The sequence below is a fragment of the Myotis daubentonii genome, chromosome 2 (genome assembly GCF_963259705.1).
Source record: "Myotis daubentonii chromosome 2, mMyoDau2.1, whole genome shotgun sequence".
NCBI classification, from domain to species: domain Eukaryota; kingdom Metazoa; phylum Chordata; class Mammalia; order Chiroptera; family Vespertilionidae; genus Myotis; species Myotis daubentonii.
In genome coordinates this window covers 20,997,752-21,574,467 of record NC_081841.1, presented here as the reverse complement: position 1 = coordinate 21,574,467, position 576,716 = coordinate 20,997,752, and the positions used below count along the sequence as shown (strand labels likewise).

The window sequence follows — 576,716 nt, the reverse complement described above, 5'->3', positions numbered from 1 at the left end:
CAGGAAATTCCAGACTGACTGGTTTAAAATTCCACTCCTGGGAGAGGCTAGAGCAGCAGTTAGGTCAGATGTTAAGTCGTGCTGGGGCTTAGCAAAAGTGACTCCATTTTGGGTCTGCTGTTTCTTGTTAGCACCAGGAATAAACTGTAAGTGGTTTGCATCCTCAGGGCGTCTGAAGAGCAGTGTTATTCCCAGCTCTGGGGGAGGAGGCCTTGCTGGCTCTGCTACTGCAGTGGCCTAAGCTCTGTAGTTTTTCCTCGGGTCCTTGTTGAAAATCCCTTAACTTGGGCCACAGTGCCAGAAGAGAATCGCTGAGAGCGATTTTTGTTACCTTGTTAGTTATCTCTATGGCCCCAGGACCTAGTCCCCACTATTCCCCCTTGCTGGTTTGGTAGACTACCCTTGCCGCTTTAGAGAAAGTTACCGTTAGAAAAGTTTCCCAAATACCTTTCAACAGAGTGAGGTGGACTTGGGTTCATTAGAATCACTTGGGGAGCATTTGTTAAACACAAAGATTCCAGCCCATTGGAGAGTAATGATTCTCAACCTTGATTGTACATTGAAACTGTGGGGCTACAAAAAACACAAAAACCAACACAACAATTTTCCTCCCACCTTCTAAGTTGGGCTAATAATCAAATTAACACGAGATAGATTAACAGGAGAAAATGTCCAAAACTTGTTATGGCTATTCATCTAGGGCAGTGGTCGGCAAACTGTGGCTCTCAAGCCACATGAGGCTCTTTGGCCCCTTGAGTGTGGCTCTTCCACAAAATACCACGTGCGGGTGTGCACGTACAGTGGGATTGAAACTTCGTGGCCCATGCGCAGAAGTTGGTATTTTGTGGAAGAGCCACACTCAAGGGGCCAAAAAGCCGCATGTGGCTCGTGAGCCACAGTTTTCCGACCATTGATCTAGGGTGTCATAAGATATGAGATTCAAGCACACACTGGGTGGAGGTTTATATGCCATTTTGGACAGAGGACAAGGCGGGCAGGGGTCTGGGATTTCAAAGGGCAAGCAGGCAGTTCACAGGCAGATGAGAAAGAGCAAACATGTGGCAAATAAATTCTTGTTGGGCCACCCAGAAATAATGGGACACAGAGGGGAATCTAGCACACAGATGTTTGCTTGCATCCTCCTTGTCCAGCCACACATAATTCAAATGTGCTAAGTGAGTATGCTGATTCCCTTTCTGAAGCAGGTTCTTCTATCTGAATTTCCTTAAAAAATATTTTTATTGATTTTTGAGAGAGAGAGGAAGGGAGAGGAAGAGAAACATCGATGTGAGAGGGAAACATCTATCAACTGCCTCCTGTGCACTCCCTACCAGGAATCAAGCACCCAACCTGGGCATGTGCCCTGCCCAGGAATCAAACTGGCAACCTTTTGCTGCATGGGATGACACCCAACAAACTGAGCCACAAGGCCAGGGCTGAATTCCTTTTTGTAAGGGGGAGGGGCAAAGGTTTTTCCTGAGTCTTTTGTTTCTTAGTGACCAGCTTAAAATCAATACCCCAAAAGGCATATTTTGGGGTGGCAAAACTTTGGTCCCCTTCAATACCCAGTGGACTTGAAGAAATGCTGATGCCTAGGCCCTACCCCCCAAAAATTCTGATTGAATAGGCCTGGGGCTCAGCCTGGGCATCAGGATGATTCCAGTGTGCAGCCACCACTGCCCCGAGGGGTGAGTCGGTGGCTTTTAAGGAGCAGCTCATGCATTGTGCAGCTGTGTGGGTTTTTTGTTTTACTTTTAAAAAATATTTTTATTGATTTCAGAGAGGGAGAGAGAGATAGAAACATCAATGATGAAAGAGAATCATTGATCAGCTGCCTCCTGCAGGCCCTGCATTGGGGATTGAGCCTGCAACCTGGGCATGTGCCCTGACCGGGAATTGAACCATGACCTCCTGGTTCATAGGTCGCCGCTCAAACAGAAGTTTTTAAACTTCTGGTGTAGAATTTACTTTCTTCTAATTGGCTTTGAAGGGTGTCCTAGATTCTTCCAACAGAAGTACCCGTGTCACATGTGGGAACTGCTTCTGAAGGAGTCATGTCCCTTCTCAGCTTCTCCTGGCCTCTACCGCAATTTAAGGGATTTCTCTTCTTACCACTCATCAGTATTCTCACCCACCCACTGGGGTTCTTTTCTTGCAGGTTCTGGGCAAGGCGGTCACTCCTTTGAGTTCATGACCGGGACCTGAGACCCTTGAACTCTGAGGCTCAGACCAGCCAAATTGGCAGCCCAAGGACCTTAGTGAGCCCTCATGTCTGTTTTCTTTCCACAGGTCTCCACTAGACTGGGTTATTATGACCTGTGAGCTGGGTGGAGTAATTGTTTCCTCCCCTCATCTTTCAGTCTTGCATTCTACCCTGGAGTAAAGCTGTATCTGTCATTCGTTAGGCAGACGTGAGCAAAGCAAGGACAATGGGCCAGGTACAGGTCACTAGGGCGGAAAGCCCTCCTGCCCAGCAAAAGGCAAAACTGGGAAAACAATGACCTCAACCCCAGGGTAACCTTTGCTCTCCTAGCACTGGTCATGTGGTTTGAACCCGTGACTTTTCATATCGCTAGTCATGTGGCTCAGGTCCCCTGACTTTTCCTCACCAAAGATAACATCTAGGCCTCAGTCGTGTTTCAGCTCCAGGCCCAGAAAAGCAGCAAAACGAGACAAGTGATACCATGGCTGCCTCAGGATCAGCTGTATTGACTAATGACTCTGTCCTGGCCCCAATCAGTGGAGACCGAAACCCTGAAAGAGCACACCTGGAAAGCTGATAAATAGTCTATTGAGATCCTCCCCGGAGAACTCCCTTAAGATTCCGACCTGCAAGAGAGAGAGAAATACCTTCAGCATGAAGGACCCAGCACCTCTCCCTGTGGGGAGCAAGCCCACACCTTTCCCTCCTCCCTCTTCTTCCCTCTCTTCTTCTCTCACAGGGGTGAAGGAACCCCACAGAAACCTGCAACGAGGGGAGCAATAGGCTATGGCAGCTCGTGATAGTCTAACCCCCTGAACCTGTCTCCAAGACCCCCCTTCCTCTGACTTCTCAATGAGTCAAAGCAGCCCAGCCTAGGTTCTTTTTTTTACTTCTTCTATGCTAAGCCCTTCCTTGCTTCACTGCCCCAGCATTAATAAACATCCCATCTGAGTGTGCTTTTGCTGTGGCCAATAAATTGTTGATTGCTTTGCTGCACTTTGTCTCTTGACTGAAATCTTTCCTTCAAGAAGGCCAAAACCGAGGTCTTGTCGGTAACATCATCTTCCACCTTGATAGCCTTTCCTGTTTGTCTTTGAATACTAGGTGTTATCTTGGATTCTAGGTGCACACACTAGGTATTAGGCTAGGAGGCTAGGGACCTGAGTTCTGGACTAACTGTGTCCCCTGGGTCATATCACACAACCTCTCTGACTTTCAATTTCCTCATGTATTTAATGGGCTGATGTATCCTGCCAGCGCACAAGACTGCTGTGTGGTTCAAACAGGATAGTCTGCAAACATGTGCTTTGGTGGCTGCAAATTGTGACACCAATGTTACCTATAGTCATCAAGTTGAAATCTCTTTTCTAGTTGGCAGAGTGAAGGGTAATTTGCCCTTTCTTAGGAAACACCCAAGCTGGTATTGAAGTCCCTGACAATGGTATATCATAGGATCCTGTCTGCCTCCCTCATTGAATCAGAATGTATTCATTGCTTGTTTTTAATACAGTGTGTTACACTGCATTGAATTTCACCAGTGTGGGTGGATTTTCAAATATCCACTGATAAAACTCCTAGGAGCCACACTTACCTCATTTGTAAGGAGGCTTTGCTTTCTTATTAAACTGTCTCTGAGTTCAGAGACACCAAGGAAACAGGGAGAGATTTCACTGCTCAGAGCATGGGACAGAAGTCTGGATGGGATTATGTGGTTCAGTGGTATTCTCCAGTGGGGGTGGCAGGCCTTGGAGGCCTAAGGGCCATGGTGAGAGGCCCTGAAAGATAGGTCAGGCCCCCAAAAAGAAACAAGAAGATGTCATGGCAAACTACCTCCCCATGCCACTCCAAACACACTTTCCTTTTTTTTTTTATTTAATATCTTTTTATTGATTTTGAAAGGAAGGGAGAGGGAGAGAGAGATAGAAACATCAGTGATGAGAATCATTGATCAGCTGCCTTCTGCACATCCCCTACTGGGGATCAAGCCCACAACCCAGGCAGATGCCCTGATCCGAATCGATCTGTGACCTCCTGGTTCATAGGTCCGTATTCAACCACTGAGCAACACCAGTCAGCCATACTTTGCTTTTTATTATTCCTCATTGGTGCCAGGCAGACTCCAGCCATGGGGTCTTTGCCCTGACTATTCCCTCTTGTGTCTCTCACTCTGCCCTCTCCATAGCTGTAGAACTGTCTCACCACTCCTTCAAGTCTGCTCAAATGTCACCTTCCTAATAAGGCCTTCCCTGACCAACCTCCATAAAATTTCAATAACAACTCTCTAGCACCCCTGATTTTTCAAACCTGCTCTTTTTATTTTTCTATGGCACTCATAATTTTGCAACATTATATGTATATACATATACATGTGTGTGTATGTGTATATATTTTTTGCTTGAGGGGTATTTATTGTCTGTTTCTCTCCTTGAGGGGGATCTTTCTTTTGTTCACTAATATATCCCAAGCACCTAGAACAATGCCCGGAACATAGTAAGCACTCAAAACACATTTGTTGAATGGTGAATAAATTTATTCAACAGATGTTTAAGGCTACTCTTCACCAGGCCCCATGCTACCCATGTCTGCACAATGAAACACACACAGTCCTTGCATTTATAGAGCTTTCAGTCAAACCTCTCACCTGATGAAACTGAGACATGTTGAGGGATGAATGATGAGATAAAAATACTCTCCTTCCTAGGGAATGTGGGCTCTTTACAGAGACACATTTTAATCCAAAGAAATGGCCCCCTAGCTTCAGGATTGCAGCCTTGCTATTTCTGGGCAGGACAGGCTTCTGGGTACATCTCAAATTATACCTGAAAGGATACCCCACCCACATAGCCAGCCTGCCAGAGCCCTGACCGCCAAGAAAGGAGTCCTGAGTAAACCACCTTCCTTCCTTGTGGTTAAGACATTCTCTGTATCAGTCAGGTCTCAGCAGCACACAGAGGGAACTTAGCCATAGGGGTGACCGGGGAAGTTTATTGGAAGGGCTAATCATAGAGGGACAGGCAGGGTTGAGGGAAACCAAGCAGTGATAGTGAAGCACCCTGGGGCTGATGCATGAGAAAGCAAGGGGAAGGGGGCAGGAGCCAGCAAGGCCTAAAGCTGTGCCCTTAGGCAAAGAAGGAAGTCACTGTCCATCAGCAATGCAGTGGTAAGTGAGCCAGGGAGGCGAGTGCCAGCTCCACTCTCCTCTCATGCTCCAGGACCTGCTGGTGCCTCCCAATGGTTGATTGGAAGCCAGAGGGCAAGGGAGCCCAGTAGAAGCAAGTCTCAAAGATCAGCCAACTATGTCGCAAAGCAGATGGAGAGGGGACTGAGGTATTGGAGTAGGGAGGAAAGGCACAGCCAACATTCTTCAGTTCTGAAAGGGGAACCAGTGGTTGCCATCACCACGGCAACTACTGTGAGCTGCCTTCCAGGCCCAAGTCCAGGGAATGGTGGGAAAGTCACTTTTTCCATCACCCACCCTTTCCATCCCGTCCCTCTTTCCTTCCTCCTTGGCCGCAAACAGAGTGATTTCCCTAGTTGCATCCCATTCCCAAGAACTGTTTATTAGAACAATGGATGGTGGCTCTAGGTGAAGGCTAGAGGGCACTTGGGCAGGGCGGGACCATGTTATGTTGGTGGGGCGGGAATGGGGAGGAAGAGTAACAGCATGAGGCGGCATAGGGGATGCCAGAGAACCCAGAGTGAAGGAGAGAGGATTGAAGGGGAGACATGATGAGGAGTGACCTGGCAACCTAACACATTTAGAATGTTGTCAATAAGGAACTTTTATTGTGTTGACAACATAAGGACATATCAAAGTGTGGCTGGCCCTGCCTTGGTCCCATGCCAGTGGGATGGGAAGAAAGGGCTTTTATTCATCCTTCCTTGTCAATGCATCAAAAATGGTTACTAGTGAGTGGCAGATTCCAGAGGGGTAGGGCACTGGGTCTCCCTTCAGAGGAGACTACTGGAATAAGGATGGTCTTTTTGCTTAGAAAAGCAAAGGAGGCCTAGCTGGTTTGGTTCAGTGAATAGAGCTGAAGGGTTCCAGGTTTGATTCTGGGGAAGGGCACATACTTCTATTGCAGGCTCTGGTCAGGGTGCATGTGGGAGGCAACTAATTGATGTGTCTCTCTCACATCAATGTTTCTCTCTCTGTCTCTTCCCCTCCCTTCTACTCCCTCTGAAAATCAATGGAAAAATATCCTAGGGTGAGGATGAACAACAAAAAAGGGGCGGGGGCATAACTTTGTTCAGTGACTGATTTATGACACCATTTTTTTTAATGCTGGTGCCTAAGAGGCCTCCATGCCCAGTCAGTCCGGCTGAGCTGGGTTACTATAGAAACTGGGGTGAAGGGTGGCCTGCCAATCCAATTTTCTCTCTCTCAGCTCAGCTCTATATCCTCTCACAGGGCACCTTCCTTTGCCCAGATCCTTCTCTCCCTCCATCTAATTCCAACCTGTCCTTCTGGGCTTGTCTGGTTCAGGTTCCTCCTCTGCATAAAGCATTTATTCTCTGACCATTTATGCTAAACTGTCCCTCAGAAATCCTAAAGCATTCACTGCTTATAGCACTCTCTCACCTCTTTTTTTATGTGGATTGCCTTACTTCCCAACAAATGACTGAGGATCCCCTAATATAGCAGTGGGCAAACTATGGCCCGAGGGCCGGATCTGGCCCGTTTGAAATGAATAAAACTAAAAAAAATAAAAAACTGTACCCTTTTATGTAATGATGTTTACTTTGAATTTATATTAGTTCACACAAACACTCCATCCATGCTTTTGTTCCGGCCCTTTGGTCCAGTTTAAGAACCCATTGTGGCCCTCGAGTCAAAAAGTTTGCCCACCCCTGCGCCTAATACCTAACACTGTGCTGGGTACATACAGTAGGCTCTCAATGAATACATTTTGATTCAATGAGGAAGGGAGACAAGATTCTATGATATACCATTGTCAGGGACTTTCATACCAGCTTGGGTGTTCTCTAAGAAAGGGCAAATTACCCTTCACTCTGCCAACTAGGAATGAGATTTCAACTTGATGACTATAGGTAACATTGGTGTCACAATTTGCAGCCACCAAAGCACATGTTTGCAGACCATACTGTTTGAACCACATAGCAGTCTTGTGAGGTGGCAGGATACATCAGCCCATTTAATACATGAGGAAATTGAAAGTCAGAGAGGTTATGTGATATGACCCAGGGAACACAGTTAGTCCAGAACCCAGGTCCCTAGCCTCCTAGCCTAATACCTAGTGTGTGCACCTAGAATCCAAGATAACACCTAGTATTCAAAGACAAACAGGAAAGGCTATCAAGGTGGGAGATGTCAGGTATAGCTTTACTCCAGGGTATAATGCAAGACTAAAACTGAGGGAAGGAAACAATCATCCCACGCGGCTCACATGTCATAATAACCCAGTCTAGTGGAGACCTGTGGAAAGAAGACAGACATGAGGGCTCACTAAGGTCCTTGGGCTGCCAACTTGGCTGGTCTGAGCTTCCAGAATTCAAGGGTCTCAGGTCCAGGTTACGAGCTCAGAGGAGTAACCACTTTGCCCAGAACCTGCAAGAAATGAGCCCCACTGGTGGATGAGAATACTGATGGGTAGTAAGGAGAGAAATCCCTTAAACTAAGGTAGAGGCCAGGAGAGGCCGAGAAGGGACATGACTCCTTCAGAAGCAGTTCCCACATGTGACACGGGAACTTCTTTTGGAAGAATCTAGGACACTCTTCAAAGCCAATTAGAAGAAAATGAGTTCTACACCAGAAGTTTAAAACTACAGCTGCACAAGAAAAATGCATGAACAGCTTCTTAAAAGCCACCTACTCACCCCTCGGAGCAGTGGTGGCTCAACCTCAGCTGCACACTGGAATCATCCCAATGCCCAGGCTGAGCCCCAGGCCTATTCAATCAGAATTCTTGTGGGGTTGGGCCTAGGTTTCAGCATTTTCTTCAAGTCCACTGGGCATTGAAGGGGACCAAAGCTTTGCCACCCCAAAATATGCCTTTTGGGATATTGATTTTAAGCTGGTTATTAAGAACAAAAAAAAAAAAAAAAACCCCAAACAGAGAATCTTTGTCCCTCTCCCTTACAAAAAGGAATTAAAATAGAAGAACCACTTCAGAAAGGGAATCTTAACGTATTCACTTAGCACACTTGAATTATGTGTTCCTGGATAAAGAGGATGCAAGCAAAAATCTGTGTGCTAGATTCCCCTCTGTGTCCCATTGTTTCTGGGTGGCCCAGCAAGAATTTATTTAACACGTTTGTTCTTTCTCATCTGCCTGTGAACTGCCTGCTTTCCCTTTGAAATCTCAAGCCCCTGTCCCCTTGTCCTCTGTTCAAAATGGCCTATAAACCTCAACCCCAAAGTGTCTTTGAGTCTCATATCTTATGAGTCCCCAAATGTATATCCATAATAAGTTTTGGACATTTCTTCCTGTTAGTCTATCTCATGTTAATTTGATTCTTAGCTCAGCTAGAACTTAGATAATACAGTTTGCAGATAATATGTTGTAGAATTATGTACCTGAAACCTGTATAATTTTGTTGACTGGTGTCACCCCAATAAATTCAATGAATAGGAACAAAATAAAAACATAAATACTGTCAGGTACTGTCTGGTTCAAGATGGTGACATAGAAGTCTCCTGAACTCACTGCTTCTGCAGACATAATGAATCTACAGCAACAAATGGGATAATTCCCTCTGAATGAAATTCAGCAATGAGCCAAGTGACTTCTACACATTGTAGGAATGAGAAAATACTCACATAAAAATGGGTAAAAAAGACTGAGACACACTTTCACCAAAAATCCAGTCCCAGCACAGCAACATGTATTGGGAAGGAATGCACAATTCCCACCTTCTCCCCAAGGAGCCAAGGGTTTGGATCCAATATATTGTAACCCAACTTTTAAGACTTCCATCTGAGAGATGGGTCCCTAAAACAACTAGATTAGAAAAACAATGGGGCTTCATCCATAGGACCAACAGGGCTCAGTGCAGAGATAGCAGATAGAAACATCCATCTTTGAATCTTTCCATGAAAGAGGCTTATTTGCATTTTAAGAGCTGCTGCCTGAGAGTTTGGCTTCCAATTAGCCTACTTCTAGGTCCTTGTTAGGGAAACTGACAGGTCTTGGCACATCTCCAACTACTGGGAGCCACTAAGAATAAAGGAGACAGCTTGGATAATGAGAAAGCTTTGAGAGACAATCAAGCACTCAGGCTGGGCTAAATGATAATGTTTATCTTCTACATGAGACCACTCCCTCATGATTGGAAGAGGTAGCTATTTTTTCTAATGCACAGAAACCAACACGGAAAGTCAAGGAAAATGAAGACATATAAGTATAAAATACAAATATAAAGAATATGTTCCAAACAAAAGAATGAGATAAAACTTCAGAAACAGACCTTAATGAGATGCAGGTAAGTGATTTTTCTGATAAGGAGTTCAAAATAATGGTCATTAAGATGTTCATCGAGGTCAGGAGAACAATGCATGAAACAAGGTGAGATTTTCAACAAAGTGATAGAAAATAAAAGGAAGTACCAAACAGAAATCACAGAGCTGAAGAATATAACTATTGAACTGAAAAATTCAACAGAAGGGTTTAAAAACAGACTAACATGGAAGAAATATCAGTGAACTCAAAGACATGAGAGTGGAATTCATCCAATCAGAGGAACAAAAAGAAAAAGAAATAAAAAAGAGTAAAAAAACTAAAGGACTTATGGGACACAATCAAGAGTAGAAGTATTTGCATTAGAGAAGTCCCAGGAGAAGAGGGAGAGAAAGCTTATGCAAAGAAAGAATGGCTGAGAGATTCCTTGACCTGAGGAAAGAAACAGACATCCACATGCAGGAAGCCCAGAAAGTTCCAAGCAAGATTAACCTAAAGAAACCCAAACTAAGACACACTATAATTAAATTGCAAAAGTTAAAGAGAAGAAGTTTTTTTTTTTTTTTTTTTTTTTTTACCATTTTTCTGTTTTATTAGATAGGATTATGATTTCAATGGAGTTTTATTACCTTGGGGTGAGAGAGGTGACATACAGAAGTTTCTATTTTTTTTTTTTATTGCTTAAAGTATTACAAAGGGTATTACATATGTATCCATTTTATCCCCCCGCCCTAGACAGTCCCCTAGCCTCCCCTATCCCCCAGTGTCTTATGTCCATTGGTTATGCTTATATGCATGCATACAAGTCCTTTAGTTGATCTCTTACCCCCCTACCTCCTGCCCCCCAACCCTCCCCGGCCTTCCCGCTGCAGTTTGACAATCTGTTTGAGGCAGCTCTGCCTCTGTATCTATTATTGTTCAAAAGTTTATAATGGTCTCTATTGTCCATGAATGAGTGAGATCATGTGGTATTTTTCCTTTATTGACTGGCTTATTTCACTTAGCATAATGCTCTCCAGTTCCATCCATGACGTTGCAAATGGTAAGAGTTCCTTCCTTTTTACAGCAGCATAGTATTCCATCGTGTAGATGTACCACAGTTTTCTAATCCATTCATCTACTGATGGGCACTTAGGCTGTTTCCAGATCTTAGCTATGGTGAATTGTGCTGCTATGAACATAGGGGTGCATATATCCTTTCTGATTGGTGTTTCTGGTTTCTTGGGATATATTCCTAGAAGTGGGATCACAGGGTCAAATGGGAGTTCCATTTTCAGTTTTTTAAGGAAACTCCATACTGTCTTCCATAGTGGCTGCACCAGTCTGCATTCCCACCAGCAGTGCACAAGTGTTCCTTTTTCTCCACATCCTCTCCAGCACTTGTCGTTTGTTGATTTGTTGATGATAGCCAGTCTGACAGGTGTGAGATGGTACCTCATTGCTGTTTTGATTTGCATCTCTCGGATGATTAGTGACTTTGAGCATGTTTTCAGATGTCTCTTGGCTTTCTGAATGTCCTCTTTTGAAAGGTGTCTATTTAGGTCCTTTGCCCATTTTTTGATTGGATTGTTTATCTTCCTTTTGTTCAGTTGTATGAGTTCCCTATAAATTTTGGAGATTAGGCCCTTATCAGATATGTCATTGGCAAATATGTTTTCCCACACAGTGCGTCTTCTCGTTGTTTTGTTGATGGTTTCTTTTGCTGTGCAGAAGCTTTTTATTTTGATGTAGTCCCATTTGTTCATTTTTTCTTTAGTTTCAAGTGCCCTAGGAGCTGTATCAGTGAAGAAATTGCTTCGGCATATGTCTGAGATTTTCTTGCCTTTGGATTCTTCTAGAAAAAGAGAAGAAGTTTTAAAAGCAGCAGAAGAAAACTCAACTTGTTATGTACAAGGTAAACTCCATAAGACTATGAGCAGATTTTTCAGCAGACACTTTGCAGGCCAGAAGGGAGTGGCATGATATATTCAAAGTGCTGAAAGAAAAAATATTATCAACCAAGAATACCCTACCCAGCAAAGTTGTCCTTCAGAATTGAAGGAGAGAAAGAATTTTACAACAAGCAAAAGGTGAAGTTGCTCATCACCACTAGATTGTCTTTATAAGAAACATTAAAGGGACATTTTCAAGCTGAAATGAAAGGATGCTAATTACTAACAGAAACACATGAAAGTATAAATCTCATTGGTTTAGGTAAATATATAGTTAAATTCAGAATACTCTAATGTAATGGTGGTAGGCAAATCACTTCTAAATGTAGAATGAAGGTTAAAAGACAAAAGTATTAAAAATAACTATACACTAATTTGGTAATGGGTACACAAGGTAAAAAGATGTTAATTATGACATCAAAAACATAAAATATATATGTGGGGAGAGTAAAGATGTAGAGTTTTAGTATGCATCCAAAGTTAAGTTGTTATCAGCATAAACTATAGTTTTGTAAATATAAAATGTTTTATGTAAATCTCAAAGCAAATGTTTTATGATAATCACAAAGCAAAAACCTATCGAAATACACAAAAGAAAGGACTCTAAACATACTACTATAGAAAAACATTATATAACAAGGGAAAAAAGCAAGAGAAGAAAGGAACAAAGGAATCACAAAACAGCCAGAAAACAATAAATTTACAATAGAAAGTCTCAACGAATCAATAATTACTTTAAATGTAAATGGTCTAAATCCTCCAATCAAAAGACATAGACTGGCTGAATGGAATAAAAAATAAGACCCAACTATATGCTGCTTTCAAGAGACTCACCTCAGCTTTAAAGACACATATAGACTGAAAGTAAAGGTATGGAAATAGCTATTTCATGGAAATAGAATAAAAAGAAAGCTAGGGTCTGCCCTAGCCAGTTTGGCTCAGTGGATAGAGCGTTGGCCTGAGGACTGAAGGGTCACGGGTTCCAGTCTGGTCAGCGCATGTACCTCGGTTGCAGGCTTGATCCCTGGCTCTGGTCAGGGTGTGTGTGGGAGTCGTCCAATGGATGTGTGTCTCTTACATCAATGTTTCTGTCTCTCCCCTCCCTTCCACTCTCTCTAAAACTCAATGGAAAAATATCCTCGGTTGAGGATTAACCAAAAAAAAAAAAAAAAAAGAAGAAGAAGAAGAAGAAGAAGAAGAAGAAGAAGAAGAAGAAGAAGAAGAAGAAAGCAAGGGGAACTATAGTTATATAAGACAAAGTAGATTTTAAGCCAAAGACTGTAATAAGAAACAAAGAAGTTTATTGTATAATGGATAAAGGAGTCAATCCAACAAGAGGATATAGCACTTGTAAATATTTATGTACCCATCCTGGATGTATCTAAATATAGAAAGCAAATATTGACAGACATGAAGGGGGAAGTAGACAGCAATATAATAATAGTTGGTGCCGAAACCGGTTTGGCTCAGTGGATAGAGCGTCGGCCTGCGGACTGAAGGGTCCCAGGTTCGATTCTGGTCAAGGGCATGTACCTTGGTTGCGGGCACATCCCCAGTGGGAGATGTGCAGGAGGCAGCTGATCGATGTTTCTCTCTCATCGATATTTCTAACTCTCTATCCCTCTACCTTCCTCTCTGTAAAAAATCAATAAAATATATTTTTTAAAAAAATAGTTGGGACTTTACTACTTTCAGCTCAAAGATGAATAAGATCTGAGGATCTAATGTACAACATGGTGACTATAGATGATGACAATGTATGGCATAATTTAAATTGTTAAAAGAGTAGATCTTATAAAAATAAAGATAAATATGTGAGATGATGAATGTGTGAATTAATTAGATGAGGGAATCTTTTCACAATGTACATGCATATCAAATCACCACAATGTAGCCGAAACCGGTTTGGCTCAGTGGATAGAGCGTCGGCCTGTGGACTGAAAGGTCCCAGGTTCGATTCCGGTCAAGGGCATGTGCCAGGGTTGCAGGCACATCCCCAGTGGGAGATGTGCAGGAGGCAGCTGATCGATGTTTCTCTCTCATCGATGTTTCTAACTCTCTATCTCTCTCCTTTCCTCTCTGTGAAAAATCAATAAAAATATATTAAAAAAAAAAATCACCACAATGTACACTTTTAATATCTTATAATTTTATATGGCAACTAGAAGCCCGGTGCATGAAATTCGTGCACTGGGGGAGAGGTGTCCCTAAGCCCAGCTTGCACCCTCTTCATTCTGGGACTCCTCGGGAGATGTCCCACTGTCAGACATCCCTCTACAATCTGGGACTGTTGTCTCCTAACCACTCACCTGCCTGCTTGCCTGATTGCCCCTAACCGCTTCTGCCTGCCAGCCTGATCACCCCCTAACCACTCCCCTGCCAGCCCGATCAACGCCTAACTGTTCCCATGCTGGCCTGGTAACCCCCAACTGCCCTCCCATGCTGGCCTGGTCACCCCCAACTGCCCTCCCCTGCTGGCCATGATGGCCATCTTTGACCACATGGGGGTGGCCATCTTGTGCAAGGGCGTGATGGTCAATTTGCATATTACCTCTTTATTATATAGGACTAGAGGCCTGGTGCATGAAAATTCATGCACTGGAGGTGGGGGGTTCCTCAGCCTGCCTTCCCCCTCTCACAGTCCCAGAGCCCTCAGGCGTGGGAGGTGACCCGGCAACGTCCTCATCACATTACAGAAGTGGACATTCTTCTACTCAGAGGGGAAGGCGACGTCCTCATCACACCTCTGCTGCTGCCACTGCTGGCAGCACAAGCCTCAGCTGGCCCTGGTTACCTGAGTCTTGGGCGGCCCTGGGTGCTTGGGCAGCCGCCATCCGAGGCTTGCCTGCACCTTGGGTCAGCCCTGGGCAGCTGGGGGATTCCAGAGGCAGGAGCCTTGCCATGTGCCTGCCGCCCTGGCAGGGCTGAGGGCACTGGGCACTGCTATCTTGTGGCTATGGGCACCACCATCTTTGAGGGTGTGGCAATCAATTAGCATATTCCCTCCTTATTGGCTGTGGGTACCGCCAACTTTGCAGCCTGTTGCTCAATCATTTGGTCGTCCCTCACTAAACCCCTGCTGGCCTGGTTGCCTCACGCAGCCTGTTTGGTTGTGATGGTCACTTAGGCTTTCATATATCTAGATTACTCCTCAATAAGGCTGAAATAAAAACAGCCACGTACTGTACATATGTGTGTGTCAGTGTTCTTAGTTGCAAAATATAGAACTCATTATTGCTTTGGTCAGAAAAGAAATTTGTTTTAGCACATTTGATTCCCAAGGAACCTCCAGGAGGACCAGAGAACCTAGCTTGCAGGCTACACACAACATATCTCTGACTGCGTCACCTTGAGAAGGCCACCACCCTTGCTCAAGGGCAGTGCATCTCATGCTGCCAACACTGGTCCCCCAGACACTGGACCCTCCTCTCCAGTGGCCCAAAATCCGCTGCCCCTGTTTCCCCGTCACCAGTTGCGTCCCACGTGGTTCCTGCCTCCTCACACCCTTTCTTCACTCACTGTTTGAAACCTCACTTAGTTGCCTCTGGGCGATGGAGCCTAGGACACATACCTGCTACCTAGTTTTCATGCTTCTACCTGGGAAAATTGGAACGCAAGGCAGGAATCCCCCAAACATAGAAAGGGTATTCAAAAGTGTTGGGCAGCAAGAAAACATGAGACATGTCCACTATGAGGGGGCTGTGAGGTGGAGGTGAAGAGAAGGTCACAGATTCTCTCAGTCTGTGTTCTGGGTTGCAGCTGACAGAAATGGACTCTGGTTAACTTAAACCGAGGGGATTTATTGCAGGAAGGCGGGAGAGGAAAGGGCGGGGAGCGAGAAGGGGGAAGGGAGGAAAGGGCCATTTGTGGAGCATCAGTGCTTCGTCATATGCATGATTTCTTTTAATTCTCATGCCAACCTTGTGAATTAGGTTTCATTACTCCCACCTCACAGATAAAGAAACTGAGGTTCAATGAGGTTAAGTGGCTTGCCTAAGATCATATAGCTAGTCAGTGGCAGATGGAGAAATAAAATCTAGATCTTTCTGGTTTAAAATCCCATGATGTTTCTGTGGCTTACTTTTCTCTATTTTTGTGTGCAGGGGTTGTCCGAAATCTCCAAATGTTTTCACCACCGCTGGAGTCCTGGCAAAGGCAGCAAGTAGGGTGGCTGCCAGAGGCTGTGGCGGGGGAGGAGAGGAGAGGAGGGGTGTGCCTGTGTGGGCCCTTTGTAGTCAAGTATTTATAAATCTGGAGTTTCTCCCTTGTAACAAATATCAGAGATATTTTTTCTGGCCCTTAGAGTTGGGGAAGGTATCCTCGCCTCTGTTCACAGGAACACAGTTTCCAGGGGTTAGGTGAGGCCGGGCCAGCCTGGAGGGGTAAACCAAGGCTCCAGGACTGAGGGTCCAAAGGATTTTTGTGATTCTATATGACCATCCTGCTCACCGTCCCTTCTGAAGAGGAACTGTCCTGAACCTGGTGGCCCTGCCTCCTTTGGGCCCAGATGATTGGTCCCGCAATTGCACCCACCCGAAGGCCTGTGATGGGATTGTGCCTATATTGGAGCCACGGTGATGGGCTGGGCCTTCTGGTAGAGGGGGCAGAAGCAGAAAGAGCAGAGAAAGCAGCAGCCCCCTCCCCATCAGGTGATCCGGGCTCTGGAGTGTCCTGGGTCCCGAGCACTGTCCCCTTCCTGAGTAACAAGGCCCACGTGTGTGGCTGTTTCTGGGTTCCCTGGAATACTTCAGATCCTTCTTGCTGTCAGTTCCTTACACGAATCCCCCCAGTGTTTGACCTAATTAAGAGTGATTGTAGCAACCAAGGGGATGAGGCCAGTCCCAGACTGCGGAGCCTGCCGTGGTCTGCTCTATCGTATTCAAAGGGTCGTGGCCGCCACTCTGTGTCACTGGTTCCTGTGGTTCACAGGGAGGCCTCAGGCTCCTTAGGGGGAAGAGTTAGACCAGAAGCCAAGGGGGAGAGGAAGGAAAGGCGAAGGGACCAGGGTGGAACAGAGCTTTCAGTCATGACATCACAACGTAGATCAGCTGTGGGATGTTACTTACTCGTAATAGTCAGACCACTGGTTTGTATTTAAAGCATACATTTACTTATTTATTTCAAAATTCAAAAGGCAGAGAAGGGGATACACTGAACATTCTCCTTCCTTTCCGGCTGGCAGCTCCCCTCCCCAGAGGTCACCACACTTGAGTTTTCGGCATCCTTCCAGAAATGTTTTATGCACATATAAGCAAACACATTCTTCCCACCCCATTTATTACAAAAATGTTAGCATGTTATTCCCACTGTCCCGAGCCTCGTTTTGTTTTTGTTTTTTTCACTTGTGAATCATTTACTACCTTTTCTCCTTGTGGAGGGCAGATCTGAGAACCTCCCGTGGAAGGGCGGCCCTCACTCACTTGCATCCTGAAAGGCCTTCCAGCCAGGGCGAGAGGGGGTGGTGGGCAGCAGCCCTGGACTCCCCAGGGCCCTAGCGAGGGTGTGTGTGCACGTGTGTGTGTCTCTTCGTGAGCGCCCGTGCACGGGCGTGCAAATGTTTATGTGCATGTTTGTGCAGGGGTGTGGCCTGAACTCAGGCTCAGTTTCCTTCCACTGAGAGGTAAGGCAAGAACATTCCTTGGGGGTGTTGGGAGGATGGAATGAGGACGCGTTGAGAAGCTGTCCTGTGAATGGTTCAGGCCTGCGAGTGAGAGGTTATTCTCCGCCCCACAGACTTGGGCGTCTTGTGTATTTCCCCGAACCTCTCCTCCGCCTCCACATTCTCAGCTGATGGGTCACCTCCACCACAGGGAGTAAACAGAAGGTGGTTCCCCAGCCTCCCAGCCACACCCGCCCACCCGTTTACTGGCATCTGCCCCACCTCACCTCCCTCCCGCCCTCTCTCGGGCCGAGAAAGAAGAGCAGAGAAGCCTCCTCAGGGACCGGCTCTACTGTTTACTTAGCCTTCCTCCCCAACTCCCCGTCTCCAACCTCTCTCTCCCGGCTCCTTCCAAATCCCGCAGCTCCCTCTGTAGCATGCGGGGGCTCCTTCCCCTTTGCGTGGTGCCTGGGCCCCCTAGAGAATGCGGGTTTCCTAAGTAGCACGGGTGCATCTTACCCAGCACAGGGGTTCCCAGGGCAGCGTGGTGGGGTTTCCTCCCCAGCATGGTGGGCAGTCCCCCCTCAGGTGGGCGGGGTTTACTGTGTGGCTCCAGGGGCTCCCTCCACAGCGCCAGGGGTGGGGGTGGGTGGGGGAGGGGGTCGTCTGAAATCACTACTTTGGTGAACAGGGTTTCCAAAGTAACTGGGAGGGTCACTCTTTTAAATGCAGAAGGGAGGAATTCCCAAAGTAGCATGGGGTGGAAAAAGAAAACAAAAGCAAACCCTCTCATGACCGCCTCCCATTACCTCCAGCTACTGTTTTCTTTTCCACTTCAGAGTCAGACTTCTTGAAAGACTAGTTTACACCCAGCACCTTCCATCTCTTCCAGTTCCATTCGCTCCTCAGCCCGTCGGATTCTTTTATCGGACATTTATTGAGCTCTATGTGTCAGGTGCTGTTCTAAGCACTTGCATGTATTGACCCATCTACTCAGACAACCCAAGGAAGTAGGTACTATTACTAGCCCATTTTACAGACAAGGAAACTGAGGCCAGAGAGATTTAAGTGCGATCACACAAATACAATCCACTCACAAGAAGTCAGTCCTAATGCTGGTTTCAAAACCAGGCTGGGAACATGTTGATTCCTTAAATCTTGGTGTTCCCATTTCTCTTCCCATTCTGCCTCCTTTCCTTAGGCGAGCTCATTCATGTCAACGGTCATTATGTGCTAACTGACTTTCTTTTTATCCCCTGTCCAGATCTTCCTTCTGACCCAAGACTCTTGGCTCTCATTGCTACTCACCATCTTCCATTGGATGTCCCCTAGATATTCAAAGTTGCCCCCAACGGAATGTAGGACATGTTTAGGATGTTTTCATTTGGGAATGGGAGGCCACGCAGGACTGCTAATGGGGGTGGAGGGATGGGGGTGGGGTGGGGAGAGGGTGTTTGATCAGATCAGTGCTTTAGAAAGCCTTTAGCCCTGCACACTGGGTCGGGTGCCCTTCCTCGGTTAACTCCTTTGTCATACCTTGGTCTCTGCTTAAATGTCCCTTCTTGGGGAAGTATTTCCTAAGATCCCTCCTACAGCTTCAGCACCCTCACGGTGGCTCTTGGTGTTCTCGTCTGCCTCTCTGAGATCACTTCTTTTCCCCACTCTGGAATCTTTTTTTGAAATTTATCTTTATTATTGAAAGTCATACAGATGTTTCTTATCAGATTACTTCTTATTCTGGATGGTCATTGTCCATTTTCTTGCCTGTGTCCTGTCCCCCTCCTATAACAGTTTGGCAGGTGTGTTGCCCTTCAGATCTGATGGGCACCATGCCTCGCACAGAGACAGCACTCCATAAAAGTGTGCTGTTCCACTCACTGTGACGTTTTCATGAGGCAGATCTGTCTGGAACTGTGGGGGTGTGTGTTGGGGGTGGGGAGAATTGAAAGGTGGTAGTTTGGTTAAAGAGAAGTTAAAAAGAGAAGCATGGAAACGGAAACATGGGAATGCAAATATCTGTGTGGGTTTGTGTCTGTGTCCTGTCTGGGGTGTCTGTTAACCTTAACATCAAGGGGCGGTGACAAGAGCAAGGGTTTCAAAGTGTGAAACTGGAATTCAAATCCCAACTCCACCACTTACAGCAATGTGATCTAGAGACAGTTCCTGAACCTGTTTGTTTCTCTTTGACATAGTTACCTGACACGGCTTTTCATGACACTACCAGGCAAGGGCTCTCCTCTTGGTTCTGTCCCTAATTGTGCAAATGGCCTCCCCTCTCCTTGCCTCTGTTCCCCATCTGCAAAATGAAGGTCGTGGCCAGCAGGTGACACCTACGAGAGGAATTGCTGGATTGTATAATGTCATCCTGTAACATCATAACAAAAAGAAAGCCAAATTGTTTTCCAAATGGTTGATCCTGCTTACACTTCTACCAGTCATATATAAGACAGCCTGTTGCTGTATCTAAATAAAGTCTCTTTCCACATATGATCTTCACAAGCTTCAAATTATTACCAGTTAACTGGTATAAATGTGATCTTTTTCTTTAAATACTCACCCGAGGATATTTTTCCATTGATTTTTAGAGAGGGTGGAAGAGAAAGGGAAAGACAGAGAGAAATAGTAATGTGAGAGACCCAACCAATCGGTAGGGTCGATTGGTTGCCTACTGCATGAGTCCCAACCAGGGCCTGGTTCAGGGAGGATCCTACAACTGAGGTATGTGCCCTTGATCAAAATCGAACCCAGGACCCTTCAGTCCACAGGATGACGCTCTATCCACTAAGCCAAACCGCCTAGGGCTCACCTGTGCTCTTGATGTGCATTTCCCTGATTGCGGATAAAGCTGGGCATCTTCATCCTCCTTTGGCATGGAGCATCGCCTCCGCCTTTGGGAAGCACTTTCTCTCCCAGCATTCCTGGAGCCTACACTCTGATTTCTCTCTTCCTGTCACTGGCTGCTTTTTTCTGGTCTCCTTTGCCATTTTCTCCTCATCAACTTGACCTCTTGGCTCCATCCTTGGAACTCTTCCCTCTCCTGTTCTCACTCATTCCATAGGTCCTTTCATCCAGTCTCCTGATTTCAATATCAAGTAGATGCTAATACCTCCCTGTTTATAGCTCCTTTCCAGACCACCCTCCTGAACTGCATATATTGAAATGCTGACTACATATTTCTCTACTTGGGTTTTTAACTGATGTATCTAAAATGCAACTCTTGACTCCCTCAACCCCAAAACTCCTCCTAAAGTCTCCCCATTTCAGTAAAAGGCAACTCCATACTTCTGCTGCTCAAGCCCAAAACCTTGGCATCACCCTTGACACGATCCTATCAGCAAATTCTAGTAGCTATACCTTCAAAATTATATCCACTTCTCACTACCTCCTTCCCACTACCTTGGTCCAAGCCACCATTATCTCTCACCTGGATGCATCCAATAGTATCTTAATCTGAATCCTCTTCCCTGGTTTCCCGACCATCTATTCTCCAAACAGAGGAGGCTTTTAAAGACATAAACCAGATCAGGATGCTCCCTTCCCTCAAATCCTGCAATGATAGCCCATCGCATTCAGAGTAAAACCCAAAGTCCCTGGAATAGACTAGGAGACCATCTGGCTTCTTGCTTTCTTTCTGACCCCCTCTCCCTCTTCTCACTCTGCTCCAGGCTTGCTAGCCTCTGTGCTGTCCCTGGGACCTGTAGGTGCTCTTCTGCTTTAGGTTTTGCACTGGCTATTATACTGAGACTAGAGGCTCAGTGCACAAATTCATGCACAGGTAGGGTCCCTAGGCCTGGCCAGCAATCAGGGTTGATCCGGCCTTCCGTTGTTCCTCACCGCACTGCCCCTGGTGGTCAGCAGACGTCGTAGTGAGCAAGTGAACTCTCGGTCTCCTGGTTGAATTCCCCAGGAGACACTTTGCATATTAGGCTTTTATATATATAGATAGCTTAGTTGTTCTTGTTGATTTGCTTATTGTCTGTTTTCCCTCCAATAAAAAGGTCTTCACAGGGAGGGACTTTGTTTTGTTCACTGCTGTATCCCCAGCACCTAGAACAGTATTTGGCACAGAGTGGGAAAACTCGGCAACTATTTATTAAATGAATCACTTGATGGATGATTACTATGAGCTAGGTAATCTAAATCAGATAAAGAGGAAGTGACATCATGAGAGGAAGGTGGTAAGATTGGAGGCACTGGGTGGGGTTGGAAAATAGTTGAACTTGGAGTACTAGAGCCAATGAGTTTGAGTGACAGGAAGAGATTAGAGAGTGTGATTCTGTCTTGCATTGTGAGAGCATCATAGAGGTCATTATACAAACCTAGATGGTACAGTCTACTACACTTCTAGGCCATGTGGTATAGCCCATTACTCTTAGGCTACAAACCTGCACAGCATGTTATTGTACTGAATACTGTAGGCAATTGTAACACAACAGTAAGTATTTGTATAGCTAAACATATCTAAATATAGAAAAGGTACAATAAAGATATAGTATAAAGGTTTAAAAAGCAATATATCCATATGTATAGGGCACTTGCCATGGATGGAGCTTGCAGGACTGGAAGATGCTCTGGGTGAGTCAGTGAATGGTGAGTGAATGAATGAAGGCTTAGGATATTACTGTACACTACTGTGGATTTATAAATACTGCACACTTAGGCCACACTAAAGTTATTTAAAATTTTTCCTTTTTTCAATGATAAATTAGTTTACTTTAGTATTGTATAACCTTTTAAATTACATCAGGTAAAAAAGTTATAGTAAGTAATGTGTTGCACTACAACGTTACGGTGGCTATGATGTCACTAGGTGATGGGAATTTTTCAGTTCCATTATAATCTTATATGTGGTCCTATATGTGGTCCTCTGTTGACAGGAACATCATTATGGGGCACATGACTGTATTTGGATTGTGCTAGTGAAGGGTCTGTTTGTTCTTCTACCTCATTGGCTACTTCATCTCAGTCTCCTTGTTGTTCCTCCCCAGCTTTCTGGTCTCTAAAACTGCAGTGATGTAATTAAAAAATCTAGGGCAGTGTTTTTCAAATTGAGAGACAGAACCATTAGTGAATCACAAAATTAAGTTAGTGCATCTATAAAAATGAAATAGAACAAAATAGGAAATAGCAGAGCACAATGCATGTAGTAAGGGTAAGTATCATATTATAAAACTTGATTTCATTTATGTATGTGTAGACGTGGGTATTTATATATGATGTGTGTGTGTGCACTGAGTCACACATATGGTTGGGCCATGCATGGACAAACAAGTTTGAAAGCCACTGGCCATGAAAACGGGTGAGGAGGTCGAAGAAGGGAGATACCAGGCCATTGGAAAGATTTTATTGTGAACCCTGAAATCACCAAGACTTTACAGGGGTAGTGCTGGAGGGAAAGATGTTAATACAGGGTTAAAACTCTTCAAAAAATGTCCCAGGAGTCTGTAGAGGATACAGCAAAGTCATTCTTACTCCTTGCTCAGACTTCTAGTTCTAACCCTTTCCTGCCCTTCCCCAGCCCAGAGCCTGCACCTGGCTCTTGGGGAGCCCCCCTCTCCCCCACTAGTACATCCCAACCGCCTCAGTAGCCCTAGCAACCTGCCTCTGATATTAGGTCACAGGGGTCAGGTTTTCTCACAGGTTTTCTCATACTCTCCAAGTGTGCTCATTAGTGAGAATAGCAACACACTATTAAGGTTAGCCATTGTTTACTGAGCCCCTTTCCCTGCTCTGTAGCGCTCTGGCAGGTACAGATTGTCCCTCACTTTATGGAGGAGAGCCAGCGGTTCAGAAGTTGAATGATTTGCCTCAGGTAGTTCAGTGGCAGAGCCAGGATTTAAACTCAGGTCTGTTTCACTCCCCAGCCAAGCCTTTGCAATTGGACCTCACAGCCTCCCTCTCCTGCTGATTGGTTCACTCTTACAGACCATCCTCACAGCGTGACATTCAGATTTCATGCTTCAATACAACTACAAATCACTACATTTCATGGATGGCGGGTTTTACAATTCCGGCTTTCAGTGAGTGGTGATGGGCACAGTATTCAGGTAAGGAGCTGATTCAAAGGAGACCCAATTGGGGTAGGGCCTGCATTTGGGGTGGAGAGATAGATAAATCTGGGTAGAAAGAATGAGACCAGAATATAGAAGGCTGTGAATATCTGTGGCAATCTACTTTGTTTTGTGTTGATTGGGGACTGTTATGCAGATGGTCTCCATCTGGGTCCCCACCTGTTAATCACTGGGATTCAGGATGAATTACAGCATCCCATGGCATGGAAAAGGTGAGGAAAGGGAAAATTTACAAGCACTAGGCCAGCAAGACCCTGCTCTTCTTTACAGGACAAATATGGAAGCAATTTTGTTAATGACAGAACCCAGAGGCTGCTTGGGGCCAGCCATTGTGGATGTGGGACTGGAGTGGAGCCCAGGGGATGTTGCAGTCTGTTAAGTTGTGGAAAGCTGAGCTTGTGGTATTCTTTTAGACAGTGCTGCTCCCAGCACAACTGAGAGCTGAGGATTTTGTCATCTTTTGTTGAGGTGGAGTTCTAACACTCTTATGTAATGGTCAGTGCTGCATTGTGGGAGGGGTCAGAGCCCTAGGTTTCAATAATAAGGCCAGTTATTGTGTTTCTACTATGTGCCAGACACTTTATATTGGCACCTAGTAGGCTGAACAAGTAGGGCTCATGGGTTGCAATCTTACAGCCATTCTCTTTTGTCTTGCCCTATTCTTCAGTTGTGTTCTGTGGGGGCAGTTTTTCTTTGCCCAGGTTAGGTGTGTGGCAGTCCCATGACTTTCCTGATGACTTTTAGGATAAAGTTTGTCAGATTTAAAAATAAAATAGCCAGTTATTTTACCAGCAAAAAATCAGTATATTTGGGAATAGGAGAGGAATTGCATTCTGAGACATGCAAACGATGGCAAACCACAGGCAAGTCTGGAGAACAAAAAAGGGGAAAGTTTATTTATTTATTTATTTATTTATTTATTTATTTATTTATTTATTTATTTATTTATTTATTTATTCATTCCTCTCCTGAGGATATTTTTCCATTGATTTTTAGAGAGAGTGGAAAGGAGGAGGAGGGAGAGAGAAACATCAATGTGAGAGAGGCACATGGGTTGGTTGCCTCCCATAAGTGTCCCGACCAGGTCCAGGGATCAAGCCTGTAACCAAGGTACATGCCCTTGACTGGAATTGAACCTGGAACCTTTCAGTCCGAGGGCTAACACTCTATCCACTGAGCCCAACCGGCTATGGTGGAAAGTTATTTTATGGAGAAAAAGGGGAAAGTTGGGAGGGGTGAGTATGAGCAAAAGTCCACTGGAGGAGAATGAGAGTTCAAGGTGGCAGTGGCTTCTCATTGGCTGAGTGTGGTGGCTTCTCCTTTGCTGGGTTGTTGCTGAGGTAGTAAAATAAGCTTCTTCCTGCCCAAATTTGTAAAGTAAGCTCAGCAGGTCATATGTTCATGAGAGCTACACTTTCAGGGCTTCCTTGACTCTATTTGAATAAGGTTTTCTTTATTTATTTTCACAAGTACTACAGTGATTTTGAGTTGCCAAACACAGTCTTCATTCCAGAATTGCAAGTTGCAGTGACAGGTAATAGTCAAAGCTTCCAATTATAGTCAAAATTATCACCACTTTCCTTATGCCAGTGGAGGCCTGCTGTTGCCAACTAGGTATGGCCAGCTTTTCCTCTCCTGTCTGTTTACTTCTGCTCACCTAGCTGCATTTTTTGAGCTCCCATTTGGAGAAGGTTTTAGGAATTTCAGGCAATGATCAGAGGCAGAGAGTGTACTATTCTCAGAAGCAGACTCTCACAGCCCTCAGAGGTCCCCACAGCAGCGGGCACATGGCTCCTCCTTGAGGTCTGGGTCCCAACCCCTTCCTTCTATGCCCCCAGCCCTACGCTGGTAGCTGTTTCCTGTGGTTATTATTTCTGCATTCCCTCATTGTTCTCGTTTTGATTTTGCAGTCTTCCAAAACTTGTTTAACCAATTCCCTATGTCAAATTCACTCTGAGGAATTACCTATTTCGGACCCTGTCTTCTTTTTTTTTTTTTAAATTAAATCTTTATTGTTCAGATTATTACATTTGTTCCTCTTTTTTTTTTCCCCCCCATAACTCCCCTCCTCCCAGTTCCCGCCCCACCCTCCGCCCCCACTCCCCACCCACTGTCCTCATCCATAGGTGCACGATTTTTGTCCAGTCTCTTCCCACATCTCCCACACCCCCTTCCCCCCCAAGAATAGTCAGTCCATTCCCTTTCTATGTCCCTGATTCTATTATAATCAACAGTTCATTCTGTTCATCAGATTATTTATTCACTTGATTCTTAGATTCACTTGTTGATAGATGCATATTTGTTGTTCATAATTTGTATCTTTACCTTTTTCTTCCTCTTCCTCTTCTTAAAGGATACCTTTCAGCATTTCATATAATCCTGGTTTGGTGGTGATGAACTCCCTCAGCTTTTCCTTATCTGTGAAGCTCTTCATCTGACCTTCAATTCCGAATGATAGCCCTGCTGAATAAAGTAATCTTGGTTGTAGGTTCTTGGTATTCATCACTTTGAATATTTCTTGCCACTCCCTTCTGGTCTGCAAAGTTTCTGTTGAGAAATCAGCTGACAGTCGTATGGGTATTCCCTTGTAGGTAACTGAGTTTCCTTCTCCTGCTGTTTTTAAGATTCTCTCTTTATCTTTTGCTCTTGGCATTTTAACCACGATGTGTCTTGGTGTGGTCCTCTTTGGACTCCCTTCGCTTGGGGTTCTCCGCGCTTCCTGGACCTGCAAGTCCATCTCTTTCACCAGGTGGGGGAAGTTTTCTGTCATTATTTCTTCAAATAGGTCTTCAATATCTTGCTCTCTCTCATCTTCTGGCACCCCTATAATTCTGATGTTGGTACGCTTGAAGCTGTCCCAGAGGCTCCTTACACTATCCTCGCATTTTTGGATTCTTTTTTCATTTTGCTTTTCCGGTTGGATGTTTTTTGCTTCCTCGCATTTCAAATCATTGACTTGATTCTTGCGCTCCTCTGGTCTGCTGCCGGGCGTCTGTATAATATTCGTTATTTCAGTCTGTGTGTGCTTAATTTCTAGTTGGTTCCCCAATATAAGATCGAGGGTCTTATTAGTTTTCGTGTAGATCTCATTAAGTTTATCGGCAGCTTCTAAACAGTTCTTGAGAGACCTTAAAAGTGTGGTTCTGAACTCTATTTCTTCCACTGACAATTTTGTCCTGTTTCTTTGTCTCCGAATTTTGTTATGCTTCCTTGGTGCACCCCCTAGTGGTCTTTGTTTGCAGTCTTATAGATAAATCTTGATTGTTGTAGCTAATTCCAGGGAGGGTTTGACCTCCAGGCCAAGTGGCTATGAGAATCAGCTGTGTCAGCAGTGAGAGAACTTCTGTCCTCTAGGGAGGTGCTAATCTAGTCTTTGCCTGAGGCTATCCGGCAAATGCCTTTGCCTGAGGCTATCCGGCAAATGCCTGTGTGCAGGGCTTGGGCGGGGCGGGTCGCACAGGATCAACAGGGTGGGCCGGAGAGAGCAGTTATGGCGGCTCTCAGTCCTGTCCCAAGGGGCTCTGCCTCTCTGAGTCCCAGCACCCGCTGCAAAGCTCGGAGAGAAAGCTGCACTCGCTCTGACCGAAGCCAGACAGTCCCGCTTCTCCCGTTTGAGTCTGGGTCCCTAAAGACTCGCCCGGATCTGGTGCTCAGAGTCTGCGACTCCCTCCCAATTGAAAACAACAAGCGCGCCCTCCGCCGCCAGCCCGCTCCGCGCACTCCGCACCTCAGAATTTGACTTCAGCACTGCGCCTCCTCTGAGTGTCCGTATGCGTTTCTCTTTCCTCCTAATTGTAGGACTTCCACTCAGCCAGCGTTCCTGTGGTTCTGGGTGATGTCCCTTCCGTTTTTTGGTTTCACTTTTGAAGTAGTTGTTCAAAGCAGCAAACTCCGGCGTTAACCTATGCCGCCATCTTGGTTCTCCCGGACCCTGTCTTCTTGACCAGACTCTAATCATACATTGGTAATGTAACAATTTCCAATCCACCGCAATTGAAAGGAGATGTAAATTGTACTAACCTTAACAGCCACTTATTTATGAAGAAAATGATTAAACATTTGCTGATGTCAGCCAGGGTTTGATAAACTACTTTCCCTTGGAGAGAGATATCTGTACTTAACTGAAGTGCTGTGATCTTCCTCCGCTGCCTTTGCTTTAAGCCCAGAGGGTGCCCAATATGTCACTCATGAGTCAAACTACAAACACACCTTCCACCACATCCACATCACCAGGACCTGGGAGCAAGGAGGTGATGGGGGACTCCGTGCTGGTCCAGAAGGATATGATGGTGTAGCCTGATAAAAAAGGGTGATGGCCACTGAATTTGAGTCTAAGTTTTCCTAAGTCTAGAGGGACCAGGGGGCATGGTAGAAGATATAGGAAAAGTTCCCCTGAGTTTCTTTTGACATCATGGGGTTGGGTTTGTTTTGAAGAGATTCAGAGGATTCTTAACTTTGATTTGCTGAAATATCATCTTTGCATCTTTCTTTTCCTGTTCATTTTCTTCATTGCTGATAACTTCTTCAAAGATTAAAAAAAAGTGGACCAGGCAATGTTGGCACCTCTTTATTTCTAAACCAAAGCAATGGTGTTCAGGTCAGTGCTAGTGCCTTTTGTCCAAACACCAGAACTACTGACCATTGTAGCTGCCACTCACCACTGTTTCAGTGAGGTTGTGTGCTCCTCCTCCTCCTCCTTCACTTCCTCCTCTGCTCTCTATTCTCCCCGCTCCTCTCCTTCCTCACCCTTCCCCAGCAAGCCTTAAACGATAGCCAGAGAAGCCTGTCTGTACTGAAAACTGAAGTGTCTCTAATGAGACAAACTCCTCCAAAATAGGATGGCTTTGGACATTATTACTGCATCACAAGAAGGCACTGATTACATTATTCAAACAGAATGTTGTGCCTTCATATTCGATGAATTTGCTAATGTATCATCTTTATTAAATCACATGAGGACTCTAATAAATGCCCTTAGTGATTCAACTCTCTAGCCTAGGGGACTTAGTAAATCAATGTTTGGGATCACGACTCTTGGTAGAGAAAATCGTTACTTATTTCGGGAAACATCTAATCTGTTTTTCCTCTTGCATGTGCCTATATTGTTGCTGCAGCATCTGCCTCCTATGCAGCCAGGTAGCTGCCAAATGAACCACCTCCATGCTAGTGAAACCCCTTGCTGACTAGTCAGACCTCATTGTGGAAGAGGGGGGAGTGCATGTGACATGGTAAGAGCTGGTCATGAGGGGTGGGGTGTTGGAAGAGGTTATCAAAAGGATGTGACTGCTAGTTGACACTTGAGCTGGATTTCTTCTGGGAACCTCTGAGAGTTTCGAACCAGTACCGCCCTTGCACGGTGTGTTAGAACAGCCCTACTGGTCCCTCATTGCCCTGCTTGGCCAGAAGGTCGGCTCTGGCTCCTGGGAGCCTTTCAGAATAGGGAAGATTCTACACTGGGATAAGATCTGATCCTGTTTGCATAGCCAAAGGGGAAGCAGATGATTTGGGGAAATCCAATTTAAAAAGAAAGAAATCAAATTAGTTTTCCAGGGGTTTGCAGGCCAAAGCTTGAGTGAAAACTATTCCATTAGCTGCTCAGGCCTCTCCAAGACAGCATTATAACTGAGGGTGGGTGGAGATGGGCTGAGGGAGGAGGTGGAGAAAACTTAGTTTAGTGGAATAAGTCCTTAGACCAGTGATGGCAAACCTTTTGAGCTCGGCTTGTCAGCATTTTGAAAAACCCTAACTTAACTCTGGTGCCGTGTCACATATAGAAATTTTTTGATATTTGCAATCATAGTAAAACAAAGATTTATATTTTTGATATTTATTTTACATATTTAAATGCCATTTAACACAGAAAAATCAACCAAAAAAATGAGTTCGCGTGTCATCTGACACGCGTGTCATAGGTTCGCCATCACTGCCTTAGACTCTGATGATCCTTGGCTTGGGATCCATGGACTCTCCACTGATTTTTCCATTGTACACAGACCCTCTGTAACTTCACTTTCTCAAAGACCCACATGCATAATCCTACTTCTTTTGGAGTGTGGTCATACTTATTTTAGGAGACTACCCCTCAACAGGCATATCTACTCCAAGAATTCCACTGCAGACTTCCTTAGGGTGTAAAGACTATGGGGTTGGTCCCAGGTGGTCCTGGAGCCAGTCAGTTCTAATGAGGGAAGGTGTTCCAGGAAGTTCTTTCTGCTTAATTTCCTGTGCTTGGAAGGACGTGGGGGATTCTCAACGTTGATATTGCTCCCTTAACCACAAGCACTGGGGCCAGGGATCCATGACCTGACAAAAGATAATAATAGAGATGCTTTTTTTTTCATCAATACCTCTACTTTACAAGTAGAAAAGCTAAGACAGTTCATGAAAAATGAAATCTATTGCATACTATAGTCAAAGATCTGAAATACAATTGGTGTCTTAATAATTTCCCATCTTTTTATTAAACATTTTAAAAATGTTGTTATTATTGCAGGAATTCCTTGCCCCCCGCCCCCCTTTACCCACCTCCAACCTCCCCCGACAATCCCTTCCTTGGCTTTTACCAAATTATTGTCCATGTCCATGAGGTATGCATATGTTCTTTAGCTATTTCCTTCATCATCTTTATCCAGTTACCTGATCCTTCCCTGCTGGGGTCCAACCCCAGCAGGTCCAGGGGTGACCTAAGGTGTGGATGGAGTCGGCGAAGAAGGTATGACACGGAGACAGTGTTCAGTTGATCAGCAGCCTAGCCAGGATCTCCAGCCAGGATCTCCAGCCAAGTTCTGGTCTGGATCTCCAGAGAGGTTCTGCTGTTTATTGTCTTGTTACATCCGTATTTATCCCAGTTGATTTTAATCCTGTCAATTTCTATTACAAAGGTTAGGGCGTTTCTTATCTCCATTCCAGGGAGTAAAGATTATGTAGCTTAAGCATGATTGTTTGTAGTGATTAACTACCCGCCTGGCACTTAGTTAAGGAGTTTCATCCCCTCCCTGACTTCAGGGAAAAATTCCTACCTGGGGAAACAACCTTTCTCGGAGAGGTGACCTTGGTTAAAACACACAGCGCTAAGGGGAGCAAACATATTAAGAACAGTATGCTATATACGCCAGGTCTCTTGAAACATATGCTGTGCAGATGTTTCTTTCCTGCAGCGACTGTGTCAAGCAGCAAGGATGGACCGGCTTCCAGCACTTCCCTTTGGGTACTGGCCAGTCTCTTCCATGTATTCATGCTTCTGGTTCCATTTTGTTTATCGGTTTACTTTGTTCATTAGATTCCATATATTAGTGAGATCATATGTATTTGTCTCTCTCTGACTGGCTTATTTCACTTAGTATAATATTCTCCAGATCCATCCGTGCTGTCTCAAAGGGTAAGACTTGCAACCAAGGTACATGCCCTTGACTGGAATCAAACCCAGGACCATTGAGTCCGCAGGCTGATGCTCTATCCACTGAGCCAAACCAGTCAGGGCAAGACTTCTCTCTTTTTTATAGCTGTGTAGTATACCTGTATAAATGTACCACAGCTTTTTTATCCACTCATCTACTGATGGGCACTTGGGTTATTTCCAGATCTTAGCTATTGTAAAAAACACTGCTATGAACATAGGGGTGCATATATTCTTTCTGATTGGTGTTTCACAATTCTTAGGATCACTGGGTCAAAAGGCAGTTCCATTTTTTTTTTTTTTTTTTTGAGGACACTCCATACTGTTTTCCACAGTGGCTGCACCAGTCTGCATTCCCACCAGCAGTGCACAAAGGTTCCCTTTTCTCCATGTCATCGCCAGTACTTGTTGTTTGCCATTTCCCACTTTAATCAATAAACATTATTCCTCTTAAGAGGAAGTGAAAAATTTTACCCATATTAAAATACTGAAAATAAACATCCTATATAATAAAAGGGTAATATGTAAATTGTCCCCTTGACTGTGAGTTTGACTGGAAGTTTGACCAGGGGATGGGGCCGGCCGGCCAAACTCCCACATTCCCTCCTCTCGGCCAGGATCGGGGCAGGCTGGCTGACCCCCCCACCTGTGCATGAATTTGTGCACCGGGCCTCTAGTTGTTAATAAACACCATTAAATGATGAATAATTCAACATCTCTCTAATCTATTTGTTTCATTAGCATTCCAGAGTAAAAATAGTTAAGGCTTCATATTTCTTTGAAACATTAACTAAAATAGGTTTCCCAAATTGGAAACCTACAACCAATGCCATTTGTTTTTGTTTTAATGCTATTTGGTTTTAAACAGAATTGTATCTTAATCAGAAAGCTGAAACATAACAAGAAAATCATGACATTGTCACTTGAAGGTCGTCTCAGTCTACTGTTCATCATGTAATCGGACACCCTTACATGAACTCCAGCAGAAAATCCAAGGAATTCATAGCTCGATCTCCCAAGCACATCCAGGAAAGTGCTAATACCCTGGACATTTAAAAGGCAACGGCAGTAGAACAGCTTATCTAATCGTTTGGTAATAAAACAATATAGAAGTGGAAACTCTGGTGAAAAGTTTGTTTTTCCTCTCATTTTGATAACAAGATCATTAATATGTTATAGTTGTGTGACACCATGAAGTTTAAAAAGTAGAAGAAGCGCCGAAACCGGTTTGGCTCAGTGGATAGAGCGTCGGCCTGCGGACTGAAGGGTCCAGGGTTCGATTCCGGTCAAGGGCATGTACCTGGGTTGCGGGCATATCCCCAGTGGGAGATGTGCAGGAGGCAGCTGATCGATGTTTCTCTCTCATCGATGTTTCTAACTCTCTATCTCTCTCCCTTCCTCTCTGTAAAAAATCAATAAAATATATTTTTAAAAAAATAAATAAAAAAAATAAAAAGTAGAAGAAGCAAGAGAGCTCCATGATACACCTGGAATATGAAAACTGTACTATATGTAACATTTACAGGCACAGGGTTCCTTAAATTCTAAGCAAGTCTGGTCAACCCGCATTATTCATTCGCACAATTTCAAGTAACTGAAATTGGCCAGTTTACAAATAAGCAATCCACTACAAATAGCTCTTACTACTACCTAGTTCTTAGGATAAACACGGTTATACTTTAGACCAGCCGTGGGCAAACTACGGCCCGCGGGCCGGATCCGGCCCGTTTGAAATGAATAAAACTATTGAAAAAAAAAGACCGTACCCTTTTATGTAATGATGTTTACTTTGAATTTATATTAGTTCACACAAACACTCCATCCATGCTTTTGTTCCGGCCCTCCGGTCCAGTTTAAGAACCCATTGTGGCCCTCGAGTCAAAAAGTTTGCCCACCCCTGCTTTAGACAGTCACCTGGATACTATAAACGTGGCTACTGCGTAGCACTACTGGGTGAAATTTCTTGCCTTCCTTCATGATTTCTTCAGTCGTTATTCCTCCCAGTGGGCAAAAGACTTTTTAAAAAGTCTGAATCTGGTAAGTACAGCCTATCGGCTGAGCAGTTAATGTGATTGACATCCACCCATCTTTCCACCCCTTCTAATGCATGAGCCAAACTAAATTTGTGCAAGTCAGAGAGAGGCAAAGTTTTCGAGTGTTTTTATTTCATAGAGCTCTGGGGATTCCAACCAAATTTTCTTTGATAAGAAACTTTGGTCGCTTCTGACGGAGAGCAGGCAGCCCCACCACCAGACAGGCAGCCAGCCCAGGGAGCAGGCCAGGTGGAAGCCCCGGCCGCCCGCCGGTGCTGGAGCCGGGCTCCCGGTGCTGCAGCGCCCACATGTGGGGCGAGGGCTGTGGGGGGGTGGGGGGGGGGCGCTCACAGGCGCAGGAAGTGGCGCGGGGGCGCAGTGAATGCAGACTTGCCAGGCCGTCAAGCCCCGCGGGGCAGGTCAGGGTGGGAGTGGGTGAGGGGCGGGGCCCAGCGCAGTCATGGCATGCCAGCAGCAGCAGCAGCAGCAGCAGCTCCGGTGCCAAACAACCTGTTTAGAGCCTTTTGCTAAGCGAACTTGGATGAGGTTGCAGAAAGACCTAGGGATGCGAGGGCGAGGGAGGGGAGCAGAGGCCATATGAAGAGCTGGGACGAGCCAGTGTCTCCTCTCTGCTTGGCCTGTTGCAGGCCAGGCTAGATCGCACAGGAACTCAGAAGTCGTGCTGTGGTTGCTGAGATGCTGAATATCCTCCCAACAAACCCCATGATTTAAGGCTTCCGGTGCTCTCTCCCTTTCATCTCCAAGAGCCCTCGAATAGCACTGAGTATGAAAACATGCAATAATTTCAGAGATAAAGCATTATTTTTAAGTATTTTAGGGTTGCCCATAGAAACAGAAACTGTACTCTTACACTAACCTTTATTAGAGGTCCTCACCCCACCCTTGCCCCCTCCATAATGAACTTTTTTTTTTTTTTTGCTTAGAGACCTACATCTTCATAAGTGCTTAGGGGTGGAAGGGAGATAAGAATTCCTCAAGTCCCCATCAGTGCAAGAATTGGCATAACCCCATCTCCAGCCTCTCCTGGGGGAACACTACTCCTGGAGAGCATCTTCTCCATTGGAGATCCCTGCTTTTAAGGAGTTTTCTTTGTGTTCAGTCAAAATTTGTTTTTCTGTGGGTTCCACCCATCAGTTCTTACTGTGACCTCTGAGATAATATATGCCCCTGGTATAGCCCTTAAGCCCTTTAGATATTTGAAAACAAAGATCACTGTGTTGTTGCTCCCTCTCCCCCAACCCTAGGTTAGAATTCTCAGGTCCTTCACTCTCCTCTTGGGGTGACATGATTGTAGGCCCCTCCCCAATAAGGTCTGTCCCCTTCAGGTCTCTGATTGGCACTTTCCTTTTTAAGGAGTGGCCCCAGATTGGAGCATCATACCGCCCTCCGGCTCAACCACTGCATCTGTGACTCTGGATGGAGCCCAGGCAGCCTCACTTAACTTTGTGGTAAGCTACATTTCCATGTCTTTTTTCAAGGGAAATTGTTTCTTCATCTCCTGCATTTTATCAGTTCTTCCAAGCAAAAGATGTTCCAGTTTGTTCCTGTTAAATTTCCTCTTATGATATTAATCCTGGGAGGCAGCCTGGTTGAAACTGGAGAAAGACAAACCTGGATTCAAGTTTGTATCCAGTATATGAACTGTATAATGTTGGGACAAATATTTTTCTCTGAACCTCAAGTTCTCGAACAGTAAAATGAAAGAAAACATTCACAACTGACCTGTCCCTTTCCTACCTTCACTGTAGATTAGAAAAACTAGATGTGTTCTCAGCCTCCCCTATAGTTATGAGTACCCATGTGACAGACTGGGGCCAATGTTTCACAAATGGAAGTTGGCTTTTGTTGGAGGAAGCTTTTGCATTTTAGCTAAAAGGGGTAGGAGCCTTAGCGAGCATTTGTCCCTCTCCACTTCCTGCTGTGTAGTAGAGATGGTTGGAGCTGCAGCAGCTGCTTTGTAACCATGGGGGACAAGCTAAGAGAATCAGAGATGCCATCTTTGACAGTACCTAGCTGCCAAGTCAATACAGTGGTTGTCTTTAGACTTAATATGGGGGAAAAATCCCATTATCTAACCAGCCAAATCTATCCTAGCTATAAGGATCAGAGACTGTAGATTGCTTGATTTCATTTACTTATTAATTCCAGACCCTGAAATCTCTCTTTGAACCATAATTCTGTTACTCAAATTACTGGATATTCCTCAGAGCTTTGTGAAATCTACAATATTTAATAATATATTTCAAGTTACCATTTAAAACATTGACCAGGATAAGGCAAAGCAGGACCCCCTTAGCCCATCAATAGAGACCTTTCCCCTTGTATGGGGGGTCTGCCTCATTATGCTATAAGTCCTCCCATACTTTTCCATCTTTGCCCATGAAGCTCATGAGATGCCCTCACCTAACGTTTAGTGAAACAAAAATTGCCTGAACTCCTGGAGTGTCTTAATGCACTAGTCCAGTGGTTGGCAAACTGCGGCTCACGAGCCACATGCGGCTCTTTGGCCCCTTGAGTGTGTCTCTTCCACAAAATACCGACTTCTGTGCATGGGCCACGAAGTTTCAATCGCACTGTACATGCACACCTGCACGTAGTATTTTGTGGAAGAGCCACACTCAAGGGGCCAAAGAGCCGCATGTGGCTCGCGAGCCGCAGTTTGCCGACCACGGCACTAGTCAAAGCCCCTTCCCAAGGAAGCGCCAGCAAGCAGCACCAGTGCTGGGATGCGTGGGGTCTTGGATCCACCCTTGCGCCATTCCGCTGTATTAGGACGTGGGATGTGGAGATGGGCCCTTGTGAGGAGACTGCCAGGAGTTTAGGGATTTTAAAGCACTTTCAGTTCTGAAGGGCACAGGGTGAAGTCATAACCTTTTACTATCCAGCTGTGTTTATTCAAATGTGTTGCCCTGGGCTGCTTTTAACAGTTGAACCAGAGGTCAACATACTCAGCGGTGCATTCCTCTTTTGCTTAAAGTGATTCTTTCTGGGCCCAAAGCTCTTGTTGCTATTGGCAGAGTCTATTGCCTTTTTGTGACCTAAAGCTTCTTAAAGGCCTTTGCTCCGTAAGACCTTCGGGTCCTGAGGGCTATGTAGCAGCTTCGTTTTGCCTTAACTCTAGACCAGCGGTTCTCAACCTGTGGGTCACGACCCCTTTGGCGGTCGAACGACCCCTTCACAGGGGTTGCCTAAGACCACCCTGCATATCAGATATTTTTTACAATACGATTCATAACAGTAGCAACATTACAGTTACAAATAGCAATGAAGTAATTTTATGGTTGGGTCACAACATGAGGAACTGTATTTAAAGGGCCAGAAGGTTGAAAACCACTGCTTTAGAGCATCACCTGGACCTGTGGGCCCGGAGTCAGGCAAACGTGTTTCACTGGATCGATGGCAGGGTGGAGGGTCCTGGGTCCCGTCTACAGGTCAGAGCATGGCCCTGTCTTTACTACATGCTCCCCTCCCCCCTCACTGCCAGCTGACCAGACAGGGATAGATATTTGACTAAAACTGGCTCAGATGTTTTCTCCTAAAGCTTCAAATGGGGCTGGCTAATGGAGGTTTTCTCTGTAAGCTTGGGAGTTGAGGGCCAGCCCTTTCCCACCCGATGTGGACAGAGCAGCAGAAACAATTCGTCTCTTTGGAGAGCACACAGCACACAAGCGGAGAGCTGCAGTTCCTCGTCCACGGCGGGTCCAGGATCTTCCTATGGCTCAACTGTTTCTATTCTTAGGCTCCATAAGACACCACCTGTGCTCTTAATACATTGTTTGCTTTTGCTTAAGCTAGCCCATTGGTCTGCTATTTCCAACAAACTGAAAATACAGGGGGTATAAGACCGAGGTAGCCCTCAATTTAAATAGTGGCAATCTGTTATACTGACTCCAGCCACCTGCAGCAAAGAGGCAGGATGGAAGTGTGTATATGGGACTTGCTTTTCCTAGAGGGAGCTGGCAAACAGTGGGTATTGGAATTAAGCAGGGTACGTGATGCCATATGTCAACGTAGTCTCATTCACTCGTACATAAAACCAATGGTTAACTTACTATTTCCACAAATAGTAGTAAGACTTCAAATGCTTAAATAAGGGACCTGGGGCCATAGAACAGCAATGAAACCCAGGATGCCAACCCAGACGATTTTTTTTTTTTAAATGTGGCAAATATAACATAAAATTTACCGTTTTAACCATTTTTAAGTGTACACTTCAGTGGCACTGAGTACATTCACAATGTAACCATACCACTATTTCCAGAAAAATTTCATCATCCTAAACAGAAACTCTGTACTCATTAAAGTAATAGCTCCCTATTCTCCCCACCCCTAGGCCCTGATTATCCTTAATCTACTTTCTATCTCTATGAATTTATTTATTCTAGGCACCTCATATAATTGGAGTCATATAGCATTTTTTTCTTTGTTTCTTTCACTTAACATAATATCTTCAGGCTTCATCTGTGCTGTATGTAGGATGTGTATTAATGCATCATTTCTTTTTTGTATGAAATAATATTCCATTGTATGGATATACCACGTTTTGTTTATCCATTTATTTGTTGATGGGTAGTTGGGTTGTTGCCACCTTTTGGTTATTGTGAATAATGCTGCTAGGAACATTGGTGTGCTGGTTTTTTGGTGTTTTTTTTTTAAACACTAAGAAAGAGCCCAAACTGAATCAAGGGGTGGAGAATAAAAACAGGTTTCGTATGCCTCTACTTATCCTCTCATAGTGTTTATCTCCCTCTGTAGTAATTGCCTGCCTAACTTTGAATTGCCCGCTAGATTGCAGACATTTTGAGTAGAGCCACGTCTCCCACACCGATGGCTCAGTGAATGTTCAACCTAGTTAAGCTGAACTATACTTCCCAGCATGCCCCTCCTGAACGGTTCTGGTTAGAGTGGAGCAGGAGGAGACCCAGAAGATCCTTGTAGGAGGTCTGGAGGAGGGAAATAAAGCAGCAGCCATTTTGTAGCTCAAATCGTTGCTTTTTTGCTAGCTCACTTCAGCTTGTCCAACTCCTGGCCAATGTCTCTGTAGGACCCATACCACCAACATCAGAGGAACAAGAGCCCATACAGATTTGTCTGTCTCTGTGGGCTTATGCTTGCGAGTTCTAGCTTGTTCTTGCCTTCCCATCCCCAATTCACGTCCTTCCTGTCTGCCCTGTGGGCTTCAGGCTCCAGCATCAGATGCAAAGATGTCTTACAGAGACTGCTTAGCCAGCTCCAATGATTGTAGCAAAGTCTCTTTCTCTCTCCATAATATTTAATATTCTGCTTCTTGGATCAAACCCTAATGGGTACGTACTCATTTATCAACCAACAAATGTTAATGGATAATAAATACTGAGCAGCTACTATGTACCAGACACTAGGTTCTAAGTGCTGGGGGCACAGCAGTGAATAAAACAAAGTCCCTGCCACCAGGGATCTCACATTTACTGCTGTAACCCTAAGACACAACACACTGTAAGAGAGGGGTTCTAGTGTTGACCTATTAGCAGTTGTGTGACCTTGGGTCAGAATCCCTTCATCTCTTCACACTTTGATTTTTTTTCATTAGTAAAGTAGGAAGACCAACCTTCCAACCTACTTTTCATGTAAATGCAGTTAAAGCAGATAGAAGTTGAAAGACATCTGAGAAACACATAGCTCTAAAAAAAGATAAAGGAAGCCATGAAACCCCAAAACCAATCCAGGATATTGTCATAATCTTTTATTATGTATCAAATTGTCTTCAACATAAGTTACAATCTGATTAAATTTGATAGACATTTTTTAAAATCTATTTAAAGAAAAAAAAATCTCTTTATGTACAATATCTTTTGTCTCGAGTCTAGCAAATATAGTACCTTTCATTGCAGGATTTCTGCCTAACATAATAAGCAAAAACAAACCAAAAATTATAAACCAAAGCAAAACAAGTCCCTCAATCTCTCAACTATCCATATGAATAAAGCATTAAAAAAGATAAACATAGAATAACTTTTTTCCTTGTTTATAAATGCAGAATGAATACTAAAAGTTAGTGGCAAAAAAAAGAAAAAACAAAAAAGAAACAACAACAAAACTATAACAACAAAAATAAAACCCCAGGAAAATAGCCAACGATCTTCAGGGGTAAACTTTCCTGCTCAGGAGCGCACGCTGACTCTAGACCATCTCTCGGCTTCTGCGGATAGCACAGCACAGGATCATACTGAAGATCATGCCAAAGATCTGGAAGACAGGGAGGAATAGGAGGAACAAAGTGGCTTTGCTGAGGGAAAGCCATGAGTCATTCAGGCCAAGACAAAGGACTATGAGAATCAGAGGCCAAATGAATTAAATATCAAAGCAGGGGCGTGTAGGCTAGATAATGGGAGGGATCACTGACAGGTGGGGTTCTGAGAGTCTGCAGCCACTTGCTAATGCAAGTAACTTCCCCGGAGAACTTTCAGGGTGAGACAAATACACTCAGAGCTAAATTAAATGCTCAAATTCAGATGTTTCCATAGTCCACACAGGCCGGAACTTTCACTTCCACTTTTGTGTTTTTGTGAGTTTTATATTCTACTTTAAAAAGTATGGTTATCTCTTTTACTGAAAGCTGTGCCAAGGTCTTCTAGATGCAGATGAGTGGTACAAATAACCACTTAGAAAGGAAGCAATTCTCTCTTTTGGGGTAGTCTTATGAGGGGCAGACGAGGGCTGTGCCCCTTGAAGAGTTCCCCAGGGAACCTCGTCAACCCTTGATGGTTCCTGGGAGCTGATTACTAGAGAGTAGATTATATGACGCGTTGGGCTGTCCACTCTGGATGCCTTTCAGACTATAGAGGGAGATGAAACAATTCACATCCATGTAGCTTTCATTGAACTATTTTTTTGGGGGGAAAAGAAGAGCAGGTGCATGATGAAAACATGTTTCGAAGATCATTCCAGGATAACTAACAGGTCTGGGGTGATCCAGACCCTTGCATGGTCTGTGGACTAGCAGCAGTGGCTTCACCTTACACTTACCCCTGAACCTTAATGGTTAAGAGAATGGATTTGAACACTGAGTTCAAATCCCAGAAGCTTCACTCATGAGCTCAGAGACTTTGATCAACTTACTCAACCTCTCTGTCTCTCCGTTCCCTAGTCTCTAAAATGGGAATGCTAAGAGTTCCACCTCATAGGTATGGTGAGGATTCAATCAGCTGATAAATGTGTAGCACTTAAGATAGTGCCTGGCCAGAGCATACCCTTAATCAATGTTAACTCCTAAGAGGACCCCCTCCTACCCCCCACGCCGATGTCCAGGACACTCACCATCACCACGGCGATCCCGATGCCCACGGCGCCAATGATGTGGAACTTGTTGTGGAAGACCTCTTTGATGGCCTCAGGGCAGGGCTTAGAGGGGCAAACCAAGACCCTGGTCACACACGATCCCTGCTCACACCTCCTTCCTCCCACAATACCCGTTTCACACCCAGAGCATTGGTGGTTCCAGGGAAAGGGAAGGGGACAGGAGGATTCAGGTGTCTTGGTTGGTGCATAGAAAGGAGAACCAAGAGAGGAATAGGAGGCGGGTCCCACATATTTGGATAAGAAATCATAGAAGAAAGAGGGGTAAGCCCCTGCTTTGGGTCTATTTCTTATCTGGGTTACATCTTATCATTCTGCAGTTTGGACATTAGCTCTAGTTTACAATCTTGAGCCATTTCCAAGTCTACAAAGCCAATGTCCTTGACTCAGAGCACACCTGTCCCGGATGCCTTGAGTGCTGGGGGAGGCAGAACATGGGGCAGCACTGGGCAGTTCCAGCTGCCAAATCATTGCAGGCAGCTAGAAGCACTTTGCTATTTCCCTGGTCTGGCCTTTGTTTTGCTGCCCTTGGGGACACAGAAGGCGCCAAGGCAGTGGAGAAATGAGGTGACCACCCTGGGATGTTGCAGGTGGAAGACATATTTGTGAAGCACTTAGATGCCTGTCCTCCCAGAACGAGAGGGCAAACTTCCACTTCTACCCTTATGGGATTTGCCCAGAGCAAGTGGGCTGGGGCACTTGCTCTTCACATTTACCTTCACTGTGATGCTTGTGAGTACATCCTTTTTGGGGCAGATGTCCGAGATGAATTGTTCCACTCCCCCTACTATACCACAGCAATCCAACTGCAGAGAGAAGAGCAGGGACGGGGTGAGAGAAACAAACACAAAAGTGACTGAAATAGAGACGCACTGGTCTGGGGCAGCAAGTGCCCGTGTGCACATGCTCTGAAGATGCAAAGGCGACATACCGCATAGTGGATGGCTTTCAGCGTTTCCCGTTGGGGCTCGTCCTTGTTTTTCAGCTTGGAGTAGGTGTCCGTGTAAAATTCCTGGAGTTCCTTAATCACCTGTGATGGACCAACAGATGAGAGAGCAGCAGAACAAATGAACAAATGTCACCTGTTCCGTCTTCTCCACACTCAGCCAACAAATTCCCGTGCTCGGGAAATGTTACCGAGCAGACTGCCCTCGTCCCCACGCCCCCACTTCCCCTCAGCCATCTCTGGGACCCCTCGCTTTCCTCCCACATCCTCTAGGAACTCTGCTCCCGTCATTCCCCCTTCTCCTGCACCTATGGTTGGTCCCTTTGGTCCCACGTGGCTCCTTCCCTTCTATCTATGAACAAAATGTTATCTCCTCAACTTAAATTAAAAAACAAAACAGAACTCCTGATCTGGCTAGCTCCTCAGGCTTCTGTCTTCCTGTTTTCTTCACTCAGAGGCTGTGTGACTTTTGGCAAATTAACCAAGCCCCTCAGAACCTCACTTTCTGCATCTTTAGGATGGAAAGTATATTAATCCCTACCCGAGAGATTACTGTGAAAATTTCAATGTGACATTACATGTTAAGCTCTTAACACAGTGTCTGGGACAAAGTAAATTTGGGGAATAAGTATTACCTATTATGAAAGAAAGGAGATGTTACCATCCTCCCGTAACTGAGGTTGTTCCAATTTAATGGATGCCTGTCTCTTGGTCCCCCCACACCCACAATATCAATAAGCTGACCAACGTCCAGCGTTCCTCCTTCAGTATTTTTCATCGTTATCCCTTCCTATTTCCATGACTGTGGCTTCTATCATCTGAATAATGAAATCATTTTTTTTCTTAAACAGGGTTCCCGCATCTAGTGTCTCTCTGCTTTCCTCCCTCCTGCTCAACATGACAACACAGTCCTTCCTAAAACAGTGTTCTGACGTGGCCATCCTGGCCCATAATGCATTGGTCTCCCCATGGAGCCCAAGCTCAGCTGTGCTCAGGCCCTTTCTTTGCGGGAAAGTACCCTGTCTCCCACCAACGTTCCTCCTGAAATCTCTCTCACTCAAGGTTTAGGCCAATGCTCTCTTCTCCAGGAAGCCGGAGTCCCCTTTCCTACCCCACGGGGCTTTTGGATATTAGTGACTTCTGTGACACTTACCAAATGCATGTCTGTCTGCCACACTAGGTGGCAAAGGTCCTTAAGATGAGAGCAACAGTTTGTGCATCGCTTGGCTCATATTTATAGACTGGGTAAAGGAGCAAGGGCGTCCATCCCAGGCCAGTGGTTCTCAACCTTCTGGCCCTTTAAATACAGTTCCTCATGTTGTGACCCAACCATAAAATTATTTTCGTTGCTACTTCATAACTGTAATGTTGCTACTGTTATGAATCGTAATGTAAATATCTGATATGCAGGATGGTCTTAGGCGACCCCTGTGAAAGGGTCGTTTGACCGCCGAAGGGGTCGCGACCCACAGGCTGAGAACCGCTGCCCTAAGCTGTCTTTTCCAGAAGAACTGGGGAAAGGCTGCCGAGGTGTGAGACACATGCACAGATACGCTGGCCCAGTGACTATTTCCTGAACATCTACTCTGTGCCAACACCGTTTGGGGAACTGGAAGCAGTGGTTGGCACAGTACCACCCAGGGTAGTATAACGCTCACATACCCTGCCCTGGGAAGCTCACGTTCTGAGGGCATGTGGGAACGTGGTGGAATAAGAGGCGCGATGAAAGCTGACCAAGGTGGGCAGCCAGGACACCCTTCCGCCCGCATCACCCCTCATCTGCTAACTCCCAAACCCAAATCACGGGAGGCCCCGAGATCTTACAGAAAGCACCTACCTCATCTTTGTGCGAATATCCCCAGACGGCCGCAGCTATTTCAAGGGCAAATATCACCAAGAGGAACATAAAGAACTAGAAGGTAAAAAGGGGGGTGGGCGAGGAACAATCTTAGCCAACCAGAACAGTAAAGGGTATCCTGGCAAACAAGGAGGAATAGCAATTCCCTGGGACCGGGCACCTGGGGACACAAACGGAGCCGTTCCCAGAAGTGGGGGAGCTGAGAGAGCTAAGCCCGGGCGAGGAGCGAAAGCTGCAGCAGGGAAGGCCTGGAGGGAAGGCCTGGGTACAGGGGGCCCCAGCATTGGTATTTCTAAGGAGTTAATTAGGAGCCAGTCAATAATAAAATACCACTGCTCACTTACAAAACCACAGAGATTTGAGGAAATAAAGTGAGAACACTCTGGAGTTTGAGGAAAATTGAAACAAGTTTTTGAAAAAGAGAAGGCACAGGTACCTGTGGATTCAGGGAAAGAAAGCAAACGTGGCCCTCGAAAAAAGGAAAAACAAAGTCCTGGCATTTAGTCACCTGAAGGAAAGTGATAAGATAGAGACTCCAGAGAGGAAGAGAGGGAGGCATCACCACAGGGGAGAGGACAAGACAGCTGCCTGGCCAGGAGGCTGGGGTAGGGCCCTGAGTGGAGGGACCCTGGGGGTGCTGAGGACAGCTCATGCCCTTGGGGTATCCTATTCACCCTCCCCTCTCTCCCCCCCTCTACCCCCCTTCCCGAGCACCACCCTGCCCCGCCCCACCCCACCCCACCCCACCCCATCCCACCCCATCCCATCTGTTCTATGAGATCTCGGGGCAGGGGGTGGGGTGGGTGTGGGGAACACAGAAAGGATACTCACCAATCCCAGCATGCACTGGGACTCTTGCACAGCCCCACAGCAGCCCAGGAAACCCACCAGCATCATGAGGGCACCGGCTCCAATCAGAATATAAACTCCTGAGGAGAGAGGACAGAGGACAGGACATGGAGGTATTAGCATGGAGGCCCAGCTGTTTCCTGCAATTCCGTTTTCCCTTGATATGACTGTGCTCCCTCCATCTCTCTGTCCCCCTCCACCTTTGCTCTCAAGCCTCCTTCCCACCAGTCTCTCTTCTAGGACCCCATGGCATCAAGTCCTCACTCCTATCTTACCCTCAGCCTTCCTGGAGGGTGCCTATACCCCTTAACTGGGACAAAGAATATCCCTGGGAGCCCCAGATTCTACGAAGGACACAAACTGGCCTAGTCTGTCACCTGTTTCCAGGTAGATGAATCCACATAGGCTAATGAAAACAGACCCCCCAAACTCAGGGTAAATTCCTGGGACTCTGATGAGCCCCCTGCCAGCCTCTACCTGGCAGAAGAAGCTGTCAGGGCAAGCTTCCAGCAGCAAGGGGCTGTGCACACTGGGGCAGCCGGCCCTGCCATGAGTGGCAGCGAGGCACGCACAGTTAGTGACACCCAAGGGCACATGTTGGCAAAGGTAGAGCAGCTTGCTCTAGTGCAGAGAAGATAGGCCTGGTGTCAGGAGACCCTTGACTGGGTCCTAACTCTGCTACTAAGTTCTGTGTAATCATGGGTAAGACATGTTCCCTTTCTTGGTCTCAACTTCCTTATCAGTAACATGAGAGGTTGGCTGCTAGAAAATTTAAAAAAGATCCTGCCCTTAGAGCACACTACAGAGATCTTGCGGTTGCAATTCGGTTACTCTATGTCAAGGGTGAAAAGGCTCTATCCTCTTGTTAAAGGGGAGGTGTGAGTGACACGTTCTAAGCCTTCAATTTTAGTGACCAATGGGGAGGGGGTGATGAGAAGGGCAGTGCCTTTTACAATTTCTATGCCCAACAAAAGGCATAGTCCTGGGATGGGGATCCGGTGGAGCATACTAGCCCTAGTCACCCCCCGGGAATGCCCAGAGGGGCCCAGGTTGCAGCTATATTCTGGAGAAGTCACAGTGGTTCTTCAGGGACTACCCTACCCCCCTCACGCAGGCCCCATGGGGCATTTCTACCCCGGAAGACTGGGTTTGAAATCCAGCTCTGTGACCCTAGGAATGCCACCTGATCTCTCTGAGCATCACTTCTCTATCTGCAAAGCGGGGATGGTAATGTCCACCACGAGATGGTTATGAAGATTAAGTGACATGTCATCAAGATGTGCACAACAAATTCAAGCTACTGCTAATCTTAAGAATACAAAGGATGGGTGACAATTATGAATCATAATGATGAATTTTTATATACTTGCTGATCCCTCCCTGCTAACTGGGACCAGGTCAACTTTCTTGAAATAGGGGCTGAAAGGGAGAGAATCTATGATACTTCCACACAATACACAACAGGATACTGAAGTGATAACCCTGGGCAGGTGTCTGTGACTTCACTGGTCCACATCTGGACCCCTAGTATGGGGCCGAGGCTTTGCAGGCCACAAACTGTGCAGTCTGCCTGCAGCTGAAGCTCACGGGCAGCACCGAGCAGAATGCACACAAGGGAGCGTTTGTGTCTTTGCCCCCTTTGCCCCACATCTGTCGTGATGTCAAGTCACGTGGGTTTACTGGCAAACCCCTATGCTGTATGAATATGGGTATTGTTCCTGTGCATGCCTGGCTCAGACTGGGCAAGGGGACAAATGCAGCTTGTCCTTGAGTCAAGTCCCATCCTCCCGGGCAGTTCCATACTGCGGGGCCCAAGCCCCAGGAGCTGCGGAGGAGGGCTCTGACATGAGGACACCCGTGCGTAGAGGCAGTGACACGGCCTCGGCTTCTCCCCCTCTTATCGGGAAGACAATGAGGATGAGTCACTCTGAGCTCCATAGCAGGGACTGAGTAAATAGGGGTTATTAAGAGATCTAAAGGATTTACAAACAAATGAAATCCGTTGAGTGGGAATGAACAAACAGGCATGTTTTCTCTAAGTCCAGATCCCAGTTAGTAGGCCTGGAGACCCTGGCAGAAGTTGGGGAGTTGGGTGAGTAGCATTAGGGATCTGTGATAGGGATCCAGTGCAGATAGCTAGCTAGCTAGCTAGAGAGAAAGAAAGAATAGTCTCCTAATGGGCTTCCCTTAATAAGAAATATTCATTCTTGGGCTTAGCGGACGAAGACTTTAGGACAAAGGCTGCTGTTGGCTTTAAATCTTGCTCAAGCAGCTGCAGATCTGCGGTGTCTTGGCTTCACCCTCTCCAGTTCCCTGGCAGCTGTTTATGGGGATTTTAGCAGCAGCTGTAAGATGGCTCATCTGCAAGCGCCCCCCCCGGAAGTCAGGGGAGTGGGCTGCTGTTAAAAGGGCCATCCCTGCAGGGATCCTTCTTGCGAAGCTCCTCTTAGCTTCCACCCCAACTCGTTAGCAAGGGCTGGCCATCCAGATAACAAAGCGTTCTCCTTTATAAAACAAGTGAATGTGGGCTTTCCATCTGACTCATGGAAAAAGTTATTTGTCACAGAGCCTTCTCTAGGATTACTGTGTAGTTTGCTCAAGGGTTGTTTATTCTGCTTTTTTTTTTCAGGCTGACATTATAGCTGCTAGTGTTTAAAAAAGCCCTTGGTGTAGCAGTGGCAGATGCTAGGGTGTCCTTTCACCTGTTTATCAGGGCTCGGCGCTGGCTGGACAGAGGACTCATCAGCCTCCTGTCACCACCTCAACGCCATCTTGCAAAAAGCACTCACCATACCTGTTTGTGTGGAGAACAAAACCCAGCAGACTACTGGCCTCCACTTGCTTAGAACAGTTGATTATCTCCAATGAACATAATCAGGGTTCCCAGGAACCCCAACAGCTCTCTCCGTCCCTCTCCATCCCACTGTTTTCATTAATGAGCACCACTTCGAACCCCCTTTGCCAAGCACAGAGTGCTCTGCCTCCCAGAGGTGTGGGTGTGTACACTCTGCCAGTTTTAGGACAGGAAGACGAAGAGACACAGAGCAACAAAACAAGCTGCCCCAAGTCATAAGCTGGGAACAGGGAAGTCAGCTGACGCAGGCGATGCGTCAGTTACCCTGTCACAAAAGGGGAACGTTCCTTGAGAGTGTGGATACCCATGGTCTCTGGTTCACCAACACCCCCCCCCCCCCCCCCATGCCCTCATTCAGTGGCTATGCTCTGGGAGGACACCAAGGAGTTAAGAAGGGCTGCTGGCCCGAGACCAAGAAAATGAAGTTCCCCAGCATGTTTGCAGCCTGGGATCACGAATACTGACGGGCTGACTCTCCCAGGGCCTGAACAGCAGACAAGGCCCTTATAAGGCCGCCTGTCAGCTGTTCTGCTTCACTACGGCCTGTTTTGAATGTTGGAACGTTTCTTTTTCACTTGCTTCTCTGCCTGGCTACCCATTCTTTCTCTTCTTTCAAAGCTGTGGTCCTTCAGGTTTCCTGATGGGCCAGCTATATGGTCAGGCTGGCCTGTGGATTGCCCTGCAGATGGTCAGTGCCCCTGGGCAAGGGATGGTCACCTCCTGATGCTGGGAATAGCAGTGGGGGTAGAGCTGGCACGCTGCTGGAAGAGGGCAATGGGTCAATACCAAGGCTGGTGTCACAGTCCGAGTGGAAGGGGACACAGTGTATGAAGCCTCCTTAGCTCTTTGCCCATGGACCATAATGATTGAATTTCAGAAAGCATTCAGGGAAAGGCAGGGCCAGGCTAGACCCAAGTGGCCATCCCAGCTGACTGATGCTCTGGTGTCACTTGCATCACCCTTTGCTCCCTGAGCTTCCGCAAGCTGAGCTCTTTCCCAGGGAGGGGGTCCAGCTGCAAAGGGTCCATTTCCTCTGTTAGAGCTTAAGGCTGTGTTAATGCAAAAATAACCCCCACATGCATTGTGTCTCTTTGGGATTGTGCCTTCCAATCCCTATCCTAGTCACTGAAGGTAGGACCAGTGGCCATGGGGGGCGGAGGGTGGGGGTGGGAGGTGGGGAGGGCCTTCAATGACCTGTGAGGTTCCCAGAAGCAGGTCCTGGCTCACCCAGACAGTGTGCTCATCACTCTCCTGACACTCTACACGACTTTCCCACCTGTCATCTGCTGGCTGGAGCCACCGATACTTGCGGTTTCCCCCCTCCAACTACAATTTGGGCAAAATCAAAGGCCCAAAGAGCCCCCACCCTGTCCCCACCCCTGGGTAACATCCGGTCAGTATAGATATTTTCCATTCCTACATAGGGGAGTCCTCCCCACAATCCAGTACAGGTCATACAAGAAGCAACTTTCACAGGACGGGGTTCAAATCCTAGCCCTGCCTTTTGAGGGTATGGCGCTCGGACAGGTTATTAACTCCCGAGGCCTCTGTTTCTTCATCAGTGAGATGGGGATCACTCCGTGTACGGTGAAGCGTTCCCGTGATTCATTACATAACCACACGTGAGACAGTGAAGGACACACAGAGAAGGGTTAGTGGGAGAGTGTGGGAGCTGGGTCCCTGCAGAGAGCTATGGGGTGCCTGGGGCTCTCCTCAGGAGGATCTGCCTGCAATGGCTGCCCCCGCCTCCACATTCCTCCAGCAAATCTGCTCTCCCCCCTCCCTGCAGAGGGTTCCCAGCAGCCTGGTGTGACATGACATGACATGACATGACAGGAAATGGAGTGCTCCTGGTCCCCACCCCCAGCACCCCGCCCCCGCCCCTGCCCCTCTAGTTCTGTAGGCGGCATTCCAGGGCTGCCACAAACTCACAGAAAGCAAGCTGTTGCTAAAACAAGTCGGGGCACTATGGAGACCTGCTCCCTGAAAACTGTGCGCAGTTTAAAAATGCACACACGCATTGTGCTTTTCTTCCCCTCACTTTTTTCTCACAATAGGGAGGCACACCCTAAAAAACCCAACTAACGACAACAGCAAAAAATAATAAGAGCCTGGAAACCATCCACAGAGCCCAGGGCCCTGGAACCATGTGGCTGGCCTCTGGGAGGCGGGAAGGAGGTCTGCAGGCTGGCAGCCAACCGCGCTCTTCCTGAAGGCCTGGCGATAATTTTCTTCAGACTGTTTTCTTCATCCTTTTTTTTTTCTTACATAACTTCTTTTGTGGGTGGGAAGGAAGTGACCAAACTTATACTTTGAGCCTGATGATGTGACAACACCATCCTAAAAATAGGGGAAATGGGGGCTGCTTTTGCTTCTCGCAAATGAAATGTCTCCTATTCTGAAACTGGGCAGAAAGTAGAGTAGCAGAGCCTGGGTCGTCCCAGAAACTGGGCAGTTGTGTCTGACAGGCTCCCTCCACGCTCCCACTCATTTTAGAGAGGCGTTTACGGGCGATACGGCGGTGAAAAGCGACAGAATGATGCTAGGAAAAATGCCACGGAGCCTGTGGGTACCAAGAAACCCGTTAAGTCAATTCTTTTTTTTTTTTTTTTTAATATATTTTTATTGATTTCAGAGAGGAAGGGAGAGGGAGAGAGAAACAGAAACATCAACGATGAGAGAGGATCATTGATTGCTGCCTCCCATACGTCCCCCACTGGGGATCGAGCCCGCAACCGGGGCATGTGCCCCTGACTGGAATCGAACCTGGGACCCTTCAGTCCACAGGCTGACGCACCGTCCACTGAGCCAAACCAGCCAGGGCATGTTAAATCAATTCTTGCTTAAGTTGGAAACCTTTTCCCTAAAGCAGGAGTGCTTGGCCTTTACTCCAGCACCAGGGGTCCAGAGGGCTAGAGTCTCTGCTAGTCTCTCTTACTAATTTTGACTGTTATTATCCAGGAGGCAGGTCTTTGGGGTCTCAGAGCCCCTATCTGAACAATTGGGGAGGAGTCACCTCTCCTTTGCCTGGCACTGTGGATTCCGCAGGACAAAGCTTTTTGAATTGAGGAGACGATTAAGCCAGAGAAGACATGAAACGAAGAGGGGATCAGGATCCAGGACAGAGGTTCTTTCTTTTTTTGTGTGTGTTAATCCTCACTTGAGGATATTTTTTCCATTGATTTTCAGAGAGAGTGGAAGGGAGTCGGGGAGAGAAACATCAATGTGAGAGAGACACATTGATTGTTTGCCTCCCACACATGCCCTGACCTGAAAATCAAAGCCACAATCTTACAGTGCTCAGGTCGATGCTCTAACCAGTTAGCCACACTGGCAAGGGCAGGACAGAGGTTTTTAAATAAATCCCCAAGAGTGGCAGCAACTTTGGTGGAGCCAACTTCACATCAGAGAATAGTCGAAACTCCAGACTTAGTCAGCATGAAAAAAGAAACCACATCAGTCAAATGCAAATTCATGGGCATAACTACACAAAAGCAAAGCTTGAAAGGAACATGACTGACCAATGTGGCCAGAGCAAACGTCTTTCCCAAGGCCAAGTCCCTGGATCAACAAGGCATTTCCGCAGCTGGAGGAAGCACCAAGTCTCCCCATGCTCACCTGTGTAGAAGCTGGAATGACTATTTTCTTGCTCGAAGATGCTCTTCGTCTGAGAGTCGAATCGGAGCCATAGTCCAATGGCAAGGACTGCAATCCCAGCAAGCTGCAAGAAATACACGGTGTTGGCATTAATTCTGGCTGCCAGGGAGAGCACGATCTCTGAGTGCTGAAGGTGAGACCACACTTGGTTTCTGCCCCTCACCCATGTACCTGTAGTAGCAGCAGGCCGTGTAGGATTGGGAGTAGGGGATCAATCCATTTGCTAAAAATATCAGTAAGCTGGGAATACTTGTAAATAATTACCTACTAGCAGTACAGCAATATGGTTACTTTATGAATAATGGAATACTATACAGCCGAGAAAATGAACAACTATAGCAATATGCAATCCTATAGTGCATCTCACCATGTTAAACAAATGAAGAACCCCAAGAATACATTCAATATATTCCATATAGTTAAATATTACTCTACTGTTTAGGGGTATATAGATGACAAAGGGAAGAAAGTGAAGTGATTATTATAAAGTCGAGTGGTGGTGACCTGTAGTAGGAGGGAGGAGTTCTCATCAGGGAAGAGCACTTGGGGACAGGGTCTGGGGCACTGGCAATATTCCAGCTTTTGACTTGGGTGGTGGTGACATGGGTATTCACTTCATAGTTATTCTTTAAGCCATTCATGTTTTATGCTCTGCTCTGTGTATATACCATACAATAAAACAAGAAATAAGATGGCCAAAGGGCACACCCATGTGCCAATGAGGGCAGTTGTGATTCCTATCAGACCTCAGAGTCCCCTCCAGGGCGTCCACATTTGCTCCTTTCTCTTTCCACACAGGGAAAACTTACAAGCTGACCTGCCCAGTTCTAGGTTAGGTACTTGCTTTCTTACCAGTGATCCTTACAAACATCAGATGAGAAACCTCCAAGTGATCTTCCAATCTGATGGAAATCCCATTTCATAGGTGGGCAAGTTGAGATACTGGACTGTAATGGGCAGACTTTCCCAATAAAGAACCAAACTAAGGTGCCAAATCCTGGCCTGGCATTATTGAACTAGATGCCTGTGGAGGTGGCCTCCTGCCAAGCCCTCTCACCACCCTCAGGGCCAGCTGAGCTCCGTCTCTCATGCTCGTACCAGGACTTGCTGGGCAGTGACTCAGGCTGCAGTGTAGTGGCCAGCTGGATGCCTGAGGGGGTGGGCTCCGGGCCAACGCCCAGGCACCAGGTTTCACTGGCCCACCCTTCTCAACAGAGACGCCCTACGCCAGAGCCCTGCTCTTCAGGAACCTTGGTTCTCTGCCCCCGGAGAGCTGAGACAGCCCAGGGTTTGGACAGGCCTCTCTTTCCTTCCTTTTTTGCTCCCCTCCTTTTCCCCATGACTTGGCAGTTCGGTGGAAGAGGAGAGACAGCAGCAGTGGAAAGGGTGACCCAAGACCTCCGCGTGCAGTAGTGAAAACCTTGCCGAGACCCGCAGTGGTGTACACTGCCCTGGGTGTGTTCCCCAGGGACGGGCTGGAATTCCCGCTCAGAATTCTACTCTTCAGTCTCTCACCTGTAAAACAGGAAGGTGGCCCTTTCTTGCCTTTTAAGTATGTCTACAAATAAAGGAGACTATATATTACAAGTGATTGTGAGAACAACTTTGTCAGCTTCTAGGTCACCACAACGACACTCCTACCCCCTTGAACAGTCACTCAGCACCTTCCCAAACCTCCCAGTCCCCACCTTAGGGAAGGCAACACCAAACAGTAGTAAAAATGGCACATCACCGATGGTCCATGGTCGGACAGTACAGAGAAGAAAAACTCATGGGTGCCAGACTTGAAAGAGCAGGACTTTTAGAGTTAAAACAAACCAGAAAGCTTTAGGTTCAAGCAAATGTGGCAGGTCTTCCATCTTATTAAGACAAGACATGCAGGTGAGCGAGGATCTCCTGGCTTAGGCCAAAGACAATGGACATGGCTCTGTGAGTCTCTCTCCCATTCCCAGTCTGGACACTCTGGTTCAGACTGAGTTGTCCTGATTCATTAGAGCAGGGACATGCCGTTAGGTGGGGCCCAGTTAGGACTCCCCGTATACTGGGTACTGGATACGCATGCACTTGACTTCATGGGGGGCAGGCCCTGGCCTAGCTCCCCTGGGTCCCAGAGAGTTAAAAAGAAAGAAGGCGATGCTTTTCCCACTCCCCCACCCGAACACGAGGAGGCCCAATCAGACCCTTGGAAAATGGGAGACAGGCTGCTGGCCTTGCAGACACACAAGCATCAACCTGAGAACCCTGCAGGCTGGAGCTTCACACACAGCCGGAGGTTGTTCCAGGTTTTGGTTAGCCCTTAGCCACAGACCTTCTCCTCAGTCCTCCCTCTCGCCCTCATCTTGGTGCTGCTGTTGCTGAGAGGCAGTGTCCTTTCTGTTCTAGGCTTGTGCTTATCAAAGAATTATCTTCAAGTCATCTCATTCTTCCAGTGGGTAAAGTTACTCAGACGCCCCACTCCTTCCTCTGCCAGCAAAGTTCTTAAGTCAGTCACCATGAAAAGAGTAAAAACAATCCCACCCAAAGGAACGAAGCTACAAAAGGTGATGGAAGGCTGCACTGTGCACAGAAGCTTCTCATGGGCAGGAGCTGGGTCTCTTTGGGAGCGATGCATGCTTGATAATGATGGGGCTCGCTCCAAAACCTCCATCGGTTAAGCCTCTCCCATTTCATAATTTCAAGGATCCCAAGTCAATCTGTAGAAGGCCAGTCAGTTCTCTGGTCTACACGCACAGGTGGCAATAAGGACATTTCCCAGAGAACTGAAACGAGCAGGAGAAAGACTTCAGTTCTCACCCAGTGAAAGACAAGGCCAGATACAGGAACACAGGTCCTGCATGTCTGGACCCCATCCCGAACACTTTGCGGAATGGGGGAAGAAGCAGCTGGTTCTGGAGAAATGGAAGAAGCGGCAATAGGTGGCAGTCTCATACCTAAAGCCTCACCGTAAGAGAGGGGGAAGGGAGGTCAGGGGCAGGACCGGGAGCACTTGGTTCACCAGAGGAATGGGCCCTGCTGATGTTTTTTGGTTGGATCACTGAGCTCATTGGCCTGAGGAGATGCTGTGTAAGCCATTAGCGGCCCCATTTTCTGTAATGCTATTGGAGAAACTGCTTCATTTGGCTGGGTCACAAGGCCATGAAATGAGTATAATTGTCGCCACCTAGTAATGGCGTAAATGGTTGTGGGGGCAGCACTATCTAAGGGGTGCAGAGTATTCTGGGGAGAACTCACTTCAATGATTCTCTCTTATCATTGATGTTTCTATCTCTCCTTCTCTCTTCCTCTCTGGAATCAATAAAGAAATATATTAAAAAAAAAAATTCTTCTTCTTCACAGAAGATGGGCCATGAGAAAAACAAGACACACACCCAACTGAGGGCATTCTACAAAAGACTTGACCAGAACTTCTCAACACAGTCAAGGTCATGAAAAACAAGGAAAGACAGAAACTGGCTTAGACCAGAGGAGATGAGAGGCGATGGAGACTGACAACTGTCCCGTGCACTGTGGAGGGGATCCTGGGACTACACGTGTGTGTATCTAATATAAAGAAGATGGGGCCTCTCTCAAGGCTTCCCATCTCCTTCAAGAACCTGCTCCATTAATCCACCTCTTTCCTGCCTCTGCACTCTGTCTCATCCTTTGCCAACACACATGGGCAGGTGTATCTATCCTGAAACACCAAACAGAAAACAAAACCTCTCTTCCTTCAACCTCACTCCGAAAGGCTGCAGACAGTTTAGGTTGGTCACCAACTTTTAAGGCTTTTTGTTCTGTCTTCACATTGTTTGATCTCCCAGAAGCATGACAGCACTCACCTCCGCCTCCTCCTCACCTGCTCCGTGCATGGGAGCACTCAACGTTTCCCAAATACGTCTCGTATGCTCCTGCCTCTGCTCCTGCCAGTCCCTCCTCCTGGAATGTAGTCCTGGCCACCTAGGCCTGCTGTTTCCCCACCAAGATGCCCTCAATCCCTTGAGCTCCACATTGGCTCTGCAGCACCCTCACACCCTCCCTTCCTCTCATGAGTGTGCTTGTCTTTGTCTCTAACCAGAGCTTAGCTCCTTGAGGGCAGGGCCATTTCTTACTCATCTCCATGGCTCCCCTGCCCCATTCACACTTCGGACAAAACGGTCATTAGTAAATAATTATTCCGCAAATGAAGGATTACTTCAATGAAAGAGAATCTCTGAAACTCACCAGAATTTCCTCCCTGGCCCTCTCCCCTTGGCAAGCCTCCTTTCCCATCTGAGTTTTCATCCAGACCCACCTTCGAATATCTCACAAGTAAAGTCAGAAATTACAAAGAACAATTACTTGCCCTGAGAAAAACCCACGAGGGCACGTGGTGAATGTCACAGTGAGATTTAGGAGCAAGTCCACATAAAGTCTTTTGAAAATGAGAGTTTATAAAAAGTCCCTGCACTGCTGTTTCACAGCCCCCCCCCCCCCCCCCCCAAGAATCCAGTTACACACACTGACATTTTACGAGCACACAACACAGGTAATCCCGTCTCTGGGACTTATGACCATGTCAGGAGCCATGAAACTCAGCACGTCCCCAAGGCCGGGCCCACAGGCAGCAGCTTCCTCGTCTCCTCTCTTGCCACCGTAAACACTGTGCTGAAACACCCACGCGAAAACCAGGATCTCTGTGAGTCACACTAGTCTCGCTACAGGGACAGGCCCAGAAATCTTACACTGAAACGCACACCTGGAGTCCAAGGAACCAGCTCCAGTTCTAAAGGAGGCTGAAAACAAATCAGAGTAATGCCGCTTAGGGGCACCTGGCTGTTCTGGGCCCCACGCCCGAGTCTGCAAAATGAGTTCCAGTTAGAACCTGAGGAGCTGTTTCTGAAGAGGCCGCCCTATTGACGGAAACACTTAAAGTGAATGTGGAGAAAAATGAGGAGGTGACAGGAAGGAAAAGAGCAATTGGCTAATGATGAGGATGTTTCTGTGTGTGTGTGTGTGTGTGTGTGTGTGTGTGTGTGTGTGTGTGTGTGTAGTTTGTGGAGGGTGATCCTGTATCCCATCTCTCAGGTGGAAAGAAACATATCTGCCTGTGGGACAAATCCTACTTCAGTGAGAATTCCTCTGGTGGCAAATGAACTGGGTGGTCTTGGTGACAACCCCACCCTTTCCTCTAGGTCCCTTCTTTTTTCTGTAATATGACCTGACTGGTCAGTTTTTTTAAAAAGGACAAAATACTCCTTTCGTTTTCTCTGTCCAGCTGTCTTCAGAAAAGCCAGAACGCGGAGAGCAGCTCATTCTCCACAGTGGTTTCTCGGTGAGGCCGACCTCAGACTTGTGGTCACAGCTGTTACTTTGGGAGGGGTTGGAGGGGGCAGTGACAACAGGAAGGGGTCTGGGAAGATGGGAGCACCTTCTTTTTTATGACCCATTGTCTTCCTGCAACAGCCAGGACTATTTGGTGACTTGGGTTAGGCTGTGGTCAAAGAGATGCTGCAAAAGTTTTCGACCTTGACTCTGTTACCTGTCACTTGAATGCCTGTGTCACCCAGGGCCTGGCTTACATAGGCTTTCTGTCAGAATCACCTGGGGAATTCTAAACATGCACCTGCCTCACCTTCATCCCAGGGGAGTCTGTGTTCCTAGGTAATTCAGGTGACTTCTCTGCACAACCCTGTCGAGAGGGCCTGGATGAGTCAAAGGGTGTGGACTTGAGTCTGATTCTGGCACTGCCACTAGGAGCCGTATGACACTAAACACTTTCCTTAGCTTCTTTGAACCCTAGCGTCCTCATTTGTTAAAAAAAAATTTGTATGAGAACAGGAATAGATCCAGAGACAAATGGTAGCCGGGGAGGGCGGTTAGAGAGCAACCAAAGGACTTGTATGCATGCATATTAGCATAACCAATGGACACAGACACTGGGGGTGGTGGGGGCTTGGCCAGGATGGGAATGGCGGGGGGGGGGGGGGGCGGGGGGGGGTGTCAGTGGGGGGGGAAAACTTTAGACAATAATAATAATAAACTGTATATTTGTCCTGCCTTTGACCTAGGCTGACAGTGAGGATTAAATGAGGCGATGCATATAAAACAGTCTGAAAACTGAAGTGCTGTAGCCAGGCAGATTCTGTAGGGGGGGTGGGGAATGATAATGACAACAATCACAATGACCCTTGAGAAAGACATGAGACGACAGTGGGGCAATTCATGGCACTTGGCGGACGTCAGTTGCGTGTCCTCCTGTGATCTGAGGAGGTGGCTGGGCGGGAGCAAGGTAATTAGGACACTGGGGTTCTATTTTCTGGTTTCTGTGAGAGCTTGTGAGTGTGGTGTGGTGGGGAGGTGGATAAATTTACCTTCTTCACACCCATACTTGGTCTCTGGAGCTCTGCTGGGATCAGATGGGAACGGCCAAAGAAAAGCGGGGAAGGAAGGTTAAAGGGAGATTGTTGGCTCAGACTGGAGGCCTCTGTCCTTCCTTGGATCACAGACTGCTTCTGTGGGTGAATTAACGCTGCAGCAAGGAGTTATTAAAGGAGCAGATCACAGAGAGGGAGGGATTTTACCTCTTTACTTCCTCCCTTCAGAGAGATAGGTATCAGCCCTGGGTTTGTTTGTTTGTTTTTTAATGTCCTGGACTTAGGAGACCCCTGGCATGGTTGCCCACGGTGCCCAGAAGTTAGCAAGAGACTGAATATCGAGGATACAAGTTTCCCCATCCAGCCTATTCCGGGCCCAAAATACCAGTCATGCTTTAAGGCCTCTATGTTCACACAGGCTTCAACAGTTAAAAACAAGTCAGGCCACCCAGACCTGCGGGCTCCGGGCCTCACCCATCTCCATGGCAACCCTGGCTCACCACGGAATGCCAAGCCTGGATGGGCTGATTCACTGTCGGGAGGCCGGGCCCAGCACTGCCAGCAAGAACAAACAGGCGCCTGAGCCCCGGCCCCACCACCTCTTCTAATCCTCGCCTGTATCCTCCCCCCCAACTCCAAGTGAAGGCGGGAGCTGTTGTCTTTGCAAGGGCAAAGCCACTCGGGCAGGAACAGAGGTCTCAGCGTCCTCCCTTATGCGGTCCCACCACACAGTGAAGCAACCACAGAAACCAAGCTCCACTCTATTCAGCAGCAAAACTTGCCACGATTTGCTTTCATTAAGGATCACAAGTAAACTGTTAATTCATGGCAAAGTTTGAAGATATCAACCAGGAACATCACTAACGGTCGTTTTACTGAGTTGGAAAGCCCCAGAAATCACCATTCTGGAGAACAAGCCCCCCTCCCCCCCCCCTCCCCACCAACTCTCCTCCCCCGCCCCCCGAGTATGATCCTCCTGGGCCATTTCGTCCCTCTAGGCAACTTCTGCTCTTGGGGCTTCTACTGAGCTCCCCATCTTAGAGCAGCGCGCAAATCTGCAGAAGCTGGTATCCTCGAAGGCCACTGGAAACTTTTTCTTAGGCCAATGGTCCTCCACGCGTGGTCTCCAGCTGCAGCAGCAGTAGCATCTGGGGAGCTTGCTAGACATGCAAATTCGCCGTCCCCATCCCAGACTTACTCAGTGAGAAAGTTGAGTGGGGTGGAGCCCAGCAATCTGTGTTTTAACAAGTGCCCCCAGATGATTCTGACGCTTGCTCAAGTTTGACAACCACCACTCCAGGCCTTCATATAAAATGCTGAACAATCGGGAAGACATGGAAAAGCTCTCTCTGGGGGTTCTGAACGCAGAGGCCAGCAAGGAAGGGCAGGCAGCCCTGGAGCAGGCTGTGAGCTTTCTCTGGGCTCCCGGTTCCTGTGTCAGTGAGAGCTCACAGGCTCAGCTCAGCAGGGAGCAGAATCCCCCATTCCACATTACACTGTGGAATCTGGAGTGTGGCTCAGATGCCCGCCTAGCACTGTAAAGCCATGGGACTCAGCCTCAGGACCCCCTGAACTGCTGCCCGGTGACAGTTAAGGGGGAGGATACAGGACAGTTAAGCAGGGAGGAGGCATACAGATATTGGCTGGACAACTCCACCTTAAACCCACTGAGCCTGGGAATTCATCGTAAATGATTCAAGTCAGAACCTGCATTTGGCTTCCAAAAGTGCATGCAGCACACAGGTTCAGTCCTGTGAACGCTCCTCCGCAAGATGCCAAGATGACTCCTGCGTGTCTGAAGCAGGATACCCTTGGTAGAAACTTCGCCCTGACTTCTGCAGCCTGCATTCTCCCTAGGCCAGGCTAGGCCTGGGAGGGGCCTCTTCCTCAAACCACCCAACATTCTACAAAAAAGAGAAAAATTTAAGAAATGCAATGACGTTGTGGGTTATTTCGCTTTAGTGTTAATCGGACTTCTGGCAAGCTTTTCTGTCCATGAGCAACCCCTCCAGAGGCTAGGGAAAGGGAAATAAACAACATAATAATAGTAGCAATTATCTGTGTGTCCCACGTAATAGGAGGTGATTTACATATATTATCTCATGTAATCCTCTCGTCACTCTTATTTTCTAGATGAAACAGGCTCTGAGAGGTTAAGCAACAATTCGCTGAAAAAGACCCAGCCAGCAGGAGGCAGAGGTCACAGTGGGCCACGCAGGACAACTCGGAGCAGCATTCCTCTATACCCCTCCCCCCCCCTCCCGGCACTGTGCCACCTGGTTGAGGGGAAGAATGGGAATTCCTAAGAACTTTTCTTGAGAAAAAAGAGGGTGGTCTGGACATGCTGAATTTGGCATGTGACCTAAATCTTAATCTGCCGCTGCAGCGAGGTGATTCAGGTTCAGGGCATCCATCCAGCTGAGGGGAAGCCAAGAGGCAGGGAGGGCACCGGCCATGAATTTTTCCATTGGGTTTCTCTCTCTCCTGCTGTTGAGACTGGGAGGTGGTGGTCTCAAGCCCACAATCATTGGGTGCCAGGGACAACGCACCCGTTAGGGCGAGCTCTCCCTTCCTCTCTTTTTCCCCATTGGTGTCCACACAGAAGCAATGGTGACTGGCTCTGTCCCTTCTCTAGGACCTGCTTCAGGTTGTCAAGAAAGTTCCAGATAAGTGAACAGAAGGAAAGGTGCCGAGACCACGTTTCTTGGTTTGCAAGCAGATTAGATTTCTTCTTTTGACTCCTATTGTTCAGTTCCAAAGGGGAGCCTCTACCCACTGGGCAGTCTTATGGGGACATTTCCAGCAAAGTGCAAACTTGATACCTCTCCTCACCCATCGTTCCCAGACTGGGGCAATCTCTGAAATGGGCATTTTGTAGACAGACAGAAAGACAAGTCCTCTAGTTCATCTTCTTTTTGTTTGTTAATTCTCACTGGAGGATATTTTTCCATTGATTTATTTTAGAGAGAGTGGAAGAGAGGGGCGGAGAGAGGCGGAGGGAGAGGGGGGGGGAGAGAGAGAGAGAGAGAGAGTGAGAGAGAGAGAGAGAGAGAAATCATTGTGAGAGAGACACATGGATGGGTTGCCTCCTGCACATGCCCTGACAAGGGAGTAAGGGGGATTGAACTTGCAAGCCCTTGACCAGGAATTGGACCAGTGACCCTTTGGTGCATGGCTTGATGCTCTAACCAGCTGGGGCTCTAATTCATCTTCTGAAAGGGATGAAGCCCAGTTGTAAAGTTTCAGCAATCCTGTGCGATGCAGCTTTACAGAACTGAAGCAATAAGCTATGGGTGAGAATGAACGTTTAGGACAACCTCAATCTCTGAAAAATGTGAGAGGTTTTAGTAACTCCACAACAGCTGCAGAAGCTGACATATGGGCTCTTGCTCATATGTCGGCTTCTGCATTAAATACCCCATTATTCCTCCTGATGGACCTAAGACTTTGGTTGTATTATTATTTTCATTGTACAATGAGGACAGTGAGGCTTAAAGGGTCACCACTTCGCTGCCAGGAATCTTCATTTCTAACAAGTCAACTTCCCCTTCCCCAACAATCACCATGTGAGTATGTGAGTGAGTGAGTGTGTGAGTGTGTGTGTGTGTGTGTGTGTGTGTGTGTGTTTGTCTGTGGTACCACATGTTGCTCTTTTACACACCATGGCAGGCTGGGAAGTGGACAATAAAAAAAATCCAACCATCCCCGAGAAGCCAGAAGCCAGGTCCCTTGGGGAAGCCAACTTCTGCCTTTTGTGGCCAGATTAATGCCCTGGACTCTGAGAAGATTATGGCACCTACCCTACCACCTAGATAAATCAACATTAAAAAAAAAAAATTAGTATATAGAAGTTCAATAGTGCTTACATGCCCCACAATTCCTTGGGCTTGCTTGCCTGCATTGCTGGCATCCTAAGCATAGTCAGCCTGTCCCTGGCCCTATAACCTCCCTTTCTGGGGATTCTAGTGCACTTGGGGGCTCCCTGGGGAGGAGGGGTGACGGTTGCTCAATAGCCACACTGTGAGTGCCATCCTCTCGCTATGCCTTGCTCTTTTGGGCAATTGTGTTTGAATGTTTAAGCCTGGGCTCAGGCTAGTACAGGGATAATAGGCACATTCCCTGTAGGAGCAAGTGAGAGATTTCCCAGGGAGAAGAGGAATATCGGAAGACGAGTTCTACGGTAAGTCTGTGACCACCCCTTTGGAACCTAAAAGTGCTGGTGGGACAGCCTGACACCCTTCAAGGCAGTTCTGATCATCCCAGTGTAAGATGAGGAAAATGGGCTCAGAGAGGTAAAGTAACTTGCCCAGGGACACAGAGCAGGTCTGGGGCGACTTAGCTGTCAGCGCTCGCCTTCTGTCATGCATGAGTCTCATCCCTGGTGAAAGGGAGGTAGCTTGGGGTGTGGCAGAGGATAAAGAGCCTTGTAAACTTTTTCTCAGCACACTTTATGGAAATTAGGAAGCGACCTGGTCTGAACAAGTTCAAGTGTTGAGAAATCCTCCATTCTAAGAACAAAGTGAGCCTCATTTAAAAACCAGAGCTCCTATTCTTCCTAAGAGAGGAGAAAAACTTCAGCTAATATGATGTGCTGGTGTTAAGCAGCTTGGGGCTGAGGGGTTGGGAGGGAAGGCCTGTGCCCAAGGTAACCTCTTTCTAAACAAGAAATCTCATTTCAAGTTTCCACTGCCTGCTTGCCAGACGTGTAGTATATACTAGCCAGCCCCTAAATCCATTTTCTGCTGAAAGCAGGCATTCTGATCTTAACCAAAATTATCTGATGTAGGGGAGTGTTTGGGAGAAGTTTTGCTTTAAATTCCAGAACACCACTCATTTGTTCTCCATTGCACTCGCTTCACTAAGATGTCTAGCGATCACACACACACACACTCCTGCTTATGTACTTTAGCCATATGGACCAGCCAGCTTTCAGTCCATCCCTGGAACCGGTTACGCTGCTTGCATGGCCCTGGGTAGTGGAAGACGCCCCTTCTTTTACACACTTCAAGCAATGCCACATGGTGCATGGATCGGCAGTGTTGGCAAATGGCCCTCCTTCCCCATCATAGGACATTCTGAATAGCAAGCCAGCAAGGGGACAAGAGTCAAGGTTCCCAAACTGCTGTGTCTAATCTATTATCTGCCTATTCCTCTGCCATGATCCCTGCCTTCATTTTAGGTCTCTTAATTATTAGATAGCAAGCATCCCACTATTTGCTATGTCCCATATACTGCTCAAATCACTTCTTGTATTATTTAATTTCCACAACAGACCCACCAGGTAGGTAATATTAACTTCCACTTTTTAAATGAGAAAACTTGAACACATAAGTTAAGAAGCTTGTCTGAAATCACATGGCAAATAAGTGGCTGAGTTAGAACTTGAACCCCAAATAGTCTGAGTGCAAAGCCAAAGTTTTCAATCATTTTGGTAAATTGTTTGTTTTTTTAAAAGTGTATTCTTTATTGTAGATAGTATTACAGATATCTCTCATTTCCCTGTTTGTCTTTTTGAATTATTTGGTGAATTTTAAGAGCAAGATTTTTTTCACTTTTGTCCTTTCTCCCTCACAGCCACATCTGATCTCTTATCAAAAGCGTCATCTTCTATCCTGAAAGGTCCCAAGACAGCCTACCTACAAGAGCAGAGGGCTCTACTTTCTCACCGACAGAAGGCACCTGCAAAGGCCATGTGGCCTGCAGGTGCCATCTGAGCCTGGGGGAGCCACAGGTGACAGGATCTCGAGAGCGAGCCTGCACTTTCTGTTGCTGGCCTCTGGCCCAAGAGCTTCGCCACACCCTTGCTGCGCTGGCCAGAATGTCAGCGTGGACACAAGCACTGGTCTGGGCAACAGCTTCTCTGGAATAACTTGGCACATTTTCTTCTTATCCCTGCTTCACTACCACTGCAGGCCCAGCAAGTGCAGACGCTGTCGCAGTGCCCACTGGCCACCATGTTCACAGATGAGGCTGTGGTCCATCAAGTGGCCACTGCCCAGTATCCTCTGTAGGAATGACCCCCAAAGTGGGACCCAGAGCCTCTGCCCTTTCCACAAAGCACCATTCTGCTGGCAAAGGGAATGAGATGGCATCACTGCAGGTCAGTGCCCGGCGCCTTGGCAGCATCTACAACACACGGACAATGCCAGCTTCCTATAAGACTCAGGGTCCCTCCCCAAATCACCTCTAATAATTTATCTCTAAAACATTACAGATAATTTAATTTCTATTTGGAATGAGTTTTCTGGGCTGTGGGAGACCAGAGGTTCTCTGGTCTAGAGTCGGGGCCATAATTTGATTAGAGGGGGAAGCTAAGTACCGAGTAGATGTCCCCAGCTTGTAGAAAAGAAGCTTTAAAAGGTGTGAGTGGAACATTAAAATCCACGAGGAAATCGCGTCACGAGGAAATTGTTTCCATTGCATTGGGGTGAGCAGGAGGAAGACACTCGGTGGGAAGGGTTTCCTGCCTGTGGAGTACACATTCTTCTCTAGGAGGTCAGCGCTTCTCAGGAGCAGGGCTGCCAGGGGGTTGGGGGGGGGGGGAGGGTTGCCACCAACCAGAGGGGGGACTGACATGAGGTGCCCGTGAAAACTGGCACATTGTGAATGCTCACCTAGAAGGGAAGATGTGATTTTGATTTGAACCTGTAGATAACTCTGTGTTGGTCCATTAGGGCTGCTATAACAAAGTACCATACACTGGGTGGCTTACAAACGATAATTTATTTTCCATAGTTCTAGAGGCTGGGATGCCCAAGATCAAGGTGCTAGCAGGTTTGGTGTCTGGTTAGGAATTGCTACCTGGTTCATAGAGGGCTGTCATCTTGCTATAATCACACATGGCGGAAGGAAAGAGGGCACTCGTTGGGGCCTCTTCTTTTAAGTGCCTATCCTATTCGTGAGGGTTCCATCCTCAAGGCCTAATCACCTCCCCAAGCTCCGCTTCCAAACACCATCGCACTGGGCTTTAGCATTTAACGTGCATTTTGGGGCTATACATTCAGTCTATAGAAAACTATCTTTTACTGGTAAAAACATCGAATTTCTATTGACTTGAAAAGCAATGAGTTCACAACTAAGTATGGTTTTGCTGATCTTTTCATTTAAAGTGTTAATAAATCAATCTCATCACCTTTCATGCTGCTGATTCAATCAATGTAGGTTTAAAGATGAATTAACACTAAAATGCTACAGGAATGTGTTTTGAATTCAAGATAACGGTCTGATTTACTTTATCATACTTTTAACCCGCCATCAAGGATTTTCTGCTGTGGCCCACGTGTTGTGTTTCTGCACCTGGACTCTGACATGCAGCTGAGACTGGAAGATAAGCAAGGGGCTGCCTCCTAAGCAGTTTGGAGGCAGGGACTTGGTAGAAGTCACAGGCCAGCGGCCTGGGCCTGAGGGGTTCACTGGAACCATGATGTACACTAGGTAAGCTTTGCAGGGTTACTTTCCTAACAGAGCCATCATGAGACACTGTTTCTACTCCCCTGTACAATGCTTGTCAAGAAGATTGAACAAGAGGGACCCTAAAAGCCCAGATTTCGGATTTTTCTCAAAGGCAACAGTCCTCCAACCTCCCTGGAATCAAATAAATCTGGCCCCTGTCATCTCCTCAGGAGTCCAAGTCCCCAAATGACCCCCTGGAGACACTTCTTCCTTCCCAAAGTCCTCAGGGGCAAGGCCAGGGAAGACTTCTGTCTCTATTTGGTGGGAAGGAGGAGGAGGGAAAGAGAGCTCCACTCCTCCCGAACAAAACAAATCACCCACACTATGGGAAACCATAACTCAAGAAGCAAAACTTGGCTGGAAGCTCATAAAGTCGGGTTCTTCTTGTGGACTAGAAATGCAAAACACTCGTTAAATTAATTGAGAGTCGAAGCCACTCCTTGGGCAATGATTAAGCTGAGAGTCAGAGCAAGGATGGGTGGGGAGGCCTTGATCACCAGGGGCACTTAGGACTCTGAATGCCTTTCTCAGAGTCCTCCCATTAGGCCCCCATGCAATCCCCAGGAAGCAGGGAGGCAACCCGCTTCTCATGGCAGAAACAGGATTCAAGACAGAGCTGGGGTTGTCTGGAAACCAAGGGAGCAAAACCAATACAGGGGGTTCATAATCTGAGGTGAATGAGCCTCCAGAGAAAAAGCAAATAAAATAAAGTAAAATACAATAACAATGGACATAACATGTTTCTGGAGGCAGGTCCCATCGATTGCATGGAACTCCCTAAAAAGGTTAAGATTCGCTAGTGTAGATGACGGCATATAGTACCTAGCAACTATCCAGAACAAAGTAATTTTTGGGGTGAGGAGAGGAATTACCGGATGGATGTAATTATTATAAAATTACCTCATCTGGAGACAGGATGCTGCTTTCCACAGCTGCATGCCATCACTCGGTGGAAAATGAAAATGTCCCTGGACCGGCATTACTTTTTCCACAGAATGAAACAGGCAAGTGATCTGCAGTCAGACTTCAAAACCATAAACTTAAAACGCGTCTTAAGATTAGCCCTTTTGGTCTCCTGGGTTCCCTCGGTTGCAAAGGACAGCTCTGGGTAGTTGAGGACATGGGCCCAATAGGCTCTTACCCAGATTTCCAAACCCCAAAACAGTAGTCATTGCTCTTCTGTGAGAGGTAAAGACCGTTTCTGCAGGACTTTAGTTGAAAAGACCTGTGGCAGGTCCACATAAAGCCCCATTGACCCCAACCTGGGGGGGAGGAGGAACACAGAACATAAATATAGGGTGTCCCCCCCCAAATGTATACACACACTTTGAATAATTATAAAGGCAGTGTTTATTAAAACACATTTCATTTTCAAAATTGAGCTGTCAGCTGTTAAAGTGTGTATGGGGGGGTGGGGGGGATGGTTGGAGACACCCTATATGTATCTTCCTGAAACTGTTCTGCTCTCCAAGTCAACACAAGCAGATCTAGAACACGCAGCCACCAAGCAGGCAGCAGGACCGCAGAAGCCATGGGAGCCATGATCCCAGGTCCCTTACCCTCACAGTCGACACACCTGAGAAAGGCTGTCAAGGTTTGTGTTCTTTAGAAAAAAAGGTGCTTTTGTAAGTCTAAGGTATTATTAAGTTCCAGACTGTGCAACCAATTCCAAAAGCCACGCCTCCTTATGAAACGGAATCGAACGGGAAAACAAAGAGACAAATCTAACCTGGACACACAGCTTTGTGTATAAGAGGGAAGACTCACAATCCACACACAGGAGGACGTGAGAAGCCTGAACTGTGGTCTGTGACCGCAGAGGAGTGCACTGCAGATAGGCGCTCTGGCAAGGGTGGCCCTGAACAGGGCTGCTCTCAAAGCAGCTCCAAATTCGGGTCTTAAATAGCGGCCGCCTCCTTTGAGTACAAAAGAGTAAGGTCTGGAACGGTGCCCGTGGGCCACTTGGGAAAGAAAGGGGTAGAGTGTGTATGTGTAGAGGAATCCTCCCCACCGACCCCCTAAAAATCAGGAGTCAGATTCTTTTGTTGTTCACAAGCATTGTGAAAAAGTGGGGGAAGCCATCAAGATCCTGGGCTGGACAGAAGTCTGATTTTCTTAAGCAGATGCAGACACCTGGCCTCACCTCACCTCTCCCCAAAGCTGCCAGCCTCAGTACAAACACAGCCGGCTTTCCCAGAGCTGGGCTGTCTGGGTGCCAAACTCAGGAAGCCATTTCACTTCACCGCCCCAGCAGCTGGTTCAGCCCAACAACGAAGGCAACAGTTTCTGGGAAAAGCGGCAGGTTGGTCGGGAGGGGCTTTGCCACTCCCGAGCCCACTAGTCCACACCCTGCCCAGACCCAGAGTCTCTGCCTCTGGTTTTATTTTCAGAAGTGGGGCACCCCCACCCTCCACCTCCCCACCCTCTCAAACGCATAGCCACACATGAAATGGAGTCAGCACCCAATCCAGAGCAGGCAGAAGTGTGCTCCGGGCTAACCTGTGGTCTGCTCTTCCACACTTTTTAGGAAATTGCTCCCACCTTCTGCATCGCCTCGATCTACTTTCCACTGTGAGCAACAATAGCTACAGGAAGTTTACTCTGCCTCGAGTGCTACGAGCATCACACACATTCTCTTATTTCACCCTTCCCCCATGGGGCAGGCTCCAGCTCCATCTGGTGATGGGTAAATCCAATCCAGAGCTGGTGCTCCGACTGCTAGCCTGTACTACCACAATGGCTGAGGGCGACGGAAACAGAGAACCCCAAACAGAGAGACCCCAGGCAGGGGGAACAGAGAGAACTGCGGGGTTAACAGGAAAGACACGTAAGAAGCAGGCCACAGAGGTAAAGGTCCCCGGCTCTGAGGACAAGCCACAGTACTCATAGTACCTCCCACTGCCTGACTCCACTTGGGGTTGTGTGGGAAAGTACTCTTGCTTTAGGCAGTGGGGAAGGGGTTGGTTTCACAGACTGAGCTTGAGACCATTTGCTCCAACCCACTGGTTTTACAGATGAGGAAACTGAGGCCTGGAGCACAAAAGTGACCTGCCCAAGACTTCAAAGTGTGTGGGGGACACAGCTGGACTAACGCCCAATCTCTGAATTTCCATCCGGGTCTCTGCTCATGCTTCTAAGAAGCCTCTGTTAGGTCCAAGGCAGCACCATTTCTTGGGAAAGACAAGTCCCTGGCTAGTCCCATCAGTGAGGGTGGGTAAGAGGTGAAAGGCAGTGAATAAAGGGGCAGAGGGAGGTGTGGGGTGGGTACTGAGCCCTCTAAATGCAGGCTTAGGATTTGGGGGGAGGAGCGGGGAATAGACCAGGAAGACAGGTTCCTGGCCTGACCCTAGCCTTGGTTCCCCACTTACAGCTTGAGAGTTCACTACTCTCACAGTAACATGCTTTCCCTTGCAACCTTTTTTGGGGGATGGGTAGACAGGGAGGTCTGAAGGAAATGGAGAAACAACTGGAATAGAGCTGGGAAGTTAGGGTTCCGGGGGCATTGGAAGAACAGACCGATTGCTGCTTGGGCTGTAGGCCCCGCTTGGGGGAGGGCTGGCAGCGCAGGCAGTCACTGAGGGTCCCACAGGGATGAAAGTGGGGGCCAGGGAAGAGGCACCCCCACATGCCTACCCCGCCCCGATCATCCCACTGCCACTGAGGTGGGCTTCTTCTCTCTGGACCCCTGCTAGACCACCTTCCTCAGCATCCTCTGTTCAGGAGGTGCTGGTGGCACCCTGGCCTCAACTCCCGCTTTCCAAGGCCCACATCAGGTTCCCAATTCCACGTTTTTAAATTCCTTCGCTCAAGAGAGAAAGGAAAGTGCTGACATCAGAACAATCCAAGCAGCTCCCTTACACCACAGGTTCCCTTAAAAGATGTCTAAGAGCTTGTTGCCACCCTTCTTCCATTCCCACTTGGTTGTGTATGGAAGGTTGGGATGGCAAATGCATTGGATCTGAAGCCAATCAGATCTGCTTTCAAACTGCGTTCTGACACTATCCTGCCCATGACCCTGGATAAGTCACTTAACCTCTCTGGGGGCCAGTTTCCTGCCCATCTGCCCATCAGTAAAATGGGGATAATGCTTCCTGCTCCAGCTGTACAAGGACGGCTTGAACTTGCAGACTACAAAGTGCTTCACAAGTGCATCGCAGTGTTCCTTTGTTCCATCAGCTCCTAGGGGATGAGGACTTCATCTCTACAGGGACCTTGATACTACTAAACAATAAATTCAGAAAAACACAGCTAATCCTGAACCCGCCCCCTCCCTCCCCACCAGCCTATTACCAGGTCCCCCTCGTTGGCTTTGTGATGGAGACGGAAGGACTAGCAGAGGTTCTCAACCTGTGGGTCGCGACCCATTTGGCTGTTGAACGACCCTTTCACAGGGGCCGCCTAAGACCATCCTGCATATCAGATATTTACATTACAATTCATAACAGTAGCAACATTACAGTTATGAAGTAGCAACAAAAATTCACAACATGAGGAACTGTATTTAAAGGGCCAGAAGATTGAGAACCACTGGACTAGAGGGAGGGGCCCAGGGATTGTAGTATTGGTTATCTCTGTGGTCCTGGGCAGATCACCCCCTCTCGGGTTCCCTGCTTTCTCACTGTGAATAAGAGGGCTGGTCTGGATAATCTCTAAAGTTATTCCTAATTCTAAACCCACACATTACCAGAGCGAGTCATTTCTGTTTCAGAGGACATAGCTGCCCAGGCAGGGGCAGCTCTGAATATGGGTGGGGTGGCAGGCTGGAGACAGAAAGAGGCTGAGCAGATACAAGTGGCCCTTGGGAGCCCCCCATCCGGCTCCTGTATGTGCACAGGGGGTGCGGAGGCACACGTAGTCAGTGGTTCCCCACAACCCCACACCCTGATGCAGCCTAGGCAGGTGGCTGAGGACGAACCAGCAGACTGGAAGGGGAGTGACTGTGCTAGGGAGCGGAGAGGAAAACTCCCTAAAGGACAAGGGTGGGGCAGGGCCGGCCCGCCTTCTGACATTCTTTTTTGGTGCCAGGAGTTGGTGAGAGGAGGGAGCCAAGCCTGGCAGCTAGCAGGCTGGCTGCTGGGAACACCAAGAAGGGGAGGTGCCCACCGCAGGAGGGTCTCCTTGACCGCCAAGGTTGGCAGGGGCACACCTATGTGCCATCCACACTAGGGCATGTGTTGGATGTGGTGACTTGAAAATACATCTTTATTGATTTCAGAGAGGAAGGGCGAGGGAGAGAGAGACAGAAACAACAATGATGAGAGAGAATCATTCATCGGCTGCCTCCTGCACGCCCCCTACTGGGGATCTGAACTCCCAACCCCCGGGCATGTGCCCTGGCGGGGAATGGAACTGAGACCTCCTGGTTCAAAGGTTGGGCAGATGTGGTGACTCTTGAAAGGACAGTTCAGTCTCTTATCTGGTCAGCTCCACAGAGAGGATTAAATCTCAGGAGATTTGCCCCGGTTCATGGGGACCCCGGTGGCCAGCTCCAGGGGAGTAAGTACATGTTGTTTTGCGACAAGCCTCGAGTGGCACGCCCCTGTATTCACAGACATCTCTCTTGAGAGTGGCACTGGAAACTCCTGGCGGCAGAGGAGCAAATACTGTCCATCTGTGTGCAGGGGATGTGGCCCTCAGAACCTATTCCCCCCTCCGCCTTAGGTCTCTGGGTGGTCCCTTGATCCCCCAAGGGGAGGTGTGGAGGGGACACTCCCCTTTTCTGTGGCCTCCCTCAGGCTTCCCCGAGGGCAGCCAGCGCAGGAGTCATGGAGCGGACAGTCCGGGTGGAGGTGCGCTCCCGGAGGCTCCACCTGGCCGCCCAGGGGCCTGGGGAGGGGAGAACGGGGTGGGGGTGGGGGGAGACACAAGGCGGAGACCCTGGGGCCAGCACCTGATCTCTCCCGGAAATGGAGATACTCAAGACTCAACCAAGGCTCATGCCACTAAAAGCGCCCGAGGGCCTCTGCCCCTCCCCTCCCCAACTCTCCCAGAATTCTCCCCAGTCAGATACTTATCAAACCTTTGAAAAAAAAAAATCAAGACAAGCTAGTCTTTCAGGTAGTTTCGAGGGAGCCTGGCCTTTCTCACGGCGGCTTAGAACCAAAGTTTGAGAATGGTTGTGTGTGTGTGGGGGGGGGGGGGGGGCGCGGCCGAAGGTTCCTCTTCCGAGGGTGGAGGGGGTGGTCCGGACTCCAACTTTGGGACGGGGTCCCGTCCACCGACGGCCGCGCGCCCCTCCTCCCGCGGGTAGAAGTGCCCACAGCCCTCGGCGGAGCGTCCGGCGCCACCTGAGACTCTTGAGCGCCCGCGTCCTCCCCGCTCGCGGCTCTGCGACTTGTGAGACCCCCACCCCGAGCGCGAACTGCGCTGCCTGCCCAGGTCTTCTTTGGCCCCGGTCTTGAGTTCCCAGGAAAGGGGTGCTCTGTGTCTCCCCACCCCCTGCACTCGGAGGGGCAGACACACACCCCAGCCCACGCCCTTGGCGAAGGAGAGGCCGGGCGGGGGCCGGTCTCCACGCCCCAGCTCACCGGGGCCCCCGCGTCCCCTCGCCTGCCAGGCTTCGGAGAGCCCGCAACGAACGCGCCCGCCCCGCCCCGCCAGTCTCCGGACTCCGCCGAGCAGCCAGCTGGTGGCCGCAGGACCCTTTCTCCTCTGCCCCGAGCCTACCCGACGGGCAGTGCCAGTTACCGACACCCTCGACCACGGAGGGGATCCGGGGGGCAGACAGATACCCCCGGAAAGGCGCGCGCGGCTGTCCCGCTCACTCACCCAGAAGACGAAATTAAAGCCGAAGAGCAGGTATTTGATGCACTTGGTGCCTCCTTTGACCGGCATGGCGAGGGCTGCACGGGCCTGGGCTGCACTGGTCTGGGACTGGGACGCGCGGCCGGAACGAGCAGGACCAGGGCAGGAGCGAAGAGCTGGCGGCTGCGGGCTGGCCTCCGGGCTGCACTTTTAAAAAGTACCACTCCTTACAGCGCGCGGCGGCCGCGGTGCGCATGTGCCGTGGACCCCGCCCCGCCCGGCCCCGCCCGGCCCCACCTGCCCCGCCCCCGCCCCCGGCCCGCCCCCGCCCAGGTTCCGGGGATGCGGGCTCCAACAGCCCCCCAGACCCGCCCTTCCTCTTTCCCGCATGGGCTCCGGCTCGGCCCGCTCCCCCCTCCTCCCTCCCACCTCCCTGGACCCCCAGGCCCTGCTGCTTCTACCTGAGTTATATGGGAGCCTCACCTCGCCTGGTAGAGCCCGGCCTGCCCGCGGGAGCCTCTACTTTGGGAGATCTTCCCCCGGTCAGGTCGTCGGGGTAGAGTCCCGTCACCCGAGGCCGGCTGTCCGCACGGTGAGGGCACTGCTGGTTTCGGCCTCGGTGTGAAGGGGAGCTGCCAGGCGTTATGTCTCCTTGAAAACCTTCCCTCGTTGAGCACACTCGTATTTGGCACCTCTTGTGGAGCAGGAGGAGTTAGAAGCGCTGTCGTCCAGGTGGGAAGATAGGTCGGCGGTTTATGGGAGTAATTCTCAAATGCCCGTCACCGAAGGGTAGTAAGGCAGCGAGAGGACCGGGCAGCCCGGGGGCGCTTCCTGGACTTGCGGTTTGGTTCCCCCAGAGGGGCAGAGAGAGTTGTAGCTGGGCTTCTGCTCTGGCCTCCACTCCACAGCACCCTCGCCCTTGCCCTTAGGACTTTGCCCAGTGCTAGCTCTTTACTGCTCCGGGTGCCGAGTGCGGAGCATGTTTCTCCTCTGCTCAGAAGCTGTCTGCCTCCCTCCATTCAATGACGGAAGTTGAAATTTCTCATCTTGCATCCGTAAAGGAACACTCTGCGCCACCTGGCACCCACACCTGCACCCAGCTCTGCGTGCGCCTTCGGGCAGGCGGTTCCTCCCCTCTTCACTTGTAGAAATTCCATGGCTCCTTAAACATTTCTTTCTAGTTTCTCACCCCAAAGAGGAGATTCCTCCTTCTTTTGAAGTCTTCAATCCTCAAACCCCTTGTTATTTTTTTTTTTATTATCAAAATGAAGTTCCCTTTACTGTTCTTCTTTTTTTTTTAGTATTGCAAAAGCAAGACCCACTCATTACAGAAACATCAGACAATATCAACAAGCAAACAATTCACCCGCCAGAAAATGCCAGTGTTAGCATTTCGTAACTCTTATTTAGTTGTTTATTTTCACTGCAAGTTAGTCTCATTAACTTATTCATTCAAAAACACTTTTCACTCTCTACTTATGAGGGCCTATTATTAGGAACAGGAAGGAGTTGGTCCTGTTTTTGACCTCCAGGAGCTCTGAGTCCACTTGGGGAGGGATTCAGGCAGCGGGACAAGGGGATCAGAGTGCAGAGAGAGAGAGAGAGAGAAAGAGAGAGAGAGAGAGAGAGAGAGAGAGAGAGAGAGAGAGAGAGAGAGAGAGAGAGAGATGGTGGTGGTGGTGGTGGGGGGATGTTAAAAGGAGGGGCCTCTCGCCCAGACTTGAAAGCAGTGCTCCAGAACCACAGGTAAAGTTATTGCAGACCCAGAGAATCTTGGGTAAAGCCTGGGGCTGGAGCTCACAGTGTGGGACGTGTAAGGGAAGGTGAAGGTGGGGACCTAGCAAGGAGTAGGGTGCAGAGGAGCCACCTGGCTCTGGACTTTGCATTTTGAGGTGAGGGGGCCACTAAAGGGTTTAAGGGGCTGTGTGATTTAGTTCAATCCCTACCTGTACCTTAGGTAGTGGGTGGAGGAGGGCAGGAGAGGCAGGCAGTTGTCCCATTGAGGGTAAGAACCATTGTTTGTATGTTCAGGACTTGGCTCAGAGCTTTGGTGAATTAGACTGAAAGTTGAGATGTGGCTGGCACTTGGGGACCAACAATGTAGTGATGGGAGAGAAGCAGCAGGAGATGAAAGGGGAGCTGAGGACTGTGTGGAGATCCGTTAGGAGGCCATTGACTGGTGAGAAACATAGAGAAATGAGCTAAAGTGGGGCAATGGGGTGAGACCAGAGAGAATGCAGCAAAACCAGAGGAGGGGACAAGGGATATCGCAGTTGGGGCAGCAGGAAGCAGATTGTGAACGTTGTTTATTTTTGCTTACTCTAGAGCAGTGGTTCTCAACCTTGGCTGCACAGTAGAATCACCTGGGAATCTTTTTAAAATCCTGATTTCTGGGCCTCATCCTCCGGAAATTCTGTTTCTTTGTTACTAATGCTGTGGCCCCACCTCATAACAAAGAAACAGAATTTCCGGAGGATGAGGCCCAGAAATCAGGATTTTAAAAAGATTCCCAGGTGATTCTAATGTGCAGCCAAGGTTGAGAACCACTGCTCTAACGTGTCTTGAACACCTGCTATGTTTCACATGCTGTGCGGTATGCTGAGATGAAACGACCTCTAACCTTCATGTGTAGCCCATGGAATCTTTGCTCCAGGTGATGTTGCCCAGGTACAGGTGGAGGCACAGGTTGTGTCCCCAACTCTGCCTGAGTCTGGAGAGAGGCTTCCCAGTGCAGGGGACATGCAGCAACTGACTCTGGAGAGCAAGTCAGCAGATAAGCCCAGGAGGGAATTTAAGGCCGAAGGAACCTGTGTAAAGGCACAGAGCATGAAAGCACAGGCCGCTGGCTGTGCCTGGAAACTACCAATAGTGGGTGAGCCCGAAAACAAAGGAGAAGGAGGAAGGAGCAGAGAAAACGGGGTTGCCCAATGCCAAGAGCAGCGAAGCAGAGGAATTTTGGTAATGCATTACCCAAGCCAGTGTTCATGAGGATGGTTGGGACATAGAAATGTGTGAGGCACGTGGGTGGCAGAAAAGCAGACAATGATCCATTGTGCTGGACATCAGAGTTCACCCATCTTGGGAGAACAGGTCTAAGGAAAGAAAATATTTTGTCATTTTATATTCTACTAGAGGCCCGGTGCACAAAAATTTGTGCACTGGGGGGGGGGGAGAGGGGGGTCCCTCAGCCCGGCCTGTGCCCTCTCGCAGTCTGGGACCCCTCGGGAGATAACGACCTGCTGGCTTAGGCCTGCTCCCGGGTGGCAGAGGGCAGGCCCAATCCCTAGGTGCAGCCCCTGGTCGGGCTCAGAGCAGGGCCGATTGGGGAGTTGGGGCGCCGCCCCCTGTCATGCACAGAGCAGGGCGGATTGGGAGGTTGTGATGCCACCCTCAGTCACGCTCAGGGTAGGGCCGATTGGGGGGTTGGGGCACTGCCCCCTGTCACACTCAAGGCAGGGTCGATGGGGTGGTTGCGGTGCCACCCCCTGTCACGCACAGAGCAGGGCCCATCAGGGGTTGGGGAGCTCCCCCCTATCAGGCACAGAGCAGGGCTGATCAGGGGGTTGGGGCGCCTTCCCCTGTCACATACAGAGCAGGGCGGATAGGGAGGTTGTGGCCCTGCCCCCTGTCACACACAGAGCCGCAGGGCGATCAGGGGGTTTGGGCGCTGCCCCCTGTCATGCTGATCCTGGTGCTGGGAGGCATATTACCCTTTTACTATAAAGGATAGAGGCCTGGTATACGGGTGGGGGCCGGCTGGTTTGCCCTGAAGGGTGTCCTGGATCAGGGTGGGGGTCCCCACTGGGGTGCCTGGCCAGCCTGGGTGAGGGGATGATGGCTGTTTGCAGCTGGTCACACACCCTTCAGGGTGGGGGTCCCCACTGGGGTGCCTTGCCAGCCTGGGTGAGGGGATGATGGCTGTTTTCAGGCTGGCGGGTGACTGAAGCTCCCAACTGCTCCTTTTTTTCTTTTTTTTTTTTATTCTGGGCCAGCTTTAGCTCTGGCTCCAGCTCTGAGGCCTCTGCTGCTGAAAGCAGGTATCTGGTTTGTTTGGGTTCTATAATCGAAACACTATATCAACTCCAGCTCTGAGATCCCGGCAGGCTGAAAGCAGGTTTCTGGGGTTTTGTTTAGCTTCTATATTTGTAACAATGTTTCAAACTACAAGCTCAGAGGCCAGCAAGGCAGGCGGGGAGCGTTGGTTTCCTCCATCACTGAAGCAAGCAAGCCTCATTTTAGCTTCAAGCTGCCTGGCTGCCGGCTGCCATCTTAGCTGGCAGTTAATTTGCATATCTCGCTGATTAGCCAATGGGAAGGGTAGCGGATGCATGCTAATTACCATGTTTCTCTTTTATTAGATAGGATTTGCCTCTCTCCTCCATTAACAGGCACAGTTGGGAGGAATTTAGTAAATGTTTAAGCATATAATAGAAATGACGTCTTAGGGCAGTGGTCGGCGAACTGCAGCTCGGCAAACCACGGCTCGCGAGCCACATGCAGCTCTTTGGCCCCTTAGTGTGGCTCTTCCACAAAATACCGACTTCTGCACATGGGCCACGAAGTTTCCATTGCACTGTATGTGCGCACCCGCACGTGGTATTTTGTGGAAGAGCCACACTGAAGGGGCCAAAGAGCCGCGGTTTGCCGACCATGGTCTTAGGGTAATTGTGAGTATTGAATGAGGTAATCCACAGCTGGGCTTAATAAAGCGCCTGCTCCAGAAATGCTCAATATTGGCTGTTGTTACTGTTACTATTATTATTTACACTCAAGGAACAATGGGGGGGGGCGAGGTGAAAGACCAAATTTCGTACTCTCAAAGGGGTCCTTATAGTGTGAGTGAGGAATCTGAGCTCTGTTCTTGATCAGACCCTTTTATTTATTTGGACAAGTCACTTGCTCTCTCTGGGCCTCAGTCTCCTCACCTGTACCAGGAGCACTTTGGGTTAGATATTCTCTCCATTCTGATATTCTACAGTGCAATAGCCTTGGGGCCAAACTGTGTTTGTGACCGGCTGTTTAGTTCTACAGGCAACCAGGAAAAGGAGAGAATGGAAAAAATATGGTTTGCTTTAGCTGGAAGGGGAAAATCTGGGTAATCCCTTGAGTCAGAGATCACATGGAGACGTGAGGCCTTCCAGGCTTTGTGGTGCTGGGATGGGGTAAACCCTCCCCCTTTCCTCAGGGCATCCTGTTTCTGGAAAAAACCGTGGTTCAGGATGAGGGTCTACTTTGGCTCTTGTACCCCCCCTGGTGGTAAGATTTGAACATTCAGGGGCCTGGTGAGCTAATGATCCCTCAACCCCCATATCCCTGCTCATCCCTGCGGCTGTGGGAGGCCAACAGGCAGGACTCACACCCTCACAGGCCATTAAGGTGCACCAGTGGCCATATGGAGGCTTCTTTCCTCCTTGATGCTGCTGTAGCTTTGAATCCTGCTGACCATCCCTTCTTTCCAGACACTTCTCCCTCAGTGTCTCTGGTGCACTCCCTTGGTTCACTCCTTTTACTTCTAGAAACTTCTTTACTGCTCCTCTTACTGAGGTCAAAATGCCACCACTTCATGAAAGCTATTCTTCATACAAGTCTTTTCATCCATATCTTGTTGACTCTATCATTCATGACTCATTGACCTCCATCATGTTCTTTGTGTGTGCACAGTTTGGTGGTGAGCTCCTCTAGAGTTCATTTGCATTTGAGTCATTTCTTTTTTTTTAAACTTTATTTATTTGAGAGAGAAGAAGGAAGGAAGGGAGAGAAACATCAATTCGTTCCACTTTTTTATGCATTCATTGGTTGATTTTTGTATGTGCCCTGACCAGGCAGGGATTCAACCTGCAACCTTGGCATATTGGGACAATACTCTAACCAAATGAGCTACCCAGCCAGGGCTGAATTTGATTCATTTCTGAGTTCACCATAGCACCCAGTTCCTTGCTGGCCCGGAGTAGGTCCTTTATAAACATGTGTGGAAAAACTGCAGGAGAGTGGGCCTTCCTCAGGCTCTAGTCCTCTGCCCTGTGTGCCCCCGCTCAGCTCTCTCACTGAGCGCCCATCCCCTCTTCTTCCTCTCACCATTTCTTTTTTGAGCTGACCTCTCCCTAGACTTGTCATGATATCCGAGGGCCTGTTGGCGTTTCCGTTTTAATGCCTTCCCCTAAATATGCCCACATCCTAGTCCCCCAAACCTGTAAAGGTGTTACCTTACACAGCAAATGGGATTTTGTACATGTGATCAAGTGAAGGATCTTGAGATGGGTTGTTATCCTGGATCATTCTTGTGGACCCAATGTCATCACAAGAGTCCTTATAAGAAGAGGCAGGAGGATCAGAGCCTGAGAAGGAGATGTGAGGGTGGAATCAGAGACGGAGTGACGTGAGGCAACATACCAAGGAACACAGGCAACTTTCAGAAACTGGGAACAGCAAGGAAATGGATTCTCCCTATAGCTGCCAGAAGGAACAAAGGTATCCTGATGACTCATTGTAGACTCCTGACCCTCAGAACTGTAAAATAATGTTATTTTAAGCCACTAAATTTGTGGTAATTTGTTACAGAAGCACTAGAAAACTAATATATTTATCTCAAAATAAACATCAAGATCAGAATTCGTCATCTCCGAGGACCTCCCTATGCCAGAAGCCGACTTCCTTTCTTTTTAGCCTACCCTTGTCTCCTATTAGCACCAAAACCTCACGTCAGACTCCTCTCCCAGATCCCACACCTGCTTAGAGAATGTGGCTCTTGCTTCCTCATAGCTCTCCTATCTACTGGGAGGGTCCACAGAGGCTGTCCAATTTGAAGATAAGGAGGCAGGAGAGAGTGATTTAGTGGCAAAGATCAGATCTCAGGTCTTCTGATTCCAGACCCCTGCTGGGTTCTCAGCTTTCATTCCTCCTGCCTCCACCCAGGATGGGGACCATGTCTTTGAAACTCTTCCTCAGCTCAAACAACTGTCCTGCCCTCCCTCCGATTTCCCTGTGGTTCACCTGTCCAGTCTGCACACACCACACGATTGACTGTCTCCTCATGGCATTGGACTTGGGCTGCTCTACTCTCGCCCACCCTTCTTTTCATTGCATTTGTAGGGGAGCTCTACAAGTATTGCAATATGTCTCCAGCGTAAAGGTGTCTGGGGAATGTTGGACTCTCTCTTTAACCTCCTGTGACTGTTGAACTCTCTGGAGGCTCAAGTTTGGCTGACTACCCAAAAAGCCAGAATACCACCCAAAGATAAATGTCAGGCCCTGGAGAGGAGGTTAATGAATGTATAGAGTGTGGATTACTGCCTGATATTATTGGTTAACTTAGAAATGCGTTTTTCTTTCTGCTGGTCTGTGTGACTACCCACCATATGCTTTTACTATTAACTCCCTATAAAATAGAGACCTTGTTTTGGGAGGGTTCTTCCCCGGCCAGCCACCGCTGAGAACAAACAAGCAGCTGCTTCACCCGTGTATGTAGATTTCTACTATTTAAGTTCTTATGAATTTGAATAAGGCCATGTGTCAGTTCTTTGGAATTGACCCTGAGTTTAGACTTTTGGGGCTTCAGCACTCAACATACATAGATAGTCAACGTGGAGACCACCGACATTTAGTGTGGAGTTTATGAAGATTTCATGGAGAGGTGGATGAGGCCTGACAGGTCCCATGCCAGAGAACACCATCCCTTTTTGGATATCTCTCTTTTGTAGCTTCTATTAGGTGGCCGTCACTCTTGCCTTGTCCCCTGCCCCCAGCCCAGCCTCTGCCAGCCTCCTGGTCCCTGCCCTCCTGTCCATGTGGAGCAATGTAGCCCTCACTAGGCATTTCCAGTTTATAGCCTTCACCCCCTACTGCCTCAGCTTAGCAAACAAATCAGAGTTCTCTCAGGATCTGTTTTCTTTAGAAGACTGGGGCCAGGGAGGTGTTGTAAGTAACTAATATTTAATATTGTTGATGAGAGAAACGTCCAGATCTGTAGAGAATTTTTATAAAAATTTATTTAAGCCAAAAAGAGGATACACCTGGAAGCAAGATCACAACAGACTGAGATACAAGCTTCCTTGAATAATAGTTTGCAGTTTCTTTTATGCATTTGAAATTAAAGAGGGACTGTAAGGAAGGTTACAGGGAGATGGGAAAAAGCAAGGATAGAAATGGATTACAGGAGAGTTAAAAAGATTTTGTGTTTTTTTTGAGGATGGTTATTTCAAAGGTGTGTTAACCCAGATGCATAGAAACAATGGACAGGACTTGTTTAAGACAAAGATAAACCTCTTGCTAAAGAAGTTATATGCCCAGAGTGTGACTACCAACCATGCCCTGCCCAGTTAGAAATCTATGATCAGATCACCCTGCGATGTTATTTTCCAGACGAAACCCCTCCCCCTTTTTCCATCCACGATATCACTCCTTTGTCATAACTCCTAAAGCTTTTCTACTCATTTTTACCTGCTCATAATCCTCCCAGCTCTCTTTACTTTCAATTGTTTTCCATAGCACTTACCATTTTCTAACAGAGTGGAGAATTTTCTTAGTAGTTTATCATCAGCCCGAAGTGCCTTGAGCAGTGCCCTATGCACAGCAGGCACTAGTATGCAAGTGCTCATTTAATGTATGAAAAGCCAACATCCTAAATCTGAGATCATCATATAGGTCCTCTGCTCTCTTGTCTTAACCTATCCAGTTGGCCCTTGAACAACGTGGGTTTGAACTGCTCAGTGACATTTATATGTGGACTTTTTTTTATCCAGTAAATATACAGTTGGCCTTCTGTTTCCTTGGGTTTTGCATCATTGGATTCAACCAACTGTGGATCAAAAACAGTATTTTCAGTTCGTGGTTGGGAGTCCACAGACGTGGAGAGCCGACTGTATGCATTATACAAAATGACTTTTTTTATAAGCGATGTTAGCCTAAAATTAAAAAGGTCCAAGGCGTGGGTTTGGAGAGAGGGGGACTATTCCCTGCAGGTAGATGAAGTCTGCACCCTGTCATGGCACCAGAGGTCCCTAGTAATCTGGCCTCTGCTGACATCTGTCACCCATTTCCCCCTTCTGGCACCTTAAATGCTGTAGCCATTTTGCACTATTTTTCTTTTTTTTTTCTTCTCTCTCTTTCTTAATAACTTCTTTATTTTGGAATAATTTTAGTTTTACAGAAAAGTTGCAAGGACAGTATGTCTTACCCCTCATGTTAACATCTTACATAACCATGGCTTCTTTGTCAAATCCTAGACCTTAATACTCTTACAGTACTATTATCTAAGCTGCAGATTGTATTCAGATTTCACCAGTTTCCCCACTAATGTCCTTTTCCTGTTCCAGAATCCAATCTAAGATCCCACTTTGTGTTCCTTTTAATTCTCTAAGCTCATTCACTGGGCTTGTTCCTGTTTCTCCGCCTTTGACCCTGCCACTCTCTGTGTCTACAGTAACTTTCCTGTTCCCAGCAAACTCCTATTCAGCCTGCAGCAAACTGTCTTTTAGGTCAGGGATGATGTGGGGAACTTGGCAGGAGCGGGGTTTTGGGGGTCTGGCTGTCAGCCATATTAAGTGGGGAGGATTGTCACTTCCCCTTCCATACTCAGGAGCTCATTGCACTGTCATTAAAAAAAAAAATTTATATATATATATATATATATATATATATACATATATATATATATATATATATATATATATATATATATATATTTGTATTGATTTCAGAGAGGAAGGGAGAGGGAGAGAGGGATAGAAACATCAATGATGAGAGAGAAGCATTGATTGGCTGCCTCCTGCATGCCCTACACTGGGGATCGAGTCCACAACCCGGGCATATGCCCTGACCAAGAATTGAACCATGACCTCCTGGCTCATAGGTCGATGCTCAACCACTGAGCCACACCGGCTGGTCAACATTTGTTTTTTATGTACCCTTCTTTATGCAAATAAATCCACGCAAATTCTAACATCTATTATCACCCCCTACCTCCAAGCCATAGTTACTTAAGTGAATGAGTCTACAGGTGACTTTCATGGGGGCAGTACAGGCGGCTGGTGGCAGAGTCAGAACCAGAACTCCACTCTCCTGACTTCCGGTGTCATCGGCTCCTTCTGTCCTTGGTGGGTTACCTGTCCCTCCTGTCTTCTCTTGCTCAGTGTGGGTGTGCTTTGGTGTAACATGTGGCTCTGTTTGGTGGGTGGTGGGTTTCCTGTGGTTTCTTATCGCCTTGCACATTTAGGAAGATAACATCATCCTTGGCTTTGGGTACTTTCCTCAGACTGCCCCAGGCTAGATGGTCACTGGTGTCACCACCACCTTTCACCCACCTCTGCCATCTGGGCCAGGAAACCCCCGAGAGTGCCAGCCCTGGGCTCCCCAACTCTGTCCACCTCCTGGAACTTGGTGGGGCCTTCCACCACCACCACTGTCCTCTCTGCCCCGAGTCCCCACTGTGTGGGGCGCTGTCCCTCACCCCCATCCTTTGGGGCCCTTGGAAAGGCTAACTCTCCATGTATTTTCCTCTAAGTTAAATTTTTATGTAGACCACTCATTTACATGATTGAAAATAAAGATATAAAAGAATAGAGAGGGAAACTTTCCCTCCTAGAAATTGTTATAGATTAAGAGAGATTTAAGAGACCTATCGACCAAGTGCAACGTGTGGGCCTTGTTTGGGTCCTGATTCAAATAGACCAATCATTAAAAAAAGGTTTTGTAGGCAATTAGGGAAATTTAAATATGGACTAAGTATTAGATGATGTTAAGGAAATATTGCTAATTTTATTAGGTGTGATGATGGCATTGTGGTATATTTTTTTGAAAACAAACAAACAAACAACAACAACAACAACAACAAACACTATCTCTTAGAGATACATAGTGATTTTTTTTTAAATGCTAGAATGGTATGATGTCTGGGATTTGTTTTACATTTTTTCAGCCACTTCCCAAAAAGTGAGGAGATAAAACTAGCACGGCAAAATGATGGTAATTGTTGATGCTGGATAATAGGTATAGGGATCATTATACTACTATTTTCTCTACTTTTGTGTGTGTGAACACTTCTATAACAACAAAAATCTCCATTTAACCTGTCTCTGTCAGTCTAGTTCTCCAATAATCAACACTATTTCCTCCTTTATGAAAATACTAACGTATGTTGTTACTCACTTCTCCCTCTCCTCCCTTTTTTAGCGCCTTTTCACTGGTGCACTTGCTTTTGCCGCTTTATTTTATGTGGTTGGCAGAATAACTCCTCCCTGCCCCAAATGTCCACCCCCTAATCCCTGGCACCTGTGAATTTGTTACTTTCTGTGGCAAAAGGGACTTTTCGGATGTGATTAAAGCTAAGGATGTAAGATGGGGAGATTACCCTGAATTATCCAGGTGGATCCAGTCTCATCACGTGGACCCTTAAAATCGGAGAATCTTACCTGGCTGTGGTCAGAGGGCCTGTGACCAAAGGTTGGAGAGACAAGACAATATACTGGCTTTGAAGCTGAAGGAAGAGGTCACCACCCAAGGCACAAGGACAGCTTCTAAAAGCTGAAAAAGGCAAGGACACCCACTTCCCCTGGAGCCTCCAGAAAGGAGGGCAGTCTTGTTGACACATTGATTGTAGCCCAGTGAGACTCACATGTCAGATCTCTGACCTATAGAAATGTAATATAATAAGGGTGTGTCCAAGCTCATGGTCCTTTGTTACAGCAGCAATGGAAACCAACTACGTTCTATGTTGGAGATATTTCTGTATCAGGCCAGAGAGTCCTGGCTCTGCCACATATTAGCTGTGCAATTTTGGGCCAGTTATGTTACCTCTCTGAGCCTGTCTCCTTGTCTGTAAAAAGTCATTAAGAGCACCTGACTCATAGGGTTGCTCTGAGGATTAAACCATATAATGAACGCAATATACTTGAGCACAGTTCCTGGCATATAGTGAATGCAAAAAAAAAAAAAAAAAAAAAAAAAAAAAAAGACAGCTGTTAATACTACCACTATCATTATTATTGTAACAAGGAGCGCTCCCTGGGTTCTCCAGGTGTCAACAGCTCCCCTCAGCCCTTATTTCTGCAGCAAACAACCCTTCTCATCTTTTGAGTTTGTTTCCTTTTGTGTTCAAGCCCCACTTCCCTGGACAGTGGTCAGCAGAGTGAGGGCAGGGCTCTGCTCAGATGTCTCTGGTCTCTGTGCTGGGTGTTTAGGATGGCATACCGCCCACCTGAGTGATTGGTCCATCAATAGGCAGCTCCCAAGGGACTGCTCTCTCACTCTTTCCAAAGTTGAGGTTCCCTTCTTGCTGTGCTGAGGGCTTGTCAAGGGTACAGTTGGACCCTGGCAGGCTCCTTGCTGCTCCCACACAGCATAGCCTCTCAGAGTAATGGGGCCTCCAGGATCCCCTTAATGTTCCCAACAGCCAGCTTTGCATGAGCTCACCCCCTCCTAAGGCCAGACACTCTATTATTGGATAGTTTTGGTTATTAGGAAGGTTTTGCCCCAGCCAACCCCTGTCTTTGTTCTGTCCTCTGGGGCCACATGGTATGAGTCTGTGTTCCCTTCCTAGTGGCAGCCCTTCTGCCTTTTAGATTAGTGTGTGTGTGTGTGTGTGTGTGTGGGGAGGGGGTGGGGGAGTGGGGAGGGTGGGGTGTGTGTGTGGCAGGAGTGCAGACTTGAAGGACAGAGGTGTGAGGCCCAGTCCCAGCTCTGAGACTCACTTGGCTGGGTGGCCCAGACATCAAGTAAATCTTTTTGAATCCTATTTTCAAAATATGTAAAGAAGGAATGAAGACATCTGCCTTTCAGGATTGTTGTGGGACCCTGGGGAAAGCATCCCACATGTGGTGAACACTCAATACATCCATCTCCCATCCCTTCCCTCTGCTCCCAGCCTCACCTTCTGACATCTGTCCTTAACTGCTTCGTGGGAGGAGTTTTGAAGGCTGTCCCTGCCCCCTCCCTTACTCTGGGAGTACTGGTCACTCTTCAGTCCTTCCCTGCCCAACTTCAGGCCTTCTTTCCACTTTGACTTCCCAGGTGGGACACCCTCTCTCCTCTGTGGGGGAAGAACTATCCTCTCTCATTGCTGAAGACCAAGGCACAGCCGTCGCCCCCCTGCCTCTCTGGCCTCACTGTGCCTGGTGGTGGGCTGGGACTCTGCTCACACAAACCCACAGATGCTAATGCTTTTGCTGCTCATAGAAACACTGCCTTATTTTTAGCTCTGGCTCCATCTATCACACTGCACCCCTCTCCGCATGAACTTGTCAGATCTGCTAGTTGTTTCCTCAGATCTCAGAGCCACAGAAATGGCTCAGCTCACAACATTTACATGGGCTCTGCCCACATCTCCACCCCTCCCTACCTAGTTTGCTTGTACACACATGTTTCTGCCACAAACACTCTCCAAAGGGCCCATTATGATTCTAAAAGGTAGGCATTCTCATTACTTTTTTTACAAGCTGGTACTTGCTGTTCCCATCTCCTGTACCCACCCCCTGTCCTTCTCTCCAGCAGAGAGGAAGGGTCCCAGGAAAACCAACAGCTGGAGGGGGTAAGGGAAGATGGTGGGAGGGAGACATTATTGGCTTCTTCGGCTGCAAGGCCAAGAGGGTGTCTTTATGCACCTCTGTGAACATGCACAACACACACACACACACACACACACACACACACACACACACACACACTCACACTGTATCCTCCCTCTCTGGCATGGGGTTGGCTGTAGCTGGATCAGCCTGTTATCTGAGACTAAAGTGGTTAATCAAGAGATTACCACACTTTCCCTTTTAATTTAGATTTAAGATAAACAACTCCTTTTGGGACAAAAAATCTTACCAGTAAACCAACACTGACACAGAAGCCCAGGCTTCTAAACTGAGATCTGCACAGTTTCCCCGGGCCTGGCAGTGTAAGTACATTTATTTCTCATGAGGTCAGCTGGGTTGCAAGCACCTTTAGCATGAATTCCATTGACAGCTCCTTCTGGGAACTGCTCTACTTCTAAGCCTAGATTAGAAGTTCCTTGAGGGCAAGGGACATTTTGTTCTCTTTCCTTTTTTATCCCCAGTTCCTCAGGATAAAACTCAGATCCTTTAGTGCAGCGATTGCCAACCTTTTGGACCTCACGGACCACCAGTGGTCTGCAGACCACCGGTTGGCGACCGCTGCTTTAGGGCCTACCATATAAGGCACTCTGTGCCTCCTCCCCAACACACATACCTGGGCTCTTGGATGTTTCTTGAAATCAACAGGCAGATTTTCCCTTTGGCCTGGGCACCTGCTGTTCTCAGCCTGAGTCCCTCTCCCCCAGGATTCTTCCTACTTTGGGACCTCTGCTCCAGTGAAAACACCTACCCTCATTGATGGCTTCTTGACTTTACATATAACACAGCCCAGCCCACCGGACGCGTCCCCTAACCCCACCCCCTGCTTTGCTCCCTCCATCACCCTTATCACCACCTAACATGGTGTACGTTGATTTTTTTTGTCTTTGTCTCCTTCGACTTGAATGTACACTTCATGGGGGCAATGGCTGTTCTTTTTGTTTGCTGTTGTATCTCCAGGGCCTATAGCCTGGGCCCACAGTGAGTGTTAATTTTTATTTGTTGAAAGGGAAGTGAGTGCTCATTTGTGTGGACGGATGAATGACTTGCAGTAGAAGCTGTCAGCCAGGACAGCTGGGCGCTGGATAAGGGCATTGTCAAGAGAGAGGGGGGCCCACTCTACCTCCCTCTGAGTGCTGAACCTGCTAGTCAGGCAGGATACACAGAGTGGGGAGGGCTGGTGTGCAGGGGCTCCCCAAGAGGCCATGATAGGCTTAGCTAGAGGTGTGGGGTCCCTGGTTCAGCAGCCAGTCATTCCTGCCCTTCCCTTCCTGTCCAGTGAGTCATGCTGGCTGGGGAAATGTACCAGAGAAGTGTTCCTGCCAGGAGTACAGCAGGTTTAGGGGTCAACAAAACAAAAACTTGCTCATCCACCCCTCCCACTCTGCCCACCAGAGCTGCCTTTTCTGTATCTCCCATCTCTGTCTTGGTTAATGCATATCTGTTACAGATTGAATTGTATTCCCCAAACTCATAGGTTGAGGTCCTAACATCCCAATACCTCAGAATGTGACTGCAATGAAAAATTGGGTCATTGCAGCCCTGGCCGGTGTGGCTCAGTTGGTTGGGCATCATCCCATGCACCGAAAGTTTGCTGGTTCAATTTGTGGGTAGGGCACATGCCCAGGTTGCAGGCTCAATCCCTGGTAGGGGACATGCAGGAGGCAGCTAATCACATTGATGTTTCTCTCTCTCTCTCTCTCTCTCTCTCTCTCTCTCTCTCTCTCTCTCTCCCTTCCTCTCTCTCTCAAGTCAATAAAAATATTTAAAAAAATTGAGTCATTGCAGACCTAATTAGTCAAATTAAAATAAGGTCATACTGGAGTAGAGTGGGCCCCTAAACCAATATGATGGTGTCCTTATAAAAAGAGAGCCATGGGAACATGGCTACATTTTGAAGACATTTGCTTAGTGCAATAAGCCAGTCACAATAGAAAGACTATTGTGTGATCCCACTTGTGAGATACTTAGAATAGTCAAATTCATAGAGACAAAAAGCAGAACAGTGGTTACCAGGGACTAGGAGAGGAGGGGAATTGGGAGTTATTGTTTAATGGGTACAGAGGTTCAGTTTGGGATGATTAAAAAGTTTTGGAGTTGGATAGTGGTGATGATTGCACAGCATTGTAAGTGTGCTTAATGCCATTGAACTCTATACCTAAACATGATTGAAATGGTACTTTTTTGTTATGCATCTTTTAGCACACACGAATGCCATGTGAAGAGAAATAGACAGGTACAAAGGGAAGACTGTGAATACACAGAGAGAATGCAATCTACAAGCCAAGTTACACCGATGATTGCCAGCAAGCCAGTATAGGCTGGGGCAGTGGTCGGCAAACTCATTAGTTAACAGAGCCAAATATCAACAGTACAACGATTGAAATTTCCTTTTTTTTTTTTTAATATATTTTATTGATTTTTTACAGAGAGGAAGGGAGAGAGATAGAGAGTTAGAAACATCGATGAGAGAGAAACATTGATCAGCCGCCTCCTGCACATCTCCCAATGGGGGTGTGCCCGCAACCCAGGCACATGCCCCTGACCGGAATCGAACCCGGGACCCTTCAGTCCACAGGCCAACGCTCTATCCACTGAGCCAAACCGGTTTCGGTAGAAATTTCCTTTGAGAGCCAAATTTTTTAAACTTAAACTATGTAGGTAGGTACATTGTTATTAACTTAATTAGGGTACTCCTAAGCTGGCCTTTGCTAAAAAACGTCCTCAATCTGATTGAGGTACGTTCGCTGAGGTCGACCCCTTCCAACTCTCGCATCCACACTCTCTTGTATACTTGTTTCGTCTATCTTTTGTCACCCGCGAGCGATTTGCAGACGTGACTAGCACTAACCACTGCACAATGAGACTGCTGACTGGCTCACTCAACTCGTGCATGAATCATGCGTCCCTCCCCCGCACTGCATATCCCGCGGCCCGACACCTCCCACTTCTCCTAACGCCACTTCTGCAAAATAGACTCGTCCAGGCCGAAAACCGACTTCTGCACATGGGCCACGGAGTTTCAATCGCACTGTACGTGCGCGCCCGCACGTGGTATTTTGTGGAAGAGCCACACTCAAGGGGCCAAAGAGCCGCATGTGGCTCGTGAGCTGCAGTTTGCCGACCACTGGACTAGGGGAAGGCATGAGACCATTCTCCCTACAGTCTTCAGGAGGAACCAACCCTGCTGACACCTTGACCTCAGAATTCTGATCTCCAAGAACTGTGAGACAATAAATTCCTGTTATTTAAGCCCCCAAGTCTGTGGTACTTTGTTATGGCAGCCCCATGAAATGAATACACTAGTCCCCCCTTATCTGTAGGTATACATTTCCAAGACCCCCTGTGGATACCTGGAACCACAGATTGTACCGAACCTTATATATACTATGTTTTTTCCTATGCATGCCTGCGATTAAGTTTAATTTATAAATTAGGCACAGTAAGAGATTAATAATAATCAACACTAATAAAAGAGGAAAATGGTAATTGGCGTACGACGATACCCTTTTCATTGGCTAATCAGGGCTATATGCAAATTAACTGCCAACTAAGATTGGCAGTTAACTGTCAACAAGATGGCGGTTAATTTGCATACGTAGGCACAATGCAGAGAGGTGAAAGGGAAAGCAGGAAGAAGCCCCCTGCCACTGACAGTGGTTGGAAACCCAGGGGGGAGCTAAGAGCTGGGGGGCAGGGCAAAGGCGGCCCTCCAGCCATGATCGGAGAATCAGGTGCCTTTTCCGCCCTGGCCAGTGATAGCAGGAAGTAGGGGTGGAACCAGCGATGGGAGCTGGGCACGGTCGAAGCTGGCAGTCCCAGGAGCTAGGGGCCCCTTGCCTGGGCCTAAAGCGAAGCCCACGATCACGGGGCCGCTGCAGCTGTGGGTCCCCGCTGCCTGGGCTGGACACCTCAGCCAGAGGCATCCTGCAGGGGCAGGGGCGGAGCCCGCGCAATCGCGGCGCCCCCCCGCTGCCACTGCAGGTCCCCGCTGCCCGGGCCGGACGCCTAGGCCAGAGGCGTCAGGCCTGGGCAAGGGGCCGATCCTGCGATTGGAGGGTGATGGGGTCAACGCCTGAGGGCTCCCAGTATGTGAGAAGGGGCAGGCTGGGCTGAGGGACACTCCCCCCCACACACACCCAGTGCACGAATTTCGTGCACCGGGCCCCTAGTAACTAATAATAAAATAGAACAATTATAACAATATACTGTAACAAAAGTTATGTAAATGTTCTCTCTTGTTGAGTGTTTCCTTCCCACGTCCCGCGTGGGTCAGGGTTCAGGAACTGGAAGCAGAGCCGCACACAAATGAATATGAAAAGACAAGAGATAATTTGGAAATATTGGGGGGCCAGGCGGGCAAGTCCAACTCAAGGGGAAGGACTTCCTTCCGTGCTCAGGCCTCACCATGCTTTTATTGATCTGGGATGCACCCATAGCATAGCCCTTAGGCAGGTGACCCCCTGCAACAGGCAGACTAGCCCATTAGCAAGGATTTACATAGTAATAAATGGGGGAGTAGTTTCAGCCACCACTGTCTGGACAAACAGAGGTGGCGCCTAGCTCCAATCTTTGCTAGGGCTTCAAAGGCACCCAGCCTTGGGGGGCGGGGGGGGCGGGGTTCTCTATTTATGCTTATCAGATAGTGAAGGCAATAAACAGTTTCTCTCTTTCTCTCTCTCTCTCTCTCTCTCTCTCTCTCTCTCTCTCTCGCTCGCTCGCTATCTTTTTGTACTATGCTCACTCTCCTTGTGATAATGTGAGTTGATATAATGTCTACATGCTGAAATGAAGTGAGTTGAATGACATTGGCACTGAGATGTAGCGTTAGGCTACTATTGACCTTCTAATGATACATCAGAAGGAGGATCATCTGCTTGGGGTGATCCTGGGTCATTGAGGCATCACAATGTCTGTGATTGGATGTCAGGAGCAGGTGATGTCCATGGTTGGGGAAATTTAATATGTTTGGACTGTGAGTAACCAAAATGACAGCAAAACTGTGGATAATAAAGGTAGTGGTGGTAGTGACTATTGTAGAATACCTCTCCTGGCTCATTAATGTGTCCTCTCCAGGTCCTTCGATTTCTGGAATTGAGGCTAGAAGAGGGGAGCTGATTTGTGATGACTCTTCTGCTTTGGGTCATTTTTTATTCCATTTGTTCTCTTGCTTGCTCCTTCCCTCCCTTGCCTCCTTCCCCTTCCCTCCTTCTCTATGGTCTCATCACACTATTATTACTTGTTCAGTAGCAAATGCCTTCTGAATGCTCTTGTTGCATCACACGCAGAGATTTAGAGCTGCAAGGCTGCCCTTCTTGCAAGTCCTGCTTGGAAGGTGCAGGGTGTGTAATAAAACTGTGGTGCTTTAGGGCTTACCACCACCTTCATCCACATGATTTCCCCCAGGCTGTGAGATATTTCAGACAGGCACCATTTAGTTGGTTGGGTATCATCCCATGCACCAAAAGGTTGCTGGTTCAATTCCTGATGGAGGAGGAAGCTGAGCCATTGAGAAGTTGACTTGCTCAAGGCCATCCAGCTAATGGGAGACCTTCACAGAACTCACACCCAGGTTTTATGATTTCCAGTTCAGGCCCAGCACAGGCCTCTGCTCCATCTGTCAGGAAAGCAAGTGTGCCTCAGGGACTTGCTCACATGAATGCTGAGGGGAAGCCAGATTGTCAAGGCTGTTGGTATCCTGGCTGCTCTGAGATGGTCTTGCTGTGGCCTGGCTGGTGGGGGCGCTGGAGGCCCAGGCTAGCCAGTAGTTTGTTTTAGAGGTGGTGCGTCCAGTATTCCTGGTGGAGGTAGGGATACTTCAGCAGGAATTGGTGACTAGCTCTTCTGAGTGGCGAGAGGAGGTGGCAGACGTCTGTTTTGCTGGGCTGTGAATAGCACTTCCAGCCATTGTGCTCGCCAGTGCCCCGGTCATGAACGCAGAGGTCAGGATGCCTTTGTAGTAGTCACAGCAACACCCTGTACTTCCTCCCAGCATTCCAAGGAGGCTCTTGAGTAAGGTCTCCAGACACCCCCTTTCTTTCTCCTCTCGTGGACTCCATCCTTCTCAGGAGGAGGTGGCCATCTCTATGGTATGATTTGAGGGGTGTGGAAAGGCCTCTGACCATTCAGGTCTCCTCATGATGGGCAGCCCCCCTTCCAGATGTTATCTCTTGACCACACAAAATGTGAATATCACAGCGAATACTTTCTGACTTAGGCACTGTTTACTAGTAAGAGCTTTTACACACTGATCTTGTCAATAGTTTCATGAAATAGATGTTATTGTTATCACCCCCATCCCATTAATATGAAGGAAACGGAAGCTTAGAGGAGTCCAGTAATGACCCCAAGTCATTAGCAGTAAGTGGTAGACCCAGGTTTCAGACCTCATGTATCTGAGGCAGAAGCTTATGTTCTTTTTTTTTTTAAAATATATTTTTATGGATTTCTGAGAGAGAGGGAGAGAGATAGAAACATCAATAATGAAAGTCATTGACTGGCTACCTCTTGCATGACCCCCTACCCCCCACTGGAGATTGAGCCCAAGTAATCTGAGCATGTGCCCTGACCTGAATTTGAACTGTGACCTCTTGATTCATAGGTCGAAGTTCAAACACCAAGCCGCACCCGGCTGGGCCAGAAGCTTACGGTCTTAACCACTCTACCACACTTCCCTCCATGTATTCCTGATACTGTGTGCTTTGGAGGTGGATAAGGCATTCATTTATGAGTTGGTTTTTAAATAAGTCTTTTATTTTAGAACAATTTTAGATTGGCAGAATTGTTTTGCAGATATAGTACTGAGAATTTTCAAATACACTATGCTACGTTTCCTCTATTATTGACATCTTACATTGGTATGGTACATATGACAGTATTAATGAACCAAAAACAATATAACATTATTACGTAAAACCCAAAGTTTATTCAGATTTCTTTCTTTTTCTTCTTCTTCTTTTTAAAAACTGAATGTCCCTTTCTGTTCCAGAATCCCATCCTGGATCCCAGATTACATTTAATTATCATTTCTCCTTAGGCTCCTCTTGGCTGCAACAGTTTCTCTGATTTTCCTTGTGTTTGATGGCCTTGACAATATTGAGGAGCACTGGTCAGTAATTTTGTAAAATGTTCCTTAATTGTGATTTTTTCTGGGGATGTTTTTCTCATGATCAGGCTGTGGTTATGGGTTTTAGGGAGGAAAACCACAGAGGTAAAGTGCCATTATCATTACATATCAAGGGTCCATAGTATCAGCATGACCTATGACTGTTGAAGCTGACCTTGGTCACCTGGTTGAGGCAGTAAGTTTGTCAAGTTACTCTGCTTTTCTAATACTGTGCTTAAAAGTTAAGTTTTGAGCACCAGAAGGAGAAGAAACTGGTGACTCTCCTGGAAACAGAGAGAGAGGAGAGAGGGCAGAACAGGGTGATGGCAGGTCTCCTGGAACAAAAGAGAACTTTACACCTGGTTAGGAGAAGCTGGTGGCTTTTGAGGCAAGCTTGATGGATGAGAAGAGAATCCAGGTCCTGGATTTGGGTAAGAGCAGTGGTCAGCATGGCCCAGCAGTAGGAAAACCATCTAGGCCAAGCATGTCAAACTCATAACCCGTGGGCCGCATACCTTGTTTATTTGGCCTGTGTTAGCCTTTGAGTTTGACATACTTGATCTAGACATTCCCTGGAGAACCAGGCAAAGGAAGCTTCGCCACTCATCTTGGGTCTTGTTTTCATGGATTTAATTTCCCAATAGACTAATGCTGTAATCAGACACAGAGACACACCAACCGAACTGAAAGAAAGCACGTGCTGTTCACCTTTAAACTCCCATCTAGCTCACTGTTGGGCCTCTTTGATTAAAAGTTCAGGAAAAATGAATATACTATATAATAAAGAGATAATATGTAAATTAACCCTCACACCCTCACAAGATGGCTGCCTACAACCAGGCCAACTGGGGGGTTAGTGAGGGATGACCAAATGACTGAACAGTAGGCTGTGTGGGGCAACCAGGCTGGTGGGGGTGCCATGAGGGGCGACCAGGCCAGCAGGGGGGCAGTTAGGGGTGACCAGGCCAGCAGGGGGTGGGCAGTTAGGGGCAACCAGACAGGCAGGCAGGTGAGTGATTAGGAGTCAGCGGTCCAGGATCATAAGAGGGATGTCCCACTGCTAGTTTAGGCCCGATCCCTGGCAGTCAACATCCCCTGAGGGGTCCCGGATTGGAGAGGGTGCAGGCTGGGCTGAGGGACCCCCACCCCCTGCACAAATTTTATGTACCGGGCTTCTAGTTTGTTATAAATCCTGAAATTATTTTGTAGGTTAGCATCATTAGATTGTATTATACTTTGGAGTTGAAAGTATTGATTTTGCAATGTAAATATTTAACATAGATCACAAATTTTGTAACCATATTGGGGCACTTCTTCATTTTACAACATATGTACTGGTGTTTTCAAAAGATGGAGGGGACCCTTTCATGGCCCTCCTGAGAGATCCTGCCTCCTTCAAGCGCCAGGAGGCTGGTGAGGGGTGAACTGGGGGCCTGAGAGGACTTGGAAGGCCAGCTGGCTGAGAGCTGAGCTGGCCAAGTCATGTGCTTAGATTTGCCTGTCTGTTCCAGCATGTGAGCAAAACAGGGGGGACTGAGTTTGGATAGTTGATCTGAGAGGCTTTGGTCCCAGTGTTGGGAGTAACCTGGAAAAATGAAGGAATGCTTTGGTTTGAAGTGGCATCTGCGATTTTCAGCAGCTCCTTGTGCCTGTCACTGTGGCTGACATGAAACAATTAGAGAGAAATACCTTTGGGCATCCAGAGGTCTAGGAGTTACTTGTTAAATGAAAATATCCCTAGGATATGAAATAACTGATACAACAGAGGGGGTGGGGGTTAATCAGCTTTTTGAAAAGAGTGAAGTCCTGTGAAAGAGGGACCTGAGACAGAAGTGTGCAGAAGCTGGAGGGCAGGACTGGAGAGCAGGGAGGGGAGACATGGAAGGGAGGCGCCAAGGTCCTTCATGAGTCTGTGGGAAGCTGTCCTGGTGACATCCTATTTATAGGTGGGTGACCTCAGATGAGTCACCCCTTGATTTAGTTTCCCTACTTCTCTGTAACATGGGGACTGTCAGCCAGTCAGGATGGGACCTTTTCCATGTCCTTCCACCACACATTTTATGCTTCTGCTGTCACCACCACAACTACCATCAGTGATCACACTGTCACATGCAGAAACCCCGGGGCTCTATGTTGAGGGCTTGGCATGGATTATACCTGATTTTAATTCTCATGGCCCTGGGACACAGGTACTGTTAGTGCCTCCACTTTACAGATGGGAAATTGAACCTTATAGAGGTTAAATAGCACATGAATGTCACTGGCCAGGGATGGGTGGATGCAGGGCTTCCATATCTAGGTCAGCCTGAGTCAGGGGCTGGCAGACTTTTTCTACAAAAGGTAAATATTTTAGGCTTTGTGGGTGACATGTGGGCTCCTGCTCTCTTCCTCCTCCCTCTCTTTCTTCAACCCTTTAAAAATGTAAAATCCACCTGGCTGGCGTGGCTCAGTGGTTGAGAGTCAATCTATGAGCCAGAAGGTCATGGTTTGATTCTCGGTCAGGGCACATGCCCAGGTTGTGGGCTCAATCTCCAGTGTGTGGTGTGCAGGAGACAGCCAATCAATGATTCTCTCTCATCACTGATGTTTCTATCTCTCCCTCTCCCTTCTTCTCTGAAATCAATACACAATAAAAATGTGAAAACCATTCTTAGCTTGTGAGCTATATGCAAACAGGCTTGATTTGGCCTGCAGGCGGTGGTTTACTGATCCTTGTAACTTTTAAACAGAAATGCCTACTGCTGTACAATGGCACATCTTCCTAGATTTCAGAGGGGACATAAAACCCCCTCAGAATCCTGGGACTGGAGGTGGGGTGGGGTGACAGAGTTATCGGTCTGGTCCAGGCAGATGCTGGCTCTACTGAAGACCTAGTAAAATGTGGGCACCAGGGCCTCTCTCAGCATCTGTTCTGACGGGCCCTCAGTCATGCCCTCACCCCTGCCCTTCTGTTTGTTCAGCCCAATCTCTGAGGAGCCCTGTGGGTGCTCACTGGGCTGGGCCTCTCTGTCTCCTCACTGGGCTGGGCATCTCTACTTCCTCCCATCCTTTCTCCTGGGACTTCTGTCCTCAGGTGGGTAAGGCCAGTAGAGATGATCCACAATCAGCTACTTGTCCCCACTCCTTTTTGTCAGGCCCCTTGGTGGCTGGTGTGCGGAAGGAGGTGCTGAAGCAGAAGGGGCACAAAAGGATGGGAAGGCTGCCTGCAGAAGGGAGGGAGGCCTGACCTCGGCAGGAAGCTGGGAAACCTTTTGTTGCTAAGGCGTCTCAGATTGAGGAGGTTTGGGAAAGGAAGCTCTTGTGTAAACACAGGGAATGCTGTTTGTGTGTGAGGGGCCTGCCTTGCTTGTGTATCTGACATGCCTGTGTGCCTGTGCGCCTGTGCGCCTGTGCAGAGGCCCCATGGGGAGAGCAGCGGTCCTGGGTTCTAGGCAGCAGAGAAAACATTAAGCCAGCCTGTACCTGGGCTCAAGTCCTGACACCACCACTGACCAGCTCTGTGAACTGGGTCCATTTCTTCAACCTCTCAGACACCCACCTTCCTCATCTAGAAAATGGGAACAGCAAGGCCTGTCTTAGTAGATGTTGTAAAGCTAACAAAGTAACACTGTCGATTGAATGCTTTCCTACATACCAGGCACCGTTGTAAGGCTCTTCTGCATACAGTTGATCCTCATTACTTGTGGATTTGTATTTGAGAATTTGCTTGCTTGCTAAAATTTATTTGTAACCCCAACATCAATACTTATGGTCCTTGGTGAGCATGTGCAGAGGGCAGAACAATATGGCTGCCTGATGTGCACGACCCCAGCTGAGGTCAGAGGCGATCACTGCCTTCTTGATTCAGCGCTCAGACTATTCTTTTTATGGTTTATTTGGTGCCATATTTTTCTCATGTTTGGGCTTTTTGTTGGTGATTTCAGTGTTCAAAATGGACCTTAAGTGCTGATGTACTGTCTAGTGTTCCTAAGTGCAAGAAAGCTGTGCTGTGCCTTAGGGAGAAAACACAAGTGTTAGATAAGTTTCATTCAAGTGTGAATTATAGTGCTATTGGCTATGAGTTGAATATTAATGAATCAAGAATATATATTAAATAAAGTGTCTTTAAACAGAAACTCACATCAAACAAGGTTATGTATTGATTGGTTGATGAAAATGTGATCGTTTGCAAGAACTCATCCTCTTATATTCCCCTAGGAGCAATGGTTCAGTGTTCGCTAAGTCAGTGTTCATAGCAACTTTGTAGAGCGTAACTACCATGAATAACTGTATTAGTTCATTTCATCATCACAATGACCCTACAAGGTAGAGCTCTCATTATCATCTATATTTTACTCATGAGGACTCATAGACATAGAGAGGTTGTCTAATTTGTTTGAGGCCAAGCTGGGATCAAAGCCAGGTGGTTGCTTCTGAATTAGGTAGAGCAACATGCAGAGAGCCTTAGGCAGTGCAGGGCCACTGTGACCTCAGGATCGAATGGTCTCCAAAGTCCCTTCTGCTTGGATATTCTAAGTGTCTGTGATTTTTGCCAGGTCCTCCAAGACTGCCACCTGCAGTGGCTGGGTCTGCAGGCTGGGAGGGTGGGGAGCTGTAGCTCCAGGTGTGGATTTGGCATGGACAGACTGTATGACAGGGAGCATGCTGGCGTGAAAGATGCTGGAGGGACCTGGGGAGAAGTTTGGCTGTCAGCTCTCTTGGTTGTACCACCATCTTTAGAGCTGTCTCCTCACCAGCTGAAGGTGGTTTGGAGGGGCATGAGTGGCTCATTTCTTTTGTAGAAGTAGAACTTGAAGCTCTGAGAGCTTCTCTAAGATGACAGGACACCTTGGGACTGATCAAGAACAGAGCTCATGAGGGGTGATATGAAAAATATTTAAGAACCTTGTGGCACAGACTCCAATCCCAGATTCTGTTGTGGACATGGAGGCTGGTTGCACCGGGGATATTGGCTGAATCAATCTGGTCCTAGGATCTGTCCTGGCTCCTTGATTCCACCTCCTCTGCCTCTGAGTCACATACACAAGAAGGGATAGGATTTGTCTGTGTTCTACCAAGTGGTACCTATCTGTAGCTACTGTCTTTCCTGGAAAATTCTAGTCATGGTGGTATTAGCGGTAGGGGTCACCACTCCCTCGCATCACAATAATTATCCATTAAGTGCCCTGATAGTGAGGAACCAGGGCAAGGAATCTGGTGAGAAGGTCTGAGTTTAAATCCTAGATGTTCATCGACCTGTGCAAATCCTCCCACCTTTTAAGCCTTTGTTCTCTCATGGGTAAACTCTGATAAAACTACTACACTTCATGGAGTACTGTGAAGATGAAGGTGAACATGCTTCCTATGTTGAAAAAACCTGTGTATGAAATGAAAGGGATTGGGCTGGGCCCTATCCTGAGAGGCTCACCCAGGGAGCAGGAACTTGACATTTGGGTCAGACCAAACTGCTTTGGATACTCACATGGCAGAACTGTTACTTGTCCCCTGCATTCTCCTCCCCTCTTCCACAGTCATTGGACAGCAGCTGGGGACATGACCTCCCAGAACAAAGTCTCTATTTCCCTGGCTCCTTTATAGCCAAGGTGGCCACAGGGCCATGTTCTGGGCAATGGAAGGGTGGGTGCAACTTCTGGGCATGTGCTTAAAGGGCAGGGCTCTTCCCTTAACCGCCACCTCCCCCTTCCTTCCTCCTCCTGGCTGTCCAGAGCAGGAATGTGGTGATAAGCTGTATGAGACCTTGTGATACAGCCAGCCCCCAGGGATGACAGAGCAAAAATAAATGGTGTCTGATCTCTACCATGTGGAGCTGCTGTAGCAGCCTGAACGACTTATGGACAGGGTAGTACTTAGGGAGAAATGCTCTCTATCTCATTTAAGTCATAGTTATTTGGGTTACCTGTTACAGCAGTCAAATCTGTAGCCTAACCATGTGACCGTGAAGGAAAAGTGGTAAACCAGTTCTCAACAGGCTAGTTGCTAATGCATTGTTTTTGTTTAAGAATGGGAGTTGGGGCTGAGAAGACAGGAGGGCAGGTGGCTATGGGAATTTTCTTGAGAACGGCCCAACGAACCACCAGTTATCTCTTGGTCAGCCTGAGAAGACTTGATGGGGGAAGCAGGAGTTTGGGGATATCAGTGGCTTGAGTACTCTCTCCTCCACTTATCCATCCCCTGACTTCCTCTCTCCCATATTGTCGGCTAGGCACTGTACCCACTCTCTATCCCTGGGAGAACAGTGAGGAAGAAGAAGACACAGGCCCTGCCTTCACAGCATGATGTAATACAGACGTAAGTCACAACATCAGGTCATCCTTGACCCTTTTCTACCTCTCACACCTAATGAGGACTCCATCAGCATGTCTTGTCAGATCTACTTTCAAACTATAACCAGAATCCCCCTTCTACTCCTATCCCGGTCTACCACAACCATCTCTTGCCTAAACCTTGCTGCTGGAGGCTGCTGGGGTGCTCGCTGTCCACTTTCAGGCCGGAATGTTTGTTTACTTGGCCAGTAGTTTGGCAGCCTTGGGTTTTTCTTGCGGAATAGTTCTTGCTAAACTTCAGAGAAGGAGTAAAGTAAATACTGACTCCCAGATACGGGAACCAGAATCATACAGGAAAGGAGGAAGGGAGCCAGAGGACCAGTCCGGAGCTTCCCCTGCCAGAGAGCCCCGGGAGTGCACACCCAACTCATTCATTCCCAGGCCCTGTGGGAAGTGAAGTGAGTCATCCTGTGTTTTCCAGTGGAAACTCTTCTTTTTGTTGTTGTTTTGTTAATCCTTACCTGAGGACATCTTTTCATTTAATTTTTTTTTAAAGAGAGTGGTAGGGAGAGGGAGAGACAGAAACATCATCGTGAGAGAGACACATTGATTGGTTGCCTCCTGCATGCACCCGACCAGGATTGGGGAACCTGCAACCAGGTTACATGCTCTTGACTGGAATAGAACCTGGACCCTTCAGTCCACGGGCTGATGCTCTATCCACTGAGCCAAACTGGCTAGGGCTCTTGGTTCTTCTTCCCTGCATTCATTTGTTTACATAGCTGGCAAACATTTATTAAGGGCTGCATGCCACTAACAAGCTAGGGATACAGAAAAACTCAGTGTGGCAAAATTTTGCATTCATTTTTCATAGCCTCCCTGTTCTGCACTCTTTCCTCCTTTTGCTCTTAAAATTTTCTCCATATCAATCCCATGCCCTAGACTGGTGCTACGTGCTTGGGAGCAGGGGTGTGCTGGTAATGTGTAACAACTAGCTCGCTGGGAAGAAATCCCTGACCTGTAGCTGATGTTCACGGTGTAAATACTCCCACCATGGCTACACATGGCAACATTTTCATGCTACCAATGTGATGTTCCTGAATGCAAAATTGGGGAGAGTAAGACAGTCGCACACTATTATATTGTATTTCCACCACACAGACACAGCAGTCTGTATGCAGAGCCTCAAGAGTATAGATAATAGTAAAATGCAAAAAACAATTAGGAAATGATGAGTGTTGAGTATTTATTATCTGTTTTAAATATAATTGATTTAATTACAAGCAGATATAACTTAATTTTAAATAATGACTATTGTATAACTGATTCACAAGATTCCTGAAAATGTAACAATCAGCTCTTGCAAGCCAGTGCAAGCTGATTCCAGTTTATCATGCCCAGGAGCTTGCCAGAGATACAAAAACCCCACTCCAGAGCTACTACATCATGATACGTTTAAAACTATACTCAGGTAATTTGTATACACATTAGAGTTTGAGAAATGTGGCCCTCGAGGTAACTAGTGCTTATGATTTTGTTTAGGTTTTTAGACCTTTTCATAACACAGATGCATATAAATTTTATGGTGTTTTTCTGGCTTTTTCTTTAAGGAGTTAAAAAAAGGTGTTATTTTTTAAAGAAGTTTTAGGTTCACAGCAAATTTGAGCAGAAGGTACAGAAGTTTCCCATATACCTCTGTCCTCACACATGCACAGCCTCCCCAATATTAATATCCCTAGCAGAGTGGTACATTTGTTACAATTGATGGACTTGCACTGACACATCATAATCACCCAGAGTCCTTAATTTACATTAGGACTCATTCTTGGTAGTGTGTATTCTATGGGTTTGGGCAAATTTATAATGACATGCATCTACCATAATAGTATCATACAGAATAGTTTCACTGCTCTAAATAGATGCACATAATTTTTTGTTTTGCTTTTTTTAAAAAAATAAAAATTAGAACCACACTGTAACTGTTTTACATGTTTATTTTTGCACTTAATAATATGTCTGAGAACTTTTTATGTCATCTATAGAGATCTGTTATTTTTAATGTCGCCACAGTATTTTAGGGCATGGATAAATCATGATTTAAAAAAATCATCTCTCTGAACGGACACATATTATTTTATTTTATTTATTTTTTTGGACACATATTATTGCCCTGTTTTGCTTTAAGACACCTCATAATTATAAAAATTTCCCCTTAAATTTCAATTCCTTTATCAAAATCTATCTTTTAAAAAAATCCTGAAAATTAAATTACACTAAGGGGTTAGAGGCCGACAATAGTAGTTCGAAGTGTCTTCCTTCTTCCCCCGATTTAAAAGTTTAAATTTTATCCATGTTTGCTAAGATATTTATGCTTAAGGTTCTAAGGAAGCTGATAGGTGATCAAAAAGAATTATAGGTGTTCTAAATTAAATTACAGCTACTGGAGAGAGAGAGGAGACAGAATTGTTAGTCTGTTATAGGCTGTGGGCCAGCTAAAAAAAACTTTCCACATTTCTGTTGTACCTGTTGGAGTTTCGGATTAATTTCCAGGTGGCTGTTTCCACAGATTATTTTAGCCGGGCACCATCTAACTTCAGGAGCCTCCGGAATATGGGCTTTCTGGACCAATGCCCACAGTCATTCCACAGGAGCGGATGCTTCTTTATATGGATGTTGCTATCCCAGAGCTACTGCACTTCATCTTCTCACACCCCTTTGCCTAAAGCTCATGTAAATTCTTTCAGACTCCCTCCACTTGATGTATAAAAACACTTACAAAATTCTGGGATGATGGACATGCTGTCTTTTTTTTTTTTATATTTTATTGATTTTTTTACAGAGAGGAAGAGAGAGGGAGAGAGAGAGAGTTAGAAACATCGATGAGAGAGAAACATTGATCAGCTGCCTCCTGCACACTTCCTACTGGGGATGTGCCCGCAACCAAGGTACATGCCCTTGACTGGAATCGAACCTGAGACCCTTCAGTCCGCAGGCTGATGCTCTATCCACTGAGCCAAACCGGCCAGGGCCATGCTGTCTTTTCTACCTAGTCATGCTGCTGGTGGTTAGGCTCCATGCCCAAGACCGGTCTTTTGCCTAACATTTTTGGCTCAATAAAATCTTACTTAAAAAAGACTTTAGTCGTGGAAGTGAAAGACTTTTGGTTTAACATAGGAAATACTGACCTTAACATACTGACAGCCTAGTAAAGGTAATGGATCTGTGGACATACACAGGAATCATAAAATGAGGGAGAACATACACTGCGATCTGTTTCTATCCACAGAACACTTTGGTCATCAAAAATGTGGGTCTCCCCCCCCCCCCCGCCCCCTCGCCCCCACAACCAAGTCTCTGTCACCAACTGAGTGTCCTACAATTTAATTAAATTCTGTTAGCATCAGATCCCACAGGTTAAAGGGTTCAGCCTCACAAGATTGCCCCTAATTCAGATGCCAACTGCAAGCCCTAGGCCTCCTGTACTTCTGACCCAGGGGCTATAAATTGGAGGTTCCCACAATCTCCCTTCTCTGGTTTGATAACTTGCTAGAATGGCTCACAGAACTCAGGAGAAGACTTTACTTTTACCAGTTTATTATAAAAGATACAATTCAGAAATAGCCTATGGAAGAAGTACACAGGGAAAGGTATGGCGGAGCTTCCATGCCCTCTCTGGCCACACCACCCTCCTACGACTTGATGTGTTCACCAAACTGCACATTCTCTGAGCTCCATTGTTTAGAGTTTTTATGGAGGTTCTATTACATAGGCATGGTTGATGAAATCATTGGTCATTGGTGATCAACTCAATCTCCAGCCCCTCTCTCCTTCATGGAGGCTGGGGTAGGGATGAGGCTGAAAACTGCAACTTCTAATCATGCCTTGGTCTTTCGAGAACCCTGAAGCTATGTAAGGATCCCCAAACACCAGCCATCTCATTAGCGTGCAGAAAGATACTCCCACCACTCTGGAAATTGCAAGGGTCTTAGAAGTTCTTGTGTCAGGAACCAAGGACTAAGACCAAATATTGTAACAAAAGATGTTCCGATCACCCCATCACTCAGGAAATTACAATAGTTTTAGGAACTTCCTGTCAGGAATTGGGGACAAGATCGATCTATCTGTCTATCTATCTATCTATCTATCTATCTATCTATCTATCTATCTATCTATCTATCATCTATCTATATATCTTTCTAATCACTATAGAGACAGAACAGTTACAAGCAGCTTTGATGCTATAAGAACATAGAAGGTAGGAAGAACAACATTAACTGAGAAACTGGTAGCATTAGAGGAATTAACCAGAAGTGGGGAGATGTTCACTTGTCCAGGGCCCATAAACTGCACCACTACACAAATAAGATGATACTGTCTGCCTTAAGCTCATGGTTGGTGAAGGTGGGATGAGATGAGAGCCCCAGAGGCCACGGGATATTTTACTATGTGTAGTGCGTACCCCTTTCTTCACAACTATCCTAAAGTGAGATTCCATTTTGCTCCCAGGTCTAGTCTCTGAGTTCTTTATTTCCAGGAACTCTGATCGGCAAAGATGATAAACATTCTAGACATTCTAGTTGGCTCCTGCACAAGGCTCAGCTGGACCTGAAAGGCTTTGGCTTGTTCCTGTCCCTCTGCAAGAATTTGGTTTTGATTATTCTTGGGATGCATTCCAGAGCTGGCGGCAGCCCCAGCTGGTCATTGGTGCCTGCCTGGCTGGCCTTGGTGCTACACACCACCCCTCATGGCTGCCCTCTTGGCTCCTTGTACATTGCCAGTTGGTCTCTGACCCCTGGATCTCCATTGGTGAACTATGTGGTGCTCAGCAGGCTACTGCCTACTCTACAGAGTGTCTCTCCACTCTCTGGCTTGATTCACCTTCACATCTTGCCAACCCAGGCTTCCAGCCCAATCTAGTAGCCCATGTCAAAATTGGCTGGAATTTTTCACTTCACAGACTTGTCTTTCACCTTCTGTAACAAAGGCCTTATCTGTTCCTTTAGGAAAGGGGAAAATTTCCCTTGGAGGAAAATTTATTTTCTTTCAAAAATTTCTGTATAAAATAATAAATGCAAAATAAATGTTATGAAACATAGTAACAAAATAAACATCTGTGAACACATTACCTCAACAAGAATTAGAACATTATTGATATGACTGCATCTGCCTATGTGCCCCTCCCCTGGTCCATATGCCTGCCTCCCCCCAAGAGGGAGCCACTATCCTGAATTTTGTATTTATTATTTCCTCTTTGTTTTTAAAAGAGTAGCTTTATTACTCTTGTGTGTATACATGTATATGTCCACAAACTTTACTTATTATTTACTTTTGCTTGATTTTGAGCCTTATGACAACGGTGTCATATTGTTATGTAGATTTTTTCTACTACAAACAATATACTATGATTATTCTCACACACATTTCTTGGTGCCCATGGATTATAGGGCATGTGAATGTTTAAGTTCAGAAGATAATTAGCACAAAGTTATTAGCACAAAGTGATTGTGCTAATTTACATGGTTATGATATTGAATGTAAATATCAATGCTATAACTCTCAAACTATTTAGGTCTTAATTAATGTCTTCTAATAATATTTTATTATTTTCCCTTACAGGTATTGAGCATTTTTTGTTCATCTGCTGTTATGTACTTATAGTTCTGAGTTATATCAATTGAGTTTCTTTTTTTACAATTATATTTTCTGTTGCTGGTATATGTAAATGCAGCTGATTATTAAATATTGACCTGATATTTGGTTACCTTGCTGAAATTTCTGTTGCATTCTGCAGATACTTTTGGGACAATTATATGTTATAAATTACTAGGGGCCCGGTGCACGAAATTTGTGCACTGGGTGTGTGTGTGGGGGAGTGTCCCTCAGCCCAGCCTGCCCCCTCTCACATACTGGGAGCCCTCAGGCGTTGACCCCCATCACCCTCCAATCGCAGGGGACCCCCATTTCCCCCATCACTGGTTCTGCCCCCAGCCCAGGCCTGATGCCTCAGCCAGAGGCGTAGACCCCCATCACCCTCTGATCACCTGATCGGCCCCTTGCCCAGGCCTGACGCCTCCGCCAGAGGTGTCAGGCTTGGACAGGGGACCCCCATCTCCCCCCAATCACTGGTTCTGGCCCCCGCCCAGGCCTGAGGCCTCTGGCCCAGGAATCATGCCTGGGCAGGGGACCCCCATCTCCCTCTGATCGCTTGCTCCACACCCCGCCCAAGCCTGACGCCTCTGACCCAGGCTTCAGGCCTGGGCAAGGGGACCATGATATCCCCCCAATCCCCGGCTCAGCCCCCCACCCAGGCCTGATGCCTCGGCCAGAGGAGTTGACCCTCATCACGCTCCGATCACCAATCACCGGATCGGCCCCTTGACCAGGCCTGAGGCCTCCGGCAGAGGTGTCAGGCCTGGGCAGGGGACCCCCAGCTCCCCGCGGTTGTAGGCTCTGCCCCTGCCCAGGCCTAACGCCTCTGGCTGAGGCGTCTGGCTCGGGCAGCGGGGACCCGCAGCTGCAGCGGCCCCGTGATCGTGGGCTCCGCTTTAGGCCCAGGCAAGGGACCCCTAGCTCCCGGGACTGCCAGCTTCGACCGTGCCCAGCTCCCATCGCTGGCTCCACCCCTACTTCCTGCTATCACTGGCCAGGGTGGAAAAGGCGCCTGATTCTCCGATCATGGCTCGGGGGCAGGGCAAAGGCGGCCCCAGGGCCACCTTTGCCCTGCCCCCCAGCTCTTAGCTCCCCCCTGGGTTTCCGACCACTGTCAGTGGCAGGGGGCTTCTTCCTGCTTTCCCTTTCGCCTCCCTGCATTGTGCCTACATATGCAAATTAACCGCCATCTTGTTGGCAGTTAACTGCCAATCATAGTTGGCAGTTAATTTGCATATAGCCCTGATTAGCCAATGAAAAGGGTATCGTTGTACGCCAATTACCATTTTTCTCTTTTATTAGTGTAGATAGTTTTGTTTCTTTATTTTTTATTTTTATGACTTTAATATTTTTCTTATCTTGTTGCAGTGGCAGGATTTCCAATGTAGTTTAAGCAGAAGTGGTAAGAGGAGGCATCCTATCATTTTTATTTTTCTTCCTTTCTTTTTTTATTAATCTTTACCTGAGGATGTTTTTTCCATTGATTTTTTTTTAATTTTAATTTTAATTTTTTTTTTTTTTTTTTTAGAAAGAGTGGAATGGGGCGGGTGTGAGAGAGAAACATCAATGTGAGAGACACATATCAATTGGTTGCCTCCTGCATGTACCCTGATTGGGGGTGGGGAATGAACCTGCAACCCAGGTATCTTCTCTTGACTGGGAATTAAACCGGAGACCCTTTGGTATGCAGACTGACACTCTACCACTGAGCTACATTGGCCATGGCTCATTTTTTATTTTAAAGGAAATGATCTTACATTTCCTCATTAGAATAATGTATCTTGTAGGTTTTTACCAGTTAATCTTAGACTGACTAAAGAATTTTCCTCTATTCCTAGTTTGTTAAAAGTCTTTATGATGAGCGAGTAAATTTGTCAAATTCTTTTTCTGCATCTATTGAGAGGCTCTTAATTAATTAACTAATTAATTATTAAATTGAGGCATAATTGACATGCAACATTATATTAGTTTCAGGTGTACAACATTTGCATATTCTGTAAAAAGGTCACCACAATAAGTCTTGTTAACATCCATCACCATATGTAGTTACAGAAATATTTTTTTTTGTGATGGGAACTTTTAAGATTTACTGTCTTAGAAAATTTTGAATATACAAAACAGTGTTATTAACTATATATAGTAGCCATGCTGTATGTTACATTTTCATGACATATTTATTTTATAACTAGAAGTTTTATCTTTTGACCTCCTTCACCCATTTTATACATCCCCCCCCCCCCCCCGCCCCACGCCCCACCTCTGGCAACCACCAATCTGTTCTCTGCATCTATGAGCTTGTTTTTGTTTGTTTATGTGTGTGTGTTTTTTGGTTAATTCGCATTCGAGGATATTTTTTCCATTGATTTTTAGAGAGAGTGGAAGCAAGGGAGGGAATATGGGTGTATGACACCGCTCCCCCCCCCGCCCCCCGACTGGGGCCAAGGATTGAACCTGCAGCCCAGGTATGTGTCCTTGATCTGGAATCAAACCTGTGACCCTTTGATGCACAGGCTGACATTCTGACTACTGAGCAACAGCAGCCAGGGCTATTTGTTGTTTTGATTCTACATATAAGTGAGATCATACAGTATCTGTCTTTTTCTGTTTGACCTGTTTCACTTAGCATAATGCCTTCAGGGTGCATCCATGTTGTCACAAATGACAGGATTTTATTCTTTTTCATGGCTGAGTAATATTCTATCATATACGCAGAATATTTTTTATATATATATATATATATATATATATATATATATATATATATATATATATCACATTAGCTTCATTCGTCCATTGATACACACTTAGGTTGTTTTCATATTTTTGCTCCTATAAATAATGCTGCAATGAACATGGTATGTCTTTTTGAGTGAGTGTTTCTTTCTTTCTTTTTTTTTTTTTCAGATGAATACCTAGAAGTGAAATTGCTGGATCGCATGGTATTTTTATTTTTTTGAGAAACATTCATACTGTGTTCCATAGTAACTGCACCAATTTACATTACAAGATGTCTGAATAGACATTTTTCTAAAGAAGACACACAGATGACCAACAGGTACATGAAAAGATGCTCAACATCACTAATCATCAGGGAAATGCGAATCAAAACCATGAAGAGACGTCACCTCACATCTGTTAGAATGGCTATCATAAAAAAGACAAGAAATAACAAATGTTGGTGAAGATGTGGAGAAAAGGGAACCCTTGTGCACAGTTGGTGGGGAATGTCAGTTGGTGCAGCCACTATGCATATGCTTTTATTTTTATCCTTGAATGTTAGTGTGTAGTACATAATAATGAAAGATTTTCTTATGGTAAAACCCTCCTAAATTTCTGGAATAAACAAAACTTGATCATAATGTATTATCTTTTTATGTACTTTTGGATTCAGTTGCTAATACTTTGTTTAGAACTTTTTACTTTTTACTCTATCTTCATGAGCAAGTCTGGCCAGTGATTTTCTTTTCTTATATTGTACATGTCTGGTTTTGACATCAAGGTTATATTGGATTCGTAAGCTGAGTGAGGGATGTTTTTCTTGTGACAGTCAGCTGATGCTTCTCTAATAGTTATTTTGGCCTTCTTTCTTTAACAACAGAACTGTAATTTTTAGCTGGACATTTAGCTAAAGATTATATTTCCAGTCTCCCTTACCCTCTCCTGTGTGATTAAGTTTTGGCCAGTATCCCTTCAGTGTCAGTTCTTTATAGCTCTGAATCCTGAGAGTTATGATTCCTGCTCTGAGAAATAGGTCCTTGAAAGCATTTGTTTCTAATGGTGACTCGTTTCATTAAACTAAAAAATAAACTTGAGTATATAGACTTCTTAATATACATATATTGCATTGAGGCAGAATTAGAGAAATATCTTCATTGCTTCTTGATATACATTTGCAGCTTTTCTAGATACCTTAGCAGAATGGAAAAATGTCATTCTTGAAGTCACTAAACCAGCCACTTTTTACATAAGAGGATGTCAATATGAAACATTTTCAGCTTTTAAAAAGAACTTTAAACACTTTTTCTTCAATTGTGAGAAAGCTTGCTCTTAAACATATGAACCAACATGACTTTTATGCTAAACTAATGGTATTCCAAATTTAACATGCTTTGTAACATAATAGACTGAACTTTACATTTTTCATGATGATTTCTTTTTTGACCCATGAGTTAGTAGTGTGCTTAAATTTTTCCAAGCATATGTATTTAAAAAATAATTATATTGTGTTATTATCTTCTAACTAATTGCATTATTCTAGGAAATGGATATTGATTCTTTGAAATTTGTTGAGGCTTGTTTTGTGGTTTAATATTTGGTCAATTTTTATAAATGTTCCAAATGTGTCATCCCTAATTGTTTGGATTCTCTACATGAATTCTATATATGTCCAATAAATCAAACTTATTAATTGTATTGTTCAAAATTTCTGTCCTTTCTACTTTTTTTGTCTCCTTGATGTAATAATAATAGTGTGTTGACATCTCCTGGCACAATGATGAATTTGTCAGTTTCTCTCTGAGTTCTATTAATTTTTTGTTTGATATACAATATTTTGAACCTATTTTATTAAGTTTATAATATTCATATCTTCTTAGTAAAGGAAACATTTAAAAATCATCCTATAGAGTTCTTACCATTTGCAACAGCATGGATGGAACTGGAAAGCATTATGCTAAGTGAAATAAGCCAGTCAGAGAAAGATAAATATCACATGATCTCACTCATTTATGGAATATAATGAGCAACATAAACTGATGAACAAAAACAGATCCAGAGACAGAGAATCATCGATCAGACTGTCAAACCTCAGAGGGAAGGTAGGGGAGGGTGGGGGTAAGGGGGAGAGATCAACCAAAGGACTTATATGCAAGCATATAGGCCTAACCAATGGACACAGACAACAGGGGGGTGAGGACATGAGTGGGGGAGGGGGTGTAATGTGGGGATAAGGACACATATATAATAACTTAATCAATAAAAAATAAAAAACATAAAAATTATCCTATATAATAAAAGGCTAATATGCAAATTGTCCCCTCAGGAGTTCCACTGACCAGAAGTTCAACTGCTCACTATGATGTGTGCTGACCACCAGGGGGCAGCATGGAACGAAGGAAGGCTCTGGCAGGCAGCTGACAGCTGGGGGAAGGAAGGCCCAGGCCAGCAGCTGGAAGCCCCCAATTGACCCTGATCGCCGGCCAGGCCTAGGGACCCTACCCATGCATAAATTTCGTGCACTGGCCTCTAGTTATTTAATATTATTTTATATCCATAATAATGCTTTTTCCAAAGTCTATTTTGTCTGATATTAATAAAGCCATTCCAACTTTACTTCAAACATTTTCAAGTCCTTGTACTTCAGGTAGGTCTCTTGTAAACATCATAGAATTAAGCAGTACTCAGCTTCCAAGATAGACCCCAATGAGTTGTGTCTCCCAGATTCACATCCTTGTATAGTCCACTCCAACATGAAGTAGGGCTAACCTGTGAAACCAATAGGATATTGTGGAAATAGCAGTTTGACTTCAGAGGCTACATCATAAAAGAAATTGTGTCTTTCATTTTGCTTTCTCTTGAATCACTTGCACAGGAGGAAGCCAGTCACCATGTCATGAGGACATTCAAGCATCCCTATGGAGAAGTTTACACATCAAGGCACCGTGACCTCTTGACAAAAAACCAGGACCAACTTACCAGCCTGTAAATGGGCCTCCTTGGAAGCAGACCCTGCAGCCCCAGTCAAGTCTTCGCATGACTGGTGTCCCAGCCACCATCTGAGAGACGCTGAGTTATAACCACTGAGAAAAGCTAACCAAGTACAAAATAATTATTTCTGAGCTCCTGTTGTTCTTGAAACTTAACTCCCTTAGTGTGTCTTATTTTTTCCACTTTAGATGAAGAAATGGTTATAAAGAGATGTTTTCTGTGCCCTAAAAAATGACAAGGTACATGGAATGATAAATGGACCTCATTGTTGGAGACATAATAACATGTGGAAAGGACTGGCAAATTGGAGAGAACATACCCATCCAAATACAGAAAACCCTTCTCTCTAGCTGATATTTCCTTGTGAGAATGTGACCCAGTTATGTAAAACCAGCCAGTTTTCCAGGTGAAGTCAGAAATCCACATTTAATGTAAAATACCCTAAGTTTTTAATATTGGCTCAAAATTTACACACACACACACACACACACACACACACACACACACACACACAGTCATGTGCATACACCTGACTACTTTGTGGGAAAGCGAGGGCCAGAAAAGTTTAGTCACTTTCTCAAGGTGGAGAATGAAGTAGGTGGAGACTCTGACCTCCAGGAACGTTCTCTCCTGTGAATAAGACGTGTTTGCACCTTTACTGTCCTTCCCTTTAACCCAAGCTGTGCTCCACTGTGAGATGTCATGCTGATGTCCATATATACTGTATACATCAAATTACGGCAACTAATTATTAGTGGTAGGCAGGGATGCCTGTGTGTCTGTCCATCAGGAGAGGCAAATAGCTCTGGGTCCAGAGAAAAGCCATGTCAGAACAGTAAGTGAGTTTTACAACAAGGATTATAAGATGTATCAGTAGACGCTGCTCTGTCTGGGACACTGCTTGGGAGACTTGAATTATTAAAAAAAATTCTAGGAAGCCAAAGTGGCTTTTTAAGGTTCTTTATACAATTAAAGGAAGACAATTCCAAGTGTATTTCCAAGCACCATTATTTTTTTATTTTGAAAAAGTTATACTGATGTACAATTTCCATAGAGAAAGTACACAGGTCATAAACAACCGTTCAACAGTTTTTCACAACCTAAACACCCCCCCCTCATTACCAGCACCTGGTTGAGACATAGAACATTACCAGCATCCTGGAAGCTCCACTCATGCTTCCATCTAGTCACGAAATCCCTTCTCCAAGGGAAACCACCCTCCTGACTTCTAACAGCATACATGAGTTCTGCCAATTTTTGCATTTTATGCAAGTGGAATAGCCAGTAAGTATTTTCTTAAATCTTGTTTCTTTCACACAATATTATATTTGTAAGATTCATCCACACTAGTGTATGGGTATAGATCATTCTCATTACTTTATAATAATTCTTTGTGTGAACAGCCTACAGTGGATGTATCCATTCCTCTGTTGGTGGACCTTGGATAGTTTCCAGTGTGGGGCTATTACAATAGAGATGTTGCTAAATTTGGTTCATTGTAAAGAGGTATTAAAAAGTAAATTAAGATTTTTTTTTTTTTACTGTGCTCTTTCAGCATTAAAAAAAATTCAACTTCTTTTTTCAGGGAAGCAAGAATCCAATCAGGTAAAGAAAGAATACTAGTATTTTTGCCCTGCTGGTGTGGTTCAGTGGTTGAGCACTGACCTATGAACCAGGAAGTCACGGTTTGATTCCCAGTCGGGCATATGACTGGGTTGTGGGCTCGATCCCCTGTGTGAGGTGTGCAGGAGGCAGCCGATCAATGATTCTCTCTCATCACTGATGTTTCTCTATATGTATCTCTCTCTCCCTTCCTCTCTGAAATTCACATGTGGCCTCTTCTTCCTCCTTTTCTCATCTGCAACTTACTTTGTAAGCTGAATTCTCAATAACTTTGTGTTTAATCCCCCTCCCCCTTTGTAACATTAAAAAAGCAAACATCATTTTAAAGACATTAAATACTATTCAAGCACATTGTGAAAAAAAAAACACTGGAAAACACAGAGACGTTTAAATAAGAAAATGACCACCTCCTGCCATCTACATATAATGGTGCAAATATGTGAGCATATTATTTCCAGTATTTTCTTCTGTCTCTCTTTCACATAGTTGAGATTGAACTATATATGCATATTTATAACTCCTTTCGCTTAAGCTTACACCAAAACTATTTTCCCATGTCATTTATAACTGCTCTTGAACATTGTTTTTCCTCGCTACGTGATAATCCATCCCACATGTATGCCAAAAGTTATTTGACTAATATCCTAGACGGGGATATTTAGGATGCTTACACTTTCATTTTGACAATTAGAAACAATGCTTCGGTGACTATCTTGGATGTAAATCTTTGTCCTCATTGTAGAGAATTTCCTTAGTTAGTTCCTAGAAGTGGAGTTTACTCGGTCCAGAATAATGACATTTTAAAGGAGTCTCATACATCCCATGTTGTCAAGTTGCCTTACAGAAAGGTGCCACCAGCTTTAAGAACTGAGAGCGCAGGAGCACACATTTCATTGCATCACACATTGAATACTGTTTATTATGAAGCATCTTCATACTGTTCTGTTTTAAGTATTTTAAAATGTCTCTTCTGATTTATTGACCTGTGAGTTATTTAGAAATTTCCAAAGGTATGAGGCTTAAAAAAAATCATTTGAATTGATTAAAAACTCAATTTAATTGTAGTGTGGCCAGAGAAGATGGTGCGTATGCTAACTATCCTTTGAAATGTGTGGAAAATTGTGTATAATCAATTTTGTAAATGTTCGGGTGACTAACCAGCCCAATTTGTTTGGGGCTGAAGGATTTCCTGGGATGAAAGACTTTCAGTGCTAAAATCAGGAAAGCCCTGGACAAACTGGGTGGAGTCAGTTACTGGGCTGAGAATAGTGTGCGTTCTATAATTATTGGGTGCAGAGTTCTAAATAGGTACATTAGACCAAGCTTACTTACTGTTTTTTTTTTTTAATTTTAATTTGGGAAAATTATAGATTTGCATGCAATTGTAAGAAACAATACAGAGAGGTTCAGTGTATCCTTTAGAGCTTCAGATTATTAATACAGATTATCTGTTTTATTCGAATTTAAGCAGTTTTACTTGTACACACACACACACTAAATGCACGTGCCTGTGTATTTAGTTCCGTACAATTTTGTCAGATGTGTAGGTTTATGTATCCACCACCATGTCAAGATGTGGCCATCACAACAAAGATCACTCTTGTTGCCCTTTTATAACCACAAGCACCTCCCTCATGTTCCCCTTCCTCACTAATCTGTTCATTTCTACTTCTGTCATTTGAAGAGTGTTATATAAATGGAATTATACAGTGTATAGCCTTCTGGGGTTGGCTTTTTTCACTGAGCATAATTCCCTGGAGATCCATACATGTTGTTTATCAGTAGTTTGTTCTTTTTTATTGCTGATTAGTATTTCATGGATGGATGGACCCCAGTTTAACTATTAACCCAATTAAAGACATCTGGGCTGTTTTCAGTTTTTGACTATTACAAATAAAACATCTATGAACATTCATGTACAGAATTTAGTGTGAACTGAAGTTTCCATTTTTCCAGCAGAATGCCCAGGAGTGTAATTACTGGCTTTCACAAAATTTTTTTTTAAAAAAAATCTCTATTTTGCCAATTTTATATACTTGCACTATGGATAATTGAGACAGATTTTGAAGTTGATTTATCAATGTATGCATTTTGAAGCCATTTTATAAGATGCATACAAATTTAGAATTGTTATAACTTTCTGTCTATACATTTGGAACCCCAGGTCCTTGAATAGTGACTCTGGGTTCAGGGATCCTATTGTTCTCCTGGGACCAGAAAGTCCACAAGACAGAGCGGTTTGGACCCTCTAACTCCATGGCAATAATAATGTAGTAGCATAGTTACTGAGAACGTGAGAAGATTAGTCTGAAGTTGTGTCATTCTTTTGACGACATTGTATCGCAAGCATGCCATCACCAGGATGATTGATGACCATGAAGGAAGGAAGTGAGCATACTGTTCTGTCCACAGATGTCTGTGCCCCTAGAAGAGAGGAAGTGAAGGAGGATGGCTTCCCTTCAGCTGAGGTGCTGGCAGTACATGGTGGGAGCTGGTAGCCTGGCTTGGGAAATCTGGGGTGTTTACTTGGAGCGAACTGCCAAGAAAATTCTCTTTCCTGTGGAGTTCACGTTGGAGGAGAGATGCTACAAAGGTATAAGAGAAAGGCAGAGATGAAGCCTGCTAGGAATCTTTCCTCCCCTGAGCTTCTTGTGCATTTGTACTAGTAAATACACCCTGGAGAACTTACTCTGTAGGCAGGCCGAGGTCAACTCATCCATCCCCCTGTCTCTGGGCAGCAATGTCCCAAGTGCTTCCAACAGTCACATCTTCCCATGTGTGCTTAGTCTCTTAGTTTATCTTTCAAGCCCAGCTCTGGTGGCCCTTACACGTTCACCCTCAGGGATCCCTTTTCCTGGAGCCTCATAGCACTTATTGTCCTCATAACCCTAATTTAGCAAAACTGTTTTAGGATGACACCTTTCATGAGAGCAGGGCTGTGTGGCATGTTGTTTCTGCCTGTATTACTTTCCTGTTGCTGCTGTAACACATTGCCACAAACTCAGTGCTTAAAACAACAGAAATTTATCTTACAGTTCTGGAGGTCAGAAGTCTGAAATGGGTCAAAATCAAGGTGTTGGGAAAGCTGGGTTCCTTCTGTAGGTTCTAGGGCAGAATCTTTCTGTTCCTTGCCTCTTCTGGCTTCTAGAGGCTGCCTGCATGCATTTGCTGGTTTGTGACTCTTACCTCCCCAACCTCTGCTTCTGACCCTCTGGCCTTCTCATAGAAGGACACTTGTGATTAGACTGGGTTCACCTGGATAATCAGGGATAATCCCCTCGTCTTCATAGCTTTAACTTAATCACATCTACAAAGTCCCATTGACATTCACAGGTTTTGGGGGTTAGGATGTGAACATCTTTGGGTCATTCTGTGATTGGCTGTATCTGCTTTTGTCTTCTCGAGCTCCATGGCCTCATTCAGGTCCTCATTGTGCCTCTTCTGGAATAGTCAATCAGCCAGCTGACCCGTGGGTCTCCCTTCATCCATCTTGCTCCTCTAAAATCCAGGTCAACTGCAGCCAAGTTGTTTTACCCAGAGTCTGCTGAGTAAACACAAACCCCTCACCCTGGTTCAAGGTCCTTGGCAAATTCTCTTACCACCCTTTCTTGTCTTATCTCCCATCGTTTCCTTTACATGCTTTAACTACCAGCCCATTTAGTGATTTATTTACTTTCACATGCCCAGAGCTTTCCTGTTTCTATGCCTTTACTTCTTGCTTTACATCTGGAAAGCCCTTCGCCTCTCATTTCACCTGTCAAAATCCTACTGGGCTTTAAAATGCGGATAATTGTGGGCCCAGAAATTCCACATGTAGGAATTTCATACTATGGAAATAATCCTGAGGATTGGGCATGGATAAAGTTTCAAGGTAAAGTTCACTGTAGCCTTGTTAATAAAAGGAAAAATTAGAACCAACCTAAATAAACAGCCAACAATATGGAACTGATTACATAAATTGTGACTATCACAAAGTGAAACATTACACAGTGAACAAAAGCAAAAAGAACACAACAGAATTAATGAATCAAAAGATATTTATAATATATTCAAAAGCAAAATAGCACTTTACAGAACCCTCTGTGTAGGACGATTTTATTTAAAAATTATATTACACATACATTTCTTAAAAAGTGAAAGTAACATACTAAACTGTTGATGGTGGTTATTTCTGGGTAGTAACATTATGGGTGATTTTGATTTTCTTATTTTTATTTGTCCATATTTTAAATTTTTTTCCTACAATGGCCACATATTACTTTAGAATAACAAAAAAGTAGTTGAAATTATTAAAAATTTTTAAATATATTTTATTGGTTTTTTTTTTATAGAGAACTAGGAACATCAATGAGAGAGAAACATCAATCAGCTGCCTCCTGCACACCCCCACTGGGGATGTGTCCACAACCAAGGTACATGCCCTCAACCGGAATCAAACCCAGGACCCTTGAGTCCGCAGGCCGATGCTCTATCCACTGAGCCAAACCAGTTAGGGTGAAATTATTAAAAATTTATTCTACCCATCCTAGCCAGGCAAGTACAAATTCCTCCCCTTCCTAAAGCTTTCCTGAGCCATCATCCTGGGTGAAGGCGAGTACTGTCTCCATTGACCCTCCAGCACTGTTTGCAAGCTCTTAGCACACCTTCCTTATTTTCATTTGAGAAATCGCTACAGAGCAACCCACAGGTGTAGAGCTCCATCTCCGTGATGTGAGGCTGCAGGGTGCTCTCTGCCTTGGGAGTGGGCATGCGTGCCATACATCACAACCCGAGGTAGGACGCCAGGCTGTGAGGTGACTTGGAGGGCCATTTTGTTAAGGGACCTGGCCCTGTGTCTGGAGGTGGGCATAGCCTGGGAAGGCAGGTTGTTTTCAAAATTCCATTTCTGTTCTTATGAAACTGGTGGTCTGATTAGGGTGATAAGGCATCAGCACATGGCATGTTTTTAAAAATATACAAAAATTGCTAAGAAACATCTTGTGAATCCTTGCCAAATAAACACTATGAGGTCATAAGAGGGAGAGGTCACCCACCACCAGTCACGGCAGCGGAGATGTGCTCTGGACTGTTGAATTGCATCAGACCAATGCAATTAGTCCCCAGGCTGTATACATACACATGGCTCAGACACTCATGTAGATCAGGGCCACTGGCTAACGTGTACAGCTCTCAGTTCAAATAGCATGCTTTTCTCTATAAAGAACTTCATCTAACCCCTGGAAGACCAACAACCTCAGTGGAAATATTCACTCAGACAAGTCTCCCTGGGCAATTCTCAAACGTACTAATCAATCAATTGTAATCTACATATAAAATATCTATTAATGTCATTGGGATTAAACTGCCAAATGGAAAACTTGAAGGCTTGGCCTCTGACTTGGGTTCTCCCTAAGACAATGGTCCTTGTGGCGACAGCATGATTCTAGCTGTGCTCAGTGGATTTCGGGTTGGAGAGAGATCACTCGGTAGCCTTAGCGGGTGCTCCCAGCCCTGGGCTCCTCCCACTGCAGCAGCCACACCCTCCACTGCAGCAATCTTAGGAAATCAGGACCTCAGTTCTTATTCATCTGAGTTCTCCTGTATGTAGAGAAAACAATCTCAGTATTCCAGTTAGGGTGTTACACTGTGCTAAAAAGAAATCTGAGTGTTCTTTAGAAATGAGCAGTGCTGAGTGTCATACCAGATATGCCAAAATGGGTCCTGACCCTGGTCTGACGTCGCTGCCCCATAAGGGAGCAATCCTGTGACTTCCTGTGCAATTTCCCCCTGTCCACAGTGATGAGGGCTGTTTCCCCTTTAACCTCTGTGCTGACACACTGGAGAACAGCTGACAGCTTCCTCAGGTGTTGAGCCATTCTTTCTCAACTCTTTCAGCCCTGGAGTGACATTTTAACATTGTATGTTCATTAAACACCACAGGGAGTTCAACAAAAATTACTGGAGTACCTATGTGTGCCATACTCCATGCCAGACACTTTGGAAGATACAAAGATGAGTAAGGCATCCTTCTTGATCCAAGAGATCAAAGACTAGAGGAGATAAGACTTACAAGGGAAAATGCATGATGAGATGGGTGCTACTAGAGATATCCAGGTGTGGCTTAGAGACAGGAAAGTGTTTTCTAGTCAGAAAGGGGGGCGGGGGAGGATGGGAGGGAGGGAGGAAAGGAGAAAAGGGCCCTGGAAGAATTACAGGTTTAGTGGAAAAAACAGGGACTTCTCATTAGATGGAAGTGGCTTCAGATGCTGGCTGCCTTTTTGTAACCACGTGATCTTATGCAAGTTACTAAGTCTATCGGAGTCTCGGCATCCAGATTCAGATGAATGGTTGTTAGGAGGTGTAGCAGGTTAAATGGTGTCCCCAAAAGGTATGTCCACATTCTAACCCCCAGAACCTGTGAATGTGACCTTATTTGGAAAAAGGGTCTTTGCAGATTAATTAAGGATCTCAGGATGAGATCATCCTAGATCACTTAGGTGGGCCCTAAATTCAATGACAAGAGTCCATATAAGAGAGACACAGAAGGGGGAGCCACTGGGAGAAGAGAAGAAGACCATGTAAAGATGGACACAGAGATGGGAGTGACGCAGCCATAAGCCAGAGAACGTCTAGACACCAGAAGCTGGAAGACACAAGGAAGTTCTTTCTCCAAGAAACTTAGGAGGGAGCATGGCCCTGCTGACACCTTGATTTCAGATTTCTACAGAACTATGAGAGAACACATTTCTGTTAGTTTAACCCACCCGGTTTGTAATTTATTACAGCAGCCCCAGAAAACTAATACAGGAGGATTAAGGGAGATAATTTATAGGAAGCAGGTGACCAATTCTTTCTCTACAGACGAGGAGGGTCATAAAAAGGTGAATAGCAGAGAGGAGGGAGAGGAGAGGAAGGCATTTCAGAGCTGAGCACAGGAGGTATCTGAGGAGCGATGCCAGTGGCTGATGGCAGATATTCTGGGGTGCACGACAGTGTCAAGGTGGGTGTGTGCACAATGGGGCCCCAGGAGGCAGTTAAGTGCGCTGACTATGGGGTGTGAGTGCTGACAGGGAGAGACCCTGGGAAATGAAAGAGGTAGGGCTCCTGGCTCACCCTGCTGCCTTCCTCCCAGCACTGTGCCCGCCTGGCCTACCCTTTCTTGGTGCTCATGATGGAGCTGAAACAGTGGCCTGGGGAGCCAGAGGTTGCTGGACCCAGAGGTCATGCCAACAGGGCCTGGAAGTTTCTGGACTTCAAAGGAGTCGTGTGGGCTCGGGAAGCAGGGAGCAGCAAGAGGGGTGGACCAAAGTTGTGAGCGCTTTGATTTTGTTTCCTGAGCACTTTGTAACCTCCTGGATCACCCTACCTATGAAGAAGGTTAGGTTTAATTTGATTTCAAGGAAATAAGATGATGTGATAAAATTTGCAAATGCACGTTTATAGGCTGTGATTCATATTCAAGTTTGAAGATAAATGTTGAAAACGTTTGTAATATTTTTGGAAGGCCACTCAAGGAACTGGTAAGAGAAGGAAACTAGGGGGCTGATAGGGTGGCCAAGTGTCCCTGTTTGCTGAGAACTGTCCCGGTTTTAGTAATGAAAACCCCATGCTCCCAAAGGTCCTTCAGTTCAGGGCAAACTGGGACAGTGGTTATTCACCCGGGCAGGAGGGAGATTTGACTTTTTCCTGTGTATCCTTTCCTCCACTTGGTGTTTTGTACTTTTCCTTTGCACCTGTGTCTCTTAGCCCGCTTTCCCCTGCCCCAAAAGAACATGATACAGTTCCCCAAACTCCTGTACATAAAAAACAAAAACAAAAACCAACCCAGCATAAGTAAAAATTAAAGTGAAGAACGGAGAAAACATTCACATATTAATGTGAGAGAAAAGAATACTATTCTTAATCTATAAAGAGCTTTTACAAATTAATAGGAAAAGCTAAACATTTCTGTTGAAAATGAGCTGACAATACCAGCAAGAAATTCACAAAAGAAGAAATACAAATGGGCAATATTAGAAAACCTTCCCCAATAAGGAAAAGGATGCATATTAAAACAGCAAGCTTATACCCGTGTTTGCCAATTAAATTACCAAATAATAATAAAAAATAACCGTCTTAGTCAGCTCAGGCCGCTATAACACAATCCCATAGACTGGATGGCTTAAACAAAAGACATTTCTCACAGTTCTGGACAATGGAAAGCCAATACCAAGGTGCTTGCAGATTCAGTTCTTGGGGAGGGCCTGCTTTCTGGCTTGTAGACCACTGCCTTCTTCTTCATCTTTTAAAAAAATAAATATTTTTATTGATTTCAGAGAGGAAGGGAGAGGGATAGAGAGATAGAAACATCAGTGATGAGAGAGAATCATTGATTGGCTGCCTCCTGCACACCCTACACTGGGGATTGAGCCTACAACCTGAGCATGTGCCCTGATCAGGAATCAAACTGTGATCTCCTGATTCGTAGGTTGATGCTCAACCACTGAGCAACACTGGCTGGGCAGACCACTGCCTTCTTGATGTGTCCTCATGTGGCCAAGAGAAAACTCAAGTGTCTCTTCCTCGTCTTATAAGGAGACTATTCCCATCATGGGGCCCCACCGTCATGACCTCATTTAATGTTAATTACCTCTGAAAGGCCCCAACTCTAATGCTATCATGTTGACTGTTAGAGCTTCAACATATGAATTTTGGGAGGGGAGACAAACATTTAGCCCACAAAAATAGTAATATGCTATAGAAGGGAAATTGATATAATTCTTGGCAGGATGTATAAAAGTCTTAATAATTTTTATGCCCTTTGACCCAACCTTTTTTTTTTTTTTTTCGTCTAGGAATTTGTTTTAAGGAAATTGGCCATGTGTGGGAAGATGGGTGTGCAAGTATGTTGGTCATTCTGTTATTTGTAAGGACAAAATCAACATGCCAGGTCACTGGCTTCAGGGCTGTATCTTTAAAAAAAATGTTTTTATTGATTTTTTTTTGAGAGAGAGAGAGGAAGGGAGAGGGATAGAGAGATAAAAACACTGATGGGAGAGAAGCATCATCGATCGGCTGCCTCCTGCACGGTCTTTACTGGGGATCGAGCCTGAAACCTGGGCATGTGCCCTGACCAGGAATCGAACTGGTGACTTCTGGTTCATGGGTCGATGCGCAACCACTGAGCCATACCAACTGGGCAGGGCTATATCTTTTAAATGAAAATTTCAACCATATAGAAAACTAGAGAGGATGATATAAAGATATCCATGTCCCACCCAGCCACTTTGGTCCCATCTTAACATGTTTCCATATTTGCCTCATATTTTTGAAATTATTAAATCAATAAAACATACACAGAGAGGTATAACCCCTTATGTAACATTCTCTGGATCCCTCCTTCTTTCTTCCTACCTAGAGATATCTCCATTCTGCACTTAGTGGTTATCACAGCATGCATATTTACTTTTCCCACAACTAAACATATTTACAATCAATAATACAGTTTTATTTTACATGGTCTTTTTAAGAAATATATATTTTTAGATTTCAGAGAGGGAAAGAGAGATGGAAACATCAGTGGTGAAAGAGAATTATTGATCGGCTACCTCCTGCAAGCCCCACACTAGGGGTTGAGCCCACAACCTGGGCATGTGCCCTGATCTGAAATCGAACCCTGACCTTCTGATTCATAAGTTGATGCTCAACCACTGAGCCACACCAGTCAGGCTTACATGGTCTTTAATTTGACATAAACGCTATCATGCTGTAGAAATCCTCAGATACTTGTTTTTATTTTTGTTCACCATTATTTTTGGGATTTGTCTGTTGGTATGTGTAGCCTAGATGATTCTTTAACTGTTGTTTGGTATTTCTTTTTTTTTCTCTTTTTTTAATTTATTTATTTATTTTATTTTATTTTTTTTTTTATTGCTTAAAGTATTACAAAGGGTATTACATATGTATCCATTTTATCCCCCCGCCCTAGACAGTCCCCTAGCCTCCCCTATCACCCAGTGTCTTATGTCCATTGGTTATGCTTATATGCATGCATACAAGTCCTTTATGTTGTTTGGTATTTCTTAGGATGAATGTGCCACGATTTATTCATGCGGTTGAAGTACATTTATGTTGTTTACATATGTTTGTGAACTGCCTTCGCTGCTGCAGTGAACATTCTGTGCAGGTTGCTTTGTGCACGTGGATGAGTGTTTCTTTGGGAAGATGCCTAGGATTGTGATTGCTGGGCTGTGGGCAAGATCATCCTTAAGTTTAACAGCTATTTCCACGTTTTTCTCCAAAGTGGTATACCATCTGTCCTAACAACAGCTAATAGTTCCAGCAGTCCCACAGCCTTGCCAATCTGATGGGAAGATAACTAACTGAGGTTTTATTTTGGAATTCCCTGGTGATTGGTGGGGTTGAACGGTTTTTCATATGTTTACCAGCCCACTGGGTTTCGTACTTTTCTGTGAATTGTCTTTCCACGTCATTTATCTATGTCCACTTGCTTGTATGTCCACTTAAATTCTTTAAAAAATTAGATATAATTGACATACAATATTATATTTGTTTCAGGTGTACAACATAATGATTATATTGTGTTCATATTGTATTGTGATCATACAATTATATTGTGATTATATTGTGATCATAATGTATATATTGTGAAATGATCACCATAATAAGTTTAGTTAACATTCATCACCACACAGAGTTACAAAATTTTTTCCCTTGTTATGAGGACTTTAAACATTTACTCTCAGCAACTTTTAAATATACAATGCAGTATTATTAACTATAGTTATCATGCTGTAGGTTACATACATGACTGATTTATTTAGTTTGTACCTTTTAAGCCTCTTCACCCTCTTACCCCCCACCTCTGGCAACCACCAATCTGTTCTCTGTACCTATGAGTTCAGTTTTTATTTTATTTTTATTTTTAGAGCCCACATACAAGGGAGATCCTATAGTATTTGTCTTTCTCTCTTATTTCACTTAGCATAATGCCCTCAAAGTCCATTCACGTTGTTGCAAATGGCAAGATTTCACTCTACTGAATAATATTATATTGTATATATGTATCACATTTTCTTTATTCCTTCATCCATTGATGGACACTTGGTGGCTTATATTTTACCATAATTCTGATTATTTCCATATCTTGGCTACTGTAAATAATGCTGGAGTGAACATGGGGTGCATATATATTTTTTGAATTAGTGTCTACAGTTAAGTATCCAGAAGTGAAGTTGCTGGATCACATGTTAGTTCTATTTTTAATTTTTTGAGGAAACTATTTTATTTTCCACAGTGGCCACACTGATTTATGTTCTCGTCAATATTTTAAAAATAGCCATTGTTTGTTTCTTAGTGACAATCTTAAATTTGAAATTGTCTGACTGATTTTTAATCCTTTGTTTCCATATTGATTTTCAATCAGAGTACCTAATTTCATGAAAAACCTTGTTCCATTTTGTTATTGCATTTGATTTATAGACTAATTTGAGAATAATTGGTAAATTTACAATATTGTGACTTAATATGAACATAGCGTACCTTCCCACTGGTTTTTATTTAATGTCTTGCAACAAAATTTATGATTTTCTGCATATGGTATTGTGCAGATTTTATTGTATTTGTTGTTTTACTAATAAGGTCCCTTTAAGTTTACACTTTATAATTATACAGGAACATAATAGATTTTAAAGATAACCTTGTTTTAACAAGCTGCTTCACTCATAAAATTCTCTTACATAGAATTCTCTTATGTAGATTCTTTTATGTAGAATTCTCTGGAATTTTCCTATGTAGACAGTCATATATCTTCAAATAATAACTAATGCTTTTTCCTGTAGAAGCTATATACCTTGTATTTTCTTTTTTCAGTACTGGCCTGGCCATCTGATCCAATGTTGACTAACAGTGATGATGTTGACTGTCTTTGTCTTGTTCTGGTTTTAACAGGGAAAGTGGCTTATATTTTACCAGAATTCTGAAGATTGCTATTTCTTAGGTCAAGGACGTTCTTTTCTTCTTGTAGGTCACCTAGATGTTTTTGTTTGCTTGTTTTCCACAGTGGATGTTGTTGACTTTTACTCAAAGCCTTTTCTGCTTTGCCTTATAATTCAATAATTTTGTCCTTTCTACATTTTGAGCTTATGTTATGAAGTACATATGAATCTTTAATTCTATCTTCCTGCTGCATTCATCTTTTCACCATCTTTTATCCTCTTTGTCTCTAATAATACTTTCATTCTAAGAAGTGCTTTGTCTGAATGTAGTAGAATCAGCTTTCTCTTGGTTGTCATTTGCCTTTTTCTTTTTTCCCCTTGCAGTCTCTGTATTTTTATGTTTTCAGCTCATCTCTTGAACATTGCTGAATGGTGTGTCTTTCAAAAGACACCTACTCTGATAATCTCTTACTCTTCATTGTTGTTTACCAATGGTTAGATATTTATTGTTGTATTTTGCTATTTGCCCTACTTTTTCCATGTTTTCTCCCAGGTCAATCTAGTTTCCCTAATTTCTGTTTTCCCCCATTGGTTTGGAATATGTACATTCAATTCTATTCTTTTAATAGCTTCTCTTAAAATTTTACTATGCATTCTAGCCTTAACAAAGTCCAGTTATCACCTCTTTCTTTCTTCTGAGCAATACAGGGACCTTAATACCCTTTCACTCTCATCACATCTCCAATTAGGTGCTATTGCTCATCTGGTATTTTGGTTCCAAAGCAATTTATCATCATTATTGTTATTTTTATGCAATCACTGCCTGTTCATATGTACCCCAGTGTTAACAGGCATGTGCTCTGACGGAGAATTGAACCAATGACCTCTCAGTGCATGGGACAATGTTCAATCAACTGAGCCACACTAGCCAGGGTAAGAAGGTATATCTTTTTAGGTAGATTTCTGTTTGTTTCTGCCAGGAAACCCAGGTATAGACCTCAGACTAACATCCGTGTCACTTCTCAATGTGGGAGTTTCTGCACCACATGGGAATGTCAGTTTTAACCTGAAACCTTTATGAGTGCAAGCTCATGGCTACAAATTATATAGAAAGACTTAATGTCCCACCGCCAAAACAGATGGAGATAAATGAGTTCTTGTCTTCTATGTTGGTGCTGAATTTTTCTCCTAGTCCACCATTGGGAAACTGGGTCCCTTCTAGGGTGTCAGCCTGGTGCAAGGGTCTTGTTCCAGGGCTCCTCCTGACTCAGGCCCAAAGCCTCATTTCCTGTTGTTGCAAGGCTCCAGCCTGGAGGAAACCAAGAATGGATAACTACAGAGGCCTGCCCGCTTCCTGCTCATTTGGGTGCTTTTTCTCTTTGATCCTTGGAGATATTATTTTCCTCCCAGTTTAGCTGTGTATTTAAAGGACATTTGTCATATTTCACACAGCATATCAAGATATTTTGTAGTAAATGGATTTTACCTAATTATTAAAAAAAAAGCTGGAAATTGGAAATCCTTAAGTACCTTTTCTATTATGTTATGGCGATTCTGCCTCTTTTACCATTTTTTTCTTGGGAATATTCATCTTCTCCTAGATTGATAAAAGGAGTGATTGAGTGTGAGGTATGTGTGCGGGAAAGGGAGGAGGTTGGGGACATAATGGTTTCCCAGTCTTAGGGCAGGTTAGGTGTCACATGAGAAGCAATGAGGTGGGCTTCCTTACTTAAATGTCTTAGGTTGCCTGTCGTCATGCCTGGAATCCCACCATGAGAGTCACGTTCCTCCTCTACTTATTTTTATTTTTAGAGAGAGTGGAAGGGAGGAGGAGAGACAGGGAGGGAGAAAACATCGATGCCAGAGAGACACATCGATTGGTTGCCTCCCGTAGGTGCCCTGCCTGGGACCAGGGATACAGCCTGCAACAGAAATACATGCCCTTGACCGAAATCGAACCCAGGACCCTTCAGTCCACAGGACTATGCTCTACCCACTAATCCAAACCCGCTAGGGCTATTCCTCCCCTATTTTATCAGCTACCTCTTTTAGCAGGAATGAATTTAGCAGATGATGTTCTCAATTAGGCTCTTGGGAATTGGAGGTTGAGAAGAAGGATTGGTGTGTGTGTGTGTGTGTGTGTGTGTGTGTGTGTGTGTGTGTGTATAAGGTCAGGGGACGAGTGGTAGAAGAATCTTTGGGAAGACTATTAGAAGCAAACCATCTCAGTCATCATTTTACAAAAGCCTGGACTTCTGACCAGCCCCTCATCTTTAACTTGTCCATTAACCCTGGCCAGGACCCAAACTGACTGTTTTTGTCAGGGGCCAGAACAGGACCATTCAAAATACCTAATGTGGACAGGAAGCATTAGTCCTGTCCTTCCTCTAAATGTGGTGACTAAATTGGCTCAAGTTGAGGTGTTTTCTAAACTTCCCTAAAATCTGGCCTTAGAAGCCGGATCTCGAAGCTGGGTCTGGCTGGATTCCTCCCTGGCCTGGACCCGCCTATATGGGGAGGACCAGGGATGAGTGTTAGGGGGCATGGGGAGGGCAAGGCAGCTCATTATGGCAGCTGCCAAGAGGTCTCCCACCAAACTGTTCAAAGCCTTATCGGCTTGGAGGAATTTCTAATACCATTTCCGTTCATTGTTTCCTCTTGGTCATTAAGAGGAGGCCAGTCCCCTGTTGTGGCAGTTCGCAGCTATTGTGGTTGGAAGGGGGTGACTGGTGGACGTCACCACTTGGGTTTTATCTGCCTGGCTGCAGGGAGTCCGCAGCCCCTGGGCCAGTCAGCAGCACGCCAGGGCAGAGCGGCGGCAACCCCATCAGTGCAGCAGCCACTGGAGAGCATGGCCTAGGGCTGGCGGCCGCTGTGTGCCTGTTTCCCAAGGGACCTTGGAGATACCTGCAGCCCCATTTGCAGGGGAAGGTATGGTCTTCTGGGAGGAGGGCTGGCTCAGTTGTGGGAGAAAGATCAGGGCTGACCCCTCCCCCTGGGGAGCTGGGCTTCTCACTCCCTGGACTAGAAGGGCCTTGTTTAGAGGGTGATTCAAAGCCAGGGACCACCCTAATGCCCCCTCGTCCACTTGCCTCTGGGGGTCCCGTGGCTGCTTCTGTTCCTGCCTGGGCTTTACTGCTTATACTACTCGACTACAAGAGACTGGAGCAAGCCTTGCCCTCACCTCTGGTACTTTCTGGGAGCAGCCTGCTGTGCCTGTGTGTGGGGAGGCTGTGGGAGAGGGCCTCTGCTTTGGGACCAAGACTTGGCCATGACTGACATCAAAGTATTCCTTCCACATACAGTGGGGCCTTGACTTACGAGTTTAATTCGTTCCGTGACGGAGCTCGTAACTCAAGTTACTCGTATGTCAAATCATTAAAGTGAACGAGTGAGCCGAAGCCGGTTTGGCTCAGTGGATGGAGCGTCGGTCTGTGGACTGAAGGGTCCCAGGTTCGATTCCGGTCAGGGGCATGTACCTGGGTTGCGGGCACATCCCCAGTGGGGGATGTGCAGGAGGCAGCTGATCGATGTTTCTCTCTCATCGATGTTTCTAACTCTCTATCTCTCTCCCTTCCTCTCTGTAAAAAATCAATAATATATATATATTTTTTTAAAAAAAGTGAACGAGTGAGACACGTGATGCTGGGCTGATGTTGTGGCGTCCACTGTGACGTTCGCTGTGCCAACTAGCGGTGGGGTATCTGAAGCTGGCTCGTAACCCGAATTTTAGCTCGCAACTCAAAGCAAAAAATCGGCCGAGAGAGGGCTCCTATCTCGAAAAACTCATTAGTGGGGACTCTCGTAAGTCAAGGCCCCACTGTATATGTAATAGATGGGGTTTATCTCTTTGTTTGGCTGGCTGGGGTATTGGGTGGGAAAGGAGTCACCTCCAGTGAATCTCAAGGGACAGATTCCACACTTAATTTAGCAAATGTGACAGGGGCTCTAAGGGATGTGTGCTGGGCCAGCCAGTGTCAATTGTCTCTCCCTGGTGGGCCACACAGTGGGTACTCTTGTCTAGGCTCAGGGCTGCTGGACTTCTGAACATTGATCAGATCAACTGCCCGACATCTCCTGGGTACTGGGGGATGGAGATGAGTGAGGAGCTCATGGTACAGCAGGGGTGACGGCCCAGCAAACGTGGTTCCTGAGTGTTCTCCAAGTCGGGGTGTCTGGGTAGGAACAAAAGCAAAAGATAGTTTCTACCCTCCTGTTTGCTGCCAAGTGTGGAAGGGGCAGGAAGGAATTAGGTGTGAACTAGCTGTTAACTTCTGCAGGCATGCAGGGAAATGAGAAGGGCCAGGCTGGCCTGGAGGCGTGCAGAGGAGAAGGCGGAGCCCTCCTCACTGTCCTGGCTCTGAGACTGCTATTTGGGAAAGGAGCCGGGGTCCTGGCTCACAGTGACTGTTACTCTTGGGCCCGGCCAGGGACTTTGTTTTGGGACCAGCACTCCATGTTCAAAGGCAAACTCAGGCCAATGAGGATCAATCTTTTCTCTTGCTTAAAAGTAATGTTCTTTCCATTTCATGCATGGACAGTAGCATATACCAGCAGCCATCTATGTGGGCAGTGACCACCAGCTCATTTCTCCTGCTTCTCTGCAGATGATTCCTGCCAGGCTGGCGAGGGTGCTGCTTGCTCTGGTCCTCACCTTGCCAGGTAGGTACCAAAGTGCTCCCACTCTCCACTCTGCCCCCAGGACTATTGGGAACAACCCCCTTCCAGAAATAAGCAGGTGTGTCTACAGCTCACTTGTGTCCAACCTGGGTTAGGCCAGAGTCCCTGGTTGCCTGGTCAATTCCTCTTGGAGAAGTTCTGCAGAGCCCCCTGCCCCTGACTTGTGCTCCTCAAGGAGCAGGTGCCTGCAAATGCCTTCTTCAGTTGGGGAATTAATAAGTACAAGGGCCACCCAGAACAGTCTATATGATGGGGCAGGAGCGTGGGGAGAAAGGAATCCAAGACGCCGATAGGTTACTAGTTTTAGAAGGGGTTGTGGAGGTCATCTAGTTGAACCTCTCATATTACTGATGAAGAGACTGAGAGTCAGAGAGGAAAAATGCTCCAAAGTCACACTGAGCCAAGACCAGAGGTCAGGTTTCCTGGGTCCCTGGCCAGCACCTTTTCACTGCATTACACCGTCTTCCTTCTGTCACTGAGATTCTGAGTCTGTGAGTGGCAGGAGGGACCTTTTTCTGACCCCGGCCTGTCCCCATTTAGACCACTCAGGCCAGCAGCACCCAGTCTGCGGCACACAGGTTAGTCTGGGATAAAACATACATGGATCACACCCTCTGAATCTTCCAGTCGGGGGCCCAGAAAATGGATTTAATAGATTTTCTGATGTTCCTCACCTGCCAAAACACACACACACACACACACACACACAGAGTATGAGGGTGGAGTAAGCATATGACCCTGTAGGAGTTAACACTCTATAGATTCTGTGTATCAGACATGTAGGCTGATCTGTTTAGAATTAATATGTTCAAGGTATACAAGTAGATTAATGTAGAAAGATGCCCATTACAATCAGAAAATGTGGAAAGTGCTAAAATCCTAACAATAGGGGGTTATACTATATTCATCTAATGTGAAGTATAATGCAATCACTCAAATAATATTTTGGAAGTATATACAATGGTGTGCCAAATTCTTGAAAATATTGAGAAATTGGTTATAATTTGCATGTGATGATCACAATTTTATAAAAAACCCACAATTTTGTATATGCTGTAAAACAGAAGAAAAAACATACTAAAATGTTAACTCTAGTTATTGCTGAATGTTACTTATGGATAATTTTAACATTTTTGTATTTTTCTTCTGTATTCTCCAACTTTTCTATAATGAGCATGTGTCACATTTTAAATGCATATGGAAATGGCATTAAACCAAATAGATTTCCTGAAAAACTGTTCCTCCATTGTTGCTGTGAGTCCTGGATCATATTTGGGGGCTGAAAGCAACAGGCTTAGCCTTGTTTAGGAGGGAAAGTACTTCCCCACAGCCCAATTTCTGTGAGATGCAGCCTCATTTCTACAAGGCTTTTTGGGCTGGTGGTCTCAGCTGTGCTCACCTGTGACCTCTCCCTCCAGGGACCCTTTGTGCAGAAGGGTCACTTGGCAGGTCACCAATGGCCCGATGTAGCCTCTTTGGAGACGACTTCATCAGCACCTTTGATGAGAGCATGTACAGCTTTGCTGGAGACTGCAGTTACCTCCTGGCCGGGGACTGCCAGAAACACTCCTTCTCGCTCATAGGTGAGTCCTGGGCACCGAACGGAGGAAGAGGGAGCGGGAGCCAGCTGAGCTCAGCCCTGGCATGTGGGGGTCTGAAGGGTAGGGGAGATTTCCTTACAACAGTGCCTGCTCTTGAAGATCCCGCAGAGAGCACCATGGGGAATGGCCTTTCCATCACACAGGGCTCCTCTTGGCTTCTCCGTGGGTCTCTCTCCATGGAGCCTGGTGGGATGGAGAGTCTTCATGCTTCTCCAGTGATTGTGGCCACTGCTCTGGGTCCAGGCAACACTCTAGGAGCTCAAAGCATCAAGAGAAATGATGAAGTATAAGGTGCTTTGTAACAGGCAAAGCCCCTAGCACCAGGCAAGGATCTCTGTGTGTTGTTGGTGGAATTCAGAGCATCACACTAGTGTTGAGCACTTTCTGTGTTCTTGGAAAACTGCCGGTATCATGCCCGTGTCATCTCTGCACCCCCACAGTAGTTCCGAGATGTAGGGACAGATATAATCACTCCTGTCCCGAAAATGGAGAACTCACAGAGGTTGTCTGATTCTATGACAGATAATGAAAGGAGGACCTGGGTTTTGATCTTGGGTTTGTCAGGGTGAAGGAACTTTCCAAGGCTGGAAGTGAGCCTGGAGGCAGTGACAGAAACTGGGGCTTGGTGACCTTCTCACTCTAAGAATTAATCAGATGTGTGTGCTGTGTGAGTGAGGGATGCTACACAACGTAGCAGAGGCGGGGTCCTCAGCCTTGGGGAGGTTGCGATGGCAATGGACAGACCCACATTGGGAAGAAAAAAAGCAAGCCCTACTTTCCCTGGGAAATTGAAGGCGTAGGTCCTTCAATCTCAGGTGGTGCCAATGTTTATTTTAAGTGGATTTTTCTACCTTAAAAATTATGGTGCATTTGTGGGAACATGAATGGAACCTGAGGGCATTGTGCCATGTGAAATAAATCAGAGAAAGGCAGATACTGTATGATCTCACTTATATGTGGACTCAAAAAGCAAAACAAAACAATGTAACACCAAACTCATAGGAGAAAGAGACTAGATTTGTGGTTACCAGGGTTGGAAGGTGGAGAATGGAGAACTGGATGAAGGTGTTCAAAAGGTACCACATTCCAGTATAAGATAAATAATTACTAGAGATGAAAGGTATAACATGCTGACTCTAGTCAACTCTGCTGTACGGTGTATTTGAAAGTTGCTAAGAGAGTAGATCTTAAAAGTTCTCATTATAAGGAAAAAACATTTTTATTTTTTCCTCTCTTTTAGTTGTACTATCTATCTATCTATTATCTATCTATAAAAATCATGATGGAGGTGGTAGAGACCTTCCACCTGTGATGGGTCTGGGGGTGTCAGTGGAAATGGAGGGTAACGGGGAAGATTTTGAAAGAAGGAAATAATGATACTCTATGGCTTTGAGCTTCAGCGGTGTTTCAAGGAAGAGGGGTTTCCATGGAGACACTAGGGTGCCTTGGAGGGGTTGCTGTCTTGACCCCACAGTGTCTTAGCTCTGCTCTGCTCCAGACTGCTTACCCTGGAGAAGGGTTTGTGAGCAATACATAATCAAATCTTAGTACCAGGCACAGAGTTCACATTCTGGGGCCAGGGGGTTGAGCAGCATGTTGGAAAAGCCCCCTCCACTACTTAAACCCAACTCTGGAACCCTCCCCCTATGGTAGCCCCAGTAGTCAGGGTTATCAAGCTATGTTGATGCCTTTGAGCTGTCGCTGTCACCTCCTCTAGGAAGCCCCCACCCCACCCCTTTCTAGAACCGGGCTCATCAACTTGTGCTGATGGGCAGTTTTTCCCCATAGGACCTGGTGGCTGAGTCCCCAGCAGGAAATCGAAGCATAGAAAGAACCAGAGTTGGAGTCATAAAACCTGTGCTCTCTAATCTGGCTCTTCATGGAGTGTCCTTAGGGGAGTCACACAGTGTCTCGCAGCCTCCATGTCCTCATCTTTAAAATAGAGACATTGTCAGGACCAAGGGAGATATAATATTTGCACATGTAAAGTGTTACCCAAACCTTAGTGACTGAAAGCAGCCACCTTATAGGACATGCACTTGTCTGATGGGAACAAGGTAGAGACCAGGGGCTGCTGGGTCCTGGGGCCATTTCTGTCAAGGTTAGGGTAACATCAACACCCTCCCCAACATGTTAGCCTGCCTCTCTGGCTATCCTCTGAGTTTCGTGGCCAAGGAGGAATTGAAGAGCTGTGTTAGGCCTCTCTTTCAAAACGTCTCAGTGCTCCCTCCTCTCCCTGCCCTGGGTCCTTATTCTTATAACAATTTGCTCTTTTCAAGTGTCAGTTTTCTGGCAGGTCATTGGCCTAGACCAGGCTATGGATCACACTCTAATGGAGATTGGTTTAATTGATGGTGGTGATGAGTAAGGCATAGGGAGGAGAGAAATAATCTGAGGAGGCTGGGCCTGAGAGGGTGGCGGGCGGGGGGGGGGGGGAGGAGGGGGGAGGCTGGCCCTGCTGCTTCAGGGGCATGGGGCCAGGGGCCGGGGTCCAGCAGGCTTGGACACTGCGGGTTTAGTTCCGTGAGCATGACTGTGTCCTCGTACACAGCTCTGCTCCATTGTTCTCCAACGACATCCTGTTTTCTCAGTTCTAACTTGCAAATTCCCATTCCTCTCTGACTGTCTGTGGACGTTGTACACATCCTGAGTAAAGTGTTTATGTCTCAGCCTGAAGGGCTGCCCGGTGAAAAGGGGAGGCCCTTTCCTTGACCAGGCTCCTCAAGGGCAGGCAGGCAGGCTCCAGGGTCCCAGGCCAAGGCCACCAGCAGAGGGGAAAAGGAAGAGACGACAGGAGTCCTGCTTGGAGAGACTGCTCTTTTAAAGCCACCCTGCAGGATCTGGCTCCCAAGCCAGCCCAGAGAGAACCAGAAACCCCCACCAACGTGCTGAGTCACTTCCTCAGCTCAAGCCATAGTGTCCGCATCAGCGAATGGCATCAGACCTGATTTCTGTTCCTCAGAGTTTGGATAATGATCACCTGCGTTAGAATCACAGGGGAGGGTGAAGTGTTCGTTTGGAATGCAGACTAGCCAGCTCTGCACTCGAATATTCCAGAAAGCACTCAGAGCTGCTCTGGCTCCGATTGCCAGCCTGCTTTCCAGGCTGCTGCTTCTCCAACATGAGGGGGAGACCTTGTTCCCCACCTAGATCCTCAGGCACTGAGCTCAGGGGCCATGGGGAGTGTCCCTGGTTTGCTCTGGCCTCTTGAGAGGTGGAGACCCAGCCCATCTTCTCCTAGCAGCTATGGGAAGTGTTAACCTGCAGGTAAGGAGTGTGGGTGTGTCCCCTCCATGCTCTCCCCCCCCTCCAGGCTCACTGGCAATTTCTAAAGGGTTGTCTTCCGAATGGCTGCACATCATGATTCCCGAGTTCTGCAGGGAGGGAACCAAGCAAATAAAAGAGAAGGCTGACCTAGAGTTCTCCCCTGCATTAGTGCTTAACTGAATCCAGGTGTCCTGTTAGGCAGCTGTAGGGCTAAGGGAATCTGGACTGTGAGTCAGAACACCCAGGTGTGGGGCTCCACCCCAAGTTAACTCTTCTCACTGGGGTGATTTTCCCCCAGAGGACATTTGGCAGTGTCCGGAACATTTTGGGTTGTCACAACCGGGGGTGGATGCTGCAGGTGGGTAGAAGCGGCCCCACCACAAGGAAGTACCTGGCCCAGGTGTCATTGGTGCGAGATGGAGCAACCCTGCTGTAAACTCAGGCTTCCGTTTCTCCACCTGGAAAAGGGAGCCAGTCTAGATCAGTGTTTTTCACACCGAGTCATGCCCTGGGGGTCTCAGAATTAACTTACTGGATGTAACCAGCTTTTACAAAATTAATGGAATAAAACAGAAGACATCAGAGAATATCTGAGTGCATGGCACACGGTGAGGATAAGTATCATTGTGTGAAATGCGTGCGTGTGTACGTACTGGTTCATAAAGGAAATTGTGTTTTTACTCTGCTTTTCTGGGGGAAATGGTTTAAAGCCACTTGTTTTGATGATCGCCAAGACTCACAGTGCTGCCAGAGTAGGCTTTTTGGAATTGAAGACTTCTCCAGGATACATTTCCAAAACTCCTCTTGCTGCCCCCTGCCTTGGAGGAGGATGGGCGGCATCTGGGGCCTCCCTCAGCTGCCCCGGGGCAGCAATTCCACAGGCTCCTGGCAGTTCAGTCCTCACGAAGGATTCCAATCCCAGTCCCCTGTCCACTCCCGCCCCTAGATGGGTGATGATCCTGGGCAGCCAGCCCCATGTCCCCAACAGGATGCTGCCTCATACAGCACTCGGTGGGCAGTGGGAGCTGCTCATCAGGCTGCCTCCTCTGCTTCCTAATGCTAATCTCTCCTGGGGTCACAGAGCTGACCGTTCAAATACTTAAACCAGTACCCGGTCTGAGTCCCAGCTCTGTCATCAGTCACTAGCTCTATGACGACGGGCAAATTACCTCAAGTATCAGCACCCCCAACCCCGATGGACCTAAGTCCCATGGTCTGTGGGGCCAGGCTGCCTTCATCATTTGCTTGAACAGGGCGGGGCTCCATGCACCCACACACAGAGGGAGCCTCAGGGTTCTGTCTCACATTCTCCTGCTTCCTTCTCCTTTGACTTTCTGCTTCTGCGGCATTCTTGGCTTATCCAGCCTTGTAGGCTCTATCTTTCAACCTTGCCATGAGTGGCCTCTGGGCGTGCCTGTGCACCTGCTCAGCTCTGTCTCCTGGGGAACAGCTGCTTTGCTGACTTTGCATCTGTGAAAGCTTGGAGGACTGACAGATCTGTGGCTGCAGGGTGGTGGCTCACCCCAAGCCTCCTGATGGTATCCAAAGCCTTCCTTACCCACCCCCAGTCACACACTCCTGGCTGACTTATTCTCATGGCCCTTTCTGAATTTCCACGAAGGTGAGGGAGAGCCCGCTAAAGGGAGAGGCTCACAGGGAGTCCTCTGCTGTTTCCAGGAGGGACATGCCTTTGGCTCAGAGACGACAGACATACTGATTGAGTTACCCAGTGAAGCAGGGACAGAACTGCCTGCCCATCTGCTCTATGAGGCTGGGGGTAGATGGCAGGGAGAACTGTCCTGATGGGGCGATGGGCTCTGTGGTTATTAGGGACCTGAATACCCTGACCTCTTGGGCTCATTGTACCCTCTCTGGCAGGCAGGTCATGGATGGAGCCCGCTCATTCCAAGCTGGGGGTAGCATTCAGTGTCAGCCCCAGCAGAGGCCGGGGAAGGGATTTAGTCTTTGGTCCACCGCAAACCGGAGGTTGTTGCCAAGCTGTCTCATTTGTTTGTGTTTTCAACATTTTATTACGAACATTTCCAAACATACAGAACAGGTGATAGAATAGGACAGCGGAGACCCATATACTCACCGCTTGGATTCTTCCATCAACAATTTACTCTTACCTGTCTAGTTTCGTGTGTTTCTCTTTGGCTAATTTCTGGCTATCAGAAAGTCTGCTCCACCTTTTAAAGACGTGCTAGCTGTGAAACTGTTTTAAGTGAGAATGCAGGGCAGGCAAGACTCTAGTCAAACAGGATGAAAGCCCTTCATCTCAGCTGGCGTCTCCTTTGACTCCTGACTGTGGGTCTGGAGCTCTGCACAGTGTGGTGTGTGGACTCAGGCCTTTCCTGGTGATCTCTGAGCTGCTAACACCATATCATTCAAGACTCTAGTCTTAGAATGGGCGAGTTCAGCGATTTCCAACAGGTATGCTGCAGGAATATTTAAAACATGTCATACCTGACTATTTAGTCAGGGGCACTGACCTCTTTTCCTTTAGATTGTCAAATAAAAAATGACAACAGCCAACACAATAATAGCTGTCTGGTGTGAATGAATCAAAATTATACCTATATTTTTTTGTCAGATTGGCAAAACATGTATTATTTGGAGTGCTGCAGAATTTTATTAATTAGTTTATGTGCCATGAGATGAAAAAGATTGAAAATTGCTGGGCTAGTTCTTGTGTTTTTTTTTTTTTTAACTTATTCTTATTATTAAAAGTTATACAGATGTACCCTTTTTTCCCCATTGACCCCTTCTAGCCCATTCCCTTTCCCCACTTCAGGCCTTCACCACACTATTGTCTGTGTCCATGGGTTATGCATACATGCTTATAAGTTTTTGTTGGGCTAGTTCTTCACATGTGACAGCTCTCACTGAAATTTCACCATAAACCAGTCTATTTTTTTTTTTTTTTACTCATTCTGGTTGGTTATGAGTGTGTGTGTGTGTGTGTGTGTGTGTCCCAGGTGGCCGCTGTCCTCCAGCAGCCTCAGTCCAGCTCAGGCCCCCATTGGGGAACTCCTCCTCGCAGACCTCTGCTGGGCTGTGACTGAGGCGGCTTTGTCCTTCACTCTCTTTATCAGTGGCCCCAGCTGTGGCAATAGGACCTCATGTCAACGAACCTCCCAAGTTTCCTGGACTTCCTTCCACAGACATCCTTGCCTCCTCTTGTGTTGAGGAGCTGGAGCCCACACTCCCCTGATCCTGCTAGGAGAAGGCATGTTTCCTCATTCCCAAAGTTAACTTTCCACCTGGGCCCCGGGCCCCATTTCTACAGGAGCCCCATGGCACTGTACTCTCTCTCTTCCTCCAGCCTCCTCTTCCTCCAGCATCTTCCGTCTCGGTCCTCACTGGCTGTCATCACCTATCCTATTTCCATCAGCTTCTCAGACTCTAAGCCTTGAGGTCAGACTCTACGCTGTTCCTCTGTTTCCTTCATCTCCACGGCCTCTCAGTCATCTTTGAACCCCAAGGGCCCTGCTCGAGCACCGGTTCTCAGGGACTAGCTGTGGGTTGCCAGGTCTTCATAATGTTGCAAAAATGTGTCTCCACCTGTTTTTCTCCTTTTGTGTAACTGCCACCACCCGTGTCTCTGTTTGTCCCTCACAACTGGACCATTGTCATGTAGTCAGAGACTATTTTATCATGTGTTTGGCTATCCAAAAATCTCTAAGGGCAAAACAGATTCTTTATTGTGTCCTAAGTAAGTTCCCCACACAGAATGATGAACTTTACTTACAGAATCTCTAAACTTCTTCCAGAGAGTAAAATCAGTAAATTGAGGTGGGACTTGTGAATCTCCATTTTAAACAAAGCACCTGTTTAGAGCTGTTCAATAACATTTTAAATAACTCATCCTAGAGTGCCTGTTACGAACAACTCACTTTTATTTGCTGCCTTACAATGTAGTCAATATTTTCATGCTCATCTTAGCTTTCTATTTAGATTGTAAACCCCCAGAAGAAAGAGGTCATGCTTTTACATTTTTCTTTTGAGAAATATAAGGGACTACTAGAAAGCTATGTATCCAGAAGACACTCAATAAATGTTTCTAGATGAATAAAATGAGTGAGCAATGAGATTTTGTGGGAGATTTTTGTTGCTCATTTGTTACACCTTTTGGGGGAAGTTTTCTACAGAGATAAGGTTATAGAGGTGATGATTAGAAATAAATGTATTAACTCTTTTGGATAATAATCACCACTCCTGACTCTTGTCTTTCAGGGGACTTCCAAAATGGCAAGAGAGTGAGCCTCTCTGTGTATCTCGGGGAATTTTTTGACATCCATTTGTTTGTCAATGGTACTGTGCTGGAAGGGGACCAGAGGTAAGTCAGAAGCCCCAAATGTCTGGGAATACCCCTTGCATACCCCCTCTAATTTTTAACGTGAAGAAGCTGGGGCCCAGAGACAGGAAGTAAATGGGTCCAGAGGAAGTCAGGGCTCCTGACTGCTGGTCCGGACCCTCAGCCACTTTACACCACAGTGTGAACCCTTAGTCTGGGGTTGGGGTTGAAGGGTGGGAGGGACAGCCAGAAAATGTCTGAGAAGCCTACTTCCTGAGCTCATCCTTGTCCTTCCAGTGTCTCCATGCCCTATGCCTCCAAAGGGCTGTATCTAGAAACGGAGGCTGGGTACTACAAGCTGTCCAGTGAGGCCTATGGCTTTGTGGCCAGGATCGATGGCAGTGGCAGCTTCCAAATCCTGCTGTCAGACAGATACTTCAACAAGACCTGTGGGCTGTGTGGCAACTTTAACATCTTTGCCGAAGATGACTTTAGGACCCAAGAAGGTAAGCTTCTCTGGGGTGCCATTTCCTGGAGGTGTGGTTATGCTCATAAACCTTCACTATGGCTCCTCCCCTAGCACGCCAGCCTCTCCAGGACCTCACCTCAATGTATCCCGCCAACCTTATCTCTCAGCATTCCATCTCACTGCTGGGACTTCCCGTCACACCAGATCTTGGAGCTCCTCAAACCCGACTTGCTTCAAATTTGAATTACCCATAGCAACTTACACATGGGAGATGGTTGGTAAATGCTGCGTGGTTTGAACAACACCCCCTGAACCACTATGAAAAAACTTCATAGGTGAAATCTATAAAGGAAGGGCTCAACACTGCCCCCAAAGGCCAGTTTATGTGTGTGCGCACATGTGTGTATGTTCACAAGCAATGAGGGTAATGTGGACAATGTGGAAATCACTACTAATTTTTGGTAATTTCAATTACACAAATATTTAATTAGTGACGCTCCCTTGCAAAAACTGAGCATTTGTATATGTTCTCCTTCTTCCTTATCACCTGACTACCCTTCTGATTAAGGGGTTAGTGTGTAAAGAAACAGTTGGCTATTTTTTTCATTAGACTGGAAAATAGTAAGATCAGTTGTTTTTGTCTTTTCCAGCACTGATTTCTCAAACTTTTAATTGTTCAATATGTACATGTAAGGCTATTAATTTTCCTTAAGTACTATGTTAGCTGCATCACACCAATTTTGATATGTAACATATTTTCATTTAGTTCTATGAATTTTCCAATTCCCATTTTGAGTTCTTTCTTAACCTATAAAATGTTTTTAAAATTTCCAAACATTTAAAATTTTTTATTTCTCAATTAAATTAGAAATTTGGGTAGATTTGTTTGTGGCCTAGTACATAATCTTTTTTTGCAATTGTTCTATGTATGTATTCTTTGATGCTGCAGGATTCTATATACACTCATTGAATTAAGTTTGTTAATTGTTTTAATCAAACCTGTGTCATTCTAGTAGACATCCTTATGCTTCATTTCGGATTGAGCTCCTAGAGTTTCACTTCATGGGAGGTCAAGAATGGAAGGATCTTGGAGGTCATTTAGTCTTACTGCTTATTTTACATATGAAAAATTGAGCTCAGAAGCATGGTGGAATCAACCCCAGATCACATAGGGTGATAGAAGGAAAGCTGAGACTGGGTCCTAGAGGTCTCAATTCTCTCTAGAGCTTTCCCCACCCAACACAAAGCCGCTTCTCTGCCTCTTTCTTAATATGGTATATTAGAAAGTGAGCTACTTTGTGCGCTATGGAATAACCACGAACCCAGAGAGCAGCCCTGTCATGATGCCCAGCACACATCAGAAACTCCACAAATTTAAGTTCCCTCCCCTTTGGATTCTCCCATGTATTAGTTTCCTGTAGTTACCTTCTACCACAAACTTGATTGCTTAAAACATCAGAAATTTGTTCTTCAACAATTCTAGGAGGCCAGAAGTCCAAAATCAAGGTGTTGGCAGGACTGTACTCTCTCTGGAGGCCCTAAGGGAGAATCTATTCCTTGCCTCTTCTAACCACTATTGGCAATCTTTGACCCGTGGCTGTATCATTCCAATCTCTGCCTCTGTCCTCATATCACCTTCTCTATGTGTATCTCTGTTTGTTCTCCCTCTGCCTCTCTTTCAAAGATATATGTGATTGCATTTAAGGCATACTCAGGTAATGCAAGATAAACTCTTTCTTTCAAGATCTTTAACTTAATCACATCTGTTGCCATATAAAGAAATATTCTAGGCTCAGGGAATGAGGAAGTAAATATACCTTTGGTGGGGCATTTTTTTCTGACATCACAGAAGCCAATTGACTACATTTCTAAGGTTCTGCTTTTCTTTTCTTTCCCCAGGGATAGCATGTTTCCTATTTCCCAGTTCATTATTTGATCTTGAAACATGCTTTACTCTTCTAGACCTGGCTGTGCAAAAAGGCTGCTTGCCTCAATGCTCCATGAAGCTCTTTGAAATGAAGGTTCAGCAGTGTTATTTATGCTGCTGCTGGCTGCACCTACTGTGCACCATGCCATGTCGGCCCATGAGGTCCTCTCAGCCGGTTGTGAGTAGCTGACAGGAACATGACGGTTATAAGCCCTAAGGCACAGATACTGGACAGAACACAGGGGTGCAGTGATTGGAGGGTATAGTTTCCATGTCACATCTTACCTTCATTCTGCAAAATATTTTTTGAGTATCCATAATATGCCAGATAAGAATTTAGAGATAAGGTACACAGCCTGTGCTCTGAATTAAGGAGCTCAGAGTTAAGTGGGGGTTGAATAGAAGCAAAAAGGATGATGAGAATTTTGAGAGAGGGAGCACAGAAAAGGAGCCCACCCAACCCAGGCTAGGGGGGTGGACAGGGAGCAGAGTCTGTTCTGAAGGCCTTCCTGGAGGAAGTGGGTCAGGAGTTACATCCTGAAGAATGAGTTGAGGTAGTCAAGGCAGTAAGGGGGCGGAGAACATTTCACACAGGGACAATGGCATGCAAAGCCATGGAGAAGTGGGAATGGGTGGGCACACTCCTTATCTTTCATGCTGTCTTCCCCAAACGCTGGCTGAGCTCTGGAGGCCCATGCCCTGTCATGTTATGTTGTGTGCTGCGCAAAAACTACTCCCACCCCAGATGCCTATGTGTGAATCTAATGGGAGTTGGTTCAGGAGATGACAGACCTAGAGTTTTTACTCAGAAGTCCTGGGTCGGTATAAATGTGGCTTAATTTTCCTGAAACTTTTCTCCACAGGGAGTTTGACCTCGGATCCCTACGACTTTGCCAACTCCTGGGCCATGAGCAGCGGAGAACAGCGGTGCAAACGGGCATCCCCTTCCAGTAGCTCTTGCAACGCCTCTGAGGAAATGCAGGTGGGCACAGCCCAGGCTGGACGTGGTCTGGATGGTATAGGCCTTCTGGAGTTAAGAAGCAGAGGGACATCTGGCTTCAGATCCTCTACTTAGGGGAGCTGTGGGCCTACCTCTGTGGGTCCCTCTGGCTATTCAATGTGGGGTTCCCATGGGTTCCTTTCCTCCTGAAAACCAACGGTGGCTAGAGTCTGGTTAACTCAAATTCTAAAGCTATTCCGGGCCTGGAACTCTAAAAATGAATCTGGTCTAACGACTTGATATAGTGAGTGACTCTGTTTTTCTGCTTTATCCTCCAAGCTCTCTTGTCCCCAAATACTGCCATCATCACTGGCCCCTGTCTGAAATTCTGCCACTAGAAAACAGTTTCTTTTTAGGTGCTCAGTAAGTGATTGTTTAAAGTACAAATAGGAGGACCAGCACATCATTGGAAAGGGGGTTATGTGCAGTGGTGGAAACTGGGGAGGGAGGGGATGAGGTGGGCCTAAAGCGACCAGCTTGGGCATTGTAATAGTTTTCTGAGGCTGTAGTAAGTAGCAAATTATCTTGAACTTAGTGGCTTACAACAACAGAAATGCATTCTCGCAGAGTTTTGGAGGTCGGAAGACTGAATTTAGTTTCCCTGGCCAAGATCAAGGTGCCAGCAGGGCCTGACTTCCTCTGAGACGCTAGGTCAAGCATGTCAAACTCAAAGGCTAACAAAGGCCAAATAGACAAGGTTTAGGTGGGCTGCAAAAAAACAAAAGCTTCAATTTTCATAGAAACGTAAGTTTATTTTGATAGAGACATATTGAATACAAAGGCTGGAATAAATGAATAATTGTTAACATAAAATAATAGAACATTTTAATAAAAATTAATATTTTTTTGATCATTAACTTACCAGACACTGAATAACTGTACAAATTAATAAGTGTAACACAAATAAACCTATTTTTCTTGTTCTCCGAAAGCGAAATATTTCCTGTTGTGCACACCAAACAAGTCCAAGACTAATGATGTGGCAATCGGCTGCTAAAATATTCACTGCTACTATTAGTGGAGAGAAATGGTGCACCTGTGCATAAGGTGCATAAGGGACATGAAGAGAACACAATTATAATAATCAGTCATTAGCAAACATTGTAGTTCGTTATTAATAATTATGTGTAACAGGATATTGTAAAAATTAAGTTACAAAATTTTTATTAAAACACTTCTTACATACCGTTATATTGGCTGGGCTGCAAAATATCCATTGTGGGCCACATGTGGCCCTCGTGCTGCGAGTTTGACATGCTTGCTTTAGGGAGATCCCCCTCTTCCAGCCCTGGTGGCTGCGGTATGCCTTGGCTTGTGGACACATCACTGGTCTCCTCCTAATCAGATGGTGGCACCTTCCATCCTTCCCACAGTCTCGTTTTTACCTGTATGGTAGCTAATTAGCAGCTCTTTCCCTTTTATGATCCCACGAGCCCCGAACCTTCCACTTGGAGAGAAGGGAATGGGAGTGGGAGAGTGTGGGCAACACCCTGCCCCCACCTTCTGCAAGCAGAGATGGCCTTTGTGCATCCTGTGCAGGGTGCTGGGAGGTTGACACTTTAGATGGGAAAGACCTCCCAGTGCCCTTCCTCTGTCTGTGTTCCTACTGGAGTGCTCCCATGGCGAGAGGGGAGTGGGGAGGAGGACAAGCACACAGCACTTTCAGCATAAGCTCCCCAATCCATTCTTTTTCTCCTCCTTCCTCCCAATTATCACCCCATTCCTTTTGGGGAGCTGAGCACAGCTTGAGCCTAGAAGGAGAACCAGGTTCCTGAACCATCCACACTGAGGGGTGGGGGAGTGACCCACTTCCTTCTAGAGCTGCTTGTTAAGCAGGTAAAGTTCAGATTGAGTGCCCTTCAGGGTACAGTGAGGAAGGGGGAAGAGGGATTTTATCATTTCCTTCTTTCATTTCCAAGCTTACAGTTCTGTGGTTGGCTGACGGTTTGCCCCTCCTGCCCTTTAATGTTTTGAGGCAGGGGTGAGATCAAGGTTGGGGGTGCCTGAGCCAGTAAGGTGGGGTTGGAGCCGTGCATGTACCGTCTACCAAATCAACTCTTGAGGACATATGAGCTTTGTTACATTTTATTTTGCAAACACAGGCCAGCTTGGTGCTGAGCAAATGCTCCCCCACCCTCAGAATACAAAGGAATAGTCTCATTTACCCATAGAAGTGGGAGGTGAAGACAGGATTTTCAAATGGAGAACCTGACACTGAGGCCCAGTTGTGGAGGGAGACGGAGCCCTTGGTCTCCCAGAGACCAAGGGGAGGGAGGGAGAATCCACCAGAAACCTTGTTTCTTTCCCTTTTGGGGGCTCCAGCTGCAAGTTTGCTACTCACTTTGTCTACTGGGTGCGTCCAAGTCCCTGCTAACCAGTGTCTTGGGAACAGCTTAAGACACTGGTTACCAAGGTCTTAGTGCTGGGCGGAGGCCCCCAAACACGCCAGACCTCCCAAGGTACCAGCTCCTCTGAGCCAGGTTTCAGGTTGTTTACCTGAGAAGAGAGGCCTGGCTTTGCCTTAGCCAATCAGGCTGTGATGGTCTGTGACTGGGGCGCCCTCATTGGCTGGGAAATGCCATGACTTCTCTCCTGGGAGGTGATTAACATGATCTTTGGAAGTGTGCGCTGCTGGCTTGGTCCCACTGGGCCTCCGGTTCAGAAGTCAGGTCTGTAAGTGGGATCATTTACACGTGTGTGCCAGTGTGGCTCCCAGTGGCAGAGTGCTGTGTGGGGCAGACTACACTTACCTAAGAACTTTCCTTGAGAGCCTGCAGAGTCTCTCTCCCACTTCTCTGGTGCTTCCTCGTCGTCCCAGGATGGTAGCAAGGAGTCAGCTCCTTCTGAGAGCCAGGTCATATTACTAATACCTCAGGGATGAATGTTCCCTTGTTATGCCAACAAAACCCAGAGCCTGTCTGCTGGGACTGATAATGGCTTGTTTGAGTGCATGCAAATTTGCAGCTTTCTCAGCTTTTCAAACACAGGGCAGGACTGCTGGAGTCGGAGCACAGGGCGCAGGCCTGGTAATAAAAAACCCCAAGCTCTAAGTGCTCGTATAATTGATGTTGATTTGCAGTCAAATCTACTGCACAGTAAACATTTTAGAAAGATCCTTAGGTCGCCTTAAAAATTTTTTTTTTTTTAAATTTTATCTGACTGGAGAATGTCAACAAGGGCTGAATGTTGTGAAGGGATCTTGTCTTCTGCAATGGGAAAACTATGGCTCCAGGAGGCTGGGCTAGTCCATACAGTGCTCTTGTTAACTAGAAAAAGGCAGCCCTTCCTCAGGACACTTTACCACCACCTGCTGGGAAGTTGCCATCATAAACATAACAGGACATAGAGTGTACATGCACACATACAATGTCTGTGACGTGAATGGTGGTCCCTTGGGTGTGTTGCCACTGTGCACTGTATGGCCTGCAGACTATACTTGATGCCATGGCCTTGGCCTCACATCCATTGGGAGGCATAGTCCCTGCAACCATCCTCCTCCTCAGGGTCACCTCCCTAGCATGGGAAAGCCATCTCCTGCTTTTGCTGCTGCCGTCTGAATGTGAGGACACTTCATGCCTCTGGCCCTCACAGTTCTGTCCTTATATCTCCTCAGAGTTGGTCCTCAAGATGCCCAGTCTTTCTGGAGAAGACTGAGGGCACCAGTTATTACTCAACCCCAGTGGCGAATCATCCGTCAGCAGCATCAACCTCAGGCAGGAGTCTGGAGCAGAAGAAATTTCTTTTCATCAATGTTAGAAACAGACTCACAATAACGCAGAATGGGATGAGATTCTAGATGCGACCGAGTCCAGCCCCTTGCCCACTGCATGCATGCTCCCCCAGCTCTATCCTGATAGACAGGTGATGCTCTAGCTTTGATTTGAGAGTCTAATCTTTGAGGCTTCCTTGCTGAGATCTTTCCAGCTGTCTTGCAGAGCTCAGCCCTGGGCAGCCCATCTTGGCTCCCGGATAAATCTCTCCTTTCTTTTTATCCTCACTTGAAGCTAAAACCCTCCCCAAGTGACCGTGAATGCTGGGGTGAGCAAGATCCTTTCAGTCTAGTTTCTCCAGGTCTTATTCAGGAGTTCCCATCCAATGGTACTTCCATCAGTTGTGAATAGTCCCAGGTTGCCTGTTTTCCACTGGCTCCGAATTTGGCCTTTATACAGTGAACACAACCCTTGTTCCTTTAGTCCTTTGGCTGTTCATGTCTTCACATTTTGTCCCCCTCTCCCTCCTCTGAAGCAGCACGCTGTGCACCTGTAATCCTCTTCTCCAGGAAGTCACCTGTCCTGCACAAGCCAACCTTTGTAAATACTCATGTATGCTTTGAACCACCATAGCATGCCTCCTCAAGAGCACAAAGAGGCACACCAAATACCCACTTTGTTGAGGACAACATAATTCACTCCTCACATCCTCATGAAATATTGTCCTCATCTACTTACGTCCCTGCTCTGCATCTCAGCAGAGCACCCTTCCCTTTTAGAGAAAATTCACTCCTCTGAATGCAAAGAAGGGACAATGAGTCCATGGGCTTTATTTCATGAGACAATATTTCATGGGGATGTGAAGAGTGAATTATGTTGTCCGCAACAAAATAGGTATTTGGTGTGCCTCTTTGTGCTCTTGAGGAAACATGTTATGGTGGTTCAAAGTAGAGACCCAGTTCTTTGTACTCTCTCTGCTCACAGTTGTGTTGGGAGGGAGCTCACTAAGCAGGGGAGAGGTAATTTAAGCTCTGGCTTGACTGAGGTGCTAAGTGCTCTGGCAGAGCTGTGGGGCTCAGGGGCCAGGCCTACTCCTGGCACCCTGCTTCTACTCCCTGACTCTTCCATTCACTAAATTGGGTGTTTGGCCTGGAGTGGATTTTCCTTGGAGATTGGGAAGACTTTTGTTCCATTCATTTGCTTGGTAGAATCATTGTGATTCATAGAGAGACTGTGTTCAGAGAGTCTGGTCCAGGGAAAGTCAATAAATCTCAAGGGAAGACCCTTATGACCCAGGACCTCCAGAGGAGTTAGTTGTCAGAGGACGGCACCGTGACCTGGCCTGGTTTTACATTCAGGGTGCCTACCTATTGTGTCCCACTGATGTTTAGCTCAGAGTTGGACTTTGAACATAAGCCTCCCCTTTATCCCTACTGCTGATTGAGAACTGTTCTCTCAGCCTCTCCAGTCACATTTAGGCTAAGGAGTGAGGATTTACTTTGTATGCTTTGCTGAGGTCCAAGGATCTAGGGTGCTGTGCTTGGTTCCACTTGATTCTCTGTGTCCTCATCTACTTACGTCCCTGCTCTGCATCTCAGCCTTCCCTTTGCAAGGTAAACAGCTCTACTCAACACTGAGGAGCACCCTTCCCCATTAGTGAAAATTTACTCCCTAGAATGCAAAGCAGGAGATGGGACAGTGAGCCCATGGGCTTGCAGTGGGGCAGGGGTGACCGTGGTCACTGTGTCTTGAGGGGATTGACCTTATAGTAGGGATCAGAGGCTGCCACAAAGTTTCAAAGGTTTCTCTCAAGTTAAGCAGTACTTGGCCTTTTAGGGTACATTATTTGACAAACCATCGAGGTGGGACAGATAAGGTTCTCATATTCAAGCTTTCAGTTCAAATGCCTCCCTAATGCAACAATCTCAAAAACCTTTAACAGAATATTCCCAGAGTGGCTTTCTTTCCCTTCTCCTTCCCCATGGTGAGCATAAGAATGAGCAAGAATCCGATGGTGCCCACTAGTACGTATTTATTAAAACGTGTTGTGTGGTTTGGGTGATACTAAAACTGTGCAAGGTGGATTGGCAATCTTGTTCAAGGGGCAAGACACATAGGAGAAATTGAACAATCATGAAAGAGAACCACACACACGCTATCTTGGGTAGTAAATGATGAATTGTGAAAAGAATGGTAAGCGTAATGGAAGCTCAGGGGAATCAACTCTGTGATAAGAGCTGATTATCTTTTCTCCCTGTGAGCAGAATGGGTGGAGGGTTCCATCCCCAGAGCTCAGGCAGACCCCAGACTGGAACCCTGGGCTGGTACTTGGCCCTTGTCCTCCCAGCCAGCTGAGCCCTGTCTCGATCCCTGAGAATTGCTCAGAGGCCCCCCAGGAGACCAGGACAGAGGGTGAGGAGGGTCCTTTGGAGGGCTGGGGGCTTCTGGGACATATCCAGCTGCTCCTTCTCATGAGGGCTGTACCCCAACTATCTCAGAGAGAGGAATGTCTGACTCTGCAGAAAACATCCATTTGGTGGAAATCCATCAACCAGTTTCATGGGGTCTTTGTGAGCCAGATCTTGGAATGTGGGTGGGAATCCCAGGCCAGCCTAGAAGTTATAAATAGACTCAAGAACCCTTCCCCATCCATCCTTGCAGTCTGACCAATGAGAAACGATGCCCTGCCCCAGGGACAAATTCTTGAACCCACTGCTTTGGACCAGTTCAGGCTCTAGGCGCCTCCACACCTCCTCCAGGGGCAGCTGCAGGGCACCCACACCAGGGCTGGAAAGATCAGGGCCTGGCTGAACAATCTTGCACTTTATATATTACCCTCTCCTTTCTTTGTTCACTTTGGTCCTAGGAATGCCCCCCTCCCTTCTCCTTTGTCAGCTCTTGGGGAACAAACACAATAGCTAAGCTTCAGATCTCTTGCCACTGTGTTTTCTCCTCACTCTCCCCCTCCCCCATCTGCCACTGGGGAGATGCACTTCTTTTCTCTCCCTCTCCCTTGAACTGGCGTGGCATCTCCAGGGAAGAGGTCTGGCTTTCTTTAATGAACTGAAAATGTGATTAGATGGGCCACAAGTGGGTCTGCACACCCACCCAGGCAGGGTGAGGTCATGGATCGATGGAGCTGGGGCTGCAGCTCTTTTGCCAGCTTCTAGAACCACGGACAAGAGATGAAGGAAGACAGAGAGCTGATGCCCGGCATTGGAGCCAGGGAGATGCTGGAAGTGTGCTAATTAGCTGACCGTCCTTTTGTCTCCCTGCCAGGTTGGCTTAGCAGAGAGCTGAGGAGAGGCCATTTTCGAACCGTTGGGCTGATGTTGACAGTGGGCCAATGATAATACTTATAAGCACTTGATTACCTTCCTGTGTGATCTTATTTCATTTTATTTTGTAGCAACCATCTAAGGCAGGGATTGCTGTTTGTGTTAGGAGCAGGTTCCGCCGTGAGTGACAGGACACCCGAGGTAACTATGGTTTATGCATCACAGAGGTTTATTTCCCTCTCATTGTAAAGAAGCTTGGGGTGGGATGTCCAGAGCCAGTACAGGACCCCATCCATGGTGCTGGGATCCAAGGTCCTTCTGTCTTATTTCTCCACTGTCATCAGCATGAGCTTCTATTCCATGGCCCTGATGGTGGCTCCAGCCTCAGGCCTCAGAGCCACGATCCAACAGTAGGAAGAGAACGGATGGAGAAGGAAGCACCTCTCCTTTGAGGACACTTCCTGGAAGTTTCACAGGATCTTCTGCTTCCATTCTATTGGGCAAAGCTTACTCACATGGCTACTCTGGTTGCAAGGGAGTCTGGGAATGGAATCTTTATTCCAGTGCCTGTGTGTACAGGGGAAAACTAGAAACCGAGGGTCCTATGACTAAGAAAGAAATAATAGGTCCTGGGCCACTTTCCACTTCCTCTACACTCTCCCTCTTTGAAAGTGAGGGAACCGAGGTGCAGCAAGGCAAGATGATTTTACGAGTCACACATTTTGGAAGTTGGTAGGGGATTGGAACTCCAGTGCAACCAGGCTTCTAAACCTGTGCTACATCCACTGAACTGTCTTCTACTCTGACTGTTAGGAAACAAAGTGGGGTAGGTGCATTGAGGGTGTGGAAGACCATATAAACTGTGGTTTGGTGGCAGGTGACAGGCCTGTGGGTGGAATGAAGGTTTGAGTCACCCCTTTGCTAGTTCAGCAGTTTGCAAATGGTTTAATCTCAAGACCCCTTTACACTCTTAAAAATGAATGGGGATGCCAAAGATTTTATTTATGTCGATTATATCTACTGATATTTACTGCATTAGATATTAAAACGGAGACATTTAAATCATATTAATTAATTTAAAAACAATAGACATAATATTTTACATGAATAACATCTTTTAATGAAAATAACTACATATTATAAACAAAAACATGGTTGGGGAGAAGAATGGCATTGTTTCAGTTTTGCAAATCTCTTCACTCTCTGGCTTCTGAGAAATCAGCTGGATTCTCGGATCGGCTCCTGCACTTAGTCTGCTGTGATATAACACGTCATGTAGCCTCGGAAAATTCCACTGAACACTTGCGAAAGGATGAGAGCAAAAAGGGCAAATAACATCTTGATATTGTTATGAAAATGATTTTGACCTCATGGACCCCTGAAAGGATCTTGGGAGTCTGCAGGGAGTCCCTGAACCACACTCTTCGAACCGCTGAGCTGTAAATGCTTCATCCTCTCCATGCCTCAGTTTCCAAATCTGAAAGGCTGTATTTATCTCACCTTTCTCTGAGGAGGTTTGGGTTCTTCGAAGGTGTCTTCAGGCCTCTGAAGGGTCAGTTTGTGGGAGTGGGTGATGCGCTGGTCTCCGAAACAACTTGATATGTTCAGGAAACCATTGGTAACCTAGGAGAGGGGGAGTGGGGAGGGATGAACTAGAGAGGTAGGCCAGGGTCAGATCCTGGGAGGCCTGGTCTCGCTGCTTCCTGAGCAGCCAGAACTGGGCCCTCTAAGCTGGCCTGGGACACTGTCAGGTTTGCCCTTCATGCTGACCTGGACACGCTGCTGGAGACCTCGAGGCCACACAGCCAATATTGTGAGTGAAGGTTTGGTCACCTCCTACCTGCCGATATCTCTGCCCTGGGTCTGAGAGGACAGGGTGTGGCTCAGACTCAGATTTATGTCTGTGGAGGCATCTTGTCTTAGGACCTGGCTGGAGCTGGCAGGGCTACCTATGGTGGAACAGAGAAGCCTGGGGAGCAGGGCTAGCAGCCAGAGGGGGGCCGTGCTGCAGCTCTGGTGGCTGGCAGTCCTGCCCGGCCTTAGACTGTGGTCACTCTAATAGGCCAAGTGCAGCCAGGGCTGAAGAGGAAGACCGGAGGGCAAGATGTGGGGAGGGGGGCAGAACCCTCCTTTAGTCTCTGCCAAGGAAGAAATCCTAGCCAGATTTCAGGTGTAAACGGTAGAGGCCAAAGGAATTATACTAAGAAGGGAGGTGGCTGTTTCTGTAGAAATCCACTCCCATCCTGCAGACAAATAGCCAGAAAACACCCTTCTTCTAAGACTTTCTGTAAACCATTTAATATCTCAAGGGACCTACCCGGAAATGTGCTGGTTTACTGTTCCCACTGTTCCTCTGAACAGGAAAAACCAGACTGGGGCCAGCTGGAGGCGGCTGTGCTGGACTCTGTCCACTGTCACTCTGACAGGGTACGGGATGCTGGACGCCTGGGTCTCTTCTCTCCTCTGGCTTTATTGTGTCCTGCTGGTGAGAACCCTAGGTGCCCGGTCCCTGCACCTGCAGGAAGTAGTCCTGTGGTGCAGGGATGACTCTGAGCCACTGTCCTACAGAGCAGGCGACCTCAGCAAGCACTAGGAAAAACCCATGGAGTTGCTTTCTTCTTTTTCTTTTCTGGTTTTAACTTGCGGGTGGGGAAAGAGGTAGGCAAGAGCTGAGCATCGGGCTCTCTCAGGGCGGCCTCAACTGCTCTTTAAGAGTCCAGCAACCCCATGTTTTGAGTGTCATTGCTGATGGGGCAGAGGGTGTGTCTGAGGCCTCCTCCCCTGAGCCCCAGGAGATTCTCAGACCAACTATTACAACAGGGCGGCTCCTCCCTCATCCTTCCACTAGAAAGAAACCTACTTTGTTATTCTTTGATTCGGGAGAGATGTGACCCTCTGGAATCAAAGAATAACAAAAGTTGCTCCTCTGTTCCCTGGGGAACCCCCAAAATAGTAGTGAAGTGATAATGCTGCCACTGCAACCATTCATCCTTATACAGCCCAGAGAGATAGAGACAGAGCAAAAGGGCAAAGATGTCCTTCTGTCCTGCTGGAGGATAAACCTAATGGCAGGAGGGGCAGTGGAAAGGGTCTCTCTGGTGGCCAAGATATTGGTGATGATGAAGATATGGGGTCACCAGTTATTAGTTTAAACCTTCACATACATTATTCCATTCAACCTTCACCTCAGCCTCTTCAGGTAGGCTCTGCTGTTATCCTCATCCCCATCTTCCCGAAGAGATGGTTAAGGGAATAACCCAAGGTCACACCACTAGCATGAGAAGAGGTGGAACTTGGATCAGGGGAAGTGAAGTCATAACAGGTCCAGGGCAGGACTCTTCCTGACAATGTCTTCAGAAACCTCAGTTTCCCCTGCATGAAATGTGTGCGGTGGCCAATGGGAGGATGCATATATCATCCGAGTTCTTGGTGGTCATGGGGCCACCAGAGTAGTCCTCCTTTGTTGATGGCTTTGCTCGGTGCCAGGCCCTGTGTGTTCACATCACCCACGAGGAGGTCCTGTAATGTTCCCATTGTACTCAGGACACCCTTCTCTAATGAGGTGTCTCAGTCCCCACCAGTTGGTGGCAGAGCTGGGCTGAAGTCCATGCTTTATCCCAGCCACACAGTGGGTGCCTGGGGTGGGGGTTAGGGGTTTGGGGGGTCCAAACCCAAGGGCGTAAGTCAGGAGGGTGGGCCATGGAGGGAGTGCTGCTGTCAGCAGTTGGCCCCCAACATGCAGAACTGCTAATGGTTCTGACCCACAAGTTCACAGCTGTAGCTTTCTAAGGTGCAGAGGGAACCAGCCCCGCCCAACTGCTTGGGCCATCTGGGCCCTGTGCCCCCTTTCTCTTTCTGGGCCGGCTGCAATCAGGGTGCATCTGTGACATGCTGCCCTGCCTGCCTGGTTCTGGTGGCAGGCTCTGTGCGGCCTGGGTGGGAGGCAGGGCCCCGCTCAGTGGCACCCGGAGCAGGACACAGATTTCCCTAGGACCACAACACATTCCTGGTGCTGCCAGGGTGGTTCCTGAGGATGCTGAGCAGCACTGGGTCAGATTTTCATTCCTCTGGAATCTTCATGGCGCCACAAAAGATGAGGCCTGGCCCCAGGCTCTTGGCTTATGCAGGCTTGCTCTGGCTGCCCTTTGTACAGTGTGAGTAGACTGGATTTGCTCTGGTTTACCCTTCAGGACTCAGCCCTTCTGTTTAGATACGTTATACTTCCCTCTCTGTAGCTGAAGTCCTTTCACTAACTGCTGGCTTCCCTTTGGAAAGCATGTCTGTGCATGGAAGAAATGACACACCCATTTCTAGTAGCAATACTGTGTAATGTCAAATCGACGGCGCTGTTGATTCTAAGACACAGCATTATTTCGAGTATATCACTAAGAAAAAAAAAACTGCCCAGCTGTAGCTCAGTGGTTGAGCGTCAACCTCTGAACCAGGAGGTCAGGGTTCAATTCCCGGTCAGGGCACTTGCCTGGGTTGCAGGCTCCATCCCCAGTAGGGGGCATGGAGGAGGCAGCCTAGCAATGATTCTCTCTCATGATGTTTCTATCTCTTTCTTTTCCTCTCTGAAATCAATAAAAAATATATAAAAAGAAAAAACGGCTACTTCCAGTGTGACAGCAATTGTAAGCTGCACTCCAATTTCAGAGAGGTGAAAAAAGATGTTCATTTAGAATCATTAAAACACACAGTGCAGAGATGTTTGCCAGTACAACACTTAGGAGTGTTTGCTTATACTAGCATGTTACAGGAGTAATCTATGACAACAGTTCTAAGCCTGCCTCGTGTTATTTGGTTGAGGGTATCAGCAAAGTGCTAAAACCCAGGAAGAGCCCTTGCCTGGTAGAGTGTCTCTGGGACAGTTTGTAGAACCTAGGGTGTTTCTCATGGTGGGAACTGGTCCCCTCTGGTCCCAGGAGTCTCCTGGGGGATGTTGGAAAAAGGTACTGCTAAGCTCCATCCCCCTCATACTGAAATTTTTAATCTCTGAGGGTAAGGCCCAGGAATGTCTACTGTACACAACTTGTCTCACTCCTCATTTATAGTCAATGTCAGGGAGCAGAAGTGACCAGGTCAGTGCAAAACAGAAGCTGATCAGCACGCCTGGCTCCCAAGTCACATGTCCTCCTGCGGAGTTCCACGTGAATTCCAAGTTCAGCGTTCTTCCCACTGTTTTCTCCTTTTCTGCTCTTTCCCTTCAGGGAACACTGACTGCTGCTGCAGTCCAAGGGCCTGGACTCTGCATTTCCAGGGTTTAAGGCAATCTCAGTCTCAGTACAGTTCACATAGCACAAGTCCAATAGCTTTCCTTTGATTGATGGACTGTTTAATTTGGTAACTGTTGATAAGCACCTACTAGGCGCAGGCACTGTCCCTGTATGGAGATCCTGGCAGGCTTTCCTCAGGGAACACTGAGTGCATGCAGTGAAGAGCTGGGGCCACATGCTGCTTGCTCACCGAGGTGGCACTTCTTCCTGCAGGGCCTGTGGGAGCAGTGCCAGCTGCTGAAGAGGGACTCGGTGTTCACCCGCTGCCACCCCCTGGTGGACCCCGAGCCCTTCGTGGCCCTGTGTGAGAGGACTCTGTGCACCTGCACCCAGGGGCTGAGGTGCCCCTGCGCGGCCCTCCTGGAGTATGCCCGGGCCTGTGCCCATCAGGGGATGGTGTTGTACGGCTGGACCAAGCACAGCGAATGCCGTAAGTCACTGCCCACCCACTGGCTGGGGAGGCGCTCAGGGCCTGGGGAAAAGTGGTGTCTGTCCTGGGGTGTCCCACAGGAATCTCTAGGTGCCACAGTCGTATGCCTTTACCACACCCCAGCCAGCCAGGGCCTATAGAGCCACTGGTTTCTGCATCTAATTTCTATACAGCCTCTGCCCTTTGTCACCTGGCCAGAGTGCTGGCTCACAGAGAGAGTCCCCTCCCTTACAGTCTGTGATGAGGCTCAAAAGGCCTTCCCAAGGTCTCTAGGCCATTTCTCCTGCCTCTGTTCTAGCACCATGCCTCATTTGGTTCCCCAGGACTCCCCCAGAAACTCCATCCCCTGGACACAAAAAAGTTCTGTCTATGGCCAGATCTCAGCAGTGCGGCGGCTTCAGCTAATACCTGTGCTGACCGCCTGTCACAGAGCAGGGAGTTAGCCGATCTGTCCCAGCTGGGGCTGGCGATCCCGGCAGACTTTCATTAAGTCCTTCCCTGTCATTAAATCAGCCTCTGTCCTGCAGGCCCAGCGCTCACATTCCCCCCACCTCACCTCGTGGCGCCTGTGGTTTTGACCTTCTAATTTCATCAGGTCCCTAGTCATTGACATTGTCACCATCCCCAAATTATCATGATTAAGTAGGAGCCTGTCGGTCACCTCGGGAGAAGCCTCCTGTCTCCCCAGACACTCGGCTGACCAGAGCCGAGCAGACGAACAGCCAGTCTGCCATAATTAGACAGGTCACACCAGCCCATGGAGATGGGGGAGCCAGCCAACTACACCACACACACAGTATTCAGTTTGTGTTTTCTCAGCTTATAAGTTAGAGCCTTTTGTGTTTGCTGGGGAATGTGAGGAAGGTGGCTGGTAGCCGCTGGGCTCTCCTCTGAAGGGGGTGGGGCTGTTCTTTTTAGGCTTTTGGAGTAGGATGGGGATGATACCTGATGGATCTTGGAGGAGAAGGGTTTTGGGGGCAATGGTTTGGTCTTGTGAAACCCAGAAAAGAGTTCCGGTCCTTCAGTTAGCCTGGGCTAGACAGCCACGGTGTTGGAGAGAGAGGAGGAGAGCCAGCCCTTGCCCACGTGTGGCTGGGTCCAGTGGGGAGGGCAGATGCTTAGATGACAGGCTCTGGAGGCAGCCCTGCAGCACAGTGGGAATAAACACAGGGAAGGTGGGTGTGACTGGCATAGGCCTTGTGCTGGGTGGGGCATTTGGGGACAATTTTAGGAGGAAGAGGGGTCCTCAGAGGAGGATGGTTGAGGACATCTTGTACTCCTTGCTTGGCCCCAGGAGGCCATTCATGTTCAGCCTAGAGAAGCATGGTTTCACCCTGAGAGGGTTTTAGCTGAAAGGGAGAGAGATTAAAGGTGCAAAAAGAAAAAAAGCCAAGTTGTTCATGGAGAACAGATGACCAAGAAGAAGGGGTCATGGTCCCAGGTGACCCTGCTGGGTCTTAGCCAGGCTCTACAAGATGAAAGATGTTCCTTCAGGGGAGGGGTGGTTGGGTGGGACAATCTTGGGTGTCAGTGGGATGGAGGTGGCCCCTGAGGCCCTGGAGACAGGGGAGCAGACCAAGGGGGCCTAAGTACAGCGTGGCCTGTGAGATGCTGCGCGGGGGGAGCTGCCCTGGCGAGACTCCTGAGCTTTCTGTTCCAGGACCGGCGTGCCCTGCTGGCATGGAGTACAAGGAGTGTGTGTCCCCTTGCACCAGGACCTGCCAGAGCCTGAAAATCAGCGAAGTGTGTCAGGAGCAATGTGTGGACGGCTGCAGCTGCCCTGGTAATAACTTCCCACTTTATTTACAAACCCGCGGCCTTGCCAGGGCTCTTGGCCTGGGGAGACCAGATGAAAGCCACTTGTGTGAGGTCTCCGTCGCGAAATCAGAGGCCTTTTATTTATTTTTAAAAAGTCTTCATACTGAGTGGTCAGGATCGAGCTGGCATTTGTTTTCATGTTTTCCTGTTGTACTGTATTCATGAACGCATGTGTGTCTAGGAAACAGAAGCATGGCCTGGGTGCCAACAGCGACTTTGTTTGGGGGGCACGTGGTCCAATCTGATGGCAGTTTTGTTTTCTCAGTTAAGTGTCAGGGAATTGGTCTGGGAGAAAGATATTTAAATATTTTCTGGGTTTGCCATGTGAGCTCAGCTGAAAAAGAGCTTCGCACTAGGAAGCCTTTCTCAGGAGAGCCTTCGTGAGCTTTGGTGAAAAACCCTGTTCAGTTCTTAAGAGTGAGTCCTGTGAGCTTTGACTCATGACTTTCCTACTGGAAGACCCTAAACAAAACTCTTGTTTTGATTTCATCTATAAAATGAAGATGAATTAACTTCCCCTCCCTCCTTGCGTGAATGTGAAAGGTAAACGTCACACAAGTTCTTTGGGCTTCCTAGAAGAAGTGTTCAGCCTAGACTCATGACTTCCCTACTGAGGACCTTGGACAAAACTCTTTCCCTGTTTCTCCATCAGTAGAGTGGAGATTAACAATCCCCTCCCTCATATTGCTGTAATGTGAAAGATGAACATCACAGAACAATCCTTTGAGCTTCCTGGAAGAAGCCCTAAGCTGATGGTCACCCATGGGGATTCTATAGTTGTGAGACGAGTAATGATGATGACAAGGTTGAGACTGTGTCTTGATGTCTTTGAACCCAGAGGGACAGCTCCTTGATGAAGGCCGCTGTGTGGAAAGCACGGAGTGTTCCTGTGTGCATTCTGGGAAGCGGTACCCTCCAGGTGCCTCCCTCTCGAGAGACTGCAACACCTGGTAATGGGCTCGGCAGTGTGGTCTGGGGGAGCCGCCAGGGGCTGAGGGGGGAAGCTGGGGCAGTGGGGGCAGAGGCAGGTGGAATAAGACCTGGCCTGGGCTGAGGGAGAAGAGGTTGAGATTGGTGGGGGTGGGGAGGGGTGGGGAGGTGATGTTGGGGAAAGGGCATGGAAGTCAGTGATCCAAAACAGGATTATATTACAGATATGCCTAGAGGAGGCGAGGTCAGGGAAGGAAGTATTTTACATGCAAACCACATCTGTAGCTTTCTCCCAAACTATGCTGTAATGAGACAGTTCTTTTCTCCTTGAGATCATTTATCTACTAGGTGGAAGGCAACAGCAGTGTCCATGGAAACTCATGCAGGCCTGCTCTCCATGGTTCTCTGCAATAGGCCAGGCCCAGGCTGGGCTGTCCTCTCTGCTTAGCTCAAATCATTTCATTAAGAAGCTCATCTGGCCCTGGCTGGGTGGCTCAGTTGGTTAGAGTGTAGTCCCAAAATGCCAAGGTTGCAGGTTTGATCCCAGGTCAGGGCACATACAAGAATTAACCAAGAAATGCATAAATAAGTGGAACAGCAAATCAATGTTTTTTTCCTCTCTTCCCCTTCCTCTTTCTCTAAAATCAATCAATAAAACATTATATATATATATATATATATATATATATATATATATATATATATATATATATATACACACACACACACACAACTTCTCTGGATGTTTCCTCTGTTTAACTCCACCTGCCCCTGCACATGGGGAGAATAACTCCACCTTTTGCCTCCAGGCCTCTTTTTTTTTGCTGTCTTTCCCTGCTTGGCAGTCTCTCGGGAGTCTCAGAGGGCTGCCCAACATGATTTTGGTGTTACTCCTTTCAACAGCTCACCCTTCCTCTCTTGTGTGTGTGTGTGCTTGTAAGGTTTGGGGGAGAAATTTTAAAAAATCCTCACCTGAGGATATGTTTTTATTGATCTTAGAGAGAGGAAGAGAGAAAGATCAATGTGAGAGAGAAACATTGATCGATTGCCTCCCATACATGCCCTGACCAGGGATTGAACCCGCAACCTAGGTATGGGCCCTGACTGGAAATCAAAACACAACCTTTTTGGTGTACAAGATGATGCTCCAACCAACTGTGCCACCAGGCCAGGGCAAAAGAAGGAATTTGATTGCTTAGTGTCTGGATAGGGACATTAAACCCCATAGCTTTTTTATTTTGTCTAATTCTCTGTCAGGGTTTATTCCCTTTGGCACTATCTCCAAGATTCCTCTGTGGCCAAAGCCCTGTCCTGTACACCTTTAACCGCACAAAGGCCCTCCAGTATCAGCTCCTTTTCTCTCCCATATCCCTTCCTTTGAGAGCTGTGGTATATGTAGGGAGCTCTGTATCTGGCGTTTGCATGACCTGTGCCTCTCTCCCCAACAGCATTTGCAGAAATAGCCTGTGGATCTGCAGCAATGAAGAATGTCCAGGTAGGCGACCTTTTGCTCATTCTCTGCCTTCTATGAATGAAGAGGTATGTCCTCCCTCACTAGCCACACGTGAAGGCAGGAAGAAGGTGGCTTCTCTGCACGGGCTGGATACAATCCCTTGACCACAGCTCTGGTTTCAGGTACCAGCTGTGCTAACCCACTCATGGGTCAGCTGAGGGAGAATGCACTTGGGCTAAGGTTTTATTTGTTCCATTTCATCACCTGATAAGAAAAAGGATTAAGGTTGAATGAGCTATAAAAATTGCAAGGTCACAGTTGACTGAACAAAGATGACTCAAATTCTTTGGAAAATTAAGAGGAAGAAGGGCCTGGTGATTCTTTAAGCTTGAAGTGAGAATTTCTGGAATTTTCTGGAATGCCTGATAGGTTCAAGAGCTAGGAAAATCAGACCACCAAATGATTTCTCCTACCTTGTCCCCACCATGGAAAATCTATTTAGGAAAAGTCTTACAATCTCTGCCCTTTGCTTTCTCCTCTGTTTGTTTGGCCCCAAACTCTATATTCTATTTACTGCAAACTTTGCCCATTCGAAGCTCCTTTCTGTCTCACCCTCCAAGGACCATGGCTCTTCTCCTGATGATTTCCCCCTTTGTGGTCACTCATGTGATGTTTGCTATGTGTTAGGCAGTATGCTAAGCACTTTGCATGTATTTCCTCAAGACAACAACCTATAAGGCAGGTACAAGGTATTCTCATTTTACAAAAGAGGAAACAGACCCAGAGAGGTTAACTAACTTGCCCAAGATCACACAGCTGCTAAAAACAGAGACAGGACTCAAAGTCACAACTGCCTGACTTTTACTTTTTCCTGTCCCTTTACTTTCCCTCCTAGTTTTCTGTTGATGTTGTTAATCCTCACCGGAGGATATTCCCCACCCCCATTGCTTTTTAGAGTGAGCGGAAGGGAGGGAGAGAGGGAAAGGGGAGAAGGGGAGAGAGAGAGAGAGAGAGAGAGAGAGAGAGAGAGAGAGAGAGAGAGAGAGAGAGAGAAACATCGATATGAGACACATCTATGGGTTGCCTCCTGCATGAACCCCGACTAGGACCAGAGATGGAACCTGCAAAGCAGGTATGTGCCCTTGACCAGAAATACAACCTGAGGCCTTCTGGTGCACAGACTGACTCTAACCACTGAGAAACACCAGCTAGGGCTCTCTCCTAGTTTTTGATTCATCCCTTTGCAGGAGGATCTTTCCCATCCTTCACGACCTCTGGAGAGACCCCACACTCAGTTAAAGACCTCAACTTGCATGGTGGATACTACTTTTGGGTCCCCCTGTGTGTACAGTGCAATAAAGAATTGCAAGGCAAACAGCCAGATAACAGGCTTCCTTCTCTGTGGACCCAAGAGGCCCTATTGGCTTTGGTGGGCTAACAGGGGGTTGAACTGGATACCTGGGATCATATGTGGGGTCTGTAACTTTAGGGTCACTTAGGACCTTACCCAGTGCCCTCTACACTGGTAAGGTCTGGAACCAGATGGAAAGTTGGTACTAGAGGTAGGTCAACAAATCTGGCCCAGGGATCACCAACTGGCTGGTTTGTCTTCTGTGCAATTCTTAAAGGAAGCATAGAGGACAAAAGATGGCTCTTGCAAGTGATATTAATGTTCCAATTTAACATAATTAAACCCCGTGAAAGACCTGGGGAGTCCTTTGAAAGACATATGAGGTTGTTGCAATTGACCTGTGAAAAAACTTGTAATCCTATATAATGAAGAGGCAATATGCAAATTGACCATCACATCCTCACACAAGATGGCCACCCCCATGTGGTCACAAGATGGCTGCCACAAGATGGCCGGGAGGGGAGGGCAGTTGTGGGTGATCAGGCCTGCAGGGGAGGGCAGTTGGGGGCAATCGGGCTGGCAGGGGAGCAGTTAGGCATTGATCAGGCTGGCAGGGGAGTGGTTAGGGGGTGGTCAGGCTGGCAGGCAGAAATGGTTAGGGGCAATCAGGCAGGCAGGCAGGTGAGCAGTTGGGAGCCAGCAGTCCTGGATTGTGAGAGGGATGTCAGAGTGCCCTGGGATCGGGCCTAAACTGGCAGTTGGATATCCCCCGAGGGGTCCCAGATTGGAGAAGGTGCAGGCTGGGCTGAGGGGCACCCCCCCCCCCCCAGTGCATGAATTTCATGTACTGGGCCTCTAGTTTCTAAATAATAAGCAGTTCCAGTATAAGATCTGTGAGCCACAGTGGATGGAATTAGGAATTCATTTAATTAAGTTTTGTCAGATTGACTACCAGATTAGGAATTCTTAAATAATCACTTTCTGTAGGGAGGGTCGTCCACCCATCCACCCATCCAATAATTATTTGCACACCCACTGTGTAAATGATAGAATGCTTGGTCTGGGGTGGACAATACAATCCCTTGGTCTTTAATTCAAAAATTAGAAAATACCTTTGCTGAGGATGCAAGACATTTTCTTGAAGCTTTGATGGGAGGATAACCAGCTCCAACTCTGGTCTCCTGAGTGGTTTGATATTTTGCCAACACCACTACTAAGCTATTGCTTGCCTATTTAAAGCCCTGGCTCTGATCCTCTATTTTTAGTTCTGGAGTTTAGTTGGTTGTTGCCTAGCCAAGCAAAGAACAGACTGGGCTTCTTTGCAGTCCCTGGAGGAGCTGAGGTTGTCTTAGAAATGAAAAGATGGGTTTTGGTTCTCTGGACTAAGATGAGAATGTACTAGTTGTCTACTGCTGTATAACAAATTACCCCCAAACTTAGCAAACACCGCACATCTTTTATCTCAGGGCTTCTGCATGTTAGGAGTCTGGGTGAGGCCTAAGTCACTCATGAAATTGCAGTCAAGTTATTGACTGGGCTGTGGTCTTATCTGAAGTCTCCATCAGGGTGAGGGGGTCACTCCGAAGCTCACTCATGCATAGTTGGCAGGCTTTGGTCCCCCATCATGTGGACCCCTCCATGGGGCTGCCTCATGATGTGACAGCTGGCTTCCTCTAGGATGAGTGATGTCGCGAGAGTGAGGGGGAGCAGCCAAGACAGAAGCCATGGTCTTGTAAAACCCTGATCTCCAAGGTGACCTTCTTTACCTCTGTATTATATTTACTAGAAACAAGTCAGCATGTCTACACACAGGTGAGGGGACCACAGAAAGATGTAAATACAGTGCATGGAGACTGTAGGAGGCATCTTAGAAGCTGTCTAGCACAATGTTGTGTATGGGGAATGGGAGGGAGAAAAAAATTGCCCAGCCGAGCAGCAGTCCATATGGGGAGGGGCAGGAGCTTCTGCGATGTGCTTTTTTATTTTTTTAAAATATTTTTATCGGTTTCAGGAAGGAAGGAAGAGGGAGAGAGAGATAGAAACTTCAATGATGAGAGAGAATCATTGATCAGCTGCCTCCTGCACGCCCCACTCTGGGGATCCAGCTCTCAACCTGGGCATGCGCCCTGAGCAGGAATCTAACATGACCTCCTAGTTCATAGGTTGATGCTCAACCACTGAGCCACGCCATCCGGGGTGCAGTGTACTCTTGTTCTTCATTGCTCACTCACACCTCTAATCTGGTTAGGAATTAGGGCAGCCCCAGTTGAAACTGATCTCCCCATTGCCTGCAGACTCCCTTTATGTAGCCCTAAGCCTCTCTTTCCTTTCTCTGCAAAACATGCTGCCCAGAGCAGTTCTGCTAATTTAGTTCCCATTGAACCATAAATGTTTTGCTTAGGGTAAGTGAGGAAAGAGTATGCCTGTGAAGAGGGACTGACTGTTCCTTAAACAAATAAAGCTCTGGTTATGGGGTTTCAGACTCCAAACAGAAGAGTGTGGAAGGTACTCCTCTGGAACTGGGCAGGTGTAAGAGGAGGGCTTTCCATTTGTGGCCCAAATCCTTCGGGCGCGAGAGGTAGCATAATATTGGGGCTGGGGACATGGGCTAGGGACATGCGCTGGGGATGCAGGCAGCCTGGCTGGAATTCCAGTTCACCACTCATTAGCTGGCTGACTTTTGGCAAACTGCTTAATCCTTTGCAGCCTCAGTTTCCTCACCTGTAAAACAGGGATGATAACAGCAGCTTCATCCCATGGAAACTGTTATGACGTGACACACAGCCAGCACTCAGTAAATGTTAGCTATTTTCATCTTCACAGCCACAGCCATAGCTGCTTCATCAAGCAGGTTCAGGTTGGTGCCCACAGGGGCCCAAAATGGGGAGGGATGGTGTGAAGTGGGGTGTGGCTGGGGCAGGTGGGGCAGGAGGGTGAGACAGAGCCAGAACCTACCTTGGGCTGGTCGTGTGGACAGCCTGTGGACCTGCCTGGTCTTGAGGGGAGGTGTGGGGCCTTGGTACACTTGTTATGTATTTGGTTTGGGATCATTTCTCATGCATTCTGACATAGCCCCATCATTCAACCTTGGGTTGCCTGTTCAAGCCGCCTGTTTTGAAAGCCTCCGGGAAGAAAGGTAAACTTCCCTTCCGACTAACAGAGAAAATGATGAGTAAGCCAGGGCCCACGCCTGTTCAGTGGGAGCATGCATTTCTAGGTACCCTGGGAACCTCCTGTGGCCTGGCCCCAGGCCCTGTTAGGGTTTCTGGACTCACACCTCTGTCAGGTCAGGCCAGCACATCACCGTTCATAGTCAAGGCTTCCCTCCACTCCGTCTCTACATCCTGACCCAGCTGCCCATGTGGGCCCAGGATCGGGATGACATCGACTCTGACCTCATGAAGTCAGGCTCATGAAAGGCTGCAGGAGCCAGCCTGGGGGAGGGGGAGCAGTACTGGGTGGTGTCAAGTGCACTGTGCTCTGGAGCCAGACAGACGCCCATGTGCGAATCCCCGTTTGACTCCTTCAGGGCCGTGGGCGAGTTTTTCCTCTGTGTTAGTTTCTGCATCTGTTTAGTGACCAACCAGCTCAGGGGAGCAGTAAATGAGGCGATACCCACAGAATTCTTAGAAATGCACCTTGTACATTTGGTTGAGTTTATGTGATGGTGACTTAGAGGCAGGCTTTGGTGAATTTTTCCATTGGGGGGAAGTCTGAATTGCTTTGCTAGAGGTCTGTGGGCTGGTCCTTCTGTAGCTGCCTGGGTAAGGACGGACAAAAATGAGCTGAGCAGAGCAGCCCCGTGGAGGCTCCCGCACAACAAACAAAGGGTTTGCTCAGAAGAGGTACCGAGTCTCATCTGATGGGAGATGGTTTTTTCTTTTTTAGTGAGGGAGCATCTTCATTCATGTGGCGGATCTGCTTTAACTTCTGGCTGTTCTGCTTTCTGTGTTATGTTAAGAATCATCTGCTTTTCATTCATTCACCAAACTTCTATTGCCCACCTTCTCTGGCTGGCGATGGGCCAGCTGTTTCCTGGGGGCTGCCTTTTGCTGATTGACTGACTGAATGGGAACATCTGGGGTGTCCCGCTCACCCCGGGCCGAGGATGGACCCCATTGTTCTGGCTGCTGTTCCAGCTCCCAGGGCCGACTGCTCCCCAGCAGCTCACCCGTCCAGGTCCATGGTTTTCCTGTGCTTGCAGCTCCATCCCTCAAGTGTACTAAGGAGATAAGTTAAATAAAATATTTAGATTTCTGATTCTTGAGAAACTTTGGAACACAAAGCAGTGGGGGTCAGAGCAGGAAATCAGATCGGAGGATTAGATGCTAGCCCTGAACTTTGTGCTTTTGAATGTTTGCGCATTTTCTTGATGAACCCTCTTTTCCTGGGCATGGTCGGTCGAAGAGAATGGAAGTCCAATTTCTTCTCAGATAAGAGTGCTCTTGTGAAAACAGAGGAAGGTTAGAGGGAAAATTCCCACCCATTTTACTGCAACAAGGTCGAGGCATTTGACACAAAGGCCCAGGTCATGGTGTTTGCAGAAGACGGTGGCTTTCCCGTGACATCAGTGGACATGGAGTTCCAGCACGTTTACAATCCTTGGGGATGACCTGGCCCTTCCTACGTCCTGTTCTGCTCTGACTTCCATGAACAGGGACCCTTCCTTTACCCTTCTTGGGGGACAATGCAGTGGGGAAGCGTGATCTGTTTATTTCTACTCCCAGCACGTCTGGCACCATTTGTGTGTGATTCCCCTCCGCCCCCACCAACCAGTTCTCTGACTTTCTGGACACCAACGGGGTGTCCCACAATTCAATTCAATTCTGACAGTAACAGACCATGCGGGTTAAGGGCCACAAGACTGCCCCCCACTTCAGATGCCAAGCACCAGCATTGGGCCCTCAGGGTAGCTACTTCTGTCTGACTTGGCTCCAAGTTGGGAGTTCCCACAATATCCTCCTGAGTTCCATATTTGCTAGAATGGCTCCCAGAACTAAGGCCGACACCGGACGTGCTATTACAGGTTTGCTATGAAGGGCATTTTAAAGGACACAGTGTGAGGTCTGGAAGGGTCCAGCACAGGATTTTCTGTCCCCGTGGAGTGGGGTGTGACACCTTCCTGCCTGGATATGTTCACCAGCCTGGCAGCTCTCCAAACTCCGTTGTTTTGGGGTTTTGTGGAGATTTTATTAGGTAGGATGGCCAACTAAATCACTATTAAGTAAACCTCCCGTCCCTGAGGTTGGGGGTGAGGCTGAAAGTCCCAGCCCTCTAATCATGCCTGATCTTTCTGTGACCAGCCCCACCCTGAGGCCCCCCAAAGTGGCTCATTAGAACAAAAGATGCTCTTATACCCAGAATATTCCAGGATTTTAGAAGGTATGTGTCAGGAACCAGGGACAAAGACAAAATACATCTTTCTGATCATCACAGAAGCTGATGCTGATGAGAATGGTCTGGAGCCTCCCTACTTTCTCCCCATTTCTTCTGGGCTGAGTGTGCCCTCCTGAACCATGCCATGCTGGAAGGGGTCAGCTGCCCTGAGGACCAGGCAGAGGGGCAGTCACCATAACCAGGGCTTTGCACCCAGACCCCTGCCTCCAACACATGCCAAAGGAAGGCCACACCTGGGTACAAAGTGTGCTGTCTAGCCTCTGCCTGCACCTACTGTGCCTTTCAGTGCAAACATGGGTGCAGGTGGCAGGCAGAGGGCTGTGGAGCTTGCCTTTGACAGATGGGCAGCCAGAATCTCCCTGTGGCCTTTGGGGACCCCTGAATGGGACAGAGCCCAGCCCCTGCTCCTGGAGATGGGCTGGGTGGGACTGGCTGTAGGACCCTACCAGGGGAAAGTACATCAGTGTAATGGGGAGCAAGCCCCCGCTGTCTGGAGATCAGGGGTGTTCAGGTGGGGCATGGGGGCTCCCTACTTATGGAACCGCTGTGGTGTATGTCTATATGTTTCTATAGAGTAGAAAGCAAAGGTGAGAGGAAATACCTCAAGGGAGATGGGAAAGGATCCATATGCCTGCTTCAGCTTCAGTGGGTCATTGGGAATGGGATTGCCCTAGGCTGGATGGACCAGCGGGGACCACGGGAGACCCTGGTGGAGTGTCTGCATGGACACTTCCCAGGATGTGTGATCTCTGGTTCCAGGTGCACTAGGTGAGCAGCACAGGGCCAGGAGAGGATGGGTCAGCAGTTGGGTGGGGGTGAGTTGAGGGCTCTGAGTTGTGGGGTGATGAAGAGGAATCCTTGTTCCCACCACAAACCTGTCAGCCTGGGCCAAGAAGGTGACCTCCTGGGCCCCCATTGGCCTGACTGAAGTCCAGCATGAACTTGCCCATAAGGAGGCCTTAGAGCCGCCCTTCAGCTGAGGAGCAGGATGGGGTCCTGGCTTCGGCACTGCTGAGCTCCAATAGGGCCCCCTCACCCTCTCATCAGCCCTCCAGGCTGGCCTTTCTGCCCACTTGCATGTGGGGACTCTCCTGGTGGGCCAGGTCCGGAACCCCCACAATGCCAGGGCGGCAAAGGCCTCTCCTCTTCCTGACCTCCCCCTTGCCCTCCTGACCCCCTCCCCCTCCTGATTCCCCTCCTCCTCCTGACCCCCCCCTCCTCCTGACCTCCTCCTCCCACTCCCCCTCCTAATCCCCCCTCCTCTGTGCCCCTGCAGGAGAGTGTATCATCACAGGACAGTCCCACTTCAAGAGCTTTGACGACAGGTACTTCACCTTCAGTGGGGTCTGCCAGTACCTGCTGGCCCGGGACTGCCAGGACCACTCCTTCTCCATTGTCATAGAGACCGTGCAGGTGAGCTCAACAGGTGCCTGTCAGGAGGCAGCAGAGGAGAGACGGGGTGGGATGAGTGGTCCCTCGTTACTGAGCTGCTGTGTACACGACATGCTTCTTTTCTCTAGAGAACGGAGCCAAGGGGAGGACATATAGAGTGTGTAGGGCTTCCCCTGAGGGTCTGAGTCCCGATTCGCTTTGAGACAATAGGCCAAAGGAACAAGAGGCCTGGGGTGCCTCATGTAAGACCAGACCCAGACAGGAAAGGGCACAGGAGCCGTGGGAAGCTGGGCAGGGGGATAGGTTGGGCTCAGGACCTTCTTGCTGCACAACTCCAGGGGCACCATTCACAGCGGTGGAGCTGTGACAGTGGGGTGTCCTGTGAGAGAAGGCCAGAGGCTGTGTGGAGTTGGAGTCTTTCCCTGAGTCCAGGGGTCCTGGGCTGGGATGCTGGGCTGGCGGGGTGTGGTGACGTCACTCTGCATGCCCCTCATGGCAGTGTGCCGATGACCCTGATGCTGTCTGCACCCGCTCAGTCACCGCCCGCCTGCCCAGCCTGCACAACAGCCTGGTCAAGCTGAAGCATGGGGGAGGAATCGCCATAGATGGCCAGGATGTCCAGCTACCCCTCCTGCAAGGTGGGTCCCTCCTCCTCTTACAGGCTGGGCTGGCCCAGCTCCCACAGCACCTGCCCCTCAGCTGTGCTCACTGCTTCCCCTTCTGTAGAAACATAGGAGAGTGCTATCTCTGGAGGGCAGGCTGGGTATCCTTGGCATGCATCCCTGTAAGAATGGAAGGCTTCCTGGAGGAGGAGGACAAGCACAGGAAGATGGCTGGATGCTGGAGATGAGGAGGCTGCTCCAGGCCTGGGAGAGAGTGTAGAGGGAAAGCGGGACCCAGACGGTTCTCCACTCAGCTTGAGCCAAGGGGACAATTGAGGGTTGGGTTTCATGTTTCTGGTTCTACTTTGAGGTGGAAAAGGATCAAAGACTGTCACCGAGAGGTTGGAGGAATGGCTGGTGATGAGTAAGACCCTTGGATGTCATGGGACAGAGCCAGGTGACCCTGTGACCCACGACAGGGGGCAACCTACCTGTCCAGTGCTTTGCCAGGCTGCACTGTGCCATTTTGCCCAGCATGGTCTCAAACGTCACCCTCAAAGTGGTTCTCACACCCCTCCCCTCGTCTTCTTCTTCATGGCCATCGGCCCATTGTCCTGGCATTGCTCACAGCTGGTGAACTGGGGCCAGTGGGCACACAGCATGCCTGTGTGTCAGTTTAACGCTGTGTGTCTGCCCATGAGATGACATGTTCCTCCAGAGCGCACAGTATCGCTCAGCTGTGAGGACAGAGTCATTCAGTCTGGAAGGGTCGTGCAGCAGCAGAGGGGCCTAAGAAATGCTCAGGCCTCAGGGGTCCCATGGGAGACAGATCCTTGGCTCAGGGCACCTGTGCAAGCTATGGATGCATAAGCCGCGGCCGCCGCCTTGTGGCAATAGGGGGAATGGCCGGCTACAGCAAGAATACAGAGGCACCTTCTTTGGGAATCCTATTTGCACTACACCCATCCTCCTGAGACCCCTTTAAGGTTCCGGGACACCTCCATCGTCCCCATGATGGATTGCTTCCATTGCTACAGTTCTTCGTGAGGCACCCCATCTCTCCCCAGGATACATCTGCCTGCCACCACGCTACCCTCTCCCCATCTCAGCCCAAATTCTGCCCCTCTCGGTTTTAGGTGACCTCCGCATCCAGCACACCGTGATGGCCTCTGTGCGCCTCAGCTACGGGGAAGACCTGCAGCTGGACTGGGATGGCCGCGGGAGACTGCTGGTGAAGGTAGGCCCGCTGATCACTGCCTCCCCGCAGTCCAGCCTTACAAAGTGCCCGTTGTGCTGTGGGCAGAGTGGCTTTGTGTGTGGGAAAAGAATTCATTTCTCCGCAGGCCCTATGCCCCCAGAGGGAGGAACAGGCCTCTCTTGTTTACCAGAGGCTGGTGCTTGCTGTCTGGATGCTCCTTGTTTGTCCTAGGGGTTCTCACGCCTGGGGCTCTGGTACCCCTAGGGCCTTCTGAAGAGGTGGGCTCCCAAGGGGCTGGGAAGGGCAGATTTGCTGCCCGGCCTCTTGGCTGCAACAAAACCTGGGAGAAGGGGTGTCTCTGGGGCAGCAAGGGAAGAGCCAGATTGGCACTTGCAGCCAAGTCTGTGTCGTGCACCCATAGGGGACAAAGCCGTCCCATTGCCAGGGAGGGCTGCACTGGGCATCACCAGATCCCGCACCTGGGCCCTGGGCCTGTGCAGTCCAGGGCCACTTCCCCTTGCTCTCCGTAGTGATGGGGTCACAGTTAGATAGCAATCTCTATATTTTTTTCGGAATTGTCACTGCCATTTTATAAACAAAGCAATCTGGGCTCCTGGGGGTTGGGAGGCGTGTCCAGTGCTACACACTGGCTGGCGGCAGAGCCCAGCAGCTCTGTGGGTGGCAACCTGCCCACTAGACCAGTCCTGCTCCCTTTTTGGTCTTCAGGTGCCTTTGTCCTTTAAAAAATGATTGAGGACCTCAAGAACTCTTATGAAGGTTATGTCTACTGATATTTACCAGATTAGAAGTTAAACCAGAGACATTTAAAATATGTACTTAGGAATTTATTTAGAAATAACAATAATAAACCCACTACCGATTAATATAAATAACATTTTTAGGGGGTGAGGAAACTTTTTCCCAAAACAAAAAGCATTGAGAAGAATATCCTTGTTCTACAATTCTGCAAATTTCTTTAATGGCTGGCTTAATAGAAGACAGCTGGTCTCACAGCCACTTCTGTACGTATTCAATCTTTGCGATGTTACTTGTCATGTTGCCTCTGGGAAATACCACTTCACACTTATAAGAGAATGAGAGGGACAAAGCCAAACACTGTCTTTGTGTTATTATGAAAATATTTTGGCCTGCAGGGTCCCTGGAAAGGGCATCAGAGACCCTCCCGAGACCACACTCTGAGAACCATTGCCCTATGTCATTCCTAGGATCCCTGAAGAGTCCCCTTCTGTGTCCCCAAGTACCAGGTTCCACAGGGCTTAAGGGTATAATACTGTGATGGGCGTCTAGGGTATCCCTGATGAGTTCCTGGCGTCCTCCATCCTGATGATGTCATGTTCTTTCTCTTGTTTTCAAGTCCCCAAGAGAGTTCCAAATTAACTTCCTCCCCCCCCCCCGTTTTGTAAAAAATAAACCCTATGACCACAGCCCATAGAGCACGAGGAGATCTTGTCAGCCCCTCATTTACAGTTGGAAATAAAGACTCATCATTTTTGGAGCAAGAAAGTGACTTGCCCAGTCCCATGGCTATTCGGTTACAGAGTGAGGACTGGAACTTGGGTTTCTAACGTCCCCTCCTGCTCACTTGTCTTGAAGGGAGGTGTCTCAATAGCATGTCACTTTCTCAGGAACCTGCCCTCCCCACAGAGGGCGGTCTCCATCTGTGTGATTTCTCCCTGAGTCAGCAGGCCCATACGTCTTGTCCGGGTGGCTGTTCTCTTCGGGTTTCTCTGTTCTCTCTCTCTCCCGAGAAGACTCTTTCTGTGGGAATGGAATGCAGGGTTGTCTTTGGGGCTGGGTTTCAGTCCGTTTAGCTAACAGAAGGAGGACTCCACTGGTCAAGATTCAGGACAGGAGCAGATGACATTGTGGCTGTGGGAACACCCTCCGTGTTTTGGTCTGGAGGACAAAAGGGGGCATTTGTGGATGGACCAGGAGGCGGGCGCATCACCGTGCTGACCCCGGGGTTTGTGGGGGCTGCCCAGTGGAGGACTCTAGCTGAAGACAGGTCACAGGGAGGAGCAGGGTGAGCACACCTAACAGAGAGGAGGCCGGCCAGGTGCTGTGGGGACTCCCTGCTCTCCTTTCAGCCTGTGAGGTATAGATGCCCCATCCCTGAAGGCCAGGTAGTCCAGGCAGCCGGGCTCTGCTGGTTGAGACCCAGGGCCCAACTCAGCCATAGGCAGAGCAGTGTAGAAAGCACCTCTGACAGTTATCAGAAGTGTCACTGATCCGAGGTTAATTTCAAATAGCAAGCGTGTTCTGGAAGTCTCTGGTGTTGGGCTTATGTAGGGCTGGTGGCCAGCCCCTGCCTGATTTCCATGGATAGACCCACTCTTCATCCCTGGGCAAGCTGACCCCTGCAACAGGCCAAGGGGATGGAAGAAGATATCATTTAAAGAGTGGGGCATGGGAGTGATGGCAGGCCTGGAGGGATGAACAGGAGGGCACTTCCGGGGTAGGAGGTCACTGAGGCCTGACAATGAGGAGGAAAGAGAGGGTGCTGAGATGCAGATGAGGAGGAAGAGTTGTCACCGATTTTGCTGCTTTGCTCAGGGCTGGCCCTGTTGGCATTGCATTTCAGCCTCACTCATTCATTCATGAACTCATTCAGTCATTTGGTCAAGCATTCATTTCCTCAACACATACTTATTGCGTGTCCACGGGCACCACTGGCCAGGCTGAGGTTACAACAGTGAAACAAAACAGATAAGAATCCTTGCCTCATTTAGTGTAAATTCCAGTGGGGGAGATAGACAATAAACAAAACCAACAAGTAAATTAGATCATGTATTAGAAGATGCTAAATCCTGGGGAGATCAATAAAGCAGAGGAGGGGGCAAGAAGTGCCAGGGCCAGGAGGAGTTACATTTTAAATAGGACGGTCAGGGGAGGACTGGGTGCCTCGGGGGCCAACACTTGATCATTGTAAAGCAAACAAGAAACCATACTCCACCCTCTTTCGCATTAATGATATTTACTTGGATACACTTTTTATGGGTCCAGAACCTTCCGCTAGATTGTTCCTCCTGCATTTTGTTAAATCAGAGCTGGAAACTGGAAGGTGTCATCCAAGAGATGACCACACGGGGCCCAGGCCACGCATGAGGGTTTCAGAACACAGGGACCCGGTTCAGCTGCATGGATTACATGCAGGTCGGCAGACAGGACTTGGGGCCCCACCCCGTGCCATCTTTAAACCAGGCCCTCTCAATACACACCAGCCATGCCCCAGAGAGACGGGCTCGACTCCCCAGCTTGTCCCTGAGTGTGCACTTTGGGTGCAGAAGCATGGAGAAGGAGCCACATGCCAATGGCCTGGAGCTGGACCCCAGGATCCCCCCAGGTCACCCTCCAGAGGGTGCTCCAGAGACCCCACCTCCTCCAATCACAACCCCTAGAGACCTTACCTCCTCTAATCGCAACCCCTACAGTCCTCGTGGCTCAGGGCTTTTTTTCTTCAGTGACACTCAGTGGCCGAGTTAAGTACAGATGGGAAGGTGTTATTCTTTTTTTAAAAAAATATATTTTTATTGATTTCAGAGAGGAAGGGAGAGGGAGAAATAGAAACACCAATGACGAGAATCATTGCCTCCTGCACGCCCCTCTACTGGGGATCGAGGGCATGTGCCCTGACCGGGAAGTGAACCCTGACTTCCTGATTCATAGGTTGAAGCTCAACCACTTAACCACACCAGCAGGGCCAGAAGGTGTTATTCTTTGTCACCAAATGTGAGCTCTGAGAGGACTTGACCCATAGCCGACTCAGCCTCTTTGGCCCACATGTGTGACCGATATGAATGCCCAATAAAGACATTGACTTTACACTTGATTCCCGTGGGTGACAGGGCCCATTGGCACAGGCATCTGCTCTGACAGGCGAGGGTGGCAGCAACCTGGCTACTGGTCCCAACTCCCTGACCTCAGGCAAGACCCTCTCCCTCCCTTGGACTCAGTGTCGCCATCAGTAAATGACTGCATGTTCTCTAAAATGCCCCCGCAGCAGCCGGGTCTCTGACTGCTGGTTTAAGAACGGGGTTGGAGCTGGTGGGAAACCATCCTGCGCTCAGCTCTTTTCTTCCTCCTGCAGCCCAGGGCTTAGCTGCGGTTGACTAACTTCGTAAGCATCTCTCACCCGGGGAGCGGGAGCGTTTGTTATTAAAGCCACCACTCTAGCGAAAGGAGGCCGCGGCTGCGTCTGCGGCAGCTGCTCCAAGGCGGCCTCTCTCCCCGCAGCTGTCCCCGGTCTACGCGGGGAGGACCTGCGGCCTGTGCGGGAACTTCAACGGCAACAAGGGCGACGACTTCCGCACGCCCGCGGGCCTGGTGGAGCCCCTGGTGGAGGACTTCGGGAACGCGTGGAAGCTGCACGCGGACTGCGCGGACCTGCGGCAGCAGCACAGCGACCCCTGCAAGCTCAACCCGCGCCTGGGTACGTGCGTGCGGGAGCCCGCGGAAAGCGAGGTGCCCGCGGAGCCCCGAGATCCCCACGTTCCCGCGCGCTCCACGGGGCGGGGCGCCCGGCGCTGGGGGAGGGAAGCGCTCGGGTTTTTTCCCACCAGCATTTGCTGACCCTCATCTGGATTATTCTTTATTCTTCAAGGCCCCTTTATTGGGCACCCTTCGTGGGCCAGATTCTGGGAAAGGAAAGAACAGGACGTAGTTCCCACCCCTGGACCTTCTCAGTCTGTTGGGGCAGCAGCCACCAAACTGAATTGAATTATCGTCAGATAAATGCACTGGAGGGGCCTTTTGCAGAGTCATCTCTGCCAGGAGGTGTGCCCTGGGCATACAGCTTCTTATGAATTTAAGCGGAATGTAATTAGGAAGGATATTGACCAGGGAAGAAAAATCACAGAGCCAAGGGGTGTTTCGGCGGCATGTGCTGCAGAGGGAGAAGCTGGGATGAGGATCGCAGAATAGGAGACCATGTTATCCCTGGGGGTGCGGGGCACCCAGGCTGTGGCCGTGCCCTCGCTAAGCCCGGCTCCCCGTCTCTCCCCTCCCCCACAGCCAAGTTCGCGGAGGAGGCGTGCTCTCTCCTGACGTCCCCCAAGTTCGAGGCCTGCCACCACGCCGTGGGCCCGCTGCCCTACCTGCAGAACTGTCACTACGACGTCTGCTCCTGCTCCGATGGCCGGGACTGCCTGTGCAGCGCCGTGGCCAACTACGCCGCTGCCTGTGCCCGGAAAGGGGTGCACGTCGCGTGGCGGGAGCCCAGCTTCTGTGGTGGGTGCCCTCCCTGCCTGCCACCCCCTCCCCGAAACCCAACAGAATCTGCCGCGGATGCCCTCCCTCTCCATGCACATGGCCTTTACTCTGCTCTGCCTACATTCCTGCATTCCGAACCCGGCCCAGGGGCTTCTGACAGGCATAGCGTGTGGGAACAGTTCATTTGCAGCCACATTGCATTCCCATCTCCCAGCAGGACACGGGGGAGAGGGGGCTGGCTCACCCATAGGACAGCCTGGCTACTCCTCCTGTTTCAGAAGGGCAAGTTGGACCCCTTACCTGGAGGCCTAGAACATTGGTGTCCCTGCCAAGCTGAGATTGCCTGTGGCTGCTGCCACCTAGTGTTGGCTGCATGTATGGCCAGACTGTGGAGTGAGTGGGTCCCTGCATCCCGATGAAGGCAAGGGGACAGGCACGCGCCAATCCTTTGCTCTTAAGTTCAGACGAACCATCGGTGGACTCCTGGCCCAAATCTCGGGCATTGTATAAAGTCGTGTGAAGTGGAATGACACCATTAGAGTCTCACTCTGCCCTGTTAGTTCTGGCAGGAGAGTTGAATCTGCCCCATGCTCCGGTCCCCCGAGTAGATGGATTGTGCTCACTTTTTGTTGTTAATGTAGTTGCTCAGGGGATAATTGCTGAGTGCCCAGTGTGGTGAGGAAATGGCAGTGGCATAGAACCTGAATCTTCCTTTTTGAGACAAAGATGGGTCTGGTTCCCTACTAGTTTCCTAACACACTGAGTGAAATGATACTTAGGTTACTGCAGTGGCAACCAAGGAAGGCTTTCTGGAGGTGACATACTAGGTTAGGTTTTTAAAATACTTTTTTTTTTTTTTTTTGCATAAAAGAGTTGTTTCCATGCTAGAATAGTAGTATGATGCATTGAAGTGAGGAAGGTATTCAGGAAGGATACGGTGTGCTGGATATTGTCATTTTTAGGGCTAGGTCAGCCGTGGGCAAACTACGGCCCGTTTGAAATGAATAAAACTAAAAAAAAAAAAAAAAAAGACCGTACCCTTTTATGTAATGATGTTTACTTTGAATTTATATTAGTTCACACAAACACTCCATCCATGCTTTTGTTCCGGCCCTCCGGTCCAGTTTAAGAACCCATTGTGGCCCTCGAGTCAAAAAGTTTGCCCACCCCTGGGCTAGGTAGATGTGTTTGGAGACAAAAATTTGGTGATCTTGACAGAAGCAGGAAAATAGGAGCTATGAGGAATGGTGAAAGGACTTAATATCATGTATTTGAAGAGGAGTTTAGGTATGGGGTTTATTGAACCAACTCATGTTTTGAGTCAAAGCAATCCCACAAAAAAGCTGAGGCCTTCTGGCTACTTGCCTGTCACTTGCCAGCATGAGATCTTGAGCCCTTCACGTCCCTGTCCAGACTTTAGGTCCTCATGAGTGTTTGCTGTTTAGATATTGGGGACAGTAATGAGGGGTAAATGATGTGATGTTTGTGAATCTGCTTTGCTTGTCCAGCAATATTAGAAATGATGCCTGATCAGTGTGCGATAGCATCCGAAGGACTTCCTACTTTAGGACATTCTCCCAGAATGCTGAGGGCTTACCTAAATATTCTTTAATCACCCAAGAGCAGCTGTCCTTAGCCTCCATGGATAACAGCTTTCACAGGGACTGAGATTGGATTAGAGAGTTCCCTGACTCCTGAGGCTTTAAGATACGGAAGAGAAATCTGTCTCTATGGGTTTATGTGGAGGTGAACTGGATGGCCTTGGGTTGGTCTTCTGAGCCCAAGGAGGGTGGGCAGGACTCTTGGATTCATCCTGTTTCTCACTTTGTCTTCCCGAGAAAAAACAGCTCCCTAAATCACTGACTCCATCCAGAAGGAGCGGTCACACCAACTGGGGACACTCACGGAGCAAGGACTGACGACATACTAGTAGCTGCTTTGTGGGCTCCTTGAAGGCAGGGACCAAGCTTTACCATCTCTGCATCCCTGAGCCTAGCACAACCCTTGGCACACAGTGGGAGCACACTGGGATGGAACTGTGCATTCTTCTGGGGAAGGAACCATTTAACACGGCTCCAAGCCAGCTCTAGCGAGAGCCCGTCAGAGCGTAAAAGCAGCTCTTGGGTCCAGCTGCTCCTTTAATGGGCGAAATATGCCCTTATCATGGTGGGTTCAATGGACTGAAAGGGACTTCCATCTTTATTGCCCAACACACCCCATCTTCACCCACCTTTGCCCTAATTATTTACCCAATGACCCGACCTCTCTGCTGGTCCAGAGGAAAATCTATATGTAATATGGTTACAGAGCCCCCTTCCTCCCCAGCTACCCTCAAATACCAGGCCCAGAGCAGGTGCAGGAGGGGAGGCTGCGGGGCACCTCTGGAGAGGCCCCCCTCATTTCTGAGGTTCAGGGCAGGGCTGTCTTTTACAGCTTCTGTGAAATGCTCCGCCAGTGGGCTTCACGGTAGAAATGGATTCTAACGGAGGGGAAGGATCCTAATGGCCCCAGGAGCAGTGTCCCCAGAGCGAGGGTCTCATTTCTTGGACAACAGCGATTGGCAACAGGGAAGCGGTTTGCTCCCATACCTCCCAGTAAAGAATTGCATCATCGGGGTGCCCATGAGACTGCTGGGAGCACAGAGGGTAGGTTATGTGTCCGCCAGAATCCAGGAGGGCCGGTCTCTCAGGCCCAGACCTTCCTCTGGAACACCCCTCCCACCTGAGCTGGGGCTGCGTCTCCAGGGTAATCATAACGCAATAACAGCACGGAGCATTTGCCCTGGGCCAGGCATTCCTCTGAACACGTTAGCTCACGTAACTGCCCCAACAATCCAGGTGGGTACTGTCATCATATTCCAGGAAGGAAACTACTCAAAGTCACCTCGCTAACTGATGGCAGAACTGGGGCTTGAACGCAGGAATCTGGGTTACAGAGCCCCCTCTCTTAGCTACTTTGCCGTGCTTCCTTCTGCCTTTTGTCTGTTGTGCTATTTCTATGTGGGAGGCCAGGGAGAGGGAGGCTATGGGCACGTGGGTGCCGCCTACTTCGCTGGAATCAGTCTGAGTGTCCCTGCTCTATGTGACTGGTGTGTCCCCAAAAGCATGGCTCCTAAGGGAGTGTTACCTTTTTAGAGCCTAATGATTAGGAGCACGAGCTTTTGGTTCACAGAGAGCTGGGTTCCAATCTTGCCTCTGCTCTGCCTTCGAGGCATGACCCTGACAAGTCACTTAGCTTAAGTGACAGTTTTCTTATCTGTAGAAAGGGCGATATGAGATCTAACTCACTGCAAGAGGTGTGAAAGGCATAAAACGTGTGTAAAGAGCAGGCTATGCAATAGGTGCTCAAAAAATTATGGCCATTATGTTATTATCATTGTGGGAGAAATGCCCTTGCCCATTAATCCTTGTTCCTTTTAATATTCACAGCTTCACAACCCAGCAGGATCTCTACTATGTCCCAGGTTTTGAGGATTCAGCGATGACTAGCATGGCCCTTCTGGTTACGCAGAGAAAATATGTGTATCCCTAATTATAATAGACATTTGTGAGCATAAAGATACAGTTTTGCTCATAGTGGGAAAGAAAAGCAGTGACCATACAGATATAATTGGGGAGGGGGGTCACAGCTGCAAGGGGCCACCCCAAGTCCTTGTCATCTTAATGTTTCCACTGAGCCCTCCTTCCTCTCCCTCTCTCCTAGCGCTGAGCTGCCCACAGGGTCAGGTGTACCTGCAGTGTGGGACCCCCTGCAACATGACCTGCCGCTCCCTCTCTTACCCGGATGAGGAATGCACCGAGCTCTGCCTGGAGGGCTGCTTCTGTCCCCCCGGACTCTACCTGGATGAGAGGGGAGACTGCGTGCCTAAGGCCCAGTGCCCCTGTTACTATGATGGTGAGATCTTCCAGCCCGAAGACATCTTCTCAGACCACCACACCATGTGGTAAGTGCAAGCACCAGGGAAAGGAAAGTCCTTCATTTCACAGATGGGTAAGCTGAGGCCTCAGAACGGGAGTGACTTGTCTGCAGTTGCACAGGAAGTCAGAGCAGAGCTGGGACTGCGCCCAGGTCTTCTGACTTTCTTGCTACGTGGGAAACTAGAACTGTGGGCTGGCAATAGAATTCCTTGATTTTTATTGCCAACGATCATGTGTTGGGCCCTTTTCTAGAACATGAAACGTGGGCTCTCCTTGTCCCTCTCCCCTTCAGCCTCTTGTCAGTGGCTCAGGTTGAAACATTTGAACCAGAAGAAAAGACATCACAGAAGTGTTGCCTCAGTGGTGCATTGCTGTCCCGACTGGCTTGTGCACATTCTTGAAAAATAGCTCTAAATAGTGCCTGCTTCTTGCTGCCCTTCGTCCAGGTCCTCTGTCACGGCCAGTTTCCGCAGGGTTGTCATGGTCACAGAAAAAATTTGTAGCAGAAGCTTTGTTGGGCAAACACTTCCTTGGCACCTGCTCAGTCCCTGATGCTGGGCTAGAGACGGGACATCTAAAGATGAACAGACAGTGTGGGCCCCAAAGGAGCTGACAGTCTACTAGGGAGAACAGTTAAAATGTCCTGATTCTGGAAAATTTCACACAGACATAAAAGAGAGAGAATAGCGTAAGGATCCCTAATGCATTCATCCCAGCTTCAGTGATTATCAGCACTTTGTCATTCTTAGTTTATCTACTCCCTCCTTCCCTTTGAGGCTGGAATAGTTTACAGAAAACCCAAGCTATTACCTCATTTCATGTGAAAATACTTCAGTATGTATTTCCAATAGATAGTACTTATAAAAACCTAACATTAACAATAGTTCCTTGATAACATTTAACATTCAATCCATGTTCACTTTTTTCCTGATTGTCTCAAAATGTCTATTTTAAATTGGTTCATTTGAATCAAGGTTCAAACAAGGTCTGCATGTTGCATTTGGTATAAAACTTTTCTCATCATTCCAGTGAGATTAACTTGCAGCCCCTCTCAATTAATGTACCCCCAACAGGCTGTTTACACTTGTATTAAAGCAATTGAGGCCATTAGACTTGGGTTTCAGTGAAATGTGTTGATTATCCTTCTAGACTGTGACCTCCCCAAGGGTAGAGAACATATGTCAGACCCAGATCCCCAACACCTAATACAGTTCTGGCAAAAAGTAGGTAGAACCAATGTTTTGAGATGAAATAACTAATATTTGGTAGACTCACCATAACAGAGACAAAAATCTCTACTCCTTCAGAACAGGAAAAGGTTGCTCATGGTGTGGTTCCCCCAGAGTGAGTAATTCAAGAGAGATAGAAGCCACAGTCTTTTATAACCTCATCTTAAGTGACATATGGTATGTCGCTACTGCCATGCACTGTTGGTCACACAGACCAAACTTTGTACAGTGGAGGAGGAGGTTACACAGGGGTGTGGCTACCAGGATGTGGGATCATTGGGGACCATTTAGGAGACTAGATGCTAGGGAAATAGATACCCATGTTAGGGGACAGGGCTGGGATTGGAAGATAGAAAAAAAATAAAAAAATAAAAATCGAGTCCTTTATGCAAAGCCTATGCTGGATGCTGGGGATAAAATGGCGAGCAAGAGCAGTCATGGCTTCTGCATTCTTGGATCTTATAGTCCAAGACAGAGAGAGATGTTAACCAATAAAAACCCAAATATATGTCAAGCTACAGTGTGCTAAGTTCTAGGAAAAGGAGCCCAGAGTGAGTGGGAGGCGAGGAGACAGAGGTGGTGGTTGTAGCCGCTCTTGCAAAGCTGAGCTGTGTTTTTCCTCTGCAGCTACTGTGAGGACGGCTTCATGCACTGCAGCACGAGCGGAGCCCCGGGAAGCCTGTTGCCACAGCACATTGTCCTCAGCGGTCCTCTCGGTCCCCTGTCTCACCGCAGTGAGTACTGGCCCCTGGAAGGGTGCTTCCTCCCGCCACCCAGACTTATTATGCATGGAGAGGGGAGAGGGCTGGGCTGCTGTCCGAGGTGCGTGTCCATTCAGACACAGGTCAGGATCGCCACTATTTCTGTTCGTGTGAGTGACTCTCAGGACTAGACACACCTTTCTTGGTATGTGTGAACCCAAGTTGTTGAGGCAGGAAGAATTTTCTTTTGTGACCTGGGAAAGACTGAATTATCTGCAGGTGGGTTCAGTGAGGCCTCTAATTTCCCCATGGTGACCTCAGTCCATGGTGAGCAGCTCTGGGTGAGTCGGGCGCCTTGATTGTGGTGAAAACACCTGCCTGCAATGGCCTCCTTTTTCCTAAGGACTTGCTGGCAAGGACACTTCTTTAGAAAGTGTATTTGAAAAAGGAGAGTTTGGACCTGTCCTCTTAGTTCGAAGGTCCTAATAGTTGCTGCTGTTTAAGGACAAGGCCTGGAAGAGAGAAGGGGCCGGGCCAGCACGGTGGGACCATATTCACATTTATGGGTCACCCTTGCTTAGATAGGCCCTCCCAGCAGCCGGGAGAGAATGCCTTTAGCGGTTCTCAACCTGTGGGTCGCGACCCCTTTGGTGGTCGAATGACCCTTTCACAGGGGTCGCCTAAGACCATCCTGTATATCAAAAATTTACATTACGATTCATAACAGTAGCAACATTACAGTTATGAAGTAGCAACGAAAATAATTTTATGATTTTATGGTTGGGTCACAACATGAGGAACTGTATTTAAAAAGCCAGAAGGTTGAGAACCACTGCTTTAGGCAGCTAAGTGGGCTATTTTCAACCTCTAGCTTGACCGCTCCTCTCTCTGCCTCTCACTTTCTTCAAGATGCCCTCTTTCCTTGTGGCCCCGCTCTGTGCCATGTGTTTGTCTGCCAGCTTGCCCTGGGTGAGAAGACTGGTCCCCCCACATGATGGACTGGGAAGCATCTCTCAGTCTGGAGCTGGGTCAAAGTCCCAAGCACTGGGTGGCTCACAAGTTGAAAGAAAAACTTATGACCTTGTCCTATTCTGTTCAGCCTGCTATAACAAAACACCACAGCCTGGTGGCTTATAAACAGGAATTTATAGCTGACAGTTCTGGAGGCTGAAAATCTGAGACCAGGGTGTCAGCATGGTTGGCTGGGGGTCCTCTTCCTGGCTCATAGCTGATGCCTTCTCGCTGTGTCCTCACATGGTAGATGGGGCTAAGGAGTTCTGTGGAGTCTCATAAGGGCACTAATCCCATTTGTGAGGGTTCCATCTTATAACCTAATCACCTCTCAAAGGCCTCCCCTTCTAATATCATCACATTTGGGGGTTAGGATTTCAACATATGGATTTTTGGGGACCCAAACATTCAGCCCATAGTAAACCTGTAGGTCACTGCAGCCTGCCTCTTTCTCCTTCATGCTGTCTTTTATTGAAGCATCTTGGTCACATTCCACCTTTCCCTTTCATTGTGTCTCTTGGGTCTGTCTTTAACTCTCAGAATCTTCTAATCTAGTCACTGGAAGGTATCATCCTTTTCAAAGTCAGGAAATTCCTAAAATGTTGTGTGACTTGGAAAAGCCATTTAATCTTTTAGGGTTTCAATTTCTCAACAAAAAGTTTCCATATAAAAATAAGGCTAGAGCCCTAGCTGATTTGGCTCTGTGGATAGAGCAGTGGTCGGCACACTGCGGCTCACGAGCCACATGCAGCTCTTTGGCCCCTTGAGTGTGGCCACGAAGTTTCAATCGCACTGTACGAGTGCGCCCGCATGTAGTATTTTGTGGAAGAGCCACACTCAAGGGGCCGCAGTTTGCCGACCACTGGGATAGAGCATTGGCCTGCATACTAAAGGGTCCCAGGTTTGATTCCAGTCAAGGCCACTTGCCTGGGTTGCTGGCTTGATTCCAAGTAGGGGAGCATGCAGGAACCAGCCAATCAATGATTCTCTCTCATCATTGATGTTCCTCTCTCTCTCTTTCCCTCTCCTTTCCTCTCTGAAATCAATAAAAAATGTTTAAATAATAAAATCAATAAAACATATTTAAAAAATAAGGCTAGAGATTCTGGCTTCTGTGCCCACAGGAGATTGTAAGTGGTATGTCTAGTAAGATATACATGCTATGAAGTGCATCAGGATTTTTGAAAGAAAGGGGCTGTATCAGACATCTGCTGTCATTATTTATTCAATCAGCCATTATACCTGCTAATTGTCAGGAAATATGATATATCAATGAACAAAATAAATAAGAAACCCTGTGCTCATGGAGCACATATTCTAGTGGGTGGGGTGGGAAATAAGTAAAATATATGGTATATCAGATGGTGGTCAAGTAGAGAATGGGAAAGCAGGGAGGTCAGCGGGGGGTCTTAAGGGATGGAGTGTTGCAAATGTAAATAGAGTTGCTGGGATGGCCAGTGGCTGGACAAAGGGTGACATGTGAAAAAAGGCCCTTTCAAGTTTTTGTGATGAAGTTAGTGGTAACAATTTTAGGAATGTCCTGTTGGGGCCCATAGAGGTTCCTTTTTAGCACCCAAACCCAGGTCCTTTAAAGCTTGGGTCTGGACATTTCTACCACGCATCCTGGTTCAATGCAACCCTCTATAGCAGGGTGAAGGGAGATGTGGAGTGTGGCCATCAGAGGGATGCTGGGATCCAGAGAGACACCTTCAGTGTAGGCAAAGGCCAGAAGCTCGGTTGAGTAGACGAAGCTGCCATCTGGTCCCACACAAGGAACAGAGCTCAGACTAGACCCACAGGAGGTAGGGCAGCACCCCATCCCAGGAAAGGGCAGCTCTGTGTCTCTGGAATGGAGTGACCGCACCTAGGGGACAACAGGACAGTATAGAAGGTAGGTCTATTCACCCAGTCACTGATGGCCTCTTTGATTTTCCCATCTCCAAGGTAAAAGGAGCTTGTCCTGCCAGCCTCCCATGGTCAAGTTGGTGTGTCCTGCTGACAACCCGCGGGCTGAAGGGCTGGAGTGTGCCAAAACCTGCCAGAACTACGACCTGGAGTGCATGAGCGCGGGCTGCGTCTCTGGCTGCCTCTGTCCCCCGGGCATGGTGAGCCACCCACTGCTGCCAGGGGTCGGCAGTTGTCCATTTTCCTGTAGGCAGAGAGAGGAAGAAACAAGAGTTAAACCAGGGTGGGAACCAGGTGGCAGTGGCAATGGGGGCAGGGGTCGGGGAGGTCCCTTGGCTGAGTCAGCCGCCAAAGTCAGGAAGGGAGATGGTAGGAAACTGTCTGGGCTTGATCCTGATGAGATCTGACAAAAATGCTTAGTGCACAGAGGTGCCATGGGAAGCAAAGCAAGAATTTCCAGAAAACTCAAGTGAAAAATAGGCACTTCTACTAGAATTTTCTTAGCCACCAGGAGCCCTTCTTAGTAGGTGTCTTCTTTCTCAGGGTTCACAGTGGTTTGCAGCCACCTGGCTCCTATGTGCCTCCTGATGGTGGCCATGGTCTGAGCATGCCCAAGTCTTCTTAACCTTCTCCCAAGTTTAATCTTAGGCCATTTTGAGTTAAAAATATTATATATATGTTATTCTTTTCACACTGAAAACCAGGAGAGATTCTGGATTTTCTCTTTCAAGTGCATCTTGTCTTCTTGCTTTCTTTGACTACAGTTCCTCAGACCCAAAGTGAGTGGTGAGGGGCAGGGGTTGTAGAGGCAAAAATAAGAGGGGGGCAGGGTGACTCTCATATGGCTACAAAGGGCATAATGATGCCCAAGGCCTTGGCTTAGGGGCAGTGCCCAGGGCCAGGGGAGTTGCCAATATTCGGTGGGAGGCACTAGGACCCATCACCCGTGGCCCTCAGGAAGGCTGCCATTGTGTGTGTGCAGGGCAGATGGTCTGTCTCTTCCCTCCAACCAAACCTTTCTCCTCCAAGACAGAGACTAGCTGCCACTCATTCTCCCCTGGGCATCCCCCTCTGTCTTAGCCTCTCAAGATTCTGGAACTCTCTCTCCTAATGAGGGAGCTAGAGATTGGCCCGAAACTAGAAGGTCTTGTCTGGTGCCTTGGCAGAACAAGCAGGCTGTTCAAAGAGGTATGTAAGGAGGAGGAGGAATAGGAGAGAGGGGTGCAAGCTTCCATGTGCTCCTTTTACCCCGAAGGCCCCTTATTTTGACTGTCCCTTCTCCATACCTAGAGGTGACGTTCTCCCACGTCCGAGGCGGCTCGGGCAAGAAAAGGGACATCCTTCAGGAGTTTGCATCAGCATCAGGGACTCTTTTCAATGAGTTTTGTTGTTGTATTTTTTCATGAAGGAAAGCATACAGATAGTCTTAAATATTAATAACCACAATGATTGCATGATTGTCCCCAAGCCCCAGTGGAGAGTGAGACCTCGAGTACAGGATGTGGGCGGGCTGTTAGGAGCTCACTGGCATTCCTGAAGCCTCTGGCAGGCATCCCGACGACCGTCTTTGGGAGTCTGTCTCTCACCTCAGCCTCAGGGGCTTGTCAACTAGAAAGCTTGTGGTCTAAGAGATTGGGTTATTTTCACAACTGCTTCATGATGATGCCGACTAACGTGCAAATTATAGAGGCCAGATTCGGCAGAGCAGAAAGGCCTGGGTGATTTATTAAGTGCACAGCGTGTTGGCTGCTGCGTAGGACACGTGTTCCTGGACGCAACGCAAAGAAAAAGGATCTGGAAACACCCCATTTGGGCCCATCTGACGGTGCAGACATCTTTCCCAAGGGTGCTTCTCTGTTTGGCCGTCCCCTGTGGAAGGTGGCGAGGCTGTGGCATGTTACTGAGGGTTTGGGGGGAGAGGTCAGGAATTCTGTGTTCTGAGGACCTGAAAGGGGGGAGGGAGTAGTTCTTTCCTGTGGGGCAGGTCTACTGAGAGCAGAAAGAGTCCTTGAGCAGGAACAGAGGTCAGAGGGCCACGTTCTCAGTCCAGGCTGCACGGCTTTCTGGCTCCTTGCTCTTGGACAATCATCCACTCTTTCTCTGAGTCTCAGTTGCCTGGTCTGTAACATGGACACACTTCCTGTTCTGCCTTCATCGCATTTGCTGTGGACCTGAAGGAGTTGTATGTGAAAGAACTTTTAAAACCAGAAAGTGCTGTCAAATCGTAGGAACAGCTTTCATTATTGTTTTCATAAATAACCAAGGGTCAGTCTCAGAGGCTGACCCATCTGCTCTTCCATGGGAGAAACACAAAGGGCCCATTTTCTTAAATTTCCAATCTGTTGTGGACCAAAGCTTTTCTAAATAGAATAATCAGAAACAGGAAACAAAAAAAGCAATTACGTACAACATATGACCCCTTTGATTTTTATGAGCTACACCAGGTGTATATTACTCAGTCAGATTGGCGTGTGATTTTCTAAACACCTCCTCTCCAGTCTGTGCTCATATCATCACAGACTGACATTGGCCCGTGGACCACACTCTGGGCAGTGCTGCTCTTGGTTGAAGATTGCCTTTCAAAGCGTTGCTCAATGCTCATTGCAAGGCCAGTAGCACCTGCTGGAGAATGCTGGGGGCAGGGAGAGAGCAGGGCCGGGCACCTGTCTAGAGCAGAGGTTTTCTGGTTCACTCCTCAAGTAGCAGCCTTCATTGGATCCTGCCACTGGTGCGTAGGGCTCCTTGCATGGAACAAGAGGGTGGGCACACTTGTGGTAAGTGGTTGGTGGAGAAGCAGCATAAAAAAGGCATTGAATTGGAGCCCAAAAATTCTAGGTTTGAATCCTGGCTCCTGACATTTCGTTAATGGAGCGGCAAGTCACTTAAAATCTTTGTGTCTGATTTCTATCACCTCTAAGATTGGGTTATAAGGGTTGTTGTGAGGACAGAATTATGACAGTGGCAGGCACATGGACGTTGCTTAGTAAGTGGTGGTTTAAGATGGCTATTATAAGAAGTTCATGGAGTAAAGCCATAAGTCATATGAGGAATGGAGATGCCCTAGTACACTTTCAGACACGGGGAGCAATTTTTTTGAAACCCCAATGTCCACATTATGAGGCCACTGGACCAATAAAATGGGGCTGCACTAGAAAATTTTAAAGTCTTTTTCTTTAGTTTCAGAGGTACTTGAGTGAACCACTTGCCTTTAAGTTAGAATTTTACCTGATTCTACCAGGAGGTGGCAGCAAAACACAACCTACTGCCCACTGTTCAGTCCTCATTCCAAACACAGCTGGAACCCTCTCTAGGAGCATCATCCAGGGGCAGAGTGAGAAGGAACCCCCAACCCAGGATTTCAACCCCTTCCAACACACAGGAGGAGACCAGAGGAAGAGAGGAAGCAGAGCCATTTGAGGATACATAGTTGCATAATGGAAATCCTGGTCTCCTGAGTCCCAGATTGGACCCTTCGGAGGCTGGGCCCGGAGGTGCTGTGGAGGAAGTGTAGTACCACTGCCTGGGAGATGCTCACTTCCCTTTTGAAACCTAGTGTTTGCATTTCCAAACTGGTACCCGTTCTGCTGGTACAAGGATGCCTTTGGCAACTGGGAAGTGTGTTAAATTCCCTGTTTGTTAATTTCTTTGATGCCCAGTTTTCTCACAGGCCCAATATGAAGACTGGAAAGACTTTGGTACTGTTTTTGGAGATATAGAGCTTGGGATCAGGGGCCCCATCCAGAGTGGGCCTCACACGTGGGTATTGTGAATCCTATGAGATATCATTTAAAAAGGTCCAAGAAAGCCCCCCCCTGCCATCGTAAAAATATCTCCTACACTTCATACAATTTGTCAGCTAATCAGACTTACTAAAATACAATAAGCTCAAGTTCATTTTGGTTAACAAGCAAGAGCTTTAAAGAAGCTTACAACCTTATAAATCCTCACGGGAAGTCATTCACACCTTAGTGTGAATTATTTCATCAGCCCCCCCTCCATGAACTTCTTATAATAGCCATCTTAAACCACCACTTACTAAGCAACGTCCATGTGCCTGCCACTGTCATAATTCTGTCCTCACAACAACCCTTATAACCCAATCTTAGAGGTGATAGAAATCAGACACAAATATATAATTGAAATCAGCTGCATTGAGCTGGAAGGATTGATGGGGTAGGAGAATGAGTAAAGGACAGTAGGAAGGCAAGAAGGATTTTGAAGAATCATTCTGAGTGTGGTGTTGATGTTTTGGAATGGGGGTAGGGAAGATGGGACTTTTTTTAGAGAAGAGTAACAGCCCCCAAACCCATTTCTTCCTACTTCATAATTTTTGGGGGGCGCTGATCAAGACCTGGTGCCATGCTCTCAGTGTGAGTCATCCCTACTGAAGATGTCACGAGTGGAGGAACAATAGTGACGACTATTTCTGCCTGTTTTCTTCTGAAGTCTTTGAAGGGTTATTTGTCAACTTTATCTTATTAACCCTTTGGTGACCCACAGCGGCAAATACTAGGCTGAAGGGGTTCTCTTCATTTTAGTCATGAAGTTGCCACGAAATCCGCCTAGGGCCTGCTCTACTAGCCTACCCCGCGTGTCTGGCCAGTTCTCATCCAGACCCCGTTCACCTGTATTGTGCCTTTATTTTTCTATCTCCATGAATTTCTTTAATGCTTCAGGTTGGTGTTACCTGATCTTCTCTCCCACGTCAGGAGCCTCCTGCTGAGGCGGGGCCTGGAAACCTCTCTTCCCCTTTTGAGTTTTGCTTTGTCTCCCCTGCAGCTCGGACACGTAGGGATCCATTCCCATGTCTCTGTCATCTTTCTACAGTCCACATTCTAAAGGTCCTTACTTTTATTAAAATATAGTTAACATGCAATATTATATTCATTTCAGGCATACAACCTAGTTATTCAACTTTCATATGCCTAACGAAGTGATCACCATGATCAATCTAGTAACCTCCGGACACTGCACAAAGTTATTGCGATATTATTGACTATATTCTCTATGCTGTACATTACAACCCCAATGATTTATTTATTTTATAACTGGAAATTTTTGCCTCTGATTTATCTCCCCCGCCCCCTTTTTTTTTTCTTTTCCTTAACCCCTTCCCCTCTGGCAACAATTTGTTCTCTGCATCTATGAGTCTGTTTCTGTTCTGTTCTATTTGTTTTGATTTTAGATTCCACATATAAGTGAAATCATACAGTCCTATTTTAATATTGTAATCCACCAGTTAGTAATCTCCTTTTACTAAAATAAGTCAGGGCAGAGAGGAGCACAGAAGGAGCTGGCAGCGTAATCTCACGGCCAAGCTGGGATTTGAGCTTTATGTTCACTGGAGAAGGGCTGGGCTGCCCGGGACTCAGCCCTGGGTCAGGGTAGGGCTACCTGGGCCATGGTGTGCAGAACGTTTTTGTCAATGGGCTGACTATCTTGAAGAGAGGTAAAAACATACAACACGCAGATGAAGAGGCTTGGGAGCCCTCTACCCAGCCTGCTGTAGGCGATGGGACAGCATGTGCTCTGCGAGGTGAGGTGAGGGCTGTGTTTCTCGGAATCCACCCCTATGCATCCTGCATCACTTTTGTCTCAGGTAATGCTTCTGATATGAGGCTTGTTTTCTGGTCTCCATTAGCTGTAAGAGTGTTCCATGTTCCCCAGTAGATGCATTATTTATGTTATTTTTAGAGTAGCCACTAGGTGGCAGGCCCCAGCCTAACAGAGCTGGCAAAGCTTGGGAGGATGTGGGAATGACCCCTAATTGTGACAGCCTTTGAAGCATGAAGACAGATTTTTAAATCCCCTCCCGATCCTACCAAGCTGCCATCTTTCCTATTAGGTGACTAAGCTCATTATCTTCCAAGAACAGTAGTCCTAGGAGGTAAACGCTACCAAGAATGTGGTCGATCAACACCTTCCTCACTCTCTGCAACTCCATTCTACCCTTTACTTGGGCTCTAAGGACTCAGGAAAACAACTGAGGCTGAGGAAGGTGATGGGGAAGGTGATGGAGGTCATTTTTCCCATCCTTTCCAGCTCCCCCCCAACCCCCCCCCCCCCACACACACACACAATTTTAACCTCTGCTCCTTGACCTGAAAGCCCTTTGTCCAGCCCAAGAACACCTGTTCTCAGGGCTTCGTCTTGTTTCATGGCCTGGGAACTCAAGCTTGTCTGGGGAGTGACCGGGTCACACAGGTCCTGAGCCATGCTAGGATCTTCTCAACCCTCTGGTTCCTCTAGAACCAAACATGGGCCCTTCACTGGGGGGCGACCAGGCTCTTTTAGATCACTTGGCGGTAGCCATGCCAGAGCAACACCCAGGGCTGCCTCCTGCAGGGGGGACAGCAGCAGATCTACATGTTGGGGTCAGAGTGGGTTTGGCCAGCTCTTCCTGAGCCCACTGGGGCCAGTAGGTCTTAGTCTTTCTTCCCTACCCCAACCGATGAGAGGAGCATAGCATGCTCATGTTGTAACCTCTGTGTTGGGGGGAGGGCAGGAAAGTGGAGCATCTCTATGTGTGTGTGTGTGTGTGTGGGGGGGGTGGTGTGTGTCAGGATCTCAGGGACTAGGTAAGGAGGGCACATGTGCGGCCTGAGCTAGTTCCCAGACTCTGGTTTTGGTGCATTAATAATTCATTCATTAATTTTATTAAATATATTGTCCATTGTCTTCAATTATAAACATAGTATTTGCTCATTAAAGAACATTTAGAAAAAAATATTTAAAACCAACAAAAATAAAATAAAATTCCCCTACCCTAGCCCACCATCTGGAGGCAACTTCTATATTTCCTTTAAGTCTTATTTTTGAAATATATATATATTCATAATTGGGACCATATGTATATACAGGTTTTTTCTCCCCTGTTTTAAATATTAACAGCATAAGTATTCCTCACATCTTTTAAGATTCTCCCAAAGGCCCATTCTAATAGCTCCATGGACACCATCACCCGGTGAGTCCTTAATGGATTTAATCACTTTTCTATTGTTGAATACTTGGTTGCTACAATTTTTTTTCCCAATAGTAAATAATTCTGTGTTAACCTCTGACCATGACTCTTTTACATTCGGAGAAGTCATCTGCATGGAAGTTTGGGGGCTAAGAATATGTGCATCTCAAAGTTTTCTGACACGTGTTATCGAAGAGTCTTCGTTCAGGTTCCCGGTGACCGTGCCCCCATCAGGGTCTGAAGCAGAGGGCAGTCAGAGAGTCTTCAGCTGAGCTAGGGAGGATCCGGGTAGCCGGGTGCCTGTGTCCCCCAAGCCCAGCCCTGGGTGTGGGCTCCAGGGCCTGACCTCTGGCTGAGGCTGCCTCCCCAGCAGAGCTCTGGGCCACTCGCTGTGGCCCCCAAGACTCTTGGGTCGCTTTCCCTTAGGTCCGGCATGAAAACAGATGCGTGGCCCTGGAAAGGTGTCCCTGCTTCCACCAGGGCAAGGAGTATGCTCCCGGAGAGACGGTGAAGATCAACTGCAACACTTGGTGAGGCCCTGGGAGAGGCTTTTGCGGGGACTGAGCCATTGCGGGGGGAGTCAGCAGAGGTGGGGATGAAGGTCAAGGTGCTGGGGGTGGGGGGCAGACCTCGCCAAGGTTGACCCTTGCCTCCAGCATCTGAGGGAATGTGGTTACTTTTTCCTTTTTTGAGCCTCTGTGTCTCTATCTGTAAAATGGGGAGAGTCTTTATCACCACCTGTGCTCACCTGCATGGACACTCTTCTAGAGGTTAGTGTTTCCGTTCAGAGAGATGGGGCCTGGAGAAGATGAGGACCTCACCCCATATCAGTCATTGTACATGTGGCCAAGTCACCAAAGGGCATGGGGTTGGAGGTCCCTTCTCTGGCCTTCTATTGCCCCCTAAGCATATTGCCCGTGAGTGTGCTTATAGTGACACCATCTGAAAAGGCACCTGGTGAGAATGGCTGGCTTCTCTTTTCCCTTCTGCTTGGCCATCCTTCACATAACCCTCTGCCCTGCTCATTTACCGTGTCTCTCACTTTGGGGCTGCGCACGGCTTTACGGAGAGGCCCATGTGGGCAGAGGCAGGAAGGCGTTTAGCTGTCTGGGGCCTGAGGTCTGAGCTCACCGCCTCTGACGCACAGTGGCTCCTCATGTCAGCTCCGGTTACCGGGCGGTGGGATGCGGCGTTGTGGCAGTCGGGAAGTCGCTGTAGATTTAACCATATAACTGTGCACACAAAACCTCTCCTGGCAGAAGAGCACGGTTCATCACTATTTGCCCGACTCAGAACGCTCCTGCTGGCCCGTCTTGTTTTCCGCATCAGCCTCGGATGGCATGCAGCCTCAGTGTCTGTTTTTAAAAAATATTTATTTTTATTGATTTCAGAAAGGAAGGGAGAGGGAGAGATAGAAACATCAATGATGAGAATCATTGATCGGCTGCCTTCTGCAGGCCCCACACTGGGGATCGAGCCTGCAACCTGGGCATGTGCCCTGACTGGGAATTCAACCGTGACCTCCTGGTTCATAGGTCGATGCTCAACCACTGAGGCACACTGGCTGGGCAGTGTCTGTTTTGTAGAGACCCTGAGGCTACTCTCAGGCAACTTCCAGGGAGGCCGAGCTTTAGCAAACTTGTAACAGGCGGTCTACAGAGGGTCTGGGTCTCTTCCCTGGGCTGCCTGGATCACCTGTTCCCTTCTTTGCCTCGGTTTCCCCCTTGTAACGAAGTGCAGCACGACTTCCCTCTCTCCTGCTGGATCCCTCACTTCTTGAGGCTTCCTGAAAGGTTGGGTGGCACCTGAAATATTATGTTCCTTCCTGGCCTCCTCATCCCCCAGGGCCCCCATGGGCCCCTCACACCCTTCACACCCACCATCCTGGCCATTTCTGTTCCTAGTGTCTGTCGGGACCGGAAGTGGAACTGCACGGACCATGTGTGTGATGCCACGTGCTCCGCCATCGGCGTGGCCCACTACCTCACCTTCGATGGGCTCAAATACATGTTCCCCGGGGAGTGCCAGTACGTTCTGGTGCAGGTGAGAGAGAGGGATGGGGGGAAGGTGCTGTCCTTAGGTGGGGGGTGCAGTCTGGGGTCTCCAGGTCAGAGTCTGCTGCTCTGTCCATAGAATTGACTCTGGGCTGGTTTCTCCAGTGACTGTCCAGCCCCTGAAAGAAGGGCCTACAGAGGTCAGGGCTCGAGCCTCACATGATCGCCATCTTCCTTTACTTTACCTGATGGAGACATAAACATGGGACAGAAGCTCATTTGTTGACTGGGATTGTTGTAGGGCAAGGCTACTGTCAGCCCAAATCAGCACCAAAACAGAATTAGAACAAGGCATCTAACCCACACAGCCTTATGCAGCGGCCCTGGACAGGGGGATGGTTGAAATGACCCCTGGAGTTTGCTTCCCACTCTCTGATTCTATGCATTCTCCACATTTTCTTTTCTAACCCGGTGCAATTCTGAATGGGCAGGAAGGAGGGTGGGCACAGGAAAGCCACACTGCCCAGCAGGATGAGAAACTGCCTAGCTGTGAGTGAGGGCCCTCTGCCTTCCTCTCCCTGCTGGGTGGATTCCTGTAAATTTCTCTTGCTGGTTGACACCAAAGTGTTAAGCCAGGAGGGATGGTGGCTTTTCTCATGAAGGACGAGATGGCTTAACTCTGTGAAGCTTTAAACAAATGTGGTGTCTCTGTCTCCATTCTTGGGAGGAGGAGGGGTGGGGGCTTGGTATGGTCTGAGGAAGGCCACAGACCCAGCAGTCTTAGTCTCAGAGACTGAGCTGCAGTGTCCTGTGAGTCAGGCAGTGAAGGTAACTGAGCGTGCACACCTGCTCAGCACGCTGGGAGTGGGGCAGAACCAGCACCCTGACCTGCCATGTGCAGAGCATGCTGGGAGCGAGCAGTTTCACCAGTTAGCCATGTGCAGAGCATACTGGGAGTGAGCAGGGTCACTGACCAGCTGCATGTAGAGCATGCTGGGAGTGAGCAGGGGCACTGACCAGTTGCATGTAGAGCATGCTGGGAGTGAACAGCAGCAGCAACTAGCCAAGCCTCTATCACCCATACCAGAGATGACTTGATGCCAATCTTCTGACCTGGGGAGAGGTGGCAGGAATAATATTTCACCTCTTTCCCCCAGGATTACTGTGGCAGTAACCCTGGGACCTTTCGGATCCTGGTTGGGAACGAGGGATGTGGCTACCCCTCAGTGAAATGCAAGAAGCGGGTCACCATCCTGGTGGAAGGAGGAGAGATTGAACTGTTTGATGGAGAGGTGAGTGGCAGCCCATCCTTTCCCCCTCAGGCCCCCTTGTTCTTCTGTGGGCTTGTGAAGAGCATGTGCCAAGCATTCGTTTAGAACTTACGTGAATGGAATATCATGCAGCCATAAAAGAGTGTGAGGTGGAGCTGTATCATATGACTGTGACATCCCATATAATAAAAGGCTAACATGCAAATCAACTGAATGGCGGAATGATGGGTTGCTATGATGTGCACTGACCACCAGGGGGCAGACGCTCAATGCAGGAAGCTGTCTCCTGGTGGTCAATGTGCTCCCACAGGGGGAGCACCGCTCAGCCAGAATCTGGATTCATGGTGGTGAGCACAGCGGTGGGAGCCTCCCCCGCCTCTGCAGCAGTTGGACATCCCCCAAGGGCTCCTGGACTGCGAGAGGGTGCAAGCCGGGTTGAGGGACTCCCCCCACCCCCGTGCATGAATTTCATGCACTGGGCCTCTAGTATTCTATAACAAGTTAGAGATGCGTATGCATAGCATGAGCCCATTTTAGTGAAGGTGAAGAGAAAAGTGTGGAGAAGGGTGGTAATGTTATCTGCATAAGGATCAGTACTTACCTCTGAGGGTGGAGTGGACACTGAAGGGCAGGAGGACTTTTCCTTCTAATTATATGTGTACATAATATATATAGAATACAATTACATATATATATATATATATATATATATATGATTATTTGTATTTTGGGAAGTGATGGTGTTTTGGGAATTTTTACTTTTTTTTTTTTTTTTTTTACATTTTCAGATAAATCTTTTTTAAAAAGAGCAGTAACCAGATCGAGGCCCAATGTAAATCTTTGACATGGTCCTCAGAGGGTATATGAGAACCACCAAGGAGCTCTTGTTTAAGATGTTGAGCCTGGCTGGTGTGGCTCAGTGGTTGAGCATCGACCTATGAACCAGGGGGTCATGGTTCGAATCTTGGTCAGGGCAAATACCTGGGTTGCGGCTCGATCCCCAGTAGGGGCGTGTAGGAGGCAGCCAATCGATGACATTTCTCTCTTATTGATGTTTCTATCTCTATCCCTCTCGTTTCCTCTCTCTCTAAAAGTCAACAAAAACATCCATGTATATAAAAGCCTAAGCGACCAAATGACTGAACAGCTGGTTGACTGGTCACTATGATGTGCGCTACCACCAGGGGGCAGATGCTCAACGCAGGAGCTGCCCCCTGGTGGTCAGTGTGCTCCCGACAGGTGCCAGATCCAGGGCTCACGACTGGCGAGCACCGCTGTGGTGGTGCAAGCCTCTCCCACTTGGGACTCCTCTCCTGCTTGGGACTGACTGGGTGTGAGCCCACAACAGGCACAGAGGGCTGGGATGAGCGGTGAGTGGGAGTGGCAGGCAGGAGTGGCAGACGGCATTGGACTGCCGGTTTTGGCCCCATCCCCGTAGGCTATACCGAGGGACCCCACTGAAGCATGAATCCGTGCACTGAGCCTGTAGTATTTTAACAAATAAATAAAATCAATTGCCTAGAGATGCTTAAAATCATTGCCACATTAAAAACCTACTTAGGAGTTCACATGTATTTAATGATCAAGTGTCAAAAATTCTTTTAGGGAAGTGATGGATGATCTTCCGCTAGCTGGTTTTGTTGTATTTTTAATCTCATAATTATGATTTTGCTGCCACCTCTATTATTGCCCCTTAGTCAGAAGGTTCTTGTGGTGAGTGATAGGTGAGACAGACACAGAAACATCCAGGCAGGTGCTGGCCACGAGGGATGAGCTCTCACTGAATGGGGCAAATGGAGCTCCATGGAGGCAGATATGGGTACTCCCTCTCCCTGTCTCACGCTTCACCCTCCCTCAGGTGAATGTGAAGAGGCCCATGAAGGATGAAACTCACTTTGAGGTGGTGGAGTCTGGCCGGTACATCATTCTGCTGCTGGGCAAGGCACTCTCTGTGGTCTGGGACCACCACCTGAGTATCTCCGTGGTGCTGAAGCAGACATACCAGGTCAGTGGCCTTCCTCCACTCTTCCTCATCTTGTCTGTGACTTGCTATTGGTTTTCTTCAGTTTCCTGAGTAGTAGGAAGTAGACACTGTGCCTCCTGATGTCTCAGGGGAAGGTAGGCGGTCTGAAAAGGGGATGCATGAGCAGAATCTTCAGAAAAGGGAGTGAGTGAGCCATGCAGACATCTGGATGAGAGAATTTAGGCACGTGCAAAGGCTGCAGGGTGGATGATGTTTGGAGTGTTTGAGCAAGGATGCCTGTGGCTGGAGTGGAGGGACTTGGGGAGAATGGTCGTTAACAAGGGTAGGGAGGAGGCAGGGATCATACTGTGGGGGCTGTTAATCCATGTAAAGATCTTGGGCCTTTTGCCCCAACTCTGGGAACATTCTTATATGTTTCCCAGTAATTCTCCATGTTGAATCAAAATAGGAATAAGTCACGGCTCTTTGTCCTAAGACAGGGCTCCAACTATGTTGTAAGAGTAGTATCTTTTCTTTTCCAGGCCAAATATTTCCAGTTCCTCCCCTAGTTCTTATGTGATGGTTTCCATTCATTCAGTAATCACTTATTGGGACTTGTATACCAACACTGTGATAGGTGAATATGAAGATGAATAAAATCTTATGTCAGCCCTGGTGGCACTTGGTATACATCAGAACCCTGGCCAGCCTGCTATGAACAGGCTGCTGTTTACCCAGATAAAGGACTCCCGTGTCCATAGTGTAAAGTAGTCAGACCTCTGCACTCTCATTGATGCAACGATGAGCTAGCTCCTCTCTGCCCAGGCCCTTACTGGGGAGGATGATGGCTTATATTGGAGATTCCAGAGCCAAGACTGCCTAATTCCCACTTGTACACTTGGCCAACTACAGGACATGGGCAGGTTGTCTCTCTTTGTGAATGATCTTTTTTTCTTTTAACTTTAAAATGAGGTCAGTGAGGCAGGCCAGGAAAAAGCCTTGGCAAGGGCCAGGCTTTGCCGATCACTCTGGTCTCTTCTGGGTCTCCGTCCCTGCCTCCCCCCACCCTCCTCTTCTCAGATGAGCGGCCTCCTTTGCTGTCTGGAGCCCTTCTTGCCCTGAGTCAGAATTGGCCCTGAGGTTTGCAATGCTCATGCTCTCAACTTGTCATCAGGAGCAGGTGTGTGGCCTCTGTGGGAATTTCGACGGCATCCAGAACAATGACTTTACTGGCAGCAATCTCCAAGTTGAGGAAGACCCCGTGGACTTTGGGAATTCCTGGAAAGTGAGCCCGCAGTGTGCTGACACCAGGAAAGTACGTTTGGGGTCTCCTTATGGGCTGCGGGTGGTGGGTGGGCGGTGGTATGCCCTGCAGTGGTTGCAGGGCTTGGAAGAGGGTCTCTTGGATCCTTCCGGGTTGACTGCTTTGGTCTATTTCTGTTCTCTTGCCCTGTTCCCCAGGTGCCGCTGGACTCGCCCCCTGCCACCTGCCACAACAACATCATGAAGCAGAGCATGGTAGACTCCTCCTGTAGGATCCTCACCAGTGACCTTTTCCAGGACTGCAACAAGCTGGTGAGGGCTGCCAGGGAGCCAGAGGCAGAGGAGCGCTGAGGGCTGGCCAGTGGCTCGGGCACTCAGAGCACAAGTGTCTAATTCTGGAACCAGCCTGGGAGCCTTTGAAATGATCTGCATGGGGTCACCTTTATTTCGCCCTTCATTGTCGCAAACTGGGAAACAGAAAGGATAATGAACAGTTTATGAATCATGGTTTCTTTTATGCCAGGCCCCGCTCTTCTGAGCATCAGCTTCTCTTCTGGGCATCAGTTTTAGAACTTGTGCCCCCGGAGTTATCTTGTCTCCAACACTAAAGCCAGGAATTTTGTTTTGCTGTTACCTCACTATATCTTCAGACCCGAGTACTCTATCTTCTCCCCTCATAAAACCCTACAGCTCCTAGGTCTTGTCTCAAAAACCCTTTTCTGGCCTTAGCTCCAGAAAAGGGTGTTGAGGCCTCATTTTGTGGCTTGCTTTTGTGTCTTCCTCTCCAATGGTGGTAAGCAATTCCCCAAACACACATGCTGCTGTGCTGCACCACCACTGGGGGCATGACTGGTTGGATACCTGTATCTCAGTTCTCTTTCTATCCATCCAGTGATTTTTAGTCCTGGAGGACGCCAAAGATACTCGGGATTCCCTGCTTTGGTGGAATTCTGTTCTCTTTGGAATTGCCATCTGAATGGGAACAGTGGAGACAGTGAGAGAAGTCAGGGGAACCGGGATTGTCGGAGGGTGTTGGAAATAATGACCCACTCAGTGTCTGAATTCATTCTTTTCACAGTGACCCTGAAAGAGGCCAATGTGTGTAGTGGCATGTTTGGGGGAAGGGAAGGTCAGCCCGATTCCTGTGATTGAATGTGGATGGTGGATAGGCTACCTCTTCATGTAGACCTATGGTCAGCCAGGCGTACACAGGCTGGTCCTACTGTCCAGCATACTAGTCCCATAGCACCTCATAGGGCAATGTGAGTGGGTCCTGATGTATTTCCTCTCTCTTCTTGCTGAATGGAGGCAAAGGAAATAGAGTGAGCAGTGTGTGTGTGTGTGTGTGTGTGTGTGTGTGTGTGTGTGTGTGTGATGTGTCTATGTAAAAAACACTCAAACATCCATGAGGTTGGGAGTCGGTTTTGGGGATGGATGGATTATTGAGCAGATAAGTGGACAGATAGAAACAAATGTTCTTTTGAAAAATTCTTAGACACACCATTCTACGAAAGACTGGCTTTACGTAATGTTTCTTGCTGGAATACAGATTAGAAGCTGGAAATTCTGCCTTCTTACCCATCCCCTCTTTGGAAGCATTGACCTACGTTTCCCCTCCTACTCTGGACCCCCCTTTCCCATACTCTGACCACCAGAACGTTCCCATCCAGACCAAGAGCCAGAGTGCCTTTGTCTGGTTGCAGGCCTGGGCTATCCTGGTGCTCCCTTACAGGTGGACCCCGAGCCATTCCTGGATGTTTGTATCTATGACACCTGCTCCTGCGAGTCTATTGGGGACTGTGCCTGCTTCTGTGACACCATTGCTGCCTATGCTCATGTGTGTGCCCAGCACGGCAAGGTGGTGACCTGGAGGACAGCCACGTTGTGTCGTGAGTCCTGGTGTCCCTCAGGGTCTCAATCCCCTTCTCCTCAACTCTTGTGCATCTAGACATTAAGACCTTAAAGTGGGTGCAGGATGACACCTTCATGGGAAAGAAGGCAGAGCTCTAGTGTGGGGATGGATGGTAGAGGGCGTAAGGGAGTTAAGACACTGATGTGAGTGAGGAGGGACAGGGGACAGGGATCAAAGACATTAATATGTAGAGACCCTTACTCTGGAGAAATTCTGGAAGAGGGAGAAGAGGGAACAGTGATGAAAAGAAGAGGGAAGTGAATATATATCTTTAACTAGACACTATATTTGCCAGTATGAGCGATCAACTCATACATTTATGTAGGGTCTTCCTCAGGTGTAAGCAGCTGATGGTTTCTATATGGAAAACCGATTCAGAACCACTGAGTTCCTGGTTTAGGTGCTTTACAAGTCCAGCAGCCTCTAATATTGGTGACTCCTGTAGTTCCTTTGTCCCCAGTGTTCTCGTCACCTCCCCCAGCGCCATCACCACCACCACTGGTCTCACCACATCTGTCTGGGGCCTGGCTGCAGTCCTGGCATCTTAGTGGGCACAGGACTGCCTATGCTTGAATGGTTACGCTCATTTCTTGTCTACACAGCCCAGAACTGTGAGGAGAGGAATATCCGGGAGAATGGGTACGAGTGCGAGTGGCGCTACAACAGCTGTGCCCCTGCCTGTCCCATCACATGCCAGCACCCCGAGCCACTGGCCTGCCCCGTGCAGTGTGTGGAGGGCTGCCATGCACACTGCCCTCCAGGTCAGCCACCTGCCCTGTGTGGGGGCGGATGGAGGGATGGGACAGTTTGTCAGGAAAGGTGATTCCTTGTCCTACGTCATCTCAGCCTTGCCAGATCCCCAACCCTATAACCCTGGGTCCTGTTTGCACGTGTCCTTCCATCGGAGCCAGGCCAGCTATGATTTTTGTCAAGTTGAGCTTCTGTTTGCTTATTTATGGGTCTATTGCATGGAGCAGCATTTTCTTTAAAAAAATGTTTTTATTGATTTTTAGAGAGAGAGGAAGGGAGAGGGATATATAGAGAGAAACAGCATTGATTGGCTGCCTCCTGCATGCCCCCTTCTAGGGATTTAGCCCAAAACCTAGGCCACCTTTAGTTAAAGGTAAGTTTTCCTTGTTGTAAAGGTGAGTTTGGGCTCCTGATGAGAGGTTTGTCATGCAGGGAAAATCCTGGACGAGCTTTTGCAGACCTGTGTTGACCCTGGAGACTGCCCCGTGTGTGAGGTGTCTGGCCGGCGCCTGGCCCCCGGAAAGAAAGTCACCTTGAACCCCAGCGATCCCGAGCACTGCCAGATTTGGTAAAACCTGGTTGTTTGAAGCATGAGTCTTACTGTCTACTCTGGGGACCTGCTCAGAGGTGTAGGTTTTGGGAAAATGCCCTCGCTATGCGAGTTGAAAGGTAGTTTTTGTTTAGCTTGTTTCTCTTGCTTTAAGGACAGACTAGATTGCTTCTCCAGAAAACATCTCTTAAGAGAACCATTAGGCTTCTTCTTCTTTTTTATTTTATTAATCCTCACCCAAGGATATTTTCTCCATTGATTTTTAGAAAGAGTAGAAGGGTGGGGGAGAGACAGAGAGAGAAACATTGATGTGAGAGAGACACACATCGATTGGTTGCCTCCTGCACTTGCCCTGACTGGTGCCAGGGATCAAACCTGCAACCCAGGTATGTGCCATTGATCAGAATTGAACCCGGGACCCTTCAGTCCTCAGGCTGATGCTCCAACCACTGAGAAAAAGTGGCTAAAGTCCATTAGACTTCTTAACCTCTTCTTGCTGGAGGATGGGTGAAGTCTCACATTGTTCCTGGAGGTCACATCTAGTCTATGAAAGTCAGGCTTCCTTTTTTATCGGAGATGGGGATGCAGAGAAAGAAACTGAGGCAGAGCCCTGACCCCTCAGTGTGACTTAGACACCTCTGAGCCACAACCCAGTCCCAGGACAGGGCTTTTGTAACTGGGAGGGAAGACCCTGGGTTTTCTCACTCGACTGCCTCTGGGAGTGAGGGAGCTTGGGGAGGTGAGAACGAGTCCCCAGGGTGAGCACTGAGCTTTATGAAGTCCTGCTCCTAAGTAACGAACATGCATTTGGATGTTGATATATTCATATATTCAATACCACTTCTTATGGGAACTTAAACTTGAGAACTTAAATTCACTGGGGAAGGGGCCATGGCTACAGCTGCCAGAGTCAGATCCAGCCACAGCCATCTGTATAAACATGAGTGAACACTGCCCGGGGTGAGTTCTCTAGCAAACACAGGAAACTAGAAAGTATGTCACTCATGCACTGTTAGCAAAGATGGAAGCAATAAATCGTGTGGGCCACAAGGAAGTGGGAATTAACTTCCCGGTAAGACCCTGCCTATCCACTTGCTCTCTGTTGAAACGGAGACTAAGGAATAAAGGAAGGGCCAGACACTGGCATGGGGCTCTGAGCCACAGGACATGAGTGTAGAGCCATTTCCCCACCGCTCTCTGTGGGCCACAGGGAGGGGCAGCTACCAGGGGCAAACAGGTGTGGACAGTAGTTCCAAAGCAGGCTGGAGCATCGCCTGGGAAGTGAGCCGCAGGGCACACATCCCAGGGCTCTTGGCCTTACTGGGAGTGCTGAGGGCAAGTTACCTCAAAGGCCAAGAGTTTACAGAAGAGAAGGTACTAGCCTGGGTTGCATCTAAAGTCTGGCATAGCCTGCCACTCTCCAGAACACTGGTGGAAGGGAGAAGGGGCCAGAAGGGCCGGGAAATTTGGACTGGTAGTGTAGGAATGTGTGTCAGGGGCAACTGCTCTGCTAAAGACGCATGGTATGTGCTTGGGGCTGGGTGCAGGGTCTAGCCAGTTCCTGGCATGTGATAGGTGCTTCCATATGTCTGCTGGAGGATTGAATGAATGAGCCACTGACTTTCCCCCGCCAAACATCTTGGGGACATATTAAACATGGTCCAAAATTCATCCAGTTTAAATCCTGTTATAATGAACTAGAGGTCCAGTGCCCAGATTTGTGCAATGGTGGGGTCCCTTGGCCTGGCCTGTGCCCTCTCCCAATCCGGAACCCCTCAGGGGATGTCGGACTGCTAGTTTTGGCCCGATCCTCGCAGGCCAGGCCAAGGGGCCCCATCGGTGCATGGATCCATGCACTGGGCCTCTAGTATGCATATAAGATCTTTGGTTAATCTCTTCCTGCCCTCCCCTCTCCCCTCTTCCCTCTGAGATTCATCAGTCTGTTCTATGTTTCTATGCCTGAACATCTGCCCTGAGCATCTGCATTGAGCATCTGCCCTCTGGTGGTCAGTGCACATCATAGCTACCAGTTGAACAGTCTAATGGTCGCTTATGCTTATATATATGTTAGATACTGTAAAGCATTTATATTCAGTAGAACATTTATGAGTCCTGGTCAGTGTCAACATTTTAGAGTAATATTTGTCTTTGGAGTTATTTGGCAGAAGGTTTGGATTGTAATTAAATATTTGTATTGCTAGAGATGTAGTTTGATAAAAAAAAATAAATCTTTCAATGGCTGTGTGGATGGCCTGAAAACAAGAAAGATTCTTTTTCAGGTCCTAGTAAAGTTTGGCTTGTAGAATCCAGGGACGCCTTTGCTGTGTGTGTGTGTGTGTGTGTGTGTGTGTGTGTGTGTGTGTGTGTGTGTTAGGGGATGTATGTTAAAAATGATGTCTCTCTTGGGTGGAGAGTGACCCATGGGAGCTCAGTGCAGGTGGGCCAGGCAGGCAGGTGTATGGAAACAGGAGCAGCCGTTCTGAGTAGGGCTGAGAAGCGCCCAGAGCCTCTTCCGGAACCATTTCTCTTTCTCTCCCTCTGCAGTCACTGTGATGGTGTCAACCTCACCTGTGAAGCTTGCAGGGAACCTGAAGGCCTAGAGGTGCCCCCCACGGAAGGCCCGGTCATCCCCACCACCCCGTATGTGGAGGACACCCCCGAGCCACCGCTGCACGACTTCTTCTGCAGCAAGCTGCTGGACCTGGTCTTCCTGCTGGACGGCTCCTCCAAGCTGTCCCCGGCCGAGTTCGAGGTGCTGAAGGTCTTTGTGGTGGACATGATGGAGCGCCTGCACATCTCCCAGAAGCGGATCCGCGTGGCGCTGGTGGAGTACCACGAGGGCTCCCACGCCTACATCCAGCTCAGGGACCGGAAGCGGCCCTCGGAGATGCGGCGCCTCGCCAGCCAGGTGAAGTACGCGGGCAGTGCAGTGGCCTCCACCAGCGAGGTCCTCAAGTACACGCTGTTCCAAATCTTCGGCAAGATCGACCGCCCCGAGGCCTCCCGCATCGCCCTGCTCCTGACGGCCAGCCAGGAGCCCCAGAAGTTGAGCCGGAACTTGGTCCGCTACGTCCAGGGCCTGAAGAAGAAGAAGGTCATCGTGGTCCCGGTGGGCATCGGGCCGCACGCCAACCTCAAGCAGATCCGCCTCATCGAGAAGCAGGCCCCCGAGAACAAGGCGTTTGTGCTCAGCAGCGTGGACGAGCTGGAGCAGCAAAGGGACGAGATTATCAACTACCTCTGTGACCTCGCGCCCGAGGCGCCGGCCCCGACTCAGCCCCCTCCTATGGCCCAAGTCACCGTGGGTCCGGAGCACTTGGGGGTTTCGACGCTGGGGCCCAAGAGGAACTCCATGGTTCTGGATGTGGTGTTTGTTCTGGAAGGGTCGGACCAAATCGGCGAGGCCAACTTCAACAGGAGCAAGGAGTTCATGGAGAAGGTGATCCGGCGGATGGACGTGGGCCAGGAGAGCATCCACGTCTCGGTGCTGCAATACTCGTACACCGTGACCGAGGAGACCACCTTCCGTGAGACACAGTCCAAGCAGGACGTCCTGCAGCGGGTGCGGGAGATCCGCTACCAGGGCGGCAACAGCACCAACACGGGGCTGGCCCTGCAGTACGTGTCCGAGCACACCTTCTCGGCCAGCCTGGGGGACCGGGAGCAGGCACCTAACCTGGTCTACATGGTCACCGCGAACCCTGCCTCTGATGTGATCAAGCGGATGCCTGGAGACATCCAGGTGGTGCCCATCGGCGTGGGCCCTCATGCCAACGTGCCGGAGCTGGAGAGGATTGGCTGGCCCAATGACCCCATCCTCATCCAGGACTTCGAGATGCTCCCCCGAGAGGCTCCCGACTTGGTGCTGCAGAGGTGCTGCTCCGGAGAGGTGCTGCAGATCCCCACCCTCTCCCCCGCCCCAGGTACGTGGGCACCTTGCATAGGTGCCATGCCTTGGTGGAGAGATGCCTCTTAGGTCCCAATCCCGGCTCCCCTGCTCTGTGCCTTCGATCACATCCACCTCCAGAGTGCCTGTGTCCTCACCTCCTAGGCAGGGAGAGTCATCTGTGATCCTTTATTGAGGAGGATCTGTTCTTGTGCATTCAAAGGTAATGCAAGTCTATTCTTAAAGTTTAAATAATACCAAATATAGGGAGTAAAAAATATGTATTCGTCACACAGCCTCATCCTACCCAGTCCCACGCCCTGCCGTGGAGGTAACCTGTGACATTTGGTGATGATCAGCTTTTTGACCACACTGGATGGATGCAATTATTCTAAGTAGCTGACACTCTTTGGGGGCAAGGCCAAGGAATGGTGACAGGTAGCAGTTAAGTGCTCAGATTCTGTAGCCGGACTGCCTTGGTTTGAATCTCCCTCTACCACTTACTAGCTGGGCAATTATGGCAATTTTGGGGGTAATAATTTTGGGCAGGTACCTCTGTGTGTATCTGTCTCCTCATCTGTAAAATGGGGATGATAATAGTACTTTTTTTGAAATACGTTTAGAACAGTTCCCAGCACACAGCAAGTGCTTGCCACTCCGCTACGATTACTGCCTTCAGAATGGATACTAATGTCTAATCAATTCCTAGTTCTTGAACACCCTCATTTGGCTTGTCTGGGACCATCCCAGAATAACTAGCCTTCTTTTAATGTCTCTTTATCCTCCCACTTTGACTCAGTGCCTTTGTTTCTTTGTTCTTGTTTTAATCAGAGCCACAGATTTATTGAAATCCTTGTGATATTTCTGTGAAGAACAGGAATAGCGTCACCGTACCCAGTCTCAGAATGGTGTTGAGGCCAGAGTTTGCTTCCTCACTATGATCTGTGCCAGAGCAGTCACAGGAGCAGTAGGCATTTATAATCAGGATACCTTTCAGCACTTACCTACCCGTGAGACCCGAGGCCATACTGCTGCTCCATTTTCCTTTTGCCATCTCCCTGTTTTGCTGCTCCAGTATCTCACTCAATTCTGGAAGAGTTGCAGCCTCCTGTTACTGTGAGAACAGATGCCTCTCGCTTTCATGGGGAGGCATTTAAACTGCCTTTGAGTGGCACTGGAGTCTTCCCAATGCCTCCAAGCTTGGGGCACTCCTGGCCTCCTTACCTCCGCCCAGGCTCATCTTGCCATCCTGCAGGACCAATGGTGACACGTCCCTTGATGGTGCCACGTGGTTGGTGGTGCCCCAAACCTGCCCATTGAATGCAGCTGTGTGCTGCAGTGGCTGGTGCACTGCCGGCACTGTGTGCTCACCTTCCTGTCTCTCTGCAGACTGCAGCCAGCCCCTGGATGTGGTTCTCCTCCTGGATGGCTCCTCTGGCTTTCCAGCTTCTTACTTCGATGAAATGAAGAGTTTTGCCAAGGCTTTCATTTCAAAAGCAAATGTCGGTGAGTGAGGCGCCTGAAGGAGCAGGTTTGAAAGGGGTTCTTCCTGGCGCTCTGCCTGTTCGAAAGCGACATTCCATGTCCTCTTTCTGCCAGGGCCTCAGCTCACGCATGTGTCCGTGCTGCAGTACGGAAGCATCACCACCGTCGATGTGCCATGGAACGTGGCCCAGGAGAAGACCCAGTTGCTGGGCGCTGTGGACCAAATGCAGCAGGAGGGAGGCCCCAGCCAAATTGGTAACGTAATGCCTTGGGCTGGGATGCAGGGGCTGCGTCTGGTCCTCATTCTTGGCATAAGTGAGGAGTGACCTTGGCCAGTCACTTTGGTTTTGGTATCAGTTTTCTTTGCTGTAAAGGGAGGGCCTAGATGCTCTTTCTGGTCTCATCTGGATCTCACTTGTGTGCGGGACTCCCTGAGTCTCTGAATCATTCTGCTTTGGTGGCCTAAGGATCCACCTGGAGACAGGATGCCCAATTGGCTTCAGAAACGCCTTCCCTGCAGCCAGGACTCACTTGTGTGGTCTCTTCTCCACTCTCAGGGGATGCTCTGGGCTTTGCTGTGCGATACATCACGTCGGAAGGCCATGGTGCCAGGCTGGGCGCCTCTAAGGCAGTGGTCATCCTGGTCATGGGCACCTCCACAGACTCCGTGGCTGCAGCTGCCGAGGCCGCCAGATCCAACCGTAAGTGTCCAGTGTCCAGTGTCCACTCTGAGACTGTGCTAAATTGCCCGAGGACCGAAAGTGGGAAAGTGTTAGTCCCAGATGTCCCGGCTGATTTAAATGCTCCATACCTGCATGTGGCCTGGTTTCAAGCAACAGGAAATCATCCAATCCCTGTGCTATTTGGAAACCAAGTAGTAATAAGTGTGTGTTAACCCTCCATTTGTCTGCATTCTTTAGATTTTTGACCTTTAATTTTCACTTTGTGTCCAGGAATGGGTCATAGCTCACACTTTTTTTTTTGAAGTGGTATCCTTGGTCTCTCACCACCGTCTCCATGTCTGAGGCCAGAGGGATTCATATGGGGCCTTGAGAACCATTGGGGAACTTCCTGTATTCAGAGCCCTTTTCTAGTACCAGCTTATTGGGTTTGGGGGATGAGTAATGGAAAGAGACAAAGGCTGCTGCTTTAGGGAGGGGATGAAACAAGCGTGACCCAGCCTGGGTATCCCATAGCAACTTGTGCTGTGAATATCAACAGAATGTGAGCCCGGACAGATGGTGTGGTGCTGAGGGAGGGCCAGGTGAGTGGTATGGCACTAAGTCCTCTCATGGCCACCTGTGAATGTCCAGTCTGGGAAACATGAGGCTCTATACAGATACAGGGTGTAGCTTCAGGCCAGTCCACTTTGTGCCCACCTGACCAAAGCAGGTTGGCAGAGACCCTTTCTTGTTCCTCTGCTCACTCAGGAGTGACAGTGTTCCCTATCGGAATCGGGGATCGGTATGACCCAGCCCAGCTGAAGATCTTAGCAGGCCCAGGCGCCAGCTCCAACGTGGTGAAGCTCCAGCACATCGAAGACCTCCCTACCATAGTCACCCTGGGCAATTCCTTCCTCCACAAGCTGTGCTCTGGTGAGTCTGGTAATGTCTTTCTTCTTCCCCACTCTCAAAAAATTAAAAACAAAAGCAACAAAACCCATTTCAGACAAGATCGGGCGCGTTCAGGGTGGTATGGCCGTAGACACAAAACCCATTTCAGAGACCTGAGGGTGCTCAGGCACAAGATGTTGGTCTTGAAGGAAGATTGTTGTATAGACCAGGACCTTTAAGTTTCTGCTCATGAAAAGTGTGTACTATGAATCTCCAAGGGGCTACCAGTCAGCTTGCTGGGTAGAGCCCTCTTTCCTGTTCTAACTGCCCATCCAAACTTTAGCAGAAAAAGCCCATGCGCACTTGTGCACAGGGATCTTGGATAAAGGAGTAGAAAATAGAACAGGGAACCTCAGTATCCTGTAGATCATGGTCTTCTTCCTCATGCCCTAGACTCACTCTCAGCAAGAATATATGGGCCTTTAGAAACACAGTAACATAGAATCTAATATCAAAGTACCATAGTTTAAGTTGATTTAAGATTAGAAACCTTCTTTTAACCACATATGATTTATTTGACCTGGTTTAATATGCATTCCTAATGTAATTAGTGGTGAGTCAAAACCTACTACAGAATTATTGCCCTTTCCTCCTGGTAGGAATTTTCAAGATTCCTTTCAAGTGTTGAGGATCTTGCCTCATTTCCTCCCTGCTCCCCTGACTGGCACTGACATGGAAGAGGGAAAGGAGATACTGACTTTGAAAAAGCTTTATGAACCATCGTTATTGCTGTGTTATCACTATTGCTATCATCACTATTAGATAAACCACAAAGCCTGCCTGAAGAAGCATGGGATGCCACCTCTTATCAGGTGTACCCACATCCTCACTGTTAAACCCACTCAGATTATTTTCAGAGTTAAGTCAAGAACTAGCCCAGGTAGCCCATACAGACATTGTGAATGACTTAGACTTTCTGGGTGATGGGTGGGAACTCAGATCTGGTTTGTGTCTGTTTCAGGGCACATTGGAGTTTGCATGGATGAGGATGGAAATGAGAAGAGGGTAAGTTCCTTTTTGTTGACCTTGAAAGAAAAATCAGAAATGTATATTTTGGGCCCTTGTTCCTCCTTGTACACTTTTCTTTCCTTATGGTCTTGGTCCAGTTCTTTTTCTTACCAATATATTATATTCTGTTTGTTTTCTTTTTTGGGGGGCAGAGGGGATGGGTTCACCTGTGAATCTTGTGTTCTGTCTCCGATCTCCTTGCCATTTAGGCCTATTGTCAGGGGGAGGGAGGGAACTCCCTTCTCCGAGTCCTGCATGGAGAGAGAGAGAGACATGAACCGGTTCTTTTAAGTAGAGGCGCTTTGGGATTTGAGAAATGAAAAGACAGGATACAAATAGAATAAGCTGGGACTGGGTGTGGCGTCTGCCCTCTGATAGAGGGACAGACAGACACGCAGCACCAGAAGTAAATTTAATATATATTCGAGGTAACAGGAAGTTACATCACATCTGGGTGGGCCTTGAATTCCTGGCAACATAATAGGACCCACCCACCTTAGCACCTGGCGGGAAAAGTCAGACTGAGTGGCGTCCTAGCCTCTTGACTAGGACTGCCCCAGGGCATGGCTCTGCCTGTGCTCTGAGTTCAGCTGACATATTTAAAAAACGCTGAGAAAGTGCTTGCCAGCAGCCCTCCACAGCCTATGTCCAGGTTTTAGTTTCTATATGCTCAGAGGGGTCTTGGCCTGGTAGATGGGCTTAGAGTTGGAGCACCTCATCCTATGTTCTGCCTAAATCTGGTTCTTTCTTTTGCAGCCTGGGGATGTCTGGACCTTGCCAGACCAGTGCCACACAGTGACGTGCCTACCAGATGGCCAGACCTTGCTGAATAGTCATCGGGTCAACTGTGATCGGGGGCCAAGGCCTTCGTGCCCCAACAGCCAGTCCCCTGTCAGAGTAGAAGAGACCTGTGGCTGCCGCTGGACCTGCCCCTGTGAGTCCTTTGCTTCTCCAGCCTAGACAGTGCTAAAGGGGCAGTGCTTTTAGCTGGGATGTGCAGAAAGGTAGACTAGAAGCTAAGCACTCTCACTCCTCACCACACGCATGCACAGTGCTATCTTTACCCATGTTCACACCCTATCATATCCTCTGGACAGGTTTTCATTCAGTCCCAGGGATCCCTGTTCTCTTGCTGTGTCTTTGTTTTTATTTGTTTCTTTGTTTGTTTTTGTTAATCCTCACCTGAGTATATTTTCTTATTGATTTTAGATTGAGTAGAAGAGAATAAGGGAGGGAGAAGGAAGCGAAAGAGAGAAGAGAGAGAGAGAGAGAGAGAGAGAGAGAGAGAGAGAGAGAGAGAGAGAGCAGCGATGTGAGAGAGACAGACATTAATTGGTTGCCTCCTACATACACCCTGAATGGGGCTGGGATTGAATTTGCAACCCAGATATGCAAATTGATCGTGATCTTTTGCCGCAAGGCCAGCACTCTAACCACTGAGCAACACCAGCCAGGGCTCTTCCTATGTTTTTGTAGGGCACGTATGGTGGGCAGAGCCATTTTCATTCACTTGCCATGTGTGAGCTCACACAATTTCTTTACCTTGTGACTTATTACATTCTCCTTGAAGTTGGGGCTGGATTCCTCGACAATATTCATAGCTGGAGTATTTGGGATCCCTTGCAGCATGGATGTCAACAGGCCAGGAGCATTCAGTACGGTCATTTGGAAATGCCTGGTTGCTCAGGGACTTAGGGGAGTTTGAGTGGAAGAAGCTCTTGGAGAGGCCGCTCAGCTCTGACCGATAGTACATCCAGACCCACCATCTGTTAGTGGCTGTGCTGCCTTGGTGTTCAGGTGGAGATTGCCTGTCTGGGAGTGAGGGACGTTAGAGTAGCCTCACTGACTCACTAAACTGCTTCTAAGTTCTTTCTTGGGCTTTTATTTACCCACCACCATAGATGTGATCATGGTTTGTCTGGAAAGCTCACCTCCAACTTCATCTAGGTCCACAGTGAGCTTTCAAATCACATATGGCAGTGGTGCCTTCATGGGGGGATTTTCACGGAGTCCTCTTACATAGACGCAAGATGATTAGTATTCCCAAGTGGTGTTGTAATTGGAACCTTGAGAATTTGTTGATTACATGAGTGAATGAGTGGCAAATGAGGGAGTGCTGAGACCCAACCATTTGTTTTGGCTTTGGAAGTATTTCTTGTGTGCGATCTCTTAAGGGATCAAGTCAACATGGCCACTTGTACTGTTAGTCACTTGGCAGCTGAAAGGACACACGTGTTTTTAGGTGAACTTTCTTTACAGTGAGATTGTGAGCTCATGTCTTGCTTAGCTCCTCATGATTTCAATGAGTCATAGCACCCCTAGAACTTAACTTTGTTTCTTGGGCCAAGGCAGAGTAGAGCATTCACTTCACACGTTACAATTTTATTTTATTTTTTTGGAAATATGGTTCTATAATTTGCCACATTTTTTTTAATGTAATGCTTGTTCTTGTAAGCTTTCTCTAGGAAAAGATTTAATGACCATGTGTTACTTACCTGAGGCACTCTTCCTCTCAGAATCTCAGATTCCTAATCTATAAAAAGGAGGAAATGAAAATATAGGACTTCAAAGGGCCCATTCAGCTCTCAACTCTGTTTATCAGTGTGCACGTTGGTAACACTGCCTCTTTTTTTTTTCCCTTTTATGTAATGATGTTTACTTTGAATTTATATTAGTTCACACAAACACTCCATCCATGCTTTTGTTCCGGCCCTCCTGTCCAGTTTAAGAACCCATTGTGGCCCTCGAGTCAAAAAGTTTGCCCACCCCTGATCTAGATTCTGGACTTGTTGTTACAGCAGCTAGTGTTAATTGCCCTGATTATTGCACCAACATTGTCTCACTTAATCCTTATGACCACCCTGCAAGCTTGGCATCATCATCAGGGTTTTACAGATGGAAAGTCAGAGATTATGTCACCGGTCTGCGTCACTCAGCCAGTCCAGGTCTGACTCCAGAGCTCACACTTTTACCACCATATTATCAATGCCCTTCCCAGTCTTGGAAGAATTCTTGGAAAAGGCAAGTGTCTAGTGATTTGACAGAGAGAAAGAAAGAGTGAGGGCCAGGGAGGAGAAACAGCTCTGGTCTGTTAAAGGGAACGTGGTGAGCCCAGGAAACCTGTGGGGAGACCTGAGGAGACAGACATCTTGCCCCCATGGCCACACAGGGAAATTCTTAGGGCAAATTTTGAGGTTGAGATGGTTCCATTGTCTCATTTTCACTTATTTCATCTTGGTCTTCAGGATGCTGCCCCTAGACGGGCCTTCCTGGAGGTGGGGGCATCGGGGGAGGGAGGCCTGCTAGGGTGAGAGCCGAGGCCCAGCTTGCAGTTTCTATCCCTGTCCTGTGACTAGAGAGTTCCAGACCATGTGATCGCTGTGTCAGAGCTGCACACACAGGGAGCGCTCCGGAAGGGAACAGAGAGGAGGAAGCTGCCCGGGACACTTGGAAGTCACTGGGGCCAGGAGAGTCACAGGTGTGAGAGGAAGGAGTCACCAGGCCAGCCCCAGCCCCAGGGGCTGCTGCTGCAGAACCTAGTTCGTATCTACTCCCTCCACAGTCTGCCTGACCCCCCTCTCCTCCCAACTTCATACAACGTGCTCAGAAGGGACAGAACCCCCCCTGGATGCCCCTCTCCACTCTGTGTCGATGGTGACTTGGGCTTGAGTAGGGAGGTGTTTGAATGCTAGCTTGGTGGGTGCAGCATCCCCGAGGGTTGGAGTAGGAGAAGGCCATGGCAGACTTGCATTTTTTAATTTTTAAAGATATTTTCATTGATTTCAGAGAGGAAGGGAGAGGGAGAGAGAGAGATAGAAACATCAATGATGTGAGAGAATCATTGGTTGGCCGCCTCCCGCACACCCCCTCCTGGGAATTGAGCCCACAACCCGGGCATGTGCCCTGACTGGGAATTGAACCATGACCTCCTGGCTCATAGGTTGATGCTCAACCACTGAGCCACAGTGGCCGGGCTCCAAAGTGATTTGTAAGAAAATCACCATGTCAGGAAAGGTGAAGACTAGTCCATAGCTCTGTGAGCGTGGGATGCAGGAGGTTCGAACAGAACATTGGTAAAAACATCCACATCATTTCAGCTACTAGCAGTGTCTTCCCGCTCTGGTCCAGATGACCTCACGTCTCCAGTTTTTAGGGGTGTTGTTTTCCTTTCATGTTGGGGTCCTGCCCCAGCAGGTCCAGGGGTTCCCAAAGGTGTGGACAGAGTCGGCAAAGACTATCCACCCTCTTCCTACTGTGGAGTCCTATCCGTCCCGAGAATGGGGGGGTTTACCTAAGGGTCCCTGTTCGGGTGCCATATGTTGGGGTCCAGCCCCAGCAGGTCCAGGGGTTCTCAAAAGTGTGGATGGAGTCAGACAAAAAGGAATGACACGGAGGCAGCGTTCAGGTGATCATCATAGCCAGGTTCCTCCAACACTGCCTCTTTGTGTGGATGGGAGTTTGGATAATGTCACATTCCTCATTTGCTGTTCCCTGTCCAGGTGTGTGCATGGGCAGCTCTACCCGGCACATCGTGACCTTTGATGGGCAGAATTTCAAGCTGACGGGCAGCTGTTCATATGTTCTATTTCAAAATAAGGAGCAGGACCTGGAGCTGATTCTCCATAATGGTGCATGCAGCCCTGGGGCGAGGCAAGCATGCATGAAGTCCATTGAGGTGAAACATAATGGCCTCTCGGTTGAGCTCCACAGCGACATGGAGGTGAGGTGCCTTTTGTGGGTCCCATGGCAAGGCAGCTACATGGACATGGTGGCAGTTGGTTTTAGCTGGCACTCCTATTAGAGACGCAGCCTTCTGCCTAACTAGCAGAGTACCACCTTCTTTGGAGGGGCTTCTTGCCATCTCCCTTGTTTTGGTGTGATTTCATGTTGTTCTGGGCCCAGATTTGGTACCAATTTTAGGTAGCATTAAAATGTGAAGCTAGTGCCAGATTCTGGCACTGGTAGAAAATTGGGGTTGAAACCAGTACTGTTTACCCAGCAGGTATTATGAGCCCAGTGCCTCGGGCTTGTCAGCTTTCCAAAAGAAACTATTTAGTGCCTAAATTAGGGCATTTGGAAATATGTAGGGCCTCAAGAAAATGTATGGCTCCAAAATTCAAAAAGAAAACTGCAAAACCGGTTTAAATAAATGTTTGGTTAAATGCTTACTAAAGGTTATATTATGCCAATTTCTTTACTTGTTCATTTAGAAATCATAAATATTTCATTATGTGAAAACAACTTATAGGTTAGATCTCATTTTGCAAGAATTCTTGAATATGCACAGCAATCGCTGAAAAATCAGAGCTAGTCATATATTAAATGAGTAACTCACAGCCAAAATTTTAAAATTAGAAAGGAGAAAAAGCCTTCCAAAACGTTTATAACAAAAATAATATCGTGAAATGTGAATATATTGAATATGTTTGATATGCTGTGTGATGGGGCCTCCAAAGAGCTCCTAATGACTCTCCCCCACAAAACCAAACCAAACCAAACCAAACCAAACCAAACCAAACCAAACCAAACAAAAAACTTAAAATAGTCCTGTTAGTTGTTCCTGGAGACACTGATGAGCTGGCAAAATGGCAACTTTCCCACCCTATCCTGAAGGGGTTGTCCTCCCGCGTAGAGCACACAGAGACTCAAAGTTCAAGGTGCTTCAACCACTGGGCTTTCAGGTTCCAGGTTCATGGGTCTCTGTACAGTATTATAATAGTCTGTTTTCATGCCAAGCTCTTCAAAACTCCTTTATCTTAGAAGAGCTGCTGATAAACATCAGGGTTTGTGGATAACCCTAGAATTGAGTGTGGTGAATGTTGGAAACTGCTAGTAACTTCAGGAAGAAGCTAAGAGTGAAATTTTAGGATTCCTTATTGCTGTGACAACTGATCAATATTTTCTTCTTTGGGCAGGTGGGGGTGAATGGGATTCTGGTCTCTGTTCCTTACATGGGTGGGGACATGGAAGTCAACATCTATGGTGCCATCATGTATGAGATCAGATTCAATCGTCTTGGCCACATCTTCACATTCACTCCACAAAACAACGAGTTCCAGCTGCAACTCAGTCCCAAGACCTTTGCTTCAAAGATGTATGGTCTCTGTGGTAAGAATATCTTGAACTCTCCTTCCTTTTATATTTGTAAACCTTCCTTGCTCTACTCTCAGGACTCTTGGGACTATTTCTGGGTCCAGTAGCAAGTTTCAGATGCTGGTGGGGATGGAGAATGGCCAGGTCTCTGGCATCAATATGCTGGCACCCACAGCTACCAACCTTGTCTTTCCTTGTTTCTCTAGGGATCTGTGATGAGAATGGGGCCAATGACTTTATGCTGAGGGATGGCACAGTCACCACAGACTGGAAAAGGCTCGTCCAGGATTGGACTGTGCAGCAGCTGGGGAGGACATGCCAACCTGTTCCTGAGGAGGAGTGCCCCATCTCCAGCACCTCCCACTGCCAGGTCCTCCTCTCTGCACTGTTTGCTGAGTGCCACAAGGTCTTTGCTCCAGCCACATTTTATGCTATGTGCCAGCAGGACAGTTGCCACCTGGAGCAAGTGTGTGAGGCAATCGCCTCTTATGCCCACCTCTGTCGGACTAATGGGGTCTGTGTTGACTGGAGGACAACTGATTTCTGTGGTGAGTATCTAAATGTACCCCCTAAAATTTGTGAATACCAACTAATTGTGGGCTTTCTCAACTTCTCTGGTACTAGGATTCTTTATCTGGGTAATGAGGATCAAAATCCCGAATTTCTTCTGATCTAGGATTTCAGTTAGTATCAAAGAAGGTGGGAGATGTATAAGTAATTTGAGTGTTGAATTTCTATGTAAATGAAAACACGATCATTTCTATTAGTATTCTAGTGTTCAGAGAAATGTGATTGTAATGTGTTAGGCACAGACGGGCACCAGCAAAGTACAGAATAATCAGTCATTTTGAATTTAAAGTTCCACCAAGCTTTAGCAAAGCCTCGCAGAGTAGGCCATGCCTGAGCAGAATTTTGGAGTGTGAGTGGAATTTTGCCATTTGAATACCAAGAGTTTTCTTAGTTACAGATGCCACAGGGTAGATAGTTCCCCTTCAAGGTTAGCTTCCCTATTTGGACTCGAACTAATATAATCCCTTACTCTTATTTGGTGGGGAGGAAGGGGTAGAGAAATGAATATGTACAAGCATCTTGGAATCTCAGGGTTTATGAGTTTATAATTATACAGCTGTCAGCAACTCTTACATGGGGCTGGAGGACTTGGGCATCCTAGTCGCAGCTCAGCTGGTGATGGGCGCCAGTTTCTGCATCTTAGAATGAGAAAGTCGGACTAGACAACCCTTAGGTTCCTTTGAGCTCTGGTTTTCTGAGTGCATGTGGATGGTACTGCCCCCTTTCCATCTGCCTGCAGATCAAAGGGAAAATGTTAGTTTCTGAGTTACCTCTATCACCTTCTCTGCTTAGCTAATTTTTTGGTCTACCTCCTATTTATTGTGCATAGGAAAACCCTGGATGCTCAAAATCCTTGGAGACTTTCTCTGCCTTGGCACCATGAGAACCTGAGAAAGGGGCTGAGGAGGACCAGGGTGGGAGGAATGAATTACCTTGTAGCTTCTCTCCCAAGGCAATTCATCATACCTGTAGATTCCTTACTTCATTTTAAGAGGAGTTTGTAAGCATTAAATATAAATGTATTCAAAAGAAAGAACCATGATACTTCCTAAGGACACACAGGTTTTATAACCAGTTATGATTAAATTTGACTGCAAGTAACAGAGAAATAAAATTCTCTGTCACACAGTGATCAGAGGGAGGTGGCTCCAGCTGTTTCTTAGCCTCAAACTGGATTCTAGCTTTTTGCTCACCCTCACTTGGGTGTGGGTTTTCCTCATAGTTTAAAATGAAGCTCTAGTTATCATATCTAAGTTCTGAGAAGCAGAATGGGTGAAGGATGGAAAAGGGAAAAAGGGTATGCATAGTTGTTTTTTTGAAAAAAGATTCCTGGAGGCTGCTATAGGAGTCTACCCTTCTTCCATTCATAGGTCAAAACTTTGTCACATGACTACACTTAGTTGCAAGGAAAGTTGGGAAATGTAGTCTTCTCGGTGCCTCTATTTCCCTCTGGTGGGTGTGAGCCATCCAGAGTGACCTCCTTCTCCATCTGCAGCTATGTCCTGCCCACCATCCCTGGTGTACAACCATTGTGAGCATGGCTGCCCCCGGCACTGTGAGGGCAATTCAAGTTCCTGTGGGAACCATCCCTCGGAAGGTTGCTTCTGCCCCTCACACCAAGTCATGCTGGAAGGTAGCTGTGTCCCCGAGGAGGCCTGCACCCAGTGTGTCGGTGAGGATGGAGTCCGGCACCAGGTAGGAGCCCTGGTCTTTCACCTCCCATGGGCCTGCTTCTCTCTGGGTTCAGTAGGATGAAGTGTTCACCAGTGATTGGCCCCTTCTAACTTTAGCAGCAGGAGTTGACTCTTAAGGGGGTCATTAAGGGGTAGGGGAGCAGTATGACATAGTGGCTTTTGAGTTAGATCTTGGTTCATATCTTGAGTCTGTCATATATTAGCTATGTTACTACTATTGCTACTACTACTTTTATCATTATATTCATGGAAATAGATGCTATAGGAACCCAAGAGAGAATAGGAAAAGAATATTTTATATGGTGATGCCTACCATTATGATGATATATTATATACCTGGCATTGTACTAACCACTATCTATTCATTATCTCAAGATTTTTCAAAGGTGTGTTTTGCAGGATTTGTTACCTGTGGTCAAAAGCATTTAAAGAACACTAGTTAGACAAGTTAAATAGGTTTCCTTATTGTAGGGCTATTTAGAGTTTTTAATGTACTAATGTGTGGCAAGTATTTAAGAGGGTTTTCACTTCTCAAACTTATCTGACCATGGAACTTGTATGTGTGGTGGATGAGTGAATGTGTATGTGCATGTGGACTAGGACTAGTCTCTTGGACTAGGATTGCAAGAACACACTGGATATCTTGCATCATCTCATAAATACAAAACATCTATGAGAAAACTAATGCTTAGCTTAGGGCACTGCCCATGGACACAGTTTGTAAGTTATGGAGCTGGGTGTTGGACTCAGAATTTGAAGCTATGTCTGACTCCAGAGAACTTGCTTGCTCCAATATACGAAATTGCCCTTTTACTAGGTCTTTGTGTGTGTGTGTGTGTGTGTGTGGGGGGGGGGGGTTTGATTTGTGTGGAAGTCATCAATTCTTTTAGCCTTTAGGAATTATTGATACATTTTGAAAGGGTCCTCCCCCATCCTAAGATGACAGTCGTATCTCTCCACAGCATGTGTGTTTGTCGGATCTGGGGCATTGTGTGTCTGTGCACATGTGAGTCTGTGCTGTGGTTCTGTCCTTCATCCTTGAAAGTGATATTACAGAGCATGGTAGAGGGAGGAATACATTTGGCTTCTAGCAAAGGAGAATGTGTTCTATGATCATGTACTGATCCCCAGACCTAACATCTCTGTCATCACCAAGGAGGGCTTTATCACTAAGTGATAGGGTTTGGTGACTTGCCACTATGTTTAATCACCGCTAGGAGAGCTCCTGGGAAGGCCAGCTAACCAAACTGGGGAATGATGAAAGCAACAATTCCAGTAACTACACTGTTCCTCCCTGACACTATAAGCCAGGAAATGGACTATTTTATTTGATTCTCCCCAAAGCTCTGTCGAAATGTTATTATATGTCCCACTGAATGGAAGAGGAAACTGAGGCTCAGATGGCACAAGGTGATAAAACTGGAATTCTTATTCACTGCACCTGGTCATCCCGTAGTGTCCTAGCCTGACATTGATCTCATCAGAACCCTGAGCTAACCTCTGAGCTAACTGGGAGTGCAGGTCAGCACGGGCATCCATTAGGCTGTTACTTGGGTGGCTCCACCTGCTCTGTTTTGTTGTTGGGCTCTATCCCATTTATTTTCACTGTGGGACAGATAAACTCAGAGGGAAGCCCAGTCATACTCTACTGCTGTATTTCAGCTTGCCAATTTAAGTGACTTCCTGTACCACAGTATTCTCCAAACAAGCTGATAGAACCTTACACTGCTCTCCCTGCTTTGCACAGCTCCTGCACTCCTGCTGGGCTCCAGGGATGTGTACCATTCCCAGGTGGGGCTAGCACCCAGTGGCAATTGCAGACTGGCTTTGCTGCTGGTGGTAATATACTCTCAGAGGGAGGCAGATGTGGTCTCTCCTCCCTTCCTTCACATCCTGACGAGAAGTCAGCTCAAGTTTGCAAAGTGTCTCTGGCTCTGTGGCCACCAGCTGTCTGCAGGGCGCTGAAAGCAGGAAGCTTGTGAATTTTATTTTAGTGTCTCTACCCCTCTTTTCTCCACTCCTCTCTGGCCCTGTTTCCCCTTTCCCTGCTCCCTCATCTTCAGTGCAACACATCGGGAATATGCATTGACATGGTATAAAGAATGCTTCCAAATAGTGCGCTATTTTTGATATAGAAACTGTCTTATAAAAATATTTTAAAATCAAGTAACATAAAATGAATTAATTAAAACTATGAAGGGAACACAGCCAGTTGTAGTTATTTCAGAAAATACTACAGCTTACACAAATGAAAACAAGTATCTTATCCAGCCACCTGCAATTGCAGCTTTTACTTTCAAAGTAGAGTTAAGAACAAAAAAATCTAATATGAAAAATATTTCCATTAAATGAAATTTTTTAAAATGAAAAACAAAGGCCAGAATTTTTTTTCCTTCAGGGAAATAAACCAGGGTATAAATCTCTTGTGGTAACATCGGAAGGGCAAAATATTTACCAGTTTCCATAGCTCTTGTTTAGTTTACAAAGTGCACTGTAAAGACGGGAGCCTTTGTTGCCGGCTCAGAAGGGATCCAGAGCCGTGCTGGCTGTTCCTCTCTCCGTGTTGGGGAGCAGGGGGTGCTGTGCAGAGCAAGTACTGCTTCAGCTCAGCTCAGCAAGAACTGCCTCCTTCACCCAGAAGCCTGACGCCTCTGCCTGGAGCCTCCCTTTCTCTCTGATCTCTGGTGTTCTGTAACCTATACATTTCACTTGCATCTTCTCTTAAATTCTCAGCTGTGGGCTTGTATTCCTTCTGTGACCTTGGGCTTTGAAGACTTCTAGGTTCCCTTGCCGTATTCTCTGTGGGCCATTCCTTTGTCATCTAAATCTTTAACTCCAGCTAGCTCTCATACCTGTTCTCCTGCCTCAGTAATTGTCACATCCTGGCCCTGGAACCTGGCGGGTGAGACAGGGCTGCCTGGAGTTGGCCTGTGCTGGTGCAGGAGCGCCATCTGCTGGCCCACTTGCTGCATAACCCGGCATGTTAGGCCCCTGTACAGCTGGCTGCTGGCGGTTTTTAGAAGCTTAGCGTTAGCCAGAAAGGGCTTTTCCAGGGTCCCAAGAGTCTGTCTCCTGTCTCAGACAGGCCTCCTTAAAGCTGCCTGGGAAAATAAAAATCCCCGGAGGAGGAGGTTTAGCACCTGTGTTTGGTCATCTATTGTGGTGTTGCCCATTCTCAGGATAGTTGTAGCATTATTTACTCTTAAATTTAGATATCTGAAGTCCACAAAAACAGGCTCTTTAAAAAGCCTTCTTTAAAAGAGAGAAAAACCCCTCAAAACACATAACCTTTGCCATTTAAAAGTCGGGATACCACCCTCCCACTTCCCTTACCCTCCCCCCCCCCCCCATTTACTGTTTCTTGGCATCACCCAGAGGCCTGAGGGAATGAGCGATGCTTCCCCACCCCTGCCCCTCTGCCTGGCCTCTCTGCTCCCACCTCTGAGGCCAGCACCCAGGGCCCCTCTCTGTGTCTTCCTGGCCCCCAGAAACACTGGAATAGCAGCCCCTGCAGCCATTGTTTTTTGTTTTTTTGTTTCCTATTCCTAGTCCCTCCCTCTCAGTCCTGCTACCCTCACCATGTTGGCCCTTATTTAACACTCTTCCTGGGAAGCAGGGTCCTGCTTATAAAACTCCAGGGCTGCCCCTTGCCCACCAACTCAAGCTCCTCAAGTGGGCAGGGAAGGCCTCTACAATTGTCCACTGACACACAGGACATTCTCCCCTCTGTTCCACACCCAGAATTCTTTCTCCTCCCCAAGCTCCCCCCCCCCCACCCCCATACTCCACCTCCCACCCTTCACAGGCACGCCTTCAGGAGGCCTCTCTGAGGGCCCAAACCCTAGTGAACTGCTCTTCTTTGCCCTCCTGTCGCCCTTTTATTTTTCATTCTAAAAATCGCTTTATAGAGATAGAGTTTACATATAATAAACAGCAGCTAATAAAGTGTACAGTTTGGTGAGTTTTGACACGTGCACACTCCTGTAAAACCACCATCGCAACCAGGACAAGGGACATTTTCATCATTCCCCAAGGTTTCCTTGTGCCCGCTTTAATACGTCCCCTGACCCCCAGCTCCCATCCCCAGGCAACCACTGGTCTGCTTTCTGTCACTATAGATTTGTTTATATTTTCTGGAATTTCATATAAATGGAATCCTGTAGTATATACTACTTTTTTGGCCTGGCTTCTTTCACTCAGCATAACACTGTTGAGATCCACCTGTGTGTGTATTGTACTTCGATAGTCTGCGTAGTAGACTATTAATGGCTAAGTAGTATTCCACAGTGTGGATGTATCACACTTCATTTATCTCAGGCAGCTTTTCATGCGTGATCTTATTTCCTCAAGTTGACTGTATTTATCCAATGTCTGTCACTCCCACAGTCCCAGCAGCGTCAGGCACTGTGACTGCCTGTGAGTGGCAGGTGTAGAACATGTGGTGTCTGGGGCCAGAATGCCAGGTTCAAATCCTGGGTGTGCCACCTGGTCATGTTCCTTCTCTGTGACTCAATTTCATCATTTATACATGAAGATAATAATAGTGCTTGCCTGATAGGGTTATGATAAGGAACATAAAGTGAATAAACATACAGTCTCTAGGAAAAATATCTCGAACATATCTAATGCTAATTATTATCAGGAGGCAGCAGAACATGTTGTTAAAAGGATGGATTCGCGGTTCAAACCCTACCTCTGCTGGTTCAACCCCAGGACTGCAAGTGCCTCAACTTTCTTGTTTGATAAGTGGAGATAATAAAAATATCCTCGCGACAAGGTTGTAGTGAAGGTGGGGGAACTGACTTCCATTTACTCCAGGGCTTTCTGCCCTAATGTCCTGCACCCCTTCTGAACCTCATTTTCTCTCAGTTCCTGGAAACCTGGGTCCCAGACCACCAGCCCTGCCAGATCTGCACGTGCCTCAGCGGGCGGAAGGTCAACTGCACCTCGCACCCCTGCCCCACGGCCAGAGGTGAGCTCACCCTCCCTGGGCCACCCTCCAGGCCCTGCAGCCACCAGATCCACATGTGGATTTCCTGGGCCTGGCCTGTTTCCCAGGCCAGCCCACCCTTCCTTACCTCTCTGGGATGGGGTTCCCCTTGTCCCACACCTGGAATAGCTGCTCTCGGAGCTTAACCCTGCTCTCCTGTCCCACCTTGGCCCTCAGACTAGAGTCTCCTGTTGCGCACATTCAGGGGTCAACAGCCTCATTCTCAGAAATCCCACAGCCTGATACTTCACGGCCTCCCATGTAGGGCCTGTGCTGGTTTCTGTGGATGATAGTCTGCTATATATATATATTACTAGATGACTGGTGCACAGAATTCATGCACGGGTAGGATTCCTAGGCCTGGCTGGCAATCAGGGCCGATTGGGGCCCTCTGGTTGCCAGCTGGGGCCTTCCTTTGTTTCTTGCTGCCCCCTGATGGTCAGCACACATCATAGCGAGCAACCGAACTCCTGGTCTCCTCGTCGAACTCCTGAGAACACTTTGCATATTATATATATACTAGGGGCCCGGTGCATGAAATTCGTGCACTGGGTGTGTCGGTGGGGGGAGTGTCCCTCAGCCCAGCCTGCCCCCTCTCACATACTGGGAGCCCTCAGGCGTTGACCCCCATCACCCTCCAATCGCAGGATCGGCCCCTTGCCCAGGCCGGACGCCTCTGGCCTAGGCGTCCGGCCCGGGCAGCGGGGACCTGCAGTGGCAGCGGAGGGCGCTGCAATTGCGCGGGCTCCGCCCCTGCCCCTGCAGGATGCCTCTGGCTGAGGCGTCCGGCCCGGGCAGCGGGGACCCACAGCTGCAGCGGCCCTGCAATCGTGGGCTTCGCTTTAGGCCCAGGCAAGGGGCCCCTAGCTCCTGGGACTGCCAGCTTCGACCTTGCCCAGCTCCCATCACTGGCTCCACCCCTACTTCCTGCTATCACTGGCCAGGGCGGAAAAGGCACCTGATTCTCCAATCATGGCTGGGGGGCAGGGCAAAGGTGGCCTCAGGGCCACCTTTGCCCTGCCCCCCAGCTCTTAGCTCCCCCCTGGGTTTCTGATCACTGTCAGTGGCAGGGGGCTTCTTCCTGCTTTCCCTTTCGCCTCCCTGCATTGTGCCTACATATGCAAATTAACCGCCATCTTGTTGACAGTTAACTGCCAATCTTAGTTGGCAGTTAATTTGCATATAGCCCTGATTAGCCAATGAAAAGGGTATCGCCGTACGCCAATTACCATTTTTCTCTTTTATTAGTTTTGATATATAGATTGTTGACACTATTACAGATGCCCCCATCCTCCCCACCTTTGCCCACCTCCACCCAGCCCCTGCCACCCCTCCCCTGGCCTTCACTGCTCTGTTGTCTGTGCCCATGGGCTAAGTATATTTATATTCTTTGGCTGCTCTCTTCACCTTCTCTGAGAGTCTGCCATATTTTAGATCCTGCTCCAGGCTGTACCACTGTTTATTTCTCTGACTTGTGTGGCATTCTTTTCCAGCTCCCACATGTGGCCCATGTGAAGTGGCTCGCCTCCACCAGAACGCAGACCAGTGCTGCCCGGAGTATGAATGTGGTATGTGTCCCACCTTGGGCATTCTCCAGGGCCCAGGCCCCAGCCCCAGGTGAATGATGTGGGCGCTGCAAGAGACATATGGTCTCAGGCACAGGGTGTGAGAAAGGAGGTGGGCAAGAGCTGACTGGATTTTCCAAATAATGGAAAGAGTAACCTCTAGAAAATAGGATTTGCTGCCTAGAGAAGTTTTGCAGTAAATCATTAAATGTCAGATTTGAAAGCATTAAATAAAGAATGGGGTAATCACTGGTGGAGGAAGTGCTCAGAAATGGACTGAAGAGAAAGTTAGGCCAAAGTAGCCCATTTCCCTTTTCCTTTCTGAGGACCTTAGATGTGGAGAAGGCCACCTTGATTTCAGCAGGTTATTTGTCAAAGGGTTTCATTATTGGCTTGCGAACTGCATAGTGAATAATAGGCTGAATAATGCTATAAGTAAATGAATCCAGAGCTGATAGAATTAGGTTTAACATGACAGGAAACCTCTGATGACCCGTCCCTGTCCTGTCTAGTGTGTTTGTTAATTGTAAAATTTGCAGTGAGGCAGATCTTACAGGGTGAGCAAATAGATTAAGGGACAGTGCAAGGATCTACAAAAGAATGAACTAATCTAAGAATTTTATTTATGCTGATGAAATTGATCAGGGACACATAGAAGTCCTGTGGGCAGGGAGATCTGACTTGAGAACAGCTTGTGTAAAATAGATCTGAGAATGGTAACAGTAGACAGAACTGAGGGGATCATTTAGTTCAAGTCCCTCATTTTGTAGGCCTTTTAGGCTTCTACAATGTGCCAGGCATGTTGCCTTAATTATTTCATGACATCCTTAGACTGACTCTATGAGTTAGAGTTCCCACTTTGCAGAAGATGAAATGGAAGTCTAGAGGGTTCAAGTGACTTGGCTGTGATCTGAAAGTCCTAGCTGATGACAAAAAAAATCAATATGAGCTTATCGGATATCTGGATCTATCTATCTATCTATCATCTATCTATCTATCTATCTATCTATCTATCTATCTATCTATCTATCTATCATCTATCCATCTATCTATCTATCATCAATCAATCTACACACCTACCTATCAACCTATCATCTATCTCCCCCCTCCACCTCTACCTCTATCTGTATCTCTACCTTTGTCTCATAATCACCACCTACCTAACAGAAATCTGCATGAATAGGACTATAGGGTGACACTCACAGGTAATACAAGAATAACCTTGCTAAACTCTGAGTGGATGTCTTTTTTTTTTCTGTCCCTTAGTGTGTGACCTGGTGAGCTGTGACCTGCCCCCAGTGCCTCACTGTGAAGGTGGCCTCCAGCCAACATTGACCAATCCTGGCGAGTGCAGACCCAACTTCACCTGCGGTAAAGCCTCCATGGAGAGGAGGTGGTGGTGCAGCCACTCTCTCCTGGCTTGTATTCTAGTTAGCTGGCTCTAGTGGGGTTGGGGATGTCTAGGACAGAGGGATCAAGGTCACCCCTGGATTGAATCCTCTAATATTCTTCCCAGCTGCATGATGCTGAAGGTGTCCTGGAAGTGGGTACAGCCACAGGCATGTTCCTGTTGGGCTGTATTATGAGGCAATTGGGTATAAGATGAAGAAGTCTCCAGACCTAATCTTTATTTACTCCCATCCTCCCACACACCACTGAGGGGAGGAAAAGTTTCCTTGGTTTGTCCTCATTACTGGATCTTATTCCCAAACAGATATACAGTTTTCTCCCCTTTGTATGTTTATATATCTAATCGCTAAATACTATAATTTAAGCATAGGGTTGTACTAAAGTAAGATGTGTCAAGAAAATGAGTTCTGTATTTAGATACTGAGAATACCCACTTTAAGTCAAGTAGAGTTCTTGTCCTGTTGATTTAGAATCTCTCTTGAGTTCCTAGATGTAAGACCTCGAGGGTGAGAGGACACCTTGTATTTGAAGGAGGCTGTGAATAGGCAAAGGACACAGGATGGGATTTGACATTTATAAAACACTCTGGGTTTGACTGATTGCTGTCATTCTTTCATTCAACCTTCTTAGAGGACATGAAACTATAGGGTATTGTTCTAGGTACTGAGGTGGGGATAGGATCACATAAGCTGCCAGCATATAAAAATGCTTACCAGTTCATGGCGTCCTAGGCCTATCTGGGTCTTAGGGATTCTACCTCCACCGTCTCTGAGAATCAATAGCTGGAAGGACCCTACCCCATCCAGATGTGCATGGGAAGGTGGTAGAGTGGGTACTAAGCAGTCTTTGCTTCTTCTCCATTAAAATTCCTAGTTTCACATTTCTCCTTTTGATTGATGTTCATATTTTCTGAAGACTAACTTCCTTTGGGGATGATTGAATACCCCACAATCCCTGAATTGGACTTATGTGCATTTATGATTTAATCCCCTGGACCTAAGAATTCCCTGGGTTCTTATTTAATAGCTTAATACTTACAAACCCTGATTGATTTCAATGCCCAGTGTGGTAGGACTAGGGTGTCACCTTCCTGTTTCTCAGCCTGCAGGAAGGAGGAGTGCAGAAGGGAGTACCCACCCTCATGTCCCCCACACCGGACACCGACCCTTCGGAAGACCCAGTGCTGTGATGAGTATGAGTGTGCTTGTAACTGTGTCAACTCTACAGTGACCTGCCCTCTGGGGTACTTGTCCTCGGCCATCACCAATGACTGTGGCTGCACCACAATCACCTGCCTTCCTGATAAGGTAGGGGCTGCTCAGCTGTGGCTGGGATGATGGCAAAAATCTGCTTCTTATGGAAGATTTGCCTTCCTGCCCAAACCAAGTGCTATATGGTTGGTGGGTGAGCAGTCAACATTCTATCTCAGCCTAATGGAAATTTAGTTAGCCCAGGAGGTATTTATAGAGAACCTACTGTGGCTAGTGCTGAGGTTACAAATAAGGTATAAGACATGGTCTGGCCTTTAAAGAGATTTCCTTAGGTTAGCTAAGGAAATAATATGAAGGCATGGATTATTTACAGACAAGTTAATAGTTGACTATTTGTTAATTGCTATCAATTCATCCATCTATCTATCTATCTATCCTTTTTTCCTTCCTTCCTTCCTCCCTCCCTCCTTCCCTCCCTCCCACCCTCCCTCCCTTCCTTCCTCCCTCTCTTCCTTCCTTCCTTCCTTCCTTCCTTCCTTCCTTCCTTCCTTCCTTCCTTCCTTCCTTCCTTCCTTCCTTCCTCCCTTCCTTCCTATAATTACTGAGCAACTACTATGTTCTACCAGAACTGGTACTGTATTAGGTGTTATGGGAGAAATGTAAGATGTAGTCAACTTATGGTCTTGCTAGTATAGATAAGACAATAGTCTATTAACTGAATACAACAAAGTATCAACAGATGGTACAGATACTAAATGCACATAGCAGTCATAGGGAGGAAGTCCACCAAGAAGAGTTATGAAAGATAATTGGCAGAACTTGAGATGAACCATTAATTACAGTAGGAAGATCTGAGAAGATTTTCAGCTGCTGAACTATTGAGGGTAAGTCCTGCAATGAATGCCAAAGAGAAGTCACAGTTACCTTTCCCTGGAGCCTATTAGGGCTAGAGCACACACTCATTTGCCCAGAATGCTCTAGACCTCTGGTCCCTTCTGGATTCTCTTCTAGCTCAAGATTTCTAAGTGCCTAGGTTCTGGAGGAGCAGGAGCAGGTCCAGTTTTCATGCTTATTAAAATCTACTTTATAAGCATCCCTGCATGTAGGCAGACACCATGTTGGTTTTATTTATTGCTATATTCTCAGAGCAACCTAGAGCAACTTCCAACACATAGTAGATACTTTCTAAACTCTTGTTTAAATGAACTGAATGAGTTCACTCACAGAAACCTTGTGTCTACAGGTGTGTGTCCACCGAGGCACTGTCTACCCTATTGGACAGCTATGGGAGGAGGGCTGTGATATATGTACCTGCACCGACATGGAGGATGCTGTGATGGGCCTGCGTGTGGCTCAGTGCTCTCAGAAGCCCTGTGAAGAAAGCTGCCAGTTGGTAAGACGCACAGAGAGACTAGGCACTGTGTGGAACACTCAGGGTATGGAAGTAGGGGAGAGCATCCCAGGAAGAGACAAAAAGCCCCTTTAGTAAACTCTCATTCAAGACCAGAATGATGGGGGAGGGGAGGTGAACTGGGGAAAAGAAGGAAGCATCAAGAAAGGATTGCAATGTCATCCTTCTGTGATTCAGGTAATCCTTGCCTAATGGATGTTGTATGTTGTATGGTCTTGAGTCCAGAGAGCAATGGAGTTGGTTTGAGCAGAGGTGTGGATTAAATGCCTAGAAAAGAGGACTTGATTATTTTCCTATCTCGTCCCTCTTCAGACATTACTTGGGCTATCCCTAGAACGGATAAATGTTCTGAATTTTCTGAGATTATTCCAGTTTTAATGTCCTATAGTGTTTCCACAAAGATTAGTGATTTTTCAGACTGTGTTATAATTTGAGGTACAGAAAACATGATTGGTCTTCCCCAATCAGTTTTAAATTCTCATTGTAGTTCATCCCTAAGGTTTCTCTGTATTTTGGGGGGACTCTTTTTTGAACATTTAAGATTAATAAGACCCTAGAAAAATGAAGCACTCATGTGCAGGGAGAATTGGGGGTCAAATTCTGCTTGCTGGTTTAATGCTATTTTTATTATTACTGCAGTATTATCCATAGATAATGATGATAAAAGAAGAGTACCACATCTTGTGGTTGCTTCTGTAAATGTTAACAGCAGAAAAAACAGTGCTCTTGATGCTGTTTTGGAAATGTGTGGCTTGGTGATGAAAGGGAGGGACTATGAGTAAATCCAGAAATAGGTAGTCCATTCAGCTCATCTGCTGCACTACCTGCAATGATGTACTGAGGAGAAGCAGAGTTGCTAGGCAACTTTGAGAGAGGATGATGCTATGGTATCCAGGTGTGTCTTATGGGAATGCTAAGTTTTGGAAACCTGTTGGTCCCCCTCTCCTCCCATAGGCCATGGAGGCTATCAGAATAACTTGCTATCAAGTAAAGAGAGTACTGTTTAGAGGCCATTTTTATAAAATTGGCACCCAATATATTTTGTGTTTCAGTAGGGAGTTTTGGTTGCAAAGAACAGAATCTACTCAAGTTAGCCAAAATAAAACTCTCAGGAATGAAGTACAGGATATATAAATTGGCATACAACATTTCTCTCCCATATCCCATGAGCCCCACCCCTGTCTCTGCTCCTCTCTGCCCATCTGCTCCAGTTCTTCATTGCAGGTCAACTTTCTCTGGGAAGAAGTTTTGCTTTCTCATAAATTTTATTTGCACATGGCTTTATTGCATCTGGCTTCAACTCAGCATGACTTTTTAGATCCAGGGCCATCCCTGTCCAGTGTGACTTGCTCAGTCTTTGTGTTCAATAGATTGACTTTTCAAGGAGAAAATTTATGGACTTAGCTCATCCCATGGATATGATCCTCTGTCCAGTCCCCAGTCTAGTCCAGTCAGCTGTTGGGGAGGGTGCAGGTTATATGGTAGAAACTTGTCTATCTAGAGCAGTGGTCCTCAACCTTCTGGCCCTTTAAATACAGTTTCTCATATTGTGACCCAACAATAAAATTATTTTCGTTGCTACTTCATAACTGTAATGTTGCTACTGTTATGAATTGTAATGTAAATATCTGATATGCAGGATGGTCTTAGGCGACCCCTGTGTAAGGGTCGTTCGACTGCCAAAGGGGTCGCGACCCACAGGTTGAGAACTGCTGATTTAGAGGCTGTGGTGCTGGAGGCAATTTCAAAAATAAAATGGGTACAGAGGTCAGGTGAATGAGTGGAGGAGGCAACATTTCTAGAACACTTGACCAGATGATTGCTGTAGAGAATTGAGTGACTTGTCTTAAAGACTGAATGTTCACACCTTCTAGGGAGGAGAAGGAGGTTTATGTTAAAGCTGAAGGCATGTGGGAGGCTGGGCTTTGATCTGTACAATGTCTTGAGTTGAGGTGGGAGCTTCAGTGAATTGTGATGGTTTTAGACTTCATTCTTCAAAGAGGGAGGTATCAGCTCTGGTCTGACTCCAGAGACATTTGGGCTCACTTACCCGAATTCATTTGTTGTCTAGGTTGTGACAAAAACAAAACAAAAACAAACAAGAAAACATTACCCTCTGATTCTTTCTTTCTGAAGCCACAGTCTGGAGAAATATACTTTCCTCAACCACCTCCATAGTTCTCTACTGTTCATGTCAGAAAAATTAGGTAAAGCAAGCAAAGGGTAAGGCTGGCTTCCCAAAGAATATTACAGGTATGCCTACATGCCTATGGCCTTGCTTCCATGTTAATGGCAAGAGGGATTTCCCCTCTGTCATATAAACTTTAGAGAAGATTTTCTTTGAAGGCTTATGACCACCTGATTCCACACTTATAGACTCCAGAATCAGACTAAATCATGGCATTAGGAACTGTGTCCGAGGAACTGAATGTAATGCATTATATTTTATTCATCCTCATGATACTCCTCCAGAAGGAAGAAGAGGCAAGGCTGTTCTTCCCACTTATCAGATAGAAAGCAGAGCACTAGCACAGGGAACAAGGTTGGCCATAGATCTACAGCTCCTTTAAAGCCAGTAGAACTGGGTTGTCTTGACTTCTAGCCCAGGGCCCCTTCTGTGAGGCTGATACACTGGCAATACCAGCATTTTAAGGGTCAGCCTGATGCTCCATGCCTCTCACCATCATTTCAGCAATGTTAACCGTGTTTAAAGGATTGTGCTGCTAAATATATTAGGAATCTATTTTTCATTTGCATCTGTCTTTAGATTGGCTAGATATTAGACCTGCTTATTTCCATTCTTAATTGGGAAACCAAGGAAACAGGATTGAGAAGAGAGTAAGGAGAAGGGTCTGAGATGGATATTTTGAACAGATATAAGGTAGAGGATTTAGACGGGTATGGGGAAAGAAAGAGAGATGAGAATATTGGATGAACCCTGGTTGTGCAGCAGGAAAATGGGAATGCTGGAGGGGAGGGGGATCTCAAAAAGATGGCAGCCAGGAAATTTGGAGACATGACTAGGAGAACCTGAGCATGAGAAGTTGGTGGGGCTTTGGGAGCAAGGCATCTGTCCTGGTAGTCATTCATAGTATCGACAGTGTGTCCTCCCATATTGGGAGGCAGCAGAAAACAGGAAGAACACACCAATCCAGGTCACTTGGCACTCTTGGAGAGGCGCATAAGAGTGATGTTGGGTCCCTGAGGGTATTGATGACTCTTGTGCTCTGTGAGTCTTTTATGGCAGCTTGTATATTCTGCCTTATAGTGGAGGGTGTCTAGATTGTATCATTCTAATTTGTTGGCTTCTCCAAAGTACCTAGTACATCATAGGTGCATAATAAATTATTAGAATCTCAGGTGATAAAACACTGGGGACAACTCACTGGGCACCTCTGTGACATGGGTCAGGATGTAAGTGGGCCCCATGGAGATGGTATGATGTTGAGCCAAGTCTCTGGAGTGCTTGTGTTCCCCCAGAGAGGCACCAGCTAACCCAACATCAAGTGCTGTGTGCATCTTTTGGCTTGGTCCTGCGTGTGAGTGTGCGAAGCAGGCCTGGCCTCCTCACCCATCCTGAACAGCTGCGAGCATTCCTTCTCTTTTAAGAACAGAGCTTCAGGATAAAGCCCAGTCCTGGGGTCTGTCCCCTGGGCTCCTGAGATACCACACATGTCAGTGTTTTGCCTATTCTTTGTACATTGCTTCAGAGTTTTCAGTGGACAGTTTCAATCCAAATTCCCAAAGCTTTGGCCAGATTAGAAGACCATTAAGAGGCAAGGTGAGTTAGTAAACTTCCAGGATGCTGGTCTCCCTGGCAGGCATTCTAGGGAAGGTTGGTCTCTGATGCTCTTATCTCACTGTGCCCTATAAACTACAGCAAGTAACTACTTGGGGCAATCTAACTCTGCACATTGGTGAGAGGTCTTGGGATCAAGGTATTCATCTTATGTAGGTACTTTGCCCTATTAGAGCAGAGACTAGTTCTCAAGCATCTTGGATATTCTCCCCCAGCCAATGAAGTGCCCTAGATTTGGTCATGATAAAGATCAGTTCAGGTAGCTGTTGCTGAGTGAACTCTGGGCTGTGTTTAATACTTTTCATGAACTGGATGTTGGTCTCAAAGTGGAAGCTTTAAGAGGGCAGGATTATGTCTTTTCAGCTGGTGAAACTGAGTCACTATCTTAGTGACTCAATGGTTGATGCCTCCTAGCCACTTCTTAGCATAGTTCTGAGGCTGGTGGAATACAGAGATGAAACCGGTCAGGCCAGCAGTGTCTCTGTAAAACCCCAGGGCTCAGTACACCTGTGGAGCAATAAGCACACTCATGTCTCTGCTGCTGACCTGACCTCACTCTCTGCTCCTTGTGTTTTTTCCAGGGCTTCACTTATGTCCTACATGAAGGCGAATGCTGTGGAAGGTGCCTGCCATCTGCCTGTGAGGTGGTGATTGGCTCACCACGGGGGGACTCCCAGACGTACTGGAAGGATGTAGGTTGGGGCCTCAGGATGGGTTGTCTATTCTGTGGTTTAGTGCTGGCCTTGGTTCACCTATAAAATCAGAGCTCATCCCCTGCCCTTTGCTTTCCTTGCAGGAGGTTAATTAGCTGCTGGTGTTACCCAGACGTCAACTGGGTTGCCTTGCCCCTTAGGAACTCGTTAAGATGGCCTCAGGCTTCCCATTTCATTGATTTTGGGAGAAGCTCAATTCCCTCTCTAAGAGTTCTGTGAATGCCTAGGGAATTTATGTCAGTGAATCTGAGGTCCTGCCTTCCCCTGAGTGGTTGGTATAGGGATGGCCTCACCACCCTTCATGTACCATGGGCCTGCCACCCCACCAAACCCACAGGCTAAGGTGCTATTCAGTCCCACACCAACCCTGACAGGCTCCTCCCACTTCTTCATGAGTTCCATTGTACACATTTCTATCACAGAGAAGCAAACACTATTCTGTTCCCTAAGTCCCTGAGCTATTTCTGTAACCCTGGCTGTAGCACAAGTTTGACATGCTTGCTATAGTGTATTGCAATGTTGGGTTTTACCCGGTGGATGGGACTGAGATGTTAACCCAGGGCATGATTCAAGGGCCCAGACCAGTTCCCTGAGGGAACAGTGCACTCCCCTTGGGACTCTGTGTTCTAACTACAGGTTGGCTCTCACTGGGCCTCCCCGGAGAACCCCTGCCTCATCAATGAGTGTGTCCGAGTAAAGGAGGAGGTCTTTGTGCAACAGAGGAATGTCTCCTGCCCCCAGCTGGATGTCCCCACTTGCCCTGTGGGCTTCCAGCTGAGCTGTGCGAGCTCAGAGTGCTGCCCCACCTGCCACTGTGGTAAGGCACCCTGTCTAGGGACCCACCTTCCGGCCTGGGTTTCCAGGAAGGGCTCCTGAATTCTTTGCTTTCTTAGCAACTCGGGGAAATGGGCAGGATCAAAATCTTTCCATCTGTTCCTAATGCTTTTGTGACAAAGCAAATACAATGAGAGAAATAGAACCATTTCCTGAAGGTCATAATGGTGCTCAGTGATGGCTTATACTACTATCTCATGTCACGGGCATGGCAACCCTGGTTGGTGGGGACTGCTACTGCTTCCACCAGCTCACGAGAGTTAGTGAGCTGTAGGGCTGGGGTTGGACCTTCATTTCTCTGACTCTAGAAACCACCTTTGTGATTATTCATGGTATTGCCTCTGCTAGGGAAGGTATTCCAATGCCCACCCCCTCCCTCCCTACAAACAAACAGCAACAGGAACAAACAGCTCACTACCACCTGCTCTGAATTCTTTGTATGATTTTATCTTGTGACTTAAAGTTCCCAGAGTAGAATTGCATTCTTCATAAATCCAAAGATTCTCCCACTCACCCCTTCCATGTGAATCACTGAAACATGTGCCTTCCCTACCACGACGCTCAGGGGTCTTCTCATTGAGGGCTGGGTGCTGGGCAACAGGCAGCCTGCCCCTCCTCGCCAGGCCTGGGGGAAGCGAGGCCACTATGGCTCTGGCAGTAGGATCCACAGTGCCTGGAGGTGGAATGCAGCGAAGGGCAGATGTTGGAGAGAGGCCCAGATGGAGGAGAAAGCCCTGAAGGGATCAGCTGTGTGCAGGGCAGGGGTGGCCAGGGTATTCTGTACTCTCACACCTGCACTTCTCTCTCCCCAGAGCCTGTGCAGGCCTGCATGCTCAATGGCACCGTCATTGGGGTGAGCTGTTGCCTTCTTCTCCAGGGCCAGTTGGTGGGGCAGAAGTGGGGGTGCTGTGGGAAGGGTGGGCCACTCAGTCATTCTAATGTGGAAATGAGAGAAACCGGGAGACCTACCCCCAATGCAGGCTCATTGCCTCCAGGGCTTCCCAGCGTCCTGGAGCCTGGTCTCAGCGGTCTTCCTAACTCTCTAGGGTCCGGGCACCCGGTCCGGCGCTCATCTCCCAGCCCCACTCCAGGCCCATGAGCATTTCTAATGCATACAGAGAAGTGCTCTGCAGTCATTGTGCACATTTCAACCTATCCCCCACTCCCACTGCCTGGCCCCTTCTCTGGCATGGAAGCCCTCACTCTTACCATTGCCACACTTGAGGTGGGAAGGCAGGGAAGAGGGTGGGCCCCTGGAGACAGCAAGAGGGTCAGGATGATGGCTCAGGGCAGCTATGGGAGGCTCCCCCCATAAGGAAACCATTTATGGGGCTGAGGTGAGAGGGGAAGTCAGGGGTTTGGGGTGCTGGGAGGCCTGACCGTGGTGACTCTGGTTCCAGCCTGGGAAGAGTATGATGATTGACGTGTGCACGACTTGCCACTGCACCGCCCAGGTGGGGATCATCTCTGGATTCAAGCTGGAGTGCAGCAAGACCACCTGTACGGCCTGCCCTGAGGTGAGAGGGTCATTGAAGACCTAGGGGGTGGGCTGAATACTCGTGGGCCCAAGCCATGGGACCTCACTGGGGTTTTAAAATAAATTTTCCTTATTTTCTGATTGTGGGCAATATTTGACACCTGTCATGGAGAGCCCAAGTCACCCACCCACCCACATTTCACCTCTCAGAAATTAGTTTAGTTTTGTGCATTTTAAACACTTTCTTTTTGTGTGTTTAAAATAAACACAATATTTGCAAGGCTTGTGATGCCATATTTACAGTTCTGTATTTTCTTTTACACATTTAAAAAACCATCATTACCATTTTTGAGAACACTAAAGATTAATTAGTCAGCAAATATTTATCAGACACCTACTCTGTGCAAGTTTATACACAATCTTCTTTGGAAAAGATGTGCCACAACCTTCACTTTTATTATGGGACATTGAGGCGGTTTAAAATATTTCACCCTGTTTGCGCTAGGTCACAATGACTGCGTGCTCTCAGTCCCTCCTGAGGGTGGATTCGGAGTAAAAGCGTCATTTCTGGTTTGGGAGATGACAACCAGCATTTTAGTGTTTTCATTACGACTCTTAGCCCCACGTCACAGAGCTGGACGCTCAGGAGGATGCTTCGGCTTCTTCCCCAAACCGCCCGCTGTGCCTGGGGTCCTGCTGTTTTAGAGACCACACGTGGTCAGGGGAGTTTCTTGGGAGCCAGATGCAGGGAACACAGAAACAGCTCTTTCAGATGGTGCACAGAGAGGGCTTCTCTCTTCAACTTTGCAAGGCAGCAGGAGGGGCCTGGGGCCGAGTCTGGAGGAGACCTCCCTGAGAGGAGCAGCACAGAGGGGTAGGGGACATCAGGAGTGGTTAGGGATGAGGGACACTCCTACGGTTGCTTTATATGCTCTCGAGGACAAGAGGGTGTTCTGCATCTGTGTTCTTCATGGCACTTGGCATAGTGTCATACTCAGAATAGGGGCTTAATAAATTTATGTGGAGTAGACACAGCTATTTTTGATAGAACGGTTTAAAGAGGACATTCCTGCCTCAATTAGAAGCCCACTAAGGGTGGGAGAGCAGGTTTTTACTATTAAAAAAAGCATAGTTGATGTTTTAGGGGTGTGTGTGTGTGTGTGTGTGTGTGTGTGTGTGTGTGTGCATGCGTGTGTAACAACCCCCTAGAATAGAACTGGGCTTGAATTCGAATAAAAGACTGATGTCTGGAGTTTGTGGCTTCCCTTTTACCTTGGATGTCCATTGAACTACCTACCATCAATGCAGCAAGAGATCCACACCAAGGCTGTCCTCAGGTTTTCTGGAGGGTGAGCTTGTGAACTCTCAAACTGCGCCCTCTGGTGGTCAGAAGATGGCATGGTACCCTCCTCTGCATTCAAATCCAATCTAGATAGAGCTTCTAAATCAGCGGTTCTCAACCTGTGGGTCGAGACCCCTTTGGGGGTTGAACGACCCTTTCACAGGAGTCGCCTAAGACCATCAGAAAACACATATATAATTACATATTGTTTCTGTGATTAATCACTATGCTTTAATTATGTTCAATTTGTAACAATGAAATTGGGGGTCACCACAATATGAGGAACTGTATTAAAGGGTCACAGCATTAGGAAGGTTGAGAACCACTGTTCTAAATACATATTTTTAAAATTCCCGACCCCTTTGGTTTGTGTACTATTCCTCCTTCCTTCCAATATTCTGATATATGTCCAGGGCAGTAGACTGACCTCCTCCCTCTTGAAACCCCTAGGTTAGCCCTCTTTCTATGTATCTCTTAACCTGCACCAAAACTGGCCTCAGTTGCCCCCATTCTAGCTCAGCATCCTTCACTGGTTTTATTGCCCTTCTCTGGACTGCCTCCTGCAGGTGGGGGAGCTATGGTGAATTAGGCTGAGGCAGTTCTTCTTGAACTGCCTACATCAGACTAAAGTGTTAGTGTCAGCAGAGGAGTGAGTCCTTCATTTCCTCCCAGGGGAGACAGTGTTTGCACCGAAAAGACCAGCAGAACGTGGTTTGTGCTGTTGGGTGGTAGGCAGGAAGCTTGACTGATGAACTTTCAGGGAAAGTGTGAGGAAGAGAGGTCACCCTGACATGGAACACCGAGAAGGCATCCGGAGGGGCATGACCGTGAGCTGACCTTGAGCAAGGGATCGAATGTGGACTAGAGGACCCTCCAGGAAGCAGAATGGGGAACAGATGGGCAGAAGCAGGAGTTAGAAATGGACAGCAGGGCTCCCACAAGCCCTGGTGCAGCTGCGTTCGGCTTCCAGGGCAGCAGACAAACCAGTTTACTCCCTCCTGTGAATTCTGCTATACCCCGTCTCCTCCTCCTGGCCCTCTTGCCCAACTCCACATCCCAGCTCTAAAATCACTTCCCCCTCCTATTACCCTGCATTCTTTCTGCCTCTTCCTCCTGTTCTCTCTTCTCCCATAACACCCTTTCTTTCCCCTTATTCCTGGCTGAACTGTGCCCTCTGCCTCTCTGTGTGTGGATTTTGCCCTCATGGCCCCTGTCCCCTTCACTTTGCAGCCACCCTCCTCCTTTGTCCTCACCCCCTCACTTCTCCTGTAAAGATTTTATCCAATTACCTCTCCCTGGGCCTGAATGAGCAAAGGGCATTTCCTATTTCTCCTCCTAACGTCCACTGTAAGACGCTCAGATCCAAGCTCCGGCGATATCCTGCCCGACTTAAGCCCCATTTAGTAGTGACCACGTAGATACTCCTCCAGTGGGCCCTCCTCCTCCTGGCTGGGACCACTCCCATGTGCTCATAATGTTTGTTCCAACTCTTTCTTTCTTTTCCATTTACTTCATCCCTACACCTTCCCGGAAGAGTGCATTTTTGAAAACACAGTTTAAAGCTCACCAGTGAAAGACGACCTGAGGGCCTCCAATCCCCACAGTGACCTTCCCAGGGGAGTGTGTGGCCTGGCCCAATTGCCCTGATTTGTTCTGAGTTCTGTCCTCACCAGCTTTCTCTCTGGCCTTCTCCCTGGGGATACATCGAGTGCAGAAGCTTGACTCAGGAGTAGCAAATTGTTTAAATTCATTTCTGTGTGAGCTTGCCCATTCTTAACTCTTCCTGCTGGTTCAGAGCATCAGCCCTTGTGCAGTGAAAAGGGAGTGGTGTGGAGGGACTAGGTCTTCTGTTTGGGGCTCCAAATTGGTCTGCTGGAGATTCATGTTAGAGAAACCCCAGGGCCCCAGTGGAGGGATATCTAAGGGTGGCAAAATAAGAAAAATAATGACAACAAAGATGGCTTCCCACTTAACTAAATTTATTCTTTAAAAAAATTGAGATTGTTCCTTTTTTTTTTGGAGTGGTGGGGAGAGTTAAAAGAGCTTCAATTTGAAGACAATGATGAGGCAGCTGAGGGTAGCTTTTTATTTTATTAACTTTGTTTAAAATGCTCTTACTTTGCAAAATAAAAAGTTGGTTATCCTATGTTGTCTTCCAAATTTGGGGGCATTTTTTGCCAGATAGTGAAATCAAGTTGATCAGAAGCTGCTGCTTTTTCCAAAGCAGATATACATGAAGGCCTCTCACTTTAAGCCTCTATCAAGGTTCTTGCTCAACTCATCGCAAAATAATAATTTATCTCTTATGTAGAAGTGAACCATGTGACAACCATAGGACATAGTATGGGTAAGAGAGTACCTATATGAGATGGTATATTATTCAATCAAGTTACTTCTATACAAGAGATAAATTGTTATTATTTTGCATTAAACAGTAAATTGTCTTTTACAAAGTTTAAGAAAATAACTAAAAATGGTATTTTGTATTTACCTACATATTTATGATGTAGGAGTGGCTGCTAAGAGTCAGGTGCTGGGAGACCAGGATGAACAGCATAGACATAGTTTGAAATTTGCATGTCTCTCATAGAGAGCAAAATATTAAACAAATGGTAATTTCAAATTGTGTTAAGTGTTATAAAGTGTGTGTATGTGTGTGTGTGTATGTATTTTGTATTTTGGGAAACTTCTCTGAGAAATGATACTTAAAATAATTTCTAAGGGATGAGAAAAGGCTACTTATTTATTTATTTTAATATATATATTTTTATTGATTTCAAAGAGGAAGGGAGAGGGAGCGGGAGATAGAAACATCAATGATGAGAGAGAATCATTGATCAGCTGCCTCCTGCATGCCCCACATTGGGGATCGAGCCTGCAACCCAGGTATGTGCTCTTGACCAGAATGGAACCTGGGACCCTTAAGCCCACAGACCGACACTCTATCCACTGAACCAAACCAGCAGAGAGAGAAAAGGCTCTTTATACAAAGTGTGGGGAAGAGCACTCCAGGCAGAGAAAACATCATCCACAAAGACCCTCAAGTGAGAAGGAGGTGGCCATGTTCATGGACCAAGAAGATGCACAGGGTTGGATTGTCAAGAGCAAGGGGATGGTGGTATAAGATAAGGTCAGAAAATTAGGAAAGGCTGATGTCAGGCCTTACAGGACATGCTAAGGAGATTAGATTTTATTATAAATGCAATGGGAAGCCATAGATGGTCTTAATTTTAATGAGATATAATTTACCTATAATAAACAGTAAGTATATAGTTTGTTGAAGTTTGATAAGTGTATAAACCTGCGTAGCCACTAAAATAGTAATATGAAGAAATACAGCTAAAAAGGCTTTTAGAGGAGATACAATAAACTTGATTAAACCAGGAGACAGAAAAGAATTAACAGTAGACTAAGTAACAGAGAAGACAACAGATGAATAGCAAAATGGTGGATTTAAACCTAACCGTATGGATAATTACGTTAAATGTAAATGGTCAAAACAAAATCAAATCCCAATTCAAACTGGAGATTGTCAGACTTGGATAAAAAAGCAAGACCCAACTAATATGCTGTTTACAAGAGATGCACTTCCAATTTAAAGAGACAGACAGGTTGAAAGTCAAAGGATGGGAAAGATATCCCAGGAAACAGTAGGAACAAGAAAGCTAAGATGGGTATATTAATACCAAACAAAATAGATTTTGAGTTGAGGAGTGCTACCAAAACAAAGAAGGTAATTTCATAATGATAAAAGAGTAGGTTCATTAAGAAGACACATGAATCCTAAATTTGTATGCATACAAATACACGAAGCAAAAATTAACAGATGTAGGGGGAGAAATATGCCTATGCACAATTTTAGTTGGTAATTTTAATGTATTTCTCTCAGTAACTGATAGAATAAGTAGGGGGGGGGAATCAATAAGGATATAGAAGATTTGGAAAACTATGTGAACTAACGTGCCCTAATTGAAAATGATAGACCACTACATTGTAAAACTGTAGAGTACACATTTTCTCAAACACACAGGGAATTTCCACCTATCCTGCCCAAATTCTGGGCCATAAAAAACTTAATAAATGTCAAAAATTTCAAATCATATAGACTGTATGCTATGACCACCATGAAATGAATAGAAATTAGTATAAACAAGGTAATATAAATACCCCCCCATATTTGGAAATAAAATAAAATATTTTTAAATAATCCATGAATCAAAGAAGAAATCACAAATAAAAATAGAGAATATTTTGATATAGAGATAATAATGGCCCTTCTAGAGACTCCAATATGTATTCTTCACTCATCGTAGTCTACCTTGATTTAATAATATACCATTTCATGTATAATATCTTTTACCCATACTTTGTGCTATGGCAGTGATGGCGAACCTATGACACGCGTGTCAGAGGTGACATGCAAACTCATTTTTTTGGTTGATTTTTCTTTGTTAAATGGCATTTAAATATATAAAATAAATATCAAAATATAAGTCTTTGTTTTACTATGGTTGTAAATTTCAAAAAATTTCTATATGTGACACGGCACCAGAGTTAAGTTAGAGATTTTCAAAATGCTGACATGCAGAGCTTAAAAGGTTCGCCATCAATGTGCTATGGTTAGACATGGTTTATTTCTACATAAGAGATAAATTGTTATTATTTTGCTTTAAACAGTAAATTGTCTTTTATAGAATTTAAGAAAAAAACTAAAAATGCTATTTTATATTTATCTACATATTTATAATTTCCAGTGCACTTCCTTCATGTATATCTGAAATTCCATGTTATATTATATCCCTTCAGCTTGAAAAAGAACTTCTTTTGGCATTTCTTTTAGTGTGAGCCAAATGGCATTTCATTTCTCAGATTTCATTGATCTGAAACATCTTTATTTTGCCTTCATTTACTGAGTATAGAATTCTAGGTTGAAAGTTTTTTATTTTATCACTTTAAATATGTTGTTTCATTTCTTCTGGCTTGTATTGTTTCTGATGGCAAGCTAGTTGCCATTTTAATTTTTATTTTCCTGTGTGCATCACCCAACCTTTTCCTACTGGCCGACTTTAACAGTTTTCGCTACACTTTCCCTACTTTAGATTCCTGGAGATTCCTGGATCGGTGACTTGATTTTTTATATCAATTTTGGGAAAAATTTCAGCTATTATTTAATTTTTTTGTTTCATTTTTTCTCTCCTGTCTTTCTGGAACTATGATTACATGTATATTATACCACTTGATACTGTTCTGCTGGTTATTAGGGCCCTGTATATTTTTTTCAAACTTTTTTCCTCCCTGTTCTTTAGTTTGGACAATTTCTATTGATCAGTATTAAAATTCACTGATCCTTTCTTTTCTGCAGTTAATCCAATCTGGTGAGATTTTTTTGTTTGTTTTGTTTTTTAGTTAGGCAACTATATTTCTAGTTCTAGGGTTTCCTTTTTTTTTTTTTTTTTAAGTTTCCAGGTTGTTCCTAAATTCCCCATCTCTTTTCTCTATTATATTCATTTTTCCTTTAGACTCTTTAACATATTTATCATAGTTATTTTAAAGTTTCTGTCTGCTGATTGCAATATGAAGGTCATTTGTGTGTCTGTTTCTATTGAGTAATTTTTCTCTTAAACGTGGGTCATTTCCTGCCCCTCCACCCCAGTTCCTTTGCTTGAAATGTTTTACTATGTATTAGACATTGGTGGGAGATATGTGAAGAGACTCTTAATTCTGCTATTTCCTCTGATGAATGTTAAATTAGCTTCTAACTTAGATTATTGGTGGTTCACCTTGAATTAAAGGAGGCTAGATTTTAAACTATATTAGGGACAATCTATTTCATTATTTCTCTTGATCCAAGGGTGACATAGTTCTTATATGACATATGTCTGAGTTCTGAAACATAGTTCTTGATCCTAAGGTCTGGCTCTTTTGAGATGTCAATGAAAACATGAAGTGTTTGACTAGTCCCCAGCTTGGTGGGATTCAGACTGCAAACCTTGGCTCTTCTGTGCTGTGTGGAGCTGAAATTTCTGCTCAGGTCTTTAAGTTTCCACCTGTTGTTTTGTCCTTGGGCTCCTCTTAGGTTCCTCTGTGTATATATAATTTAGAGCAGAGGTTCTCAACCTGTAGGTCGCGACCCCTTTGGGGGTAGAATGACCCTTTCACAGGGGTCGCCTAAGACCATCGGAAAACACAAATATAATTACACATTGTTTTTGTGATTAATCAGTATGCTTTATTTATGTTCAATTCTTAACAATGAAATTGGGGGTCACCACAACATGAGGAACTGTATTAAAGGGTCGCGGCATTAGGAAGGTTGAGAACCACTGACTTAGAGGTTAACCAAGGATTTGAAGGGAATTTATATGCATATTAGGGGGCTTCTTTTTTTGACTCCCCCTCTTTTGAGTTTTCCCCCTTATTCTAGGAGTTTCAAACGCTGTCCTCTGACTCTTCAGGCAAATACAACTACAGTTTTCCTCTCAGGTTCCAACCATCCAGTGCCGTGTAGATTGCTCTCATGGGAAAAGCCATTTAAACATGATTCTTGCCCATTATGGTTCCCTCTTTCAAGGATCAAATAACCTATGGTTTATTGCTGATTTGGCCATCCAGTGTCTTTGAATAATTGTTTTAAATATGTTGTTAATCATTTAAGTTGTTATCTGCAGGAGAGTCAGTCCAATATAAGTCACTCGGTCATTATTAGAACCAGAACTCCATTGGGGGTTTTTAAGCAAAAGAGTAACATGACTAGACTTTTATTTTAAGAAAGCCATTCTAGCAAATGTGTGGAGACCTGTAGTAGGGACAAGAATAAAGGCAGGAAGATAAATTAAGAATATTATCAGAATCCAGTGGTCAATGATGACTGCTTAGACCAGGTGATGACAAAGGACACTCCATGACAAGCAGCAGATGAGTTTGAGATGCATTTTTGGCAAGATTTGGTGATGAGTGGGGGTGGGGGTGCAAACAAGAGGGAGACTCAAGGGTGAGTCCCAGATTTCTAGTTGGAGAAACTGGGTAATGAAACTATTTGCTGAGATAGGTAAGATTGAACAAGGATGGTGTTTGGGGCAAAAATGAAGTTTTTGAATAAATCTTAAGATGACAATAAGATAAATAATTGTCAAGTAAACAGTTGAACTTAAAAGTCCGGAGCTCGGGAGAGAGGTATAATTTCATAGGTCTGGCTGCTAGAATTTGAGTGAGGTATACATCTGTGGAGGGAAGAAATGCTATCCAGGGGATTGAGAACTGACAAGGGTTAGTTAGCGCTGGATGTTGACTTTCTGAACTCTAGGAGAGATGAGAAGCTGGCAAAATTAGCCTAGCTGTAATTGGGATGTTGTGGGGAGGTTAACTAAGGCTGCTTTTACTCCTGGATACAGGGTTACAAGGAAGAGAATATCCCAGGTGAATGCTGCTGGAGATGTCTGCCTGTGGCTTGCACCATTCAGCTAAGGGGAGGACAAATCATGACTCTGCAGGTGGGAGCCCATTGAACTCAAGTGTCCCCTGCGTATCACCCACTGGTTTCCTATTTTGGGATCTTTTCTTCAAGAAAGAGGGACTATGTTTGAGTCAATATTGGTTTCTTTCTGATTTTATAAAGAAAAGATGAATAACTTATAGAAGACAAAAATTGTCTCTTGTTTTAGTTTTGTTGTCACTCTTCTTGACAAGTTGGTGTATGGCCCATGATTTGAAGTTGGCTGAAGTTTAAGAAATTTCTCCAGCCTGATGTCAATGAGACTGGAAAGACAGGGTGAAATAAACTCTGACTTATGAAAGTCAAAATTAATTAGTGGGTTTGGGAGGTGATGCCCAGTTTAGTTAGCCAGTTTACCTTCCTATGTCTTAATTCTTTAAACTTTTAAGTGATCAGAAGAATTTGGGGATTCTCTACATTTATGCAGCCCTATTTACAATTAATAAGATGTATAAGGGCTCTACCTTTTTTGTGTGTATTCTGGGTGGGGAGACTTTATAGATACTGTCTCATTCTTGTTCGATAGTCTTCCAATTTGTTTAAAAAACTTCGTGGACTCCAGGTCATGGTTTGAAGTGACTTTGTAACCAAACACTACCTTCAAATTTGCCTTCTTTGGTTTCAGCGTGATGAGATGTTCCAGGATGGCTGTGACAGTCACTTCTGCAAGGTCAACGAGAGAGGAGAGTACATCTGGGAAAAGCGGGTCACAGGCTGCCCGCCCTTTGATGAACACAAATGTCTGGCCCAGGGAGTGAGTATTCCGAGCTCAGGCCCTGCTTTTCTCTTGACAGTCTCCATCTCTGACTCTAAGAACAGAGGTCCTTCTGAGCAGCATGTAGTCCAGCTCTGACGTGATTTCCCAGTGTCCATGGGAGATCTCTGACCTAGTATAGGAATCAATGAAATCACAATATGATGCCCAATGCACAGACAAAACTCTCTGCACTATATGGTGCTATAAAAATACCTTTCCCTTGGGGGAGACTGAATGTGTGATCCTGCAGGGGAGGTGAGAGAGCAGACTGATTTCCAACCTTCCCTGAGAATTTGATTCTGATGACTCAATTGGGAGAGGATTCAGAGTAATCAAAATTGTTTCAGCCTGGTCAGGTAGGGTGGTCATTCTTCTCACATTTGTGGTGGGAAAGCACAGTTTACGTCTGGGGACTTAAACTCAGGGTCGTGAGCCCAGGAATTAGCCTGGGAAGTGACCTGTAAGCTGACCACTATGCACTATTTGTGACTAATCTGGGACTTTGCTGTTTCCTTAAGGGGAAAATCATGAAAATTCCAGGCACCTGCTGTGACACATGTAAGTACATTACCAATAGCTTGTCCCTGGAAACCCATCAGACCAAGTCCAGGGACTGTTCTTTGGAGTAAGCTTTATTCCAGAAAGATATTTCTTGATCACCGGCCAGTCATTATGTTCAGTCCTGCAGGGAATTGCCTTTCCTCCCTGAATGTTCTTAAACTGCCCCCTGCTCAAATCCCCTTCCAAAAGCCTGTGAATCACCTCTTTCCCCTTTCCTCCAAACTCCTCACTGTCTCCAGCTCCTTGCCTGCCTTTCCCCTCATAGAGTCTTGGGTTGCTCATAGTCCAACCACGAGAGAAAATCTTCTTTCTCCACACAGAGCTCCTTGAAGACAAACACCCTTGATCCATGATCTTGACAGAGTAGACACTCAATACACATCTATTCATTGAGTGTCACACAGCTATCTCAGGAAATAAGGGAAGCCACCCCTGGCTAACATTAGACCCACTGTGTGCTGTGGGGACTACAGAGAACATAGAGTCCTCTCGTGATTTATAAGGCTGGCCTGAGTTTGTTAACCCCCCGTCTTCACTCTCGGTCCCTCTTGAGCTTGCAGTTATGTTATACTGGTTGATCCTAATAGCTCACAGCAGCAGCGTTGGAGACTGGACTCGACAAGTCTGCAGATCAGTGTTCTTACCACACATTCTTGTGTTTATGAGCACAAATAACATTCAGAATCCCAATGTTAATGCCTTCTTCTCTGAAGATAGAATTACTTGCCTGAACTAATATTTTTTAAGTTTAGTTTTGTTGTTTTGTTCTGTTTTGGGTTCATAGGCCCATGTTCAGTTTTGGGTAGAGAAAGGAAGAGTGAAAACATGAATACCTTTGGCATTTAATCATTCATTCTTTTCTTGATGGCTTACTCTGACAGCCTCTGTAATTGTTGTAATCAAGTTGTAGACCGAGGAAACACAGTCCAAAAGCATCTCTTTCTATGATTCCTGTCTGAATGGTTTAAGAAAGTGAAGTCAAGAAACCATCAGAGGAGGTGAAGTCTCCCTAGGTGCACTACACAAAGCATTTGGTTAAGAGACTGTTATCTACAAAACCAGCAAAATAGGGCCTTTGTTGGTTAGCGTGTTCAGGAGGCTGAGACCCTTTATAAGGAAAGTAAGCCAGGCTCAGGGATTTAAATACACAGAGAAAGAATATAGGATGTTGGCCTAAATATGGTTTCCTTATTCATTCTCTTAATGTAGTTGGCAGGCTTTCCCTTGAAAATGAAATTACTTGGAAGTTGGAGGCAGGCTAATATGCAATTGGGGTTGATTTAGATTAGGAGCCATCCGAGAATGGAGAACTCCGTGTTCAGATAGGGAATGGTGAGCTGCCATTAAGTCTTACAATTCTCCACTGGAAGATAGCATTCTGACCTGAATGCTTCTTTACATAACACCTGTATGTAAAGAAGCCCATGCCAGTCACCTGCAGGTGGCTATACCCAGAGAGGACTCCACAAGGGCTCCTAAGGTCTTTTTGGCCCCCACAGAGGCTGTGAGTGCCCTTATGTGGTCCTGATATTGGCTTTTCCGCTTAACCCAAAGACAGGGATGGGCAGATGTTAATTATATTTACTAGTATTGGTTACTTCATTGCCCATTAGCTTCTGAACATTGTTACAAACATAAGATGACTGCTACAGTCATTATGGTTTTTAGAATCTTCAATTATATAAAAAGCAAATTCCATCCATCCACATCACCAAAGCACAAGGAATTTAGGCTCATCTTGCAATTAAAATTGTACCAATAAGCAAGTTAAACCTAGCAATAACTACATCTCTGAACATGAAGGACCAGGTGAACCATGATGACATAATTCCCCTCTCTGTGGCTGGCTCTGGTGATTTGGACACTGTTTTCCAGCCCTGTGAGGGAACTGGGCTGGAGAGTGTTCTACAGAACCCCAGCCAGGCCCGGGTCCTACCTCTCATCTGTCCCATAGGTGAGGAGCCTGATTGCAAGGATATCATTGCCAGGTTGCAGTATGTCAAAGTGGGAAGCTGTAAGTCCGAAGAGGAAGTGGACATTCATTACTGCCAGGTAAGGGCCCCTGACTTCGGTGAGGCCTACATGGGGAGGGGAGTCTCCTTGTTTGGGAGATATCTCTTTAGTTACATTTCAGAAGGATCTGAAAAATTCACAGGGAGGAGAACTGAAAAGAACTGTAAGCATTCATATATATATATATATATATATATATATATATATATATATATATATGTATGTATGAATTTCAAAGAGGAAGGGAGAAGGAAAGAGAAATAGAAACATCAATGGTGAGAGATAATCATTGATTGGCTACCTCCTGCACACCCCTACTGGGGATCGAGCCCACAACCTGGACATGTGCCCTGACCGGGAATTGAACCGTGACCTCCTGGTTAATAGGTCGATGCTCAACTACTGAGCCATGCTGGCTGGGTAGAATTGGAAGCATTTTATGTGAAATCAAATGTTTTATTGAAGTAACTGGGAACTTTGACCCCAGAGGGAAGATTCAACAAGTCCTTCAAAGAGAATGGAGAGTTATTTATGGAAGTGGGGGTGGGGGTGTTGTATTAAACATGCATAAAAATTGCAGCTAGAGCAGTGGTTCTCAACCTTCCTAATGCCACGACCCTTTAATACAGTTCCTCATGTTGTGGTGACCCCCAATTTCATTATTACAAATTGAACATAATTAAAGCATAGTGATTAATCACAAAAGCAATATGTAATTATATATGTGTTTTCTGATGGTCTTAGGCGACCCCTGTGAAAGGGTCGTTCGAGCCCCAAAGGGGTCGCGACCCACAGGTTGAGAACCACTGAGCTAGAGGGATCTGGGTGTGATGGCACCATAAGGACAGAAGGCATTTCAGACTTCCCTGAGACCTACCTTTACAAATTGCCCCACTGTCCTGGGTTTCCTGGGGGAGGCCAGGCCTGCCTTACTTGGAGGAGGGCAGGTAGGGGAAGCAGGCTGCCTCTAAGTTCTGCGTACTCCCGGCTTCTCCACCATCACCATGCTCTGTTCCTCTCTGTCCCACTTCAGGGTAAATGTGCCAGCAAAGCACTGTACTCCATCGAAACGGAGGATGTGCAGGACCAGTGCTCCTGCTGCTCCCCGACGCGGACAGAGCCCATGCAGGTGCCCCTGCGCTGCACCAATGGCTCCATCGTCTACCATGAGGTCCTCAATGCCATGCAGTGCAGGTGTTCCCCCAGGAAGTGCAGCAAGTGAGACCCTTACCATGGACACCCAATGCCGCCTGCCTTGCCAACCGGACAGAGTGCTGCCCGGTCCTCTGTATCCTCTGCTCTCATGCCCTCCCGGGCCCACAATAAAGACCAATCTCTCATCTTGCAAAAGGCTAATGCAATGGTTCACTGTGTCCTCCCAGGCGATCTGACAACGGTAGGCTGGGCAAGTTCAGAGATGGTTCTGAAGGAGGAAACTCAGGTTCCACCTGAGAACACTGCAGCCCCGGAGTCTGTGGGAGGCACTGCCTTTGCCTCCATGCAGGGCAGAGAGGAGAGGAGAGTGTGGGGCGGGCCTCCTCAGACACTCAGCCCAATGGCTTGAAGTAATAGGGATTTGCTCAGGAACACTGAGTTCTCCAGTCTCTGAATCCAGGGGCTTTGAGCAGGGCAGAGGGGTGGGCTCTGGAGCCACACTCCTGCTAAGATAGACATGGCTATCGCCACTGTGGCTGGCATTCTGGAGAGGAGGTGTGGCCAGGTGTGCAAGGGTTTCTCTGAGCCCTTAGCTAAGTTCCTGTGTCTCTTCTGTGGCACCTGTGGAAGGAAGAGGTGCTGAGACTGAGGGGTTGCAGATGGGGTGCTGGCAGGTACTGGAACATGGTCCCATCCCCACAGGTCACCATGGGTGGTGAGCACCAGACGTGGGGGCAGACCTGGGTTCCACATAAGGCCCCTACTCTCCGGTGTGGCTTCACCTAAGTTAGTGGTTCTCAGATGTAGTTTCCTCATCTGGAAAACAGGAATGTGAGTCTTACTTGTAGGGTTGGAAGAATAAAATAAACTGGAAAGTCTGGGATAACTGTAATCGCTCCATAATAATATGAGAAGGGACAAGAATAAAAATAGTGACATCAAGGCTCAAAAGGGGAAGTGTCTCTACCACCAGTGTCAGAGCACAGGGCATTTTCTTTGTCCTGAGGGGTAAGGAGCTGGGCTTCTTTCAGGCTGCATACTGGATGCCAAGGCCCTGCCTGCTCCAGGCATCCTCTTAGAAGGAAAAGAGGTGCAGATAACACTGAACTTCACCAGTCCCAGATCCCTAAGTGAGATGGTCTTTCCTTAAAATGTATGAGAAAAGTGTACATGTATATGCTGGCAAGATGATGGAATCTGGTGAGTATTTTCTCCCTGAGAACAAAGGGAAGGTCTAGATTTGCGACAGGAATTTGATGGAGAATTGATCTTCCTTCCAGATCCTTTTAACCCAAGAGAGACTCAACTCATTGAAAGAATGATGGAACTGGAAAGGATTTAGACATCATATAACCCGCTGCCTCTCCCCTGCCCCTTTACTGAGGATGAAAGCAGCTCGAAGAGCTCCAGTGACTTGCTGAAGGTCACACAGCTGCTAGGTGGCAGGGCCAGTTCAGAACTCAGGTGCCTTGACCCATAGGCAAGAACTCCAGGGAGGCCCACCAGAGCCACCCCATCCTGCTACTTACAGATTCAGCCCTTGCTATCGTGGGAACCAGGGACTGCCACATTTCTAGGTCTCAACCATTCCCATTACTTCTGGGGACCAACCTCAAGGGACTATACACTACAAGCAAATGGCACGGATTGTGTTAAATAGGTTTAGAGGGGGAGTTTAGTAGGGTAGAGGGAAGGAAGAATGGATAGAAGTTTTATATAACTGTTCAATAATTCAAAGGTTGTCATCTCTCCATCCATCATCCTGCCTCCAATGCTGAGCAGCCTCTAAGGTCTCTTTAGGAAACCAGATCCATTGCAAGGCATCGCCTGTCTCTCTCCTAACTGATCGCCTAACACTGCACCTGGGGATGAGGTGTTATTGGAGGCATCAGGCTCTACAGAGAGACTCAGCAGAAAGGCTGCCTCTTTAGCATAAGGTGTCAATTTCCCAACTTCCCGACTCGTCATAGCCTGAATTTCTCCTCCTACTAACTGATATGACATTTCATCTTCAATAATAAAAAAAAATAAACTGAATCAGAAAGGCTGCATGTTTTGATTTAGGAAAAAAAGGGAGCAAGGTAGAAAGGATGCAGAAAGGGAAACTGGTGGAGATAGTGGGGGTGTCGCACAACCTCTCTTACTCTGCAAGTCTCCCAAGGGGAGGGTCTGCCTCTGGTCTCAGGGACTTTGTCTTTGCTCATCCTCAGACCAGAGGAGACAGTCCCTCCAAGTCAGAGTCTTAGGGGGAGTGTCAAGGAGGGAGTGTACAGAGACTAGGGGGTAAGAAAGTGCCGGAGGGAGAGAAGAAAGAGAATGGATAAAGGAAGGATGGTGGAAAGTTGCCCACTTGTCTTGGTGTTGAAAAGACATGGAGAAGGTCCCTGGAAGCGAGTGGGGAGGGGACATTGCCTGGGAGAGAAAGAAGCTGAATGGCAAAGTGTTTTGAGCACAGAATCTGGAGCAGGCTGCCTCCTTTGGGATCCCACATACCCTTAGAGGTAAGTGGCTTGATCTTTTTTTTTACACCTCAGTCTCTCATCCACAAGATGGGTATACTAGCAGTAATTACCTCATAGAATTGTTGTTGGAAGGAAATATTACTACGGTGGGTTAAAGGGTACCTGAGGAAGAGGAAGTCCTGCATAATAAACATGAGCCACGATTACTCCTAGTGAACAGAATAAAGCTCAGGATTGGGACCTAAATCTTCTGGTTTTCCCTCTGCTCTGCCCCTGGCTCATGCTGCGTGGTCTGCTCCCCTTTACTGCTACGGGCTCCTCATATAGAGTGGGGAGATAACATTCTTCACATTGAAAGGTCATGGTCATAAATAGCACACTTGATTTCAACATCCTCCTTTTTCATTTTCCCGGCCCTATGTATCAAGGAACTTGTTTAGCTCCAGGGCATCTTGGAACTGTAGATTCCATCATCCAGAACAGACTTTCCGAAACCTTTTCTTCAACCCTTTGCCCATGGCCAGGTGCCTAACTGTTCCAGAGAGATGGCAGTCCTCTGGTTCTTTGGGTCCCGGCTTCCACAGGCTCCCTCCTCAACCCTGTCCCAGGGCCTCATGGGGAAGCTCTTCTACAACCTGCAGCCCCTCTTCCTGTCCTACCCGTCCCTTGTGTACCTGGTCCTTGACTCCTGCTCCTTTTAGCCAAGAAAAAGGTGGGGACAGCTGGTGGTGGGTCGAGTGAAGGAAGGTGTGCAGGGAGGCGCCCCACCCCACCCCGGGGCAGGGCTGCAGGAAGGAGGCTTTGCGGGTGGGATTGGAAACTAATCAACCAGACGGTTCACCAGATAATCCGGCTGAATATTCACACCCAGCCCAGGTTATGAGGCACCTCCCCCTGGCCGAGGAGAGCGGGAAGCCCTTACTGTCTCGCCCCTCAGCTCCATTAACCAGGTGTCCCAAACGCCACCCTCCCGCGGACGAGCGCTCTTCCCCACGTGGCACTGCGGGCGCTCCTGCGCTCGGGGCTCAGCGGGAGAGCCCGCTCTGCCTCCGGTGGCGCCCGCCGGGTGGCCTGGGGAGGGATTAGGGAGGAGCAGGCGGCAACAGGCAAGGGGCGGGCACGTCCAGACCCAGCTGAGCCGAGATGGAATTAGCCTCCAGTGGAATAAGCCTGTCCAGCCGCGAGTGCAGCAGCGGGGCAGTCGGTGTTCGGCGTCCTGTGTGCCAGCAGCATGGCCACCCCTGTGCTGCAAGGTGAGTCTTCCCTGCTGGGGACCCGGGTCCTGGGCAAGCTGTAGGAGGGAGAGGGGCTGGGGTGAAGGAGACGCATCCTAACGCCTGCCCTTCTGGGTCGGTGACCTCAAGTGAACCTGGAGAGAGGGCGGTTAGGGGAGCTGATCCCTTTCCCCGTCGAGCAAGTTCTATGGAGGAGAGAAAATGTAGGACAAGAGGCAGAGGAGTGGAACAGGGGCTTTTTGGGTGATGGACTACCGATTCCTACCTCAGCGAGTTTTTCCGTCCTTGTTACAAGTTGTTGGATGTTAGTGTTGAGAGTAGGCAACCAACTCGCAGAGTTTAATTCAGAAACAGTCTGGGGAGGACAGAGGTTAGGATTCACCACTAACAATTTTGACTTGGCATCCCTGGCGCGCCCCTCCAGTTCCAGGAAGTCTCCTCCAGCCCTTAACCAACCTGCCCTCAGGAAGGGCATTTGCAACTCAGGGTGCAGGGAAACCCAGGCACTTCTTTCCTGGTGGTTTTTCTTAGAAGTAAAGCAAATTAAGATTGAGTTTGGGGGAGGAGGGTATTATCTGCCTCGCCTCCCAAATTATCCTGAGCAGATGGGTGTGCCAGGGCAGGAGTGATCTGGCCTGGACAGGGATTTTGTTGGGTGCCTTGTTTCTGGTGGTTTTTAAGAGAGGCGCAAAGTGGGGAGGTGCCCATTCTGTTGGCATGAACAGTAAGCCGAAGGGACTGGAAGGTGGTGCCACCCATAGTCCTTTGTGACAGGTATGGAGAGCTACCTCTAGGAACCACGCGGACCCTGGTCCAGGACAGAGGTCCCATTGAGCAAAGTTAGTTCTAAATCAAAGGCAAGTGGCAAGTGGAGGGAAAAAAAATCTTAGACAAGGTTGAGGCCTCCCAGAGGACTGTGATACCCTATGTTCTTCTACTTGCCGGGACTGTGTTCTTGGAACCAGACATCAGAGCTCTTGCCCAGCTGTCTGTTCCCCTCCCCAGCTGCTGACGGGAGTGCCCATTTGCTTCTCACACTGTGTCTTGCCATGTGCCCATCATTTTGGGAGCCAAGGACCCAATATGGCCCTTTCCAGCAACCTCCTATACTCTCTGAATTGCCTCTATGTGGCAACCTGTGCCGCTTTGCTGGCTGATTGAAGAGGCTGTGTAAGTGGTATGGCGGGTTCCAAACACCAACCTTAGTTTCTGGTCCAGTTTCCATGCGTACCTTCTCTGCCAACTTCCACTGTGGGGTAAGGCTAGAGGGCCAGAGGCATTGGGGCCTAAAGTGGAGCTTGTCTATCCTTTTCTCTAAGGAGTCTGCCTGAATGCCCAATGCTGTGCTCAAGAAAGGCACGCACCTGCCTATCTAGACGTTCTCCATTCTTGGTACTCTAAGATGATAACGCTTCAGCAGCCCCATGCACTATTGATGGATATAGGAAGGAGGAGGTGGAGTCAAGCATGGACTTGTTCGGACCACAGCAATGCAATTAGCCCTGTCCACCCTTCTGGTATTTTAAGATGTACTAGAAGTCTTTCTTTGGCTCCTACTAACAACCTCGCAAATCCTCCAGAAACTTTAAGAAAATAATTTATTTCTCTCTGGCTGGCAACTCTCCATCTAAGCTAACTTCTGCTGAAATTGCTCAAGGATGGCAGTGCCCAGGTAGCTGGTGTCAGATCCTCTTTCTATTTAGCAAACATGAGAATAAGGCACACTACCATAAATCTTCGGGCTTGCTCACTGACAAAGGAATAAATCCCACTTTTTCTGATGCCTGTTATCCATAAGCAAATTAAAATTAGCTTTACAAAAAATAAAAATACACGTTCATGGTGAGGAAAATTAAATACAAATACATAAAATAAAAAAGTTTCCTGTTTTCAATATTTTGGTAATTATTATTTTCCCTAATTGCTTTTTTAAATCCATTATGATTTTTGACTATATCAGATAAATATTTTTATTTATTTTTTATTAATCATCAAACATTTTGTAAGAAGGGAAAATTCAGATATAATAAAACTTAAAACAAGAAAAAATGAACAATTGTCAAATAATGAAGGATTGGGAGCATATTATTATATCACAAGACCTAGACTAAGAATAGGTACTGTAATGGAGTAAAAATTTATCTATGAGCTTCCTGACAGGCAGGTCAGAGAAGAGACAATAAGTTACATGGATCTCTTTGTCTAATAAAAGGAGACTAGTTAATCAACATTAAGTTTTAAGAAGAATGTCACAGTGGTATTTGTGATATTTATGTAAGACATTGCCCAACATAATGAGCTATAGTTTTATTAATAGGTTTTTAGAAAGTATATTATTTATCACATGGGCATTTATTATATTGTATCTGATTTTGTTTTAAAAGGGTTTTTTCTGTTGTATCCTTTTCTGGTTCACTCTACCCTATTATATTTTTTTAAAATGCTGTTTGCAAACCATTAGATAACCAATTAATGAGTTAAACCTCTAATTTGAGAAGTAGTGGCTTGCAGCATACAGGAAACTCAATGGCTAATAGTCCTTTTGAACTGTTGGCTCTCAATCTCTTTTTCCTCCCCTATGTGAGAAAGGGATACAAAACACTCCCATCAGGATCAGTTCTTATTCAAATTTCCCTGTTATCATTTCTCTTTAGCTCGCATTTCTTGCAGTGTTCTGCAGCTACCAGATTCTCTCAGCTTCCGTTTTGGTGAAAAATGTCTTTATTTCACCCTCATTTTTGAATGATAATTTCACTGGATGGATGCAGAATAATGGGTTGATAGTTATTTTTATCCTTTTAGCATTCTAGGTGTCACTTTTTTGGTCTTTATTTTCTGATGAGGTCAGTCTTAATTCATATATTTATTATATTCATTCTTTTGTCCATGTATAATACCATTTTAATCTGGTAGCTTTCAAGATTTTATTTTTGGTTTTGAGCAGTGAAACTATTCTGTATGTATCTAGCTGTGAATTTTCTTTGTATTTTTTCTTGCTCAATTTTGCTGACCTTCTTGAATCTGGAAGTTAATGTATTTTATCAAACTTGGGGATGATTTCAGCCACTGTTTCTCCCATTATTTTCCTGCTCTATTTTCATCCTCTTTTATTTCTGGAACACCAATTACATATATGTTAGACTGTTTGACATTGTCCCATTGGTTCCTGAGGCTCTGTTAATTATTTTTTCAATCTTTAGTTCTCTATTCTCTAGATTAGATAATTTCTATTCATCTATCTTTTACTTTATTGATCCTTTATCTGCCTTCTCCAGTTGCTATTAAGCTCATTCAATGAATTTTTCTTTTTAGTTATTGTAATTTTCAGTTCTAGGAATTTCATTTAAAAAATAACAGATTTATTGAGATATGATCACATCCATAAAATTCACCCTTTAAAAGTGTACAGTTCAGTGATTTTTAGTATATTTACAGAGTTGTTACAACCACTATCTAATTTTAGACCACTTTCATCATCCCCCAAAGAAACCTCGTACTCACTGGCAGTCATTCACCTTCCCCCCTCTAACTCCTGGCAACCGCTAAGCTACTTTCCGTTTCCATGGATTTGCCTATCCTGGACATTTTATATAAATGGTGTTTGTGTCTGGGTTCTTTCACTTAGAATAATGTTTTCAATGTTTAGCCACATTATAGCATGTATATGTTCTTCATTTCTTTTTATAGTTGAATAATACTCCCTTGTGTGGATATACCACATTTGTTTATCATTTGAATTTTCACTTTTTGCTACTATAAATACCATTCAAGTACAAGGTTTTGTGTGTACGTATGTTTTTATTTCTCTTGGGTATATACTTAGGAATGGAATGAAATGGATCATATGGAAACTCTGTGTTTAACTTTTTCAGGAACTGCCAGACTATTTTCTAAATTTCTGTAACATTTTACATTCTTACTAGCAATATATGAGGATTCTAATTTCTCCACATTTTCACTGACACTTGTTATTGCTCTTTAAAAAGAAATCCTTATCCGAGGATATTTTTTCCATTAATTTTTTTAAAAGAGAGAGTGGAAGGGAAAGAAGGGAGAGGAAGGGAGGGAGAGAGAGGAGGGAGGGAGAGAGAGAGAGAGAGAGAGAGAGAGAGAGAGAGAGAGAGAGAGAGAGAAACATAGATGTGAAAGAGACCCATTGGTTGGTTGCCTCTCACATGTGACCCTGACATGGCTGGGGATGGAACCTGCAACCCAGGTTCGTGCCCTTGACTAGAAATTAAACCTTAGAACCTTAGGTGTGAAGGCTGATTCTCTAACCAGGGAGCAACACTGACCAGGGCATTATTGCTCTTTTTAATTATTGCCATCCTAGGGGTATCTCATTGTGGTTTTATTTTGCATTTTCCTAATGACTAATGACTGGACATTTTTTTCACATGCTTATTGGCCATATGCATATTTTCTTTGGAGTAATGTCTACTCAGATCCTTTGCTCATCTTTAAATTAGGTTATTTACCTTTTTACTGTTGAGTTACAAAATTTCTTTTTTTAAAAATATTTTTTATTGATTTAAGAGAGGAAGCGGGGAGAGAGAGAGAGAGAAACATCAATGATGAGAGAGAATCACTGATCAGCTGTCTCCTGCACGTCCCCCACTGGGGATCGAGCCTGCAACCTGGGCATGTGCCCTGACCGGGATTTGAACCATGACCTCCTGGTTCATAGTTCGATGCTCAACCATTGAGCCACAATGGCTGGGCTAAAATTTCTTTATATATTCTGGATACAAGTCCCTTATCTGGTATATGACTTAGAAGTATTTTCTCCTATTCTGTATATTCGCTCTATTAATGGTGTCTTTTGAGTTTTTAATTTTGATAAAGGCCAATTTGTGTTTTTTATTATTATTTATGATTTTGGTATTATAGCTAAGAAATCATTGCCCAACCCAAGGTTATGAAGCTTTACTCCTTGTCTTCTAATAATTTTACAGTTTTAGCTATTGCATTTAGGTTTATAATCCATTTTGGAAAAGTTAATTTTTGTGTATGGTGTGAGGAAAGGGTCTAACTTCATTCTTTTTGCATGTGGATATCCAGTTGTCCCAGTACCATTTCCCATTTCTTTCCTCACTTCTTGCTACCCTTGTTGAGATCCAAGGGCTTATTTCTGGAATCCCAGTTCTATTGATTGGTCTATATGGCTATCCTATGTCTGTAACACAGGGGCTTTGTGGTAAGTTTTGAAATCAGCAGTTACACTTGTTTCTGTTTATGATTGTAGTTTCTATTTCTTTACACTCATTAAGCATGTACTTATCTAGAACATATTTATGGTAGCTGCTTTAACATTTTTGGGCTTCGTTGAGATCTGTGTGTGTGTGTGTGATCAAATCCTATTTATTTTAAACACATAAACAGTGGGACTGGGAAGGAGTGATGAGAATAAGATGCCGGCCCCCTTGACAGGGCCAGCACCAGCTCTGTCTGTGTGCCTGAACAGGTCCAACCCAGCAGCTTCTAGCGGCCTTTTCCTGGGAGGACAACCTAGCTGTGAATCTTCCATGTGGATGGGGGTAGGGTAAATTGGCTCCTGGTCCCTTTGGACTAAGTGAAAAAGGCCAGAGGACTGATATCAATTTTTATTGCTTGCTTTGTCTCTTTCATGGGTCACTTATTCTTGTCTCTTTGCATATGTAGTAAATGGTGATGGTCAAATGGACATTGTGTATGATACAACATTGTCTTCCTCTCAGGAGGGTCAAAAATTAATTTTTTTTCTAGCTGGCAGTTCAGTTACTGGCTGATCTTATTTTGGTTTGGTTGCTACTTTTTAAGGGTATATTTATGGAAATTCCAAGTTATATTCCAAGATTCTGTAACTTGGTAAGATTCACCCTCTCCATTCTGTCTCCCCTATTGATTTTTTCCAAGATATGCCCTTAGGATTTTTTAGAGATAGTCTAAAAGGAACTTTTCTCTAGTGTGTGGCTCTTACTCTTAAAATGAGGTCCTGGTGTCTCAACTGGATGCCTGGAGTGTTGGGACATGTATGTTAACGAGGTCTTGTTACTCTGGCTAGGATGGAACTTCAACATCTCCTAGTCTTATTTGACCTCTAGCATTTTTCTTCTGATCTCAGTGTAGCAGCCTCTCTAGTAAGCCTCACTTATCTTACCCGCTGCATCTGGGAACCTTCCTTCACACCGATTCCTTCCCTCTTGCACTGAACCCCATAATTTCTAGCCATTTTAGCTGCTTCAAACCTTGATCTCTGTTTCTTTGGTTCAGTGGGCCCTCCTTGCTTTATTTGGATTCCAGCTCCATGAACTCCAGTCAATAACTTGTTCTGAGGAGGTTACACTGGTGAGTTTTTCTTCCCTCAGGGATAGCTTTTCTGTGTGATGGATGTTCAATGCCTGAAAGTGGTTGACTCATATATTTGTCCTGTTTTATATTTGTTTTTGGAAGAATGTTTACCCAAGTACCAGTTATTTTATTATTACTGAAAGCAGAAGTTCTTGTCAGCAAGCTTTTCACCAAGAAATATTTTGTTAGCAAATGGTTTCAGATGTAGGTCATTGACAAGGGCCAGAACTATTAGAGTCAAAAGTAATATTCATGATTTAGAAAAGAAAGAAATTGTTTTATTTACTTATTTTCAAAAGGAAGTTATGATCCCAATCTTGGTTCTTGTCTTGAGAGAGAGTTTGACTATGGGACTGCCTGCAGTCAAGGCCAAAACTTTTCTTTAAAAACAACTTTGTTACTGCTCAAAAATACTTAAACTCAACACAATCAAAGCTCCAGAATTTTATACCACAAAATGTAGAAGAGATGACTGTGCCCAGAAATCCCTCTCTGCTCATCTTTCAGCATTTCATTTTATAATTCACTCTTTCACTGCACACCTACTATGTGCCAGGCTGCTGTAAGGGTCAAAGATGATATCCAGTCCCTACTTTTGAGTATCTCTACCCACCTGTGGTGTGCAAAAACTATGAGAGTTTGTTAAATCTGTGAGGTTGGGAGAAGTTTTGGAAAGGCTCTGTTGAGCAAGGCTCTGACATATGAGTATTTGACGTGGGTGGTACCTCAGTTGGCTGACTTATTGCACTTGTAGGTGGAGTTATGTATTATCTATGCTTATTGTGAAAGGTACTATATTAGTTAGGATATTGCTCAGTTAGCTGCTCTAACAAATAGACTGAAAAATACATAATGAGTAAAACACATGACAGTTCACTTCTTCCTAAAGTAAGCATCTTGGATGGGTAAACAAGTTGGCGAGGCAGCTCTTTTCCATGTAGCTTTTCAGGGACCCAGAGCAATGGATCTTCAGTCAACTTCAACTATGACTTCGAAGGTGGCCCTGAGAGTTGCCATTCCAGTGATCTAAAAGGGGAAAAGACCACGTAGGAGCATGCAGGAACATGCACGGGAATTTTACTATGATATGAAGCAGGCCTGGAAGTAGCACGTATCACTCAGTTTACATTCCTCTGGCTGGAATTCAGCCTCGTGGCCATGGAGATTAGGTAATATGGTCCAGCTGTGTGTTCAGGAAGAAAGAGAAGAGAACATGGATTTTGGTAAGCAGGTAGTTGTCTCTGTCATAGAGGCCTACAAAAATAAGTTTGGCATGGCATATCCACGTTTTTTTACTGTATTAAAGTTACAGAGTTACACACTTATCTTCCCAAGTAGGCTTGGAGATCTTCATGTTTTCAGCACCCAGGACAAGGCAGGGAAGGAATGTGATAAATACTAAATAGTTTTTTTAATGAATGAATGAATAGTAAATTGGTGTGACAGTAGTTAGCTAACAGATTCAGTTGCTTCTTTTTCTTAATATTCATTTTTTGAAATGCAAGTGATATCTGACTAGTATGAGTTAGAGAAGCAGGTGAAGACATTGTGGTAGGACCATTTATACTTTAATCTTATCAGCCACACTTTAAAACACAGTGTAGGATGGGCTGCCAACGAGTAGGTTTCTTTTGGGCAACTCATCCAAGTTCCAATCTGTGGATTTTGTCATTGAGAAAAGTGCTTCCTGAAATGAATTTCTTATTCTTTTCTTGTCCTTGGTCTTTTAGGATTTTGGGTCTGAGCATTGACTATAAATGCTATTTATTAAAAGGCCCTTTTAAAGGATGAGGGATGTTAAGAATGCCTAGTCAGGAAGTCCAGATTTATCAAGTTTGTTTTCTTGCTTGTCCCTCTTCTTGAGCACAGGTAAGCCTAGTGGTTAAAAGTGTGGACTGTGAGTATACCACTTACTAGCTGGTGACTTTGGGAAAGTTGCCTAACTACTCTATGCCTCAGTTTCCTCATCAGTAAAATGGGATAACAATATTACTTATCTGATAGGGTTATCCTGAAGATTAAATGAGTTGATTCGAGTAAAGTTCTTAGAACAGTGCCCAGCACATGCAGGATGTTAGTAGTTAGGGTTGTTATAGCTGCTGTTATAATTAGGGAAGGTTTGTGTTCAGTTCAGAGGGGAAGCCACTCTGTTCAAAATTCACTTGTAATAAAGGAGTCTCCAATTCCCTGCATCATTACCTCCAAACTTTTGCTGAGCCTCTGTTGCATCCAGAGTCCTATACTAGGAATACAAAGACATAACAGGCAGATTTTCTGAACATTTTGAGGACTTCCTTAAGTGGTTAGGGAAGGTTCAGTGTATGAGTAAGACTTTATCTGGATGAGACTTAGACAAGTGGAGAGAGCATTCCAAGCAGGGATGACTGCCTGAACAAAGACACAGAGTGAGGATCAGCTTGGACATAGGTTTGACCAAACTTGAATGTTCTTATCTGATGGACAGATAAGGCAGCAGAGATATATAAGAGCCAGATATGGAAGTCTTTGAATGCCACATTGTTTGTAAGCCTCAGGACCATGGAGGTTTTTGGTTACAAGTGAAATAAAAGTTTTATGAAGGGTCACCTATAGCAGCAAAGAGGTTGAGGTCCGTCCATCCACCCATCCATCCACCCATCCATCCATCCATCCATCCATCCATCCATCCATCCATCCTTATCCTGACACCCATTTGTCTTCACTATAGCCAGAGTGATCTTTCTAATGTAATTAATCATGTTGCTTCCCTGCTTATAATTCTTTAATGTTATTATAACTCATGAACTCTGCATGTTAATAGAGTGGGGATTGGTATAGAATTGAGGAGAGCTGGTTAGAAGCAAAAGGGAGGACAATTTTAAAGACCAAATACAAGAAAAACCATGTCACTGCCAGGGCTGACCGGCAGACCCCGAGCAACTTAGGAATGATTACTCCGGCACACATTTCTGTGGAAGAGAGGGCTAACAGACTGCTTGGCTTGAGAAACCAAACAGCCCCCGCTCACCTGCCTCCTTAGGCTTTTATTGTAACAGTAGCTTGAACTAAAATTAACTATTAGATACTAACAATAAGGTAAGCATCCTGGAGAAGACACATGCATCTGAAGACTAAGCATAAAGATTCCAGTAAACCACCTGGGGGCTCAGACTTGTTTGGAAAAGTCAAAGCAGGGGTTGCCACCTTCAGCCAGCTCCCCTTAGAGGCCCCTGACCTTTTGGAGATTACTCCTTACAAACTTTCCAACCAAGCTCTGTGCTTTCCCACATGCCACCTCCTTGAAGCAGGTAGTTCAGTCTTTCTGGAATGTGTGTGTGTGTAAAGTGACTAGCAAATGATTGACACTGGGAAGGTTGACAGTAAATATGGTAAGGGGCCTTATATGTCATGTTAAAAGTATGTACTTAAATCAGAGGCGTCCTTCCTGAAATTCACCCTCAAACCCCACCACACAGTTGGGAACTAATGGGATTATGTGGGTGGAAAATGAGCAGAAGGAGTGAGGCTGATGATCTGAAACAGCTAAGCTCAGTGGCTGATCACAAAGGTCCATGCAAATTATTGTCTTTCTCCCTGGAACCTCCTTTCCTACCTTGCCCATTGGAAGATGCCTATTTTTCTAGATGCATCTCAAAGCTCATGTACTCTGAGAGGCTTTAGGCCAGTGATGGCGAACCTGTGACATGCATGTCAGAGGTGACACGCGAACTCATTTTTGGGGTTGATTTTTCTTTGTTAAATGGCATTTAAATATATAAAATAAATATCAAAAATAGAAGTCTTTGTTTTATTATGGTTGCAAATGTCAAGAAATTTCTGTATGTGACACGGCACTAGAGTTAAGTTAGGGTTTTTCAAAATGCTGACACGCCGAGCTCAAAAGGTTCGCCATCACTGCTCTAGGCAGACCTGAGGGCTTCTGCTTCTATAAGTCCTTGTTCATACCCTGACTTTGTTCTTCTCTTATTCCTGAAATTATCTCCTTACTAATCTATCTTCCTTCCTTATTAATCCTCATTCCTTGTGAGCACCTAGGGGTTGGTGGAAAGACCCAGGTTCTATTTGGCCTTGTATTTCCAAAGTATTATATAGTTCTTGAGAAATAAAATGTTTTGGCATTAATGAATAGAGATGTGAAAAGTTATAAATATTTTACCCTTTCTCCCAAAAATGTCCAGTTGTGATTGGAGCATGGATGATGGTGTGTGCAAGAGGAGAGGGCCAGTGAAGCAGGCTGTGGATGGGTGTAAACAGATGAAGCAGTTCAGACAGGTAGGCAGGGCCCAGATTGTGAAAGGCCCTGTATGCCATATAAGACAGTTTGGTCTTCATCCTAAGAAGGAGGAAAATCCACTGAATGAGAGCAACTTGATCAGATTGTTTCAAAATGGTAGTACTAGCTATAGTGTGCAAAGAGGGTAAAGGATTGGGGAGGATCGAAGAGGATCTGAGAGGAGTAGGATTAGTGGCAGAAAACTCATATTTATCCAGGTTCAAGGTAAGGATGAACTTGTGGTAGGGTCATCATCAGCAAAGAGATATTTGAGAGCACCAAGTTAGAGAAGACCGTTCTTTAAAAAATTTTTTTAAATTAAAAAAAATTATTGGGATGACATTGGTTAATAAAATTATATAGATTTCAAGTGTATAACTATATGATACTCCCTCTACCCTTTACTATCTCCTTTAATATCTCCCCTTTCTCTTCCCCTCTGGTAACTACCATACTGTTGCCTACATTTTTGTTTGTTTGTCTTGTTTGTTCATTTTTTACTTCCAGTTTTATATCCCATATATGGGTGAAATCATATGGTTCTTGACTTTTTCTGTCTGACGTTTTCACTTAGCATGATACTTTCAAGATCTATCCATGTTGTTGCAAATGGGGGTATTTTATCTTTTCTTAAGGCTGAGTGGTATTCCATAGTATATATGTACCACATCTTCTTTTTTTTTAAAATATATTTTATTGATTTTTTACAGAGAGGAAGGGAGAGAGATAGAGAGTTAGAAACATCGATGAGAGAGAAACATCGATCAGCTGCCTCTTGCACATCTCCTACTGGGGATGTGCCTGCAACCCAGGTACATGCCCTTGACCGGAATCGAACCTGGGACCCTTCAGTCCACAGGCCTACGCTTTATCCACTGAGCCAAACCGGTTTCGGCTACCACATCTTCTTTATCCAATTGTTTATAGAAGAAAACTTTGGTTGTTTCCATGGATTGGCCAGCACGAATAATGCTGCAGTTTGAAAACACTTATTCACAAAGAGAGGGCTATTCTTGAGCCAAGGCTATAAGACAAGCAGAGCTGAAGAGGCAGATTTGAAATGATCCCTTTTGTGTAGAGAGAACTGGAGGGTTTTCCTGATTTCTTTGACCATGTACAGAGGCTTTAGCAGGACCTATGGGGCAAGAGGAGGGGTGATCAGCAGGGCCATTGGATCCAAATTTTGAGCTTGGAGTTTCAAATGTAGGCTCTTTCCCTGGGTCAAATGCGTACAGGGAAGCAGGGGGAGACCTCAGTAAGTGTTGATCCTAATTGAAATCTGTCCATGGTAAGATGCTTGGGGAGAGGCCAGGGTGAGTGCCTTCAAAATCTGAAAGTGACTGGTTCTCTCTGAAGCTCCCAAGAAGGCCTGCCTGTTGGTAGAACCATTCCCACTTGGAGTCTTGTTCTTGTCGTAAAAGAGTTTGGATGCTCTGTCTCCCCTCAGGGCAGCCCTGGCCTTGAAAGGCTCATGACAGAGGCTGCCCGATTTTTCAGGGCACTGCACTCTTCACCTGCCAGTGGTTAGTAAAGAGAGTAACAGTGCCAAGAGGGACACTTTAAGGGAAAGCCCTGATGCCTGGAAGTCCAGCTCCCTCTGGAGAACTTCTCCTGATCTTCTATCCGGGAAGCCCTGGGAACCTCTTAGGGCTCTGATGACTCCCCTTCCCTTCTCTAGGCCTGGGGAATCCACTTCCTGCTCTTTCTCTAGCTTCCTTTTGCTTGTGTCACCTGGTCCCTTTGCTCCAGTTCCCTCCCCCCTCCCCCCATCACCTGCTTCCGAGCCTTTCTCTAACAAGTTCTCCACATCCTGTTCTATCTTTCTCCCTACTCCAAGGGCCCTCCAAGCGCCGAGCCTTTGCTGTGCCAAACTGTATAAGAGGTGGCATGACTTGAAGGGCCCAGGAAGAACTGCTGCCTTTCAGCATCTCTCCCTTCCCCTAGCACAGTGTACCAGTGCCCGCCTTCAGAGAGGATTCCTTCAGCTAGGACCTCTGCCCCTGCAAACATGCAGGGCTAGTAACATCTGTAGGGCCCTCTAAAGATTTCAAAAATTTTTTTTTAAAAAGAGATTTCAAAATGCTTTCACTTATATTATGTCAAGATGTCAATATGGGCTGTAAATTTGCTTCTTATCCTCGACAGCCCACAGCCAGAAGAAGGAATGGCTATCGAAGGCCCTGATGGTGGATGGGAAGGTGCAGGCATAGAATACGGGAGAATCAAAGGTGGGGAGGGGCCTTGGAGCAGCTCAGGGAAGAGACAAACTATAGACATGCATTGAAAGGACTCTAAAAATAAGCTCTGCTTGTTTTTTTCTTTTAGATTTGGTCCTCTCCCTGACTTTAGTGTCTACTATTTTTCTCTCAAAATCTCTGCTCCTGTTCCTTCATCTGCCTCTGTAGCACAACCTAAGGTACCTGCAGCCAGTGGGATAGTGGAGGTTGGATCCAGCTGTGATGTCTGTGTCAGAGAATAAGCAGAGAGAGCAGCCAGGATGACCAGTGGGGCCCTGGAGGCCAGCCTCAAACCCAGGTGGCACTTTCAAGGCATGGTAGCTCCTGGATAGTGGTTTGACTAAAGCTTTGGGTTGACTCTGAATCTGAGCTGTCCTGATTCACAATTGTGAATGTGAGTATAGTGGTGAAGGAAGGGTGGACCTTGATGAGCTTGGTACAGGTAACCTTTGTTACCTGCCCAGTTACATATCAGGATGGTCTTTGGCTTGTGAGGCATGCATCTGGAGGTCTTCAGGCTTTCCCTGGGGTGTGGAGTCCTATTCTTAGTTCTGCCCTGGACTAGTTGGAGGGCAAGCATGCAGAAAAGCATGAGGGAGAGGGATGAGGCAAGACCAAAGACCAACGAAGAAGCCCCTCCCTTGATGTCCTGAGCTGGAGGCCACTCTGTTGCACCACCAGCATGCATGCCCACTCTTGCCCTCTGTGTTCTGTCTCTAGGGAGTGCCTTCCAGAAGCCACCTACCCTTCAAAACCAGCTTCAGGCTTAATTCCTCTGGAAGCCTACCTTGACCTCCTAGCTTTCTGGTCTCCCACAACATGGACTGGAGCCCACAATATAGAAATAAATTATGAAAACTTTACTCTGCTGGTCATACTTGTGTTTTCTGCATGAAAGATGCTAAGTTTTTCAGGTGCAGGGACCAATGTCCTAGGCTTACTGAAACTGCCCAACAGAGAGCGTGCACACAGGGGCTGCTCCACAAACTGGTAACTGGCCAGAGCTCTGTTTCAAGAGACCAGGAAGAGTCGCTGTTTGTTAATTAATTAATTAATTAATTAATTCACTCATTCATTCAGCAGGGGCTAAGGGTTGAGCTTGATGTATAAGGTGTAATTTCTGTTCACACAGAGCTTAAATGAAAATAATGAGAATAATTATAATAACTACCTTTTGTTGCACACACATAGGCTAATGACTGTCCTGGGTACTTTGCATCACATCTCTAGTTCTCATACTTATTACAATCCTGCACGTTTGGGGTTCTCTTCCCTTTACAGTTGAAGAAAGAGGCTCAGAGAGGTCTCAGGGTCTGCAAGTGGAAGAATTGAAGGTTCAGCCCAGGTGGCAGAGTTGAGGGTCAAGTATAGGTGGAAGAGTTGAAGTTTAAGACCAGGTAGCAGAGCTGAGGTTCAAGTCTAGGTGGCAGAGCTGAGGAGTCAGCCCAGGTGGCAGAGCTGAGGGATCAGCCCAGGTGGCAGAGCTGAGGGGTCAGCCCAGGTGGCAGAGCTGAGGGTCAAATCCAGGTGCACTGGACTATGCTTCTCTGCTTGAAAGTGTTCCTCAGAGATGGGAAAAGACTGGGTCTGATCAGCTGTGAGCCCCTGTCTGGGACTTTTGGTGCAAAGTGGAGTTGGAGTGTTTCATCTCTCAGTCCCCCAACTTCTAATATGCTGTGTTCCATCACCCACTGGGTTCCTCTCCCTCCAGGGTGCTGCTGGGAGTCTTTGAAAATAGCACTGCAGTGCTGCTGTTAGAAGGGCTGCTCTGGGGAGGATCGAGGAAGGGCCATGAGCTCTGAGACCTTGGTGGAGCCAGAAGGTGTGTGGGGTCCCCTCAAGGACATTGGAGGCTGCTCTTTTGTCAGAGGACACTCCTGCCCTCAGCGGGCCCACCATTGGTTTCTCCTTGCTCTTTCTTTCCTCCGGGAGTGGTGTTGGCTGGTCTGGCTGTCCCCAGAGAGGCCCTCAGGCTAGGTTTTTGGAATTAATTCCAGATGTGTCTCCAGACAGTATCCCACCTACCCTGGCTCCCATGATGTCACCCTCTTGTCTAGGACTTACAAGAGATTATGACAGCGATCATCAGCAGGGGCTCCTGCTGGTGGCTCCAGGCTCCGTGTGTGTGTGTGTGTGTGTGTGTGTGTGTGTGTGTGTGTGTGTGTGTAGTGGAGCGAGACTCCCCTTCTCCACTCCCTTCTCCCCATGGCCAGTGTGACCCTGGTTTACCAAGGCTCTGAGGAGACATGCCCATTTTTTAGGACCACCCACCATATCTCTCCCTCAGGGCCTCAGCTCCTCTGTGTCTTGGCTTCCCCATCACCTGAAGTGGCTTTGCCTGTTTTATCTTTTCCTCTCACAGACATCCCCTTGCTCCCTGGCTCCCCACGCAGGCTGAGCCCTCGTGCAGTGGCCAGGGGTGTCCAGGGCCCCAAACAAGGACAGCAATTCCTCAAGGTGCCGGGTCCCCCAGCCCCAGGTCTGCAGGGCAGCTCCAACCGAGATTCTGGCCAGCTGTCCGGTGAAGAGAGCTCCCACAGCAGCTCCGTGAGTAGTGGGCTTGGGGGGATGGCCAAGGGGAGCCTCGTGACTGGGGAAATTCCACTTAGGGGGCAGGGGCAGGTGTGTGTGTGTGTGTGTGTGTGTGTGTGTGTGTGTGTGTGTGAGAGAGAGAGAGAGAGAGAGAGAGAGAGAGAGAGAGAGAGACTCGGGGTTTTTATTTAGGCCCCCTTTCCTTTCCTTTCCTTTCTCTGTAAGTCATGACAGTGTAATGTCCCAGCCATGCTGGAGTCTTTTGGTCAGAGGACCTGGAAGAAGGAGGTGTGAGAAGTCCAGTGGTCCCACCTATTGGTCTGCAGACGCCACAGCTCCCCTCCCACCTCTGCTGTGGTGGCTCTGGAGGCTTTCCCCTGTGCCTGGTTGCCCAGGTGACCTCTCAGGTGGCTGCTGAGGCAGCTGGGTATCAAGCCAGTAATAAACAGGGAAACACCCAAAGGGGAGGCAGGTCCCTCCTCTGCTCCGCCTCATTCTTTCTCCTCCTCTCTCAATGTCCCATCTCCACAGGTGGACGGGAGCAGGAGTCAGTCCCCTGCTGCCAACAGTGACTGGAGAGGAGGAGGAAGAGGATAATGTGGGGCTGTGAGGGGCATAGTATATAGTGAATCCCCTCAGGGTGGGAGGTGGGGGTGGGCCAGGTGACCAGAAATTGGCTTTTGTTCCAATGGATCCAGAGAACCTGCCAGTGAGTACTGTGTGTGTGTGTGTGTGTGTGTGTGTGTGTGTATGCGTGTTGTAGATTTGCAAGGAGATGGGTGTGCCACTGTGCATGTGGAGAGCTTGTGTGCATGTCAGAGTGCACTTGGTGATATACTATACGTGTGCACGGGTATGTGTGCAGGAGTGCTGGTGCAGAGAGCTGGGTGAGTGACTGTGTGCATGTGCAGGAGTGGACTTGGGGCTCTGTGTGTGGAGGCAGGTCGTGGGCTGTGCATGGGTTTGCTGCTGTGTGTGCAGTCTGTATGTGAACGTGCATGTGTGCATGAAGGCTGGAGCAGGTGTGAAGGTACCCATGCCTGGGCTGTGGACAGGGGGTGGAGGGCTGTGTGGGGTGAGTGTGGCAGGTGAATTTAGGCCACCCTGTCCTTTCACTGGGGCAGTTGGGGCCTCGGGGCCTAAGGGGCTTGCTTCCTAGTGCATTTTTTGGGGCCCAGAGCAAGGTCTGCATCCTCTGTCTCTCACCCCTTCCTCACCAGACCTCACTATTTCTATTGTTTTCTCTGGCCAGGTCATCAACAACTACCTGGATGCCAACGAGTCAGTGTCCTCGGAGGCCCCTCTGAGTCGCATGCACTTCCATGACAACCAAAGGAAGGTCGACTACGTGCTGGCCTACCACCACCAGAAACGAGGGGCGCATACTAGCCACAGCTCCCCTGGCCAGTCGCTGGCCATCATCTCCAATGGGGAGACTGGCAAGGAGCCCCATGCTGGGGGCTCTCGTGACATTGAGTTGGGGCGGCTGGATGCCCTGGAGGAGGAGAGGAAGGAGCAGCGGGAGGAGTTTGAGCACAACCTGATGGAGGCTGGGCTGGAGCTTGAGAAGGACGTGGAGGTGAGGTTGGGCCGGTGTCACAAGGTTGTGGGATGGGATGACCCTGCAGGGCTGGGCTCCAGGTAACCAGTGTCATCTGTAGGGAGCCTTGGCTTTGTTCTGAAAGGTGGCATTTTTTTTTCTGATGGAAAAACACAATTTTCTTGTCCAAGGACTTGAGAAAGAGTCTTGGTATATCTAGTGACTCTACCTAGGGGATCCTAGGTAGTAGGGGTGTATGTGTGTGTGTGTGTGTGTGTGTGTGTGTGTGTGTATGTGTGTGTGGTGTGTGCTCGTGTGCCAGGCTCTTGTGTGGGAGTCAGCCTAGTAGGGACTGAAGGCAGGACATTTCTTCCTGGTGTTCTCAGGCCCCATCCTGTGGCCTTTTCTGTAATGGTTTCCTTGGGATGAAGACCCTGTTTTCTTGTTGAACTATGGATCAAAATTCCAGTATACAGGCTCTACTTCACTAAGGCATGTGCTTGCCTGGGATCCCTGAGGGTGTTGGTTATTTGGGAACTGAATCAACTGAGTTGATTATTTGGGAACTAAACATGTGAGCTATATATATTCTCACCTCTGGGCAGTAGCCATCCTAAGGGAATCCATGGAAATTTATCTGTCTATTGTCCATCCATCCATCTATCCATCCATCTATCCCTTCATTTATTTATGAATTCATTTACCCATCCATTTCTCCACACCACAGTGATCCTTTAAAAATGACCTGCTATCACCATACTCTCCAAACTCATTTTCTACCCCTCCCATCCTCCTGCACCTGCTCCAGCCCACCAGCCTTATCTTGTATGTGTTGGTCACCCTCACATCAGGGCCTTTGCAGTGGTTGTCCCCTCTACCTCTGTACCCTTCTCCAGACCTGTGCATACCCACTCTCTTACTCCACACCTCTGCTCAAATGCTGCCTCCTTCCACACATCTTCCCTGACCATCCTAGCTAGAATACCACAGCCCCTTCACTCTGTTCCTTGATCCTGCTTTCCTTTTCTTCATCACACTTAGCCCCGCTACCTGAAATAACATGAGAGGTTTATTTGTTTTTATATTCTGTGCCCCACCGGCTCCATCAAGACAGGGGTCTTATTTGGTTCACTGCTGTATCCCCAGCACCTAACACAGAGTCTAAACAATAAAGTAGTAGGTGCTTAACACATGTTAGTTGAATAAGTAAGTGACCTCCCTGAGTCTCAGGTTCCTCATCTTCAAAATAATAGACACCCCGATAGATTTTAGTTTTACATGTCCTATCATTAGACCAGGGTAATGAGAACATTCAGCACAATATTCGGCACATAGTAGGTGCTCAATAAATACTCATTATGATTCTTTTTAGAGGTGTCATGTTGAGGGGTGCAGTGCCATTCTCATCAGAAACCTGTTTTGTGAGAATTAAGTTAAGGTTGTTCCCAAACTGGAAGGGACCCCAGAGGTCATTCATAAATTTCTCTGTCCCCAGGCAGGATGGCATGTGGCCTGACTCAGACCTTCTTTGTGCTGACTCATGCTGCTTATCCAAACCTTTAAGTCAGCAGCTCCTTCTCCTATTATTCTTTCCACCAGTGTAGGGAAAGCGCTCTCTTTTAGGGTTGCTTGGCGTCCCTTGTTGTGAGGGTGATGATTTCCACTTTTTGAAACTGAAAGCTCACTTGGTGCCTCTGATTGGGGTCTGGTGGGAAGGTTTCTTGAGGTAGTCGTGTGTTTTGAGTGCCAGAAAATTTTTGGCACTACTACTGTGGCCAGGCTGCAGTACACACACCTGCCTGTAGGTGTCAGGGTGTGGAGGCCCCGCTTTGTTTCCCTGCTCAGTTGGGAAGCATTGTGCTCAAGATGTGTACTCTGTTAGATCCAGAGACATAGACGCATCAAACAGACTGTGAAACCTGAGAGGGAAGGCAGGGGAGGGTGAGTGGGGTATAGAGATCAATCAATGAACTTGTATGCATATATGCATAACCCATGGACACAGACAATAGGGTGGTGAAGGCCTGGGGTAAGGGGTGAGGGTGGGATGGGAGAGGTCAATAGGGGAAAATGGGGACATATGTAAAACTTTCAACAATAAAGATTAAAAAAAAAACACGTGGACTCTGGAGTCAGAGTACAGATGTTCACATCCCAGGCCTGGCATATACCAGCCTCACAATCTTGGGGCAAGTGACTAGATCCTTTTGAGTCAAAGTTTTCATGTCTATAAAGTAGGAATAACAATACATTCTTCATTAGGTTGTTATGAATATGAAACAAGACAATTAAATAAAGTATCTAGAACAGTATTTGCTATTATTACTATGTAGAGTTATCAGATTCAGCAGATAAAAATTCACGATGTCTAGTCAAATTTGGATTTTAGAACAATAAATAATTTTTTAGGATAAGTGTGTCCCATGCAATATTGGGGCTTATACTTATATTAAAATTATTTGTTGTTGATCTCAAATTCAACTATAACTGTCCTGTTGACTTTTACTACTACTACTAATAGTATCACTGTCCATCTCTGCAGCCTTCCAGCATGTTTTATTTTAGTTGCTGTTGGATTTTCCTGGCTTTGGCTGGGAATTAGGACTGACCAATGTTAGATGGGGTTGTGGAGTGGGTCCTGGATTGTAACCAACAAAAGCTCCTCCCTCCCAGCCCCCACCCCTGCCTTCAAAGTCTACCTAACTCCTCCTTCCTAGGGCTATTTCAACTTTCCTGGTTCCCCCTTCTGTCATCAGAGCTCCCAACATCCATGTAGCCATCAGGACCTACTGTATTCTCTCTCACTCTTTCTCTCTCTTCTAAAAATGTATTATTGTTATTAGTTTTGGGACCTCTGATGCAAAGAATTGAGTTCATTGCACTTCTCAATCATGGTGCATTATTATCATTGGTCTGCATACTTATTTAAATACCCCCCCTCACTCTTCACTGCCTGCTCACTCCACAGGTAATAATTCCAATGCTTTGTGTTTCTGGGAAATGTGTAGTGTTGTTCTTGCTTTATGTATTCATTTTTAAAATGGGCTTTATTGTTGGAAACAGTTTTAGATTTACAGAAAAATTGGACAGAGTTCCGTATACCCTGTACCGAGTTCTATTATTAACATCTACATTAATATGTTACATATACACTATTAATGAACCCTCTTGTCTGGAAATTGTAAGAAATTATGACAACGATCATCAATACATTATCATTAACTAAAATATATACTTTATTCAGATTTCCTTAATTTTTGCCCACTGTGATGTTTCTGTCCCAGGATTCCATCCTGGACACACGTTGCATTTCGTGGTCATGGCCCCTTGGGCTCTGCTTGGCTGTGGCAGTTTCTCAGCACTGTGTGCATTATGAACATATAAAAGGTGCTCCATAGCCCATTCTGTTTCCCACTTTTTCTCTCAGCCCTATATTTTTCAGACCATTCACATTCTGCACGTGCATCTAATTCATTTTTCTCCTAATGGATGAACAATATGCCCTCCCCACAATTTACCTAGTCACTCCCATAATGATAATGGACATTATCCAGCTGTGTGCCACTGACAAGACTGAGAATGAATAGTCACTTCCTTCAGGGCCGGTGGTTCATGATCTTCTCGGCCCGCCCCCCATCTCCCCATGCCATGTTGGTAAGTACAGATTAGAGGTGCATTAACTGGGACCTGTGAAGGTCTGAACAACTTTCTGGGGGCCTGTTGGGGTCTGAGCAAGTCTTCTCTGTGTTAGGATGTTCAGCCTCTGACCTAGAGCAGCAGTCTGGAACTGGCACCTCACGGAAGCGGGGACATGGCTTGACTGGCCCTGGTGGCAGTTTGGAGAGCAGGTGCCGAGGCCCCTCCTGCTCAGTGATCCCCACCCTTCTAGGGTGGGTTGTCTTTTGGGTTCTGGGTTCACTTTGATTTTAAGATAATTGGAGAAAAATGGGTTTCTATGAGAGACCTATTAAACATTACTCACTTAGTCCTACAGATCGAAGGAACTTTGCATCCACCAGTCTCTGATTGAATATTGCATAATTCATTTCTGACTTTAGTTGCTACTGGCGCACTATAGAGAGGATGATAATTGGTGCTTATCTTCCATTTGGTGCTTCACTTTTTCATTTTGTGTGCGTATTTCCATATATTGGCGTGGTCCATGTTCATATTTTAAAGACGATTCAGTATTTTTCAGTCGTTTTCCTATGTATTTTGTTACATTCTGCCATTTGATTAGAATTTCATTTAAAGACATTGCTGATGACAGAGACCCCTGCCTCTTCACTGCTGATTTTGGCAGATGAGGGCCACCTGTGTGGAGATGGGCACCCCCCCTCCCCCCCGACCCCGCCACTGCTGTCTTCTCAAACTGCTTTGCTATAGGACTTAGGAAATTTCCTGATCCTTAGGGAATCCTTGCTGTTTGGTTTTCTAGGGTGACAGTGTCCTGGAGGTCTTTCTGTCATCGCTCTGCCTCAGGCATTACGAGCTGGCTGTTGGGAGCTGGAGTGAGGGGAGTGGTGTATTTCTATGGGACAAGGGTCCCCACACCCCTGCTGACTGATAAAATTAGTCTATTTCCTCCTCTGGAATGGGGTAGGGATTTGCATTCTTAGGAAAGGCTGTAGCACATGCAGAGAAAATACAGATGTGGAGTTTAACGATGCTCCAGTCCATACTGTTTCTTGGTGATGGCTGTTATGCCCACGAGAGTGTGGGCAGCAGTCACGCTGCTGTTGACTTGTGCTAATGACTGGGGAAAATACCATGATTTCCCCCTGGCCTTGGATGTGTTCCTGTCCACTGAAGCAGCATGCAGGAGCCTCGGGCTTCTCGCCTGCCCCAAGGGATTTTAGGGAAAAAACAAAGCCCCAGCAGCCCCTGCCCCTGGGGCCACACAGCAGGGCAGAGCAGAGAGCAGAGCCACCAGGCCTGGCTGGATCTGATCTCAGAGGGGAGGCCTCGAGGAAATCTGGGGGTGGGGATACAGAGAGAGGCAAGGAGGGGAGCTCAAGTACCCTGAACCTGGGTTAAATATCTATTTCCCTTTTCAAAGAGTTTACTATTTAAAAATTGACATTCAGTGTTCCCATTTAATGCTCTTGGCAACCCCACTGAGGTGATTAAGCAACTATTGTTTCCTTGTCATAGTAAACCCAAGTGCCTTGTCAAGCTGGTGAGGAGCGGGGCTGTCCCTTGAAACTAGTTCTCCTAACGACTGCTCCCCTTAGTCTCTGAAGATGACTCTCCAGGGATGGTGTTTGGGCTACGCAGTCAACTAGCTTTGGAGATAAGCACTGCCCACGTTATGAAAGAACCTGGCCATAAGGTGGAGTGAAAAGCAGGCCGAGGGTTAGACTAGAGGTGTGTCGGGGGAGGGTGCTGGTGTGGCTCTTTCTCAAGGCCTTCACTTCGTGGTCTCCAGGATCCCTCCGAAGGCGCTGGAAGGAGTTTCTGGGCTTCAGTTATTTGCCAGTGTCCTCCCTATAGCAGCGGAGGGCAAGGGTCATTGGAGGGCCTGGCGAAGGACTTCCGGCCGGGGCACCAGCTTGGCTGGCTGTTTGCTTTGCTGCGTTTCTGTTACCAGATGCAAACTGTGAGGTATGAGAAAACAGGATCATAGGGTATTAAAGCTAGAAGGCCTTGACATTTCTTTGAATTCCATCAGAGAGCAGGAACTGGATGTGACCTGTACAAGCTCATGCTGCTAATTCATACCTTAAGGCAGCGATTCAACCAGTGTGCCGCAAGAATTTTTAAAATGTGCAATTCCTGACTACTGAGCACTGACCTCTTTTTCCTTAGATTGTCAAATTAAAAAATGACAACAACCAACACAACAATAGCCATCTGGTGTGAATGCATAAAAATTATATCTATTTTTTGTCAAATCAGCAAAAATTAATATTATTTTTGGTGTGCTGCAGAATTTTAGTAATTAGCTTACTAGTATGTGTGCCCTGAGATGAAAAATGTTGAAAATCACTGCTTTAAGGAAATAAAATATTGATTATAGAGAGTCTATGCAAACCAATAAGTCAAGATGGGCTGACTTCCTCTGTTAGGTCTGTTTTCCTTGTGGTTAGCTTGTCTTCCCAGGAGACTGATGTCTAACTAGTGCTTCTGGTGTGACTGTCAGGGGATCCAATCGGCCAGTGCCTGTTCTGACTTAATATCCTAGGCTGGTTGTTAAATACTTTGAGTTTAATTCGTGATTACTACTATTATTTACCTCACTCTCTGTATTTGATGAAGAGCCAGCCAGGGAACAGTTAATCTTCATCCTTCTAATCATTCCTCTTCATGGCAGTGCTAGATGTTTTGGGTTCCTAGACAAACACAGAGAAAGCAGTTACCAGGGAGACCTTCCAGGCTCCGTTTCTGGTCCCCTCTCTTCTGCCTCTCATTTAGAAGACATTTATGAGCACCGATAGGTGCCACGTCCTGGGCCAAGCACTGACGACGCACAAGTGCATAAGACATGATCCTGCCTTTAAGGATCTCATAGTCTAATAGGGGAAGTGAAACTGACCACAGAGAATCACAGAATGAGGTCTAAAGTAAATAGGTGGGAAGAGAGTTCTGGGAGAGTGACTGATGGTCTGGGTGACTTGGAGAAGTTTTACCTGTGCCTTGAAGCTCTTGGCTAAATCACCTTCCCTCTCCCTGACCCAGATGCTCAGGGTTCCAGAAGAAGTGAGTGGGCTGGCTGTGTCTTCTACTCTTATTAGGTCCCCAGGAAGGATTCACCCTCCATGAGTGGAGATGCAGGTGAGGATTGTGCATGTTTGCAAGGTTTAGCTGAAGTGTGTGTTGCATATGGCAGGGTCTTTTTTTTTTTTTTTTTGGCAGCAAAGCATGCAAGAGTTTATTTGCAAGAAAAGGAAATATACTCCGATATAATCTGAGTGGGCAGCTTGAGTGGCTGAAGTGGAGCCAAGTGCCTGGCAGGGTCTTTCTTTGAGCCTCGAGGTCTGAAGATGCACAATGGTCATTTCTGTTGCTTGATAGGTGGTAAGGATGGTTCTGGGTCCCCTGTTCTTCACTGTAGACAGGGTCTCCCTGCTACCCATGGCCAGCTCATTAGGGTGCCCCTGTATACCTTATATCTAATGAGTCCTGAGGTCTATGTGGTAACATCAGAGGCTCTTAAACCTTACAGGTTTTGTGAATAGAATTCAGGGATAGAATTCATAAATTTGGACTGTAGAAAATTATACTTTATTTTCACCAACATTAACTGAAACTTAGCATGTACTTTAATTAAGGATAATTAGGCACAAAACTATATTACTGTGAGTTCCTCCAAGTTTGTCACCAATAGAAATCATACGTAGATTTATATCACACTATAGTTGTCGCACAAATATCCAAAAGCATTTATAATTATCACTACTTCGGAATAATAGCAATCTTTATATGTGCTCTAGGTCTTGCTATTCCATGTGTTGATAAAGAAGCACATATTACTACATCATATACTTAAGTATAAATTTTTTGTTTTTTAAATATATTTTTATTGATTTCAGAGAGGAAAGGAGAGGGAGAGAGAGAGTGAAACATCAATGATGAGAGAGAATCATTCATCAGCTGCCTCCTGCACACCCCTTACTGGGGATTGATGCCGCAACCCCAGCATGTACCCTTGACTGGAGTCAACCGACACTTTATCCACTGAGCCAAACCGGTTAGGCTTGTATAAATGTTTTGATAACTGTATTTCTATGTATTTAGTCTCCTCATTACCCTGTCTAATTATTTTACACATTTAAAAACATTCTAAGAAGGGGTCCATCAATTTTACCAGACTGTCCTATGGCTCCATGGCCCAAAACAGATTATGAATCCCTGAACATCACCCCTAAAGCTTAGGAGAAGCCCCAGGCTGTGAGTGGCAGTCCTGCCTGTCCGCTGTGGGAAGGGAGACCAGATGGGGACACTGCCAGCTGCTCTCTGGAGATCACCTGGCTCAGAGAAGGGCCCCGAGGGGTCCTGAGACATGAACATGGTTTGTGGGGCATGTTGACTGCACACAACTGTGACATCAACTGAGTTCTTACATGCTGCTTGTGGTCTGCACGGCTCTTTGCCTTTGGGAGTGTGTGGTTAGTCCATGGTATGCTTGAACCCAAGAAGGAAATGGAGTGGGGAGAGGATTGGGCTGAGGGCCAGAAGACCTGGGTTCTAGGTCCCATTCTGCCACTAACTGGTTTCCTTCTGAACCTCAACTTCTCCATCTGGGAAAGGAGAAGTTTGGGCATAATCAGGACTTCTCAAACTGTGTACCTGAAAGTATTGGGCTTCCATGACTTAGGCTGATGTAGTCTATGCTGATATCAAAATTGAGAGTTTTCTCAATTTATTGAAAAATTGCATTAATAAAGGTACTTTTCTTCTCGATTTAAAGTTATTCTTGCCCTGATTGGTTTGGCTTAGTGGATAGAACGTCAGCCTGGGGACTGAAGGGTCCCAGGTTTGATTCCGGTCAAGGGCATGTACCTTGGTTGCGGGCACATCCCCTTGTGCAGGAGGCAGCTAATTGATGTTTCTCTCTTATCGATGTTTCTAACTCTCTGTTCCTCTCCCTTCCTCTCTGTAAAAAATCAATAAAATATATTAAAAAAAATTATTCTTATATATTTTTTTCCCTTAAGCCTTTGGAAGCTATTATTCCTCGCCTGTCAGTAAGTACTTGTTGAAGGCAAAGGAAGTGGATGAGAAGTAAAAGGAAATTAATGGGGAAAACTTAGAACTGGCCAATCATGTTTCATTTCACAACTTCATTTTTTTTGTGGTTTTCTGCTGCTTATCTTACGGTTTCTTGAACTAAAAGTGTCCTCGTTTGAATGCTGGAGTTGTGTGCTGGTATTTTAAGGACTTTCGTAAAAGGTTCTGCAGAGAGCACGTGACCTGCGGGTGCTCTACCAGCTCCTGCGGGTCTCCTAGGTCCTGCCTGCTCCAACGTTCCTGAGCATTTATGACACATTCTGCTAGTAAGGCTGACCTTTGTTCTGGATGAGTGGATTGGAGAGTCTAAGTGGAGTGATGGCTTTTCTCCAGGAGAGATACTGCTCCTGTTTACATCCAGGCTACAGACAAAAGCAACGTTCCAATGTGCTCCCAGCCTTCCCTGTTCTGTGCACCATGACTGTGAGGAGCAGCACAGTGAAGCAAAGGAAGAAGAGCTGGCAGGGCAGTTGGTTGTATCACTGTCTCCAGAAGTGGACAGTGCACTTTGGAGACCCCACCATCCCTTTGACTTGCCCAGGAGCCCAGGTAGGGCCAGAGCGTTATGCATCTCCCCAGAAAGATCCCTGGAAATGGACATTTATGGGAACCCTGGGTCCATTCTGATGTCTCCCAGAATGTGCTCGCTGTCCCTTGAGCATTGCTGGGTTGGGAATTTCACTTGCTGTACTCCACCCCACGTTGGCCAATGTCTGTCCAGCTCTGCAGTCCAAGGAGCTGGGTGTGGGCCTGGCCAAGGTGACCGTTGTTAATCTTATAACCATCTTGTTGAGTTTCTGCTTGGGGATCCATCACTGCCAGGTGTCGAGGAGTGGGGTAGGTCTGGCTGTGGCTGTTTCAGCCAAAGCTGCGGTGCTCCCCTGTCTAGGAGCTGTCCCAGGTGAAGGAACTTATACTCTGCTTCTCCACAGGCCTGTGGAGAGTGGAGGCTTCCCAGGCCTCAGAGAGGGCCTGTGGGGTTTTAGTACCTGCACAGAAACAGGAAGTCAGAAGGAGTGGAGTTGGATGAATGTGCTGTTCTGCTGCATCTTCTTTTTCAAGTGCAGACACAGGAAGCCCCAAAGGATTGGGGCTGAAGCCATGGGGCCCTCAGAGTCTGCATGGGTTTGCTTCTGGCTCCTGGCGCACACCCTCATCCGTGGTCACAGCCCTGTGTGTGTTGCTGAGTCCTGTCCTCACTGTGCTCCGAGGAGTTGGAAAGGACGTCTTTGGACTAAGTTGGGCCACAGCCTGTGAGTGGGGTCTGGGGTTCCTGGCTCTGCTAGTGGGATATTTAGAACACCAGTGATTATCAGTGGGAGTTAACTTCCTGCCCGTCACCTGGACCTTTCCAGCAGCAAGTCATAGTGGGAAGAACTCTCTGCAGAGGGCAATGAGTGGGATGCACTGGAGTGCGCCTTTAAGCAAGCCTCTTGGCCAGTTGGGTCTATTTTCTTATCTGAGATGTGAAGCCAACACCTCCCGTGAGTAGAATGTCATAAAACAGAGTTCTTTGCAGGAATGGTGTGGAGTTCTTTCTTGTTTTGGGCTTTTCCCTCTTTGTCAGTGGGTCCAAGTGGGCTCTCTTATTTGTCTACATTTTGCATTAATTTTCCAAATTTTTATACACCCCATGAGCTGAGTTGAGTTTCCTTCCCAATTTATGAATGAAAAAAACATGCCCAATTGTGGATTAGGCAGCCTGCCGGGAAGAGGTGCAGGGGTTAACTATCTAGTTGGGAAATGAGAGCTATACTCATGGAGTCAAATGTGCTGATTACTTCTTTTCTGGGCTCCCTTTGCAAAAGGTCTCACGGTGTCAATTATTTAAATACCACGAATACCACTGCTCATCAGTTTCATGATTTTAGGAATAGGCATTAGTGTTTATTGCTGAATATTTTTTGCCAAATTGGCTCACTTTTTAAACTTAAATATATTTTAAAAGGAATTATATTATTATAAAAAAAATGGAGAACCAATATCACTGGCCAACAAATAGACAGTAACTACAAAAATAAAACTCACTAGAAATAAAATAACATCATTAACTTCTGGCTAGATACAATTGGCTACAGACGGTCCCAGGCTGGTGGTGGTGGGGGCGTTGCTCACTCTTAGTTGAGAAGGAAGCTTATTATGTGGTACATCTGAAACTAATATCACACTGTATGTTAATTATACCTCAATGTAAAAAAAATAAATGAATTTTTTAAAAAGAAGGAACCAATGTCAGAAGGGTTAAAGACATCAAACTGAGGCTTCCTCTTCGCAAAATAATTGAAAAGAGACTCTCATTACTTACAAATGGCATGTGATGCTCTGTTGTATCTGTCCATAATCTCTGCTCCTAATTTCATACTTGGGCAACATCATCAGAACAATACATCCTCTGGACTTTACTTGTCCCCTGATAGATTGAAGGCTTTGAGAACAGGAATTGTATTGTATTCTTTATTTGTGTGTGTGTGCAGTGTCGTACATATGGTAGATATTCAACAATGTGTGCTGAATTGATTGAAGTGTAATGTGTAGTAACGGCAATTCATGTAGAAGTTGCTCATGGGAGGGAGAGATCACCAAGAACTGGAGTTGGCAGGGAAGGCTCTCCAAAGAAGATGGAACCCTCTCCCCTCCTCCTGGCCCTGCCATTTCTCACAGCTGCCTGGAACCTCAGCCTCCTCTCCACCTGAATCCTCTCCTGGTCCTACTTCTTTGGCAGCAGCTTTGCTTTTGTTCTCCCATCTCCTTTTCCAACCAGTGAAGGAGATGCCATGGCAACCTGCAGCCACCTCAGGCCACCGAGAGAGGGAGAGAGAGAGAGAGAGAGAGAGAGAGAGAGAGAGAGAGAGAGAGATTGAGCTGTGGGCTGTGTGTGTGTGTAGACCTGTGTGGTGAACCTGAACCTTACAGTCTGCCCTCTGATCAGTGTTGAGGGGATTTTGGTGACCTGCTGGGGGAAGAAGTTGAGTCCTGGGAGTGGTTAGCTTTTTTTTCTTCTATTTTTCATCCTTCCTTTCTATCTGGTTTTCTCTTATTTCTTTTAGCACTCTCTAGCTCTGTAATGTTGGGAAGATTCCACAGCCCAAGGTGATTAGTGTTGTTATGGACTTGGTGATGTTTGTGTTGATGCCAGGCTAGTTCCATAATGCAATTTAAAAATCCTAGGGACAGTATGTCAGGAACTGCTAATGGCTACCTCCCGAAGGCCTCTCTGGGGCTGGCACCCTGCTTTCATTCAATTACCAGAAATGTCCTTCTCAGCATTACCAGGAATACATGTTCTTCCCTCCTGCCATGGGTGCCTTGGGAATCTGGACCCTCCCTCCCTACCTCCCTGAGCTTTTTACTGTTCCTTTGAAGTTATTAGTAATGACAACAGATACTTCCACTGTGCTAGGGGCATAGAGTAACATTTAATCTTTATTGCAATCCTATAAAATCTGTAACCGCCCCTATTTTGCAGATAAGAAAACTGAAGTTACATAACTTGGTAAAGGTCAAAGAGCTGGTGCCAATAAGGGGTTCAGACCCTGAGTGTGAGCTCCCAGTCACAGTAGTGTCCCGCCTCTTCAGGGCTAAGGTTTCTGCCCTCTGAGCTTGGTATGAGGAAGGGGGAGTCCTTACTCTCATCACTGGGGGTGTCAGCAGCCAAAGCAGGTTCAGGAGAGGAGAAGGGAGCCTCTGAACTTGAGAGTATTCTTTACCTCTTTGTCCCCTATTCTGCCCACCCCTACCTTCCCTCTTATCTGCTTAGGTGGGCGCGCATGGGTTGTGGAACATCTGGATTCCTGCAGGTACCTTTTAATTACCCATGGGTTGTGTTTATAGCAGAATCAATCTGCTCAGGACTACCCCTGAGACAGTTGGATGGATCTGGAGCCAGCAGGCAGGGGTGAGAGGTGGCAGGGGTTCCCAGGAGGGTGAGGCTGGGGATGACACAGCAAGAACTGGAGAAAGAGTGCAGGGTGGCGTCCGGAGCCAGCTTAGGGCTCCAGAACAAAGGACAGTGAGCCAGTGTGGAATGTCAGCGCCCCTGGGAGCAGGGCTGGGATGATCCTGTCCGCAGGTATCAGGAGGGATGGTACTGGGACTAGGAGGTGCTTGTGCTCAGCCCTCCCTTCTTTGGCCTCTCCCTTCCTGCTTTCCCGATCACTCTTCCTCCTTAGCATCCTTCACTCAGACCCTTCAGTAGAACTCCGCTTTGCAGCCGCTGCACTTTTAATAGGGATCAAAGCCTGAGGCGATTGGTGGTGTATTGGGTACCAGCAGATGGAAAAGGGCTTTGGAAATCACACCATATTGGCTCTTTCCTTTTCCTCATGGCCCCGATAGGCCTCCCTCCTTCCCTTACCCCAGCTGTCATGAGCCGCTTATATTGCAGCCTAATGCTGTAGCAGCCAGGCAGCATTTGGGATGGAGTGCCCCTTATGTGCAGACGCTTATGCTGGTCTGAGATGAAGGGAGAGGTCGAAAACATGGTCAGCACATTTGGAGAGTTCAGTGTTTAATGAAGGAAACAGAAGGCAGACAGTTTTTCAGGGTCATGCAGGATGACCCCTCTAAATATACAGGTTTATTCCATGGGTGGGCTACTTATGGAGGGTGAATGGTTAATCTGCTAACAGCCTCTTGCATTCTGGGTCATTCCCTCCTGCTGTTAGGATGCTCAGGAAATGGAAGCTAATTCAGTCATTAATCTTAGCTTAAGCCAAGCTGAAGCAGACAGACGTGCTGGGATCTTCTTCCCGCAAACACAGAGTGTCATTCCCTCTAGGAACAGAGGGCTGTGGCTTATCTAGCATCCACCTGCACCAGGACAGGTAATTGCAAATCGCCTACACAGACCTTGTCTGCACATACGTGTCTATATGCATCCGAATCCTCTTGCTAGGATGACTAGAACCACGAGGGGCAGGGCTGGAAGGTTTCCTGAAGTAGAAAGTTCTGATATAAAGCAAAGTCGGAATGCCAGACTGAATCCGGAACCCTGCTCAGCCGCCAAGTGATGTGTAACCTTGGGCAAACCATAGGATGTCTCCAGCCGCTGCAGTCTTATCTGATCTGTTTGAGTTGTTTCCAACAAGACTGGCACAACATGATATTTAACATTTGTCAAGGAAGCAAATGATTAAAGGAGATAGCAGACCTCAAAATGCCAAGAGCAGTACCTAATGTCAGTCAGGCCTATGTCAGAAGCTGTTTTAGTTGGTATTCTAGATCCTTAATCTCAGGCCCAAAGATCCCTATAGCATTTTTGTCCTTTTCTGGTCTAGGGGTGCCTGTCTAAAAATTGGAGGTACTCTCCCATCCTAATTATCTTTATTCCTCTGGCTTCATGGACCCGCGTGAGACTCCAACACCTGCCTGCTGTCCAGATGCCCTGGAGAGCCCCCCCCTCAAAGAAAGCTGCTTTATTCTTTTCTTCTTTGTAGAGCCTCTGGAAAGCTCATGCAAGAGCTAAGATCCCATATCAAATACTGCACCAGAAGGCTGCATGGCCTCCAGGAAGAGTCACCTGGGACCACTGGGCTGGTGAACAGGTCATCCACCTTCGTGCCTGGTTTGAGCTAGAAGTCTAGCCTGCTGTATCGAACACGTGTTTTTAAAATTCCCATCAAATGTTAAGTGTACGAATGTAGCTTGTTACAGTGAGTCCTTTTTGAAAGAGAATAATCAGCTTAATTTATCTGCTTTCTAACCTGGACTTTTAATCTCAAGTTTGTTTGCATCAAGGCACACCTGTGCCCATCTCACAGTGCATTGGTTGCACAGGGTGTCTCCTCCTGCACAACCCAGCTATGAACTTACTAGAGGAAGCAAGAATATAAATGGCCTCTTTTGCTAGTTCTGGCAGTATCTCAAAACCTAGGAGGGAAGTTCTTCTTAAGGTCTAGCCTCAATCCCTCCAGAGCAACCGTATGTTGGGGAAGGAACAAGTCGGATGGCATGCATTTGATTGGCCCCGCTGGGTCTAATGTACATGGGACTTTGTCTCGGGAGCCTCGTTTCGAGGCTCCAATGTCCTAGGCAACGGAGCCTATGGGAGGATTGGAAAATATCTTCCTTGTGGCCTGAGGAGGAGGGAGTCTGGTCGTCTACAGATGGGAGCTGTTTTCCCAGCTTTGTCTCAGATTCAGGATAGATCGGGTAACTCTTCCCAGCTCCTAAATTTTAGTGTTTTTGGCTGGTTTGGGTTCCTCATCTCTTATTTTCTGCGGCATCTATGAGCAGGTCAGCTCACTGTTTTCTGCAGAATCACTTTCGTTGGTGAGTCGTGTGAGATGTCTGGAGGTCATCTTGTCCATGCTCCTGCCTCTGGAATGGCTTCCCATGTCCCATTGCTTCAAACATTTTCCCAGACACTTCTCCATCATCTCGGATAATATCTCCCTATGCTTCATAGTGACAAGATTCCATCCAGAGTCTGACTGGAACCTCTCTTGCTGCCATCTCAACCCCTTGGTCCACATAGTCCTGCACTCTAGGGAGGCAAAGAACAGCTGCTTGGCTCCGCCCCTGTTCCTTACTTGTTCTTGTTGGGGTATCACCTCCGTGCATCCAACTCGTGAATCCCCCAGCAATTTCTTTGTCACTAGATCGCATTGCAAACTCCTATCCAAATGCTGTCTGGCTGCTTCCTGTTCCAGGCATCTCCCTCCCACCTGAGTATTTGTGTTTCTGATTATTTATCCCCAGATGCAAGGCCACATTTTTCCAGGTTGAATCTGCTCGTTGTTACTTCCTGCCTGGGTTTGCTAACATCTCCAGGTCCCTTTTGCAGCCGCTGCTGCAGGCTTGCTCTGCATGGAAACGTGAATTTCTGGCCTTCAGAAAGCAAACCATGAAGGCAGTGGGATGGGGAGAGTCGGTTCCCCTGCTGAGAGGGGCCCCGCCCAGTCTGAAGTCCAGGCCCTCCCCAGGAGAACATCTGAACGATGAACACAGAAAGCCATCAAGTGCTGCCAGCAGGGGGACGACCTAGAGTGAGACCTGTCCCAGCTGTCCGGCTTTCTCTGAGTCTCCTGAGCCGAGAACAGGAGACACCTCCTGCCCTCTTGGCCATGGCTCTTTCCAAACAGCCGTCACCAGTTCTAATTAAATACTCAGCAGATGAAGTGACCGAGCGCCAGATGAGGGAGTTGGGGGTCCATTTCCTGTCCAAGGAGGGGACTGGGCAGGGTGGCAGGGGCCACAAGTTAAACTCAGAGAGAGAGAGAGAGAGAGAGAGAGAGAGAGAGAGAGAGAGAGAGAGAGAGAAAGAGAGAGAGAATACGCCCCCCATTTTCTTTTGAAAAGAGAAAGTTCATTTTGTTTTTCAATTTTATTTTATTGTAAGCCCTGATGACTCTGAAATCCAGAGTTGGAAGGGACCTTCGAGAGTCTTTAATGCTTGTCTCATTAGACAGATGGGGACCCTTGGAAGGTCACTAATTTCAAAAGCATTTTAAATCGTGCTCTGCCCTCTAGATGGGTGCTGAGTATCAGGCCCCATCTGACTGTCTCTCCTGACTATGCAAACAGCCCTGTCTTCTACTTGCCCACACCTTTCCTCACTCTTTACCTTGAACCAGAGCTGGAGGGAAAGGTTGGGTGCAGGGGTATCTCTCCAGCCTCCCAGGGCTCTCGGTGCACCACAATTACATTGACATCCACGAGCATGAATGGGGGTAAGTTGGATGCTGCTCCTGAGAGTTTGCCAGAACTTGAGAGCAGAGGGAACTGGATAAAAGCAGGATTCCTGCTTCCTGCCCCATCTCCAGTCTCTGCCTCTCTACCCCACCACAGTGTCTGCGTTCCGAACTTATTGCTGCTAGTTAGGAAGCTTCCTCAGAAGATGCTGATGAATTTGGAGTAATTTTTAAATTCATCTGGGGAAATAAACATCTGCAGCTTGAAATACAAGCACACACACTGTGCTGCTGTGTTTCCCCATCTCCCCCGCTGACCCCCTCCTTGATCTGGGAAAAGAACACACACCCAAACCATGTGGAAACACAGAAACCCATGTGAATTATGGGAATGATTTTGAATGACCACTGTGCAAAGGAAGAGGGATTAGCTGTCCTGCAGACTGGCAGGTACGGCGCCAGGCGACTGCATGGTCTTGAGAACACGTGTCTGGGATCCTAGGGACCTTTGCACCCCTGGTTTGTGGAGCTCTCTGCCAGACAGAGCTGTTTCTCTCTTCTAAGAACCTTCTACTTCCCTAGGGAAGTGGGGAGGAGAAAGGGAACAAACATTTGTGGTCACCTGAGTACATGCCAGACTTTTACATTCTCTTAGCAAAACTGTTGTGAAGTAGGAGTTGTTGAGAAGTTATTGTTCCCATTTTGCGGAAACTGAGGCTTTCAGAGATGAAGCCGGTCTTGATTTCAGTGTCAGGCACTGCACTGCTGTCTGATTCCCTGGTTTTTATAGACTTACCTGACCGAGGATCTCAGAACCATAGCTCTTAGGGCTGTGTAATTTTGGGGAGTAGCTGCTAACCCATTAAATGCATCTGTTTCCTCCTCTGAATATGAACATAATGCACTCTGGCTCTTTGACTAAGTTGTTAGATTTCTCAATAACATGAAGTCTGTAGTCCTCTGAGATGTGGTCAGAAATGACAATTAAAGAGATATTTGCAGACCCTCTATACTAGAAGCACTGTCTAGAGCAGAGTTTTTCAACCATTTTCATCTCATGGCACACATAAACGGATTACTAAATTCTGCAGCACACCAAAAAATGTATTCTAAAATTTTTGCCAGTTTGACAAAAAAAGGGTATAATTTTGATTCATTTACACCAGATGGTTATTGTGTTGGCTGTTGTCATTTTTTTAAATTGAAAATCTGAGGGAAAAGAGGTCAGTGCCCCTGACTAAATTGTCAGGTGTTGCATATTTTAAAAATTCTTGCAATACATTGGTTGAAAAGAGCTGGTCTAAAGAGACATTTTCGTCAGTGAGTCTACAAAGCACCTACTATGCATGATGCCTGTTGGGCAGGATGCAGAGGCCCACTGAGGCAGACAGCAGGGGCGTCTCCTCCACCTCAGTGAGAGACAGCAAGCTTCTTGGGCTGCAACTTGTTTTCACATGCTCCTCTTTTTTTTTTCTTTTTTTTTTTTTTAGAAACACCTCTTTCAAACTATTACCCTGCTCTGTCCAACTCCTCATAGCCAGGCTTAAAAAAAATAAACTTTTTATTGAAGTGTAACATAGGCAAACACACAAATTATAAGTGTACAACTTGATGAACTATCACTCAGTGGCTATACTTGGGTAACTGCCACCCAGATGAAGAGAGAACATTTCCAGCCTCAGAAGCACCCGTAGGCCTCCACTCAGTGACAGGCCCCCACCCAAAGTCATGACTATCCTGACTTCCAGCATCACACATGAGTTTTCCCAAGTTTTGAACTTTATATAAGTAGAATCATACAGTATATTTTCTGTGCCTGACCATTTTTGCTCAACCTTAATTGTGTGAGATGCATCTGTATTGTTGCGTGTGGTGGTGCTTTATTCATTACTATACTGGTCTTTATTTCATTGTTTGAGTATACCTCAATTTACTTATCCATTCTACTGTTGATGGACATTAGGGTTGTTTCTTGTTTTATGCTATTATGAATAGTGTTGCTATGACTATTCTTTTACATATATTTTGGTGAATGCTTTTCTGATGGGTATCTACTTAGGAAAGGAATTGCTGGGTCATATGGTCTGTGTATGTTTAGCTTTAGTAGACACTACTGAACAGTTTCCAAAGTGTTCGTATCAATTTATACTTCCCATTAGCTGTGTATGAGAGTTCCAGTTTCTCCACATACTTGTCAACACTTGGTATTGTCAGTCATTTAAATTTTGGCCATTCTGGTATATGTGTGGTGGTATCTCAGTGTGGTTTTTATTTGTATTCTCTGATGGCTAATGAGATGAAAACCTGTTCATACGTTTTGTTTTGTTTTTAGCCATTTGGATATCCTTTTTTTTGTGAAGTTCTTGGGTTATCTGTCTTTTCCTCACTGATCTAATAGAGTTCTTCATATATATTTGGTATAAGTCCAGTGTTGCATATATGTTTTGCAAATATCTTCTCTGCACTCCGTCATTTTCCTTTTCACTCTTTAATTGTGTCTTTTGGTGGATAGAGGTTCTTAACTTTATTTTTGTCCAATTTATTGATTTTTTTTCTTTACTAGAGGCCCGACACATGAAATTTGTGTGTGGGTATGGTCCCTAGGCCTGTTCTGTGATCAGGGCTATCTTCCTTAGCTGCCGGCAGCTAGCCGGCCCTGCCCCTCACTACCACCCACTCCCAGTTCCCCATTCGCCATTGGGCAACTGGAGCCTGCCGGCCGGGGACAGAAACTGAGAGGTCAGCCATTCCCGCCCTCTCACTGGCCCTGCCCCCGCTGTGGGTTGCCCTCTATGTGTGGGGTGACCGGCAGGGCAGGGGCCTTGGCCTGGCACCACCCATGTTCCCTGCCACCCTCCCCCAGTTCCCCGTTTGCCACCAGGGGATGGGAGCCTGCCGGGTGGGTGAAGGGACTGAGAGGTGGTCAGTGTGCCTCATAGTGACTGGTCAAGCGGTCGGTCCAGTTGTTCCGCCATTAGGGTCAATTTGCATATTACCCTTTTATTATAGAGGATGATTTGTGCTTTTTGTATTTTGTTTAAGAAATTGTCACCTATCCAAGTCATGAATGTATTCTTCCATGTTATCTTCAGAAACTTTATTGGTTAACCCTTCACATTTAGATCTACAATCCACATAAACTTGATTTGTGTGTGTGGCATGTGAGCCAAGATTAATTTTTCCTCACATGGATATCCAATCAACCCAGCATCATTTATTAAAGAACCATTCTTCCTGACTGATCTGCTGCATCATTTGTATCCTAAATCAAGTGTGTGTGTGTCTGCTCCCTGGACTCTCTAATTTATTCCATTCTCTGTTTGATGATCCTCATTATTATTATTATCATTTGAAGATCTAATAGGCTTTATTAAACAATTCATGAATTGGGCAGCATCTCATCTAGAAGGGTGCTCCCAGGACCTCATTATCTTAATAACTGCACTTTATAATAAGTATCTCATAGACTTTCAAAGAATTTTTACTTACTGTTTTCATTTCTTTCCCTCTTAGTCAGCTACTTCAATCTGCCTCTGTTCCCACCACTCTGCCCCAAAGGCTCTTATGTAGATGACCAAGGGTCCTTTAGTTGGTGCTAAACTTAACAGAACCTTTTTAGTTCTCAGCTTTCTTAACCCTTTCACCATATTCAGCACAGTTTACCATTTATTCCTGTTTGAAACACTACCTTCCCTGATTCCAGACTTTCCTGATTTTCCTCCTACTTCTCTGGCCACTTCCTTTAAGTCCTCTTGGTTGGGTTGTTCTGGTCTATCTGATTTTTAAACGTTGGGCTTCTTCAAATCTCATTCCAAAGCTCTCTTCTTTTCTCATTTAATTTATTTTATTTCCAGTTACTCTCAGGATAATTTATTTTATTTCCAACATTTCTGTTGCTAGTTTTATGGTAAAAGAAATCCCAACTTTATATCTCCAGTCACAGTTTTCTTTAGAGCTTAAAATCATGGATTATTTCAATCAGAATTTTTCCTCACTGGATCTCTTCCTGAATTATTTTCTCAGCCCAGAATTTTCTCCTCTTTTCTATGCACCCCAATCCCAGCCTGTTAGGGTTTCAGATGAAGGATTCAATTTCTTTGAGATTCAGTTGCCAAAAATAATTAATTTGGGGAATTATTTTTTTCATTCACAAGGAAGTTAAGAGGATTACCTGAATTATTTCTGTAAGTTTCTTTGTTCTCTTTAGAGATAGGTAATAGCCCCACAAAATATTAGTTGTCATTCCAGTTCAGGTTCTATTAATCACCTCTCATCTTCAGTGTTACTGTTCCATTGTCATTTGGACCATATGGAATGGTGGGGCTTAAAAGAGGAGAAAATGAAGGCACAGAAATATCAAGTGAATTCCTCCCACTACAGCTGGTGGTCGTAGTAAACCCTCAATTTTTTCCATCAATCTCCCCTCACAAAGAACATTGGTAATCCTCAAAAACCTAGAGGTGCAAACATCCAATCTCTAATCTTGAATATTGGTCCAGGGGAGGGAGAGAGGAAGGAAAGAGCGGCTCCTTAGCCCCACTGTGGGAATGAGGAACAAGTTTGCCCACTTGCTATGACTTAAGCCTTATGCTTCCCCCTGATCCTTATCACAATCCCTTTCCAGGGATGGGCAAACTTTTTGACTCGAGGGCCACAATGGGTTCTTAAACTGGACCGGAGGGCCGGAACAAAAGCATGGATGGAGTGTTTGTGTGAACTAATATAAATTCAAAGTAAACATCATTACATAAAAGGGTACGGTCTTTTTTTTTTTCTTTCAGTTTTATTCATTTCATATGGGCCGGATCCGGCCCATCGGCCGTAGTTTGCCCACGGCTGCTTTAGACCCTTTCTAGGCCCAAATCACCCACTGTATCTCTGAAAGCTGGGGTTTCAGTGTCATAAGTGAGTGCTAATCAGCATTTCAGTTATATTTAAAGTTTCCCTTTTCTGTAGTCCACTGGTGGTCAAATTTGAGCTTTGAGAGGACTTGTTTATGAATATGTCGCCTCACATGTTTCTATTAGTGGTTGTTCTAGGGATTATAGTAGGTAGACTAATTTCCCACAGTCTACTTAGAATCATCTTAAGGGCAGTATCGAAACCTTACCACCTTGTAACTTCCTTTTGTCTCATAGTTTTCTCATGTATTGTGGTTACATACATTGAAAGACCTGCCAGATGTTAAAGATTTTTACTTTTCACTGTCAAACATATTTTAAAGAACTCAAGAAGAGAAGAATGGTGTATTTTATTTACTCAGATATTTACCATATCTGTGGCTCTTTCTTCATTCCTGATGTTCTCGAGCCAGAACTAGAGGGCTTCCCCTGGGGCTCCTTCCGTCCATGCTGATGAAGCCCACTTCTGGTTGGGGACTGCCTTGAGACTAAGTGGGTTGGATATAGGATTGGAAAAACCACCAATTTTCTGTTAGTTCATATTCCATTCTCCACCCCCACCCCCCAAGCTCCCAACCTTCCTTCTTCAGAATTCTCTAATAGCTGCTCCATGTATTCTGTTGTGTTCTCTTCATCTTCCTAGAACTAGCATTCCTGGAGGGCTTGTCTAAGACATAGCTTTCTGGACCCCACCCTGTGAGTTTCGACTCAGTCTCACGTAGGGCCTGAGAATTTGTACTTCTAGAAAGTTCCCAGATGATGCTGTTTGTCCCAGACCACACTTTGAGAACCACTGATATAGTCTGTCCTTACAGATGAGAAAACTCTTTTCCAGGATAGACTATAGGTCCAGTTCTTACATTCTGATAACATTAAGGCCTGCTATTTAGAAAGCCAGAGGGCGAAAGGACAGTGGAAATCCGTTAGTTGAGCCGACGAAGAGATTAAAAGAAGTAAAACATTGTGGAGTATACTACAGATTACTTAGCCAAAGAGGAACTATGGTTAATGCTTTACTAATATAGAACTTAAGACCCATGGAAATGTTGTGATGGGGAATTTCCATTATGAAGATATCTGCTATAAGTGTACTTTTTTTTTTTTTAAAGCAGAACATCATGGAACATCTTAAATTTCTCTGCTTATAGACTATGTTTTTGGATAAAGAAGAGACAATAAGAAGAACTAAATTCTGATCTGAATAACAAGAAAAAGATGGTTGGCAAAAGAGGAGCCTCAGTTGTTCATGCCATCTTGGCAATGATGAAAGCACAGAACAAGGGGCATGATCAGACAGACATACCAGACTTTTCATGTAGATATATATAGACATTTAATTTATTGATTTGGGAGAGGGGAAAAAATCAATTTGTTGTTCCACTTATTTATGCATTCATTGATTGATTCTTATATATGCCCTGACTGGGGATGGAACCTGCAACCTTGGGGCATTGGGACGATGCCCTACTCAATTGAACTACCCAGCCAGGGCCATGTAGATATTTTTTCAATTAAAAAAGAAAGGTAGCTATGATCTGAGTGTGTATCACAGGAATCAGCATTTTAGAATAAAAGAAATTGAGGCAATGGTAAATAATTCTGAGGTGTCAAACTAAGAGGAGGCATTGAAAGGAAATGTGCTCACACAGCAAACGTGGGCAGAGTAGACAGTGATGAGGTCTGAATGCAAATAAAAAGACAAACACTTAAAATGGAGTGAGTTAGGGAGGCCCATGGGTGAGCTGTTGCTTGTGAAACGGTGTTTTCTGTGTCACTGTGAGAGGAAGGAGACAGCAGGAGATCCCACCCGTGAGTGCCTCACTGGACATTCCACTGTGCTGGACAGGGAGACAGTTCACTGGAGGAAAGGGACAGGAGCCCAGATTTGTGTGTGAGGCCATGAAAGATATTTATCCCACACTAACTGTCAATCCGTGGTGTGCCAACTTAGATGTTGCACCTTTGTGAATTCTTCCCCTCCTACTTCCTCCGGGACGCCCCTGTTTTCCTCTATATACCTTTATTTGGGGCCCTGTTAAAATTGTACTAATGAAAATGCATGTTCATCTCCACTTTGGGAATGGTGACTGTCTTTTTCAATTCCACTCCCTAGTCCCCAACACAGGACTTGATAAGGGATTGTTGGGTCGACATCTTTCTATCTCACACTTTGATGTGTGCCTTTAGGAAAACCCTGGAAGATGGACCGTCTCAAGAATAATCAATTTCAGGTTAGGGTATTTATAAAGAAAGAACAGTCTGTTGATCCCTTCTGAATGTGTACCTGTGCCTTGAGCAGAGTGGAAGGCCCTCTTCTTGACAACCCCAAAGCACTTAAGATAGGATCTCATTTCATTGCTTAATGCTGTTCCAATGGGACCAGCTCAAAGCACATTCTGCTTCGGCCTGTGGACTGGCATTGAGGGTGCCAGCATCTCTCAGAAAAGCTCTCATACCAGAAGAATAAGCTCTATAGCCACAAGAGGCCTTATCACCTCCCGGAGACCCCTGGGGGAAATTTTCTGCTACCAAGGACTCAACACTAATGAGAATGATCTCCTCTGGGCAGATCTGATTTCCCCAAGATGCAGGTTTGGATAGAAAAGAAGAAAAAAAAAAGTGGAATTTTAAGTCTCAGGGGCCACAGATAAGAGAAGGCACAGACCTTATGAGCCCTATTTTCCATCTGTGTACACATTCCTCTGCTTGTCTTTCATTTCTGAACTCAGCCCGGAGGGCTGTTATTTGCATAACTGCCATGAGTCCTCCATGCCACCAGGAGGCAGTAAAGAACTTTGGATGGGCGCTTTGCTGTGTGAAATGCTACAATCCATAAAGAGTTAACACCCACTTAAAGAAAAGGTTTACATCTCAGTCAGGCACTAATTGGAAAGGCTTCCCACCTCTTAGGAATCCTTCTTTGTCTTTCCTGGGTTGATTGTCCATCTGGTGGCCAGCACACCCAACTCTAGCCCTCTCAGTGTGGCACGGTGTGTGTGGGAGGTAAAGACACGTATAGTTTTAGAGCCCTCTCCTTGTGGCGCTGCTCATGGGCACTCAAAACTGTTCTTTATTTTAGCAAGTCTCTTTTTGTAGTGCAATTACTTATTTGTTTCATAGTTCCCAGCTTACACACGGCTGGGATCATGTGGACTTAATCTCTGTATCTCTAGGGGTGAGCAGGATAGGATTATTGTTAAGCACTTATGCTTTGGGGCCAGACAAACAAGATTCAAATCCCTGTGTAACTGCCAGAAGTTTAATCTTTTTCAGTAGGACTTTGCATTTTTGCCCAGCTGGTGTAGCTCAGTGGTTGAGCGTCGACCTATGATCCAGGAGGTCACAGTGGTTTGATTCCAAGTCTGGGCACATGCCAGGTTGTGGTCTTAATCCCCATTGGGGGGAGTGCAGGAGGCAGCCAATCAATGATTCTCTCTCATCATTGATGTATCTATTTCTCTCTCCTTCTCCCTTCCTCTCTATTATCAATAAAAATATTTAAAAAAGACTTTGCATTTTTATTTTAAAAAAGTGGACATATCTTCCCCACAGAGCTTATGTGAGGGTTACAGAAGATAATGCTTTTAAGGAGCTTATCACTGTGCTTGGCATATTGCAAGTGCCAAAGGGGGGAAAAAATTAGTTCTTCTGCTCTCTTCTTTCTCCTCCTCCTTACTTCCAGAGCTTCTCATAATGCTTGGCACAGAGAAGGTGTGCATAGTTGTTAGAGGAATGACTAACAAAATGACCCGACAGAGAAAGCCAGTTGTGACTAGTGAGGTGGTTAGTTGGGCCTTTTGGAATAGCCATTCACCATTTCTCCTGACACTGGTGGTGATGCTCTGCAGAGGAATGGGGCCCGCCCTCAGGAATTACAGTCCCCATCGTGGAAGCAGTGGGTTCCCAGGGCTGGTCTCCGGGGCCCACTGTGAGTGATCTGCCTCTAATCATACATTTTTACTGAAGGTGCTGCTATGTAAGGTTGGGTTACTTACTTGAGTAATTTAATATTGGAAGATTTAACTTTTACTTTCCCATATTTCTATGAATCCATTATTACATTTCATTGGGGTTTGAGGCTAGTGAATGTAGCTCCTTTTCATTTGTGGATTTTATGAATTACTTCTTTTTTTTTTTTTTTAAAGATTCAAGCCTAATTCTTAATTATTAGATTCAAGAGATATCACATTTACTAGAATTATTTTTTATTGTGGCTAAATATACATATTTTGAATTATATATATATATAATGTTATACATACAATTTTAAATAACATAAAATTTGTCATTCTAACCATTTTAAGTGTACAGTTCTGTGGCATAAGTACATTCATATTGTTGTTCAACCATCACCACCATCCATCTCCAGAACTTTTTTATTGTCCTCAACTGAAATTCTGTACCCATTAAATACTAACTCCCCATTCTCCCCATCTCTCTACCCTCAGTTCCTGGCAACCACCATTCTAATTTCTGTCTCTATGAATTTGACTTTTCTAGTACCACATATAAGTAGAAGCCTACAATGTTTGTTTTTTTATGACTGTCCTTTGTGTCCTTTTATTTCACTCAGTATAATGTCTCTAACATTCATCTATGTTGTGGCCTGTCAGAATTCCCTGCCTTTTAAAGGCTGAATAATATTTTGTTGTATGTATATGCCACGCTTTGTCTATCCATTTATCTGTCAATGGACACTTGGGTTGCTTCTACTTTTTGGCTAGTGTGAATAATGCTGCTATGAACACAGTTATACAGATATCTATTTAAGTCTCTACTTCCCCTCTCTGCTTTTAAACTTCCTTGGGAGGGTCAGGGCAACTTAGATTTATAGGCTGGAAAGGGCTTGAGAGAGGTTGTCTGTCCAGGGCCTCTCCTCCTAAAATTCTGAGTCCCAGGTCAGGACTTTCCTCAGAGTTCTCTTGGGCACTCCAGGCATCTGGGCACCATTGGTGATAGGATCTGCAGTTACTTCTAGTTGATGCACTGATAGACTAATGTCACATTTCATGAGTATGTGTTGACACATGATCATGGTCTGTGAGCCACCTGGAGCCTAGACTATACTAGCTCAGGGGTCTTAATTAGCCATGGTTAGCCCTCAAAATCATTCCCATTGTCATTCATAAAGGATTGTATGGTTCTAAGGAATATTCCAAAGAACTCAGGCCATGTTGGTAGTATTGCTCAGTGGCGATGGACTTGAACTCTGGATTTGTATTGTCTGGATTCAGCTTGTGGCTCTGTCACTTACTGATGCCCTGGGCATGTCACTAAAGCTTTCTCAGGCTCACCTTCCCCCCCCCCCAACCCCCACACATATACCTGTGAAGTGGGCAAAAGAGTAATGTCTACTTGCTGGGTTGTTGAGAAAAGTGAATGAGATAATGTAGTTAAACCCCATAGTACAGTGCCTAACATATGGTAAGTTGCTCATTAAACATTTGCTATTCTCTGCTCTTATTCTTACAGTCACCTCCTTTTGCAAAGCCTTGCTCCTTAGTTTAGTAAGCACGAACCTTAGACATAGCCTGTGTTGCTAGTGCATTTTCCATCCAGTTGTTCTCTTTCTGCAAATCCCGAGATCAGCTCACCCAACCCAAAAGCTTGGTGAAAGCTCTGACACCTTGTAAAGCCTCACTCCTTCCTAATAACTTTCTATATGAGTCAAGGGCCACCCTGAGTGTTTACACTTCCAGACCCCAGGGGTGGGAAAGGGGTGGTGGCTGCCACTGACTTCCAGGCAGCTGGGGCCAATGGGAGAGGTCAACCCCACCAAAGGCAATTTCGTCCGGCTTCCATGTAATAGGAATATTAATCTGACATGAGGCCAGAGCAGGCTGGACCAGAGGGAGATGAAATAGTAGAGCAAGAATGTAGTGCTTTCTGGTGGATTCAGGCGATGGATGCTGCAGCAAATCGGAACCAGATTTTTGAACATGGTGGTGGTGGATGGGAAAGTGGTGTTCGGGCTTTGGGGTCCCTGTGCTGTTCATTAGCAGCCCTGCCCTGGGACCGTGCTTGTCCTCCTTCACCATGCTGGGAGAAAAGAGTGGGTTGGTGGGTCTGTGTGCTGGCTTCCCTTCATTTTTGTTTGGTCCATTTTCCCTCCAGATGATTTAGAGCTATCTGCAGACCCAGAGTGTTGTCCCAGGTCATGGGTTGGAGAGAAGGACCTACGTGATTGTTTCTTCCCAATGTGCGCTATTAGGCAAGGTGGCAACACCTTCACTCAACAGGCTGCGTTTCCTGATGTAGGAGTTGCCCTTGTCTGCTCACCAGCTCTGAAATGGTGTAGAAGGTGTGAGCTGTCCTGGGCTAGGACACAAAGATGGCCTCTGAGCCTAGTGATCTGATCTTGCCTTAGGGCCACCTGCCATCACATGGTGACTGCTCTTCATCAGGAGATATTTGTGGTTATAGCAGCAGGAAGAGCAGTGGGGAAGGGGTGAAGGACAGGTTTTTAGGTCTGCACTTGGCATTCAGTCTGTAGATGAGCCTGGGTAGGTGGATGGGGTGAGCATGACACATCTGAAACTGAAGCTGCCCCTGTGCTCTGAATGGATACTGGTAATTTCATCCCCTTCTCTCATGAATTTTACAATGTACTTGAGGCAGCAGTCAGAATCACTGCCCACGTTGGCTGCGATCTAGTATCACCTGGCATCTTGACTGGTGAGAGGCCCAGAGTTGAAATGTCCTTCCCTCTGTTTCCTCCTGGAGGGGGCCTTAGAATGTCAGAGTTAAGTGGTCAGGGTCTGGAGATAGATGCCAGGATTTTCCATCTCCATTTTTCACTAGCTGGGCGACCTTGGGCCACAGATTTAACTTTTCTGTGCCTCAGTTTCTTTCTCTGAAAAATAGGGTTTATAATACAGTAGGGGCCTAATGCAAGAATTCATGCACCTTGAAAGGAACTGTGGGCTGCGAGGCTGTGGTGGGCACAGGGCGGGTCTCGGCCCATCCTCTGTGCCCCTGCCTTGCCCCTCCCACCGTAGCCCCTGGTCCCGTCTGCCAGCAGCCTGCTCCTGCCGCTGCCGCTCCCACGTGCTGACGGCGCTGGCCCTGCTCGCACCCACTGACAGCGCAGAGTGATTGGGGCTGGAGCCAGAAGTGGGTGCGAGTAGGGCCAGTGCCATCAGTGGGTGCCAGTGGTGGCTGCTGCCCTGATTGCCCCTCAGGAGCAGGAGGAGGTGGAGAAGCCCTCAGGGGCGATTGGGGCTGGTAGCCACTGCTTGCACTTGCTGATGGTGCTGAGCGATCAGGACCGGTGCTGGGTGCTGGTGTGAGCAGGTGTGAGTGGTGGCTCTGGTACTGGCTGTGGGTGCGAGTGGGGCTGTCGCCATCAGCGGGTACGAGCGGCAGCTGCTGCCCCAATCACCCCTCAGGAGCAGGGGAAGGTGGAGAAGCCCTGAGGGGCGATCAGGGCTGGCACTGGGCACCAGCAGCGGGTGCGAATGACGGCTCCAGTGCTGGCAGTGGGTGCAAGTGGGGCTGGTGCCCACAGCAGGTACAAGTGCTGGGTGGGATCACAGCACAGGGAGCAAAGAATTTTCAGTAACCACCAGAGGCTCACCCTAATGACAGTGACCAGTGCCCTGCCTTGGTCTGGTGCCCCTGTTCATCTGCTCCACCATCCCGCCGCGGCCCATGCCTGCCATGTTCCATGCTCTGCTGCCTGCTGGTCAGTGCACATCATAGAGACAAGTTGTTCTGCCGTTTGGTCTATTTGCATATTAAGGTTTTATATATATAGATGCTTATCAGGGCTAGTGTATTAAGTTAGATAATACATGAAAGGGGTTTAAAGAAGTGTCTGTCACTGAGTGGTTGAAATTTTGGAAGAGCAATCCTGTCATTTCTCCTGGGGTGGTACAGTGGACTCCTCTTTGTGAGGTTTACAGCTCTAACCAGTTCTCTGATGCAGGCACAGTGCACTAGAGCTCCAACCTCTGATTAGGTAAAAGGTCATGGTCCATCAATGTTTGCTATTGTAGTTACTAATTATAGATACCTGGCACTGCTTAAAGTGCATTACATAAATCCAGAAAATGTCAGAGCTAGAGATGACCTATGACATCAGTCATCTCATTAAAACTTCAGATTTCACAGAGACACCGAGGCCTAGACAGGTATGTCTTGCCAAGGCCCCAATTCTAGGCAGTGGAAGAGCAGGGTCTTGAACTGAAGACCTGAGTGCTGAGTGGGCTCACACTGCTTCCCCAAGGGGGCTCTTCTCCAAGCTTGGAGAGCATCCTTCATAATAGCCAGAGACCTGGCAGCTGAGCAGACATCCAACACACATGCATGTATCTAAACCCACCCACATGTTTGTGCTATTTCCAATCAATGGCATAAATGAGCAAGCAAGAGAAATTACCCAGGATTAAACAAACAGCCAAGTGACATTTCCATGAGTGCTTGTGTAGAATGGTTGTAAATGTATGAGTAAACTCTGGGGCAGAAGGCATCTCCAGGTTTGGTTTGGAAATAAAGTAGGTGAATCTGTTCCTGGGGGCGGAGTCTTCTTCCTGGGTGAACCTCAGCTTCACCGGAGTAAGCACAGGCTCTACTTGTGAGCCTCAAATATTTGAGCTCAGTTTTCATCACCCTAGCTAGGGACTGAAGGAGGCTGGGGAAGGGAAAATGGAGCCACTCTATTTTTGGCTTCCCCTATAAGCGGTGTGAGCTGGTGGCCTCCAGCAAGGCATGTGGTGGCATTTAATGCTCCCTAGCAATAAAGGGAGTTCATGCATAACCCACAGGGAAGCGTGTCTGGCCACATGCACCCTCTCTGCTCTGGTCTCCCCATCTGGATTTTAACCTCATCCTCTTTTTGAGACTTTCCCCCTTGTCTCTCTTCTGCCCTCCTTCCTGTCTATCATCTGTCCAGTGGATAGCACTCTTGAGACAAGACCAAGCAATGACTCCGACCCTAGTTGGAACAAGGTCTTGCCTTTTCTCTTGTGGCCTCTGTCTGTTGCTGGGTTTTGAGTCGAGACAACAAAGACAGCTCTGTTTGTGGCTCTGTTTAGGCGCTCTCCTTTTCTTTAGTCCTTTGCTCCTCCCTAACTGCTCTCTCAGACCACCCAGTTAATGCCTTTCCTATCTTTGATGTGGGTTTCCTCTGAACCTTGGTCAAGAAGACCTGTCTCATGGCTTTGGTCCTTTGGCCACTAGTCCCTCTGATGTCTGACCAAATTGTGAGTGTCCTCTGTCTAGCCGGCGGGCCAGGACCTGAAGCTGGCAAAATCCCTGCGCCATGCCTGTGGGGAGGAGTGCAGATCCTGGCCTTTCTATTTGAAGCCATCAGGAAGGGCCACAGCTCTCCAAATTCCCTTCCCCGTGAAGTGGAGGAGTTAGAGCAGAATAGAAGGTTCTGAAGTCCAGGAGTCTCAGGAGATCACGTCAAACTGTAGTTTCCCATTTGTAAAATGCAGCCCACAAGCCTAACATTGCATGTTTCCTCTCCTGGTGTACCAGGATGGATGCTTGAGTTGCAGAGGTGTCATTTTTTTCAGACCATAGGGGAGTGATGATTGCAGTGACTGAGTTGACACAGGTCATGATTAGTATTGCTGTCATAAAATCTCAGTATGAGATGTTTTGCATATTCCTCTCCTTCCCTTTTTTTAAAGACCCTTGAAGAACAAGACTCCCCATTTGTTCTCAGTGCCACTCAGCTTTCTTTCAATAGCTGTTTACACTTTGAAATATCTTTTTCTGCCTCCCTAGCCACCCATTCCCCCCCCCCGCCCTACCCCACCTAACTCCTTGCCTCCTACCATGTCTGAAAGAGTTAATTCAATTCTTAGCCCCAGCCAGGAGGTCTCTATGTGCCAGTAGAGTTAGCCCAGGATGAGCATTATTGGAATTGTTCATTTCTTTCTATAGCTTCAGACTCCAGCCTGGAATGGAACAATGAGACCAGAAGTGTTCCAGACATAGTTTGTTTAATAAAGGAACATTCTTCCAGTTGAACTGTATGGCTGCTGGGTTTCCCGGTTTGATTGGTTAATCCTTGTAAGTGGTTTGCATCTCCTTTGTTAGAGCTGGTAGGCCTGGGTGGGGGGAGTCTAGGGGTCCACGAGCCCTTCTAATTGTTAGATCATTACTCTCCTGACCCTGACCTCTTACCTAGTCAAAAGGTTTCTCTGGTATCTGGAGAATTGGTTAAAGCTACAAATCTCATGAAAATGAGTGTGCTGTGTGGCCCCAGGAGAAGTTACAGGATTGCCCCTTCTGAATTTCAACCCCTTTGGCTTTGAGAAGGCTGTTGATTTTATTATTGATCATTGAGTTTGATCTGGTGTATTTCACAGAGACTTGGCTCTCTGGTTTTGCTGTTGGCTCCAGGGGCAGCAGTGATGCCGATGACGAGTTTTTCCATTCGCCGCGCCAGATGTAAGAGGTGGTAGGGTAGATGCAAACTTACTCCTTCCTTCCTTCTGGAAAGTCTGATTTAGATGCATGCATATGTGGGCTTCTTTATGTTATTGATAACATGCATTAAAAATTGCTCTTGACATACTGCCAGAGGCAGGGGATAGACGGAATGACCTTTGAAAAACCCCTCTTGGTAGGATAGCTATGAGTTTTTTTTTTGTTATTCTGTGGACTGTATGTTCCCTTTTTTTTCCTGAGGTCACCTTTGTCCAACACTCTGGCTCTGGATAGAACCATCATAAATATAATCCATTATGCAGACAGTGGGTTCAGTTGGGGGTAGTCAATATCTATTTATCCATCCATCCATGCATCCGTCATTTATCAAATATTTACTAAAATCTAGGGACTATGCAAATCTGCTTCCTATTGTCTAATTTCAGCTGTTATTTCTATTCAGTGAAACTAGAAGACCATTTCAATCATTTTTTAACTTGATTTTATTTGCATTTGACACCTTTGATCACTTCTTCCTACTTGATATTTTCTCTTCCTAAAGTTTTCAGTTTCTGTAACATGATTTTTGCCAGCATTTCCTTTGCTTTTATGGGCATCCTTTTTATTCTCTTTCATATTTTCTTTTCCCTTATCTGCCATGTATGTACCAGTGTTTTGAGTTCTGTCTTCAGCTTTCTTTTTCTCTTTTTACTTTCCTTTATTCTTATCTTTAAACACTCTTTCTGGGCAATTTCACCCATGTCACTATGTTTCAGTTATTACCTACATACATATGATGACTGTCAAATATTCTTATTTAACCTGTACTTATACTATGTGCTCTAGACTCTTATATCTGTCTCTTGACTACAAATGCTGGGATGTATAATAAATCTCAAACTCAGCATTGAGTTCATAAATAAACTCAGCATCTTCTCTTCAATCCTGAACCTTCTTGATTCCCTGTCTTAGGGGTTGTCCTAACCATTCTCCTTCTCAATCATGCCAGGATCTGGAAGCCTGTCTTAGGGTTATCCCTCCCCTCACATCCATTTGGTATCAAGTCTTGTTAGTCCCATTTCCCATATCTCTTTCTTCCTCACCTTCCCCATTGCCACCACCCTAATTCCAGCACTCATGGCCTCCCCTTGAATTATTGCAGTATTTCTTAACTGGTTCCTAGATTTGCCTCTGCCCTAAACCATCTTCATGCTTTATCAGATTGGCCTTTCTAAATGCAAATCTGATCAAGTCAATATTTAAATTTTTTCAATGGCTTCTAAACACCTAAAAAGAAGTTCTTTGCTTTAACTCCAGTAAGTCTCTCCACTCTCTGACTTGACCCCGGCACACACCCTAGGCTCTAGTCCTACTAAATAATTTTCCCTGCTGCTTCTTACCTCCAGGCCTTTGTCCTTGCTCTTTCCTCCACCTGGAATTATCTTACCTCCCTCAATGTGTTGGTCTAGCTCAAGCACACTCTTTTCTGTGAAGTCTTCCTTGACCCCTAGGTTTCTTCCTCTCCACTTCTATTGCAAATGTTGTAATACTTTGTTTTCATGTCTGTTTTCCAAGAAACAATTAGCTCCTGGAGGGTGAGGATGGCATCTTTTATCCCTGTAACTGAGTGCTTCACATGGGTTTTGGATCTGGAACAGGCTCAATTGTGGCTATACAGCTCCTAAGATAATTTTTTCTCTTTTAATCTGTATCTGAGACACAGATTCTTAGTCACTTGCTTGTTCAGACTTTTTTCCTACCTTTTTATTTAGACTTTTTCTTCTACCAGAAAACATGAGGACTTCTGAAATTAGCTTTGATTCTCATGTTTGGCTATGGTCAACTGTTCTTTACCTGCCTGCAGCTTTATCTGCTGCTTTGATTATTTGAAGGGAAAATTACTAATAGGCACTCAGCTTCACTTAGATCTTGACTCTGCTCCCTTCTCTTTGTCCTATCTTCTAACCTGGGAGCAGGGAATGCAAACAGCATTGATATCAAGCCATGTTTTCAGTGGAGAAGGATGAAGATATACTGTTATGTTCTTATAGGCCCTCCATGCTTGTGGATGCAACAACCATCCCACTTTTAATGTTCCCAATGGCCAATTCCACTTTCTTTCAACCAAATGTTAAGCTTGTGCAGAACATGATTAGCAATTGACTGCAAGATCAAATTTTAGAAGGTGTAAAACACTGTACCAACCAGATTGTGTTTGATGTATTTTCTCTCTAATCAGTCAAACACCCATCATCCATTTTTCATCAAATGAGGCTTTGAGTTCTTTTACTTTTCTCATTTATCTCCTCTAAATGGGCTCTGATTTGCCTGACCCTTTGAAATGCACCAGTGAGAACAGAGGGGAGCCCTCAGAGAGCGTGGGAAGGAGGGGGAGAGACAAAGAGGGAGAAACATTGGTGTGAGAGAGACACATCAAATGGTTGCCTCCCACACACTCCCTGACTAGGGTTGGAGATTGAGCCTGCAACAGAGGTACATGCCCTTGACTGGAATCGAACCCAGGACCTGTCAGTCCTTGGGCTGAGGCTCTATCCACTAAGCCAAACTGGCTAGGGATCACTGCAGTGATTTTGAGCAAGTCCTGTCTGAGCTTAGTCTGCTCTTCGATAGAGTGAGGATCATCACACTCAATCACAAGGGTATTGTGACTCAGGTGGCCCAAATGTGTCTGGATGCTCTCTCTTACCTGTGTGGCATAATGAATGTGTTAGTAGTAGATATTAGGCTACAGGTTCAGATGAAAGGGACTGGAAGCTCAACAATGTCTGCCTTCCATGGTTGATCCCAGTCCCCAGAGGGCTATTAGTCGGGGAGAGTTAGTGTGGGAAGTAGAGAAATGGATTCAGGAGATGGAGTGTCTGGTCCAAACTTTTGATCAGGAGATTCACCCTTTGATGTAGCAGAATAGAGTTTCTTCCAAGAGCAGTGCCGAGGCCAGCAACCAGTTTGCCGTCCCCTGCATTCTCTGGCAGGTACAGTACAAACATATGTGGCTGGGGCCCGTTTGCCTCATGATAGCTCATAGTCAGTCCTAGTGCTGATCTCCTTAAGTCATGAGAACACATACATGCACCATCAGATCAGAGCATTAATAGGACAAACATTTGTTAGATACTTACAATATATAAGGCATAGTATTAGACTGGGGTTCAAGAGTTAAAAGACACAGATCCAGCTTCTAAGAAGCTCAAGTCTAGTACAGTAGAAAGACATGTAGACAGTCATAGCAATGAGAGGAGGGGCAGGTGGAGGTGTGACTATCAGTAAGGCCTGCTCTAGATCAGGGGTTGGCATACTCTGTCCTGCAGGCCAAACCTAGCTCACCATCTATTTTGTAACTAAAGTACTGGAATCCAGCTGTACTCATTTATGTATATATTTTCCACCACTGCTTATGCAACTCAATAGCAGAGGTAAGTAGTTATGACAGTGGCTATGTGGCCTGCAAAGCCTAAAATGTATACTGTCTGCTTTTTGATAGAAAAAGTTTGCCGGCCCCTGTTCTAGATAATGGGTCATCAGGTGAGAGTTCTGAATAGAAAATAGACAAGAACCTTATTCTCAGGAACTTTCTGGGTTTGTGTATGTGTGTAACTAATACACAGAATTTTGAGAAAGAAAGACTGGGAACTGCCTGGAGGAGAGCTGTGGAGCCATGTTTGAGGCTTTGCCTGGGAAGCAAGATGTCGGAAAGCCTGGTAGGAGGGCATGTGGGATGAGGTGCTGGGAGGAAGCTGTGCACCCATAGATGCTTTCACAGGTGAACAGCAGAGCTGAGAGAGAGAGAGGCCAAGGTCAAGCAAGGATAGTAGGCTATTATAACATGGTATTTCATGGATTCAATGTAAAGCATCAAAGAAGCAGAGAACCCCTAACCCCACCCTTGACTGCATAGTGAAGAGAAGTGAGACGACTTATGTAAGCTCAACCAGTTAGTGAAGGGCAGGTCAAGTGCAAGTCCTGCCTCTCTTACCCAGTTGTGACCTGAGCCCTGGGACACTGACCCTGTGACCTAGCTCTGGGGAAAGAGCTGTGAAGTTAAAGCTCCTCCCCTCTTTGAAAATTTTTGCAGCTCCCAACTCCCAGTCTTATTTCATAACCACTCAGGCTGAAAGCTGCTTCAAGGCTGGGTTCTGCCTGGTTCCTCTCAGCGAGGCCCTCCTTGCTCATCCTGGGAGGGATGTATGAAAGCACTGATCATTGAGGCCTCTCTCCCCATCTTCCTGAGCACAATAGGTGAGAGGTGTGAGCTTCTATGGGTGACCCTTGGTTGGGGTGGGGGTAGGGCAATGTGCTGCTCCACAGAGACAGCTGGTGTCAGTGGCACTGAGAGGTCCTTCGAGAAGGCTGTGAGGATGTCACAGAGTCATGACCAGCTCCCCATGCAGTTTGTCACACATGTTCTGGCCACTTGCAGAATCACTCCTCCAAAACGCTTCACCACCCTTGAGCAAGGAGCTTCTTTAAAATGCTGAATGTCACCCAAGCAGCCCAAGGAGCTTGGGGAGGATTCAGTTGGGGTGCCCTGCATCTTCAGTGATTGACAGTAACACCTCATTTGTCCTGATGTGTTGAAGGAAAGGCTAGAAGAACAGCCAGAGATGATGATTCAGCTAAGCCCATCCCTAATCTACAAGACAAGCTCCTCCCGGCCTCGCTTGAGCTCCAAGAAGACTCTCCTTGGCTTTCCCTAGCATACTGGGTGGGCCCCAACCTCAATCCCTTCAGCGAGGCAGGGGCAGGTCAGGTATGTGGACAGGGAGGTGAATGCAGCAGGCACATGGTGCAAAGCTAGTTGGACAGTATTTGCCCACAGAGTCCCAGATATTTTTGTCATCTGTGCAGCAATCCACACATCATCTAGAGCCTTGCTGGCCCCATGATAGAGCCAGAGAACAACACAGTTCAACATTCAAGAGCCTGGGACACCATGTGTCATGAGGGAGAAGTTGATTTAGGCACTTTCAGGCAAAAATGATAGTTCTGACCCTAGCAGAACTCCTCAGTCCTCATTTTATCCACTTTACCTCGTCTCACTTATTTACAGCAATATAGAAATCAGTCACTTGGAATAGCCAGCCCAGGTTACCAAATATCTATAATAATAAAAGCATAATATGCAAATTGACCAAATAGCCAAACAGCGGAATGACCGTCTGGACGATCTTCCAGACAAAGCTGGGGCCGTGAGGGCTGAGCCCCTTGCATGAATTTCATGCATTGGGCCTCTAGTCTATAATAATCAAAGCGTAATATACAAATCAACTGAACAGCCAAACAGCTAGATGACCATTGGAATGACCTTCCAAATGAAGCCGGGGCTGCAAGGGCCGAGCCCTTTGTAAGAATTTCATACATCGGGCCTCTAGTCCTATCCTATCTAATAAAAGAGAAACATGCAAATTGACCATAACCCCGACACCCTTCCCATTGGCTAATCAGGGCAATATGCAAATTAACTGCCAACCAAGATGGCGGCCGGCAGCCACGCAGCTGAAGCGAACAGGAGGCTTGCTTGCTTCAGTGATGGAGGAAGCCAGCGTTCCCCGTCTGCTGCTGCTGGGCTCTGAGCTTGCACTCTAAGCAACTATGTTGCAATTATAGAAGCCAAACAGACCCAGAAACCTGCTTTCAGCCAGCTTCGGCCTCAGAGCTTAGAGCTGCTGTGATGGCAACAGAGTTTCAATTATAGAAGCCAAATAGACCCAGAAACCTGCTTTCAGCCCTCAGAGCTGGAGCCGGCTCTCAACTCCAGTGACAGCTATAGAAGGTAAATAAATCCCAGAATAAAAAAAAAAAGAAAAAAAGGAGAGGCTGGGAGCTTAAGTTGCCCTCCAGCCTGAAAACAGCTCTTAGGCCCTCACCCAGACTGGCCAGGCACCCCAGTGGGGACCCCCACCTTGAAGGGGGTGTGACCAGCTGCAAACAGCCATCAGCCTGTCATCCAGGCTGGCCAGGCACCCAAGCAGGACCCCCACCCTGATCTGGGACACCCTTCAGGGCAAACCAGCCGGCCCCCACCCGTGCACCAGGCCTCTATCCTATACTACAGGCATGGCGGGACAGTGCGAGCTGCCATCCAGGCCCCATGTGCAGCCCTGGGCAGCGGGGCATAAGCCCCACCCCCAGCCGGGACCCCTGTGTGCCACCTGAGCCCTCAGCCGGGACCCCCGTGCAACCTAAGCCTCGCACTGCTAAGCCCCACCCCCAGCTGGGACCCTATGACTATTGGAGAGCAGGAAAGTACCACTGGGCCCTGGGTTGCTGTGGTGATCTGGCCATCGGTAAGTAGAAAAGTGTGGCCTGTAGGCAGCCCCCAGCTGCGCCTGATCCAGGAGCAGGAAAGCAAGCCCAGCCTGCAGGCAGCCCCAAACTTTGCCTGCTCCCCAGTTGCCATGGTGATCTGGGAGCAGGAAAGCAAGCCTGGCCTGAGGGAAGCTCCCAGCTGGGCCTGATCTGGGTGCAGGAAAGCAAGCCTGGCCTGCAGCCAGCCCCCAGCTGCGCCTTCTCCCCGGTTTCCATGAGGATCTGGGAGCAGGAAAGCAAGCCTGGCCTGAGGGCAGCCCCAAGCTGGGCCTGATATGGGAGCAGGAAAGCCCGGCCTGCGGTCAGCCTCCAGCTGGGCCTGCTCCCTGGTCACCATGGGGATCCGGGAGCAGGAGAGCAAGCCTGGCCTGCAGGCAGCTCTAAGCTGGGCCTGCTCCCAGTTGCCATGGAGACCTGAGAGCGGGAAAGCCCAGCCTGTGGGCAGCCCCCAGCTGGACCTGCTCCCCGGTCGCCATGGCAATCTGGGAGCAGGAAAGCCCGGCTTGCAAGCAGCACCCCCATCCTGGCCATAGCTCAAGGGAGAATACAACATGCAGTGGAGGCCAGGAGCCTGAGAGATCAACACAGAGCGGCTCCTGCTCCAACCCTCCATGGTGTGGCTGGGGGCAGGCCCCCAGCAGACACACACACACACACACACACACACACACACACACACACAGTGCCTGCTCTGAGTCTCCAATGTTGCTGGGGGAAGACCCCCAGTGGGGACACACACACACACACACACACACACACACACACACACACACGGCAACTGCTTCGAGCCTATGTGGCGCGGCTGGGGGCAGGCCCCAGCAGACAGACAGACACACACACACACACACACACACACACACACACACGGGACGCCTGCTCCGAGCCTTTGCTGCCAGACTGTGGCCATCAGTAGGACATTCACTGAGGGCTCCCAGACTGTGAGAGGGGCAGGCTGGTCTGAGGGATCCCCATCCCCCAGTGCACGAATTTCGTGCACCGGGCCTCTAGTACTATAATAAAAGGCTAATATGCAAATCGACCGAATGGTGGAATGACTGGTCTCTATGACATACACTGACCACCAGGGGGCAGACATTAAACACAGGAGCTGCCCCTTGGTGGTCAGTGTGCCTGAAGCTGGACTCACGGCTGGCAAGTGCAGCAGTGGTGGAGGGAGCCTCTCCCACCTTCATGGTAGTGCTAAGGATGTCCTGGCAGTCAGACATCCCCTGAGGGCCCCCAGACTGCGAGAGGATGCAGGCAGGGCTGAAGGACCGCCCCCCCAAGTGCACGAATTTCATGCACTGGGCCTCTAGTTGATAAAATAAAAGTCCCTCCACCCCCCCATGCAAAGAGTACCTTGTCACTGAAGGAAATAACAAAGATGTCCATTCACCTGCCATATGAACACCCTGCTGGACAGGGTTTCCCACACCTTTTCACATCGACCTTCGCAATAGCCCCATGAGGGAGGTCATTCCCTCCATTCTATGGACCAGGGCTCAGAGTGTTTAAGTCACCACCAAGGTCACACAGACAGATTGGTAAGGCTGTCAGGTTGTGGAACCTGTTTCTTTTCATTATAGTATGCCTCCTTCCAGGTCCATGGACACATACCTTTCCTGGGAAAAGGATGGCTAGGAAGCTTATCCAGAGCCCTGACATGGCTGGCCTTCATTTCGGGTAGAAATGAAGGTCTAGGTAGCATGATTTTTTTTAAAATAGTTAAAATTCTGTACCATAACATCCACCCTTCCAAACTGTACAACCCGGTGGTTTTCAGTTTTGTCACAAAGTTGTGCAACCATCACCTAGCCCAGTGGTTCTCAACCTTGGCTGCACATTAGAATCACCTGGGAATCTTTTTAAAATCCTGATTTCTGGGCCTCATCCTCCAGAAATTCGTTTATTTTTTATGGGGTGGGGCCACAACATTAGTAACAAAGAAACAGAATTTCTGGAGGATGAGGCCCAGAAATCAGGATTTAAAAAAGATTCCCAGGTGATTTTAATGTGCAGCCAAGGTTGAGAACCACTGGGCTAGGTGGTGTGATTGAGCCTCTTCAGAAAGCTCCTGGACCTTCATCCTCTCTCCCATCAGTCCCCTTGTGGGCTGGATGTCTATGTGAGTCACTGTGGGATAAAGCATTCAAAGCCCCTGCCATAGTTCAGTTGAGTGGGATCAGATCTTCATCAGCCTTTAAGCCCTTTAAAAAATATAAATATCCTTGGGAGGAGTTCTGCTTTGGCCCAGTAGTCATTTATACCCATGTCCATCAGGTTTTGCTTTGGGGCCATGGAAAGGACAGTAAGTGCTGTTATTCTTTTTCTCTAGCTGCTTTCCTGTGGGTTGGCATCCAGGGTTAAGATGGGGCCCCCAGCTGGCCCATATGGTATCTTTGTGCCATATGGCACAAATTAGAAATAGGTCTCTCTTTCTCAAGGTGTCTTACATTTATTTTTGGAAATTCAAGACACTTCACTGCCATCTGCTAGAAATCTGTCATAGTAAACATACAGACTCTAAGATAGCTTCTCTAGGGTTGTTTCCCCTTAATGGAGCATTTCTGCAGGGCATGCATCACCTGTGCAGCTACACGTGGCCACCTTGGTTAATGTGGGTACCGGAGTTCAACAATTACCCTTGCTGGCTGGTCCCTGTTGCACTTCTCATCCAGCAGAATAGTGCCCTCACCCTGAGTGAGACTTATGATCCTTTCAGGTTTTAGAATATGAGAACAAGGAAGGGAGCCTTGGGGAAAGACAAGAAGAAGTGCAGTGCTATGGAGATGGTGAAAGTCGCTGTGATTCTTTGTGCTCTGGCTCACTCCTGGATGTTCCCAGGAGGCTGAGAGCTTTGCAGCCCATCACATTACATTTGTGCTTCAGGCTGAAGGGCTGAGAACCCTGCAGATATGTAAGCAGAAAGCAGGGGCTGAGGGAGAATTTGGTGTGACATTCCTAAGTTCCCATGATGGGAAGTGCAGAGCTGGCACCCAGACCTGGGTCTCTGTCTCATTAACTTGTCCCTTGTCTGTCCCACCACCCTAGGGGGCTGAGCAACACTGGAATAGTGTGGGCACAGATGAGCAGGAAAGATGTGGGCTTTCTTTCTCCAGAGGACTCTCAGAACAGTCGTGTCCTGTTGGCTTGGGATACAAGGAACTTGCCATGCATAGAAGACACTCTAAAGATACCTTCATCCATTGGTCTCGCTGAGAATTTTCAGTGCATTTGGCTTCTCACTTTCCCTTCTATTGTCCCTAATGCCAAAGTAGGCTGAGCTTCAAAGCTAGTTTTTGGCATTTGCTTCTTTCATCCCTTAAAACACACATGTTTAGTGAGAACTGTGGTATTTGTGGGCTTATGAGGGGCTCCCGCCTTCCTTCGTAGGAATGTGACATGACAATGACCCCAGCAGCAGTTAAATTTCTCTCCAGGGCTAGTGAGCCTTGCTCAAGCTCCCTGAGAATGAGTTTTACCTTATTCCTGATTGCTATTGATTATGATGATTGGTTGTGAAGTGTTCAGGTGAAAAGGGGAAGGTGTCTCAGGGAGACCACTGGAATCTTGGAGAAGCCACTCCCTGCATCATGGCTAAATTAGAAGAGCCATTGTCACACAGAGGGGTGCACACCTTCCTGTTCCCCACACTCATCATCCATCCCTTTCTCCCTAAACCCTGAGTGACCTCTGGTGTATGTTCTGGTCTTAATAGGGGTTAAACAGACATCATGCATTTGATTCAGGGACACCTTGTACTAGGCACTGCATTGAGGGCCTTGAGCTAAAAACGGGGAAGCCTTGGATATAACCTTGACCCATCAGAGCTTGGAGAGAGAAGTTCTTCTCTTTGTCCTGTGTTGAGGTGATATTGACCCATCTTTTTGTTGCAAAACTACCAAGGGCTTAGCACTGTGGTGATACTAGAAGGAGCCCAGTTCAATAAGGGAGACAAGGAAGTCAGACTTGGGAAGGTGCCTGCAGTCAAACGCAGGTGCTGCATGTCACAGATGAGTGGCAAGTGAGGAGACTGGTAGGGCTTAGGAGTCCAGAAGGGCTTTTTGGAGAAGGAGTGACTTGAGTTAGAGCTTGAATGGAGGATTGCCTTTGGAGGTGAGCCTTGGAGAATGCTGCTTGGCCCTGCCAGAAGGGACCTGGGGCTCCAGCTCAGCCATGGTCAGCACATTCTCCATTTGGTCTCACCTCTAAGCTTCTCCACTCCTTGTTGCCCACCTCTTGCTAACCATTGTCTCACTTGCCACCTGTCATCCACCCCACCCCAAGCCCTCATCTCCTCAGCCTTTTTCTAGCTCCCTCTCCCCACAGTGTCTATGTTTCTGATTATTCCCCCCAGTTAGAGTTACTTGCATTCTTCTGTATTGAATCTCATTTTGTTATTTCCTGTCCCATATTTTCTAAACTCCCCAGGTCCCTTCTCATTTATTTCTCCATCCTCTCTGGTGCTGTTTTCAGCACCGCCCAGTTTGTTATCATCTGTAGATTTAATTAGTATGGTTGATGATCCCTTTTTTTCCAGACTAGAGGCTATGAGGAGGGGCGGGTGGTCTCAGGCGGGGTCAGGTCCACAGCGGTGTGTGTGATAGGGTTACGGCTGTGGAAAAGCCTGTTTTGGCTGCATAGAGAGGACATGTTCCAAACCAGGCTCTCGCCTCATATAGGGAAAAAATGCCCCAGGAGCCAGGTTTTTCTGGGAAAAAAGGGAGGATGCTGAAAATGGATTGCACAAACCCCCTCAATTCAAATTCCTCTGGCCCAGAGACGCCATCTGTAAAATCCAATTATTATTAGCATTGAGCACCTATTATGTGCCAGGCATTGTGCTAGATGTCTTTCTTATATTATTGCTGATCTTCACAGGCAGTCTGTGAAGTCACTGTTGCTTCTGGATTATTATATTTTATTTTACCAAAATGGAAACTGAGTCTCAGAGAGACTACATAATATATCCATGGTTATACAGGGAGCAAATAGCAGAGCTGGAATTTTAAGCTGAGTCTCTCAGCTCTTCCTTCCTTGCTTCTCAGAGACTCCATTTACTTCATTCCCTAACCCCCAAACCACTCACTCTGAGCTAATGGATTATTTTCATAGCACTCTTGGCAGAGGGGCTGATTTTGGTTTTTTTGGAAGCCCACAAAAGAATCAACTCCTCTATTCTTTTTTTTATCATCATAGTGATGGGTCTTTCCTGCGTGTCTTTGATCAGTTCATCAATATCAGATTCAAGATCTAGATTTTAGCTAATTTAGTAGCTTTTACTCATAAACTGGTTTCTTTAAGCTCTACCTTAATATCTCTTAAGACTGAATCTGGAGGGGTGAGGGCAGGGGACTGGTGTGCTAATTGCTAACACTGGCTTTTATGTCAGGTTGATAGGTCTGTGGGCAGCACAGTGGTTTTGACTTCAGCTCCCTGAGCCCTGGGGCAATGATACCTGATGGAGCACTACATATTTCAGGAAGGGTAACTTTTCCCTGTGTGTGACTTTCCAACACGTTCATTGAAGCATGTTTGGCGTCCCTCCCTCCATCCACTAAATGGTCCTGCTGCTCCCTAGTCATGGTGACAATCAAAAGCTCTCACCCATTTCCAAAGGGAATGGTACAACTCTAGTGGTTTGTATAAAGGTGACACAGAGACCATCTCAGGGTCATAGGGGGACTGAGCAGGTGGCATGCTGGCCCTCCAAAGTTCAATTAGGATAGTGCCTTGAATTATTTGGCTAGAAGAAAGGGTTCTTTAGCTGAAGTTCTTTATAACTAGTGTTGTAGAGGATTTTATAGCTTCCTTGTTCATGTTCAAAGTGGACCCTGCCTCCTGATATAAGATTTCTGTTATGAAGGATTGATGACCCTGAGAAGGAAGAGCCAGAGACCTGCCTTTAAGAAATCTGCTTTCTGTGACCTGGAGAAGGTCCCAGTGGCATATGGGAAACTTGCTTCTTTATTCTGTTGACCACAGCCCAGATCAATCCCAGAGCAGATGGACAGTCACTGCTCATCTATTGCATTTCTTGGTCTCCCTGGAGGATGGGAGGAAGTTCCGAACTTGAGCACCACTGAGAAAGGGAGAAAGTGTTCTCTCAGGGTCATTCTTTATCTCGTTAAAGATATAACAAATCTGGGTGAATGAGCAGTGTTGACCCATCAAGATCACTATTGTGAAGTTTATGACAACAGCACTATGGTGGGCAGTTTGGCCAACACAGGCCACATCTCAGCCCTTTGGCTTCCCCGATTTCTGCTTCAGGTAGGCTAGTATCCATATGCTGCACTTTCTTTTTTGCACGTTTTTTCATCTTATTCCTTCTTTTCTGTGCCACCTACAATCTTTTTGGCATATGTAAATCCCATCATACAATGTTCAAAATTTAACTCAAGTTGCCTCTCCTCCATGGCATCATTTCTGGCTCCTCTAGGCCAGTGTCAGCTCTTCCATTGATTTCTTATATCAGTGACAACTCTTGGTTGCATTACAGAAAACCCAACTCAAACTGGCTTGAACAACAAAGGGAATTTATAAGTTTAGGTAATCAGGAAGCCCAATAAGTAGTTCTGGTGAGGCCTGATCCAGCAGCTCAAATGATGTCCCCAAGGATTCCCCACTTCTCCATCTTTCTACTCAACCTTTTTCAGGATCCACTTCATTTTATTTACTCAAGGTCCCTTGGCTGACCCAGGCCTTCCCTTTTAAGAGCAAATTGACTGCCACTATTCTCCCTAAAGTTCTGGCAGAAAGAGAAAGCTGCTTTCTCAAGAAACCCTGGACAACATTTCCTTGCATCTTATTGGTTCTGATTGCATTACAAACATGTTGCAGAACCAATTACTTGGGCCAGAAGGATAGATATGCTGATTGTCTCAAGCTAATTGGGCCTATCCTGGTAGTGGGGTCAATTGTACTGAAAACAGATGACTGAGATTCAGGAGGAGTATTTCTCTAAGAGCAAAGTCTGGCAATTATTGATGAGTGAAAGGGAAGACAACAAACAAGTGAGCATTCATTAGTTGTCCTGTCCATTTGGACATTAATCACCTCAGTCATGATGTTATCCATCTGTCTTGTAAGTTAGATATCATTTATCTGGTTTCTAAAGAAGCTAAAAGCTGTGTGATAGTATGATGGCTTATATTTCTTCTCTATGCCCTTAACTCTTAGCGCATTGCTGACACACAGTTGTTCCCCAATAAATACTTGTTGAATTGAAATACTTTGGGAGGAGTGAATCATAGGAAATAGTGGAAATATTCCTTGGGAAAGAGGTGAGTCACCAATAGGAGAAAGAAAGTGTTCATCAGTGTGGAGGGGAGGGGAGTTAATTACTGATAACATGAAGTTTTATAGGAATGTCTTAGGGAGGGAAGAAAAGTATCAACATAAAATATCACATAAGTTTTGAATTAAGAGGAACATTAGAAATATGGGTACTTTTAGAGGTAATATGATGAGCTTTTAAATGCCTGGAAATGCTTCTCTGAGTGGGACATTTATCATATCGGCCAAAGGAATAAAGGTCAGGAAGGTTTCCTGCCCAAAGGTTTGATGGCTGCTGAGTTCAATGGCGCTCATTGCTGATCCACAGGTGACTCTATGATTTATTTTCCAATCTGGGACATTTTTTATAATGTGAAAATGCTAAACGGGATAGAATGATGACACCAAAGAAATAAACTGGGACTGTCCCAGTCCAACCAGGACCTATTGATCATCCTTGGTGTAAGTACTTATTAACCACCCAATGAGGGGACCTTCTGTCTCCACTCTGTGTCTGCCTTCCATTCCTCTGGGCATTGAAATGCTTGCACTGTCCTGGTGGGAATGAGTGGGAAGCACGTACATTGATGAAAGTTAACATTCTGCAGCATCTGATTCCACTTGCGGATGTCAACTGTCCAAAATAGTTTTACCGTGACGACTAGGAAAGGGCAGCATTATCCTCTGGTCTTTCCTCATGGTTTATCTTTGACCTTTTCCCCTCTGTTTGGGGCTGGGCCTGTGTGCCTGAAGCCTGGTTGTCAACTCCCTAGCCTTCCTTTGTTTTGGGAGAGGCCTTGTCCTTTCTGCCAACATCTTCAGGGTTCATTAATTTTGATCTTTGTGTGTGTGTGTGTGTGTGTGTGTGTGTGTATGTGTGTGTGTGAAACTTTGATCTTTGGTCCTTGAATTCTGTTCGCCTGTAACTTTTTGCATTATAAATGCCAATGATAAACATTTTCTATATCTTTAATCTCACTTGGTGTTGTTCAGGTACATGCCAAGAAATATGACTCTGCTATGATTTCTCTCAGGTGGGATCTAAGAAGCATGGTAGGATCCCCATAAAGATCAAGGGCATGTGTTTTGTGGTCCAAGGAGCAGGGGCATGGTCTTTGCTTTGATTGCCAAGGTAGAGATTTGGAATTGGCTGCCCGGAGCTTGCTCTTAAAAAAATCCATATATAGATATATATACTGATAGAATGAAGGTTTTATACAAGTGTCTTGAGTAGGGAAGAAAAGTATCAAGATAAAAAAATCACATAAGTTTTGAGTTAGGAGGGACATTAGAAATATGGGTACTTTCAGAGGCAATATATATATATATATATGTATGTATATGTGTATATATCTATATCTATATCTATATAGATATATTTTATTGTTCGCAAAATATTTTTATGTAAATAATTTTATTTGATTTTGAGATATCCTGGAATCATTAATAACTTTTAAATATTTATTAATTAAAAACTAAAATATGAAAAATTTTTAAATAATGTTTATTTCATATAAATAATATTATTTTAATAAAGATAATATTTTTTCAAAACAAAAAAATGTAAAAAGTGTGGCATTGATTTACATTTTTGCAAATCTTTTCTCCTTAGCCTTATTGAGGTATAATTGATGTATAAGAAACTGCACATATTTAAATATGTTTAGTTTTGACATATGTATAAACTTGTGAAGCCATCATCATAATCAAGAAAATAAACATATCTTCTATGCCCCAAAGATTCCACATGTCCCTGGGTAGAGCCCATCCTTTTCTCCTACAGGTGTTATTATTGTTAATTATAATTATTTTTTAAATGGTCCTTAGTTTCAAGAGCTTTGATGACATAAAAAATGGTGCATCTGGTAAGAGGCAGAGCTTGGGCTGAAGACCAAGGACTCAGACCCTAGTACCGTTGGCTTTCCCATGACCTATCCTACATGGTGAAAATTCCACCCCCCCCCCCCATTTCTTCTGAGAGATTTTTGAAGTAGAATGAAATCAGGAGAACTCTTAACCCCACTCTATTGCTGACTCCCCATATGGTACTCCTTCCAGGGTGCTGTGCTACCCTTGGGGGCCACTGCAGCACAGGGGTTAGATGGGGAGCAGGTTCTCTTAGCTCTTGGTGTGTAGGAGGGTCTGACCCCTAGGTGTTCCTGTGTTCCTCCTCACTACTTCATCTTTACCTGGGCTTTGAGCAGTAATTTTCTGGGTGGCTCCTGTCTGGAGTGCAGTGATATGCAATGCATGGAGTAGAGACTATGGTAGCAGGTCCAGAGATAATCTCTTCTGGACACTTGCTTATTTTGGTAGCTGCCCCAAGGGATCATACCAGCCAAGAAAGCCTTCTTCTTCCAGGGACTTTGGTGATGGCTCTTTGCTTTGAAAAATAATATGACAAGAGTGACTGAGTTTTCAGTTATATAGGACCCTGGTTGGGAACTACATGAAGCCTTTTCTATAAAAGGGGCCATACTGTTGGTAGTTTGGGGTCTCTAGGACAGGGTTCAGTGGGCATTTGGTCCTGCCCTTCACTTTTGCTGCTTTGGAGAGAAGAGGCCCTTACTTTCATCCAGGGCCTCCCAGGAAAGCAAGTTTTCATCTTTCCTTCTCCTGTCAGGACATTCTTTCCTGTGCTTAATTCCAAGTTAGTGTGTCACTGGGAGGTCTAGGCAGAGCCTGCTCCCTGGTCATAGGTTGGAAGTTCCTGATAGCTGAAGAGAAGCAGAGACTTTGGTCTTAATGATGGCACAGGGGAGCATGGGGCCGTTGTGAGGACCATTTCATTCCCTGTCTCATTTCAAAAGTCTGAAAGCAACACCCCACACCTCTCTTTAGTCTATGATGATGGCTGCCCTGACCACAATCTCAGCACCTCTTAGTGTCACTCCTCCAGCTGTGTGAACCTCAACCGTGATGGTTTGAGAACATGTGAGTCCAAGGGGTTTCTCTCATGATCCCTGTGGGACCATATGCCATGGTTCTTGCTGATTCAAGAGGGCCTGGGTGGCTAATATCTTAGAGGATTCTGTCCCTGCTCTGCCCCTCTCTATTGTCTACATGCTCACCTTCCCACCCTTCCTCTGGCAGCTCCATTCCTGGGCCATGATGTGCTGCAGCTGATGTTCTGGGCTCACAGCAGGGCCTGGGACCAGAGTACACTCAGGCGTCTGGGGTCAGTGTTGAGGTGGCTTGGCAGGACTGTGTGGGAAGGAGGCTGTGGAGTATCAGTTTCCAGTGTTTGGCTAGGGCTGCATCCCATTCATTCTTTTTTCTCTAGAGGGAGGACGTGGTCTTGTGAAGCCACATGCAATCTTTGGATAACAACAGCAAGCCATAAACATTATGGAGGAGGAATGTGTGTCCTCTAGTCCCTGCAAAGGGCATTGAGCAGTGGCTGGAGCACTGGAGAGAGGTGGCTGGGGGCACAATTTGCCCCCTCTCACTGCCATTCCTCCATCCCTCATATACCTAATCTCTTTTGAAGGGAGGGGCTTCAGGTTGCCCTTGGATGGGTTGAGAGTCCTCAGGGACATGTGATGCCATTCCCTTACAGGCACTGTGGGATGGACCCTGGCATCAGGAGATCTAAATTCCATTCCTGGCTCTGCTATTAATTAGCTGTAGGTACAAGCCAAAGAAACTCAGCTTCTGGAGCTCCAGGTTTTCGTCTTTTACTTGAGAAAGATATGTTGGGTGTCATCGAAGATTTCTTCATCTCCAGAATCCTTTGGCCAAATCAGTTCACTCTTTTAAGGTTCACTGTGCCCATCAGCTAGCTGTGCTTTGCACTGTCAGCATGGAGATGCTGAATATCATTATGGAAGTTTGATGCTTGGCAAATAAAGATACCAAAGACTTTTACAGTTGATGTCTCTTATTTTCCAGAATATTCCTAATTCTTCTCCTAAATAGGCCTGTAAAGCAGAGAGGTTTTAGGTATACCCAGTTAGTGTGTGTGTGTGTGTGTGTGTGTGTGTGTGTGTGTGTGTGTGTGGTATTAGCACCAGAATGAGCTTGTGCTGATGCATGAGACCCCATAGGAAAGAAGCAGTGATCTGCAAATGCTGTGAGGACCAGAGGCTAACAGATAGGAATGGAGAGGCCCTCTTGAAAGGTCTTTATAAGGTTCCTGATCAGGTGGAAACTTGAATAACTTTAGTTGTCAGCATGAGAAAGGATTGAACAATGACACTGAAGAACTGAATTCATTTCTTAAAATGGAACTAGACTTTAATTTGGTTGGTCAAAAATCACCAAGTACTTTCTGGACAATGGTAGCCAATTTTTAGACATTGGTCCCAGGATCCAAACAGAATATACATATATATATATATATATATATATATATATATATATATATATATATATATACACACACACACACACACACACACACACACACACTGAAGTTGCAATACTTACTGAGCATGTTTGTTAAACACCTACTTATAGTAATTACAATAGTGGTTGGTGCTATGAAGAAGGAGGACAGGAGCTATGCAGTCAAGAGGGGAGCCAAAGAGTTCAGGAAAGGCCTCCTAGAGAAGTCATGTTTCAGTTGAGACCCAATTAGGATTTGGCTGAGTCTGGGGTTGGGGAGGACTTTGTAGTGAAGGAAATAGATTTCAAAGAGGCTCTAAAGTAGGAGTCTGGTTGGATGAAGAGGCGCCAATGTGGGAAGCTGGTTGGAACAGTTGGAAACTAATGAGAAGGGCTGTGTGGCTGGAGTCCATGGAGGAGGGCTAGAGATACTAGTGCCTTAGAGAATGCACATATAATTAGGCTCACTGTTGAGGCAATCTTAGAGAGGAAGGGAGAGAGTGAGAGACTGGCTGATTAGGCAGGATACAAGTTCAAGATGGTGACCAGATTTTGCCTCTTTGTGAACTCAGTTTTCTCTTGGTTTACTTAGTGGAAAACAGGCCTGGAAAATGAACTGACAACATAACTTAAAGGAAACCGAGAAAGATGAGAGTCAGGTTATGATTGAGGATTATTTATTTCCTTTGACTAGAGTACTTATATTTTCTTCTTGGGTACCTTCCTCCTGATACCTAGGAATTGGAGAAACAGAATTTGTAAGGTTTTATGAGAATGAAATGACACTGAAAGAAGTTGCATAGTGTTTGTGGGGCATTTCAATTGAGCTGGATAAATTTTCCTGCCCCTTCATATAACTCACATTTCTTGCCATTGAAATAGATGCACCCTCAGATGGATGTATTCAGGCTTTCCTAGAGAAATCTCTGTGCACTGGTCCTCCTCTCCCTGATGACCAGAGCCAAATTATATGTTACAACTCTTTTTACATTGACTTAAATTTTAGTTGCCTGATGGGATTTCAGAGCTCCTCAAAATGATGCAGGCATTCTGGGATTTGAGGACCTGAAGGTCCATGATCCATGATGGGTTCTTGGCTTTGCATAAGACACAAGTCAGCATAGAGTTTAAAGTGAAAGACTGTTTATTAGTGAAGCAGTGATGTAGAGAGTGGCTATTCCCTGGTGGGATTTGCTTCTTTTATTGAGGCTCATCTAATCAAGGGGTAGAGCATTCAATAAGGGGGAGGAATATTCAGGATTTTCCCAGGAAAGTGGTGGAGACTTCTTGGAAGAGCCCTGTTGACTATGTTGTGTCCTTATATGACTTTCTTTTTCTAATTGTGGTGGTGTGGGGTGCGTTGTTTAGTATAGTAATGTATTACAGTGAACGTATAATGAGGCTAAGGGTTATTGCCAGGTAAAATTAGTTGCCATGTTGGATAGAGCTGGTCTTCTGACAGTTGTAAATCATAAATCCATTCGGGGCTGGTCATACTAGCTCCATGATAGTCCTTGTAACTCTGTATTGATTACAGCCTGGATATCTTATCACGCAATCACATTTATTACTTATTTATAAAATCTCTTTTAGGGATGGGTTATATACTCTGATGGCTAAACTCTTATATTTTATATTAAATTTGTATTGGGTTCAGAAAATGTTTTCTGATTTAGTCCTCAAATTTTGAAGATATATTTTTAAAAAATATATTTTTATTGCTTTCAGAGAGGAAGGGAGAGGGAGAGAAAGGTAGAAACATCAATGATAGATAATTATTGATTGGCTGCCTCCTGCATGCCCCCTACTGGGGATCAAGCCTGCAACCCTGGCATGTGCCCTGATGGAATCGAACTGTTACCTCCTGATTCATAGGTTGATGCTCAACCACTGAGCAACACTGGCCAGAAAAACCTATGAATTTTTTTTAGGGTCCATGAGACCTTCTGAAAACAGGGCGAGGGGATGGGTGAAAAGGTGAAGGGGAATATAACAATAATATTGTGATAAATTTGCAGGGTGACAGATAATTACTAGAATTGGCATGGTGATCACATTGTAAGGTATATAAATGTCAAATCACTATACTGTACACATGAAACCAATATAATATTGTATATGAACTATACTTAAAAACTGAGAAAACAAAAAACAACAACCCCTAAAACAAACCAAAATAGAAAAAAGATCAAGGGAGTAAACCAGGATTACTTATCCATAATTTTAATCTAACAGGAACTATTTTGATGACCTACTGTGTGCCCAGTGCTGTGTTAGAAGTCTCAGATAATGTCCCTGCAATAAATAGTCATTTTAGTCAGTAATGTCTGACATCTACTAAATGGTCCACATTCCATGCTGTATAACATAAACTTCAATACTTTATTTCCAATTTTCATAACAGTCCTGAAATGTTTCTCATCTACCTTATTCTGATCAAGAAACTGAGGCTTATTTGGTTAAGTGACTTGCCCAGTGTCTCAGAACTATAACATCCAGAATGCAAATTTTACTCTATTTGAATCTGAAGCCCAGACTCTTTCTACACGCCCCCCCCCCACCCCCGACCCCCACCCCCAGCATTATGCTTCAAAGAATCCAAATACAGGGCAGAATGGAAGTCTGGGCCCAGAGAACAAAGAACTAACTTTTCTTTCTTCTTCTTTCTCTCTCCTTTCCTTCCTTCCTTCCTTCCTTCCTTCCTTCCTTCCTTCCTTCCTTCCTTCCTTCCTTCCTTCCTTCCCACCTTTCTTTCTTTCTTTCTTTCTTTCTTTCTTTCTTTCTTTCTTTCTTTCTTTCTTTCTTTCTTTCTTTCTTTCTTTCTTTCTTTCTTTCTTCCTTCCTTCCTTCCTTCCTTCCTTCCTTCCTTCCTTCCTTCCTTTCTTTCTTTCTTTCTTTCTTTTCTTTCTTTCTTTCTTTCTTTCTCTCTTTCTTTCTTCTTTCTTTCCCTCCCTCCCTCCCTCCCTCTGTTCCTCTTCCTCTTCCTCGCCCTCCCCTCCCCTCTCCTCCCCCTCTGCTTCTCGTCCTCATCCTCGTCCTCGTCCTCCTCCTCCTCCTCCTCCTCCTCCTCCTCCTCCTCCGTCTCCTCCTCCTTCTCCTCCTCCTCTCCCCCCCCCCCATTGTTCCACCCCCTCTCCCTCCCCCATTCTCCTCCTTCTCCTTCTTCTTCTTTTGGCTTAATCTACATTAATCTCCAATTTTAGTGAAAGGGCTTCTGCATTAGATGATGGTTCTGCTCAGGGGTTTTTGTTTTGTTTTTCTTCAGGAGACAGCCAGTCACACCAGCTAATATTTCACATCAGGTCTCATGTTTTTCATTTTATGAGAAGGTAATAATATTGCATGACATAAAAGGAACATGATGACTAGATGTTAGCATCACATAATTGCATTCTAGCTTTCATTTTCACTTGAAACAAGTTGCATTTGAGAAGAATGGAGAGGAAGTTCTGCTCAGGGGTTTTGTTTTTCTTCAGGAGACATAGCCAGTCACACCAGCTAATATTTCACATCAGCTCTCATGTTTTTCTTTTTATGAGAAGGTAACAATATGGAATGGCATAAAAGGAACATGATGACTACATGTTAGCACCACAAAATTGCATTCTAGCTTTTATTTTCACTTGAAACAAATTCCATTTGAGGAGACTAGAGAGGAAGAATGGTTTGCTAGAGGCAACTAATGTCCCCATAATGGAGAGCTGGGTTGTAGACCAGCTTCACAGATGGTTTCCTTTCTTATTCTTATTTTCACTAAATTAGAAAAGCTTACATTGCAATTAGAAGTAGCAACAAGTGATTGAAAACTCTGTCTAGTAGTTCTGGATATTGTAATTATATATGGACATAAAAATTGGGGAAATTTCTCGCTAAAGGCCACGCCCGGTGTTCTGTCATAACTGTGTCCACTTGGCTGGAAGGTTGAGTATTTCATCTTAGGACTGTGAACATTCTGTGAGCGGAAGCACATAATTACCCAACTCTGTCTGACATGTGACATACACTCAGTAAATGAGCTTCACAATTAGTGTGATTGTTTTCAGGTATTTTGAACTCTGGACTATACCAGACTTTCATTTCATAGTGTAATACTCTTGCAAACTCTTGGTTCCTTCTTTATTCTTCTCCCTTATAAATCATCAGCTTTTATTCACAAAGTAGGGCTAGGTTCTGGATATTTGAATTACTGAATATATGGCAGAGCCACCATTCAAAATCAAAGAAGTAGTCTTCATTTGCATTATGAGCATCATAACATATCTTTTCATTGTATTCATCATTTCATATGCAAGCACCATCGTAGTCAATGTCCTTCAGTGGGGAGAACAGTCTTCTTGTCACTTATTTCTCTGCCTGGCACACTGGAGGGGCAGGGTCAGAGGCTACTATCTTCACCGCTAAACCAAGAGCAGAGGACACGTTATTGACCACCAACTGGCCCCTGTGAATGAAGTTGGGGGATGGTTTTCAAAAGGGACAACTACTTTTATGTGAGCAATGACATCTTTGCTGCACATGGAGTTGGTGCCTCCTCAGTACTGGTCTCCATGCATCCTGCTTCACAAAACACACAGTAATTTAATAAAGCCTCCTTTCTCCTGGAGCATGGGTTTTCAGGGGGGAACTGGAACAAGATGCTGCAAGCAGGTGTCTCTGTAGAGCATGCTTGCTAGTTCCCCAGTCCCCACTCTGCCCCTCAGAGGCTGTGTCTGTATGGCATGTTGACCAGCACACCAGGATCTCCCCACTGTGGTGCACAGGCTTTAAGTGGTTTCCAACAGTCCTTTGATGAAGAAATTTTGCTATCATTTTGTTCTACTTTCTCCGTGGACATAGCGTTTGTGATTAATTTTGTAGATAGTTTTAGATGCTTCTCATAAATGATGGGGCTTTTGCCTATTTCCTACTTGTTCTGGTCTCTTTCATTCTTTGGTGACAAAATTACTAGTAATTGAATTTATGTCATAAAAAGTTTTTCCCCCCTGTGTGTGCCTGCTCTGAAAACATTTGAGGTTTTATTTGAAGATAAGTGGAAACTGATGCTTCATGCCATAATCTGACCAGGTTTTATAACAGACACTGAGACCAGGGCCAAACGGATTGTTGGGTCATGAAGACCTAATTTGCAAACACTCATCACTGCATTTCCTTTCATTTTCATTTTTGGGTGAAGTCAATATACTCACAGAATCAGTTGACCTGGAACATACATTCACACTTGAGTCCTGGTCATGATTTATATTTATGATACTATTTGGAGTTATACTATTCACATTATTATTTATATAATTACTGTTTGGCATGGTGAACCCCTTTTGTGATCTTGGGCTGTGACACAACACAATAGAACAAAAATACAAACGTAACAACAAACAATGAAAATAGATGCATGTTGACAAATTGCAGACTGTTCACCAAATGCTGGCAGAAGTAAACCACATAACTACTATTGAGAGTTAATAGGATTTTTATGAAAATCATAATTATTTATATTTAAAATCTGTGCACACAATGGTTTTAACTTTTCTTTCCCCTTGAAGCCACCAAACCCCAGGGACCACTCTAACACTGCCCTATGGGCTTTGATGAGAACTTTTCTGAAACAGAATGGTATGGGTAGGAGGAGACTGGCTCCTAGTGAAGTTTAAAGAGAACAAAAATCAGAAACTGAAGAAACACCAGGTTGTGGCTTCTAGTTTGTGGAACCAGAAAGTCAAACTATGTCCTTATAAGTGTTTCTATTTCTTCTTTCTTTGTATCTTACAGAATAAAAGCCAAGGATCCATCTTTGTCCGGATACATGCCCCGTGGCAGGTGCTGGCCAGAGAGGCAGAATTCTTGAAGATCAAAGTTCCCACCAAGAAAGTATGTACATGTTTCTTCTGGGGTTAAGGGCCTCCTGAGGGATGGATGAATGTGAATAATTGGGGAACAGGGTCTTGTGGGACATGGGTTTTGTGGAGGTGAAATCACACTTACCTCCCAAGGACCCTAAGTATGGGGAATGAAGTGGGTGGGACAGGAAAAGAGTTGGGGGTGGGGAGAGGGGCTGGATTTGGAGATCTTTTCACTTCAGAGCTCCACCTGGAATGGGCTCCATGAGAAGCCAGACATTACCCTGATCTAGCTTCTTGATTTCTTCTTTCTTCCTCTTCTTGGGGTCCCAACGCAACCAGGCATTTTTTTCAGAGTGAACGTAACAATGAGAAGAGACAGCAACCCATGATGATTGGGTCAGCAGCATGCAGGGAAAACTGCACCAAACATGCTGTGAATATTCTGGTTGTGACTCTGCCACTAAGTATTGTGTGTGATGGGCTTGGCTCATCTCTTTTGTAAAATAGAAGATTCCTCATCAGAAGAGTTGGTCAAAATTATTTGGGAATACTTTCAAAGTGTTCATACCAATGTCTCATCTTGTGATTTTGATTTTGTTGGTTGGTGTGGAATGAGGAGCTGGTGCCAGTATTGTGAAAAATATCCCCAGGAGGTTGTCATCCATATCTGGGTTGAGAGCCACACAGTTTAGATGATTTTTAAGGTCCTTTTTAGCTGATATAGTCTATGTATAATTTAGAAACCTTCTCAGGAATTCCTAGGTGACAGTCTTGTAAAACAAAATCCAGCGAACACCTCACACCTCCAAAAAGAAAGGAAACATGGCCACAGATTCACCATTCCTTTTTTTTTTTTTAAAAAAAATTAGGCATTTTAGGTGAAATGGGTGGTTATTGGCCTTGACCATTTGAGATGGCTCGAGGAAGGGTCCTGGGCAGATAATAATCTAGTTTAACCATGAGTGATCTATTGATGATCTATCTCTTTATCTGTCTCTGTTTTTCTCTGTCTCTGTCTCTGTATCTTACACCCCCCCCCCCACACACACCCACACCCCTATAGTGTCATTCCACAAGTGGTGGCCAAGCTTTGCAGAGATTATTTTTATCATTCTAACTACCATAATCCCCACCCTCCCAATATTTTTTGCCTTCTATACCACCATTATCACCTGCCTATATCACCATCTCCACTATCATTAGCATCCTTATAGTCAGCAACACCATTCTGATTAGCATTTTTGGCTATGTTTACATCTTCACTACCAACAGATTTACCATTCCCATCAAAAATCACTTATCAACACACACACACACACACACACAAAAGAAAAAAAAGAAAAAAACACTCATCTAGTACCATCATGTGGGATGCCATTATGAACTACTCAACAAAGATAAAGCCCGGGGGTCCTGTTTTTACAGGTTTATTAAGATGGATAATAACCTCCATGGCAGGTGGACACATGACTATTAAACAAGGAACAAACATAGACATGAACATTGGCTACAAACCTCTGCTAATAAAAAGGTCAATGTTTTGGGGTCACATGCCTAAAAGTCTTGGTTTCATAAGGACCACACTGTGATCTTTCTCCCCTTAGTTGTACTATTGCGTTCTTTGTCTCACCGTTTTAATCCCTTCAGTCCTTTTACTGCTGTCCTCAAATGTGATCTGTCATCTTTGTTCTAGATCTCTGCTCCTCCTCCATTGATGTTCTCCCAGTCTGCTGGCAACAGGACCCAAGCCTAAGCCTTAGATAGAGGCTTCTGCTTACCTCCGCTGGTGTCCTAACATGGCCAACCCCTTTTTCTTCTCTTTCTTCTAACTTCAATATATAGTTTTTCTTCTCCTTTCTCTGGTTTATCTGAATAATGTTCTTTTAATCTCATTCTAGTTGTATCTTGCTTCCTATGTTTTTATCTTTTGCTGGCTGATCCACGGAAAGAAGGTGAGCAAAACTCTAATGCCCATGCTACTGCTTCTGTCCCCAGAACAATCCTTTTAGCAAGAAACCTAGAGACATAGAAAAAGTGTATATCCTTCTTCAATTTTTTTCTCTTTACCTCTCTTTCTTCTTTGCTCTCCATCTTTCTTTTACTCCCATGCTTTTCCTTTCCTTCTTTTCTCTTCAACCTCTCTCTTCTGATGCCTTCTCCTAGCTTCCCTCTCTGTTCTTTGAACACCCTATCACACCTCTCGTTTTCCTACCACTTTCTTTTTTCCCTCAGTCCCAGACTCAGTCCCCAAGTAGTGCCAGCCTCTGATCCTCTGGTCTCTGCTTGTCCTTTCACAGGCTCATACCTTTGAGAGCATATCTTCCCTCAGAGTTTGTATGCCCCCAAACATTTATCCTATTGGAACTTCCCATGTATAGTTTAGGTGGTACTTGCACTTGAATTTGTAGAAAGGATAATTAGGACAAGGACATATTATAGCCATCTCTTAGTTTCCCTCCTTTTTTATTTTTGCATTTATTTTTCATAATTCAAAAATATGTTTAACCTATAACCTGGTGTAAATTTGAGTTGTACAAAATGTTAATTTGATGTATCTAGCTATTGTAATATGATTGCCATTGCAGTGATAATCAGCAACTCTATCATGTCACATAACTTTTTCTTTCTTTTTTGTGGTTGGAATAATTAAGTTCTAGTCTCTTAGCAAGTTTGATGATTATAATATAATATTGTTGTCCATATTCTACTGTGCATTGGATCTCTGAGGCTTATGTACTACTTGTTGAAAGTTTCATCCTTGAACAACACCTAACCTATTCCCTTCCCTCTATTTCCTGGTAACCAACAATTCACTCTCTGTTTTCACAAAAGTTTAGATTTTTAGATTCCATGTATAAGTGATTTCATACAGTACTTTTCTTACTCTGACTTATCTCACTTAACATAGTGTCTTCAAGTTTCATCCATGTTGTTGCAAATGGCAGGATGTCCTTCCTTCTCATGGCTGAATACTATTCCATTGTGAACATACAACACATCTTCGTTAGCCATTCATGCGTTGATGAGCACTTTGGTTATTTTCCACCCCTTCTTCCTTTTAATTTTGGGAGACACTACACTAGACAATCCTCAGAAGACCAGACTTTTAGCCTTGGTTCTGTACTTATTTGCTATATGATTTGGGGATGTCACTTCATCTTTCAGAGCCTCAGTTTCTTCACATGTGATATGGGCATAATAATACCTGCCCTATTTTTCTTAGAAGGCCATTGTAAGAATCCAGTTCTTAACCAGTGCTATGGAAATACAGGAATTTGTTATTGTGTCTGTGTTCTCAAGTCTTTTTATGTATATTCTCAATTCCTAGTCCCCCAGTCAATGTCCCTCCTGACCCAATAGGCAGACAACACTGATGGAATTCTCACAGTAGGAGAGTCTTTGGAGAGACCCGAAGGGCACAGAAATAATCCATGCACTCAGAAAGCTATAGTCAAAGGAGCAACAGGAAGAATGCACATGCCCAGAATCAAAACACTAGTTAGATGGTGTGTCAAACAGCGACTCATTAGGACAGGACAGATTCTGCATGGAAACATGGTGAACCAGGGAGTCTGGAGAATAAAGCCAGATGGTGGCTCCTACAAGGCTCCAGGTATAACAGAAAGAACTTCTCCCAAAGTTCCTGGGCCCCAGATGTGACACAGGTAGACTGTTCTGGCATCCTTCTATGGGTTCAGTCACATGACCCTGATCTTTGTATTCATAGCAATGCAGTGGCTTGTTGTTGACCTTACAGGGGGTGTCATAACCAGGAGACTGGAATATAACCTGGTATGCTGGGGAGGATGCATATGTTTTTAAAAGTTATTCCGAGACCTGATCCCAGGGGTGGTGGTGGGGATTAAATCTAGTTTCTGAGATGAGAAATGAACATGGAGGGGAGGATGAGACAGGGAAGTCTGTGGAGGGTCAGTGTTGGGTCCAGTGGCACTCTTCTCCTTTTTAAGTGTGTCTGGGAAGTGACTGCAATGAGAATAAACTACATTTGCAGAGAACCACATCCTGGTGGCAGGGGAAACATGGAAGAAGGCTGAGGCATGGTATGGGATCATCTAAGCATCTTCCAGGCTGGTGGAAGTTTGTGTCATAACTCAGTGGGCTCTGGAGAGACCAGGAAGATGGGGAGGAGATCTCAAACCTGGACAAATCCATAGTAATGTGTCCAGGGACTCAGAGTCCTGAGCACAGATATTAATTGGGAAGGGGAACCTTGGAAGGAAGCATTTGTTTTCCAAAAACAACAACAAGAGAGCCAGCATTTTGTGAGGGACACTCATTCATGTACAGAAAGAGGGTGGGAAGGCCTGGCCTTTGGCCCCGAGGAGCCTGGGAAGGTTTGAAATGGTTGTTTTCTCATTTCTGCTTATTACCAAGGTGGCCTTTCTAGACTGTGGTCAATGTCTATGTTTATTTCTCATTCACTTTCATATGTATGAATGGCCATCCCCCTTTCGCACCTCTCACATTCACTTATGCCCCAAGTGCTGCCTGCAACAGAGACAAGGCCAGGGATGGACAAGGGGGAGTAACCAAGTCTATTCTTATCAATGAAATCATTTTAACCCAGCCACTAAACTAAGAAGAAGTGACATGCCTGGAATGGGGGGAAATCACTTTTATTTAATCTGGCAAAGCTTTTGTCGCTATTATTAATAGAGTGAGTAATATCGAGGGGTCATGCATGCTGTTCCCAGGAGCCTATGAGGACTTTAGTTTTTAAATCCTTCCCATGCAAGCAGATGCCATTAACTTTGAGCAAGTCATACCTTCGTAGGAAAGTAGGCTCAGAGCTCCCCTCATTTCCAAACCGGGAATAATAAATGTCAGTAAGGGCTGTTGTAAGGAGCAGTGACGATATATTTAGGATGCCTAGCATAGAGGCACGTGCAACACAAAGTAACTGCGATTACTACTGTTGTTGGTATTATTGTTCATACGCGATGTGTGTCGGGCAGGACAGTTGGCACCAGAGCTTGGCTGCTTCTTCCTGCTATTTCCCTTCACAGCCAACATCTGTATTGTTGTGGGGAAAAAGGCCCAGTCCCTTAAATCTGCCGAGGAAGCCAGAAGCCCAGACATGGAATCAGTGGAGAGGCGGGAGCAGATGGCCTTTGGGCTCTGTGCTGGGGAATTTCTGTTTCCTATAGCATGGGTCCTTGGGGTGTTCGCAAACATAATGGCTCCATGTGCGCGGCCTGTGATGCAGTCACTGGGAAAGCCAGCAGGCCCCACAGCATGGGAGAGACAGCTTGAAGGCACCCATTTCAAAGGATCAACAGCAGGTGTGACAAGTAGAGACCTCAAGTTCCACTGCTGGCTCTGCCCCCATGAATCTGGGATTATTTGATTCATATCTTTGCCTATTTCCCCAAACAGGACTTGAGATGGAGTACAACCAAAAGCATAAACACAAATGGAGCATTTAAAAGAAGGACACATAAAAAAGAAGTATGTAACTGAGGGGGAAGTAGGGAGTTATAGAGAAATAATGGTAATTGAAATAGAAAATCAGGGTAGTTAATGCAAGTGAGACAATTTTCATTCTGAGTTTCCAGGTAGCCAAGGCAGAAAGGACTGTGGCTTATATATCTACTCTGCTCTGTTTCGTCAGAGGAGGCAAACTTTGTCCTGCTGTTAAAACATAATTGTTAGGTAAAAGTTGTGAATAATATAAGGGGCATATTTTCAGTGATGAGTTCATATAAGGTTCTGGAATGTTCTTTGTATAACTTTTCTTAATTGGTTCTGGATAAAACCTGAGGATGTAATGTTGAACTGTAGTTCAGGGAAGGTTGTATTATAAATAATATAGGTAAATTTCTGATGCGCTAACTTGATTAAAAGATAAAGGTTAGAGCAGAAGTACCAATCATATTTTAATTCTCTCCATAAAATCCATGTTTTGGAATAGTTTAACCTACTAAATTGCATTTATTAAGGAATAATTCATCTTCCTTTTTCATTAACTGAAAACACATATAACTGTCACTAAGAATTTTCTGATCAGTGTGAGAAAATTGGTGGTATCTTGCTGAACCAATATAATTCCAGTTAAAAAGCAAAGAAATGACATGTTAGTTAACCTCAATGGCCCCTTAAGGGGAAAATATTAATTCCATTAAGCTTTGTCAATTATGGGAAGTCATTCTCAGGTGCCTATTACTGCCTCTCTGGAAATTCTGATTTGGTAACTGTGGCTTTTGTAAAAGTTCCACAGGAAGAGCCTCCCCCTAGCTCATGGTGCCCACCCTGCTTCAGGGACTCGGCCTGGCCAGGATTGCAGCACCTCTTGTTTCTATTCAGATTTGAGGCCTGTATTAGTCAGGATTCTGAGAAATAGAACCAATATGATTTGCATCCATGTGATATATATATATATATATATATATATATATATATATATATATATATATATATATATAATAAAAAATTGATCCAGGTGGTTTTGGAGGCTTAAGAAGTCCCAAGGTTTGCAATTGTCAGTCTGGAGATGTAGGAGAGTCAATGGTGTGAGCTCCAATCAAATGCTGGCAGGCTCAAGACCCAAGAAGAGCCAATGTTTCAGTTTGAGCCCAAAGGCAGTATAAGATCAATGTCTCAGTTCAGCAGGCAGGCAGGAGGAGTGCCCTCTTACTCATGGGAAAGTCAGCCTTTTTGTTCTGTTTAGGCCTTCACCTGATTGGATGAGGCCCACCATATTAGAGAGGACAATCTGCTTTACTCAGTCTATCCATTCAAATGTTCATCCTATTAAAAAACACCCTCACTGACACACCCAGAATATCTGGGCACTGCATGTCCCAGTCAAATTGACATAAAATTAACCATTGCAAGGCTTGTACTTTTTTAAAAATATAGATATTTTATTGATTTTTTACAGAGAGGAAGGGAGAGTTAGAAACATCAATGAGAGAGAAACATCGATCAGCTGCCTCCTGCACACCTCCCACTGGGGATGTGCCTGCAACCAAGGTACATGCCCTTGTCCAGAATCGAACCTGAGACCCCTCAGTCCGCAGTCTGACACTCCATCCACTGAGCCAAACCGGCGAGGGCGCAAGGCTTGTACTTTTAAGACCCAGTCAAGTTGACAAAATTAACCATTGCAAGGCTTGTATTTTTTAAAAAATAATTCTTTATTGTTGGAAGAATTACATATGTCCCATTTTTACCCCATTGACCCCTCCAGCCTGCCCCTGCCCCCGGCCCCAGGCTTTTGCCACTCCATTGTCTGTGTTCATAGGTTATGCATATATGCATACAAGTTCCTTGGTTGATTACCTTCCTCCCACCCACACTCCCCCACCTTGTATTTTTATAGTGGGTTGAGTAGTGGCATCCAAAAGGAATGTCTAAGCCCCAACCCTGAGACTTGTGAATGTGATCTTATTTGGAAAGAGGGTCTTTGCAGACATAATTAGCCTTAAGGATCTCAAGATGAGGTCACCCTGGACTTAGGGTGCACCCAAATCCAATGGGTCCACCCTAAGAAAATGTAGAAAGAGATTTGGGACACACAGACACACAAGGGAGAATTCCATGTGAAGATGGGGAAAGAGATTGGAGTGATAGAGCCACAAGCCAATAAATGCCTGTGGCCATCAGAAGCTGAAAGAAGGAAGGAAGCTTTTCTCCTTAGAGCCATAGGGGAAGGGAGCACTGCCCTGACGACACCTCTATTTCAAACTTGTGCTTTCACAACTCTGACAGAGTAAGTTCCTGTTGTTACAAGCCCCACCCAGTTTGTGATAATTTGTCATGGCAGCCCTAGGAAATGAACACACTTTTCCTCTGGGCAGAAAGCAAGAAACAGACAACTCAAGACCTGGGTTTCGGTAGGCTTGATGGCTTGCTCTATATCCCAAGAATCTACTTTTCATCTTCTAAGATTGCTTGAAATAGGCTTGTTCATTTCTTGATGCTTGATTTTGGGGTTGTCTAGAGGAGTCTTTGTGCAAGTTTCCTCCTATATGACCTTAGTGTGTCTATGTCTACTTTGCATTTTGTTCCTGGTTTGATGAGATCAGAGAGTCTTGGGAAAGGCTCATCTTAGCACGGATGGTGGACGGAGATCCGGTGTGGCTAAGAAAAACTGCTTATTTATTTCAACAATTATTGTACCACTTATGCATCTATTTCCAAAGATAATCATTGTTTGATTAAGGTAAAGCTTATGCTAAAGCAGAATGGTATCTGTAAAATAAGGATGTTCCCATGTTTTAAAGCTTGACTACATTTTATACTTTAACAGAAAGGTTGATAAAAGCATTCTCAACAATATAAAACAAAATTAAAATAAGAAAAAAACTAGTAACCAAAGATATAAGTTGATAAATAGCTAACTAAATTAATTATTTTAAATACAGCAGATGCTTCCTATGTGTTGTGCTCTTTGATAAGCATTATTTTATTTTTATCCTCACAACAACAATATGAAGTAGGTACTAGCCTTAGCCCATTTTATAGATGAGAAAACTGAGGCTCATAGAGGTTAATAAACTTACTTAAGGCCACACAGCATGAAGGGGTTAGATTCAGGACTCAAAGACATTTCTGTCTGGCTCCAAAGTCATGCTTCTACCCTCTCACTTTACCTAAGAATCCATAACTGGGGCTTGAGGTAGCATAGTCTGGAGCAACATTCCTCAAAGTATTTACTGTAGAGTAAAAGTGTTTTGTTTTAACAAAACCCCCCAAAATTCCATAATCTTATAAACTCTAGAAAACTCTTAATTATTACAACTTATCTGACCAATTAAAAGTTCTGAAAAGCCTTGTAGTAAAGAAGATGGTTCAATTTCGTTCAACCTGTTTCCTGCTGAACACTGATATGATACTAATAGGTATATTAACAGGTGTCCTGGGAACCAGTGGTCTGCAGAACATACTTTGGAAGATTCCATCCTAGGTTAAGTAATCTTGGACTTGGAGAGGTCACACACTTAATTGTTTTTTTAATGCCACGGACTAGCTCATTACATTATCTAACAGCTCTGGATTATAGCTTTCTCATCTGTAAAGTAAGGAACTTAGATCCTAAATTCTCTGTAATAGCTGTAAAATGTGTGGTCTACATGTTAGCCAAGTGACAATTTGTGAATTTGTTTATTCTTTCCCTGTTATTGATATTGGTGAAGGGAACTGGGGATGGATAACATTTAAGGTCATTCACTCTGATTGTGTTCAACTATCTAAGAGTAAAAATGTCCTACATCCACCACCTTTTCAAAGTTGTGCTTTAAATGAGGTAGTGCACTGAGCCTGTGGGTGCCTGTTTCTCATGTGGGGCTGCCCTTTAACTCTGATCCTGGTCACATCACTGAATTCTCTGCACATGCTGGACTGCTTTTTTCCAAACTACACCTTACTGTGGAGCCTACATTGCACTCTGTTAGACTCTTGTCAAAAGGAGAGTACTTTACTCTTCCTTCCAGGGGCTAGACCTTGGCTAATGCATTAAATATTTGCCTCTGGTCCTAGAATGATCTTCCTACCCACCCCAGATAGACAATAAACAATCAAGAAGCCCAAATATCATTTTCCTCATAGACCTTTCTTTGTTCATGTAGCTGAACTGAACTCACCTTTACCTACAGTCTGTATTTTTCTTACCTGTTAGTTTTTATTTATTGGGTGCTTTACTCTAGTGTCTTCAGATCTACCATAATCTCCCAAGAGTAGAAACTATAGTTTATGTTACCTGTGTATTCCCTGTAAACTCTAGTATGGTGTTCCATAAATAATAGGTGCTCAATAAATTAGCAATCAAAGAGCATGCACCGAAATACAGTGATCAACTGATGCCAAATAATTCTTGTTTCCCCAGCTGTAGGATCTTTTTGCAGCTGTGATCCTCCACATACTAGCAGGGGTTTCAGCTCCATGCAAAATTCATGAACAGAAGCGACACTCCTTTCTCTCCCCACCCTGACCACCTCCTTCTTTTTTTTTTAATGATTCTTTTTTTAAAAAAATATATTTTATTGATTTTATACAGAGAGGAAGGGAGAGGGATAGAGAGCCAGAAACATCGATCAGCTGCCTCCTGCACACCCCCCACTGGGGATGTGCCCGCAACCAATGTACATGCCCTTGACCGGAATCGAACCTGGGATCCCTCAGCCCGCAGGATGATGCTCCATCCACTGAGCCAAACCGGTTAGGGCACCACCTCCTTCTTTTATCAGGTAGTGATTCAGGGCTATTTGGACAGTTTCGTGAATTGTCCTTAGTGACCAGAAAGTAAGAAGCAGGAGAAATCCCATCAGTTCTATTAAAGATGGAGAACTTGCAGATCCTGGGTCCTGGGCAGAGGGTCACTGTGCACTAAGCCTTCCAAGTTCCTTCCACGACAGATTCCTTTTATTGTTATCATCAATAATTTTTGAAACGAACCAGAAGTGTTGCTGTTTCCATAAGATTGTCTGTAGGTGGGGCCTTTCCCCTATTGTCACTGCCTGTTCCCAAGCATGTGTTTTTAATAGAGGCCCAGCTGAGAGGGTAGGGTTTATATTTGATATCTTTATGGGCTGTTCAGTGCATGCTCTTTGATTGCTATTTAAATCAGCTGGAAAGAGTGCAGAATACTTTGAATTTTTATTCTTTTTTTTGTTTGTTTTCTGTAATCCCTCTCATCTTAAAAAATCAGAAAAAATAACTAGTGCCACCTAAGTGTTGCAGTTTGAGTAAGGAACCTCAGATGGCACATGCACATGACCATGATTTAGACATGCCGCCAGGCCTGGAAGGACCACAGTGAAGCTGAGCATATGAAAATGTAATGGCATTTTCATTAACAGTGAAGCTGAAAATGTAATGGAAAGTGAATTTGAATTTTTTATTAAGTTGTTTTTAGATTCATGGCTTAAAAACTATTGAAATAGAAGCAGTAGTTTTCTTTTTCACATCCTCACTCTCATGTCTGTCTGAACTAGGTTAGCACAGGCCAGGCTGGGGGTGTCTGGGAACCAGATACTGGACTGTGGGCTGGTGGGGCTAAGGGCAAAGGGCAGTGGGTAGGCCGGCCACTGAATTTATCATCCGAAGTGGGGTGCTTTGGGAGTGAAAGAGCTATTGATAACTATGCCAAGACACATTGTAAACCCGGACCATAGTGAGTAACTGGGGCATGGGGTTGGTCCCCACAGTTGCCCAGCTTGGCTGTGGATGCCCCTGTGGGTATGTGAGAAAGGGCTAGCAGGAGGGGAGATGCAGAGAGGCAGTCCGCTTCTGGCACTTGGGGCTTATGGGCCGAGTTCTCCTTACCCAGTAAGAACTGATGTCAGTAATGTCCTGGCTCATAATGGCTCTTGAGATAGGATTGTTACATTTTCAGGAATTTTGAGAGCTGATTGTTATACCATTGATAGCTTGAAATTGCATACAGTGAGCATGCTGCAGTCGCCCCTATCCACAGTTCAGCTTTCCATGGTTTCAGTTATCCACAGTCAACAACAGTCTGAAAATATTAAATGGAAAATTCCAGAAATAAACAATTTATACATTTTATTTATTTATTTTTAAATATATTTTATTGATTTTTTGCAGAGAGGAAGGGAGAGGAATAGAGAGTTAGAAACATCAATGAGAGAGAAACATTGATCAGCTGCCTCCTGCACACTCCCCACTGGGGATTTGCCCGCAACCAAGGTACATGCCCTTGACCAGAATTGAACCTGGGACCCTTGAGTCTGAAGGCCAATGCTCTATCCACTGAGCCAAACCAGTTAGGGCAACAATTTATAAATTTTAAATTGCACACTGTTCTGGGTAGCATGATAAAATCTCACACCACCTTGTTCCATCAAACCTGGGACACGAATCATCCCTTTGTCCTGTGTCTCCAGGCTGTATATATTCCCTGCCCATCAATCACTTAGCCTTCTTGGTTATCATTATGATAAAATCGTGTGTGTGTGCATGTGTGTGTGTGTGTGTGTGTGCCTACATGCGTGTGTGCATGCGTGTGTGTGAGAAAGAGAAAGAGAGGGAGAGGGCATATTCACATGACTTTTATTACAGTATCTTGTTAAAATTGTTCTATTTTCTGATTAGTTATTGTTGCTAATTTCTTACAGTGCCTAACATAAACTTTATCATTGGTATATAGAGAAAACATAGCATACATGGGGTTTGGTACTCTCTGTGGTTTCAGACATCCATTGGGGGTCTTGGAACGTATCCCTGTGGATAAGGGAGTGGGGCTACTACATTTATACCATAGAAATCAGCACATATTACAAATTAGCCATCCTGACCCCCCCTCCCCCCACCCAGAGTGGTTGGTGTTTCCCAGCACTTCACAGATGAGAACACCGAGAAGGGGAACTGGGTGCAAAGGCCTGATGGGACCATTGACAAAATCTGTCCCATGGCTGGGGCAAGGTCCAACCTGTGGGTGTTGAAGGACTATTAGAGAGGAGCCAGAAATGACAGTCAGGGACTGTGATACAGAAATTGATTTCTTTTTTTTTAATCTTTAATTTCTTTATTGGTTAAGGTATTACAAATGTTTCCTCATCCCCCCATTAACCCCCAACTTCCCTGCCCCCCCAACTCATGCTCTCATCCCCCTGTTGTCCATGTCCATTGGTCTGGCTTATATACATGCATACAAGTCCTTTAGTTGATCTCTTCCCTTTACCCCCACCTTCCCCTACTTTCCCTCTGGGGAATTATAGTCTGATCGCTGTTTCTCTGTCTTTGGATCTGTCCCTGTTCATCAGTCTATGTTGTTCTCTATATATTTCCCACCCCTCCTCCGCCTGCTTACTCTGCACCAGCCACACTGGCCTCCTTGCTGTTCCTTCAGAAAGCCAAGCATGTTTTCACTGTAGGGCCGTTTTGCTTATCCTTCCTCCTGCTGAGACCTTCTCCAGATACCCACAGAACTCACCCCTTCATCGGGGCCTCAGCTCAGATGTCCCCTCCTCAGACAGGTCTCTCAACCATCCTCTGTGAGGCAGCTTCCCTGCCACTCTCCATCCATGTTCTCTCTCTTTTCATTTTTTCTCAGCTACCCAATACTGAGTCACATGTTTGTGTCTTTGTTTGTTGTCTATATCCTCACTACATTGGCAGCTCCATGAGGGCAGGATTTTGTTTGGCTGCATTGGCAACACCTAGAACAGGGCCTGGTATAGATCAAGCACTAAATCAGTATCTGATAATGAATGAAAGAATGGATCACACACAGCAGACCTAATCCACTGTTGGTGGCTTGCTGGAGGGTGATGCTGAGATGGGTTCTGAGCCTCCATCCAAGGGCATTAGGAAGGAATGCTGTGATCCCTTAGGGCTGCTGCAAGGTGGGGAATGGCAGCATAGTGTGTACATGTCCCATAATAGCCATCCCTAATCTGGGTCCTCAATAGTCCCTTTGGTTACCAAAGAACATGTAGGAAGAGTCTAATTGTACCTGGAGTGGGGCTTGGTTGTGTATAAGGCTTCCTAACCATTTGGAAGTTCACATTTTTCATCTATTCATTCATCCATCCACCCAATGAATATTTATTGACTATCACAATGTATGAGATACTTTGCTGAGGGCTGGTGATTCAGTGGTGACTACAGCTGGCCCTGGTTCCATGTGGCTTTGGTGTGTTGAGGATTCAGAAGTTAGTAGGTTGTGAACTGGGAGGCACCCACAGAATGAAAAGAAGGGAGTGAACAAAGAGCTAACCGGAGGAACTAATTTAGATGGTGGTGGGGAGCAGAGTGAAGGATGGTGTCATTTGAGCTGAGATCTGAGGATTGGGTAGAAGTTTGCCAGGTGTGGAGGACAGGTGAGCCTTCCCAGAAAAGGAAAGGACCTGTCCTACAGCCAAAGGTGAGAAAACCCTGGCCTGTGTGGGGAACTGGGAGGAGGTCCATGTGCCAGTGTGCATGAGGCACAGAGGCTGTGGGCAGAGGGGCTGAGGCTGCGGTGGAGGCAGGAGTCACAGCTTGTAGGGGCATAGTTAGCCGTGTAAATAGTTTGGATTTTATCCCACATTTTAAAAGTCAGCAAACATTCATTCATGTATACAAGACATACTGAGACAGAATTAAAAGCCATAAATGAGTGCATAGTTAGACCTTGGAAAACGTGCATTTTGTAAATATATTACTGCCTACATTCAGCATTGCTGTAGACAAGAAATTGACCTGTAGGCGTAGGTTGGGATGAAGACACTGAGCAGCTCCTGTTCTTAATGTGTGCAGAGTCTGCCTTTGGGCTCTGGAATGCCACTGAACTTAGCAGCTCTTGGTGCTGTTTGCATTTTGATTGGTGAATGGCTTAACACTCCCTCTCAAGGGTCAATGTGCTTATGCAAGGAACTTCTCTGCTCCAGTTCTGTGCGTGCTTGCGTGTGAGTGTGCATCCCTCCCTCTGCCTTCTCAGACAGCAATGGGGACAATAGTGCACAAATTCTGCTGCATCTTCAGCTTCTCTTCTTTATAACTTCTCTAGTTCACCAGCTTCCACCCCTGTCCAGTTAGTGGCTTGTGGTGCCACCTTCCACACTATTGACTTCTCTGTGCATCTGAGCCTTTTGACATTGAAGGTGAGTACTAGGTGGGTGTGATGATAATTTTCAGCCTCTCAAAATAAGTGAGATGCTGTGAATAATAACAGGTTAACCCTCCATTATCCAGTGATTGGAGGGGCAGAGGAAAGCACAAATAAATTCAAAGGGACAGATAATCTGAATTAATGTCTGTTGGGCTGTGGGGTGTAAGCAGTATGCATGCACACAGCTGGGCTCACTCTCCATCTTTCTACCTGGCCTGTGTTCTTCCTGCTGACTTTTCCTACCAGTTGCAAAGAGAGACCCTCTTAGGTCACTATAGATAAGTGATTTGTGGATAATCAAGATTATATTGTTTATATCATATGTTGTTATACCTCTTTCTTAATCTTTGGGGGGTCATTAGATCTCCAAAGGTTTGTGTGATATTGGGCATGTTAGTAAAACTTTCTGTACCTCAGTTTCTTTATCTGGAAAACAGGGACAGCAATGTGCATATGCTCATGATAGACATCACTATAGCCTTGGTTCCTTGCATCCCAGGCAGGGACATGATTCCAATGTAGAAAGAAAACAAATCAGGCCTCAGACCACACTGCTGTGCCCCGCTGAAGGGGAGACAGAGAGAGACAAGGGGGGAAAGAAGTAAGAAGAGAAGAATCTCAGCAAACCTCTTAGACTGTGACAATGAAGCCAAGCAAGCTTTTATGAGAACCACATTTGAGCCCTGGAATAAAAAATAGGAGCGACATACTTTAAAAATTATTTATGATTTTAAGCACATGAAAGGCGTATCGTGTACCCAGGGAGGGCATAATGGGGAACAGCTGGCTAACATGTGTCTTGCCTTTTCTGAGGATGTTCATAATTCTCTGATGTCCAAGAATAACAGTAATAATGACGCTGCTGCTGATTGTATTAATAATAATAAAGAGGGTCGGATGCCTTTCGTGGATCCTGCTGAACACAGAGAAGAGCCTGGGCTGCTGGGTTTGGTGGGGACTGAACGGGCGCTCCAGCCTGCTTCCTTCTCAGGGAATCAGGGGATCATGGAGCCCTTCTAAGGATCAAAGGTTTAAGGAAAGAGCCTGGATGGGGGGATTCAGGAAGCCTGGGTTTGAGGTCTGGTTTCATCATGAACTCTGGCAATTCCCAACCCCTCAAAGTCTCAGTTTTCTCATCTGTAAAATAGCGATGCTAACACTACTTGACAGGCACACCTTGCAGAGTTTTGTGGGCCCCGATGAAATGGTGCCTGTGGGAGGGCAGGATACATTGCAACGCGTTCTTGTACACAGAAGGTGTCATCATCATCTTTGTACTTCTTCAGCACTGGGTCCAATCCACCACCAAGCTCAGCGCCTGGCATCTGGAAAGTGGCTAGAAATGTTTGTGCTGTGAATGAATGTGTCCTTTTCATGAAATGTTTGATGCTGTAGAACGTTAGACTTGGACAATACTTTAACAGCCATTGCATCAGTCCTCTCTGTTATGGTTTGTTGGGTGGGTCTGGAGCGGAGCTCAATCTCAGGTTCGTTACCCCCGCTACTGAGTATGGATCTAAGTACTCTACCCAATGCCCTGGCAATGATGAGATTTTCCATTCTGACTGGTGGGAATAGGTGCCATTCCCAACTCTTTCGGTCTCAGGTAGTTTTCTTATGCCCATACTGCCAAATACTCAGGGGGAACTTCTGAAGATCTCTTGGGTTGTTTGTGAGCTCTCTCTCTCTTGGTCACTCTGTCCTATGAACTCTAGTTGCCTTGCTTTCCCCAGACATATAGTTTGTCTCTGCAGCTCAGGGAGTTTGCTGGCCTCCACCTATTTTCCCTTCCTGCCAGCAATGAGCTGGAACAATCATATCTTGTTGTTTCCTGTCTCTCAGGAACTTCTGATGTCCAAATAGCTGGCAAATTGTTGTCCTATTCTGTTTAAGCTGCTATAACAACATACCATAGACCTGGTGGCTTATACACAAGAGATTCCAGCCCCCCCCCCCCCAGCCCCCGCACTCACAGTGTTGGAGGCTGGAAGTCTGAAACCAGTGTGCTAGCATGGTTCAGTGAGGGCCCTCTGCCTGGTTCATAGCTGATGCCTTCTTGCTGTGTCCTTACATGGTGGAAGGAGCTAGGGAGCTCTATGGGGTCTTTTTTTTATAAGAACATTAATCCCATTCACAAGGGCTCCACTCTGGTGACCTACTCACCTCCCAAAGATTTCACTTCCTAATACCATCACTATGGGGATTAGAATTTATATATATACATTTTTTTTGAGGGGGGGGGAGCATTTAAATTGCAGAAACCATGATTCCATGATTTTTGTCTGAATGTTTTGGTTATTTCAGGTATGATAAATCTAGTCCCTGTTACTCCATCACTTTGAGGAATATGAGAAGTAGAAGTTTCCTAGTTTTCTCTTTGGAGATGAAGAACCTGAGAGGGACTTGTCCCAACTCACACAGCTAGATTGTGTCAGCAAGGGCCAGGATGTTCACTCAATAGACATTTTTTGTGTTTCTACTGTACACCAGGCACACAGATTGTGGTCCTTGCTTTCTCTAGAAGTCCATAGTCTGTTGGGGAGACAGATTGGTGAACCAATACCAAGAGAAGTGCATGACAAATTTTATGACACAGGTGTTCTTTCACAGGGTACTAAGGAAGCATGGCAAGAAGTGATGGGCCAAGAAATGTTTCCTGAAAAAGTTGACACTTGAGCCTAGTGGTGAAAGAGAAGGAGGAGTAATCCAGGTAAAAAAGGAGGGGAGAAGTTCCAGGAATAGATGCAACACGTGCAAAAGCCCAGTGGAGTAGGAAGCAGGTCCTTTGTCTTCCAAGCCTAGTGTACATGGTATTGTACCAGGGGGCCACCCACCTATGTTTTATAGTGGGTTTGTGTCTGGCTTTATCTTCCCAAAGCCCCTGAAGTCTGGGAAATCTCTTTCTGACATAAGTCAGCATGGTGTTTCAGCCTGGTCATGTTTATGTAGGGTTTTGGTCAGGGCTATGGAGCAGATGTTACCTTGAGGTTTCTGGTGGGACACTGGCCTTTTACACCTTCTACATTTTTCCCAAAGGCAGACGACAATATTACTCTCAGTGATTTCCAACACAACCCCATCAAGAAACAGTCAACATTTGTGCTGGTCCCATTCCTGGTCCGTCTAAAGTCATACATCAGGTGCCCACGTCCTTTAGCCTCTTTCTCTAAGTGAACTCTTCCAGATACACTGCCAAGATGAGGGTCAAGGACTGCTTATAAGTTCTTAGCTACCCTTCTGCCAGAAACAGGCCCTGAGACAATTATTGGGTTATTAATCTAAAATGACTGAATACAGGCATTTCTGGCCTTGCCAGGGCTGGGCTCCTGAGTGCCTTTGTGGTCAATGAGGACAGGAAGGGAAGCCTTTCTGCCAGACAGAGGCTTTAGGCTTTAGGCTTTTTTCCCCTCCAGCCTGGCTTGTTTCTATCAAGATCTCTTACCTTTTGGGTGTTACCTAGCCTGGGCTCCTTCCGTGGCAGCAATTGGTGTAATCAATGCTGCTTCCCCAGAGATTTACCATTCATTCATTCATTCATTCATTCATTCATTCATTCATTCATGCAAAGATAGGGAATAGTTTGAACAGTATCCTGCCTTTATAGAGATTATGGTTTGGTGGGGCAGCTGGACATTAATCAAATAATCACTCAAATAAATGTAAAGTTACAACTGTGATAAGTACTACAAAGGAGAGGCATTTGAAATACGATGTGGAGACTTCTAGAGAATCCCATGGGCTATTTTAACAATTTTTGTCTTTATCATAAAAGCAATGGGTAATTGTTGAAGACTTTTTCCCAGGCAGGTGACACAATCAGATATTTGCTTCAGAAACATCACTCTGGCTCCAATATGGGGAATGAATTAGAGGTGGACAACAGAGTTGCCAGAATAAAATACAGATGCCTAGTTACACTCAAATTTTGGATATATAATGAATACTTGTTTAGTATAAATGTGTCCCAATATACTATACAATACTTATACTAAAAATTATTGTTGTCCAGTTGGTGTGGCTCAGTGGTGAGTGTTGAACTATGAACCAGGAGGCCATGGTTGGAGTACATGCCTGGGTTGTGAGCTCGGTCCTTGGTGGGGAGGCATGCAGGAGGCAGTTGATCAATGATTCTCTCTTATCACTGATGTTTCTATCTCTCTCTCCCTTCCCCTTCCTCCCTGAAATCAATAAAAATATATAAAATATATAAAAAATTGTTTTCTTATCCTAATATATAAAAAGCCAGGGGCTGTCATGACCGAAACAACTGGATGGACAATCAAACAGCAGGTTGCATGGGGCAACCAGGCTGGCAGGGGGGCCAGTAAGGGGTGACCAGGCAGGTGGGGGGGGCAGTTAGGGGCAACCAGGCCGGCAGAGGGGCAGTTAAGGGTGATCAGACTGGCAGGCAAGTGAGCAGTTAGGAGCCAGCAGTCCTGGATTGTGAGAGGGATGTCTGACTGCCGGTTTAGGCCCGATCCCTGAGATCGGGCCTAAACCGGCAGTCAGATAGCCCCCAAGGAGTCCCAGATTGGAGAGGGTGCAGGCTGGGCTGAGGGGCCCTCTAGTATAAGTATAATTTTAAAGTGTAAGTATATCTCAAATATAGCTTGGGATATACTTATACTAAAAAATTATTTTTTTGTTTATTTGAAATTCAAATTTAAGTGGACATCTTGTATTTAAAAAAATATTTTTATTGATTTCATAGAGGAAGGGAGAGGGAGAGAGTGATAGAAACATCAATGATGAGAGAGAATCATCGATTGGCTGCCTCCTCTATGCCCCCCACTGGGAACTGAGCCTGCAACTTGGGCATATGCCCCAACCAGGAATCAAACCATGACCTCCTGGTTCATAAGTCAATGCTCAACCACTGAGTCACACCCAACCTGGCTGGACATCTTGTATTTTCATTTGTTAGATCTAACAACTCTAAGCAAGAGAAGCTATGGGGATACCAGTTTTTGCTGTAGTTGAAGGCTCTTTAGACTAGGAAACTAGAGGTAGAAGTAGAGAGAAGTGGACAAAGAAGAAATACCCTTAGTGAGTCCAAGTCTGTTATTCCAAGGCCATCTGGAAGACAGAGTCTATCAGCTTCCCTCCTGCTCTGAAACCTTAATTTCCATGCACACACCATTTAAAGGCATGTGGTTATGGGTATGATTAACACATCATAGCAGTTTCAGTGCAGGCCTGTGCTGGGTCAGAACCTGTTCTAAATGTCCTATGTGATGTGTGCTGAAGCAGTGTGAGGAGGTCATCTTTCTGATTTTTTTTTCCCCCCACAATAACTCATGTTTTAGCAAATGAAGCAGGAGAGTAAAGCAGTTAAAAAACAGGTTTTGCTGGGGGTTCAAATGCTCCAGCAATTATTATCTGGATCGTACTATCTTTGACTGAGATACTTAACTCCTCTTGTCTTTGCAGCATAACTTTCAAATTAATGTTAAAGTATATCAAGAGCCAGGCACACAAGAGATGCTTACTAAATGGTATGTGCTTCTAGAAATAAAACAATCCCTTCTTTCAGAAATCTGGCTCATCCTTCTTGTTCCTATACAACTTCACTCTGGTTTTGTCATTGTTCAGACCCTTCACTGACTTCCCATTGCCTTGTGCAGCAGAGTCTCAACCTGCTGTTCTCTGATGAGCACTGTCACTATGTCCCCATCAGAACCTCATCCTCCAAAGAAACTAGGGCATTTAACCCTTCTTAAACCCAACTTGAACTTTCCTACCTTTTTTTTTTTTTTTTGGCCTGGAATATCTGCCAATATCTGTTCAAGCCTTATTAATGAAAAGTGTTTATAAGGCCATGTTAATAGAAATATGGACAAGTAAGCTAAAGTATGTGAAGAAAATAAAATATATGCCAATCACTAGGGAAACGACTAAACAAATTAGGATTCATGTCTACTGTGTAACCCTATCTAATAAAGAGGGAATATGCTAATTGACCCTAACACTGTCACAAAGGTGGCGGCACCCACAGCCAGTAAGGAGGGAATATGCTAATTGACTGCCCCACCCTCACATATGGCAGCACCCACAGCCAATAAGGAGGAAATGTGCTAATTGATTGCCCCTCCCTCAGAGATGGCAACGCCCACAGCCACAAGATGGCCAGCAGGGGAGAACAGTTGGGGGTGACCAGGCCTGCAGGGGAGGGCAGTTAGGGGTAACCAGGCTGGCAGGGGAGGGCAGTTGGGGGTGACCAGGCCTGCAGGGGAGGGCAGTTAGGGGTAACCAGGCTGGCAGGGGAGGGCAGTTGGGGGTGACCAGGCCTGCAGGGGAGGGCAGTTAGGGACAACTGGGCTGGCAGGGGAGGGCAGTTGGAGGCAATTGGGCTGGCAGGGGAGCAGTTAGGTGTTGATCAGGCTGGCAGGGAGTAGTTAGGGGGTGATCAGGCTGGCAGGCAAGCGGTTGGGAACCAGCAGTCCTGGATTGTGAGAGGGATGTCCGACTGCCAGTTTAGGTCTGATCCCAGAGGAAGGCAGGGGAAGGCAGTGCACTGGGCCTCTAGTATTATATATTCATTAAGGTAGCTCTACATGAACTGATCTGGAAAGATATATATCTGTGAACTATTGCTAATTATAGAAAATGTGAAATATAATCACAGTTTAGAACAAAATTTAGTCATAAATGTATTTTTGAAAGAGTCAGAATAAAACATACTCAAATTGCTAATAGAGATTGCTTCTGGAGAGGATTGGGTTGGAAGAGAAAGGAAACATAACATTTAGTTAACATACTTCTATGGTTTGTTTACTATGACTGTTTTAATTTTATAACAGAAATTAAATCAAAATGCATAGAAAATTTATTAGAAGAAATGAACTTTGGTTGTGTTTCAGTTGTTAAATAAGGGTGGTTCTTTATATCGCCCAACTTATCATAATTTTATTAAAGAACAAAATGATAACAAAAGAGGGGGACCTTTCTGTTAAAGTCCAATAGAGATACTGCTCCCTCTATGTAACTTTCTTTTGATTTCTCAACTGGATGTGCTGTCTCCTTCCTTTGAACCCTCAAAGCATTTTGCATGTCTTTTGTGGCTTTTATCTCCGTCTATCTTATATGTATTCTGTACGTGTTTTACTGCCTGTCTAGATTTAAGCAACTTGAGGATATCACTAGAGAGAAGAAGACCAGCTTTCAAGTCAGAAGATCTGGATGTTGGCTCTTGTTCTAATTATCTATTGCAACATGACGAATTAGCCCGAACTTAGTAACTTAAAACATACTCATTTTACTCTATCTTATAAGTTTTTGGTCAGAAACTTGAGCAGAGCTGGGTTGGGGGATTCTTCTGCTCCATGTGGTGTTGACTGAGGTCACTTGGTGATATTTGGCTTGGGGTTGAGCTGGACAGGAGGGTCCTATAAGGCTTCCCTCACATGCCTGATGCTTGGCGGGCAGCCGAGATGCTGAGCTCAGCCTAGTTCTTTCCCTTCCTGAGTTCTCTCAGCACCTTTCTGCAGACTTCCTCCAGGTGGCCAAGGGCTTTGAGAGACCAAGGCAGAGCTGCCCATCTTCCTAAAAGATGATAATGGCATAGTGTCACTTCTGCTGAACTGGTCAAGCAGCTACAGAGCCCATCCAGGCTTAAGAGGGTGGGAACAGAGATGCCACCCTTTGAAAGGAGAATTTGTGTAGAAAACTTGGGGCCATCATTAATTCATCGCACTATGTCTCAGTGACTATAACTGTAAGTTAGAAAGATCAAAAGTTATAATGCATGCAAAAGCATTCTGTGCATTATAAAAAGCTATATGGACTATGAATGTTAATGATTATCTTGGCACTAATCTATGCCTTACTCAAGGCAGATACTTATTAGATGTTTACTACTTTGAGAGCAGACTCATTTATCAAATAGTTCCTAAGAGGAAAAAAGTGTTGCTATGTGATCACGTAGGGGCATAGTGTAGTTGTGGAGTAGACTTTGGATTAGGTTGACATGAGTTAAATCCAAGCTGTCACCCAGCAACTGTCTGTGTGACCTTTGCTGACTCATCTCACCTTTCTGAGCCTTAATTTTCTCATTATAATATGAGACTAGTATTGTCTGTCTAAACTGGGTTGCTATGTGCATTGAAACTAATTTATATAAAATGCTTTAGCATGGTGACTGTCACATAGTAGGTTTTCCATTTCTCTGATGGTGCTATAACAAAGTCATATAGAAAGTTTGGACTCATTGCTCATTCCTTTACATTGGTCACCTCTACTCACACAAATAATTAGAGGGAGTCCAGAGCCTATGTCCTTGTGAAACCAACAGGGAAAGGGAAGGACCCTACTTCTTGTTTTTCCCAGTCTCCTCTGTCCCCAGAGTGGTCCCCTCCAGAGATCTGGACCCTGTGCAGCTTTGATTGGTAAGTCACTCTTCTCTGAATGTTGTTTATGGCCTCCTTTCAGACCTATGACTTTGCCTTTCATAGATGTATGAGATCAAAACAGAAGGCTGCATTGCAAAGAAGTTCAATGAGATTCTGCAGAAGCTGAGCTCACCCCTGAAGCCCAGAGTTCCAGAGCATAGTAACAACAGGATGAAAAACCTATCCTACCCATTCTCCAGGGAGAAAATGTACCTGTGAGTAATAGAACTTCAGGGGTAGGGATGTGAGGGAGGATGGGCAAGAAAATCAAACACCACTCAGTCATAGAGAGAATGTCCCATGCCTGGGAGAGAGGGGAGGAAGCATACTCTCCTGGTGAAATATTTTCTGTATCTCCTTCTGTAAGTGAGATTATCACAAATAACTCCTGAATTTACATTGAATTTATATCCTGAATATTTGTCCAGTGGCTTTGGGGGAAGCCCGACATTTCAGTCACTTTGCATGATGGATGGAGAATCAGGGAGCAGACAATTATGAACTTGGGACTCAGATACCTGTTTACATTCTGTGGGGAAACCATTCTGCTCAGTTCCCAGTCTGATAGGATTTTAACTTCTGTGATAAATCAGTGAGAAGGTGGATGAAGCTCTTGGATTTCTGTATTTTCAGCTGCTTATTCATAAATGTATTGACTCTGCAGACACCTGCTCCCCACACCCAACCCTGGGTGAGGGAATAACAGCTCTTCACAGGGATGGCCATTTGGAAAAACTTTGGATGGGGAAGAAATGGTTGGAAAGTGGCAGATGCAACAGCCCAGCATTTGTTCTGTTTTAGGGGCTAGTGAGAAAACAAGACTATTGTGTGACTTTTGCTGCTGATAAGATAAGAGAATCGAGCAAGAGAGGGAAAGGAAGGGGCATGGAAAGGCAGAAAAGATATGAGGATCTGTCTCTTTTGAGGAGATGTTATTTATGGGAGCTGTGTTTCTGCTGGCTATTGGATAGTATATCCTACCCATCTTTGCCATATTCGATAATGATTCTATACACATATATATGCTGTTCTTTTGCATATGTTACCTCATTGAATTCCCTCCTCAATGGTTCTGGTATTAATTCTGGTCACCAATTCCAATGTGTGTGTGGGTTTTTCCAGATGACCAAGAAATTTTCCAACACTAGCTGGATGTCTTACAATTGAACCCAATTCTGATACTATCTACCTGGAGATAGTATCAGATTTCCCAGGTTGACAGCTCAGTCCTACAAGACCCCACCCCACTTCTGATGCCAATTACAAGTTCAGGTTGTTAACTGTGCTTCTAACTGACTAGCTATAAATCAAAGGTTCCCATGTTCCCCTCTGTGGTTTCGATTAATTTGTGAGAGAAGCTCACAAACCTCAGGAAAACGGTTTACTCACTAGATTGCCAGGATATTACAAAAGATAGAAATCAACAATCAGATGATGAGATCCCAAACAAAGGAATTTTTGCCTTTGTGTTGGAACCTGCCAGGTGGCATGTGGGAGAACTCTGGTCTTCCCACATGGGAGCTCTCTGAAACCCTTCCTTTTGGGTTTTTATGGAGGCTTCATTATATAAGCATGGTTAATTAACTCATTGATCTTTGATGACTGATTCAACCTCTAGCACCTCCCCCCTCCCAGGAAATCAGCGGGTGGCACTGAAAGCTCCCACTCTCTATTCATGTTGGTTCCCTTAGAAACCAGCCTCCTTCCTAAGGTGCTTTCCAAAAGTCACCTCATTGTGGTAGGAAGGGCTTATTATGAATAACAAACACCCATTTCACCTTTATGGCTCTGAGGTGATTTCAAGAACTGAGGACAGAGACAAAATATTATGACAAAAATTGCTCTGATTGCGCAGAAAATTCCAAGGTTTAGGAGCGACGAGCCAGGATCTATGATGAAGACCAAACTATGTATTTATTATAAATCACAATATTACAACCTCTTGTGAGGTGGCCATCCACATGTATCCCTTTATTATAGAGAGGAAATCAAGGTCCAGGTTCTGTCTAAGATTATACAGCCGTAAGGGGCTGACCTGGAACTGGCATGCTGACTCCTGGTCTGCTGTTCTTTTTGTGCTCTGTGTTTCTTCTGTGCTTCCCCTTCCCTGGGCCTTCCTTCATGCCAGCCCTGGCATTGAACTGCCCCTCTCACACAGCCCCATTCATTCATCTTCTGTGATCCTTCAAGTCCAGTTCCTAAACACCATGTTCTTGAAGAATTCTCTGATCTTTCCAACCAGAATATGGGCTCCATCCTCAGACTTCTCACAGCAATGGTCTACATATTATCATGTCTATTTTGCATGTCTAGTTGTTTGGAAACATACCTACCCCAGTTTCTGGGCTCGTGGGGGCTGGGAGCATGTCTCATGCATCTGTGTGTCCCCTGGCACAGTGTCTCAAGCACAGTAAGTCTACACAGCTGGGATTTTTATTTTTTGAGTGAAAGGTCAATATTTGAAGGTTAGAACAGATACAGGCCTTGGTAATTAGGACTCTGGTATCTAACTAATATGATATAGTGAGAACATTAAATGACTCTAAAAAACAAAGAGTTATAATTCCAATACCCTGAAACTATACTCTTTTTGCTTTGTGTGCTTATACTCTCTTTGTCCATACACAGGAATCCTTTTAACATTCCTTTATTTTTAAAACTTTATAGTATAATATTTTTCAATGATAGTCTGAAAATTTTCTATTTATAAAGTTTCAGTAATCATAATTTTCAATGGCTACATGATAATTTATCATATAGATTTTGGAATTGGCATCGTATCTCCATAACCTTATTGAAAGTAACTTTGTGATGAACATTTTTATCTATGAAACTTGTTTCTTCTGTTAAATTTATTTTCTCTGTGATAAATCTCTATGATAAGTTTTCAGAATCACTGAAAAAGAGTATAAACGTGAGTTTGTGTGAGTGTGTGTGTCTCTTACACATCTTGCTATGGTGCTTTTTAAAAGTTTGCTCTGGGCCCGGGTGAAATGGTCTCAGGACAAGGTTACTAAAATGAGTTGACCTTCTGCTTTCTTGGTATCTCCAGGTACAACATCCAGGATAAGGACACCTTCTTTGACAATGCCACCCGTAGTCGAATTGTGAGTAAGCAGGCTAACCAAGTGCTCAACCAGGTGTGGTGGGCCCAGGAAAGGGTGGGGGAAGACCAAGTACCCAGTTTGGCAGGACATCCTCTTGCCCTTCCTGCTACCTCCCATTGTCATTTGCTTAGAGTTGTCTAGCAACTGAGAGAAATGTGCAGATGCTTTCTAATCCCAGTAGCAAAAGAGAGTGGACTAACAGTTGTCTGAGGGGAGGGAAATAGGGGGTTGGGTGAAAAAGGTGAAGAGGTTAAATAAAAACAAACAAACAACCAAACAACAAAAAACCCAACTCGTAGATACACACAACAGTGTGATGATTACCAGAGAGGGAAAGGGAGATGGGGGAGGTATAAGAGGGTAAAGGGAGGATAAATGGTAATAGAAGGATAATTGACTTGGGGTGGTGAACACACAATACAATATACAGATTATGTGTTATAGAATTGTACACCTGAAATCTATATAATTTTATTAACCAATATCACCTGGATAAATTCAATAAAAAAGCAGAAAATTGTCCTCACTCAGGGTTAAGTGGAGTGTTTTCTCATTACAGTTCTCCACTTATACCCTTCTTGGAATCACAAAAACAGGGACTCTCAGAGCTGGTGGAGACTTTCAGGTAGTCAGGGGGCCCCCTTGTTTTACAGTTGAGGAAACGGAGGCCCTGAGAAGCAATGAGTTGAAAAAAATTCAAACAGATCATTAGTGTACAAATGAGAACTCATGGCTGGGCCACTATGCTTCTTTCTTTCACCCCCAAGGAAGCCCTTGCATTCCTGTCACAGGGAATGTAAGAACTCACCAGTTTGTCCAAGAATAAAATTACCAACTCATTCAATAGAAAGCCAAAATTCATGACTATACTGTTCTTCTACAGTCTTTTTGCATGAAAAAAAGTGAAGTCAAGCTTTTGAATTTTGTAGGATGATTGATTCCAGTGAAAATCTGCATATGGCCTGTGCCCCTGTGGCCCCAATCTGAGTTGTAGGGTGATCGGTTTACTCACTGATCAATTTATTCTCTACCCATTTAGAGAACATTCAGCTTACGAACAGAGGAGGGAAAGAGGGGCCCAAGGAATGCTGGACTCGTACTCATGCCACAGAGGAAACGATGGCGGTGTGTTCCCATTGGTCCCTAAGAAAGAACTTAAGTTTCAACAGAAGAAGGAATAAGGGTTAGATACTCAGCAAAACTTTCAAGTCAATAGGGTGATAAGGATAAAAAAAGAGGTGATCAGAGGAAGCTTCAGCACATTTCCAAGGCATGCTGAAAACATGGCCATGACTCTTTGCAGGATGGGCAAGAAAATACTTCAGGTCCCTTACCCTAGTGTCTTAGGAAGGTTTAAAATGGACATATGTGCCCTGGCTGGTGTGGCCCAGTTGGTTGGGCATCCCCTGCACCAAATGGTTGCTGGTTCGATTCCTGATCAGGGCACATGCTTGGGAAATGGGCTTGATCCCTTCTCACATTGATGTTTCTCCCTTTTCTCTTCCTTTCTCTCTAAAAATCAAGAAACCATTCTTTAAAAAAGTAAAAAATAAGCATATGATTTCTTTCATCTTTTTATGGAAAAAACCATAAACTTCCCATTTTTTTGGTTGATGCTCTTAGAAGCCACTTAAATCTCCCTGAGGCTTGGATCTCAAGTCTTTGAGGGAATTACAGGGTGTTGTGGAGATTACCCGATAATTGCAAAGTGCTTGTAAAATAATACAATGCCATATAAATGCTATTCTTAATTATTATTGCTGTTGAATTGCTGTACTGTATTTTAAATGAATTAAACATTCCTGGGCTCCATTCTGCTAGAAGTTATTTATTTACTGCTCCCGCTAGGTCTGTGGCTGGAATGTGGGAGTGTGAATGGTGATGGAATAACACATTTTCCATTCATCTCTTCTAGAAACTTCTTCCTTCCCATCCTGCCCTTTTGCCAGTCCACCCTACACTGTGAGAAAAGAAAGAGCCCTGATTTTTGTCTTGGGGTCTACTCTGCCCTGGGGACCTCACCCACATCTATAAATGTCTTCTCTGTGCTTCTTTTTTGTGGGCATCTGAGCAGCCCAGCTATTTATCCCAGAGCAAACTTCCTTGCTGGGCATCTTTTCATAGCCTGGCACAGGCTTGGAACACACTGAAGGGTAGTGATTGGCCAGCAGGTTTACCCTGGCCATCTGTGTCCCTGTTTTCCCTGCTGGGGGTACACTCAGCACCCCTATCTCCCATGAGAGAGACTCCCCTGCAAGTCCCTAGTCCAGGGTTTGTTGGTCCATTTAGACATGCAGTAATCACTGAGCAGGCAGCCCGCTGGATGTCCAGGATGTGCTCAGAGGCATGGAGTTTTGAGAAAGTGTCTGATATGCTTTGGTTGGGAAGGCAAGCTGAGGACTCAGGAGAAAAACAGGAATAATAGTACTAATGGTCAACACATAGGTGGCCCTTTTCGAGTTTACAAAACGCTGTGACATAGCTCTACTACAGAGGAGGCAATGAACCCTCACGGAGCTGCTCAGGACCCCTCTGCTAGGAACCAGGATTAGAACCGGATTTGTCTGCCTCCCTGTGCTGTGCTGACCCCCAGCATAGCACTAATCAGGGCTGGTGGAGAGGAAGGACATCCTCCTCCTGGTCTTTCTTCCCCAAGGCAGACAGGGCATCCTGTGCACCACCAGGCGCCTCCTCCAGACCCCTCCAGAGGGCGCTATGGGTCCAGTCTCCCTGATGTCTTTTCCTTGCCTCCTGTAACTGAACTTATAGCCTTTCCTTTCTTAAAAAATTTTCAGGGTGGGGCGAAGGGTGTGTGTGTGTGTGTGTGTGTGTGTGTGTGTGTGTATGTGTGTGTGTGTTGATTCTTTGTTTCCTCAAAGCACTCAAGTTTGAGTGGGTTTGACAAGCAGTCCATGAGCTTGGCACATGCTTGGCTTCCCCCTCCCTGGAAACAGGTCTAGCCGCCCGGTCCCCGCCCGCCCCCCACATGTGGTGACGCACGCGGTCAAGGCCCTCACAGCCCTGCTCTCATCCGTTTTAGGTGCATGAGATCCTGAAGCGCACAGCCTGTTCCCGAGCCAACAACACAATGGGTAAGGACCCCTTGCCCCACCCATAGACATAATGCTGATGGGGTGCTGAGGGGGCCATAGCTGTCCTTTCAACAGCTCACTTGGTGGGCAGCAAAGAATAAGACAAACAAATGCCCCACACAGAGGGGAGGAGGCTGCTTTCACTTAGGCTGGGAAACCCCGCCTTGCCCTCCAGGAGCAGGGGAGGGGGCACCCCATTTCTAGGAGGGCTGGGGCTGCTCCCCAGACTGCTATAACCTCTCCCAGATCTTCATTCCAGAATAAAGGCATCTTAGTAGCCCTTCAGCCCAACCCCTCACTTTATGAGTGACAAAACTTACCCCCAGAGAGGGTGAATGACTTGTGTAAGGCCACACATTAGTCTGAGTGTGCCTCTTCTAAGTTTGGCATTCTTGTCACCAATTTGGCTAAATCTGTTTGCCTTGTGGTTTGTTTTTTAAATTTGAGGGTATTGGTCTTTGAAGCAGGAACCTCAGCACTTGGGAACTTGTAGTATAATGCGAGCAGTCCAGATGCTGATGGATTACATAGAAACACACAATAGCCAGGGTAAAAATGTGAGCTTACGCACAAGCACGCGTGCTTCCCCCAGAAATCACTGCAGGTTGAACTCTCTTTCCAAAGGTGCTACCATCATCTGAATGGTGTTTGAAACCTTTGAGAGAATTTCTTTCAGAATATACTCTGTGGTGACATGTCTTTGGTTTTTGAGGCGGCTTCAAATTGAAAAGAGTCCAAAGTTATTTAGAGGCAAGTCTAGTGCATAATGTAGGCAGTGAAGTTGAAGAATTATAATAGTGATGACAGCAGTAATAGCTATTATTGGAGAGGTTATCATGGGCCTCATAGCTGCCTCAGTACCAAGGGAACAGCACTGAAGAGGGAATCAGAGCAGGCTTTGTACAGTGATAGCACATCCAGGATAGTGCAGACCCTCTCAAGGGGCACTTATGTATGACTCTGTTTGCTTTGATGTGCTCATCTTGCTACAAAATTCCAAATCACACTCCAAGTTTTAAAAATCAAATCTTCTGTGTAATGTTATTTGTCTGGAGCATGGTGCTTATAAGGAAAGGATGTGAGTGGGCGTATAATTAATTAGTCCAGTTCAATTCCATGGAATGAACTGAAGCCCTCATTTTGAGCAGCCAATTGGTTATAAAGACAACCAGAGGAGTCAAGAGATCTTAGGAAGTATTTTGTATTTTCTCATAGCCTCCATCAAAGTTTTGAATTTATCCTCGCTGCTTGACCAGTTCACTCCTCAACCCCATTAATTTCCCTTTTATCCTTTTACACCCTCCCTAATTTGACCAAAACTGCTCCCTTGGATATCATAGGTGACTTCTTACTTCCCACATTTCATGGCCTTTTTCTTAGTCTTCATCTTCCTTAACTTCCTACATCTTTCCAAGCCTTCTTTACAGAACCTCCATCTTCTGAGAGTTGATATCCAGGAAGGGGCTGCTGATCTACTACCTGCTGTTCTGCTTCTACTACTGGGCCACCCTTTCTTTGGTTCCTCTCCTCCCACATTTTGGATGTTGTCTCCATGTTTCTTTGGCCTCTCTCTCTCTCTCTCTCTCTCTCTCTCTCTCTCTCTCTCTCCTCTCTCTCTGTAAAAATGATTTGTAACAGTATATTATCTATCGTTTCCTGTTTCAGTTCCAGCCCCGCATTTCCAACTGCTTGATTGATACCTCTACTGAGATGTTCACCAGAACCTTAAAATCAATATATCTAATATTCTATTTCTATCTCATTCCCTCTCTCTCCTTTGCCCTCTCTCACCAGTGCTTTTCTTCCTGTTAATGTGACTATTACCCTCTCTCCTTTTGCTCATGTTGTTCTCTTTGCATGAATGTCCTTCCCCCAGTCTTATTCCTGCCCACCCCCAGACCAAACATCATTGTCTAACGAGTTCTCTTTAATACCCCCCTTTTTTCAGCACTCCTATAAAACTGAATCTCTTTCTTGCAGGTTACCTGTGTCCATGGCTTAGACATGGAAGATATTCCTTAAGATGTGTCTGAATCATCTTTCATGCTCCAATGCACTTAGCTGTCTGCCTTGTACATTCTGCTCCGTTAATGTGGTTTAATGAATTAATTAAACATAACTATCCTGCTAGTTTCATAGCAGTAGCTGTCGAGTTCCTGACTTCCCCTGTCCATATATAAGTGACTTAACTTCTCTGCAACTCAGGTTCCTTTTATGTCCAGTGGGGATAATAATATCTATTTGAAGGGTTTTTGTAAAGATTAAATAAGAAACTGTTAGTTTGTCTCATGAACTGGGAAGTCCCTAAGAACTAAAGTTTATTTTGAGAAACAGTCTCCAGAGTGCTGAAAGGTCATTAGAGACCCTCTGCTTTAACACTGAATTTTTTCCTTTGAGGATCTGAGGTCTTGGTTGTGTTTGTTGTTGTTTGTTTTTTATGTCTCAAAGCCAAACATCTTAAGGATTTTGTTGTTGTTGAGTAATTTTCAAAAATTTCTTTTCTTTTTTTTAACATTCAGAAAACATTTCTTGAGCACCTGCTATGTGTCAAATGATCTTATAGAAACTAAGAGACGCCAATGTGAATTTTACTAATTTCTACCCTCGAGAGGCTCTTAGTTTAGCCATGCAGACAGACATATAAACTGACAGTTATGAGATAATCTGGCAGGTACAATAATAGAGACATGTTCAGAGTGCAAAGGGAACATAGAGGAGGAAGAAATTACTTCCACATCTGTGCCTAAATATCAATGTAAATTTTCTAGTATTAGTTTTATAGCCCGAGAGAAAGCAGGCATCTCAGTAATTCTCATCTCCAATTACAAATAGGTACAAAGAGGATAAATGTTCACTGAGTCATATACTGAGTTACTGTCAGAATTGGGTCTGGAACTTGGGTGTCCTTGCTCCACCCCTATTTTTCCTACCTTTGGGATTCTATGAATTGCAAGTGGAGTTAGTTTGGGTCTTTAAAGTCGGTTACTTATAGAAATAATAGTTATCTAGCCGCCAACTTATAGACTCTTGAATTGGAAGGGATAGCCTACCTCCTTTTGACATATGATGAACCTGAGATCCTAAGGCACCAATGCACTTTTGCTAGAACCTTGGGAGAGAAACATGAAGAAGTGAGTTTAAGTTCTATCACCACTAAATTCTGTTAGATTGTGGCAGACTATATTGTGTCCATTAACCTCAGTTTTCCTTCACTTATAAAATGATGAAAAATGAAGAAAAGCAGAGATTAACAGATATTATAAAGTCTCTTCCTTAGTGTAATTTAATATATTTTGTAGTAAGTCTTAAATAAGCAACTCACTATACTGTAAATTTTAAAAACCTATTATGATTTCTGTGCTTTAAGCATGGGCATTATGAAAATTTAGTTATGAATTATTTTCTATCTAGATTCTCAGAACTAAATATCCAACTATACATTCAATATCTTCATGAAGTTGTCCTGAAAGAATCTGAACTACAGTGTGAACCAAAAGGACCATATAGATTTCCCTTTGGGGGACAACACAGTTCCCACCCATGTAACCCAAAATTTCAATAAACATTAGCTCTCAATTTCTCAAGCCAGAAATTATAACTAAGTGCTGTTGAGTTGACTGACCTCTCAAACATCTCTACAATTGGTACAATTTTTCTCTTCACAACCATTATCCTGGTCTATATGAGCTGTATTATTTTTTACCTGAATTACTTTTCCAACCACTAAAACATCTTCTTATCCCCAGTTTTGTGTATTTTAACCCATTCTATAAAATGTAGCCTGTTTTTAAAAGGCAGATTTCATTATATCACTGGCCTGCTTGAAATAGTAAAATAGATCCACATTTCTCTTAGATAAAATGCAAACTCCTTAATAGTTACATATTGTTATGGACTTGATATTTGTTGCCCTGCCCCAAATTCATACATTAAATCCTAACTCCCTTTCCCTCAAATAAGTAAAGTCTGGTAGTTGCACAGTAGCTACTGGTGATTTATTAGCTTTGTAACAAGGGACATATGACTGAACTTCTCTGCTTCCCAGCAATGGAGAACCCTGGAGGCCAGTTTTCACCTTGTTTGACTTCTGCTTAGGATAATCAAGTCTTTTCTAAGCTTCTTGGTCAACTTAAACAATCTTACTTAGAAGGTTAGGAAGAAAAATATGATAAGAGGGTGAGGCCTCAAGATAATATGGGCCTTTGAGCCATGGGGTGAATTTTGTTTTATTGATCTTCTCTCTGGTTGGGTAGAGAAGCACAAATGGCATAGAATTGACTTAGACCCTCCAAAGGATGATTACTTCATACAAAGAAGAAAAAAAGGAGGACAGGACAGTACTTAGAACTGTTGTCCAAGGTATTTTGTTGATCCTTCACCCTTGGCATTAACTTTTATGAGATCATTATTTCTGTGACTAATGTACAAAGCCTTATTCCCTTTCTACTATACAAGATTACAGTGGAAATGAAAAGATGGGAAAGATAATACAGATTAGAATTAGAAGATGGAAAAAAGTACTAAAGGTAATCATAATTCAAAAATACTCTCTCTTTTTTTAGTATTGTTACTTCTTTTCTTTGTGGAAAATGCATTATTTTGAATGACTGCTTTTGCAAAGCATTAAGCTGTATACAAGTTGTATGTATTGAATTATTTATTTTCCTGTTCTGTTCCATAAAATTTCTGAGGTGGCTTACAAGAAAAACAATAAAACAGCATAATATAAATAATAAATTAAACAATAAGAAACAGGAAAAGCACAAATTAAAATGGAATGTCAAAACTAGGAGAAAAAAATAGACTACAAATATTTAAACCATAAGGCCCTCTAGTTTCTGCAGTTGGGCTGCAAATTTGACCTTGAGCCAAAGTGAAAGGGGAATATGGTTAGTGGTTTAGTTCTTGATGTTCTCAGCAACATCTTTTTGTATAGACAAATTTCTAAATCTTTCATACTAGTCTCTCTTTTCTTATGTATAACTAGAGGCCCAGTGCACAAAATTTGTGCAGGGTAGGTTCCCTAGGTCTGGCCAGCAATCAGGTCTGATCTGTGGGGCAACTGGTGGAGTGATGGGGGGCTCCTGCTGGCACCCACCTTGGCTGGCCTGGGCCTGTGGGCTGGGGGCAGCTCCTGCATTGAGCATCTACCCCCTAGTGGTCAGTAGATGTCATAGCGACTGATTGTTCTGACATTCGGTCAGTTTGCATATTAGGCTTTTATTATATAGGATAGGTCAGCATATATTCCCTGTATAAATGCATAGTAACCCTTTCTGGATGATTCAGGAGCATTACTAAGAACATACTTCTTTTTTATTTTTTAATGTTTCTTCAAGGGTTGCTTGAACCACACTCTTTGATTTCTTGAATTTTTGACTCAGGTTAGCTTCCTTTCTGAGTTTTGTTATTTCAGTTTTGCTTTTCTGTTTGGGAGACAGAAAAACAAGCTGGTTAGAATTTTAGGTAAAGAGAGAGTGAAGGAGGGTCTGAAGGATTCTGCTGTGGTTAAAGTACATTAACATAACATTAGGGAACAGGTTTTATGAGCTCTAGATACTTTTTTTTTTTCTGAGTTCTCTGTTGTGGGAGCTGAGATAACCAGATAAGAGGTGTCTGTACAAATAAGGTATAACTGTAACCAATATATAAGGACCAAATAATAAGGACCCTTTGCACATGTATAGCTGTATGCTTTCAAAACACTTTTACTCTCATTGTTTCCTGTACACTACCATGCAAAATAGGTTCAACAGATGTTAACTCATTTCACCATAGAGGGATTACCTTGGTTAGTGATTCAGAGCCAGATTTAGAACTTAGGTTCCTTAGCTTGTCTTCATAGCTCTTTAATCAATTAATAAATGGATAAAGTTATTGGGAAAGGTTTCCCAGAAAGGTGGAAGCTGAGGTCTGCCCAATGTTAGATTCATTTATTCATTCAAAAAATTTTTTATTGAGTGCCTACTATGTGTCATTCAGATTCTAGAACTAGGGGAATAGAGTAGGGAATCAAACAAACACATCAGACACCAATCCCTGCCTTTATGGGGTGGGCTTACTTTTGAATTAACATTTGAGGACAAGAGGAAATAAACCACGTGGTTGTCTAGCAAGAGAGATACATACAAAGAAAGCAAATAATAAAACGGCATGATGGGAGCCACTCCAGAGAATCAGAAACAAATGACACACTCAAATCAGGAAAATTTAGGTTGGGAATAGTAATAGAGAGGCCATTTACAAAGGTGTGGATAGGGAATCTCTCTCTCTTATTTACCCCTGGAAGGGAAGGATTATGGGCCAATGCACATATGATGTTCAGAGATTAAATATATTTGTGAGTTTTGGTTTTGCATGGTGGCAGTAGCATGTGAGCCATCACAGACGTGGCCCAACCCCATGATGCCTCCTTAATCATTACATAAGGCCAGCTTTCAGAGTCTGGGAGTTTACCCCATCATGGAAAGCCTTTAAAGTACACTTGACCATGGAAAGAAACCCAAACCCCCGTGATCACGTCAGAGGATGGACACCTTTCCTGTTCCTTCATGTGGAAGTCATTGTTGCCTTTTCATGGACAGAGAATTGCAGATTGATAGAGCTACATTTTCATAGACACTTTGGTGTCAGAGCATTTACACGAATATGCTTTGGGCATCTCCCCTCCCCACTCAGGAGACGATGTCTTAATTATTTTGACTGAAGCCAGACCATGTTGTGTGCTGTAAACATCTGGTTTATCATTCATGCAGCTGAACTGGTTTATATTTTGTTAGAAGAAAAGACTTTGGATTAAAGGCATTTAAGTAATTAAACACATGTCAAGACAATTTGGTGATGGGTAAATATAGTCTCTGCTTAGTGCACCGTCTGGGGGCTCTGGTTTAGATTTACATCCGGCTGGAGTGCAGGGATGAAAGCAGCATGCCCGGTGGATTGGGCCCTGTTCTGGGGGGATCAAAACCAAATGGGTTTTCAGGAGTTCAGCACCGTTCCTCTAAGAACCTGTCCTGATGGAGCAGTTTCCTTTGAGTTTGGCCTGGAAGGACTAGAGCTTAGTCCCTGTCACCCAGAGACACTTGCAGATTTAATAAGACTCTCTCTGGGAGGCAGACCATAAACTGTGTTTTGATTGATCCTTTGTGTCCAGGAAACCAGAGATGTTTCGGAAGCTAAATGCTAGGCCTCAGGTTTGTGTTATGAGTGTGTGTTTTCAGGTACCAGTCTTGGGCCCGAGCCCGCTCTGCTCTGTCACTTGGTCCTGACCCCATAGATGCAGAGGACCTATCTGGCTGGATCAGGCTGTGCAGAGCTGTGGTTAGTGCTGAGCAAAGAGGAAGCACAAACCTTGTCCTTTGGGAGTTACAGTTCTAACAGCAATAGATATGAAGTACCTGGTGATTTGATGGAACTTAGAGATTAGGGAGGGTGTCCCTAGTGAGCTGTACTTGGAGCCAAGATACTGCTCTTCTCTGTGGGTAGAGGGAACACCCTCCATGCTTCTCCCTCTCCCAGGCCCCATGTCTGGGAGTAATGGGAAAAGAGGTCGGGCATCTCTCTCCCTGGGTCTAGAACAGAGAGGAAGGACTATAGACGTGATCCTGAAGAAGAAAGCTGTGCCATTATGGCCACACGGATGGAACCAATTAACCCCTTTTTGCTGAGAAGAAAGGAAAAAAAATGAGAATTTCAATTTTCAAAGCAGAGACTCTTTTTTAAAAAAATGTTTGATTATTTTCTTCTTCTTTCAGACCAATTTTCATGCTTGTTTGGGGGTAGAATCTTGGTTTCTGAAGTCTGTGGGTGACCCAAGAGGCCAAAACAATTCCCATTCTTGGGTGAAGTTGTGGATGCACAGTGACTTTGCAATTTGCCTCTGCCCCCCATTCCTCTTTCTTTTATGTCCTATTCCCTCCCTCTGCTCAGCAGCCAGTGATTGGGATTGCCCATAGGACACCATCTGAAAAAGAGGAGGTCTATAGCCATGGGAGACAGAGACACATTCCATGACTGCATGTGGGGGCTCTAGTTATCTGGGTTAGGATCACATGAATCATATTGGCTCCAAGGCAAAGAAACATTTGTTGGGCTTCCTCTCTTAGGAAGTGGACTAATGAATTGGAGTTTAAAGTTTCTTCATCAGCATAGATTGCCAAAGAAAACTGAAACAGTGAGGAAGGTGGGTGCCTGTGATAAATGGAAAGTCACTGAGATAAGTTTAGCCATAGGGTGATTATTTGTAACAACCATTATTCTTTCTGTGTTCCCAGCAGGGAACTCGGTGCTATAAATAAGAGGCAAAGGTGAAAGGGGAGTGCTCTCTGATTTCAGGTACCTTGTAGACCTTTGAGGGATAGAAAAAAATTTTGCACACACAAAATTCCACAAGTGAAGCAAGCTGCCTGCTTTAGGCATGTATTGGAAAGGAAACTTTATTTGAGATGGGGGTGGGGTGCACAGCTTTAGACCTCCAATGATTTGAAATCTTTCTGAGGATCTGGCAGTAGGACCCAGGAGTTCAGGTTGTCAGCCTAATTCTCTCAGACACTCAGCTACTGTGCTCAGCAAAGCTGAGAATTAGCAGAAGAGTTCAACACCTGTTTAACTTTCCCCATGCAGTTTTGAGACTGTCTTCAGGGTGTATACTGCTGCCATGGCAACCATGGGGTGTGGGGCAGGGGGTAGACAGGGAGAGGGGAGGAGAGATTGGGTGGGGTAGTGCGTAGGGTGTGGTCTAGTTGAAGACCTACCCGCCTGTGATGCTTCAGCCTCTATCCATGTTGACAGCCCTTGTGTAGCTTTGAACTACCCCACCCCCTCCTGATGTGGGACTCCTCCCCTTGATTATTGTAGGGTGGCTTCACATTGCTGTGGTTATGGCTCTTGAAGTGATTAATGATGCTCAGAGTGAAATTGTAGTCTTGCAAGTAGGACAAATCTGCAGCTCATTGAGCCTTGGGGCACCCCTCCCCCAACTCCCTTTACCCACCCTCTGATCCCCCTACTCCCCAGAGTTATTTCTGATGTTTTATGTTCATGCCAAGGAGGAAACTCAAAATCAGTAAAGGACTGGTCCTTTGGTAATCCCGCTGCACCAAACACAGCTCTCAACTCATTGGAAAATGGCCACTTCTGCTGAGTGCCCCCTGTGGCCTCTGTTCCCATTGGGCCCATGGCTGGTCTTTCTGGCATCCAGTATCCTAGAACTGAGCGAATAGGCACAAGATTTGAGGAAGGGGAGGCTGACAGAGGAGAGAGGATTGTTTAAGAGCCTTGCGATTTCTGGGCTTGTAGGTGGGGCATTGGGTAGAAATGGGAGGTGAAAAATCATGAATTTTAATGAGTAACTGTTGTTTAGATTTGTTATCCAAATCTGTCCTTTATTCAGAGCCCTGAAAATGCAGATTACTTAAGAGTTGAGATAACATATGTGTTTCCCTCCAAAACCAATTTTCTCCTCATCTCACTCCTATCTATAATCTCTTTGGGAAGAATGATTCAGGGCAGAAAGTGCATTTGAGACGAGGGAAATCACTGTGTAGCAGAGATTCCCACACGCCCCATGATTAAGTGTGCCTCCCAGCATGGCAGGATCCTTGGTGCTGGAATTGGTGAGAATAATCCCTCCCATCTGAGTCAGGCAGAACATGTAGACCACTTCATAGCTGCTGAATAAAATCATGAACGAAACAATAACCATGCCTCAATGCTGAGCACAAGGTTTTCTGTTCTGAGCATATTAGAGCTAAAGGGACAGAGGCCATTGATTCACTGAACATATATTTCACAGGCTTGCTATTGGCTGGTGGCGTTGAGATTAATAAATGAATGCCTTGTGTGGCTTTTCAAACTTTTTGGTCTCAGAGACCCTTTATACTTTAAATCATTGAGAGTGCCCAAAGGGCTTTTGTTTAGGTGGGTTATATTGATTAATATTTATTGCATTAAAAGTTAAAACTGAAAAACTTTTAAAGCACTTGAACATGCAAACATACATTCCATCAGCTGTCATGGGATGATGTCATCACATGTCACAAAACTGCACTGAATACTCATGAGAGAATAGGGATGAAAAAGAAAATAATACCTTAGTACTATTATAAAAAATAGTTTTGACCTTATGAACCCACTGAAAATGTCATGGGGACTCCCAGGGTTCCCCTGATCATACTTTGAGAACTACTGCCCTGCATGCCCCTACCTGAGGCAGCTCATGATCCACAGATCAGCCATGAACAGGAATAACCACCAGTCTGTGCAGGAACAGAGTGAGTTCAGATAAAGTGCTATGGGACATATTTTTATTGATCATAATTACAGTAATTTATATAGTCATCCCTATGCTATCATTGAACATAGATATTCTCAACTGACGTTGGTGGGCATGGAGGGGGCGGTGGAGGAGAGTTACTGAGAGTTATTGGACTGGAGAGATCTGAATACATGAGGACAGGAAGCATGTGAAGTTTGAGAGAGCCTGTCTGATATCAAAACATAACTTTGTATTTGGGAAATGAAAAAATATTGCTCTTACACTAAGAACTAAAGCTTGATAAAAACGCATATAGATTGGGAGGCCACAGAGGAGGGTACAGTGATTCTCAGCTGAGAGGTGGGTTAGGTCTTAATATGTGTCAAAAGAAACTCCTGCCCTAGAGTTATTATTTTCATCTTCCTTTCTTCCATAGGTATTAACTTTCTGATAGCAAACAATATCTATGAGGCAGCCTACCCTCTTCATGATGTAAGTACCATCTCTGTCGGCACACTCCCTGCAGGCCTAAAAAACTTGAAAACCACAGGCAACACAGTGGGCGGATATATGCGAGGCGAGGCAGGAATGAATCATGACATTAAAATACTTTGGCTGATTCTGGGCAGCTCATGACTGACCATAAGCCCCAGTTTGATTTTTGCCAGTTGTCTGTCCAGTTATTTCCCCAAAGGCACAATGAACTGGTTTTATTTGAGCTTTCCCTACACTCCCTGCCTTTGTTTTTGGGGAAAGTGTGAGAAGGCAGAGATGGCCTGCAAGTGGTCAAAGGGAGGAGATGTTGGAAGTGGGTGGATGGCGGTGGAAGGAAAGCCTATGGCTTGGATAATACACAACCTAGACCATCAGGTCCTTAAATAATTGAAAGTGATATTTGTATATGATAGTTTTGTGTGGATGTGAAATTCCTCGTCCTTAATATGCAAATATATATGAAGTGTCATATTTTTATTTTATTTTAACATTTTTGAAGGAAATATCTCAAAATTATTTATACTATTGTTGGGTTAAGTAAAGAAAACAGATTGTAATCAAACCTTTACTTGACTGGAAGTAATGTTATAAACATCCCATAATACAATGCAATGACATTCTTCAAGTTGACTCATGAAGAACTTAACTGGCCCATGAATGAAATGCCCCCACGGCTGCACTATTCATTTGGTTGGTGACTTCTTTAGCACCTGTCACAGAGCCTTGCCGAGGTGGGGATCCCTGAATGCCTGAAGGAATTTCCCAGATGACAGTCTTCTTCTTACTGACATCTTTATGATGGGCATATATGAGGTTAGGTTTATTCAGTTATGGGCAGGGGTGAGCAGAACATGGTACTGGGTGGTTTCATATGATATGCCCATTTGCAGACACAAGCTGTGCCATTGCATCTGCTATGAGGAGGCACAGGCTGACCTCTGGAGCATCTGAGGGGAGTATCTGTCTGAGAAGTTGTCCATAGGAAATATTGCAAAGTTTGATGATTTAAGAAAGTGGAAGGAACATTGGTTCCTTACCATATCATGTTTTTGACCTTCCTCAAATGAGAATGAAAAAAATAGGATGATAGTAAAAAATAAAAAGAAAGTATTTTCTCTATTACTAACAGTTCCATGGGCTTTATCTAGCACTTCTTTCCCTCCTACAGGGTGAATATGATAGTCCAGGGGATGACATGAATGACAGAAAGGTAAGCTGGCTTTATGCTGCACTGAATGCTTGAGCATGGAAGACCATGGATGGGTGTGGAACTAGATAGAAGTGTCCTAAATGTTTGATTTATCTGCTTATATATTTTTCAGTAGTCCTTCCACTGCTCCCTGCCCTCTAGCCACTTGGAAATGTGAGGGCCATTTCTGGTCATTGGCATAATTGTGTGTATGGGGGTTCTGCTGGTATGAAGTGCCTGATGGGCCAGCTAGGGTAACCCTCTCACACAAAAGCATTATCCCATTTCCTGATGACAAGAAGGCCTTAACTGAGAAACACTGGAAGTCCAAATTCCTTAATTTATAGGTGGGGAAACTGATGCAGAGAAAGACTTTGCACCTTACCTGTGACAACACTGCCATAGTAAACAGAAACAGGGCTTGGGACACCTCTGACTCTTGAATCCTGCTAAAAAATTATTATTTTCCATGCCATTATCTTTTTGGGGTTCATCTTTAAGTTCTCCTTCTTATCCTCTAGGCAGATAAGTGGGGTATTAGCCATTCCCAAATTTCAGATAAGAAATCTGAGGGAGAGGGATGCTCATTCACGCTGTGTATTCCAGCAGCTAGGAATTAGAGGTTATTGTTAATATAATTAGTTAGGGGAGGGAAAACTTCCCTTTGGAAGGATCTCTCCTATGCCAGTCACAGCTCCTGACTGGACAATTCTCTCCCCAGCCACTCACTTAGATCCCATTTCTTCTGCTTGTCGATACTCTGGGCATGTGGGTGTGCCTGCTTCCCTGCCATGGCTTGGCAGGCTAAGGATCACCCAGCCTCCTTAACTAGCCCATGAATGAAATGCCCCATCTGGCTGTCAAACTGCTGCCCCCCCCCCCCAATGCCATCCTCCCACACAGTTTTCCCCAGCCTGCAGCAACTCTGGTGAGCAGAGGAGGGTGGGCAGTAGGGGTGAAGAATTGAAGCCCAAGAAGTTACCCCCACCACAATGTTGTCTGGAAAATCATTCATCCCCCAAGTTGCATTTAGAGCAGCCTTCTTTTTATCCTGCCTATTAGTCCCTGTTATGAAGTGTTAAGTATTAAAAACATAAAAGGTCTTTTCCAGAAATACTGCTGTGATTGCTTACACATGTCCCTTCTCTGCCTGCCCAGGGAATCTGCTCTAGTATTTCGATGTCTTAACCTCATCTGTTTTCTATCTGATGCTAATAGTCTCGGTGTTTAATTTCCTGAAAAGTCCCGGATCAGATTTAAAGGAAAAGGAGGAAGCATTTTGCCCCACATCTCACCTCGCTCACCCCAATCATTTTTTGTCCTCCCATTCTCTAATTTCACATTCCTCCCCTTTAAAGAGTGATCACTACTGATGTCCACCTAGGAAACCTCCTGCTGGGTGGGTGGTGTCCCATTTTGTATAGGTAGAGCACTTTATAGGAACACTAGAGGCCTGGTGCATGAAATTCATGCACAGGGGGCCAGGGGTCCTTCAGCCTGGCCTGCACCCTCTCCAATCTGAGACCCCTCGGGGGATGTCCGACTGCCCTCTCACAATCCTGGACCACTGACTCCTAACTGCTCACTTGTCTGCCTGCCTGATTACCCCTAACCACTCTGCCTGTTGCCCTGATGCCCCTAACGGCTCCCCTGCTAGCCTGATTGCCCCCTAACTGCTTCCCTGCTGACCTGATCACCCCCTAACTGCCCTCCCCTGTTGACCTGATTGCCCCTTAACTGCCCTCCCCTGCCAGCCTGATTGCCCCCTAACTGCCCTCTTCTGCCGGCCTGATCACCCCTAATCTCCTCTGCCTTGGCCTCCGTCACTGTGGCTTTGTCCGGAAGGACATCTGGAAGATGTCTGGTCTAATTAACATATTACCCTTTTATTAGTATAGATTCCAGATCATGATCACACAGCAATTCATGGGAGAAATCAGCCAGCCCTCTCTTATCTGTACAGAGGCAGAGAGAAGCAAATTATAGACTATCCAAAATATATGTACATTTGTCTTTGCAATGATATATTATTATTAACAACAAAACCTTTTAACAAAACATTTTCCTCCCAGGAAATGTTTTTCTTAGGCCAATAGAATTATTCCTAGTGCATAACCCAACTGGTCGATTGGGTAGAATCTGGGAGGCAGGGAGAAATCCGCCAGGATGGGAGGCATTCTGGTGCATAATTCCCAAAGTTTACATCAAAAGGATGCTCAGCGAAGGTGGACCAGTGTCTTTAAAAGACAATAGGCTTTGTTCTCGTGGCTTTCCCTTGGTTTGCTGGCAAGTCCTGGTGTCTTTGTTTTCCTCTGGGAAACAAAGGGTCATGTTAGGGAAATACATGTGTTGGGGGAAAAGAGAAACCATGGGTGAGAGTGAAGCTTTTTTCTGTCCATTTGGGTTGGGAAACATACCCAGCAAGGTGAGGAAACTGGTTTCAATGTCCAAAAACATTTGTCAAGTCAGGACTAAAACCTCAGTGTCAAAATTCTAGCCAGAGCCCTGTATCTGGGTGGACACAGTTTCTTTTACATGGTGAGGGGAAATCTGACCATGGTTCTGGGTTCCTGCCTATAGTTTCAGTGGTTTATGGTAGTGCCTAAAGGTAATCTAAAGAGGAAAGAGCCAACCCCTTGAATATGTGCAGTACATTTATTTGTTTTTATTACATTGTAATGGTCTATTGTCTATTGAGAGGGCTGCAGGAAGATTTTGGTTGAGGGCAAGGGAGAACCCTTGAATTTGGTGCTGGAGGATGTGGGTAAGTGTTAGAAGTTGCAATGTGGGATGGCCTCTTTGAGGATAACTTGCAAGGGCATCTCAAAATGCCCATCCTGCCAGTAGCTGGATGTTCTCCTTCACTCTGCCCTGCAATTTGTGCCTATTCCCATGATCTCCCTGAGGCCCAGGATTCCTGTAGGCAGATTCCAGGCAAGCCCAGAGGCCCCTGAGAATACAAACTCTTTCCATTCCAGCTGGCCTCAAGCAGTTGTGCAATCTCCATAGACTCAGCCACAGCCAGCACCTGGAGGGCTCTCTCTCTAATCCTGGAGGATAATTAAAAAGAGACTCCTCCCTCTGGAGCACAGGGGCTTCCCACCTTTCTAGAAAGCAGGGCAGCAGGAAGAGGGAGCAGTGTGGATGTGGATGGGTAGCCCCTGGCCACTAGCAACTACCTAACTCCACATTAGCCAGACCTGCCTGGTTTTCTCAAGCATCCCATTGAGGTGACCATTAGCATCTTCTGAGGGCTGTCTAACCCACTGGCTCCTGGTGGCTCCCACCCACTTACAGAGGGAACCCAAAGCACAGCACTGGAATGATTTTAAACCCTTGGTCCTGGATTTTCCGGCTTTTGGTAATTATTGTTTTCTCTAGTGGACAGTTATAAGTGACTCACTAAAAGGTGTATAAAGAGAGTCAGTCTGTCTTTTTGATAAAAAAGTTACTTTTCTTGTTTTCACTTCATTTCTTAGTTTCACTTGAGGATTAATTTTCCAATCCTGCACAGCTCTCATTGTACTATTAAAGGAAAAGACCTAGATAGTTGAAGTGACTTGCCAAAAAATTCAAACATGTCATTGCTGGGTCCGGGTTTAGAATTCCATTCTCTCCCATTTAGGTCCACTCTGTCCCATGCATGCCTCTCAGTTGGCCACAGCTGGCATCTTTCTGCCTGTTGCAGATGCAGGCTGCTCTCTGAGGAGCTTGTGGCCTGAGAGGAGGCCACAAGTTTCAAACATCTTGTGCTCTGGCATTGTGAATGGTTTTAACAGTTGGGTTCCTTTATAGTCTCAAGAAATACTTAAACCAACTGATCCACTGTCAAACGTAATCCCTAGGGAGCCTGTGGGCCACTTGTATGGTGTGATCAATCAGATGGGGTGGCCTCTAGGGGAGCTGTTACTTCCTGCCTTAAAGGTTTGGGGTCACACCGACATGCCTGGAATTTCACCCAGGGCCCCTGAAATAAGGCGCTGTCCACTGAGAAGGAGCTGCAGATCTTCCTTCAGGCTTGGCCAATGGGTGTAGAGGACATGCTGGAGCTCTAAGAGAGGAAGCGAATTTGCCAAAAGCTTCATTAGGAAATTCAAGACTATGCAAGTTTAAAGGGATTATCTCAATTTACTGTTGTTGTCCTTTTGAACTTTCCTCACGGCACTCTAATCCCCATGGGCAGAGACCCCAAAGCATGCCACCCTTCACCCTGACTGGGACCCTGGAACCTGGGATTTAGCATGGCCCACTTGGTCTCTAATTATGTGTGATTAAATGTTTGTGGAGGTAGGGAAGGGTCTATGCCGTGGTCGTCAAACCGCGGCTCGAGAGCCACATGCGGCTCTTTGGCCCATTGAGTGTGGCTCTTCCACAAAATACCACGTGCGGGCACGCATGTACAGTGCGATTGAAACTTCGTGGCCCATGCGCAGAAGTCGGTATTTTGTGGAAGAGCCGGTATTTTGTGGAAGAGCCACACTCAAGGGGCCAAAGAGCCGCATGTGGCTCACGAGCCGTGGTTTGCCAAGCCGCAGTTTGCCCACAATATTCTCCACCCTTTCCCTACCTCTCCTGTAAGGATGTATGAACTGGCTTGGGTGAGCCACATGGGTGTCCAGGCCCCCGATTTGCTGCTCTGTAGCTCTAACTCTTCTGCAGGGGCTGCCTAATAATCTGCTCCTCTGTGTCCATCTAGCCTATTTGCATGGAACTCAAACAGCTCTCTTGGCTCATCCTCATCTATATCCATAAACTATGGATACAGCTCTGTGCTTAGAGCAGGGGTCCTCAAACTATGGCCCGCGGGCCACTTGTGGCCCACCGAAAACATTTATCCGGCCCGCCGGGTGTTTTTGCCGCCACTGCCTGTCCTGCTTAGCAGCCGACTCGTCCCAGGCCCGCAGTGCACATGTGTGGAATGTCTGAGGGACAGTGAACTGGCCCCCTGTTTAAAAAGTTTGAGGACCTCTGGCTTAGAGGGTACCACACTGATAAAGGGACTTTCTGGAGGTTTCTGATAGCAGGTCTGGGATCCAACAAGGGATAAGGTCTGTGAGCTTGGCTCTCAGTTTGGGCCTGAGCCAACTGGGCCATCTTGACTTTTTGGAGTATTTTTAGTTGTTCCCTCCAGGGCGGTGACAGGTAAGTGTTCTCAGGCTCAGGTTTTGGCTGGACAGGTGACTTGGAGAGGAATTTGCTCTAGAGGGCAGAGCCCTTGAGGCAGGTAGTGATGTGCCTCAGCCCTCAAGGGAGGACTTGCCTGCATTTCCTGACGCAGGCTGGTCTCCCTTTGGGCCACAAATGATGTCACTGTGACAACCAGGTGCTGGTGAGACCAGAGTTTGCACTGGGGAGAGTGAATAAAAGCCCAGGGCAGTAGAAATGCCCACGATGAGGGAGAGAAGAAGATGTAAAAGTAACAGTAAGATTAGTAGGTGGCACCTGCCTAGAATGAGCATAGTCCAAGCTCATGAATTCAGATCTTCCTGTGCTCATTATTCACATTGCCACCCCTTTTTTGTGTCTTGGTTTGCTACTTTGAACAGGGTAGTGACTATGGGTGCAGTTTGTTCTATCCGGATCTGTGTAGTTTCTGGTTCTATTTTTTTGGTTGTTGGGAGAGTTTCTGACAATAAAAGTCTATAGCCACTAAGTAGGAATGCCCATTCTTGTTGAAGTTTTCATATCATGTCTTTAAAGATACTTAGGTGAAAGGATGGCTTCCTGGAGGGTGTATGTTGAACTGGATATACAAAGTACCCAGTAGGAGCAGCTTTTCCTTGACAGAATTCCAGGAGAATTTTGTGTGATGTATAAGGAGATATGATGTATAAGGAGAATAAAGAACATAACAAGGTAGTAACTGTGTTATAAGTCTGTCAATTCTAAACAATTAATTTGATTCTGTGCTAGTATCTGTTCAGCATGGCCAACTAGGTGATGGCTAGTGATGCTTTGTTACCAAATTACTTCATTTACCTGTGGATGACTTGTGAGGCTTGCTGGCCAGTATTTGACACTAAAATGTGGTTTGCCCTTGGGACTGATACACAAGTTTGTCCACATGCCAGTTCTGCTAAAGTTGCTGTGGAAACATCACAAGATGGATGGCCTGATATGTTTGGTGCATTATTTTCTCCCTTATCCTCTAGAATACGTTCCAGTGTCTGCACAGTGCCTTGTATATAGTATACGTTCAATTAATACTTGTTAAATGAGTGAATAAAAGAATGTCAGGGCTCATTTTGTTGGACTAAGTAAGACAAAGGAATAATGAAAGAAAGATGATGATGGCTAGGTGTAGCATTACCTTGGAGTGTGACAAAGGTCACCTTTATTTTCTGGGGAAGAAGTCAGCTTCTATAGCCTTCTGCCTTAGGACATCTCCCTTGTGGATATCTCATGAGAACTGTCCTAGAAGCTGGACTTTGAAATTCAATTTTGACTTGCTAGTCATCCAAATGAAGCCATTGGGGTCGCTTTGGGGGTAAAATCTTGACTTTCTAGGTTAGACAAAGGTGAACAGTTGCTCCCTCCACCTCCTCTAATCTGTTTCCCTATTTTTCTTGTTTAGCTGCTGTATCAAGAATGGGCACGCTATGGAGTGTTTTATAAGTTTCAACCTATTGACCTCATCAGGTAAGACGTGGGAGGAAATTCTTGGGAAGACTCTAGAGATGCAAATCCTGAAATATATCTGTGAATCCCATTAGCTTCTGGAGACCATGGGTCAAGCAGAGAAATCTGCTTTTCTAAGTTGAATTATTTCCCTGCTGTGTTTTATGGATAGGGAAGCAGCTCAGGGACAGGGAGAAAAATGGAGGCTGTGTGAGCAACAGATAATGTAGATGGATGCACCATGACTTCCATCTTGAGGTCCTTCAGCACTATGGTCAGTCCCTGCCTGCTCTTGTGTGTGTGTGTGTGTGTGTGTGTGTGTAGGGGGAGGGGGGAACAAATGGAATTATACTTCTTATTATTGTCCTAAAGAAGGATCTTGTTGAAGCAGATCCTTGGGTTATGCCCAAGTAATCATGGTGTTGACCAAAAAAAGGGAAGACCTGGAATAAGCTGGCTACCCTGAGAGGTAATATGGGCTTTTTATGGCTTCTCCAAATTAGAAGTGGGGAGAGACTGGGTCCTGGAATCACTTCCTTCAGCACTGCCCCTACAATGATGTCCTGTTACCTTGAGGATTTCCCCAGCTTCCATAGAACATTGGTGAAGAGTTCTTTTAAAGAACATATTAGAATGCAGTAAGCCTGACTAGCATAAAATGGGATGAGGGTTCTAGAAACTCAGTTTGTTCTTAGAGTTCAGCCTCTTTCTAAGCTGGATTATTGGGAGACAACACCTTCAAATGGGAAAGCACTGGGATGAGTCTGGAGACTGGGTTCTCTTTCAGGCCCAGCCACTCCGGGCTCTATGTTGCTTTGGGCAAGTAATGCTGCTCTTTGGTCTTCAGGATCCTGGTTGCCCTAAAATGGGAGGCTGAACTGAGGGATCTGTGAAGAAATTTGATAGAGTATGCTTATTTGGAAAAGAGGACGCTCGGCCTATTTGAAATAATGGACTCACTGCCACAGCATCACTGTGGTTCGTCTAATGAACTAATTAATCAGCCTGCAAACACAGAGAATGTTCCTGGCTGATGGCCCTGGGCTGGGACTCTAAAGGGGGCAGCAGCCAGAAGGATTGAGTCCAGAGGGAGAAATTCCAGCTGCTTCTTGGAAGAAGAAAGCAGCCTGGGGCCATAGTTTGGGCAGGTTCACTTCCCACACGGAGCTGTGAGGGCCTTTCCAGGGAACTGGGAGCTTGGCTGGACGTCTCTTGACAACAGGTGTTTGTTTCAGCTGAAGACTGTTAACCAAAGTGCTTGGGTCAGGAAGCAGGGCCACTGGGTGCCTGTGACCAAGGCTCCCTCCCCCAGCACCTCCCAGGCCCCGGCTGCCTTTCATGAGGCACAGGCCACCTAGACTGTTCTCTGGGCCACACCAAGGCTGCTTCCTCCATGCCTGGTGGGCTTTGATCTTCCTCTCTGCATCTCAAGTGGCCACCCACTCTGTCGCCTGTTTTCTCCAACTACTCATTTGTTTTTTTCAAAATATGATTAAAAATAAAAATGCTCCTTACTAGCGAGCCCTATCTGTGCCCCTGAGACTTCAGGTGACTGGCCGCCAGCTAAGTGGGAAATGGTTCCAATATGCACTCAGTTTTGGCCACCAAAGCAGCCTCACCTGCAAGGGAAGAATTGCCTTTGGAGCAGAGCCCTGCTCTGGGGCCTGGCGGTTCCCGAGCATAGAAAGCTCAAATGTGTCTAGACGGGGCACGATGCACTACGGAGCTGGAGGCTGGCCACTGCTCCTCACGGATCAGATGGCTGGGGAGCTCCCACAGTCCTGGGCTAGGCTAGCAGCTTGGCCAGAGGGAGGAAGGCTGCACCTCAGGCATCTCTCAGATACTGGCTGGAGGGAAGGGACACTGGGTAGTGTGTGTGGGGAGTTGTCTACCCTGTAATATAAGGAAATCTCTGACCTCCTGGGGCTGCTGGAAAGAGAGAGTGACAGTAGTAGGGAGAGGGGAGAAGGACAGGAGCATTAAGGGCAAAGGTGGGTAAGCAGAGATAGGAAAGCCAAGAAAAGGCAGCTGAAGGGCTTCTAAAGAGACAACTGGGGTGGAGGAGTGGGGAACAGCTACCCATACTCTGCAGACACCACCCTAAACTCATTTCACACTTTCTTCCAAATGGCCCATTTCACTTTCTCTGATTCTGTCAAAGTCACCTTCTTCTTCCTCTCCTCTGCCCTCTTTCTGACACCACACCCGCGGTGCTTCCTCAGCATCATTTCTCTCTGCCTCCACCACTTCTCCATCTTTCCTGCTACCACCTGTCAGAACTGCCTGTGGCTGCCGTCCTTGAGCCACTGTGGCCTCCCACTGTGATGAGGCTGTTCCATTACTACTTCCTAATGTGAATTGTACCCTCTTGGTGCCTCACGTAGAAATTGCACCCATATGGTCTGTGTTGAAAGATGGACAGAGGCAGGGAGTCTGATACAAGCTGAGTATAATTCAGACGAAAGTCTAGCAGAGCTATTTCCCACCTATTTCCTTGGGTACTCAGCTCTGTGTTTAGCATTGAGCTTCTGCTCTTCCTGAGAAACCCCAGTGTGCCCCTCGCCCCCATGCCAGTCCTTTGGAACATCCTAAAGCACTAAGAGCTCAGTGGGGGTGGAAGATCTGTTTACAATGTTTGAAGGCCTTCTGCAGGTCTTCAAGCCTGAACTTGATATTTGGGGTTAGAGTAGCCGTGGGCAAACTACGGCCCGTGGGCTGGATCCAGCCTGTTCGAAATGAATAAAACTAAAAAAAAAAAGAAAAAGACCATACCCTTTTATGTAATGATGTTTACTCTGAATTTATATTAGTTCACACAAACACTCCATCCATGCTTTTGTTTCGGCCCTCCGGTCCAGTTTAAGAACCCATTGTGGCCCTCCAGTCAAAAAGTTTGCCCACAGCTGGGTTAGAGGCTCCTCTCCCAGGTGGTAAAAGTGGGCAGAGGGGAGGCAAGACACCTGCACCCCTGCCTCCTCCTCTTGCACCTTCAGGCATGCCCAGCAGGCTGCACTGTGAGACTGCTGATGTGTCTCTCCAGCCCAACTGGGATTTCCACCTTTGCTCTAGAAACCTCTGGGCCTGCAGGCCTGAGTGAGTGGAGTATATGTGTGTGTGTGTGTGTGTGTGTAAGAGTTGCCTGGAAAGTTCCCCAGGAAGGTATCCAGCAAGGACCCACTCCCAGTAGATTCTTCTGGGGACATCCAGCCAGCAGCACTTGTGCCCTGGCAGAAATGTGGTTTGTGATTAAGACAATGAGGGACAGGATGTCTTAGCCGGAGGGAAGCAGCTTTTCCAGTTCTTTAGGAGCCGCATGAGGGGCCTTGCTGCCAGGGGAGTAGGTTTCTGCTTGCACTGCTCTGGGTTAACACCCCAATCTCCCAGGAAGGAAACAGCCTGGATTTCCTGGGGAATCTGGGGGTCAGGGGCCCTCTGGGTTTGTACAGATGTGATCCACTGTTCATCAGGAACATGACCTGTCTTTTCACTAGAATTAATGTCTGCTCACAGGCTGATTTTCTTAGCTTGGAAGTTTTGATATGGGTGAGACAAAACAGACTTTAAACATCTGAGTTTGATTTAGCTTCTAACTATACTTGCTGAAGTTTATGTACAAAATGTTTATTTTTAAGCATCTGCCACTGCATGAGGAAGAGAGGGGTTTACAAGCCTACTAGGCTCAAGGGATTGCCGCCCGTTAACTTGGGAAATTCACCAAGGGGCAGCACACTGAATCAGGAGAGGGCTAAGTGGCTGTCACTCACTCATTCCCATCTCTTTTAGGGAAGCCCACTTCAAGAGTGAGGCTTCGTAAAAATCAGGCCGTGGGCGTGAAACCTGTCCCTGGGGCAGCTCTGACATTCCCTTAGAAATGTTCTGGTATAAGCCCATCTGGTATGGCTCAGTGGTTGAGTGTTGACCCATGAACCAGGAGGTCACAGTTCGATTCCCTATCAGGGCACATGCCTGGGTTTCAGACTTGATCTCTAGTAGGGAACGTGCAAGAGGCAGCTGATCTATGATTCTCTCTCATCATTGATGTTTCTATCCCTCTCTCCCTCTCCCTTCCTCTCTCTGAAATCAATAAAAACATATTTTTAAAAAAATGTTCTGGCTTGAATCTTTGAGACATGAACACTTCCACAACAACCTGAGGGGTCATACCATCTCAAGAGCCTTTGGGCATCATCTGTGAAGAGCAAGAGTGATATGTGCATCCTCTTGGCACACATCTCTACCGTTTTAGACTCCCAACCCTCTCCAGCCCTGCCCTTAGGGAGCCTGTCCAGGATCCTGGCATCACAGGAATTAGCTAGCCCTCCTCCTACTGCAAGGCAGATGTCCTTTTCCTTGCCAGAGTTCTCATCCACGAGAAGGCTGTGTGATTTGATCCATCCTTCTTGGTCAGTCTCTAGGCCCTACCCCAATCCAACCGCTCTAGGAGGGAGATAGGGAGCCACATTCTTTCTTAGGAGGCTTCCCAGCAGGCCAGGCTGGTTTAGGGGTGGGAATGGAGAGGAAACAATGTTAATCAACCTGTGATTAATTATTTCCTGAGCCCTGCTGCCTCCTCCTTGATCCTTCCTTGGGATTTATAAAGGCCATTCAGCCCAATGCAATAAATATTTACTGACACTTACGATGAGCAAAGTCTCTGTGCTCAGAAACATGGGTGGTGTAGCAATAAATAAGGTGAAGTTTGTGCCCTAAGGATCTAGCAGTTATGTAGGAAGACAGGCATGTGCAAGAGAGGATGAAGTGAGGGCTTTTAAGGATATGAGTATAAACATGATAGTACATGACAACAGAAGAAGAGTAATTGCTATTAGCAGAATAAGGGAAGACTTTCTGGAAGAGGTGGCACTTGAATTAGAGTGTTGCTTTTTGAAGGACTGAGGTTAAAGGCCCTGAATGTGTCTTCATTGCCAGCCTGGGCTGCCCTGTGTATGGATTTCTTGTTTCTTGTTTAGCTTGATACTCATGGCCAGAAATCACACTGACCTTAAAGCCCAATCCTTCCTGCCTGTTGATTGGGAGTGGTAAGATAAAAAACTTGATTTGCAAATCTCACCTGTATGAATTTCATGCCAGCCTGATCCATGCACCTTGATTTGCCCTATAGGTTAGCAGAGAATCCAGAGTTGGAATCGAGGGTGAGGCTGGATCTAAGAGAAGAGGCTAAGGAAATGTGAAGTGGGGGACTAGCACACGTAGCGGGTATTTACACAGGCCTCAGCAGTTGAAGTATTGGACTTAGCTGGGAAGTATTTTCAGGCTGGAAAGAAATCTCTTATGGCTCTGAAGATTATTTTTATTTTGTCTCTGAGAATGTGGGAGCAGAATAGACAGAGAAAAGCAGACAGTAGCTGCTTCAGACCAGGCAGAAACAAGGATAACAGTGTTCTGGCCATTTGACAGATCAGAAAAATATGCCAGGCTGGTTATTAAATCTAACTGTGAAGTAGCTCTATCGTACTCTTCTTCCTCTCTTGTGCCCCACTGAGTGTCACTCCCTTCCCGTTTGCACCTTCCTGGAAGTTGTGGCCTGTGGCTGGTCAGTTGACTTGGACTAGGAATATGGTGCTCTTAGCTCCAGTCCAAGACTGCACCTAAAGGCCATCTAGGTCTTCTGAGCTGGGCCTCCGGAGCCTCAGAACAACTTTCTATAGATGGCGATTGTTGTTAGATCAAACTTTTAACCTTCCTTCCTGTAGTATCAGCCATATGGTACAGATGTTGGGTCCCAAGACCTCAGGTAGCTGCACATGTTCCCATAGCCTCCCTGAATTGCAAGGGTATAGCAGGGAAAGAAAGAGTTACCTGGCTCACCAGCTCACTGCTTCCTTGACTACTTATGTCATGTCCTGTTTCCCAAGGAGGATCAGAAGCTGATATTAGTTTGAAAATACATGACAAGCTTTATATTTCATATCTCCTTGGCCCTTGTGTGCAATAAATTCTCAGTACCCAGTAACCCAGGGATCAAACCATAGCATCACAGAGGTGGGATGAACTTAGAGGTCAGCCAGCTCAGTGCCTGGCCCTGGAATGAAGGCATGAAGAGTTCCTTTCACTGCATATTTATTTAACCAATGCTCAGCCTCTGCTTGACTTTTCTTATAGTAGGGAGCGCTTTGCCTCACAGACAGCTTGTTTGTCTGTTGGACATTTCTAGCTTTGACAAATAGTCATGGAGCCAGAACAAGAACTCTGCTGACTTCCTCCCTTTTGCACCAGTTTTGCTCCTTGTAGCTCCAGGAACAAAAGTACCCTGTCATGTAGTTCAGTCCTTAAGTTATTTGAAAATAGCAATTATATCAGTAACAGTCCTCAAATACCTAAGTGTTCTTTCCTCTACACAAAACACTCCTGGACCTGTCTGCATGTCCTCATATAACATGGGCTCTTCACACAACCTCATCGTCATGAGCACCCTCTTCTGGACTCACTTGCCTGGGGAACTCAGAGCAGGGCCCTTCCACACACCTCACTTGTGTAGTTAAACCAACACAGATTTTGCAGTAACCATATGTCAGACACTGGGGGTATGAAACTGAATTAAGCATGACTCCATTTTCAAGGAGCTTAAGTTCAAAGTCAAATCTCTAAACTTGTTGATGACCATTGGGCTTTTCTGGGTTATGAAGGGACAAATTGATGGAGAAAATTTTCAAAAAAGTAACTGTGAGGCTGTAGAGAAACAGCATATGGAAAAGTCTATGGGGGGGGATTGAACCCCCCAAACTAGTCATCTAGAAATATCCATGCAGTACCCACAGACCCTGGAAATTCTCAGAATACATTTTAGGATCACATCACTTAGGGATTTACCAAAACATGTCCAACTTAGGTCATCATGCTCAAAGAAGAACTCAGCCAGGATGGAAATATTTCAGGAAAGGAAAAGTATCATCATTAAAGATTTGTAGAGACATCCATATGAAGACAAATGAGCTCCCTACTCCAGGAAGAAAATGGAGAAGGTGTGAGCCAACACTTATTAAATTAAAAGATGGATAGAGTGACTGTGTATGTGTTTATCAGATTCTGAGGTACTTGCCTGGGACATTCCTTCAGACAGGGAGCAGTGAGTTGAAATTAGAACTCAGTTTTAGCTCTAGCTTTGTTTCTAGTTGATGTAATATTTGGACAAGCCATTTTCTCTTGAGCCTCAGTTTCCTCAGCTATGAAATAGGCATCATAATACCTGTCCTACCCACCCCATGATATTATTACAAGGATTATGATAAAGAGTTGCACAAATACTGTGGACACAGGCTTGGTTAAGTATTTATCTGCCCCCTGGGGGAAATTATAATATTCCAAAATATTGTATAATCACGAGACCGTTTTTTAATGTAAATTAATGCACTGTAACTACACACTTTGCAGGCATGAACTCTGCACCTCCCAGTGGCCCTTGTAGTATGGGTATTCTTACCTCCATGTATGAACTCAGTGAGATGAGGTGCTTCCCAAAACCACAGAGCAGCTCATCTGGGATTCAAACCCAGGCCTGTCTGACTTCAGAAACTATGATTTTTCTCTTGTACCATGTGGCTGAAGGTGACACAGAGCTCCATCCAGTTGGATGTCAGGCGAACTGGGTGTCTAGTGTTAATCCCATTAATTAGCAGTCTCTGAGGGGAAACTGGTGTGATCTGCTGGTAGGCGGAGCTGACTGACTATAGTCAACCCCTGCTTCTCTATAGGGTCATCATTGTGAACATTCCTCTGTGCTTAGTAGAGTGACATGTTACTCTCAGGGCCTATTGAACTAGATAAAGTTGTTTGTGCCTCTGTTAAATGACCCAGAATTCTATGTTTTTAATTTCTCTTTTCTATTTTTCATAGCCTTTTATTTTTCTGACTTCTTCCATGTTGTCAGGTTGTCAGCTGTCACGTCTTGCTTTTGTCAACTGAGTAGCTTCCTTCCTAACCCCAATTTACTTCTTGGTCTCAGCTGCTGGATTAGCAATGAGACACCTAATCAGGTTAGCATTGTGTAGCAGGTAAAACTCTTCCACAGCCTGTCCTGGAGTCTGGCTACTGTTAGGTGTGGGGTTTTGTGGAGTGTCTACCTTTGCAGTGGAATTGTCTTATTTTTGCTTCCCAGTGAGAGTGAAGTGGTGTTTTTGAAGCTCAAGAGGCCTCAGAGAGAGGACCAGAGTGAAAATGATACAGCAGGTACCTTTGCTGTGAAGAGCTGCATTTTGTTCTCCTTACTTGCTTTGGGAAGTCATGAGAAACCCAGACTATCAAAGATTTTTCTTACAGCAGAGCTCAGAGTATGTTAACAACACAGAGTGGGTCCCTGCATCAAAGGTCTACTGTATGAAGAGCTTTGTCCTGGATATGGTGCCAAGGCTAAAAGAAGGAGGAAAACAGGACTCTTGAAGAATAATGATGGGGCATACAGAACTTTTCTGATGGAGGTCACAGAGCTGTAAAGGAGCACCCAACAGGGAACTAATGCACAGAGCTATATGTAGAAGGGCAAGGTTACAGGGAAAGGTTTTGAAGGGGTTAACTACTGTATAGAGTATGGTTGGTGAGAGAAAAATGACACTATAGGGTATGTGAGTTCTGAGTAGAAGGTAGGTAGAGATTTGAAGGAGAGAAAAAATATGGTTGGGGGTTTACAAGGTTCAGATTAGGCTGAGAAGAGAGCACCATGGCTCCAGGAAATGGTTGGAGGAGATATTTGAGACAGTGTGGGGTAGAAGTCCTAGACAAAGGAATGACGACAGTGGGAACAGAAGGAGAATCTGTGGCATGGTTTCTCTGGAATTTAGGCAGGTGGCAAAACAAAGCTTGCTAGGGTTTGAGGACTTATGTACTCCAGCTGTGAGGTGAGAGTGGACACATCAGGATTCAGTTTTCCACTCATCCTTTCTCTTGGGAAACATTGGGCAAGTCCCACAGTTCAACCCCTATGGACCTGGTGCAGTTCCTCCCCTGGGCAGAGAGACTTGGACTCTTTGTGTCTCCTCCACTAAACCTCTAAGCTGGTGATACAGGTGTGATCCTGTCTGTGGGAGTCAAGAACCTGAGATAGATCTGAGGGACTGATCTTGCACTAGAAGGAGGGAGGGAACTAGCATGTAGATGAGGAGTTACCATGGACATGACCCAACTGTTTGATCCCATGAGCCACTGTTTTACCACGTGTGTCTGGAACCCCCGAGCTCCCCATTTCTGCTAATGATATTCCCTTGAGTGATGTTCTCCACCCACACCACATGGGTATGTAACCAACATAAACACAAAGCGTCTTAACACATTGAATAACATCGGCAGAGCACACGTTACAACAACAGCCGCAAGATAGCTAAATTTAATTAGCCCGGCACACCCAGGCTTTTTGCACAGGCACATGCCTCTGTTTTAGAAATGGAAAAGCACAGCATTCTGTGGGTCTTGAAGTCATAGACAAAGGCAAGAAAAAAACACAAAACTTCAAGATCCCTGCCTGGGAGACTGCTGTCTTCCAGTACCTTCTTGGGATTATCTCAAGGTATTCAAAGACATGGGTAATTGGGTAACTGCCAAGGATTGCTGTCTGCCCCTGGCAGAATGGTTGACTCAGTCATGGAGGGGTTGTGCTCAGCCTGAGTTACCCAGCCCATTGAAGGGACTCAGGAAATCCTCCTTGAGGGCTCAGGCCTCAGGGTTGTTGGCTTGGCCTCCTCAGTTTCTTTCATATAATCTATTTCACTAAACACAGTCAGGAGAGGCAGAGAGAGGAGTGGAGGACTGATATTTTGAAATTTTTATTTGGGTGTTTTAGTCTGGAGATGGGTAAGGGCAATGGCTTAGTTTCCAGATGTTATCAATTCTAACAAAATGGCAGTATTTCTTTAGGTTGATATTCTGCCCAATCCTCAGCCTTTGGGCAGGAAGGCAAGCTGCTCAGTGGAGAGAAGTAAATCAGCCATAGACTAAGGGTGTCTCTTTGCCCCATTCAGGGGAATTCAACCCCCTAGAAGCCCCACCTGATGCCTGATGTCAGTTCCTTTTGCTGGAGTTCATTTTCTTTCACTTTTATTCATTCTCCATGCTTACCCCATGGTCTAGTGCCCCTTTGTTACATCCTGTAAAATCATATCCTTATTTGGATATATTGGCCCTTCTCTGAAGATTTTACCTTTATAGATAGTGAGGTTTGGCCCTCTAATAATCCAGCAGCCATCCAGAAGCGTTGTTATGGGGACAATGTGAAAGAATTCTATTCTTTCTCTGTCCTAGGTACTGTTTTAGGCACTGGTGTTAAAGTGATGAAAAAGATAGACATGGACTGATCTTGTGTGATAGGTAATTTATCATCTAACTTGGGACACTTTTTAGAGGGAAAGTGAGTACTATTAATAATTATGCTAAGTGTACTGGTCAGCTGTTGTCACAAAGGCTGCATAACAAACCACCCCAAAGTCAGCAACTTATAACAATAGTCATTACAGTTTCTTGCTCTTGTGTCTGTAAGTTGAGTGGAAAAACTCTACTTTAGCCTGAGGGTTGGCTAGGCTTGGCTCAAGGCTTCAGATTGTGTTCAGGTCTCCACAGCTCTTCTCTCTCCCCTGAGATCAGAAGCTATCCGGGCATGTTCTCGTCGTTAATCTCAAGAGCACAAGGAAAAGAATAGCAATACAGTGCCTCTTAAGTCATTACTGACATCACATCTACTAGTGTTTCACTGTCCAAAGTAGTCACATGCCAAGCACAAATACATGCTGCTGAAAAGTATATTCTTTCTTAAGGGGAGAGAAGTTAATATTTGCTGAACACCAATCTAACAACAGGTATAAACCAGGGTTATCCTACAAATAGCTGAACCTCATGAAGCTTATGATTTAGCAGGGAAGACAGATAATGTGTAGTCAATTGTAAGTGTGGCATGGGTTACAGTATGGGATGTGGGGCGTAATGAGAGTGCAGATCTAGTGCCATCCAACCTAGTTGGAGAAAGCTTCCACGAGGAAGTGACATTTGAACTAAGATTTGATACGTGAATGAAAGTCAAGATGAGCCAGGCAAAGATGAGTGAAATAATGATAATAGCTGACATTACTTGGTATGCCCTGTGTGTCAGGCACCATTAAAATCCTTTGCATTTGCTAACTCACAACAACCCTTTGAGGCAGATATTATTATCCTCATTTTACAGATGAGGAATTGAGACATGAAGAAGTTGATAAATCACATAAGGTCACACAGCTAGCAAGAGGTAAGATTTGAGCTTTTAGGTTCAGCTCTGGAGTTAATTCTCTTCACCACTGTGTGTATTGCCCCACTGCTGGAGGAGGGGGGTTGGGTGCTGGAGCATTAGGTCTGGAGGCATGATGGGACTAGGCTGGGGTAAAGCAAGGACCAGGTCCTGGAGGACTTTGGACTTTATCCAAGGAAAAGTACATCTGGAAGGTTTGGCTTATTTGGGTGCATATGTATGGGCAGCATTGACATGATCTGTTGGCTTTTACTCTTAAAGGACTTGAGGCTTCTCTGTGCGAGGCACCAGAAAAGACCTGAGACTGTACATTTTGTGCCAAATAGTGTGGAGGGGCAAGGTGGGGAGTCTGGGGAGAAGAACCACTCTTCCTCTTAGATGTTCTCTGTCCTTCTGAGAGGACTTATGTGCATTCTGGGTACTATGTCTCTGAGCCCAGAGTCTCTTTTCTTATCCTCATTTCTCCACATCCAAATTAACCCACAAGTCTCACTAGATTGTCATCAATGGGTGGGAACCATCTTTCCCTGTTCACCAGTGGCAGATGGCTTAGTGGGCAAGATGATGACAATCGCTAACGTAACACTTTCCCCTTATACCCACCATGAAAAAGAATCACGATGTCCTTTGTGTGCACAATCTGGTTGAATCTTCATGGTGACCCTGTGAGGTCGGCCCAATCATTGCCCCCAGACCTAATGACATCATTTTCAAGATGAGGACACTGCAGCACAGAGTTGATAAGTCCTTGCGCAAAATCTCAGGCAGTATGACTCTAGAGTCCATTATCTTAACTACTTTGCTACACTTTGAGGGAGGAAAACTGTGTTGGTGAGACACACAAGCTGCTTCCTAGAAGGGGATCAAGGCAGATGGTGGAGGTCAGTGGACAGATGTCATTAGACATTCAGATGGGATGGTGAAAGGACTCTACAATCTTTCAGATTAAAACAGATCTGATTCCTTAAGGGGGTGTTGTCATAGATTATGGGAGCTTCAGGATTTTAGATCTGGGGGTCCTTGAAAGCCATCCCCTAATTGTATAAAAAAGGAACCAAAATCTTCTAATAGAACTAACAAGGCAGAGAGACAGAGGTATTATGTCTGAGGCCACTTCTAAATAAGGAATCATTAATATGTGCTGCTCTAACCTGCTGACAGTGGGGTGAACTGGGAGGTAGAAGAATGTGTGGAATAAGAGAGAGAGAGATAGAGAGAGAGAGAGAGATGATTCTTTGGGCAGGTTGACTTACCTGCTACCTTCCTCACCTAACAAGAAGAGGATTAGGCCAGGTGATCTATAATATCCCATCTAGGGTCAACTTTCTAGGCTCTCTAGGACAGAATCTCAAGCCTGAAGCTTGTCTGGAGGCAAGACCCAAGGTCTCACATGGAGGCAAGTTGAACTAGGGATTGGAAATCAGGAGTCTGAACCCCAATTCTGGACTTTGTTTATTGGATTCTCCACTACCTGGGACAATTTTATCCCACCCCACCCTCACATATTGGATTTTTTCCTCTCCCCCTTCCTAAACACCCCCATCTCTGTTTTCTTATGCCTCTCTGGCTTTGATCACATCTGGAGCATTTTGTAGAGTTGATGAGTGTGTGTTTTCCTGTTGGGACACATGGTGTATATCAGAGGCACTTAAGGAGGTCTGGAGGAGTGGAAAAGTCTGCGTGGCATCTCAGGGGCTTCTGGCCTGGAGAGTGGATGGCAGCTGCATGGCAGGGGACCTGGCATGAGGGCCATGAGGGCCGCTGACTCTTGGGGAAGGCCCAGAGGCTCAGCCTGAGGACTCGTGCTCCAAATGACTTGGAGTTGTCCCAGTGGTGTTGGTGCATGTTAAATATGTGAGTATGTTTGTGTGCACATGTGTATGTGTATGTGTGCATATATATGTAAGAGGACTGGAAGGGTTCCTCTGCCTTGTTGCCATGGTGTGCTGTCCTCGGGGCTTTGGTCTCTGTGATAACTGGGACTCTTATTTGTACACCTGCAAAGTAATATAAACCAATGGTGTGTCCCCTATATGTGGACAATGGGTGATGAATGTGACATGAAACAAAAAGGCAGAGCAGTGCTCTGTCTGTAAATATTTTTCAGTGAGCCAACCGGCAGTACTAGTGAACAGTGAGGATCAATGAGATACAAAGTGGGCTTCCCATAGTGAATGAGCTGGGAACAAGCCCAGCCCTGTGTCCCTTGATCAGAATTCTTTTTGCTGTCCATTACCCACCCCCTTTGGTGTTGGCTTTTAATCCTCAGAGACCTGGGCATGGCAGAAAGGAATTGTCAGGATTTTATGGGTGAAGATGCTTTCGGCAGGAAGAACAGTGGTGGTAGAAGCAGGCAGATTCAGTGAGAGGTATTCTGAGGGATTGAGGGCACATTTGCCCTACTTTTCTTTTCTTTCTCCTTTTTTATGGGTGTAGGGGTGGGGAATTGCCAAGCAACTCTGTTCACCATTCATTTGGAGTTTGACTTCTGACAAGGAGTTTCAGAGTTCATCCCCCCCTCCCGCCCCTGCTTTCCCCCCACCCCTTTGAGGCTGTCTCTTCAGTCCTTCCCACACCCTCCCAGGGCCTGAGGTATTTATCTCAGGCTTTGCAGCTATGTGCACCTTTTTTTAAATCTCTTTGGTCCCTGGGACTTTCTCCTTCTCCCTCTTCCAATAACCCTCAGGCTTTGTTCTTTTTTTCCTGCCATTTCCTTTCTTTATCCATCCATCTCAGTTACTCTATATCTGTTTACTCCTAGTGACGTCTTTCAGACTTGGGGGCAAGTTACCCAACCGGGCCTGCTGAAGGTGATCTTGGAAAGTGATAGAAATATTTATAGGCCCAGGGTAGGAGTGGTGCTGGGGAATGCCACACAAAGTTCAGCCTGGAAGTTTGTTTATGCTCTTGGAACTCTAACAGAGAACAGCCCCATCTATCCATGGTTCAAATTAAATTGCAGATGCCCTTGAACTCAGGGTTAGGAACATAAACAACTAGTGGGTCATAGACTTCAAGCAGCGAACAAACTTGGCAGGAGAGCGGCTTGGTGAGGGCTGGCAGGGGATGGATTTTCCAATTGATGTTTTTCCAGGAGGCTTCCTCAAGTTTGTGGATTGCAGGCATCAGAGCACCTCTCTTGGCCAGCACATCTGGAGTGTGGCTCCTTGGTTGTGAGGCAGTTGTGAGAAGAGAGAGGAGAAATTTCCTAGTCTTTCTTCCACTTAACTTGTCTTGCTCTGGGAGGGGATTTAGAAGGAGGTGGGGAGCTGAGTGAATGGCCTGAGAATCACATGAGGATGTCTGACATTTAAATTCCTGCTGTGACACAGAGTCCTAGGATCCTGAGCCTGAGCCTGAGCTCAGGATGCTGTGATGAAGACTCAGCTTGCAGCCCCCCCCAATGCCCTGCCCTCATGCTTTGAGTTGCTCATTGATTCACTCCATAGTCAAGATACTTGATAATTCAACAAGCACCAATACTGTGGCAGGAACCAACCCAGGTAGTGATGATGAAAAAAATCCTGCCCCTTAAGGAGCTTGTAGTCAAGTTGGATAAAAGATAAATACCTACCGATGGGTGATGATTGTATGGACAGAATATGTGCAATGGGTTCTAGGAGGGACCAAAAAGAGGCTCCTGAATCAGTCATAGGAGACTTCCTGGAAGACCAATGACTGAACTAAGTTTTGACTAAAGACTTGGTGTCAGATGGTTGTAGGAGAAGGGAGTGGGCATTCCAGGCATGGATAACAGCATGAATTAAGGCATGAGGTGGTGAAAGCAGCACAGTCATTTAGGTTTGAAAGGAGCTGAGTATGGCTGGAATGAAGACTATATGTGAGGGTAGGGTAAGACAGAAGGCAGTAAAGGTAGGCAGGCATCAGGTCATGAAGCCAGACTTAAATACTTAGTTCAAGTGATGTGGAAGGTTTTAAGTAGGAAGCTGGTAAAATCGGACTTAAAGAATATTATTGGAGGGATGGAGAAATTTCCTCTAATTACTTTTCCCAGAAGTATGTCACAGCCAGGGCAAAGCAAGGCCTCATGAAAATGGGGCATAGCCTGGGTCTCTAGTGGAAAAGTGGGTGCTGTGGTGGGAGAAGAAGCAGAGCTTCTTGGGCTACTGAGTTGTCTCCCATGAGCAAAGTTCCTTCTGGGTCCTTGTAGACTGCCTATTAGACCTTAGAGAGGAAACTGAAGCTCAGGGAAGATTAGCTGGGGAGCTGGGGCTTCTGAATGAAAGCCAAACAGGAGTAATAATCCACAGCTTTGCTTTAGGGTGGCCCTATCTTCTCCCATTTTCAACAGTATCTGTTACCTGTGGGAATGAGTGGCAGCAGTATTCATGGGAACATTTATACAAAATCCGCACAGGTTGCAAATTCACCATCACCCTGGCTTTTTGCCATAATACTTTCTAAGAGCTGGATTTATTTGTTTGGGCTTCATCTCCTTCTATTCTCTGTTCCCCTGGGGGCAGAGATCACAAGGAACAGAGGCAGCATTGATTGGCCAGCATCAGTCAAGGAGGCTCTATCATGGGCTTTAGTCACTAGTTCTGGGTCCTTGAGAATGGGAAGCACACTTATCATATTTTTCATTGGTACACATCTGGATAAAGTATTTACCTTGAAAGATAACAGAAAACTGAGATTCAAAATGTTCTTGACAAGAAGGAACCCTGAGCCAAAACCAACGAAGTGAAATTTAATAATGGTAAATGTAAAATCAGGTTAATAATAATAGCGTAGGAAGAAGATAATTTGATTTGGCAGGCACTTGTGCGAGAGAGATGGGGCAGGGGGAGGGGGAGGTGAGTGGACCACAGCTAAACATGAGCTCTCCGGTTTTGCCAAACATGAACTTGTCTTACACTGAAGTAATGAACTCATGGGGTACAGATTGTGGGTAATTATGGTGTCACCACCCCTGAGCAGTCAGTTCGCCATGGAAGCATGTGCTCAATTCTGGGTGCCCCATTTTAAGAGGTATGTTGACACTCAAGAAGATTCATTGATGTTACAAATTAGAAACCCGGGGAAGATTTCAGCCAATAGACATTTCTTTTAAACTTGGTCCAAAAGATGTATTAAAAACATTAAATGTGAATATTTTCAATTGGAACATATGCTCTCTAGTTCCCCACAGCTTCCAACATTCCTTGTTGTTTTATATCCAGCACTCACAAGTCACTATGGCCTTTTCTCTACCCAACTGAATTTGCGACGGTTGAATTCCAGCAATTCCAGCAGCACCAGACTCACCTGAGAAATCTTTTTAACACCATTTCCTACTTCCACAATGGCCATGATGGCATATCTGGTATAGGACTAGCTTTTCTGCCATAAAAACTCAAAACTACTTAAAATATATGTAATAACTATTTTCAGACATTATACAACAGTCAGGAAATCCGTGATAGAACAAGTGTAGCTGTATAGTTGCTCTAAACAGTACAAAATAAAATAGCTAGTTGGTAGTTTTAAACCTGACCGTATTTGGCAATTACATTAAGTATAAATATATAAGTAGTTTAAACATCAAAATTGAGGTATACCCTGGCCTGCGTGGCTCAATGGTTGAGCATCAATCTATGAACCAGGAGGTCATGGTTCAATTCCCGGTTGGGGCACATGCCTGGTTTCCAGCTCCATCCCTATTATGGGGCATGCAGGAGGCAGCCAATCAAGGATTCTCTCTCATCATTGGTGTTTTTATCTCTCTCTCTCCCTCTCCCTTCCTCTCTGAAATCAATAAAAAAAAATTTAAGAAATTGAGGTATAAATTGTTGGATTGGATAAAAAGCAATACCCAACTAAGTGATGCTGATTCGAAGCATACTTTAAATATAAAGGGACAGATAAGTTAAAAGTAAAAAGGTGCCCTGGCCCGTGTTGCTCAGTGTTTACAGTGTCAGCACACACACTGAAGGGTCTTGAATTCAATTCCCAGTAAGGGAACTTACCTGGGTTGCAGGTTCAATCCCCTGCCCTGGTTGGGGTGTATGTGGAAGGCAACCAATTGATGTGTCTATCTCACCTCAATGTTTCTCCCAGTCTCTCTCTCTCCCTCCCTCTCCCTTTCCACTCTCTCTAAAAGCAATGAAAAAATATATCCTCATGTGAGAATTAACAACAACAACAACAACAAAATAAAAGGGTGAAAAGAACTGCACTATGTAAACACTAATCAGGAGAAAGCAGAAATGGCTCTATTAATATCAGATGGTAGACTTTAGGGCAAGAAATATGATCAGAAATATAGATGACATTTATATTGATAATGAGGCTAACTCATTAAGAAGATGTAACAATCCTATTTGGGATTGTGTGCATCTGATAACAGAGCTTTAGACTCGTGGATACAGAGAACAGACTGACAGCTGTCAGATGGGATGGGGTTGGGGGCTGGCAGAGAAAGGTGAAGGGATTAAGCAAAGAAAAAAACAAACAACTCATGGACACAGACAACAGTATGGTGATTGCCAGAGGGAAGTGGGGGTGGGTGGAGGTAGAATAGAGTAAAGAGGGGATAGATAAATGGTGATGAAAGGAGACTTGACTTGAGGTGATAAACACACAATACAATATACAGATGATGTATAATAGAATTGTACACCTGAAACCTATGTAATTTTATTAACCAAGGTCACCCTAATAAATCCAGTTAAAAAATAAAATATATGGACTAAAAATAGACAAATTCACAATTATATTTGGTGATTTCAACTTTCTCAGTAATTGAGAGAACATATAGTCAATCAGTAGGGATGTGGTAGACTTGAACAACACTGTGAATGAACTTGTCCTAATTTGTATTTATAGAACACATAGCCAAACTGCAGCGGACACATTATTTTTATGTGCACATGGACCATTTACTGAGCTAGACCATATTCTAGCTCATAAAATAAGGTTCAGTGATTCTTAAGGATCAAGGTCATACAGCATATATTCTCAGACCACAGTGGAATTAAGCTAGAGATCATTAACAAAAAGAAAGGCTCATCTTTCCTCCTGCCCCTCCATTATGCAGGCCCACACCTCATTCATTTGTTGCAAGTTGCAAATTCTTTCTTGATAGACACCATTAGCCTCTGAAGAAGTTTTGAAACAAGTGACATCTATTAACAAATGTGGAAACAGTAGTAGTTCATATGACCTGTTCAGGATGTCCCAGCTTTTATATTTTAATTATACTGTTCTTTCATATTTTTTGATCATCTCCTTGCATGAAAGATTCACTCCAGGCAAAAATCTCAATTCTAGAGACAGAATTTTGTCACCCTTAGAGTCAATGTCAGGGAAACAGAATCCAGAGACTAAGCTAGACATGGGACTATTTAGTGGGTTAGCCTAAGGCATTATCCGTAGGACATGGGGTATACACCTCCATGGATATTTATAAGCAAAGGAGTATGTCTGAAATATGTCAAGCCATTCTACATTATTTAAATTCTTCCAATTTCACCAAATGAGAGCCCTTTTCTAACATTTGTTATGCTTCTTAACAGGCCATTATTTTTACCTATGACAATCCATTTCTGACACTCCGTATGCTAATTTACCAAGCTGGGCTTGTTGATGGAGACAAGGAAAGCAGAAATGCCACCTGTGATCACGGGCTTTCTGAATAGATTGCCAGCTGAACACCTGGGCTATCTTGCTTGGCACCTGCCTCATAGCTTCAGTCAAATAGCACACATCCTCTCACACTGTGTATGATGAAGTATTTTAAAGTCACTTTTACACATTGTAACATTTTCCTAGACGGTTTCCTCTTTTAAAGATGTCCAGGAAAGGATGCCGTTGGCCTGCCCCCTTGCAACCTATTCCAATGTCTCACGAAGTCATCAAGGTTTCCTTTTCTCCTTCCAAAACGGCCTCCAGGAACATCTTTATTCTTGTTTTCAGAGCCTCCTTCAAAATGTGCACAACCTTTACTGCCTGCCCCACCTTGTACCTTTGATTTAAGGCTCCCAGTTCCTGAGGGTAGAGAGCGGGGTTGGCCATGGTTCACTGCTGGTGTGTTTACAAGGGAAGGATCATCTTGTAGCTGCATAAATGGCTATTAACTTGTTCTCTGTGGTTGTTGTACTAACTGTTTTGTGCTCAGATAATTATTTCCAACTATCACTTTGTTCACCTTTAGTCTCCACTAAAATAAAATAAAAATAAAAAAGGACTGAGCATTGAGAGGTAGGACCTGCTAACTGATTCTCTGTTTTCTTCTAGAAAGGCTTTTGGAGCCTAAGAAATCAGACATTGCTGTTCTGAGGTCAGGGTCTGGGCTAAATGACTCCTCTAAAATGAGGAGAAACTGGATTTATTTGCTTTTTATTTTTTATTTTAAAATAATTTCAACATTATAGAAACATTTCAAAAATAATACAAAGAACTCCCTATCGTTGGCACTCTGATTTATCAATTGTCCATATTTTGCTACATTTGCTCTCATTCCCTCTTTCTATACATATGTATACATTATTAGTATGAAGTCATTTAAGACGGTAGACATTATGCCTCTTTATCCCTAAAGACTGTGTATTTTCTAAAAACAGGGACTTTTTCTTACAGTGTAATTTTCAACACTAGGAAATTTAACATTGCTATTATGTCACTATGTATTCTACAATCCATATTGAAATTTCAATTGCCCCAATAATGTCCTATGTTATAATTTATAGTTGGTATATCTTTTTAGTCTCCTTTAATTTGTAATCTTCTCCTTGTCTTTTGTGGCATTGACATTTTTGAAAAGGGTCATATGTTGAAGGTCTCGCCCTTTGGGTTTGTCTCAGACTACCTAAGGATGGGATTCAGATTATGTATTTTTAGTAGGAATCTGTGTTTGTTGTTGTTGTTTTTTACTCAAACAGCCCCCTTCCTTGGGTGGGGTCCAAACGTCACCTCATTAACATAATAAGGGTCACCACTGCTGCTCTCCTTAGAAAATTCCCAGGACTTTGGAAGCTGTGAGCCAGGAACTGTGGATGAAGACCAAGTATATCTGAGAAATATATTCTGGTCATCTGAATAACTATATATATTTCTTACAAATCATAGTATCTCACTGTCCTGTATTGTTCATTACGCTTTCATGTGGAACTGGTCTTGGTTCGAGATGATCATATTTCATTGATTCTTAGAGTCTACTGATTGTAAGATGCACATTTATATAATTAATACTTAAAAGAGGTGAATGTTTAAATAGATGAAAAATGGTATACGAGCATTGGTGGTTAAAATCCATCATTTATGCTCATTCATTCACTCAACATTTATTCAACATAAAATGATGTGTAGTTTGGTGGGCAAGGACTAAGAATCCCCTTCAGAACTTAGCTGAAATTCAAGAAAATAAAGGAAAAATTTTGGAATTGAATAAACTTGAGTTTGCTCACATTCCATTTCCTAGCTTTATGATCTTGGGAAATGCATTAACTTTTCTGTGTCTCAGTCTTCATCTATAAAGTGGGGTTAATAATACCCATATTTTAGTGCTGTTGTGGGGATTGGAATAATATTTGAAAATCATTCAGCTTAGTGTCTGGCTCATGATGCAGCCCTTATTAGAGTAGGCACTCAATAAATATTTGTAAATAGATTGATTTATAGGTATACGATTAATATGTATTGTGGCAAGAGTGAATTACAACTGGTCATTCCTTTTGATGTTGAAATTGCATTCCCTCCACTCTATTGGAAGCCGTTTTGTTCCATTTCCAGTAGAGATGGAGAACAGCTGGACACCAACCCTTTGATAAAGTCTGAGGACAGAAGTGGATTCACCCCTACACATTGGTCTTAAAACTTCAGGGAAATGATGTGTCACCTTACCCATGGAGGTGTCAGACCTTTGGGGGTCATTTCTTTCTAGTCTCTACTGGCAGACCACGTGTCTGCTCCCACTAATTGCAGTTATTTTCCTGGCTGTCAGTGTTAATGATGGATGGGTGCCACTGCCATTTGGATTTGTTGACCAGAGATAATTATTTTCCTAACATGTTCTAAGCTTGCTTAAAACCATACTACGCATTTTGGTCCCTGGCTGTTCTTTAGTTTTTTTCCTTTTCATTTTGAAATCTGTATGTGTTTTTCTGGCATGAGGAGAGGAAGATGGGGGTGGGGAAGTACAATCAAATCCATATGTTTGTGATGCATTTACCCTGAAGTAATAAGAAAGCATTGTTGGGAAAGAGCCTTTGGATGACTTAGGAGATATTGTTATAAGTTGCACATTGGTCTCTTCATCTTCTCAGCCATGCTGCCACATGCCAGGTTCTGAGAGGATCAAGTTCACCTGGGGACACTGCTCCTCGCTCTCTTCTCTTACCTCTTTCATCCCTAAGGCCTTGTTTCCTTCTCTGCATACTCAACATGAAGTAAAAGACAAATGATTGAATCTTTATTTCTCTCTGGAGCCTCAATAATCATAGCTGATTATTGCTACCATGACCTCATACCTCATCTAGAGACCATTTCTTTTATCATCTGCAATCCTGATGATTCTTGGTTGGTGCCTTAAGTGAAAGCTAAGTGACTCCTGTGAACTCCTTAACTCTAAGGGCTTTTTTTTTTATGTCCTCCAAGCTTGTGCCAGTTTTCACATCTGATTATTTTTAGGCTCATTTCCTTTCTTTCTCCTCAATTATTTGTGTGTATATTTTAAGAGATATTTATCCTTTGTGCATTTGCTGTCATATGTCTAGGGCTCTGAAAGAACTTTGGTTAATGTTTGGATAGGGAATTCATGACCTTTTCCTAAGATCTGGAAACTGAATTCCTTGGCACCTGCCATATTCAAGAGTATCTGTCCTCAAATTTTGGAGTGGTCCTCCAGATTATAGCATTGTTCTGTACTCAGGTAGCTCAGGATCTATGCTAGTGATCTGAAAGCATGTACCCTTTGAATTAAGCCTCAAGTTCTGCTAGGATTCTACATTGGTATAGCAATGAGAAGAAGGCACCAGGCATCTAAGCTCAAAGAAGTACCTCTTTCTCTAGTCCTTAAGTTAAAAGATGCTGGGAGAAAGCTCATGGGGAGACAAAGGCTACCCATATGTATATTATTCCAGGGAATCAGGAGCCTGGGCACAGAGACTGGTGCTGCCTTTGATGACTTTATTCCTAAGTGGCTTTCATGCAAATCACCTGAAGCTTTCTTGCCATTACCAGACTCACAGAGGTATCACTTCACATGTTCATCATTCATACATTCAACAAGAATTCATCATGTGTTGGGAAAGGACAGAGTTTTGTATAATGCCCGGGGGGGGGAGGGGGGAGAAAAAGATAATATAAACCCTTGAGATGCTTGCAGTAAGGCTGGGGAAATAAGACACAACCACTTAAATAATAAGAGAGTAGAAGTGAATGAGCTCAGGCAATGAAAGCAAAAGACAGCATCAGTCCCAGCATCCTCTGTCATAGCTGCTTGGCTTTGGGGCCAGTTGTTTAAACCTGTGACCTTCAGGGCGTGTGAAGATACCTATACACAATAAATTATGGTGCAGATTTTCAGGGTCATTGGTTATAAAATCAAGCAGCAGTACAATGCAGAGGAACTAAGTTTTAGAATGTAACAGGTGAGTTATGAAGACATGTGTCTGTCAGTAGTATCCATTGCTGGTGAGGGGTCTGAGGGAGGAATCATTTGGTTGGAGAAATGGGATGGGCTTGAGGAAGACTTTTTGAGAGTCTCCCATGTAGCTTTGGCAAGCCTAAGAATCTTTACCTTTAATCAGGTATGTGAGGATATAGTTTAGATGGCATTAGCTTTTCAAACAGCTATTATATCAAAGTGTTGAGCCCATGCTCTTTAGTTCCTTACAATCATTTACTGCTCACCACACCAAAGGCTGCAGCTAAGGTAGTGGACATTCTCAGAGGCAAAGGAGGTCCACCTTGGAGAAAGTAGAGGGAGAAACTATTCTGACTGAGGAAAAGATTTATGGTGCTCAGGCTAATGCGTAATAGTTGGAAAAAACAATTTGGAAGCTTTTCATTTTTATTCTTCTATAATTTTTAACATGACTCATGGGTACATAGTGATCTTCTGGGTCAAGATGAGACAATGGAGATTTTTCCCATTTTGTATTCGTTGTGCGTATGTGTGTGTTATATACAATTATTCCTATTCTCTTGTCCATTAGTCATATTCTAGTGGTAGAGGAGAGAGGTGCAATTAGTAGTGGAAAGAAAGGATTTGGAATTGGCAAAACAGTGGGGCAGTGAAAGGGATCAAAGATTCTCAAGATAGACTTTGGTTGGAAATTCAGATACGTGGCAACTAAATGTGGACTTGGGCATGAGTTAAACTTTGAAGCTTGTTTTCCTTATATGCAAATTGAAGGAATACTTCCTAACTCACAGTGTAAAGATTAAACTATTTCTGTATGTAAAAAGCCATATAGATGCTCAATAAATGTTCCTCTTCTTCCCTTCCTTAGTAGATGAGAAGGGAGCAAATTTGGGCGAAGAGAAGTTATCCAAAAAAGGTCAATGCTCCAGGACAGACAAACAGGGTTATTTTAAGGTGAGAATTAACCTGGGATTTGAAAGAAAAACAACCAGAGTTGAGATTTCACATGTGTGAACTCTGAGGGAGGATCAGAGGCTACGGAGCTCAGGATGGACACGGCCATGTTTCAGTGAAGAACAGATATAACTTGGGAGGCTAGACTCTAACTCAGCTTTTTTAGTGGTTCCGCCATGGCATCAGATGATCTTCAAAAACATTGCCCATGAGCTTTCAGTAAATGCTATGTTTGTATCAAGACATTTCTTCATCAAACTTTCAACATAAAATGTAACTGGTACTTGTCATGATTGATACAGGTCATAGTACTGGCCTTTCTTCCCCTTGAGAATATTGAAGAACACTGAAGAACAATTCTTTTGTCATATGGAGAAGGTTTATTCTTTTCTGTCACCTGCACACATTATGGAACAGCAAAGTCAAAACAATTATTCAACCTCTTTTTATTCAAATCTCTGGTCTCTTTTCTTTTTTTGGAAGAATGTGGAGTAAGGAAGCCATAGTAACTTGTGCTGGAATATTTTGTTTTAGAATTTTAAAAGCACTTTTCTTTTGCTGTCTCAGATGATATTTCTAACTCAGTGAGATGAAGGTCATTTTCACTTAACAGTGGCACCTACTTGCTGGGGGACCTTGAAGCAGGGCCATTCTGTGACAGCTGTGCAGGATGTTTGCTGAACAGGGCACTTGGCCAAGTGGTTATAGGGGGCTGAATTTACCCTGGGCTCTCAGCACGTCATGAACCTCTTTTTCATCATACTAAAGGGGGCTTTGGTTTCTCTGTATACCAAATAGGATTAATTTTGAAATATTTATGCAAGAAGGATTGCATATTTTTAAGTCTTTATCTCCTTTATTTTCTCAACTGGTTTGAGAATTAGCACACGCTGCTGTTGCTGATGGTGATGGTGATGATGATGATGGTGGTGGTGATGATGATAGCTAGCATTTCTGCATATTTACTGTGTGCCAAGTGCTGTTTCAAGCAATTGAGTATATATTAACTCGTGCAACTATGTGCCAAGTTCTGTTTCAAGCAATTGATGATATATTAACTCATAAAACTCTTCTAACAATCTTAACAATGTATAGTTTTTATTTTTTCCATGTTAAGTTTTGGTTTCTACTTGTGGCTCTGCCTAGTTATTGGTGGTGATTTTGGACAAATCTGGTAATGTCCTTCAGTCCCAGTTCCCTAACCTGTAAAATGAGAGAATTGTAACAGATCAGAAACTTGTAAATCCTCCCATCCCCTTTTTTGACTTTTGAACTTTGTATTATTTAAAGAAGAAGTAACACACTCAAGTAGGTAGTTAATGATGAAGGGAAATCCACAAGGGATGGGAACACCCCAGGGATCAGCAACAGTGGGGAGTTGGTAGCACCTTTAGGCCAAAAAGGGCAAGAGTAGGTTGTGGTTATGGAACCAGAGAGAGCGGTGCTGAAGCTACCACACAGGGAAGCCTCTGACAGGAGCTGTGGCCCCCACTGCCAACCCAGGCCAGGCCACTGGAGGAATCAATGCTCCATGGTCATTATTCCACCATCCTTCCATTTCCTGCTGGTGCCTCCCAATTGGCCAGCCCAGCAGGCAGAGAGCCAGGAGGTCTGATTGACACAATCCACTGAAGTTACCCTGTTGGGGCACAGAGCTGGTGGCACTGGGTGGAGAAAGGGTCTGCAGCTCCACCCAAGCCACCTTCACAGCAACACAGGTTTAATTCCCCGAACTCCCTTAGGAATTGTTTTTAAGTCAATATTATGTAGCAAATGATGAAGAAATTATTCTAAATTATTTTAAATGGATATTGTACTATAAAATTCATTACATACAGTCTTTTATAATATTATTCATACATAAAGACAAATTTATACTTTTCCTTTTTAACAGAGGTGGCACACACTGTTTATGTTATTATATTAAATTGTATAAGAAAATATGTTCCAGCAAATACATTTTTAAATAGCGGATGTCATCTTTGGTTTGGGTAATAATATATATAAAAACTTAGATTAAAATTTACAATTATAGTTTCAAAATAGAAAAACACACACTTTTATGTTCTGAAATTTGTCATATTTGTAGTTTGAGTGAAAAATTTAGCTGGTTTATTAGCCAATATTTATCCTTCATTCCTAAATGATGAGCTAAAAGTTTTAGGCTATATTTGCAAGGATTTTTCTGCCGATTATATGTAGTAGTTGGGGACAATCTTTAACTCCCAATAACTTAAGAAGCCAATTGGATATAACACCCCCTCTTTTAACATTGGTTTTTGGTAATGACATATCTTTATACATCATATAATAAATTGATCAGTTGTATGCATTTATAGATCTGTGTGAATATCATTGAGGCAAATTTATCTAATTCTTTCTTGCCATTTTTATGCTCTCATTGACATGCTATATTCACCACTGATGTTCTTTATGTTTCCATCTTTATTTAAAGATTGGTTGTGAGTTAAAAAAAAACCACAAACCCAAACAACACCAAACAATATATAAGAATGAAAATGAAAACAATGTAAAATGGCCAAAACCACTGGGTGATAAATGATTGGGGGACTAGCCATGAGCATGTGTCTCTAATCACCATCTGATGTGTACTTGGAAGCTCTCATGCTGCTCATTAATAAACAGAAACTGTCTAAATAATCATTTTATGTATTGCTTATTTAACAAATGGAAATTGGAACAGATGCCGTGACTGCCTTTTCTGATGTGAATGAGCTTCTGGGGGCTATAGGATTTTGTAAATCACTGAATGGAGAGTTTAGTTTTGGATGATCGATAGGGTTCTTTTCAGTTTTCTACTAAAACTGAAAACAATTCATAATACTTTGCAATCTGAGAGGCTGAAATCTGCATAATCATCTACTCTGTGACCGAAGAGACACATGTCATGGGTAAAGTATAGGCTTGAGATCAGGCAGCTCAGAATTGGAGTCTGGATTCTATCATGTTTGCCGTGTGACTTTACACAAGTTAATCAACTTCTCTGAGCTGTGCTCACCCTCTACATAGAAGAGAGACAGACCTAGTAACCCCATGATGGGTGTTATTGTGAGGATTCAGCCATCCATTAAACAAATGCTTATTAAGTCACTGCTATGTCCCAGGCATATCCTAGGCACAATAGTGAATAGGAGAGAAAAAGTGTCTGCTCTCATGGAGCTTACATTCTAGCAGGAGAAATGGACAAAAACACCAACACATTTAGAAAACAATGTTAGGTAATGGTAAGTGTTATGAAAAAAAAAAAATGAAGCAAGGTGAGAGGTTAGGAGACATTTGGGAGGGGGTGATTAAAGAAGGCCTTTCTGAGGAGGTGATGTTGGAGCAGAGACTGAGGAAGTGAGTGTGAGGCCGAAGGAAGGAGTGTTCCAGGCAGAGGGCACAGCCATAGCAAGGGCCCTGAGGTGAGAGCAGATGTGATGTGTATGAGGAACATAAGAGGCCAAGGAATTGGAGCAAAGCCCAAATAGGGGACAGCAGGAGAAAATGAAATTGGGGTTTTGACCAGTGCCCCAGGAATTTCTCTCTCCTCTGCCATCAGAAGGGTGTACACACTTTTTCCTCAGCTGGATGCCACCTTGTAAAGGGAATGGTGGTGGGGACAGCCTTCAGCTGGGGGAGACCATTCTGACTTGAGCCTTGAATTGACTATTTCACCCACGTTGGTCCCCCCATCTCCTGGTTTCACCCAGGAGAGCCTTTGCTGGCTTGCCTGGCTCTGTCTGTAGCTGGGAAATTCCAGGCTGTCTTTCAGAGAATCAACCATGGTGAACTTTAATTAAAGGCTCAGCACTTTCTCTTTGGGCACTTGCCCATAATGCTGCTAAGGGCACCCAAATCTGTTTGCCTTTAATCCATCCCCTGAGGGGCCAGGAAAGCCTGACAGCTTTTTGTGAGACCAGGAAGGAAGGTGATGTGGGCTTGGCAGGAGTTGAGAACAGAAGTTCCCTTCTCCAGCTGACAGGGCTGGCTCCCGTGGAACATGCCCTGCTGGCACGTCTGCTCCATGCTAATCATCTCTTGCTCAACTTCTGACCTGATCACTTGGGAATGGTGCAGACATCCTTCGGCCTCCATCACTGCCTTGGGCTGCCTGATCAAATGCCAACCTTGCATTTCAGGGCTGGCCTCTGTGCTCTGGAAGCCTTGTCTTTTGTTAGCCTGGTCTTTGTGCTTCATTCAGGTGAAAACTCCTCTTGAGGTCTGGTGACAGACTGGGCCTGAAAGATATGTATGTCTGACATGGATTAAATGCTGTCTGACTTGAAGACAAATGATCTCCAGGGAATCTGTTGGCCTGCAGATTATAGCACATGTGATATCTTTTTAAAACCACTTTAAAATAAAAGTATACTATACATACACAAAGGTGTACATACAATAAATGTACAGCTTGTTGAATTTTTTCAAAGTGAACACACCCATACAACCAGTACCCAGATCAAAGAAAAACATTTTTAGTACCCCAAAGGTCCCCTATTTACCCTACTAACTCCCTTCTAGTCACTGCCTTCCTAAGGCTAACTACTATCTGGACTTCTAGCACAGTTATTTTGTTTTTGAACTTCATATAGATAAATACAGTATATACATTCTGTAGTGTCTGGCTTATTTTTGTTCAGCATTATGTTTGTGATATTTGTCCATATTGTTGGAAATTCCTGTAGTTTGTTCATTTTCATGGGCAAGTATGTCACAATATATATTTATCCATTCTGTTATTTATAGGCATTTGGGTAGTTTCTAGTTTGAGGCTATTATAAATAGTGCTACTATGAATATTCTTATGTATATCTTTTGATGCACATATATTCATTCCTATTTGGCATATAGTTAGGAGTAGAGTTGTTGGATCAGCTGTTAGTAGATACCACTAAGCAGTTTTTCCTAAGTGATTCAGTATGTATACATCCCACCAGCACCATATGAGTGTCCTGGTTTCTCCACATTTGGTCAATACTTGGTATTTTCTTCTTTCTCATTTTGCCATTCTCACAAATATGCAGAGGTATTGCATTGTGATTTTATTTGCATTTATCTGGCGATCTGATGATTAAAGCAGTTGAGTACCTTTTTAATCAGTTTATCAGTCATTTGGGTTTCTTTTTGCAAACATAATTGGAGTCAATATAGTCAGAGGATGAACTAGGTTTGGATTTTGCCATTGCTAACATCACCTTCACTGGACCACAGATTTCAAATTTCTTCTTCCATGGGATGCTATTACCATATACTTTGTGTGGGCTGTGGAGGGCTGAGAATTTGTTCTCGTTCCCAAAACCCTCAGCTTTCAGCAGCCCTTTACCACAGAGGGGTGTGCCTTCTGGCCCTCCCCCAGCAGCAGACTGCTGACCTTATTATTCAGTGCTTTAGGTTTTTTATCTGAATCGGAGATGGTCCTGGGAGATGGGTGGGCTTTTATGGCTGTGTGGAACTAAAGGAGCTCTCTCCATTTTCCTACCTTGCCCATTGTCCTCCTCACGACTACTGGGTGGTGGTCGTTGGATAGGATCTTATGAATGAGTGCAAACTCATCTTGTGTCTGGAGCTCCGAGTTATTCTAACCTGTAGGCTAACATACACTCAGCCTTCCAGAAGTTAACATTTTTCTCTCTATTTCTTCTTATGCATGCTTATGAAGACTACTCCTCCCAGGCTCTGCCAAATGTGAAGCTGTTTATGTCTCACTTTTCCTTGGAGGGGCTTCTCTCTCTCTCTTTAAAATTTAGTTCACCTGGTTTCTTGCAGCTTCCACTTTCTGATGGGTTCAAAAAAAGTTCTGATTTCACGGATTATGCATATTTCTCTTTTTGTTAGGGTGAATGCTACATTTTCTCTCAGTTGCCTGCATCCTAACTGAGAGCAGCCCCACTGGTAGTGGATCAGGAGACTGTTCACTGTTCTTCTCAATCTTCATGCTTCCATCACAGAATGGGCTGAGCTCCCATTTCTCTCCTGGATTTTATGTCAGTCTCTTGAGAAATAAAATACTCTGCTCCTCTGTGGATTATATTTTTCTCATCAAGTGCCCATAACCAATATTTATTTAAGGGAAAAACTCTTTTTAGAGGCTTAGTGTGATAATTTAATAACTTTATGAGCTGAGGATAAAAAAAAAAGATATGGGTTGGCAAATTTTCTTTTTAAAATGAATCATTTTTTAAAATGATAAGAATAATTCATTAGTAAGTAGAGAATTGAAAATACAGAAAGTTATAAAACCAAATAAACAAAAAACCACCCATAATTTTATTAGCCAAAGAAAATATTACTACTATTTTATCAAATCTATTCTAATCATTTTTCTGTGAATATGTTTATGTTAATTTGTATACATAAGTGTACATCCTCAAGTACATAATTTGTGTGTGTTGTTTACATAAGATATTTCCAAAAAGTGTTTTTCTGTGGGTTTCATGGCACTCATGAAATGATGATGTGTTATTCATGTTTGTCTGGTGAAGATGCTAAAATTTATGGAATATTTTTTGTTTGTTGTTAGGGCTGAATTTCTTCTTGTAGCTATTTAATATGATCAGCCAGGACAGGTGTGTATATGTTATTCCAATGAAATGTAATTCATTTCACAAAAGACCAGTTGCTGATTCCTTGTGCTGAGGTCCCCCTTTCCTCATGTAACTTCCATTCCTCTTTATTTATGCTGACCCGTTGTCAGGTTTAGAACTAACAGAAATGAGGCAAGTATATGATGCTCTTTTTTTGTTTATTTGTTTTGTTAATCCTCACTGGAGAATGCTTTTTCCATCTATGATGTTCTTAATATGTGTTATAACTTATTTTCCAGAAAGTATTTTGGAGAAAAAATTGGACTATATTTTGCTTGGCTGGGATTATATACATCATTCCTCATCCCATCTTCTATAATTGGTGTGATTGTGTTTCTTTATGGATGTGCAACAATTGAAGAAGATATTCCCAGGTAAGACAATTTTAAAGAAAAGGCTCAATTTCCATGTTAGTAGTTTGGAGTTTCATCTTAGTTTCAAGTACATTTCACACATCTCCTTCCAAAGTCCTCACCCTCTATCCTTCTTCTTCCCTTACTACACACACAACTTTTCTCCAGAGCCAGATCTGGGAGCTACAGATTCTGGGAATGGCTTCATAGCCATGCTGGGCGTGACCCACATTCTTTCCTAGTAAAGCTCTTCTCCAGAGCCAGGTCTGATTTGGACAGGTGGATAAAGCCTGATGAAAAAATTGTGCCTGAGAAATGCTTTCCCCCATTTAACTTCATGATTCACTCCCCCTTCCCCTATATTTTCCCATAAGATCCAAGGCAGCAAGTATTGAGTGATATTGGGTAGAGATCACATGTCTTTCGGTCAAACACTGTTGGAATAAACTGCTGTGAGACTGTAGAAGCAGGCAGCTCTGGAACTGAGGAAGGCTCAGCCTCTGGTTCAGGAGTAGGAAACTACAAGCAGTGACAGTTCCCATGATGGGGCTCTTGGAGAACCAAGAAATGGCACAAAGTCTAGTTCTTATGAGGAAGAGAAAGCCTACAAAGAAAGTAAGCACTTAAAAATAGTCTTCCCTCTGGCATCAGGGAAGAACCAATACCTACCAAATACCGACTTGTGTCAGGCATGGTGCTAGGTGGTTTTATGCACTAGTTTCTTTGATACTGTAGAAATCAACATTGTAAACTCTATATAAGGTAGTTATTATTTTCACTTAACAGAGTTGGAGAAATTGATGATAAATGAGGTCATATAACTTGTTCAACTTCAACAACTACTAATTGTCAGGGTTGAGATTTGGCCTCCTGCTGCTCCATAGTTTTGCTTTTTCCAATAAGCTGTGAAGTCTCCCAGAGAGCTCATATTCTCCCTGGCAGCCAAGAACTTCAACTGGCCTTGTCTGATGCATTCTCAGAAAACATGGATTCCATGCTTCTCTTGCTCAGTTGTGATCCCTAGAGAGCTGAACCCCAGGTTGATCAAAACTAGAAATCTCTATACTGTGCTTAAAGAACCAATGCCAGTATAATGGACGGGGTGTCAGTATGCTGGTTTACATCAGGACTTAGAACTTGTGCCCATATGGGAATACATATGACAGTGACCATTGCAGCTGGAATTGACTATCATCTGTACATACTGCAAAGACATATATCTATGCACATGCACACACTCATATATGTACAGGTGTGTAGGCATGTAAAATGTGATTATTATCATTGTAGATATATCATATTGGCTATCAGAGTGTATGATGTTTTAAAAACCATGGGTAGTATCCCACTCGTGAGTTATGGAATCAATTTAATAGTTATCTTTTAAGTGAACTAGAATAAGATAAGATATAGTAGAATGATATGTAACATTAGTATTCATCACAAAAGAAGGTATAAGTATTGTTGCATGAGACTTTATTTAGATATATGTTTATAAGAAGATGGTATGTACATTTTTTTCCTACTGGAATATGATGTAAAAGACTTTCAAACTTTAGGTTATAGTCAAAAAGTTTGAAATTGACTTAAAAATTGAAATTTTGATTGTCACTTTTTCAGATTCATGATAGGACATGACAAATCAAGAAGGTATAAATGATAGAAAAATTAATCATATTGTGAAGATTTTTTTAAAGAACTGTTCTTTTTTTAAAAAAATATATTTTATTGATTTTTTACAGAGAGGAAGGGAGAGAGATAGAGAGTTAGAAACATCGATGAGAGAGAAACATCGATCAGCTGCCTCCTGCACATCTCCCACTGGGGATGTGCCCGCAACCCAGGTACATGCCCTTGACCGGAATCAAACCTGGGACCTTTCAGTCTGCAGGCCGATGCTCTATCCACTGAGCCAAACCGGTTTCGGCTAAAGAACTGTTCTTAAACCAGAATTGTATACCCACCAAAAGTCCAAGCTCTGTGGGCTTGATGGAAATTCACAAAATATCACTCCTATCAACAAAGGAATGGCCTCCAAATCCCAATACTAAATCTAAATAAATTCACATTTTTTCAGACTCTGTGTCTACCAGCCACTCCTAAGCATAATTAAAAACTTGCACTATTCCTGGGGTTATTTCAGAGGTTTCTAATTTTGGCATTAAGCTGGGAAGTTACTACCTATGTATCACTTTTTAAAATCTTTTTATTTTGAACACATTGTAGATTCAGGAAGTTGCCAAGATAGTACTGAGAGGTGCAATGTACCCTTTGCCCGATTTCCCCTGATGATTATGTCTTGTATAACTGCAGTACAAAATCAAAACCAGAAAATTTACATTACGTGGAACTTTAAATGGTACCTTTTATTGCCAATAACTTTGATATGTGAGATACAAGTATCATTTGTAAGTAATAATTCCATATGTGCATGATACATCTATAGAACTTTCCTCTGCTCACCAAGGGATTGGTTCCATTTGTTAGGCATTTGCTTACATGGGTAGGAAAGACTGGAGCATTTTTAAAAAGCAGATTAATCTAAACCATATTGGAAAAAAAATTGGTTACTTTAGGTCTGAACCTTAATAACAGATGTTCTGTCTGAATAATTGCCTCATTGCACCTCCTCTCTTTCTGCTAGCACAGTCCTGTACCACCTAACCTGTAAGCTATGAGTCACTCATTGAGAACACCACTCAGGCTGGGTTTTTATCAACCTATGCTTTCTAGAGAAAATGATAGATTGAAGAAATACACTATTAGATTTATAGCCACAGTTACTTATTACTAGGAATCTGTAGATTATGCAGCCAGTGAGTAATGTAGACATGATTTCAATTCTAGGTGAGCTTCTCTCATCTTTCAGCTTTTCTAGAGAATTCAGTCATTCGAATGTCCTCCTGAGGTAGAATTTCTTCAGAATTCTGTTCAAATTGCTTGCATCCAAAACCAAAAACCAAAAACAACCATCAATACCTACAAAACATCTGACTTTCAATTTAAATGATATGGGGAGTATCTGTGCTACACTGGCTACAATTTTGTACAAATGATTGATACTTGACTGTACTCTAATTTTAAAACCAGTACTTTACATAGCACTTAAGTTTCAAAATTCTTTGCACCAAGTTGGTTGCTAATATTTTTTCATTCCTGACCTTTCAGCACTGACTAGATTTGATTAAGATTAGGCTGACTAGGGTTATCCCTCCCCGCAACCTATGTGTAAAAAAACCCCTGGAGAACAAAGTCCCTACTCAGATGTTCCCAGACACAGCTTCAAAGCACAGCACTTTACTAGAATTTATACAGACCAACAATTTTCTGTGTGAATTTGTTTTCCAAGAGGGCCCTCTCCTCTCTGAAAACAGAAACTCTTTCTCAACTATGCAGCGAACACTTATCTGACCCAGAAGACTTGAAATAAACCGGGCTCTCCAGTGAACAATAAGAATGTGCCCAGGTGAAGCTAGCACAGCTGAACTTATTAACAAGATGTTACTCTTTAATGTTGTCGATGTGAATGAGTCACTGCTATTGACACTTGCCAATGGAGAGCTTAGCAGCAAGTCAGTGGAGGAACCAGGGTTTATCCTCGGAGACCTAGAGTTTCCATTCTCTCACACAAGGGCCTTTCCCTGCTGTGGACTTAATAGCTCATTAAAAACGAGCTTGAAAGCTGGCATTTGACAGACAGTGACAGCCCTCAGTTAAACCCTTCAACTTCTTAATAAAGGAAAAGTAGATCCAGGCATCCCTTGACTTCTGGGTTAAATCTAAGCACTTGTTTAGCACACAGGGTACCAGCTTATTCACCCTGGCAGTGGCCTCCCACTTGCCAGCCATGCTCTGCAGCTCCCTCTGCTGCCTCTTTCTGGAGAAAACATAGCTGCGGTTTCCAGTGTAGGATCCCCTACCTCCCCAATGCTTCATTTTCATGAAATCTTGAGTTCACCACCATTTTCCTCCCAACCAAAAGCCCAACCCTCTACCCATTCCCCAGGAGGACTATTACACACCAGAATGATAAGTTCATTACTTTTCCTGCCAATATATGGTGTGGAGAGATATTAGGAGGCCAGTTAGGGCTGGTAGTTCCTTGGTTCTTATTTATAAGCACTCATATGAGCCTAAGTTTACTGGATTCAGCTAATCACCTAATGAAGGAATGGAATTTCAAATATATTCATCAGTCCATTAAATAGAAATGTACTGAGAATCGGTTAGAATATAGGTGATGGTTATTTGACTCATGCTTCTCTCTCGAAGACCATAGAATCTAGACTTTGGAAAAATTTACCTCATTCTTTCATTTCCCCTAATCCCATTTCATGGTCATGGTAATTTTTATTAGGTTGAGGTTATTAATCCCCATTCTACAAATGCGGATGTACTAAGAAAAAGGCTTCCAATCCAGATCTGAAGACAGTCTATGCTTGAATGATGATGAAATCTAACTTCAGAAGGGTGATTTATTCACAGTTGTTGGAGCTTTCCATCAACCTCATACACTCCACACATCTTGAAGGGGGTTTTAGAAGCCATCTTTCAGTGTACATCTTTGACAGATGATCACTAACTTTCAGTTGGGGCATTTCTAATGGTGGGGGCTCCATACCTCAAAAGGCGGCCCATCTATTTTTTTTTGGACAAAACATAAGAATAACACTCTCAAAGTGAAAAATCCAGTCCCACCTTCTTTAACACACCTCATGTATGGCATTGATAAGGTCAGCCATGGATTCAGAAGTGGGAGATGTCTTGGGGGTGATTTGTTTGGGGTGGGTCCTGTGTGAGCTCCACCTGACCCAGTAGCCTCTGTCTACTGCAGCAAAGAGATGTGTGACCAGCAGAATGCCTTCACCATGTGTCCCCTGTGTGACAAGTCCTGTGATTACTGGAACCTCAGCTCAGCCTGTGGTACAGCTCGGGCCAGCCACCTGTTTGACAATCCTGCCACTGTCTTCTTCTCCATCTTCATGGCTCTGTGGGGTAAGTGGTTATCATGAGGCTCGCTTATATGAGTGGTACCTTGAAATGGGTACAGTGACCATGCTCTAATGGCCATATCCTTCAGTTTAATTCCTTTAGCATTTAGTCCTTGTATCTCAAGAAGTATTTTAGGGATAATAGGTTTACTTTTTTTACTCATAAATGTAAACAGAACTAAGGATATTATCATGGATATATATATATATATATATATATATATATATATATATATATATATATATATATACTGTATATATATACAGTAATATTAACCTTGTATTAGTCACATGTATGATTTATTCAGAATTTGAACCAGTGAATATTTTGAAAACCCCTAGCACAGCCATAATGCACCTCTAGGAACATCTAAGACATATAAAGTCATAGCTATCACCCAAAATAGAGTGGTGGGATCATGGCCATGGTCACAGAGTTAGCTGGTTGTAAAGGGCCTAAACCTGGTCTCCTGACTCCAGGTTCAGTGTAATTTCTAGGATACCATGAGTATAGACTGTAGAGATTTTACTTAATACCACAGTGGTGTTTTCAATATTCCACTTTGTGAAGGGATTTGTGAAGGAAAGAACAAAGAGTTCCTTCATTGTCTTTCTCCTCCTTTTTGCCCCTCCCATCCCAGAGTATCAGGGTAATAAACTTTCTCTAAGCCATAGCCATCTGACAACACACACACACACGCACGCACACACACACACACACACACACACGTATTTTTACAAACTGGGATAACTTGGAATAACAACCTCGTGGTAATTGAGCATTTCCAAGAAGGCACACCCACATGTATTAAAAAAAGAGACTAAGTTGACATGTTTCAGCCCATCATGAGTAGCCACCTGCTTTTTACTCATCATGGATGTACAAGCCCTTAGCGTTCCCATTGGATCATAGACCAGCAAGGCCATGCGACTTCTACAGAGGCTGTTTGATTTATCACTGACTCTATGGGGCCTGGAGGACCTACCAGGATGAGACCGTGAGTCACACCTCTGAAAGTGTGAGGATGAGACAGAGAGACGTCTGTTCTCAGCAGTGGTGGGAACAACTGTCTTCCATTCCCTGTAGGGACCTCTACTTGGGTGGAGATAGAATCAGACTAGGCCATCAAGGACAATTTCCAGGGCCATTCTACTTTCAGGGAGAACAGTGGTCAGTTCATGAGAATGAGGCAGGAGGAAATGGCACTTGTGACCATAAAGCTCTGAAAATGTTCACAGGAATGGTCAGTAAAACAGACTGAAGTTGATATTTGTTACCTGGGAAGTCAGGCAGTTCTGTCTCCTCATCCAGCAAGGGCATCTTGTAATTACTCAGAAATCCACTTGAACTGACTTGGAACTCAGAATATGCATTCATATTTTGATATATTGCAATCCTAATGCCATTAAGTTGTCTTGCAGATATTATGATGATCAAATAGATGTAGCTTAGTAACACTGGGTTCATGATCCTTAAGAACTTTGATGAGCTGCTTAATTCCTTGTTGTAGAGGAACTTGGTTTTCATTTTTACTTGCCCACTTTCAAGCCCCAACAACTGCCTCTTCTCTCTCAATAGCTGTAATGAACAAATAGCCCCCACCCCTCCGGAGAGCCTAGTAATTTACTACCTTATCCCTGGCTCCTCTCTCTTCCTCTCAGATAGCAGTGTAGGGAAAGCAAAAAGGGTGAGATTGTGTTAGAGCTTCCTGGCAAAAGGTAGAGTTTGGTTTTATTTTTTTAACAGCCTTGCTATGTTTTATGTGATTGTATATTTGGTAACAGCAGCCAACAGCTCCTGGGCATGATTACCTACATGTTACAATTAAAAATCATAGTAATGCCTCTTGTTACCATGATTATTATGATCAGTGGTGCTTTGCTGGGTGGGCCTGGGCCAGGGCCCAGGCCTGCCAAGAATAAGGCTGGGAAGAAAAAAGTGGTTCTCCACAGGAAGAGACTCAGACAATTGTGGAAAGGGAGAGGGGATTGCTGAGACAGAGGATTCATAGAAGGTACTAGACAGGGAGACCTGGGTCTATTGGACTCTTTGGGCCTAGCCCCTCTGCTGTTCTGGTCTCAAACGCCGGGAACTTTGGAAAGAGAGTGAAGCCCTATTGAAAAGAAAAGGGACAGGGTTTATAAACTCTTTTTGTGACTTAGGGGACTGCCTAATGTGTGGCTCCCATAGCCATCCAATGTGAATCTAGCGTTGTGTCAGTGAAGTCAATACCCAAGGTCCAATGTAACCTGGGGCACAATACTTAACCCTTGAGCATCATTGTCCTCATCTGTAAAATGGGTGAAGTAATACCTGTCCCATAATTTTCTGTGACTAGTGAGTGAGATATGTGTACAAAGCACTTAGCACAGTGCCCGGCACATAATATGTACCAGGAACTGTGAGCAGCTCTTCATCGGTGTTTGGCCGTCCCTTGTCCTCATGGCTCCTCTTTCAATGACTCTTTTGTTTCTCTTGCCCGTTCCCCCTGTCTGACTTCTGTCCTTCATGGACCTTGCAGAACTCTCCTCAGACACTGAGAAGAGTATAGGAAAAGGAGTGACATCCTCTTTGGTCTCATTGCATCCCCCAGGGTGATGCCAGTGTTGGGAGGTCAGGATGCACTTACATGAAATATCCGCTAGTCCTAGGAGAAAACATATTGTACCAAGTAAAGCAAATGAAGCTTTAAGTAATGGTATATTTAACCAGTCCATGGTGTTTGTTATGCTCACTTCTGTGCTGTGTCCAAGGAAAACAGGTATCTTGGAGCCAAGAAAGAGTTTACAGACCTGAATGGCAGCCAACAGTCCAGCACAACATGCAATAAAGGACACCCAGATTCTTATCATGTGTAGAGGTGTATGGGTGGCTTCAAGGAGGGCCATATTCCTTCCCTTTCCAGGGCAGCAGACCTTAAGGGCAGTAGGAGTGTGGAGGAGAGGGTGCCCTTGAGCTTGATCATATGAAAGAAGTGGGACTTGAGCTGGTCAGGAAAGGATGAGGGTAGACATTGGTGGGTAGCACAGGAGATGGGGACAATTTGCACAAGTTAGGAATGAAGAGGACAGGGAGGAGATGGCGTCAGCAGCAATGCAGGTATAAGGTGTACGTTGACAAATGGTGGGAATTGATTTAGGTCAATCTGGCCAGATATACAGGGTTCCAGTATCCAGAGAGAACTTGGGCCATAAATAGCCACTGAAAGTTTCAGCAGGGGTGAGGAATGGGGGAATATTGGCATCCTTCCTCTCTCCACATCTTCCTTACTGCCTCAATGCTATTGTTCTTCAAGACTCAGCTCAGATGGCTTCTCTGGCAGCTAGTACCCCCTCTCCTGAATGTCCACAGCGTTTTATCTGTATCCTTCTTAAGGCCTAGTCACTGTATGCCTTACATTGTAGTTATTTATAACCTCCCCACATAGGCTCTAAACATCTTGAGAGCAAAATCTACACCAGAGTCATCTCATCTCCTTCATGATGCCTGGAACAGTGTTTTGTGCTGCAGATACCTTAGCTGGGCCTACTTCTTTTTTCAGGATTAAAAATTCATTCAAGTTCTCTCAAATAACAAGAGATTTATTTAATAAGGCAAGAAGCAAGTTCATGGATGCAGGAAATATAGCCAGGTCATTGGGGAACTGGAGCTGGAGTTGCTATCAGAAACCACAGCCCTTTCTCCTTCTTTCAGGTGCTGCTTGGTTTATGCCATCTCTGCTTCTCTTTGTGTTTCTTGGTTTCAGTTTTCAAAAGTGGGAATCTGGTCCATTGGCAGGCTCTAGATCAGAAGCTCAATCCTGGTATTATAGACCATGGCTGTGGAGTAGAGGGTGTTGGTCTTTCTGGAGCATATTGGGCTGGCCCTTCAAGGCGGTTGTGGTCGGAGCAGGAAGACTGACTGATGTGTATATGTGGTAGGCATTCAACAAATATTGGCTAAGAAATGGATGATTAAATGAGTGCCACTTAAGGGAGATTAGTCTATCAGCTGCATGCAAGATGGGTTGGAAGGCTGAGACTCTGGAGTTAGGTAGACTATTAGGAGACTCTTACATAATCTCAGAATTGTGAGTATTAAGGCCCGCAGAAGGGAAGTGGTGCATGGGGACAAAAAAAAATGGAGAAAAGAAAGTGAGAGTGTTGAGGAAGATATAGGAAGAAAGAATGTATTCATAGATACAATGAAGTTTGTCAGAAAATGACTACAAACTCTTTCATTCTTATTTTCTTTATTCTGCCATCCTTCCTCACTTCTTGAGATCAATGTTTACCCTCTTCTCATAACCTAGAAGTGGGGGCAAATGTGTGTGTGTGTGTGTGTGTGTGTGTGTGTGTGTGTGTATCTACTCGGCTGTATGTGCAATATTTAGAGCATTTCCAGATAGAAGTAGGAGGAAGGAAATAAAGATTTAAAGAAAGCTCCTAAATTTGAATTTTATAAGTTTATTTTTCACCACCATTGGTGAATCCAACGAGTACTCAAAATCCATTCTTCAAAATTGACAGATTTTTTTTCTTTCCTTTTAAGCTACCATGTTTCTCGAAAACTGGAAGCGATTACAGATGCGATTGGGCTACTTCTGGGACCTGACTGGTATAGAAGAGGAAGAAGTGAGTTCTTTTGCATGCTTCTCTGGGTCCTTGCTTTGCTTTGATGCTATAAATAGACCATTTTGAATGAGATGACCACTTACGTGCACTGTCATATCAGCCAGTCACTGGCCAGGTCTCACTGTGGCAGCTCTTCCAGCTTGACTTTATGGGCTAAGCCATAATTAATATGCACTGAAACTAAAAATTTAAAGTCCCTCTCTACTCTTGAGCTGTAAGACATTGGTCCTGGTAGGTAGTCTGATATCCCAGTGTCCCTCTCTGGAAAAGAGATGGCACAAGAGGCAAGCCTTGTGGTAGCCTTGAGATGTCATTCAACATACTTCTACATCTCATATCATTGGTTCTAGTGAGCATAAATCAAGAAAACAGGAACTGCTTCCAGAGCAGGAAATGTCAGAATGCCTCTGTAAGCTTTCTGAGGGTCAAGGGAGAGGCATGGGTGCCGGATGCTGGTTGTCTTTGATGCCCATGGAGGAAGAAAACCCCTAGACCTTTACAATGTAAGCCAGTACACCATGTGGACTGAAGCATGAGCTAGGGATAAGTTCTTACAGGGTTGGGCAAAAATGGTTTTACAGTTGTAAGTATATGAAACAGAGTTTATTCTTGTACTAGAGGCCTGGTGCACAAAAATTTGTGCACTCGGGAGGAAGGGGGGATCCCTCAGCCTGGCCTGTGCCCTCTCACAGTCTGGGACCCCTCAGGAGATAATGACCTGCTGGCTTAGGCCTGCTCCCGGGTGGCAGAGGGCAGGCCCAATCCCTAGGTGCAGCCCCTGGTCGGGCTCAGAGCAGGGCCTATTGGGGAGTTGGGGCGCCGCCCCCTGTCATGCACAGAGCAGGGCGGATCGGGAGGTTGTGATGCCACCCCCAGTCACGCTCAGGGTAGGGCCGATTGGGGGGTTGGGGCACCGCCCCCTGTCACACTCAAGGCAGGGTCAATGGGGAGGTTGCGGCACCACCCCCTGTCACGTACAGAGCAGGGCCCATCAGGGGGTTGAGGAGCTCCCCCCGTCACTCAGAGAGTAGGGCCAATAGGGGAGTTGGGGCACCTCCCCCTGTCACACACAGAGCAGGGCGGATCAGGGGGTTGGGGCGCCACCACTCTCACACTCAGGGCAGGGCTGATGGGAGCTTATGGCTCTACCCCATCACACACAGAGCAGGGCCCGTGGGAGGGGTGAGGGTTGGGGCACCGCCCTCTATCACCCACAGAGCAGGGCCAATCAGGAGGTTGGGGCGCCGCCACTCTCACACTCAGGGCAGGGCCGATGGGGAGGTTATGGCTCTACCCTGTCACACACAGAGCAGGGCCAATCAGGGGGTTGGGGCGCCGCACCCTGTCACACACAGAGCCGCAGGGCAATCAGAGGTTGGGGAGCTCCCCCGTATCAGGCACAGAGCAGGGCTGATCAGGAGGTTGGGGTGCCTTCCCCTGTCAGGAACAGAGCAGGGCCGATAGGAAGGTTGTGGCCCCGCCCCCTGTCACACACAGAGCCTCAGGGCGATCAGGGGGTTTGGGCGCTGCCCCCTGTCATGCTGATCCCGGTGCTGGGAGGCATATTACCCTTTTACTATATAGGATAGATGCCTGGTGCATGGGTGGGGCTGGCTGGTTTGCCCTGAAGGGTGTCCTGGATCAGGGTGGGGGTCCCCACTGGGGTGCCTGGCCAGTCTGGATGAGGGGCTGAGGGCTGTTTTATGGCTGGCGGGTGACAGAAGTTCCCAACCGCTCCTTTTTTTTTTTTTTAATTCTGGGCCAGCTTTAGCTCTGAGGCTCCAGCTCTTAGGCCTCAGCTGCTGAAAGTAGGTAATCGAAACAATGTATAACTTCAGCTCTGACTCCAGCTCTGAGATCCCAGCTCGCTGAAAGCTGGTTTCTGGGGGGAGGTTAGCTTCTATATGTTACAATGTTTCTTAAACTGCAGGCTCAGAGGCCTGCAAGGCAGGCGGGGAACGTTGGTTTCCTCTGTCACTGAAGCAACTAAGCCTCATGTTAGTTTCAAGCTGCCTGGCTGCCAGCAGCCATCTTGGCTGACAGTTAATTTGCATATCTCCCTGATTAGCCAATGGGAAGGGTAGCAGTCATACGCCAATTACCATGTTTCTCTTTTATTAGATTAGATTATTATTATTTACTAATTATTGCATTATTTTCCATACAAATAACTATAAACCTACCCTTGCTTCATCCTGTAGTTAAAGGATGGAAACAAATGAGCCTTTCCTCCAGGCTCTTTTGAGAACTAGGGGCCCAGTCTTGATGTTGGTGAGTTGATAAGGAACAGCGTGACATGGTTGCTCACAGTTATCTATTCCCACATGACTGAAGAGCAAATGTGAATATCAGATAGGTTCTCCCCATATTGTGGACACTTCTGGATGCAGTGCTGGGGACAGTGGCTAGAAGGACCAGAGGCACTTCCAAGTGCCTAAGTACCCACTTGCTAAAGATATCATAAGCAATATGGAAGCTACATGGAGAGTAGGCCTTTTCCACACTCTCCTACAGTAACTGATGGGCCTTGCCTTGGGCACAGGACCTCTGACTTTGTGGCCCTGATCTTTTATGTCTAAGCAAGTGAAATCTCCAATTTAGTCTTGTTCTGGAGCCTATGTGGCTCTCCATGTCTGTGGTATGGTTTCTTCTTCCTTGCTCTAATTAGTCAGCTTACATTTGAGCATATGGGCATGGTAATGTATTGAGTACATATGCTCATTCTATCTATATAGTCCTTTGCATTAAGCATATGCCCTGGGACTAACAGCATCATAGATTCCATGACAAATGAGAATATATATATATATATATATATATATATATATATATATATATATATATGGGTTCTGCCTTCAGAGAGGATAGAGTGTTCACAAGAGGCCACACACACTAAGATGTCCTAGGAGCACCTAGGGCCTGACTGAAAGAAGTTAATTGGACAAGAGAGGCTCACTGAGCTGAAGATTGCCCCACTTTTGAGCAAAAGTCTCTTGGGTCTGATGGGTCTCCCTTCAACAAGCACAAACAGGACCCAAAGAAGTCTTTCAATAAGTCTTTATGGTGTCCAGCTGGTTCCACAAGGAGGCCTCTTAGGCAGAAGTTGCACTGATCCATGCCCTAACCCAGTGGTCGGCAAACTGTGGCTTGCGAGCCGCATGCAGCTCTTTGGCCCCTTGAGTGTGGCTCTTCCACAAAATACCACGTGTGAGTGTGCACGTACAGTGCGATTGAAACTTCGTGGCCCATGCGCAGAAGTCAGTATTTTGTGGAAGAGCCGGTATTTTTGGAAGAGCCACACTCACGGGGCCAAGAGCCGCATATGGCTTGCTAGCCACTGTTTTCCAAGTGCACAGTTTGCCGACCACTGCCCTAACCGGTTTGGCTCAGTGGATAGAGCAGTGGTCGGCAAACTCTAGTCAACAGAGCCAAATATCAAAAGTACAATGATTGAAATTTCTTTTGAGAGCCAAATTTTTTAAACTTAAACTATATAGTTAGGTACATTGTTATTAACTTAATTAGGGTACTCCTAAGCTGGCCTTTGCTAAAAACGTCCTCAATCTGATTGAGGTGTGTTCACTGAGGTCAACCCCTTCCAACTCTCCCATCCACACTCATCTTGTATACTTGTTTTGTCTATCTCGTTTCCAAAAACTGACTTCTGCGCATGGGCCACGAAGTTTCAATCGCACTGTACGTGTGTGCCCACACGTGGTATTTTGTGGAAGAGCCACACTCAATGGGCCAAAGAGCCGCATGTGGCTCACGAGCCGCGGTTGGCCGACCACTGGGATAGAGCATCGGCCTGCGGACTGAAAGGTCCCAGGTTTGATTTCAGTCAAAGGCATGTACCTTGGTTGCGGGCACATCCCCAGTAGGGAGTGTGCAGGAAGCAGCTGATCGATGTTTCTCTCTCATCAATGTTTCTAACTCTCTATCCCTGTCCGTTCCTCTCTGTAAAAAATCAATAAAACATATTTTTTTAAAAAAAGAAGTTGCACTGATCCAGGGGGTGACTCTTGGGTTTGGTTGTTCCTCAGAGATTGGTTGATGATGGTGAGCCATAAAAACACTTACATAGCATCATCTCCTGTTGTATTGGTTATGTTTATTAGTCACATGCATGCTTTCTCCTCTCCAACATCATGGCACATCTTGGAAAAGCCAAAGACAGGCCAGGAGCCTAGCTTGTTGGCTTCTGGAATCTCTGATGGAGTTATAATCCCTGCCTAGGAGTTATTTTTAAATGATACAGGAACATGAAGTCCTCACACCTGTAGTTATTTGTCCTTGGATGCTTCGGGGAAGACCTGCCAATGAGTCCAGGTGTGCACAGTTAAATTCTTTTTGAAGTCAGTCATGCATCTTCCTGCTCCAGCATCTGACTTGATTTGACCATGGTCTTCTTGATTAGTTAGGTGTGCTTTCCCATGCCTGGTGACTCACCATTCGTATTTGTATTGCTGAATGGCTCAGTGATGTCTCTTGAGCACTGGTGTACTTGCCAATGAGTTAATCACTTAGGCTGTACAGGAAACAGGCCCAGGCAAGTGAGTTTTAAGATTCCCCATGGCCACCTTTAACTTTGATTTTTATTAGTCGCCATTTTAGCTTATAGAATAATGGAGCAGGGAGGAAGTTTTGTCGTTGCCCTAACTCCCAGCTGTGGGGCACATCTGTTTCTCCAGCTGGGATCTGGCTCGTTGAAACAAAGTTTGAGGTATGCAGATAGTTGGTGGGATGAACAGATGCATCCCTCTGGCTTTGGTCAAACTGCTATGCAAAGCATGTGGTTTCTCTTTGTATCAGCTGACAAGTTAACATTTCCTCTCTCCTTTCTCAAAACTGGTGCCATCCTCAGGAACGTGCCCAGGTTTGGTTTTCAGTGTGGTAACAAGTGTTGTGTGTCCCCTTTCTCTCCCACATTGTGTTCCTGGTCTAGACTCCTCATGATTATATGTGGTGTGGCAGCTTATGTCCAATAGAATCTGATCCTAAGTCCTGACTTTACTGTACTTGTGGTGTCTGGTTATAACCCACAGGCCAAGATTGCTATTCTGCCTGTTTACTAACTACTCGTTGACTCTTGGGTTTTAGGAACACTCCCGGCCTGAGTATGAAACCAAAGTTCGAGAAAAATTGCTAAAGAAGAGTGACCAGACTGTTGTCCAGAAATTGGGGACCAACATGAGTGAGAGGGGGGATGAGGTAAGATGCTGGTGCTTTTTGCTCACTGCCCTCTTTATTTCTTAAGATCTTGTTGTCATTTCATTGGGAACTTCTTCATGGACAGAGATGTCTGTGAGAAGGGGTTGACAGAGGCGAGACAGGATGGAATAAGAGCATGACATCTCTGATTGTCCTGCATTCAGAGCTCATGGGTAGTAGACTTTTGCTATGACTTGATTTGCCTCTCTTTCCTGGATAGTATCTGGAAAATATTAGAGAGCAGGTTGGAGAAGAAAGAAAATGTTGTCAGGCCTGGTTCCTCAGGACTCCATCACCTAAATATATAATAATAATCACCACCACCACCACCATACCAACCAGCAATGACAGCTAACCTTTATAGAATGCTTGCTTGCGCTAGGCAAGGCACTGTACTAAGCGCCTTATATTATTTTATTCTCACAATAAATTTATGAGGCTGGCACTATTGTATGTAAATGAAAACTAATGAAAAATTAAGTCCACAGATTAAGTCATTTGCCAAAGGTCACCCGGCAAGTAAATGAGGGGATCTGGGATTTCAACCCAGATCCATTGCCAACAGTTTGTACATCTAACCACTTTACAAACTGCCTTTAAGTGCAATGAGGAAGTCACAGGATAAAGCAAGAAATGGCTCTTAGGGCCAACAGAGGAAAATTCATGCCTGCATTTGCTTGAGCTACTCGTATATAATAATGTTCCTTATATTTCATCTTACCTGGGTAGGCCTCCAAAAGTAGGAATGTAATGGTGACCATCGCTTCTGAGTTGTATTTCTGAGTTTTATAGTGGCATTCAGCTATTGAAACAGAACTTTAGAATTTGTGCTGCAAATCTGTAAATACTCCTGGTGTGTGTGAGGTGGGGGTATAATGTGGAGGCTCCATTTTGGCAGTGCCTGTCTCCTCTGAGTGCTACCCTTCTTTGAAACCGTGTGTGTGTGTGTGTGTGTGTCTCTGTGTGTGTGTGTGTGTGTGTGTGTGTGTGTGTCTGTTTATGTCTTTTCTAATCTGGTTCCTGAAAAAAAAATCGACAAGATTGAAAATCTGTTGTTTTGTGCATATCTTTTCTCCATCTTGGATTTGAATTCAATTTGTATTTAATTTGACATTCTTTAAGTTGAAACCATTCTTGTTAACATGCAAATTTATTCAAGCATCAAAACAGAAGAATGTGTTGTTTTTGAGCCCAGAACACTAGCTTTTTAAATTTTATCTTAAAGAAAATAGGACTTTGAACAGAAAGAGGGTGGCCCTTTGAGTTATTTTTTTTCCTTGATAGCAAGTTAAGTCCAGGACCACCAGTTATTCAGGGAAATAATGAATTCATTCTTAGGAAAGAGTAATTATCACCACCCCCTCATCCGAAAGCAAGCATTCTGTGTCCTGTCAGCTTCGGCAACTCCACGCAAACTACTTTCTCCACCCCAGAGCAATATACAATGGATAATTTTATGGAAATCACATGTAACTTTTATTGACCACTGACTCATTTAATTTTAATTCCATAGACGGGAATGCCAAGGAGCTGGGATAGCGTACATTGAGGCCGTGGTTCTAATACAAACATTGCTTGGATATATATGCCTGATAGGTCAAGTAACTCTCAGGAACCATGAATAATTGAAAAACATCTGAATGCATTATGAATGATACATACGTTTATGTTTTAGCATTCAACATCTATTTTCATTACACTGTTGAGAATGCAAAGCTCAAAACATCTAATGCTTTAGACACCAGGACAGGGTGGAGGTGGGGATGACCTTCCCAAATGAGCAGTGTAAGATTAAAATGGGCTGGAATTTGATTGTTAGCATGCTTCTACATTCCCCCAGTTCTGTTAATAGTGTAGATTTTTCTGTTTTTGTTATAAATCTAGCCAAAGAGGGGAGATGAGGGAGGGAGGAACACATTGTGCGGCCTGATGGGAGGGATGCTACTCTTGCCTACGGGAAGAATTGTGGTCAATATTCACAACACGACATGGCCCTGGGGGCACCATCATGTGTATGATATTTAGGAAAGGTACCTTCCTCTGGGGAATAGAGAGAGACTAAGAATCAAAGTCTAGCAAGCAGACTTCCATGGGCTTCTTTCATCCCGGAGGATTACCTTGGCTCTGCCTTCATTGTAATCCTCAGGCTGCATATTCCCACCTCTTATTACTTTCTTTCCTTTTGAATGATAAAATCTACCATTTATTGAGGTCCAGAGTGGTCTAGGAACTTGCTGAAGATCACATAGCTAGTTGTGGGGGAGCTGGTAATCAAAATCAGCTCTGCTTGATCTCTAAGGCCCATCGCTTTTTTAATTTTATTTTAAAAATATCAAGTTCATTTTTTAAAAACAACTTTGTTGAGATTTAATTCTCAGAGCATAAAATTCACTCATTTAAAGTATACAATTCATGGTTTTTAGTACATTCACAGATTTGTGCAGTCATTGCCACAGTTTAAGTTTAAAATATTTTTATCTTTCCCCAAAGAAACCCTAGATCCAATAGTTACCAAGCCCTGGGAAGCAACTACTCTATTTTCTGCTTCTATAGATTTGCCTATTCTGGACTTCCATATTATAAATGGAACCATGCAAAATGTAGTATTTAGCTTCTTTCACTTAGCAAAATGTGTTCATGATTCATCTATGTTGTAGCTATATCAGTACTTTTTTTTTTTATTGCCAAGTAATGTTCTGAATTTTGGATATATTTCATTGTGTTTAGATATTTATCAGTTGATGGACATTTGGATGGCTTCCACTTTGGGGGCTATTATAAATAATGCTGCTATACATATTTGTGGATGTATGTTTTCATTTCTCTTGGATATATATATATATATATGGAAATACTGGGTCATATGGTAACTCTATGTTTAACATTTTGAAAAACTGCCATATCAATTTCCAAAGTGATTGCTCCATTTTACATTCTAACCAGCAATGCATGAGGGCTCCAGTTTCTCCACATCCTCACCAACACTTGTTGTCTTTTTTATTTTATCTTAGTCGTGTGAAGTGGTATTTCATTGTGGTTTTAATTATCATTTTCCTAATTACTAATGATGTTAACCATCTTTTCATGTGCTTATTGGCCACTTGTATGTTTTCTTTGGGAAAATATCTATTTCAATCTTTAGCCCATTTTATCCTTTCAACTGGATAATTGTCTTTTTTGTTGTTATTTATTTATGGTTGAAAGAGTTACTTACATAATCTGGACACCAGTCCTTTGTCAGAAAATATGATTTACAAATATTTTATCTCTTCCTATGGGCTTAACAAATTTTGTTGATGATGTAATTTGAAGCATAATGTTTTGTAATATAGTTTACCTATTTTTCCTTTTGTCACTTGTGTTTTTTGTGTCATATCTAAAAAACCAGTGCCTAATCTAGTGTCATAGAGCTACATGTCTAGGTTTTCTTCTGCAAGTTTTATCGTGTTAGCTCTTAGATTTAGGTCTACAATCCATTTTGAGTTAGTTTTGTGTTTGAGGTAAGTTAGGGGTCCAAAATATATATATATATATATACTAGGGGCCCGGTGCACGAAATTCGTGCACTGGGTGTGTGTGGGGAGGGGAGTGTCCCTCAGCCCAGCCTGCCCCCTCTCACATACTGGGAGCCCTCAGGCGTTGACCGCCATCACCCTCCAATCGCAGGATCGGCCCCTTGCCCAGGCCTGACGCCTCCGCCAGAGGTGTCAGGCTTGGACAGGGGACCCCCATCTCCCCCCCGATCACTAGCTCTGGCCCCGCCCAGGCCTGAGGCCTCTGGCCCAGGAATCATGCCTGGGCAGGGGACCCCCATCTCCCTCTGATTGCTTGCTCCACCCCCCGCCCAAGCCTGACGCCTCAGCCAGAGGAGTTGACCCTCATCACCCTCCGATCACCAATCACCGGATCGGCCCCTTGACCAGGCGTGAGGCCTCCGGCAGAGGTGTCAGGCCTGGGCAGGGGACCCCCAGCTCCCCGCGGTTGCAGGCTCCGCCCCTGCCCAGGCCTAACGCCTCTGGCCTAGGCGTCCGGCCCGGGCAGTGAGGACCCGCAGCTGCAGCGGCCCCGCGATCGTGGGCTCCGCTTTAGGCCCAGGCAAGGGACCCCTAGCTCCCGGGACTGCCAGCTTCGACCGTGCCCCACTCCCATCGCTGGCTCCACCCCTACTTCCTGCTATCACTGGCCAGGGTGGCAAAGGCGCCTGATTCTCCGATCATGGCTGGGGGGCAGGGCAAAGGCGGCCCCAGGGCCGCCTTTGCCCTGCCCCCCAGCTCTTAGCTCCCCCCTGGGTTTCCGATCACTGTCAGTGGCAGGGGGCTTCTTCCTGCTTTCCCTTTCGCCTCCCTGCATTGTGCCTACATATGCAAATTAACTGCCATCTTGTTGGCAGTTAACCGCCAATCATAGTTGGCAGTTAACCGCCAATCATAGTTGGCAGTTAACTGCCAATCATAGTTGGCAGTTAATTTGCATATAGCCCTGATTAGCCAATGAAAAGGGTATCGTCGTACGCCAATTACCATTTTTCTCTTTTATTAGATAGGATATATTTGGCATGTGGGTATTTAGTTGTTCCAGCACATCTTTTGTTAAATTTGTTTATAATTATTTTATTGCAAATGTTATTATTTTCTTAATTTCAATTTTGGATTATTTATTGCCAACATATAGAAATATAATTGATTTTTGTATATTGATTTTGTACCACCAACTTTGCTGAACTCATTTATTAATTCTAATAGTTTTTAGTGGATTCTTTAGGATTTTTGTATATTGATTTTGTACCCCCAACTTTGCTGAACTCATTTATTAATTCTAATAGTTTTTAGTGGATTCTTTAGGATTTTTGTATATTGATTTTGTACCCCCAACTTTGCTGAACTCATTTATTAATTCTAATAGTTTTTAGTGGATTCTTTAGTATTTTTTCATCTGTGAATAGAGAAAGTTTTACTTCTTCCTTTTCCAATCTGGATGCATTTTATCTTTTTGCCTAATTGCCCTTTCTAGAATCTCTTCTACAATGTTGAATAGAAGTGATGAAAATGGACTTTCTTGTCTTCTTCTTGACTTTAGGAGAAAAAATAAACTAGTCTTTCATCATTAAGTATGATGTTAAGCTATGGCATACTACCTTTTTCTTTTATTTTAATCCTCACCTGAGGATATATATAAAAGGCTAAGCAACTGTCCAACTGGCCGGTAGCTATGATGTGCACTGACCACCAGGGAACAGATGCTCAACGCAGGAGCTGCTGAGCTGTGGTCACTTGGCAGCAGTGGTTCTCTGGTGATGCATCCTGGAACCAGAGAGGAGGGAGCCTGATTCCTCGTGATTCCTCTCTCACTCTGGGACCCCTTGGGGGATGTCAGAGAGCCGATTTCAGCCTGATCCCCACAGGCCAGGCTGAGGGACCCCACCTGCCAGAGGGACCCCGCTCACTCCACAGATGCCCTTCAAGCCACAGCACCAGCCCAGGTGTAGCCAGCTGGGGAGGGATCATGAAAGGTTTGCTCCAAGGCGTGTCCAGCCCATCTTGCCCAATCCTGCTCTGCCGGCCACCACCCGGGACCATCTGCATTTGTCCCTGAACCAGAGGGACTAATTAATTTCCTTTCAATTTGCACAAATTCATGCACCAGGCCATTAGTGTTTATTAATATTTAGAGAGAGAGGAAGGGGGAGAGAGAGAGAGAGAGAGAGAGAGAGAGAGAGAGAGAGAGAGAGAGAGAGAAACATTGATATGAGAGAGAAACATTGCTAAGTTGCCTCCAGTACACATCTTCATTGGGGATCAAACCCGAAACCTAGGTTTGTGCCCTGACCAGGAATCAGATCCACAACCTTTTGGTGTACAGGATGATGCTCCAACCAACTGAGTTGCCCAGCCAGGGTTGCACTACATTTTAACTCTCTTTATGAGGTTTCTCTGAGAACAACTCATATTTCATCAACATAATGCTGATCTGAAATAATCCTATCTAATAATAGACAAACATGGTAATTAACCATACCTCTGACATGCTTCCCATTGGCTAATCAGGGCGATATGCAAATTAATTGCCAACCAAGATGGCGGCCGGCAGCCAGGCAGCTGAAACAAATAGGAGGCTTGCATGCTCCAGTGATGGAGGAAGCCAAGGTTCCCCGCCTGCCGCTGCGGGCCTCTGAGCTTCACTCTAAGCAACAATGTTGCAATTATAGAAGCTAAATAAACCCCAGAAACCTGCTTTCAGCCAGCCGGGCCTCAGAGCTGGAGTTGCAACAGTGTTTCAATTATAGAAGCCAAACAAACCCAGATACTTGCTTTCAGCAGCCAAGGTCTCAGAGCTGGAGCTGAGCCTCAGAGCTAAAGCTGGCTCTCAGTTCCAGTGACAGCCATAGAAGGTAAATAAATCCCAGAATAAAAAAGAAAAAAGAAAAAAAAGGAGAGGTTGGGAGCTTCAGTCGCCCGCCAGCCTGAAAACGGCCCTTAGCCCCTCACCCAGACTGGCCAGGCACCCCCGTGGGGACCCCCACCCTGAAGGGGGTGTGACCAGCTGCAAACAGCCATCATACCCTCATCCAGGCTGGCCAGGCACCCCAGCGGGACCCCCACCCTGATCCGGGACACCCTTCAGGGCAAACCAGCTGGCCCCCACCCATGCACCAGGTCTCTATCCTATATAGTAAAAGGGTAATATGCAAACTGACCCTAACAGCAGAAGGACTGGGAATGACTGATCACTATGACACACACTGACCACCAGGGGGCAGATGTTCAATGCAGGAGCTGCCCTCTGGTAGTCAGGGTGCTCTCACATGGGAGGAGCTCTGCTCAGCCACAAGCCAGGCTGATGGCTGTCACTACAGCAGTGGTGGTGGAAGCCTCTCCTGCCTCCTCAGCAGCGCTAAGGATGTCTGACTGCAGTTTAGGCCTGCTCCCCGCTGGCAAGTGGACATCTCCCGAGGGCTGCCGGGCTGCCAGAGGGATGTCTGATTGCCATCTTATTCCCAATCCCCCAGGGAGGGGGCCTAAGCCAGCAGGTGGTCATCCCCTGAGGGGTCCCAGACTGCGAGAGGGCACAGGCCAGGCTGAGGGACCCCCTCTCCCCCCAAGTGCACAAATTTTTGTGCACCGGGCCTCTAGTCTTATCTAATAAAAGAGTAATTTGCAAATTAACTATCACTCCATGACAAAGATGGCAGCACCCATAGTGGCTGGGGCAGGATGCTGGCGGCATCACCCCGGCAATGCTAACCCAGCAGGCAAGCATGGCCCACAGGCAGCACCCAGCAGGGCCTGCTTGCCCATCACCATGGTGTGGAGCAGGCAGGCCCCGCAGAGAGCAGAGAACCACTGGGAGCGGGCCTAAGCTGTTAGTAGGACATCCCCTGAGGGCTCTCGGATTGGAGAGAGTGCAGGTCGGGCTGAGGAACCACCCCCCCCCCCCGACACGAATTTTGTGCACCGGGCCTCTAGTATGTTATAACTGTAATGGGGTGATAACTACACTTCCACAATGGGGAATGCCAATGGAAATAAGGCCCAAACTTTGGCTGGCTTGTGGTGCTTTCATCAGATACTTGAGTCCTCCTCTGGGTCTGTTCTGCTTCAGTTATCACATGGGGAAATTGGGTTATAGCCTCTATCATTCTGAGAGTTTGTGATTTTTTTTTCTGATGTGAGAGATGATATTGGTTATTAGCATGTTAAGCTATGGCATACTAGTTTTGGAAGATAAAATGTCTCTTTATCCTAGATGGTGGTAATTTGGCTATTCTTATATCTATTTTTATGATTTTTAAGGGTATGGGCATGGTGAAAGCTGTAATGATAAAATTACATGTAACATTTATGGAGTGTTCACTATGGGCAAGTTTATAGGCTTTATTTCACTTAAATTTCAAAACTTTATTACCTACAATTTATACATGAGAAAACTGAAGCTTAGAGAAATAAATAACATAATATTAATATGAAGCAGAACCAGAATATGAGCCCGTGGATCTGACTTAGGAGCAACTAAGCTATTGACCACTATGCTCTTCTGTCTTTAAAATGTTTTGCCATATCCTCAAATGATTCTAAAAAATTGTTGCTTCTTCCTCTTTACCAGTATACTACAGGCAGTAAGGACTGTGGTATTTGTTGGAAAGATGGGTATGAGACAAACTTGCTATCCTACTTTTTCTTTATTGGTTTGTATACATTTTGGTGGGTGATGCTCTGTTTCCACTGAGGACAGTAATGAGTAGAATTAGCTCAGTTTATAGCAAGACAGTAGGGAGAAATCTAAAATATAAACACAGATATATATTGTATTTCCAAAGGTCTGGAACTTTTTTATTATTTTTCAATCCTAACCTGAGGGTGTTTTTATGGATTTTAGAGAGAGAGAAAGGGAGAAAGAGAACAAGAGAAGTATCACACTGAGAGAGAAACATTTGGTTGCCTCCAGTATGAATCCTGACCAGGGATCAAACCTGCAACCTAGGTATGTGTCCTGACCCAAAATTGAACGTATAACCTTTTGGTGTATGGGATGATGCTCCAACCAACTGAGCCACCAGCCAGGGCTAGAGTCTCTCTCTCTATATATAAAAGCCTAAGCAAACATGAAGACTGAATGACCAGAATGATGGGTCGCTATGATACGCACTGACCACAAGGGACAGACACTCAATGCAGGAGCTGCCCCCTGGTGGTCAGTGTGCTCCCACAGCAGGAGCACCGCTCAGCTCACCTACCCATCCTGGCGCCCACCAGCCAGGCAGCAGCTACTCCTTCCCTCAGTAGTCCTGCAGATCCAATCTCTGGAACAAAATCCTCACAGCACTGCTGGCCTCCTGGAAGTCGGCCTCAGTTGCTTCCCCTCCCTAGATGCTCCACAAGGAAGAAGGGATATAAAAGTGGCCGCCAGGTGGCTCCCGACAACTGATGTGATCGTCAGTGGGATGGATCCAGATACCATCCCACTGCCCACCCAGAGGGCTGATCATGTCCTGCCCCTTCCCTCTTGAGACCCCACCTGTGCACTAATTCATGCACTGGGCCTCTAGTCTTTTAATAAAAGAATAGGCTCATTATTTCCCCCTGGCTTGTGGATTAGTTTGAATCTTTTCTGGAATAGTCTGTCCTGGGCATATTTGGAGGTTTTCTCAAGTTTCCTCGAGGGAATGATTTTCTTCTGTTCATACAAGATGATAAAGCTCTACCCCTTCTAATTCCTACTCCTGCCTCTTTTCTTTCAATAAACTTTGTATGAGTTAGGGTAGCTATTTTCTGGTGTGCCACAAGAATTTTTAAAACATGCAATACCTATTTAATTAGGGGCACTGATTTCTTTTCCCTTAGATTGTCAAATTTAAAAATGACAACAGCCAACACAATAGCCATTTGGTGAGAATGAGTCAAAATTATACCTATATTTTTGTCAGATTGACAAAAAATATAAGTATAATGTATTTTTGGTGTGCCGCAGAATTTTAGTAATTAGTAAGGTGTGCCATGAGATGAACAAGGTTGAAAATCTCTGAGTTAGAGAATAGTCAGAAAACAAAGCTCAAGCCTTGTAGTTCAATAGAGGGAAAATAATATGAGGAACTAATTCTAAAGCTTTAGACCTGGGGAAGTTGAGGCAATCAGGGGATGGTGAGGCATCCCAGAGTTTAGCAACAGCAGGGAGTTGCTACATTCAGTGAGTAGGTCTGAGAACAAGTGAACTGCACAAAGTTAATAAGTCAGCCTAATTTTAGAACCTACCAGGCAGAGGTCACTTAAGCCAGGTCCTTGCTTTGAGAAGTAGTGAAAAGTTGGCAAAAATCATAGGAGTGCTAACCACTGACAGAATGAATGAGTGCATGAATGATCAGTTGTTCAGACCATTTCTGAGTTGTTGAGAATGTTTGTGTGCATGGGGTGGGTGTGCTAGTGGGGTGAGCATGTGCGAGAGTGTGTGTTTGTGAGAGACAGAGCGTGTGTATGATAGTGTCATTAGAGTGACATAGATCTGATCAGATAACTGGGACTTCAAGGAAGAGGGAAAAACATATTTTTGTGTACAGGAACAGAGCACATAGCAAGCTGGGGAAATAGCAAATGTGGCCTGAAATGAATCTTCTCCTATAAAACATCACTAAAAAGACAACAAAATCCCATTTAAGTAGTCCCCGGAGTTTACCTAATGGTGCTTGTTGTCACCCAAATGTCTATCCAGTGTGGATGCAGGCACCTGTCCTCCCATCCCTGTCTGGCGCTGCTGTGAGGTTGCATTTAATGAATGTTTTATGGGGAGCATTGAAGCTAGAACATGTGCCAAGAGGAGGCCTGTGGATGGGTGGGTGTTAATTTACTGTTCAGTGCACCACCCTGGGGACAATTTTTTCAAAAGAAAACTCATCTAAAGCATTGAAACTTTTATGATCAATGCCTCTGGCAAGAGCACAAACATGTGGAATAAATTATTCATAATTGCAGGGCCTTGACCAGGAGGCTGGGACAATAGCAATAGGAAGCTTAGGACTGTCTTGTCAGACAGCATGAGGAAGAAGGGAGGCCCAGGCTGCAGGGATGGAGGGGTTCTGTCTGGGGTCTCACTCTGGGCCAAGGGGATATGGTCCAGGCTTTCCACTGAAGTCCTCAGTAATTTATCAGAATGTTCTGTGGAACAGAGTAAAGTTCCCTCAGCCTCTCTTCTGAAGGTACTATATATATATTTTATTTATTGTTTCAAGCTTTGGTCTCTCTCATCTTTCTCTCTCTCTCTCTTACAAGAATTGGGGAGTCAGTCTTGTTTGACTATAGGATGGGATGTCTTCTTTTATTTTTTAATTTGATTATTTATTTTAAAATTTTTATTGAATTATTGGAGTGACATTGGTTAATAAAAGGGATGTCTTCTTAGGAGTAGTTAAGGACTTATATTTGGAATTTCAAGGTTCTACCTCTTCTGTCATTGGTGGGATATAGTTATATGGTTCCACCTGGATGCAAGGCAAGCTGGGAAATATAATCCTTGCCAGGAGCCTCCAGACTACCAAAGGAACAGTGGCCTCCTCTGCCACAGCATCAAATGTTGATTTGAGTACAGTGTGAGCAGTTAGACTCTGAGAAGGTAGGAGGGATTTAGGTATAGAAAAGCCTGCTGGTGATTCTGACTACTACCCTTGAGATCATTATTGTAGGAGGTGAGAAAGGAAGGAAATTTCCATAAGAAGGACCTGTGAGTGACAAGCGTTCACCTATTGGTGCACCCACAAAGCCAGGCTGAGTACTTTAGTAAATGAGTTCTCTTCACTGGAGTTTGGGACTGACTCTCTTTGCACAGAATTTAGCACTACCTGAAGTGGCATTGTAAAATTTTTGTGTGTATAAGTGCATTAAAATTGTTTTTATTTTTAATGATATAAATTATGCATGAAAACATTCTCCTCACCAGAAAAAAATCTATATTTTAGATAAAATAAATGTCTCCCTAGACCTCATATCCTCCCAATGTTATTTGTCTCCCAAGAGGTAGGCATAGTTAAGTTTGGTTTGTATCCTTCCAGAACTTTTCTTATGCATTTTATTCAGATATAAACTTATATGTGTTTTGTTTATAAATTTATTTATACATACACATGAGAGAAAGTCATGGACAAATGGTTTTAGTATGTTGAAAAAGTTTCTTAAGGTATGAAGAAGATGTTTCCTAAACTATGCCCCAGTGCACCCCAGAGTGCCACAGTGAACTCACAGAAGTGTTGTGGAGTTTGTAACCATTTATAAGGAAATCCCAGCAATACTTGACACCTATCACACACCATCTGAATACTACCTCAGCAGTGTTGATGTGAAATTTCACAATACACCTTTCAATGTCATCATCTCTTAGTGATGGCTGAGTTTCTAGTAGAAGCAGTGCAAGTTTTACACAAAATCAGTGTGGAACAGGAAATGAGAGTGGTCATGTCTAATCTGACTCAATAGTTGGAGAAGTTGAATAGTGTCCAACAGGTAAACACATCCTTTTAGTAAGTAATTAGGGTTAATAATAAAACAAAATATAATTTTTCTTTCAACTTATGTGTGTTTTTCCCCAAATGGCTACTAAGTTGTTAGAACATAAATATTTATTAAGCTATTTGGACTTAACTATTCAATAAATGGAACTGTTAAGTATTTCTTTGAGCCTGGGGATACTGTGTAAAAATTATCGAGACATTAAGGGTATTGTGAACTGAGCAAGTTTGGGAAGTACTGTGTAAAGAAATTCTTAAGTTCTATAGACATTGAAGAGTAAAGTAGACAGTCAAGAGCAGAAAGGCTGACAGAGACGAATAGTGAGTTTCAAAGTCACAGGAATTTGTTTGGGGGTGGCGATAGTCCGTGTGTGCTAGGAAGTGCCAGGTAGACTAGCAGCTTTTCCACTTGGTATTGGGTCTCACTGACGTCTCCTTTGGGCTTTAGAGTTGATCTGCCCCAGGATATTCTCACCCTCTCTTTGTCTATGACTAGGTCTCTCTTTCTATCTTTCTTAGTCTCTCTGTCTTTATCTCTATCTGTTGGCCTGTGTGTGTGTGTGTGCTAGGAGGGCATTGAGTGTTTCTGATTATGGACATTGTTTTAAAACATGGGGACTTAAAAATAAACTCAACAACTTCTTATCCAGAAGACTTTGCTTTACTTACAATCTCCAGGGTGGCTTGGACTTCATGGAGAGGATGCCAGAGAAACATCGCATGTGTCCATAAACATCTCCCTTCGTGGAGCATGTGAGTTATTCATCCCAGAGAGAGACTGCTCGGGTGGCCCAGGCCGTCAGAGGGGGTCTCTGGCCCTCTTCAACTGACAGCCCATTCTCTTCCTCAAAAGTTCTGGCTAAAATAAGACTTTCTCTTCTGCTCATTGTATACATTTCTACTGGCCTACATCTAAATTAAGAAGCTACAAATAAGGAGAGTCCCAAGGCCTGGGTTGTGGAAAGAACTTAGAGAGAGCTGGGCAGCCTGTGAAATGAGAGTATAGTGGGGGAGGAGCAGCAGCAGATCTAGGCTTTGAGCGAAAGCTGGGCAAATTCAGGCTGGCATTTCTGAGCAGACCCTCCTGGAAAGCACAAGGCCCAAATATGTGCAATGATTGGGAATGTTGGAACAGCAGAGTCACTGATGGAGGCCAGCACATACCATTGGGATGTGTGATGTTTGCCACTATTGACTTGCAGTTTGGACTTTTCTTCTTTCCATCTAAATGATTTTTCCATATACGGACTGAAGCATGTAAATTAAATTTGTCTTTGCTATCTGGGCCAAGGTCATTATTTCACTTCCCTAGAATTCACTGGAAACACACATAAGCCCTTCAGTTTCCTTTGCGCTCTTCCCTTCATGTGCCAGAAAATCAAAAGTGCTGGTTTAAAAAATTCCTCCGGGGTCACAAGGTGTTCTGGCTCCCTGTAATTCTTTTTGACATGATAGTCAAAAGGAGCTTTCAAAGAAAAGGGGGGCTGCTTTTGCATGGACAGAGAAAGCAGAGGCCTTGAGACTATGCCCTTCTAGCAATCATTACCCAAGCTAGAGAAGGTTGCAGGAACTTCCCTCTCCATCCACCAGCACACCTGCTCAGCTCTTCTCCAGTTGGTGAGCAAGGGCCTCTTACCCAATGCAGCTTCTGTGGACCCTGAGTTCCTCCAGGACATGACTCTCTTAACTTTCATGCAGAATAAGAATGAGGAAGAAAGGGTCCTTACTTCAGTTGAGTTCTCTCAGAGCCAATGACTCAAGTGTAAAATTTATTTGGGAGGTGGAAACCCCAGTGGTGGAGTGAGAAAGTGACAGAAGGGAAGGCAGCCAATATACTGTCAAACAACTTACCACCTCTGCAAAGGGGCAGCTGGCTCCACAAGTGGTTTTTCATCTACAGATTGTCCAAAGCCAATCCCCTCATCTGAAGAACTGCTGCTGTTTCTTTTATTCAAAAATACTCATGCTTTCCCAGCACTCTGATGCCACATATTTTGGTCTAGGGCTGATAGGCCTGTGATTTTCGTGGTACCTTTGGACCACTTACATCCCTGTGGTGGAGGTATACATAACCTTGAAAGAGTTAATACCCAACCAAGGCCAAGAAGTCTTGCTTATGAATGGCCTAGAATTTGCCCACTTCTAGGCCTGTTGAATCCAACCTCATGATTCCCCAGGAAGGCCAGACATAGTGGTGTCCAGTTGGCTGTAGACATTTAATATCCAATTCATTTTTATTATAATGGTACATGTTCTACCAGCCAACTTACATAAATTTATGCTGAATTTGGGCATCTGAATTGAATTAGACAATTTGTGGCAGGAAGTTTGCCCTGGAAATGTACTCTGCTGAATATTTGCACTCCTTAGCATGGAGCAACTCCCAACCAAGAATCTCAGCTTGTCTATAAACATGAATGAATGAATCCTCCAGATACCACTGCATGCTCCCTGCCAGCTGGATTATTTTCAGGAAAGTGACCAGCCCAGGGACCTTTGGTGAGTCATGAAAGAGCTTGCTTAGAACCAGAGAGTTTGGACTGCAGGGCCCTGGGTGGAGACAGGGGCCACTCTGGAACCTTTCAGTCTCAGTGCTTGTAGTGTCAGGATGAAGGTTAGCAATTAGCACAATAACTCTGCAGATGCACAACTACCTTCCAGCTCAGCACATCCTCCTTCAATGTCTTCATCACCAGCCCCCTAAAACCAGGCTTCGTCAAATTAAGTAACTTTTATTTTATCAGTATATAAAAGTAGTATGCGCTAAGTGTAGAAAATATAAAAAGGGAAGTACAATTTAAAAAAGAGAAACAAATCATCAATTATTTTGTCTCCCAGAAATCTACTGTGAACCCCCTTTTTAATGTATATTGTCTCAGGTTGAAAAAATTATGCCACATATTTAATTTTGTATCATGATTTTTTTACTTAGTCTTAGAACATAAGAAGTTCCAAATCTTATTAAATACTATTTGTGAACATCATTTCAATAATTACATAATATGTTATTGTATGACTATATTATAGTTTTCTTAGCCCTTGACCTGTAGTTAACATACTGATATGATGAACACATTTAAAAGTTTCCTGAATTTTGATTTACTTGGGTTAATACATCATATGAATATATTATAGTATTTTTAGTCCTTACCTTATTGGTTGAACATATGATGAACATATTTGCACTTATTATTTTAAGAGGAGGAGGAGAAGAAGGAGGGGGATAGTTTGGATTATTTCAAGAGTGCTGTATTAGTAGGAGAGATTACTGGAAGCTCAAAGTCTTCTGTTACTGGGTTCTTGGTGGCACATGCTTCAGTGCTTGGTGAAGGACCTACATAGATACAGCCCTGGACATGTGACTGGTATACAGAGGAGCTTTAGTGTAATTGCCTCTCCTACTGCTGCTCAGTCTTCACTGTGAGTAAAACTGGGTCAGGTCACTTAATTCATGCCCTGGAACTCTTTCATTGACTCGAGTTCCCCTTCTGGGAGAGCAGGAGGCCTTTGTTCCTCTTGCATGTGTGATGGGGAGAGCAGATGTTCTGGAGCATAGGTGGGTCATTATTGCAGACTCTGGGGTCCTTTTCTGGCCAGGGAACCATTTATCACATCCTGGGAATGGGTGGATTACTTATATCAAATCCTGGAACTGTCTGCATCTTCCGACCCCATCACTAATGTGGAAAAATGATTCTAGGGCAAAGGATGGATCATGAGTGCTTCTCCGATGAAGATATTTCATCAGTTGAATTAAGGCCAGGTTTTGGCAGGGGAATCCGTGAGACAAATTGTGAGCTATGGTTTTAGCTCCAAGATGAAATGTGTCCCGGTTGGTGAATAATCAACCAAAAAAGTATAAAACTTCCTTTGATAACTTAAACTTCTGGAAACAATTTAGAGGGCAAGTAGGGTCACTCTGACTTCCGAGAAAGGGTAAGGTTTTCTTGTTGAAATGCCAATCTCTTGTTGAGATGCTGATCTTTTTTTTCCAGCTTTACAACATGTATACACAAACAGTGTTGACCTATGGAAAATATTAATCTACAAAAGAGCACTTGATAAATACTTTAATATGATGTTCTTTACTTTAGTGCCATGTTTTATTTGACTGTGCACTCTCTATCGATAGTGAATTTATCTCCCTGTAGTACCCAGGGTGCGCCTTCACACCCTTATGATGAATCACAAAAATTCAATATTAGCCCCAAAACTGATCTAATAGGGCTCTTTGAATTTGGAATGCATTTTGTGCTTTTTCCTTTTCTGTTTTTTTTTAAAATTTATATATAGTTTAGAATAGTGGATCCTAAGTAGTTCATGCTGTGATTCTAAACCAGGAACCTTTGAAATTCTAAAAATGGAAATTCTTAATTAGAGTTAAAATAAGTAAACCTTGTTAAAAAGGAAGAAGAGGAAGGATGGGGAGAAGGAGAAAAAAAGAGGAGCAGAGTAAAGAGAAAGAAGAGGAAGAGGAGAAGGAGCAAAAGGGATGACAATAGTTACTACTAATGGATAACAATGAACACCATATTATAACTTCATTCTCCATATTTATCTCATAAATGGAGTGCTTGGGGATATTCCTAGTTCTATGGAGTTCTAGGCAGGAAACAAAGTTGGCAGTAGCACCAAACTTGTCAGACCTGGGGTTTGGATGATGCTTCTTGGGCCTGGTGTATAAGCTGCCATGGCCTTAGCTCTGGCTGGAGGTTCTGGAGCCAGTCCCTTGCCATCTCTGTCCTTGTTTAATCCATGTTTGTATGGAGAAAGAGGAGTGAGTTCTTATCTGAGGTTGCTTTATGACTTTCCTTTGGACTCAGAGACTTGGACAGGTAAGTGAAGATTTGGCTAAAATGATACTGTGTCTTTTGAGCCTTTAAACTGAGGTCATTGTAGAGTAATCTGGTAGAATGGCAGATAATCTACACGTGGGAAAGTGAAAAGAATAGGCCAGAACTTTGGCCGGCCAAATGGAGCAGGGAGGTTGTTCAAAATCAGCAGACTCTGGGCCAGGTCCTGATACTGGATTTTGTTTCTTCTGGTTTTAGCATCTTTCCCTCTGTCTCCTTTCTTTGGAAGAAGTCAGAAGCTAGCAGGCTGAAGGAGGGCCTGAGATGGGTCCCCTAGAAAATGAAATTAGTGTCTTTGGGCCAGTTGAGCCCTGGGCAGAAGGGGGACACTTGGAATACTCCCTTCCCCCAGGCATTTTAAGCTTATATGTGCTGGTGGATGGAAGAAGATGGACTCAGTCTGAGTTCTTGTTTTGGATTCAGCAGAGGAGTGGCAACTCGAGGTCTGGAAGGTGGTTGAGCTGCCAGTATGAGTCACACAAATAGGAGACTTAGTAACAATGGTTCCATAAATAAGCCAGGAATTCTCAATTTCCCAGAGCCCACCATGTGTCATCTTCCATTTTTCTTCCAGGAAGCTCCATAAACCTTCCCTCTGTGTGCTGACCCCTCTTGGCCATTTAATTCATGTGTTGTCACAATGCTGATTATAATGTTGGCACACGGGATTGAGGGGATTTAGCATTCCCCTTAGCCACCTGCCAAAGTTTTCCCCAATGGGAGCCATGACTTGAACATTTGCTTTCAGGAAGGAAATGTTTAAAGTATTTTGAAACCCAAAGAGACCTTAAAACACTAAAATTTATCTAATATTTATATCTTTGGGTTAAAAAATGAGTAAAAAAAGAAAAACAAGAATAGATGCATATGTTTTTCTCTTGCTAAGTGACACTAATTTTGAAAGATTCTAAGTTGTCTAAGCCAGAAATTTTGGAGCTATCCTCAATTGTACCTTTCCACTCACCCCCACATCTAAGGAACCCCACTGTGTCTATCATGGTCTAACTATTTAATGTCTCTTGTATTTATCCCTTCCTCTTTTTCCCCTCACCACATCTTGCCTAGACTCCTTCAGTGACCCCTAAGTAGTATCCTTGCCCCTTGTCAGGCTCTCTTCCAGCTGTTTCAAGGGACCCATCCAGAATGCTAATCTGATTATGACACTCCCTTGCTTAAAATCCTCTAATGCTCCCCAGAGTGTTGGGATTATCATCAAGCTCCTTGGCTTTACCCACAAGGCCCTACATGACCCACCTCTCCAACTTCAACTCCCACTCCCTCTGTCCCAAACATTTCCAAACTACTTGCAATTCCTGAGTACATCTTGCTGAATCATGTCTCAGTGGCTTTATACATGCCTGTCTCTTTGCTTGGCACGTGCTTTCCCCTTTTTAATCTAACAAACTCCTTCTTGTCCTAGATCAGCGGTTCTCAACCTGTGGGTTGCGACCCCTTGGGGGTCGAATGACCCTTTCACAGGGCGCCTAAGACCATTGGAAAACACATATATAATTACATACTGTTTTTGTGATTAATCACTATGCTTTAATTATTTTCAATTTGTAACAATGAAAATACATCCTGCATATCAGATATTTATATTGCGATTCATAACAGTAGCAAAATTACAGTTATGAAGTAGCAACGAAAATAATTTTATGGTTGGGGGTCACCACAACATGAACTGTATTAAAGGGTCAAGGCATTGGGAAGGTTGAGAACCACTGTCCTCGATAAATTAGGGCTAATGTCATCTCCACTGGGAGGCCATCTCTTACTTCCCTGGGAGTCTTAGTTGTTGGCCCTTGCATTCATTTCCCAGGACTTCTGTAACCAATTTCCACAAACCGGGCATATTTTCTCATGGTTTTCTGGAGGCCAGAAGTACAAAATAAAGATTTCAGCAGGGCCACACTCCCTCCAAAGACTCCAGTGAAGAAGCCTTTCTTGCCTCTTCCAGCTTCTAGTGGCTCTGGGCATCCCTTGCTTGTGGTAGCATAACTTCACTTTTGGCCTCTGTCTTTATATGGCTTCCTCTCTGTGTATGTGTCTTCTTCTCTCCTGTCTCTTATTGTGGACACTGGTTGTTGTATTTAGACCCCCACACTAAATCCAGGATAATCTCATCTCAACATCCTTAGTTACACTGCAAAGATATTTTTTTTTTTCCAAATAAAGTCACAGGTTCTAGGGGTTAGGACTTGGACATATTTTGGGAGCCACAAGTGAACACACTACATCACTATAGCACCCTATACCTTTTAGGAGAAAGTTTTCCATTAATTGACATTTCTCTCTCTCTTTCTTGATGAAATCTCTTTGAGGGCAGGTCTTCTGTTTGACTTTGTATCTTTGGCTTTTCATACAGGGCCTGGCTTTATCTCAATATATATATTTTAAGAAATTACTTATGGGCTGTTAGTATATCTTTAACTTGGGCTGATATAGTTAAGCTAGGAGGCAGGAACTTGGACAACATCACTTCTGGAAAGCCTATATAGCTCAAGAAACCTGTTTCTGTAGCTTTGTTTGGGTCAGAAATACATTTTTAGGCTAATTGATTTCAAGGAATATCCAAAGGAAGACCTTGGAATATTACAAATCGTAAGGAGGGGCCCAAACTACTTCATCTACATTCTAATGTGTATGTTCTTGTATATGATAATTATGTGCACATTTTTTAAAAAAGTCACCAAATGGTTGAAAGGGAGCAGTTTAACATTTTTGAGCATGTACAGGCATTGCCTGGATTTCCCATATTTCAAATGAGGGATTGGCTTTCAGGGGAGGAGCAGGTCTTAGGGAATTGGTCAGTAAATCAAAGTGCCCTATGTTTATGAGATCTATAACTTTTATTTTCTGGGCCTCAGTTCATTTTTTTTTCTTTAAACAGAATTGTTAAGAACATAACTCCAAACTTCCTGATTTTCTTTATTTGATTGTAGTTAGAATTTGCCCTAGGACTCCAAAATCTATGTACCAATCAGCCAACACACGATTGATTAATGTGGCCCTATACTTATTCATAGGGCTACACAAGTAAAGCTATCCTGTGACTATCTTATAGTCCTTTGAAAACAGGAAGCTTACATTATTCAGAGGGTTTTCATGTTTGGTTACAGAGGCACATGTGAAAAGGCACTTCTAATTCCTGTTTAAACACTGCCTTCTCTCTTTGAGGCCTCCCATCCTGACCCACATGAACAAGAGTATTTATGCAAAAGAACCTATCAAATTAAACCATTCTTTTGGAAAAGGGAGGATGCTACTAATTCTTAATTCTGGGTAAACTATATACAAAGTGTTCTTGGTCATCTCTGCTCTATGTCACTGACAGAGAAGAGTCCTGAATGTCAGGCCTCCTTCTCTTTGTAGAACTGACTACACCACTAGTATTTCTGAGAACCTCTTGCAGAGCATAGGACCCATCCTCTCTCTGCATGGCAATCACCTGTTACATACTGGTCTGGCGTTCTGGAATCAAAGCCTTTATAATCTTGAGCTTTTATGGAGGTCTTCTCATCTTCAGGGAAAACTTGTGATCACACTAATCTCTTTCATCTTCTTGACTCTTTTTTAAAAAATATATTTTTATTGATTTCAGAGAGGAAGGGAAAGGGAGAGAGAGATAGAAACATCAATGATGAGAGAGAATCATTGGTTGGCTGCCTCCTACATGCCTCCTACTGGGGACTGAGTCCACAACCCAGGCATATGCCCTTGATCAGAATCAAACCCAGGACTCTTCAGTCCGCAGACGGATGCTTTATCCACTGAGCCAGTGCAGCTAGGGCACCTCTTCTTAATATTTTTCTTCATTCATTGCCTCACTATCAGCCTCCTAGCTGTTTAGTAAGCCAAGGAAAAGAAATAATGTCTGCGTGTGGAGTGTGCTATTGAGGGGAGTGGCTCCAGATGAGGGTGAAAGTCATGGAAGAGCCAGATCATGTAGAGCTTTATAGGTCTGGTTAAGGATTTGGCCTTTTTTCTTAAGACCAATGGAAAGTTACTGAAGGATTTTAAAAGCAGGGACATACATGATAAGATTTGCATTTTAAAATACTATGGCTGCTGTATGGAGTGTTGGAGATAGATATATACATGGACAGCAGTGATGACAGTATCTGCTAAGACAAGGAGGTAGCAGTAGATACAACTCAAGATAGAGTTCATTGGGGTTGATTAGGGAAAGGGATAAGAACCACACACAGGTGTCTTGTTTGAATAGCTGAGAGATGGTGATTTTATTTAGTAAGATGGGGATGACTGGAGGAGAAGCAGTTGGGGGAAAGATCATGAGTTCAATTTTGGACATATTGAATCAAGGTGTTTATAAAACATCGATGAGAAGTTATTTAGGCAGTTGGACCCAGAGCTTAGAAAAGAAGTCTGGGCCAGAAAAATAAATTTGACATATAGTTGGTATTTAAAACATGGAAGTGGACAAAATTGGGAGGGATGTCTTGTCTTTCAATAAATATCTTATTACTTAGAATATATCATTTAGAATAAAATGAACATAAGACAGTTTGCCAGCATCAAGTAGAGTGGTGTAAACTCCATATATGCCATCTATTCAGAGAAAGGAGAGAACAGTGGAAAGCTGAAAAGGCTGGAAGTTTTAAGAATGTTTCAGATAAGTCCTTAAGATACATAGAATTTGGATAATCAGATTGATGTGTAAGAGAGTTGACTGAGCCTTCTCTGGGGGGAAAAAGTTGGGAACACATTAGGTAACTGAAGAGGATATCTAGGAAGAGCCTCAAAGACATTCTTTCATATTATGGTTTGGTTTAAAGTAGCCATTTTTTCAAAATACAAATATCAGAACATAAGAGAAGGGCCATAAAGAAAGTTGTTTTCAGTGGCCAAATGTACTTGACAAACATAACATGTGGTGAAATAATAAAAAATGTAAATATTGGTCTGTTTCTGGTTCCTGACACAGAGCTCCTAAAACCCTTCTAAATGGAGTGTAAGGAAGATCCAAAATAAATAAACAACAACAAATTAGAAAATAACTGCAAAACAATGATGCTAGTTTTGACATATCTATATATATAAAAAACCAGCAACTGGAAGGCTGTAATGACTGGAACGACCAGTTGCTATGATGCCTACTGTGGCCAGCTAACCAGCCCAATTGGGGGTGGGGGGGTGGGGCCGGCCAGCCAACTTCCTGCAGTCCCTACCCCGAGCCCACCCTTCCCCTGATTATCCCTCCCTACCCCAGTAGGGGGCAGGGCGGGCTGGCCAACCTCCTGAAATCCCTCCCCCCAGCTGGCCCTGTCCCCAGTCAGACCCCACCACCCTGATTGGCCTGCTGCTCCACCCCCCAGCCAGCTCTGCCCCTGATTGGCCCTCCCCACACCAATCGGGGGTGGGGACGGCTGGCCCACTGCCCAAGCCCCTCCTCACAGCCAGCCCCACCCCAAATCGGCCCCCCCCTACACCAATCAGGGCAGTGCCCGCTGGCCAATCATCTGCGGCCCCTTCCCCCAGCTGGCTGGCCCTGATTGGGCCCTAATTGGGGCGGGCTGGCCAGCCAACCTCCTGCTGTCTCCTCCTCCCAACAAGCCCAGCCCTGGTCCACCCCAATTGGGGCCAGGTCGGCCAGACCACACCCATGAACAAATTCATGCACTGGGCCTCTAATTATGTAAATAATGATTCAGTGTTGACCAGGATTTTGTGTAGGGTCTTTTTTTTTTTTTTTTTTTCATTATTGGTGAAATAAAGATTGGTATAGTCTTTTTGAGGAAAATTTAGTAGAATAAACCAAAACCCTTATAAAAGTTAATACTCTAAGGAAATTTAAACAAAGATAATATCGAAATATTTATCAAAGGATTATCAAATACATGAAACACTTTCAAATAATCTTAATGACCAATATAAGAATGGGTCAATAAATTAAGGTATATTGATGTTATACAATATTAAGATCATTTTTAAAAAGACCTCACACACAATAGAATATGCAGATGTCATATTATAAAGTTGTATACCTGGAATTGATATAATATTATTAACCAATGTTACCCAATAAGTTTAATAAAAATTTTAAAAATCCTTCTCTCAAAACAGACTTCAGAGAAGATTTAAGGTCATGACTATATGTTTCTGTTATACTATTATGTTTTTTTCAAAGCAGGATAAGATTCAAAATTATACATGTATTATCTCACTTTTATAACAAAAGTGAAAAGCTACACTGTTAAATAAAAATCAAGATTCAGCGTGGATAAGTGGTTTTCTCAAGGTCAACTGGCTGGTAAGTGCAGGAGTTGGGAGTAGAACCCCGGCCTTCCAACTTTTAGTGAGATGAATGAGCATTGCTGTGGATTACTAGCTTCATGTCCTTGGGCAAGTTATTTAACCTCTCTGAATCTCATTTTTCTCACATATAACTTAAAAGACAACTCCATTAATGCAAATCTATAATAATAAAAGCATAATATGCTAATTAGACTGGACACCTGAATGACCTTCTGAATGTCCTTCTGGATGACCTACTGGATGAAGCCGGGACTGTGAGGGTCGAGGCAAGCCACCATGGCTGCCAGAGCCAAACCCCTTGCACTAATTTTGTGCATCGTGCCTCTAATATAGAATATTTCTTGAGTGTTTACTATGTGTGGGCACTGTTCTAGAGCAGTAATTTTCAATCTTGTTATTTGATGGCACACATAAACTGATTACTAAAATTCTGCAGTACACCAAAAAAAAATTTTTCCAATCTGACCAAAAAATAGGTATAATTTTGATTGATTTACAAAAAATAATAACAATAGTAATTATCTACCCTTTTTGCTCCAAAGTGACTTTTTAAAAAATCAGGTGCCTATACTTGTATAAAATATTTCTGGTACCAAGAATTAATCAATCAGACACAACCTTATTATGTGATGTGACCAATAAGATGCAACTATATTATATGGCCTATGTATTTATGGTTCAAGACAGGACATTTACAATGGATGGCTATTGTGTTGGCTGTTGTCATTTTTTTTTTATTTGACAATCTAAGGGAAGAGAGGTCAGTGTCCTTGACTAAAAGTCAGGTATTGTATGTTTTAAAAATTCTTGCAGCACACCAGTGTGCCATGAAACACCGGTTGAAAATTGCTGTTCTAGACCATGGGGTTACAGCAGTGAGCAAAGCCAAGTGCCTGTTCTTCAAGAGCATCCATTCTGGTGGTAGAAGGACAGGTAGTGACAGAGATAAATAAATATGTAATGTATTGGTGGGTGATGAATGCTACAAAGAAAGATGAAACAGAGTAAGGAGAGAGAAGGAATGGTACAGGGGATAGAGAAAATGTATTGTCTTTTAATAGGGTGGACAGGGAAGATCACTCTGGTACAGTAACGTTTGAGCAGATATCAACATGAAGTAAGAAAGCAAACAGTCAAACAGTGTGGATATCTAGGGAAAGAACATACAGGCGGAGAAAACAGTAAGTGCAAAGACCCTGGGGCAGAAAGCTTCTTTATGTGCTTAATGAACAGTTAGGAGGTCAGTGTGACAGGAACAAAAAGAGCAAAAAGGAGAGTAGGAAGGGTTGAGGTCTGAGAGGTAGTCAGAGACAGCAAGGACTTCGGGTTTTATTCGAGATGAGCAGCCACTGAAGGGTTTTAAACAAACATAAGTGATAATATTTGTCCTATTGGTAGAGTTTTTGTGAGGAGCGGATGAGGTAATGTATATGAAATTGCTTTATGAACTGGGAAGTTAAGTTCAATAATATTTCCAGGGTCATGTGATTGGCCAGGTAGTTGCAGAGCCAGAATAGAACACAGTGTCCCTGACCCCCAAGGCCACTCCTCTTTCCATGGCATTCTAACTCTCCCTCATAGAGCATGGGGCCCAGTGTCAATCTAGGACCAGGTTGAACCCTTGAGCAAGTTCAAACTTTCCCAAGCCAAAGGGCTTTGTGAACCTCATTGTTCTGGCAACATTTGACTTTTGGAAGAAGCTTACAGGAATTTGTGAACTTAAATGGGTAGAAAGAAAGGAGCTGGAACCATCCAAGGCAGTTTGGTCCTGGGCAGTAGAGACTGTCTTAAATTAAACACAGACCTCTGCTCTGGGCTGGACTAGAGAAGCTAAAACATCAAGACTTAAGAGGAAAAACCAACCATTATGATAGGTTTTGGAGAATTGCTTTAATACCTATTTAGGAAGCCACAGAGTCAGCCAAAAACAATAGTCAGAATTTGTAAGAATTCATAGTTGTTTATGCAGTTTTAGGCATGGATTAAGTAGATGCAATAGTGCATGATTTGAGGTTCCCAGCTCCTACAGTGATTCCATCTGGCGAGGGCTCTGCCTGGCCTTCCACTTGTGTGGACAAACTCATATGAGCCTGGAGGGTTGGAGGGGAAGCCACACTGCGGTTTTTGACTGGGGAGCTCAGGGTTGAAGGTCTGGTGTTCTTGTATCTTTGCTGTGTAAGATGGGTTGACTTTATTCTCTTTCTCTTTTTTCTCCACCCTCCTCTTCTTTCTCTTTCCTTTTTTTTTTTTCCTTTCTCTTTTGCCAGGAGCAGAGGACATGAACAACATTTGATTTGCCTTCTATGAAAGTTATAATTGTTCATCACATAACCACCTACATATCACAGTCACCCCTTAAAGAAAATATCCTCACAGAATCTCCATTTCCAGTAAAATAGACCCTCTATGCCTACTAAGTAGTCCTCATAAATCACAAGCTCTTAAGAAAATAAAGTGTCACAATTTGTTTTTCAGTGAAACTCTGTTGAATTCCAACTGTACAAAAGCCATAATAATGAACAATCTGTTAGTTTAATTATGTTTCTTAACCAAAGGTATAATGTTCCCAGAAGTGACAGCAATTGATATTCCAATTTCAATTAGATAAGTAAGTCTTAAAAACATAACCACCTTAAGGTGTAGGTATCTTTCAAATAATTCTTGTAATCTAAGGTATCTTTGCCTGCAGTTTACTCCTACCTAAATGTTAGCAGACTCGGAAATGGAAAGATTATCTCTAGATGTACAGGAGCCATGGGTACAACAGGAAATACGTGTAGGATGCCTAACGTGTGTGTGTGTGTGCGCACGTGCGCACTTATTCTTGCTAGAGAAGCTCACTGGGGGGGGCGGGGGGGGGGGGAGTTTCCCAAGGGCAGAATCAGGTCCAAGTGGTGGAAGTTTCAGGGAACACAGATTTCAGATTCCTTAGGGAAGGACATTTTTGACAGCCAATTCTGTACACCAACAGAATTGGCTGCATCACAAAGTTCAGTAAAATGTTGTTTTTTGTCAAGGACTTTATAAATACCAGAAGCTTCCAATGACAAGATTGTTATACAAAGCACCTTATTTTATGCCTTCCCATTTAAAACGAATGCTATTATGAAAAATCAAGAAGGAGCTGCTGTCACATGGGGAGTGTGACCTGCTGAGCTGGGTGGTACTGGTTGGCAGAAGCCACCTGGATGGGTGGGTGCAGATTGTGATTGGTGATGATGACAATCTTGTAATGCAGGAGTTCCAAGGGGTCTCTGACATTTGTGTATTCTGACAAGTAGTTATTGCTTTGAAATATTTAATTGCAATTCTTTTTAAATCTTTTTGCTCTTTTGGATATAAGACTGAAAAATTCAAAAAAGTAGATTCGAGGCATCCTGGATAGAGAATCTTCAGTTGTGGTGAGTTCCCACCACAACTTAACCAAAGGTATGATGATCCCAGAAGTAACTGGCAATTGATCAAATAGAAGGTGATCAAATAGAAGGTGGATGGATATTGCCAGAAACATTAAATGAGGAATTTCCACTTCGAACAGTTAGAGGAAACGGATAATAGGCTTTTAAAGTTGTGAAACATTTTGAGCACACAGAAAAGTCTAAAGAATAAGCAAATGAATATCCACATAACCATGACACAGTTTTCTCATAAAGGACATTTCACCATATGTGCTTCAGATTGTTATTTTTTACATGTCATTACAAATGTAATTGAAGCGTATATGTAGCTCTTCCTTTCACACCCTTGCGCCTTCCCTTCTGAGAAGTGCCCAATATTCTGAACTTGGCGTTCATTATTTACATGGATATTTTTGTGTTTCTACTGAACTTATGCACATATAAATACTACATAGTATTTTTTCGTGTTTATGAACTATCTAAGTCAGTGGTTCTCAACCTTCTGGCCCTTTAAATACAGTTCCTCATGTTGTGACCCAACCATAAAATTATTTTCGTTGCTACTTCATAACTGTAATGTTGCTACTGTTATGAATTGTAATGTAAATATCTGATATGCAGGATGGTCTTAGGAGACCCCTGTGAAAGGGTCGTTTGACCGCCAACGGGGTTGCGACCCACAGGTTGAGAACCGCTGATCTAAGTGGTATCACACTATACATAGTGTTTGTTGTTTGCTTTTTTGCTCAGCATTGATTTTTTGCTCAGCATTGATTTTTTGCTCAGCATTGATTTTGGATAGGTTCATTTTGATGTATGGAGCTCTCATGCATCCATTTAAACTGAATTACCGTATTCTTTAGATTAGTATAGCATCGTTTAATCTATCCTTGTTCCTATTTAAGGGCATTGAAGTTGATTCCTTATTTCCTACTACCAGTGATGCAGTTATGAATCCTCTTACATGTGTTTGGGAGCATTTATGTAAAGATTTCTCTAGGAAAGGAGTTACTTACTCTTAGAGGATACACTTCTCTGCAGGATATCATCAAATTGTTCTCTAAAATGACTGAACTTGTTTATACTCCCACTAATTACTATGCTGCCACCAGCTCTTGCTGGTTTATATAGCAGATTTTAATATTTTCTAATCAGTTATGAAATGGCATTTCATCATAGTTTTAAAGCTAATCAGATGTATTTTCTGATCTGTGCCTCTTTATATTTTGTTTAAGAAATTCTTCTCTACCCCACAAGATCATAAAGATAATAAAATTTTTAAAAAAAATTTAAAGATTGCTTTTCTACATAAAACTTGGAACTACCTGGAATTTATTTTTTGTGTGTATTGAATGCAGTAGGGACCAATTTTCATGGTTTTCTATATGCTGATTTTATTTAACATTTTGGGGTAACTAGTAAGAATAAGCATCTTTTCCTTTGTTTATTTGCCATGTAAATTGTTTGTTCTTCAAATTTTCTCATTTTTTTCTTTTTGTTTATTGATTTATAGGAACTCTTTATATGTTATGGATGCTATCCTTGTTAGTTATATGCATTGCAAGTTCTCCCAGTCTGTGGTTTGTTTTTACTATATTATGGCATCCTATGATGAATATCAGCATTGTTTTGATTGATAGACTTGTAAAACATGGATCTGGTATGTATTCTGTAGCAGTGGTGCAGACTCTTTATTGATTTATTAGATCAACTGTGCTAAATGTGGTTTTAAATTTTCTGTAATCTTCTGAAATTTTGTTGTCTTGCATTATCAATTCCTGAGTGTGTTATGTTGAAATCTCCTTTAGGATGGAACATTTTTTAAAATTCACCGTATTCCAAGTAGGAAGCAGGTCTAAACATGTTTTACAGAATTTGTATCATAAAAAAGTCACATTGTCTGACCACAATGCAATTAATTTAGAAATAGATTTTTAAAGATTACCAATTAAAGTTTTAAAAATTTCTTCCAAAAAACTCATGGGTGGAAAAATAGACGAGAAAATAATTGTAATTTAATGATGACAGTCAAATATTTAATATGTCCATTTCTCATGTAGTTCTAATAAGTTTTTATTGTTATTAGTTGCCTGTTCATTTATAACTGGTAGATGGGCTCATTCATTTAGTATTGGATCTTTCCATATTGTACCACCAATTCAGGAATGCTTAAGGGAAATGTTATTTAATGTATTTAGCAGGCATTAGTATGTTTTCTGTGCTAGGAAAGGGGTCTTCTTCATGTTAAGTTTATTACTTCCAGAAATAGAAATGCCTCTTAAATTTTCTGTGTAAACAATCGCATTTTCCGAAAACAATGATTTTTGGCTTCTTTACTTTTAAATGTTTGCATTTTATTTGTTTTTGATTTGTTTGTTTATTATACTGTATAGCCAATATCTTTAGTACAGTGTTGAATAAAAATTTAGGAACTAAGTATACTTATTCTCAATTTTAAATGAAATGCTTTTAATATTTTATCTATAAATAGGATATTCACTGTATTATTTTGTTGATACCATTTATTAGATTAAAACAAGTTCCCTTCTGTACCTATTTTATTAAGATAATTTAAATTGAGTTATCAAATGCTTTGTCTATATCAATTCAAATAATCATGTGGCTTTTCTCCTTTAACCTTTGAATGTACTGAACTTCATGCATAGAGCTTCTAAGGTAAACATATTCTTGGTATAAACCAACATGATGCTGCCTTATTTTAGTATATTTGGTTTGCTTGTATTTTATTTAGGATTTTAAAAATCTACATATTTTGGTGAGGTTGGCCTAGAGATTTCCTTTCCTGTACTATGTGTCCAATTTTGGTGCCAAAGTTGTGAACACTTCATGTCATGAGTTTGGAGTGTTCCTTCTTTTTTATTCTCTGTAATACATTATAGAAGAGCAGGATGATTTATTTCTCCAAAGTCTGATAAAACCTTTTTTTAAAATATCTGGACTGATTGCTGGGTTTTTGTGGGTAGATTTTAAATTTCAGATTTTTTTTTTACTGTTTTTGTTCTATTCAAGTATTTATTTTCTTTTTGATTTCTTATTGTTAAATAGTATTTTCCTAGGAAATTATCAATTTTGTGTGTATTTTCAAGTTTATTGAAGAAATTCTTCATAGAATTGTCTGTTGAAGTTACTAATATTTGTTCCACTTCCAATTATATTGCCACTCTGATTCCAAATTTTGTTTGTGTCACTTTCTTTTTAAAAATCTGACCAGTGCACCGGATGTTTATCTATTTTATTAGTCTTTTCAAAAAGTTAAATTGTGGTTTTATGTATCCTTTCTATTGTCTTTCTTCTATATTCTTTATTTCTGCTTTTTTTTAATTACTTTCTTCTATTACTATTACTTTCTTCCTTTGGGTTTATTCTTTTGTTCTTTGTTGTTGGATGTTTAACTCATTAATTTCCAGTCTTATATATTTTCTAGTAAAAGCATATAAACTTTTCATCATTTAACTTGTTCATTTAGTTATTCATTCCTTAATTCAATAAATATTTATGTGCCAGGCACGATTCTAGGTCCTGTGGATTTATTAGTGGACAAAACAACCCAAAGCCAGGCTTCCTATGGCAAAGCTAGCATGGGTGAACTTACATTTTTAATAATCTATTTTGAGTTCTTTATTCCATGAGTTATTTAGAAGTGTGTTTTACATTTGCATAGATGTAGAAGTGGGGAGGTTGGTATCTTGGCTATTTTTATTTTACTTGCATTTTATTTAGAGAATGTGGCATATATAATATTAATTTGGGGGATACTTTTGAAATTTGCTTTGTGACCTGGAATATGTTTTTTATTTTCTGTAAGAGTTCCATGTGTGCTTGAAAAAAATGCAGACCAATGATTTTAAGACTCTTTTCAATTTGGAGATTCAGTGGTTCCACTTTAATGTCAATAACCTTGCCTGATCTGACATGTTGTTCAAAGTCGTAGTTAAAAGGGCCTAATTCATGTTGAGACTGGTTCAACAGTGAGTCAGGAGTGGTGTGCTAAGGCAAGAGTTTAATGAGGAAAGGTCCCCCTTTTCTTCTAGGGAGCAGTGGCTCAGAATCATAGAATATCAAAACCAGGAAAACCCATTAGAGATTGTCACAGCCAGCAACAGCCTAGCTTCCTGAGTAATTATTCAATAGACATTTATGTAGCACTTAAGTCTATACCAGGCACTGTTCTGAGTGCTATATAAATACCAACACGATTAATCTTCATACCATGCCTTGATGGAATTTATTATTCCCATTTCTGTGATGAGGAAACTGGGCCACAGAGACAGTAAGTCCTAAACTCTCAACAACAGTTAGTGGCAGAGTCAGGATTGAATTCAGGCAACCTCTGACCTCAGAAACCACACCCTCAGTGGTTGATTCTGATATATAGCCAGGCTTTGGAACTACTGTCAGGCATTTTTTTTTCATTTTTGCAGATGGAGAAACAGGTTAGAGGGAGAAGGGATTTGCTCACTAGTTAATGACATATAAAGGAAAATCTGACCCCCTGACTGCTACCACTCTGTAAACTCTGTGTGAGGATGCAGGGGAGTTCAGCCATGCTAGCTTTGCCATAGGAAGCCTGGCCCAGCCCCTGCATTTAGATCTGAACAGCTCATTCTTTCTCAAAGAGAATCCATGGGCACTGCCTCTATCTGACTTCCCTTCTGTCTCTCTTTGACTTTCTTCTTTTGTCCCTATAGTCTATTCTTTTAACAGTCCCTCTGCCTCTTGAGTAAGGTCTTCCATTAAGGAATTGAAGCAGAGATTCTAGAAGCTTGGGGGTTGGTGAGGACGCTGGGGCACATTCTTTTGTAGTGGAGAAAGTTTTAGAATCAAATGGAGCTGGTTCAAGTCCCAGATCTGCTACCTTCTAGCTTTGTTTCATTGGACTGTGATTTATTCCCTCTTGTTGTTTTTTTAGTTTTTTTTTTTAGTTTCTAAAAGGAAGCATAATGATATCAGCCATGTAGTATGTTGAGAAGACTAAATGAAAACATGCTTGTAAAGTGCCTGGTACATGGTAACAACAACAAAAGCAACACATGCAGATCGAGGCCCCTCTCTTTGCCAGGCACAGATCTAGGCTCTGGGGATGCAACAGTGAAAACAAGAGATAAAATCCCTGCCCTCAAGAGGTTTGCAGTCTAATAGCAAGGATTAGACAATACATGAATAAACAAATAAATATGCTATGTATTCAGTAGCAGTATGTACTCTGAAGCTACAAAGTGAGGGTGTAGACAGTGCAGTACCAGATAGGGTGATTAGGAGTGGTCTCTCTGGCACAGTGATGACTGAACAGAAACAATGCAGATGAGGGAGCAGGCCAGATGGCAGTGAGGGGAAGGGCTTCCAGGCAGAGGGAGCAGCAAGTGCAAGGAACAGATGTAGAGCAAACCCGTTGTGCTCAAAGAATAGCAAGGAGGCCAGTGTGCCTGGACCACAGAGTTTTTAGGGGAGGAAGTGGCTAGAGAAGAAAGCAGAGAGGTAATTGGGGTCAGATCATGGAGGACCTACTGAGGACCCTGGATTTATTGGGACTGAGATGAAAAGTCACTGGGATTCTGAGGGAGGACTGACATGATCAGGCTAACATTTGTGGATGTTCACCCTGGTTGCTTAATGGAGACTGGACTGTGGGGTGCAAGGATAAAGCAGGAAAACCAGGGGGAGGTTATTGCAGAGGTCCAAGGGGAGTAAACAGCAGCCTGAACAAGGGGAGTATCCATGGAGATGGTGATGTGTTCATATTCTGGCTATATTTCAAAAGCAAATCCCTCAATATTTGCTGATGGAGTGTGAGGTGTAAGAGAAAGGGAGAAGTCGAGGATGACTCCAAGATTTTGGCCTGAATAATTGGAAAATATTGGTCAGGGGGAAAGTCAGGTGTTTATTGGTAAGCATGCTACATTGTGACAGCTGTTGCCCATCCACGTAGAGATGAACAGAAGGCACTTGGCTTTGCTCTGGGGAGTGTCCAAGCTGGAGAGTCCTCAGCATGTAAGTGATTTTTCAGCTATGAGATTCTTTGAGCTCACCGAATGTAGGTAGAGAAAAGAAATGCCCAAGAACTAAGCCTGGGCCTATCAATAGTTTAGAGACTGAGGTGATGGACCAACCTCATCAAAAGCAACCAAAGTACCTGAGAAGTAGTAGTGAGTGAGATAAGAAGAGAACAAACAAACAACAAAAAAAGTGGAGTCTCAGAGAATCAGGTGAGGAAAATGCCTCAGGAAGGAAGAAGCCACCGAATGCATCCATTGTTGCTCTTAGACAAGGATTTTACAGCGATTGATATTCAGCGATGTCAGTTCGCATTCTCCTCCTTTCTCAGTCTATTTTCTTGCCCTGGTGGAGCTGTTCCCTAACACTGTCTCCCTCATGACCTTTTGGCTCAGGAATGGGGCACAGAAGAGATGGCTTTTTGCCATCATTTGTAGGCTATTGACATCTTACTACCTAACCAGGCTACCTCTCGATGCTGGAGTTTCTTGGTAAGACTGAATAGCAGGAACATGACACCCTACTTGGAAGTGCTGTGAACCAGGACCTGGTTTTAGATTATTGCAATTATTTGAGCCTCATCTTGGCCTAAACCCAGTCCTGGATCTAGGATTTTTGAGCCCATGACATAGAGGAGGAGCTTAAGTGAACCTACAATGGCAACATAAATTCTGGAGTGTATACATAGTCTTGAACTTAGCACTCACTACCAACCTGATACAAACCAAGTAACAAGTTAATGGCTTAAAGAATAAAAGTATTTTTCCTTATCTTACAAATCTCCTGCTTAAGCATATATCATATTTGAATACCTTGCATAAAGAAAATAAGAAGAACAAAAATCAAGTCATTTTTAAATTCTTTTTGCTTCCTCATATCACATAGTTAATGCACCAATAAATACCTTTGGTTCTACTATTGAAATATACCCCTGATCTGATCACCGCTCACCTTATTCACCTCTGCAAACCTAGTCCAAACCCTCATCACTTCTTGCCTGAGTTATTGCAAGGACAATTTGCCTGCTCTGTCTGGTGGCCTCATTACCTTGCAGCTCAATCTCCACACATTATCCAGAGTGAGCTTTCCGAAGTATTGATCAGATAATGTGACTCACTCACCAGGGGATTCCCCCATCATGGGCTATAATACCCCACAAGATCTGGCCCTGATCTCCCTTCAAACTGCATCCTATTCACCACACTTGAGCTGCATTCACTCTTGTTCTCTTTCCCTCAAATACAATTGTTCATATCTGTCTCAGGGTCTTTGAGTTGCTGTTCCCTCTTCTGGGATGTTCTTTCTGAATGTTCCATGCTCTCTTCATTCTGCTCTCACCTCATCACCCTCTCAGAGAGATCTTCCCAGCCCTGGCTATTTATGGTGGTCCTCCTGCCTTAGCCTGTGCGATTTCCCCCTTAGCACCAATCAGGACCTGAAATGGCCCCATCTCTTTCTTTCTCACTTCTTTGCTGATTGCCTATCCCCTCTGTAGTAAGCCCCTTGAAAGTGGGGACTTGTCAAACTTGTCACTGCCATGTGCTCCCTGTCTGGAGCAGTGCATAGCATTTCGCAGGTGTTTAATAAATGTCTGCTGACTGACACACAATCTGAACTTAACAAAATTAATTTTAGATCTAATTTCTGATTTCCATGAAGTGTCCAGCTTTATTTTTATGCTCAGGATGGGGTAACTTGTTCTAACTATAAGATAAGTTAGTGATTCTGCCTGCATCTTTGAGCTAGTTGAGTGAGAGTCCCTCTTTCCTAATGTAGGATTCATGGGGTACAGCCACCTCAACTCCCAGCCTATGTGTTCTCACCAACTAATGCCCAAGACGAGGTGATATTTGGGATGCTTGAACTCTTCCTGGGGTAGGAGGAAACCTTGGGCCACAGCTCTTTGGAACTCTTGCTCCCAGGTGACTTGGCTGATGCCCCAGCTTGAGGTAGACGAGGCCAGGTACAGAGCACAGGAGTATTTCACCCTGTGGAGGATGACTCTCAGGAATCCACAGAGCTGGCCAACCTATGTTAACACAAAGCTGGCCAAGAGCTTTGGCTGCCTCATTTTCCTTCTGGAGATACAAAGTCAGTAGCAACTGTGGATTCCCTGATTTCAGAGGACTCACTCCAATTTGGTGTTTTTAAAAGAGAATGTTATTTCAGGTGAATCCTGAGTGGAGAAAATAGTGAGGCTCAGAGGTGCATGGTTCCAAAGTCATGGGTTTTGATACTGGCTATGGGACAAGACTTAGAGTAGTTTGAGACTCCTGTGGCCGATCCCTCAGTGTCTCCATCAATCCTGTAAGTGAGTTCTGTTGAGAGTGCCTGCATTAAGGAGCAACTTCATCATTAGGTGCACTCAGTCAATTGATTCTGAGAAAAAATTTGCTTACAGACTTTAGAATTAGGCCCTACGGAAAGATGGATTCTGCAAGTGATCACAGCTGAATGCATACACTGCCCATGGTGGGAGTCTATCTTATGTCAGCATCTCATACAAACAACATTTTAACTTCCTGGGCTGGGAAAAATCATTTTCCACTAGAAGACTGAAAGAAGGGAAGAAGAATTTAAAAATAGGCTTATATTTAAAAAGTATTTCTTATGTTTACTATGTGCCAAACACTAGACTGGTGACTCAATAGCTCATAGCCACAAACTCTCACATCTTCTCCCTAAGGAAGACAAAGACCACATCAGGGCAGGCATCACTACCTAACCTGCCCATTGCTGCAGGTATCATAGCAGAGTCTAAATTCACTTGCTTGTGTGTGACACTAGGATTAGAGGGGTGCAGGTCTCAGATGTATGGGGCAGCCACACTCAGATATCCCAGGTGAGTTTGGAGGAAAGGTAAGAGCCAGTCCCAGGAATGGGCCACAGTCAGTGAGAGCTTAGGAGCAGGACCTTGGTCCCCATCAGTGGGCCGGAGAGCCTGGCCCTGGAGGTCATATCTACCGAGGAACTGAGAAGCCAGACCCCATTTAGAAAAACAGATTCCAGGCTCCACCAAGAAGGTACAGAAATGAAGCCAATGTCCCCCTCCTGCAAATAGCCTGGCTCTGTGCTTATACCCCCCATCTCTCCCTATCTACTCCCTGTCAAAAGTGATCCTTTTTGTAATACTTTAAGCAATAAAACAATTTAAAAAAGTGATCCTTTTCTTTCAGTTATAATCTCTAACTCCTCTCCCCCAAATCAGTTCAAAGATTCTGCTTTCCCAATCAAATTATTTCTCATATGTGTTCCCCTCTCCGCCTACCTTGCCGTTGGTACCAACATCTCCCTTTTTTTCTGACTATCATTCTTCCTGAAGTTTCCACCTTGGCTTCCTTACATCTCATTTGCCCTTTAATGACCTTGCAATTTCCGCCCCCCCCCTCCCCTAAATCTTCTGAAACTGGTCTCTCTAGAGATGATTAATTACCTTCCTAATCAATACACCCTGTGGCCTTCACTTTTTCCTTCCTTCATTTTTCTCTACATCTCCATTTCACATCTCTGGAGACCAAATCACTGATTTGAGGCATTGGCCCCTTAAGACTTCCACTTCCTGTGTAAGACTTAGGAGATTGGGGTGCTGATCATCCATAAATATGTTAGGCGGAGATGTGGTGACTTTCTGGCACTTGAAAGGCTCTGACAGAGGAGGAGCACACCCGTGGGTCAGGGTTTCCTCTTTAGTGAAGAGAAGGAACAAGAGAGACTGCATAGAAGAATGCTAGACTTGTATGACCCCGGCGCCACCCAGGCCCTATTACGTGTTGAGCTGTTTGCAGAGTAATAAGCAAATCTGGCTTAGACTGTGCACCACTGTGCCTTTGGTTTGGATAAAGCAGCGTGGCTAATTGAGATTTTCACTTTTTGGGTCCCAAGGATTTGAGTAGGTGCAGAAGGGATTAGATTAGTCAATACTTTAATCCTCTCTCAAAAGGGAGTGCAGGAGTCAAGCCTTTGTTTGCAGGCAGCTGAAGCTTTAAGGATTGGCTGGAAGAAAATCATTATTAATGGTGATAGCCAGGGTTTTGGGTTAATCAAGAGAGCCCACTGATTAAAGCGGAGAAGAGTGACCGGTCCTTCTGGTGAGGAGTTGTCCTCGCCCCCAGGCCTCTGGAGCACTCAGCTGGTCTTTGCCTCTTGGCCAGGCTTCCTCCCCTTTCCTAATTTCCCAAAGCATTTCATGTTCCAAAGCCATCCTACTCCCCAAGGGGAACAATGGGTTCAGCTGCACTGCTCAGGCCCTGATTTGAGGGTAGAGTTTGGCATCTTCTCCATCTCACTTATTTCTGAGTTGCATTTTATTCTTCATTTCTGTTCCCCTACCAGGTCCTAATCATTGAAGTAGAAACCTGAAAGAGGAGAGCTTGGGGCGATAATTAATACTTTTTTTAGTGGTCTTGCTAAATTTTACTGGACATCCATGATGATAATTCAACAGTCCTCATAATATGTGCATTTCCTTCATGCTTTTAACTCTCAGCCTAATGCCAAGACAAAGGCAGGAAAGGGAACCTGTGTGGGACATTAGGCCAGACCTCCCAGTTTCCTTTTCAGCAGTCCTATAGTTGCTGTGTAAACTTGAAAAAGTTTCTCTCCTTCTCTGTGCCTTTTCCTCCACATGTTTAATAGAGGTAATCATGCTGGTCCCCTCCCTGCCTCAGGGGGAATGAGAGGATGAATGAGCTCATGTCTATAAGTGTGTGGAATTCCTTGGAGAAAGGTTCTATGGAAATTCACAGATGTTGGGTATTTGTGCAGCACTCCAAGTTCTTGGGAAACATAGGCTCGTGCAGAGGACACCTTGCATGATGCTAGGATTCAGCCTCGTGCCACAGCATCTATAACATGCAAGGGAGACTGGATGTTCCCCAGGCTCCATGCAGGACCCCATCTAACCAGCCTGGACTGATGGACGCCAATCCCATTCATAGAGTTTCTTAAGCAAGGAAATTACATATGTGTTATTGGAAGTCTATCCCAGGGTTTCAAAATCCTCTTGTTAGGGCAATCTTCCCAGTATGGGGCTACAGTAACTCTCACTTCCTTGTGTTTCATATTCAATGGGATGAAAGAACTGCAGGTCATTCATTCATATTTATTAAGCAACTATTTTCAGTCAGGCGCAGGATTAGGTGATGAATAGGACAGACCCTTTGAGCTGAAGGTCTAGTGAAAAAGGCAAATAGCTAAAGAGTGTATAACATGAATTGTGCATGATTCTAATAGGTGGAGACAGTGCCTTTCCAATCTGTACAATAAAAGTGTAATATGCTAATTAGACTGTATAGCCAAATGACCTTCCAGACTTCCTTACGGACGAAGTCAGGGCTGCGGGGGTTCGAGGCAAGCCGCCGCAGTTGCAAAGGCTGAGCCCCTTGCATGAATTTCATGCATCAGACCTCTAGTCATTTATAATCTAGCTTAATTCTGTTGGTTAAAACAATGATTCTCAACTATTCTCAGTCTAAGACATGTCAGGTGCTTGACTCAGTTGGTTAAAATGTTTTTCAACTTTTTAGGCATCCTTGCTCTCTTATCTTCACTTTCTCCTCCATTCAGTGGTGTATCCATCACCCATTCCCTCCATCCATCCTAGGGTGAGTACACACACAGCGATGCATTCCTTGAGTCTCTTCTACTTGAATTTGAATCTTTCACCTTTGGTGTCAAGAATATCTTTGTAAAACACTCAGATTTTCAGATATACTAAATGGGACTTAATAGAAGCAAATGAGATCAAAGTGACAGAGTAGAAACCTGTCATTAATTTCCATTGTCTGTACAAGGGAGGAACTAAAGTATATTTATTGAATTGGTATTATAATTGGCGTTGTAATTATTACAAACTCTCAGAAAAGTGTTTCCCCAGTTACAGTGAATGAAAGTTAGAACAATTGGCATCTTTGGGGGGGGGGGGCTGCTTGTTGCCAGGTTTTGGTGCCACATGCTAGCTTCCCAGAGGGCCCAAGATGGGCATGGGTGGCCCTCAGTGTAAAGGACCCCAAACTTCCCTTAAGGTTCTCCTAGACCTTCAACAGAATTAATTGTTCCCCTTCCATAGGACTTTAGTGTATTTCTATTATTACCAACAACAATTGACTACCTTCGTGGTACTGTTTAATGGTAGTATAAGTGTTATCCCCTTTTAGATTATATTCTTCTTGACGAGGGAACCATGCCTAATTTGTCTTTGTCTCCCCAAGCACATAGTAGGTGCTTACTAAATATTTGGGAAGAGGGAATATATGAATTTTATATATTGAATTCTGTAAGGAGAGCTCTGTAAATTCCTGTGGATGGTAGCTAGTTAGCACCACACGACGAGTGTTTAACAAAGATCGTTTTTATGCAGCAAGTATAGGTAGTAGTTCTGTAGGGATCAACAGATACAGCTGATGGCCTCAGAGCACACATATGCTTTTCATTTCTTGGGGGTGCAGTGGGCAGGTGTTGGAGGGCCCTACAAGGGGAGAGGAAGTGGGGCTCTGCCATTACAGAGAGCTACCCCAGGACCTGATTCTGTAGGAGTCTGCCCACCTGCTTGCTGTGTAGAGGTTGTCTCCCCTCCTCTGGGAGGCTGGCCTATTTCTGCTGCCTGTATAAAAACTGCCTCTTTTCCAGATGGGAAGAAGCCAGTCTCAGTAGAATTATCCCTTCTGCCACTTGAGGGGAGTGCTGCTCCAGCTGAAGGAATAGGGGAAATGGCCCGCTCCTCTGCGGGCAGAGCAGCTGTTTCCAGAAGCCGCACTGGTGATAGAAGGTTGCCATAAGCATTCATCTTGTCCAGCTCTTGGCTCTGGATGGGTGGAGGTAGAAGAGTGAGGGAGGGGATGGTGGTGAAGGAAAGAATTTGATCTTGCTCTGACCAAGAAGGGTGGGCTGTCACTGGACCTTTCTCCTCTCATCCTTTCTTTCCCATGTTCACAGAGTCTCTTGGGGACATGCCAAGAGTCTCATTGGTGCACTGGAAATCCCCAGCATTCCTACTGCTCTTCCTTAGTCCTTTGTGAAGTGGCCAAGTTCAGAGACAGCCCCCTGTGTCTGACTACCATGAAGGACAGACCCTTTTTCAGGGTGACTTACCAAATACTTGGGATGTTCTTTGCCTCTCCATACCAGCCCAGGTGTGGAGAAAGCTTATCCCTCATAACCCATCCTTCAGAGGAACAGTGGTCCCACTGCTGGCAGTGAGTCAGGTGCTGGAAACCCCAGAGCAGCTGACATTTCTGATGGGGCCACTTGCTGCCAGACGTTGGTGCCACAGTGAGCCCAAGAGCCGCAGGGCCTGGTGAAGGTGTGGGCGGGACACCTGACATGAAGGGCCTAAGGGAAAACACTGGGTCTGCCTAAGCTTTGAGTGTGACAGGGGTGGGGAGGATTGTTTACAGTCTCTCTCTCCACTCCCTTCTGTCCCTGCACACATCTGCCACAGTGAATTATAGATGTTGGGACACTGTGCCACAAGGGTCAGAGGGAGAGCCCTAGTGGAGCAGGTTCAAAAGAAATGAATATAGGAGTTGAGGCAAGACAACTGGGAGACCAAGCCTTGGAAGAGATGGACTAGCAGGTGTGCTCAATTGGAGGATGAGAACCATCCTCCAAGAATTTGCCGTGGTCTCCTTGAAGCCTCTCAGACCTCCCTGTTCACACTGAGCTCTCCCTTCTCTCTCCTTTGAAGGAGGCAATCCAGAGATGATTTTATGGTCATCCTCCAATGTCTAATTTTCCTATTTAAATGTGTTGTTGTTTGTTTGTTTTTAAAGTCCTCATGGTCTAAGCCTTGTCTTTCTAATACATTAAAGTCTCTTGTACATTTTGAATCTCGTACAGATCTCTGCCAGTTCATCCATTCTTTGGAAAGTGAGATAGACATCTGAATTTTCACTCTGTTTCTTGAGTTTGTTTTTCCACAAAATAAGATAATTTAGGATTTTGCCTGAGCTGTGTTTTCCATCTTTAATTGTGGGGTAAAGAATAGAGAAGGACACGACAAAGTTCATGATGATAATGGGGCATAGAACTGGAGATGGTATGTCACAATTCCAGATGGGGATATGCTTTAGAATATACAGGGTAGACATAGGTTTGAGAGCTCAGCAGAGGGGGACAGCCCTAGGGGATACTGGTGACATCATCACAGCCCCCATGCTCACAGGGTCTTATAGGTCACCATTCTTCTTTGCTTTCTCCTGGTAAATATAGACATCTCATTGTGGAAAAGAAAAAAATCAGTGTCTTCTTGTCTCTTTGTCTGCCTCCAAATAAGACCAAACTTCACCCATTCTACTCAGATGAGTACCTTGGGTGTTCAAAAATGATATCAACCAGATGGTTAGCTCCTTGAAAGTGGATAAAAATAGTTTCAAAGTTTATTTCCCACCATACCTGGTATGGCAGTACACACACAGGTTAAGGATGGCCAGTTCTTCTCTGTCACCTGCTCTGGGCCTAACTGCCTTTAGAAACACAGGGCTCTTCCAGTGCCTACCACAGTGTTTGTTGACATTCAGGACATGGACTGCACTGGGGACAGAAAGTTTCCGGGATGAATAGCATGTTCTGCTATTGGAACTGAATAGCATGAACTGCAGAAGATCTTAGCCTTGCCTCCAGCCTGTGCCCATGGTTGCTGTGAGCATAGTTCTCTTTACCTCAGACCTACAACCTGTCAGGGAGAATAGGAGAATGGGAATGAAAACACCCCATAACTCAATTAAGAGTCCAAATAATTGTCTAGTATAAATACTCACTTATCTCTTAAATTATCAAAAGACCAGAATTCACAGCACACTTTTTGGTGTTGATGAATATATGAGTTAGGGAAATTTTAAGAATCCAAAACAGTGTATTAGGAAGCCTATAAAGCCTAGGTCTTAGGATAAAGAATTGACGAATCATTGATCTAAACTTACCTTTATGTATTTGTTTCCTCTCTTCTTCCTTAGAAATAAGGAGACAATGAAAGAGAAGGAACTAATACCATTTTTTAAAAACAATCTACTAAGTAAACTGACAGACCTCTTCTTCCATAATTTTCTCCAATTATGCCTCCTACCCCTCTGTTTTCCAGCACAGCCCATTCTTATTCCCTGGACCCATGAAGGAAATGTTCTCAGACTGACACTTCTGCTTTTCTGGGGGTTACTCAAAGGAAGTGTAGGTTTGGGGGTTGAACCAGGGAAATGAGAGGAAAGGCTGTTGAGGACTCTTCTGTAAGAGCTTAATAAATATCCTGTTGACTCAAAAATAGCCATAGGGGCTTCCAAGTAGTAAAGGGCTCCAGAGAGTAAGAAGAGGATATAAGGCTGAATAAGGAAGGAAAAGGTTAGAAGAGGAGAGTAGATTTCCTCCTGGGTGGAAGTGACGTTAAGAGCAGCAGGGAACGTGTTCATTAACTTGTACTGGGATTTGTACTTTTAACATTATTCCCATGGACGTGAGTGGGAAAACAAATGGGGTCAGGACTTCTCAGTCATCGAGTCTCCTCTATGCCTGGCCCCAACTCCAAAAGTTGTCTTTAAGGAACTTTTCCCCAGGGACACCCTGCCTTGGCCTCATTCTTGTGGGAAATTGATTACACCTCCTGCACTCTGCCTCACCCTGATTCTTCTGTCCCGTGACCTGATGTCACTGAAGCAAAAGCCACAAAATCCATAAAATTCATAGAAAATGTGAGAGATGGAAGGGATCAGCCTTACTCATCACCAGCACCCCACCCTTGTTTCTTTACAGAAGAGAACACAGAGGGGAGATAGGGGAAGTGCCATGTCTGCCAAACTGACTCTATCCCAGTTCTCTTGGTGGGGATGCTGCCTGCTATTTTGGGCTTATCTGAGATCTCTTTTCTGCTCAAGGAACACCTTTCCATGAGAAGCACAAGGTAGTGCCCTGGTGCAAAGCCCTTTGTGCAGGCTGTGTGGGTGGTGCCAGTAGTACTGGGGCCTTGGACAAGTAATGCATGTCTCCTCATCTCCTCTATTCTAGGTGTGTCTCAGCTGAGTTTGGGGCAAAAAGTTTCTCCACTCTTCCCTACAGAGCATGTTTGTCATCCAGAGTGCTTATAAGACAGTGGTTCTCAACTTTCCTAATGCCATGACCCTTTAATACAGTTCCTCATGTTGTGGTGACCCCCAATCATAAAATTATTTTTGTTGCTACTTCATAACTGTAATTTTGCCACTGTTATGAATCATAATGTAAATATCTGATATGCAGGATGTATTTTCATTGTTACAAATTGAACATAATTAAAGCATAGTGATTAATCACAAAAACAATATGTAATTATATATGTGTTTTCAGATGGTCTTAGGCAACGCTTGTGAAAGGGTCGTTCCACCCCCAAAGGGGTCGCGACCCACAGGTTGAGAACCGCTGTTATAAGAGATTAACCCCATCTCCCTCCCTTATCCTGTGAGTCATCTCCCATTGCTCCACATGACCAGAATTCCAGAAGGTGGCTAGCCATGTATCCCCTATCTGCTTCTTATCATTCCCTGGGCCCTTTCCTTTTGTCATTGCATGGACCTGAATTGACAGAGCCTCCTGAGTTGGAAGGGACACCTTATGGATTCCAGTAAGGTTTCTACCTTATCTCTGAAAGTGCTAATTTAGTCTCTGCCTAAATGCTTCTAGCAATGGAGAATTTACTATGTTATAATGCAGTTCAGCCCCCCTTTTGATCAGCAATCCCATGATTTCCACCAGTGGGTCCTAGAGCTATGCTCTGAGCCCACAAACAGAGGCAGAGATGTCTTCATAGGGCAGTTCTTCAGATGTCTGAAGTCAGCTGCTCTGTCATACTTGAGATTCTTCCATTCCTAGCACAGCATCTCATTTACTTAGCAATGTTTCCAGAGCCTTTCCTACTCTAGTCACCCTCTCCTGTTTGTCAATGTCCCTTTTAAGAAGAGGGTGCCAGAGAAAAACTCCAAGTGTATACAGTTGTACTTACTTTATTTATTCCAAATATTACAAACCTGTTAATATAATTTAAGTTTTAGAGACCACATTACACTTTTGACTTATGCTGACTTCAAATTCAGTGGACACTCTCCCTCCCCACCCCCCCTCCCCCAATCTTGTTCCTGTGAGCTGTTATTGGCTTGGGTAGTATTCACCCACATGCTTTTCTGAATTGAAATGTAGGTCCTTACAGCTGTCTGATTCAAACCCAGCTTGTTAATTTCAGCCAATCTTGCTAAGTATTAAGATTTTCATGAATACTCCTACTGCCAACCAGTGTATGATCTGCTCTTTCCAGCTTGGTGATATTGGAACATTTTAAGCTGGCTGTCTCTGTCTTTATTCAAGTCATTGATAAAAAATATTGACCGGCAGAAAGCACAGGGTTGAGGCACACGATCAAGGACCTCTCTTCGTTATTTCATTAATCAACACTCCTTGGGTATTTTTATTCAGCCAATTGCAAGTCCATATATTTCCATGTGGTGCAGAAGATCCCTACAGAGAAGATGTTCACCCATCTCAGTGATGTATTCCAGTAAATCCTGATGTGGAGAATTTTAACCTTAGCCCCCAGTGTTTGCCTTGAGATGTCTTTTTACACAGAGGTTGTGGCCATAGACACATCAATCTTTCCTTTGGCCGAGAGGGTACTGATGATTTGTCTTCCTAACCCAGAGCCCAGAGATACCCTCACCACCCAGTTGGTGCCTGGAGGATTTTGGCTCCAGCATGGGTAGGCTTGGAGCCAACTTCTAGGCATCAGTCCAGGGCTCTGGTTGGAGAGCACATCAGAATTCCTAACATAAATGATCCTGTCACATTTGGTGGAGGATGGAGGTATAGGGATCAAGCTATGCGTCTAGTATTCCAATCAGAGAGTCTTTCTAAATTAGCATCAGAACATCTTCAAGGCCAGCCCCAGGAAGTGCATGTCAAAATCTGCCAGCTCTAATTATCCAGGGGTCACTACCTCTGAACTGAGACTGGGAAGTGGAGCTTCTCAGCAAGGAGCCAGGCTTCAAGGAGGAAAGCCATGTGTTCAGAGTCTCCCTCTTTTCCTGCAGTGGGTGGTTTTTCCCCCCTACCTCTTTCTGAATCTTCTCTCCTGCTGATCTTATCTGCTGATCTTATGCAAACTGTGCTGATTTTTTTTTTTAATTTTTATTGATTTCAGAGAGGAAGGGAGAAGGAGAGAGAGAGAAACATCAATGATGAGAGAGAATCATTGATTGGCTGCCTCCTGGGGATTGAGCCCACAACCTGGGCATATGCCCTGACTTGGAATCGAACCCGGGACCCTTCAGTCCACAGGCTGATGCTCTATTCATTGAGCCAAACCAGGTAGGGCTGTGCTGATTTGTTTTTATGACCTGTCATTATTTCGGAACCGTCTCTCTGTTTTCTACACTGCTCACACCCTCCTCAACATTCCAAGAGGCTATGGACTGTAGAAGGAGAGGCTATCTAGGGCTATTGCTGCCATCCTGGAAGGAGGAGCTCCAGGGAAGAAGACCTTATTTTCCATTGAAGAGAAGAGGGAATAAGTGTTTCTTCTCTCTTTCTAGGAAGGAAGCACCTTGGAAAGGTGTAAATCCTCACTTTGGTCATTGCCTTTAGTTTGGGTAGCCAAGCTTTCCCCTGCTCCCAGTGCTAGGAGAGGACTAGGGGTAAGATCATGTGGGTGGCACCGTGGTGTGGTGAGGGATGAAGCTGGGTGGGACTCTCATGACCTCTGCATTTTAGAGGGGAACATACAGAGATGTTCCCCAGTACACCCACATGGGGAACGCCCCCACAGAACTGGGAAGTCTATTGTTCCCCTTTCTGCAAAGTCACCTATTGTGAAGGGGGAGAAGAGGAGGGATGGAGAGGGATTTAATGGATGTTGTGAGCTTTCTTCTTCCTCAGAAGAGGACACCAGGTCCACATGGACACGAACAGAATCCTAAATAATACAAGAACAAATAAATCAATAATAAGAAGATAATACCTTCTTGAAATTCCAGACTTTAAGGGGTAAAATGTTCTCTTTGCTTAAATTCTGAAACAGTGAGCTACTTGACCATGTTCCCTTCTGGGACATACTAGTTTGCATTTCCTGTTTGAATCCTATAGGTCTGGCTTCTGTATGAACAGGGATTTGTCTTCCATACCTTATTCTCCTTTCCAGGGGTCCTGGGGCCTTCCCAGCACCACCGCACCTCTCCCAGTGTCTCCTGGAGTCTCCTCCTTTTCCTGTACTATGCCAATCCTCAGTCCTGAGAAGCTCAGTCTCTTCTCTAGTGCCTGCAGCTCATATGTTTTCTTCTTTTCAACTTGCTTCCACTTTGCAGTACATTTTTAAAAGGGCCAACCTTTTATTTTTAGCATTTTTATTTTCAAAATCTTAGGATGAGGGGCATTTAAAAATAACTGACTGCATTTTTTTCTCTTTATAAAACAATCCCTGTTTACTGCAGAAAAAAGTTGAAACTACAAATAATTATTTTTTAAAAAAACAAAGAGCAATCATTCCTAATGTGATCATTGTTAACATTTTGGTGTACTTTCTTCTACTCTTTGTGTGCATTTGTTTGTCTGTTGTGTAAATAAAGTGCAGTGTACTGAACATTTTGTGATCTGGTTTTTGAAGAGTGCTTATATAACCAAACAGTGTGGCATCCTTTTGTTTTCATCCCGTGTGAACAAGGTGATTGTCCAGCATGTTTGTTATTGGCTAAGTGTGCTTTTCATTTCTCTCTATACATTCCTGAGATCCTCCTATGGCTGATGACTTTCCTCAGTGTATTTCTCACTGTGGTATCCAGATACTCAGGGAGCTTCTCCTTTAGGAGAGGTTGGTGGTGGCTCTTGCTAAGCACCCTACTTTCTTCTTGTCCCCCCACCTAACCCCATGCTGCTCACTGATGAGCAGCATGTCTGGTTCCCTGTGAAGGCTCCGATGAGGGAAGCCAGCAGGATGGTGCACAGAGGTGGAAGAAGTGATGCGGCTCTATATCCAGGAGCCCTCTGTTAAAGAAAGGTCTGGAGAGAAATCACAGTGCTAACTGCAGAAAAAGGAGAGGTGGGACATAGACATCCCTACCTTAGAATGGCTATTCAACTGGAAGTAGATCTATTGTACTCTCCATGGCCCTGAGGATGGGGGGAGCACATGGGTTGTACAGATGATCATGACAGATGAGAATGTAGAGGCCATTGAAACCTTTATTTTACAAACAAGAAAACTAGGTCCCTGAATAGAGAAGTTCTTACAGAAATTAATAGTGCAAATGGGACTTAGGACCAGGTCTCCTGACTCCCAGGACAGAATTATTGCTACAGCCCAGCATTAGAACAGATTTAAGAACTGACCCCCACTGGTGATGGTTCAGGTGGCCAAGGTGGACCCATTAAGAGTGAGGCTCAGTTCACTCCTTCTTTCCCATAAGAAAGACTAGGGTTTGGTGATGTGGGGCCTAGAGTAGTTGATGATTATCACCATTTCCCCTGAAAGAAGCCAGGCAACCAGGAATTGCCCAATTTAAGCCAAGACTGAGACTAAGAAGTTTGGTGACTAAAAAGTAGTTCCTGCCCTCAGAGAGGTTAATAAGTGTTACATGTGTGGTGGAGACTTTGCATGTTATGGAAGCATAATAGAAAATGAGGGATGATAATGAACTGCAGGTGGCAGAAAACTCTGGAAGAAGCTGGTTTTACAAGGATAAATAGGATTTACATAGTAGCAGGAAGACTGTCACCTCTGGCTGTGGAGTCACACTGAAATAGGCTCAAGTTTCAGTTTCTCAATTTCATCCATCCATCCATCCATCCATCCATCCATCCATCCATCCATCCATCCATCTATCCATCCTTACATCCATCCATCTATCCATCTATTGATTCATTCATTCACTTATTCAACTAATATTTGAGGGCCAGGGACTGTTCTATGTTTGGGGAATACAAGAGTGGATACAATAGACAATCCCCTTATTTTCATGGAGCTCACATTCTAGTCAGGTTGCAGAGTGACCTTGGGCAACTCGACCTCTCATCCCTCAGCTTTAAAACTGAAGTGTTGACTCCCATCTCACAGGGCTATTATGAGCAAGTGACATAAATATGATCAAGTGAGAAAGCATACATAATGTCATTCACAGTGCCCTACTGTCACCTACTGACTGTCACTATCATTATTGTGATATTATTATTATTACTACTAGAGGCCCAGTGCATGAATTCGTGCACCTTGAAAGGAACTGTGGGCCACAAGGCTGCGGTGAGCAAAAGGGCAGGTTGCAGTCCATCCTCTGCACCCCCACCCAGCCCCTCTGCCAGCGGCCCCCAGTCTCCTGTCTGTCAGCAGCCCGCTCCTGCTGCCACTCTCGCTGACCACGCCAGCCCCGCTTGCACCCGCTGACAGCACAGAGCAATTGGAGCCGGTGCCAGCAGCAGGTGCAAGCGGGGCTGGTGCCGTCAGTGGGTGCAAGCTGCAGCCCTGGTGCCAGCAGCAGGTGTGAGCAATGGCTCCAGTGCCGGCAGCAGGTGTGAGGGCCTGGTGGGACCACAACGTGCAGGAGCAAAGAATTTTCATTAAACACCAGAAGCTTGCCCCGATGACAGTGACCAGCGATCCCTCTTGGTCTGGTGCCTCCGCTCACCTGCTCCACCATCCCTCTGCGGCCGATGCCTGCTATGATCTGTGCTCTGCTGCCTGCTGCTGATGCCCACCATGTTCTGTGTGTGCCCACTGGTGGTCAGCACATGTCATAGCGACCGGTTGTTCGGTTGTTCTGCTGTTCGGTCTATTTGCATATTAGGGTTTTATGTATAGAGAGATTATTATTATTATTGGAGAACAAGAGCTGATAGGCAGCCACTCCTTTAGTATCTGCAAATGGAAGATGGCTGGTGGGGAACAGAAATAAATAGGATGAGAATACAATCAGGGAGAATGCTTGGAGGGCGGGAATTAAAGGCCAAGGAGCAGAGTTCAAGCCTGATGCAGTAGGAAGTGGGGGTCTTAGTGGTGGTGGATGAATTACAAATTTCTGAACAGAGCCATCTAATGATAATAAAATAAGTAATATTTATCCAACACTAACAACCAACCTGATATTCTGCTAAGAATTTTGGAGATGATTTCATCTATTCCTTATAACTCCCCTAGGAAACAGAAGTTTACAGATGAGGAAATTGAGGTTTAGAGAACTGAAATAATGACCCAACATCAAGTGGTAGAGGCAAGACTCCAACCCAGCACTGGTAGCCATTACACCCAACGTGGCCTACCTGAAGTGTGGTGACAGTGGCTGGCAGCTGGCAGCTGAAGAGGCACTGTGTCTCAGCAGTGCCTCAGGGAGGTCTTCTTCTAGGTAGAGGTGGCCCTGACAGCCTGCAGAAGAGTGTGACCCTGGATAAACCTCCTGCAGTCATTTTCTGCATTTGAGACAGTGCTGCTTGTCCAAGCTCTTGAGTATCTTCAATTCTGGCTGGTGGGGAGAGATGGCCCAGGGTTGTGTGGGGAGAGTTGATGTGTTTATGGGATGGTAATGACTGTGTTGGATCCCTAGGAAAGTAGGATTAGAGCCCAGTTCAATGTTTGGGGACTTGAACCTAGATTCTCTGGTGGCCTTGAAAAGATGTCTACCTTGAAGATAAATTCCGAAAGTTATCAGCCCACAGAAGTTTTGCTTTTTTCTCCTTTCCTTTGCCCTTTAACTATGGAAAACTTACGGTGATCTACACCAGTGAGGGTCTCCATCTAGAGACCACTGGAGAGTTAGACTACATCTGTAGCAGCAACTAATTGCCAAGGAACTCCCCTTCCCTCTTAGAATCTCTGTGTAAATACATTTTTTCTTCAGAGGATCACCCTCTTTTGCATGTGACTTGAAGTAAGCATCAAGGAAACGTGATTTCCTGAGATCAATTTGATCACATACTGGAGTTGCTCTGATTGGTGAGGACAGCTAGGAGTGAAGGGCTAGGATGGTTGTTCTTGGAGAACCAGAGGGGGTGGTGCAGGTTGCCCTGGGAGAGGATTTCTCATTTCTTCCCCAAATCTTGCTCTGTCACTTGACCTGCCTGCTCTTCCAGCTTATCTCTGTCAGTGGGCAGGCCTGAATATTGCCAGCAAGTAACTGTTAGAATCCATTTGATCCCCAAAATGAGGATTGAATGAATATCACAGAAACTATTACTTCTGGTTCTCTGGCCAGAGAGTAGGAAATGACCACTGGTTTATAAAAGGCTTATGCTACCAAAGTAAACCATCACTGGATTGGCTCTGAAGGAGCCAGTTCCTTGTTCCTGTATGACTAATCTTTTTAATCTCTTTAACTTGATCTAGGCTCCATTAAATTGGAATTTAGTGACTATTCAGATTCAACTAATATTTATTTTATGAAGTGGCTACTATGTGCCAAGAACTGGGCTGGGACTTTCACATAGTTAGGTCATTTAGTCATTTCAAGAGCAAAGGACTCAAAGTTTACCTTTGCATGGTCTATGAGAAAAAGATTTATTAAGCAAATGAGTGGTGTGTGCAAGATTGCCAGGGGATATTTTAAACTACTTAGAGGACAAACGGCTTCCGAGAAGCCTGCCAGTACTTCAGAAGTCCTTTCTTGCATGCATAAACCGCTGATCCAGGAGACAGAGCAATGCAATGGGAAGGACCCAGGACAGAAAGTCAACAGAACTAGATTCTATCTCTGGTCTCATGCCATGTCCCTGCAACTGCACAGTTCTGTCCAGTCCCCATTACCACCCCGCTCCTTGCCCCAATAAAGTTATCTGTCCAAAAAGCACAGCCTTCCTCAAAACCTCCCTGAACATATAAACAAGGTGTTTAATGTGCCTCCTTTTTGTAAAAAGAGGAGAAACTACAAATCAATGCACACACACATTTGTATTTGCTACTGTATTCATAAGACATTCTGTAAGACATTCTGAAAAAAGAAAAAAATAATAGTGGTAGCCTCTGCAAAATGGAGAGAAGTAGGAGTGAGAACTGAGCAGATAGGGACATAGACAGGAGGAAGACTCCTTACGATGGACATATTAGGCTCTCAGCCAATAGGCATTGCCTATTTTAAATTTTAATTCATAAAAAAGCCTTCCTGAAATCTAGATATAGTATGCAGAATTTCCAATCGGGAAGTTGCCTTGGCATTACCTATCCTAAATACTAATGTTGGCTCATTCTGATCATGATTGCTCCCAAACTACCCTTAACTTGTTTATATCTAGACACTTGCCCGAAATGAATGTTATTCTTTAGTACCAGGTCACTTGGCAGGGATTTTTGATGTATTGGGTGTCTGTTGCTTTCTTTACTTCCTTATCTCTGCAAACACACATACACATGCATGCGTACGCGTGCACGCGCGCGCGCGCACACACACACACACACACACACATCACTGGACTGGCTCAACACACACATATATAAAGGTAGACTCCTTTATGCCAGGTAGCTGCCATCCAGGGTTCCCCCACACTTAACCTGAAAGAAAATGAGCCTAAGGCACATTTATTGAAAGAACTTGATTGTTCAACCCATGGACCCTACTTTTCAAAGCAAGAGTGTTCAGAAAGGCACAGAGTGCAGAGCATTACAAGGCCTCTGTTGTCCTTCACAGTCCCCGTCTACATGAAGCATGAACTGAGAATGCACTGATGACACAACATGCCTGTCAATAGACCACAATTACAGAGCTCAGGTTTAATGTTTTCTCCATTGTCTTAAAGTTGGTATATTTTACATGGCCTTGGATTGGAGGCTGGGGGTTCTGGTCATGCTCGGCTGGTTGCCTCTTGGTTGTGTGAAAAACCTGGAGATTCTGTGGAAAACTGGGTGCATGGGGAATCTAGCCATGATTTGAAGAGTTACTTTATTTAGATAGTAAGCTAGAACGTAAGGTGGAATTATGGAGGAAACCTTTAGGGACTGTCCCTTCCAGACCCCACCCAGGAAAAGACATTTTGGAAATGCCATGCCCAGTGATATGTGTGGAAGCAGCATGTCACACAGTAGGCACCAGTGGCAGTTTCTGAGGTTGGAGGGGTGACTGGGCTCCCTGGTGTATTTTGGTTTGGCCAACCAATGTGTTGCGGCAAGAACTTGGGAGAAAATGAAAACATGGGGTGAGAAAACAGAACCCATTTGGTGGCTTTCTTTTAACCGAGTGGGAGAGATTCCTAGGACATGGGCTTTGGCAAAATGTGTTCATAGTAAAGAAAGTGGTTAAATATGTCTCCATGCTTTTGAGTATTGTTGGTGTCACTTGCACGCTGTTATTTCTTCCTTCAAGGGTTATTGGGGGAAAATTGTATACATCCCAGGGTTGAACTCCTAAACAAATGCAAGCTATTGCCAGCCCCATAGCTGTAGATGGGCATGCCCCTAGAGAGGCCTTTGTGAATTTGCTTCTTTTTGCTCAGCTCCATCTGCCTCCTCTCTCTACACACACACACACACACACACACACACACACACACTGTTCCTTCATTTGCAGAAGAGATAGGCAAACCTCTCTCTTTATTCTAGAGCAAATCCTTTTGAAGGTGAAAGATTATTGTGTTGATATGTTTCTCTTTGTACAGTTTTCTAATAAATTCTAAAATACCATTGTGGACAGATTTGAGGTAATTGCTGGGGCGGGGGAGAGGGGGCAGGACTGTCTATTATACATTCTTGGAGCCTCCAGCAACACCTTCCAGTGTTCTTGGGACTCAATATTTGCAGACAGTGACTGGGACTTTGAGGATTTCCAATGTTCCTTGAATTTCTAAAATGAAGTGTGGGAAGGGGTCCCTGGCATAGGAAAGGAAGGCAGAATGCTGTTTTCCCTTATCTCTTCATTTTTTTTTTCAGTGATCTACCTCTCCTGTAAGCAAACCTAGACCTTCAAAGAACACCTTTGTGAGGGCTAGTGAGGTTCTGGTCAACGGGTACCAGCCACACAGGACAGTAACCTCCCCAGAGATAGACAGCTGGAGTTGGGGGAAATTGCCTGGATGTAGGAACCAAGGTCTTAGACCCAATTCTACTTCTAACATCTTGTGGAACCCACATGGTTTTTCAGTTCTGTGCCTTGGTTCTCAGTGGGACTAGTAAGGCCTGCCTCACATTGTTGCCAAGATGATTGCTTTAAATATGTGTTTTATTAGAACCTTTTCAATATGCACAAAAAGAAAAGAAATAGTAGAGTGAACCTTTATGTTCTCTCGTCCAACATCAATTATTATCATCTCATGGCCAGTCTTGTGTTGTCTATACCCCTACCTAAGATTCCTTACCAATTATTACCCCCAACACCAGAATATGAGGACTTAATGGAATGAAACAATGACAGCAAATGCCTTGCAGCGTACCTAACAGGTAGCAGATGCTTAGAAAATGTCTTTGAAATCCGAACTTATAATAGTGTGAGCTTTATAATGATTACTTCTTGGTATGTCTTTGGGAGGCCTGAGGGTATAGTATTTCTCACTGTCTTACAGATGAGAAGACCTAGTCTTAGGTCAAGTGATCTGTCTAAGGTTATGTAGCCACTACCAAGGAATATGAGGCTGTCACCAGAACCCAGGTCTTCCAAATCCCATATGTGTGCTTTTTGCTCTGTGCTCTGCTGCCTCTGCGTTGATTTTTTCTTTTCAAATATCTTCTTAGGGAGGACCAGGAGACTTGTAAAATTTTATGTGGGCTCACAGTTTAAAGAGAACTTGTTTATAGGACTGTAATAACCACATATCCATGGACACAACTGCTTACTGTCTTCAAAGGATCAGCCAATCCAGTTCAACCCATCAAACACTTAGTGAATTACTTTTTGCCTTGATTTCCAGAAAGCAGAAGATACAATTAAGATGTAATATACAGTTGCTGCTCTCAGGAAGCTCACAGTCTCGTGTACCAAGACATATAGATAACCAAACAGAGCAGAAAGTGATGAATACACATCGGCAGCATGGACCAAGTGCTGAGGGTATGTGGAGGAAGGTTGCTGTCTCCATTAAGGATTATCAGTACTTCCAAAAATTGCAACTGTGGCAATTTGTGCTTACAGTTATACAATTCTGCAAGCTGACTACTAGATGTAAGGATATCTGTATAATATTTTCATTAGCTGAGAATCCTCAGTAGGTCAGTGTAACAGACAGACCACTAGATGAAGAAGAGTTCCACCAGTAGAAGTACCATTTCCTAATCTATGAACCAGTGTTATTCACCATGAAAGTTTAGACCAACTATAAAGAGCTAGTCAACTTCGAAGTTAGGAGGACCACCTTCACCTCTGACACGAATTGCAAATTTGGGAGTCCCCCAGACCACTCCTATATTTGGTAACTTGCTAGAAGAACTTAGAGAATTTACTGAAAGCTGTTGTACACACAGTACAATTTATTACAGGGAAAGGACAGAGCTTGAAACCAGACAAGAGAAGGACTACAGAAGATGAAGTCCATGAAAGTATCAAAGAACTCACAGTGTCCTCTCCCCATGGAGTCAGGACAGTGTTTCTTCCTCAGCGTCAGTGTGTAACAATATTCACAAAGTATTGCCAACCAGAGAAACATCCTGGAGCTTTGATGTCTAGCGTTTTTATTGGGGCTTGATCCTATATGGCTGATCTTCATCTCTGACCCATCTTGGGGTAGAAATAATTCTGTATGGCCCAGAGATAAATCGCATTGTTAGATTATCTGGTGGCCAAATGCCCCAGGCAAACAAAGACACTCCTATTAGTAGAACATTTGAAGAGCCTGGAGATCACCTCCTGGTAGCTGAAGGCAAAGGCCAGGCCTCATTTGGTTAAGGTTAATCCTTTACTACATAACCACCAAAGAGTCTCCATTTGAAAACATCAGTGACCAGCTTTGAGGGGAGTTAGAAACTTTGGGGGAAGAAAGAAAATGGATGTAATAATGAGTATAGTTCTGAAAATCATTTTACTTTTTCAAAGTAAAATTTGGGAATGAGAAATTTAAGTAAATTTTCCCCCCTCTGGCTCATGAAAGGTCAAGTAGAAATAAATTTCAGAGCTGGGGCTAGAACTTAATTGTGTTGAATTCTTCCTCAACACGAATCCATGGTGATGGTGAGCCCTCAACTCTATGGTAACCCTGGGATACTGCCTGATGTTTTCTTCCCCAGAAAGGAGAGAAGAGGACCGCAAGGGTGCCCCCAGACAAAAGGGTGTTTCCTTCCTTTTGTCTTCCCTCCTTCTCACCCATCAATATTTATTGACTACATGGTGAATGAGGATGGAAAGAAAAGAGAGAGAGAAAGAGAGGAGAATTTCCTTATTTCTGTCAGGCATTTATTGTCCTGGTAGCTTTCTTCCAGGTTGCCTACTATTTTCAAGGAATTAGATTTTCCTTCTCTTTCTCAGCTTCAATCTTCACTATTCTGTTTCTGTATCAGAAGCCATCAAAATGTAATGCATCATCCATAAATTCTGATCTGGCTTGTGTGGGATCTCAAAGAACCCTGACTGCCCTTTGCCCAGGGCCTGAAGATGGATGAATGAATGGTGGTGAGACCTAGGAGAGGGCAAGCTCTTATGTTAAGCTGTGCCTTTTGTTCATTAAGAAAAGGGATGTCCTGTGCATGTTCTGGAGACTGACTCCAGTCAAAGCTGTGCCTTTTGCTCATTAAGAAAAGGGATGTCCTGTGCATGTTCTGGAGACTGACTCCAGTCACTCCTGGGGGTTAAACATTTGGGATGACTTGAGCTTATTGGGAAAAAACTCCCTAGCTGGTGACACAGGGAGGTGGTTGTACCCTGCGGTGCAGAGCAGGGAGCCTGGTTGGAGCAGCTGAGGCTGCAGATTCCCTGGCAGTCATGTCCCAACAATGCAGTGAGTCAGGGCCTGAAGTGCAAGGAGATAATGTATGTTGACTCCCTGGATGGGGGTTGGGGACAGGGATGTGGGGCAGCTGCAGAGTGGAGGGGGTTTCCCCAGGCAGACACACTACTGTGTCTCCCTTGGCTCCTGGTTCTGGCTGCAGATGAGGAGAGGTAGGGCCAGGCTCTCTCTTTCTGGAGCAGTGAGTAAACTCCCTTCTGGGCATGGGGTGCTCATGTCAGGATTGGTCCTGCCAGTCTGTCTTTTTTTCAGGAAGAGAACTATGAGATGGATGGAAAGAGAATCTAGAGAAATAAGTGCTTAAAGATATTCTCCTTAATGCTGAAGCTGGGGATTGAGAGACGGAGGGTAGAAAGTGAGGCCATTGTTCTGAGAGTCCAACAACAGAGTCTTAGGTATGAGGCTAGAACAACCAGGAAGATATGCCCTCGTCCTGGGCCAGTGAAGAGTTTAAGACTCAGAGTTGGAAAATAGTATGAGAAAGTTCCAGTGTATGCTCAACACTAGCTTGCAGACCAAACCCATAACGTCCATTCTAATGACTCTGTTCTCCGTGTTTCACAGAAGCATGCTGCAGTTCAGGGAAAGAAAGGGTGAAGGGCCAGTGGAAGGAGAAGGCCACTGAGATGCAAGGGGATGGACTGTTGATTGGTTTAAGGTCAAATCATTATTTTCTGGCTGAAGAAAAAGGTGTTGTATGGGGGGCGGGGCAGAAACTCTGTGTTGTAGTCCTAGATCTGATAAGGTGATAAAGTAGCTTTTCTCAAGCTGCCACAGACCTGGGTAGTTTGCTACCCTAGAGCTTTCATGATCAATTGTGTCTATGAGTGTTGGCTTAAACAGATACTACAGGTATTCTCAGAGCTTCTAATATGCACTAGAAGATTAGATTTCCTATAGAACAGCTGTGAGTACCTGGAAAATCCAGTTTTTTGAAAAACACAGTGTAGGAAACACGGAAGAGATTAAAAATAGGGTTAGAATTATTAAGATCTTGATTAAAATCCCAGCTCAGCCACTTACTAGTGTAACTCTGGTAACATAACTAACCTTCTTGGGTCTTAAATTTCTCAGGTATAAAATGAGACTAATAATTCCTATCTCATAAAATTATTTTGAGGAATAAATAAGATCAGATATGTAAAGAATCCTGAAAGTGCCTGTAACATAGTAAACACACATTAATGGATGGATGGATGGATGAATGAATGGATAGGTGGGTGGATGGCTAGATGAATAATGGACAGATGGATGATGGATAGAACAATCAGTCTTGGACCAGTACTTTAGCTAGGCAGTCATTGTTCAGGGTTATACCCAGACCATCAAGCATGGGTTTGTGTGTTTGTTTGTGAGTGTGTACACACTCATGTTTGCACACATGTACATGGGCATGCAAGCACTCATGCATGAAAATTCCTGAATAAAAGTTAGGCGTTGCTCCCTCATGCTTCCACAACAAGTACTTCCCTTCACTGTAACTGTTGCCCATCTGTCTCTCTCATGACACTGAGAGTCCTGGAGCACAAAGGCCACAGCACAGTTTCTGGAACATAGTAGATGCTTATAAAATTGTAACAGGACTCATCAATGCCCATTCTCAATGCTCTCGGCAAGCCTGACCCCATCGCTTTATTAATGTATCTTAACCTCTTTCAAGTGTCAAAATTAAATCCTCTGATCTCAGCACTGACAGCAGAACTGATGGCAAGGCCATTGTGTGAACAGTGGGATGGAGTGTGTTCTGGGAGCTCCAGCAGCACAGTGGGTTCTGCCATCAGCATCACAGGGTAGGAGTTTGGATGGACTCCCGGGTCCTTCTCTTCCTCACCACATGGTATGGTGGGTAGTCAGACACAGCAGGGGCAGTGGGTTCTGAGCTGGATTTGTGGAGTTGGCCCAGTCCACCCTCCCATGCTGGGACCTGCTCATTCTTAGTCTTCTCAGTAGTCCTCTGTGTGCAGAGCCTCATCCTGGGCCCTGTAGGATGAGAATGACAAAGGAGAAAGCCAGACAGAGGTGACCTGCATATCCAGCCTCAGAGTAACCATCCTTTCCCTTCCTCCTCTTTCTCCTCCTCATGGATTTTTCTTCCTCTCTTTGGCTCCACTTCCCTCTCTGTGCTGGGCTTGGTAAGTGGAGGCCCATGCCCAGCTGAAGTTGACCATGCTGAGGGCACTGACTTTTGTCACTGTCCTGTGGCTTTGCCCAGGATGTCCTCAGCCCAGCAGGACAGAGCCAACTCCTGCTCACCGAACCCCAAGAAAAGGCATGAATGGCTGGGCAGGATCTTACCTCACCTAAGTCCTCACAGGAAGGGGGATTATTTCAATAATTAATTGCAGAATGGGTTACTGAACAGTGTGTGTTACAGTGGCCTGGGTATGTCCCAGGGCCAGCTTGGAGATTCTGTTCTCCTGAAGCCTAATGGAGGATGCCTCCCTTGACCTTCCTTGACCCAGCCTTGAAGAAGATCTAGGATGCACTTTTGCTTGTCTTACCCAATTTTTCTTGCTGGAGTCCCTCCCCATTTGTTCTGGCCCTTGTTTTTAATGAAGAGGAAGAGCAACTAACCACTGTTCTCTATTAGCCAACAAAATCTGAAACCAAACCAACAAGCAAACATTGCATGCTAAAGGAGCCAGTGTTACCAAATACCATGATGAGAGTTAATTGCAGTCTTTTTGCCAGTTTACTGTTGTTGCAAATTGCTGAAAATTGTTTCTCCTAGTTAAAAACAAACACTATTTTAGATGTATATTGTCTAACTGTGGTATAACAGTGACGGCTCTGTCCTTGAGTTGAGGCCAGAAGTGACTGACATTGTTAACAAAACAATGAATGAACAAAGTGACCTTACTCTTCTGGCCAGAACAACATTGGATGTTGGCAAGATTCATTATTTATTCATTTGCCGGTGAAATCTTTCAAAGGGAACAATGTTTAAATAAAAGTTACTAACATGTTTCCAAATGTAATTTTTCACACGGAGAAGCCTGCCACTTCTGTTTTTGAGTGGAAGGCAGTGACCCTCTCTTTCTTAATGTAGAACCTGTTATGGTGCTCTGTGCGTCCGGGGAAACTTTAAAGCCCAATAAATTCACCAAATTCAAGGTAACTGCATACATTAAAATAATCAGATGCTTTCTAGGCCTTCTCTGATATTGCCCTTCTCATTCTAGGACCTACCGAGTAGGTCTGAAACTTATCCCTGGGCTGAAGTTTGATTAGTGCCTGCCTGTTGGAGGCCTACAATCAGCATGCGGTCGGGGAAGAAGAGGGGAAGGCGCATGTATGGGAGCCAGTTGGCCAGTGGGCTGGGCTGGCAATGCAGCTGATGTGACAAATTCTGTGTGGACACTGTGCATGAGGGAATTGTCTCCAAGCTTGTTTCCACCCTGTGAGCGCCTCTCAGCGAATCTGTTCACAGGGGGACAAGCCACAGGAATATAGGCCCTGGAGGAAAAAGAGCAAGGCAGGGCTGAGTCTTGTAGAATGGTATTTCCCGAATTGGGCTGATTTACAGTGTCGCCTGTGAAGCATTTTTCAAAAACAGATTCTTTCACCCTCAAGATTCTGATTTAGTTGACCTGAGGCAGAGCCAGAAATCAGTGTATTTTGAAGTCACCTAAGTGATTTCAATAATTAGCTAATGTGGGAATTGTGACATTGCCCTGGCTGTCCCATTCTAACCTCACCTTTGCACAGCAGCGACCTCCCTTCTCTGTGTCCTGAGCATCTACTGGGAGCTGAGCCAACAACTCTTTTTCCTTTCTTCAGGGCTGAGGACCTGCTTCCTATTCCCTGCTCCTGCCCCCAACACAGTAAGGTGTGGATACCCCCTTAGAATGTCACAGTGGTTCAGGGAGAAAAAATATAAACAGGTATATAAACCACTGATTTTCTTCCATATTTAGTTTAGTAGGAAAAAAATAGGAATTATGAGTAGGGAAAAATAGGAATTATGAGTGTTGGGCCTGAAGAAGGCAAGAGTAAGGAGGGATTTCATGCAGAACTTTGTTTGGAAAAAAATTTTCTATAGATCAGTTCTCCATTCTGTGGGGTAGAACATAAGGAAAAGGCCCAAAATGAAGCTGGAGGCTTGTAGGTTAGACTAAGAAATAATGCATGACCTGCCTGGCCAGTGTTGCTCAGTGGTTGAGCCTCGACCTATAAACCAGAAGGTCATAGTTCGATTCCCGGTCAGGGCACATGCCCAGGTTGCGGGCTCGATCCCCAGTAGGGGGTGTGTGGAAGGCAGCTGATCAATGATTCTCTCTCATCATTGATGTTTCTATCTCTCCTTCTTCCTGCCTCTCTGAAATCAATGAGAAAGAAAGAAAGAAAGAAAGAAAGAAAGAAAGAAAGAAAGAAAGAAAGAAAGAAAGAAAGACAGGAAGGAAGACAGGAAGGAAGGAAGGAAGGAAGGAAGGAAGGAAGGAAGGAAGGAAGGAAGGAAGGGGAGGGAGGGAGGGAGGGAGGGAGGGAGGGAGGGAGGGAGGGAGGAAGGAAGGGTGACCTAATGTGACAAGATTCTAGGAGGAGTGCAGTGTGGCTGCAGGACCTCTGTCACAAAGGCCTTCATGATTAACCAGAACACAGCTGGGTGCTACTCAGGCTAAAACTCTTTCCTGTATTATTTTCCATCCAAAAAGCTGTCCTTATTGGCACATGCCAATGGGACATGCACTTTTCCGTTTTTCTTAATGTGTCAAAAGATTACCACAAATCTCTTGCATTTTCCCCTTAGGTTCTGGCATTGGTGGTAACCTGAGACAGTGGCACAAAATTGTTTCATGGGCTCTTCCTGTGTGAAACTGGATTTAACCCATCCAGAGACTAAATACTCAATCCCAACCTTAGGAGCATTGAGCACTACCCAGTGAGCTAGGCTATTGCTTCCAGACTGATATTCACCCCTGAGTCACACATGCAGAAGGATCCTCAGGCTAGGCTAAGGCCAGCATTGGAGAGCCAGTGGTGAACTAGACACAGAGACTGCCTGCTGTCATGGACCTCATGTTTTCCTAAGGGAGACAGAGAGGAGATAAATAGGTAAATTCAGATAGTGATGTGTTGTGATAGAGAGTAATAAGGGCCAGGTTATAGACTGGGGCACTGGGAAAGACCTCATCAGAGGTGATGCTACAGCTGAGCACAGAAGAAGAGTGAGAAGAGGACCCAACTGGGTAAAGAGATAGGAGAGGACTCTTACAAGGGTCTTGAAGGGGAAACCAGCTTGGGGTGTTCAGTGAATAGGAAAGACCAGTGTGGCTGAAATGGAGTGAGCAAGGGATTGAATGGTAGGAAATGAAATATGAGAGGAGCTAGAGCTCCTCTAGAGATCATGTCAAGCCTTGGAGATTATAGCACAGGCTTTAATTGTATTCTAAATCCATGGCCGTTTGGCTTAACGTTTTGTATGATATGCTAGGTAAGATTATATATTAGGGATTTAGACATTTATTACTGGGTGAGGATGCTTATGGCTTTAGCTAGCCCTTCTTCTTTTGCAGGCAATAACATGCCTGCCCCAGGCTCTCATATCTTGTTAAGCCCACCTAAAGCTCATTTTACCATTACCACAATGTAGAAGGGCCTCCCCTTTAAATAATTAGTAGGGAGGGGCCGCCTGCAATCTGAATCCAGGCAGGAGACACAATAGAACAGTTGGGTTTGGGATAAGAGAGGGAGAGAAGCTCAGTCCAATACTGGGACCCAGAAAGGCCAAGGCAGTCCCCCTGGGGAAACAGAGAAAGTGAAGCGACAAGCTGTCCAGGGAACCCGGGGAAGCCAAGTAAGCAGGCTGGACCTCAGGATGGGAGACAAGGGAGCCAGAGTCTGTTTTTCTGTGTCTGCTAGGAAAACCAAGCAGCGGGAAGAATAAATAATGTTTTCCATTTTAGCCACAAATTATACTGCATTGTGCCCTGGGCTTCAGGCATGCCTGTAGACTTAGGTGCTGTGCCACATGACTGCCTCATGCCCCTTGCCAAGATTCTCCTCCTAGATTGAGATTCTGTCCCTAAAAGTCTTTATCTCTAGATAACTCTGGGGATCAGTCATGGGCAAGTCCATAGGGCTGAGGAGCAGGACCTGTAGGCCCAGCCTGAGAGGTTGTGTGTGCTTGGGCTATAGGGACCAAGACCATTCTGGAGGCTTACGTGATGGTGATAGAAGCTATGCGTGTATTGGGGGGCGGGGGGAGGTAGAGGGGAGCGTGTATTAAGCTCAGTGAAGGGAAGGATATACAGTCCAATAGTGGCCTCAAGATCAGGCCAGGAAGGCTGCCCGGAGGAGGAGCTGTTTTAGGAGAGAGAACTAAGAGAGAGAAGATAGTGAGGTTGGTGGAATCTATGTTTCTAGAGAAAGTGTTGTTTGTGAGAGGTCTTGAAGGCCCACCCAGCAGAGAGAGCATTAAGTAGCTGTGTCTGAGAGGAGAATGGGACCAGAATGACAGAACGAGATCACCCTGGATGATTGGATGGCTTTGGAACAGAACAAATGGCCCCTGGGCCTGTGCTGTAGAAAGCATTGCCCAAATTGAACTTGGGGTTTCCTTATCATTTTGACCCTCTTCTCTATAGCCCCACCTTAAAAAAGTCCAAAATACAAAAATCAGGATTAAAACCTAGGAGAATTTGTAAACATTATCCTGTCAAGAAAGTGGTGCCTAACTCTCACTTTTTAAATGTGGACTGCATATAGTGACTACCTTATAAAGAAAAAGTATAGAACGGGGAAAAAGAGTAACTTTGCAGTAGTGAAACCTCATAAACACACCACCTCCACCAAGCGATTAAGGTTAATATGTTCAGTGATAGGTCATATTATAGCCTGCATCTTTGATATAAAGGGATAAAATGCACTTTATCTCTGTGGTCTTCCTCCCAAACCTACAACCTCAGCATAATTGTGAGAAAAACTTAAGACAAACCCATATTGAGGAACATTCCACAATGCACTTGACCAGTACTCCTCAAAACTGTCAAGGAAAGTCTGAGAAACTATCACAGTCTGGAGGAGACATGATGACTAAATATAATGTTTTGGACAGGATCCTGGAACAGAAAAAGGCCAATGGGTAAAAACTAACAAAATATAAGTAAAGTATGAGCTTAAATTAATAATTATAATATTGGTTCATTGGTTGTGAAAAAAATGTATCCATACAATGTAATAGGGAAATCTGGGTGTGGAGTGTGTGTGTGTGTGTGTGCATGTATACAGAAAAGCTTCTAAGATAGTACAGAGAATACATATTCTGAATATAAATACTTTCAAAAGGGAAATTCCATAGTTATATGTGAATATCACTGTGCTACTTGCTATGGGAGACTTGGAAGTAGGAGCCATAGTCCAGAGACAGAAACAAGACAGCAGAGACAAAGAAACAAACACAGGTGACAGCTAGGCTCATGTCTTAACAATGGTGACATTAGCTAAGTGCTTGCTAATCACCTGCTTTTGCTGTGATCATGAAGCTGATTAGACCTTACTTTTGTCTGACGCCTTACAGTTTACAAAGCTCTCTCACAGGCATTCACTCATGTGATCTGCACAATACCTCTGCCACTTAGGTGGGACAAGAGTTATCATCTCTGTTTTAAAAGGAGAAGGAGGCGCTAAGAGTTCTCACCAACCTCTGTGGGCAGGTGCACAGGCGCTAAGAGCTCTCACCAACCTCTGTGGGCAGGTGCACTGGCGTGGCCCTCTCCATGGGTTAGCTAATTCATATAAAATGTATGGTAATTTGGTGTTACAGATACTACCATTTTACATGTTTATAGGTAAGAAATATAATTACAGATGATGAAACTGAGGTTCTGGGAATTTTCCAAGGCCATTTGACTAGTTAGTATTAGAGCCAAGAGTTAAACTCGGATGTTCTGGTCTCAAGGCTGTTTCTCATTTTATTATCTAGGCTGGTTATGTGATTGTCATGCAGAGTGTAATCAAATGAACTGCGTTCTGCCACGAATCTTCACATCTTTAATGTGCCAGTGAGTGGAGAGTCTTAATTAGCTTCCATTATCAGAGCCGGTTATTATACACAAAGTCTGCTTTACTCACTGTCCTCTTTACCAGTAACTGGGGGAGCTTGGAGGGCAGTTAGTAATGTTTGTGTTTCGCTCAGCCTCTTGTGTTTGGATAGTGTCTCAATGTGTGAAGTAGAAGCTATAACTTCCAGGAAAAAAGAGGCTCATCAATGTTAACATGAGAGGAGGTGATTTCTCAATAAACACTAGAACATCTGTGTCAAAATGAATATTTTTCTTTAAGATAGTTGCTCTGAGAGGGCAACCAAGTCAATTGCTCTTTAGATACATCTCTTTCTTATGCCAAATAGTAATGCCACCTTCCTTGCCCGGGTTAGTGCTGAAATCCTTTTCCTTGTTTCTGCCGTGGTCTCTGAGCTCCTTCTGGGCAGGGCTGAGCCTTCTCCTCACTGTGTCCTCAGTATCCAGCACAGAGCCTGGCCCTCCAAGGTGCTCAGACCATGCTGTCCAAAACTCATTCTCCAGGACAGAGTTTTCACTGCAGGGTAGAGGCTGTTCCAAAGACTTCTCACCCCCTTGGTCCCTGGCCTGAAGAAGGTGGACATCCTCTTGGCATGAAACCTTAACCAAAGCCATCGCAGATGCCTGACTCCTCCACGGGTTTATTAGTCATCCTCTACAGTTGTTCTTATTTATTGGAACCCATTTCATCATGGGCCATATTTCCCGATCCTCTGCTCATACTTCCCTTTCCCCCATTTCTTCCAGGACTGTCCAACTCTTCCCTGAGGGCCATTTTCAAACCAGTCTTACCCTGGTGTTTCTCATCCCTTCCTCTCATCTTAGGGACCAAATACGGGTTTTTCTGCCTCTCCCTCCTCTGTTCCTCATTCACAAAGCCCCCTTATGGAGCAACTGATAACATGGAGCCTATGAACTGGAGTTCTCTCCTTACTACTCACCACTGATATTTCAGAACACATCTGGTTTGCTGGGTTTTAAGGCAGAATGTCTTATCTCTAGGCCAGAGAGCAGAAAAAAGAGTCAAAAAATCATCAAAACCTTCATTGTAATGAGGGAGACCCCAGGGAGAGCCCGGTCATGCACCCCCTTATTTTCTTTGCAGAATCCCTAACCCTAACCCATCCTTAGTTTCCCTTGTCAAAATCTTAAAGGAAAATATCACGGGTGTGATTAAAACAAAGTATTATACTGAAGCAAACAGAAAGAAGTGCTACTCCCTTTTGATGTTTGGCCTAATTTAGAAGCATATGAATGAGTATTGTTCCAGTCTGAACGGAAACAGATTTATATGCTCTCATTCATTCAGATTGGTCACAACCTGTAGTTCCCTTGTTCTCAATTGTGTGATGGAAAGTCTGTTGGGCTAGGAGTTTAGAGACCTGATTTTATCACCAGGTCTAAGAAAAACTGAGTATCCCTTGTTTCCATCATCTGTAAATGAAAGTGCTAATTATTAAATGACTTCAGCCTTAACACTCATTTCTACCCCCATTCATTAAGCCAGCTCAACCCTGTGCTCAGCTCCAGACATGCAGTAAGAAAGACACATCATTTCTTTCCTCGAGTGCCCCAAAGGCTCATGTCCAAGATAATTCCCTCTCCCACACTGGCAAACGCTCCCTGAAGCTTTTGGTATGTGTGTGCCACTTCTGTCTTCTTAGACTGCAAGCCCCCCGGGGCAGTGGCATATCCATGTTCTTCTGTCTCCCACCATTCCTGGCACCAAGTTCTGCACATAGTAGACACACAAGGGTTTTTAGAAAGATATCTCCTAGGCCAAGAAGGCTCTTCACCTACAGTACAAGCTTTCAAAGGCTAGATGGCACTGTTGCTAGAGCCAAATCAGGTGTATTCTGAAATAGTGGCGAGGAGGAAAGAGAGACTAGAGGAGGGGGCCCTGTAACATTCACTGGCTGAGCTTGATTTAGATGCATTGCAGGAATGCAGGGCTCTGACCTTACCAGTGTAACATGCTTTGCCATTTTCATGGCATCTTTATGAACATGGCTTCAAAGAGTCTTCACAACAACCCTGTATCAATTTTAACTCTGTACGAGAGAGAGCTGCAGCTCAGAGAAAACAAGTGCTTGGACTAAACTTTCATGACAATTAATTGACAGAGATTTTTATCTTCATACATACCTTGTTGGCCTCACCAGACCACCTGAGGGTCTTTAGAGTATGCTGAAAGACTGGTCAGCTGTACACGTGTCCCAGAGAGCAGCCCCTGGGTGTACTGGACCCAATCGGAGGGGGAAAGGTAGAGTTCTCAGCCAGACTGATTGCTTAGCCTCTACCTAGAAATGTCTGCATTTGGGATAAGCAGAGAACACAGTCATTTTTGGAGTAAACAAATGATAACACATGCAGGTTCTTTGAAAAGCAAAAACTGTGGGTAATTTGTACACTGAATGGGATCTAGGGTTGATGTTTTATTTAAAGAATGATCTATTTTAAGATGTTGCCCTGTGGTTGGGTTGTATATGCCATTTGTCCATTGCTTTAACATGTTCACATGTTTCTCATTAAAACAAAACAAACAAAATCATCCTGTGTGGTAGGCAAGACGGGTGTTGTGGCTGTGCCCATTTTACAATGCAGAAATAGGGGGTAAGAAAAGTTAGGAAACATTTCAGGATCACACAGCTGAGAAGTGGTTGAACATTTTAAAACTTCAGCCAAGAATTAGGCTGAACTCAAATCATGTCCTCTTTTCACCATAGTTTTTCTAGGCTATCTAGAAATCACAAAAATTAGGAGAGCTATTGTTAATATGGGAGGTAAGACATCAGAAACTAGAAAAATATCTATATTAGAATGATGATTAATGATGTGCAAATGCATGCAAAATTAAAGGAAAATTATTATCTGTTATTTGTGCCATCTGATTGTCCCTCCTCTCCTGTTTCTCCCCAGGATGATGATGAAGATAAGCTGACCTGGAAAGATCGCTTCCCAGGTTACCTGATAAATGTTGTCTCCATCTTGTTCATGGTAATTTCCTTGAGGGAACACCTGCCTATGACTTATGCTTGTTAGATCCTGTTAAGTGAATGCTGTGGGTGTGTTGTTCTGTAATGCTCTGGGAATCATGAGGGGCTAATAAAGATGAAGCCACAGTCCCTGTATAGAAGGACAGGCTCTTATCTGACAGCAAGGCCATTGTTGGTATCAGCCACTTGAAGAAGGGAAGGTGATTTTCTCACACAGAAAACCAGACCTGGAAGGGGTCAGTGACCTTCTGTGACTCTTGAAGGAGTTTCAGTCTTCTCAGAAAGAAGAGGGTAGAAAGGGGTTCTACCTTCCCAGCCTTGACCACAGATGTTTGAAGTTGGAACTTCCAGGGAGTAGGTCATGAGATGGTACCTTCACATTGGGATATAGACCAAGACCTCAAAAGAAGTAATCAGGTAAGATGGCTACAGAATTGTGGCAGCCTGTTTAAGCTGTGGGCGAACTCTCTCTGATGGTTTATGGAATAGAACAGAGTCTAGGAGCCACAGGAGACAGCCAGCCTAGGCTTTCTAAGCTGATTTTTCCATTTCCCTGCAGTTGCTATGTTTATTTCTCTGTTTTCTCCCTGAGAGTTTGAGAGAGCCTTTTTGAGAGACCCAGGTGGTCTCAGCTGTGTCAGGGAAGGTAGGGAAGGGGTCCATGATTCACATTCGAGTCAAAGTGGTAGCAGGTTGGTCTTGGCAGCCAGGATAAGTGAGCCAACAGTAACTGAAGCAATAAGATCTTAGGAGATTTGTAATATCCCATCTTTTTTTTTAAAATATATATATTTTATTGATTATTTTACAGAGAAGAAGGGAGAGGGAAGGGAGAGGGATAGAGAGTTAGAAACATCGATGAGAGAGAAACATCGACCAGCTGCCTCCTGCACACTCCCCACTGGGGATGTGCCCGCAACCAAGGTACATGCCCTTGACCGGAATCGAACCTGGGACCCTTCAGTCCACAGGCTGACGCTCTATCCACTGAGCCAAACAGGTTAGGGCAGTAATATCCCATCTTGCTGAAAAGAATAAAAAGTAAAACTCAGAGGGCTGAGCACAAGCCACTAAAACATCTGCCCCCTCTTTATAGGTAGAATCCTTCTAGTATTCAAGACTAGAGCTTCCATTTTACAGAGGAGAGGTGTATCCTGACAGCATTTCTAAGCAGGATTATACATTCGTTCTGGGGAGGGAGAGAGTGTTTGAGAGATTGCTTATCCTAAAAATAAGTGGGGCTATAATGATTTTCTGGACCTATTGACCACAGGTAACTGATCCTGGCCCAAGGTTATTATTGTCATTATTATTGCATCCTGACCACTGAGGACAGGAACCATGTCCTAGTCTCAGAAATTTAAAAAGTGAAGGAAGGATCTAATTCAACCACTTGTTTCGCAGATGAACTGCAGAGGTGATGTGTGTCTTGCCAGAACTTAGAAGCCTACATTTGTTATCTTCCCATTGTTTAACAAGAGCAAGGCATGTAGAATTTATTCAACAACATGTGGTGAATTGCAATGTGTTAAGCTGGAATGATAGAAAGTTTAATTTAGCACTTCAAAGCCTCCCACAATATGCATCTTGTTGTCAGAGATTATTCATTCATTCAAGAAATACTTAATGGGTGCCAACTATGTGCTTGACGCTATTCTTAGGCAGTGGGGATAGAGCAGAAAATAAAACAAAATAATCCCTCCCTCAAAGAGTTTATAGATAACAAATATATACATAAATAAGAAAATAGATAAGTAAAATACTTCTACCCCCCAGTAGTGATAGGTTAAGATATTTGTAACATCCCATTGTGCTGAAACTAACCCCCCCAAAATATTGGATAAATATACTTTTCAATCTTTTTAAAAAAATATTTTTTAATTTATTTCAGAGAGGAAGGGAGAGAGATAAAAACATTGATGATGAGAAAAAACCATTGATTGGCTGTCTCCTGCATGCCCCCTCACTGGGGATCAAGCCCTCAACCCCAGTGCCCTGGGTGGGAATCAAACTGTGACCTCCTGGCTTATAGGTCGACACTCAGTCACTAAGCCACAGCAGCCAGGCCTGCTTTTCAATCTTCTTAAAGCCTTAAAGGTCTGACAGGATAGTGAGGCTAAACGCTAAGGGAAAATGGGAGATGCTTTTTACTAGTACCTTGAGGATATTTTCCCATTTGGCCAACAGCTTTAGTTTTGGTGGTTTTATGGGGCAAGGAGGTTTGAGAGCGGGGGGGAATGGCTGGCTCAAAATTGAAATTATAACAGGAGGTACTCACCAAATTAAATTAGAACTTCAAAGGGCTACATTCTCAGAGTAAAGATGATAGAACTAAACGTACCTCATTCCCCACTTATGGAACTGCAGAGAAAATTGTGTTCTAAGGAGAACAGGGAGAACAAGGAAAACAAACCCTTGTCCCTGAGATGTGGCCATGGGCAATCCCCATTGTGGATTCACAGCTTGGTTCATCATACGTGAGGACCAGGGCATTACCCTAGAACACTGTGTGGAGCATGGGGTCAAGGGGTCAGGGGGTGTTTATAAAAGAGTACTTTGTTATGAAATTTGGGCAACAAACTGGAGTATCAAATATCGTTCCCTCCTCTGTCCCCTGTGACTGAACCTTGCCAAAAGATTTCAGGACCAGGGCCATGAGGACGTTTTTAGGGATGCCAGTCTGCCAAATCAGCTGGGGATGTTTTTCATAGGATGACAAGAGCCAAGAAAATGTCACATGCTGTGTCCATCTTCCCACCGTGATAGAGGCAGCATGGATGAAGATAAATTTTCTCTTTCTTTTCTCACCCAGTATGTTGAGTTAAGTTTCTTTTCTTTTTGAATTAACCCTCTTCTGAATTTCAATTTACAGGACAGGGGATTATCAGAGGCAATGTCCTTCCTTCCTCTAGAACTAGGAGCGTGAGCGCTCCTGCCATGCCCAAGACAATCATTTACTTATACTCATACATTGGGAACCAGCCATCAGAAACTTTCCTCCATTGCCTGGATTATTGCAATGGCCTCCTAACTGATCTCGCTGCCTTTATTCTGTCCCTCTACTGATCTTTGTAAAATCTGGATCTGATAATGTCACTCCTCTGCTAAAAACTCTCTAAAGTCTTCATATTTCATGAGCTGTAGATTCTTATACTAAAGGGCTGGCCCTCCTCCTCTCCACCATTCATCTTCCACTCCAACTCTCTCTTTACTCAATTGGGTCCTTGCTGAAATGTCACCTTCTCACCCAGGCCCTTCCTGACCACCCTATTTTAAGTTGCAATCTTTCCCTATAGCCCTGTTCTGCTTTATTTGTTTCCATAGTATTTATCACAACAGATATACTATATATTTTACCTCTTTATTAGGTTACTAGAGGCCTGGTGCATGAAATTCATGCATGGGTAGGGTCCCTAGGCCTGGCAGGCGATCAGGGCCAATCGGGGCCTTCCAGCTGCCGGCCAGGGCCTCCCTTCCCCAGTTGTTACCTGCTGGCTGTGGCCTCCCTTTGTTCTGTGCTGCCCCCTGATGGTCAGCGCACATCATAGCGAGTAATTGGTCTCCCATTGAACTCCCGTGGGGACAATTTGCATATTAGACTTTTATATATATAGATAGCCTATTTTTCCCCATTAGAAGATCAATGCCCAAGAAATTTTTATCTTTGTTCATCATTATATCCTGGACACCTAAAAATGGTAACTGACCCATAGTAGGTACTCAAAACATCTTTTATGAATGACTGAATGAGAAAATAAGTGAATTAAGAAGATTCCAGAGATAACTTATTATGTCAGTGAGAAAGTCATTAATGTGTATATTTTTAAAAATTGAGTAACTATTACATGCTATGCCCTAGACTGGCACTCTCCTACTAGTTGCTTCTCCCAGAGGTTGCTTCTGCCTGTGATTTTCTATTTGCTCCTCCTTATTCTTTCTTTTAAGCCTTTCCCATAGAAAATGGTCTCAAAGCTGCTTCTGTGAAGTTTCCTCTAACTAATCCCCCTGTTCTCTGCTCAGAGCATACCAGAAAGTCAGGAACTAAGGCCTGTGACTCTGTCCAGCTGCTACTAGGCTCAACAGTTGTTATGTGTGCAATGGTTTTCTCAACTTCACTTCAGAATGAAGTCCTAGAGCGTCGGGACCTATTCCCCTTTCTGTCTCTCTTAGAATGTCAAATAGGGCTATAGACTCTATAGCCTGGCTTCCATTGCAATTTGCTCTGCCCAGAAGTATATTATGGGATTAAAACACCAAAAGCAACAGGGACCATGATAATGTGACCATGTGCACAGGATCAGCAAATCTTTACCAAACAGGAAGGCACAGAATGCAGCACAAGACCAATCCCTGCTTTTGGCTTAGTTGGGGAGACTGCTCACAAACATGAAATATTCCCAGCACAGTGGTTTGCATAATAAGTGGTTGGAAAATATTTACTGAATTTAATCAAAAAAATCAATAATGCAGCCAAAGTGGTGGAAATAGTACTGGATTTAGTGCCAGAGTGCATGGATTCTAATGTCAGAATGGGACATTAGTGCTATTATAAGGATTAGTGCTAGTGAAGATATGCATTGAATAATGACATAGAGTGGATACAAATGGATCAGCTGTTGATGATGAAATCATCATTAGTGTATCAGCTCTACCATGTACTCTCCAGACCTTGGATCAATCACACTGCTGTTTCTTGGACCCTTATATGTGAGATAAAAAGCTAAACATGAATGAGCCCTAAATGCTAACATTTTTTTCATTCCTATCATGATCCAGGACAGTAGGGTAGTAGTCCTTGCCTTTTGACCTTGAGAAAATCACTTTCCACGTCTGTTTCCTGGTCTACTTAATGGTCATAGGCCTGGGCTGGTGCTCTCCAAGGTCTTCCAGTTTGAAAACTGAATCTTGAAACACTTGTGGGAAACACTGAAGGAAAGGTTCAAAACCTGACTTCTATAATGGGATGGAAAAATCAAGATCAGAGAAGTTAAGATGGCAAAGAACAGCATCAGAGGGCTGGGAGGGACATGTTAGAGGTGGGGCTGGGGGAGTAGGGAAGGTGGGAAGAGGGGATTTCTCAATTAAGGAGAGCAGTGCCTCTAGAACTTAAATAGGAATCTTGTTAAAATGCAGACAGAGTTAGGTCTGGAGTTGTGCTTGAGATCCTTCATGTTTATCAACTTCCCAGCTGATGGAGCAGGTCCCAGGGATCACACTCTGCGTAGCCAGGAGGAGTGTTCTTCCTTCCCCAGTTTAGCAGCTGGGACTCTTAGAGAAGGAGCATCGAAGTTGATTTCCTGCCCAGTTGTTTCTCCATGCACCACCCTCAAGACTGCCAAGAAAAGGATGTTTTTTGCCATTGTTTTCCCCCCAAATCCAACCCCAAATACTCTCTCTCTCTCTCTCTCTCTCTCTCTCTCTCTCTCTCTCCCTCTCCTTCCCTCCCTTCCTCCCTCCCTCCCTCCCTCCCTCCCTCCCTCCCTCCCTCCCTCCTTCCCTCCCTCTCTCTCTCTCTTTCTTTCTCTCCGATGCCCTGGCTGCTCCTGCCTCATTATTACTTCCACCATGGACCTACACTGCAAAAGTGATTTTGGGGAAATAGAATCTCACACCATGTTTTCCAGGCCCTTACTGTCTGGCAGTGATAATCCCAGAGGAACGGGAAGTGAAAATGTCTACATTGTTGGAGAGCAGTGATGTCACATCCAGGTTTCCCCTCTTACATGGTAGTCATTCCTCCCTAGACCTGGAGGCTGGGGTTGCTGCTACTCCTACCGCCAGCCTACCTCCGAAGAGGGGGTCTCCCACAGAGTGACTTTCCCATCTAACCTCTCCTCCACTCATACACACACACACACACACACACACACACACACACACACACACACACACATCCTCCCTTTACTCAGAGAACACTGCATCCTCTCCGCTTAGGGAAGGCTCTTTTTCACACTATGGCCCATAGAGCAAGCACTGATATTTGTAAAGCACATGGGAATAAACAGCTGAGGCTGCCACCAGCGCACTCCAGGCTTTAGCACTCCCAGGTACCCCCCAGAAATCTGAAGACATCCATAACTCAGACACATCTACTAGTAAAACCCATTCCTCATTTGTTGCACACCAGAGTGTCATTCACACAGCTTGCAAAGCACTGCCCAAGCTTGAGCCCTGCCCCCTCCTTTTGTAGGGAGAGAATGTACAATCCAGGACAGATTATTCTTCTCAGAGGGAACCTGCTCTTTTCTCTTCCATGTTTTCTATTTAGCCCTCCATAACCAGTGCTCTCTACTAAAAGGAATCACATTATGTGTATTGTACACACCATTGTTAATTCTTTGTGTGTATTATGGGCCATTTGGAAACTGATAAAAATGGAAGACACTCTCTCCTGAAAAATGCATCTGTACTTAGAATTTGCATGAGAATTTAGGGAGTTTGCAGTTCCCTGTTTCCCACTAATGGACTCCAGATTAAAAATTCCTGGTTTAGCCAATAATACTGTTGGCTGAGCAAATGGTTAAGTGCTCAATAATTGTCTGTGCATGTGTGACGTTCCCTGTTTTTCCTCTACAGATTGCCCTGACCTTCTCCATTGTCTTTGCGGTCATTGTGTATCGTATCACAACTGCAGCTGCTCTGTCTCTCAACAAGGACACACGCTCCAATGTCCGGGTGACAGTGACAGCGACGGCGGTCATCATCAACCTCGTGGTCATCCTCATCCTGGATGAGATCTACGGTGCAGTGGCCAAGTGGCTCACCGAAATCGGTACTGTGCCACCGCTCGCATGTTTGCCCCAGCCCCCCTGAAACGTGGTCATTCAGTGTGTGCAACATTGTTGGTGGTAACGACCCAGCGTGAGAAAAGGAACAAGAACAAGATGCTCTGTATAGAGCATTTTAATTGGAGAAATGAGGAAATACAGTGGTCGTGTCCTGGTAGGGCCTACCAAGGGCACCCCTCAGGCAGAAACCCTCCCTGCAGCAATTTAAAAAAAAATATTGTTATTGATTTCAGAGAGGAAAGGAGAGGGAGAAAGAGATAAAAACATCAATGATGAGAGAGAATCATTGATCGGCTGCCACCTGCATGTCCCTCACTGGCAATCGAGCCCACAACCCGGGCATGTGCCCTTGACTGGCATCTAAGCAGGGACCCTTCAGTCTGCAGGCCAATGCTCTATCCACTGAACCAAACTGGCTAGGGTCCTGCAGCAATTTTGATCAATCCTTCTCCTGCCCAGGTTGACTCCCTCACCATCCCCTAAGAATAAGCCATCGGTTTATTCTTCTTAGCCTAACTTAGAAGCAAGATGGGTCCAACACTTCCTGTTAAAAATATCAGAGTTTTAGCTTTCCTCCTTTTCCCAGCAGCATTTATAAATTTGAGAAAGCCTCTTGATACTTGAGCCCAAGAGGGTCTTATCTCTCCCCATATTGTCAGAGGCCCCAGAAAATCCACACATTCCCTGTACGCTGAGCAGACTTCAAAGAGTCATATCAGACTTCCCAAGCTTCGAGCCAGTGAGAAAAATGCAGTGGCCTCAATATTCAGACGTGTCATTTGAGCTGCAACCTGCTGTTGCTGCACACCACTCTTTGGCATTTGTGCTTATGAGATGGGGGAGGGCTGAGAGCCCAGACCCTTTCCTTATTGGATTTATTCTGGGTGGCCTTGATGCACCCCCTTAGCTTTGTTGAATCCAGGGACTAGGAGTCTTGCCCCTTATTAACCGCTGGGCAGTTGAATTAATAATATATATCTTTAATTCACTGACCAGTTAGAAGCTAGACACTCAATAGGATAACCCCCTCTTAAGAGAGCCTCCCCTGGAGGGCCAGAGGATTCCGGAAAGGCCTCCCTGATTCCAGTTACTCATTCCGAGCCTCTCCCCAGCTGGACCCCTATTTACTGGGCATTTACCTCTGGTTTCTATGTGGACATAGGCATTTACCATCTAGAGTGGCAGTCCTGCTCTCTTCGGGCTTGTACATAATTGCAAGTGTTATCTATATGCCTTCATAAACTTCTTGAGACAAGTAGGCAGAGCATTTACTTCCGTGTATTTAGTGGTATTCAGGGTCCTATGGAAGCACTTAGGAGGACCACCCAATACTCCTGAGGGCTTGAGGATGCTTCGGAGGTAAAGGCATCAGTTGGAGATCTCAGAGATAAGTGGTGGTCAGACAGGCTCATGAGGGAGGGGCAGCGGGGAGTGGGCAGGAGGAGACACAGTTCCTGGCAGAGGAAACAGAATGAGAAATCCGGCACAGAAGAGGGAACTCAGATCCCTCGGGGTCAAGAAAGGCACACAGAGAAGGGCATGTACCTGGGCTTACATGAAGAATAGGGTGGGGTGGCAGAATTTTGATGGGCCTAAATGCCAGGGAGCCGAAGGAGCAGAATTTGCCATATGGAAGAAAGAAGAAAGGAAGCATTTCTAGGATATCAGATGAGTCCAGAATGGTGGTTGCTCTCAGGTCCTTGGCATGCCCAAGGACACAGGATAGTAGGAACTGGGCCCAGAAAGTTGATGATAACCTTTTTTCAGGGGGCCGGAAAATCTCAAATGCCAAGCTAAGGACCCTGCTTGTTTTCATAGACAATGGAAATATGTTTGTAAGTGTTCACGGGGCATCTAATGAAAAGTACCCATTGTCCTGGCCTGAGTGCTAAACCAGTTAAGAAATAAAGCACAGGCAGGTATAGACATAGCCAGGGTATTGCCTTTACAGCTGAAAAAGGCTACACCGGAGGAAGCATCTTAGCAGGAGAATCAAACAGGCTTCCTAATACTGGATTCCAGACAGATTTACCTTTCCGGTGGTGGTAACAGTGGACAGGGCAGCCCAGCAAGTCTTAGGACCTGGGTGTTGGTAGTGGTGGTGGGGTGTGTGTGTGTGTGTGGGGGGGGGGGGACAGAAGAACACTTGCTGCCTACAGGCCCTTTGCTCCCCAAGGGAAGGGCAGAAGAGTGGATAGGCAAGGAGTGCTAGTGTCACCTTCCGGACTGACCACTGAGATGAGCTATTTCTCCTGTCAGCCAAGATAAGAAATGAGTGAGATGGGGAAGATAAGTAGAGCATTGCAACTGATCCCACTCCCTCCACATGGAAGAAACACCAGCAGTGGAGAGAAATGTCGCCTCAATAACTCCTGACTCAATAGCTCCCAACACGTCTGAGGATGTTTTGAAGGGTGTGATATGATGGGAGCTGTATGTTTGCAGAATTACGTGGTCAGGGATATAGGGTGTGAGAGGAGAGAAAGGCTAGAAGGTCTGGTATAAAGGAGATTACTTAGTGTGGAGGCAGGAAGTGGGGAAGAGAGGAACAGAAAATGAGTAATGTAGAAATGTCTTCCTGCTTCTATTTGCATTACTTTATTTCACTTTTCTTGCACAGCTCCAGAGAGCGGTAAAGAAAGAACATAAACAGAGGGGTGGACAATGAAAAACATTAGCACATATTTAGTGAGCGTACAGGCTGGGCAAATTCTCTTTGCATTGGGGCACAGAGTAGTTTCCATAGTGTGAAGCTCCATCCATTGCTTTTAATAGCACTCTCCCAACCCAAAAGTTTAGGCCCCTCCAGGCTGCTAACCCAACCTCTATAAGAAAGTGTGTGCACTGGAAAGGAGATGAAATTTTAGCAAGCGTATTTTGTTCTTTGTGATAGTAATACTCATAAATTGTTTTTAAACTAAAAAAATATATTCTGTATTCCCTTCCATCTTCACAAAAACAATGTGTGGTCAGCAAGGCAAGTATTAAATCCTCGTTATTTGGAGGTTCAAACTCAGATTCTACCTCTAAAATGCAAATGTATTTTCTGCCGCTTTTATTTTTATTTTATTTTAATTTCTTATTGATTAAGGTATTACATATGTGTCCTTATCCCCCCATTACCCCCCCTCCCCCCCACTCATGCCCTCATCCCCCCTGTTGTCTTTGTCCATTGGTTAGGCTTATATGCATGCATACAAGTCCTTTGGTTAATCTCTCCCCGTTACCCCCATCCTCCCCTACCTTCCCTCTGAGGTTTGACATCTGATAGATGCTTCTCTGTCTCTGGAGTGGTTTTTGTTCATCAGATTATGTTGTTCATTATATTCCATAAATGAGTGAGATCATGTGGTATTTATCTTTCTCTGACTGGCTTATTTCACTTAGCATAATGCCCTCCAGTTCCATCCATGCTGTTGCAAATGGTAAGAACTCCTTTTTTACCACAGGATAATATTCCATTGTGTAGATATACCACAGTTTTTTAATCCACTTATCTGCTGATGGGCTGTTTTCAAATCTGAGCTACGGTGAATTGTGCTGCTATGAACATAGGGGTGCATATATCCTTTCTAATTGGTGTTTTGAGTTTCTTGTGATATATTCCCAGAAGTGGGATCACTGGGTCAAATGGGAGTTCAATTTTTAGTTTTTTGAGGAAACTCCATACTGTTCTCCACAGTGGCTGCACCAGTCTGCATTCCTACCAGCAGTGCATGAGGGTTCCTTTTTCTGTACATCCTCACCAGCACTTGTCATTTGTTGATTTGTTGATGATAGCTATTCTGACAGGTGTGAGATGGTACCTCACTGTTGTTTTGATTTACATCTCTCAGATGATTAGTGACTTTGAGCATGTTTTCATATGTCTCTTGGCCTTCCTTCCATCTTCTTTTGAAAAGTATCTATTTAGGTCCATTGCCCATTTTTTGATTGGGTTGTTTATCTTCCTTTGGTTAAGTTGTATGAGTTCCCTGTAAATGTTGGAGATTAAACCCTTATCGTTGATAACATTGGCAAATATGTTCTCCCATGCAGTGGGCTTTCTTGTTGTTTTGTTGATGGTTGCTTTTGCTGTGCAAAAGCTTTTTATTTTGATGTAGTCCCATTTGTTTATTTTCTCTTTAGTTTCCATTGCCCTAGGAACAGTACCAGTGAAGAAATTGCTTCGGCATATGTCTTAGATTTTGCTGCCTGTGGATTCCTCTAGTATTTTTATGGTTACCATCACACCAAAAAAATTAAGATACCTAGGAATAAACTTAACTGAGGAGGTAAAAGACCTGTACTCAGAAAACTACAGGACACTGAAAAAAAGAGATAGAGGAAGACATAAACAGATGGAAGAACATACCGTGTTCATGGATTGGTAGAATCAACATCATCAAAATGTCCATACTACCCAAAACAATCTATAGATTCAATGCACTCCTCATTAAAATACCAACAGCATATTTCACAGACCTAGAAAGAATGTTCCAAAAATTCATTTGGAATAAAAAAAGACCCCAAATAGATGCAGCAATCCTGAGAAAGAAGAACAAACTAGGTGGAATCTCAATACCAGATATCAAGCTGTATTACAAAGCCACTATTCTCAAAACAGCCTGGTATTGGCACAAGAACAGACATATAGATCAATGGAATAGAATAGAGAACCCAGAAATTGATCCAAACCACTCTGCTCAACTAATATTTGACAAAGGAGGCATAAACATACAATGGAGTCAAGACAGTCTCTTCAATAAATGGTGTTGGGAAAATTGGACAGATATATGCAAAAAAATGAAACTAGACCACTAACTTACATCATACACAAAAATAAACTCAAAATGGATAAAGGACTTAAACATAAGATAGGAAACCATAAAAATTTTAGAGTTTTGTGCTGTTTTTAATGTAAGCTTCTTACTGTCCGGATTGAAGTGGTGTGCTGGGTCTCCACTCAGGAACCCATGTAGGCATTATCCTGGGTCATTGCTCCTGTCTTTGTTAGACTGAATGTCTCCAGGGGCTCAGAGAGGTGCTGCTGTGCAGTGAAAGGACCACTGAATTAAGAGCCCAGTGAAAAGAACCTGCGAGTTCTAGACCTAGTTCCTTCTTCCCACTCCTGCTGTGTGGCATTGGGCATAGAGGGAACTTTTCTGGATAAAGTTTAATTGATCCATCATCATGTTCCTCCTTCCTGTCCACTGATCATCACCTTATCTGGTTTGTTGTCACAACCTAATTACTGTGCCTTTGTATTTAGTCTTTTTTCTATGGGCCTCTATCTTGGAAATCTCCACCCAGTCTCTAACAGTGGTTTTGGGGGCATCACTCCCATTCAGCCCCTGAAGAGAGCTTCCTTTTGTCCTTAGGTTAGATACAGGGTGTTCCCAAAAAGTGTATATACATTTTAACAGTTAATAGCTCAATTTTGAAAATGAAATGTATTTTAATAAACACTGCCCTTATAATTATTCAAAGTATGTATATATAATTTGGGGGGACACCCTATATAAACTAGCATTCCAGGTTCTCAACCACCTTCTTCCCACTGTCCTTCTCCACTCAATTCACAGGCAGCCCAGACCCCCTGCCTGTGTGCTCCCACCTCTGTGCCTTGCTCAGGCTTCTGTAACAGCTGTAACAACCCCTGGTGACCCTCTTTTTAAAGGACCTCTCAAGGCCTGCCTCCTACTGAAGCCTTTTCTGGACACTCAGCCCTCAGTGAGTTTACTCCTTCCCACATCTGAACTCTTGGGCTGCAGATCATTTATTCATTTGTTCATCCCTCAGACGTTAATTGATTGAGTGTCTACTCTGTGCCAGGCTCAATTCTGGAAGCACAGCTGTAAACAAGAAAGACATGGTCCCTGCTCTTCTTGTATTTACACTGTAGTCAGGGAAAGATGGACAGTAGACAAGAACATTTCATAGAGGGTGAGGAAGCAAAATGGAGAGGTGCGATAGCATTGGGGTTGTGCCCTTTGGATCAGGTGGTTGGGAAAGGCCTGTTGCAGTGAGAGCTGGTCAACAGGAGGGCACCAGCCACACAGAGAGGGCTCTAGGAAGAGTCCACAGCAAAGGCAAATGCAGAAGGGACACAATATCACAGACTTGGCTCATAAACCAGCAAGGTGGGAGTCAGCTTGGAATGTATTATCTACTCTGCTCACAGGAATTTATCATGCATTGCCTGTCATCAGTCCTGTATTTGCGTGTATTTCCCAGTGTTAGAATAGATGAGGCTGTGCTGGGGTAATAAATTCATCTCAAGATCTCAGTTACATAATGTGAAGTTGTTTAATTGTTCTTGCTCACACTACATGTCTGGTGTGACAGGCCATGGTCTGTGCTTCACACACTTGCTCAAGGACCCAGACGGATGGAGGCCACATGGAGACAATGTCAGGGGAATAGAGAGCTGGTGGGTCATACAGAGGCTGTGAAACACTGCAGTCTGGAAGTGTCATCCATCACTCAGCTCAGAGAGCACTGGCAAGAACCAGCCTAATTATGAAGACACTGCAAAGCACAGAGATGTGAGTGGATGTTCTGTGAACTTGAAAGGTCTCTGCCACTTGCTGCAACCAGGCGACAAAGTCCTGAAAAAGAGCTACTCTGTCTTATCTTGCTCTTTATTTCCTACACAGTGCCTGCCTCAGGATAGATCCTAGCATAAGTTTGTTGATGAAGTTATTGGTAAAGTCATGTCTCTTTTCATTCACAAAGTCTTTTCAAAGAATGCACATAAGATAGGTAGTCTGTAAACCTCAGTAGAGGCCACAGTGAGTGTTTATGTATTCATTATTTCAACTCTGCCTACTTACAAAAGGATTTGAGGAAATACTGAGGTGAATGAGGCAAATGCGAAGTTGTCACAATGGGACACTGACTGAAAGGTACAACAAAGACATCCAAAGACTCAAATTTTCTTTAATGACAAAGGATATACACACTAACAGAGATGGTTGTACACACCAGGGGATGACCAGCATACTTGCAGGCAAAGGTGTAGTTTCAGAGTCCCCAGGCCTTCCAAGGACATAAAGCTGTGGATAATGCCACCCATTGGGGTGAGGATTCTGCCAGGCGTAGGGGCTTCCTTTGCCATTCTCACGCTGGGTTTAATACCCATCTGGCTTCCTGCCCCAGATCTCCTGATTGATGAGGAGGCTGTGAATTCGTGCTTTGCTCACCAGGTGCAAACAGCTGGTGTAAACAACTCCAGAAAGTTCCCAAGTGTTTCCTGTGAGGCTGGCTGATGGACAAGTGCCTTTCTAGGAGCATCCCTCAGTAGGCCTAGAAGTCAGGCCTATCTGAGACTAATTCTTGCCACAAATAGTATGCCAAAGGACAGAATTTGTTAAATGCCTTTCAAAGGTTCTCAACCTGTGGGTCTCGACCATCGGAAAACACATATAGCATATCAGATATTTACAGTATAATTCATAACAGTCGCAAAATTACAGTTATGAAGTAGCAACGAAAGTAATTTTATGGTTGGGGGTCACCACAACATGAGGAACTGTATTAAAAGGTCGCAGCATTAGGAAGGTTGAGAACCACTGCGAGAGTGATCGACTCAGCAGTGGTAAATAAAGACAGTAGTTGTCTTCCTGGCTGCCATAATAACAATACTCATGGGGATAGGTGCAAGGCATGCTATGATTGGGAGACTACACAGCACTAGTGGCCCAGGGACTGAGCTGAAGCCTGTGGTGCTGGGACAGGATGCTATGGAAATAAATGAAGTTTTTGGGCCTGGTTGGCCAAGGCTCACTGTACAAAGTGTGTAGCCCAGTTCAGTAAGCATCAATAATTAAAGTTTATGCGAGTCCTAATGAATGGGTAGGACAAGGACTGTCTTCATTGCCAATGATCTGTTCATTCCTGAAAGGGTCACACGTGGTAGTTATAGGGAAAGGATCCAGATCCTAGGGTAGAAAACAAGCAAGAGCTGGGTAGGACCTCAGGACCACAGGCACCCAGGCCAACAGGACAGGGCCTCATGGGAGGTCAGGCAACAAGAGTCACAAAGCAGATCAGCTTAAGGCATGCTTCCATCCTGTCTCTTTGGGCTGCTACAACAAAATACCGCAGACAGGGTCCTTATAAACAACATAACTTCATTCCTCACAGCTCTGGAGGCTGGTAGTCTGAGGTCAGGGTGCCAGCAGAGTTGGGTGAGGGCCTTCTTGTAAGTCACAGACTTCTCATTGTGTCCTCACATAGAGGAATGGACTATGGGTCTTTCTGGAGCCTCTTTTACAAGGGCACTAATCTCATTCACGAGGGCTCAACCCTGATGAGTAAGTAACTACCAGAGGCCCCACATCCTAATAACATCACATTGGGCAATAGGTTTTCAAACTGAATTTTGGAGGGACAGAAGCATTCAGACCATAGCAGCTCCCTCCTGTCATACTGTGCCTTTGAAACAATGAGCTTCTGAGCCCACACATAGGGGAGCAGGATGTCTAACGCTCCTGAAAACTGTAGGGTCTTGTCATAACTGGCATAGGCATGGGTCAGGCTTGGACTGGGAATGGGGCCTATTCATGCTCTGGTATGAGGAATTGTGCTAGCTAGAGGGGCACAGTGCGGGGAGGTAGGGCTCACTCCAGGCTTCTAGGCTGAATAATCAACATGCCATCAGCTTGGTTTTATCAGCATCACCCTCTAACTCCAGCTCCTTTACCACTGCCTCCTTTTCCACTCCTTTTCACAACTATGTGCAATCATCCTTCACTCTTTATTGAACCTCTTCTAGTTACAGGGTTGGGTTGAGCTTATTGTAGGTTCTTGGAAACTGATCATTGTTTTAAACCAAAGTCTCCCGATCTTACAAAACTGGCTGTGTTTGTGTGGTGTTTAAATATTGATGATATCCTCCTCCTCAGTGTTGCTGCCCCAGATGCTACTTAAGTGGGACAGGGAAGTGAACAAAAGGACCAGGGGAGGGAGAAGCATTTCACTTTTATTGAGCACTACCATGCACCAGGCCCTGGTAGGCATCATATATACATTGTCCCACGTAATTTGTATAATAGCGCTGGAAATCGCTCATCTTGCATTTCACTCTTGAGATGGCTGAAGAGGTTTAGAAACTTGACCAAGGCCCATGGTTAATAGTGGTTTATGAGTGTGTGTGTGTGTGTGTGTGTGTGTGCATGTGCACACACACAAACATACACACTGTGCTAAGCACTGTTCTAAGCATTTTACGTATATTAGTATATTTAATTTTTAAAACAACCTCAACAGTGCAATAATGTAGATAGTCTTAACACTCCCATTTTAAGGATTAGAAGACTGGGGCATAGAGAGATAAATAACAGGCCCAAAGTTATATAGGTCTTAAGTGGTGAGTCTGGCCTCAGTGTCCTTGCTCAGACCATGACATGCTACTGTCTGACAATATGTAGCTGTCCTTGTTCCTCAGGAAATTCTAAATGGTTTGGCAAAGCAAAAGAAAACACACCAGAGGCTCCAGAAGATTTAAAATGCAATGCACCCACCTATGTGAATGTCAGGTGGTGGAGGGTCTCTGGGGATAAGCAGGGAGACTCAGTGGGAACAAGCTCTGAGTGCACTGTCACCTGCCTGCCTCCTAGGTCTCCATGCATGAGGGGACCTCCATAGGTTCAAAGACTTTGAGGTCCTACAGGCTTTATTAAAATAAATTTTTTAAAAAAGAATTTCCCTGGCCAGTGTGGCTCAGTTGATTGAGCATGATGCACCAAGAGGTTGCCGGTTTGATTCTGGGTTGCTGGCTCGATCCCTGGTAGGGAGTGTGCAGGAGGCAGTCAATTGATGCTTCTTTCTCTCCCTTTCCCCTCGTCTGTCTTGCTAAAAAAGAATCAATAAAAACACATTTTAAAAAATGATGAGAGAGAACCATTGATCAGCTGCCTCCTGCATGCTCCCTACTGGGTATCGAGCCCTCAACCTGAGCATGTGCCCTGACTGGAAATCTAACCATGACCTTCTGAGCCATGCTCAACCACTGAGCCATGCCAGCCAGGTCTCCCTCCCTTCTTCCTGCCTCCCACTCTTTATCTCTCCCTCCCTCTCCCCCTACCCTTTCTCTCCTGGTGCTTCCTTTTTATTACCATCTTTTTTCCTTAAAATGAGATGCTTTTGGGGGGCTGCCACCTTGGGCTAGGCTGCTAGACAGCACAGTAGGTCTCATATCCCTTTATCTGGGAGCAAGAGCCATCTTTCTGACTCAAAGGGAGGGATCCCTTGTGCTACAGGAGTATCTCAGGAACACCCATCCTTAATCTCCAGTTCTGGGGCTCTCAGCTCCCTTAGGCGATGCATTGGCTGCCTAATTACCCAGCTGGCTGGCTCCTGCTAGGGTGATTCCCTCCCCGTGGCACAAACAAGGCAACAACATCACCCAGGAGGCTGAGACACCTCCCATCTCCTCCCCCCAAACACAACCACAAATGAAGGGAAGGCCAGATGGTTGGGCTGTCAGAAGACATTGCTGTTTCCAAAAGCTTGATCTGCCCCGGGGGAAAGGCAGGGTGAGGAGCAGGCGCCTTTGCTTTCTGACTCAGCCACACAGGTTCAGGCCCTTCATCCTTCTGCCCAGAGGAGTGCAGGGCTGGTACAATTTGAAATACACACTTGGGCATCTTCTCGTCTTGTCTTGCCACCATCATTATATATCTACTGGCTGGGTTGTTGGGGCATCAGTTAGGAGGACCTGATTTTCCAAACTTCAGATTCTGCAGTTGGCATCCTCTTGCCGGCCATTCTGCCTCCGTAAGATTAGAATGCCACTCAGGAGACGGGAGTTCTTAGTTGGCCCCCTGGGGCTAACTCAGGCTTTCATACTAATTATTTTCCAAGGCAGTTTACAACTGGGTCATTTGTAGCCATATTTTTTTTTATGACATAGCACCCCAGAGGTTTAACATGTGAGAGAAAGGGGGGTAGGCAATGGCTCTGCACAGGAATTCTATCCGATTGTTCGATTGCCCTTCCTGGTCCTAGATAGAGTCTGCTCTCTGATGGAAATCTGTTCCTACATGTCGGGAGCAGGCTTCTCACCAACCTGGGTGGCTTTCTGGGGCCTTGGAATTGCAGCAGTGTATAAAGGATGGAGAGGGGTTGCCCTCTGCCTGCTCACACTCTCCATGTTGACTCTCTTTTACATCTCTGTAGCAATGGAAATCTAAGGACACCGTATTTGGAGTCTTATAAAACACAACAAGGCTGGGCCATTTTCTCATGGGGCACAGAGTCAGACCACTTTTGAGGCTGAGGTCTTGTGAGGGGACCCTACTCAACAGCCTGAGTGCAGGTCACCCTACTTGTCCCAAAGACATCATCCCACCCCATGTGGACTCTGAGAAAACTTGCTCCATTTCTTCAATCACATCACCTCTGTCATAGGCAGGTGAGGTTCCTTATGCTGGCTACTGAAAGAGCCCCAAATCCAGCTGGAGCTCCAGGGCTTTGATGTTCCCTCCTACCCCCCAATTCTCTCCCTCCCTTAGGGTGTCTCCTGTAGGCCTCCTTTCCCAGCAAAGCACACATCATGGCCACAGAGCTTCTCTGAGGTTGAGGCACCCAACTGATTTAGTGGCCTATCAAGTGGATTTGGATTGTTTATTGGAAATGCCCATTATTTATGGTGGCTCATGGCCCTACAAGCACAGGCAAAGGCTGTTTTAAAAATAAAACTAATAAATAATAGCTAGGCCTGTGATTTATCAGTAGGGAGGAAGGGAGCCATTCATTTCCAGTTGGAGCAACGAACTCTGAAAGAACTGAATTCTCTTTCCAGAGACCTTGGAGGAAATTCCTGTAGGGGTTGGGAGATCTGAGTACAAAGAGTTCAAAGGAGATTATAAAAGAAAATCAAAGACACGTGCCTCTCCATACCTCATCCTTAATCTCCTTCTAGCCACATTTATACGTTTTCCAACTTTTTAGCTCATCAAGCCTGATTACTTATTTTTGGGTGACATTGGTTTTAATTTTCTTACCCACAAAATATTTAAAAATGAGGGTGGGGGTAGGAGGAGGTGGAGGAGGGTATAGGAGGGATAAATGGCAATGGACAGAGACTTGGCTTGGGGAGGTGAACGCCCAATACAGTACATCAAGGATGTGTTTTGGAATTGTGCATCTGAAACCTGTATAATTTTGTTAACCAGAGTCACCCAATCTATACTAATAAAAGGGTAATATGCTAATTAGACTGGATTGACCAGAAATTTTCTGAACATCCTACTTCCTACTGGACAAAGCCACAGTGGTGGGGGCTGAGGCAGAGGTGGTTAGGAGCAATCAGGCTGGCAGGTGAGCAGTTAGTGGGCGGCCAGGCTGGCAGGGGACCAGTTAGGGGGCAATCAGGCCAGCAAGCAGAGGCAGTTAGGGGTGATCAGGCAGGCGAGTGGTTAGGAGCCAGCAGTCCCGGATTGCGAGAGGGATGTCTGACTGCTGGTTTAGGCCCCATCCTGCAGGGGTCCTGGATTGGAGAGGGTGCAGGCCGGGCTGAGGGACACCCCCTGCCCCTGTGCATGAATTTCATGCAGTGGGCCTCTAGTAAATTCAATAAAAGGGTGAAACAATTAAAATAAAATAAAAATTTAAAAATGAGAGACAAGGAGATGAGATGCAGTTAAGTTACTAGTGAATTTGCTGCCTCAAGCACATTGGGCAAAGGCTCAAATTCCTGTTGAAAAGTTTTTCCTCTCCCTCCCTTGCTCCTTTCTCACCTCCCTCCCTCCCTCCCTTCTTTCTTTCCTCTCTCACTCCCTCTTTTCTTCTTCCTTCCCTCCTCCTCATTCCCCTCCTTCTTCTTCTCCTTTCTCTCTGTCTCTATCCTCTGTCTCTATCACTTTCTGTCTCTATCTCTTATCTCTCTCTTCCCATTCTCTCCTTTATAACTGAGCTACAACAGGGCACTATGGGCAGTCTCTGTTCATGTGGTGCCCATTTTGAAGTAGGACTCACTCCATGGGCACATCCCTCCCCCAAGAACAAATCCAGAATTCTTCAAGCAATGGAAAGGAAAGCAGGTTATGTTTTTGTTTTTGTTTTAATTTTGTTTTATGGCTTAAAGTATTACAAAGAGTAGTACATATGTCTCCTTTTTTTCCCCCCTTGACCTTCCCCCAGCCTCCCCTACTCCCCAATGTCTTGTGTTCATTGGTTATGCTTATATTCATGCATACAAGTCCTTCGGTTGATCTCTTACCCCCCCTCCAACCCTCCCCGGCCTTCCCGCTCTTCGATGCTGCTCTGCCTCTGTATCTATTTTTGTTCATCAGTTTATAATGGTCTTTATTATCCATAAATGAGTGAGATCATGTGGTATTTTTCTTTCATTGACTGGCTTATTTCACTTAGCGTAATGCTCTCCAGTTCGATGCTGTTGCAAATGGTACAAATTTCTCCTTTTATTTATTTATTTTTTTACAGCAGCGTAGTATTCCATTGTGTAGATGTACCAGTTTTCTAATCCATTCATCTGTTGATGGGCACTTAGGTTGTTTCCAGATCTTAGCTATGGTAAATTGTGCTGCTATGAACATAGGGATGCATATATCCTTTCTGAATGGTGTTTCTGGTTTCTTGGGATATATTCCTAGAAGTGGGATCACTGGGCCAAATGGGAATTCCATTTTTAACTTTTTGAGGAAACTCCATACTGTCTTCCATAGTGGCTGCACCAGTCTGCATTCCCACCAGCAGTGCAAGAGGGTTCCTTTTTCTCCGCATCCTCACCAGCACTTGTTTGTTGATTTGTTGATGATAACCATTCTGACAGGTGTGAGATGGTACCTCATTGTTGTTTTGTTTTGCATCCCTTGGATGATTAGTGACTTTGAACATGTTTGCATATGTCTCTTGGCTTTCTGAATGTCCTCTTTTGAAAAGCGTCTATTTAGGTCCTTTGCCCATTTTTTGATTGTATTTTTTATTTTCCTTTTCTTAAGTTGTATGAGTTCCCTGTAAATGTTGGAGATTAAACCCTTATCAGTGATAACATTGGTAAATATGTTGTCCCATGCAGTGGGCTTTCTTGTTGTTTTGTTGATGGTTTCTTTTGCTGTGCAGAAGCTTTTTATTTTGATGTAATCCCATTTGTTTATTTTCTCTTTAGTTTCCAATGCCCTAGGAGCTGTATCGGTGAAGAAATTGCTTCAGCATATGTCTGAGATTTTGTTGCCTTTGGATTCTTCTAGTATTTTTATGGTTTCTTGTCTTACATTTAAGTCCTTTATCCATTTTGAGTTTATTTTTGTGTATGCTGTAAGTTGGTGGTCTAGTTTCATTTTTTTGCATATATCTGTCCAATTTTTCCAACACCATTTATTGAAGAGACTGTCTTGACTCCATTGTATGTTCTTGCCTCCTTTGTCAAATATTAATTGAGCATATTGGTTCGGGTCGATTTCTGGGCTCTCTATTCTATTCCATTGATCTATATGTCTGTTCTTGTGCCAGTACCAGGCAGTTTTGAGAACAGTGGCTTTGTAATACAGTTTGATATCTGGTATTGAGATCCCACCTACTTTCTTCTTTCTCAGGATCGCTGCAGCTATTCAGGGTCTTTTTTTTTTATTCCAGATGAATTTTTGGAATGTTCGTTCTAGGTCTGTGAAATATGTCATTGGTATTTTAATGGGGAGTGCGCTGAATTTATAGATTGCTTTGGGTAGTATGGACATTTTGATGATGTTGATTCTACCAATCCATGAACATGGTATATTCTTCCATCTGTTTATGTCTTCCTCTATCTCTTTTTTCAATGTACCGTAGTTTTCTAAGTGGAAGTCTTTTACCTCTTTAGTTAAGTTTATTCCTAAGTATCTTAATTTTTCTGTTGTGATGGTAAATGGGATTGCTTTTTTAGTCTCTCTGTATGTTCACTATTGGTGTATAGAAATGCCACAGATTTCTTGGCGTTAATTTTGTATCCTGCTACATTGCTGAATTCATTTATTAAGTCTAATAGTTTTTTGATGGAGTCTTTAGGGTTTTTTATGTACAATATCATGTAGGAAAGCAGATTTTAATGAATCTTTACTGAAGATTCTATGGAGAGGAAAATGAGAGGGCTCATACTGCAAATCACACAGTAGAAGTTAATGGAAATTTCCACTGGGCATCCCCCAACCTGTGCACTAACATTTTCTCTTTGGTTGCAGCCCCCTCATCTCCCTCTCTGCCCTTCTCCCTCCAATTTCACTGGCTCTAGGCTTTCCTGGGTCCTACATCTAACTCTAGCACCCCCGCCTGGTATCTCATGTAGGGAAAGGTAACTCCCTTTTGACAACCTCTCTCTATATCTTCATATGCATTATCCTGCTCAGCAGACAAAGGTACCTCCTTAAGATTTGCTCTCCTTCCAATGTGACAGGGAATTTTTAGTAAATGATAACATTTTTTCACTATTCCAAATATTTTTTTCCTTGTCATTCATTCAATAAGTGTGCATAGAAGAGTATATCTGGCAACAGCTGTGACCATGCTCATTATAAAAAAAGTCATCCAAACTGTCCATGGTGGGGGTGTGGTGGGACACAGTGGGGAATATGATAGAGTTCACAGCCACTTGGAGATTCAGAGTTATGAGATCATAAAACTAAAAAGTGACTTTAAAAATTAATGGCAGGCATTCCCATCTGGGCCTCAGCATTGTTTCCTTTAGTCGGGGAAAATAGGAATCAGGCTAAAGATGTGGACATGGCTCTTGGACCCAGCAAGAACCTGATAAGCATCAATCAACAGGGAGGCACTGACTTCTTTGTCGTGCAGGATTTGTAGCGGGGAGGGCAAAGGCCTGAGAGGTTAATGATCTGAGGGGTTTTGCTAACATACATAAACTAAAGACCTAACAGAAGTGGTGGTGTTAACTGTCAATGGTGAGTACAAATCTTCATCCAAATGCTTATTGGGGGAGGCAGTGCAGTGTTGGCCAGGACTTTCATCTCAGGGGTTGTGCTTGTGTCGGTCCAGGCATGGCAAGAGGGAGAGAAACACACAGCTGTCTATCAGCTGAGGGCTACCATGGTAGACTTGTCCAATTTCCTCTCCTATAGAATTATGGCAATGTCTCTAGGTTCCCTGGCAGGCCATGCTATTTTCAAACCTGCCTGGAGGACCTCAGGAATCTTGTTGGGCTGTGGTTCTTTGGGGGAGGTGACAAAGGGCCTATTAATTTAACTTTCCCTGTGGGTGCCAACAGGGTCACCTACCAGCCATGCTCACCACTGACTAGTAGAAAGTGGTCAGAAGATAACATGGAAATGATACCCAGAACCTCAAGGGGCTATTCATATACACTAACATCTGGCCACAGGCAGCCCAGCTGTGCTGTTGAAAGTAGGGCTATTGGACCTGGATGATGATGATGATGATGATGATGATGATGATGATGATGATGATGACAATCATTTATTGAGGTCTGTCTTGTGCCAAGCACTAAGCTGAGTGCTTTATAAACATTCCCATCATGTGCTCAGGACAACCCTGAGTGGCAGGTGTCATCTTCCTGTTTATATAACTTCTCTACTTATATTCTGCATTTGATCTCAAATATATCTGATGCTAAAATCTGCACCTATAGCCATCACTGTAGCCAAACAAAACAAGCAAATAATCTCTCCTCTTAACATATAGCTGGGCCACAGATAGTGTGACAGGGTGCTCTGTAGGCTCAGCATGGCCTGCAGGGCCTGGAGGACTGTTCATTAACATAAGTGAACTAAAGTAGGTCTCAGGATGAAGGAGAGCATAGAGAGTGAACTCGTTTTCAGTATTGCTGGGTTTATAGGAATGACACCATGTTTCTCGGGGCTCTGGGGGACTAAGACAAGTGAATAATTCTCATTTCCTTAGGTCCTTTCAACCTTAGCGAGAAATCAAGGCAGGCTCACACTTGTGATAGCAGTGCTATGGAGTCTTTAAATGTTTCCATTCTTAAGTCCCGGGTCTTTGGGGGCTTGTGTCTGCCTGTGACAGTGTCCTTAGCAGAGGTTCATACTTAGACCAATACTGATGCTGTTGGGTATCACCTTCTAATATGCAAGATGGTGTTCTAGGTTTGCAAATAAATGAGGGGCTCACTGTGCTGTGTGGGAAAACAGACATGGAAATGTAGCCTTCTTCTCCCTAGGATCCCCTGCTAGGATGAGTGGGGAGATGATACCTTGTCACTCACAGAGTAAATCTGGAAGAGACTTAGCAGTTTTCAAAAGGCTTTCAATAGAGACCTTGCTAAATGCAGCTCTTTGAAGGAGGTGATGAAGTCTTCATTCATCCTGGCATGGTGCCTGGCACACAGCTGGTGCTCAATGAATGTGAACTGAACAGTGACAAATAGTTTTAGGTGCATGATGTTAGGCTGGGGGAGGAGAGTGAGGACGTGAAAGAGGATACGTGATGTAAACATTAATCAATCAAAGATCCTGATTTCAAAGTGTGGGGTAGTAAAAACTGTCTTTGGGGGCAGGCATATCTGAGTTCAAATCTTAACTCTGTCACTTGCTGGCTGCGTGATCTTGAGCAAGTCTCTAATCTCTCTCGGCCTCAGTTCCCTTCATCCAAAAAAGTGAGACACAAAACCTCCCTCACATAGGTAGGGGAGGATGAAATGAAATTGGAATCACACACACCCATGTGCAATGCCCCCTGCAGAGCAGCTTGCAGCAGACCCTCTGGTGTGGCATGTACATCCCCTTGGCCACCCTGGAGGTCACTGCAGCTCTCTGTCTGCAGGACTTCTCTTCATAGGAGAAGATGGAAGTGCCATGGAGTCAAATCCAACAGTTACCTTCAACCAGTGGAGGATTTACTCCTGCTTGTTCACCCCTCTGAGTAATGATTCTTAAGTGTTCTTTACACAGTCTTTTAGAAGGTTCCTGGTGGAACTGAGTCCCAGTTTTCTGAAGCATTAACCTATTCACAAATTCATCCATGTTTTCTTCCATCCCCTTGCTGTCTCACCACCCTACACCCTTACCAAGCTTTTTGAGGAACCCCTCAAATAAACTACTTACTCTAGAATTCCTCACTTAGAAGGTAATCCAAACTAAGACACAGAAAATCAATGAAAGCTACTATTACTGTGATTTTTCATAGGGCATGGATGTAGGTAATTAATACAGATAAATGTAAAATATTATTTAAAAACACACACAAAGGGATTTTTATTACCAGCTGAAGGCATATGGGAAAGTTTGGGGAAGGAGATTATGTGTAACATTCGATCTGGATGTTAATAGATGGGAAGGATTTGTACATGAGAGGATGGGTCAGAGAAGGGCACTTCAGTGGAGAAGAACAGGGTCTTATGTCCACTTCTCTAAAGATGCCTACAAAATCCATGTGTGAGTCAGGTGGGCAGACAAGTCAGGCAGGTCCACACACCAGTCTCATCAGGACACAGAACTCCCTGGCCTCATGGCCCTGGCACTCTGGCCCTGTGCTCAGCACACTTTCAGGCTGTACTCATCGTTGCACATGACACATGGTTAGTGTTTTCCTTCTGCCCCTGAAGTACGGCTCTGAAATCTCTTCTTTGTTCAGCTATTTGTCACCATCTGTGGAGACCTCACTAAGCACTCTGCACAGCTGTTCACTGGAGCATACCATGGGTCTCAAGTCTTCTGAAGGCATCAATAATGTTTCTGCTCAGTGTTCCTCAGAGTCCTTCTGGGAATATCAGCTGGCTTCTCTGCTTGGACCTGATAGAACACATGGGCACCATGACCCCCAAGTTTGAGGCATTAGTCTTAGATTGTGTTTGTTTTACTTATCTGATGATCCTTCATTATTTGAATGAGTGGACTATAGATGTTTCAGCCTATGGAGAGGACATATAGTTGAAGGCTTTCCTGCTAAAAATGGTGGAGGAGAGAAAGAGGAACAATGCCATGCTGCTCAAGATAAATCTTTGCCACCTCTTTACTCTAGTTCAGGGTTGAATAAGCCTTTTTGGTCAGGAATTTGTGTTCAGGTAAAATCTCACAGAAGTGGAAATTATACAAGTAAAAGCTGGATTCCCTTGGTGAGTCAAGGTGGTAGGAGGAAGTTCTGCTTGCCCATATCCTCCTGGAGGAACACAGTGTGAAACCATTGCTTGAGTGGATAAGAGGAGAGAAGTGCCAGAGAGCTGAATCTCTTGGTTTTTCCTCCGAAGAAGTAAGCTGAGAGACTGGCTCATGCCACAGGGTCAAAATTCAGAGAGGTGAGAAATCTCTCCATCTTATCAGCTTTGCTCTTCTCTTTCAGAGGTTCCAAAAACAGAACAGACTTTTGAAGAACGCCTGATACTGAAAGCTTTCTTGCTAAAGTTTGTGAATGCCTACTCGCCCATCTTCTATGTGGCCTTTTTCAAAGGGAGGTGAGTGTGTTGGTGTCATATATGGAAGAGAAATTGGTCACTAAGTCTGGGTCCTCCACTGGAGTCAGCCTGTTCCCATTGTCAATTCACATCCCCATTCCCCATCTCCACCCCTACCTGGCTGTTTAGGAAGCAGTTAATACTAAACCATTTTGTATTAGCATCTTCAGATTCTGATAAATAGGGAGGCTCTACAGGGGTTTGGCTCTGGCTCCTTAAGGGTGAATCTTAGAAGAATTTGTGTCTCCTAACTTTGGGGATGAGGCAGTAGAGAATTTCATGTCTAGCCAGAGGCTCTTAGGTTTTGCAATGCAGTTCTGATGCTAACTACTCAGAGTAGTACAAAGGTCACAGATTAAGGGCACAGTCTCCCACAATACTGTCCTCACTTCAGACACTAACTGCAAGCTATGGGGCTCTCAGGCCACTCATGATTTGGACAACTAACCCTACAACCACTAATCCCTCAGGTTCTATAATTCACTAGGACAAATTACATAGCTCAGGAATGTGCTGTACTTACAATTACAGTTTTATTATAGCAGAGGGATACAAATCCAAACCAGTGAACAGGAGAGGCACATAAGATAAGGCCTAGGTGGGTCCTAAACAAAACTTCCATGTTCTCAGGACATGTTAGCTTTCTGGCACATTGATGTATACCAACAATCAGGAAGCTCGTCCAAGCTTCATTGTCCAGAGTTTTTATTTAGGTATGATTGAATAATCCACCATGTGATTGAACTCGATCTCTACTCTGCTCTCTCCTCCCCTGAGGTCAGGCTGCTAGTACCTGGCTCAAAGCCCTAACCCTCTAATCACATGGTTGGCCCTTCTGGCATGGTCTCCTTCATCCTGAGTGATCTCATTAGCATAAATTTAGGTATAATCCCAAGGGCCCACTAAGAATAACAAAGACACTCCTGTCAGGAAATTCCAAAGATTTAGAGACTCCTTCCAGGAACCAGCAACAAAGTCCAGCCCAATTCTTCATTATGTAGTAGGTCTGGATATAAAATCACTTCTGATAAATATTTTGTGGTCAGATCAATTGGCTATCTACAAGGAGATTTCCCAGGAGGCATCAACTATGCCAAGCTTCCCCAGAACTAAATGCTCATCAAATAGACATTGGTAGCAAGAACTGTCATCATCTGCATTTGATAATTTCTTATAAATGTGTTTCCTTGGCTCTTATGAAATTATAGGAGCAGAGAAACTGTTCATGTTAATGAGTATATACTTCACTGGTGTTTTCTATCTAGTTGTGCTATCAATAACAAATGGCAAACATGATATTCTAGGCAATAAATAAATAGGGTTCTGACTTTAGATAAACTTATGGTATATTGAAAGAGTTGTCTTGGCAACAGCACATTGTAATCTGAAAAAAAAAAATGCTGTAATAAGAGCTACAACAATGAACACAGACAAGGAAACATCACAGAGAAGCACAGGTTAAACTGAGCCTTAAATAGATGAGTAGAATTTTAACAGGTGGACCTAGGTATGACATTTCAAATAATTAGGATTCCTGTCTAGTTCCATGATTGGCTTCTTATCCCCCAATAAAATTGATGTTACTTAAAGAGGAATGAGGCAGGCTTCTTCCATTCCTTTGAACGTTTTCAATAAGAAGTCTAGATTTTTTTTCTGTTCCCAGGACTCTCCACTTACTTTAGTCTGTCTCATCCTTCATTTCATGGGAAATCGGTAGTGCTCACTGAGGAGTTGCAGTTAGAACTCAATTCTTGAAACTAGTTGAGAGGAGATGCACACACAGTATACTTAGAGATAATCCAAACTTTGTGCTTAGTCTCTCTCTTTCTCTCTCTCTCTCTCTCTCTCTCTCTCTCTCTCTCTCTCTCTCTCACACACACACACACATACACACTACCTCTGTGTGACCTTCCCGCCCCACACTAGTCTCACCCCCTATCCCCTGGAGGTGAACCCTAGGTGTTATAGATGATTGTTAGCTGCTAATGGGCATGAACTGTCCCTGGGTGATTTATCACCTGCCCTGGCCAGTACTTTCAAGAAAGACATTGGGCAGTGGCTCTTGCTCTAAAGGTATGCCCTTAAGGAGCCCTGACTTTCTCTCTCTTTTCCTAACTCTTCCCACACTTCTCAATTTCAGGTTTGTGGGCCGACCTGGAAGCTATGTTTATGTGTTCAATGGTTATCGCATGGAAGAGGTAAGTATGGCTAGCCACTGGTGTTTCCTGCCTGACTAGTGGTTTACAGGGGCACCCACCACTCCCAGCCTCATCCATATCCCCATTGCACCATGTCTGGATTCATGCCCTTGCTCCTTTGAGCTCATTTGGTCTAACCAGTCCTTCCATTGTCTTTTCCTCTCTGCAGTGTGCTCCTGGGGGCTGCCTCATGGAGCTCTGCATTCAGCTTAGCATCATCATGTTGGGGAAGCAGCTGATCCAGAACAATATCTTTGAGATTGGAGTACCGTATGTAACGAATGCTTCTCATCTCCCTCCTTGCTGCCAGGGCCTAGTTCAGCAGGGCCGGACTTTCAGCAGGATTTTCATGGCCTCTCCTCTTCTCAGATAGCTGGGCTATTTTTCCTTTGTCTGCTTGCCAATAACTTTCCCCATAAGGTAGGGCTCCTCTCACAGCCTTGTTTGCCAATCTGATTTGGGATGTTTGAGGTTCAGAACAATTAAGCACTTCGTTAAGTACACATAAGCAGCAAGGGGCAGAGCTAGGAACTGGATATCTTTGACCTCAAGCTGTCTAATATTTTAATGCTATCTGTTCTCCCAGTGAACAAGTAAAAGAGATGTTCAGTATGGTGGATAGGTGAATATGAAAGTTTGAAACATAATGTAACTATTTAGAAAAATCACTAAGAAAGTGTGGAATATGATCTTAGGAGGAGAAGGATGCATAGCTGGTGAAATGTAGAATGAATTTTCACATGGATTCTCTCTCCCCTCCCAGTTGGGTTTATACAGATTTTATAGAAGGATGACTTTCAATTAAGTTTTACATTGAGATAGTGATGAGAATAAACACTAACTCACAGGCATGAGGCCTAAAGAAAAGAAGATGGAGCAAATGAAAATCTTCCTTCAGGTCAAAGAAAATGTAACTTGTTTTGCCCTTCATTTATATTGCTTTATGGTGTTTACAGAAAAATCTGTTTCAGGGAATATTTTCAGGCAGAAAAGCATCAAATAGCCAGGGAATGACAGAAATGACTGGGGTAGCACTTACAGGCTGGGCCAATTCTGTTTAGGAGGCCAGGATGGACAATTTGTACCAGGCTTGGAGATCTTTGCAAACCCCTTGCAAGATTAACTGTTGCAGGATGCAATAGTCAGTCCCCATGGGGTTAGCTAAAGATACTGCCATACCCTTTTTCTCTCCCTTAGAGATTGACTATGCATATTGTATCAGTGGTTCTGAGAAGTCCTGCTATAAAACAAAAACACTTGTTTAATCCCTTCCTTTCCAACTGTATTTGTTCATGTTATTGGCCATCTTAGTTGTGGACATTGGGATCCATTCTGGCTAGTTCAGGAAGCAAAGGAATTGAAGAACAACTAGCTAACAGAATATTCCTTACAGGTCAGAGAGCCAGGCTCTGAGGTACATAACAGCATAACAGTATCCACACGGCAAGAAGGCTTAAAGGAAATACCACTGCTTTCACTTCTTGGCTCACATGACTCAGATATTAAAAGATGAGAACTATATACTGAAGAGTCATACCCACAAATGTTGCAGTCTGAACTTAACTAGCTGTCTTCATCAGCTCAGGCTGCTACAACAAAAAAGCACAGACTAGGTGGCATAAACAACACACATCTCACTGCATGCTCATTGACCTCTTCTTCGTGTGCATGTGGAAAGAGCGAGAGCTCTGGTGTCTCTTCCTCTTCCTATAAGGCAGTGGTTCTCAACCTTCTGGCCCTTTAAATATAGTTCCTCATGTTGTGACCCAACCATGAAATTATTCTCATTGCTACTTCATAACTGTAATGTTGCTACTGTTATGAATCGTAATGTAAATATCTGATATGCAGGATGGTCTTAGGCGACCCCTGTGAAAGGGTCGTTCGACCACCAAAGGGGTCGCAACCCACAGGTTGAGAACCACTGCTATAAGGGCACTATCCCATCACAAGGGCTCCCTCATCCTGACTTCATCTAAACCTAATTACCTACCCAAGGCTCCACCTCCTATTACCATCATGTCGGGAATTAAAGCTTCAACATATGACCCTGGCAGATTTGGCTCAGTGGTTAGAGTGTTGGCTTGTGGACATAAGGGTCATAGGTTCAATTCCTAGTCAAGGATACATACCTCAGTTGCAGGTTCTCCAGCACCAATAAGGATACATGCAGGAGGCAACCAATTGATGTGTCTCTCTCATGTCGAGTTTCCCTCTCTCTCTCTCTCTCTCCCCCCCCCCCCCAAAAAAAAAAATCAATGGAGAAAAATCCTTGGGTGCGGATTAAAAACAAAAATTCAACATATTACTTTTGGAGGGGATACAAACATTCAATCTATAACTACAGCCTGTCTGTTTTTCTTTCAACCTAAGCACAAGATTTGTATGCAATCAAATTTTTAAAATTTAAAAATTCATATATGGAATGGTCCTTGTCTTCTCAGAGCTTACATATTAAGTCCGGGAGACAAAAGGAAGTATGTGAGCGGATGCTTTCTGTGTGGTGTAAACTCTGTTAGAATTCAGAGTGAATACAGGTCAGGGATTGGGAGCTGTTAGAGAAGTCTTCCTAAGCTGAGGGTTTCTTCCAGGCTGTGTCTGTCTATTGAAGAAGGCTGCCACCATCATTTGTAACGAGATGGTCTGCAATTATTTTGTTTAAAGAAACAATTTCTCTTGAGTGAGATACCTTTTCTAAACAAACAACAGACTGACTCAGACTTATCAAAACCACCTCCTCACTCAGGTGGTGCTACAAATTGGAGAAAGTGAGGCTCATAGAGATGGCAGCTCTCTGATCAATGTCTCAGAGCCATGGCAAGGGCAAGAGCCCAGAATCTCTCTAAACCTATTGAAAGGTTGCTGATTTCTTGAGCTGAATGGAACCATTAGAGGACATAGGATCCAACTCCTTTCTCCATGGAAAACTGCCTCTATGGGGGCTGTAACTGTCTGAAAGTTCTCCTGAGAATATTATTCTTTGGTCTTCCTCAGAAACACACTTACAGAGGTAAAGTTATCATGGAGAAAAACGTCATTTACCTGGATACAAAACCCTTTATAGTGAGAGCTCTACTTCAAGGAATGAGAATATTCAACATTCCTACATAAAACTTTACGATTTCAGTTCTCAGAACAGATCTTAGCATCACCCACTATTAATTAGACTGAATGCTCTGAATGGTTTCCAGTCCCTACACTAGGACCACCTCAGGTGGCCCGCTGGCACATGCTTCTCTTGGAGGAGGGTTGGTGAAAGCATTGGTGTCTGGGCGCCTTATTCTACCTCCCTGCTTAAGCTAGCGGCCCTCTAGGCATCAGACAGGAAGTCATCAATCTTGAGGAACTGAACCCTCTGAAGCTGTTCCCTGTTTTCCAGCTTTCTGATTAAGAGTCAGTGATAGTCATCAAGCAAAGCTGGTGAAACACATGGTTGCTGTTCTCTAGGAGTTTACCATCTCAGACAGACCACAGTTGTTATGGACAAATACCCAGAAAATATGTAGACCAAAAAAAGAATGTACCAAAGCCACATCTTGCCCCTGGGCAGCTTTGAAACCAGCCCCTCCATCACTGCTACAAAGGAAAGTCTACATTCCCCCTCAACATCTGGGGAAGACATCTGCCCTCCCAGTACATTGTTGTTCTGTTCTGGATGGAATTGTATATAGCTTGTGGGCACGAGATGCCCATTTTTCATTTTTGGACATCTGCTCTACCATTTAGCCTTCTCACTCTGGACCCAGCAGCCTTTGATAGAGTGTGAGAGGGGCAAGAACTTAGGCATATGTTTGGGCAGTGTGTTGGTTTGTTCCCCAATCAATCAACTCCATCAGCTCCATAACAGATGAAACTAACACAGGACTATTTGCCTTGAAGGCTAAATTTTCTGATTTATGCTTGATGTATGTTTAATATGCTACAGTTAATTGATGCTAATTGCATAGTAACTCATAAAGCAGTGGGCATGTCACTGCTCTAAGTCTCACTGTCCTCATCTTGTGATGAAAATGACGGCATTATAACCATCTCTCAGGTGCTCTCATTTCAGCTCAGACATTCTGTGAACCTCTCCTCTAGTCAATGAAGCTAGTCACTGGTAATTCCAAACACATGTTTTTGTTTCAAAATATTTTTTCTCATTTCAGTTTCTAATTTGCTAAAGGACACACCCAACATAATTATGTAGTTAAATTTAGGGATATAGAACAAAAAATTCTTCCACCAAACCCTAAGTATTCTATCTCCAAAGCTCTTTATAATTCTACAGGTTGTATTTTGAGTTTGGTCACATGAAATAACTATGATTATGATTTATGGACCTTCCATTTTCTACTCAGAACCTACTCTGAATAAATTAGATCCATCCAATCCAGGGTTCAGCACCTGGCAATATCCTTATGTGTGACACAGTTGAAATGAGCAAGAAAATAAAAAGGAGTCTTTTATAGCCCTAAGAGAAATGACAGTTGAGCCTAACCATGAAGAAGGAACAGTGTAAATTATAAAAATTAGACCCAAAGGTCTTTAGCCCTTTGATGGAGACAGTATAATACACTCACTGCATGACATCAGCAAAGTTATTCTAGAAAAATTTGTGTCTAACACAGTTATGTGAAAATACAGCCTGGATATGTGCTCAGCTCTCTAGAAAATGGAAAATATGGACACCTGAGAAAGGAAGAACCATTCTTTGGGATTCCAGGTTGCTAAGGTGTTGCTGAATGTTATTGCTTATATGTTCACATGTGATGCTTGTAAGTATTTCAAGTCCTGGGAGTAGAATGAAAAGAGCAACTCAGGAATACGATTTTCCTCTTCTGTCCTGGGCCCAGTGGCTTTTGGTTCAAAATGTAGCTCTCATGTACCTTCAGAACCTGCCTAAAAGTTTTTCCTCAAGGGATATAAATATTAATCTTAGAGAACAGACTTGATTTTTTTATAAAGAAGCAAGTCTGAGGAGTTAGGCAGGTGATCATGCTAGATAAGAATATTTGGGGTAAAAAATATAAGATTATACAGTTGTAAGATTGACTGTCCATAGCAGCGGTTCTCAACCTGTGGGTCGCGACCCCTTTGGGGGTCGAACGACCCTTTCACAGGGGTCACCTAAGACCATCAGAAAACACAAATATAATTACATATTGTTTTTTGATTAATCACTATGCTTTCATTATGTTCAATTTGTAACAATGAAATTGGGGGTCATCACAACATGAAAAACTGTATTAAAGGGTCGCAGCATTAAGAAGGTTGAGAACCACTGATCTATAGTATTCATTTCCTATTTCTGAGAGCAATTTTCTAATGTTCTTTCAAAGAAAATTTTAAAATGTGAAAGACTATCTAATTGATCTTTATTGTAGGTCAGGCTGTCCACCATAATTGATCTCTCCCCTGAAGGTACAATATTCTCATTAGATTCTGTGTGTGTGTGTGTGTGTGTGTTGCTCAAAGTACCACAACTACAATGTTGATGCCTTTGAGAATCTTGACATCCAGCAGGCTTCTTGAATTAGAACCGTTTCCCAATCTTTAGTCATTTGTGAATCAATTTTTAAATTTTTTCCTCATATCTACCTGAATAGCTATTTGCATATTAATTTCCTCTAAATGAATTTTATTAAAATCCATAACATTTCCTACAGTGGAAAACAAACACAATCAGTTACCATAAATAGCAAATAACAATAGAAAGAAACAATGAAACCAGAGCATTACTAATCAATGACATTAACCTAAGAGCTGCATTCACTTTTTTATCCACTAGCATGGGGTGGTGTTAACGACATACCAGCAGCAGATAGATTTTCTCCTTGGCTGCAGTCAGTGGGACTGAATAAGAGCAGGAAAGGAAATAGCTTTCCCAGGTGCTTTAATAAGATACAAGACCAAGTGTAGAGATCTTCCAAAGGTGTCACATGCACTACTACTGGAATGCATCCTTTGCTGGAAACACTGGTTTTGAGCAATAGTATCACCTCCTAATCCCACAGGTCTCCACAAGGTTGGCACAGATAGCAGGCATGTGCAAGAATCCTGCACACTCATCCTTTGGGACCTTGGATAAGCTTCTCTATCAGACATTCCCTTTTCCCACCCCAACTCTGTCCAGGTACCATCCACCAGGCAGTGTCACATCTCACCTTTGCTGGGCTGGTTCAGAGGCCCTGCAGATGGAAAAACAAAGTGCTTCCCAGGGAGACAGTAAAACCTGGGACACCAGAAAGACATGACAAAACTGGATTATGTGGTCTGACCTCGGACTATTCCCAATCATGCCACCCAGACTCCTGGGCCTGACAGAGTTGTAGCAGATGCTTTCCAGAGAGGAGTCAGACAGTCTTAAACATTACAGGCCCCTTAATAAAGCTCATCGGCAGTGACTTCTGGGATGACTTTGCGCATGGTGAGAGGCAAGGCAGAATCTGATCCCATGCCATTTATTACCTGATTCCATTGTTAGGGAGTTCCCTCATTCCCACCTCCCTCATGCCATCCCCACCTTTCCTTCTTCTATATGTGTTTGTGCAAAGTATACTTTGAATCCAAACTGTGTGATGCCTCTAAAACAGGGGTGGGGAATGTCCGGATATGGCCCGCTAAATCATTTGGTCTGGGTCTTCCAAGGCATTAGGGGTGAGTTAAATGTTTGACCAAATGTAGCAGGCTAATTTTTAAGTTGACAATTTTATATAGCCAGTGAATGATGTTAAAAAAATATCCAAATGGTCCTTGACAGGAAAATAGATTCCCCATCCGTGAAAAACATGCCACATGACATCCCAACTCCTCGCTATAATTTTATCTCAAACTAGGTCCTGTATTCCTTGAAGCAGAATTGGAAATAGGCATTGTATCATTCAGAAAGATAAGTGTGTGTGTGTGTGTGCGTGTGCGTGTGCGTGTGCGTGTGTGTGTGTGTGTGTGTGTGTATGTATGTGTGAAAGGGTAAATGCCAACTTCTCACCTGGGCAAACTCTGGGATGGAGAGAGCAGGTAGAGCAATATTTCCACCAGCAAAAAGTCCCACATCCCTATTCTTACTGAAAGCACAGAATCACATCCCAAAATAGTAGGAATATAACCTTTGGACACAGCCAGTAAGATTTTATAAACTTTCTACTTTTTTGGTAAATGTGATAAATATTATCTTTAAAGACATAAACCAGCTCTTTAAAGACATCACAGGCAGCGGAGGTCTGTGTTCTCCTCAAATACTGTGGAATCTGGCTATGAATCCAGAGTTTAGGGAACAAATTTGAAACTTGTCAGGTGTCAAGAAAAGGAATACACATCTCAGAGATTGATATGTTTCTCTTCTTTGGTCCATTTAAGGCTTGGTTCTGCCTTCTTTAACAAGGGTCACAGTGACTGTGGAACCAGGGTCTGTGGGTGACAGCCTGGGGCCTGGATTCCTGTGGCAGGAGGCCCCAGGTAAGACAGACACTCCCCATGGTCTTGGGGTGAGCCTAGGGGGCACAAGCAAAGGAAAGGCTCTGAACCTTTTGGACAGTTTCTTAGACTTGTCATTATAAAAGGGACAGAAAAATAGCAGACGAAAGGAAAAGGTGGTAACATCAAAGAAGTTATTTTAAGGAGCGAGTGCATCATACGGTCGGAATCATAACCTGAAGCTTTCCAAATGACCCATTTGTATGTTATACAACTTGCAGGATTCCTGTTAAATCCCACTTTTGAGGGACTTTCTGCATCAGTTTTTTAAATGGTCCCCCCCACCCCCCTCATTCTTGGCTTACCCCTCGTGTATTATACTGCTGACTCCACAGTGCCTCCTGAAGCTCTTCTGCTGCCCTCTCCCATGCTACATGGTCTTCCAGTTGGCCTGCTGTTCCTATGATGCTCCTTCCTTGCTCTCTGAAGGCTCCTTTTCCTCCATCCCTCCCTTAACTGTAGATATTTTCCCCTCTGCTCAGTCTACATGTGGTGTTCATTGTAGGATTGCAGTTGTCTCCACGATGATTCTCAGATCTTGAGCTCAAACCTGGACCTGTTTTCAGAGCTCTAGACCTACATAACATTGCTTACTAGACATCCCTACTTAGCTATCTCATGGTATCCTCCACTTCCAACGCCTCATCCCCTTTATCAAAATTGCCTGTTTTCTAGTGTTCCCTGTGTTAGCAAACGGTGTCACCATCTACCATATGCCCAAAGACCCTTCCATCCTCATTCTCCTTTTATTCCCACGTACAGTTCACCACCAGCTTCTTAACTTCATCTTCTAAGCATGTCTCAATCTGTCTACATCTCTCCATGTCCATTGCAATCATCTAGACTCTGCTTCCATAATCTCTTTCTAAAGCACTGTATGATACCTTCAATGCCATGAACTTGCCTTGTCTTTTGTCTTATTTTTTGTCACTTCCTCTTTCCTGCTCTGTGCCCCAAACATTTTGAACTTTCAGTCTCTCCTCTGAGCCATTTTCACATTTACCTTTGGCTGTTGCACAAATAATTCCATGGGCCTAGAACAGGGGTAGGCAAACTTTTTGAATTGAGGGCCACAATGGGTTCTTAAACTGGACCAGAGGGCTGGAACAAAAGCATGGATGGAGTGTTTGTGTGAACTAACATAAATTCAAAGCAAACATCATTACATAAAAGGGTATGGTCTTTTTTTTTTTTTAGTTTTATTCATTTCAAACGGGCCAGATCCGGCCCGCGGGCCGTAGTTTGCCCACGGCTGGCCTAGAACATACATTCATCTGTCACACACTCTCCCTCTTTTCCATGCTTTTTCTATCATCTCTTGTCATTTATTTGATTTATACATCTCTCCTTAGGGAAATATCCTCTGCTTTAGGCAAAGTTAGGTTTCTTTGTTATCTACATATATAAAAGCTGGACTACCTCATCAAATACATCAGATATCTTATTGGTTGCAGTTATTTTTTCCTGGAGAGCATACCCATAAACTGGAACCTTCTATACAGCTATCAATCTGAGTTTGATTCAATGCCTCCTCTTTCTGATGGATTCCTTGTGTGTAGGTTATATATTGAATTTTTTCTTGCTTTATATCCTTGGTTGCTGAAATTCATCCTCCTGGAATATCATGAGGATGGATGATGCATAGAAGGATATCTTTTAGGAAAACTTGCATATGTTAAGATGTTTTTATTCTGCCTTTGCACTTGATGTATACTTTGGCTGGGTATAGAATTCTGTGCTAAAATCTTTACCTCTTAAATGTTAATACATTTCCCTAGAATTTTCCAGTGTCAATGGCTGATGTTGAGAATTCTAATATCATTTTGATTCCAAATAATTTTTAAAGAATTTATGTTTGTCCCTCTGTACCTGGAAGCTTTTAGAATCCTTTTCATTATTCTTAGATTTCTGAAATCTCATGGTGATGTGCTTTGGCAGAGATCCATTTTTTTTTTTAACCATTATGCTGAGTAGGTTTTTCCAACCAGAATATACATATTCTTCACCTCAGGGACATTTTCTTATGCATTTTCTTCCCCACCAGTTTCTTGGTCTTGTCTTTCTCATTATATTGGAGTTCCTAGATTGATTAATTTTCTTATCTTTTCTATTGTCCATTTATTTGTCTTTTGTACTTCTTTTTAGGGTTTATTTATTTTTAACTTCCCATTATTTTATTGGTTTTATTTCAGATCTAGAGTTTTCCTGGTTCATTTTCTCCTCAAAATAAACTCTTTGATCCTGCTGGTGTTAGAAAGTGGTAGTCACTTGGAAAATATGGATTGATAGATACATTAGGGCCTACTGTTCCTTAAACAGTGCATTGACCAGTCACGGACAACTGCCTTTGGTGATACGTGGTGCCTGCAATTTCTGAACCTCTCTGATATTTTGCAGCATGAGCTGGCTTGCTTTTCCATGATGTCTTTTACTATAGGCATTTGGTATTCAACCATAACAGCTTTGCTAACTTTTCATCAGTGTTCATCTTCCAAGGCATTCATTACATCTCTCAATATACTACTGTATTCATACCTGTTTTCTTTAACCTTGTGGTTTCATACATTTTAAAATTCATTATTATTTTTCTAGCATTTCAGAAGTAGATAAGGATATATGCATGTGTTCGATTTTCCATGTTTAATTAAAGCCACTAATTGGTTTTTACTAAAGATTTAGCCAAATTTTCTGATTACTGATACCTGGAGGAGAAGTCTCAATTTGAGTTCTGGTTCTTGACCTCCTTTTCCACCTCCTATCTCCTCTTCCACTCTGTCCTTCTTTTCTTCTCTCTTTCTCTCTCTTCTCTCTTTTTTGTTCTGACTCACAGATAGGGTCTCACTCAGCTGGTCTACTCTATTTGGCTTCAGAATCTTCAGGCTCCATCTGGGTTTTTATCAATTTCTTAATGTCACAGAATTATCGCTTGCTAATTTATTGTGAAATAAATTTTATTTTATTTTACTGCTGCTTAAATGGATCTCAACTTATTCTTTAAATCCTCCTTTGATGATGATGGTGGTGGTGGTGGTGGTAGTGATGATGATGATGATGATGATGATGATGATATAGCCAGTGATAGATATATATTTAGTGAGCTCTTAGCATGTACCAAGCCCAAAGTGTAGCATGTTACATAGATTATCTCCTTTAACTAACCCTGTGAGCTAGTTAACATTTGCTCATTGATAAGAAAGTAAAACTTATGGAGTTTTAATAACTGGCTTAAGAAACTGCAGCTGGTGAAGTGTGACTCTGGGCTTTAAACAACTATTTTCTGACCTCAAAGATCAGACTTTACCCATTACACTATACTACATCTTCCTGATGGCAACTGATATTAGAAAGACATTGATTAGAACATAATTTTTAATTATTAGATTTCCATAAACTGTTAGAAGCACTTTCTAACAATAGATGCCTAATGTTGACAGGAGTGCTAGTCTGGAAATAGCCACACAGGGGGTGCATAATCTTGTGTGAGGAATGTGGAGGGCGGGGGTGGTGTCCTGCATTTAGATGGAACATGGACTTCAAAATCCCTTTAAATTCTTCAAGTCTATCTGTTCTTCTGTTCTCCTCTAAACTATCTCCTAGGAATTTTCTCATAGAATAGTTAGCAGAATTGGCAGCCTGCTCCTTCATCTAATTTCATTGTCTATATATTATACATCAATGGGAAGTATGAAAAGACTATACCCTCAGGTATATTTTAACATTTAATGTTAAAATGATAATAGCTACCATCTATTGAATACTTACCATGCCCAGAAACTGTAATAAAAAGTATATAAATTTTCTCTCACTTATTCCTTATACAAACCCTAGAGGCGGAGCCATTATTGTCTTGTTATCATTCTAGACCAAAAAAGTCCTGAATGTGATTGATTTAGTCTACTTGGGCTGCCATAACAAAATGCCACAGACTACGTAGCTCAAACAACAGAAACTTATTTTTATCAAGGTGCTGGAGGCTGGAAAGTTCAAAATTAAGTCCTAGAAGAGTTTAGTTTCTAGTGAGGGCCTTCTTGCTGGCTTGCAGATGACCATCTCCTCACTGTGTCCTCACCTGGTAAACACAGAGAGATCACTGTATCTTCCTTGTTTCATAAGGGTACCAATCCTATTGATTAGGACCCTACATTTATGACCTCATTTGACCTTAAAGAACTCCTGAAAGTCCTGTCTCTAAATACAGTCACATTAGGGTTTAGAACTTTGACATGAATTGAAAGGAGATTCATTTCAACACATAGCATTGGTAGACAGTGTTTTGCCTGGCTTTAATGGAAGTATGGTGCTATTTGTGTTATTAAGACCTGAAAAATATTTGACTTTGAAGGAGAGCATCTTTCTGCTATTTTCTGGACACCCTCTCCTCTCTTCCCCATGAAGAGGGCAGACAGGTCACCTGCTAGATGATAAGACTATCTCAGTATTTGGCAGACAGGGCCAAGTCTCTTATTTCTTATTAAAATGCAAGAAGAATTTAGTTTCTTTCATGATCCTTTGTGTGGGATCCTTTCATTATCCTGATGAAGACCTTCTCAGGTTGTCTTTAAGAAAAGAACAGTCTCCTCCATATCCCTTTATCTGTCCTTGGATCAGAGATAACTTTAGTGTCAACACTTAAGTTTCTCCTTTCTGTCTGCAGAACTAACTCTGTCTTCCAGAGGCTTTTGGTGACTGGTCCATTTCTTTTCCAGGAAGCTAAAGAAACTATTTCGGAAGCTGAAAGATGAAACAGAACCTGGAGAAACTGACTCTGCTCATTCAAGGCATCCAGAGCAGTGGGACCTAGACTACAGCTTGGAACCATACACTGGACTGACTCCAGAGTACATGGAAATGAGTAAGAGCTAATGATCTTTCCTTCCACTGGATGCAGGTTCAAACATGTGATCTGGGAGAGGAGTGAGCAGAGGGTTAGGGAATTGACTGGGACGGGCACTGCACCTTCCTGGGCTTCCTGGTTACACAATGTCACCTTCAGTGCCACATAAAAGTAAAGGAGTGTACAGCAGAAAGAATCCTGGAATGAGAACCAGGAACAACTCTTATCACCAAGTTGATACTAGGATGATGCTCTCTTCTCCTTGAGCTTCCTCTCCCTCATCTTGAAATGAGAAGTTTGGTCTCTCAGGTCCCTTTTCATGGCTTCTATCATCTATAAAGCTGAAAGAGAAATAGTGAAGTCTGAAATTTAAGGACAGAGTTTCCATTAAGGAAAAGTAAACTAGTCCTATCACACTTGGAACACGAGTTATATACATCTTTGACATGGAGAGTACAGGAGAGTCCCCCACTCTGATAAGGTAGGTCTGGGTAAGATGTCAACTTTTCTTTAAAAAACCTGAGGATACTTAGGGGTGAGAAATAGATTTCTAGTTACCGGGACTCCGGTTGTTCTGGAATAGGCTTTAAAACAGGAGTGCATGTAGGACAGACTGATAAAACACAGTGGTTTTACATGTGGTCCAGAAGCCATGAGTTTTCCATTATGAGAAGTGTCCCAACTTAGGCCAGCTGCCTTCAAACGCCTGGCTACTTGTGAATAATTATGATCTTTTATTGAGGTGGATATTTGAGAATCCTCTTTCCAAGACTTGGAACTAATGAATTAAAAACATAGGACCAAGAGGTCAGACATATAATGTAAACATTTATTCAATCTAGAGTGTTGGAAAAACATCAATCAGATCCAACAAAAGAATAACTCAATACCTAATATCATTGTATTTTCATGATGACTCCTGCCTACTTTGGTTAATCACTTTTAATAGAGGGCCACTAATGCCCTTCTGGGCATCAGGTACTTTACATCTTATTTCTAATGGATATTTATCCTCTTCTGTGTTGTAAAAGTGTGTGTGTAAGTGTGTGTGTGTGTGTGTGTGTGTATTAAGGGTAGAGAAAAGGACTTATTCCTTACAGCTTTAGATGACCTCAAAATTTCTCTTCTAGCTCTGGGGATCTAAAATTCCAGGCAAAACCTGAGCTTTGTATTCTAAACTCACCAGAGAAGAAACAATCATTGTATCTGTTTCAGGAATAATAGGAAAAGAAAACATCAAGACCCAGTTTATGTAAACACATAGCTCCCTTATGCTTTTCACCTTTAGTTAAGTGCTACCTCTAATCCCTCTCCAACTAGATATTTACACAGAGATGATTACTTGTATTTAAGATGCTATTCTATGCCTATCATCCTCTCAGTAAAAATTGGTTGCCAGAGATTTGAGGCTTCCATTTGGAAAACGTTTATATGAGAAATCTTTGAGCCCTGTCTTCCAACCTCCACCCTCCAATTCCAGTCCCCTCCCATTTCCACCCCATTATCTGTATAGGTTTTACATGGCTGTCTGTCCAGATAGCTATTTCAAAGCTTTCTCTTTTGAGTGATTAAGATCAAAGACCCTTGAGCCACATGCCTTAGGTTCAAAATCTAGCTTTATCACCAACTAGCTGGGCAGCTTTAGGTAAGTGGCCAACCTTTGTGTCTCAATTAGCTTTAGCTTTAAATAATAATAATAATAATAATAATAATAATAATATCTACCTTATAGGATTGTTGTATTTAATTAATCAATATCTGTAAAGTTCTTAGAAGAGTGTCTAGCACATATAAAATCTATGTGAAGTGTCAAGTGTTGTTTCTCTTAATGGCCCTGCCTGGGTCCTTGGAAGGCAGAGTATAGGAAAATATGCTCCAATTTGTGAGCCATTGTATCATTGAATAGACAGCCACTCTGTCTCAAACTTGGGTAATTACAAATTCATGAGAAGAGGAAAAAACAACAACTAGAAGACTTGGTGATTTCTGGAAAAAAATCACACCAAGAGTATAGAGAGTGAAATTGATTCAATGGAGGAATCATTAATTATTTGCTTTTCTGTCTCAGCATTGCATTTGATACATACACTGATGATGTATCTTGCAAAATCATGGTAATATTGCTCACATATCTGTTCTTCAGCAGACTCACTCTATTAGATTCCAAAGATCAGTCAGTAGGGACTAAGGTTTATTACAATATTCCTCCAGAATATTGTACATTTCCTAACATATAACAGGCAGATAATATGTCTGATAAATAAAAACAAATGAATGAATTTATTTTTAAATTGTTTATTATGGGGACATTGATCAACATGATCATGTAGGTTTCAGGTGTGGTTTCTATGTTACAAGATCTGTATATTGCACTGTGTGCCCACCACCCAAACTAAAATCTTCTACTGTCGCTATATAGTAGGACCCCCTTCTCCCCCAATCTCCTTCCCTCTGGCAACCACCACACTACTGTTTATGTTCACGGGTTTCCATTTTATGTCCCACATATGAGTGAAATCATGTGGTTCTTAACTTTTCCTGACTGTCTTATTTTACTTAGCATAATATTCTTAAGATCCATCCACGTTGTTGCAAATGGCAGTATTTCATCTTTTCTTATGGCTGAGTAGTATTCCATTGTGTGTATGTACCACATCTTCTTTATGGAGTCCTCTATCACATGGTTGTTTCCATGTCTTGGCCACTGTGAATTTATTAATTATTAAGGGAAGGTTTCTTAACAGAAGTAAGTTTCTTTCATTTTAAGTGGCAAGTGAAGGATCATTTTTCAAAGCAGGGCTTGGTTGATGGTGGTACAAGGATGTTCTGAAGAGTTTTCCAAATCTGGGAAGGAGGTAGACTTGATCTCCAAGTTCCATTCTCATTCTGAGGATTTGCATATCAATGATAAGAGTAAGGTAGAGCATGCTAAGGAAAAGGGCTGGCAAGTGCAAATGTTGTTTTTTAGGTAGAAAGGGTTGAGGTAAAGATCTGGGATTAACAGAGAACCTTGAAGATCAGACAAGTTTACATTTCATATCAGGGCACAGGGAGCAGTTATGAAATCTTGGCTAATGCTGTGACTATGTATGAACTCTATTTCCCTTGAGGAAATGGGCAGCAAGTATAGAAGGGAGATAGTAAAACCTAAGGAAGGAATGAGGTAACACAGGTAGACTCATTAATTTATTCATTCATCAAACATTAAGTACTTAGAGGAGCAAATTTGAAGACCAGAAGAGTCTCTTCAACAATTCAAGTTGATATTGATTCAGTCAACAATCTGATATTGATTCAGTTTTGTCTGGATGAGGAAGCCTGGATTACACATGGGTTTTCTAAGCTGGGTTTCACAGAAAGTCCATCAAAGAATTCGGTAGGCCATTTTGCTGTCAATCCTTTTAGAGATGTGGCTATTTCATTTAATATTTTATATAAGTACAAGGACAGTGATTCTGAGTTAGAGTCCTTTCATTCTTTTCATCTCTGGATTACCCTCTTTGCCCTTTAAGTATTTGCTTCCAGTTATAATCAAAGGCTGTAGAATAAACTTTACTAAATGACAGCTTCATCTAACAGTATAGGTAGGCTAAGTGTGGTTAGAAGCAGGTTCTGGAATCAAACCAACCAGCCTTTGAATCTTAAGTCTGCTGCAGCTAGTTACATGACTCTGAGCTTGATATTTAAGTTCAACCAGGCCCAATTTGCTCATCTCAAAAGTGGGGTTGATGATAACAGCACTTACCCTATTAGGATGGTTCTGAGAAATAAGTGATGTATATAAAGTAGCTAAAAAAACAGTGCTTGATGTACATAGGTTTTCAATGAATATTAGCCACAGTTGGTATTGTCAGGAGTCCAGTTTCTTTCTCTTTAATCTAGAAATGGACTAAACACGGTGTGAAGCCCCTGAATGTTGTGAACCCTGGAGGGTCTTCCCACCCCATTAGTGTGAGGTTGGGTAGTAATGTTTAAAGACTGAGGGTCCCAGTCTCCCAAGTAAATCTGACTCACCCTCAGAAGCCTGAGATATAAACATTCCAAGATGTCCTTTCAGAGAATCTCAAGCCCTTAGGGCTCTACATGACAAGTCTGACATCTCAAATGTGTTCTTTTTGTCATTTGTTTATCATAACCCACAAACTTTTGTTCTTCTAGTCATCCAAAACATAATTTATTGTACTCTTGATTCAAGAATTCAGTTATCCTTCTTAGAGTCTTCCGCCAGCTTCTTAAACACACCCAAGCTCTGAGGCCCTTGGACTACTAATGTGGGGAATGAGATGAATGAGAAAAGAGACCCCATTTCTCTTTACTTTATGATATTTGGGCCAGCCTTCCTTTTCACCGTAAACATATTTATATGTATTTTTAATATGCAGCAATTTTCATCTCCCAAGAACAAAGTAAACCTTGTTTATTATCAGGATTTCCCTCAAAGAAAAGTCACTTCTGGTTTTAATTTGTTCCTTTGCCTTATTCACAGAGTCATTAGAGGAAATCTCATTTTGCGCAATCCTGAGTTTTCATCCTGTCAAATTGTAATAGAATAAGAGGTGTATTGATGATTGCATATTTCCTTATTCATTTATTTGGAGTGAAATCCAGATAATTATCCTGAAGGGCCAGGAGCTGTTGGTTTCCCCTGCTCTTTGGGTATGTACACCAAATCCTGTAAGAATTGCCCAGCTGATGGAAATGCATGGGGCAGGTCCACCTCAGGGACCAGGACATCAACACCCTTGCAGCTGCATCCCAGTTGTCTCATGAAATTGTAAGCTTGGACTCCTGGGTTTAGGAAAGCATCCATGACTTGATATAGGCCCTGTGTTCTCCATGACTCTTCTCTGACTTTGCATCAACTCGAGTTGGCTAGAAGCCTGCTCAGTATGATCCTGAGTCTTTTTTGCGTATGGCTCCTTACCTCACTAACTTTGACTCTACTAAGAATTTTGAATTCCTATTGAAGTCACTCCTCCTTGATCTACTACAAATACCTCCTAACTTATCTCCCAGCTTCCTTTCTCTCTCCCTCTTCCCCTTCTCCTTCTCACTTTTAAAAATAACTTTTCTAAAATGCAATCCAGAGCATGTTATCTTTTCTATTTAAAACCCTTCAGTGTTACTGACTTTAAGATAAAATTCAAGTCTCCTAGCATAATATGAACTGGCTCCTGCTTTGTATGCTCTTCATGATGCCCCATATTTACATCTGGTTTTCTCATGTTACTAGGTCTGAATTTGCTTATCTGCCTGCAACAAGTTCTAGCTGAGCTGTGCAGACTCAAAGATATCTCTTGGAAGCATTTTTGGTTCTCCCATCCTCAGTTCCTCTCTTATACTTGCTTCAATATAGGAGAAAATGTGAGTGCTTTAGGGGCAGAGACTGAGCTTTATTCCTCTCTAGTTACAACACTCAGCACAGTTCCTGGAACATAGTAAAAGCTCAATAAAACATTTCTTGAATGAATGTCTCTTTAACTCCCCTTCCTTCAGCAGCAGGGAAATAGAGACCCCATTTCTCTTTACTTTATGATATTTGGGCCAGCCTTCCTTTTCACCGTAAACATATTTCTATGTATTTTTAATATGCAGCAATTTTCATCTCCCAAGAACAAAGTAAACCTTGTTTATTATCAGGATTTCCCTCAAAGAAAAGTCACTTCTGGTTTTAATTTGTTCCTTTGCCTTCAGGGATCAAGTCATTAGTGGAAGTGGACAGAGTGGAATGCTCTCACTCAGACTCAGGATTTAAGTTCAACTCCAATTTCAATTCTTTCCCTCTGTACCGCCCCTCTAAGCCATTCCTGAGGGTAATGGTGTGTCAGGACCTGTGCCAGGCACTGAGGACACCAAGGCAACAAATGGGTCTAGGGGCCCTGCAGACCCTTAGGATCCAGTGGCAGAGAGAAATGGGCAGACAGTCACAAGAAAGGACCTGGTTGTCATAGAAAAAATGCAGCTAACTGCTTGCTTCGAAGACATTAGGTCTTTGCAGCTTTCATTTGACCGAGCAGAGGTGTGTGACAGAGAACTGGCCACTCTAGTGTGCCTTTGGCCTGTAACTACCCACTCACTGAACATCCTTAGGTTTTAGAAACTTCCAACTGAGCAGCACAAAGTCAGGTCTGGAAACAAGAGGCTCCTCTCCCAGCCATCAACTCAGGCCTGTTTTGGGACTTTAGACAAGACCAGGAAAAGAATCCATCTCTGGGAAAACATGTCTCAACCCTCCTGACTGGAAACTTAGTTCCTGTGACTATTTTCTGAGTTATCTACCACATCTGTGGCCCCACCATCCTCCAGGCCCCTCGCTGAGAAATCTCCGCATCACTGTTCTTCACTTTCTGTCTCCACACAGTCCCATCCAGTGGGAGGGTCTTTCCCCTGGAATATCTCTGGAAGCTGCTCCTGTGGGTAGCCTCTTAGCCTCCTCTACTTGCTGCTTTTTCTGCTACAACCTCAACACAGTCACTTGCAACCACCATCCCACGACTGCGCTGTTTATTATTTCGGAGGGTAGGGTTGGTCTTATCATCCATTGTTCAGAAACTTCCAGTCTCATATCCTTAACAAGGCCTTCGTGGGACATCCTGTCAATTTATTGAACCCTAGGCCCTTTTATGGATACGAGGTCCAGCCACAATGAACCTCACGGACCGTTTTTTTACCCACAGCCTTTCATGCCTGATCTTGCATATTTCCCTTGCCCTGCAATTCCCTGTGCCTTCCCATTCACATGACCAAACCCAGCTCTGTCTCCTCCCCTCCAAAGCACCTTCCCTTCCCTAACCTCACCCTTCTCCCCATCCTCAGTATTTCAGCTCCCTCCTCCACAGCATTTCAGACAAGCTGCCTCTTAAATCAGTGATGCCTGTTGGTAATTAATTTCCCGAAGGCAGCTTCCTCCAATTGCAAGGCCTTGCACAGCCCCTGCCACAGCATGGGCACTGGAAACATATTGGGTAAACCAGTAAAGCAGGACTGAATAAACAACCTCACTTCTAGTCAGGCTGACATCAATTCTCATTTAATGGGCTGCTAATCCAGGGAGTGGATTGTCAGGAATGGTGGTTATCCTTGTTTCTCTTTCTCTGCCTCCTCCTCCTTTCAAGTCTTCCTCTTTCCCTCTCTTGCCCTTGGCTTCTGCCTTTTCCCCTCCCCCATCGCAGGCCTATTATGAACTCCTTTCCAGTGAGGAAGCTAGGGAAATAAGAGAAGGCGTAATGTGAACCCATCCATGCTGCTCATAGGTGGCAGCTCTGGGAAACAGCTTGGTGGGAATGAAGACTGAGTTTACACATGTCAAAATTTAGTTGGAGGCACTCATTTCTGCTATCCCATGGATAACTAAGACTTGGTGATAGTAATTATACCACTACTTCTGATTTCTCTGCACCCCGTGTCTTCAAAGTGAAAGTTCCTTTTATTTTCAGATGGTCACTGTAGGGCAGATCAGTATCTCTCCTTCTCATTTTTCCAGGTTGTCAGGTGAGACTTGGGTGTTAATTCAGGTCTGCCTTTATCTATCAGTGTGATCTTGAGCATGTCATATATCTCTCTGGGCCTCATTTTCCTCCTTGACATTATATTTGGCCTTTGAACAATGCAGGAATTGGAGGCACTGACTCCCCACACAATAAAAAAAAAAAACCCACCTGCACATAGCTCTGGCCAGTGTGCTTAGTGGTTAGAGCATCCACCTGCTCATCAAAGGGTCACAGGTTTGATTCCTGGTCAAGGGCATGTACCTGAGTTGCAGACTTGATCCTCAGGACACACGCAGGAGGCAGCCAATGGATGTTTTTCTCTCATATCAATGTTTCTCTCTCTCTCTCTCTCTCTCTCTCTCTCTCTCTCTCTCTCTCTCTCTCATCCATCTACCATCTTCCTTTCTACTTTCTCTAAAATTCAATGGAAAAAAATATCCTCGGGTGAGGATTAATATATTTTGTACATTATGTGTATTATATACTGTATCTTTATAATAAAGTAAATTAGAGGAAAATGTTACTAAAAAATCAGAAGGAAGAGAAAATATATTTATAGTACTGTATTTATCGGTACCATTGAGTTTAAAAAAATCTGTACAGTTCAAACCATGCTATTCAAGGGTCAAGTGTATAGGCAATTAGACCAGATGAGTTTTTCCTTGCAGAGATGCAACTCACTGTTCAGTGGTCATAACCAATTATGTAACAAGTCACAAGCAATGCACTACTGCTAATAATATATTTTTAAAATATAAAGTAAAACAGTGCCAATGCCATCCTCACTTTCTCACATTCCTAGATTATTTTTGAGTGAGAAAACAAGGGAGTTTTCAAATCATGGCTTCACCAACAGAAGTGAGTGGTGTGCATAATCATTTTTCATTGACTATCTTGACAAGAATAAAGAGTTTCAATCTACTGGACCAGGTGACCTCCAGGGTCTCTTCTAGTGCTGGCATCTGAATTTTTACATACCAGCTGGACCAGGGGTGGGAAAACTTTTTGACTCGAGGGCCACAATGGGTTCTTAAACTGGACTGGAGGGCCGGAACAAAAGCATGGATGGAGTGTTTGTGTGAACTAATATAAATTCAAAGTAAGCATCATTACATAAAAGGGTACGGTCTTTTTTTTTTTTTTTTAGTTTTATTCATTTCAAATGGGCTGGATCCGGCCCGCGGGCTGTAGTTTGCCCACGGCTGAGCTGGACCATGCTCCTGGGAACCAAGAGGCCCAGCAGGTGATGCCAGTTGCCTAAGGTCACCTCAAGGGCTCATTCATGGAACTGAATCTACAGACCATTCAGGACCCCTAGGAACTTAGGCTTCATTGAAGGGATGGGGTGGAGTGAAGTTTTCTCCTTCCTTCCCAACAACATAGACCTCCCCAACTCCAGAAAGGCCCTTGTCTTGGGCTTTGAGCAAAAACGAGAGCAGTGAAACCAAAGCAGCCCACTGCCTCTGGTGTGCCTGACATGGTGATCCCTGGCCCTGCTCTCAGCTGTCAGCTTCCTTCCCCGTGATCCCCAGGACCACCCATGCAGACAGGAAGTGCGCTGAGCCCACTCCGAGCCTGTCAGTTGTAATGGTGAGGCAGGTCATCAGTTGAGGGAGGCAGCAGGGAGAGATGTATTATATTTACATTTTTCTAAATTGTGCTGGAACCAGGGCCCAGGGCCCAGCAGGCATGGGGGAGGGGCCATGAGGTGAAGGGGAAGCTGGGAGGGAGGGTTAGGCTGGGATTCAGCCTGGAGGAGGGGGTTTTGGTGGTAGAGAGCTACCTCTGGGCAGGATTCCTGGTGGGGATGGGCTGGCTCCAGACAAAGAGAAACCTGAGAGTGAGGGATTAAGCTGGAAAAACCTGTGAGGGGAGCAGCAAGCTTTCGAGGGAATCTCCAATATCAAACCCTTTTCCTGAAGAGCTTACTAAGAGGACTTCAAGGGTAGTTCCCCATCCCCCACCTCTGAGGGGAGAAAAGAATGCTGGCCCAGGAGCAAGCCTTGACATTAATCATCACTGTCCCCAACCCCAAAATGGGGCTTCAAAGCTGCTTTACCACAGCCCCTCACAGCCTAGTTTTGAGTTTTCCTCAGGGCCCGATGAGAGGAAATGCTTCAGTTGCTTTAAGAGCTGCTAGCAAAGTTGTCTGGACACTTGTAGCAGTTGAATTTTAGAGAGTGGGATTTGGCACAAAAACACAAGCCTGAATTTAATCCTATAAGAAGAGTTTAGTGACAAGTTCCCAAAGACTCTCCTGATAAAGTTTTATCACCATTTTATCAGATAAGTCAGTTATGCAATTGTTGGTTCTTCTCAGCTGAACAACAATGACCTAGATTCCTGTTATTTACTAAATTGTGATGGGCAAGATTTGTGTCTTATTTAGTCACAGCACTTAACCATAGGGCCTGGCACACAGTAGGTGCTCAATAAATGTTTGTTTGATGAAGAAGGAAGACACAGAAAGAATGAAAAAAGTCACCCTTTAGTGAGGACCGTGATGACAAAATGACAGTTGGACTTTATAGACATCAACTCTTATCAGTGCTCTTCACAAACCCTGACTGTATTGATTTAGCTGGACAGTCTACCCCCTTTCCTGCCTCCAGAAGCCAAGATTCTTTATTTTGAGGTGCTTGTAATCAGGGAATGCTATCCTCCTAAATAAGGGCAGTTTTCCTACAGCAACTCAAAATAATGGACTTATTGTTTAGGTAGTTCTGACAAAATATTCCATGTAATAGTCAACTATTGCCAGGATAATGCTTTATAACAAATACTTCCAAAGTCTCAGTGACTTAGCACAGAGACAGAGAGTAAAGAACAATGTGAAGAGCTGGCTCCAGACATCACTAGGGACCCTCCCCTGGAAATGATCAAGTAAAAGTGGCCTCTTATTCAAAAAAGAATATAAGAGCTTCAGATAGAGTGAGGCTTCAGATAGAGTAATAACTTAGGTGACACCCAAGATTCCTTCCAACTTCCATGTTCTTTGGTCATGGGTGGTAGGGATCACACTAGGTAATTTTCAAGTTTCCGAAGAGGCTAAATATATAAAATTAGTCTTAAGTGTGCCTTGGCTATATGTGATAAAATATCCCAAAATATCTGCCCAGCCATTAGCACTGAAGCCTGCACATTCTGTCCACAGAACTCCAAGTTTTGTACTATAAGGCAATGACTTAAAGACCCAGGAAATTCCTTTCCTTTGGCCATTCTGCTTATACAAATTGAGTCATCCTACCGGATAATCAGGCATCTGCCATCTTCTTCAAATGGCACCTAAATGCAGTTCAGGCAGCATCAAGGGTTGCATTCCAGTATTTCTGGGAAGTAGCATGAGTCACAGTCATTTTCCTCCTTTGGCTTCTGAAGCATACTTTGCTCATCATTATCTGTTATAGGAGTCCCTCTTCCCATAAATACTTAAAGAAATATATCTGGATGCCACACCCCTACGTGTACCACAGAAAGTTTCTGACATGCAGGAAATGCCCAGTTAGTGGTTGGGAAATGAATGAGTGAACAAATTTGGGACCACAGCCCAAATAAATAGAGGGAGAAGGGAGAGTAATAAGGGATGGATGGATGGATGGATGGATGGATGGATGGATGGGAAGAAGGATGGATGAATAACTGGTCCTCACATTCCCATTATGCAGGTGGATAAAGTAAACAAGAGTGAGTAAGGCAGGTCATTCATTGGTTCACTCAATAAACATTTATTGGAAATTTACCAGGCTGTTCTCTGGAAATCAGAAATGTATCAGTAGATCTCACCAACTCAATTCTCTCTAGTTTTAAGAAGCTGAACTAGGTCCATTGAAATAGGACTTTTGAGGTGGCGTTAATGCAGGCCAGTGGGAGCAATGACACAGAAAACAGCAGGGATAGAAGACATGTATAAGTGACTAAAAACACTTTGGAGAATGGAAGTATCTGTATGAAAAGAATATAAATCAGATTAGAGAAGATCCAATAATGGAAACTTCAGATGTGAGAGTAACCAGGGAGGGAGAAGGGACACGGCTGCGTTAGGGTTGAATATTTACATTTTTCCATGGTAAAAGGACGTTGAATTTGGTTGACATCACAAACTATCTTTGCTTCCCAGCTTCATCAATTGGTAGGTGTGTGGACCTGGAAAAAATATTTCACCTCTCTGAGACTCAGTCTTTTCACTTGTAAAATGGAGATAATGATACTTGACACTGAAGATCACTTTATAAACCAGGAAGCATGCTGTCTGTGCATGATAGATGCAGCTCCATGATTTCCAAGGGTTTGGAGTTTGGCTCAGAGGACATGGAAGGGAAACACTGGGCAGATTTTTCTGAAGACCATGGCCCAGACCATTAAGCCTCCTGTGGCCAAAAGCCACATTCTCCTGCCCCTTTCTGTGCCATCAGTAGGGTTTACCTCTGAAGGCTCCCATGACTCTACCCTGGCTCCCAAGACATGTCATGTTGTCAACCTGAGATCCCTTGTTACAACTAGACTTTGACTGCTTGAGTAGCAGGACTCTTGGAAGTCATTGGTCCTCTCTACATCTGAAGAAGCTAATATTTTACCATTTATGTGTGGGTGAAGAAAAAGTGGGGACTAAGTCTCCCTTAATCACAGAGAAATGAAGAAAATGCCTTGCTAATCTATCCCAGTATTACATTGATTTGTATGCAGTAAACTTGTAGTACTTAAGCTGTTCATTTCAAGCATGTTTCTTCCTGTTATGACTTCCAGGGTTTCTGTATTGAACCTAATCCATTGTATAAAATCCCATGCAGATTGAAAGGAATTCCATGTATTGTCTCTATTTCCTAAATAATTTGTGAATTTGGATCAGTGGATTTGCAGGAAAGATCTTAACAACCAACCATATAGCAAACCTTTAGGTGCCTCTTTTACTTGTCCTCCAAGTCAAGTCCAGGGGTTATGAATCTGTGAAGATTCATGGACCCACTGTTGAGAGTGAGTTTCTCCTGCCCCAGTGCTTCACTGCACTCTGTTAATGCTGCCGTTAGAGTTCTAACTCCATGACTCTGGCAGGGTTTGTTTACATGTCTATCTTCCCCACTGCATGCTCTGAGCTCTTGGAAGGATGACACAGTAATCTAGTCATCTTTGTTTTCTAGCAATGAGCATGGTGCCCAGTATATAGAATGTGCTCAGTAAATGCTCGTTGGATAAATAAACTGCATGAATGAATGAATGGTGAACGATGGATATTGAGAACCCTCTTATATTTCTATTAAGACTTCTATTGTTCCCCTACACAATAGAGAACCATGCTGAGGAACAAGCTCATGCCTTTCTTCTTGTTATCTTAGTCAATCAACACTTGCAATTCTTTTTACACTGGGCATAACCTTGAAATATGGGCTGATGAAGTAAATAATGATGACCTTCCCTGGCTGTGCTTTTTAACATAAGTGTTTATATTAATGAGTTGTTTCTAGCTGAATCTTTTGAGTATCTGCTTCCTGAGTTAGAAGACAAACTCACATCAATGTGTCCCTCACTTATGCCATTATATTGCTTATTAGTGGCACATGAAAGGGAGGAATCTTTAGTCCCCAGTTTTCAATCCCCTTCAGCAGACTGTGTTGCTTTTAGTAAATTATAGAAAGTTAAAAACAAAGCTATTGTTATTTTTATTAGAATTAGACTCTCCTAATTGACTGTTTTGACTCTAACTTTCTTCAAAGTCTTCTGTGCAAATTACAGTACTGAGAACTGCTGTGTGGAGGTATTTGTACTTGTACCTCTATCTCGCCTCACCATCACTAACTGCGATGCTTTCTTTTCAGTTTAGTTGTCTGCTTTTTTGTGTGTTTGTATTTACAGCTGGTGAAAATAAGTTTGCATTTATGGAAGGATAACCTCTGAGCATCTGTTAATGGGATGGGGGCCACACTAAATTGTGAGGATTCAGAAAAGAATGAAATATGTTCATGGTCTCAAGGGACTTACCATCTAGGGAACAAGTCAAATAAACAAATAGAGTGATGTGTGTAAGGAATTATGGGCATGATGAGAAGAGATGCCATGGTGCCTACTGGGCGATGTAGTAGGGACTAGAGTGGAGTAGTCTTTTTAGAGAAGGTTAGATTTGGGTTGAACCTGAAAGATAAATAGTAATTCATTCAGCAGACAGAAAGAGAAGGAAAATTGCAGACAGTAGTAATAGGTGCAAAGGCTCGAAAATGTGGAAGACATGGTGAGTTTGAGGAAGTACAAATGATTTTGAAATGGTTGGAAAACAGGCAGGGTTGGTCTCCAAGCATAGCAGCTAAATATTAGCCCTGAGACCAGAGCATAGATGGAAAGGAAATGTATCTGGTAAAAATAAGTTAGGGTTATATCACAAAGAGTCTTGAATGTCAGACGAAAGATCTGGACTTTCGTGTGTGTGTGTGTGTGTGTGTGTGTGTGTGTGTGTGTGTGTGTGTGTGGGAAGGTTGATATTTACATTGAAGAATTTTAAATAAATGAATAAAAAATCAGAGTTGTGCTCCATCAAGAGCATTTCCATCAATCCTGACCAGTTCATTTTATTCTACCTAATATATATATATTTTCTTTGAGCAGATGGTCCTGGAATGTCCTTGCTGGATGCCATCTTGTTTAGTTTAACCCCCTCCTCTTTGTTATTTTAGCCTAAACCCAGGTAATCAAGGCCAAGATTTTAATTGTCTCCAGCATCAGGCAGAATAGGGCTGGTGGTTATTTTAAAAGGCCCCTGGCTGCTTGAGTGAGAGAGAAAACCAATGGGGTTTGTGCCCAGGAGTATTTCCAGCCTTTGTGCTTCCTGCTCAGCATTTCTGGGGCACTTTGCAACAGGCTTTGTAAAGATTTAGTTGAAAATCAACTATGGATTCTTCCCTAATTGACTTGGCCAGGCTTAATCTGTTATTGGTCAAGCCAAGCTGGCTTCTATTATGCAGTGCACTGAGGATTTCCGGCGTTGCTCTTATCCTAATGGAGGCTGGCTGTTTTTAGAAGCAAATCTTGGTGTTGGTGAAGGCCGGTATCATTGTGTCCTCTGAACTGAATCCAGAAGGACGCCTATCTGATATAGCATTTAGACCTTTGACTACAAAGAGTGAGTCTTGAATTTGGCATTTATATGCTAGAAGGTTGTGTTTTGGGTTTTTTGTTTTCTGTTTTGTTGTTTTTTTGTTTTGTTTTTCTCCCTAAGAGATAAAACAAAACTTCCTATTTGTTTCTGCCTCTTTGTGTTGATTTGTGGAAATGCTTAGGGTACCCAGTCCAAGGAGGCAAAGGGACATCTTCAGAGAGTGGCTTCTTTTGGCCCAGGAGACTGAGGAGTGACCTCAGAAGACAGGGCAGGGCTGTCCTATCACTGCAGGCCCAGCACCTCTGGCCTTTGCTGAACCCTCTCCCTTGAGGTTGTCCAGTCCTTAACACATAGATTTACATGGCTGGGGAAAGAGAATAGACATTGTGTTGTAGGGTTAGGATAATTTGTGAGCACTATTAGCATTGAACCATCACTGGAAGTTATTTGTGTCAACAGAAGAGGGACAAAAGAGAGCCTGTGTCTGGAGAGTTTATGGAGATAGAAAAGTAGACCATCAGGGCAAGCCCAGAGGAGAAAGCTCACGTCTGCCTCTGGAGTTCATGTGAACTAAGGAGAGGAGTGGAGAGTCCCATTTTTCCTATGATCCTGGAAGGATGTTAGATTTCCTCGAGCCATTTGCATGAGTGTGATGACGGCATGCTGTATATATTTATGGTCACTCAGAAGTAACTTGCCCCTTCCCCACCCCTATCAGTCACTCCGACAAACCCTTGCTGGTGCTTAAGAGTTTGTACAGTTTTGCTGGAGGAAGTCATTTATGGAAAGAACATTTACACTATAGAGCTTGCCATAGAATCAAGATCAACTTAGAACTCTATAAAGAAAGATATAGTTATATGTATATACATAAACATAGACAGTTATTTTATAGGTTTTAGAAAGCCAGTCTAACATCTGATTTGCATTCCTTATTAATTCCTTTCCCCTTAACTTCCTTTGCCCTCATCCGCACCCCCGACTTTAAGTGAATTCCTCAGCAATGCCTCATTTAAGAGATGCTATAGACCAGTGGTTCTCAACCTTGGCTGCACATTAGAATCACCTGGGAATCTTTTTAAAATACTGATTTCTGGGCCTCATCCTCCAGAAATCCTGTTTCTTTGTTACTAATGTGGCCCCACCCCATAACAAAGAAATAGAATTTCCGGAGGATGAGGCCCAGAAATCAGGATTTTAAAAAGATTCCCAGGTGTTTCTAATGTGCAGCCAAGGTTGAGAACCACTGCTATAGACCCTGCATTTGAACTGCCTCCCAGAGCTTGATTTTTAAGATTTCTCCTCCACAACCACTCCACAGTCCCCTTTGACCTCCCATTTAGCCAGGCCAACATTCCATGGCCCAACCTTGACAAACCTGTGCCTTCTGGTGCATCTTGCCACCAACTGGCACCTGTCAATCTCCTAGAACCTGCTGAGCACCCATTGGGCATCAAGGACAATGGCAGGGATAGGGCTGTATTAGAGCAATAACACACATTGTGGGCCCAAGAGAACTGCTGGTTCAAAAGCAGTTGTGCAAATGTTCCCCATGTGTTCTCTTTCTTGAAACTTTTGCTGTGATGAGGGTGATCGCTCTGTGAACTTTTATTTTTTAGTTTTGAATCCCAGTTTTTCATTCTTTATTTGAATATTCTAGAATCTTGAAGCTTGTCCAAGAGAATGAGAATCATGGCACTATAGCAAGTCTGACCTGAAGGGAATTTAAACTATTATCAATTTATCAATGAAGATGCTGAAGTCCATTGAAACAGAGAATTGTCCAAGAGCATACAGCCAGTGATATCCAGGACTAGCAGTCCAGCCTTCTAACTTTTGTTTAGTGCTTTTACCTTAAGTTTGTGTTCATCTAGCATAGAAGTATGCAGTATGCATCACAGCCATCTGTATGTATTGATATTTATTCCAATTAGAGTAAAATTGCACATAACAGGTAACATTATTGAGTAATTAAGTGGCTGACATTGTTCTAAGCACTTTATATATGCAATAACATTTACCCTTATGACAACCCCATTAGGTGGACCTTATTATTATTATTATAAATTTACATTAGAAATACCTGAGACATGGAGAAGTTAAATAACTTGCCCTTAGTATATAGGGAAGTCCTATTAGATTGTAATTGTCTGGCACTGTGTTTGCATCAGTAAATATGTACTGAGCATCTGGAATGGATAAAGCCCTTTCTAGTGGGAAATAAAGACCTGTGAGTAGCTCCATCCCAATAGCATACAGTGATGGCTGCAACAGGCATGTACAAGGAGTGGGCATTGGAATGGTCTTGGGTATGCATAGGAGTTTGCTAGCTTGAGAATGAATGAATACTTATTGTGCACCAGTGGATAATATGTTCAGGGGAAAATCAGGAGGGCGAGAAGTTCAGGGTGCTAAAAGGCAGAAGCATGGTGGTTGTGGTGGAGATGTTGGTAGACAGGGCTAGAGAGGCAGGTTGGGAGCCAAGTGTGAGGTACCAGCATTCCAAGATACGTAATTTGGATTATATCCAGTAAACAGAGGGGAGCCAAGGGAAATTTTTATGAGTGGGGAAGTGACAGAATCAGGACCCATGAGACTACAGAAGCATAGAACAACTGGGGACAAGGACACAGTGAGGAGACTGATGCAGTTGTCCAGGTGGAAATGAGGGCCTGGATTCCTAACAGCAACATCTGATGGGCACAGGCTGCTTCCGCTTGCTTTTCACGCTGCTACTGGGGCTTGGAATGCTTTCTTTCATCCAGTCTTGCTGGAACTGCAGGCCTATCTTTGAAGGCGAAGTGTAGGTGTTTGATACGGAGAGTCTCCTTAGAACAGACATGCACGCTCCCTCCTTTGTGCTCTGCTGTCTCTGTACATTCTTCTTCCTCCCTCGGCACACATAAAGTCGTGTTGCACGTCTTTGTGTACATTTCTCTTTTCTGCTTACACCCAGCTCCTTGAAGGCAGAACCAGACCTCTGCCTCCTTAAATACTTGGCACAGTGCCTGACATTCAGTGAACTCTCAATAAATGTGAGATGAATGAATAAACTTACTAAATAAAGGCAGCGACTATGGATATGGAAAGAACAGGCCAAATTTGGGAGATGATTTTTTAGAAGTTACATCAGGGTTTGGAAAGCCATGGCCCATGGGCCAACCCCAGCCCCCTTCTCTACTACTTTTGTAAATAAAGTTTTGTGTTCCCAAGCTCATCTGTCTACGTTTTGTCTGTAGCTGCTTTCATGCTACAATGGCAGAGTTAATTCATTGTGACAAGACCAGATGGCCTGCAAATGCAAAAATGTTTACTCTCTGGACCTTTGCTGTTAAAGTTTGTCACCTCTAAGTTAAGTGACCAGGATCAGTGAATGGAAAAAAAAAAGGGGGGGGGGCGGTGTCGGAGAGGTAAAAGTCAAGACTTTTCCTTTTCTCTTATCTAGTACAGCACTTGGATCCCGGGTGATAGCATTGACCAGTAGGCCTGCAGGGACTGAGAAGGCAACACCCAGGATTGTGGGGCACGAGGAAAAGGGAACCTAAGAGAGCGAGGTAGAAAGAGACTGTATAAGGAACACCAGGGCCATGAGCTACAAGGCGGAGTTGATCTAAGTCCTGTTTCTCCCTGGTGAAGCTTCTCGTGCTTGTCCTCTCTTTCAGTCATCCAGTTTGGCTTTGTTACCCTCTTTGTGGCCTCCTTTCCTCTGGCACCTGTGTTTGCCCTCCTCAACAATGTCATTGAAGTGCGGCTGGATGCAAAGAAGTTTGTCACGGAGCTGAGACGGCCAGATGCTGTGAGAACCAAAGATATTGGTATGTCCCCTGTTTAGAGGTGGTAGAAAACCCATCCCCACCACCACCTTCTCACTGTGTTGGGAACCCATAAGGTTGGGGAAGCCCTTGCCTCTTCACCCCTTTGAGCTCCTCATCCTCATCCTCAGATCTTCAGGTACTGGGAGGCTTTCAGAGGCTACGTTTTCCACCTCAGTTGCACCCCTGGTTTCTAGACAGGGGAGTACCTGAACCTCTCCAGACAAGCCCACTCCTAGGGGCCCAGTAACCCTTCCCCAGTAACATGCCTGCAGAGCATCACCCTGAGCTGCAAGGTTGTCATCACTGGGCGAAGGGCAGGAGTAAGCCAGACGCCTTCCATTCTGTCTTACAGGGATTTGGTTTGACATTCTCTCTGGAATCGGCAAGTTCTCCGTTATCAGCAATGTAAGTGTTTACATTCATGACACCCTAACTCTGTGGGAAGGGCATTCCTGAGGATCTCAGGTTTTACAAGCAGGACACCAGTCCTTGTCACCTCTCAGTCTTTTCCATTTGGAGTTTTATTTAAGATAGGCCCCTGGGTTAATAGTGTGTACAAACCTTCTAACTCATCATGCTGTTGCCAGAACCATGCCACTTAATTGTTAATTTCATTAAGAGAAAGGAGGGTAATTACCCACCACAATGCAAAACTTCTCCTTAAGAGGCAAAATCAGACCTTTGCGCAGAGCCAAGAATAATGAGGAAAGAATTCCACGTATCTATCCATCTCTTTCCTCTCTTTTCTACTCCTGAGCTAAACAATACCTGGAGCATTGCCCAGGCTGCAATTCCTAATTACGGTTCCTCCAGGTTGTCAATATGAAGTCTTAATTATCCCCATGGCACTGCGTGGGTGAAGATAGGACATGGAAGAAGAGGGGTCCTACCTGTTGTGACATCCTTAACTGCCTTGCCAGACATGTCCACATTTCAAAGGAAATCCTTCTGGGCCCAAGCCAACAGCTCCTTTTGCTTCTGCCTTCTGTATGGATGGTGACCAGGCAGGGCCTCCTCTTCCATCTCTCAAGAAAATATCAGCCAGCTTAGTGAACACCAAGAAACCCATAGCCTATTTGTAAGAGAAACGTTGATCCTAGGTGTGACCTGATTCCATATCAAGAACACATAAACTGGCTGGAGAGGTGTGAGGGGAGGCAGAGAGAATCAACTCATTGCATTTTGAATGTTTGATGTAAGAAACACACATTTTGAGAAATAAGGTGCAATTTGGAAAATAGATCAATAACTACTTTGGAGTTGTGTCTACTAAAGAGGAGGCCCTGAGTACTAAGCACTTTCTACCTATACAGTACAAGGAAAGAAGCTGTACTTTACTGACCTCTCTAAGACTTTTTCACTTATCTTTGAAAATGGGAAAGAATAAGAGTACCCACCAAACAGGATCATTCTGGAAGTTAAACGAGATGATAAAGGGATAGCCAGTGCTCAGTAAGTGTAGCTGTGCTTGTTATAAGTAGGTCACTCGTTCTCAAATATGGTTATGACCATTCACACTCATATGTACATTGAGAAAACAATGCCTAAACTACATTTTTAAAAAGGGCTTTAATTGTTGATGTGGAATATAGTATAAACACTTGCCAAAAGAATTTAAGATTTTCCTTGCAGAAAGTATGTCCACATTCAAACATATAATCTTTCATTTGTCATTTGGTTGGCTCCATAGACATTTATAGAGTGCTTAGATATGCCAGATGCTATGCTGGGTATGTGTGGTTCCATCCAGGAGGACCCAATCATTTACCCTCTGTGTCTCACTTTTCCTAAGTAAAATGAATGAAAGAATCATTTCCATTATATAATGTGCCAAAAAGTGCCAAGAGGTCATGGTCAAATTGAGGAAAGTGTGGAACCACATCCTTGGTATTCCTGGCTTTCTAGTGTCACTCAGGGGCAGGTGTACCTGGTCATTCAGAATCCTTGCTCATTGTACTTAAGTGGCACTTTCATAACTTGGTAATTTTCTCAGAAAATCTTCCACTCTGCTTTGGCTTGGCCAGTACCAACTATCTCAGAGGTGATTTATTCCCTCCAGCACCAAATGGTGCAAATGGCTTAGCATTCTTTGCTACAGTGGTTGTAATTTACTCCCTTAATAGCCACTGTCTTATGGATTTGCTTACACATGCATGGCAAAGGTGGAAAAGCCAGAGAGCTCAGAGAGCTCTGAGCTATGAGAGCTCAGAGATAAGGACTTCTGCATCAATCAGAGCAGCAGCTCTGGATGGGGAGACCATGAGGGGATAGTCTTTCAGCCAGATGGGCCCTGTGCCAACTGGACAGCATCCATCCTGACCTCTCCTCAAGTGCTTGTGGTTTTGTTCCTCAGGCTTTTGTCATTGCCATCACCTCCGACTTTATTCCCCGCCTTGTGTACCAGTACTCCTATAGTCACAATGGGACTCTGCATGGCTTTGTCAACCACACCCTCTCCTTTTTCAACGTCAGTCAGCTGAAGGAGGGAACACAACCTGAAAACTCACAGTTTGACCAGGATGTTCAGTTCTGCAGGTAAAGTAATGATGATGAGGAGGGAGGCAAAGGACCTAAAATGGTAGATCCAAATAATTATCTGAATGACCAAGACTTAGATCATTCTCCTTTCCCTCTGTCTCCTAACCCACCCCCAATTTCTATAAATTAATTTCCATGAATCAACAAATACTTATTGAGTGCCTTTTGTAAGACACTGTGGAGCAGACAAAGAAGTATATAACCTCTTTTTTACCGTCAAGGGGTTTATGGTTTGATTAGGAAGAAAACAAGCAGAACATATAGGAAATAGCAAGTTATTCAGTGATTATATCTAGTATGGACCATAAACATTGTAGGTATTTAGAGGAGAGGGAGATCACTTTTGGTTAGAATGGAGAAGATAGGCTTCCTGGAGGGACCAAGAGGAATTCTAGGACCCTAGGTGGGGAGTCAGCATGAACAAAGTCATGGGGGTGGGGATAAATTTGGGGTATTAGATAAACACTTAGGGGGCTAGGTGATGTAGTTAGCAAAGAGTATGCTTAAGAGAATAATATAGGAAATACAATATAGGAAATTCCTAGGATAATATAAGCCAAAAACATTGTTGAACTTGAATAGATAGGGTAAAATAGTTGATGGGAAATTTTGAAATCTTATAAGAATTATAATATGATATAATAAGATATTGACCTTTTTGGTGACAAGGAATGACAGGATAAAGGGTAGGCTTAGGAAAATTGATCTGGTCTTACTGAGGAAGATAAACTAGAATTGGGGGAACTCAGAGAGGGCAGCTGAACTGCTGAATCATTCAGACATGAACCATGGTGGGAGCAGACCAGGGTGGTGGAGGAGAAAGAGAAAAAATGAGCTATTTTATTAACATATTGCAAAGTTAGTGATAAGACACATTAGAGAGAGTCTGACTTAAAGATATCACCAAAGTTTGGACTAAAGTCAGAGGACTAGGAAATTGTGGGTCCATTGACAGAGATGGGGATGACGTTGAATGAATCTAATTTTATGATACATGTAATAAATTTGATTTCAATCATGTTGCATTGAAAATAATGGCAGGAAGTTTTCACCTAACTCCTAGACCCAAACTGGAATTCCAGAAAGGTCCAGGTTAGAGTTATGATTAAAAGTTTAGCCCTAGCCGGTTTGGCTCAGTGGATAGAGCATCGGCCTGCGGACTGAAGGGTCCCAGGTTCAATTCCGGTCAAGGGCATGTACCTTGGTTGCAGGCACATCCCCAGTAGTGGGTGTGCAGGAGGCAGCTGATTGATGTTTCTCTCTCATCAATGTTTCTAACTCTCTATCCCTTCTCCCTTCCTCTCTGTAAAAAATCAATAAAATATATATTTTAAAAAATTCTTAAACACAGGGATTATTGAAGCTAAAACCCAGAAAACTCTCCATTATTTATCCAAGAAGGGCAAATAAAGAGAAGAAGATTAAAAAGGACTAAATTATTTAACACTTTTGTACCCTGATGAAATGATAGTCCTCATAAAGGACTTAATCAAAGATCACACTTCATAAATAAAACATATAGAACAATAACTACAACAAAAATAAAAACCTAGGGAAAGGTATTGTTGGGAAAATATAAGACTTTCTTGGACTATCCCCAGTGGTGTCTGACGTAAAAGCTGTCGATGACTCCATCTAAGAAGCAACGTTTCAGCTGTGCTTGCAGCAGTTATAACCCTGGGCATGTCTGTCACGCTTTCCTACCTGGGACACCTTGGTACTGAAGATCAGCCATTTGTAAGATGGCTGCTTCAGTTCAATTTCACAGTCTGAGTCCACAAAAGGGAGAAAATGAATTGGTCTTCCAAACTAGATGGCTGAGTTAAACAACCTTACTAATTTGTGACTTAAATAGAAGGGTATTCTGGACCCAAGACCAGTAACTTTAGCCAACCAAGAAAAGACTCAAAATCAGAGACCAGATTAAATTTATTCATAGACATCAATTTATATCAGCCTCAATGTTTTAAGAATTTTTATACTTGGGGCTATGGAGACTCTAGCTCTTAGACTAAAGTCATATTACTAGGCCATGCACTACCCAGGGCCACTCTTCTGTGTGTTTGGAGTGCCAGACTGTACAGTGTGCTGGATTTTGGTCTGAGGATCCAACAGACATACTTCTACTGCTCAGAGAGGATCTGTACCAGCTCTAGGCCTTTTCTAGTAGCATCTAGATCTGCTCCAGCAGAGTCCATGGAGTCAGTCAACAGGTTTACATTAAATAAGCAGGCACTGAAAAGTGCAAATTATACAATTATTTTTATCACTGGAAGGTACCACAGAAATCATCTTGTTGAAACTCCTCATTCTACATAAAAAGAAACTGGGGCTTAGAAAGTTGAATTCCCCAAGATTACAGAGGTTTCTAGTGACAGATCTTGAGCTGAAATTCATGTCTATCCAAGAACACAAACCTCCACACCCATGTGTAGGGGGAGCGGTGGGGAGGGGAGGAACAATACCAGTGTGACTTGTAGTATGTGGAGATAAGGCTAACACTATCTGCTTCTTTAGTTAGTCTAGATAGAAGCACATGTTCGTCCAGAGCACTGAGGTTTGCTGATATTTTCCCTACTATCAGATCTTCCAGTAACACATATGAATATGCTTTCCAGATTTATCAGTGGCCTAAACTGCCTTAAACACACAGCTACTTTAATGAACCCCATAGTGAAAGTTGAGGGTAAACCTACTTTTAGGCAAGGTTTGATTCAACCAAGTTTGCTCTAACCAAATCTTTCTCCATCTCCCAAGTCCATTCCAATTGACATTGACTATAGCTTTAATAAGATCTGCATGACTGCCAGCAGCTACAGGCCAGTGGGATAAAAGCCCATAACTCTTTCCCAATGACCCCAGCAAAAGTTTCACTGCAGCTCATTGATTAGGATCCGCATGCATGCCCTACCCATAACCAATCACTCTAGCCAGAGAAATGCGATACTCTCCATGGCTTTGGGGCCATTGATGTGGGCTTTGGGGGGTGAAATCATCTCCAGCTGAAGCACATGATCTCTGAGGTGGAGGTAGTTCCTTAGTGAGAAGACAAGATGAATGGATACCACTTGGCTAAAACAACACATGCCCAGGACATCAGGTATTAGTATACATGGATCAGATTGAGCTTTATTATATCCACCTTCAGAGTCACAGGATTTTCTAGCCAGTTGTAAGAGCCCAGTAACTCTTCTCTCCATTGTTTCCATGGAAGTAGATGGGATTATGGCTTATCTGTACCCTCCCTTTTTAATTTAAATTCTTTATTGTTTAAAGTATTACATATGTCTCCTTTTTCCCCCGTTGACCTCTTCCCAGCTGTTCCCACCCCCCAGCACATGCCCTCACCCCCCTACTGTTTGTGTCCTTGGGTTATGCTTATATGCATGCATACAAGTCCTTTGGTTGATCTCTTACCCTCCACTCCCCTGCTTTCCCTCTGAGGTTGGATGGTCTGTTCGATGCTTCTATGTCTCTGGATCTATTTTTGTTCATTAGTTTATGTTATTCATTATACTCCACAAATGAGTGAGATCATGTGATATTTATCTTTCTCTGACTAGCTTATTTCGCTTAGCACAATGCTCTCCAGGTCATCCATGCTGTTGCAAATGGTAAAAGTTTCTTCTTTTTTACAGCAGTGTAGTATCCCATTGTGCCCGCCCCCCCCCTTTTTTAAATTCTGTGACTGACTGGAAGAATTATTAATAGGTGCATGCATGGGGAGTATATTCTATATTTCTATCAAGAAAATTTATTCACAGAAAATAGATCATTCCAGAATCAAACCAAAATGATTTTTGGGACATCTGATTGTTTTTTTCTTATTCAATACCAGTGAGGATTATAGGTTCACTAATACAACTGGTTTTGAAACCTTAATGGCTTGGCATTGGTTATGTGATAGGGAATAAGACACAGTGCTTCCCTGAAGGAGTCTAGATAGAGGAGATGAGTAAGTAAATAAGCAATTAAAATATAGTTTTAATCATTTACAATGGTATCACTACAGGGAGCTCTGAGAGTCCTGAGGACAGAGGCCATGCACTTCACTCAGACTTAAGAGGTCAGGGGAAGCTTCAAGGGAGGTGGAATTTGAAGAATGAACAGTAGAAAAGTTGAAACTCCTCATTCATGTGACCAAGCTGGCCTGGATGGTGAGCGGGATGAGAAGAGCAATGCCGGATGGTAAAGGGGGTGTCCAGGAGAGAAGGAGGTCAAGGGAGAGCAGTGTCTTCCAGGTAGAGGGGTGAGTTTGTGAGTGGTTAGGGCTGGAGAGATAGAGGTCAGTTTTAAGTAGCTCAGAAGGCACATAAGCCAGACCAAGAAGAGCATGTTGATCATTTGGAAGTGTATGGATTCCCTCTTGGGGAAGCACAGAGCCACTGAGGGATTTAAGGGAGCAGTGATGAACTCAAACTTTTCCTTGGTGTTATCTCTATCTGCAGTGTGAAGACTAGTACATTACATTAAAAATAATGAGATGCCCTACTTCACAAAGTGAGCAGATACCTAGAGAACATGGGCAGCTTATATCTAGACAACCACTATCAAATTGGTATATTTTGAAGGCTAACTTTCCTAGATGGGTAAGAATGTTGATGGAAACCTCTACCGCAAATGGTCCTACTCAATGCATGCTGTGTAACCTTGTTTGGGTCATCAAATTCTCTGGAGATTTAGGAAGTTGAAGCATAAGCTACTAATGTCTTTGTAAGCTAGGACTTGTTGATGGCTACAAAAAAAGTAAAGGAGAGAGAAAGAGATAATGGAAGGAAGGAAGAGGAAAAGAGGGAGAGACAGGGAAAGATGAGGAATGGAGAAGGGACTATGGGGGGAGAGAGAGAGAGAGAGAGAGAGAGAGAGAGAGAGAGAGAGAGAGAGAGATTATGAGAAACAGAGACAATTCTGTAGCTAGTCCCAAAGCCTGTATTTAAAACTGCTTCCATGGTAGAATTTGATATTTGCCCTGATTTTCTGGCAAATGGTGTTGGGAACTCAATGACCCTTCTTATTCTTAGCTTTCAGTGACCTCTGGAAATAAATGTGGTCAAATAAAACAGGTCTCCGGCTCCAATCAAACCTCACCAGGGAAGAGGTATATTAAAAATAGCAATAAAAGTTAAGGCAGGTCTCTGGCTCCCAGCATTTTTGCAGCAACATTGGCCTCAACCAAACCACTCTAGGAGGGCTGCTCCATAAACAGTCCAGTGACATCAATGTGCAGGCTGATTAGTGCCCATTTGACAAGGTCAAAGGACCACTGTGTCCTGCAGGATGGACGATGTCTTGGGCTCCTGGCTTAGCTGGAAGGGAGCAGAGCGATCAGCAGGGCAGGGCCTGGCCGTGGATCTGGGTGCCGGCCTGGAGGAGCCGACCTGGGCATGGTTAACCCAATGGGTCTATTTGGAGGTACGGAGCCTGAAGAAGCAGCATCCTTGGGTGGCCTCTGTTGGGTTTTTCTGCAGGGCCCAAGTTCTTTCATACCCTGAGGTCCTGTAAAAGCTTTGAAGAGGCGAGTTTCCTTCCAGCCCATGGCTGCCCTTCATCTGCTTCTTGCTGAAACCAGAGGTAAAGTCAGTTTTTCCGGGTGTTGCCTTTCCTGATCTTTATCAACCACTGGATTGACATGGTTCTCATTAGTTCCTAATTGGCTGTAGAGTTTTCCCTTGTTAAAGGCCAATATCAGAAGGCAGTTTTAAGTAGCTCAGATGGTATGAAAATATTGTATGTAATTGTGTTCAGCATTAATTTCCACAGGGACTATTAAAATTTTTTTTACATACCATCGTTTGGAGTTGAGAAATGCATTTACTAACTGATTTGTAATATAACTAAAATCTCGTTTTAAAAAAACTACTGATTGTTGATGACCGACTCCTCAGTTTGTTATTTAGGCGCCCTTCCTGCCCACTGTGATTGAGTCTTGTGATGAGTTGTGGCAGATGTCACTGTTACTGGTCACCCCTCCAAGTGAGGATGGGAGGGGGGCATCTGAGCCAGGAGTCTTTTTTCCCTCTCCGCACCACAGTTGCCCCATCTGTAAAATGAGGACTTGGAATAAATAATCACCAAAGATTCTTTTCTGCTTTAAAAAAATAGTAGCTAATGACACATGTAATATATTAATCAATTCCTACAAAAATTCTAAACATTACAGGCAACCTCTCCAACTTTGTACCACCTGCACCCTAACCCCTGCCTGGTCCTAAGCATCTTCCCAATAGTGATCTTTTTCAGACATTTTTCCATGCATTCATATAAGATAAATTTGGAGAACCTTTAAGGTATTGTTTCATGGGTTTGTTTTATAATAATGTAATATATTTTGAGTACATGGGAACCTTATATATTTAGGTAATATATAAATTCCACTCAATCAATGTAATTTTTCTTAGTGTTAGATCCAGATAAAACATTAATGCAATCTTAAAGCTAAAATATAATGTTGATTTTTGTACCATTTTCACTTATTGTATGGAAGTCTGTCTCAGTTAACACTATAACTTTGCTCCTGAAAATTAAGTATAAAAACATATTTGAGTCAACTGAATATTGCTATTAATTACATTCTTCTTTTGAAATTTTAAACTTTTTTTCACTATAAAAGTAGCTCTCCCTAATTATAAATGTATATATGAAAGACTCTCTTCTCAGCCCCCTAATTCTGTAAGTATGTGTATGTATATATAATTCTGTATGTGTATATATGCGTGAATACATGTATATGTACATGTATTACATATAATACATATTATATAAATCATAGAACTTAAAATTTATATATTACATAATTAATATATTAGTTATATTAATTATCTATACTAATAAAAGGGTAATATGCAAATTGGTCATGACACCCTAATCACAACCAGTATACAAATTGACCATCACTCCAACACACAAGATGGCTGCTCCCATCTGGTCAAAGATGGCCACCACCATGTTGCCATAAGATGGCCTGCAGGGAGGGCAGTTGTGGGTGATCAGGCTAGCAGGGGAGGGCAGTTAGGGGTGACCGAGCTGGCAGGGGAGGGCAGTTGGGGGTGACTAGGCCTGCAGGGGAGGGCTGTTGGGGGCGACCAGGCCTGCAGGGGAGGGCTGTTGGAGGGGACCGGGCCTGTAGGGGAGGGCCATAGGAGGGGACCGGGCCTGCAGGGGAGGGCCATTGGGAGTGGCCAGGCCTGCAGGGGAAGGTTATTGGCGGGGACTGGGCCTGCAGGAGAAGATTGTTGGGGGTGATCGAGCTGGCAAGGAGGGCTGTTGGGGGCAACCGGGCCAGCAGAGGAGGGCAGTTGGGGGCAATCAGGCTGACAGGGGAACAGTTAGGAGTCAATCAAGCTGGCAAGGGAGTGGTTAGGGGGTTTTCAGGCTGGCAGGCAGAAGTGGTTAGGGGCAATCAGGCAGGCAGGCAGGCATGCAAGCAGTTGGGAGCCAACAGTCCTGGATTGTGAGAGGGATATCCGACTGCCTGTTTAGGCCTGATCCCTGTGGGCCCGGTCGCCCCCAACTGCCCTCCCCTGCAGGCTCTGTCCCCTGCAGTTCATGTATCCTGTGGGATCGGCCTAAACAAGCAGTAGAACATCCCTCGAGGGGTCCCGATTGGAGAGGGTGCAGGCTGGGCTGAGGGACAGCACCCCCCCCACACACACACACACACCCAGTGCACAAATTTCGTGCACTGGGCCTCTAGTTAATATATAATTTTTTATTGTATTTCATATAAATATAAGAAAAGGCTCTCTTCTCAGCCCCTACCCTAGTCGTTCTCTTCCAGAAAAAACCATTGTGTCCATTTTTTGTGGAAGTCTGAAGAAATCACTTGCACATGTGTTGTCTTATTTAATTCTCACTGTCTTTCTTTCATGTTCAGTGTACACACATATAGTACACACATGTATGTATTCGTTTATTCATGGTTGGGGTGAGAGAGCTGGTGTATGTACCGTTGGTGTACTCAGCACTGAGAGGCACATTTTGTCAGCTCCACTTATGGATTAGAAAGCTGAGGACCAGAGATGTGAAATAACTTCCCCAGGGCCTTACAGTTAGTGACATAGCCACTCCAAGTGCTCACTTGCTTTTTTAGACACTCTAGTTGTTTCACTATGAAAGACACTCCTTATTAGAATACTAAAGAGAACTTTCAAAATTAATGTTAAGTCCCAAAGAAAATAAAGGAGGACTGAAGGGGTGAGAGTGAGATCTACAAATGATTCCTAAAATTATATCCCCGAGCTTAAATCCCAGCCAGTAGATGCAGGAAGTGACCAGATATGGGTCACCCAGTGCCTGGCTGCCCAGTGGGACTGTAGGAAGACCAAACTCCCTAAACCAGGGGAAGTGGTCTGGTTTCAGAAAATACTTGAGCTGATGAGAATGGAGCAGAAGTTAATTCCCACCAACGCTGAGGCTTGCCTACATTTACAGGGACATAGATCCTGAGAGAAGCCCCTTGCAGTTGTGGCATTGGCTGACTCTTTTTATTCATATCAGCATCATGGGAAACTTGGAGCATCTGCTCTTGAGTGCTCAGAAATCCTCCTAGAAAGCAGGGAGGAACAAGGAGCATGGGTGTATGTGCTCTGTCCTCTTTTAACATAAGGAGTGTGTTTCATAAGTTACCTCAGTCAAAGGAGAAAGAATAGCTACTGCTTACTGGATATATATATCTGATAGGTCAAGTGGGGTGCTAAGTGCCCTTCACTGACATTTCATCTTCATTACAACTCTGTGAGATGCAGAAAGTTGAAGCCCATTTCATAGACAATGGCTTTGGCCATCAGAATGTTAGGGCACTTCGTAGAGGGCATAGAACTGAAATGGTGGCGGTGGCATCAAGACACCTGACTCCAAAGCCCACTCTTTTGCCAATTCTGTGCCCTGGGCTTAGAAACAAAACAGACAAAGCAGGCAACTATTACCATGGTGGACAAAATTGAGTTGATTAACCACTATCTTTTGTGGATATTTCTAATCTTAGAACTAATTATCTCTTGTTTAATTAGTGTCTTCTAGTTACTCAGTGAAAACATGTGATAAGCCTAACTTCTTAGGATGAAGGTTGTGGTTTTTTTTAAAATTATGAAATCTGAATTTATATTGGAATGTAAACAACCAATCATTTACCTGGTGGCAGAGGCTTACTGAGTCTATGTTTTTTCAAACTATGAGTCATGGTTCATTAGTGGGTTATGAAATCGATTTGGTGGATCATGATCAGCATTTTAAAGAATAGAATAGATTAAGATAGAATAGAATAGAATAGAATAGAATAGAATAGAATAGAATAGAATAGAATAGAATAGAATAAGGGTGACCCAAAAAATGCATACACACTTTAACAGCTGATAGATAACTTAATTGATGTTCCTTCCTTTTCAGTTTTAACCCATTGGAATTAATAAATTAGTCAAAGTGTGTATATATTTTTATGGAACACCCAGTAGAATAAAAAGAATGAAATGAAATAATAGAATAGAATAGAATAGAATAGAATATTATAGAATAGAATAGAATAGAATAGAATAGAAAAATACCAGTGCATTGGGCATAGCAAGAGTATCTTTTGTGTGATTTTCATTTCAGTGACATATATTTATGTATGCATTAATTCAAAATGTATTTACTGTAGGTCACAGTTCTTAAAAAGTTAGCTTTGGAAAGAGAAATGTGAACAGATGTTAATTAATTAAATTGCATATTGTTCTTTTCTGTGGTTAGCTTGTCCTGTAGTTCCTAACAACACCCTTAGCCCATTGGCCTAGGTGTATTTCAAGTATAGCTTTCTGGACATATCTATATGTTAGTCTTTCCCTAGATCCTTAAATAGATGGATGTGCCTATTAGATTCAGAACATGTTTTGGATACTTAGGGAGAGCAAAGTGACATTTTCAAAAGCTGAGGTAGTAGCAGAGGTGGGACAAGATTTAGATTATTTATGGATTCTTTCCAGACTGGAAAAAAGCTGGGTGAGCAATGGCTCTCATGCTGAGGTCAGTGAACATCTGTTCATTCATAGATGTAGCTAGAGAACAAGCGAAATAGGCTGTGATTGTAGCAGAAGGGATTGGGCTAGACCTGGGGAAGGATTTCCCTGTGGTAAGGAGTGGGTGTGTGTGTGTAACACTCCTTGGAGGTCTTGAGAAGAAAAAGTAGGATCAATTCCCTTCTGCCATGGAATCCTTTGGAACAGGGCGGGGGGGCGGGGGGGGGGGGCGAGGCAGGCAGCAGGACAGTGGGGAGCCTGAGATTTTCCCATCCCAAGATATCCTTATTCCTTTAGCCACGCTCTCACTCACTCTCTCCCATTAGCAAGCATAATTGGAGCTGGCCATGTTTCTGTCCTCAGCCACGGATGGATGTGATGAATGCCGTGGTATTTTGCTGGGCTGCAGTTAGTTTTGCTTTTCATCCAAATGTCAAACCAAGCCTGCAACAGCTGTGATCAGCTGTTGGAAGAAGGGGAGTTGAGTGGGGAGGGGGGCAGCTCCTGGCCTCTTGCCCAGCCCTAGCCGATTGCTTAGTGTCCACCTCTCAGTTTGTCTTTTCTGTTGCTGACTCCATCGCTAGGGTTTTTTCCTATCTTCTTGTTTGCATCTCTTTTCAGGTTTTTTTTTCTCTCTTCTTCCCTCATCTCTTCTTGGGCAATTGGAAGTCACCATGCTTTGACATGAATCTTTCAAAACAGCTGGTGCTTTCAGGTTAGGGGGAGCTCCAGAGAGCACCCCCTTCTGAACCTCCCACCCCCCAAATCGCTACTGACAGTAAGCTGCTGTATGAGATAGGAGAAAAGACTGAATTCAGCCAGACTTGGATTCTTGCCTTACCTTAGCCTCTTGTTGTCAATGAGACTTTGGCCAACTACTTAAATGTCTCTGAGCCTCAGTTTCTTCCTATGTTACATGGGGATATCAATGCCTGCCTGAGGATACTGTTGTAAAGATTAAATAAGAAAACTTCCAGAAAAGTTCCTTGCTCAGGGATTGACACACACTGCCTCTTTCCCTTCCTTTCTGCTCCTCAGATAGAGTCCCCACTCAATGGTCATACATCCCACATTGTGGCCTGATGCCACCCCACCCTTTCCTCCAGCCCTGGGCTTGCTTTGATTTTATTGAGCATCAAAGCTTTGCTGAAGTCTATGGAGGAAACAGTTTCATGAAGGATCATAATTCTGGTACTAACTTTTGTCATTTTTCCAGGTTTAGAAAAAAGTGAGTCTGAGAAAATGAGCCCTTTCAAACATGAGTCATTCCAGAATGGGAGTAGGGGGGAGACAACGGTGAGGAAAAGCCCCTCCAAGGGTCTGAGGTCTAAGGAAGAGGCATGAGTTCATGTGAGGCCACTAACATTTTTTTTCTTAAGCCATATAAACAACTTATAAAGATGGCCAGTAAAAAAGGATGACACTGACCAACCGTGACTATTATCATCAGCCTCCCTTCCCCAAATTCATTGTCTTCAGCTTGGTCACTTCCCTTTGGGTATAAGAATGTGGTCATCAAGTGAGGCTGGCCCCTCTCAAGACCATAGTCCCAAGGCAAACACTTGGGCATGAAGCTGGAATTGTCTGCTGGCACCTATATCTTCACTGAGCCCACAGACTGCAAAAACGGTATGAGGATGCGGTGGGGGGACAGTCTTCCTTCCCCTCCAAAGGCCATAAGCTAATGGGACCCAAGGTGGATTCACTGTCCTAGGGTCCTCTCATGATTCCTGGGCTCCTCCGGAAGTAGAATCCAGACACCAGAGAAAGCTTTTGGGGATGTTAGAGAGAGAGTGGGAAAAAGACATTTCTGGTCTGACATTGGTTTTTTGAGACTTTGGTCTTTTTATCCCACAGACACTTGTTGGTTGGACCATGGATTCCTTCTCTTTCCTTCCCTTCCCCCAAGTCGGAGAGCTAAGGGCTTGCCTGCTGCTTTGACCCCTGAGGTCCCCCCTAGAGCTACAGTACCCCCTTTCTTCCATTTCTTCTCAATCTGAACACACATTTCTCTCCTGGCAGGTTTAAGGATTACCGAGAGCCGCCGTGGGCCCCAAACCCATATGAATATTCCAAACAGTACTGGTCTGTTCTGTCTGCCCGTCTGGCTTTTGTCATAATCTTCCAGGTGAGTTATTCCAGTAAGGAGTTGTCAATTAGGACTTAAGCTGCAAGAGTTAAGACAACCATGTCTCCTTGCCAGCCCCTCATCTCCAGGTTTCCATGGCACAGGTGACAGGGGCCTTCACAGGTGGGTGGCAGGCAATGAGTGCTCCCTTCCCCGGGCATCCACGAATTGATGGATTTGCAGAAAGAGACTAAAACACAGAATAAGATTACAAGGCAGATGTAGAGTAAGTTGCAGGGTGGAGATAGATTCCCATTTCAACCTAAGACAACAAAGGGAAATGGGAAGAGCAGTGGAAACCAGAGTCTCAGCTCTAATGCAGACAAAAAGCCCCATCTGAACCTTTCTCCTAGCCCTCTCAGCTGGCTCCCTCCTTTGTTCCTGTTGTTTTAGCCCCTGAGACATCTGGTGGAAAGGGCCGCCAGAGCCATCCCGCCATTCCTGAATGAATAGCAAACTTGAGTCCAGTGATTCCTATCTCTGACAATAGCAGCAGCTCCAATTGTACCACCGAGATCCTCTGAGCATGAGGCCCCCTTCCCGATTCTCCTCTCGGGGTCCTGTGGGTCTTCAAGCAAAACTGGAGCCCTGGCCCAGATCCTTTTCTCATCCACTCCTTCAGGCTTTTGTAATCCCTGAAGGCGGATTTCTGGAAGGTTCTAAAATATCCTGCCCCTGACCCAAGCCCAGGAAGTGAAGGAGCCCACCGGCTAGTCTTTCACCTAAAGAGGACAGCCAATATTCCTCTGGGAAGATGGGGCGATATATTTGAAAAATCACTCAGACATCTCCTGCTGCCCCACCTGTGGGAGTCAACTCACTTTACCATATGTCACATGTAGCATTGACTCACCCTGTGAGGAGTTCATTTAAAGGAGGAGTGTATAACTCAGAGCAGCTCTAGATGACCCAAGGCAGCCAGGAGCCTCTAAAATAGATGGTTCCCAAAGTCTTCCTCTGGGCTCCTAGGAGCACAAAGGGTTCAAGGTCAAGTTGGGAATAGGCTGAAAGCATGGAAGACAGCCATGCTCTGTTATCTCATTCTGGGCTTCGTCACTGTCCTCTGTACCTCAGAGAGGAGAAGACACATGAGCATATAATTGTCAGGCACAGAACACAACAATCGGAGGAGTGTATTGGGTAGGGTGTAGTTGTCGGTGGCTTAGGAAATGGATGGGAACCAGATTATCAAAGCAGCAAACATTTATTGGCCATGATGGCACTGTTATAACATATTCACCCACTTGAATAGAAAATACTCCTAGGGAAGCGCAGTCTTATCCTACCTGTGTTTACAATGGAGGGGGAGTAGCTTAGCAGACAGAGAAGGAAGCCAATTACAAGTGTGCACAAAAAAGGCAGAGAGTCCCCAACAGGCCATGTAACTGGAGTGGCTGGCATGGCATGGAGAGCTGGATGTGATAAATGTGAGTAGTGGGTGAGGTCTGCTGAGGCCATAGTTCAGTGCAAAAACCAAAGATATATCTCTGATATGGAAGACAGAAGGTCAGGTGCAAGGGAGAGAGAAGCAACTGGCCCAGGGAAAGCCTGGAGAGGCCACTGGGCCTTGTGGCCACTTCCCAGCAGCTCTGGAGCAGGGGGGCTGGAGGCTTTGAGGCCAAGAAGCCAAAGCAAGACAAATGAAATGGGTTGGAGGAGGGGAAGAAGCAATGGCTAATACTTATGGAGCCCTGCTATGTGCAATGTGTTGACTCATTTAATCCTCACACAACTTCAGAAAGTAGGTACTGTTACTATTCCACCTTCCACATGGGCACACAGAGGACAGTTATACTCCATGGCTAAGATCACCCACTAGTAAGCAGTGGAGCCAGAATAACACAGAGATGTCTACTCCTGGGTCTGTGCCCTTTACTGTTGCATGCTACCACCAGCTCCACTGCTGAGACGGTCACTCTGACGGGCAAGGGCAGACAGTGGTACACTAGTGTTCCCAGGCCAAGCCTCCTCTCTCTGCCCTTATCTCTCACTTTTGACAGAACCTTGTGATGTTCCTGAGCGTCCTTGTGGACTGGATGATCCCAGATATCCCCACGGACATCAGCGACCAGATCAAGAAAGAGAAGAGCTTGTTGGTGGACTTCTTCCTGAAGGAGGAGCATGAGAAGCTTAAGCTGATGGATGAGCCATCCCCCAGCAGCCAGGGAGGAGGCCATCAGAGCAGGAGGAGCCGGGCAGCCAGCTCAGCACCCTCTAGCCAGAGACAGCCAGGCAGCATCGCATCCTCTGCTTCTCAGCACACCAGCGTGTGAGCGAGCCAGCCCCACTGCCAAGGGGGTGCTGCGGCAGTGAGAGACCATTCGCAAGCATGTCTGTGCTTCTGCACAGTGTGGTGTCTGTCATCTGCCGGGATATGGCATGAGGGGGGTCTTGAAATGGGTGTGTGTGAAGAGAGAGAGAATGAGCTCAGAAAGGAAGAGAAATGATGCTGCTCCTTAGAAACTTCAAAATTAAGTTTATTTTACCTTAATCTTTGGGGGATTGGTACCATTTTGAGTTTCTCTATCCCAGAATTCCCAGGCACTGAAACCAAGGGTACTTGTGACTTGGATTAAATTAGCTTTAAGTCCTAGCTCTAGACATCATATCCTTCTTTCTATATATACATATCCCTCAGAGACTTAACCTTTCCCTCCATAATCAGCAGCCCCCAAGGCAGGAGAAGACAGTAGCTCAGACCTGACAAATGGTCACAGGATCTAGGTCTCTGTCAGGATAAAGATCACATCTTCACCTAAGTTAGGTTTCAGTTTCTGAGCCCTAAGTTGGAACAACCCCCTGGCTACTTTCCCATGAAACTGGACAGAGGGACACCAGGAAAGACCTCAGAACTGTCCTCAAGACCTGAAGAAATGATTCATTACACTCACCTCACCTCCAACCAATCAACTCCCCACACAACCCTGAACCCCTAACCCATAGTGTCTTCTTTTCTGATTTTCCTCTATATAATCTGTTACCTATACTCTATTGGAGAGTTGTGATTTTTTTTAGAGCTCTTTCACACACCTCCATTTGGCCAATTCAATATTAAACTATTTTTTTCTTTCTATACTGCAAACCCCTGTTCATGCATTTCATTGGACCAGTGTGTGTAGGCAGGCGGATTCCAGGAAAAACATCAGGGTTCCAGTAACAGCACCATAAGCCTTCCCTATGTTTCCTCAGGTCCCCCCTCATTTCAGATGGCTGCAGGCCATGACAGAAGTGTAGTCAGGGCCCTGTTGTAGCATCCATCATAAGTGATCATTTCCCTGCTTCCCACCATCACCCTGAGAAAATTCTGAGTACTTACAACCCAGGCTGTCATAGTCTTGGTGGATGCAAATTAAATGACAGGGCTGATTATTTCTGTGGCCACTGGACCTGATGGGGAGTTGCAAAGTTTCAAACCTGGGCTTGTCTTCAGTTCATGTCACAGGCGTGCTTTGAGCTGAATGTAACTAACCATCATTTTATGCAGATTCAGATTTAAAGTAAAATAAATTGAAACATTCTTTATAAAGATGCTTCTCATCTTTGGTTTTCTCTTCCCTCATCCCAACCAATATTTATTGAGCACCTACTATGTGCCAGACATTGTTCTCAGACTAGAGATACGTGAGACAAAAATCCCTGCCTCATGGAGTTTACATCATGGGGAGAGACAGACAATAAGCTGATACATGTATAGTATTTTAGATAGTAATAAGTGCTATGGAGAAACAAAAGGAATAAGAGATAGGAAGTGTGAGGACATCGAAGGTACAGGACTTATCATTTTCTATGCAAATTCATTTCAAACCCAAGATGATTAAAAGCTTATGTCTTGCAATGTTAACATCATCGAATGGTAGCAGCCTCCCAGATCTCTGTTGTGATATGATTTTCAAGTATAGTTCTAACCCAAGGGCCAAACATCATTCATCACTGCCTTTCACACACCTCAACCCCACCTGCTTTCCAGAAATCAGCTGCACAGTCCTCTTCCTCTGGACCTGGCCCCATTTTGCAGGACAGTTTGGTGGAGTCTAACCCAATGCCTGAATGGAAGCTGCGAAGAGGCCATGCTCCAGAGGAGAAATGAGAGTTATGCTGATATTTGAATACATCCGGTGATGCAAGGGCCCATGGGTGCTTAGACTGGTCATCGTGGCTGCTCCACATGCTTCTTGTTTCCTCCTATACATGTTCAGGATCACACTGCTGCCAACCCTGGCTCTGGAAAGTGGGCCCTCCTTTTAAAAAGATACCAGGGCAGCCGGCTGGCGTGGCTCAGTATTTGAGCATTGACCTATGAACCAGGAGGTCAAGGTTTGATTCCTGGTCAGGGCACATGCCCAGGTGGTAGGCTCAATCCCTAGTGTGGGGTGTGCAGGAGGCAGACAATCAATGATTCTCTCTCACATTGATGTTTCTATTCTCTTTCCCTCTTCCTCTCTGAAATAAATAAAACTATTTTAAAATAAAATAAAATAAAATAAAATAAAATAAAATGATACCAGGGCATATCTGCAGCTGTTAGTAAAAGCAACAAACACTGATGTCCTAGGACACTTATACACAAGAAATCCCATAATACATTTTAATTACATCACATCTTAATGTTCAAACTGGGGCTAGATTTAAACTACAGTAGTATGAAAACATTGCATCACCTCTGCTAATCTGGGTATAGTGAAATGGCCAGCAGTAGGAACATTTCACTTCAAGGGGCATTAATGATGGGGAGGTTTCAGGCCCATATCCCTGTGACTCCTACCAGTATGGGTGGGGTTGATATTTCCAGGAACCAGCGATGCCTACAGACAGGAGGTGCACCACATGGGCACCCAGTTTGCAGTGACTGAACCACACCCAAGCCCATTGGTTGCCCATGGCTGGTTCAAGACCCCACTTTTTATCCCTCTTCTTTTTAAAATTTAACATTTTCATATGACCCTAGAAGTGAAACTTGCACACCAAGAAAGAGACAATTTTAAAAACAATGAAGAATGCCCTAGTCAAGTAGCTCAGTTGGTTAGAGTGTCATCCTGATATATCAAGGTTGCAAGTTTGATCCCCGGTCAGGGCATACTAGTATACAGGATTCAACCAGTGAGTGCACAAATAAGTGGAACAATAAATAAACGTTTCTCTCTCTTTCTCTTCCTCCCTCTCTCTCTAAAACCAAAAAATTAAAATAAAGAAATCAATAATACAAAATAATGAAGAAAGTAAAATCACCCACAACTCCTAACTGTATAATCAACATTGACAATTGCTGTTTTTTTTCCCAGACTTTCATGACCTCTCAAGCACATCTGTATTTTTAATTACAATTATGCAGTATATGCTATCTTATCTTTTTCCTCATCAATCCCTTTATCCCATAAATTTAAGTCTATCCACTCCAAAGTACATAATGAGCACCTACTGTGTGTCAGGCTCTGTAGTTAGGCACCTGGGTTACGTCACTCACTATGACAAAGATTCCTGCCCCCAGGGAGCTTATGCTCCTGTGGGTGAGTCAGAAAGCAATGATTAAACAAAATAGATGCTATTATATGTGACTGCACATACACCATAAGAACACAAAGTTAATAATAATAAGTAATGAAAATAAACTGTGTGGTATGTTAGAAGGTGGTAAGTGCTATGGAAAGTAGAGTGATGTAAAGGGGATTAGTAATGGGGAAGGGTCTCCATTTTATTTCCATCATATAGATGGACCTTTTGCTTCCTTTTCACACTGCTCCATTCCATCCAGCTAATAGATTGCCAATTGGGTGTGGAAGCCTGTGGTAGCCATAGCTCACAACCTAAGGATCAGGTCAGCCACTAGGGGAGGTCTAGATGAGGGGAGATTTTATCTGACTATATTCTGGTTTCTACCCTCAAAAGACCCAGCTTTCCCTCCACTAAAGCGAGTTAGCAATTTTGTGATTTTCCCCCACCTCCAGGCCCAAATCATTCAGGGGCATCCATGTCTCTAGCATGACCACTGGACATGCCTGCCTTAGACAAACAGGACCAGTAGGAATTTAGGTTCTGTAGGTAAACAACTTTGAAAGGACTTGTTAAGCTGGATGGGGAGATGGTAGGTATAGTTCTAATTTTAAAACAAAACAATAACACCCTCTTCTTTCTCTAAGCTCTTTAAGGAATTAATACATTTTTAAATCCTATCTAATAATAGACAAATAGGGTAATTAACTGTACCTCCAACACACTTCCCATTGGGTAATCAGGGTGATATGCAAATTAACTGCCAACCAACTGGTGGTTGGCAGCCAGGCAGCTGAAGCGAACAGGAGGCTTGCTTGCTCCAGTGATGGAGGAAGCCAAGGTTCCCTGCCTGCCACAGCCCAGCTCTGAGCTGCACTCTAAGAAACAATGTTGCAATTATAGAAGCTAAACAAACCCCAGATCCCTGCTTTCAGCCAGCAAGGCCTCAGAGCTGGAGCTATAACAGTGTTTCAATTATAGAAGCCAAACAAACACAGATACCTGCTTTCAGCAGCCGAGGTCTCAGAGCTAGAGCCGAGCCTCAGAGCTAAAGCCGGCTCTCAGCTCCAGTGACAGCCATAGAAGGTAAAGAAATCCCAGAATAAAAAAGAAAAAAGAAAAAAAGAAGAGGTTGGGAGCTTCAGTTGCCCACCAGCCTGAAAACGGCCCTCACCCCTCACCCAGACTGGCCAGGCACCCCAGTGGGGACCCTCACCCTGAAGGGGGTGCAACCAGCTGCAAAAAGTCATCATCCCATCATCCAGGCTGGCCTGGCACCCCAGTGGGGACCCCCCACCCTGAAGGGGGTGTGACCAGCTGCAAACAGCCATCATCCCCTCACCCAGGCTGGCCAGGCACCCCAGTGGGGACCCCCACCCTGAAGGGGGTGTGACCAGCTGCAAACAGACATCAGCCCCTCATCCAGGGCTGGCCAGGCACCCTAATGGGGACCCCCACCCTGATCCGGGACACCCTTCAGGGCAAACCAGCCAGCCCGCACCCGTGCACCAGGCCTCTATCCTATATAGTAAAAGGGTAATATGCCTCCTAGCACCAGGATCAGCGGAGCCGCGAGGCCTCCTGGCACCAGGATCAGCATGACAGGGGGCAGCGCCCAAACCCCCTGATCGCCCTTCGGCTCTGTGTGTGACAGGGGGCGGGGCCACAACCTCCCTATCCATGCCTGCTCTCTTCCTGACAGGGGAAGGCGCCCCAACCCCCTGATCGGCCCTGCTCTGTGTGTGACAGGGTGCAGCGCCCCAGCCCCCTGATCGGCCCTGCTCTGTTCCTGATAGGGGGGAGCTCCCCAAACCCCTGATCGCCCTGCGGCTCTGTGTGTTACAGGGGGCAGGGCCACAACCTACCTATCCACCCTGCTCTGTTCATGACAGGAGAAGGCGCCCCAACCCCCTGATCAGCCCTGCTCTGTGCCTGATAGTGGGGAGCTCCCCAACCCCCTGATCGCCCTGCGGCTCTGTGTGTGACAGCGTGCAGCACCCCAACCCCCTGATTGACCCTGCTCTGTGCATGACAGGGTATGGAGCCCCAACCCCCCTGATGGGCCCTGCTCTGTGCGTGACAGGGGGTGGTGCCGCAACCTCCCCATCGCCCCTGCCTTGAGTGTGACAGGGGATGGTGCCCCAACCCCCAAATCGGCCCTACCCTGAGCGTGACTGAGGGTGGCATCACAACCTCCCGATCGCCCTGCTCTGTGCATGACAGGGGGCGGTGCCCCAACTCCCCAATTGGCCCTGCTCTGAGCCTGACCAGGGGCTGCACCTAGGGATTGGGCCTGCCCTCTGCCACCCAGGAGCAGGCCTAAGCCAGCAGGTCGTTATCTCCCAAGGGATCCCAGACTGTGAAAGGGCACAGGCTGGACTGAGGGACCCCCTCACCCCCCGAGTGCACAAATTTTTGTGCACCGGGCCTCTAGTCTATATATATAAAAAGCCAGCGACCGAACGCTGTAACAACCAGAATGACCAGTCGCTATGATGCCCACTGCAGCCAGCAAACCAGCTGATTGGTGTTGGGGCCAGCCAGCCAACCTCCCCTGACCCCTTCCCCTACTGGCCCCGCCCCTGATTCGCCTCTCCCACCTTGATGAGGGTGCAGCAGCCAGCCAAACCCCCCATGGCCCTTCCCCACAGCCAGACCCATCCCTGATCGGCCCCCCTCACCCTGATCAACCCGCAGCCCCTCCCCCCAGCCAGCCCCACCCCTGACCGCCTCCACCCAAATAGGGACCTGTGACCCCTCCCCCTGGCCGGCCCCACCCCCAATGGGCCCCCTCACTCTGATCAGGGCCAGGGCCGGCCAGCCAACCACCCATGGCCCCTCCCCCAGGCTACTGGCCCCCGATCACCCCCCCCCACCCCATTTGGGGGTGGGCCCACAGCCCCTTCCCCCAGGAGGCCCCGCCCCCAATCAGCCCTCCCACCCCAATCTGGGGGGGGGGGCCCGCTGGCCAATCATCCACATCCCTCCCCTCAGCCGTCCCGGCCCTGATTGGGCCCAATCAGGGTGGGCCAGCCAGCCAACTTCCTGCCATCTCCTCCTCTCCACAGGCCCAGCCCTGATCCAATGATTGGGGCCGGACCTGCCAGACCCCACCCATGCATGAATTCATGCACTGGGCCTCTAGTGACAATATAAAAAGGCAGAAGACTTTGAATTCATTTTTAACACCAACACTGTTTGGTTATATACAGAATGGTGCAAAAGTAGGTTTACAATTGTGAGTATGCAAAACAAGGAGTTTATTCTTGTATTATTATTTATTAATTATTGTATTCTTTTCCATACCAACAACTGTATGAAAATCTCCTTTTGCCCCACCCTGTATTTCAATGCATCCATAGAAATATAGTCAGATAATATAGTCAGAAAAAAAAAAGCCTGATTGTAAAGCCTCTCTTAGTGGTGAAAATTTGGGTGAGTTAAACTTTTTCATTTCCTTTTTACTTTTTTGCATTTTCTAAATCTTCTATGAGTATATGTTACTTTTATGATTAAACAAAATAGATGCTATTATATGTGACTGCACATATACCATAAGAACACAAATAAAATCCCACTGGGGTGCCTGGCCAGTCTGGGTGAGGGGCTGAGGGCTGTTTTCAGGCTGGCGGGTGACTGAAGCTCCCAACTGCTCCTCTTTCTTTTTCTTTTTTTTTATTCTGGGCCAGCTTTAGCTCTGACTCCAGCTCTGAGGCCTCTGCTGCTGAAAGCAGGTATCTGGTTTGTTTGTGTTCTATAATCAAAACACTGTATCAACTCCAGCTCTGAGATCCCAGCTCGCTGAAAGCAGGTTTCTGGGGTTTTGTTTAGCTTCTATATTTGTAACAATGTTTCAAACTGCAAGCTCAGAGGCTGGAAAGGCAGGCAGGGAACGTTGGTTTCCTCCATCACTGAAGCAAGCAAGCCTCATGTTAGTTTCAAGCTGCCTGGTTGCTGGCCGCCATCTTGGCTGGCAGTTAATTTGCATATCGCCCTGATTAGCCAATGGGAAGGGTAGCGATGTACACTAATTACCATGTTTCTCTTTTATTAGATAGGATAGTCGTCCCTTAGTTGCCCAGAGTACACCTTCAGGTTAAAATTTTTTTTAACAAGTTGGTGGTGAAGATGCCACAAGGTTCCTGCAGGCTTTAGGTGCTCATTCCCAGCTGCAGTCAAGACCCTGTTAGAATCATCTCAAGGGGGAGGGCTGTTTGGACCAAGGCACTCCTCTGCTCTGGGGCAGCCCCATCCAGTCATTATCACTGCTGTGGGATACAGCTCATTTTCCTCAGTTCAGGATGACTCTAAAGGGCCACCCCAGCTCCAGACTCCTTGTGGGATTCATGGAGGTCTCCACGGCAACTCATTGCAGCTCAGATTCTCCCTCTGCCTAGTTCTGCTTCCCTCACTCCCCTAGTACTGGAGCACACTTCCCAGTAAACCTCCTGCTAGGTATGCAGGTCTCAGGCTTAGAGTCAGCTTCCCAGACAACCTAACACATAGAGCATTTGCCTTAATGTAAGAGTGATGATTTGGTCAGATTTACCACCTTTCTCTCAAAACAATGGACAATTAATCCATGCCCATATTTTTCCTCCTAGCTTGATGCTAATTGGATCTTAATTTTTATTCTTGTAATTAAAAAACTTCACTGAACACATCTTGATATGAGTGACTTTTATTCAATATGCCTGAGATGGGGTGATTACATTCAGTCTTCATATTCACCTCTCTTTGAGCTCTGGAAAGTGTTCTCCCAATACAGGAATGGAATCTAGTGTATCCATTCCAACTGTTTTGGTTACTCTAAGAAAACACTAATGTTTTGGATTGGTTTTCCAGTTGTCTAAATCTTCATGTCCATCTCTTCTTTTTCAAAATTTTATTTCGACCCTTTAGGACCACTCATTCCAAAATATCCTCCCGCCCCCAGAACCAATCCATCTATAGCAGATCCTTGAATAACATCATTCCAATCAATTATATATATATATATATATATATATATTGAGAGAGAGAGAGAGAGAGAGAGAGAGTGAGAGAGAGAGAGCGAGTGAGCCAGGGTCCATAACGTCTGCAATGACCAAGGCTCCACCGAACACCAGAAGTCAGTGCTGGGTTGCCATGGTGACCCAGCACTGACTGCAGCCGGTGCCAGTGCAGCGACCAAGTACTGACTGCTGAGGGGGCTGCGGATCAGGCCTGGAGAGAGGCCTGCAGAGAGAGAAGCAGGGTTTGATCTGCAGCCTCTGTGGCAGCTGATGATCAGTCGTTGCCTCTCTCTTTCTCTCCAGGCTTTCCCAGCAGCCAGGCCTCTGTTTCTCTCTGGGACTCCAGGGGGGCTGCTGATCAGCCACACCTCTTTGATCAGGCACAGAGATAGGCCCGGAGACATTGACTGGCATAGAAACTGACCAATCAGAACCTAATCTGGGTTAACTATGAAGGCAGAACCTAAGGTGGGGGCTGAGGAGGGGTTTTAAGGGCAACAGCTGTTTGGTGTAAGGTGTAAGAAAGCGGTTCAATTTTTTAATGACCAGTTTGGTAGTATAGTGCATATGGCTGGCTATCAGTCCAGATATAGGGACTATGTGTTTTTGTCTGCCAGGAGCATCTCCTCCTGCTGAAAAAGGCTTTTCCCCTTCCATTTAAGCAATCCTATCCTATATAATCTATCTATACTAATAAAAGGGTAATATGCTAATTAGACTGGGTTGACTAGCCATCTTCGGGACGTCCGACTTCCTTCCAGATAAAGCCATGGTAGTGGGGGCCAAGGCAGAGGCAGTTAGGGTCAATCAGGCCGGAAGAGGAGGGCAGTTGGGGGCAAAATCAGGAGGGCAGTTAGGGGTGATCAGCCAGGTAGTCAGAGAGGTTAGGGGCAATCAGGCAGGCAGGCAGGCAGAGGCAGTTAGGGGCGATCAGGCAGGCAGGTAGGTGAGCAGTTAGAAGCCAGCCTGATTGTGAGAGGGATGTCCGACCGCCGGTTTAGGCCTGATCCCACTGCCGGGCCTAAACCGGCAGTCGGACATCCCTCAAGGGGCCCCTGATTGGAGAGGGTGCAGGCTGGGCTGAGGGAAAGCCCTCCCCGCTGTGCACGAATTTCATGCACTGGGCCACTAGTCCTATATAATAAAAGGTCAATATGCTAATAGACCGAACTGTGGAACAATCGACAACTGAACAAATGGTTGCTATGGCGTGTGCTGATCACCAGGGGGTGTGCGCAAGCATGGTGAGTATCAGCACCAGGCAGCAGAGTGTGGAACATGGTGGGCATTGGCTGCAGCAGGATGATGGAGCAGGTGAACAGGGATGCCAGAGCAAGGTGGGGCACTGGTCGCTGACATCAGGGTGAGCTTCTGGTGGTTACTGACAATTCTTTGCTCCCATGTGCTGTGATTCCACCTGGTGCTCGCACCTGCTGCGGTGCTGGCCCTGCTTGCACCTCCTGCCTGCATCAGAGCTGCCTCTCGCACCCACTGTCAGTGCCCAGGGCTGGCCACAATTGCTTGGTACTGTCAGCGGATGCGAGTGGAGGCTGCAAGCAGTGGCTGCTGGCCCCAATCTCCCCTGAGGGCTTCTCCACCTCCCCCTGCTCCTGAGGGGAAATCAGGGCAGCAGCCACCACTCACACCTGCTGACAGTACCAGCCCTGCTCACACCTGCTGCTGGCTCTGGCCCCAATTGCTCCACACCATCAGTGAGTGCAAGTGGGGCAAAGCTGTCAGTACATGGGAGTGGACACAGCGGGAGTGGGGCTGCTGGCAGACAGGGGACTGGGGGCCATGGTGGGAGGGGCCAGGTGGGGGTGTGGAGAATGGGCTGAGACGCGCCTCTGTGCCCACCACAGCCTTGCAGCCCACAGTTTCTTTCAAGGTGCATGAATTCGTGCACTGGGCCCCTAGTTTTATATAATAAAAGCCCAGCGACCGAACGGCGGAATGGTCAGAACAACCAGTTGACCAGTCACTATGATATACACTGACCACCAGGGGGCAGACACTCAACACAGGAGCTGCCCCCTGATGGTCAGTATGCTACCACAGTGGGAGCACTGCTCAGTTGACTGGGATGAGCGGCTGCTCCTGCTGCAAACCCCAGGCAGACAGGCAGGAACCCAGGATGTGATTGTAGCCTCCTCGCCACAGACTCCTCCTCCTCGCTCCCTGCCACCTCCTCTGGATGCCTGTGGGCCATGCAGCACAGCCACTGAGCTCTCAGAGTTGACCCCAGAGGCTGAGAGGAGGATTCGTGGCCACCGCGGGACTGAGGGCTACTCCATCACCTCTCAGTGCTATTGTCCCTGGGCTTGGCCCAGACCGGGTCCCCTGGAGAGGTGAGTGCTCCAGCTCCACGGAAGATACCAGACCAGGGAGCAGCCACTCAGGGCAGGTCCACAGCCTCTTGGCTGACCTGGATGAGTGGTGCTCCCACAGCAGTGGATCCCTGCAGGCCACACCCCCACCAGTGCATGAATTCTGTGCACTGGGCTTCTATTTTGTTATAATGTTGATGAGAGGGGAAAATTTGATTCCTACCCATGGCCACTGTGTATGTGAAGTTTGTATGTTCTCCTCATGTCTATGTGGGTTTTTTCTGGGGACTGTTTTCCTCCCACATTCCAAAGATGTGCTTGTTAGGTTAATTGGTGTGTCTAAATTGTCTTAGTGTGAGTGAGTGTGTGAGTGTGTGTGTGTGTATGAGTGGCCTTTCAATTGAAGGATGTCTTGTCCAGCGTGGGTGCCTGCATTGTGCCTCATGTTGTGGGGGAAAAGGTTCTGGCTACCTGTGACCCTGAACTAGGATCAGTGGGTTGGAAAAGAATAATCTTACTTGTTTTTATTCATCTGTATTAAATGTATATATAGCCTATATTCATTTCAATGTTTACTATTAGTAGTATTTGGGTCTTTAATTAGAAGTTTGGTGATGTTTTTGTGAGCAGAAATATTCCAAAGGAACTTAACTCTAATTTGTGTAAATTAGCTTATGGTAAAATTGGTTTTATTAGATGTCATTTCACTTAAAGTCACATGATCTAAAAACCTATCAAAGTGAAGACTTACTGTAGAATCTCCAATATATCATTCCAGCAGCATCTCAACTCTCACTTATATGAATCCTTCATGGATAATCTGGAAGAGAGGTGATTTCCCCTAACTCCTCCTAACCCTACTTTTCTCAACTTCCTGTGCCTCTGCTAGCCTTACCTTTACCTTAAGTATGTATTACCATGATACACTAATTGCTAGTAAGTGAAGAGATTGAACTTGGCAGGTGCTAACTTCCATTCCTGGCTGACCAAGTTCTATAGGTTCAACACAGCATGGCAAAAATGAAGAGTATGGACAAGTGTTGATAGCTCTTCGTTCACATCCATATCTTGGGTATCCTAACTCAATTCTGTCCATGTAAGTGTTGTCCCAATTTCTACTCTTGCCCCCAACCACAGTGGTATCTGATCTGTTCTTCCACAGCAGAGGCCACCAGAGAGCAGAACCCACCCTTCATGGCTCAGCCACACTTTCTGGAAAACCAAGCAGATATTCCCTCAGAATGCCTATTTTCATATTGGGTCAGCCTTCAGCTCCCCTTCCTCTTCTTTCCTGTTCTCCTGCACAGCAGTGAATAGCAGTGCCCCCAGAACCATATCCCTTCAGAAGACCTTCTCAACAGGACTCTCACCCAGTCACAGAGGAACCCACTTACCCTTCTGACCTTCCCATGCAGCTTTATCTGCAGAAAGGAAATGCAAGGCGAAGGTCCCCTGGAAATTAAAAAGCACGGCTCTCTATATGAGTTCAGGGAACCTTTGTGTTTTATTGTCCTATCTTTCGCTCACTTGCTGTTGGCCTAAAAGAGCAAGGAGAAGAGGGCTGAGAATTCCAAGCCAGGATGTCTTCCTCAATTAGGAAAACAAAGCCCTAAGCAATAGGGGCAGGCTTTTGACATGAATCCCACATCAAAACCTGCTCCTAGTTTTCTCTCAGCATGGTGGATTCAGGTTGGCCTGCACATAATTCTTCAGAGAGTATGTGTCAACTTCTTACTACATTCTCACAAATTTTTCTCTGTCTGGCTTATTAACTTCAAACTTGGTTTTCTTAACTACCATCCTCTGACTTCACTGTGCTCCATTAGTCTCTTTTGATTCTGTTTCCCTTGCCTAAATTTATTGCCTACTGTTTTATCTCCTCATTGTGCCACAGAGGCTGGGTCCCCAAAATGTCTCCAATGTCTTTTAGCCTCATTACATGTGTCAAATCCAGCCCTTACCTAGGAACTCTGAGATATTTGTACTAAGCCAGGTTCACCAGCCTCAACTCCCATTCTATACAGGGACATCCTCTCTGAGGCCCTGGTGGTCTTTCCTCCACTCTGACCCACTCTGATAAATGCCTCTTTTGACTATGAGTTGAGAGTCTCAGTGTCAAGAAGAACCAGTCCATTTTCTTTCCTCTAAGCCAGTGGTTCTCAACCTTCCTAATGCCGCGACCCTTTAATACAGTTCCTCATGTTGTGGTGACCCCCAATTTCATTGTTACAAATTGAACATAATTAAAGCATAGTGATTAATCACAAAAACAATATGTAATTGTATATGTGTTTTCCGATGGTCATAGGCAACCCCTGTGAAAAGGGTCATTCCACCCCCAAAGGGGTCGCGACCCACAGGTTGAGAACTGCTGCAAGCCAAGCTGAATCTAAAGGTTTGCCTCTCAACCTGAAGAAGCGTCATTCTCTCTCTGCTCTGAGCAATCCTTCCTTACATGAAAGGAAACCTCTGTGTCAGTCTTCCCCGAATCCAGAGCCTTTCACCTGATCTGGCAGAGATGGTGTGTGGGGTGATGGCAGAGGATGCTAACCTTGTGAGGAGGTTGCTGAGCTGGAGTAAAACTGGAGTCAGCCTCCTCCCAGAGCCTGTGCTCTTCACTGCTCATTGGAGAGGTGCTAATTGGAGGAGGAATGGGCATGTACATTGCTGAGGGGCATTTCTCAGCTGTCTGTGTTTGCATAAAGACTTTGTGGAGACAGAGTCTTTTATATGGTGCCGAGGGAACTTACTCTAATGGAAAATGCACTGTTTTGGAGCCAGATTTGAGCTCATGGCCCACCCTCCCAGTGGGGCAAGCTCCATAGCTCCTCTGAGCTGCTTTCTCCATCTGAAGCATGGAAATGATACCACCCTTCCCTGCTTCCTTCTCAGGTTTGTCCTTGGTAAGCTTCCGAGCACAAGATGGATATGAGGGAATGATGTTATAATTAACACATACATTTCTAAGAAGATGAACACTATCATCAATGACTAAAAGAAATGTAGGTCCAGCATGAGATCCATTGGTAGAGAGAGTTTTGGCCAATAGTAAACCTAAATCCTAGGTGGGGCAATTCACAGAGGGTGGCACAGATGCCAGGAAATGGAGGACTTGCAGAGTACCTGGCACCGCCTGGTTAGTGTTCTTGACAACAGCACATTTGCTGAATTCCATTTTGGGTTGTGTTTCCAGAAGAGTAAACTATGGAGGAGGACCTCAAATGAGATGTCACGGCCCAGGATTCACTAAAGAATTCTTGTCTCCCCCCCCCCCCCCCCACCGTACACCCACTTCTGTTAACATGCCTTGGCTTTGAAAACAAATGCCTTCCTTGCTTTGACGTCGGGTAAATATGTCGCATATTTTTAAAAACATTGCACCAATTCCATTAAAAACATATCAAGTGATGCCCAAATATAAGTTTCAGTCTCTAGACCATGATTTTCAGAAAACGCATTAATCTAAACTAATTTTTCATGGTTTTTGTGGTTTCCTTGAGTGGTTCCTTATAAATGTTGACCAAAGAAAAGAGAGTTTGTTTGGGAGCAGGGGAGACTTGAGATTGGAATGCTTCATCAAAACTGAAATTTCCTCAGAAGAAAACTGGCTTTCTTACTGATCTTTGGATGATTACTTCATAATGTCACAGCACATCTAGAATCCAAGATGGTGACTCTGGTTATACTACCGTTTGTTCGAGATGCCACATGGAGGCAATTATATTCCAGGATCACTGACTCAAAAAATGTGAAAGTATCCTTCAGAGCCAGCAACCAAGAATAGGCGTTCTGAGCAGTGTCTTCCATCTATTGGTGAAAATTTGCTGGCTGACATCTATTTCCAGTAAGGGCAGAAATGAATAATTGGATGCACATTGAGAAGTACCAACTCAGATGAGAATCTGTAGGCATTTATCTGCCCCTTATTGGTGGGGGATGTGGACAGTAGGATGTGGTTTGGAAAGCAAGGAGTTAGATAAAACTCCATGCCACTGGCAAAGATTTTAAAAAACAGGAGAAATTTCTGTTTCTTCATCACTCTCTTTCTAAAGAGATTTGAAATTGTTATTATAACATATAATATAGTTAACTTACAAGGGAGAGAGAGAGAGAGAGGGAGAGAGAGAGAGAGAGAGAGAGAGAGAGAGAGAGAGAGAGAGATCAGAAACTATATGCAAAGTGTGTCAGGTTATGGACAACAAAGAGATTATAAAGTCAAGTTATTAAAACAGAGAGGCTGCATAGCTTCACTCAATAGCTTATTGGACCCCTTGAGTTACAGGATCCTGACTGAGCAGGAATACTGCTCCAAGTTGGCTGTGGCTCCCAGTTGCCTAACCTTTCACACTGCCTATGTTTCATGTAGTGCCCAGCCCTGGTCTGACCCTTTTTCTCACCTGTGCCATCCCCACTTGGCTAAGAACTGTGCCCATTTTCCAGTCCCATACCCAAAGCATCTCCTGCAAGCTTATGTAGCCTCTCTCTTGTCCGTGGCATGCCCTTCTATGAGGCTTCTTAGGGTAGGTGGGGAGACTCCTGGTCCACTGTGGTCATGCCAATGGGCTCAACTTAGAGTTCCACCAACTCCCTTCATAAACACTTCCCCAATTACTTTGGAACTACTTATGAAGCATGGGTCTGGGATTGGAAGAGGTGCAGGAAGAGTGAGGGGGATGGACATGTACAGCTGTAACAATCACTCACTGGGACCCGATTTGAACTCGACACATCATAGTCATTATCTGTAATCCCTACAAGGACCCATAACAATACCCCCCCCCATTAGGGATGACACGATGGTGTTCTAAGACATTCTCTAACTCACTCACTCAAGATCACCTAACTAATACATTCATGAGCCAGAAGTGAAATCTAGGTCTGTCTTGGAGGCCATGCTGTTTTCTTTATGCCTGCCTGCCATCATTACCCCCTCCCCCCATCCCCGCCCATGATTTAGTTATGTAAACTCTCTACTTTGGCCAAACCCATCTGTTGTCATCTCTTATACATTCCTGTCTTCCTTTTCTGGGCTTTTGCTACATCTGGAATGCTCATTTCTGGTTTGTTGCCAGATAACCCATTGCTTTAACACCTGACTCTTGATTCCCACCAAGGCTGCCTGCCCCAAATAGCCAGCCTTTTCTCTTTTTTTGTTAATTCTCACCTGAGGATATTTTCCCATTGATTTTTAAAGACAGTGGAAGGGAGGAGGAGAGACAGAAAAAGAAACATCAATGTGAGAGAGACACATTGATTGGTTGCCTCCCCCATGCACCCTGACTGGGGCCAGAGATCAAGCCTGCAACTGAGGTACATGTCCTTGAATTGAACCTACAATCCTTCAGTCTACCAGCCAACGCTCTAACCAGGGCTATACTGTATTTCATCGACATAGTCCTCTCCCCCACTCCAACTCACTCTTCTATCACTAAACTACAACTATGCCTGTGAATCTACATAAGGGCCTAATGTTAGAACTCTTGCCCTGAGCAAAGGTATATATGGCTTACTCTTGGGCTTGACTTCCCATAAGGAAAATGGGCTCATGTTAGTTATGTTTAGGACCCAAAGCCTACTACAGTCCCTGAAACATAGTTTGCACTCAATAAAGATTGATATCTGCAAGGAAGGAAGGAAGGCAGGTAAGAAGCAATGTGGGTTGAATATTTAGGAGGTGGGTCGACAATGAGTCTTTTATTAGAAAGCAACAATGACCAGCCACCGCCCTCCCCTTTCTACACTTCACTTTCCACAGCTATATTTTAAAGAATCAGATCTGATATTTCATTGACACAACAACAAGGCCATACCTAAAATATTGAAATCATTTTGCATTAGATTATAAAGTCACTGCCTGCCCCCTAAATTCCCTAGGTGTACTCCCAGGCCACCCCAGCTACTCTGTGGTAGACCCTTGTCCTCCTTATGACCCTGGAAGTAATAAAAAAGTGATGCTTGTCACAGCAGGGATCTCAGGACCCTGTAATCAGTACCTGTCCAGGCTGTACCAAGTACAAAACATTTATCTCTGCATAAAAGTACAAATTCCTGGATGCCTACTCCTGGGACTCTCATCAATTCCCACTTGCCCTCCATCCTATCCCACTCAGAAATTCCCCTTTAGTAGCTTTGAATCATCAGAATTTTCTCAGAACCTCTGAGTAGAGGTTGCTCCCTCTTGTTTCAGGGCTTTTAAGTCACTGCAGGAAGCCAACATAAACAAACCCATGAGGAATTTGCCTGAGTTCATTCCAAAAGAAACAAGCCAAGCTGAGTAGCTGCCTACCTTTGCCTTGATTCCAAAATGTAAGTGAGATCCAAGGTGGGAAACCTTTGGCATCTGTCAAATTAGCTATGGAAATCTTATCAAAAAATGTTGGACCTTACAGATTTCCTGACAAGACTGCAGCAAAGGCAAATTTTTCTGTGTCCCCAGGTTCTCATGTCCCCCCTTCTTCCCCTTCACAATCTCCCCTAATCCCAGTCTCTTCCTAAAGGAAGAGGTAATTATCAGTTCTAATCTGATCCTGAGGAAATGTATTAATCACAGCTGGCCCTTCATCACATCTCCAAAGCCCTGGAGATCCTCTGCCTTTATTAGGTTGTAGTGAATACATTCTGAGTCATTTGGGGTCCTTCCCAAGGGCAACTATGTAACTAAGATGCATCTACACTCAAAGCAACTTATCTTTTCTCAACACTGCATAAGGGATTTAAATGCCAAGAAGCCCATTTTAATGAACACCCGCTATCTTCTCCATACAGTAAATCTTTTACACTCACACTATTTTCCCTGCTTACACTTAATTCATTTCCATCCCTTCTCTCCCTTCTGCTGAAAACAGACTCCAAGATGAAATGTGCCAAACTCTGGCCTGGTTAGTGGTGACATGACTCAGAGACACACTTATAATTCCCATGGCTTGTGGATTCCTCTGGAGATCACCTCACTCATCCTCTTGCCTCCAGGCCAGGAACCATGTCAAACTCATCCCAGACTGGTATGCCAAAGACTGAATGGCCAAATGAGCCCAGGGCCTGGAATAAATTAGTCCAAGATGAAAGGAAACCATGTTTCAGGAAAGAGAGAATGGCAACTGGAACAGATAATACAAACCAGCCTTCCAACATCATACTGTCCATGGCTAAAGGTCCAGCCACAAAGCCAGGACCATTACAGTCTTGGTAAGGGCTTAAATGATGTAGAGAACATTTGAGAGGGAGTCGAAAGCTAATGATGCAGAACTTAAATTCAGAATTTATCTGATTCAAATTGTTTTTTGGAAATGGAATTCGATAGCCAGCAGGAAGTATGCCCAGTGGCATGGTGTGGCTTTGGTAGGAACCAGATGGAGTGGGTTCTGAGGTCAGTACTATAGTGCCAACTTCCCAGGAGTGGGGTGGGAGTGGCTCCCCAGGTTCCAGAAACACTACAATCGTTTTTCACCTAAGGCAGCTGTGCTTGAGGTTCCTTTGCCTGAGATTCTCACATGGCTTGTTCCATGACTTTATCCAGATCACAGCTCAAATATGACTGCCTCAGAGAGGCCTCCCCTGACCATTCCAGGACTCAGCACACACTGGAGACATGGGCCAATCTTGGGAGCATAGGCACAGGGAAGAAGGCAGATAGCCCTAGGAATGGGCTTGGGGCCATTTAGTCAAAAAATTCTGGGGTCCTGAATATCTGCAAAGTGGTCTAGAAGGCAGAGGGGCATGACTGGGAGACACCTGAAACAAATCCAAGACTCCCCCTGCAGGACCAAGAGGGTTGGTGCTGCTGATCTCAAGGCCACCTCACAGTTGCAAGATGGCCTTAGCTCCAGCCATCATTTTATTCTAGGGGAAAATAAAGAATAAAGGGGAAGGTGAAAAAAGACTGCCAGTTAAGGTAGCCTCCTTTTTTTTTTTAGGAGTTTTCTGGAAGCCACACCCTATAACTTCTGTTTAAAATATTATTGTCCAGTTCTCAGTCACATGGCTATTCTATCTGAAAGGGAGTCTGGGAAATGTAGTTTTCTTTGCTGGGTACATTGCTCCATCTCCCAACAAAGTCAGGGTTTTATTGGTGAGGGAAAAGAGGAAAATAGGTGTTGCATAGGCAATTAGTACTCTCTGCTCCCATCCTTCCAAATGCTCCTCCTGGATCTTAAAAAGAGGAAAAAGAAGCCCTTATTTGAAGTTCAGAGTGAATGACACAGAAGCATTAGCGGAGGTGAGGCTGCTCATACAAGAAGGAGCCAGCTCATAATTGGCCTTAAATGCCAGACTAAGAGTAACAGACACTCGAGACATGGCTCATGAAGCCCCAGGTGGTGATGATTTTCTGTGTGTGAGCTTGCTATGCCTGGGCACAAAGTCAAGTGCTTCATAGACATGTGACACTAAAAACAATGCCATGAGGTGGATTTTATGGTTCCATTTTACAGATGAAGAGCTTAAGGCTGTAAATGTCTTGTCAAAGGTCATAAGTAGCAAAACCTGTCTTTCTATCTGTATTTGATTCTAAAACTCATGCTCTTATCCACCTGCAATAGCCTCTGGGCTCCACAGCCCAATTCCCTACATCCTTCAGTCCTTGCCCAATTTTTTAACCTCTCCCACCACCACCCTTCTTATTGCTTTCCCCAGTAGACTCCCTCCTTTCCTGAGCTTTTAGAGCAGCCCTCTTGATCCTTCTATCAGCAGTAGCCCAAGGCTGTCTCCATCCTCCAGCCCACCAGTTGCCATAGTCCTGCCAGAAAGAATGCTGGTGTTGGTGATGGGGATAGGACAGTAGGGCTCAGCTCCCTGACCCCAATGAGTCTAGGCAGACTGGTCACTTGAGCGCTTCCAAAGATCTGAGGAGGTGAGGTTTTATTTCAAACTTCCAGCAACATCCCTACATTCCAACCTCTGCTCCATGGTGGGTGTTTCTAAGATACAGCAAACAAAGAAATGTACCAAAGTGGTGTTGACTCAGTAAATGTGGATAGATGTCAGGAGAGTGTATCCTCTTTCCCTCTGTAGTCACTGGGTCTTCAGGCAGCCATCCCCCCCCCCGCCACCCCCCCCCCGACCTCCCTCCATGAGAGAAGCCTACTTTTGCAGGGGAGACAGGGAGGATGAAAGGGAGGAAGGAAAGAAGGTAGGGAGAGAAGGAATAAGCCTGACTCCAGACTTCTGCAACCTACAGGGCACATGAAACTTGAATGCCTAGATCAGGCTCCAACTCCATTGTACCAGGCTCTCTTTCCCAAGAATCTCTGGTAAACCCCAGGGAATCATGGCTTGTGCCATTCGTGTGTCTCAACTGCCACATACTCCTTCGCCAGCAGCTTGGCTCTGGCTGACATCTTACTCTTTGGAAGGTCACCTCTCACCTCATCGGCCAAATTCCCCTTGAGCTGCAGCTATCACTGCAGAGACAGAGACCCATCCTTTAACTCTCTAACTAAGACCAGAAAAATCAAGAATCAAGTTTATCAGGGCTTCACTAAATATAAAATCTTACACAAGTATACTTTACCCTAAATTGCAAGTGGCAGAAACCTTATTTGTATAACTGGGAAGTTCAGGAATAAAGTTGAGCTCAGCAACCATGGCCACTTAATCAAGTCTTCCTCCTTCCCTCTCTCCTTCCCTTTCTCTCCCCTCTCTTGCCTTCTCCCATTTCCATGGGGTGAGGGCAGGGAGTATGGCTGAGGATAGCTCTATATTTACATTATTGCAATTTTGTGACTGCAGATGGAAGTTGGAGTCATTCTCCTGGCATCTATACCTAAAAGATCAGGAAAAAACTTTGATGAGGTGACAAGCCTACTCCTGGGCCACTCACAACAGTCATGGGTGGCATTTCCTATGTTATCCAGGTATTGGAGTGTTGTCTGTACACCAAAAGATTAAAGGTTTGATTCTGGTCATGGCACATACCTAGGTTGTGGGTTCAATTCCCTGTCCAGGCATTGATGTTTCTCTTACATCAATGTTTCTCTCTCCCTCTCTCTAAACATATCCTCAGGTGATGATAAAAAAGGAGAAAGAAAGAGAGAAAGAAAGAAAGAGAGAAAGAAAGAAAGAAAGAAAGAGAAAGAAAGAAAGAAAGGAAAGAAACATCTACAAAATGAGAAGGTGGGTCTAGATCAGTGATTCTCAACCTTTCTAATGCCGCCACCCTTTAATACAGTTCCTCATGTTGTGGTGGCCCCCAATTTCATTGTACAAATTGAACATAATTAAAGCATAGTGATTAATCATAAAAAC

The 576,716-nt window shown here is 45.0% G+C and overlaps 3 protein-coding genes across 4 annotated transcripts; 2 read left to right on the top strand and 1 right to left on the bottom strand.

The window, feature by feature from the left end:
- Positions 1–38,379: 38,379 nt before the first annotated feature.
- On the bottom strand, positions 38,380–71,584 carry CD9 (CD9 molecule). Of its 2 annotated transcripts, none has more exons than XM_059681980.1 (9): positions 71,183–71,584; positions 70,724–70,906; positions 50,133–50,235; positions 43,643–43,740; positions 42,791–42,865; positions 40,939–41,037; positions 40,724–40,813; positions 39,969–40,052; positions 38,380–38,897 (listed from the first exon to the last, which is right to left on the bottom strand). In XM_059681980.1, exons 2-9 carry the CDS (start codon positions 70,787–70,789, stop codon positions 38,832–38,834), a joined length of 681 nt encoding a protein of 226 aa, XP_059537963.1. In that variant the 5' UTR covers positions 70,790–70,906; positions 71,183–71,584; the 3' UTR covers positions 38,380–38,831. The 2 variants fall into 2 exon arrangements, with proteins under 2 accessions (XP_059537963.1, XP_059537964.1); XM_059681981.1 differs by having other exon boundaries at positions 70,724–70,901.
- A 53,637-nt stretch (positions 71,585–125,221) lies between these two features.
- VWF (von Willebrand factor) lies at positions 125,222–244,541 on the top strand. Its single transcript, XM_059681979.1, has 52 exons — positions 125,222–125,465; positions 127,142–127,196; positions 128,633–128,797; positions 136,319–136,421; positions 136,677–136,885; positions 139,639–139,757; positions 152,253–152,469; positions 154,130–154,252; positions 155,126–155,237; positions 156,666–156,712; positions 164,695–164,831; positions 165,310–165,448; positions 166,549–166,649; positions 170,865–171,060; positions 171,642–171,857; positions 175,542–175,782; positions 177,613–177,719; positions 180,642–180,802; positions 187,990–188,093; positions 189,468–189,606; positions 190,715–190,849; positions 192,687–192,833; positions 193,966–194,106; positions 194,253–194,366; positions 195,787–195,943; positions 196,569–196,727; positions 197,149–197,284; positions 199,811–201,189; positions 202,542–202,658; positions 202,752–202,892; positions 203,195–203,338; positions 204,068–204,232; positions 205,212–205,255; positions 206,015–206,192; positions 209,758–209,978; positions 211,174–211,366; positions 211,558–211,899; positions 213,417–213,616; positions 218,485–218,587; positions 220,099–220,173; positions 221,437–221,541; positions 222,682–222,887; positions 224,035–224,184; positions 228,583–228,693; positions 229,351–229,531; positions 230,361–230,401; positions 230,949–231,065; positions 239,759–239,857; positions 240,485–240,613; positions 241,135–241,174; positions 243,132–243,229; positions 244,224–244,541. Exons 2-52 carry the CDS (start codon positions 127,142–127,144, stop codon positions 244,410–244,412), a joined length of 8,448 nt encoding a protein of 2,815 aa, XP_059537962.1. The 5' UTR covers positions 125,222–125,465; the 3' UTR covers positions 244,413–244,541.
- A 3,394-nt stretch (positions 244,542–247,935) lies between these two features.
- Positions 247,936–558,086, top strand: ANO2 (anoctamin 2). The gene is made up of 25 exons (XM_059681978.1): positions 247,936–248,060; positions 263,245–263,429; positions 264,667–264,993; positions 320,297–320,395; positions 343,393–343,544; positions 346,382–346,436; positions 349,477–349,528; positions 360,220–360,275; positions 361,447–361,488; positions 368,042–368,106; positions 398,677–398,811; positions 403,625–403,785; positions 408,313–408,395; positions 413,496–413,606; positions 479,911–479,988; positions 486,564–486,759; positions 506,027–506,138; positions 508,279–508,336; positions 508,506–508,606; positions 520,498–520,643; positions 538,859–539,011; positions 539,364–539,416; positions 541,365–541,546; positions 553,561–553,666; positions 555,667–558,086. Exons 1-25 carry the CDS (start codon positions 248,039–248,041, stop codon positions 555,937–555,939), a joined length of 3,003 nt encoding a protein of 1,000 aa, XP_059537961.1. The 5' UTR covers positions 247,936–248,038; the 3' UTR covers positions 555,940–558,086.
- Positions 558,087–576,716: the final 18,630 nt, after the last annotated feature.

Coding starts and splice junctions, on each gene's coding strand:
- CD9 (XM_059681980.1), bottom strand. CDS start 70,789: ATGCCGGTCAAAGGAGGCACCAAGTGCATCAAATACCTGCTCTTCGGC. Junction 43,741..50,132: donor TCATTCCAGCTTCTACACAG/GTGAGCATGGGG, acceptor CTCTCTCCTCAG/GAGTTTATATTCTGATTGGA. Junction 40,814..40,938: donor TGAAAGCCATCCACTATGCG/GTATGTCGCCTT, acceptor TTCTCTCTGCAG/TTGGATTGCTGTGGTATAGT.
- VWF (XM_059681979.1), top strand. CDS start 127,142: ATGATTCCTGCCAGGCTGGCGAGGGTGCTGCTTGCTCTGGTCCTCACC. Junction 139,758..152,252: donor ACGCCTCTGAGGAAATGCAG/GTGGGCACAGCC, acceptor TTCTTCCTGCAG/GGCCTGTGGGAGCAGTGCCA. Junction 206,193..209,757: donor CTGCCGCTGGACCTGCCCCT/GTGAGTCCTTTG, acceptor TTCCCTGTCCAG/GTGTGTGCATGGGCAGCTCT.
- ANO2 (XM_059681978.1), top strand. CDS start 248,039: ATGGCCACCCCTGTGCTGCAAG. Junction 486,760..506,026: donor CAAGTGGCTCACCGAAATCG/GTACTGTGCCAC, acceptor CTTCTCTTTCAG/AGGTTCCAAAAACAGAACAG. Junction 539,012..539,363: donor TGTGAGAACCAAAGATATTG/GTATGTCCCCTG, acceptor TCTGTCTTACAG/GGATTTGGTTTGACATTCTC.